The sequence below is a fragment of the Perca fluviatilis genome, chromosome 11 (assembly GCF_010015445.1).
Source record: "Perca fluviatilis chromosome 11, GENO_Pfluv_1.0, whole genome shotgun sequence".
In the NCBI taxonomy this organism is placed as follows: Eukaryota; Metazoa; Chordata; class Actinopteri; order Perciformes; family Percidae; genus Perca; species Perca fluviatilis.
The window spans coordinates 14,116,115-14,686,439 of NC_053122.1; the positions used below are offsets into that span (position 1 = coordinate 14,116,115).

Sequence of the window (570,325 nt, forward strand, 5' to 3'; positions counted from 1 at the left end):
TCAAAAGTTTGTTGAGTGTAAATGCACCATTCCCACAAAGCTACATACAAAATGTCAACTTTGCAATCCCACCTAACAGGTTAAAAAGATTGTGCAGCATGGAAAACACTAAGTCTAACCACAGCATCAAGGGGTGTGACTGTTTATTAGCTGTTGATATTAAATCACAAGAACAGGAAATAAAGCAGATGGACAATGACAGGTGCCAGTTTTCATTTTGGGAGGGAAAAGACAATGGGTTTATATCCATCTGCTGGGCTCGCATTTTTTAATTAGAAGCGCTAACACAATGTGGTTACATTGCATCTGTACACTATTTGGATACAGAATTGTGTACAGATATCCTCGGCCAGTTATCTGGGATCTGAACATCTTGATTATTGTCTGTAAATTTGGCAAACTTCATGTGCCATTTTCATCTTTTCTTGCTCCTGCATTCATGCCACATTCTTATTGTTTAATGACACTAGAGCCGATATTATAACACTATAGACCATATTTCCATATTATTAAATTCAATTATCCAATTGTTTTTCTTGTGTCAATGGGCCATAGACATTGTAGATGTCATGTGTTAACCTATAAACTATGTCATGCACTTAGGTGGTAAACTAGCAGGTTTGTCACCCAGCTCACGGTGATATAAGTCTGAATATTCTACTGCACAAGTGAAGAAATAGTCAAGTGGCGCTGTCTTTGCCCAATCAGCAACTCTGAGCACACAGCAGCTTCTTTGGGGTACCATGGAAACAAACGCCACCCCGCTCATGTCCGGTTTGTCAAAGAGGCCCTTTATTCCAGCGAGTGCACTGAGTATTTAGAAACCCCATCACACACAAGTACTTATTGTACCGCACTCTTTCCACCCACATATCACTGTGATCAAATTGTCACGGGGCCCCGATGACAAAGACGATGTGACAGTATGTGATTTATTGTGTCAGAAAAGAAAGTAAAAGAGGGTAATTGAGGGGTAAGTGGAGGAAACAAAGTTTGCAAGGTGTCAGCCTAACTTTGTCTGCCATCACAAGACTATGATGAATTTATTCATGGGTGGGTGGGTGACGCTGCCAAGTCAAGGACAAATACCATATAATTACCCCATAAATTTAGGAAGTGATTCATTCTAAATTTCAGCTATTTAATTAAAATATGCAAATAGACAGCCATCGTCGTGAGATGCGACACACTCAGAAGAGTTACAAAGTTTGATGGGAGTTTAGTCACTTCCGAACATTAGCTGCCTAAAAAAAGAGCCACGGACCCCAACCACCCACCGCACACACACACACACACACACACACACACACACACACACACACACACACACACACACACACACACACACACACACACATCTGTCTTCATTGCACATTTGCACCATTGCGCATCACTGATTTACTGAGCACATTTGGGTCCAACAGTGGTGACTCAAACAAGCTGACTCCTTCAAAGCAGAAGAAGAGTTGGAGAGCCATTACAGATATAATTGGATTTCATTTCAACCATGCGAGTGGAAAAAAAGACTTGTCACCACCCCGGAGAAAATGGAGCCAAAAAAATACAATTATTGTATTTACTGCACTGCATAGAGGGGGCGCGTTTGTGGACATATTTACAGATGTGATTCACATGGTGCGCCTCTGCGTGTGGTTTTCAGTGTGGGTGTGTGTTGCACATCTCAATGCATAAATTCCCCAGAAACACACACTCACACTCAGAAAAAGAGAGAAATGGGTTTCCCTGATGCTCTTTAAAGCAACGCATCAGAGAGAGACCCATTGAAGACAGTAAATGCAGGACAGTAGAGGACCGACAGCTTCAGCCATGCCTCTCCACTTTCGGGAAATGAGCCTCGTGTTTGTCACTGCTGCACAGCAAAATGTCCATCTTGACAAGACCTTCAGTGTATGGAGTCCCGAAACTGACAAAAAAAGGCTATCAGACATTCAATTAAAGATGAAGATAATGTTTTAATAATAGAAGCATGGTGTCTCGGTAGTGCTAGCTAGCTAAAGTTTTTAGCATAAGCGTGAAGGCTAAAATGCTTTAGTTACTTTTAGTGGCTGACGTTCAAAAAGCCCTAAAAGGGCTGGCTCCTGAAAAACCTCCAGGACCTGATCTTATAGAGCCCTACTTCTTAAAAATAGCTGCTGATTGTGTAGCACAGCCTCTAACGTACCTTTTTAATCTTACTTTAGAGAGCAATACTATTCCCAAAATATGGAAATCTGCATTTGTTTGTCCCTTATTGAAAGGGGATGACCCGTCAAATTTAAATAATTACCGGCCAATTTCTAATTTGTCTGTTTTGGCCAAAACGCTTGAATCCCTGGTGAGTGATCAGATGAAAAACTTCTTGCATGTTCAGGACATTTTATCCCCAGTTCAGTCAGGTTTTAGAAAAAAACATAGTACCATCACAGCTGCAATGAAGGTGATAAATGACATCTCTGTTGCTCGTGACAAGAAGCAGCACTGTGCATCACTTTTTATTGATTTATCAAAAGCTTTTGACACGGTTGATCATGATGTTTTAAAGATTAGGCTTCTTAATTCGGGGTTTTCAGAGAATACTGTCTCTTGGTTCTCAAACTATCTTAGTGACAGAACCCAGTGCATTAAGTATGATGGTGTTCAGTCTGGTATTTTACCAATCCTTAAAGGGGTACCACAAGGCTCTGTGTTAGGCCCTTTTCTATTTACTATTTATATAAATAACCTTAATCGGCATGTGTCTGATGCAAACTTTCATTTTTATGCAGATGACAGTTATTTACTGCTGTGCACCCTCTCTTAAACAAGCCATTGCACATTTACAGAATGCCTTCACTGTGGTCCAAAACACGTTGCTACAGCTGAAACTTGTGCTCAATGCAGAAAAAAACAAATGTATGCTCTTCACGGACCCTCGGAATAGACCACTGAATGTTCCCTCAGTGATTACTCTTGACGGACGTGAAATACAGACTGTTACAACTTATAAGTATCTTGGTATTGTAATTGATGATTGCCTATCATTTAAGCCTCATGTTCACTGTCTAGTGAGAAAGTTGAGGCTAAAATTGGGTTTTTACTTTCGAAATAAGCTGTGCTTTTCTTTTAATGTTAAAAAACGGTTAGTGGCATCCACTTTTTTATCTGTGCTGGACTATGATCATATATTATATATGCATTCATCTGTTCAATGCCTTCATATGATTGACGCAGCCTATCATGCATCGCTGAGATTAATTACTTATTGTAAAGCTCGCACCCACCACTGTGAGCTGTACTCTCGTGTAGGGTGGTCTGCTCTGGCCACACGGAGGCTTTGTCATTGGTACACATTTATATATAAGGCTATTCTTGGTGTGCTTCCATCCTATTTATGTTCACTTCTTATGAAAAAAAGTGCTGGTCATTATTCTCTCCGTTCTCAGGCTGTTGTCTTGCTTTCTGTCCCACATGTCAGTACTGTGCTGGGTAAAAAGGCCTTTGTTTATTCTGCTCCCTTTACATGGAATTTGCTGCAGAACAACTTAAAACTTAGTAAATTGATTCCTGTTTTTAAGTTAAGAATGAGGTGTTTTGAGTTGAACTCCCTCACATGTCAATGTTTTTAATTGAGATTTCATTGTAAGTGCATAATTGGCTTTCAAACTGTTTCTATTAATTTATTTGTCTTTATTTTCATGTTTTTTTTGTCTTTGTACGTTTGTAATGATGTGATGTAATTCTGCTGCCTATCTTGGCCAGGTCTCCCTTGCAAAAGAGATTTTTAATCTCAATGGGCTTCTCCTGGTTAAATAAAGGATAAATAAAAAAAAATAATAAAAAAGAGTTTATACAGGGATACTGCATTCACACCATAATGGTGGAATAGTAAGAACATTATTTTCACTTGGGAACGTTCAACGCATTATTCCAAGATGGTAACCCACTGCTTGCCCTATCGATTGCTCCATTGATGTTACACACACATAAGCACACAAATCCAGGACCAATCACTGACCAGAACATTCATGGTCACACCCATCTCATTACCATACACAAGCATGAGGAAAACTGGAAATGTTGCACATGGAAAATAGGAGTTAAATAATTAAATGTGCACAAAGACCAAAAAAAGGAAAGAGCTAAACAGTAAAGTAAATGCATGCACTTGCATCCTTCATACTTCTTTTTGACATTAATGCAGTAGTCTGACATATTTTAAGACATTAACATGTTTGAAACAGGTATACAAGCTTTGTAAACAAGTCAAAATTCTCATTTTTTGACACATGCGTTAATTTGTTTTTAATTTGTTTGTTTTTTAGAAAAACCAGATGTTAGGACTCAATCCTAGATAAATGACAAGCTGAGATGGGTGTATTTTGCAGCACCCAGATGCCACACTGGTCTTTTAGGAACGCATCAGAAAAGTGAAGCTCCGTACGGGGAGTCGAGGCGAGGAAAGAGGGAGCCTGGGAGCATTTGATTTTCCATCAAGCGCATCCAAATGCCTTCAGACCTCCTGTTCACAGCCCTGACAGGCGCACCTACATACACATCTTCGCATCATCACACCCCTGTGCACATGCAGACAGATGGGTGCAGCTGCTGCACACCTCTCTGTGTCTAACTGACATATATATTTAACCACCCACACGTACTTTACATGGCACACACGCGAGATGCAAATTGAGGCACACTGACACACAGGCAGGCATTCCACTCGCTGCTCCACGTCTGCCCCGAGATATTCAGCAGAGATTTGGGTGTTTAAGGCCCAGATTGGATGCTTTGATCATCATGCAGGAGTCAGCTCACCAAAATGTTGACTATGGGTTATTTAGAAGCTGGAGGCTGCTTTGGACCAACATGCCACTACAGAGCCCGCTTCTCTGGAATCTAGAGTCTGGGTTTCCCTCTCCTCCCACCGTATCCTTATCTCCATCCTAAATGTGTCAACCTTTTGTTTATACAGTTTTTATCTGGCAGAAAATGAAGCTCGACAATACACAGAAATGATAATAAGGCTCCTCTTCTGATATTTTGAGGCTCTGACCCAGTTTTGATTTGTTCCACGGGGGGCGTTACTGCGATACATCGCTTCAGAACACAACTCTAAATCCTAATAAACAGTGAATCTGCTCTATAATTACACCAGAAACTTTCACAGCGCAAACAAGTGATGTTGATGGTGGATTGCTTAATTTCATTCAAACTGGCCAGCCAAGTATGATATTTGCAACCTGCCTGGAGAAGGAAACCATTGCAGGTACAGTATATGAGGAATCAGCCAGATTGAGAGAATATTCTGCTAACTGCCAACCCTCCACATGTGCTATAGCGTGACGTGCATCTGTCGCCATAACCCGCCTGATGAAGAATGAGACAGCTGCGTAATGGTAAAGAAGAAAAACTCAAATGTCAGTCAGGAATGGGCAGCCTGTTATATCAATCCCAGTCAGGGGCCTCCTGAAGACCCCGACATCCTTGGGGAGGAGTGTCATAAAAAATAACGCAGTAAAGAGAACTGTGTAGCAATGCAGCATGAAAAATGCCCTCCATCTGCAGTGACTCAGCCAGTGAATCCAAGGTAAAGATGAATATGTTTGCCCTCTCTTTCTCCCCACATCTCTGTGCTATCTCTCCTGTCGGTCTCCACACACGCTTCAGTTCATAGAGTCTCTCTCTCACACACACACACACACACACACACACACACACACACACACACACACACACACACACACACACACACACACACACACACACACACACACACACACTTTCTTTAGCATATTATCAAGGCCTGCTCACATTCATCGGGTCCAGTGTACATACGATTTCAGTCATTGTCCTCAAATAGACATATGGATTCATACATGCTTGCTCAAACAATCACCACTGTTTTTCCTTTTCTAATTCAAACAGTAGATGCAGGCGTTTTCTTCTTCTACCCCCTCCAGTTGGCTAATCTGTTAATTCTACATTCCCTGGGTGAGACAGACAATAAGGACGATGGGCTCCAACGTTAAAACCCCCGGCTATCGGATCTACATGGTGAGACTGTCTATTGTTACGGGGCTTTCTAATGTAAATAGGCAGTGTAAACAACAATCACTACATGCTACTGTCCTAGATAGACACCACTGTGCAATGCAACACCATTAAGCACAAAGACATGTTTATGCATGACTGAGTACACTCGCATTCATGCTTTGCAGCAGACCGTAGTGAGGCCGAGGACAGCTCATGCATAAACAAGCATGAACTCTCGTTTAGATGAAGTTCATAATGTGGAAAGTTCCCTGTATGTCCATTCAGTGTCCGTTTGTGGTAGGATATAGGACAACATTTCCACAATAAAAGCCTCCACTTCTTGAGGGGATGTAAATGTTCATTGAAGGTGCGTGAGAATAAATCCTGGAATTGATGAAACCAGATCTCATGAGAGGTGAATGGATGCATATCATCACTTCTTCTTCTTTCCCAAAGCATTTTGTGCACATTTATTCCCAGGATGTATTGACTTTGCATGACTGCACCCCTCGCTGTGATAAGTTTGCTGACTTTTGATTTTCAAACCGATGCATCTGTAATTCAAGGTGCAACTCGGTTTGCTGGCACACGTTGCGTTGAAAATCTATTCATGAAAGTGGGGATTTTCTCTTTTTTAGAGCTTTTTTTGAAGATGACATACATTCACATGAGGTTTCCCGGTTTGAATCTTATCCGGTTTCTGATCATATTTACATGGAACATAGAGCAGCCTGGTTGTTTATACACGATTCCAGCATCAAGAGGGTTTCTGATCCTCTGTATCCGTTCAGTTGCGTTCATTTCTGTAGCGACTGAGGATGAACCTAGGTGCAACAACAAACCAGCATGGAGGCCATCGAAATGTTCCTGTTGTGCCTTGCGGCGGCGTTTAAAGAGTAGGCTGGAGTATTTAACAGAGAAACACAGAAGACAAAGGCTCCAGCGTAATATGATCCTAATTAATATGATGGAAGAAGATAGAAGAGCAGAGCGCAACGAAATGACGGGTAAGTTTAACTAGCATTAACAATTAGCTGGTTGAATGCGTGATGTTTGTCTTATGAGTTAGCATACGTAGGCGAATTGCAACAGACAGTGAAGAATACGTTGCTAGGTCACTAACTTCTAATTTCCCCTGGTTGCGGTACGGCTGCGGAACGGCTCCGTGCTCCGCCATCCGTCAATACCCACCAGATCCGGATTTGTTGCGGAACGGCTGCGGCCATGACTGACAGCTGAAGTCACGAGGACCCACGAGATCTCGCGAATTCACGTAGAATAGAACCACAAAACCAACAAAAGTTTGTTTCCATCCAGAGGAGTAGAGGGGAAACAACTCTGTGCTGCGTTTTCAAGGTGTAGTGCAGGGAAATATGATCCGCCGTGAGCACGGTGTATTTTATTTTGAAAATTAACCGGATGCTTTATTTTGTTTCTGTGCTCGACTTCCTGTCCCACACTATCAGAATTGTGCTGAATTGCTGCGCAGCTCTCCGGCGTCCGGCAAAAATAGAAGCTCTGCGTATCTGCTCCGGAGGGCTGCGGATCGCTGGAGCTGGGACGGAGTTGGAACGCAGCCGTTCCGCAGTCAGTGGAAATACACACATTGACTTTAATGGAAACCTAATGACTCCACCGCCTTTGCCGGTGCCCGTTGCCGGTGCCCGTTGCCGGTGCCCGTTGCGCAACTAGTGGAAATTGGGGGTTAGCGTTCCTATGCGGAAAAGGGAAAATGAGCTGAAAGAGTTACAGGAACTGCTGTCAGAGGAACTTAATAATCCCCAAATTGGTCCAGAAAAAAAGGGTTCTAGGCACATTATGTTGTAGGAACTAAAAATCCCTCCGGTTGGAAAGGGACTTTTAAAGTCTGGAATTTCTGACAGTAACTACTAGATGAAAAGAACTACAGAACACAAAATGGTCGCAAAGCCACGTCCGTTGGTAGTTACATCTGAAAAAAATCCTTTATTAACAGTAATACAGTCAAGAAACTATAGAAGTTTGTATCTGGGTTCATTTGTTATAGAACTGCTCAAAATGTTTAGCACAGCAAAAGTAGCTCATTCAGGCGAATTTACTGGTGTGACTGGTACTACAAGGTTAGCAGTGGATCTTGAAATAATGCTGGAACACTCCCAACTCTTCCTATTCTGCAGACATTGCGTAAAAGCAGCAAAAGTAGGAGATAGGATTAGACAGATAGTAGTAGTAGGAGAAGCAAAGGTGTTACTAATAACACTGACAATCTATGGCTCTGTTCTTTCCCAGTAATAATAACTGTGGTTTAAACAGGAGTGCAGGTTAAAACCAGGTTTTTTGGTAAGATCTCGGTTTAATTTAACTGTTGCATTTAAATGACTATATTTCCTAACTACACATTGGCTTACTTGGATAATGTATAGACATTGTACACACACATGCAGTAAATGTAAATAATCCTGTACTAGAATAAATTAAATAATGAAATTTTCCTTCCACTGACATACTGACACCCTTCCTGACATTAAAATAAACCCAGTCGTGCACTTCTCGCGAACATAAAAACACATGCAGGCGAGTCACAGAGAGAGAGAGAGAGAGAGAGAGAGAGAGAGAGAGAGAGAGAGAGAGAGAGAGCATGGCAGCTTCTTCTTTGGCCTCACTCAGCCGTGGCCTGCTCCAATGCAGATGTGCTCTCTACCTCGTTAACCTCGACCAATGGGAGCTACCCGCACGCAGCTGTGCAGCCGACGTGCCGCTCTGCCTCACCAGACTGCGGTGCTGGCACGAGGAACTCACACTGGCAGCGAGTCAACACATATTCACATGCTTGGACACATGTACGGACACACACGTACACACACATGCACACACACACACACACACACACACACAGTCCTCAGACATGACTGTGTTTTTAAACAGGATCCACCTCTGCTGAGACTCCGAGCATCCCGCTGCACAGTGTGCTGACATGTATTACACACAGTCACCTTGTTCAAGGCCAGACATAAATAGTTAATTTATTGACAGGGGCGGGATTCCCGACTACATTCTTTTACACTTTGCGAGGGGCTTGTAGAAATTGATATCTATTCCTATAATGTTCACAGCGGCTCTGCATCCTGCAGGGCTGCAGCTACTGCTACCACCCGCTTTACAGTAACCATAGCAACTCAAGGTCAAGGGTTGAGTTCTGTTCAGTGGAGAAATCAAATCTGCTCTTTGCCTAGACAGCAGCTCTGAAGATTGATGTCCAGCAGGAGAGGAATCTGTGGAGCCAGTTGCTTTGGGGGGGTTCAGGCTGCTCTGACCCGGGCTAATATCTGCTGCCCATGCTCACGAAAGACTTTCCTGTCTGCTGAATCAAGATGTTTTTATCTGCCTGCGTGAATGTCCTGAAACATCAGAGGGTTCGGAAATGTTGGATTTATTCCAGGGTACTCTGGGTCAATCAGTCTGTTGATTTGCCTCTTTTTGCCTTTCTCTTCTTTTACATCAGATGGGGGGGGACCACAGGTGGTCGCTTACTTTACCGCAGCCATGGCAACTGCCCGCGGAAATGCCGGGAGTCTTTGGCGGAGAAGAAGAAAAAAATCCCTTCACTTACCTTTAGAGGGGCAGCTCTGTGGATGAGCGTTTGTGTGTTGCTCCTTCGCTAAGTGTGTTTTAGGCTCTGATGGACCTCTGACTCAGAACAAAATGGACACTGCAACCCCATCAGCCCAGGTGGGCCACGTTCATTCCCCTCAAGGCCAGTCCACAGATGGGCTGAGCCAAGAGGGGGTGAGTTGCGTGGGTGGAGGGAACCGGGCACAGTCCTGGCAGAGAAGCTGAGCCATCTGCCTGTCAGGACTGCTCCATTTCAGACCCCTGCTCTGGCTCTCCGGTGTTCCCACCACAGATGGACAGCCTTCAGAAAGGTGTTAGTCATGCCTGGGCTGCATCACAGTGACACTAGGAGGGCTGTACTGTCTGGCTATCATTAAAGCAAAGGCTGAGCCAAGAAAGGAGGATGGAGGGAGCACGCAGGAGTAAATCTGTTGTGTATTTGAACAGGTTGAAAGGGGTTAAGACGCAGAGCGGGGACCTGTCGGTAACTGATATTTGCACACAACATCATTTAAACGCTGTGTGGATACCAGATATTAAATGTAACAGCCCAAAACCCCTCATTCTACAACCAGCACACCCACACAGCACCAGCACCTCTTTCTTCCTTTTGTCCTCGTTCTCTTGCTCCTACACCCCTGCGTTCGTGTGTCATTTTCCTTTTCACTTCCGTCTCTTGCGTGTTCCCGTGTAAGCATACACAAATGCAATGTCTGTACACACAGACACGCATTTCATTTTCTCACCTACTGTAGGTGTCCTGTCTGCCTGTGTTTGGCTGTCCCTGCAGCCCTCTATCCATTCACCTCTTTTTATCTGCACCTTTCCTTCATCACATCATTGCTTTTTGACCTTTTATGATCCTCTCCTCTCCTCTGCTCTCCTCTCATCTTCTCTCCTCTCCTCTCCTCTCGGTGCTAGTCCCGTCACTAATCCTTTGGGATGCAGTGCAGCATCTCTGACGGGGGTTTTCTGGAAGTGGATTTGTAAGAGAAACACCAGTAAGCCTCTCTCTCCCCCTGTCTTAATGGCAGATTAGAGCCTTGTTCCAGCATTAAGTCGACAAACACACAGAGCCGTGGTGGAGCCTCGCAGGCAGGTACAGGAGTAAGGTGGAGCAGCTCGGGGAGAGACTCGACATCTGTCAGAAAAGTGGGAGCGAGAAACAGAGGTAAAAAGAGGGGGAGGGCAATCATCGTAAACTAAACATAAGCTGCTTAATGTACCACCTGCCAATTCAATTTTTCACAGGAGAAAAAAACAGGTATGGTGAAACACACATGAACCCCCACGTTTACCTTTTCACAGGGATGTTCGGAGAGGTTGACCTTTTTCGGGACATTGCGTTTGACTGCTGCTCATATCGGCGGTGTGTTTTTGTCCCCCGTGCAGCAAATATAGACCATGTTTGCAGTTAATATCACATGACACAGACAGTATTCTGAATAATAAGTGAAAAGGTTTTTAGAAACATGTCGTACCATAAAATCACAAAAGCCACTAAAACTATTTCTGCTATCCTGTTTCATGACATAATGGGACTTTTTTACAGTTTAAACTTTAAGATGTAAATGCATATATTGATTTATATAAAATAAAATCTCTATATTTCATATTTGTGAAATATACAAAATCTCCACTGAATTCAAATTATTATGTACTTATTTTTTGGAGCTACTGTATATGTATATATATATGTACATTTTATGAGGCTCAAGGATAAACTAATAGCAGCATATGGAGGAGGATATTTTACTTAATGGGAAAGCTGTGCCAGCTTTTAGAGTTGGAGACTTTGGACATAGCCAGACTAGCTGTTTCTCTCTGTGCTAAGCTAAGCTAACCGGCTGCAGCTTCATGTGCAGACTGCAGGGGCGATTCTAGGATCTGACCTTTGGGGGGGCTCAGCCCCTAATGAAAAGTTGATAGTAGTTAAGCTAGGGGGCCCCCGTAAGATTTTTTTTTTTTTTAAACCCTTAAATCATGACTTCTGGTGAGTTTTGGGGAAAGAAATAGACAGATTGAGACATGCAATTATGACAAACTATCAACAGATTCAAGGCATCTGCTGTGAAAAAAAGACTGAAACTACAAAGCATGATTATTGCAGCACACATACCCAGGGGCGTCGGACTGGGGGGGGAAAGGGGACTGAGTACCCAGGGCCCTCATGTGAGGAGGGCCATAAAAGATGCTAGAATTAATAACTGTGGATGCAGGGAGGGGCCCATAGAAAATGCCTTTCTACAGGGCCCAGAATTTTGAGCTACACCCCTGCACATACCTTGAACTGGTAAAATAAGATTATTCATGTTTTTTTCTGCTATTCATTTTTAACTTTTTCATTTACATCATTGATAGAAACTGATATGGTTATACAGCTAAATGATGAATAATCTAATCTAATAATGCCTCTGAACCAGATGGGGAAAATCCAACATCTCTTTTTCTTAAGAGCCTAGTCCTCCATGAAATGCATATGTAAATATAATGTGAATGGAATATTTTAAGTGTTTTTGCCCGTATAATATATGTCCACTTTCTCACCTGGTTCTTCCAGGTCCCTCTCTTTGTCCACTCTCTCTCCATCCTTCTCTCTCTCTCTCCATCCTCCTCTCATCCTCTATCTCCCTCCCTCCGTCATATCACTGACAATCACATACAAAACATTTTGTAATCAACTAGAAAATAATATTTCAATAAAAGAGAAAACAAAAACACAGTAGTCCTACTATATATATATATTTAAATATATATATATATGTCTTATAGGTTTCCTAGCCATTTTCTCACCTTGTTCATCGTGCTCTCTCTGCCCTTCTCCCTCTTTATTCTCCTCACTCCTCTGTGCTGTCAACCAGAAGGCAAATGTAATCGACTAATCAACAGAGAATGTATCGTGTAGGCTACCAGGTTATAAATTCACCTATTTATAGCATATGTGAATATGGGGTTGCTGAACCTGGCTGCTTTCTTTAAAAGAAGAAACGTATCCATCTATGGGGAAACAGACTGTGGGTCAGGGTTTGTTGTTCTAGTGTTTCAGTTCTGATATGAATGAGTCTGATGATCCGTCGGGTCAAATTATTTATTTTTCATTTGCATTGACAGTTAAAAATAAGAAAGTGTCTGGTAGGGAGGTAACTGCAGCGGTGGCGCTATATGCTATATTTAGCGGTGCTCAAGCCGTTACGGCAGGCTGTTAATAGCACCCTTTAAAAACTCGTAGTAGGCTAGCTACTCATAAGCTACATTTGCCTACAGTTAGCAATTTTGTCTAACGCTGCACAACAAAATTGGACTCCGTGGTGAATAAGCTAGGCTAATTCAGATATAATTGCCATCATTGTGATCAGGGCTCACAGATTGGTTCCACAAATACTACACCTGTAGCCTACTTAACGTGTTCATTCGATTAGATTTAATTTTCACTCCATTAGCCGTACCTTTTCAGTGGTTGAAAGTAGCCATACTCTGACGACCGAATTCCCCAAAGTTATCTGCGCAGACTGAACAGGACGCCTCAGCTGACTGAGGCGCCCTCGTTCAGGGAATCGCAGATAGGCTGTTGACTTTAGGCTACAACTGAGCTGAGCCTGTCGTCATTCATCCTAGCCTATTTCATCGCTAAAATTAGGTTTGCAAAAGTAATAAGGTTTGAGCACTAAACGATTTCACAAAATCACAATAAGGACTTTATTTTTCAGGGGTGCTGAGATGAGCCTAGCGCCGCCTATGGCAGACAGGGGAGTTGCTTCGACCTTCTCATCTAAGTCTCTGCAAAAAAGCGATTAAGTGTATCTCACAAAATGCCAAACTATCCCATAAATCTTTACTCTTTATTGTGTTGCTGATTGGTTAGAACACACATACCTAACGTTTTCTTTTAACATTCAGTGGCAGAACATTTTCCTGATAAAAAAAACGGTGTGATTCATAGAAAGTAATGATGTCTTTTTTAAAGAAGCAGCAAAAGGAGCAGCAGCAGTTTGTTTCGAATAAGTAAAACAGAAAAGTTAAGCTGAGCAGCGCCACCATGAGGAGACTTGTTTTTTGAAATGTCGACAACTATTGGATGGATTGCTATAGAAACAGGTACAGATGGGGCCCAGAGAATGAATGATTGTGCCTTTGCTCTCAGAACCTCTCTATGACCTACTACTGAAGTGATTCTTTAATCATGTTACGGAGATGTCATATCTTCCTTTACCTGATTTATTTTCATTGTGTTGTGATTCTTTATCACAAAACATATTAGTTATTTCGTCTACCTTACTGCTTTATTATGATAATCAACAGCTATCACTAATTCAATTACATTTTATTTATAGTATCAAATCATAACAAGAGTTATCTCAAGACACTTTACAGATAGAGTAGGTCTAGATCACACTCTATAATTTACAAAGACCCGACAATTCCAGTAAGAGCAAGCATTTAGTGCGACAGTGGCGAGGAAAAACTCCCTTTTAGGAAGAAACCTCAGACAGACCCAGGCTCTTGGTAGGCGGTGTCTGACGGTGCCGGTTGGGGGTGTGATGAACTGTGGCAATAATAGTCACAATAAAGATAATGGAACAGTGACTAGAACGGGTAGTCGTAGTAGTTTGTGGCGTAGCAGGGCACTGCAGGGCGTTACAGGATGTAGCATGGCACAGCAGAACATAGCAGGACGTAGCAGGAGCCTGCCTCCCTCTATTTTTATTATATTATTGATTATATGGCAAATTAATCTGACGACTATGAAGAGAGCAGGTGGCCGGGTTAGACGGGCGCTGCAACTCCTCACTCCCTAACTATAAGCTTTATCGAAGAGGAGAGTTTTAGGTTTACTCTTAAATATATATGCTATACTGTATATGCTTATTAAAACATGCTTGATATATTTATATTAAGCAGACATTACTGTGTTTTAGACGATTGCTCCATTGGCTGAAAATAAGGATGTTCATGATGGTTTTGTTTGGGAGCATGTGGACAGATCGTACCTGTAACCATCAATATCACCACACCCACAGCCACGCCCCTAAAATAAAAACATAAATAAAAACAATAATTAAAAAAATCTGAAATCAAGTGGATCATTACTTACAATAAGTATATAATAAAACCACTACTCTGGACCACACACTGAGAACCAGCTGTCGACACACTGATGGCCTAGATGCCTTCATCTGCTGATCATGCAGATGATCAGACAGCTGGATGCTGCTGCCTTGTCGCTCCTCCTGCCGCTGTACGACACAGTCAGAGGGACTAACCTAACCTCGTGTGCCAGGTAAGGTGGGCTGACAGCAAAACAGGACAGAGGGCTCGTTACTGGGTCAGCGCTGTGAACCGGCACTGCGGCTCACACATCTGACCTACATTACGCTTCACACAGCCTGGAAGAGCTGCGCTCCAGTATACAGCAGTCTCTAGACAAGAGTTTGGAAGACATCCGATAAGCTACAGTACTGCTTGACTGAGAGTGGACCTGATGTGTATGTTTTCTTTACTTGCTTATACATTATTCTCCTTGGTTAAGGGATACAGGTTTTCACTAGTTTGTTGTTACATTCCTTGTTTTATCTGTGATATTCATTTAAGTCAAGAATGTGATGTAAGCTTCCTGGATTTTTCATGTTTGCAGCTTTCCTGTTCAAAATTGACCGGCTCTATATGCCTACTTTTGAATAATTAACACATTGATAAGAATCTAATAAAAAAAAAAAAAAAACATCCAACCAAATGAATTCCTACTAAGTAAGCATTTATTTGAATCTTGTTTTTTCTAGGTATCATTAACTACCTAGTTTTGGGAAAAACAAGCACAGTTAAACACATCATATGACAAAATGTGTTTAAAGTCAGAACTGACCGATGCTTTAAATGATTTAACACTTCTTTAAGTATTTTTTTCAGATTCAGCATCCATCAGTTGCTTCCCTCACAACTTCTTTTTTTAACAGCCAACTCTTATCCTCATCAGGGCTGTGATCCAAAATGAAATCAATATGGCTTTGCCACAAAACGATATGGGAGCAGCCTTATTTATTCAGGAAAGATCAGTGTAGTCTCAAGTCATGTTGTGGTTGGACACAATATTCTGTCTGAACCCACAGCAGACGGATTTCTTTTGGTTGTAGTTCCCATAGGGGAGATTGGGATATGGGAGCGTGAATTATCAGTGTGATCTGTGCGAATGCCAGAAATGTGTAGCTTTTAATCATAAATTATACAAATAAAAATGTAATGGCTGAAATATTCCTGAAAGGGGGGATGTTGCAGGTGTTGTGGGTGTGTCTCAATTATAATTTACAGCTTCATACATTAAAGTTCCCACATCATGATTTTTGTTATGAACCCTCAAAGATGAAACACTTTGAGGAGTTTTTAGTTTTGTATATCAAGACACCTCAGACTGTGTTACGTGATAGCACTTTAAACAACAGCATGGGTGACTCGTAAAGTAAGCATGTAGATAAACACATGCATGTGTTTGTGTGTCTCCACCAGTGACCGACTCTTATCCCACGTGTGTAACTGTTATTTTTTTTTTTTTTATGTGTGGATCCCTCCTTTGTGGATAGCCTATTAGTGGGACAAAAGCACATGTTTTCCTTTTCATTTGAAAGAGATCAGTGGATTTGCACAAAGCCAACCCAATTTAGACATCTCTAACAAAGCTCGACTTTCTTTCTTCCTGTCCCCTCTGCCTCACTCTCTGTCGCACATACATTCGCGCATTTGCATGCTCTTTGAGGAAGTAGAAGCGGTTCTCATTTAAAAGCCCAAGCTGCGAGAAAAGGGGATTGTGGAGGCTGGCAACTAAAGGGACAGCATTATGGGGAAACTGTGAGAGAGAGAGAGAGAGAGAGAGAGAGAGAGAGAGAGAGAGAGAAAGAGAGAGAGAGGTGTATGGGTGAGAAAGGTCCCCCAAAGAAGTTTAAGTCTGCCCTGTTTTAAAACGCTTTGATCTTGCTCTGAAGCCGCTCACCCAAGAGTTAACACTGTTGCTTTATTAAGGACCTACTCTCCTCTGCTCTGAGCTCTGTCAACACTTTTTTTTTTTTTTTTTTGGAGCTCAAATTTGCAATTCAAATGGGGGCTATTTGGATATGCTCGCCCAGCTTCCTCCCCTCGGCTTTCCAGGCAGTTTGACAATATTTTTGTTAAGCCCCATTTCCCCCTAACGCAACTGTAGCAACGGGGGAGAGAGAGAGTAGATAGAGGGTAGGGGAGGGCAGGGGGGACGGAGGGAGAGAGAGAGGGAGCATATGCAGCGAGTGCTAGTGTGGGTGTGGAAGGTCAAATAGGAGACAGAGTGGCCCTCGCCATTTGGCGTGTTCTCTAAGCTAATACGAGGGATAATGACGGTTATTGGAATAATACGGTTCCGTTTAAAGCGGAAAGGTTTAAATTCATTCAGGGATTATAAAACAGTGCCACCCCGCCATTTTTATTCTTTTTTTTTTTTTACATTCGCTGGCTGACCTGAAGGACACAATGTACTGTTAAACCCAGGCGCGTAGCCAGCAATGGGCCTGGCCGGCACTGGCACACCAATATTACTCACTGGCCCATCCAGCCAAGTCTGATCAAAATACGTTTTGTATGTAAGGAAAGATATAAACTTGACATATTGTTGACTTGTTGGGTGTGTTTATTTAGTCTCCTGTTTAAAACAGAACTGTTGACACAAGTTGTAGGAAATCTGCCGAAACGTGCCAGAGTATTAGTTTTTCTTTGATTCTTGTCACTGCCAAACAGCCGATCACTGTCTGAGATTGGGAGCTGTGAGGGCCACTTCCCAGTATATCTTTCTTATTTCAAACAATGCTCAGTTAGATGTCTTCATTCTTTGATTTTCTTTTACTGCGTTTATCTTTTTACTGCGCACTTGCTGACTGTGAGCTGACCATGGTACTGAAGCAACAATGGCTGTAATGAATGCATGGTTGAATACTATTTTTCGTTGTTTATTTTTATTGTTGCTAACCGCTTGCCAATAAAGATTTGTGTGTGTGTGTGTGTGTGTGTGTGTGTGTGTGTGTGGGGGTTGCACAACAATGGCTATAAACATTACGATTAAAAGGTACTATCAAGCGGAGATAAAACTCAAATGCTCACACCCAAGGTTGTACTCATTTAAAGGCGTTCACACACATAACACACACACACACACACACACACACACACACACACACACACACACACACACACACACACACACACGCAGGTGACAGAAGCAAACAAACAATTTCTCACTCTCCCAACCTCCTTCTTGAGGACATCAGAGTGAAATTAAATGTTATTTTTCTCTACCTCTCTGTGTGATATGTGGGGAAATATGACAACAACAGCTAATGAAGCGAATGATATATCTCTCTCATGCGTGTGAGGCCTCTATCCTCAGCTCGGCCACAGAAGCCAAAAATGTGGCTCGGTTGGCACAGCCTATCCAATTTTACTTCATCAGATTGTATGTTTGTGCAGTATTATCTAAAACAAATAGAGGCGGGCGAGGGAAAGTGACAGTTAATTGCTAATTCAATATGTCTCCGTCCTGTCAATCAGGTCTGACTGATTAGCGGCGCTTGTTCATCTAAATGTGTTGTATCACCTCCTTGCCAAAATATAATGCGATCCTTTCATGCGTGGTGGGCCTGGGCTGTGGTGCAGTGCTAAGTCAGCGCTCTAGTTAATAAGTCCTTTTCATTAAACAAGCGTTCATTAAACATTCATTCATTCACTCATCCTAATTTGCATTTTCTCATCATAAAAGCATTCATGAAACATTCATTTGTTCACTTGTTCTCATTTGCACGGTTTCAAATGCATTCTTGAAGGAATGAAAAGTGCAGAAATAGGCAGAGAGCGAGAGAAGGACAGAAGTGAGGATAAGAAAAGAGGGCGATGAGGAGGCAGAGGAGTTTATTACTCCATTTGAACAATCTGCCCTGTAAATGACACTAGAAATTAGATTACGTTTCCTCTCATCGTTATGTAGAGGGCCTCGCCATGCAACAAAAATTGCCTGTTGCACAATGCAGGGCCACGATATGAAAACAAATCATTTCTGAAATCAAAGCACGCAGAGATGGAAAATATGTTCTTGGTCGTGGTTGAATAACGCGCCTACAAAAGCAAACGACATGCCATTTTGAAGATGATGGGACTGGATAACAGTTACGCCACTCTATGCAGCTGCCCATCTCACCATATCGCAAATAATAAATATTGCAAGAATATGCAATGAGGTCACACATATGACATTACACTGCATCTTTTGATTTCCTTTTCATTTGATCCATATTGTATGACAGAACCCTTCCCTACATGCTTTTTTCCCTATCTCATGAACAGGCTACACATCAAAGACATATTCAACAAATCCTCTGTGAAATAGAGCAGCTTTGCTCTACACAACATTGCTCTGGGTGCAACTCCCAGTCGGTGTTGTAATGTAACAAAGAACAAATACTTTGTTACTGTACTTAAGTAGAATTTTCATGTATCTGTACTTGACTTCATTATTTATGTTTATGGAAACTTTTACTCCACTACATTTACTAAATAAAATGCACACTTTTACTCCACTACATTTCCCCTAAGCATCTTCGTTACTTGTTACTTGCATGAAATGTTTTCGCACGTTGGAGTGAAAGATTCTTTTTCACACAAAAATTTAAATTGTTTGAATTTGACGTTCAAGAAGGATGTGGAAACCTTGAATATTATGCTTTACGAAGAGGATGCCACAATAAAGTTCAGAATTCTATTAATTAAAGGCCCCATGACATGGTGCTCTTTGGATGCTTTTATATAGACCTTAGTGGTCCCCTAAAACTGGATCTGAAGCCTCTTTCCCGAAATTCAGCCTTGGTGCAGAATTACAGCCACTAGAGCCAGTCCCACAATGAACTTTCCTTAGGATGTGCCATTTCTGTGTCTGAAGCTATTGAGGTGGAGAGAGGGTGGGGGGGCAAGGTGGAGGGGGGTGTGGCCTTGACCAACTGCCACTTTGCTCATTTGAAAGACACGATAGGCTCGTTGGAGATGAACTGCGCCTCGCCTCTAAAGTGGACGAGAGCAGGCGGCAGCAGCCAGGGGCGGTGACAAAAATCCGCTCTCAAGTCGGACAGTTTTCCAGCTGATTCCAGCAGCCTTCAGGGTGAACAGGAAGTCACACAAACACTGTGGTCCGATTCCGATATATTTAAAATGTTATCAGACCGATATATCAGTTTGTACACAGTCTCCAGCTGTTTTTATTATGACAGAGTAGCTGTCAAAATGCTCTACATGCAATCTGTTGCTGATTTTAATTAACAACACACAGTACATGACCCATAATCTGAACAGATTTAGTCTCTCTGACTTCTAAACATAACTATCAGCCTCACAACAGGTGTTCTGTACAGAATAAACTTTTAAATCAGACAAATAGCAGTTAAAATCCCTCCAATTCAAAATCAATAAAAAGTTTTTATAAAACGTCATCACGGTGATTGATTCTGTGCAGACCTGGCTCATCTCGAATGAGCCTGATGTCTCTCTTTCTCATGGGTGGGCCAAATTCTCTGGGTGGGTGAAGCAGAGAAAGGGGAGGTAATCTTGCTCCTTATGACCTCATAAGGAGCAAGATTCCAGATCGGCCCATCTGAGCTTTCATTTTCTCAAAGGCAGAGCAGGATACCCAGGGCTCGGTTTACACCTATCCCCATTTCTAGCCACTGGGGGACTATAGGCAGGCTGGGGGATCGCATATTAATGTTAAAAAAACTCATAAAAGTGAAACTTTAATGCCATGGGACCTTTAAGTACATTTAACATCAGAAAATTACTTTTGATACTCAAGTACAGTAAATATCAGATACTGTAAGACTTTTACTCAAATAAAATTCTAAAAGGTGACTTTAACTTCTACCAACGTCATTTTCTGCTAAGACACTTGTACTTTAACTCAAGTATTGCTTTCAAGTACTTTATACAAGGCTGCTCCCATCACATTACTGTATGGTTTGTGTATGTTTGTGAATGTCAATGTGATACATTGAATACCGATGCTGCAGCGGCGAGAGATCATCCTTACATGTCTCTAACCCTGGGAGCATTCTCCATCCTCTATCCTCTCTTCATTACCTTCTCCTTTCCTTTTAACTTGTGCCGTCAGGGGAGACATCAATCTGACTGACAGGTTGTGTGATCCTCCTTCCAGGCTTGGTGGGAGAAGGAAGGCTGTCAACATAAATATCAGTCCTGGATTCGTGGCGGACATGGAGCAGCCATGGCCACCATGAATCTTCATCCATGATCACAGGCAGAAAAACATGAGCCCATCAGCATGGCTGAAAACCGCACCATCACCTGCAAACACCACCCTCTTCCCCCCTCTGCAAACAACATGATCAATACTGTCAGTTAAGTGCTTGTTGTTGATTGTTTGCCCATTTTTATTTCCACACATGCACACAGCCTGCCATGTCATCCAGTGGCTTTTCTTCCTAGTTTGACTAAATCAAGCTCAAACACTTTTCTATGTACTGTATCTGCACGCATTTTAAATAGAAGTCTTCAGGCAACTCTTTACCCATCTCTGGTCCAAACATGAGATAATGGAAAGTAATAATAGAAAATTAAAATAAGTACCCTGCACGTAAGTACCTTATGTCATCTTATTTTGACTGGTAGCTGAAATCAAAATGTCTGTATGAAGGTAATCTCTCTTATTTCTACATTAACAACAATTAGTGTTAAGTTACGAACAAAACAAATATAAGTGTAACTGAGCACAGGGAAGCACTGGAAAAGCACTTTGTTTGCATCATAACAAGAAGGATTTTAAAGGTCCTGTATTATGTTCATTTTCAGGTCCATACTTTTATTTGGGATTTTCTACTAAAACATGTTTACGTGCTTTAATGTTAAAAAAAACACATCCTTTTTCTCATGCTGTCTGTCTGAATATATCTGTATTCCCCGTCTAAAATGCTCCGTTTTAGCGCATGTCTCTTTGTTGGTCAGCGTTTCCGGGGACTTCCACATCTGCGCTCTCTGAGTCTCTGCACCGCCGTTGCAGCCGGAGAATGACTGTAACGGCACTGTAGCAGAACTTTCTGCCTATATACAGTATAGTTGTGACATCAAAACTGCATGAATAAAATTGCATGTCTCATATAGCTTTCTCACTTATAGTTTGGTCGACATAAAGTCCTGAAAAAGTCAGCATAAAAAGTTCCTTAGCCATCATAGAAAAAAAGCGCCAAAAAAGGTCAGAAATAAAGCAACAAAAACAACAACAACAAAGGTTGCGCCTACGTAGCTCACCTGGTAGAGCGTGCGCCCCATGTACAGAGGCTCGGTCCTTGCCACAGTGGGCGTGGATTCAATTCCGACCTGCGACCCTATGCTGCATGTCATTTCCCCTCTAAACTTGTTAAATCTAAGTTGTCCTGTCAAATAAAGGCCTAAAAATGCCCCCCCAAAAAGAAACTAGGTGGGCTGAAATTTATTGTGAACCCAAATTGATATGCAGGCCGGATCAAAATCTGCGAGGGGCCAGATTTGGCCCGCAGGCCTCGAGTTTGACACGTGTGGGTTAGGGGGTCAATCTGTGTTTTGAACAATGAGAGTAGTCTCCCTTAGCTTAGTTACTGGATGGTTTTTTTTAAGATTAGTAACAGCTTCTCTCAAAAATAGAAAATCAACATTAAACTTTTCAAAGTATGGATGGCTGGTACAAACTACATGTTGTAATTTAAGTTCAGTTTCAAAAAACAACAACATAATTGTCAGTATTTTCCTTAAGTTTTCATTTACATCACATTTCCATGCCATTGCTTTGACACCCTTAATTTATTTAGGTAGTAATTTTTCAATTATACACCCAGATGCACACACTGACATTAACATTGCAGCTCAGCAGGGTGTGAGAAAACCCTGAGGCCCAATGTGTTAAAGAAACTTTGGCACAAACATTGCACCTATGACCAAAGTCACAAAGTTAGTTTAATTAAAAAATTGATCTTGAAGCTCCAATTCGCAGACCACACTGCTTTTAAAAAACAACACTCAGAACCCAAAATAAATTAATTTCTGAGCATTAGTTCACCCAAAGCCTTTACTAATTTTTTAAAAGTGATAAACTCTAAAAAAAATTTTGAGAATTAATGGCACTGAGGCCACTGCTTTGTACCAATAAAAAACTGTGTAAACAGTAATCTTTTTTTTTTTTACCCAATTCATCTGCAAAATGAACCGCACCAACAGAGGTACAGGATTTTTTTTACAGGATTCATTGTCACAGCAATCCTACAGGCAACTCAAGGCTAACACTACTTCTCTCGCTCACCTTGTTCTGCCAGGGCCAGTTACAGCAGATGCAGCTTATTGCACTCAGTCTTCCTCTCTGGGATGTTATTAAAGATCACAGGAGATAATCGCCGTGGTATCATGCCGGATGCCAGGATCTGGAGGCACAATATCATATACAGAACAGTTCACTTGGGGAATACTTGGCCGCTTTGACCGGTGGGATCCGTCCATATGTCCGACAGCTGTTAAAAGATAACAATGCGCCGCCAGACGTGGTGGCATAGGGCTTAAAGGTAGGCTATGAGGCTATAAGTCTGCGATCCAGATGCATACAAAAGGGTCAACCCACCACCAAAATTCTAAACACAAGATTGGAACCTGCTGCTAAGACTCACAAATAGATTAACAGGCCCTTAAACACAGAGACTTACACTGAACATACATACATAAGAAACTTTATTATATGTGTGAATTTAGCTCAAATTCGTAGTAGAAAAGTCGTATCACCACATAGCCGGCACACATGCCAGTCTGTGTGCATGCATACAGTACACATCCACAGGGATTTGCAAGTTTATGTTCCCTGCATTTAAATTACCTTCCATGACTGCAAAACACCAGCTGAAAACATGGCATTCTCGTCAGCAGAAAACTCAGAGTCTCTGCCTATCTATCTATCTATCTATCTATCTATCTATCTATCTATCTATCTATCTATCTATCTATCTATCTATCTATCTATCTATCAGTCTGTCTGTGCAAGGCAGCTTATCAGCGGCCTATCATTGTCTGAGCCACAGCCATGGACACCTGCTCGGCAGAGTCACACACCGGGAGGAGAGGAAGCCACCTGAATACAAATCAGACTGTCGAGCACACGGAGGGGCAGGGATGATAGGGAGAGGGAGAGAGAGGGAGAGAGAGGGAGAGAGAGGGAGAGAGAGACCGAGGCTTTGGTTAGGGAACTATAACATTTAATTAGCAAGGATGCTCATAATGCTATCTACTCTAACGCCTCCCCTCCCCTGCAAACAGCTTCCTCGCTGACTGCAGGTGCTGAAGGAAATCATCAGGACCATAGAGTCACACAACAAGCTCGCTATTCAATGAACAGACTTCTTCTTTTTTACTGTATTGATTTTTCATCTCGTAGCTTTCACATTATTAATGAATATGTGTCAAGAAAACAACAGCTGTACACAGCAGCTTTTTTTGTTGTTGTTGGTGAATTCACATCCAAACAGTTGGCTGTTTTGCTCGCCTGGGTTGCATAACGACCACAGCTGACTCATAAACACTGCAACATCTAATTAATATTTTGTTTAGTACCCGAAGCAAGGTCATTATCGCAACACTTCAGTTGTGATCACGGCTGCTCAGCACTGACGCTGTACAGGCAGAGGGTGAGATATAAATATTATGTTCTTCTTGGTGAAGGCTGTTTGATTTTAAACTACATCCTCTGGTAGAATATTAACAGTCTGTAGCAAATGAAGAAACCCGTTTATAACCTCTGATGTCTTTTTCATTGTTAGAGGAAGGAGCAGGCTACACCATTATCATGTAGAACAAATCTATGACTGACAGACTCTGAAATTAAGTTTTTGGTTCAGCTGAGAATGGCAGGGCAATATAAAATATTTACCATCCAGAGTTAGTTTTGAAATAAATTTGCATTAATAAACCATTGAACTTGTTTTCTGTGTAGTTGCACAGCAGTCTATTATTATAATAGAGTAGTCCATTATTTTAGATTTAATCAGATTTAGAGCTGTTTTTAATCTTTCTCCCTCTTTCTCACTTGTACTGTAAATAAAATCAATAAAGCTGCGTCAAATAATAATGATATTAGTCCTTTTTAGCCATTGCATTTTTGAGATCTCCAATGGCAATTCAGTAACCTGCATTTGGTGTTTCATGAGTGTCAAATTTCCTACTATACTAACAATACAGTAATATGACATGATGGTCAAACACAATGTGAAGCAACGTTGTGTGACACAACATGTCATATTTGTATTTAATCAGTATTACATTTTTCATCGGCATGAAAATAGACCTAACAAGGTCAGGGCTCCGGCAGAGATTAATTAATTTAACCAAATACAAGGATCACGGCACACATAGCGCAACCTGATGTTTTCCAGTTCTTTATACATATTATATTACATTAATATTACAATATTAGCTGGTACAGGCACCCCACGACCATGAACCTTAATCTCAACCAATTTTCCAGAACAAACACAATGTCACCTCCCGCAAATGCAAATCCTCCTATCATCATCATCTGAAAAATTCATTAAACGCCCCCCCCCCCCCATCCCCCCACCCCTACCTGTCTTCACTAATGGCATTTTGCATGCATAATGTATAAGAGTGATTAAATATTATAGATTTTGTAATGCGGATCCAACAGTGTTACAAAACACAGAGGGTTGCTGTAAGTACTCTCTGGCATGCATTTCAATTTCAAAGTGGATACACCTTGCATGGAGTCACCTGATCAAACATGTCAAATTGAACCATGCATCAGTGACAGTGAAGCCGTGGCGGCCTCATGGGGCGATGCGGGCTTCCCTCCCCATCACTTTGTTCCCGGCATTGATTCGATGTGAACTTGGACCATCTGTCCTGTGTTAATTGCACTATGCTACTATGTAGCCTCATTGGTGGGCTGCACTATAGAGGGACCCAAAATAAAAGTCTGTGTTTTCTCTCACAGCAGGCAGTTCCCTGTGGGGTTTTTTGACAATGGGTGAATGTGAGTGGTTCAGTTACTCCCAAACACAGTTGGTTACCCGTCAAGTACAGTAGAAACATGACATTTTGATCCAAATTTGAAAAAATAATACACCTGTCATTCACATTTCTAATCTGTTTTATGGCAGATATGCAGTTGTAATCAAGGTGCGTAATCAATCAATAAAGGTCTGAGCTTCTTCTCAGTCTCAGCTTTGCCTTAAAAAGCTTTTGTTGACTGTCTACAAATCCCTCACATTTTATATGCAGTTTTCGAGCTGCGGTAGAGCAGAGTTCGGACTTTCTGAATAATAATAAGTGGCTAAAGGGGAGATTTAGTCAGAGTGCATTCATCTCGCTGGCTCGGCTGTGGGTGACATCGCTTTCCCCTCTCCTGCTCTTGGTCTTTTTTCCTCCACTGCGAATGAGCACTCATTGAAACCAGCAGGGCTGCCCCCTCTGACTTTATTATTACATGGTCGAGATGAGGGGAACACAGGCCAACAGTGAGGAGGAGAAGATATTTTGATGTGGAATGATCAGGAACAATCCCAGAGCAGCTGAGAGGAAGGAGGTCGGCCAGAAACACAGAGAGAGAGAGAGAGAGAGAGAGAGAGAGAGAGAGAGAGAGAGAGAGAGAGAGAGAGAGAGAGAGAGATGGGTGGAAGGGTTAAAGGACGGAAGAAAGAGAGAGAGCAGAAAACAAAAAGAGACAGAAGGCAGTAGAGTGCAAGAGAGGGCAAAGCTAGGAAATAAGACAAAAAAGGAGAACGAAAGAGATGTAAGAGTGCAAAAGAGAGAGCAAAAATGTGGATATAAGACAAGAGAGAGTGAGAATGAAAGAGAGATGTAAGACGAAGGAAACGCTGTGATCTTCTGTCTCTCTACAGTGAGAAAAGGAACAAGGCCGTCCTGAGCAGGGGAATTGGAAAACAGAGAACAGCCATTTCCCGGTCTTGACAGGTGTCATGTAGAGTTCCACAGTGCATGATGTTGGCTTTCTGACACATATATAGACATTCAGTTAAAGTGAAATGCCGATTCTTCACTGCACTGTACTGAGAGGGGGTTCCTAACAGCATTCAAAATTTGTAGTGTTTTTTTCCCTGTATAAACGTTTAGATGTCAGTTAAAGTGATAATGTAGGTTATCCATTAACTCAAATCACAACTAATCACTCCTTTTTGAAGTCAGATATAATGTAAAAAGTGATAAAAAAATGTATTGTTAACAGTGACTTCACTGGTTTAGCATTGCACTCCTATGACATGGTCAGACTCCGGTTGGACAGTTTGAATTTGCTGCATCGATTTTGATACTTTTTTCAGAGATAGTCTTGATTCCATTTGTCTCCCTTGTGAAAAACACATTACCCACAACGCAACTCGACCCTTGACAGTTCGGTCGGAGATTCGGATGCGTTATACTCGCAGCGGCTAATGCCGCCTCGAGCCGCTAGCCTCAAGCAGAGACGAGGATTAGGATTCAGAGGTTTGGTACGCTCACTTCTTTCTAACTCCACACCCCCAGATTTATTTCATTTCATTTCTATTTCGTTTTCATTTCACACAGACATCAGCAGCTGAACATGCCGAAAAAAGGACAAACAAGAACTGTTTAAGTCCTCCGTGTTGCCTACCGTAAAGTCAGAATTAGCAAAACGGGTGCGACGCAGCGTTAGCTGCCTGCTGGAAGCCGGGGAATCTGCCTTTACGCTGTTGGCCCACATATTTTTTGCTAGCTGGATAAGAAGCGCCATCATGAAACAAAAAGTATACAAAATAAATGCCTCCCTTTTGGTTTCTGATTATTATTATTTTTAAAGGAGAGTGGACATGTAAATTTAAATGGACATGTGATTCTCAGAGGAAGTACATGAATGCTGTACAGTGTTGGACCTCATAAGGTCAGTCACAAGAATTCTGCCAATTCACTATGACCCATCTCTTTAATGTTAAAAAGCACTAGGGGAAAACGGGTCTAATAAAGTCGTGCAGATCTTCCTGTGCATGTCTGACAACACAGCATGCAACACCATCTCTGTTTCCACAGCAGGAGCAGCAGAGGATGCCTGGCACCTCTCCTGAGAAACAATTAGCCATGAACTTCAGAGGAGAACAATGATTAGCATGTGAGCGTACGGATGGGGGTCGACTTGAGTTGTCATACAGTTACATTATTGATCCCCTACATAACCGAGCACCGAATTACGTAACATTTGTGCTCTCAGGATACCCAACCCCCACTGTTGCCCCACATCGCCACACACACACACACACACACACACACACACACACAGACACACACACACACACACACACCCCCCTGCTCTTTTTCATTTGATATTTCTTTCCTTCGCTGCAGTAACCTCATTTGGACCACTGGGCTAATTAAAGGGTCCACGAACCAGAGTAAGAGCCCGCCATATGCTCTCGCCAACAGTAACTCCAGAGTGTCACAACCTGGAGCATCAGACATACTGTAGCTGTTAGAGCAGAACGGAAATACATTATAGCCTTCTGCTCGCCTCAACCAAATCATATATCCCCTTGAATCCCCATTAACTAATATTAATTTAATATGAGTCATATTGTGCTTTTATGGTGTGTAACGACAACTGTGCTACTGTGCATTACACCATATATGCAAACAAGATGTATTAGCATATTTCATGGAATCCCACTTTTCAAAACAAAAGACAAAAATTAAGGTTAATATATAACAAATGAATAACTAACAGACAAAGAAAAAAATAAAAGGGAGAATAAGAACAACAACAAAACATGATTCTTGCTCTGGCAGCCTGAGCTCCTCAAACGCGGGAGCCTTTGGGGCCCTGATGGCATAAGCACCGGTCACCTTTAATCTTTAGTTTCCATTCAGGAAAAGCAAAAAGGGCTTCAGCTGAGACTTGCAGAAAGCTCCCAGGCTCATACCAGAAAAAAAAGTAGGGACCAGGTGCAAAGTTTCAAGCTAAAAAACTACAGGACAATAAAATGTGGGAGATATGGTCCTATTGCATACAACTTCAATTTAAAAAAAAATTAAGGTGGAAAAACTGAACATGCTTCTTGTATGCTTAAAATTAAGATTTTGTAGGCATGTTTAAACGGCTTATGCATTAAAATTACTTTCTTTATCACATTGGCTAATACACATGATGTGAAAAAACAGTTACTATATGGATCTACATTAACCCAAGTGACTCCGTAATAATTAGCATACAGATAGGGAGAGCAGCCCAGTTTTTACTGCCCATCGTTAAAGCCAGTAAATGACAGTAATGCCTTTAAAGTGGCTATAATAATTATTTTATATTAACGATGGATCAAATGACTACTTGTAGCCTATGTCACTTCTGGGTTGTTTCACACATCACCCGACTGCAGTTCCCCTCAGCTCTGTGGAGAGTTTAAGTGTATTTTAGCTCAGTTTTGCTTTTGCCACTTTGCTGTTTTGGTTCAGTCTCACCACTCTCATAGCAGGCAGCTGTTTAACAAATAAGCATTTCATACAAAAACACACTTCTCTACCTGCCCAGCACCAACCAGCAGACAAAGTTAGCAACTAGGTGGTTAACATAGTGAAGCATTTAGCAGCTTAAAGGAGAATTCCGGCGTTACGTTAATCTTGATCGCTATAAATATGCGTGTACTTTCGTTTGAAAAAACCCCGACCCAAATTGGTGAAGGCAACACGGAGTAGCTGCAGCTAACGCTGCAGTTCACGTGCAGACCATGCATTGCCCCTCCCCTACTAGCAGAGGCCTGGCAGGCTTCCAGCACCATGGCAGTCTTAAATTACAAATCAAGCACTTTATTTCAATGGCTACTTTTCTGGTTTATTGTTTGCTTAAATTATTTAAATGTGTTGACAAAGGACATTTTGTGATGACCTGATTATATCTGTCTTATATATGTCAGCAAGCAATGCATCATCAAGGCTGTGTTGTAGATGTTGATGAAAGCCTTTTACCCTTGCACAGTTAACCATATGCAGTGCACCCATCCATATGATGCACATTGCACACATAATTTGGGTGATATGAATGTAAGAGGATGGCAGAAGTGACACTGATCTGTGTTTTTGTTTATTATTTTTAAAGAAATGGCAGAGCAGGGGCCTGTTTCACAAAAGCAGAATATATAAATCCATGATAACTGATAAAGTGAGGCTTGACCTAGTCTAATCTGTATAGCCTGGCTTGGTGCGTTTCACGAAGGCCGAGCCAGGCTGAGGAGGAGCGACTAGGTCGAGCCAGGCTGAAGTAATTCAGATAGATGTGCGTCCACGGCTTTCCTCAAAAGACCGCGAGGTCGATCACAGATTTACTGATGCCAAAATGGAGAATACGCATTGTACGTACTTTATACAGAGTGAGCAGCAGCTTCTTGTGGAAGTATGATGACGTGAAACACATAATTTGTATAAAAAGAAAAGAAACACGGCCGCTGTAATGAAACAGCGAGAGAAAGCGTAGCAGACGATCACGGACCTAATGAATGCGTAAGCAGCCTAAATATATACATTAACTGACCACGGCTCTGAATTGAAACAGTCATAATCATTCCATTCAAGGATTAGGCTACTAATCATTTGCACAAATTAACAGTTGGACTCTTTGCCTTAAAAGTAAGCAGAAGATAATGTTACTCAGGAAATTTACCATGAAGATCAATTTTCTACAACGCTAGAATATGATGCGTTCACTCTGTTCCTCCCTCTCTCTCAAGGGCTAAAATATAAATTTCCTAAGTCATATTTACTTCCACTGCTGGCTTTTAATGCAAAGTGTACAACTGTTCGTTTTTGAAAATGACAAGCAGTTAAGAGCAGTAGTTCATAAATGTATATTTTTAGATATATCATTCAGTCTGTCCGCTATTATCTGCCACACTTTTTCTCGCGCTTTTTTAAATTTTTTTATAGTTTCCTTTGAGTTTCCTTCTCTACATATTATATGCCTTGCTCCCTCATATATATGGACATAGAAAATAAAGACACTGAAGAAATTGGACTCTAAAATCTAGAAACTATAAAGATAATAAAGTGATAAATTCCATGCACGCTGTAAACATGAATGGAACAGAGTATATTCATCTGTTATTCCCCCCAGCAAAATATAAGGTCAAAAACCTTTGGGGTGTCCTGTCCCTGTTGTCATGAATGTACAGTAGCTTCTTAAAATTGTACAATCCTCCCAAATGATAGTCCCAGTTAACTGGACAACACAAATTGTGTGCTAAGAATACCAAATACAATGCACATGGAATCGGAACAAACATGATCCTTATTGTTAGAGAATAAAAAAAAAAAATTAATCAACTAAAATAATTCAAGGTGCATTGGTCAACTATAGAAATGTACAGCATTGTATGTATTGCTCTTAGTAACAGACTTCATTTAAAACACATACGCATTTTTATTAATTTCATACAGCAATATAACAGTAACAATGACTGTCACATGAATAATTATACAAAACAATAATGGTCACAACTTTAAATAATTAAATGAACAGCAATACGCACCTGTTACCTGTACTGTATTTTAATCCAGGCTAATAACAACAGGGTAAAACCTCTGCTGGGTGATCAGAAAAGACTCCAGGATTAAATAAATCCTGGCTGTTAGCCTGGTCAGGAGCAGGCTAGCTGCACAGAATAAATCTCCATGGTGTTTTATGTGACTCTGCTTTCGTAAAACCGAGCGTGGCTAAAACTACCACACAAATCGACACTGCCTTACTCACCAACACCATATCGATCACACACAAAATGGATGAGTACAAATACACACGGAACTGCTGCATGATATTTTGGCTGAACACACTTATCACAGATGGCAGCTAGCAGCTAGCAGCTAACAGCTAACAGGGCGAGCTAGCTACCAGCAGAATCGAGACAGGGTAGGTGAATTAAAACAATGTCTGAGTTGAAAACGCATCGTGATGTCACGTAAGAGCCCTGTTCATGTTGCACAGACATTTTAATTGCATTTCGTATCTGTTAAGAGGCACAAAGGCACTCTAAAACCTGCCCCAACAACTGCTGTTTTAGCTCAGTGGAAGCTTGTACACGTACCTGCAGCTACCCCGTGTTTTTTTTCCAAACGAAAGTACATGCATATTTATAGCGATCAAGATTAACGTAAAAATTGGCCGGAATTCTCCTTTAAGAGCGAGTTATTTCCCTCGGAAGTTGGTGGAGAGCAAACCATTTTCAAAAGTAGAGTGCATAGCTGATTTACATTCGCCATGTGGTCAGAAACACGACTCCAAATGAATGCTCATGTTGCAAGATGTATAAATGAGCAACTGTTTGCTAACGTGTTCGACATACAGTATTAGCTTAAAGGCAGGGTTGGTAAGGTTGAGAAGCTAGCAAGATTGGAAAGTAGCATCTTCCTCTGGGCTTTGTCTAACCCCCCCCCACACACACAGACTTCAAAGCGAGGCGCGAAGGACTGGGATTCAACTCATCATAACTCCTTCATTTTACATACAACTACACAATTTACATAGTTTCCCTTTTTATTTATTCCCAGGAGGAATTTCCCTTTTTATTTATTTCCAGGATAAATGGACTGTATAAAGTACCCTTTGTTTTTATATTTTTTTCAAGCCGTTCGGTTTGATTGGTCGTAGTTTTTACAGGATTACAGCAGCTACGGATGATATATCTTTTTTACTCTTTTTTCAGAGTTATTTATAGCTGTTGGTTGGGAAAGACCATTTAAAAAAATATATTAGAAAGTGTGTATTGGAAAATGTTACCAACTCTACCTTTAAAAGGTGATAATAAGTCAGTGTTTTGTTTGGAGCTCGCTTCCACCATAAAAAGCAGTTAATGCATGTTTAAGTGCGAAAGTACGAGGTGGTCTTTGCCTTCAGTTTATAAATCTGACAGATTGCTCAGAGGACAAAAGTAATTGCTATTCTGTATTCTGGCCAATTCAGATATCACAGAAATAGATCGTAATCACCTCAGAGCCGAAACATGCTCTCTTACAGTTTGTCAGTCAGTCAGTCAGACCTGTATATGGTGGTATTATATGAATATATTGCATTATAGTGACTCTTTAAATCAAAAATATGTGATATATTGCAGCAAGTTATTAAAAAAAATTAAAAGAAAAAAAGATAAAATTGGACACAATGTTTCAAATATCTCATTACTATTTAATAGTAGTTGGGTGTAAAAAAACTGGAGGCATTCAGGAACACAAAAAAAGCAGTTAAGATCAAACAGCAAGCTAGATTTTTTACAATAGTTCTGACTTCTAAAGGAAACTTTGCTGGGATGACTTTGACTTACAACAAAGCAAGTCTTGCTCCATTTTTGCAACATGAATTATACAGTAATTAAATAACACTCAATTGTTAATCTTACATAACCTCCAGACCTCCTCACAACCTATTTAACACCCTGTCAGCACGGAGCACCACCCCGTCTGCTCGGCTGGGCAGTCATTGTACAATAGAGACTCAGGAGAAAATAAAAAGTCTAAAAGATGAAGGGCAAATAAAGAGACGTGGAGGCTTTTCTCTCATATGTACAGCTCATGTAATGAGGGTCATAGTGCCCGGGGCTACACAATTGTACAGACAGGAAAAATAATTTAATTCATGAAGGAGGGAGGGAGGAGTAGTAGCTTTCCATATCAAAAGAGGGTTGGCAGCATTTTGTTTGAGAGGCACATTTTCAAATTCTACAAACTCAATATTCTCTTTTTGATTAAAATTCCAGGCGTCTGCCCTGCCTCTTAGTCTGATTGGTGCATCAAGAAGGTTTCCAGACAAAAGGTACTGGATTCAACTCCTTGAGGCCATTGCTGTCTTTGAGTGTTAAGTGCAGTGGGAATCTGTGGGGTGCACTGTGCAAAAAAAAAAAAATCTTCAGACAGCAAAATCCCAAATGCATTGTGGGGTTTGTGTTCCTTGTGAGACAGCGGTGTCAGACAGAAGGCTTGTGTTTTAAGTTGGATCCTTTCTGTGTCACTGTGCCAGCCTCATAGGCTGTAATGGCCTTATACTGTAGCGTGGCAGCGCTCACTCCTCCACAGGATTTCCACTCACCAGAGCAAACGTCTATCAGATCTGACAATTAGAAGCTAATTGTCCCCCTTGGGTTGGTCTGTTCATTATCTGAGCCAGTGCACAGAATTCAGTGAAGCAGGAGCAGAAATAGAGGCCACAGCAAGCTGACACATTCAAGAATGGTCAGTGGCTCCGTAAACCACAAACAGGCATCAACATAGACAGCCTGTGGTTGCACTGAGCCTGCATGCAGTGCCTGGTATCCCTCTGTAAACAGGAAAACACTTGGTGAAATTACTGACTACAATTTGGACTTTTTTCCCTGAGCACATAGCCTGCTAGACACAAGCTTGCTTCTCTAAACTTGAGGCCACCACTGCCCCCTTTAGACCCCCCCTGCCACCATATTGGCAGGTGAACATTTAATACCATTCACCCTTCCCCACTGAACACACAACAGTCCCTGCCCCCTTTGAGCTCTAACAAATAACTCCTCTTCACGGCCAATGTGTGTCTTTATTTCCACACACAATTGAGTCATGATGGGATTACCCATTGTGTGTACAGCTGCAGTCACAGGATTAGGGATGACTATGGATGACTACAGATGATGGCAGAGAAAACCCTGTTCTAACCAACTGCACAAAACCAGGCACTGCCTCCACAAATGCCAGCTTAGAAAGCCGCCACAAGACCTGCAATCATACCTAAAGCAGACCTGCAAACTCTAGAGTAGTGAAAAAGATGACATATAAAACTCAGTTAGTGTGGTCTGGTGGCATTTAGGGATTTAGAAGAAGAAGAACACACTTTATTAATCCCCAAGGGTAAATTACATTATTACACTATTTTGTTAAGTTATTATACACAGTCCCCGAAATAAAAAACACTCCAGTCCTGCCTACCTGGAGCAGATGACCAATCATAGAAGGCCGGCTAAGTGTTATGTGACACCAAAGAATTTCTAATATAGGAAGAAGTTCCACTCCCTCATTACTTCCGGCTTCTGAACTGGTTGCAGTTCCACCAGAGTTCCATATAGGGGGCGCTCACAGGCCAGTGCAGAATGAATGGGACTCTATGGAGCTATACCCCTAAAAATCCACTTTTCTCAGGATATAATTTTTTGTCTAGTAATTTGAATGTTGCATTCAAAAGGGGAGGCTAAGAAAATACACACTGCTGGGTGTTATATTTTTTAAAGTCGCTTTTTTGTTCTAAAAAGCCTTTTAAAATGTCAATGACGTCATACACATATACGGCCAGAGACACTGCTTTACGGCAATCTCGGAGTCGCTTCCTTTTTTCTCTCGAGGCATCAACAACACAGCTGATAGGTTAGGCTCTCCCTGTTAATACACGGGCTAGAAAGAGGTTTGCTAATGTTTTAAAGACCACGCCGAAATATTCACTCTGACATTCAGGCTCTACTTCGGATGCCGTTAAGCTGGATCTCCGATCGTAATCACTCCTTCACTGACCAATCAGCATTCATTAGCAGAATGCTAGCGTGTTATGGGCAACAACGCCTCACCCTGTAAGAAATCAAAAGGCCATAGGTACACGTTCATTCAACTTTTGACCTATAATCCATGTTGAACTTGCAAAAACTACAATCAAATCTGAGGTTTCTCAACGACAATCAGGCGAAAGAGACTAGCTCCATAGAGTCCCATTCATTTTGCACTGGACCGCAATCACCCCCAGTGGAACTCTGGTGGAACTGCAACCAAATACGGTACAATGGGGCTAAATAGGGAGTGGAACGGCTTTCCGTAGACCAGCTTTGGTGACACCTAGCAGAGAGTAGAAAAAACTGTTGAAACTGGAGCATTCAGAACAGTTGGAAATCTGAACATTTTAGCTCAGGGGGATTTCTCTAAAATATGTTTACCTCATTATTTTACACGTTTAACATTAAAATCTGACATTATAACACTGAAGATATGACAGAAAATACGGAAAAGCATAATATGTTCAGTTTACGTACATACTTGCGTAATGTAGCCTGTGTTGAGAAACGTTAGCTAATGCTAGCTAGTTTCACTAACATTACATATCAGGAAGGTGGTTTTAACCAGTCAAGCAGCGGCTACTGTGCCAGGTATCAACAGATTGTAAAAGTACAAATGGGAACGTTTATCTGATTCTGTGAAAGATATGTGCTCTAAAGATAGAGAAAAAAGGCTGAGAAGAGACATAAACATTTCTCAATGTGGCTATAATATGTTCAAGATATTCCTAAATATCTGAACAGCATCTGCCTCTGAGTTTTGTATTATATTGCATAATTTCCTCATCAAAACCTGTCACCCTTCTCCCTTCTGTTGTTCATACCTTTGTGACAACAATCACATATTTGTGACGGCATGTCTCTGTATGCCAGCACGGGAGGCGAGCAATGGCTGTCAGAAGTGACTTGTGATGACTGGGTTTGCAAGACACTATTATTACGACTCTCACACCTCAGGCAAGTACGTGTGTGAGTGTGGAGTGTGGTGTGTGGTGTGTGGTGTGTGTGTGTGTGTGTGTGTGTGTGTGTGTGTGTGTGTGTGGAGTGATAACAGGATACACCTCATGTTCATGTGCACCTTGTAAGACAGAGCTGCACATCTCTGCTGGCAGATGGGCCTCATATCAGTGAAGCAGTGCAGCTGGCGTCATGGGAACAATGACTAGCAATGCTGTTATTACACCTCACTACAAACTGGTAATTTAGTGTAATTCTAGTCTGTGTCACAACAGCGACGATGTGCATTTCAAAGCGCGCTGTCATTTATTTTTTTTTAGAGGCTGCGAGCTAGTGGATACACAGCTGATGAGACACTATGTTTTTGGGCGATGTGCTCATAAAACACCCCGACCCCTGCGAGCTTGAGTCACGCTAAGAGGCAGAGATGTCAGACGTGGTTGGAGATCAGCGGGGACAGTGTCCAGCCGTCCCATGCCAGCACAAAACTGTCATTGGTGTGTGTGTGTGTGTGTGTGTGTGTGTGTGTGTGTCTCTACATCCTCTCTGGAGACTTGAGGGGCGCCAAGGGAGACACAATGATTCACACTGTAGATGCGAAGGGGAGTGTGGGAGAGAGAGAAGGATTGAGAGTCACTCATCATCACACATGTGCCCACATCATCCCCCTCCCTCATTACAGCCCACACCACCCACAGAAACTAAGAGCACGTTCACACCGAGCTTATGCACACGCTCACGCACACATATGAAAGAAGTAGCCTCTACATCAGTGTGTCAGAGGAGCTTATCCATAATGGGAAAAGCAGGCTGTAGCAGTGAATCAAGCACTTATTCAGAGCAGCCATCCTGTATAATACAGTGCTCACAATTAGAGTAGACTATCAGAGAAAGTGGTTAAAAGCTTGTGCAAATTATCATGTTTCAGTGTCGACATAGTGAGTCCTGCTTTCTCGCACTGATCACAGCGTGCAATATTCTACAATCTGGATTTCACAACTTGAATAGAAAATGCCTATTTTTCTGTCGGGTCTGTCAATTCTTTGCCCATGCATGAGGTGTTATGAGCAGACTAGTGTGGTATTGATGCCTAAACAGTAATAATAAGCCTGTGTCGCAGAGGTAAAATAGTCGCAGTTTTTCCAAAAATCTAACCTGCCTGCAGTATAGCAGCAGTGTGATGCAGTTTATCCTCCACACAGATAGAAAAGCTTTGGCGTGCAATTACAAATTAGTCGAGAAATTAATTTCAACCCAGTGAACTGACACAGAAACGCACTGAACTGCTAATCTGGGAGCAGGAGGGCTAAAAATCCTCTGGAATTTAAAGTTTAATGGATTAATGATGTCAAGGCTCTCAAGTGGATAGGACTGTAGCACAAAGTAACTCTGGAGGAATTAAATTGCTTATGGTGTATGTCAGAAAGCAAGCCTAAGGAGTCCGCTAGTACAGTAGCTGCTCCAATGTGGAGCAACCCACTTCTGTGCAGTTTTAGCTACCCATGATGCATCAGAGCTATTGTCGTTAGTCTTTTATTTCACTTGCCTGGCTTTTCCTTCCCCACAGGGTCCGTGAATGGCCTCACCGACTCATACTAGTCAGTGAAAAAGGTTTTTCTCAATGTTTGACATGGCCTCTTGTTTTTTGTTTTTTAAAGCCAACCCAGGGACACAGTATCATGCAAGGGCACATACGACATCACTGATCACCCAGTCAGCGTGCAGTGATTAGTCATAGCCAAAGAGTCAAAATCCAAAATAAGTCATAGGCCTATTTCTGATTGGCCCACACACCAAAAGATTAACACAGCGTTTTAATGAACTTGGACCCGAAGGCAAAAGACTGAATTAATCATTTTGGCAGGAGGAAGTTTATTAGACAGCCCATTGTATTCTTCTTCAAGCACAGTTCACATGTAAACTTAAGCATAAATGTCTCCTTGTGCAAACGGCTATAGAAGACCCAATTCTTGTTGAAAAAACAGCAGAGTACTTGGTCCAACAGACTGAAGGTCTCTGTGGGAGCAGGTACATGCACACATGGGAACGCTGTTTGGGCACGCCATTTGGGAACGCCCTTCTCTTTTTAGCAGAGATGGAATTCACCCCAATAAATGGGGCAGCCAAATGCTCTGCAGTAATCTTCAGCACGGGCTCCAGACTCAGACATGTGACTGATTGTTTACATCTTGCGCACACGTGCACAAGCACATGCCCCAGTCACACCCCTCTTCCTCTACAGCAGTAGAAGCATATGTTACCCTTGAGAGCTCCCCCTGCAGGGCACCCTTGTCAGTTACTACCTACTCTCCCTTGTCACCTTCTATAAACACCCACCTCATGAGCTGCTCTGATCATCACTGAGCTTGTCTAATGTTAGAGCATAATCACTTAAGAACAAACCCTACACAAGTCAGGGAACTGGTCCTCAGTCCAACAGGGCAATACATTTTTATACCCCCACCTCCATTATTATTCCCACAAGAATGACAAACATCACGGGCACCCAGATAGCTCAGTTGGTAGAGCGGGTGTCCATATATAGAGGTTTACTCCTCAACGCAGTGGGCCCGGGTTCAATTCTGACCTGTGGCCCCTTTGCTGCATGTCATTCCCCCCTCTCTCTCCCCTTTCATGTCTTCAGCTGTCCTGTCAAATAAATGCCCAAAAAATATCTTTAAAAAAAAGAAGAAAATAAATAAAAGATTTACAAACATCATCAACTATGGTAATCTCTGATGCCTTGACTGTTCAAATTATCGAATAGGATCAGCACAGGCTGTGGATACAATTAATTGTGTAACTGTGGATCCCTATTAAATTCACATTATTGAATGTGCACTTTCGAGCAAAACCTTTTTTTCCGTAAATTGCCAGTTGATAAGTACACTAGTTTTGAGGTGCAAGCATTTAAGGTTGATTTGGCCTGCCCACTGATTTGTGCACTGGTGTATAGACCCCCAAAGTACAATAATGACTTCATCAGTGAATTTTCGGAGTTTCTATCCTTGATTGTGCCCAACTCGGATAAGATTTTATTCCTTGATGATTTTAATATCCATGTCTGTTGTCCATCAAAGCCTTTAGTTAGCTAGTTTCCACAACTTGTGCACTCATTCAATCTGACTCAGTCTGTAACTGGTCCCACACACAAACATGGTCATACACTGGATCTTGTTTTATCATTAGGTTTTCCTGTTTTAAATATTGAGCTGGATGTTGCTAGTCTATCCGACCATAAACCTGTGATTTTTAATGCATCACTTTCTAATCCATTACCTAAACCTTGCTTGCCAGATCGCTACATCCGAACAATTAACCCGTCCACTGTTAGGCAATTTTCTGATGCTTTCATACCTTGTCCTTTTGTTAGCTCTACAGAGATAACCTCCGCCTCTCTGTCTACAGATGAGCTAGTTACTCGGTTACTACCACTGATATTGTTGCCCCTTTTAAACTGAAGTGACCCAAAGTCAAAGCCCAACCTTGGCTTAACAGTGAGACTCGTGCCTTTAGTCAAAAGTGTAGAAAAGCAGAGAGGAAAAGGATAAAAAAGGTAAACTGCAAGATGCTACATTTGAAATCACAGAACAATTTTTGAGCTTTTTAATCAACAAGGTTGACACTATCAGATCTTGTATTTCACCTACTGATCATGACCCTTCTAAATCAATCCTATGCCCTAGTTCTCTGAATTGTTTTGTGCCTGTGGCCCTGTCAGCATTGATGGATATTGTATCACACATGAAACGTACCTATTCATCTTCAGATATTGTCTTTTGAAAGAGGTATTTGATACTATTGGTCCCAGCCTATTGTCTGTAATAAATAGCTCTCTTATGAATGGCACAGTCCCATCTAGCTTTAAACATGCTGTGGTTCAGCCTCTAATTAAAAAACCCAACCTTGACCCTACTGATTGTAACAGCTTTAGGCCTATTTCTCCAAGTCTTTTTATTCTTTGGTGTATGATTTAGTTTAAAGGACATTTTTATAGAAGTGTGTTGTTTGTATGATGTTCATTGTGTCAATATTTTTATTGTCTTCTGTTGTTTTTATAACATAATATAACTAACAGCACTTTGTTCAGCCTAGGTTAGTTTTAAATGTGCTCTATAAATAAATTGACTTGACATGCAGACTGATCTCATGAATTGGCGTATGTATGACACGCCAATTTGTATTCCGTTTTTGCGTGTTATGAAGACGCATAATCGCATTTTTGCGTGTATATCAACGCAAATCGGCCGCCATTGGCCTATATTGCGAGTCCATTTCCGCCGTAGCGAGTGGTATAAAGGAACGGGGGTAAAACACAGGACTTTCACCTGGGAGAGCCGGGTTCGCACCTCGCGTGTGGCGATTTTTCGGCCGTTTTTTCCCATTTTTTGTTTTTAATTTTTTGTTTTTAATAAGCCTTACCCAATGTTTCTTTCCTAAACCCAACCATTTGTTGTTGTTGTAAGTGTGTTTTAGTCGTTATTTTCCGTGTTTTTGTCACTGTTCTTTTCCTAAACTCAACCATTTTTTTTTTTCTTGCCAGGCGTGTGACGTTGTTCTCGCGATAGTACGTCGCGTTCTCGCGATAACGCGCAACGTGGCGAGGCCACGTGGTGGGTCTGTTTACATCAGCTGTTTCCAGCGTGTATCATACACATGGATAGCTGAAAATGGCGTAAAATAACACGCCATTTGGCTTTATGAAAGTGGCGTATATATTTACGCAAAGTCATGATGCCATGTTGCGACATGAAACCTCAGTGTGTCTCACACACACACACACACAAAATGCAACTCCTGAGACCACAAAGTTTTATCAAATAGCATGGATTTAGACAAATTTGAAAAGAAATGGTGTGTAATATAGCGTATGCTTGTATTTATTTGATTTCATGTACCATCTTAAGTCCTTGTAACCGTAATGTAGTGTTTTCATGTAAATTTAGGCATACAGCGCACCAGATATGCCAGGCTCAGGATGTCCTCGGGATGTACATGAATGTGGAGTGAGACATGAGGACTGACTTAAGGGTGTTAAGGAAGGCTTTCAACGGTCTTCTAAACATTTTGCACGAGGAGAAGGATCATGGCTAGGGTCCATATTTTTGTTTTTTGGCTGGCCCGTGGGGTGTCTTACTGGGTGACGGCACAGGCTTCTAATGTGCCAAAGTCAACCATTTTTATAGTTGTGTACAGAAAGCCAAGAAGAGTCTTGAGTGAAGAGTCACAGATGCAAGTCTAAGGTCATCTTCCCTATGTCCAAACACCTTGGAAGAAGTTGGCCAAGGATTTGGACAGCTGGCACAACATGAGGCCTTCAATAAGGCTGTGGGGGTCATTGATGGCTGTAACATACAAATTAAACCACCCAAACATAACCAGTTAGATATTTTATCTAAAAACAGTTCCATTCTGTTCAACTTCAAGGCATCTATACATCCATCCATCCATCCATCCATCCATCCATCCATCCATCCAGGTACGGTGGTGGGCCACCTTATTGTAGGCGCTGGAGGTTAGGCCCAAGTTCTGCCTCACACATGGAGATGTTATGAGAGAACCAGAGCTCCAGCTTGAAGAACCTGGTCCCCCTGTTCCACTTGACCTAAATGAAATCCAGGAGTGGAGTGGGGCCCACAAATCAAGCATCATTAAGGGATAAGGATTGTGCCAGCAAATTAATTTTTGTTGTACATTTCAATTCATGTTGGGCTGATTGAAATCCCCTTTAGTTTACATTAATACCAGCCATGCCATCAAACTGGGGGGGAAAGGGGGACTGAGTATACAGGGCTCTCATGTGAGGAGGGCCCACAAAGCTACTACAAAGTAGAAAGAACAGCCACGGATGCAGGGAGGGCCCATAAAGAATGCTTATGTACAAGGTCCGGACTTTTGTGCTACGGCGCTGATACCACCTACCACAACCTTGTTTTACCCTTAAAACATTTCTGTTCAACTCATTTAATTTGTGTTCATAAAGCTAGAAATAACTACATTACTGCCTTCTGTAATTCTTGTTTGTTACCGATCTTTACAGTAAGTGTTTTGATACTCTGTTGAATGAAATTTCAACACGCATTTCTGTCTTGTACCCACAAATCTCCCTTACAGCAAACTCTTTCAATATTCCTGCTGGGAATCTTAATCCAAAGAACACTGCACTGAGACTGATGAAAAGTAACTCATGTTTGATGTCATACAGCTTCTAAAGGAGGAAACTTTGATTAAATAAAAACAAATCTATGCAATTCATAGCCGTACCAAACAAATCAAATGAATCGAATCCAACAAATCCCTAGGGTTGATAACGTACATTAAAATATTTAAAGATGCCCTGCCACACAAAACCATTTTTACTTGTATTTTTTGAAATATGTCCATATGTGTTTGTGTTATGTCATGAATGTGAAAATGAACTGCTACCTCCTCTGTCAGCTCTAGCCACTGAAAAGATATACGCGGAGAAATCAGGCTAATTACAAAAGCTGGTCAGTCTGACGTGTTGTTGCCTCAGCTTATTACTATTCATGAACTTGCCCAGTTGTGCTGGGTAAAGGATGCTGATAGCCAGGCTGTCATTGGCTAGGTGTTAGCCAATCAGAGTCAAGCAGCTTAGCTCGTTTAATATTAATGAGAACTGGCACGAATCGAGTCTTCCTGTAGGGTTTCTATACCACGCTAGAATGGCTTGAAACAAGGCAACCAAGGCATTTTTACCACCAAAAATGTTACACTGTCCATGGTAGAACTTCAGACATTACCACAAAGTAATGAAATATGTGTGGCAGGACACCTTTAAACTAAAAATGTGAAAAGGCTACTTTTGCTTCTCCACCAACTTCCCAAAGATACCAATGAGGGTGTCCAGCTGCTCCTCCATTTTCTTTTCTCGCATCCTTGCTATTATCCAGCTCCCTCTTTTTCTGCCGTTCTGTGTACTCCTTTAGGTACACTACAACATACATTTTTCTTCTTTTCGAACCCCCAGATAGGTGGATAGGTTTGGGGTAGTACATGGCCCTGGAGCGGAGCCACTGGGCACCTCATCAGACTCCTCTGCAATATCCAAAGAGGAATCAACTGCTGTGGCAATCATATTCAATATAGGCTTGATGTCTTAACATTTGCATTGCCTCAGAGAAAGGCCAGTTCCCAGCTGTCACCTCCGCACCCTCTGTCCCTGATCTGGTTGGTGGCAAAATCAGATCCTGTGTAAAGGGTGTAAGAAAAATGGCTAAATTAACACATTACATCTTTTGATAAAACCTTACTGATTTATAGGACTGGAGCCAGATAATTCACAAAGATTCATCATCAGTGTAAAGTAAAACAACGTACAGAAACCTTGAGCAGAAGCATTTCTGTGGCCAGTAAAGCGAGGCTGGTACTCCATCCGTAGTTGTAGCGTTTGCTGTTCGCTCCCTATTTGTACACAAAATGACATCTTTAAAAGCCAAACCCATTTTTTTCAGGTGTTCGTTTAACCACATTGTTGACTGTATTCCTATGTATTTTATGCTTTTGTGTTTTGCTATGATTTACTGTTATTTATTGTGATTTTTATGATTTATTTATAACGCCTGTGAAGCACTTTGTGACTCTGTAACACATCTGATAAGTGCTATATAAATAACCTTTACTTACTTAATTATGTTGTATCATCATCATGCCATCATAGGACAAATAACTACACACAGTTCTGGCTATGAATCACCAGCGATCAAAGTGTTAATACTTAAATGTAAACTTATTTTTTCTTCGTAGTTGATTGTTCCGCTACCTGGCTTTCCCTGGTAACCCTGTATTTAATGTCACAACGCTATGAATTGTGGGTAATTTCTGTAGAAATGCTATCTTATGGAAAGTGTGCATAAAGGGCTCAAAATGTCTGCGAGAGTTATTCAGTTATAAGAACCTCAGTTTTTATTTCACATGAACTAAATGAGCTTGTTCCCTTGTAAACAATGTAAAAACGGTCTCATTCAGTCACACAAACAATAACGTCCCCACTCCCTGACAACATTCATTTTTCTTAGATGTTTAAACACAGTGAAATGGAAATGTTAACTCAATATGATTGGACAGTAAAAACTCATTAAGAGCAACTCCATTCTGCTAGTTATATGTCAGCTAGAGCATCCGCTTTACTGATTTAGTTGGAAGAAAATAACCTGCCCTGTATTTATAAAATGACCAAAAAGGACAGACATATCAGCCAAACAACCTTGCTCGGGGCAACACACATACAGTCGACCTGGTCCTTCTAATTCCTGTTGCGTGCTTCTCTCACCTGGCTAGTGTCTCCCCAGGGTAGGTGACAGAGGTCATGCAGCCCCGGGGACAAACTATGACAACCAACACCAACATCATCATCATCATAATCATCACATCTTCCATCTGTAGGACCCCCATTGTGTGTAACCATGGTGACAAACCGAGCACGAGGGGGGGCCACTAGCCCTCGAGGTTGGTCCAGTGTCAGGGTCGGTGCAGTGGCCTGCAAACTGCCGCTCTACACCGCTATGTAAGAATAACTACTTGAGGATTTTATAAGACAGCGTCCCTCTTGTCTAGCACCTGAATATGTTCTAGGAATGTGTAGAATGAATCATCAGTCTAACCCCTACCCCCACCGGGCGTGTCTGCGCTGCGTTACGGAGGCGCCGCGACCCCCGCGAGCAATCGCTGCCATTAAAGTCAATGCTTGATATTCCACCAGCCGCGCATACCAGCTGCTATACGACTCTATAATGCACAAAAATAACTTTCCTTCAATTATATTTTTGTATTTGAACTTATTGGTATGGCTATATTTGAGTAAATGTGTGGTGTTATGTCTGTCTTGAAACTGCTGTGACAATGTAATTTTTTGCAAAGGATTAATAAAAAGGATCTATCTATGGCGCGTCCCAGAAGAGCGCATGAAGCGGCTCTCCTCTACGCGCCAGGTCTATTTTCACGCGAGCCGTTTGGACAGCCGGGCAGGAAGTGAAACAGCGCAACATGGCATCATGACTTTGCGTAAACATACAAGCCACTTTCCTAAAGCCAAATGGCATGTTATCTGTACGCATTTTGAGCTATCAACGTGTATGTCTACGCTGTATACAGCAGATGTAAACATACACACAACGTGGCATTGAACATTGGGAAAGGCTTTAGTAACACAAAAAAACATGACGGTGACCAACGTCACACGCTTAGAAAAACAATAAACGGTTGGGTTTAGGCAAGAAACATTGGGGAAGGCTTAAAAAAAAACAAAAAAAAAGGTTGAAAAACGCCACACGCGGGACGCGATCCCGGCTCTCCGGGGTGGAAGTCCTTTGTTTTACCCATCCGCGGACTTACGTCCTTTCATACTACTCGTTATGGTGAAAATTCACACATAATGTAGGTCAATGGCGGCCGAAAGGCGTTGATAAACACGCTAAAAAGCGATTATGCGTCTTGATAACATGCCAAAATGACATACGAATTGGCGTGTCATACATACGCCACTTTATGAGATCAGTCTGAACAGTGAGACTTTCCAGTCAATTCACAAAAGACCCCCCCAATATCGTTTATGTCTCCTCTGCAACACCACAGACAACGAGAGATTCATCTTGAAGGTTGAAAAACATAAGACATCTTTTTTTCCCCTTTTCTTTTTTTGGGACAACACCAGAAAAAGAGAAGGCATGGAGTTCCATTACAGGAGTAGTTTGAGTGGAATGTAGATACTAGCTAATAAACACGCGATTGTTCTGTAAAGTGCTTGTAGAGACAATAAAATCTGGGAGTCAGGTAGCAAGACGCTCCGCTTCTGAGGCTCCCCCGGTGTGGTATGGCGCGTGGCAGAGAACCAAACAAAACCGCGGCGGCAGCCTGAATGCAGCACAGGAGCGCCCCAAGGAGAATCGGAGTAAGATTGAGATTGAATGAAATTTATGACACACACAGGCTTTCGTGTAGTAAGCTGCACATTTTCACTGTATAGTTTTTATATTGGAGTCATGAGTTGAACACAGTGAATACAGAAAGCCCACTTAGATCTACAAGAGGTGAAAAGAATATCAGAAACCGCACACAGTTTCTCTTTGCTCGTTTTCCTGCCGTGACACATAGGCTTTTCCCCCAGACACATTACCTAATATTGCAGTGTTTGTTCCAAGCCCAATAAAGCACAATTACAAAAAGGCAGCTACACGAGAGACTCATATTAATTTAAATACTAATTGGCACATTACAGAGACACTTGAGTCATCATTTGTATTCCTGGTGAATTAGGTTTGCCTAGCAACTATGATAATAGAGTTGATTCAGTTTCAACAGAGAACAATGATTTGAGCTTCAATAAAATGGCATTTACTGCAGGGCTCTTTTATATTGTTTTGTAAGGTGTTTCCATTATTTTGAAAATACTTTATTGATCCAGTGACTAAAGATGAGTTCTTTGATATCTGTGTATCTCTACACTCACTTTAAAAATGTTCCTGATCAACTTTGAATCAGCTGCTAGATGGCAAAAAAAAAAAAATTATAATATTAGTATCTGTATTAAAGTAGTGCTGTTTGTGCACACTTTGCCAGCTTTAATTTAAAAATGCATCTTTTCTCTCCTTTCTGGCCCACTCTGACCACACTAAGCTGCCATTTTTAATACTTAGCTTTTTGAAAGCAGACTGTAGTCGTAGCTGTTGCTAATGTAAGAAAGACCGCTAAGATCACACAAAATGTGAAGAAGACTTTGGAATTACCAGAAGTCACATTTCTCCTCTAACCTCCTCTAGCCTCTGCTCGCAAAGTAGCACATCCCGGACCAGCCTTACTGGGATCGGTAACTGTAATGTAATTGCGGAATTTCAATGTAATCCCTTACACTATTTGTTACTGAAAAAAATAACCACATTTCTACTACCCAACATTGTCCAGCAAAAACCACAGAGACAGAAATGTGAAGCTGCATTAAACACACACTGGTTTCGCACTGAAACGTATGTGCATAAGGTGTTATGATTGTTTTGTTTTTTTATTTAGCTGGCCTAATGTGGACATGGGTCTGAATTGTTGCTAGGAAATACATCTTTATTTCATGATAAATGCCATTAGCTACCATTTTTGTGTCCTCTCATGTTAAGTAGAGCAGTATCTTATTTTTACCTAGGAGTCAAGGATTAATTCATGAATGACATAAGATATCAACATTAGTTTTCAATTCCATGTATTAGTGATTAACATTGACACTGGATGGGTGTTAAATGTTGCAGTCGAGATGTGGTGATTGAGATCATATGTGTGTAATCCAATATGTACAATTCTACTCTCTTTTTTTTAATGTAACAAATTAGTTTAAAGTGCCTTCATAAAAAGATCCCAAATGACACTAACAAACAACCAACAATGTGAGATATGGTTTGAAAAGTCTGGAAGTCAGAGGCACACACCGTGTAAGGTCACCTTTGGCATCTGGGTTGTGACTCATTCATCAGCAGGGGAAAGGTTAGGCTACACGCTTCTGTGAAAGTGCACGTCATGCATGATCATTCTTTACTCTAGGCTGAATGGTGTGCATTCTATCCTGTATTTAGTCAACATGTCACATCTCATCTCTGTGTGTGAGTGTGTCTCAGCTGTGTCTCACCCATGTGGGCTTCGCATGAGAACACAGTGTGACCCAGTGAATGTGGACTCAATATTGTATGTCCGTGTCTGCACTTATGCCATATGAACACAGCATATATCAGAGTGTGTATATTAGACTATCTCCATTATTCCCCCTCGCACACCTCAGGCTTGGGTTTCAGATGAGCCATGAACATGGGGAACACCTCATGTTTCTGAGTGTCACATCAGAAAGCAGCACATTTCAAATGACAGAGAGGCACAGACGAAATAAGTCCATGAAACATTAAGCAGAAGCTTCCCTGGAGGAGACTGTTATTCATATACATAGATCTTCAACCAAAGGCTTATCCAATGTGGCATGTCTGCTGCAGCTTTTTGAATGTCTACTTCAGCCCTACACACCACCTTAATCATAAGTGCATGGGAATGGGACTTCTGCGACAGTGGGCTTACTGAGGGTAAGGCATGGCCGAATTGATTCCAAGTGGCTGCCAACATCTTATCGGCCTCTTGCTAAGCACCGTGCTAAACTGCCCTGTCGGAATGCCATTGTAGCTCAACCATGAAGAAGATTTAACTGCACCCAAATCACAGCCACACGTGTGTTTATTCTGATGTCCAACACTGGAAGGAAGTGAAGGGGGTATTGGGTAGTAGGAAATATAATTAGCGGGGCAATTTAAAGAAAAAGAAGGAAATGAGCAATAACACTCATGAAGACAGAGGGGAGGGATGGGAAAATCTATGACAGAAGTTAGTAAATCCGCATTTAATGCCGCGGTCTCAAATGGTATCCGCAGAACATCAAAGAACCTCCTCTACTCCCCTCTCACAGAAAATCTAAGAAAGCAAAGCACTCAGAGGATTATTCTTGCATCGCATACGCTCACACTGACGGGATCTTCCACTCCTCACTAACAGACCCCCCTCCCACACTGAGAGAGAGAAGTGTGTGGTGAGAAAAAAGGAGGAGAGCTAAAGGAGGATAAGAGCATTGGGAATAATAATTATATATATATATATATAAAAATTAAAAGGTAGGAGTCAATCCATAAAGGATATGTGGAGAAAAAGTGAAGTAATGAGGAAACCAGATAGTTGTAAAAGGAAAGTGAGGGTTAGAGTGTTTGCCCTTTAAAAAGGACAGATGAGCAATCAGGCCCAATGAGAACTGGCCTTTAAAAAGCTTTACCTACACACATGAACACACACACACACACACACACACACACACACACACACACACACACACACACACACACACACACACACACACACACACACACACACACACACACACACACACACACACACACACACACACACACACACACACATAAGTGGGTGAACCTTGTACTCTTGATGGTGACCAGTTCAGTCTTACATCTGAAGTACATTAATTCATTTTATAAGCACATAACAACACACTGTGAATGTCAGATTGTTTAGATTAAGCTAGACAGAAAAGGTAGGTAAACGTTTGGCAGATGTAATGTTTATACCTGCTAAACGTCAGCATGATGCCCAGAGGATCAAACCATGGACATACAGTACAGGCTTTATTTTCATGACTATTTACATTGTAGATTCTCACTGAAGGCATCAAAACTATGAATGAACACATATGGAATTATGTACTTAAAAAAAAGTTTGAAATAACTGAAAACATGTCTTATATTTTAGATTCCTCAAAGTAGCCACCCTTTGCTTTTTTGATAGCGCTGCAAACCCTTGGTGTTCTCTCAGTGAGCTTCATGAGGTAGTCACCTGAATGGTTTTCACTTCACAGGCGTGCCTTGTCAGGGTTAATTAGTGGAATTCTTTTCCCTTATTAATGGGGTTGGGACCATCAGTTGTGTTGTGCAGAAGTCAGGTTGATACACAGGCGACAGCCCTATTGGACAACTGTTAGAATTCATATTATGGCAAGAACCAATCAGCTAAGTAAAGAGAAACGAGTGGACATCATTACTTTAACAAATGAAGGTCTGTCAGTCCGGAAAATTGCGAAAACTTTGAATGTGTCCCCAAGTGCAGTCGCAAAAACCATCAAGCGCTACAACGAAACTGGCTCACATGAGGACCGCCCCAGGAAAGGAAGACCAAGAGTCACCTCTGCTGCTGAGGATAAGTTCATCTGAGTCACCAGCCTCAGAAATTGCAAGTTAACAGCAGCTCAGGTTAGAGACCAGATGAATGCCACACAGAGTTCTAGCAGCAGACACATCTCTAGAACAACGGTTAAGAGGCGACTGCGCGAATCAGGCCTTCATGGTCAAATAGCTGCTAGGAAACCACTGCTTAGGAGAGGCAACAAGCAGAAGAGATTTGTTTGGGCCATGAAACACAAGGAATGGACATTAGACCAGTGGAAATCTGTGCTTTGGTCTGATGAGTCCAAATTTTATCTTTGGTTCCAACCGCCATGTCTTTGTGCGATGCAGAAAAGGTGAACGGATGGATTCTACATTCCTGGTTCCCACCGTGAAGCATGGAGGAGGAGGTGTGATGGTGTGGGGGTGCTTTGCTGGTGACACTGTTGGGGATTTATTCAAAATTGAAGGCATACTGAACCAGCATGGCTACCACAGCATCCTGCAGCGACATGCCATCCCATCCGGTTTGCATTTAGTTGGACCATCATTTATTTTTCAACAGGACTATGACCCCAAACACACCTCCAGGCTGTGTAAGGGCTATTTGACCAAGAAGGAGAGTGATGGAGTGCTGCGCCAGATGACCTGGCCTCCACAGTCACCGGACCTGAACCCTGAACCCCGAGAGGGTTTGGGGTGAGCTGGACCGCAGAGTGAAGGCAAAAGGGCCAACAAGTGCTAAGCATCTCTGGGAACTCCTTCAAGACGGTTGGAAAACCATTTCAGGTGACTACCTCTTGAAGCTCATCAAGACAATGCCAAGAGTGTGCAAATCAGTAATCAGAGCAAAGGGTGGCTACTTTGAAGAAACTAGAATATAAGACATGTTTTCAGTTATTTCACACTTTTTTGTTAAGTACATAATTCCACATGTGTTCATTCATAGATTTGATGACTTCAGTGAGAATCTACAATTTAAATAGTCATGAAAATAAAGAAACGCATTGAATGAGAAGGTGTGTCCAAACGTTTGGTCTGTACTGTATGTACAGAATGTCATGGCAATACATGTAATAGTTGTTGAGATATTTCAGTCCGGACCAAAGTCGTAGAGTGAAAGAGAGACTGACATTGCCATTCCTAGAGCCGCGTTGATAGCATGGCTAAAAAAAAATCAAATAAAAAAAAAAAAAATCATATCAGCACTTTAAGGGATGCTCCAACAATTTACTATTGCACAATAAAGTAGGGGAACTCACAAGAGACAGATTCGGAAAAAAAAGAAGGTCAAAATCAAAACAACAGAGGCAGAGATATCCTGTTTTATAATCCTTGCAATGGGTCAAGATTAAAAAACACTCCATTTCCCAGAGTGAAACCCACAGTGTTACTTCATTTGACCCTTCCTGCCTGGTAAATGCCCATCTATTTCCATGCCCCTATGCTCCCAGTTTGTTAACTAACTCCATGATAAGTCAATAGAAAGACGTGAGTGCTGTAGGTGCGAATAGACGTACATTTGCCCAGGGAGGTGAAAACTCAGTTTCAAACAGTAGAAATTGACTTCAAAAAAATAATTGCACTTATCCTGGGGCTTTATGAATCTAGTGTTAAATCATAAACGTACAGAGACTAGGAAATAGCAAGAGCGATGAAAATAACAGTATGAACTGGAGTTCCTGGTGAGTTGGGAGATCAGTCATATTGGGGCTAACAAACACAGACTGCCGAAACGGTCCAGCAGTCGAACTCGAAGCAAACAACACACCGCAAAATGTTGCTTCGCTTTCTGTTTGAACACACATTCGGCAAATAAAAAGCTCCCTTCAGAGAAACAGAAGACATTAAAATAACTGTTTAAGGGTTTCGTCGTATTTGTCATTAAATTAAAATGACCTTTGTGTGTAAAATTCGTGGAATGCCCCTTATACAAGTATTTAGAGTGTTAGAAAACCATTTCTGCCAAGAGTAGGGACTTCATTTTATGAGAGTGAGCTAGCTAACAGAAAGTATAGAGCAGACACCTGTATACCAAAATAAAAACATAGATACAAATACAACAGCACACTGAGAATATTCAGTCCATAACAGACCTCGGATAAAGTGCCCGGGAAAAGAGGATTGCAGCTCTGCATTTACAGATTATCTTTGGAATGAGGAAGGGCAAAGAGAAACCTAGGAATTCTGTTAACAAAATGAAGGGGGAAAAAAGAGCATCAGGCACGCTTATCTCTGAAAGGCCCCTGCAACCCAACCGGGTCAGATGAATAAAGAGGTTTTAACCTATTTTCCTCACATCCACCACTGCTCTGACTGTGCCTGACCGCAGCGAGCAAGAGACAGTGTGTATAAAAGTAATGGAATTAATCCAGTTTTTTCGACTTGAAATACACAGCTGGAGCCATATGATAAATGCTTTTAGTTGAGGCTGCACATGAAAAGAAGCGGTCTTCAAACACATGTTCAGCCAGTGTTCTGTTTTCCACGAAACACTTCAAATGCAGTGAGCACATTTTGTCTGAATATTCCTTGTTTCAGAGTCTAACAAGTACATTTTAACAAAAGAACACAAATATGATAAAAAGGACAGCCGTTTCAGTGGCTCCATGGTGGCAAAGACAAAAACCAAATGAATATGCATGGCGGAGAGCAGTATTAGCCCTTAAACTAATTTACTTCCACCCTGAGTGTAATGACTCATCACATGGAACATGATGGTAATGGTTGGATCAAAAGTCATACAATGCATGTTTATCCAAAGATAACACTGCCTCCTGCTGGACAAAGCAACAAAACACTTACATAAGAGAGGTTACAGTAGTTCAGTTTTACCTGCAGACCAGGGTGAAATGATTGTACACATTCTATATTTTTACCAAAACTGCTGTGTCATGAATACATAAAGTCATAATGATGCAAACAGGCTCAATATAAATGTGTGTATGAATATCTGTTGTTTGTGTGTGTGTGTGTGTTTTGCCCCAGCTCCATTTCAATAGTGTGTACAGCTTTAAGTGTACAACACTATAACCTTTTATTTGCGAAATGATCCATTTGCTAAAAAGAAAAAAAACACACACACACACACACACACACACACACACACACACACACACACACACACACACACACACACATACACACACCTCAGTCTTTACTGTTAATCAACTGTGCTCATGTTAATCAACTGCTCATATTCCTGTAAATTAAACCTACTACATGTGGTACTCAACTACACAAAAAACAGTACTACAAGCACACAATTAAAGGCAAATACGATCTGGCTAACGCTAGTCAGCAACAAACATACACTATTAGTGTTACCTTTCAATAACACGGTAATCTCAACAAGGGAATTCTCTGGGAGGAGAACAATATTTCTCCTCCACCGCTCAGGGCTCAGGGTCAGTTACAGAACAACTCTCCTGAGGCTGGGGGGGCTAGTTCACCTGCTCAGGGTACCTCTGAGGTGGATGCTCGCTCTAAGGTCTGAGCTCAAATCCGTCCCACACCTTATTTTTAATTTCCCCTTGTTAGCATTTGATAGAATTAAGCTTCATTCTTCTGTAGATAAAAAGGTGAATATATCCAAATCCATTTGTAAAGTTATTGTACAATTCCAAGACTCTCCCTCTCACTATATAACCAACAGTGTTTCAGATTACTGAACAATGCAGCCACTTGAGGCGAGAACTCAAAGCCAATGCATGTCATATTCACAGTCTATGGTCATATTCTGGACATAAAAGCAGAATGTACTTACTTTCTTTTCCTTTTTAAACCTTTGCAACGTTGTCCTGTTGCCTCAATTTTTTCTGCTACGTAGAGAAATTACGACAATGACTTAAAATTAAAAAAAAAAACACGTTAAACTTCTAAACAACCCATTTAGCCCTAAGTTACACCGGTTCTCACGTTTTTAAAGACCAGAATTTGAGCCAATAACATGCAAAGTAGTTCACTATAACTTTAATGATGGATGGAGGCACAGAGTTTATGTCCTTTGTGGCCGTACAGCATGGGCTATTTTTTATCAAAACCGTCCAGGCCAACCTTATTTTTTACAGAAACATACATTTATCAAACATGTAGCTAGGCTACAGTTAGCCTATAGTTACTGTGTAACCCGCAGGCGTGTTTTAGGTGGGAAAATGATGTTGCAACAACTAACGTTACTTCGAACAAATGCAAAATCTGAAAATTAAACACATTTTACATAATGCAAATTTCCCACATAGATAAGTTTAATACAGACCGACTGGCACATACATACCTGTTCTTCTCAATTTGCGGTTATACAGCTCTGTTTGTATGCGCTGTCAAGTTGGGTAACGTTTGCTATGTTTTAGCCCCATTTTCCGCGTTGTCCTGCGATCTTGAAAGCCTGTTGTTGACCGGGTACCATCTTCTCCGAATAACACACGCTTCTCTAACGTTAAACTAGCATTTTTTTCTGGAGAACCACTCCACCCTAAATCTGATTATTGTTTTTACCAGCGGTTTGGTTTATAACAACCTTAGCTACGTGTTTTATCTCAATTTTCCTTCAAAATTAAGACTTTTGAAGTTGTTTTGTAGAATATAATCCACATTGTTTAGGGTGACCCCATCTTCTTTACAAGAAATGCTAGCTAACTTCTGACTAGCCGATCAGATGACGACAACAGGTTAATAGCCAATCATATTGCAGAGGGGCAACACACAATCAGCTCCACGTGGCATTAGTGTGTGCCGTATGCTTTCATTGCCATGCATCTGTAGTTTTCCCACACTCTGGGCACTCGACATTGCCAGCATGTAGCTCTCTCCCCACATAGCAGCCGCTCAAGTCATGTAAGCCATTTAAAAACAATTCTATCCAGCCACTGACCTTGGAATGTAGAATGATTAATAACAGAATTATCCTAGGTTGATTTATGTCATGTTAATCAAGAACTATATTAATTTCTAAATGACTCAGTCAGTAACACTAAAACCACTTGTTTCTGCTGCCATGGCCTCTAGTAACCTGCACCAGTGTTTTGCTCTGCAGGTAAATATGTCATGACTATTTTACTTTGGGAAAACGCAAAATTCCACTAATACTAAAACTTCCTGTTTTTTTGCCCTAACAACTAGCTACATGCCTGGACTTGAGTGCTGTTGAGGATAGATTAATCTCTTTTCTTTGGAATCACATAAACAATGTACTTCTTTGAAATCCTTTCATGTTGTGTGTAAAAGACCAGCTTACTTTTTCTACTCTTTCAGGTTCACTGGATCAATAACTACAATAGAATATATCATGGTACAGATTCTTTTGTATGTTTCGTGGCTCTATTTTTCCACTTCCAATATAAGAATACAAATACTTAAATAGGTCTTCTGTGCTTAACACCACACATACATTTTCACTAACAGTTTGTGTTTTTATTTTGAAGATGAACGGACTACAGTTAAAGCTAGTAGTAGCCAAGGAGGACACGGAGGATTAAAAAAAAAAAAACATGAAGAAGAGGTAGCTATCTTCACTTGAGTTTCTGTGTGGGAAAGTCACCGGACACAATCTTCTGAACATAGCCATACTGAGAAATACAGAGAAAGTTGTGAGGAGCTGATAGTCTTAATTAGCTTTGTAGCAACTCATTTGGCAATGGCTTGAATCTAATGGACGCTCATTAATATCAAAAAGGTACGCACTAAAGCTTTAAAAAAAAAAAATCCTGTGCTTGTCCTTGAAAATTTTAGTCAATGTCTAAATCTTGGTTCTCTTATTTGATAGCTCCTCGCTTGAACCGGACGTCGTTCTGGCCCTACTTACCTACCGTCTCAAAGCTCTTATTCCTGCCCTGAGGAGCGAGAATCAAGGAGTGATCTCTGAGGAGCTATGAGCGAAGATACACGAGAGCAGCCGTGCAGCTGAAAGCTGGTGCTATCTCCACCCATACAGCTCACAAATCCAATGACGCTTCAGAGGAAAGGATATCTCATCCCTCTAAAAAAAAAAAAAAAACACATTTCCCTGTTTCCTCTCTCCTCGCGTCTCTCCCATGCGTCCTCAGTGGGACGGACTAAGACGCGAGGAAGGGAAGCAAGTGAAGGAACCGTGGGTGCAATTTAAGAATGAAAGAATTTGAATGGAATTTCTTCACAATAGAGATGTTGTTTACAGGGTCAGTGTGCAGCATGTAGACAATAAAACTTAATTTAATCATTTTGTTAGTGCGTAGGGTCAATAGTCACAGTCAATATTTCCAAAAAGAGAAAAGCTTTAATGGAAAGCTGGGAAGACGTTTCTTTGAATTGAAGTATTACAAATATAAACATCTGACGAGAACATAAAACAGAAAACAAAAGTGAGAGTGAAGGGATTGTCTCACATCGAAGCTTAAAGGTCCAATGTGTAGGAATTTCTCCCATCTAGCGTTGAGATCGTATATTGCAATCAACTCTCTCGCACCACGCAGTTCAAATTACATATTACAGCTACAGTAGCCTTCACGCTTCAAAAAAAACGGTCTTTTCCTTTTTTCAATATCCTTTTTCTTTTTCTGGGCAAAGAAGAAGACTCCTGTTCCTGAAACTTGGATTTTGAATACATGCATGAGGCGGAGTGGCAATCGGGAGAGTCAGGAAATTTCCCAGTGGGCCGGTAGTGTTTCGAGGCCGCTCCGGCCGGTCTGATCGCCCGCTCCGGCCGCCACTGCCCGCTGGTCAAACTAACCTGTACGGTGGGCCGCAGCAGCCTCTTATTTCCGAACATTCATCTTTCCCCCGCCCCCCGAGGGCCGGTGGTCTATGAAATTTCCCGGTAGATTTTTTTGTCCCACTCTGTTGCAGAATGTATTAAGATAACATGTGGTTCTCCATGTTTCCTTCTTCAAAGTTGCCCATTAGCAGCACCTGTGAGTTTATCAAGTGAGAGCGAAAATGAGGAGCAATATGTCCCTTACCGGCTAACGTATTTCAAGATGGCGCATGAATATGGAGCGTGTACCCGAGTTCATGCGAAATGCAAACGTAAAATTTCAAGCCAAAAGGAATGCTTGGAATTGATGGTGGTGGTAAATATTCATTAATATTTTTATATTATTTAAATATTAATATTTTTATATTATTTAAATATTCATTAATATTTACCACCATTTGTCAACAGTCAACACAGAGTTTGATAATAAACAACTAAACACGTTACACACTGGACCTTTAAAACTGCCTGTGGCTACAGAAATTAACATCCATCCTCTTTTGGAAAGAGTTAGGCAGTCAGTGAGAAGGAGTAGAGTCCTATCAAACAGGACCTGAGAGGGCAGCATTCACCCCAAATGTCCCAGAGCTTTTTTCAGTTTTCCTGTTCATGATGCCCTGTATGGTAGAGATGGGCAATGGTTCGCTCCTGTCCCTCCGCGGGGCCTGTAGCAAGTCCACCACCGCGCAACTGGGCTTTGGACGCCTGCGTCTTAATGCCCGTTTCTCCGCCCGGGTCTTGGGTGGAGGGAGCCCGTCACAGATTCGGGTGCAACCTGTGGTGATGCCACAGAAGGAGGGGTCATCTGAATGCGAAGATCCCTCCGAGCTGCCTTCTGAAGGCGAGTCTCTAAACATAGGTTGAAGTAACCTTTTTGTAAGGGGTGAAGGGTTTGTGGTGACAGGTACACCGTTGCATACAACAGCTCCATTACACAGTTCTGGAGCAGCATGAAAAGAGGGTTTGAGAGTCTCCACTTTCTCCATGGGTTTCATCTTACGGCGTCTCCTCTGTGTGGGACAAGGTTAGGGAGAAAGAATTGTTATCAACTGTCAGATACAACCAGTATTTCAAACTGCACTGCAATAAATTCATCTTTACACACCTTTCGGTTAGCTGGACAAAGACTCTGTGTCTCCTCTGAGTGCAGCATTTCTAGACCTGTGAGCCAAAGATTAATGTTAATTTCTACCAAGATAGGAAACTGTTCAATTCTGAAATGAAGACATTTGAGAAAACCCTTGAAACAGATTATTATTACCACGATAGCACTTATGTAGTAGAACCGTACCTTCAGTAGCGGCGAGTGAGTGTATGAGTGGATAGGATGCACTCCTCTTCAAGCCCGTCTCATCACAGGAAGAGAACTGCCTATTAAGGTAACAGTAATGGTTGAGGAAAAAAAGACAGCATAAAGCACCAAGTCACGGCTATGTCATCACTTAAGATTCCAGCTGCGATGCTCTTGATGATTAATCGTATCAATAAATTGGCTTAATGAGTAAAAGCTGTTGAAGGCACAGTAACCGCTGCCTATTAGCCGTTATAGCCCATTTGGAGATGCCACTTAGTGCTTATTCACAATTACCCTCTTCACTAGAACTTTGTCCTTGCCACCATGTATGTAAAGATACATCTGAGCTTTACTGGATCTTGATATGAAGATAGTATTTGTACATGGTGTAAATTTTCAGCTGAAAGTAAAACTGTACGATTGTCTTGCTACCTTTCAGGACAGCAATAGGTGTAACTCTTAGATGTGGGTGGCTCTGGTTCTGTGGTTGGAGGAATAGTGGGGATGCGGCAGTGGTTGGCACACAGCAGCAGGCCGAGACACAGACACAACGCCAGAGACAGCAGCAGGTAGTTCTGCCTCTCGGACACCTAGGAGACAGACAATTGATATTATAAATAACAACACAGCGGCAATGTCTGATGTGACAAAAGGAGAGACAGAAAAATATACTGAAGAAAATGTCTAACAATTCCATACGTACACATTCGGGAATGTATTTCAGAAGTTTGGATCAGTAAAATGCCAATGCATTTGGTAGCCTTTAAAGATGTTTCTCAAATTATGTGTCAGGACCCATTTGTCATCCTGATGGCTTGGGTCCAGGAAAAGATTACATTGACTCAGTTTGCTATCAGGGTGAAAAAAAACCCTGGTTACACATAAAGGCTTTGTGCCTGGAGCATTGTATCTACCTCATTCTGCAGCTGGCTGACTCTGACAGACAGGTTAAGAACCAGCTGAGTCACATCCTCCAGCTGGCCCTGCAGCTGCTGAATAGACTCAGTCTGACGCTGGTCCTATGGGAGGAAAAGGACAACAAATGACGCAACTACACGCACATTCACATCATTGAAATGGTATGTGAAGCGTTACATATAGTCATTTGACCAACTGGCAACTGCTAATATAAAAATATTGGGTAACACTTTACTTGATGGTATCTACATAAGAGTGACATTACACTGTCATGACACAGTCATCACACATGAACCCTAACCCTAACCATAACTTGTCATGACAAAAACCGAATGAATGACAACGTTTATGACTTGTTTATGACACGTTCGTGACAGTGTCATGTCACTCTTACGTAGATACCTTCAAGTAAAGTGTAACCAAATATTGATTAGTGCATTAAACCTAAAGCAGAAAGCTATTGGAAAGATACACTTGAAACTGAAGCAGCAGCTCAAATCTGTGGCAATGTTCTACTCACCCCACCAAGATTATTAATTGCATTTTAAAATCAATATAACAATGATTTTCGGACAACTCAACATCAGACAAAAAGCATATATCTCTACATGGCAACTGGCTGCGCAAACGTGTGTGCCCTCTCATTGCTCACCTGCTCCTCTGCTATTCGAGAGGTGTTCTGGAGTTTAATGATGGTTTTGTTGAAAGCCTTCTGCATCTCCTCCATCTGCTTTCGATACCTTGAATCAAAACATGGAAGTCCTAACATCAGCCTCTACTCGGTTTATACACAAAGGCTGGCAACCATACAGTACGTTTTTGTTCCTGTAGCACTGGTGCGTGTCCCTGTTTCTCACCTCTGGCTTAGCTGCTCCAGGTAGCGTCCACTGAGTGACATGTTCATCTCCAGGGCCTTGATGCGGTTGTTGAGTCTCATGAACACAGACTCCTTCTGGCTGGAGCCATGCACTGGGTTCCCGTTCTGCTCCGTGCCATTGGGGGTCTCTGCATAGATGTCTAAGACAGACGGCGAGGTAGGCGAGGAAGGCCTGCCATCTGACGAAGTAATGACGTCTTCCGCGAAATCCTCCGTTTTAGTTTCTGTGATGACCGAGTGACCACCAGAGGGTTCAAGTTCTGTAATGGTGTCTGGAGCAGGGTGGGATACTTCACTGTCAGGTACAACTGGTGGGTCCGGGTGATGTTCTGTACGAGGGGAAGTGGTGGGATGGAGAACTTGGGATTCCTCTACCTTATCTGGGGTTTGAACAGGGGCATTTATCTCTGGTTTAGGAACCTTAAGGTCAGACTTCTCTTCGGTTAGGGCCACTGAGGCATCATCCACTGTGGCACTGACACTGGGTTTTTCATGGACCGAGTTACTCAGAGAGGCTGAAGGCTCAATGTGCTTCTCTTCAATCAGCCCATTCTGGCTCTTTTCTGGCTTTAGCTCTCTCACCGGTTCCTCAGGAGACAGCTGTGGTGTCTCCACAATTGGGGAAGGTTTGGCAGAGGATGAGTCTGTGGCACTGAGCGTGGGGAGGTTCGGGGTTTGCCTGGGCTCCAGCAGAGGAGGTTCGGACATAGACTCTTCATGAGATTCTACCGTGTTTCCTTGTGGCGTTTCTGATGGGCTCTCTGGCTCCTGTTCAGAAGCTTGTTCTGGTTTATGGGGCTGATGTGTCTCCCTGTGGTACTGCGGAGATTCAGGGCAAGCGGAGGGGGACAGGGGTAGTTGCCAAGTGGGTGTTTGGATGGGAAGAATCACTTGCTTTCTGTTCATGGTTTGGCATGTCCTGTTTTTGGACAGCAGGGCTGAACACTGCTGATGGAGATACTCCTGGAGGGAAGCTGCGCAAGAGCAAGAGGAAGAAAAAGAAGGAAGTAGTGAACAGTAGTTTTGGATTTCTTTTGGTCGCTCATGCTGATCCCTTTTCTCATTTTCTTCCTCTAACTCCTCGTCCTTATCCAAAAGGATGATTGTAGAGCTGATATGTTCTTCCTCATCTTTCTCTAAAGGAATGTTAATTTCTTCCTCCACTGGGGGGAGCTCTTGTTTGCTTGTGTCAGTGGTAGGGGTCTCTGGTACAGAGGTCTCTGAGGACGGGGCTACAGTTGCAGGGATATCGGGATCTGGTAAAATCTCTTTCACTTCAGAGTCTGGACTAGAGAGGGAGAAGGACAATATAGTACATATTAGATACAGTAAAGGAATGGCATAATACAACACATTAAAAGCAATTTTAAGACTAAAGATATCTCATAAAGCATTCATTTCCCCTCCATTCCAACAGTATACATAATGTTTCAATCGGTCAATAATATTTAATTACGTTTTTTGGTTTAACTCTGACAAACAATGCCAGAGTTAAGGTTAGTTGAAGGTGTAAACGCACCTTCAGTGATGAAAGATGTAATAAGACACTAATGACATGTACTCACACTGAAGTAAGGTCTGTAGTGGCAGTTTGAGAGGTGGTTTCAAGTTGGGGGGATGGCTCAGTCATGTTCGCTTCCTGTGATGAAAGGTTGCCTACAAAACGTAAATACGAAAAATAGCATTGAGAGTAAACACGCACATATCTATAATTTTAAAAAAGTCATCGGCAACATATTGTCAACAACTGAATGAATAATACTAGTGACTGGATCTTCAAAAAAGTAAAGGCTGTGAGACAAAACTGGATGTGAGAGCTGCTATGCAGAAATGTCAAGCTGATTGTGTTGGTCATACCTTGCAACTCTGAGCCTCCGCCAAGAACATTGACAGCAATATTATTTACCATGTTAAAAATGACATCTGAAGAGAAAATGGAAACACCAGAGCAACAAGTCAATACAGTAATCTAGGTTTGGGATCATTGTAGACATCGTTTGGCAATAGAAATACATGTTTGGTATACTTACCCTTTGCTGATCCAATCAGATTATTGGATAACTTGACTTCACCAGGTGCATATCCATTTGGATAATCTGTAGGGAGCAGTGCACTTAATAACACACATCCATCTCATGACAAAACCTTAAAAGACAATGATAAGTGACTGTAAAACCACTTTGATTTTGGCACAGTGACCATAAACATAATGCCTGAACACACACATGAATGGGGTCATTTCAATGTGACAAGTTTATTATATTATCCTCAAACACGATACAAACTGTACCAAATGGGTTAGTGTGTCTTTCGTGCTGACAAATGTCCAAATGTATTAAATGCATGATGTTCTCAATTTTTACCCAAGTCATCATCCTGATCATCTGGCCTTTCTGGGGGATCAGCTATCTCCTCGTACTCTTCCACCATGCTCGTGCCAAACACCCTGGCAAAAAAGGACATCAAAATTCATTCTATAACCAAGCTCATGTAACAGTGAAATCTATAACCAAGCTCATGTAACAGTGAAATCTAATATATCTAGCCACTATACAGTAGAATAGGAGTCTTTTTCTGCAACATGAGAAAGTTCCGATTTCTGCCATCTCTTTTGTGCGCAAGCTTCAGCCAGATTTATCTTTGCATGCTACAGAAGTGGAAAAAACAGCTGCTAACATATGCATTAGCTCTCCTTGTTCCCACCAGAGGCTTGATAGTGTCCTTGGAACTGCCCATGACCACATGCCAAATATTACACAATATCCCCTGACACCATTTAGAGCTCATGCATGATGCAACAAGCTATCATTTGGAAAAAACACTTTAAGCCAACTGGTTTATTTAGTGTTGATTGAAATAGAAAAATTAATGATCAACTAAAAACACATACAACACAAAACAATACAAAGTACAACGATAAGAACACAACACATCCATAGCAAAATCTATATGTTCCTTAGTAAAGTTTCACAAGTTTTACAATATTAAAATCTTGTTAAGAGTAGGTTAGAAAGACTTTGCCTGGATAATACATACCTTATGAGACTGAGGGGACAGAAATGTTCAGAGCCAAAGTGAGAGACCAGCTCTACCTAAATAATAATGCAAAAATTATTCAGATATTATAATGGAAATGGGTGCGGTATTGCACCCTGCACAAATAAACACTATCATTTACAAAGCGGTGATTTTGTTTTGTTGTAAAATCAATACAATTGCATAAAATGAAACTTTGAGGGACTGACTGCCAATGTGAGTACATCCGAGGAACATCTCAGTAGAGGGTAAGTTAGATGATTTGACATACTATGCTTTATTATTTGAATGGCAACTGGTGGGTATCATTTTATCATGGGTTATCAAATGTTCATGATGTGGGATATGTTTGTGTTCAATGAGTATTTATTGAAGTTACAATGGGTCATTAGCTAGCATAGCAAGTTAGAGCTGAATCTGTAATCACACCACTTAGATGAAAGAAAGACACAAAATACACCCCCCTCCATGGTTACTATTCAGCTCACACAATCACAGACCTCTACAAGAAAAGCAGGCTAACCTTTATGTACTTGGTGAACATCTGAAGCAAGAGAGACAGAAAAAAAGAGAAAAGAATTAAAGAGACATGCATTCAAAGCAGGACCTGAGAGTATGGGTTGGTTTTTATTTGAGTCCCTTCAGAGGCAAAATGCAAATGTCCAACTCTAGAATGTAAAACACTGTCCAAACTGGCCTAGTTACATTTTACATTTCATAAATGTGCTGGTGCTCTTATACAGAATAATGTATCATATGATCACACGGAAACTGTTATATAAAGAGGTCAAAACCTCCTATAATACCCTTATCATTCTACAGTGAAGGGGCAAAAACTTAATTCAGAGAGAAAGTATATAGAAACAGCAGTTAAAATGCGCACCTGCAATAAGAGATAACAGCAATTCCTCTGCAATACTTAAGCACAGAATAGAGACAGATGCAATGGTCGTGTGACTAGAAAAGCTCACCTTCACATATTTAGCATAAAGATGCTCATCTAATGGGAAGCTCTGGACTGTGCGTTCATCCCGGGCGTGAAAGGTTCCCAGCTTTAGCCACTTGTTTGTTGGATATCTACAGGAGTAGATTTGCCCAACATAGTCAGTTTAGTGATATGTATGTTTGGGAGTTTTTAAAAAATTTAAAGAATGTCAACAGTGGTAATATACGGTACTGGTTGATATAGTATGTATGGTAGCTGCTGTCAAGGAAAAACTCATGAGTAGCACAACTCATTTCATGTCAAAGCTTTCCCTTTAGTCTCGTCATACCACAATGTGGCGTTTCTGGAAATTCCACCACAGCTGCAATGCATACCTATCACTGATGGAGACAAGAAAGTCTTTGGGAGTAGAAGAGAATAGCTCAAAGTTAGCGATGTCCAGCTGCTTCACCTGGATGGGCTCACAGAGCTCAATGATGAACCTGGGCGAGAATGAGAAAAGGAAGCCTTAAAAATTGGCTTCAGGTGGAGATGAAAATAAAATGTTCTTAGGTTGCATCTGTGAATAGAAAGCAGAAGACTACTTGCACACTACATACCAGATTTTATTACTACAGGGGTTTAGCATGTACAAGTCCATGTTCTCCTTCAATATGGCTGAAGTGCTCTGTATGGAACAAATTCACAAATCAATATGCGCTTTTATTTGTCATTTTATCAACATCCAACAGAGTAAGCAGATTCTTCAGTAGCATGTAGTATCGCATTACCTTTGCCTCTGGGTTAGCGCCAAGGATCTTGGCTCCACACTCCACTGAGGCGTAGTTATTGAAGTTCTTCTGGACCTTCTTCACCGTATGAGGAGCCACATTGTTAGAAGTATGAGTAGACTGAGCTATTGGGAGGCCAAACATAATATAGAATTATGGGGGAGTTTTAGAAGTCAGTCCTTAAGTTTCACACATACACCAGAATAGGTTATGTTCTGAATCAGCAATCTTAAATTGTAACCTCACTCTTTTCATTCTCGACCTCCATCATCTTCCGCGTCCACTCATCAAACGTGGGGATGTCCTCGGGGTCTTTGCTGCTCACGCTGGGATCTGTGCCTGTGGTAACGGGGGAGCTCGGGTCCTGTCAACGATAATGAGAAAAGGAGAGCTAGGGAACCTCCTTTGGTAGAGAGAGGAAAATAGTTCACATGCTATCCGAGTTCCTTACTTGCTCTTTCAGCCCGTGTGATGTGTTGGCCTCCAGATGCTGTGTGCTGTGACCAGTCTGAGAACTCATTGGTGGGTCAGTGTGGGTTTTAGTACCTGCAGTGTGAACATTGGAAGTGTTCTCCAGAACCATTGGAGGACTGCGGGAACAAACAAAAAAAGCATTGTTAGGCCTGTCACGATAGTCAATAAATCAATTAATCGCACAATTAAAAAAAAAATGAGCTCGATAATTTTTCTGGCCGCGATCATTTCCATTTGCATGCTTGTTTGTTTTGCTCGTCTCTCTCTACCAAAGAGACTGGAGAACCACTCTTGGTTCCTTAGCGTAACGAGGAGTGAACCCTCTTGTCAGTCGCGTGGTCTTTGTGTGGGCGGGACTCCAGGCGGGGAGAGAGAGAGAGAGAGAGAGAGAGAGAGAGAGAGAGAGAGAGAGAGAGAGAGAGAGAGAGAGAAAGAGACAGAAAACGCTAGTTGAGAGATGGAGCAGGGTTTCCCGCAGCACTTTGCAGTTAAGGCGCCGTCAAAAAATAAATACAAGTATATGAGCGATATCTGCCGTGTTACTCGGCATTAGGCCTGTCACGATAACAAATTTTGCTGGGCTATAAATTGTCCCAGAAATTATTGCGATAAACGATAATATTGTCGTTGAGAGACCAATTTGCATCTAATGATTATGGCATAATAATGCAGGTACACCTTTTCAAAGATCAGTACACTTTTATTTCTAAAGAATATTTAACACTGGAACTGGAAGACATTTTAAATATCCACAATATGTCTTTGATCTCCTTTAGTATGTCGTCTTTCACGCTGATGTACAGTTGTGGAATTGCAGTTTGTGACACGTATGTTCTCCCAGGCGATTCATAGCCTACAGGCTGTCAAACGTTGGCTGCATTCCTCGAGTGTTTGTGCGATAGACTACAGACTCTGTACTACATTTTACAATTATTTAACACTAAATATTAAATTTAAATAATATATAATTTATAAATGTAATCTATATGGCTATCTGCCACACGGCGAGTAAATGTTTGTACCAAAATAGTTCTGTTTTTCAGTCTTCATTTTGGCGAAGGTGCGCCTTCTGCTCGTCTGCAGGTCAGAGCTTCGTGGGGGCGGGCCCACACACACACACACACACACACACACACACACACACACACACACACACACACACACACACAACACAACACACACAACAACACAACACACATACACACACACACACACACACACAACAACAACACACACACACACACACACACACATACACACACATATACACACTATTATACATTGACACTTAGCATATGACATTTGTTCATAAACAGCACTATACTATAAACGCGTATGTTCGAAGCTCTGTATTCAGGTTGTCAGCTGTGTGGTTTGAAATGAAAGGGAGAAAACAGGACCGGGAATAACACGGTTGATATCGCTCATATACTTTATAGGTTTTTGACGGCCTTAACTGCAAAGTGCTGCGGGAAACCCTGCTCCAACTCTCAACTAGCGTTTTCTGTCTCGGTCTCTCTCTCCGCCTGGAGTCCCGCCCCCACAAAGACCATGAAACTGACAAGAGGCTTCACTCCTCGTTACGCTAAGGAACCAAGAGTGGTTCTCCAGTCTCTTTGGTAGAGAGAGACGAGAAAAACAAACAAGCATGCAAATTGAAATTATCGGGGCCGGAAAAATTATCGAGCTCATTTTTTTTATCGTGCAATTAATTGATTTATTGACTATCGTGACAGGCCTACTCGGCATCCCGTTTTCTCCCTTTCGTTCCAGACCACACAGCTGACAACCTGCAGGTGGAGTTGGTGGAGACAGGCTCGGACATACACGCCGCTGTGGACTTGTCAGTCTCACAAGCGGTTTCAGGAAGTGGCTGCATGTGTCCGACAATGCACAGAACATTAACGGTACAAGTCTACAGCTGTCCGCGGACACGGAGTGTGGAAAGTATGTCAGAGTTGCACCAGTGTGTGTGTGTGTGTGTGTGTGTGTGTGTGTGTGTGTGTGTGTGTGTGTGTGTGTGTGTGTGTCGGCCTGCCCCCACGAAGCTCCGACCTGCAGACGAGCAGAAGGCGCACCTTCGCCAAAATGAAGACTGAAAAACAGAACTATTTTGGTACAAACATTTACTCGCCGTGTGGCAGATAGCCATATAGATAGATAACATTTATAAATTATATATTATTTAAATTTAATATTTAGTGTTAAATAATTGTAAAATGTAGTACAGAGTCTGTAGTCTATCGCACAAACACTCGAGGAATGCAGCCAACGTTTGACAGCCAGTAGGCTATGAATCGCCTGGGAGAACATACGTGTCACAAACGGCAGTTCCACAACTGTACATCAGCGTGAAAGACGACATACTAAAGGAGATCAAAGACATATTGTGGATATTTAAAATGTCTTCCAGTTCCAGTGTTAAATATTCTTTAGAAATAAAAGTGTACTGATCTTTGAAAAGGTGTACCTGCATTATTATGCCATAATCATTAGATGCAAATGGTCTCTCAACGACAATATTATCGTTTATCTCAATAATTTCTGGGACAATTTATCGTCCAGCAAAATTTGTTATCGTGACAGGCCTAAGCATTGTTGGTTTGTTTAGGAGTGTCAGAGACCAGTTTGTCTTTTAAGTAGAACTATAACCAAATTCTACGGTGGTCAGGCTCACAACTAAGAGTGAAAGCCAACTTGACAACAATGCAAGAGAAATTATATTTCTATATTTTTAGCTCACCGAGTACAGCCATACCCACCTATCATTGTCATATTGCTTGTTCTCTTCTTCTTCTTCTTCACAGTCAGCTGGAGGCAGGTCAGAATCAATGACCTCAGGTGCAGCTACGTCAGCTGCATCATCTGAAAAACTGAGATGAAACATTAATCCACGTTACACCTTTTCAGCATTTTAATTTGCAGGGAAACGTCACAGAAAAAAAATTATATTTTAAAAGGAAGTTCTTCTCATACAGTGCTGTAACCCAAAGCAACATACCATTTTTAAAACAACACAATGAGATACAGCAAAGCATTTTTGTGGCATTTTTCCAGGTAACTGACAGATTAAATGAACTGAACAGCTCTAAATAAGGCTGGAGGTAATAATGTCTTGCCTATCTTTGATGTTGTCTTGAAGGTAAAGGATGTTGGCGTTGTCTTCAAGCTCAGCAGCAACATCAGAGACAGGGTCAGAGGAAGGCAGCAGGGAGGCTGAGTCCTGGTCTTGAGTGATGGAGGTTTCAGGATTTGGATTTTCTGGGCTTTGCTCAGTTTCTGGCTCAGGTTGTGAAATTCCTTTGTCTGCCTCCATCTCTTCCTCTACAATAGGCTCCTCCACCTCAAAGGCCTGATGGATAAACAAAGAGATACTTGAGCTGTGGAGGGAAATGTTAAAACGGTTGGCCCATTAGCCAGAGTTGGATTTATCAACCAAACACTTAAAGCTTCAAATGTTCCAGGAACGATCAATAAAAAGGACTGGATGGTATGATGCATACGATTGCTCATCCAGGTCTAAAACTGTTGTGGTGCTCTGGAGGAAACCAAATTATAAAGCCTTTGGAAGTTTGAGCTTAAACACGTCTTTGAAATCATCACTCACTTGCATTAGGCAAACGTCACAGCACAGAAATTATCTGTACTAATACTAGGGATGCACCGAATATTCGGCCACCGAAAATTTTCGGCCAAAAATGGCCCAAAAGGCCCTTTTCGGTTTTCGGCCGAAATACTTTTATCACCGAAACAATACGGCCGAAAATGTTGTGATGACGCAAACAGAAACCGCGACCTGCACGTGTGTCAGTATCTGATCCACCTGCAAAGCGTCTCCTAAGCAAAGAGGTTGAGACGGACCACGGAGTGAAAACAATGAAAAGTACGCCTTAGAGTCTGTAGCACACGTTTCAGTGAGATTTGTTCGGATCCTCTGCACTTCATCGCGACTGTACTTGAACGCGTTAAACAGACCATTACATGGATGCAGAAATAAAGCAGGGCGCGGGAATTGATCCAGGGCCGCAATGGATGCGGAGAACCGTGCGGAGACGGGAGCGGAGCCGCACCGAGCGCAGCCGCAGGGAGGAGATCAGAGCGCAGAAAAAAAGACCTGTCTCTCTGCACCAGATGAGGGGCATGCACCCTCGTTGTCTGATATGTTCAGTGAAATCCTGCAAGAAAGTGCCTCAAATTATAATAACAATAGGTAAGCTATTCTGTTCTTAGGCTACTGTATACTGTATGTGACAGATCAGATTGTAGCCATATTTCTGCTAGATATTTTTTTAATTAAACTTTAATATTAATTTATACAATTGCAATGCCTTGATTTTAGTAAAGTTAGTACACAGTCATAGCCATAAATGCAATGGTACTAATAATTGGCATAATTTCTTTCGGTGTTTTGGTTTTCGGTCTTGGTTTCCTCTTTTTCGGTTTTCGGTTTCAGCCAAGAATTTTCATTTCGGTGCATCCCTAACTAATACGTTCATTTTTGCGATAATCACATCCAGGTTTTAATGTACCTAAATGCTGTACCTCTAAATACAGTTTTTTGTCCACATCCTGTGTTGTCTGCTCCTCTTCTTGCTGATCATCACCTATCAACTTCTCATTTTCAGATGGGGAATGGGCAGGTAAGACCCAGCTTTCCTCAACCTACACACACAGACACACACACACAGACACACACACAAACACACACACACACACAGTTTGTTCACAAACAAATAACAACAAAACTAAAAAAAAAAAATTTTTTTTTAAAAAAAAAAAAAAAAAAAAAACCAACTATCCGCTTTTTTTTTTTTTTTTTTTTTAATATTAAAAATATGGTCACATGAGCTATTTCATACAGCAGACTGTGAAACCTCTGGGCAATGTGTTGTAGTATGGTAGTATACAGCTGATGCTACCTGGTGATGATGAATCTTTTCCTCTGACTCTTCCTCCGAACCGACGTCCTGTGAGGACACAGGCCTCTGGGCCTCTTGGTACGACTCTGTGCAACCGACATAGCAACTAGGGTACCTACGAGACGAAAAGTGAAAGACAATCAGTGTCATAATACCATACAAGCCAATTTTTCTGAATATGGGTCACTTGTAAATGCATTAGGGAAAAATGTCCTGGTATCTGGGAAAAAAGAATAAGTACTGTATAGGGATATTCATAAACTCTTTTATTAGGCATACTTAACATTCGTATTTGTCTGCAGTGAGTCATACTGACACAGTGTAAGCTGCAGCCCAATGTCCCAGTGTGACGCACTGATAAAGTCCCAGCGGCCTGTACCCCAACAAAGACAATTTCTCTTATCTGTTGGCCCACAGGGGATGTTGTCAAAGTAAAGAGACACACCTCTAACAAGTTGCATATTGCTCAGCCAGACTGTAAGGCCGTAAAAACGCAGTATTTTATAAATGTTATTGATATTTCAATATGTTCCGTTTTTGTATGTTGTCTACTGTCTGAAATCTGTATCGGCCACGTGTTCAGTGAAAAAAGACAAATGAAAGTGAAAAAAAAAGAATGAATAACATTCTCTTTGTGAACGTTTGTTTTCTAGTTGCATTATATAGATATATTAAAACCCTATTTGTTGGTTTTCAACACCACAGTTCTGTTGGGTGACACTGTGTCAGAAACAGTGATCAGGTTCACAGTGACTGTGCTCACTCCTGGCAGGAAAACAACACTAATAAGCAGTAGCAAGGCTTTAAATAGTTGCAACAATAATGGAATGTTCCTGTGGGGGGGTCCTCCTCGTACAGTCTCAAAGGCCAAACTCCAACAGTGACTGCAAACCTGTCAACAATCCAGGTCATTATCTGGATTTTATTCTTGATTCCAGGTCAGGTACTTTCCCTCACTGGGCATGACTGGCACATCTCCTTTGTTGTTCTGACTCGAGGGGCTAGACTAGCAACAGACATTTTACTAAACAACAGAGCATTTGTTTTCTAATTGAAAGCTCCCAAAGGAGCAGTGTGGTGTTAAGGCATGGCTTGCTCATTAATTAACTAACAGGTTACAGACAAAGAGTTAAAGCAGTAGACTTAAGGCAGCTACACACCGGGCCGATAATCGGCCGTTGGACAGTCTGGCGAGGTTGGTGACTCGAGTCTGTTCGGTGTGTTCCGTGCAGTCGTCCGTCTGAGGGGCTGTGGGCCTTCATTTTGACCGACCTGACATGTTCAGTCGGAGACAGGGCAGTAGGGACTCACCCGGAAATGGCGAGCGGAATGAGCGTGACTAGAGTCTCTCAAAATCTGACGAAAATCTTTTAAACTGGCCTTTGTTGATCTGAAATGAAGACAGATTCAGCAACTGCATGGCCTATTTCTCGCTTAAAATGTTCTCAGAAACATGTTCCAGTGAACTATTTTAGTACAATATGAGATCGTATTCTGAACAAGCAGCCATGACAGTCTGGCTTTGAATTTCCGGAGAAAACAAACCGACGTCGGGGAGACCGATCAGTCTGACTAGCTTTTCTGCCGAAGGTTGGCCGTCTGGTTGGTGTGTAACTGCCTTTAACAAAGAAAATGGTAGGAAATGCAAGAGGTTTTTAGGTGTACCCTTTATGATGAAATGGTTATTACCCTTGTGGCAAGCCTAACATGCTGTAGCCTACATACTGTACAGTAATGACTTTTTCAATATACAAGAGTAATTGGTCAAATTACATTCAAGAATAGGATGTAAGTGTTTAGAGATAGCAGACCTTGTGCAATACTTAAAAAATTGCTTTCACAGAGCAGATTGGATATGAAGTGAAAATAGATAAACATGTCTCCCACAAGTGCAAAGAGCATGTGTATGTGTCATCTCCATAGAGTGTATAAGGTCCACTCTCATCAAGATTGTCTTTGAGGCACACCTCTGACTGACATGTGACCTGTGACTCTCTCAACTTCTGTCACATCAACGTCACTTGACATGATGCATCATTGATTACTCCAATTTGTTACCTGTATAATAATCTGATAAGATTAGTAGTCTATATAACGAAATGGTGTCACACGTATGATAATTAGGATTTCATGCCCTAAAGGAATTAGAGGTAGAACAAATAATTGATATTCTCACATACAGTGATTTATGATGCAGCGGTCTCTTAAACACATTGATATTGAGGCACCAGCATATTGCATACCACTTGGTGCTATGGTAGTATTACTACTGTGGGCAAAATAAGCCCACAATAACCCAATATTGCCATAAAAACAACCCTACAATGGTCTAATACATAATATAATATAATATAATATAATATAATATAAATATATATAATATTATATTATATTTGTGTCTTAAGTGTCCCAGTTTGACATTTCAGTTAGGCAGCATGCACAATACCAGGGCCCTGGGGTTGTTAAACCTGAAAGTAATACAGCTGTTAATCGTGTTTGTGAGTACACCTGTGCTTTTCCTGCTGTGGCCGGCGGCTCACCGGCCGAAAGTTACAAGGGTGGGTTTTCCGCTCACAGGCGCTAGGGGGGAACGAGACGACCACCATTCAACACGAAAAAAGTCATATAACCATTCCAATGACTCCAAAGCTGTTCAGTTAAGGTAAATTAAGCTAAAAGAAAACTGCATAGTTCCCCTTTAACATCTATAAACTGACAATATTCTGCAGCCTAAACATGTTAGCATGTAACTGAATTGTACTTTGCCAAGAGTACATATACCAGACATTAAAAATACTATCACCCACATCTTCACTTTAAAAAGACAGACAAAGCGTTGCTTGTGAAAGTAGGGCAGGTCAATATCACGGACATAGATCTTAATACCATATTACATCATCATACCCCTCCCTCCATTCTCTCTCTCTATCTAACTTACAGTACAGTAGTCAGCGTGTGTTATGTTTTGTTACAATCCTTGTTTGTTACATCATGGCTACAGCACATAATCATCCTACATAATCTCCCTCTCTGCTGCTGATTTCACTGTATGTTACATTGTTTTTTTGAGCAGCTCAAGACCCATCTGTTTAGACTTGCTTTTGTTTGCTTTTTACTGTCTTTTGTTTTTAGCTTGATGTCTGCATTTCACGTTTTTTGTTCTGCTTTTCTGTTGTGACACCTGCTCTTGAAAGGTGCTATATAAATAAACTGATTATTATTATTATTATTATTATTATGATGGCTACTACAGTGTTCTGTCAGACTTACATAGACCTAACAACCTCCAGCTTTCAAGAGCACTGGCGTGACTGACGTGAAAGGCCAATAATCCTATCAAGAGCTGGTGAACCAAATCTGTGTAACGACAGACAGTGGGATGGTCGTGGGAATCAACAGCCATTGATTTGATGCATTACTCGGCAGATTCATTTGTGTGTAGCACAACAACATGATTGTTTTAGTCAAAAGTAACGTACTTAATAAACTTTATGCTTGCCAGTTTGTGCTTAAAGGAGATTCATACATGACACAAACTTGTGGTGGCGGATTAAATTTATGTGGGTTAACTGCTAAATCATTCGGTAGCACATATGTCATGAGGTGGAGGTTAACTGTTAACGTTATATATGTTAAACTTAGCTAACAGGCTATTACATTGGGTCAGCAACTCAAGCTAATAACTCTTAACAAGTCAGAAGTTAGCCAGGTGCCACATCACAGCATTATGTTAACGCTATAGCTAGCTAATGTAATGCGTTAATAGATTTAAACCTTGGGTAACGCTTGTCAGATAGTTTGTTACTTTTCACAGCTAATTACATGTTAATAATAACGTGAACGTTACTCAGTTCAAATGGACAAATCAACTTACCAACAGCATAACGTTACAGCTACACATAGCCACACTGACACAACTCGCCATAACAGTGGTGTCATCTTCATCCCTCTCCTGCCGGGACAGACATGCTCGCCGTACTCAGAAAAAGCGTTGCAGTATCCTTTTAGCAAGCGGTCTTAACAGTCTCTTGAGCTAGCTAGGACATACATTCACCCGCGGTTTCCTGTTAACTTAGCTGACGCTCGCTGCCTGTTTCACTGGTGATGTGTGATGCTAGCTCGCTGTCACCCACACACAACCTGCTACCGATTGTCAGTACGTGTCAGCGGCCAACTGTCCAATGAAAAGGCAGAGAGGCTGTTGCGCAGTTCAAACTGAGTGTGTGTTGGGAGCACTCGTTTCGGCGGCCCTGGTTGCCCGAGTGGGTGGTGCTTATCTTAGTGAGGTATTTAAGCCGGGGAAAAGAGGTTACTCCTGCTTTCAAATGTTATCATAATTGTGATAATTATGACTCATGATGACAAAATGGTCCCACAATATGATAAATATGACTGATGATACACGTGTCACCGATATGTGGTGTTTACTGGGTGGATGACACAGACGATCGAAAGCCGTATCAACAGCAACAGCTGATGGGAAAAATATGCTTACAAACATTTTGATTTGTTTTAAAACCCGCGTTTGAATCAGTTTGAATCATAGACTGAATAAAGGTTTGAATACGAAAACATACTGTATTGTACATCCATGACCAGTTACAGAGGAGGTTGATGGGTATATATAATATATAATATATAATAATGTTGTAAAGCGACCCGCATTGTGCACATCAAAGCGTTTTTTCTTTTTTTTGCCAAAAGTAAATTGCAATATTAGCGACCTGTGGTAATTTGTCCGTGGGGGTTCACTTTCCACTTTTTCAGAACAAACATTCTGCAAGAGTACATTAAGTACTTCGGAAGGCTTAATATTTACAGTCTATGAGACAGATGCATGTTTATGTTGAGGTCACCAGAGGGAGCCATCTACGCAACATTCAAAAAGGAGATTAAACGACCTTTGTGTTAGGCGTCACAAGAGTCACTACTATGAAAGGGGCACCTCCTACATGCACTTCAGCTACTGTAACCACAGCATGTCAAAATAGGACATTTAGGACATTAATATGCTACCTCTTAAATTATTCACTGTAGTTCAGCTGTTCCCCCCATTCTCACATGCACTGCTTCAAATATATTTTGATTTATAAAGCAGAGAAAAAGATGTTTACTTAGTTAGTACCTGCAGTCATGTGTTTGATCCCCAATACATGAAATACTGTTAATCCCAGATGGTATATGAAACATTTTTGCTGGTTTAGTGTGACTTTATTTACTAATTTATTACAAAGTTTTTGAGGTTGTATATACAGTACATGTATGCATCCATGTGAAGCAATGTCATCTGTATACAATTGAATATTAAGACATTTTCCTATATTTGGTAAGAAGAAAGCATACAAAAATAATGATGTGACTGGTTTTCTGTTGTTGTGTAGTGGCTTTGCTCTACTCCACCATCATCATTTAATTCAATTTTATCATAAGGCAAGCAGTCTGGTTCAACATGATTGGACCATTTTAGATGTGTAGCACTGTTCCACAAATCCAGATATTTGGGATGAGGGAGCGTAGAGGTACCAGCGGCCAACTGCCTTTTTGTATTGATGTATGGAATACTATAGTTATAGGCAATAGTTTGAAGTTCCAAAATGTTAAAAACATATTTATTAATGCCATACTAAAATAAAATCCAACCAAATGAAATTACCATGATTTATAGACTTAGTTCATAGTCATGAGATTCAATATTAAGTTTTTGATCTTGAAGAAGTAATTTGGTATTGAACGTGGTAATAATACTACTTACATTTATTTTCTGACCTATAAAGCATTCTAGTTTTGCTGTAATATTCATACAATAGGCCATCACAGAATTTACTGTAAAATTACTATATTTATTTGTCTTGTGGGCGTAGACAATTTATCCACCAAGAATACATTGTTTCGGTAAATATCAATAAGTAAGCAAGCAAGCTATAGCATATTATTCATAAACAACATATTATTTTGTAAATAGGCACCTATATAATGTTCCTAAAACCCAGTGTGCTTCAACAATAAAGACTCTGTTGACAAAGTGAGACATTATGAGGAAGAAGTTTATTGAGGAGAGATACAGAGACACAGAAAATAACAACTGATGCAATTCCCCAGTTGAACATTGCGCCCTTTTGCTAAACAATGCCATCTCACTACAACTGGAACTATTTTGTTGTTGGTCTTCAGCAGATTTTTCTTTTTTTTTCAACCTTCCAATTTTCTTTTTACATTTAGCTTTGGCAATAAAGAATTGTAATTCATGCCAGTAAGGCAGTCTAAATTAGAGAGAAGAGAGCATTTAGTGAATAGAGACACAGATAACGATTAAAGCGCTAGGATCCGTGATGAGGTCTTAATAGTCCACAGGTACAGTATCTCCTTATCATTACCTATATACATCAGAACACAGTTTAGGCCCACATACACAATAACAAACTGACAGAGAAGCACTTGAACATTGACAATACCACCTTAAGCTCTGATGGAGACGCTGACTGGCTGGCTTCGATGGTTGTGAGAGAAGAGGAAATAAGAGAGGCTTGAAGAGTTGAGAAAGAGTGCTAGTTTGTGATGGGCATGGAGTTGCATGTTTCAAACCTGAGAAAAAGGCTAAATGGAAACATGTAAATGTATGTTCTTTGTTCGTTCAAGAAAAGAAAAAAAAGAAAGTTTATTTTTTTCTTCCTTTTCACAGGTCAGCATCTGAATCTGAGCTTAAGGCTGCAAGGGTCACAACTTGACCATCGATACAGCACAGGTAGATAGACACCTATGACGAGGTTAAATGCATTATAGAGGCTGTTTCCATATGGAGAATACTGAAGGTGCTCCTCAGCCTTGCTATGTGTGTATGGCTGCTACTACAACACAGGGATAACTCACGAAAGTCCAACATTAAATCTACCCCCGAGGGTTTTTATGATTCATCATTAACAGCTTTGACCATGAAAACAAATACAACTGAAACAGCAACAAACGTGCAGATGGACAGCACATGCACACATGTCCTCCTCACACACTTGTATACACGTACACAGAATTACTCGCGCACAAACACGTACACACACACATACACACACACACACACACACACACACACAAGTGCGCACACACACACACACACAAGCACGCACACACACACGCGCACACACACACACACACACACACACACACACACACACAAACTAAGATACAACTTCTGTTCCTAAGAGAACATTCAGCTGATAATTAACACTTAAGGGGGCATTATACAATAAATTAACACAATACTAAATCAAACCCAGCCTACATATAGGCAAATTAGTCCCTCCCCTGTGTATACATACACACAAAACACACACTCTACATCCACACACTCCCATGCAATAAAAGCAGCTTATGTGCCATGCTGCATTTTGGAATGAGTAGGGCAGTATGACTGCTAAGCATATTCTCATGTAGAAGCAGCAAGTGGCTGACTTGGTGAGGGGTTTGTGAGGGGGAGGTTCCAGGGACTGATACTGGGTAGTGGATCTGCTAAGCAAACTCGGACCACAGGCGAGCAACAACCGCACATACACATACACCACAAGACAAGTACCATACTGTACATAGATATATGGGCATCGTCACCTGGCAGGAAATTGAGGGTTGAGGGGTCAAAGACTTCAGTGTCTGCACTAAGGAGAGACCAGGATGGCAGAGCCATGGCTAATAGAGGAGGGATGGAGTGGATGAGGGAGGGAGATAAGTGGATGAGAAGCCCATTTAGATGTTTATGGTGGAGCTTGTCTTGTAGGAGATGGCGGGGGCCGCCGGCTTCGGTAGAGAATGATGTAATAATAATGTGTAATGAAAAGTGTCAGAGAAAAGGACAGATAAGATATTCCAAAAAAGAATGAGAAAGGGACAAAGAGAATAGAATGGTAAATAAAACAAAAGAGACAAGAAAAGAGACGAGATTAGTATTCAGTCTTCACATAAATTAAACAGATGCTATGTTTTAAAACTTCAATGTCTCACACACAGAGTCAAAATTCGATTTAAAGGTAGTTAAAAACAAAAATAAGTTAAATAAGAAGATCAATACTACTTTAAAATTGCAGCAATGTCTTACTCATCCCTACCCTCATAAAGACATCTGAAGAGCATTTTTTGCATCTTCCCGACATAACAAGTTCATGTGAAGGTTGCATTTACCTGGGGATGCTAGGAGGGGCCCTGTTAGGGCGACTGGGAGCCTGAGGGCTGTCAGCAATGTTATTGAAGGGCCCCAGAGGTCCTGGGCGATTTGGTGGTGGCGGGGCCCCTCTGGGAGCCGGGCGCTGGCCTGAAGACATCCTCCTTGGGGCAGTGGGGCTGGATGGAGGAGACCTGGAGAAGGAAAAGGAGTTATAGTACTGAACGTGAATGTTTAGGAAAGAAAGAGAACAGCTAAAAGAAGTTTTATTTAAAAATGTTACAGGATGAATGTATAGGATTAGTTTAATTCTTGTAACTTTACCTGCGACTACCAGGTCCTCCCACCCAAGAGTTGTCAACAGGCGGAGGCATGGGGACAGTGATGGTGGAGGTGGAGATATCACCGATGATGGCCAGGGCCTCTGTCAGGGCCTGGTGGGTCCGCAGCACCTCATCTCTCCTCTGGGCCTGCTCCTGGGACTCGTCCATCAGGGCATTCTGGTCACCTGCAGAGTACAGCTGGGCCAACAGCTCTGCATTGATGAAGTCCTTCACCTAGTGGCAGGAAGAGGTGGTGCAGGATGAAGACTCACAATTATGAAAATGGAGATTAAAAAGTACAGGCCTTCTGATGGTTATCATTTAACACTATTAGTATCATTAATAGCATTAGTATATTTACTTTATTACAGTAACAGCAAAGGAAAGCTGTCTTTACGACACATATAAATGTTATCTTTTCTTACATTGTTGATCATGAGATGCATTATGGTCTTGGGCATGAGGTCCCGGATGCACTTGTTGACAATAGCCATGTAGGAGTCCACCAGGTTACGGATGGTTTCCACTTTACGCTCCAGCTGAGGGTCCATGGAGAAGTTCTCTGTGGCGGTGGTGGTCTCACTCTCAACCTAAAGAGGGAGGAAGAAGAAGAGAGACAAATGAAAAAGAGGTGAATGAGAAAAGAGGGGCCTACATTTACAAACTATATTGGGTGCTTTGAATGAATCTGACACACACACTCACACACAGGATGCTTAAATTTTTTTCAGACATAATGGCATGTGCACTCTGAAATGTAAATGTTAGAAAACTAAGACGAAATGTTTGCCATTTGGAAAATGTGTAATTTCCAGCATGGCTCTGCAAATGTGTTAACATTTGGAAGGTTTCAAATATAAAAAAAAAAAAGTAAAATAAGAGGTAGGAAATGAAATAATAATATTGTAAAAGAGGACAGGTAAATACAGTTAATATGAATATGTTAGGATCAGACATAAACAGGGGAACCAATGCTAAGAAAAGAACGTTACGAATGTAACCACGGTGCTATGAATCCTGGACAACTGCCAGAGGCAGTAAAAGATCAATTAAATGGAGAATGAATGAGTTTGCTAACCGCCATGACTTTCTCGGGATAGACCCCGGCACGTAGAAGAGAAGATTTCCAGCTGTCCACATCATCCTGAGAGTCGCAGGCCAACTCCAGGGTGCGATTGTCCTTGTACACATTCCTAAACACCATGCCACGGGAGGATATGCAGTCAACACCAAGTGGAGGAGTGCATTTAATTAAATAAAAATTACAATTTGATGTAACTAATTTATTAAGGATTCATTATTTAGGAACATGGAGACAGTGCTCCCCATTGTTACAAAAAGTGTTCCACAAAAAGATATAAACTCTGACATCTGGAAGTATTGACAGTATTAGGTTATGTGCCTCCTTCCATGTGGGATATTTTGTTGTTTAACCCTTTCTTGGGTTTCCAGCCAAGAGGGATGAAGAAACTGAAATACCATAAAATGTTTTCCAGGACGTTCTGCACCAATTACTAAAAGTTCAGGCCTGATACTAAACATTTTATACAGTTTCACCGCGTTATGATATAGGTTTCAGTCCTGTCAGAGCTTTTCTATTATCCTCAACCTACTATTACAACATCAAGGCTTTCAAATGACTCTTTATAATAATCCCCTGTAATAATTCACTGTAAAATGGCAAAAATTGTGATTCTTGAACACACTGCATTTAAATGACAACCTAAACTGAGCTGAAGATCTTTTAGAAATAGGTGAAGCTTGTCCAGCCTGCAATCATGCATACAGTACATGCAGGCATACATACTGTACTAAACACATAATCCAAAACATATTTCAGCAGCCGCACCAGCACACAGGCCTTGGACTGCATGTGATTGCTTTCAAGAGTTTTATTTACAGCCACATGAAAAGAAAAAAATGAAAATGTTACGATCTCACAGCTGACCTTGACTCTGTATTGAAAATACAGAATATGTGCTTGCTGGACATGAAACTCTTCTCCACATCGCGGACTTTCAGGTTGTCCAGAGGGAGCATGTACTTCTTCTCCTTCTCCTGTGAATGAGGAAAACAGAAGGTATGTATCATGAGCGCATTTTATGACTAATGCAATTTGCTACGTTTGTTATTTTCAGAAATTCTTGTGCAAGGAAATTGGTGCAAATTGTGCAAGAATATGTCCATAAGAGAAAGGTGAAATCAGGTTTTTAATGAGGGAGTGTGTGTGGGGGGTAAACAAAGAGAAAGGGGTGACAGGAGGGAGGAGGAATGGGGGAGAAATGAGAGTGGAAGGTAGGGAGTGGGTGGAGAAGGGGGAAGCAGAAAGAAGGGAGAAGGAGAGCACATGTGGAAGTCATTAGAGTGTGGGTCAAGACACAGTCGTTCTTCACGGTGCGTTTTGCCGCGGAGAGCTGGTAGCTAAAGGCTGAGTAAACTGAGTAAGACGGGAAAACGCAGGTATATGTAAGCACTGGAGGTCCAGGGGTCAAACACAATGTTCATCCTCTGAGGTAGAAGCTCGGGGATGGCTATGACACATTCATAGAGGTCCTGTGATGGATGCTCAGGTTGGAGAAACTCTGCTCTTCCTTTTTACACTCCATCCTAGCCTCCATCTTTCTTAACTCTCTCTGTCTTTTTTCTTTTATTCCCTCCCCCTCTATATTTTCTCAATATTTTTTCTTTCCATTCCAGAGGGGCCCACTTCCTGCCTGATTTTTTTTTTTTTTTTTTTTTTTTTGGAGGGAGCAAGAGAGGGAGAGATTAAATGACAGCCTGGCGTTAAAACTCAACATCTGGTAGTGCTTAGCAGCACACAGAACCAGGGAAGGAGGGAGAAGTTAAAGAGACGGCGGGCGAAAGGAGGAGGAGAGTCCAAGAAGAAGAAGAAGAAACACAAAAGTGGATTTGCAAAAGATTTGCAGAAGAAAGCCCACATCTGTTCTGATGGTCCGGGAAGAGGTGGTAGACGGTCACAGGTAAGAATTAAAGAGGATGAGTGGAGAAGAAGAAAGAGAAGACAAGTAAACTCTGCAGACTCTGCTGCGTTGTATTCCCCAAGGGGTCACTGCAGCCCTTATATGGTCACACAGGTCCCCTCCCTCTTCCTCTCTCTTCCTCTCTCTTTCTCACTCACTCACTCCTCCCCCCCCCCCCCCCCCCGTCTCTCTCTTTCCCTCTTTTTTGTAATATCCCCTCCCTGAACGTGCAGCCAGTCTGTCCCAGTCGTCTGAGCGAATATGCCACGTCAAGGCTGGATACTCCTCATGGCCGGCGTGACCGAAACGGACCGCGAGGGGACCCAGAGCTCAAACGTCTACCAAAACAAATAAACACGCCAAGAGACGTGCACCAAAAGGCTGGGGAAGGCGGCAAACGCGGATGAGGCGAATTGCAGTTTTGAGGGGTTTTCGATAGACGGGATCCTTGCTGCCAAAATGGAGAGGGGCGAAGGGAGGGCACAGATGACAGAGCCGTCCGCAAGCATCTGGAATGGCAGAAAACAGCACACAAGGCCTGGCTCTTAACTCCGGCTCCGTCCACCCAGTGTTCAGACTACCTGTTCATTATCATACTGGTGTACAGTAGTCTGCACATTGGTTAGACTGGGCATGGACCCTCTTCTGTCAGTCTATCTTTCTGTGTCGCTCTCTCTGTCTCTCTGTCTCTCTGTTGGCATTTCAAGTCTCCAAGATGTGGGTTTTTTGCATCTGTTCCTTCCTTCTCCCCCTTTGCTATTTTTTTTTAATCTATTTTATAATCTGTATGTGATCTATATTAATCTGTATTTTGTCCTAAATGCATTCTAACACTCACCACTTCCTTTTCACTTCTTTTTTGGAATAAACATACATTATCAATATAACACTAACTGCAGATTTGACAACATGCTGTGAAAACCAAGGTGTAAAAGAATCTTAATTGTGAGCCAGGATGATAAAAAAAAAAAGATTTAAAGCCAAAACTCACAAAATGGTCGAGCTCACAAAATTTTATAGCATGAATGAGTAAGTGTGCAGGCTGCTGGCCTGGTGCTCTGATGAAGATGTGGTCCACTGGAAGGGGGAGGAGCGAAAGCGGCTGCAAAGCATCTAACACAGGCCAAAGGAACGAGGGCCAATCAATCAAGTTGAGTTTGAATATACAGTCAGACACCTCCAGTGAAGTTATTTCCATGGGTGGCCAAAATTGAGTTTTAAGGCTTTAAGGCTGCAAACTATAGTGCTGTGGTGTCAAATAACTGCAAATGTCTGGTAGGATAAGTGCTCTGCAGATGGTGCAAGAAACACATCAGCAACAGCCACAGTGCACAAAAATATATGTACACACAGGATGTGTTACATTTGACTCAGTTAAATGAGTGTTAGTCGGTTAGTTGTTTTGTGGTATGATAAGTCAAAGAGTGGAATGTGGAATGTTACCCATTATATAGGGCCAAAACAGGGACTCAGTGTCATAGAGTCATAGCTGCTTATGAAGTTGAAGGCCCGAAACAGAGGGATATTGATATTTAATAGACGGGTTCCTCTCTGCTAAAACATTGGAGGCTGATGTTTGGATCAAAAGCTTGTGATTTTCCTGCTAAGAATGTGAGCAGTTCCAAAGTAACTGCCAACCAAACCAAGAGAGGGAGGAGGGTGTGTGTTTGTGTTTGTGTGTGTGTGTGTGTGTGTGTGTGTGTGTGTGTGTGTGCGCGCGCGCGAGTGTGCACGTGCATGCGACTATAGAAAGTTCACAGGGTGTAAAACATAAATGAAATATACAAGGCGAAGCCAGTGGAGTCTATAATTTCCTACATTTCCACACTAACGTATCAAATGACAATCTGTAGCCCCAGTGCTGTGTGGCCCATGTGATGTCTGAGGGCTGAGTGTGCGTTCATATATTTTGGGTGTCTGTGAGTGAACATTTGGTTGGGATTGGGACTGTTCCAAATTTGCAGCGAAGGAGTGAATGCCTGAACTCCCAGTGGAAAGAGGTGGGGAAGGAAGAAAGAGCGAAAAGAAGGGAAACTCAGAGACAAAGGGAAAAATGAATGGAAAGGAGAATTGAATGACAAGAACCATGGCCAAACTCTTCACATACGTAAGAGTGACTCTTCAAAAGCTAAATGCTCCCAAACTGTATATTAAGTTGACCTACATATAAGTGGAACCACATATAAAAAAAGAGAGAGCACTATTGTCTCTATCAATTTGTCTTTTTGCACGAATACAGATTCCACTCTGTGTACCTCTCATGGAACTGCACCCCAGCAAGAGACTAAACAAGGTCCGATAAATAAACAACCATGCAGCAACAATACCAACAACTGGCTGAAGGAGTTGCAGTGTGTCTGCCTATCTACACTTGCTGTGCAGAATATCCTCCAACCTGTACAGCAGGCACAGACAGGCAGGTAGACATCAGCCCGCCGAACAAGCCAGCAGCACGGATGAAATGCTGCATCCCGTCGATGCAGAGTGGTGCAAATGTCGTTGTTTTGTCTTTATGATGTACAGTATTATCAATGATAATAAAAATTTGAATAACAAAATTCTGCTTTTAAAAATCAAGTCATAACGAGTCATTTATTTACCATGTATAAAGTTAACTGCTGGTTTAATTCTGCAGAACATCCGACTGTCATCCATCAGTCTTAGTTGATTTTTGATTTAGTTAAATACATAAAGATCAATTCCACAAAGAATATCTTTGCCATTTTCACGACTATTTTCACACAAGTAATTTCCTTCCGAAAACATTGAAACATTGAACTGGCACATATTTATATCGGACCCACCCTTAAAGCTGCAGTGGGTAAAATGCTAAATGCTAAATGCAGGCAATGCATGTGCAGAACAGCCAATAGGAACGCTTTCTCTCTCTCTCTCTTTGAAATGACCTGGGGTCTCATTTATAAAACTGTGCGTAGGATCCTTACTATAAGTGTACGTACACCCAAAAGCCCAAAATGGTGTACGGCGAAAAAAAGTCAGGTTTATAAAACCGTGTGTACGCACACCTGTAAGCAATGTTCCCTTTATAAAGAAAAAGCAAAAAACTTCTGAGACATTCAGGAATTGCTGCAAATTGAATTATAATTTCGGCCTGTTCTTGCACAGTGTATGGAACCCTGATCTATAGACAGGGTTCCATACACTGTGTTCCATACACTATATATACATATATTAATAATACGTCCAAAACGGCAGGCATTACGGCACTCGGGGACAGCTTCGATAAATCAGACGTATATGATAAGATTTAACAGAACTATATATTATATCCAAACATGCCTTAGTGATAAAGTTGAAGATTATATATAATATATTTAAAAAAAAAAAATTATCTGTCTGACATTTCCCTCTGGATACAGCCGGTTTCCCGCAGAATTGGCGAGGACCTGTATGTAGACCGGGATGGCACGGTTCCGGCGCATTGCCCTCTCTACTGGACCCAATTCAGTACATAGATCCAAGAGCTCAGCTTTAGAAAATCTAAATCGGCCTATTAGCCAGTCATCGTCATGGTCCCTGAAGTCTCTTTTTCTACTGATTCTTCCATTAGCGTAGTCCTCCTGCAGGGCCAGCAGTGCCATCATGCAGCATTACGCACGGGGGGATCACCGCAGTATTTATATGTTTACAACAATTTGTGATTGTTAACACCTTGCCAACACAGCATCAACTAGTGGTATCCCCCACCCCGAGATACAATTTGAAGATGAAATAAAGTGTTTTAGGCAAATACACTTTTCTTCATGCAGGTTTTGTCACAAACAGTATTAAAGTTCGGACAGATAATGAGGACATTAAAGGTTACGATTGCGCGAGATCTTAACGGCTGTATTTTCAGACTTTGACATTTGATGATATATGCACAGTTTTAAAGACAGATATTTAGTTATTTACACTGTGTTCTGCAGTTATCTAATGTTAGGGTATTTGATGCTATCCGGTATTCCATGCAGTTGGGCCATCCCCTCATCCTGTGCTCCGTAGTGGACAATGTGACGGCGAGACAGCGCCGATTAAATATTAAGAACACATTTTTATTTAAGATTTGAGTTGGAGGTGTTTATGGAACAGTTATCACTCAGTACAAGTGCAAATAACACAGCTGGATTTCATCTTCATGGTAACGTGGATGATATGAAGAATGTGCGTGAGGCATCAATACTAGAAAATATAAAGCATAATCTTAAAAATAATTTACTTTCTGCAGTCTGACTTCAGTTCACATGGATCAGAGTTTGCGTGGAGGACTGCACATTCTACCGTCAAGTTTGTTTTTTATAAATCACAACCTTTGCGTGGGAAGTGGCGTACGCCCATTTTCAGCCCCGTTTTGTGCGTACACTACGTTTATAAATGAGAGCCCTGGGTTTGACCAAAGTCTCCCGTCACGGCTAGATTGTCTGAAGCCAGAATACAGAGCCAAGAGGAGACTACTTGAATTACAATATGCTGAAAGATTATTATGGAATCTTTGCCCCATGACACCAATAATAAAGTGCCTAGCACAGCTTTCATTGATCCTCATCCTGATCTAAAGGCCCTAAATATGATTTTTTTTTTAAACATGAAAAAGGGACAAGCACACAAACCCTCAAAGTCCTAAGAGAAATATTTATGTCTCTTGAGCTGCTAAATACCAGAAACAATGAGCTGAAAGACACTAAAACGCTTCGTAAAGCTGAAGTGAAAGTAAAGGGTGACCATTCTTAATAATAATATTTGTTATTACAAGCAACCCCTTTCACATTAAGAGCGATTTGATTCAATGGTATTGTAAAAAATATTGCAACTTTAAACTGACCTCGTCATCCTTGAACCAGGAGAGGCTCTCGGCAGTCAGCACAAACCAGTACTCTTTGGCTCCCCCCTTCATGATACTGATGTTGTTGATGGTCAGCCAGCCTTTGCGAATGACCTGATGGGAGAGTAAGGTCAGAAAGTCAGTCTTTTTTTTACTAAGTGAAACGCACAAATAACAAGAAGACAAGAGGATGACAGGAGCTCTTCATCCGTAATTATTTTGATTTAAAAAAAACAAACATACATCTACAACGTAAGACAGTAGGTCAAGAGTTGCAAAGAAAAACTCACCGCACACTGTCTTACTTGCAAAAAATATAGTTTTAATAAAAGGCAACATTTCGGTACTGGCTTGAAGATGGTCCAGTACTGAAACGTTGCCTATGATTAAAACTTTATAGTTTTTGCAAGTAAGACAGAGGCGGGAGTTTTTCTTGGCAGCGATTTAAAATAAACATATCATGGCTAAAGCTAGCCCAAATTAATCTGTGCAGGTAATCAATGCATGAAGTGCGATGAAATGTGTGTGAAGATACGGTTAGGGCTGTCATTGTGTCTTTGTGACTCACTCAGAGCCTAGCATGTGACTGTGTGTGTCAGTGCAGTCTCATTCAAGGAACTGTGTGCTTCACAAGCAGAGGCCAGTGTTAGCTTGGTAAGTGACCATTGTGTTAAGTGCTTCAAGCACACAATAAAGCATGTGTGTGTGTGTCAACTGTGTTAGGGGTAATAACACTACAAGCCCCACATAAACAGGCCTTGGGGCACAGTGCCAAGTGATTATTAGGTTAGATTACTGTCAGTCTTGCACCGCCTAAGACTCACTAAGGAGGTTACCCAAATCATTACAAAGCCTTTCTGTCATAAGCAAAAATTATAGGGCTGTTTTGTGGCTGGATCCATAACAGGATACTAAAAGAAATCTCTTACATTTTCAGTCTTAGAGATGATATTTAAATTGCCAAACCAAGGATAATTTAATGTCTATTTGTCTAGTTGGCAACCCCCTGTAGTCTGCGGACGCTGGTGGGTGGAGGGGGTGTTAGACAGTAAACGGTTAGAGAGAAAACTCTTACAATCAGGCCTGATGCGGGAGGAGAGGAGGCCTGCAACAGGAAGGAATGTGGGGGATTTAGAAACCTCGTGGCACTAAAAAAAGGCAACTTTTCTAGTGCAACTTGTCTTAAAGAAAATGCCTCTGCCCAACAGTAGCTTACTCAGCTAATTTGCCATTCTTGAACACGTCAAGAGTGAAAAACGGGAAAAATGATTATGCAGCAGCGCTGGAGAGCACCACACAATGGGCAGAAGTGTTACTGCAGGCACAAATGACATTGCAAACCATAACCCACAATGAGCGATACTCACCAACAGACACCCATAAGAGTGCAGCTGAGATTCTCACTAAGGGATGGGGATGAAATGCAAAGTGGCACCTTGATGACACAGGAAGGGTTCAAACAAAGGGAAATGTCTCAACAACAACACCGGTGATGATGGTGGCATAAAGTAATAGAACCCAGTGTGATTCTTTTACTGAAATAAAAATCATAAAACCAAAGAAGCAAACAAACTGGTGTAATGCACCATGCATGACTAAAATATAAAATAATAATAGCTAAGAAAACATAAGGCTAGAAGGTATGTAACATAAAATGTGTACAATGCAAAAGAGTGACTAAAAAGAAAGGGCATCTTGGATCAGATCCCTTTCATTTCAGCATCATTCTCTTTTTATCTTCCCTGCAGTAGCCATGCTGCTGCTGCTGTGTGGGTGTGCAGTACTCCCTTGACCTTGTGCTCCACTGTTTATGTGTGACATACAAGACATGACAAATGTTCACCTGATTTCCTGCTGAACTCTGGCTCTTATTAGTCTGACTGCTCCTCTGCTGCGCACTGCGGTGGAGAAACAACAAAGCAGAGATGGCGGGAGAGACAGGATGACAGGGAGGGAAAGGTGAATGAAGAGGAGAGAGAAGGAGAAAAAACACATGACAGGGGTAAAAGGAGATCTTCTAAACATTTGTTTTCATGAATATTTAATCATGGTGAAGCCAAGCTAATAGATGCAGTCTTTACTTAGCAAAGCCAATGAAGTCTTCGTGGTTAGTGTTGATGTAAGAGAGCTGGATGTCTATCAACAGCAGAACCTGTAACAACACAAAACATTTACCATGAAGTGAGTCATTCTCAAAGAAATACACTAGGTTGTAGGGCTGGGTACCGAACTTTGATACTTTTTAGGCACCGACCAAATTGTCTCCTTAATATCAAGTATCGAAAAAATGCCTCATCATTCAATACCAAATTTCAATACCTAAGGAGCAAATCTCATCAGCGTCAGTGAGCCAATAAGCATGCAGCATGCTTCTAACAAGATCTAATCATGCTGGTGATTGGCTGTCTACACGTCGTAGAGGTATGCAGGAAAAACTCGCTTGTTACGCACAGCGACAGTGCTCACGTAGTAGGAGCTGAAAAATATATAAAAAGATTTTTGCCATGTTTTAATTTATTTTTGTCAAAATGGATTTTATAAAATTGGTATTGAAAAAAGTATCGTTCATGAACCGGTATCGAAGTCACGGTATTGGTATTGGTACCGGTATTGATATTTTTAACAGTACCCACCTGTGAAATTTTTAAGACTCTAATTAGTTTTCTTGCTGAGAGTTAGCAGAGATGATTGATACCACTCTCAAGTTTACACGGTAAATATGTAGCAGTAGCCAGCAGCCGGTTAGCTTGTTAGCATAATGACATGGGAGCAGGGGAGAACAGCTAGCTTGTTTCAGTCCTGCACATAAAACCACAATGTGTTGTTTTTGTAATGTAATGTTAATTAGTAAGCTTTAGAGATGTCGCTATGTGGAGTTTGTTACCTTCAAACAGAGCCAGGTTAGCTGTTTCTCTCTATTTCCAGTCTTTGTGCTAAGCTAAGCTAATCATATGAGGCCCTTCATATTTACCATACAGACATGAGAGTGGCATTGATCTTCTTCAAATAAGCTAATTTCCCAAAACTATTTCTTTAAATGTATTATATGTCATTCAGTATGTGTATTAATATGTCATCTATTTGGTTAATTGGTACCTTGTTTGTAATTCCACAACATTACAATGACAGATATAGGTTTAAAAAACTGGCTACTGACATAATGTGTGCATACATGTCACAGACCTTCCTTCATACACAAATGTTTATGGCCATAATTGCAAGCTAATGAGTGTTACCTGGTCTTTGGCCCGACTCTCTCTGTCTCGGATATGACTAGTCACAATTCTCTCAGTTTCCTCGCGCAGCATGGGGAAGCATTCCAGCTGAAAACACATCACACGGCTTATCACTCACTTAACATAATGAGGAATGTGGAATAATTAATAATAAAAACCAAACTCAGAAACAAACTGAAATTTCATCATTTTTCAGTGGAAGTTTGTTTCCTTTATCAATGCTTTATCAAACAGCCTTCCTTCCTTTTTTCCTCCCTGATTCCCCTCAAACTTCCAAACCCTGATGAACCACATGAGTTACCTTGTTGGAGCACTGGCGCACGGTGTTAATCAGTTCCTGGATGACCATGTCCACACACTTGACGCAGGGCCCCTTCAGCTTTATGACCTGCTTCTTCACAATGGCCTCAAACGCCATGTCTGGGGTGAAAAGTCCCGTCCTGAAACCCACCAAGAGGAAGGGAACGAAGGGTACAATTGTGATGAAAATTGGTTTCCCTTTTCGGTGACATTACTTTAAGGTACTCTAAGCGATGTCACACGTTTTTTAGGCTACAATTTTTTTTGTCACATACAGCAAACATCTCCTCACTATCCGCGAGCTGCCGGTCCCCTAAACACACTGTAAAAAAATGCGCTCTCTGTAGACAGCCTAGGGTCCACACACGCCAACAAAAACAAAGTCGTCCAACCTGGACCATGCAAACATACACAAACCATGTTCCAGTGTTCAGCCAATAACTGACAATAAGGATTTTTTTTATGGGGGGGGGATTTAGTGCGCTGAAGCACAGAAGGGAGGGAACGGATGAGGAGGAGGGAGGAGTGAGCTAGTCTTCGTTTTGTTTGAAAATACTTTGAACGTCAACAAGAAGTAACGTCACCCAACATCGCTTAGAGCACCTTTAAGCAAAATTGATTTTGATAGTAGACAGTAGATCAATATTTGATCTGTATTTTGGTTCTATATACAGTCTTTGTTTGCAGTAATAAAGGGGTCAGTGCAAAATCATTTATTGATGTCATGGTAGACATTGGACCTGCTATTGTTTGTGGATGGAATTCATGCTAATGTGGGTTTTCTTTAAATGTAAGATTTCTCGCATGGGTAGCAATTCTTTTGGTTGTGGTAGCTAACCGCTGCTGAACCAATATAGAAACACAGAGAGAGGCTGGGCTGAACATAAGAAAAGAAAGAAAGAAAGACAACATGCTCCTCCCTTGTTTATAAATTCCCATCCAAACCATGTATTTTAACCACATTCTGTATTTTGTTTTCTGTGCATCTTGTTATGATGTTTGCCACATCAACATTATTATACTTGACTGTCTTCAGGCTGTAAATAAATGTATTTATATCTTTATAATACTAACGGGCAGAAAGACAAGTGTAATAGGATCACTGGTTGGTACATCTCAAATATTTGGAGGAATTGTGTGCCTTTTGGGTAAAGCATGATGTGGCTGTAGTGCTAAAGCGGGGGGTGGGGGGCGGGGATGACATTTTTTTTCAGTTTGCCAGACAAATTCTTACCTGATACCGTGGATGTTCTTGATGGCATAACTGATCTCGCGACGCATCTCCTTCTCATCACACTCCATCTGAGGGGAACAGAGAGGGAGAGTGTAGACACTGAATACAGGGAACAACAGTAAAACTGTAAAATATGAGAGACAGCATGCCAAGAGAAAGCATGACAGAGATGAGAAAGAGAGATAAAAGCTGTATTTGTACTGAGTTTGAACATGTAATATAGTGAAGCTGTTTAGGGATCATTCAATAGAAAATCACAAGAGAGAGAATATAAGAGTGCGTTATACAGTGTGCATGAAGAGTTGGGAGGAAACAGGACAAAGAACAAAGAAAAAAAGGAGAAAATAGACTGCAAATAGTGTCATTTAGTTTTAAATTCAGCCTTAAAGCAAGACTAGAGAACTTTTCCCGCTTCGGTCCACCTACAGGTTGGAAGCGGAATTGTCCATTACATTACATTGTCCAGTTCATTCGAACTACAGTTCCGCTACCCGATCTGGCAAACTTGCATAATGTAATGTAATGGACGCTTCCAACCTGTAGGGGGACCGAAGCGGGAAATGTTCTCTAGTGTTGCTTTAAAGACTTAGAATGAGAAGAAAAAAGTCTACTGGGGGTGTCATTATTTCAACTGTTCCTTTGTTTCAGGATTTTTTTTCAAGAGATGAGCGTCACTATCTTTGGGTAAAACAGAATAAAGCAGATGAGTCAGCTATCATTGAGGACATAGAACTCTATTTTTCAGAGAATTCTTTTTTTAGCTACCTGTAGGGCATTTAAATTCTACAGTTAAAAAAATGACATGTAGTGGGATTCCAGTAGAGATTCAATAAATGTATCTTTGACTACTTTAAGCCAACAGATCAACAAAAAAAAGCCATTTGTATTTGAAACAGGTTTGATAATTGCACCCGAGCCAGATTATTTATTTGTTTTCTGCAGTGCCATCTTCTTCTATGTACAACATTGTCACCTTAACCAGCTCAAATGGGAAACGCTCGTGGAAGATGCGGTTGATTTTGGCTCCACCAGACAGCTCAACTGTGTCAACCTGATCCCCTGAACCCTCAATCCTTTTCTCAAAGTCCACAGAGAACTGCTGCACCATCCTGAAAACAACAACAAATATGATAAATAAAAGACTAGCAATGACTTCTGACTAAAAATTAGAGCTGATAAGCAACGGGTGCCATGGGAGAAAGTAATTATCTCTTCCGAGGTCAGATATTTTGCAGGATACTTAGTTTTTATGAACTAAATTTAATGTAAATGCTCTTGTTGTGAAAAGAAATGGGGCACTGACTGCAACAGCTGCTTGGTTTTGCGGGACGGGTCATCAGGTCGGTATCCCCGGTATTCCTCGGCCTCCTTGTCCAGAGCCAACAGCTGGGACTGCAGCTTGCTGCGGAAAGCTGGCAGGGTGTCCCGGATGTGGTTGGTCAATTGCTGTGGAGACACAAAGCCAGCAAAATTACACAAACTATAATCACATAGGAGCATCAATAAATAGATTATGTTCCTGGTATTTTGGATGTACAGTGATTTACCAATCAATAATGTATATTTCACTGTAATCATACAATAGATAATGTAACATTCTTACAATAACAAAGCAGATAGCATGTGGAATGCCTGCCTGAGTGAAATCATGAATTATTAGAAGCTGAACTAGAAACAGTGAGCGCATTTTCCACCTACTGACAGTCTTGTATCACCCACACTGATGTGCTGTACAATGGAAGCGTGGGAAAAACAACGTCGCCCTCTTATTGATTATATAAAGTGCACTGTGGGCACCGGGAGTAAATCTATGATCACCTCGTTGAGTACTCTTTGCAGTCGTGGGGTGCCCATTTTTTCAGCCATGTGCCTGTATGATGCGTGGGACAAGAAGAACTTCCTCTCCGCATCCAGAGCTGCCTTGATATCTTTCCTCCCATCGATGTCCTTCTGACTGCGATTCACCACTCCAATATAACCTGGGAATGAATAAATGGCACAAGTTGAGAGAAATAAAGAATGATAATCCCAGGAGGCAAAGGCAGAGACAGCACGAGCGAGATAATCAGAAAAAAAACAAGCTCTGGAAGTGAAAGAAGGTGGAACAAGGACAGTGTTATTGGACGCTGAGATTACAGTAAGAACACAGGGAGAGACGGTGAAAGTGAAAGGTTACCAGAGAAAGAGCCAAAGTGAATCTGGCTGGCATAGCTCACTATACTGTATAAAAGACAGACAGACAGACAGACAGACAGACAGACAGACAGACAGACACACACACACTCACACACACACACACACACACACACACACACACACACATACACACACATACACACACACACACCTCTTCGCAGCGGCAGCAACTTGTTCTCCAGTATGTCTCGAGCATCTGTGCCCTCGTCCATCAAATCCAGTTTGGTGATTACTCCAATAGTCCTCAGACCTAGAAAAGGGGTCAAAAAGAGGAAGGAAGGATGTAATAGAAATCTAGAAATGCTTTTTTGGAAGGTTAAAGGCACCATTTTTTATAATCGATTAATCATGTGGTTGCCACACTTGCTGGTACAAGTTTCTTAAATGTGAGCTGTTTTGACAAAATTATCACTTTGAAGATGTCACCCTTGCCCATTTCCTAATGCAGCTTTGCATCATTTCCTTCCTTTATTCATTCTTTTGCCCCTATTTCTTTCTTCTTCTTTACTCATATTTAATCCTGCCACGATATCCTTTCGAGGCATCTTTGGCTGCTAGCATCCCATCTCCCTATTCTTCCACCTCACTCTCCTTGTCCGATATTATTCATCCCTCCCACAAGGTTACTTTTTTTCATCCTCCTCTCCTGTCTGAAGGACAAACTCTTTGGGCAATACATTACATTGAGTCCTTTCTTATCCTTCCTCTGTGTTTCTTTAAATTTCTTCATGATTTTCTTTTCCTCGCTCCTTCCTTCTCCTCATTTATCTTTTAATGCCCTCCTTATTCTCCGTGTTCCCCTTCTCTCCGCCCCTCGTTTCTAATAATATTGTGACACTTGATCGATCCCTGAAGGGAAATTCTGTTTCCACATTCAGAGAGCTCAAAGGACAAGGTCAGACACTGAGCACCGTCACTGCAGCTGACAGAGATTCAACGACTTTTAGGTCAGTCTCGCAAACCACAAAGCCACCTTTTACGTGCTTAGTTTACTTCCATTCCGCTTTCTACATCTCTTCTTCACTCCTAATATCCTAGCCATGCCATCAAGCCCTCGCCTTACCCTGTGGATCGACATCCTTCGCCAGTTTAAGAGCGTCAGAGTTGGCCAGGTCAGTGTTGGCCGGAGTGACGGCCAAGATCAAGCAGCTCTCTTTGGTGATGAACTGCAGGATCATGTCCCTGATCTGCTGCTCGATGTCCACGGGCTGGTCTCCAACCGGCACCTTGGTGATCCCCGGCAGGTCGATGAGAGTCAGGTTCAGCACTGCACAGACAGAGGAATGCACTTTAAGAATAACTGGTAATACCTGTGTGACATTTCTGTGGCATATTGTTAGTCAAACTCTTCATTATTTCCCTTAAGTTTTTGTTAGCTGGGACGGTCATTTATTGGCACAATGTTTTGTAGTTTGAGGTATTTCAAATCTTCCCAGTTTAAATAGCATTTCAGTCTAGTGTGAGGTCAGATATGTCGACCATATTCCATATTATACTCTTCAATCTAAACAGGTTATATGTTAGCAAGCATGTTCTGTCAGTTGGTTCCATTAACTTGGCGACGGCACAGTTAGCTACACCTGACAGTTAGTTGGTGTAAATATGTAGTAACAACTAACCTCTACGTTTTTCTGATGAAACTTGTTTTAATTTAGTGATGCGTGAATCTCCATTTGGTAGTCACAACTACATCATATCTGGGCTACATTTGTACTTACTAACAGCTGGTGCAACTGCCTCTAGGAGCAAAACTGCTGGAAATTCTGTAAGAATCACTAGGGAGCTCCCTTTTAATTGTGCACTGTATACTGTATGTATACCATATACTGTATATAATCTGGTTTGTGAGTGTTTCGTCAATAGAAACAACTTCCTCCCAACTTCAAACCTGAACTTTGTTTGAATAAAAAGAGATGAGAATGTGCATGCTATCAGTTTTCAACCAGAAAATGTACAAAAAAATAAAAAATAATAATCATCTAAAATTTACTTCATTTAAATGCTCTGGTTATTAAGGACAGCATCACCATGCCAACAATTCAAGGACATCACATATGGCATCAATATAGCATCTTTATAGCATAAATATAGCATCTGTATAGAATCAGTAAAGCATCTGTACAGCATCAATATACCATGAGTACAGAATCACTAATAGCATCAGAATAGCTCTGAATATGAATATGCTATATTCAGTCATATTACCACAGAGCCATTAAAGGACCTGTTACACTGTCTCTTTTATCTCCTCAACAACATAGAAATGAATTCATATACTGTATAATTATTTTGCTCGAAAAACCACATTCTTTGTTTCTAGCCAGTTTTTTAAATCATGTTATGCCAGCTAATAATTGAAAGAGCGAGAGTATGATGACTCACATCTTGTCACCGTCTACCTTGATGCAAAAGTGTTATTGTGTGCTGTTACTTGACAGTGAAAGGAAGGAGGCTGAGTTATGGCTTCGCACCGTGAGGGGAGTAAACCCGCAGGTTGATGGGGACGGGAGATATGCCTTTGTTGGCCCCCGTGACGCGGTCCGTCTCTCCCTCGATCTCCTGGCGAACCTCATCGAAGTCTGTGAACTTCTTCCCTTTGCAATGGAGGAATTCAGCCCATTCTGAGGATGAAAAATGAAGAATATATAACAAGGATGGGCGCCCAGATAGCTCAGTTGGTAGAGCAGGCGCTCATAAATAGAGGTTTCAACAGCGGTTTCAACAGCGGGCTCGGCGCAGGGGGGCCGGGTTCGACTCCGACCTGCGGCCCTTTGCTGCATGTCATTCCCCCTCTCTCTCCCCTTTCATGTCTTCATCTGGCCTGTCAAAAATAAAGGCTGAAAATGCCCAAAAAATTATCAAAAAAAAAAGAAAAAAGAATATTTATAATGAGGATTAGTGGTGGCTGTGCTGCATGTGTTTGAGAGAAAAATAATGCCAGTGTAAGAAGGAAAAAAGCCAAGAGAAAAAAACCAGTACCATTTAAAAAGGGGAGAGGGAGAGGCTGCATGTGTGTGTGTGTGGGTGTGTAAATGTGTGTGCGCCCACCTGCAGTGGCACTGATAAGCTGCAGAACCAGGGGCCTACGGGTGACAATACCAGATCCACGAGGCAGAAAGTCCCTAAGAAAAGAGATCAAAACTCATCATCAAACCACAGCCAATGTAAACATGTATCAAAGAGTGTAGAAATGGATAATGGTGGCATAATAATATTTTCATCTCCAGGCTTTTTCCCTTGAAACTCTTGAAGGGCACATTTATTATAATTATACCCTATATAATGGCATGCAAGCTACTGTAGATCCTTCAATGTCACTAATCTGGTACACCAATTCAATATAGTCTGAGCGGAAAAGGTGCCCTTTTAAAACTAAGCAATTCCTGTTGCTTTTCCGCTCCTGCTGCACCTAAAAGTGCTCCAACAGTACAGAAAAATCTGGCCTGATAAACAACAGGTCAAAATGAAGAGCTGCATCGCTGACAAGGAGCTTTCTCATTTAAAAACAATGACTACACCATTTCCTAAGGTGTTCCACACTAACTTGTTTTGTGCGTGTGTGAATGTGTGTCCACTACTGTGTGTGTGTGTGCATGCACGCATGAGCATGATACACACACCTGACAGCCATCACAGCCCCCTGCTATGCTAAAGCTCTGTTCCAAGAAAACCTTATTAACACATATCGACCCTCAGAGCTCCCTCGATGAGTTAAAGAAAGACGAGCCCACTACTCGTCCATTCAGCGCTGTGCAGAGCCATTTCTGGACAGATGGACCATTACTCAGCATCACGACTGTCAGTGAGAGCTGGAACAGAACGAAATCAATGCATCCATCTGGGACAGCACACATGCATGCTAAAACTGCACACAGGAACTGTGTGGACACACTAAAACCAGCTTGTGAAAGACAGACTGAAAAAATAGTGGCTGAAATTAAAGCAGCAGAGGCCGAGATGACTTTAAGTACCTACTATGTGTCAAGCTTGCAAAACACTGGAGCCTACATTTCCCATAGTGCAACTCAATAGCATCTTTCATTAGACCTTCCCTGCTCTCATCTTTCAACATCAATACCCACAGTTTGTAATGCATGTTTTCTGTGAAATATTTGGAGTCTAAAGCCTGACTCAAATAACCCTGATGACATCATCATAAATAACCCTGATGACATCATCAGCTCCCACCAGAGCCACAGAAGGCGTTAGACATTATACATCTGGTTTAACAGGCTGAGTAGCACTCTCCATGGCAAATAAACTGACCTTTATATGTGCGGTGCACAGCGAAAGAAATGCTACAGTAAATCAATTTAGAGAGTTAATTTGTTAGGAAATTTTTAGATCAACTAGCCCTCATTATCGCTTTAAAATGCAGGGCTATAAAACAGAATGGTACCATATTATTGAGCAGACAAAAGCACATAATACAGCAGTTGTGGGACATGGATATACCTCTGTTTCTGATCTTTTTTCTTTCTTTTTTTTTTATTAAATGAACACTGGAATTGGTGTTGCCAACATAATCCCACTCCTGGTTGGGAAATAATTTTGATCCTTATCTTGAAAAATAAAAAAAAGATATCAATTCAAATGAGTCTGCTCATAACGTTTTTGTTGTGAATGACCAAAACCCAGGGCGTGATGATGAATATGCAAGTGTGTTTTCAGGTTTTCTGCAGTGGGAGCTGACATGTACAGTTGGAAGGTGTTTTAAAATGGTTACATGCAGTGATCTGCAATCTGAATATTATACAGCGCAGAACATGACGCCAATTTTACGGGGTCAACGGCATATTAATGCCTCACAAAGGATGCTTGGGAACTGTAAAGAGATGGATATTTCTAGCACTGTGAGTGAGCCTGACTGCAGTTGGTTCTGATTGGGCTGAAATCTCCAAGGTGCTGCTGTAACCCAAATAGCCTACCTCTTTCCTCCTCTGTCAGTAGCCCAAGACAAGACAGTGGTGTGTGTTTAAAAATATGTATACTGCACATAATATAATTGAAGGTCCCTGCTTCACAAGGTGCAACAGCAGTGACTTTAAGCTTGGGAGAGATGGTTTGAAAGCTGCACAGAGAGATAGGCCCCATAGGCCTCTTATGTCATCCTCAAGGTTAACCAGAGAAGGGATTATCCTATTTCTGGTGGTCAATTTTACCTGCCTACAAAGTTCTCCAGCACTGAGCTCTTTCCTGCACTCTGGCCGCCGACCACTGCGATCTGCGGCAGGTCCAGGTTGCAAGCCTGACCGATGGAGCTGAAGGCATCCTGCAGCTTGTTGACCAGCGGGATCAGCTCCTCCATGCCACGGTTTCCCATGGTGCCTTTAGACGGGTGGACTCGGAATCAGCGAATGGAAATGGAGAGAGAGGAAGGGGGTTGGGGTGTGACGCTGCTATATTAGTCCAGGATACCGCGGTGCTTGTTGATGTAGTGAAGTCATCTAGCCGCGCATTGCCCCGAGCCAAGCGAGGGTCGGACCGACTGTGGAAGCAGAGGACGGGGGAAAAAAAAGAGAGGGACAGGGACAGGGACAGAGACAGAGAGAGGTGCAGAAAAGAGAGATATGAACAGACAGGGACAGACAATTGCGCAGTTGCTTACCACCATAACCTCTCTCTCTCTTTTTTGTACACAACCAAACACACACACACACACACACACACACACACACACACACACACACACACACACACACACACACACACACATACATACAGCCAGCAGCACGAAGCCTATACTTTCAAGGGCATTTGGTGAGTGGAGGTCTATAGGCTCCATATAGTCTCGTTGAACAAACCCGGGGGCTCGAGGTTCCACTAATCATACAAGAATAACACTTATTAAGGGCAAAACAAAGCATCGTTCGATGAAAGCAGATACACGTTGATATACGTTAAAAAAAGTGTCCACTGAAGACAAATCACAGCAATAATCACATATTGTTGTGAGCCTACCCCGCCTCAGGAATCCCTCAGTGATTTCAGTGTCCGATGGAGCCGGTCGCTGTCCAGTGCTGAAACGACGCACAGACCAGGCAGCAAAGACGAGTGACAAGACCCCGGACGATTATACAAGCACCACCTGCTATGGCGGTGCATCAGCTTGATCTCTAATTCTTGTGCATTAATTGTGTTCGCCTGTAGGCTTCGTTCCAGTCGGCTGCATGTTAGAGCGGTCTCATCCCAAACACCAATTCGCCTTTGACAGATTAATCATTTTTTCCCCCCTCTCCTCCGTTCCGCGGTGTAATTGCGAAGCTGCGCCTCGCTCTTGCAGCATATCGACGTGACGGAGGACCAATGAAAACCGCAAGATTTGAGACGAGTCAGAGAAACGCGGCGCCCCATTGGCTGGACAGGTACAGTTTAGGCTTACCTGAGCCCGCCCCCTGTTTACATCCGTGCCATTTCTGCCGTTGTGAGTCATGCGGCACGGCTGCGCATCGCTGAAACCGAAGAGGTGGATGCGCTCCTTCAGATCCCTGCAGTAGGAGCAGAAACCAGCTGTCGTAAATCCCATACACTACCATTTCATACATGACACAGGCCATGGCAGTCATTTTATGTCGCCTTGCTTTGCGCATGTTAAAAACATTGTGGTGATGAGCTGCATGCTTTATGACTTACACATTATCGGCCCACTTTTGGAAACATAAGCCTTAGGTTTGCTTTAAGTGGAGAAAAAAAAAAGTGTAATGCCAGATTGTTACTGCAGGCCGAGGCTGGTGGAGGCGGCCATGCGGAAAGGACGCTGCCATTCTGCCTTAACCTCTTGGAGTACAACCTCGGTGTCGGATAACAAGCGTCTCTCCTCCACTAGGACGTGAACATCGCCTATCATTAGATGATCTATGAGGAGAGATCTAATTAGCTCCTCTGCGAAGAGGTTGAAAAGCGGTCTGATGTGCATCGAGGACATAACAGGCAACGCTCTGTTCGCCCCCCTCCCCTCCGTCTGCTTGTGACCGTCAAATCTGATCGATTTAGTCTGTATTTGCCCTTTTCATTATGGTCAGGCCTCTTGAGATGGGTCTAGTCGGCACATAATGTTGTAGTGAGCTGGAGTAACACTAGGTGGCAGTAACGACCTTACCACTGCAGATCTGTATTTGGTAAGGGTTAGAGTGGGCCCCGTTGATACCTGCCATTACATAAGGGAAAAAATAATTTTAGACCGGAATCCTTAAAAAATTATTGGGTAATAGGTAGCCTATAAAGTCATGTCAGACGGAAAACATACTTTTAAGTTCAATAAACTTGCAAAAAACTGCAGTAGGCCTATCATGTAAATTCTGCTTTGAAGTGTCTGGTGGTCTTTATGTGGAGTTTAAAAAAAAAAAACAGGAGTGGAAGTAACCAAATCTGTTGTTAGGATATTATGAAGAGTTATACTGACGTAAAAAAACTGTCTGTCTGACCACTCAACTCCTGTGACTTTACCTGAGAGAGAGAGAGGACGTGAGAGCAGAGGTATCTGGTAACAACATAAATCCCACACCTCTCTCCCTCTCTCTGAACCATCTATTGCATCTGCTGCCAACGATCCTGTTTCCTGAGGTATCTGGTTTAACAGGATAGTTGGTCCCCAGGTCAGTATTTAAGGCTTAAACATATAGGTGGGCCTGTTTTTTAGACCGGGACCTGGCAGTCACTTCAACAGTGACCTGTCCAACAACTGTAGGGACACCGTTGAGATTGAGATCCTGGATGATTCAGAGCTGGACAGGGTCCCCAGGTCATTCCAGCAATTTTACTTATTTACTGTGTCAGAACTGTTTTCAGAGGGCTAACTATTCTAGGGACGCCCCTGCCAGTTGAAGTATCTGAATTCCAAGAAGTCAGTTATATTTAATAAAGAAGATGAATCATTCTCAGAGGATCACTCTCGTAACAGTTTATAGTTTGGTAGCACAGAAGTACAGCTAATGTATCACAGAATGGTTAATATTATACACAATATGATATATGTAGAAGACAATGCACTACATGTAATGCATTATATGCTACTGCTACATATGGTAAAGGCCTGTACTGCATTTCTATACAGTGTAGTATAAAGTGATACAGTTTATAGTCTATAGTATAGTATTATATTATAGCTCATATATCATACTAGATGTCATGTAACAGGTGTAAAACACCACAACAAAGCAGTGGTGGAAAGTAGCATACAAGTAAAAATACTCCATTACAAGTCCTGTATTCAAAATCTTCCTTACTGTAAAAATACAGAGGTGTTATCAGAGAAATATACAATGATCAAGATGATGATCAAGAGTAAAAAATACTCATTATGCTTTCAATGTTACATTTTATATTTGATTATCTTGACTGTATTTTAATGTCAAAGGTGGTTGTCTTGTCGATTTAGAACTAATTTGAACTACTTCAGACTGTGGGGTAGTTAAATCTATGTGAACCAATGCATCATATCTTATCATCATTTAATATGTAAAATTGGGGGAAATGGGGTTGAGTAGATATATAAAGTAGCATAAAATAGAAATACTTAAAAAAAGTGTAAGTAACTCATGAATGTACTTAAGTACAGTATTGGAGTATTTGAGTATGTGCTTAGGTACTTTCCACAACTATGGACACCACTAAACTACTGTACTGGACTGTACCAGAATAACACATGTATAACAGTCTGTGTTTCATATCTCATTCAGTTGGTTTTTATTGGCATGTAAAATTAGATTGCAGTTTTTTGAACTATTTTTGATGCCTATGTGGACCCAAATGCACAAAGCATTTAGTATGTATTAGTTGTCTCATGTTGCTTTAAAAACATGACATGTCTTTAACCTATGATTGTTTGTAATTGTGAATAAATTATTTCAGAGTTAAAGTCCTTTTTATCAGGTTTACATGACTTTGTGTACTGTACAGTACAGTGGATCCAACAGTATTACAGATGTACAGTACAGTATACTGTAGGTTTCATCAGCAGGATGGATTAAGGTTAAAAATGAACATCGTGCCTGTGGGTGTGTGCATGTGTGTTTTGAGACAGATGGTGGAATGCTAATGGTAAAAAAATATTGGCATCAGGTCAAAGGGAAGCCAGATAGAGTAGTTGTCAACATGTTGGTCTCCCTGCGCCACTCCATCATTGCCCTGAATAATCCATTTCCCATGCTTCATTGCAGCCCTGTGTTTGGACAGGATGGTCCAGTTTGCTGCTCACCGTGTCCGAGCCCACTAAATGACCTTACTGTGTCCGGTATGAGCAGTACCAGAACATGAGCTGCTGTTGCAAATATGGTCAGAGCCCATCAAGAAGTCACAGACAGTCCCACAGACACAGCTGTTGAATTTTCATAAAGCCTTAGATTTGAATCTTCTTACAGGGAAGGAATTCACTTGACCTTGCTCTTTCTTACTTTCTCAAATGAGATTATAGGGCCGCTGAGACAAGCTAAGGAGAAATATATGAGTTCCTGTCATTAAAAGATGAAAACAGACCAGTAGTTGTGCAAGATTGCGAAGTCTTCATGGCTCAACTGTTTGTGAGGGAGATACTTTAATGATCGGAATCACTTTTTTCTTCATCGTCCTCTTTTTAGCTAGTTTGGTGACATAGTTGCTAAATCTTAGCCTGACTTGCATCACAGTGGAAAGGCCCTGTTGTTAAACTGTCATCAGTAGGGGAAAAACAGTTGGCCCCATTATGTAACGCACACCTTTAAACAGCCCTGTCACATTCTGCACAACACACACACACACACACACACACACACACACAGATGGAACGACAGTGTGTGTAGTTAGAAAAAGAGGAATTTACTGAAACTATTGAATGTGTGTATTAGAACCAAAGGAATCCTGTAAACCCATACTTATAAAAAAACCAACATGTCTGGAGGGTGATGGTATGACAAATATTACTGGAATTATCATGAGCAGGAGTTCCATGATTTTTACACTGTGTATTTAGATGACGCAATGTCACAAAAGACAGACACAAACATTAGCTGTGGACAATTTACAAGGCAATACTTAGAGCACTGGTTCCCAACCTTTTTTGCTTGGCCCCCCCACTCATGTCTAAGAAAAACTGAGCCCCCCCCCCCCGACCGAAACCAAAGTTGAGGTAACTCTCGAGATAGAGCCTTACTTTCTTTTTGATACCAGTATATCAGCACTGTTTCAATGCAAGAATAAAAAAAAAAAAACAACAAAAATATATAGTTTTCACACAGACTTTTGTATACATTATATATTTTAGTGTATTATCATAATTTGTTTAACGTGCAAATATTTTTTTTTTTACCTCAACCTCAAACCAGATAAAGACTTGTGCCCCCCCTGTGATCTTTGCCGCCCCCCCTGGGGGTGCCCGGACCCCAGGTTGGGAACCACTGACTTAGAGGATAAAGATATATAATATTAGCTTTCTCAGCTGAACATCAATTATGTTTGTCATATTTGAATCTTAAAACATCTGACTGTACACGCTTTGCCTATTTAACATTTACCTTTGGCATCTGATGACGTATTTCCTGCTAACTTGTATTTGTAGTACTTGTTACGATGTTTTTAGCCATGCTCGCGGCGTGGCTCTAGGGATGGAAACGTTGCTTGGTGAAGACTGAAATATTTTACGTAACATCTATTGGACAGATTGCAATTATATTTTGTACAGACATTCATAGTCCAGTGTCCAGTACTTTGATTTACGAAATTTGCAAAACTAATGACATTCCCATCAGCCTCAACTGTCTTTTTGTTTTTGTGCTATTTACTAAATTTTAGCATGATAACACACGTTTTTAGCATGTTGACCTTAGCTTTCATCTCTTGGCACCTCTGTACTTATGTACAGCCGGACAGAGCTGCTAGCATGGCTGTAGTCTCTGAGTCTTGTTATACTTCAGATCAGTGCAAAGTATCTTCTTTCTTGAATATCTCTGAGTGGTACGGCTTTATTTGTCTGCCCAGCTATGGTTGCTAATATCACTTCTATCACCATCTATCATCATTTGAAAAATATGAAATGAGCACTTGAATTTGGAAAGCTGCTACATCCTGGAAAACAGTGCATCCAGTGGTGATTTAATGCGGCCCCAGTAGCCAATGAAATTGTCACAAACGATATCACCTTTCTGCCTGTTCAATCAAATTCCATGAAATCTTTAAGAACCACATCACTTACCGCGAGGAAGAGGACTCCTTGGAAAGACCTACAGCAGACACCAAATGTTAAATAAGTTGTATCACTAGGCCTGTAACAATTATTACATAATTCTCTAATCAATTTTTTTTTCTTTTCACATAATTGCTAACATCAGCTAAGATCCTAAGGGGTATGACTATTGATAGATTTATGTTCATTTATGAAAAGAATATGTTTTATGATAATAAAGAGGCTGGACTTACTTCATAGCCTGTGTCCTTGTGTTATTATATTATCTGGGTCACATAACAGTTATATAACCAAAACATACTGTATATTCTGGGATTCATTCAAAACTTGAATTTGTTTGCAAAAGTAATACATTATAAATGTTTTTTTTAATTTGTCTGAAAGAGACAATTATATTGTTAATCGCAATTAATTGAACAGCAAAATTTGGAATTGTTACAGCTCTATGCATCACTACTGTGTTGTCAGTTGCATCTGATCTGCCTGTATGTGCAACTGTCTACGTTTTCACAAGGACACTCTGGTGCCATGTCTGTATCAGTAATGAGAACCTCTGGCGTGACACCTGTATTGAGCTGCCGAAGAGGGTTTTGTGTGTGTGGGGCGTGTGATCCACTGTGATTATACCCTCACAGTCACAGCAGACAGCACGCCATATTTAATGCTTTTCTCAGAAACACTTCACGCTGACCCCCTGCGGGCCCACTCAGTGAACACGACGGAACTATAAACACTCATTTTCCTTCTACGCCACCAATTGCTTACTAAGAATCAAACACAATGACATGACTTGAGCTTCGGCCGTTCAAAACACATACAAAGACTCTGTTTTCCATTGTGTCTCATAAAGTTCACTTCAGGATCAAGCTCTGAGGTTCTACTCTGAGCACTGAGGCGCATTGTTAAAATGTCACCTATACATTGAGGTAGGAGGTTGTGTTCAAGGGCTTGTCCTGTGATGTATTGAACCTTTCTTGCAAGAAATAAACTCTTAAAATACTTTGTTGACTGAAGCCTTATTTCAGATCTCACCTAGGTATTAGAATTTCTACCACAAACTCTAAATGACATTGCAAATCAGCAAGCCAGACTGGCACCCATGTAGACGCATGTTCTGCACACCTCACACCTGAAAATGCACGTCTGGCGGGCCAGTGATTGTTCTGTGAGGGTGTTACTTAAAGTTGTTATTCATCGGCCAATGGAAACTTATGTTGTCAATGTCTCAACGACTCAGAGTGAGAGAACTGGCATGTCAGCTTAACAGCTACCGAGCCCACTTTCCTGCTCTATAAAATCCATTCTGCCTGACTTCTTCTAATTCACTGATCAGATTGTAGAGGCTGCTGTGTAAACAACTCTGGTGGTGAGCATTTTATTTTCCACACGTCACATGATTCAGCAATTTCTCTCATCTGTTTTGTTTTCCTTCGGTGATGCCAATGTCCCCCTCCTCCCTGTTTCCTGTTGCATAATAAATGCAATTCATATTCAAACTAATGCTGCAGTAAAATGTCCCTTCAGAATTAAACAGTGGAAATCGAAAACTGCCAAGAATTTTGGGATTGTCCTCTGAAATGGGTTTTAAAATAATTGCAAAAATAACTATGATGTCAACTATATTTCTCTCATTTCGCCATCTGATTATAATGCTTGTTTGTTATTGATCATTTTTATTAACTAACAGCAGAAAATGCATTGTAACAGTGGTTCCCAACCTGGGGGTCAGGGCCTCCAAAGGGGCCCGAAGATAAATCTGAAGGGTTACAATTAGTGATGTTACGTTCTGTGCCAAAGCGTGTGTCGAGAAATCACGGAATTCTTTCCGTGAAGCGCGTATCGAGGCTTGTATCCATTTAGACAAATGACGTCATTGATGACATCCGCTGCCTGTCCATACCACGTGAATGGTTTAGGAAGTGCTTCGAATCTACGCGGTTATATTATAAATCCATGATCTACACGAGCACATTCACTGCCCTCTGCTCGGTTAAACCACTGCCACTTTCCAGTTTCCTACTAAAATTGCCCCTCCTGCTATTATTATATTATGACCAAAAGGATTGATTTACACACGTTTAATAGCCGCTTTCCTCTAAAGGAAATCTGTTTATTATACAGTTATGTTAATTATAGTACACCACCAGAAAAGACACACTATATTGATAGTAATGGATTAAGTGGAAATAAATTTTTTCTGCATCGTTATTTCTAATTCTTTACTGGCGCAAAATATAGTCAAAAAAACTTCTCTGATACAATGTATCACAGATCACATAGATCATCTGTAATATATCTGCCTGTTTTACACTCTTTGACCAACAGGTCGTATTGTGAGCAAATGAAGCCTCAAGAAATGAACCCTTTTGCTTCAGTGCTTAATGTGGCCTCATCTCGCCATCACTAGTTACAATCAAGGCTTGAGAGATGAGAAAGAAAAGGAATGCGTCTGTTACAAAGATAGAGAACCCCTGTGGAAGAGGTTGTGTGCATGTTTTGATCCCCCTTTTTCTCTTTATACAGGTTGTCTGAGTCGTTATGTTACATAAGGAAAAAACACACCTCACTGGTTCCACAGGCAGTACAAGGGACTGGTTAACTAGGCAGCAGGGAGATCTTGTGAAACCAAACATAGACGTGTGCTGCAAGCTGCTTTTCAGAGTTAACTTGTTCATTGGTGGTGGTACATTTTATTACAGCATGTTGATTAAGAAAAAAGACAGATGAAAGGAACAGTGGAGACCAGTTGATAAATGTACCCCCTCAGAGACCACAATAATGTTTTTTTGCACACTTACAATGGATACGCTTGTGTGGGACTCCAGTGGTGATGTTTTTGCTTTTTGCCCTCTCTGTTCAACACAGAACCAGACTAAAAGTCCCAGATGTATGACATGGAGACAGCTGGAACACAGGTGGGCCACATGCCTCCTGTAAATAGATAAAAGAAAGTCTGAGGGTGTGGGGGTTTTTCTATTATAAAAAGGGTTAGTTTTCACTACAATGTGTCCAGTCTAATAAAAAGCCATGGCTTTTATGCTAGCGGCTCTAGGGTTGGTAATGTCGGTCGGACAATCAGTCCACCACTTTGGTCCAGAATGAAATATCTCAACAACTACTGGATGAGTTGCTATGACATTTTATTCAGACATTCATGGTCGCTAGAAGATGAAGCCTACTGACTCTGTGTTGATACCATGACCTTTCCTGTGGCAACATTTCTGTTTTTTAGTGAAATGTCTCGAGAACCATCTGATCAATTGCCATGAAATGTGGTATAGATATCCATGGAGCTCAGAAAAGGAATCCTAATGACTTTGATGAGCACCTGACTTTTCTTGTAGCGCCACCAGCCGTTTTTATTTATCCTGAGAAATATTGCAACATCTACTTGATGGATTGGCACAAAACTTTGTCAAGACATTCATGATTCGTTTGTCTAATACTTTGGTTTATGACTAAATACCTAAAAAACTAATCACCTCAGCCTCAGCTGCACTTTGTGTTTAGTGCTAATTAGTTGCTTGCTTGCTTATTATTGTTGCTAACATGCTAAGCTAAGAGAGTAAACATGGTAAACATTGTGCCTGCTTAACATCAGCATGTTAGCATTGTCATTGTGAGCATGTTGCCATGCCATTGTTACCATTCACCTCAAAGCACCACTATGTCTGGTGCTAGCCACTGGCATGGCTGTGTCCGAAATCACTCTCTCATTCACTTATTTACTACTCCCTATAAATGTAATTCATTTTTGCATCTTTAAAATTTGTCGTATTGCATTATGGGATTGTTTGCAGCAAGTAGTGTACATGCTATGGACACAACTTTTTCTCATTCTATTATGGAACTTTTGAAGGCACTCTATAGTGGATACATTTACACTCTCAGACTTTGGACACTCAAATAAAATGGCCAACAGTAAACATAGTGCACAATGTAGTAAGTATCCCCATGTGGGGATGTCAACGTGGGGTTTAAGTGGGTTTGGTAAGAAGTAAGGAAGAGTAACAACGCCGCGTCTCCATTCGTAGCCAGACTGCTAGCCTATCCTCCTGTTCCAGACATCCAGACCAGCTGTGGAGAGGAGAAATGAGTACCAGTGTCCTCTGAAGGAGTTGCCTTGCTCTTGAGCCTGGTAGGAGAATGGTGGCTTCGGATTCCCAGACTTCTACACACTCGCCCTCGAGCCCAAATTTCACCTCTTACCCAGGTCATAAACTGAATTCACGGTAAATGTGGCAACATGGTGGTTTAATAGCAAAACTATCAGTTAAGGAGGAAGTAAACAGCTCTGCAGCTGACAGCCAGTAGACACATAAAGAGATGCTGTCAAGTCAAAACAACCTGCAGAGACACAATGAAATAATTATCTACAGGAAAAAACATCAGAATGTGTACTTTTCCACTGATACTGAGTGATTTTCACATTGTTTGTTGCTTTCAGCGCACCTCACCCGCTACCACCAAAAAGAAGACACACATGGGCCGTTACACACACAGACACACACACACACTCCACACCCCCCTGGCTGTTTCCCTCCTTGCCCTCATCTCCTCCCACTCTCTGACAGTTATTGGTATAAATATCCTACTCTCAGCATTGCTGAGATTCAGACACTGAACTGCTACTCAGGTGAGAAGAGACCAGCCAAAGAAAGAAAGAAAGAAAGAAAGAAAGAAAGAAAGAAAAAATATATAAATTAAGTGGAGACAGTGTCCTCTGAAAAGAGGAGGATAAACAGTTGCATCCCTGCAAAATTTCCCTAAACCACAAGATCATTTACTCAGTCTGACCCTCCAGAATGTGGCTCCAGGTGTCTCTCCTCTGTCTGTCCTGGTTAAGTCTGCCCAGCCAAAGCCAGGCCCAAGACCGAGCCGTCCTCCGCCGATCCAATGACCACGGCGGGCGCTGCCATTACACCTTCACCGTGGCCAGTCCAGAGGATTCCAGCTGCTCCGGAAGCAGCATCAAACCAGAGATGGATGGAGTCTTGTCCCGACTCACCCTGCTCGAGGCTTTAGTCAGCCGTCTGATAGCAGGAGTGGATGGCCCTGCCGGGACTGGGGTAAGGGCTAACGGTGAAGAGGGTTTCCCGGAAGATTACTCCCAGGTAACAAGGGAAAGAAACCAGCTGCAGCAGGACAAGGAGCGTCTGAACGGGCAGGTCCTGGAGCTGCAGAGGAGGCTGGCCGAGCTGAGCCAGGAGGCAGAGAGCCTCAGGCAGAAACCCTGCCAGCAGACACACACCTCAGGGGGGACTCAGCGTGAAAACAGACCTGCCAGTGGTATGTACATCAGCAAGTAAAGGGAAAACACACACAAATCAGAATGTGAATGTGTTTTGGCATTCAACAAGTTCCTGATCGGAAAACAAAGATATTTGGCTGCTCTTCTGTGTTGATGCATTTTAGTTTTTCTAATAAATGTCTTTGTGGTTGACTTATAGGCTATGAAAAGTCTCCCAGGGCAACAGGTCAGGTTGCAGTTAGCTATCCCAGGTTGAGTAAAGGGATTGGAATTTATAACACAGACTCTTATTTTTATGGCTTTGTCACTCATGCATTTCTGTTTTTTTGTGCGTGTGATCATTTTCAGGAGAGCAACAGCAGGGTTATAGGGGGAAGCTACTGTGCTCTGAGGCCAATAAATGAGACACTTAGACTTTGATGTTGTCCCTGGTCTATGGTTTAACTGTAGATTACTACTCATAGATTGTCATTTTGTTGCCATGTTCTACTTAAAATTCCTTCCGAGCCAGCACACACATATTTCTCCTTCACTCTGTCTCTCCCAGACCCTGCATATGATTTGGGGAAAGGTGCATACCAGGAGATGAAGGCTGAGGTTACGGAGGTTGCAGCATCCCACCTCATTCCTGAAGGAAATCACAACTTCACAGGTAAATTTGGAGTTTTACTGATGCCAATGTAGCTGCTCAAAATGGCCTAGTGGTGGAGTGTTGGTGCAAATGAATGTCATTGGAATCATTGTGAATAAATACCATGATGTTTTTTTTCAACAGGCTGTGAAGAGCTGCAGTCAGTGGGAGATCCTGTGTTGCACAGGAAGGCTGACAGCATTACAGGGAAGTATGGAGTGTGGCTGCAGGATCCTGAGCCTCAGGGCCTTCTTTACACAAACAAGACTGTGTGGCGTATCGACACAGTTGATAAAGATGTCCGTCAGCTCTTTGCATATGAAGACATGGATCAATTATCCCAAGGCTTCCCTATGAAGGTCCTGGTCCTGCCAGAGCCTATGGAGAGCACAGGGGCGACCATGTTCCGTGGCTCCCTTTACTACCAGCGCAAACGCAGTCGCACCCTGATCCGTTATGACCTGACGTCTGAGAGCCTGGCATCACGCGTGGAGCTGCCTCACGCTGGCTTCCATGGCCAGCACCCTTACTCTTGGGGCGGCTACACTGACATCGACCTGGCAGCGGACGAACAGGGCCTGTGGGCTATCTACAGCACAAGCAAGGCAAAGGGTGCAATTGTGATTTCCCAGCTGGACCCCGAGAGCCTGGTTGTGAAGAGGAGCTGGGAGACCAACATCAGGAAGAACACAGTGGCCAATGCTTTCATGATGTGTGGACGCCTTTACACAGTAGCCAGCTACACTGCACCCAACACCACCATCAACTACGTGTTTGACACGGCCACCGGCATGGGGCGGGCTGTTGCTGTGCCCTTCAAGAACAAGTACCGTTACAACAGCATGGTGGACTACAACCACGCTCAGAGGAAGCTGTACGCTTGGGACAACTTCCACATGGTCACCTATGACGTAAGACTGGGCAGGGCGAGCCAAGGCAGCATCTAAAGAAGACACAAACAGAGAGAAACGGCTGTTTACAGGACTGCGCTGACGCAAGAGCAAGTGAATGAGATAAAACATATAATCATTTGCATTGTACTGAAGTTATTGCAAGTCTATATGTTTTCACATTATAAAAACCTTTTTTTTTTTAAATACTATTTTATAACTATTGTAAATAAGATCTATTATGGCAACAGAAATATATTCATAAAGCAGATTAATGTAGTTATGATAGAGCCCTTTATGATCACAGTGGTCATTACAAACAGTAATCATGGTTTAAAGTTGTGAAATATTTTTGTTATCTGCTTAAAAATGTGGACGTTGTTTAAGTTCTCAATAAACATAAATTGTCGTAGGCCTAATTTGGTTTCCAATTCAATTAAAAAAATATTCACTCTTATTCAATGTGTGTGTACACTCCGCTGATAAGAGTGAAAAAGTGATATAATGGTGACTACTACATGTATTTAGTGTTTAGTATCTTCTCCACGTACAGTGAGATGCCTGTTGTATGCTGTAATATGTATAAAATGTATACAATTTTGCTTTGGGTTTTTATGTAAAACAGGTTCCATAGAAATTAGGTTATTTATAACAAATCACGGTCTCAATTGGCTACATGGGGGCACCAAATTGTATCTAACAACATTATTGCTAAATACAGGAAGGATACTGAACTAAAAGTATGTGAGCAAAACAAGTTTTCACAGATGTGAAGAGTGCCACTGACCTTTCGGTTTGCACCACAGACTGTAGCCTATGTACAACCTCACCGAAACTTAAGACATTTGTGTGGAGGCACCAAGCTTACCTTACCTACCTACATATTCAGATTCATCCACATGTGGGGACATTAAACTAGGGTGACCAGACGTCCCCGGATGGAGCTGTCCCCGGAAATGTCCCCGGTTTTCACTGTGACTGACAGACCCGAAATTGGAATGAAATAGTCGTGCACCCTACACGCACAGGCTCAAGACAGCCGGAGCAAGCCTCAGAGATGTTCTAGAATGGCCATTTTACGATGCTAAAATTACAGTTTATGGAGTCTGGTGGGTTTAGCGAACGCAATTTAGCGGATTTGTTATGTTTTAAAGAAGGATCTTACTTAACAGAAAGGTCGAGCTCCTTAGAAATCCTTTCCATAATGTTGTCAGACACTTAGAATATTAGTCTGAGTAAAATAAAGCAAAAGCTGTCAGATAAATGTAGTGCAGTAAACATTACAACATTTCCCTCTGAGGTGTAGTGGAATACTTATGAAGTAGCAGCAGGGGCGATTCTAAGATCAGACCTTTAGAGGGGCTCAGCCCCTAATGAGAATGTGACAAGGATATAGTGCATGCAGAAGTGTTAAATGTGCACCATGAAATTACCAACTTTTTCACAACCGCATTCCTGCTCTTCCTCTGACAGGTAGAGACTCAGCCAAAGGGCCAAAATTATAATGTATTCTCATGTGAACTATTTATGTCAGCACAGTTTAGCTAGTGTATCCCATCATAATGGTTATTATATTGCCAGATTCCAGACAATCCCACTTACTTATGTATATATATTTCTATTGGTATGCTTCCTAGTGACAATGCAAAAATAGGAAGAAAAAACTTTTCCACCTCTGTGTGCGTGGTTATAATTCTGACGTGCAAAATAGTTCAGGCTACAGCACAAATATTTCCATCCATAGATAAGAATAATCAAGTCTAACCTCTGAATTTCTTTTCAAAGTGCACCAGATTGATGCATTTAAAGGTTAAAATAGACAACATTTTCTTACAGGGGAGCATGCCCATGCCTGGGGGGGGGCTTGTGCCCCAGTGTAGCTCTATGTTTAGTGACGCCCCTGGGCAGTGTCCCCGTTTTAAGTTTTACAAAAATAAAAACATTACCTGTTCTGGAGGTATTTACGCTTCTGAGCTGAAAATGTCCCCGGATTTTGTCACCTTACATTAAACATGTGCTCCTCATTGCTCCATAAGGTCATGAAATCCAGTACACATGGAGCAGCCTAGCTAAAATTTGCTTAAAAAGTGCAAGTTTTCACACGTCGTTCTTTACTCCGATGTTCTCTGTCACACAAATGGCGCACCTGTGGTGCTGTAGAAAAAGGCTTGAGTGTGCTCATCAATGAGCCATTTAACCACCATGACAAAGACCTACCTACTGTATGCAGAGTTGATCGAAAGTAGTGTACTGTTAAATTAACTGTTATAGAGACTGTTATGTGGTTATGTTAGTTTGTGTATCACCTTATTGCCTGTTTTGGTGGTTAGCTAGACTATATGCTAAATGTTGTTGTTAAATGTTAGTTAGAAATTAAGCTGTATTGACATTGCTGGGTCTCGTAACGCTAGTTAGTTAGCTAATAAAAATATTTTTTCTTTCTTTAAAGAAAACTTTAGCCAGTATTGTTGGTGGGAGATTTGTCTTCAGCATGTGTGAAAACTCACTCACTATTAACCTACTGAAGGTTAGTTGCTAAGTTAAGGTTAGGTGCTATTTCACATTACTCTTGGAGTTTGGATTTGGGCTTGTATTTCTTGTTTACTGCAAACACATGCACATGCACATACACACTTCAGCTGCATTTTGGCTGACCGATGGATAAGATTTTGGGTCTGTGTGCCTCTGTACCTGTAAACACGCGTCCAGTGTTTGTGTTCTGACCCCACATCCTATAGCCTATTGGTGAAAAACTCCTGAACCAGCCACATACACTCTCATGTACAAACTCCCATGTTGCCATTTGCAACTACAGTAGGCTATATGCTTGTTATGCACTGCCATCTGTGGACAAAAGTTTGAATCTGCCAGAGTTCATTCTACTTTTGTCATGCACTGGCAAAATGACTTGTCTGCTCTCTAGTTTCTCCGTTTAAAGGCAAAACCACATAAAGTAAAATGAATGTACCATGTATTTGTAAACTTTACTTTGGAAATGACAATAGTAGGCCTATATGTTAAAGGTGGTTGGTAGCATAGTTTAACAGCACTGTAAGAGGAGATGGGATGTATTATAATGACAGTCAGGAGACTCAGCAGCAGCAGCTGATGGAAAATTGGATGAGTGTAAGTTAACTTCCCCCCCACCACACAAATACAGTAAACCCACTGGGTTTGTTTTAGCTAAAACCACAGACCCATTCATTGTGCCACCACATGTATGCTGAGATGAAATTCTCACTTTACCAGGAACCATAGTTTAAGCATTCATACTCAACCACAAACTTACTCACTGTGTCAGCAGGACACAAAACTACATCTGTAAAACGGTACACAGTTTATTTTAATTGGCTTTTTATTAAAAAAGTCCTCATTAAATTCAGCTTTGGTTTTAGCATTCTAAGATCAAGTCCATGCGTCATCAACAAGACTGTGCAAACAAGCTGTATGTGCATCTCCATGGGATATGCTACAACCTAAAAGAGCAGTAGTGGTAGTGTGCACATCCCCACTGGTGAGGTGCAGAGCAAAAAAGGGTCTGGATACAACTTAAAAGAATGAGGTGCCCGCTGATATTCTACAACCGGCCACTTAATTATTTTTGATGAATTTAAACAAAACACAAATATACATAAAATAGATATAGATAAACAAAATATAAGCATACAAAGTAGTTTTTATATAATCCAATAAATAATAAAGAAAACACAATTACACACTCATGCTGCACATTTCCCCCACATAGGCTGACACACACAGTTCCACCAAACTTAATGTTTCCAATCTGCCAGCCAGAGTCCATCATAAGCCCTGTTGAATCTCTCTGTCAGTCGCATGAGCAGTAGGTCCTGCAGGCAGTCCCAGGTCACCCACAGCCTTTCCACTAGACTATATTGGCAGTAACCCATAGCCAAGCCAAAGCCCACATCCGTTACATAGTGTCTGGCAAGCAACAGCCGGGACAGGCTCACCAGAGCGGCCCAACCCACTACTAGGACCCACATGGAGGCTGTGTCCACAAGCTGGGCGAGCAGGAACCGGGCACACATGGCCGCCCGTGTGGCGTGGCCTGAGGGGAAGGAGTAGCGTTCCACAAAGAAGGTGGAGAGGATGTCAGAGCGGTTCTGAGCAGGCATGCGACGTCTGACCAGAGTCTTCACAACTCTGACCAACAGCAGGTCCAACATCAGAGCTGTGAGAAGGAGAAATACAACATTGGTTTGCTTTAAGGCTGAACTCACCTATTAAAAAAAGTAAAAGCTTTTTCTTGTTAAACATTTCCCCTCACAGCAATTGCTTTTTATAGTAATCCATTCTAGGCTATCACTCTGCAACTCAGTTTCTTCTCTGCCTTACTCCACCTTCTTAATTGAGCAGTTATCTAACCCTCTGATTTACTTATCTAGAACTCTATGTATCACGCTATACCTTTTAAAAATGGTTCATAACAACTATGTTTTTTAATGGTTAATAAATCACTTATGCTTTCAGATAAAAACAAAGTTTTTGTGGGAAAATCCCCTTGGCTGGTGTCTATCCTTTCTGTAATAATGCAATTAGAACTGTTGATACTCTATTAATAAATGCTCATGAGGTTGTCACTTTCGAATAATAATAATAAATTTAATTTATATAGCGCTTTTCATAGACTCAAAGTCGCTTAATAAGCCTTCAAATCTGCAGTTATACATTTTAATAAAAACAAATCCATTTTACTCAAAGAGTAAAAACACAAAGCAAGTGTTTGCCCAAGAAAAAGAGTTCCACAACCTGGCAACCCCAAAGTTGTTAAAGTTGTTCCTACTAAAGGCTTATAACCTCTAATAACATTAGTTACAAAGTGATACCAAACTAAGCTTTAAGTTATTGAAGAACTCTTTATATTGTATGTGACTTTAGACAAGATTATGTAAATAGTAACAATACCACACTAATTGAATTGTTTATGCTCTCTCCTATGAAATTATATTAAATGAAACCTTTGACCTCAATAATTTCTCAGTCACAGTATTTCCAAAACACAGTGGCATCCTATGTGCCAAAAATATCACTGGTATTTCACCACAGCACAATACAGTATAACTGACTTGATCTCAAAGCTGTCAGTCAACATATATAATCTACACATGCAAATAAAGCATCAGCCATGACTCAGATGCTATCAGCTGCAGCTCAAAAGAGGAAACTTTCCATGGCTGCGCTGATGCGGGTTCTATAGCTCTACGAATGCATTATTGGACACTTGGGTGGACTGATATGTTGTGCTATTTCAATAGCCATTAACTTTATTCAGCTCAACTAAACCACTTATGACTACCAAAGGCTTCACTTTGGAGATGGCATAAATGTGCGTAATAACGCACCGACTTTACCCGCAGCTAATGGTGCGTAAACAGACACCTAAATGATAGCAGGTTGATACATTAACCCATAAGACTATATACTGCGTTCAGGAAAGTAGGTTTCGCAAATAAAGACGTGTTTCTTTGAAGACTAAAAATATCCAAACTGGCGTGCCAGTTTAGTTACAGCCCAAATGTGCATATTAAATATACAAAGTTGGTCTGTTGGTCATGGCAGTTTTAAGAAGCAGCTACTTGACTGAATAAGGCATACAATCCATTCCTAATTGGATTGCAGAAATCTAAACCAAAGCCTACTGGAGTCGTTCTTGATGAGCCAAAATCCAAACTATCAACACACATTCGCTCACCCAGGGCCAGATTCAGCATGATCTCCTGCTCCGCCACACTCTCTCCGCGGAGCAGAGTATACACAGTGCCGATGAGCCACGGGATTACATGTCCAGAGAACTCCACCAGCCGCACCAAGGGCCGTATGCTGCCACATGGAGACTCCTCACAGGCGCACACTCCGAGCCGCTTGGACAGCCACAGATCTATCGCCAGCAAAAACCGGAGCGTTATAGTGAATATCGGCTGGCTCAGACGGACGGAGAAGTCTCCAGGTTGCGCTCCAGAAGAAAAGTAAGAACAGCTGGAGCCCCGGCGGCGGACATGGCACTCAGATGATGCCCGGCTTCCACGCACAACCCCACGGCAACTATTCCGTCTGGACGATGGTGAGGACATTTTCGTGTGCGTGTGCAGAGCAATCTATCCGCCCTTCTTTATCGACCACCTGTGTCCAGTAAAGACTTTAATCCTGCTGCGCTGCGACGCAAAACATCCTGCAAACTTGAGAGTCTGAATACATACAGGGGTTACGATCTCACCAGTTCAGAACTGGGTTGCTCTGGTCACGCGGCTTCATGGTCCTTCCAATAAACATGTAATCAAACTAGCATGGAGTTTAAAAGGAACTTCTTTTTTTAAGTGTAACTTCAAAAACAAATGCACTGCTCTATGAATGTTGATTTTAGGATTAAATTGCTTAATATACATTAGCATATTATCGTGGAGAAGTGTTTCAGTGCTGCACGTATAAATAATAAATAATAATAAACTATGTAAATCCTCGGTATGAAACCGGGCCATGCGCGTGCGTAAATTTGTCATTTGGAAACACTGAGACAGCTGCGCCAATCAAAACGCGACCTCAAGGCACCGCATTGTATAGATCATGATGTGCTCTATCATATGCTGCCCTGTGCAGTTCACATTGTATGCTTGTGTAAATAAAGTAGCTGGTTCAGAGGGAAGTTTACGCCTCCTCTTTATCTTACGCATGTGCAGACCCGTTGCTAGACCAGTTCTTAAGGGGCACATGAAATACATGGGGGGGCACAATTATTATTGGCGTACAGTGTGTATATGTATAATAATCATATACTCTTGTTATACTATTCGCACGTAATCATCACGTTAAACATAACCAACAGCAATATGACCAGGTAGCCTATATAGCCTACAACACATTACATAGAAGAAATGTTATGAATATCCATAAAACACGTGACTATACAACATATTAGATGTAACACCAGAAGCATCTCTCAAACATTGCATTTTAAAGCAGTCAATAGAAGAATATGCATTGCTATGCATGTGCCATGAGACACACACGCACGCACACGCGCACACACACACACACACACACACACACACACACACACACACACACACACACACACACACACACACACACACACACACACACACACACTTCGAACCTACCGGTACTTTGAGTGGAGGCAGCCTGTCCTCTCTCCAGTCCCTCCTGTCAGTTGAAGCTGCATGCTTATTTAAGCCCTTGTCTGTAAATCTTAAACCCCTTAATGAAGAAGGTCGCGTCCGATGATACAGATGTGAATTTCCTGCAGGCATAACAAAATGCGGAGTCCTTTTCCACCGAGTAGCCTACGCAAGCCAGTCCCTGTTCAAATACCAGCTACAGCTACGTTTTTTCTTAACCAAACATTTTGACTGGATATTTCCTCAACACAACCTGTTTGGGTTTATCCGTCACACCCCCTGATTCAACAGTTAGTTGTGGCCCAAATGCTGCCCCAGTCGCAGTTGCACTTGACCTGCAGGTCCTGCCAGGCCCAGGGTCGGGCTCCACGGAGCTACTAGCATCAGGCTCAGACTGTCGTCCAGGGGCTCCTTCTCCAACGACAACATCAGGAGGCGTCGGTGCCGTATCCAATTTGGCAGAGGAGAATGTTGGTGGGCTTTTCAACCACTTACGGATATCCATGACGAACTGAAGCGAGTAAGCCGGCGAAAACTCATCCAGCTTTCAAAAATGTGCGGTAACTGTTGAGCAGCTACACTGACGTAGGCTACGTCACGTCGTAGCCTAACTTTCTTTTTAGTAAGGCCGTGATAGGCTGTTGCAGTGTAGATTCCCATCAATCAAACAAAAATCACACCATTGTTTATTTATATTTATAATGTTTTAATGATAAAGAATGCAACATTAATGCAACACAAAATTAGCAACTATGATAATATAAAATTAAAGTAATTTTTTTAAGAGATCTGTGCCTCAAGTGGGGGGGCACAAGCATTTTTGGGGGCGGGCCCGGCCCCCTATGGCCCGCCCATAGCGACGGGTATGCGCATGTGTCATCAGAGCTGCTGCGGGACAGACGGAACACCTTCACGGTCACACTGAACATGCCGGGACTGCTGCTCGGAGATGAATTTCCTGATTTTGAGGCGGAGACCACCAACGGCAAAATTAAATTCCACGAATTTCTCGGTGATTCGTAAGTAGGCTTCCTGAATGGTTATTTTTGTTAATTGATTCGCAGGCTTATCGAGAATTCAGTTCACAAGAGGGAGAGAGAGCGATAGAGAGATCAGTTCCTGATTTCTGACTTCTGCTTTACACCTTTGCTTACGATTTATACATATAGTATCTAACCCTGTAAATATATAATGGTGGTGTTGTTGCCTATAAGTGCTAATACCATTAAAAATACTAATCTATAATGCGGTGGACAAAAAGACAAATTAATCTAACAAGTTACCGGTAAACTGTTTGTGACCAGGTCATGGGGTACTTGATCAGAGAGTGAGATGATCCAAATCAAAAGCATCAGTAAGCTGACCAGGTCAGAAGTCAATCATGGTGCACAATCACATTGCTGACATCATGAGAAAAGTCCCTTCTCTCGTCGTTTTTGAAACGACGAGATTTGAGCGATACAGAGAACACATCCTGTCGGTTTGCTGGCAGATGCATCATTCAGCTTAGCCTATTGTGCAACCTAACCATAAGCAACAAAAGTCACCACAATATTAGACATTTATGTCAGATGAAAGCAAACTGAGTCAGATTGAAACCTTGTTGTGAAAGCCCAGATTGCAGAAGCACTGACCCTGACATACATCTGACAATAACTCACCCATCTCGGTTTCCATTCCAGATGGGGAATCCTGTTCTCCCACCCCAGAGACTACACCCCGGTGTGCACCACAGAGCTGGGTCGAATTGCAAGACTGAGCAGTGAGTTCAGTAAACGCAACATTAAAATAATCGCCCTGTCCATCGACACCCTGGAGGATCACCACGGCTGGACCAAGGTGTGAGCACTACCACATACAGAAGGGTGTGTTCAAGACATAGTGAGCATCAAGGTTTTGACTTCCGAGGTGGTAAAACATATGTTGTGAGCTCTGTCTTTAGTGTGAGCAATCCAGTGAGAAAAGGTTTTTGCAGGTCAAAAGAAGTATTCCAATTCTTTTTTTTTTTTAGGAATTAGGCAGGTTACACATAACCCTTGTTTTAACAGTGGATTTGATGACTACTAGTACTTCATTTTAATGTAGCAGGTCCTAACTACACCCTGAAATACAGTCATGTTAATGCTGTTGAAACTACGCTTATATATAAAAAAATTTTTACTTTTCAATCAAAGTTAACCCAGTGTTAACATGGATAGCTTGACGTGTTGTGAACCGTTGTGAAATTTCCAATGCTTACTAGGAAAGCACCCAGAAGGTTCTGAATGAGAAATATCAAACTCTTCCAGTGTTTTTTATAGACATACTGCATAAAACCTTACAATTTTGCAGGACTAACTGGGTTTGGTTCTACTGGATTATTTCACAATTTCAGTGGAAAACTGTAATTATGAAAGCAATATGAATATATTTATTCCAGACTGTATTAGTTGCAGTTATGGGTTGTTAGTAAAATTAAAATTAGCATACTGCATAGATTACCTATTTTACCTGTGTGTGCTGCACTACATGAGTTTCCTTTAAATAGTTTTTTTTTATCATAACCTATAGATGTTTATAAGAGACAACAGAGCTCCATCAATGTAACACCAATTTGGTTTAAATAACTTACTGAGGGCTTGTGTCTCTGTACTAACTAGGACATCCTGGCATACAACTGTGAGGAGTCTGCCTGCTGCTCGCTCCCCTTTTCCATTATAGCGGACAGAAAACGCGAGCTGGCAGTGGCCCTGGGCATGTTGGACCCAGATGAGAAGGACAAAGATGGCCTGCCGCTTACTGCCCGCTGTGTAAGAGTCTTCACAATCACAATTTCCATATTTTAGAGGCAGCATTCCAACTTAATATCTTATCTACTCTCATGCCTATAGAATACTTATTAACCTTACCAGGCTCTATCTCTCTGTCTCTGGGTTTGTGTGTAGGTGTTTATTATTGGCCCCGACAAAAGGCTGAAACTGTCACTTCTCTACCCGGCCACCACCGGACGCAACTTTGATGAGATCTTGCGAGTGGTGGACTCACTCCAGCTCACAGCAGGGAAACGAGTGGCAACACCTGCCGACTGGAGGGTATGTCACACCTTTGAAAGTGACCTCAGTTTGTATCAATCATTTCGGCAGCTGACTACGGCGATAATAGATACAGGAATTGACTTGCAACTGCCATGCAGAATAACCTAGTTTCTTTTCTGTGCTGGTCTTCCTCCAGCCTGGAGACTGTGTGATGGTCCCTCCCAACATGTCTGAGGAGGAGGCTGCCTCTTTGTTCCCAGCTGGCGTCTACACCAAAGACCTGCCCTCTGGCAAGAAGTACCTGCGCTACACACCCCAGCAATAAGCACGGGCAGAGACAGCACTGATATTCAACACTCACTTATGTCACACTTAATAAAGCAGCTGGCAATCATGGACCTTCAGGACCTTGAGTTACTGCTAGTTTTTGTCCCTACCAGGTAGATAAACAAGTCAGCGGGCATCCCACTTGTGCCTTAATGGATGGAATAAAAATGAATGCCTTAAGGAATATGTAGGACTTTTCTAAATTAGAGATTTTACAGTATTTACAACCCCCAATAATAAAAGCTACTATGTTCAGCCCACTTTTCTAAAGGGGATGGTTTTTGGAAACATATGTGGTTGAGATGGGAACACATTTTTAATTTAAATATATAGCAAACAGTTTATTATATACAGTATGGCAGAGAAGTTTCTGTTTTGTAACAGTGCTATACTATCAGGGTTAAAATATTTTGGATCATGTATGTATTGTCTACCTATGCACATCTTTTTGGATGCAAGAGGATGCAAACAATGTTATTTCCATGCCATTTTATCTGACAGGTGTACTCCATTAAACACAGTTAGTTACACGTTTAAACTGTTTAGTACATGTAGAATTGTCTACTTTCACATAACTGATTAGTTGAACTATTTTAACTTTGCATTGGGTTTGCCAGGCCAAACTATACATTTGATTCCACTAAAAGTCTTATTGATTTACTCCATCTATACTCCGATGGTTGAGTGTCTGATGTAAAAAAATGTCACCTGTGTGGGACAATGAAAGGATTAAGGTTAATTTTTTTTCAGCCTAAAGAATGATTTAGCAAACAATAAAAATCGCTCTTTCGTGACTTCTGGACACTACCTTTCAGAAGCACCTGCATGAGTTTGTTAGCTTTGGCCAGCAGCACTCTCCATGTCCCTTCTCTATCATAAGGTAGATCTGTTTGAAGGCGGCTGTTAACTCAGCTGTCTGGGATTTGGCGTTCCCTCTCACCGTGTCCACAGCATCAGTGATGAGCTTATCAACTTTGATCTTGGGAACTGCCGGCAACAGAAATAGAAGAATAAGATAAAATGCAGTGAAGACAGAACAAAGGACAAGCGGTTTAAAAATGTATGAGTTGGAGCACAATAAATTATATATCATTAGGTTGGAGTGAAAGTGAAAGGCATGAGCACAGTTCTGTCATTTTAATTATTAAGAATAGGTGAAGGTGACAGTACATGATGGTATTTGACTTTGGATGGAGCGGAGGAGCCACTCAATCTGTTGATGTCACCGCATGCACTCCTGCATCCTCCTTTTAATTTTGGGCGGAACAGCAGCAGTGGATCTAAAAGGCAGACAGCCATGGAAAGCTCCAACAGCTTGTCTAATAGAGGTCTCCTCTACTGTCATCTGCCAGGTGGTTTGAATTCCTGCATGTGTGAAGTCTTAACTCTGGCACCACTCACCAACTCGGAATCAACTAAACCTGCTGACAGATATTAACCTCAGAAAGCTGTTGTCCTCCAAGTTATTATTTAATTGAGACGAAAAGTAAAAGCAGCAAGGCTAAGACTTCTGTTCTCATTTTCAGTGTGTGGATTTGTCATCACGATTACGTCAGAGAGAGTCAGTTCCAGCTCGGCCGCCTCCCACCAGCAGTGTCATCCCTGGTTCATGAGGGCCTGGTACTCCCTCTGGTGGGCGAACAGTTGCAGAAACACTTTGTACTTTCTCTCATAGAAGCTGAGAAAAGTAAGACGTGCAGAAAATTAATAACACAAATGTGTTGCATAGAACTGTAGGTTTCACATTTCATTGTAATAATAAAACATGCAGACTTCTTACATAGTGAAGTTCCCTCACAACCTAACCTTGACTGTGCTAGTCCAACATTATACATTTTGGTTACTTGTAACTCAATCAATCTTTATTTGTATAGGCCACTTTGCACATTCAAATGCAATGCAATTTGCTTCACATTAGAAATAAAATCATAAGCATAAAATATATAGTTTTTAAATTGCATATGTAGAGGACATTACATGAATAGACAGAATAAAAGGAAAGGTAGAAACTATTTTTTTAAAGTGGTTCCTATGAAAAGGTGAGTTGTTGAAGAAGCCAACATTTGTTTGGATAAAAAAATGTTGATGTATTCTTATTGAATTGAGCATCACATATATTTCATACATTTATGTTACTATCCCACAGACCATTACAACAACCATAACTTTAACCAAATACTAAAAAGAAATCTCTCTGACTCACCTCTGGAGCTCATAGTCAGGCTGAACAACTTTTCCCACTTTAGCCATTCCCTTCATTGCCTCCTAAAACATAAATAGCAAAGACAAATATCACTCAATAAATCATGTTATGCACATTCCGTTTCAGGCCAGCCATGACCCAGTTATATTAACACCAGCCAACTGGAGTGGTTTTGTTGTAGTTGAGTTTATGACAAATGCAGTGCAGGGCCTCTCTACTGTCTGAACCTACTAAATCCAGCCAGTTGACTGTGTGCAGCCAAGAGGATCAGACACAACAACTGCCTGCAGAAGTTACGGCTGAAAATGGGTCGACAGGTGCTGCCTAGTCCAAACAATAACGTCTTATTTTTAGTATATCTGGCTTAAAGGCTTGCCGTTCTCTTGTGCTCCAAGCTCTGGTACTGAGACCCCAAGGGATGATAGCTTGACCTCACAAAAGATTTAATAATCACTTTACATCTTAAACACACTACGCGCAAATCTTCTCTGTGACTGAAGCAAAAGGAGCCATGCACTTTATAGTTTGTGTTTTGGTTCCACCCAGCAGATGGAGGCATTGAGCCAGTGCTCATGAGATCTGTGCTGTGTGCCTAGTGGCTTGGCATTTCACATTTTTGAGGTCCATTTTATTAGACTACAAAACAAGAAGATTGGATCGCAAACTGCTAAATATATTACAAAACAAATGCTTTTTTTTTTTTTTTTTTTAAAAAGGGACACGCCACCGATTTGGCACATGAAGTTTACTCTTCGTGAGGAGTACTACAGACTGTGGAAACAATTGTATGTCTGCGGTTTCTCTGAAAGAAAATAAAAAATAAAAAATAAAAACTTTTTGGGGTTTGGCTTGAGACATTTTAACAATAATAAGTTTGCATTACAAACAGGAGGTGTGTGGCAAAGAATTTCTAATAAGGGAAGAAGTTTCACTCTCTCGTTACTTCCGGCTTGTGAACTGGTTGCAGTTCCACCAGAGTTCCGTATAGGGGGCGCTCACCATATGGCGCACACAGGCCAGTGCAGAATGAATGGAACTCTATGGAGCTATACCCCTCAAAATCCACTTTTCTCAGGATATAATTTTTTGTCTAGTAATTTGAATGTTGCATTCGAAAGGGGAGGCTAAGAAAATACACACTGCTGGGTGTTACATTTTTTTAAAAGTGGCTTTTTTGTTCTAAAAAGCCTTTTAAAATGTCAATGACGTCATACACATATACGGCCAGAGATACTGCTTTACGGCAAGCTCTGAGTCGCTTCCTTTTTTCTCTCGAGGCATCGACAACACAGCTGACAGGTTAGGCTCTCCCTGTCAATACACGTGCTAGAAAGAGGTTTGCTAATGTTTTAAAGACCACGCCGAAATATTTACTCTGACATTCTGGTTCTGCTTCGGATGCCGTCAAGCGGGATCTCCGATCGTAATCAGTCCTTCACTGACCAATCAGCATTCATTAGCAGAATACTAGCGTGTTATGGGAAACGACGACTCAACCTGTAAGAAATCGAAAGGACATAAGTACTCGTTCATCCAACTTTTGACCTATAATCCATGTTGAACTTGCAAAAACTACAATTAAATCTGAGATTGTTCAATGGCAATCAGGCAAAAGAGACAAATTTAGCCATCTAGCTCCATAGAGTCCCATTCATTTTGCACTGGACCGCAATCACCCCCAGTGGAACTCTGGTGGAACTGCAACCAAATTCAGTACAATGGAGCTTAATAGGGAGTGGAAAGGCTTTCCGTAGACCGGCTTTGTGTGTGGTTTGCAAGAAGTGGGCATTTAGGAGGTAGGGGCGATTTAATTAAAGGTGCTATCCAGTTGGGAGATGAAGGATCTAGTGTTGTGAACATATACAAACATTGTATTCTTTTGGGAACCAAGCTGTCTCTCTCACACACACACACACACACACACACACACACACACACACACACACACACACACACACACACACACACACACACACACACACACACACACACACACACACACACACACACACACACACACACACACACACACACACACATACATTTAGGAGTACAAAACCACATACAGTACCTCCTCTCTTATGCCTCAGCACGAGGATACTGGTTTATACTATTTTTATCACTTGCATGAAGTAGCAAACGCAAATTCCCACTGTGACTATTCATGATGTGAAGTGTATTACCACTGGAACACTACTACATGTACACCACATTTCCAGGTCCAAGTTCCAAGACTAATTACATATTTTTGACAATCTGTGTGATTTTGTGTGGTGTTTTTGTAAACAAGATTCAGGCACAGATGAAAAGGGAAGGGGCGTGGGGCTGCATGTATCTTGTAATCTAGTAAAAACAAAAAAAAATGTACTTTTTCCAGGCATTTTTCATCTACTTACATGACTCACCAGCAGTGGTGTGAATATTGGTACATTCATTAAGAACCTGTCTTTAAAAGCACACAAGGCTACTCCAAATTGAACCCAACAAATGAAGTCTTAAAAGCCTTCTCTGCCTAAGCCCCTATCCATTGTATGCCCTTAGTTATGATACTGTATGTGTCTGTGTGCCACTCCACCTGTATAGTGCTGTAGTCCTGTGATGCACATGCACCCAGGATTGCTGCACCTAATAACACCGCCTCCGTCTGGTCAGGCAACACCACAGACAATCCTGAAAAGGACAATATTGAAAAAGATTGGATTTGACTAAAGCCCCCATGGGCAATATAACAAAAGATTTCCTCACAATGTGTACAGTTCAGTAAAAATTGTAGAGAACCTAAAAGTCTTTTTGTGTTACCATTATTTTATATTTTTGGGTACAATGTCTATTTAGCTAAATTGTCATTCACAATATCAAAGCTTTTCTCCGTCCCTTAGTTAGTTAGTATTTTATACCTGTAGCGTTGGCGTGTATCTGGACAAACAGGGCGTTTTTGCTCAACCCGCCACACAGGAAGAGGGTTCTGATGTCATGCCCTGCGTCTTTCATGGCCTCCAGAATATGAAGAGTACCAAGCTGAAACCAGATACAAAGATAAAAGGGGAATCAGGTTACAAGTAAACAAATACAACCTTCCTTCGCACTTTAAGGTACTAGGTTGTCAGACTGAGGCTCAGAGTCTGAAAACAGAAGACTCACAGCAAGGGCTTGTATAGTGGCCAAATAAAGCAGGGCCAAGTCATCCAAGGTTTGGGAGAGGGGCAGTCCGATCACCTGAAACACAGTAATGTGTTATTCGAAAATGTCTCAGTGCTCAATAATAGGAGTCACCAGATGGGTGCATTCACAAAGGGTTACGGGAAAGCAGAGCTGTCATTGAGGGTCTGGTATCTCAAATCTCCAGTGATTCAGTCGAAACAATATTCAACAGTTCTGTTTCCTGGCTTCCTGTTCCCTGGAACTATAGATATGGTCTGGAAACAATAATTAGCTTACTGAACATAGAAATCATTTCAGTGGCTCAACTGTGACGCAATTTCATTTTAAGTACCAAGTTTTATTCTTTGAACTGACAAAATCACAATACTAAAAATTCTGATATGTTGGTATGCAATGAGGATTATCCCTGAGCCTGACTGTGGTGCTTTGTGAAATAACTGCTGTTTGTTTTTTTAGTTTTTTTTTTAAAAAGAGTAGTTCAACATTTTGGGAAATATAGTCATTTAGTTTCAATTAGATGAGAACGATATCAGAGTGGTATAAATGTTCTCATCTAACTCTCGAAAAGAAAGCAAATTTCCCAAAATGTTAAATGATTTCATAATACATTCAACAAGCAGCTTCTTGGGAGAACATACGGCTAACACCACATTATTTCTATCCTTAAAGTGACTATATGTAACTTTTTAATGTTTCTGAAGCTCTGTGATTTATTCATACAATGGTCTTAAATTACCTGTAACAGCAAACTAGACTAACAGTGAAAAGAATGCTATTTTTATAAAGTTTTTAGTAAGGCCTTTGCCCGGGTCCGATTTTTCCCGCAAAGTCACAGAATGATTTGGAAGATGGTGCTACAGTAAGACATTCTGATGGGTCGCAGATTTCTTTGTAACACTGGAAAAGCCTGTGTGCGAATCCCACTATGGCCACGCCAAGACCCGCCCTTCAATAGCATTCACACACTACTGTTGGCCAGGCGTCCATGCTTCCATGTAGAGGTCCTATCCCCTGACCAATCCCCTAACACTAACCTTAACCACTCGAGGTGAAATGCCTAACCACAACCAATCGAGCTGCTTCGTAGGGCGGGTCTTGGTGTGGCCATAGTGGGATTCGTAATTTTGCAGCCTGTGTTAGCGTATCCAGCCAGGTAAAAGGTAGCAGGAGATTTCTTTATATGGGCCTAATTGTATTTTAATGTTATTTTATCTGTTGTAGTTATGGCTGATACATCACAGGAAAGAAGGAAAATAAACAAAGAACTACTAAAATCTAAAAGGGAAAGTGAAAGACAAGAGTCAACTTCGGTCAGGCTTTTAACAGATGGAGACAATTACGGGATTGTAAATTAATCAAAACCCACCCTGAATAGGCCCTCAGGTATGTAATATGTCTATTTCATTCATAAAATACATTTACATTGCGCGATGTGGTTGTACGTCAGTAACCAACATTAAATTACGTTAGCGTGGACGTTTTATTCATTTTGTCCGTGTTGGCATACTATTTTACTTGTGTAAAGCTTGCGTGTGTTATTATTATGTTGGTTGCTACAACAAACTCTTAATGCTTTGGCTCGAGACACAGTGACAGTGATACCCAGTTTAGCTCACAAGACATCCAAAGTAGGCAACACTTGAAATGCTTATTCTCTTATTGTAAATTAATGATTTTCGGTCTGAGCAAAACATTCGTCGTGACTATATGACCTCTGGGTAATGCTAACTCATTCATCTACAGTGGGCAATACAGCACCGTAAAGAAAAGACCTTTACAACAGCAGGTGTGGTAAAAACACTACCGCTTTTGTCCAAAGTGGCCGCTAGAATCAAAACAAACTGAAAGTTACATATAGTCACTTTAACTAATTATAATTCTTCATTTACTAAAACAATAAGATTGGACCACTGAAGCATACTTTGTACTAAGTATGTCTCTGTAGCTTAGTGCAGTAAATAAACTTAAAAGCCCGTGCTTTGATCAATAACATATTGTGTAATAAGTCACATGAAGATGTGACTCATGTTTCCTCACCATGCCTTTCAAGGTGGGGTCAGCCAGGGGCGATCTATTCCCATGGAAGTCCGGCCACACATGAAGACTGGAGGCCAGCAGGTCAACAGTAGTACGGGAGTTAGCCATTGAACTCAGGTGGCTGTTCAGATAGCTGTAGATGTTCACGCCAGTGAAGGGAACTCTGGGGGGAAATAACAGTAAGCAAAATAAAGAGCCCAGTCTGATGAAATAACATTAAAAGATGTTGTATGGACAATCATTCATTTAGAAAATGCTTCAGGCTTTTTCCACTGAAGACATTTTAAAATGACATAGGAGAACAAGCACAGGTGTTACTAATAACATCTCTTTAAGTGTTCCAGTAAGCCAAGTCGGTGGGCGAGCATGGTCAACGTACCAGGGCATTTTCATTTAATTCTAAGTAAATGTTAAGAAAATCAAACAATTAAAAAAATAAATCACTTCATTTGCAACGTCCACATTATAGTCAAGTTGTAATACATACTTAACCTTACTAAACTTCTTATCTTCCCAAAAAGCTTACTAAACATTACTTAACGTCAGCTGAACAGAGATGACAGCTGCGGGAGGCGCAGCACTAAATGCATCAGCTGACCTCTGCCGAGCCTCTTCCTGGAGCTGTGTGTAGGCGGCGTGGCCCTTCACCATGTGCTCGATCTGAGGGAGGAGAGAGCAACATACAGTAGTTTAACGGAAAGGATTACAGATGACACGATATGTTTCAAAAACATTTACAAATTCCCAAGTAGAGTCACTGGAGCTTACAGTGATGTTATAGAACAGACAGACTGCTTTTAAACGTTGTTGTTTATGCGGCCAGATGAGTGGCTCACGTCCAGGCGTCTTTTGCATACATTTACACATTGATTGTATACATTTTGTCTCTACTTGCATCAGAGCTGTACAAAGTACAATTAATTGTCTCAGAATAATAATAATAATAATAATAATAATAATAATAATAATCACAGTTATTATTATTATTATTAACAATATAATTGTCTCTTTCAGTCAAATTTTAAATATATATTTATTTATTATTTTTTTCAACCTAATTAAAGTTTTGAATGAATTCCAAGATACATCATATACATTTTGGTTGTATCACTGTTATGTGAGCCAGATATATATTTAAAAACTAAATTACACAGCCTATGAAGTAAACAACGCCCCACTCAAATCTTTTCTAACTGTATCCACCCTTTTCATTTTTGTTGCTATGAACGTGTATAGGGTCGAGTGCCAACAACTAACAACTGAAATAATTAAAAGATATAGTCCGAGCAATAATCACTTAGCCTATAGAATTACAATTTGGCATATCTAAAGAAAATGAACAATTACCAGTCATGTGCCTTAACGACCTTAGCTAATATCAGAACCCGCGATTATGTAAAAATATTGACAATTATGTACTAATTGTTACAGGCCTGACTTGCGTACAGTTTTCTGTTGCTGCACAGCAAAAAGCGGCTCAGTGAAATCCTGCATATAGCTTGACGGAGGACTGACCAGCCTTCCTGTAGCACTCTGTCCTCCCTCGTTGAGCCACATGCCCGGCACCATGGCAGACAGGCAGGGCCCCCACACTCCTGGCACAAACAGGGGCTGCTCGCTGATCTGATGCATATGAATGAAAAATGTCATGTCTCAGTTAGCACTGTATACTTACAATCTACAAAGAGATACGTATGGCTGTAGTAAAAAGCTAAAAGGAAATACTGTAATGGAAACCCATTTTAGATTAACAAAAGAAGAAGTGCAACTTGCACAAACATAGGTTTATTTACATCTTTATAAATACTATTTAAGTAGTTGCACATTGTTTTTCCCAATTTGTAAATACGTTTGTACATTCTTTCATTTGTATTTTTTTTTTTATCTTTACTTTTTGAATATTTGTTCTTGTACTATATCCTATTTATTATTCTTGTATATTCTGGATGTGTCTGATATTTTGCTGCTGTAGAACTGTAATTTCCCAATTTGGGATCAACAAAAGTCCGTCTAATCTAACCTAATGTGCCGACAATTTGCTTAACTACTCACAGTTACGTACTGCTATTAACTGTGCAGACAGGATCATTTAAGTCTCCATACAATAACAAACAAAAAAACAAACATATGATGCATGTAAAAATGACTTGTGAAACGGAAACATTCAGGGTGGTCCTGCTATCAGCATGAATGGGAAAGGATATTTATTATAACATTACTTTTGATAGATCGCCCAGTATTAGCTAGGTTTTAAATCACCTCCAAGTTCAGAAAAAGTGTGCAAGTGTCATCATGGAGATCACACCATATCTATACTATACTATATTCAAGAGCATTTTTCAAAAAGTCACACAGCAGGTGAAATGTAGCTGTAAACCGCTCACCGCCATGTGACAGGTTGACGTTCCACAGATCATCGCCATGCGGGAGGTGATTGGCTGGTCCTCACAGGGTAAGTGAAAGCCTTTTACATCTGCACCCATCACGCCTGGAAAGAGCAAAATTACACATTTTAAATCAGTTTTTAGGAACATCAGAATTTTTATTGCTTGGGGGTAAAACACACATTATATATCTTTTTTTAATTCACAAAACTCCTGTCAGAGCATCGGTCAGGGACATATCCCAATGATTAGTAAATGAAAAGCTTTAAATCCTTTTGAAGTGTTTTTTTCTAACTTTCACATGGAATTCAGCAGTGACACTAACTGCTGGAATAATGTTTGTCAAGCTGGTTTGAGTTTAAGGTGGAAGGTTCTTCTACGCGCGGGGGCAAGGGGGTGTACATCAATGTGACATGCATGACAACTAAAAGTGCAGAGTGTTTTAGCCTCTGACTGATACGACAATGTGTGATAGGCAGAGGTCAGAGGGCAGAGTTCAGGAGCAGTTTATCTCTCAGAACAAAACCAGATGGTTAGGATTTCTGAACCAGAGGAATCGTCGACTGCTGCTCACAGATACAACAGCTAACCATTTAATTAAAATGTTTGTAAGTTACCGCAACGACCCTGCTTCAAATCTAATCAGGGATCTTTATTACATGTCATCCCCATCTTCTATCACCTCCACTGTCGGCTATCTAACAAGGAAAAAATGCAAAACAAATTAAACAAATTTTTTTTTTTATCTTGACAACTATTGGCTCAGAGTGTCGGCAACATTCTGTAGGATGATATTCAGGTTCCCCTGATCCCTGGCCTTTCATCTAACACCACAGACCACAATTTGTGCACAAGAAATCTAAAAATGTAGTCGACAGATTGCTTTAAAATTTACCGTCATTCACCCCAGAGAATGAGCCCTTTGCTTCTGGGACATTTTATCGTCTTGCCTCAGGTGCCGGACTCAGGTTTTCAGCTTACACCAGATCCTGAAACTATTCCAAGAACGTGCTGTGGATACTTACATTCCCCTGAGATTGAAATCTAGTGTTGATGAGCCCCTGACATTCTCTGTCACCACAATTATGTTAAACCTGATACTTGTGCATAATAAATATCAAAATGTAACCAGTAATGTTGTTTGTTAAGTTTATTTATGCTCCCTAGTGGACGGACATTTTCATTTTTGACACTCCAAGAGGTTCGTCTTATACCCACCCAAAAATGTGCCCTGTACATCTTCCTGATGACGTTACAGATGATGTTACAGTTATGAGAGTTTATATTTTAAAAACTATTAACTCTCAAAGCTATGTGGAACATGCAAAGCTACCTACAGCTTAGAAAAAAATAGATGTATTTGGAGAGGAGACTGGTTCAATAAACAGGTTTAGAATGTAATACCAAGGCCTCCAGCATGAGCATCAATGACAGAAGCACCAACTGCAGTTCCCGGCTCCAAACCCAAATCTGCTGCTGCCTCCTGGGTGAGTCCGTCTCCCAACGGGATCCCTGGAGAACACGTCGTGCTGCCTGGTGTTCGAAAACATCGGAACATAAACGCTCTGTGAGATTTCTCAGCAATATTTTCAGGTGTTCTTAAAATCTTACATGCAATTAATAAGAAGCGCGTTTGTTCATGTCTTTTACCTATTTTGGAAAAGTTGTTTTCGAGGATATCCTCCATTCCAATGCTAGTCCAAAAACCAGCATCCCATCCTTCTGGAGGGCAATACGTCCATTTACACAACAGAGTACATAAAGACCTGTGAAACAACACCAAACAGTACTGTAAAATGTCTCATCATCAAACATGGGGTCACATTAACTGCTGTAGCGGCCTCCGTTTTGAAGCTAGAGAGCAGGGGGCTCCATAACGCTCTAAATTTAGGGTAATTATGATGAGGGGAAAAACTGGCATGGCCATTTTCAAATGGGTCCCTTGACCTCTCACCTCAGGATAGCTGAATGAAAATTGGATCTATAGTTACCCACAAGTCTCCCCTTTACAGACATCCAGGCTAATCCCACGCAGGTTGGGACAAAAACATAGACAGTTAAAGAAATGGACCAACAGTTCCCGCCGCTCTGGACGGAGACCAGTGAGGTATATTAAAAGCACTTTTCCGGTGAGGGCTGAGCGTTACTGCACAGCCTCCAACTGAGCTTGAAGACGTAGATGTGACGTGAGCAACCTGTCTGAAAGTTGTAAGTCTTCTGGTAGCTGTGCCAAGAGAAATCTCAATCATTCCCAAACTTGCAGAGATGGAGAGCGTAGGTATATGTAAGGAGATAATATGGGCACAGGCTAATTATTGCTATGTAAAAATGCTAGTTAACATTAGTAATTAAACTTAAACAGCTAATGTAAGTCGAAACTGCCTGCAAACTTCTCCTGTACTATACGGTAATTCCTTTACTATGCAACAATAAGTTGCATGATTATGACACAATCGTTAGCCTATTTTTACAAAACCTCTGCTACGGAGCCATAACGTGAGGTACAAGGTAATGGAGCCTTTTATACATTGTCGTGTTTCTTTAGAAATAAACAATGGACAAATAGAGTCTTTAAACGCTTCAGATGTAAAGTTATTCGCTGTCAAAGTGACGTCAAAATGAATGGCAGTCAATGGGATGCTAAGGGGAGGTGAGAGCTAGGTAGCATCAAAATGGCGCCATAGGAGCTACGCCTTGCGAACAGAGGCTTACCCCCTTGGCAAAAACTAGGGCTGCACAATTAATCGCAATTTTCTCGAAATCGCAATATGAACTAATGAAATATCCAAATCAGAAAAAAAACTCTTTGTTTGGGACAGATCCTCGCAAAAAATGAATAAATAAAATCAACCTTAAAAATCACACATATCTTTTTATATATATAAAATTTTAATGAAAATGAGAATAATGATATAAAATTCCCTCCAATATCGTGAATCATATCGCAATCGCAATATCAGTCAAAATAATCCCAATTAGATATTTTCCTAATATCGAGCAGCCCTAGCAAAAACCATACTGTTTTTTTAAATTAATTTTTAGGTGAGAAAAGGGAGAGAGAGGGGAAAAACATGCAGGAAATAGTCACAGGTCGGATTCGAACCCTGGACCTCTGCATCGAGGCCTAAACCTCTCAGTATGCGCGCCTACTCTACCCACTGAGCCAACCTGGCCACCAAACGTCAAACGTTTTTGATACCAAATCACAGCATGATTTTCCGGTGGTGTTCCTCAGGGTCTTGGTGTCTTAATGTGGTTTGTTTTTTTTAACCATTTTTTTGTTAAATACATTTTTTTGAGAGGTAAAAAATTAACAAATCATTGTAAACAATAACAATGATTTATGACTGGAACTAAACTTGACACACAGTGCTGAGCTGCATCTCAAATTAATTTTCAGGTTCCAGACAGCTTTCAGATGATGTAAACTACTTACATGTGCATACTCTGTTAATCTTTTATTTAACCCTGAACATCTGCCACACCCACCCACGCCCCAACCCCCTCTACAAAATGTGGGCGGACTGCTAAGAGATTTACAGAATCTGATGAAGGCCACAGTATCAAAAACAGTTTGTCCATGATAAAAAGACACATTTCTTGGAATTTTGCCTGCTTTAGAGGACAACCCTCATTCTTTGTTTTAAACAGACATTTGATAAAAGGATAGGCCTAATGTTTCATCAGCTTATCTTCCCCTTATTTTAATATACTACAGTATTAAAATAAGGGGAAGATAAGCTGATGAAACATTATCCTTAACAACAATTTGTAGATCACTGTAAATGGTGAGCCCACTTCAATCTCACTCTGAAATTCGTGTATTAAACACTTTTACACATGTAAACAGATGGTAAACAGATGGTTTAAACGATCAAACAGTCACAACGTCCATCATCGAACAAAGCTCACCGTGTCAAAGAGCCTGTTGCCTTCCAAGACAGGAAGTCTGGAAGGTCGAAAAAGTGTCCAGCTTTGTTCCAGCAGCTTTCTCTCAGATTCTGATTAAAAGACAAGAGAAATGTGTGCTAGTGAACCCCATGATCAGTGAGCAGTAACAGCACATGCACGTACTAACAGACCATAAAACCACCTTCAGGAAGCGTTCATTTATCAGATGCTTTCCCCCTGAAAAAAGGTGGATAAGGCTGAAAAACTAAAACAACACCACACACATGCTGACAAACCAATACAGGCAGCAACAATAAAACATATAGAGATCAGTGGTCCTGTGGTGACCTCGCTCACCTCTCACCTCTTTGAGCCAGAGCAGCTTAGGGGGTTGCATCTCTGGTGACATGACCCCTCCCACCCTGCTCAGGACTTTGTGGCCTGTGTTGGTTATACGAGCAGCCTGCTCTTCAGCGCGATGGTCCATCCACATCACCACGTTCCTTTGTGTGTCACCTGGGAAAGAAGAGAAAAGAGGAATGGGGTAGGATGCAAAATGTAAATAAAATATACCAAATAGCCAATACTGCATGGACTGAACACCCCCAGATGGAATTCTAAGATTGAATTGTTCTATTAGGAGATGATAAACAAAACTCTGACTGGGATATATACTGTATGTAATATCTACATAACATATAATCAGTCATTTAACCTCAATATCTGGGCCCTGACCCCTGCATCCATTTTGACTAATTGGAAAAAAAAAAAGAAACATGAATCCCAACCAACTCCAGGGGTTCTGTTCTGTAGCTTAACCTGACCTTTAACCTTGCTGTGGAGCAAGGGTTTTTCCTTCTGGGATCAATACAGTATCCTATTACATTAGACTAAAAAAACACTTGCAAAACTCAACTGAAAGGTTTCATTCCAAAACGCTCCAAAAATTCATTCTAGTAACATTTTACAATCAGCATTTTAAAAACATTATTAAGTCCACTCTTTATAAACACAGTGTGTACTTACTTAGGTGTAAATGGTGTTTTCCAGAAGCAAAAAAATGTGAGTGATGCGTGAGGTACAAGGATCAGGCTATAAAAAGGGAGAAAAATGTTTCACTTACCATCCTGACAGACTGGCACAGGCTGGAAGCCTTGGTCCAAAACCACTAGAGAGCAGGTGGCATCAAAGCCGATCCCTCGTACTTGACTCCTCTCCACACTTTGGGTAACTTGCTGGAACAGATACAAATATGGTCTGAGACATTAGGTCAATGCTTTTAAAGATTAATAATATCTGTGGAGTGACTTTAATATGTATGTATGAATACATTAGCAGGCACGGCATCATAGTTTAACATACATTGTGTGTTACAGTGACATAATTACAGTAATTGAGCCCTGATTTATTTTCACAAATGATCAACGTGCTTGAATGGATAAACAGTCGTAATACTACTAAAAGTAATAGATAAAAGCTATTAAAAGTAATGGATAAACAGTTGCAATATTAGCTCAAAGTAATCGCTAAATTAGCAAGAATGCAAAGTTCACCAAAACCGACCTAAACAGTGACAATTCAAATTGTATGAAAAGAATAATCTGACAATATCCATTTTTATGTTGTATTACATCACATCCACTTTAAAATCATTTAAAATGAACACATTTGGAACATGACGAGTGGGGTCTACAGTAGTTTACAGCAGGGATATTCAACAGGGGGCCCAGGACCCCTAGGCGGTCCTCAGAGTCAATGCAGGGGGTCCTCCAAATTATTGTTAATCTTTTAATTTCTTTTCAAAAATGTTAAAGTCTTAAAAGGAACACGCCGACTTATTGGGAATTTAGCTTATTCACCGTAACCCCCAGAGTAAGACAAGTCGATACATACCCTTTTCATCTCCGTGCGTGCTGTAACGCTGTCTGACGGCTCCAGCATTAGCTTAGCCCAGCACAGATCCTGCAGGTAACTGGTTCCAACTAGCCTACTGCTCCGATTTGTGACAAAAGTGACAAAATAACGCCAACATGTTCCTATTTCCATGTTGTGATTTGTAGAGTCACAGCGTGTACAAAAAACAACGTAACATGAGACATAGCCGTCTTCTAACAGTAAACAAACCGGGGATGAGAAGGGTATGTATCGACTTGTCTTACTCTGGGGGTTACGGTGAATAAGCTAAATTCCCAATAAGTCGGCTTGTTCCTTTAACATGAATCCAACATATTATTAGCAAATATAAATCCCCACTGGAGGATAGGCTAACTGGCCTAAAGGACAGGCGGTCACTAAGGTAGCCATCCATAGATAGAGTTAATCCTGAGGATTTACTGTGCCGCATGTATATTTTCAAATGAAAAACATGATTTATAAAAGCATGCCAACAATTATAAGGCTTTTTTAAAAGCTTAGTATTCTATGCAAAAAAGGTATATAAAAGGCTTTAGGCAGCCCTACATGTAATTGTTGGCCCCGGTTAAATATGCACCTTTATTTTATACAATATAGTAGGGGGTCCCTGCTCAGTCTCTCTTTCAGTTAAGGGGTCCTTGGCTTAACAATCGTTGAAGACACCTGGTCTACAGTATGGGTGAGTTTATCTGATAGGATTGGGGGGGGGGCACCCTACCTTGACAACTGTGCAGCATTTCTCCCAGATCTCAGTGGAGGACTGGACATAGTAGTCAGACTGGGGCTCCCAGATGCTGATGGGCTCCTCTGCAGTGCTCTTTATCAGACCAGCTCTGGTCACCAGTGCAGCCCTCACACTGGCAGTGCCCACGTCCACCCCAACATAATAGACCTCCGCCATGAGGAGACGAGCTGAATATGTAGAGCACACAGGGGTTAATTATTGACCAGGTTACACTGCCAATGTCAACATTTAATGGACTGCTTCGAAACAGATGGAAGTAAAACAGATATCAATGCATGTATATAGTATATTTGCTTTTAACTAATGATTTATTGTGTATGTTTTGGAACATCATCGTCCTCAACTGAATATGATAACGTTTTGCAGCAACAGAGATTTTCTACCAACGATTTGCACAGAATAAACTTTTTAAATACACACAACATACGTTATTAAACATAGAGGACATTTGTACGCGAGCTAGAACAACATCTCCGAACTTACCGGCAGATCAAAATCTCATTTCAGCGTAGGAAACATCACTTCTGAGTTTCTGATAAGCGTACTTTGTGCTGGAGATGGTGGCTGCGACGGAACGCGAAACCGGCCAAAAAGGGCAAAGTCGATTTTTTTTTCCCTCTGCTGAGCCGTGTAAAGTCCATCTAGACCCATGATCTAGACTAGGGGTCTCCGAACTTTCTTCATCTCAGGGCTACTTTAAAAAACTAAAGTTGACGAGAGCTACTTGCATCACATCGCTTAGCTTACATCTATTTACATATACGATTGAATGAAGACTGTTTGTACACGTGTATGAAATTGCAACAGGCCTACCCAAAGTCCAAAGCAAGTCAAGCACCATGAATGGGTTATTTTAATGTATCTCTCTGCCTTTCCATCATTTTCGTCTTATGTAGATGTTTTTAGATGACAGCTTTTTTTTTTGCAGGATTTTATCAAATGTGGGACACTAACATGTCATCTAATTATTATTTTATTATTCAGTCAACAGACCTTGTTTACAGCAGACATCTTGACTTGTTATAGCAGGAGAAGCACAGGTGTAACTAATAACCTTAACGATGACTCTGCTCCTATTAAGGGTTACAGTAAGGCATGCCATTGAGTCAGCAGGCACAATGCAAGGACTCCGGAACTAGCTAAACTAAATGTTATGCAGCCATTGGGAAAGTTATTAAGTAGGCTACACCTGTGCTTTTCCTGCTATGACATGTCAAAATGTCTTTCGTCAAAAACAAAAAGTCTATGAAAATACTTAATTACATAAATTACTAACCACTCACATGTGATCAAAAGGAAATAATTTAGGCTACTGTATATACTGTAATAGCCTAATCTGTTACAGTAGCAAGTGTTCGGGCTGTAGTTGCAAAAAGACATTAAAACACTGGCTCTGACTAAGAATTGTCAAACCTCCCAGTCTGCATCCCGCATGGTCACTTTCCTCTATTGTATTATTTTCTTAGAGGAGATCAACAGCTGTCTAAAGGAAGTGGTACTGGCTGTGATCCGTGTGTTTGGACCAGGAATGGTCAGCAGAGATAGAGTACTGAGAAAAACCAAGCAGCGGGACAGGAAGAAACAGATGGTCTTCAACAAACACTGCATGGACAGTGTTTGAAATCTCATCCATCTCCCTTACTGCTCGGTGTGTGTCAGAGTGTGTGTGTGTCCCTCTGGTCCACGCCTGAAGGTAATCAAAACTTTGCTCTGTTGATACATCAACACATGTATATAGTCTTTCTCTGTGTTTTGCTCTTATGAAGGGGGGGGGGGTGTCCCCATGGACCCTGGACTGTCCCACCTCTGTACAACAAAACAAGGCCTGTTGGGAGGCAGGCAGGACCGGCTCCTGATTAGAAAACTGCGTGCAGTGGAAACAGCTGGCCCGGGCAGGGAGGAGGAAAGCGCAGTTATCTAAAAGCGAGCCTGTCAGGCCAGCAGAGAGGAAAAGCTGACAGAGAAACAGGAAGCACAACCGGGGCACAGCGGTAGTTTGATATAGAAAATAGTCCTCAGTGGGGCTTAACACAGGTGTTCAGAGAGAGACACACAGAGCAAAGTGGCTCATTAAGTTACTGTTGCATTAAAAGCTGCTCTGTCACGTTAAAAGAAAAGAAGAAGCTGAGGCCTTGTTTGCCTTCATTACCACTGTGGTATTAGACACAAAAGTTTCTGAAGCATTCCAGCGCTGGATTTCTACTTCAGGGTGTCAAATACTTCCAAATGGGCGTTGCACTGCCGTGTTGAGAAGACAACATGTCATCTCAAGAGTGTTGACCTCAGGCAGCTCTGGTTCTCTCAGGCTGTCTGGGGCTGTTAACTTATTTATAGTTGGTTTGAGGAGAACACGTTGAATAATACAATGGGGGAGGCCAGACAGACTGAACTGCAGCTGTACAGAGCCTTCAGTCATTAACTTCACATTTAATTATGAGAGTCAATCACAGAATATAACTAAGACATTTACGGCACAGTATCATGCGACTTAAAGATGTGCTCTTGAGCACAAATGTCCTTTTGGTTTTCGGCCTAAAATCAATATGATACATTCATCTTGATTACAATAAATGCAGCGACCAATGACCTCTTTTGCAATCATCCATGCATTATATTTAGCCTACTTCCATTTGATGGCTCCAGTCTGATGTTTGTCCTTATTACAGGTTACGATTCTGGACACTTGAACTATACTGTGAGTTGATTACGTTTTTTTATACACACACAAAAAAAGTCACTATGTTACATAACAGTTTGGTACAAATGACAAGACATAGACATATACAACTATTGTTTTTTTAAGCTATTTTTGCCACTTTGATTAAATTCATATTGTCTGTAGTTATTCAGATTCATCTTATTGTTTCACCCTATAAGTCAATATTAATTGTACTTCTTATCAAGTATACCACAACCCAATACAATGCAGTTTATAGTAACAATTTTACTTATATAATTTTGCTTGTCTGTTGGTTTTTATCTATATTTCTGTATACTGTTAGTATACTGAGAGCTACAAAAAGTCATCTTTGTATGCTTCATTCTTGACTATTAAAATTGATTGTGTTTCTGAGAACACGTTCTCCTCCTCTCTCGCAAGAAATAAGAAACGCACCATAAACGTGCACTGTTGTAAAAATTAATTTTTGTTGTTACAATAAAAGAGCTCTGGATGCAAGTGTGACCTCAATTTCTTTCTTCACTCGTTAACCCTTAACTACTCACCTTCTGAATTTATGCCAATGTATGTCACTGCATTTTGATAATGAAGTAATCATTTGAATATGCTCTTATCTAGTGGCCTGTGATTCTTAGAAAAAAGAAAAAAAAGAATTTTTTTTAAAGAATATTGATTTGCTTTTATGTGTTAATTAAGGTGAAACCACAGACCATATGGAGCAGCCCTCACTTCAGGATGGGTAACTAATAATTGAGCGGGTAACTAAATATTCAAAAACACTACGTAATCCCAGAGTACATTGCTCCACCGTTTGCATGACCTAATCCCATAAACCATCGCGGGGGGGCGGGGATATGGCTAGTTGTCAGAGCAACCTGCATGTCATTAGATATACCCCACCCACTAAACCATCTCCAGCCAATCATAGGCCGTAGAAATGACATCATTGTTATTTTCAGTAGAGCTGCAGCTTAGAGGTGGATAAAGTTCGTCTCCACGTTGGAAGTGATAGAAAGTATTATCGCTATTCAGGCACTGTTTCTGCTTTTTTTTGGGAAGGAGGATCAATCAAAGAGGACACTTCAGGTGTGAAAACACGGAGGCTCGGCCGAGGGGGAACGACGGTTTTTGGTGATCATCGCGCGGTTCACAAGAGAGAGAAAAGTTTTCTCAGGACACGAAGTTGTCAAGTGAGTTGAACTTCAACAATAGGCGGACTCTATCACAAAACAGTCGAGAGATAGGGAGTCACGGGACACATGTAAACAGTCCTTCTTTGACTTAAAAAAAAAGAGGAGAATAGACCTCCCTAAAAGGTGATTAAAAAAAATCCCTTTATGTCCAGAAAAATGGAAGCGACGTTCTACGACGAAGCCGTGAATGCCTCCAGCTCTCAGCATGACGGGCCGACGGTGTATGGGTTCAACCCCAAAACCCTCAAACAGACCATGACGCTAAACCTGAACGACCCGAAAAACTTCAAGCCCCAGCTGAGCGCCAAGGCCCTGGACATCCTGACGTCCCCTGATGTCGGCTTGCTGAAGCTGGCCTCGCCTGAACTGGAACGATTAATCATCCAGTCCTGCACCGGGCTAACGACTCCCACCCCGACCCAGTTTGTCTGTTCCAAGAACATCACGGACGAGCAGGAGGGTTTTGCGGAAGGGTTTGTGAGGGCACTGGCTGAACTCCACTACCACCAGCAGACACCCGCAGTCCACCCTGACGCAGAGACCGGCGCGACCAACAGCATGGCACCCGGCTCCGCTGCGTCCGAGAGCGGCGGGATTCCCTACAGCTGCACGGTGCGCACCGACCCGCCGGAGTACACAAACTTGGGGGCTTTCGGCCGGGCTGTGGGCTCTGCGTCTGCACCTGCCAACGACAGGCACCCGCCTTACCCAGCCGCCCCGCAGCCGAGCCACGACCACATGGACCACCACCTGGCGGCAGCGCAGCAATCGCGGCGACACGCGCTCAAAGAGGAGCCGCAGACGGTGCCCGAGATGTCCGGAGACACCCCGCCGCTCTCCCCTATCAACATGGAGAACCAGGAGCGCATCAAAGCGGAGAGGAAGCGCATGCGGAACAGAGTGGCCGCGTCCAAATGCCGGAAAAGGAAGCTGGAGAGGATCTCCAGGCTGGAGGACAGGGTCAAAAACCTGAAGAACCAAAACACAGAGTTGGTTTCCTCTGCCAACGTCCTCCGGGACGAGCTGGCTCTGCTCAAGCAAAAGGTCATGGACCACGTTAACAGTGGCTGCCAGCTCATTTTGACGCAGCAGCTCCAAGCTTACTAGACTGCCAAGGGAAAAGAACCAAGGGACATTTCTTGGGGACCAAATGCAGCTTACAGTGGCCCGTTCAGCTTTGCGGGGCTGTGACTTTTTTTTTCCACTATGAGTTTATGCAGACAAAGAGCAAGAATGGAGAATGGCCAGATACGTGTAATTGGTCAGTGCGATGCATTATTACAGAGCAGAGGCCACCAAACCTATTGCACAGACGGACAAAGCTCAGAGGAAGCATTTGTTCTAAATACCCCTCTGATGTGACTTGTTAGATGTTTCGGGCAATTTTGTCTTTGTTTTATAATTAATTTTTTTTCCACTAAAAAAGTACAAAATGGAATTTGTATTCAGTCAAGCCAAGGTAATATGGCAATTGTCATACTTTAAACTAATTTTAAATTGATCAAGTTCAGCCTTGCGTCCTGACAGACCCCCAGAGCCCCTGTGGGATCGAATTGCAATTGGACAGAATGCTTGCCCTGCAAATCTCCCACTATGTCAAGTAGCAATTTATGCATATAGACTTATGTCAAGCACTGAGTATCCCACCAGCGACTATTCAGTATGTACAGAGTAACACTAACAAAAAAAATGTCTCGCACCTTTACGCAAGGTGTGTGTGTAGCGTTTACTGACAAAACAGCCTTACTTTCTTAACCCTTATGTTCATACAACTTTGTGATAAAGGTGTTACTGTTAAACCTGAAATAACACTTTATAATATTTGTACGCTGTCTTTAGAGCACTTCGGAACTGTAAATATGACTAAATAAAATGTTGGAACACGTGTGATGTGTGAGTACTTAAGTGTCTACTGAATGATTAATTAATGAATACAGTCGATGCTTTTATGACAAGTGTTTGATATTGAAGGAACTGGGGCGGACGGGATATTGAGTCACCACAGTGCTTGTAATTGTTGGTGAATCTACACGGCCTCTCATTGGACAGCGTAATGTCGGAAGTGAGCAGCAAGCAGCCAAATATGGCAAGGGGTCCTCAATGCGCAATGGGACGGGTGTATGCGTGCGTCACAGCCCTCCAACTACAGCTGGTGACTCGAGGAAACCTATAAAGCACAAGGAGATTTGTTTACACACTTTGGAAGGGCGTTGAGGTTACAACTTGTACAGAAAAATGCATTTTTATTTATTTTCTGAACTACTTTCTGTAATAGAAATTACAAAACAAAATTTGTGTAGAAAAAAAATAAAATAAAAAAAAAAAGGTCCAAATGTACACACTTTTCAACCTGAACTAGATGCTGCACACAAACATGAACAACGCATATTCAAGTGCACTGAGACATAAAAAAAAAATAAAAATATTAGCTAAATCTGTACACACATTGTGGACCACCAACACTGATGGATGCTCGTCGGCCTTTAAACCAGACACCAGTAAATGTTTTAGGAAAACTTTGGAGACAATGTCAAGGTATGTTCATGAGGGGCGTGATGACATACATAGGTGGCAGCTGCCAGACACATTGTTAAGGACCCTACACAGCCACAGTAAACCCACACAGGTGTGTTGCACCTGCTAAGGCGGGACAATTTCCATCTTCCTCATTTTTAGTTGTGCGCGAGTTAGATGACCTCACCTCACGTAATTCTTATCACAGCGATGCCTTCAACTTCAACCTGAGATGAGGTATAATCAGCCAGACTAAGTAAAAACACCTGTGTGTAATGTACAGGGCTGTTTCATAGATTTTATTTTTTTTAATCTTTGCTAGCTGGTCATGTTCACAATGCTGCATAATAACCTTATTTTCCTGTCCAGTGCTCATAGCTGCTGGTATATTCCAAAATTAAAGTATCACCCACTATATAACAGAAGTTCCAAATGATGGTTGGTCGATTGCCACAATGGCCTGTGGAACAGACAAAAATAATTTGCCAGCTATTGGCTGGAGTTGACTACCCACTCTGTGTCCACTGTCCAACGGTTTTGTTTCATCTCACTCCACTTATGCATTATCTCTTTGTGCAACGGGGGATGGGATTTTACAGGTATTATAAAAAAATAAATAAAAAAAAAGAAAAATAGGTCTTCAGACACACTGTTCCCCCATCCATTTCCCCGTGGGGAAATCATTTGTTTGGTTCCTGATGATAGCCGCGGTTCACGTACAGTCCTGCATCAGTGGTTCTCAGCTGACGAGCATGCGCTCTTTCGCAGCGAGGCGCTGCCGGTGTACGTGGTCCTGCTCTAGTTCTTCGTGGCTGGGGTGCCAGAGCCGTGACAGGATGCGCTCCATGTTCAGGGCATACATAGTGTGGGAGGGCATCACACCGTGGTGAACCTAAATCAGACAAATGTTTCAGGAAGACATTTCAGAAAACAAACTTCTGACGGTGGCATGAGGGCAGGCCAGAATTACTCATCTGAGCAGATTCAGTGATTAACAGCAATCATAGAGGCCCGAGCACAGTTCACCAATATGACTAATAAAAACATTAAAAAATATCTGGCAACCACAAAGCACATACTTACTGTATACAGTACAGGCCAAAAGTTTGGACACACCTTCACATTCAATGCGTTTTCTTTATTTTCATGACTATTTACATTGTAGATTCTCACTGAAGGTATCAAAACTATGAATGAACACATATGGAATTATGTACTTAACTAAAAAGTGTGAAATAACTGAAAACATGTCTTATATTTTAGATTCTTCAAAGTAGCCACCCTTTGCTTTTTTGATAACTCTGCAACCCCTTGGTGTTCTCTCAGTGAGCTTCATGAGGTAGTCACCTGAAATGGTTTTCACTTCACAGGTCTTTGTCAGGGTTAATTAGTGGAATTTTTTCCCTTATTAATAAAAAAGCAAAGGGTGGCTACTTTGAAGAATCTAAAAGACATGTTTTCAGTTATTTCACACTTTTTAGTTAAGTACATAATTCCATATGTGTTCATTCATAGTTTTGATGCCCTCCGTGAGAATCTACAATGTAAATAGTCATAAAAAAATAAAAGGAAACGCATTGAATGAGAAAGTGTGTCCAAACTTTTGGCCTGTACTGTATATTGTTGAAATATTTACTCCTAATAATGAATACACTTTTAGGCTAAATTGATGCACTCAGTGTTGTTTATTTTAAGTGTAAATACAATAACTTTTTGTGTGACCAGTGATTTAGTTCTGGGTCATTACTTATAAACCTCTTTTTTAAAAGCCTACATCTAAGTTACAAGTAGGGTTGCACGATACTGACAAAATGTGATATTGCGATATCAATTATGAATATTACGATACAGATATTAATTTCGTTATTTTTAAACATACAGTGGCTTGCCTAAGTTTACACACCCATGCTAAAGTTGACTAAAAAGAGGAATAAAAAAAAAAAAAAAATCGTTTGGAAATTGATCTTAATGCCTTAATTAAAAAAATTTGGAAAAATCCAACCTTTAAGGACACCAATTTTCTTTGTGACTGAATAATGTATCGTAAATAAATAAATGTTCTTCCTTAAAATACATGGGGCATAAGTATACACATTCCTATGTTAAATTCCCATAGAGGCAGGCAGATTTTTATTTTTAAAAAGGCCAGTTATTTCATGGATCCAGGATACTATGCATCCTGATAAAGTTCCCTTGGCCTTTGGAATAAAAATAGCCCCACATCATCACATTATTCATTATAGCGTTTCAAGCGGGCTCTAAATCAAACACAACTAAGCCACACAGCCAAAGGACAGGGCGCAGCGCTCCACAATATAAACAAATTATTGCAAATATTGCAACCCCTTTCGATATAATATTGCGCAACGTGATATTGCGATAACGATATTGAGTCGATATATCATGCACCCCTAGTTACAAGTTACACCGATGTCCAGTCAAGACAAGTAAGTGAAAGAACATAGCAATATATTGAAAAAACTGATTTTCTTATTCAAGTGTTATACTTTTGTATCGTCTTTCAGTTTGTTAGAAAGTGTCTCAAGGTGGAAATCTTATTTTGCGTTCAGGACTTGATTGCGCCTTTGAAAGCTCTGGACTTGATGCGCTACAGACTGCTGACAGAAGAATATGTCCTTCAGCCATTTGAAGTCCAAAAATCCAGTGTTTTCACACAAACATTAGCAAAACACTCCAGCTTCTTTGAAAGAATTGTGTGGTGGTAAGGTTTGCTAATTTATGTTGTCGACGCTCGCCGCCACTATTCTCTCCCTCCGCTGCCTAGTAAAGTGCCAGGCAGTCACATGGTAGGCCCACATGAAAGGGGAGAGAGGGGGAAGACACGCAGGAAAACCGTCACAGGTTGGATTCGAACCCTAGACCTTCTGCATCAAGGATTAAACCTCTGTATATGTGCGCCTGCTCTACCCACTGAGCTAAAGGGCCACGATATCTGATCATTTTAATCAATTCCCAGGAGTTTCCATGACTGGACTCTAAAGTTCCTGAAACTAGGCACTGAATCTGGAACCAGGGACATACATGTCTCTTACCTGTAAAGCCTCCAGGAGATCAAACATGCTGATTGGAGGGAGGGGTGCGGGGAGACTGTCGGCAGAACAAGCCAATAGGTGAACAGCTCGTTGCTCGGCCTCATCAGGTGACACCTGAGGTGGTGGGCCTGTAGGGAGAGAAGCACTTGGAGGGGGACTGAAAGGAAGAAAAAAGCAAAAATCTAAATGTGAGCAATATTACTACTAGCCTTTAATTACAGAAGCTACAGTTTATTTAAGAGTATTTATGTCTACATTAACTTCTAACGCTTATTTAAAACCTACACATGTTTATCAGCTAGTAACACAGTTGTCCCTACCATTCAGTAACACTGTGGTAAGCAGCCAGGCTGTTTTTCAGATATGGCTGCAGTGTGACATCACTGCCAAAGGCATAGAGGAAGCGACCATCTCGTAACCTATACGCCTTCCTCCGGGTGATGACAGCAGTCAGGACATCTTTCAAGTGGTGCTGAAATACATAAGAGCAGCAAGTCAAGCTTTACTCAATCTCCTGGGTAAACACAGCTGTCAGTCATACTCAATAAGCGGTAGGGCTGGGCAATATGGAGTAAATCAGATATCACGATATTCTTGACCAAATACCTCGATATCGAGGCGATATTCTAGGGTTGAAAATTGGTGCTTTAACAAAATATCTTCACACTTAGATTTTAGATAAATAATCATCAGTAATGTGGACATAATGTCTAAGTGGGGAAAAGGCAAATAATAGAACAGCTAGAACAGGCTGGACCATCTGTATGGAACTATATGTTGAGTAAGTAATCCAGCATTATTAAAAGAACTGTGGACTCACTGCCCATTTCCACACAATTACTCTGATATGCCATACAGATTGCAGAGTCCTTTGAGGCAATTTTTATACAAAAAAAAAAAAATGTACTTGACTTAACACTGCTGGCGGACAGTTGCTACAAACTAGGGATGTCCCGATCCGATCAGATTTTTTAAATATTGAATATCTGCCGATACAAAGTCCCAATCCGATACTTGTATTTGCTCAGATAAGCTGCACACCGTTTTTTTTGTTTACAAAAAAAAAAAAAACTAGGTAAACAAAGAAATATTTCTTATGCCTAATACATTTAACTTAGTGCAGCAAATGAGTCTTTTCTCTCAACACCAAAACAGTTCTCCTTAGGCCTTAGCCTCTTGCGCTTAATAGTGAATCTTTGATAAAACTAAACGTAGTGATGCCTTTTGTTCTTAATAGTCAATCTTTGATTTTCTTCTTGTGTTCTGATGCCGAAAATTGGAGTAATCCGGTCTTTAAAAAACAGATGACTAAGAAAGACAGACTTTTTTACGTGTTGCCAAGGGTTGGCAAGCTACGAGACACTCTCTGGATGGACACTGGTGAGTGGCAGCGAGCCATCTTGGTTTGAAAGTGCCGGCATCCAGGCGATCAGGGTGTGTGTGTGATTAAAGGCAGCGATCACTACAAGCTGATGTAAATGAGCGGAGAAAGGTAATCGGGGGAGATGCCGATCCCCAATCAGTTAAAAAATGGCTCAGATCAGAGAATTTCCTTTCTCAGATCCCATACTTGCGATCGGGATCAGGACATCCCTATTACAAACCTCAACAGCATAAATCATGCTGCCGACGGCATCTTCTGTGATGTTATCCAGTCCCAGCTCAAATGCCGTCACCATCATGCGGGCCTCCAGCTGGCCCCGCGTGGGCAACAACAGAGTGTGGGCACTGAGACGCAGCTCCTCCTCCTCACCTCCCACCTCCCGAGGGCTGAAAGGCTGGGCGGCACTCAGAGGGTTCTGTGGCTGGAAACGATGCTGAAGGCGCAAACAACACATACAAATATACACATTGTACAGACAGTTGTTCCAGTGGTGGTTCATTAGATGCCACTAACCTTAAATAAACATTCCCACCCAGTCATTACTTGAGCAATTATCTTATCGAAAATTTGGCAGGGCTGCGGTTAACTTACCAAGCCTCTGCAGGGATGAATATGAGAATAAGTACTTACATCAAATTTCTGTCTAGAGGAACATTTCTTCTTCCCTTTTGGTTTGCCAGGCTTTGAAGCAGAGCCACTTTGCCACTGTAATGGCCCTGCGCCATCTAGAGGACAGTTGAAGAACACAAGACACATTAAAAGAAACATATTTCCTTTAGTTAAATGTTACAACTTTTTAGTAGCTATAACCTCTATCTGGCTTTAGAAAAATGTCACACTTAACAACGTTGCCATTATTTCAAAGTGTCTGAAAACTACAATCAATGTAACATAAACATAGCTAATAAATTTACAACGGATTACGGTACTGCAAGTTTCAATAGCACATAACACAAACACAAGTTCACCAGCACTTTCAGGGAAAATAAATGAAACAATCTTACCTGGTGTGGAGACAATGATCTGGCAGCGTGTGAGAATGGCCAGGAGAAAATCATTGTGAACATGGACTGTCGAGGAAGGAGGAAAACACAAAATTTGTTTTTTTTAGTTTTTTTTTTAGATAGCATCGATTTTTCAACATAAACATTGTTTAAAAGTACTTTTCTTGCTTACTAACCATTCTCCTGTGCCAACAGACGACGTGCCTCAATGTCAAACTCCTCCTTGCTGATCTTTTGTTTGAACCATAGCTTCAGGTTTGCCCAGTAACTGCGTGGAAAGGCGACGAACAGAAAACATCAAGACAAACCTTAGGCTACTCCAAGAGTTAAGGTGCATTCACAACATTGTTTTCATTTCATAAACAAACCTATGTTAGAAATGATGAAGCTTCTCATCTCATTGTCTTCATGTTCAGACTTAATTTTGAATTTATTGAAAGGACAGCCCCTTGAGATCATGTAGCATCTCATTTTCTTGGGGGGGGGGGGCAATAAACACAAGACACTTAAGAGCATCAACAAATACCTATAATGAAAATAAATGCAAAACTTTCGCTCTTTTCTTTTCACTTAACGCTGCATTCACTGAAAGCTGTATTCATCAATCTAAAAATACACTACACTACAAAACGTTAAAAAACAACGTTAGATGAAATTAAGCACGTGTAGATAATACCATGATACTTCACGTTCGCTAGTTGTATCATTACCTTCTGAGAGCACATCATAAATACTGTAGAACTGCAGACACATTAGCTCATCGTGACAATAACCACCGCTCGTAGGACTGTTGCTGAGGAGAAATGCTGCAAACATTAGCAAGCAGCTAATTTAAACATGGCTAGCTAATGGCAAGATTACTTTGCATTTCAGCGGCAAAGTAGCAAAATGGCAGAAAGCCGACACCACAAACAGAAAAAACACACAAAGGACGTTTTACTTACTGCTTGACATTATCGCCAATTGCATCAGTTAAATTCTTCTTCGCAATCTCAAGCTCGCTAGCATGAGCGGCCATGGCGTTCAAAGGCCTACAAGTACGTCATCATCCGGCGACGCCAAGTGATGTTACCCGTCTATGATGTTACCCTTTTTTTGAAGTTGAACCATACTGTCTATGAGTTGAACGGGACGAAAAATATGACCTGTTACCATAGACGGTGAGAGATGGCAAAAGTACTCACTTCCCGTACTTAAGTAGAAGTACAGATACTTGTGTTAAAAAATACTCTGGTAAAAGTAGAAGTACTGATTTAACTTCTTTACTTAAGTAAAAGTAACAAAGTACAGGCTTTGAAATGTACTTAAAGTATAAAAGTAAAAGTAGCCTTGCGAATGACAACCACTTTTTATAAAACCCCCCCCCCCCTTAAACTTCAGTAAGCTCCCTGCCCCCCCTTTTCGGACATAAAAAAGGCTCTTTATACGCCATTGTCTACATTTTAAATGGATGTCTGCCAAACATCACATATATGATTATTGTGACAGAGACTGGGGCTCCAGCTTAATACGATTCTGACTGAGTAGCAAGATATGAATTCAATTGTGATTCTGTGAGAATTCACAGATCCAGTTTCTCTTTTTTAATCTTCCCCTTAACATTTAAAGGAATCTACATGTATGTGTGAGTGCTCAAATATAGAAAGAAAATAAAGGATACAATATGAATTACTAAACATAGATTAATTATGACGGTCCCCATACTTGTAGAGTTACACAGCACATTGGCCAGGAGTCGTACTTGCCTCCTAGCCTATCTCAAACATCTCTCTCAGATAAGGCCAAGGATGATTGGGAATGTCTTGCTGCTTGTCTGCCTAATCTCTGGGATCTCTGTTTTCTTCATTTTCAATCATGAAAATTATTTGAAACTTGTTAGTGAGGACTAGATTAGGACCGTATTTAAAGCTGATGCTGGTTTCAAACTTCGCCACCCCCCCAGGTGTGTCTGTAAAACACGGACAGAGACAACTTCTCTCTGTTGATGCTTTACAAGCAACGTGAAACCTAGCTAACAGGTGAAGAACACAAACAACTAAATCACTAGCTAACCTACTTTAACTGTGCAGGGACTATAGACCAATACAACAACAGGCTTACATGAACTGACAACATAAGTTATACTACTTACAGTTCTCAAGGACGCACACACACCATCTCAACTGATATCCTCCGGACAGCAGTCTCTCTTTCTTTTCTCTCACTATTTTCTGTGTGGCGCACGCGCCCGCTCGCGGTGTGAGGCGCGTGTCCGCGCTATTCTCCGACATTACATTGTAAAAAACTAAAGTAACGAGCCAATTTTAAAAATGTAAGGAGTAGAAAGTACCGATATTCGTGTTAAAATGTAAGGAGTAAAAGTAAAAAGTCGCCACAAAAAAAAATAGTAAAGTAAAGTAGAAATATCCGAAAAATCTACTTAAGTACAGTAACGAAGTATTTGTACTTCGTTACTTCCCATCTCTGTAGACGGTATATAAGAAGCCTATTACTTGCCGTAACTACTCTCTACCTAATACCTTAAATATTACGTATTCAATAAAAATGTGTACATAAAAAAGAATGACACATAAATAATAGATGTAGGTAGCTGCAAATCAAACAGATGGCTTCTTTCTGAAAATGATCATTTTTATCAAATCTTTACACAATTTAACAAATACTAGCAGACACATATTTATTTCTTAACAGACGTGCATTTTAATTTCAGCTGGACTATCTAGAGTCCTAATTTTAAATGAAACTATTGTCCCTCGATCTTCCATTTGTTTGGTTCAGAGCATATTTGTTTGTGAGAATAAAATGCTTATAAAGGGGCAGGCATGTGTAGCTACAAGTGCTTTTCATCAATGCCAAACCACTCCTCCGAAGACTGTTGTATATCTGTCCTGCCATCTTCTTCTTCTTGTTTCCGGCAGGCAGACGCATCTATGGCGTATTGCTGCCCCGCTATTCTCTAATCGCTATTCACAACTTAATTAGAAGTAATTATCTATATATTTTTATATAATCCAATATGTTGCAGGTACTCCATCAGTTTCTTCAATTTGTTCCAACTGTCCAAATTCAATAAAGTGGGTAAAGTAAAAACAGTTTAGTTGCACCCAATTCCCTGAACAGTTTCTTCCTCTGACGAGAGTAGGCTTGCACTGTAGCCTACTAATACATGCTTCACTGTTTCCTTGTCTCCACATTCACACTTTCCATCAGGATGTTTACTAATCAGAGCCAGCCCACTCCTCAGCCCACAATGCCCAAACCTCAATCTGGATAAAACTACTGCATCTCTTCTCTTACATATAGGCCTAATCACACCTTTCTTTCTCTACCATTCTTTGTACTGAATAATAAATGCTCCCCTTCCTTTCACAATCCCATGAATTTTGCCACATTTCTTTTACTGACCTATTTATTATTTCTGTGTAATCTGGTCTGTCCTGTCATTCGCCACAGTGAAGACTAATGGGGTAGATGCATTGAGGGTAGATGCCATGGGTAGCTGCTAGATCGGATCCGCTATACGTGTCAACGTCAAAGGATGTGCATCGTGGTCAGCCTTATTCTGTCTCTGATTGGCTTACCCTTTGCCCGTCTAGCAGATCCGATTTAGGATATACCAGACTAGGTAGTAAAACTACTCCACCACTAGATGGCACCATAGTATGTTTAAATTATGCAAAACCTAGTCCAGTTAAGGGGAGAGCTGAGTAAAAACAGGAATGAGACCAGTGCATTTGGAATTGGACATGCTTAAAGGGATACTTCACCGATTTAGCATTAAGCTTTGTATCAGTAGAAACACGGTAGTATTTTCGAATGACCGTGCTTCCCTCCCTCATGTCCCCCTGAGACGAGAGATCTCTGTATTGTGGGTTTGGAAAAAATCTTCCGATGACGGAAAACGAAGATTTTTGTGTCATCGGAAGATTTTTTGCCCAGAAGCAATGGACAAATGTTTTCAACCCGCCCACAGAGGGTTGGACTGTCGTCTTTACCCGAAGCTTGCCGAAGCAAAACGAGCGTCAGCCATCTTGAAGCTTCGCTAAACAAGCTTTGTCTTTTCAGCAGAAAACTTTTACAACAATTATGTGCATTCAAACTACCACACATGTTTACCACCAGGATACATTGGTACAGATCGGAGAATATGCAGGACACTTTATTACAGACAGAATACTCAACACACTACGCGCAAGCTTCGCCTGCTACGAAGACTAGCACCTCAGCCAGCGGTGTCGCCCGATGCCGCTAGCAGGGGAAAAGGACCTCGACAGCGGGGACTAGTGGAGGTGTGCTGTGTTAACACGGACTGGTGCAGAAATGGGCGGCTTGTAACCAACTAACTGCTACCTGCTGGTGGAGTTTGTGACTGTTAAATGCCGACCATTCTAGGCTACATTCCATGCAAATTTACGGCTGTGTTTATACTCTGTGTTTACAGCCCACCAAGCGCTAATGCTAGTATGCGTTAGCTGAATTTTACGGAGCCTATAATGTGTGTGCACTAAATGTAGCCTGTTTCGTATGTCGTTTTTATATATTTTAAATGTGTAACACCACTTGAGCCACGGTGAAACGTTGTTTCGTGTATATGGTTGTAATTACAATAAAACACACTTGAGTTGAGTTGACTGTCTCACTGTCTGTCTGTCTGTAAACGGTAGGCGTGGCTTGGGAGTGGACTCTAAAGAAGCGAAGCAAGTGCATTCTGGATTTGGTGTCTTTCATCCACATGAGCCAAAAACACATTTTCTGGCTTTTCTCGGCCTAGAAGCCACCAATTTCTAAAGAAATTTCACTACATTTCTACTACATAAGTGACCCAATTTAAAGATATATTCATCTTTCCAACGGTGAAATATCCCTTTAATCAAAGTGTCAACAGAGATCACTAGCAAGGTCAAGATGCATTTTACCCCCCTAAAAAGTAGTGCAGTAACAAGTTCCATTCCGAGGCAGAAAGGTCTTATCTGCCTTTTGCAAGAAGCTCAGCATGAGTTGTTGCTCATTATTTTTGAGATTAAGCATGTTTAGTTCCAAAACATGAACTGATATGACTCACTGGAGCCTGAGAAGATGTGTATAAAGTATGGGTGTAGAGTAATGTGCCTGTCTGATCAATGTCAAGAATGTCATTCTTCAGTCAAGAAAAAAAGATTATCTTATGGACATTAAGCAGTGTTGCAACTTCTTGCATTAGTGTAAGAATGCATCTTAATATGTCCTCCTTCCCAGCTCTGTGAATATATTATTAATATGATCTTTCAGCTTTTTACTGCTCAGTAAAGTCAATATAAAGTGGATTTTTTTTATTGGTCCACTAACTCCAGAAATACTAGTTTTAATGATCTTAGTAACCTCTTTCCAACAAAAAGTGTGCTACCAGAATCTGAGTAGTTTTAATAAAATTGGAAAAAGCTGTCATTTAAAAAAAATGAGGTATCAATCCAATTTTAACCACAGAAATTCCTGCCCTATTTAAAAGCCCCTCACATCTGCAGCTACTTTAGAATGCAGCAGCTAAAATGCAAACTACTGTTGAATGAATAGTTCAGACAGCGTATTTCCTGTTCTATCATCTGAACTTAATAGCCGAGTTACCAGATAAATTCAGAACTGGTGGAAAAAATTTAGTAATCACATTGAAGGCACATCCAGGGTTCACCATAGCGTGACTTTAATTTAATTTGACTATCCTTTGGTGTTGGCTCAATTTAGCTTGAGACATCAAAGTCCTGAATATCTTCCTTCAATTTATGTAAACATTTGCTATCTTCCTCTTTTTGTATAATTTTAAGTGCTAATTTGCGCTGTTGACTTTTTATTTCTTTATTTCAGCATTGATAAAATTGATGCTGCAAACTATTTTCTTTGTTAGTTACAGTATATGTAGACATTATTGTTAGCAGCTAAAGGAAAAGATCAGAAAAGGTGTTTTTATTATTCTCTACTGGACTGGATGTAAAACATTCATTTTCATTTTCAGTTGTTCATTCTGTTGTGTTTTGTGGCTCTTTGGCTCATGCCTCTCTTGAGCCGGTTTAGGATGGGAGGCCCTTTTGTTTTTCATTGATTTAGCTATGGTGTAAAAACAGTTGAGTAGGTAGGGCGATCGCCCCTTTGGCTCTGTCTCCCCAGGCGGTCGTGAAGCCTAAAACAGACCTCCATGACTCACGCCATTTATCACAAGAAGTGAAATTGTATAGCCAGAAACCAATACAGCTAACAGTCATACTGTTAGTGGGTCCTCCAGTTCAGTGACTAATGCTGACTCCAGTGATCTGAGGTAATGCGTCTTTACAAAGGAAATCCATTTGAAAAGGGGTTTCAAGGTTTGAGTCCAGAATGAACAAGCTGTTCACACACATGAACAATGAAAACCATCTGAATATGTGGTCACTTAACAGACAACCTATCGGTTAGTAGGCAGCTGACACTCAAAGGAGCACACTTCTCATTGCTCAAATGTCCCTCTGTTTGTTATCTCTGGGTTGTGATCAGTGCTTGGATTGACTTTTCTCTGTCAAAAAAAAATGCATTCAAATAAATCTCTTTTTCAAAATCTCAGCACTCGCTTGTGTGCTTCACAGCTAAATGAAATATCACTCTATGCTGTATGTTTCAGACAAATAAGGAAGAGTGGAAACTGCAGCTCAGTGAGCCTTCCCAGATCCCTCCAAATGATCATCCATCTTAAACAAATGTCTGTTAAGCTTTAAATCAAAAGGGCACTTAGGAACGGACTTAGCTATGGAGTTGTTTAACTATCCCAGTTAGGGCAAAAATTAGTCATGGTGCTTATTTTCAAAGAAAACAGCTCCACTTCCTGTCTGTTGATTTTCTGGTTGACACTAACTGAGCTTTTGAGGGCTAATGAGTCACTCTCATGGACGTTCCCCCCTCAGCAGATGTCTTTCAGCAAACAGCAGTAGAGCCAGCTTCTTCCACAAATCTTCCGAGCCTGGTGCCGTCTTGGTGGTGAAATTCGTAGACAGTGAAGCTTCACTCAGTGACAAAGAGGGCTTTCACCTCTGAAACCTGCAGTGGCTCTCAGAGGACCACACTGCAGTAGCGCTTGGCCATCCCCAGTCAGTTGGCCAGGTATTCGAGTGTGGTCCCCTCACCAGAGCCAAGGATGTCACCTTCTCTGTACCAACGACTGACTGTGCAGGAGTTTGGTTTTTGTGGGCTAATCATGCATTTCCATACCCCCATGAGGCTGTTTAAAATGTAAGGGTTCAGTGTGTGGTGGCTGGTGGGCAGAGTTATTGGAAGACTTCAGTTACAGCTCCTGTGGTGATGGAGCATCCCACACTGGTAGCCTCTGGGGTGGTTATAGGCTCGATGTCTGAGAGGCACACTTGTGACAGGAAGGCATGTCACAAAACAGTGTTGGATAACTGTTCAAAAACTCACTTGCCTGCACTCGACCTTTTCAGCAGTGGTGTACACCCTAAAGGGTTTGTATGGGTTGATGGGGCCCAGCTATCAGCTTTCATACTTGATTGAATTTGTGCTTAAAGGAATAGTTTGACATTTTGTGAAATGTGTTTATTTGCTCTCTTTCCCAGAGGGAGATGAAAAGATCAGTGTCACTCTAATGTCTGTACGCTAAATGTGAAGCCCGCAGGCAGTTAGCTTACGTTAGCATAAAAACTGAAAACGGGGTGAAACGGCTAGCCTGGCTCTGTCCAAAGTAAAAGAAAATCCACCAACCACCACCTCTAAAGCTCACTAATTAACACGCTATGCTTGTCTTTTTTTAATTTTTTTCCTGTACAAATAAATCAAGCAAATAGGGAGTTTTAGGTGCAGGTAACTTTGGACAGAGCCAGGATAGCTGGGTCTGCTTCCAGTCTTTATCCTAACGTAGGCTAGCTGCCTGTTGGCTGTACCTTCATATCCATATTTACCATGCAGATATGAGAGCAGACATCCAATTTTACTCAAAGAAAATTAGTAGATTTCCTAAAACGTGAAACAATTCCTCCAAGCCGAGTGTATGCGCATGAGCAGAGATTACTCTTTCAGTTTTTTTGCCAAGCTATGCAAACTCTATTAATGAAAGCATTACCTTCACGAAATAAAAGTTAGATGCTTTAATGTGAGAGACAGTACAAAATGATGCATTGTGCGGGCGCCTGGGTAGCCCATCTGGTAGAGCATGCGCTCATATACTGCTTAGTCCTCGGCGCAGCAGTCACTGGTTTGATTCCGACTGCAGCCCTTTGCTGCATGTGGTTCCCCCCCTCTCTCCCCTTCCATGTCTAAAGCTGTCCTATCAAATAAAGGCCTAAAAATGCCACAAAAAAATATTTTAAAAAATAAATAAATTGTATGCATTGTGCTTTGTTTGACAGTGGAACAAAAAGAATAGACAGTGAAAAAGAGTAATGTAGTTTAGGTTGGGAGCCAGACTTGATTAGATGTCATCCACAGAAATTGTGTCACCATTTGAAATGAAATGTCTCTGCGATGTATTCATCTATCTCCTCATGACTTTTTCACGCCAACACAAGGCACACAGCCACACAACATTTAATATAAGTCTTATTACTGTTAAATGCAATTATGCCTAATCCGTAAAGACTTAAAGTATCTGTTTGAATCTGCTGGAAAAAGATTTAATCTGTGAGACTCACACTGACAAGATACATTTGGAATGTGCATTTAATCTTAACAATGACTAAAAACTAACGAGTCAAGCACTAATAAGGACTTGGACAGTATAAATCAGCATGGCACATGAAAGGAGGTCATTTGAATCCGAAAGAACAAGAACATCCCTTGAAATCTAAATGTTCTCTGTTTATTGGCTATTAGTTGTGTAATATTGTTCTGCCAAGTATTGTGACTCATTGGTTTCAGCTTTTTTTGCCGTTTCATTTTAACATTATGATGTTGTTTTTATTGGACGCTGTTATTTTTTTACATGTTCATAAACATGTTTCCATGTCCAACTGGGTTTGACTGGTCTCCCTGCTTTGTGTTTTGTTGCTTTATAAAAGTCTGTTAAAGAGATGGGTGTGAGGGCCATTGTGGTCAAAAAGAAAAAAACAGCTCAATATGAGGGTCTATTTTCGGCTCAGAGACCAAAGGCTATTGGATGCACCACTGTTGTTCAAAGACCAACCAATAAAAAAAAAACTGCTTTGGCTCCCCTCTACTCTGGTATGGTTTCCCCAAAAGGATGGTGCTTTCCTTCCATACCGGTGATTACAGAGTGCAGGCACCCGTGACTTTGTCAATGAAAGATATTTTACGAAAACATACAGTTCAAGCACTTTTGTGTGGAAAGAATGTAAATTTCTCTGTATTTAAAAGGAAAAAGGGGGGGGGGTAACTTGGAAATTTGGACCGATTCCATCCCAGTTCATCCCACTCCCCTCCCTCCTCTCTTTTTCTTTCTTCATCCTGTCTGGCTTTCAGCAATGTGTTTCTCGTTGTCTGTCCCATAGCCTATAACTCTCAACACGCTTGGTTGGCATATTTTTCCGTGCTTGAAAACCACTAAAAACACAACGTAATTCAAACTTTTTTTTCCCCCAACAATGCTTGTTTTTCTCAGAGTCATACTGAAATTTAATCAACAGCCAAATGAGAAAAACATATTACAGCAATTGCCATATGTGCAAGCACACTTTGAGAATGATTGTCATTTATACAGTGGAGGAAATTAGTTTTTTTTTCTTCTTTTGCTGTAGGATCATTTACTGTTCCCTCTGGACACCTGGCCCTTTTCACTGTTATGATAAGTTAATTGTATACATAAATTATCATTTCTGGTCATCTGCACTTGGACAAAGTAGTTTAACATACATTATAAAGGTCATTTTAAGTGTAGGGGAAAAAACAAATTAAACCAATACTGTTTGTGTAACGAAAGTACATAAAACACGTACAGTAGTTAAACCACCTTCCTTTCTCTAACTCCTTGAGGTGTTAGTTTTTTCAGATCTTAAAGTGGATACAGACTCTAAATAAATTTATATAGGTATAAACAAAATGTATTTTCCAGCTCCCAACAACTATAGCACAAGTTAAATAACATGTATGAGTGTTTCCATCACATGTTTATCTTGGCGAGGTAGGAAGAGCTACATTTAGATCCTGTGATGCAAAAGCTTATGAATTAAATACCAATGAAGTTCTGTCAGGATGTGGCGCCTCGTCTCCACGGGGTGACCTACTAATGACGGAAACACTACGGTCTCTTAATCAGATAGACAGCTTGCATTATTTAGCTGAAAAACTCTTAATTTCCCTTTACCATAATATGTATTGGGTGGTTAAAGGAGCTGTATGGCATTAAATAGTCATGTCCCCTAAATCCCTCTATGTGTGCATCTATTATCATATAAAGATGAACAATTTTCACGCAGAGTCCATGTCTGTCACAGGAGGCAGTTCAAGTCACTACTGATAGTTGGTAAACTCCATTGGTGTAGTTCTTTTATCAAGGATCAACCAGTTGCTGATGACATACAGTCACATTTCAAGTTTGCCCTGGCCTCCATAGCTGCCCCTGGACCAGCCTGGCTTACAGTATCTCCTCAGTCTATGGGCCTGATCAGCATACGTACAGACTTCATAGAATAGAAGCCTCCGCCATAGTCGGCCCAGAACATCCCATCTTGGAATTTGCTGCGGTAGACGCCTCCGGTGTACCAGACACCGTTAAGATTGGCTTGGCCGCAAGCGTTGTACCACCAGCCTCCTTTATGGAAATGGGCACAGTTACCTGTTGTGGGGAAACAGGAAGGGTGATTATTAACTCTCTAATGAAGTGTGTTTTCCACAGAGAAAATTATTCAAATACATTTGGTTTTGTCTTCCGAAAACATCTACATGTTATGCATTGCTTTTTGTTTTGCCTTTCAAGTTAGCCCCATTGGAAGCAAACACAATTTCATTTCAAGGTGTTAGGACTTTTTTTTTTATTGGACTACCTTGATGGTGTCTGATTTTTGACCAATAAATAGAACTTTACTGTATGTCAGTTTTGCTTAATGGGATGTGAAAACTTTAAAGCTTAATATCCACTCAGATCACAGGTAAAACCTCAACATCACACCAATAAAAGAGAGGCTTGAAGTTTCAATAAAACTAAAACATCATGATGCAGTTCAAAGGAGACTGCATGCTACAAGAGCACAAAGGGACCCCATGTTCATCTACCTGAGAATGCATCCTTGTCTCGATCCAGAGTGGTGAATTGTTTTCCGTTGTGGCTGCTCAGAGAGTCCCCGGCGTTGCCCTGGTAGGTGCCCAGACGCAGGCGGTAACCCTCGCTCTCAGGCTCTAGATGGAAGCTGCTGTACTGAGCGTAGACCTTCTTGTCCATCCAGTCCTCCAGCTCCACGAGCAGCTTGTAGTCCCCCTGCCTCCCTAGGTTGTAGATGCCTTCCAGACCGAGCCAGTATTCCCCATCTATGTTACCAAAGCCGCTCTGAGTCAAAGGAAGATTAAAAGGAAGGTTACAGGAAGATTACAGAAAATAATGAGCACTGTTTTTTTTATGTGGTAGCCTGAGGAGTTTAGAAACATGAGAACTGTTTGGGAACATAAAACCCCTTTGTGGATGAGGCTTTGGGATTGTAACAGAACAAATGAGAATTTTCTTTTTGATGACATTCTGGTCGTGCTTTGGTAGTTAACTACAAAACTTCAAAAGAAAAAAGCTGTGGCAAAAGAATGCCAGCTTGTCTTTGACATTTCTAAGTAAGACATGTTGTAGGGTTTATGCAGGAAAATAAGCATCCATCCTCAGAATGCTGGTCCGCCCCACAGAGCTCTTGGATCATGGCTAATGGCGAAACTGGCCATGGCGCTTGTTTTGAATAACCACGAGCAATCTACGTCTGGCCATGTGTCTCCAGAACACTTCACTTAGTAGAGGAGGTTGAGGTTTGTGATTGTGGATTAGCTGGGTGAGCCAGCAGATGATAAATGATGTAGTCTTTCAGTCCAGGGGCCTCCTCTCTGGTGCTGTGTGTGTGTGTGTGTGTGTGTACATGTGGTGGCTTTGTGTGAGAGCACAGAGGCAAATCAATGTTAAAGACAGCAATTTAGCTTCCAGTTACACATGCACGAGCCTGGCCGGGCTGAATGGAACAGTGGATCGCAGAGGCTGCCAGCTGCGATGTCATTCTCACAGAGCTCTGATGAGAGGGTCTATACGGTGTGGTGTAGTAAGCCAACCAGCCATCCATCCAGGAAGGCACCATAGTAGTAGCGGTTTTGGAAAGAAATGCCTGCAGATTGAGCTGCGGAACATACCTTCCTAGCGGGCCATCTAATGTTTCATAATGGGAATCTCAAACCAAATGACCTCGGACGAATAGTGCTGCTGACGAGGCGTTATATTTTACAGTAAGTGAAAACACAAGGATTTTGGCCCAGGAAATAGTCCCAAAGACCCCAGATGGTGCCTCTAGATGGGTCATATAACGGCACCCCTGTTGTCTCTGGATGACAGAAATATTCAGGTAGGCTCAGGAGAGGAGAGAGAAAAATAAGACCGACAGGGCAGAGGAAGTGTCATATGTCATCACCTTGTAGTTATCCCAGTTCCTGAAGAAGTTAACGGATCCGTCTCGCCTGCTCTGGATAACAGTCCAGCCCCCGTTGTCTATATCCTGTTCACACCAGGCCTGAACAGGCCTCTCTGCTTCATCTGGTCTGATCAGGTACATGCCGCTGGTGCTATGGCCAGCTTCCTGCGCTGCGAGACAGTCTCTGAACGAGCCTGAAGGAAAGTGCATCAAGGCAGGCAGACAGGTGGTAAGAAAAACAAGTGTGTGACAAAGTGTGTAACAGCTAAATAGTTGTAAAACCTTAACTTGAGGTATTTTTCGGATAATTTAGGATAAACCCAACACCCCTTGTTAAGATAATATAACTTCCGCCAACTGTCCTGTCCAGTGGTTCCTTTAGTCTCTTTTTAAACACTTATTCTTCTTAATTACTTTTTAAAAAACCAAACCAGGCTTTTTAAGGAGTTTTAAGTGGCCTTCCACATGGGTGGTCCCCTCGTGGTGTCCATTACGTACCCTACGTTTTAACCCTAACCTAACCCTAGGGCATCTGATCTCTGCTAACTAGCTTTTAGCAGGACTACTTTATCTGGTGTTACCCTTTTCTCCATTATGATTAGCCTACATTTAGCTTCTGCCTTATCTTTGTAGTACAACAATCTCAATTACTAAGATGTTGGAGCATCAAAATAGATTTTTCAATTACAGAAAATAGATTGGGAAAAAAGTTGGTAAATTAGCTTTAGCTAAGTTTAGCTGTGACTGCTCTCCGGCTAGTCTAGCTAGGGTGCATAAACAATTTATATGGTTAAACATATATTTACATTTTGGCTTTGTCAGGCAGATTTAGTCACTTTTGGTAACACTGAGACAACAACATGAGTACCATGAGTTTACATGATGAGCAGGCATTAAAGTCAATGTCTGACAGAGGGCTAAATAAGTACGAAAAACCAGTAAAAAAGAACAAAATCACATAAGCACACAGAGTTATACGAAACACATTGATCTAGGTCCGAAAAGATGTTTACTAAGTCCTCCCAGAACAGCAGAGGGTACTAGAGGGTATTAAGTCACTTTAATGAGAAATTACTTTACTATCTTACTACCTTTATTTAAGGTCAAAAAAACAAAATATATATCTTGTTAACCCACTAACATCTGGCTTTTTTCAAGGTAATTCAACATTCTCATTACACAATTTTTAATTAATAGCACTTGTAGCAGTGAACAGTTTATTTAAAGAGCGAGTAACCCTCTCCCAGCTAATAAAATAATAATAATAATGTAAAAGGTATAGTCCATTCACTTCATGAAGTATAACAGAAGGGCCTCTACTTTGTGGTTTGCAGGAGCCTATCATGCCAGCCTGGGTTTTGTATACGTCTCACATGCAATGGAACAGTCTTGTGAGGGATCATTATCATACACAGCTTCACTGAAATCCAACACACTTTATTATTCTTGGACGAGGGCAATCTAAATGTGTCAGGAACTTCTGTTGATGAGCAAAATCGCACTGGTTAGGTCTTTCTTTGCTTTGCTTTCGGTCCCCTGCCTCAATCGAGACATTACAACATTTTTATTTCCATCCTGGTTTGTGTTCTTTCTGTTGAGCGGGGAGCAGAGATCCAGCTGAATTTGCAAATCTTTAACCTTTCAAAATGAGGCCACTGGCCCACCTGCAGCTGTATTCAAACTCAGTGATTATTATTTTGTTATGGTTGGCAGGCAAAGTCATGACTGCTCTACATTTTACCATGATTTAATTGTTTTGGATTTCCTGAATCAATTAATAAATTATTGGATGGATAGATGGATGGATGAATGGATCCCTCACTCACTCACTCACTCACTCACTCACTCACTCACTCACTCACTCACTCACCTTCAGCACTGAAGTTTCTATTTGGAGGTTTCTGAACTTCCAGCGTGCCACCTGTGGGAGACGGCCCAGAGCGCGAGCCCCTTTCTCGGGCAAAGCCTCGGGTGTTGTCCCTCTGGATCTCATTGGTGAATCGTGGCACATTAACAGGAATGTTCTCAGGCACCACCTGCACAAGTGGAGGTCCCAAGGGTGACTGGTCATGCCTGCGGCTGTACACCTGCATACAACGCTCCTCCAGTGCTCCAATTAGCACGGACTGGTTGTTCACTATTGCAGACAGGGCTGCGTATTTGGCCTCTAGTTCCCTGTACCGGGATGCCAGGCGCAGTGACTCTGTGGTGGCGTTGAGGATGCTTGTCTCCAGCTGCGCCAGCTCCAGTGAGTTGTCCCTCTTCCTGATGATCTCGTGCAGCAGCTGCATGTACAGCTGGGTTACTCTGGAGTTCATGTTCCTGCTCTCTTTCCTCAACAGCTTCATCTCATTCACCAAGTTGCCATCCACATCCACCACCAGCTTCAAAGTTTCCATCTCCCTACGCTGCTTCGACAGGAGGTCGCGCACCGCAGCCACATCCAGGCGTGTCACTCGGTCCTTGTCAGTTGAATAACCGCGGGCAGCACAGATGGGTCCTGTGATCTTCTGCTCAGGGACCAGGAAGGTGTAGGAGCACTTCTTGCTTTCTCCATTGGCCTCTGGAGCCCTTCGTATCCGGGAGAGGATGGGGTTCCTTTTGAAGGCTTGGCTGTTGCCCCAGAAAGACAGACCAAACAGAATAAATATGCTCCATGTTTTAGGTCCCATGGTTCCGCCTCTCTTTATCACCAAACAAGCTAAAGATCTATGAAAAGGAAAGAGAAGTATAAGACCAAAACCAACAATGTATTAGTCCATTTCTCAATACTTTCCAACTTCCCCTGTCTTTGGCACTCAGCCCAAACTCCATTGGTTTCTACTGAAGAGGTGAATCATTCAAACACAAATTATAGTTGCATTTTTTGCAATGCTAGCAGGATGACAATGTCGGTCAGTGGGCAAGTCGGTCCACCACTTTGGAGTGAAATATGTCAACACTTGGATATATTGCCATTACATTTGGTACACACATTCATGTCCCCCTCAGAGTGAACTGTGATCCCCTGACCTTTTATCTAGCGCCATCATCAGGGCACAATCTGTCCAATACTAATGCTATTCATCTGTAGTTTGTGTTTAGTGTTAATAAGCAAGTGTTGAAAATATGCAAAAACTATGATGGTCAACATGGTAAACATTTTTCTTACAACATGTTAACATTGCTATTGTGAGCATGTTAGCATGCTGATGTTAGCATTTAGCTAAAAACAACACTGTGCCAAAGTGTAGCCTCACAGAGCCACTGGTATGGCTGTAATCGCTTAGTCTCTTTTAAAAAAAGTTGTTTTCTAAAACAGCACTGTAGCAAATGTTACTCAAAGAGAAGCACATTGTGCATTTGTTGAGGACTACTTTCAGCCAGAGATTAGTATGCATTCGGTGGATTAGGAGTATTGACGTCCCTAGAATAAACTGCAGTGCAATGTTCATCATAACAAATGAAAATGTCAAGCAGTTCAACAGTGTGGCTTGTTGGGTTTTTAATATAGTTTTTGGACAACAGTGGAGGTATGGCACAGAGGATTATGCTATGTCAAGCTCTGGCTACATGAATGATGAATTCATGTAGAATATTCCCTGACGTATTCTTTAATTTAGTAGCATTTACAACAAAGTTTCCTCTTTCTGTCTCATTTTGTACTTTTGTACAATTTCCTACCAGATGTTTTCTTTTCTCCTCTAATCCAATATAATCCCATTAAACCACTGTGCATCTCTTGGCATGAAACACGAAACAGTTTCCAGTCAAGACTCAACATGAGAGTCTTGCTTAATTATGAAGTAAGTTAGCATTAAAATATAGTGAAGTGAAAACTAGCAGACTGAGGCAAAGACACGGCTGGTTTCACATATTGACTACTGCAGACAGTCTTGCCCCTGGCAAGATGTGCCTTCTGGCACATTTGTGGTAGAGTAAGAGCAGTGTCACCCACCCACCACAAATCTGTTATCATTACTCAGATTTTTCAATGCATTCCCTCATGGGCTCTCTTTCATTACGGCCCTACCACATCTGTATCAGGTGTCTGGGTGTGGGCAAGTGCTGGGATCTGTTTTTCATATTTCTGTATATCTTCTGGCTCAGACCTTCCATGAACCTCCCCTATAGCCTTTAAGTTTACCTGCACTGTAGAGAATTGTCATGTGTCTGAAAAAAGATTTGACTGAAAATGAAAATATTTTTGGTAGAAAATTTTGTTATTTTGGCCACGGATGACATGAATTTATCACTTTTAAGATGTGTCATCTGCTGCCAGGATTCATGATTCATGAGTTATATCAATAATGAGCAAAATCCTACAAGTCAGCAGGTGGTTATCATGGGCCTCACTGACTCATTTTAACTTCTGCCATTTCTGCCTGGCTGGTACAAACAGATACATTTGAATTTGGTAAGGAATAAAATAAATTGATGTGTTTAAGGAGCAGCAGGGGGAGCAGGAATCCCTGATTTATGAGTAATGTTTTCTGGAGTCTATTTTTGGAAGGAAAGCTTGTGCTTTTATATTATTGGTTTTGACAGCACAACGAATGGAGCAGGGGAGGGTGATGTTCAAAAATGCATGCTAAGTGAAAGAGCCCTCCTTTCATATTCAATAGCGAGGCTTGGCTCTGGAAGTGGAGCTAATGGTGAGCCAACTTCAGGCTGATTTAGGGCCATAGCCAACCAGAAGGCAGTCTGGTTGGATATGGCCAAGGAGGTTAAGAAACCTTCATCTAACACCTCTGACAGGCACACAATATGACCCACTTCATATCATCAAAACAAATGTGCTGTGGGTTTGACAGAAAAAAAGCAGAATTAAACAAGTCAAAGACAGAGACAGCAGGGGCTTTGAATCATTTCTGTGGTCTCCTCTGGATGTTTATTTGCACTGAAGAGTCCTGACCACAGCTAATGGGACAGATCCCAGAGCATTACCTAAACTCAAACTGCTGCTGTGGCAACATAGTACTCTTTTATCATTGCCTAAGGAAAAAACATGCCTCAAGGGATATAACATCAAGTTTTTGTGTAAAGCACAATGACTTATTGACAGAAAGAAAGCGCCTGAGCCAACATTCATTTAAAAAAGCTTAAAAGTTCAGCAGCTTTCACATATGGAACAAGCTGCAGTTTGTTTTGTCATAGATTATAAACCATCTGAGGGCAAAGGAAAAGGCACTTTAAGGAAAAGGCCATGTGTCAGAGCTCAGAAACACCTTGGCACTGTCAGTCAGTTATTATTACCCGTTGAGTACTTTTTCCTGTCTTTCCGTAATCAAAGGTCATCCCCTTCAATAGCTCGTTCTCAGCAATTGGCCCGTCTGCACGTCTCCAACCCCACAATATGAATCTCACAGGCTCCGGCCTGACAGGAGTGACAGTGTTTACACAGAGGCTCCTCAGCCAGGGCTGGGAATCTCATCTGCAGTTATTACCACCAGGTTCACACCCTGCTGGTCTTCGTCAAGTCAGCCGCAGCAGCCGTGTTTTTGTGTTGACTTATTAAAAATTGTATTTTCTCCTACTTCTCGCTCAGAGCTAGACCTGACCAAATGTAGCCACCTCATCTATATTAATGCAGTCCTTGCAACCAGACAGGTCAAACTTTGCGGTGGATGGTTTTTCCCAGCCAAGAGGAACATAAGGATACTGCCAATCGGCCCACTGACTCAAAGTGGTACCACTGAGTTTTGACTGTCTACTGGTAAGATCCCCAATTAAAAGATTAAAACCCTCAAAAAGCCCTGGGAATACCACATTTGCGTCCCCTAATTTTTTTTCCAACTTTATTTCAAGATACAGCATACAAATATTGCACATCAGAAAGTCCACCTTTTTTCAGTCTAACTTAATTGTGGGTTTTGCTCAGGGCCAGCTGATTTAAAGGACTGTGCCAATTAGCCCACAAGTTATTCTGATGGTGCCACTGATAAGGACTGTCTGCACAGGAGCATGAGCTCTGTACTACATGGTGACTATGATCATGGGCTTTATGGGCTATTGTTAATTTCAGCATTTTAGAGTCACTCCACAGTTCTTCATGAAGAGTCATGGATGTCTAGAGGAACCCACTTTCATCTAAACTTTCATTGCTCTATATTACCTTTAATCTTATCAGTAAATTGAAATGTTTTACGCATATAGATGACTTGGAAGATCCAAATAAAACAATACAAATGTTAATTTCATGAATCGTACCTGTGTCAGTGAGTTCAGTCAGTGGTCCAGGAGGTGCAGGTAAAACCCAGCTTGGTGTCTCAGTTGTGTTTCCTATGCAGGTTCATGCTCTCCATTCTCCTCCTCTCACCCTCAGTCTCCCTCTGTCTTTTCTGTCATTGAGAATGAAGTTCCTGCATACGGCTATGGCACAAGCAAACACCGTCCACTAGGAGAACAGTAGAGGGTGGTCCATGCACAGAAAGAGGGAGGCTGATGGTGTGATTTTTTTTTCTGTAGTTTGAGCAGAGGGGAGGCTTGGCCCTGCCTTCTTCCTCTAATTTCGCATACAGTTTGGAAAGAAAAGACTCCTCCTAATAAGGTTGGCTAGGAGTCAGCAAGAGTGGTGAAGACACTCACACTCAAAATCAGTCTAGCTGTTATCATGTAATATGTTCTTGTTTACAATGGTATATTATCTCCCACACATGCTATTTGTCTGTCAGGCTTGTCGAAGATGATGACATGCACATAAACTCTATTTTTCACACACACACACACACACACACACACACACACACACACACACACACACACACACACACACACACACACACACACACACACACACACACACACACACACACACACACACACACACACACACACACACACAGTCAGCTTCATTCACACAACTACAATTTCCCCACTGGGGATTAATAAAAAGTATATATTCATTTATCATAGTCTACTTCATCGCAAAGCTGTTTCCCATCAGCTCTATAATGACAGCGTGATTCTGGCAATCCAGTAGCTTGAGCATATTAAATAGAGAGGTCTGTTTTGGATGTGAGCGTGAGCGTTTCTGCTGCTTTTGCTCCATATATGGGGTGTCTCATGTGGCAATCCAAGAGCTATTGGCAGCTGTGTTTATTTGATTATGAGGACAATATGCAGAGCTTTGCAGACAATAAAGAACGCCCCTCAGCTAAATGTTTTGGATTGAGGAGGAAGCACAGGCTTTGATGCATGGGGATTCTCTGCGTGGGGAGACATACTTCAGCATGTGGGAGGACAGATTTGTTCATGAGCAATAGAGGCAGGGCATTCATAATGTAGAGTTTATGTGTGTGGATGCTTGCTTGTGACCCGTGCATGTTTGAGAACATATGTTTGCATATGCGTGAGAGCGTTTGTCTCCGTGGTGGTCGGTTGTATATAATAGAGGTTGTCCAATTTAAATAAATTATATGTAGAAGAACATGTGTTTGGGAGGAAGCTGTTACTGAAAGAAGCTAATAAATACAGTTTGGGCTAATTCGTCCCATACCTGAAAACCGTTTGTCTGTATCTGCATCACATTTACACTAACTAGCCCCACCCTAGTGTAGTATAGATCAGTGTTATCCAACCTGGGGGATTGCACCCACCTAAGGGGTCCCACGATAAATCTGAGGGGGAGGGAATGAAAGGGATAAGAAAGAAAAATCTCTCTTTGGTGGAACTGCTCATAATTCATGCACACTATAGGGCAATGGTTTCAGCCAAGTACTCCCTGATTAGCGCAAACATTTTTGGTAGAAAAACAATGGCCAAATAAAGAGGCATAATACAGCGCTGTGCCATCAGTGTCTGATTTACAACAACAAAATTATAACTAAAATGCTACATATCAAACGTTAAGAATCCATCACTAAATTAATTTATTATTATTGTATAATTATTTTAGGAATTTTGTATCTCATGTATCACTGCAGTACTCTAAACTACTCTTACCCCCATTTGAGAAACACTGTAGTAGGTGATAAAGGACACATTTGCTAAAGTGCTGATTGTGTCTTTTCTTAATTTTAATATTTTACTTAATTTAAATAGGACTGTGCTCTATTTGTGCCCAAATAACATTAAAAGGATATTTCAGCACTTTCTTTCTCCACTTCATGTATGTGTACACGGATGAGGTGCCCCCTTTTCATTTTTGCCCCTGCCCTTAGAAAGTCTGTTCTCTCTCTCTCTCTCTCTCTCTCTCTCTCTCTCTCTCTCTCTCTCTCTCTCTCTGAGCCCCTCCTTGTGGCTAAACAAGTTTATTACCACCTCCACCTCCAATCCAATTGTACTTAAAGTATCAAAAGTAAAAGTACTCATTTGTAGAATAATGGTCCCTGGTAGTGTCATATTCTAAAAGATCTCAACTTTGTGACAATGCATTTTCCAGCTAATCCAAGAAGGGTTTCAATATTTATTCAATTTAAGAAGCAGGAGAATTTCATCAACCCATAAAGGAACACTTAATCCTTCAGTTTATTAGAAAAAATATGACCAATAATCACCAAATTTGGAGACTAGGCTACATTGTTTTCACTGGACAGTTGGGGGTCCTAAAAATTGTGAGTAACAACTAAAGCTGCCAGACAAATTTAGTGAAGTAAAAACTACAATATTTGCCTCTGAGAGTGGAGTTGAAGTATAAAGTCACGTAAAATGGAAAATTCTCAGTAGCCTAGCTCAAATTTGTATTTAGGTACAGTACATGTACTTAGCTACATTCCACCACTGCCTTATGGATATGCAATGACCTACAGATCGTAGATAGATAGTAGAAAGTTAAAAGTCGAGTAAATAGGGATTAAAAGAGTATTAGCACAATCACTCAGTGACCGTGACGTCATGCGTATTAACCAATAGGAGGCGGTCAGCTTGTGACAGTTCAGTTGGCACTCGTCGGTCAGCAGCAACTGTATAGAAAAAAGATTTCGTAACTTTTCTTTGATTTAAAAGAAAGAAATGGACTAAAATAATGTAACGTATGTATAAATAACGTATTTAATTGAAAATATTGCTAAGCGGTGTTGCCGTTATTAAGCCTATTTTATTTTCCTGTCGACTGTTTACTTTTCATTATGGTGAGTTTGACCCATATACCCCGTCCCCTTCTGTAAAATGTTGCCAATGTTTTACTGTCGTGAACTTTGCGTCAATGACCAACGCTTAGCTACTACACCGCGCTGTAGGACCCATTGCTTTTGTCCACGTTGCCTCTCAGAGACCGGTTGGATTAGGTGATTTAAACGGGCTTTACTTGTGTGCAGTGTTGCGGATAAAATTAGACTCCTGTAGCGTTAGAGATCCTGTGTCACTGTGGATCTGTTGAGCCCTGTGGTTGAGCCCCCTGAAGAAGAAGACTGAGAGACAACTGTCATAGCCTAAACCGTAGCCTACCAGTCAAACGTTTGGACACACTTTCTCATTCAAGTGAAAGGAAAAGTGTGTCCAAACCTGACTGGTAGTTACAGTAGGCTACAGTATGTCCTTCACAGATGTATTTAATGTGAACAAACAAAAAACAAAAACATATTCATGGATAGATATTTTACACCCTATTTTTAAATGGTCGTTTCACCTAAATAGTTTTGTCAAATACTTTAGGCCTATATTGTTATGTCTTTTCAGTAATTTGTCTGAACTGACCCTTTAAGATAATTGCACATGTGCTTATACGACCTACATTTTGACATGTAATTATCCATTATTATGACTCTTCTGATTACCTGCTGATTTGTTGCAGGATGCCCAGGGACCCCAGGCCCTGTGCGACCTCTGCTTGGCTCAGGTGTGCCACAGCCTGGACGCTCTGTGCAGCAAGCGAGCAGACGGCTCCATTTGCCTCAGCTGGGCCCCGCTATTCCCACAGGAGATGGCAGACCAGTTACTGCGTAAGATGGCAACTAAAGGTAGGTCAGGAGGACAATGGGCAGACGCAGCGGCCGCGGGCGTTCTCTGACCTGTGGCCCTTTGTTGCATGTCATTCCCCCTTTCTTTCCCCTTTCATGTCATTCCCCCCTCTCTCCCCTTTCATGTCTTCATCTGTCATCTATAAATAAAGTCCTAAAAATGCCCAAACAAATAATCTTTAAAAAAGTGCCTGAATAGCATTATCCTTAACCTACCCTATCACCATACAATTTATTAGTTCACAGTGTACCATGCCAGGCTGAACAGTTTATTCCATGAACATCAATGTGGTTAAAACTGATGCTACTTTCTCCTACAACGTCCCTCTGTTTCCTTCTCCCTACAAGGGATACTGAATTGCACAACTGTCGGGATTTTCCGAAATTGCAAAGAGCTCCGCCTGCGCCGAGCCTTTATCCGCTGCTGTTCGGTGTCTGCAGAAGCTTTCCGGCTGGCCCTTTGCCCTCACCGGCTCCAGGAACTAGATGCCTCCTGGGTCTCTGGCGGCCTGACTGGGGCTAACATCGTCATAGGCCTGGCCTCCAACCCGGAGTGCAGATCCAGCCTGCAGAGGTTGTCCCTCACTGGGCTACATGTGGACTCAGAGTCTCTGGCGGAGGATGGAGGGACCCGTGTTGGCTTCAGCTCCCTGCAGGGCTTGAGGACGCTCAACCTTGCCAACACAGACCTGACTGATGCTGTCCTTGAGGACATCTGCACTCTCCCTCAGCTGGAGAGCCTGGACATCTCCTGCAGTGCCGTCTCAAAGCTTACCGCACTCCTTGATTGCAAAAACACTCTGAGATCTTTGATCATCCACCGGCTACGTCAGCTGGATATGTCATCTGCTAGGTTGCTCTTTGTCCTCAGCCAACTTCACGCTCTCAGGCATCTAGACTTTTCAGAGGACCATTTTGCTGTGGATGACAGTGATGGGAAAGATGGGGATGAGACATTGCGGCAGCTTCTGGAGGGGAGTCCTCAGGTCCTCCCTTCCCTTGTTTCTCTAGATATATCTGGGCGGAAGAGAATCACTGAAGCAGCAGTCAGAGCCTTTGTGGAGGCCAGAAGTGGACTGGTCTTCTTGGGCCTGCTAGCCACTGAGGCTAGCTCCTGTGACGTCCTGTCTTCACGGAAAAACCTCAAAGTAAGGCTCTAGTCCTATCATTGGGCACAGAGTTAACATCAAGCTATGAGATGTCAGGACGTTAAAGAATGTTATAGGCAGACACATGAGCTTGACTCTCACATAAGTTTCTCATTTGTCTTTGACTTGAGGCGCATGTACTGAAAATGCCCGCTGCATTTCCTGTCTCTCTGACAATGCTGATCTGCTGTGTATGTTCAGGTAACTGGAGAGGCTAATGAGGACCAGGTGTGCGAGGCCCTGAGAAGGTACAGAGACCGTGAGTGTTTCGTACGAGAGGCCCTCATCCATCTCTACAATCTGACCACTGACATTGACAAACCACGACCAGATATACTAAAGGTACTAGCATTGTGTTTAGATGATATCTTTAAAACATACTTTCATTTATCACAACACAGGTCTTAATTTGGTCATTTCGGGCCATTATTTCTGTTGGTTGTGGATTACTTTGTACTCACAAATGTAAAAACGAGTAGAGGTTGGAAACAAGATAACATAAAATGTCACTAATAAGCCCTCTTTGCATAGGAAAACCAGGAAGTCAGTCTGGAAACTGTGATTTATGTTCTTCCAAGTAAGGATTGTTTAAAACTTTTATGATCGTATGACTGCTCATGTTCCTAGAAACTTCTTTTAGCAAATACCACATTCACAGACCTTAACAATCACCTTCCTGACTACAATATTTTTAATACATGGAATGATGGATAAAAACGACAATAATAAGACCCAGGTTGTAAGAAACTAGTATTATACTGCATTGCATTGCATTGTATAGTAAATTGATTATGATTTATTTTGATGTTTTACTCTAGTGTTGCAAAATATCTCCACTCATTCTGTGCAGGATGAGACTGCTGCAGTTAGTTAGTTAATCCTTTATTTAAACAGGAAGTCTCACTGAGATCAATATTTCCTGTTCAAGAGAATAAACATACAGTATAAGCTCAAAAAAACACAGACATTCTCAACAGCATGCCATTTTTACACAGTAAAGGAAACAATTTCAAGTATCATTTAAAATGCTAAAGTACAATGTTTTAAAATTCAAAAGAACGAATAAGATAATTAGAAAGTTTTTGTAACTCATTCCCTTTAAGGACGGAGCCTAGCATGTCAAACTAGTTTTTTTTTTTCTTTAGCTCAGTGTGAACAAACTGTACAGCTATATTTAAAAAGTCCTCTGACCTGACATTATAATTACTGTATTTAGTTGGGATCGGAAAGAAGACTTATAGAGGCAGTTTCTATTTAGAGCCTTACAGATAAATAGCGCAATGCAACCTGACAGATGTAGGAGTGTTACAGACTAATAATATCTGTGAGATGCCCTGTCCCATCACTGTCCTCTACTGATGGAAGTTTGAGCGATCCAGGTTTTTCCGTCTTATTCTGAAGCACATGTGATTTTGAATAAACCTCTGGTTTCCTGCAGCTGGTTTTGAGTGCGATGCAGAACCACACCACCTCCCTGCATGTCCACCTGGTGGCCACAGCGTGTGTGTTCAACCTGACCACTCAGGACCTGGCGGAGGCCATGCCACTCAGCCTGCTCAGCTCCACTGTCACCCAGCTGCTGTACACCATGAAGACCTTCCCCAACCACCAACAGGTCTGGAGACACAGATTACAGATCCATAATGATACTGTGTAGTTACACAACAGCAACATGTCGCACAGAATGGCTCTGTTGCTACCACAGTCATTCAAAGATTTTAGAGTCTGACCTAATATTTGGTTGTGGTTCCCATTCTGCCACCTTTAGACAGTATTTGCATTTGTTACTCCATAATACATCATACACACATATGCCCATATGTTTTCTTATACCCATGTGGTTCTTCAATTCTTAAACTGTTTCCATCTCTCCAGGTGCAAAAGAACTGTCTGCTGGCGCTCTGCAGTGACTACATCCTTCAGGATGTCCCTTTTAACAAGTTAGTTCACTTCTCCCAGTTATAATATCAATGACGCATGAGTCCACGGTTACGCAGTAGCCAAGATAATCAGTGCACTCCTAGAGTGGCACTGTAGTGTTTTTCCAACAAATTGTGATCCAGCTAAAATATATTTTGTCTTGAAATGTGAAAGTGCCAAAAGAAATAGTTCCTCCAGATGCAAAAAGTGCAGACCTGAACTCAGATTTTCCCAAGGCTTCTCTGAACATCACTTGTGTATTTTTGTAATACTGTGTTCCTTATATCCATAATGTGATCATGGTTCAGGTATTTAGCAGCCATGCTGGTGATTAACTGGCTGTGCAGCCATGAGGATCCTACCCTTCAGAGGATGGCTGTGGCTGTCATCTCCATTCTGGTGGCCAAGGTCAAGACACTGCTCACTGACTGTGTGTTAGTCTGCTGCAGGGAAATAGAATGGCACCTGTTAGTCCTACCTGTTAAGATCCCTGTGCTTCAGTCGCCTCCTGTACCTCTGTCATGCTAGTTTCAACAGACCTCTTTATGCTTTCATTTAGTGCAGTTCAATAGGGGCCAATTTCCTTGTGCGTTAAGTGTACAACTAGTTTCTAGAAACACTCATCTTTTTGTTTTATTTGCAGTTGTCTACAGAGGAGACCGCACAGCTCGGCAAGGACGTCTTTATTATGAAGGTACATTCACACTTTCACGGCATATAGTTTCAAACTTACACAACGTCCTCGGCTTAGCAATAGATATGCACGAGTGTATTTCTAGTTCTCTCTCTCTCTCTCTCTCTCTCACTCACTCACTCACTCACTCTCTCTCTCTCTCTCTCTCTCTCCCCCACTCTCTGTCTTTCTCACCCGCTATATTTCCATTACCTACCCTGTATATATACTCATTTACTCACTGTCACCACATTGCTCCATGAACTCGTCCTTCACGGTTTACCGTTACTCCATTATTCAATTACACCTCTCTATTTCTCTCTTTGTGTATGTAATCAAGCTTCTCTCTACGCTTCAGTTATTCAATGCTTATTGTACGTCTGGTGCCACTTATTAATATGTAAATCATTGTATCCAACAGTTGAAATTCAATACCGCCAAAGGATGTTTCACTACAAATTTATTTACAAAAGTTGATATTCATTTTTCATTTTTGGCTCTTACTTGTTTCCTCGCCCCTCTCTCTCACTCCCCTCTGTCTCATGTTTTTTTCCACTCATTTGCTCCGTCTCGCTGCAGCTGCTGGCTATTGTGCAGCAGAAAGCCATGGTGGGAGTGGTGGACTCCACTCTGAAGTTTGCCCTGAGTGCTCTGTGGAACCTGACGGATGAGATGCCCACCGCTGCTCGCAATTTCATTGAGTGCCAGGGCCTGGAGCTGTACGAGGAGGTTCTTGAGGTAGTAGAGCCCCAGGAATACACTGACATTAATACAGAAATGCACCCACACGCACAAACATCGTCTCATGCTGTCCATTGGTTTGTGTTGCAGTCCTACTACACAGAACCGTCCATTCAGCAGAAAGTTCTTGGCCTCCTGGTGGGTTCTGTGTGTGTGTGTGTATATATGTGGCGTTATTAGTTCAGAATGGGATTTTGATTATGTGCCATGTGTGCAACAGTAAAATATTACTGGGGATGAGACATTGCCAATAGGAATCAAATGAAATCCACCTGTATGCAATCTGACATAATATTATTATTATTATTATTTCTGGCATCACCGCTATCTTTTGTATCTCTGTGTAGAACAACATAGCAGAGGTAGAGGTGTTACAGGCGGACCTGATGCGGGAAGACCTGCTGGAGCACATCCTCAGCCTGCTGCAGGACTCCCAGGTGGAGGTGGGGGTCCGGTACTTTGCAGGGGGGACTCTGGCACAGCTGGCTTCCAGACCAGAGGCCTGGACCCTGGGCGACGAGCTCCGCAGCACCATACTGAAGCAGCTGGTGTGTGTGAGAGGCAAACGTTTTGGATGCTGTTCTGCATTTAGCAGAGCATTTAGCTCATTTATTTAGAGTAAAATTCACCTTTTGCTCTTTTGGGCTTTTCTTTTCAGCATGCATCCATAATGACATGGACCCAACTCGAGAGAGAAATGGTCTCTTACAGGTGAGCAAACTGGACAACACGGACAGAAAAAGCTGTTTAGGAGCAGAGTCATTTTTAATGAATTCACTCATTCTGTCTGTTCAATTCAACATCAAATGTAATGTAATGTATGGATCGTTTGAAACACTGTGTACATTAAACCCAATTGTAATTCCCTTTATAGGTTCATTTATTTGGATATCTGCTGAGGTGTCACACAGAATTCTACGAGATCTGCAATAGGAAGCCCAGACAATCACAAGAATGCAATTTTTAAAATCTAGTGACACCTCGTTTACATTCCCTTGGTAGCATTGGTGCCAAAGAAAATCGACTGTCTGGTTTATTTAAGCACAAAATAAACCAAAGAAAAATGCTCAGAATTACTTATAATCCCAGTGTCTCCTTGTGTCTACATTTCAGGTCGTTCAGTCCATTTTGCCCTCTGCTTCAGACTTTGCAGCCCTCAGGAGTGCAGCTGTGGGCAGTGTGGGCCATACATCTGGTCTGCAGTCAAAACAGTAAGAGACACAAACAGACTACTGTGAGGATACTGGGTTGTCATACAGGACTGTGTGTATAACTATTTTATTAATCGATAAATCGTTCTAAGTCATTTTTCATGCAAAAGATGCAGAAAAGGCTTTTTTTTTTTTTTTTTTAGATTCTCAAATATAAAAAATTCCTGCCTGCTTTTCTCTGTCTTATATTAAACTGAATATATTTTGATTTTGGACCGTTGGTCGACAAAACAAGACATTTGAATCACCTTGGACTGAGATAAATATTTTTCACTATTTTCTGACATTTTATAGACCAAACCACTGGTTCTCAAACTGTAGTACAAGGAGCTGCCTCTAGTGGTACGCAGATGGAATCTCAGATATATATATAAAAATAAAATAAAATTAATTAATTATAAATAATACTACAGAAATACTACATTTAAATACAAACTACAACATTTCCGATAATACTTAAAATATGATCAGTTAAAAGTAATGTAAAGTGTTTGTTTAAGTGTAATATCTTTGTTTCAATATCAGCTTGCTACATAGTTACGGAAATGAACGGAGAGCGCATACATCCATAATTAGTTATGAGCTGTGATGGCAGGATAGTAAGCAGAGGTACAATGAATGGTTCAAAAACACTGCAATCGTGGCTTCAAACTATTAGGAAGAGAGGTGTGGATGAGGAGGAGAATATTTCGCCGCAGCCCTGTTGAAACTATAGTGGACGAGCACATGTGCTAGTCGCTACTTAAGCAGCGGCAGTGAAGTCTCCACAGCACCTGCTAGTAGCAAATGATGCAAAACAGTAAGGAGATAAGACCAGAGTTACCTTAAATTTTGATTCAGTTGGAGCAGGAAGGAGGAAGATCAGCTTGGCTGTGCCTGTCAACAATAAAAAAAAATAAAAAAAGATTGGGCCATAATTGTGGTACTTAGATAGCACTAATATTTTCTGAAGTGGTGTAAAAAGTTTGAGAAACACTGGACTAAACAATTAATCAAGAAAACAAGCTGCAGATTAATCGATAATGAAAAGAATCGTCAGTTACAGCCCTATACATTTTTAAGTAAAATAAAGGTGATTGCTATCTTCTATCATTTTACATTTGCCACAAATATTGGACCCAAAATAGTGTTAAATAGATTCATGTAGACTTCCCTGGAGAATTATTAGTCAAGTGGTGGTGATGGGCTGGATCACTGTAAGCTTCCATTCATCTCACATGTTCTCATCTTCTCTCTATCCTCTAGCTTCACATTACAGCAGCATGATGGAGAAGGAGGGCGTGACTGAACTTCTGAAGGCTTTGGCTGCACATCCCGACACACACGCCGACATTAAAGGACTGTCAGACAGCATCTTGCGCATGGTAGAGCAACACCATAGTCACTCAGGGTCCTTCTGCAACCAGATGGGGCCTCAAAACTCTTGACAGAAGTGCAAGAAAATGATTTTATTTAATTCATTGTTGAGCTGTGCCTAAAATGTGCTAGACATGAGGTTGCAGATACAGTATTAAAGTGCAGGCAGTTCACATCAGTCATTTTAAAATTAAATTTAAACGGAATAAATTATTTGTTGTATATTTAATATAGAGAAAAACTGTTTACAGACAGTGGTGAAAGCACTTTTCTGAGGTCAAATTTCTGTTAAGTTTGAAAATGTTTGACCTTAGTGAAGTGTTCCAAATAGAGACTAGAGACTGAAGAGACTGAAGCTTGTGTTGGAAATCATGCATAGAACCAACACCTGTCACTAGAGGGTGCTTTGGTACTGTAACTTCAGGGCTGTTTTTTCTCTTAAGTTTATGCAAAATATTCAGTCATCAGATGTTTGGATTCAAGATTATAATAAGTAGTTTAGAACTATCTCCCTCTCCTGTTTCTCTCTCTCTCTCTCTCTCTCTCTCTCTCTCTCTCTCTCTCTCTTTTTTTTTTTTCTTTTTTTTTTTTAAGGACGTCTTTATTATGAAGGTACATTCACACTTTCACGGCATATAGTTTCAAACTTACACAACGGCCTCGGCTTAGCAATAGATATGCACGAGTGTATTTCTAGTTCTCTCTCTCACTCACTCACTCACTCACTCTCTCTCTCTCTCTCTCTCTCTCTCTTTTTTCTCTATGTGTATGTATATATATATATATCTATATATATATAGATATATATATATATATATATATATATATATATATATATATATATATATATATATATATATATTTCGCTCTTTCTCTCTCTCCTGGTATCCTAGATGCTGAATTCATTATATTTTATGTAACAGCTGGAAGACAGAAGTGCTCGCAGGCATCTACAGACTCTATTCTAAGTTGGCCTATTAATAAATCCTTTTGAAAAGTGGATTAACAACCTCTCATGAATACTTGAGTTGTACCACCATGTTCAACTTTTAACTGTCAAGTCGCCTTTATTCATATTTTTAAATCCCCTTTATTCATATTTTTAAATCCCCCAGAGGAATTCGAAGGGATCTACTATGCAGAATATGGCTTTTGCGTGTTTGTGATTCAACCAGGTTAGTCATCTCTTTGCCAGTGGTAGTCTATATCTCAAAAAAGAGCTGCAGTAACTGATCCAGGGTCAGCATTTAACTACTGCGTCAACCCCTAAACATCAATGTCACAGTGGCAGTCCTGTGGGGTCAAAGGTCGAGTGCCCTACAGTGAACATGGTGTGATGTTACCGTGAGAAGTTCAAGGCAAGACAAGTGTGGGGAAAATGCTGCTTTCCTGGGGCTGTATAGCGTTCATGGTGACTTTGCACTACGTGTAAAACTTAGCAACGTCAACGTGAGGAGGTGAGGTGAACAGAAGAGCTAAAGCTTAATAGTGGTGTGCATTGCCTTACTTAGGTTTTACGTTTTTGGCTCAAAAAGCCTAACAATATTCAGGTAATTCACGAGGCAGTAAGGCAGAAGGCTAAATAATTGTAAGAGTGTTGTTAAACATTTTGGGAAAAGCGCATATACACTTTTGTTTGCCAAGACTTAGAATAGAATTGATGTCACTCTCAGGTCTGTAAATTACGCTAAATATGAAGTTATTGCCAGCAGCTGGTTAGCGTAGCTTTGCATAAAGACTGGAAACAGGAGGAAACAGCTAGACTGGCTGTTAAGCGGTAACAAAACCAGCACCTCTAAAACTCACTAATTAACATGTTTTAAATCCAAAGTGTTAAAGCCACAATTTGGGAGGTTATGTGCCGGACTAAGTCCAAAACATTGTCACACTAACCCCTTGTAAAATGGTGAATAGTTGGTTTTACAACTTTTGTTTTCATGGTTTTTAATATTTTGGGTTGACAGATTTTGTTATCCTCCTCCAACAAAGCCAAACTAGCGGTTTCCCCATGTTTCCAGTCTTCATGCTATAAGCCAGAGATATTCAACAGGACCAAATTATTATTTGATACATTTTTTAAACTTAAACGGTCTTACACATTAACATGACTCCAACATATTACCACCAATGATACATTGGCCTATTTGTGAATTTCTTTTATACAACAGGCTTACTGGCCTAAAAGTAAGGTAGCATCCACAGATACAGTTACGCTTAAGGATTCACTGTGTCACATGTGTGTTGCACATTAAAACATAATGTATAAATATATGAATATCTCAACAATTATTAATTATTAATACCATAGTATTGTATGCACCATAAAAAGCTATGTGTAAAGGCTTTAGGCCACCCTAGACATTATTGTAGGCCCAGTTTCATATGCAACTCAATTTTAAACAATAGTAGTAGGGGGTCCCTGCTCCGTCTTTCTTTCAGCTAAGGGGTCCTTGGCCTAAAAAACTTTAAGAGACCCCTGCTAGAAGCTAATCTGCTGGCCGTAGCATATTTACCATACAGACATGAGAGTTGTATCAATCTCCTTATCTAACTCTAGGCAAGAAAGCAAATAAAATAATTTCAAACTATTCCATTAAAAGAACAGAAGGATCTGCACTGGCTATAGGTAAATTGACAGGTGCCAAAATAGGATTTATGGCCAAAAATATCTCTAGAGAGAAATAAAGCCTGGGAGGGATAAAGAGAGACGTGCTGGAGATAAAAGTAACAAAAGAGTGCGTCAAAGGAAATTCAAGACCCTTACATGCTCCACGAGACTATGTGCAAAAATACCAGAGACCAATTTGCAGATTCCCTGTCTCAGTTTGAAATATCATTGTGCTGCATTTGAGTTGGAGCTTAGCGTGAGTAAGCATCTCGTTATCTCACTTTTGCAGCCAGCTCTAATGGATTAACTTAATCGTGGACCAGTCTGGGCACCCAGAATACACTAATGTACAATGCAACACATCTCCAGCTGTGAATGTGTGCATGTGCCAATGCACGTGTGGGGCAGAGTTTGCAGGGTATTTGTGCAGCTATGTCTGTGAGCTAAAAAGGCCCCAGTGTAGACAATAAGGCAGCCATACTGAAACTTGGATGCTTATTAGACACCCGCTAACCCTCTAAATACCCAGAGAGCAAAAGAAGGGATAAGGACATTCAAAAAGCAGGACGAGAGGTTGAACAACAAGACAAAGGAACAACAAAAAAACACTTCTCCAGGCAGAACTGTGATGCACAAAAGGACACACCCTCTCCTCTCCAATGACCTTTTATTGCTGGGGAAGGATACAGAGTTGGCAGGCCCTTGAGCCTGTGTGCAGATATGTAACAGCAGTAGGACCATCCTTCTCTCTGCCAAGTGAAGGCAGGGGCTTACTGTTCACCATCAATCAATAGCCACTTTCACAGAGGAGGGCTAAGCAGAGCTTGTCAATATCAAGTCCTACAGAAAAAAAATACAGATGTAACATAGGATCGAACATAATCATTTGAAATAAATCCAGCTGACAAATAATTTCTGATGTGATAATGATGGAGAAAGTGATGGAAATGAAACTGGACAAAACTCTGGAAAAGTCACTCTTGGCCTGTAATGAAAACAGGGCATTTTGCTTATTCCTGTCCCTCTTTCTGCGCTTTAGTGGGGTCAAAATGTGAAGGTTCAAATAATTAAAACAAAAGAAAGTACAAAGCAGGAACACTCATTATACACTGTATGTTTACAATCGTAAGCATAGGAAATATATTTAACTTAATATAAGTTGCAGCAGTTCCAGCTCCGCACAGCAGTATGGGAGGTTGGATTTGGCTGACAGTAATTTGGCTGTCATCCATATGTGGCAGTGATTAATGATGACATTTTCTTGAAATAACTGAAACACACACGCACCCATTTTCCAAGCACCAGTCTCTGGAAATACATCCCACATTTCTAACTTTGGTGTAAGTAATACCACTGATCTGTGATTTTCTTCCTACTTTGTGTGTGTTTGTGTGTGAGTGAGCGTGTTTGTTTGTGAGCGAGCATGTTTTTGTGTGAGTGAGCGTGTTTGTAAGTAGATGTGTCAGAGGGCTATTATGGTCAGTTAGAGCCACTCTTACGTTATGTCACATCTCCCATCTGCAATGTTTAAACAGTGGCCGCTTTACCTTCAGCTCAGTAGATGCGCACAATGGTGCAAACAACCACAACCACAGGCAGGAAACACGTCTGCAGGAGCTTTTGCATCTAATAGCGTGGTGGATTTCCTTGTCTATTCACTGAACTGGCTCGCCGTCACAGCTGTGCTATTGATGTGACCATAACCAGAGTGCATTTCTGTCTTGAAGCACATCCCGACCACTACCTCAGACTGGCTGGTGAATGATGGCATACAAACAGTTCTCAAGCACAACAATATACCCATTAGTGCCACTGTATGTAATCTTAAAGCAATAGCTTAATATTTTGGGAAATACGCTTATTTTCTTTCGTGCCAAGAGTTAGATGATGAGAAGATTGTTACTCCTTTATATGTCTGAACGCTGACACTACAGCCAGTAGCCTGTTAGCTTAGTTTAGCTTAGCATAAGGACGGAAGCAGGAAGAAACAGCTAACAGTCGCCCACCTGTAATTCTTTGCATTGTGGGATTCTTAGCACAAACTAGTGCCTACTACATGCCATGACTCCATTTTTGCATAAATTATACATTCAGAATTCAGACACTCAAATTGTAATTTTTACACTTATTTTTGAATGGATTAAACAAACAAGATAACAACGTGTTAAATAGTGAGCTTGGTTGGTTGTTGTTTTTTTACCTCTGGGTAGAGCTAGTTGTTTCCCCCTGTTTCCAGTCTTTATGCTAAGCTAAGCTAATCAGCTGTTGGCTGTGGCTTCATGATAATGCAAAAACAATAGAACAAGCATGTACACTAGTTTGGGCTTACAATCCAACAATGCAATGTTTTTTTTATATGCAAAAGAATTGCAGTTGGTCAACTGTTAGTTTTTTCATCTTGCTTCCAGGCTTCAAGCTAAGCTAAGCTAAGCTAACAGGTTACTGGCTGTAGCTTCAGTATACAGACATGAAAGTGGTCAAGTGGCCTCTCATCCTAGTCTGAGAGCAAGAAAGCCAACAAGCGTATTTCCCAAAACAAAGAGATTTTTGAAGTTTTAGATTTTGTAGTTTTGATGATCTGGGAAGGTGCTGTTCTGGTTGGTGTCAGTAATGTACCGTTGGTGAGAGCAGAGCACTCTTTCGAAGCTTTTACACAGTACATTGTACTCAGAGGTGATTTGTGTTGGAGTCGATTATGGAGGCAGAACTGATGCTTTTGTCTCCGTCTGTCTGAGCACATGCATACATGTGCCTAAATATGGTCTGGGTTTGCAGTGTGGAGGTGTAAAATACTGACATTCAGGTCATCCGTTTAGTACATTATATTATTGAAACTCAGCATATTCAGCTGCTTTACAGTACCTCCAAATGCCCATATGGAGCCAAAACTGTCAATAATGAGAGTTTTCAGAGCCAGGTGTTACACAAGAACAGCAACTACAGTATGTACATGTTTGGTACTTGTCATTCCATCTGTCTCACTGTGCTGACATGTATCAGGGCAACCAGCTATCCTATTTCCAGGCCCCACCCTCGCCCTCGCCTCTGGCATCACATGGCCTAATCAGCGTGCTGAGCAGAATGTAATACACCCTCACAGTTGAAACTAACCCATATTTGCATGTATTGCATGTAGATATAGATAAGAGTTTACTACACAGACGTCAATACACATGCAATGCATTTTGTATATACTGAAGGAACCCATGCAAATATTACACCCAAAGCCATGAGAGCAGCCAGGAACCAAATATTCAGCATCTCATCATACTGCTTAAGTAGGCAACTTACAGGTACAGTACAGTACATGGATTACTATCTTGGATTGACACTTTTGGCATCCAGTTACGTATGCCATGCCAGTAAATGTTTAGGTTGGTACATGCATAGTTATGTATACTGCCATGAGTCAAGATCCCTCCCTTATATGATGAGGGAGGGCAAGCAAACACGCAGACATACACACACGATTCATTCCTGACTGTCTTATATCAGTGGTGTAAAAGAAAAAATACCCCACATTTTCACCAACTGCAACAGGAAAAACCTTACAAACAAAACGTTTGACCCTTCATTGCAGGGACAGCACAGGTGTAATACCTTTAATGATGCATGAGACCAGGGCCCTGAAAGTTGAGCACCTAAATGGAATGCAGCCATCATTTACATTATACATCTTTGCTTTTCATACAATAAGACGAATGGTTTGAAAATGGGTCTAAAATGGTCAAAGCAGATAATAACTTTGCATTCGACACGGACACAACCATCCATAACCAGCATGTTAAAACTGTGTAGTATACTGTTATTATACTGCTGTTAGTTCTTAAGTTGGACAAATCTCAACAATATGCACACGCCAGTAAATGTGTGAAGAAAGGTTTCTCAGTGGTATTGCAGATCATTACAGAAAGACAACAGATTGTGTGGAGTCAGAGTGCAGTTGAACCGCTCTATCTTCACCACATTTTTATTTTATTGATTGTGTGTTTACGTGCGATGTGTTGCCATTTTTGTTCTCTCGACTGCCCAAGACAAAGTTTTCCTAAAGGAGACAATAAAGGCATATCTTATCTTATCTTATTTTATCATAAGTTAAAGACGCATAATGCCAAAATAATAGGTGTTTTTAACAAAGACATTTTGACTTGTCATTGTAGAAAAAGCACAGATGTTAATAATATTAGCTATGGCTCCATTAAATTTGGTAATATATTGAGCCAGCACGCCAAATAGCTAGACCCAGAAATTATAACCGGTAAATGGAATTCAGACATCATTCATTTTATTGGCTACACCTGTGCTTTTCTCACTGTGACATCAAAATGCCTTTTGCGATAAAAGGTTTATTTTACGTTGCTGGCACAGCTGCAAGATATCAATATTAATAACACTTTCATATTAAAAACTTGTATAAAGTAAAATCTGCACAACATAAAATGAGGGGGGAAACAGCTGGTCCAAGAGGAAGCCCTCCCTCTCAGATCCCCCAAAAGTTCAATTTTGTTCCTAAATCAAAGATAATAACAATTCAGAGACACAACTGATTGTACAAATACAGTGCACACACACACACACACACACACACACACACACACACACACACACACACACACACACACACACACACACACACACACACACAGAGGACAGCACAATGGAGCAGCTATTGGTTTCCCCTAGTCCAACAGGTTTTACTTCCTGCTCCTTATGTTCATAACAGTCAATGTCAGGGGAAATGAAGTGGTACAGCCACATGATAAGCAGTCATTCTGGGCTAAATTTGTGATCTGGGACATTGCAAACTGGAGGCAAAACCTCAAACAAACCAGGTGTTGGTACTGTATTTAGCACTGTGGGCTTAAATGATTCTGGTCCCAGTTTTTACTGACAGCATTAGCTGTCTTATTGCTCTAAAACTGTACATTTTTTAAACACCAGGTTTGGAGTAAAGTCCTTGTAATTTCACTCAATGAAAGTGTAAATAAAAAGTGTAAGAAAAAAATTAGGAGCGTGTTTCTTTTTTTCTTTTTAGAATGAGTCTTAAATGATTACACTTGGGATCTTCTGTATTTAAATCCTGTGTCCTTCTTTAATTAATTGAATTAGCTTGTACACACCTCATAAGGCTTTTTGGTGCATCAACAGTGCATGCAGACACATATAGGACACTGCACTCAAACTAGTTACCCAACAAAGAGAGGATGAAGTAGAAATCAGTTATCACATTCTCCTGTTTACTTGCCATCCAGCAGGGCCCACTGCCAAACAGAGCTCAGCAGTTGGCACATGCTGGCACTCAACTTCACTAACAGATCTTCAACAAAAATGCCTGGACTGCAGATTGTTTCTGGGCTTATAGATGAGAACTATCAGTACAAAACCACACTCCACTGGAGCAAAGACGGAAACCCTCACCCCTATTTTCCACCAGGCGCGTCTGCGCTGCGTAGATACTAGCTTAATAAACTGTTCTGTAAAATACTTGTAGAGACAATAAAATCTGCGAGTCGGGCAGCAAATGCTCCACTTCTGAGACCCTCCTGGTGTGGTATGGCCATAGACTGAAAAAAAGAATGATCATATTAACAGTCTATGAGTATGGGGCATGGCGGAGGACGGAAGAAAACCGGAACGCAGCACAGACATGCCCAATGGAGAATCGGAGTCCACATCTGCAAAAGCTCAATCAAATGTGCAGCTACATGGTACACACTAGTGTGTACATGCGTGTGCACACATTTATTCATCTATGCTGACATAAATGCATTGAGTAAATGCATTTCATCCTCTCCTTTCATAACTGTGAGTAGAATGACCACACCACTTTAAATTCCATGTAGAGGCTGTGAAGCTGAGTCACAATTCTCCTGCTATGCTTGTTACCATTATGGAGGTCCACTGGTATTTTTTTTTTGTGCTACCAAAGCTATTCAAGTAGGGTCTAGAAATAGGCGGTCATATTATTTAGAAGCAGATGTATCTATCCAATTTGTAACATTATATGTACAAACTGATTGTATAATATGACATGCATGTTTCTCAATAGCCCAAATTATGATGTTCTGAGCTGGGTTTTGATGAGTATTTCTGCTCCTTTGTTGGTCATAGCTGGACCCAAATGGTGTTAAAAGAGTAGTTGGACATGTTGGGAAATACTCTTATTCGCTGTCTTGCAAAATATTAGATGAGAAAATAGATACCACTTTCATATCTGTCATTTAAATATGAACCTACAGCCTGCGAACAGTTAGCTTAGCTTAGCACAAAGACTGGAAACAGGGTGTAACAGCTAGCCTAGCACTGTCCAAAGGTAACAAAATGTGCCTACCAGCACCTCTGAAGCTCACTAATAAACATATTGTGTTTGTTTAATACATACATACACTGAAGTGCAAAAATGATAATTCACTGTTTTATGGGGGGTTATGTGCCTGACTATTTCTTGGCTGGGAGCAGTTGCCAGGTGACTTCCGTAAGTCGGGGCTCCTGGCCTAGGAAACAAACAAAATATAACATGTTAATTAACTTTTTGTGAAACAGAGCCAAAACAGTCTGTCCTTTTAATATTCCTATTTTGTCCATTTTATTATTAAAAATTTAAAAAAAAATTTTTTTTTTTAACAGTGAATAATCACAGTTCCCAAACTGTAAAACTATTTTTGAAGTTGGTAAATGTGACCATTGATACTAGTACACAAGCCAAAATGAGCTGATAATCAGGTAAAACAATCTGTTACGGTCAGACCAGCTAGCTGCTTCCAAGATAACCAGCTTGGCTGATTTAGGCTCCTTTGTCATCCCGCATGACCTCATCTTAATCAAATAATACAAATCAATAAACCATATAGCACAGTCATACATTTGCATACATGGTGAGTAATACCCAAGGGCTGGGGACCTCCACAATGGCAGCAAGAGTGTGTGTAACATCACCTGAAAGCCCACTACAAATGAGAAGAGTGACATTGTGCATCTGTGTTGAATCCTCTCTTTTCTCTTTCAGAGCTAGGCCTGTTAAACAGACTCAGTTTGACTGGAGTGTAATTAGACTTCACAGGCAGTCCTGGAAGTTGACAGGAGGCACTGTGGGAATCCGTGATGGGCAGAGTGGGATTAAACAGTATTTTAAACAGTGTGTGACGTTTTCAAATTCCCGTTGCCATGGTCACTCCTTGCCCGCGAGGTACGACCTGTCTCACTGGATTCTTCCTCGTCGTCTGCATCGAGCTGTTCATCTTTCTTCTTGATGTAACGCTCATAGAGCACCATAATGACGCCCATCAGCCAGGCCGACACGGTGCCAGCAGCAAAGATGACAAAGCCGATGACGACAAAGAAAAGGTAGTCCCAGGAGCCCAGAGTCTGGTGACATAACGTCCGTAGCTGGATACCCACCTCTCCCAGACGACGGCCCTGCATGTCAGCAGGTGAGCCACACACCGTCTGACCCTCATCTGTCACACAGACACACGTCAGGAAGGAATGATTCAGGATTAGTCATAGCTCAAATGATTACATCAACGTGTTTGGTTTGGAAATATAATGTAAAAATTGTTACACTGAAGTGCACTGGAGGCAAAGAATTTTTTCTCTTTCTTTACATAAAAAATCCAGGCTGGTGGTGTTATAACAAACAATGCCACTCAACATCATTCAGAATATTCAGTCAGCTTTTCCTGGACTGCATAAGCAGAGTTAGCATTTTCAGGCTCTTAATACACATAATTATCCAAGAAAATCTTTGTCTATAAATAATTGCTATTGTTTAGTACAGGATAACCACATGCATACAGAATCAACTGTAAAGCCCCTGGAAAGTTAGTTTAAAATCGTATTTTTTTCATTACTAAATAAGCAACAATCAAAATTAAAGTAGAAGAAAAAAAACACCCTTAATTGTTATTATTTATTAAGTTAATACTCAAAAGCTAATCTGCTTCATCAGGTCTTTGACTGATGGTAAAATAACCTGATTGGTGCTGACATCACCTTTTTCCAACAGAGCCCCGCCCCCCTCAAACCAGTGAGAAAACCAAGAACAAAAACACAAACACAGAAATCTTTCATGTGAAATAACTAAAACTATAATATAGGACAAAACTTTATGTAGGACCCCATCACTCAGGGTAAAAAGCTGATTGAGAAAATATATTTTCAGTGCCTTTAAAGCTCCATTGTGTACTTTTTTGAGTGGATTCTTAGCAAAAAAAACTTTGTTGTTTCACAAATATGTGCACATTCAGGTGTAATTACTTCTACCAACTAATCAAAATATTCTCGTATGTGTAGAATCTGCCATTCATAATCATTCAGAATACATACGAGTGAGTCGCTCGAAGGATAGCAGCCACGTTGCGCCTCCATTTTTAAAATACATTAGCCAAAGAGGGACATACCTCTCTCTGCCTTTCGCGCTTTTACACTCAGTGGCAGCGTGATGAAGGCCAGGGAGCGGTAGTACATGTAACGGAGTCGCCAAGGAAGTTAAAAAGAGAATTAAAATGACAACCGACAGGCAAAGCAAGAAGACCAAAGTTAATATTGAAGAGGCTTTTCCAAGATGGAAAGAGCTCATAAGGAGCAAGGATTTTAAAAGGGACACCGAAGTTGCCTGCTTTCTTCTCATAAGCTAATTTTGCCTATTTGTGTAAATTCAAAGTTTTATAGTTGCTTGGCTAACTATAGCATGGTTGTGCGTAATGCTAGAACGACGTCTAGGATACTTTTCCTCGCGTCAGTGATGAAAAAGGATTGTCTACCTTGTACCATAAACGTAATCATATGTGTTCTGATTTCCCTGGCAGACAACTCACGTAATGGAGTTGTAACACAGACTAGCTACAACTAGAACAGCTGCGTGTAAACGATATACTAAGCGCTAATTTCGGTTTCATTGGCATGATTGTTCATACTGCTCAGAGAAATATATTAAAAACACAAACCTCCGTTGCTTCTCTCCTACGCTGTAAACATTGCCTTACACTATTAATCTCGTACACTGATACTTTACTAACATTAGCTTGCATATGTGTGGGAACTTGATAGCTGATGTTAGCAATGAAATGGTACCAAAATAACGTAAAACTATTATTACACTGGAAGGAACACTCACGGACGAAGTCGTACTTCTTGGAATAATCCGGCCACCATAGGAGTTAAAATGCGCTCGGAATATGAGGGGCTATAAAAGTAATATTTAGTTGGTTGTCATATACAATTTCACTGCTAGATGGGAGAAATTCTTACACAATGTAGCTTTAAAGTTTGTTTAACTGCTGATCAAGTAACTTTACTTGCATACAGCATACATATAGACAGCTTTGAAATATAATTATCACAAATCTTTATCATCATTTAAAGGATCCTTTGATGTTTGAGCCATAACAAAATGCAATGACTTAGCAATGAAAATTCACATATGGTATTTAACAGAGCAGCCTGTTAAATAATTCATATATTGCGTTATATGGTTTGGCATTAACATTTGTAAATGGCAGCAAACTGAGCTGAAGATGCCCATGAAATTATCTGGCACACACAGCCGCACTAGCATAACAACGTCGCCTTCTTTATCAGAAAACTACAAGGGTTTAGCAGCTTCACGTTTACTAGAGTCTTGAGTTGGTGCAGCATCGAATGAAAAAAAAAAATCATGGATGAATTATTCAAACTCCTTTCTCCCCCACAGGATTAGATAAGGTTTCCCATCATCAGGCACCGGGTATGACTAGGACTAAGACCTAGCTGAAATCCACAAATCCTTATATAGAAAAAAAAGAGTTCCTTCTCATTCAGAAAACTAGAGTAGATGAATACAATTTTACAAAAGCCCATCAGTCAAATACGCCACATGATGGATGTTGCTGTGCAGCAGCTGAGAGGACTTTTTTTCTGAAAATAATCCTGAAGCTTGGCTAAGTCTTTTATTACCGTGAGCAGAAACACAACACAACATCTCCATACGACCACTGTTTCTAATTGGCTTCTGTTTTTCAAAGCTTTTGTGCAAGGGGAAGTCCCACTGGGAGAGATCAAAAGACTTGGAAGTTTCTGCATAGGGAACAGTTTTCTGTTACCCTATTTCTTCACTAACAGTACTGACATATGCATCCTTATTTTGGTGGCATATTTTGTCTATGAAATAAATGTGGTTTGTGCGCACAAATGTAGACCTAATGAATAGCCTACAGGAACATTTGTAATATCTGCTTTGACTCTCTGCACACTGCAAGATATTTTTGGAAAAGGTGAACCATGATGGAATAACTGTATAATTATTTTAAAACCATACACAAATAATTCATTATTATTGTAATGGTGATATAGAAATGGTGTTGTTGTTTTTCTTACCTTCTGAGAGTCTGATGTTATTTGGTATAGAATTATATTATGTTTCACAGATTTTTTGTTTCATACAATGACTGCAGAGGCACACATATTCTCATCCTTTAGATCGGGGCTCCCAAACTTTCGATGATGAACTCAAGAAGCCCTCCAATGACTTCCTGTCATGTTCCAAATGTGCCCATTTCAATCTTAGTTCAATGTGGATGTTAAGTCAATTCAGTTTTTTCATACAACTGAATTGTCAATGTTTAGGTTTGGTCAAGTTTGCATTCCTACGACAACCACGAAGTGGCACTTGTTACCTATCACTTTAAGCTAACTGTTTATCCTGTTTCACCTGTTTATCCTGTCTTAGCTAATCATTTTAACTGTTTAGGCCTATCTATTACTTTTAGATAACTGTGTCAACCAAACCATTTATCAAACACTTTTAACCAACTATTTTAACTTGTTTATACATTCATTATAGATAATTATATAAACTGTTTGTACATTACTTTTGGCAAATCATTTCAAATGTGGATCTTCTTTTAGCTGACTATCAAATAACTATTTCCCAATTCTCTGCCAGCTTGCTAAATAGTTTTTATGCACTCTCAGTAGCAACACGTGGTGTTAAGGTGTTTTTAGTGACTCAGGCTGGTGGGAGGTGTGATTTCATAGGGTTCATGCTGTAGCTTTCAATCAAATCACTTGATACGTTAACTTCATGGGATGACAGAAATGTACTTTTCACCTAATATTTTATTAATTCGAAGCATAAATCTCCATTCTTATCCTCAGACAAGCTCTTCTGTGGCTCACAGATCTGAAAGCTGAAGAAGCAGTCAGCCTCTCTAAGCTCTATCTACCACAGAGAATTCAAAGAATACTCTGATCCTCTCAAAGGCTGCTGCTGTGCCCTGTTCACACAATATGCTGTTAGACTATAACAAACACACAAACCATGCATGCACACATGCACACTCCGTCTCAACATATATACATGCACAACCCCCTCCACGAGGCTTAACTTTCCCATCTTCTATCCCTGTCCTTGCAGAGTCTGCTTGTGTGTGTGTGTGTGTGTGTGTGTGTGTGTGTGTGTGTGTGTGTGTGTGTGTGTGTGTGTGTGTGTGTGTGTGTGTGTGTGTGTGTGTGTGTGTGGCTGTCGGCTAGGAAGGAACCCCTTCTGGCTTCACCCCCCTTTCCCACTTTCCACCCAAAGTGACTAGCATCAAAGAAGAGGGCTTTCCCTCCCTCCCTCCCCCATCCACACGCTGCTCTATTTCTAGACACTCTCCTTATATAACAGCTGAAAGCGTGATAATCTAGCCAGGAAGGCGAGACAGAGGAGAATCTATTGGTTCCTTCCTGTGGCTTTCTCTCTCGCTCACTCGCTTGCTATTGATGTGTTTCCCTAAACCGAGGAGACAAGCGAGCAGTGTTGCATGAACCAGGTGAGACCCAGACGAGACTCTTAACAGGCCTTCGGAGACAGAGCTCGCAGCTGAAACACGGTCGTCTCCAAAATGTTATCCTTCTCTTTCCCCACTAAAGCATTAAAAGTGTGCTTCAGCTGTGTTTGTGTGTCTATATGCGTGAAGCAGTAATTGTTTATCAGTGTGTATGACTTTCCACATGCTTTAGGAGACTAAGCTTAGGAGAGGATAAGGTATTGCCTGTGCTGTCTGCTTGAAAGAGATGAACAGACCGTGTGTATACATAACAGAGACTAGAGAGAATGTGTGAGTATCTATGTGTTTGCCTTCTCCCTTGCTGGCAGCTGTCACTGGAAGAGGCTCCTCTCCAAATTAAGCAAGACGAAATGGAATGAGCAGCAGGAAAATAGGACAGCTCTTGCAGGACTTGTTTTGGACTCGGCCTAAGCAGCACAGGGACCATGGTGAACTATAGTATGTGTGTGTGTGTGTGTGTGTTGTGTGTGGGAGAGAGAAGCAGGGGATGCCTTTTCAGTAAGCGTGGCGAATGTATTATAGCTATGGTGTCAGAATTATGACTGGCTTCTTGCTCAGTAAGACACATTATAAATAGCAGCTGGCCTTTTGCATAGTGACACATCCACACCAAAGCATTAGCATAATAACTCAAGTAAGAAAGATTGTTGAACATCAGACACATCTATCAGCTTGACAGTAATAAAACAAAGGTGGGGATCGATATTTGATGGTGCAGCTATGATCCATTAATCACATCTACAGCACAATATGGATGGCTGGATAAAATAGGGATTGATTTGTCATTTCAAGATAAAAGATTCTCTTGTTTTCCTCCCCAACCTCAAAAACAGACAGCTGAATTAATGAACACAGTTGTCAGAAGAGAAATCTAATGGCTCCCTGCCTCCGATCTTCTTACACCCTCTTTGCTATTTGATAGTCTGAATGCTGTCACGCTCGACCGCTGTCACCTGTGTCTCATCCAACTGAAAGCTGAGAAAGGGGTGAACATGGCAGACTTCTCCAAACTGCACGGTGGTTACATATGTGTATGTACGGTACATATGCAACAACGTATTTTGTATGACACACTTGTATCTGCCACAGTGTAATAGTATTGTGGGTGATGATGGCATGGTGTTATCGGTTGCATGTGCTAAAAGGTGCAGACGTGCATTTAAGTAACGTAATGTGAGAGAAATCCAGCAGTGAGGGCTCTGCGTGTGCTTGAAAAGATTGTTAGCGTGTAAGTCATAACTTCCTTGAAGGCGTCTGATGGAGACTTTTACTGCCATTTTGTAATAAAATCACTTTTACTATTCTTTTTTTTTACAGCAAGTTATTTTTTTAACTCATCCTTTTTCCTCATTTATATGTTTAATTGGTACCACATTTAAATAAGCAATACATATTTTTTTTGTTTGTTAATAATCACACTGGATGATTTTATGACATGCGGGAGGAGGATAAACAGCACAGCTGTAGCTACCAACCACTGCCTGCCCTGTGTTTTACTGCTAATTCAATTGAAACTGTGGGAGCACTAAAGCACAATATCAAGTGATATTTTAAGGTTGGTCGTGCTTTATTTTGTAATTTTAAGGCCTTGTCAAAATCTAGTTTTAAGACCTTTATTATTCCGGTTTTGCTCATATTTGTTTCATATTCTGAAATTGAAGGTTTAAAACATTAGTAAATGATTTATCAACCATTAACATTGATAAATAACATAACCATTAATTACAAATTATAAACCCTTTATCAAGGGTGCATTATCAGAAAGTGGTAACAATTGTATCTGCTATATCTGCTTTCTCTTACATAATAAGACGTTCCCAATAAAATTCAACGCCGCGTTTCTTGTATGGAAGATGCTAGATAAAAGAAGTTTTTATCTTTTCATGGGATGCAGGCCGATTACTGAGGGCAGCCACCAGCAAAAGGTCAATAGTTTACACGGGCATTAGCTCTATTTTATAATAACTGGAGCAGCAGTCCAAATGATTGGCTCTCTGGGGCCTATCCACTTAGGAAAAAGCAACAGTAAAATGTCATGTTTTGCCACGTTATACTGTATGACATTATAAAATAGAATTTTGATACAACCTTGGAACTTGAAGCCCTCCAGGTGGACCCACAGACATAGGTCCTCGTTGTCGCACTCGCAGCTCCACGGGTTCCCGCTGAGCCCCACCGAGCGCAGGGCGGGCAGCGCGATCAGGGAGGTGATGTTGACCACCGTCAGGTTGTTCCGACTCACATCCAGCACCTGGAGGTTCGCGTTTTCCGCAAAGGCGTCCTGGTGAATCTCCGAGAGCCCCGGGTTGTCCGTCATCCTCAGCATCACCAGGCTCGCCAAGGGGCCGAACGTCCTGTCCTCGATCCGGACCAAGGTGTTGAAGGAGAGGTCCAGGTAGGCCAGCTTCCGTAGATTCCCAAACGTGGACTCGGATATCTCCGTAAGGGAATTGTTGCTGCAGTCCAGGTACACCAGATCGGAGAGGTAGTTGAGCGCGAGCGGCGGGAGCTCCACTATGCGGTTGTTGGAGATGATGAGCTGCCGCGTGGCCAGCGGCAAGTTGACCGGGAAGGTGGTCAGGTGCTGCCCAGCGCATTGAACCACCAGCTGGTCATCACACACACACCTGTCCGGGCAGCCCGTAGACAGCACCGGGGATGTGATCACCCCCGCGGTGAGGAGGAGCAGGACTATGAGCCGCAAGGGTTGCGCGCTTGGCTGCGGGGCAAGACGCATGACACCGCCGAGGGCTTCATCCACCCCGTCTGGAGAGAGTCAGACGCGGTCACATTCTTCATTGATACATCCTCCGCACCAAGTTGTTTGTCTCGGAAATGATTCCCACAGAGGTCAAAGCGAACGCGTGCCCGTGGCAACCTCTTGCGCGTAATGTCTCAGTTCATCCTGTCCTTGGATCTGGATCCAGTGCGCATTCACTGTCTGGAACTTGACAACCAGATGCCTTCATGCTGTTTCAAAGTTGATTGATGTATCGGGTTTCTTCCATCAGAAAACAGCTATTCACACATTGTAAACGCTCACAACGTCCTCTATGCTGCGTTGCTTGAAATGATCACGGTCAGTTGTTCCACTACATGTTTGTCATCGCTCTCCGAAACCGAATCCAATGAAATGAGGGGGGCGCACTGAACTGCGCGCCGTTGGGGGTGCGTTGTCTAGTGATCTCACGCTTTGGAGTGAGCTAGAGCGAGTGGGGAAGCTCTGGGCAGCAGAGCTAATAGAAGTAAAAAAAAAAAATAGAGTCCAGAAAATTGTATTCCATGCATTTTTGGAACCCACTGTAATAAAGGTGACCCACAATGCTTCAGCTGCAGGCACAGTGATCACCATAAAAAAAACATGTATGTGTATGTAAACATACATGTATGTCATAGATACATTGTGGGCATATGTGATAGATTTTTTTTTTAGCTGGCCTCAGGTGTGTGTGTGTATGTGTGTGTGTGTGTGTATGTGTGTGTGTGTGTGTTGGTTTTTTTTTTTTTGTGTGTGTGTGTGTGTTTGGAGGTGGAACAAAAAGCAGGCACCTTCTACCTGGGACCCATATTGTGGTCGGATCACTTGGGTTTTTTAGGCTTCGTGAACAAGAGAGTGAGGCAGTGATAACAATGTGTTGAGAGAAGGGATCCCTATCAGCCTTTAAACCACTCGGACCTATATGTAAAAGGACGCTTTCACAGTAATTTCTGACATATCATCCATAGGCAGCCAACCAACCAGCAGATGATGGGACAAGATGAGATGGGACAGGGTGGGCTCAGGCAGCAGTTGTTTTTCTCCTCTCTCCAATCTCAGTATGAGTCCTGGCTGAGTCTATTCTTGGTTCTATGTGTAGGTGTTGAAGTGCTGAATCAGACTCAGCATGATGGAGGAGGAGGAGGAGGAGGAGGAGGAGCAGGACAGATGTGCTGCAGACAATCCGTGAAAGAATCTACCCCAAGTCGACAGTCAACAACCTGCTGCACAATGAGCACGCTCACTCTTATTCTCTCTCGCACACATCCACAAAATGAAGTTGAACATTTTCCCTGTATGAATTCCCTGGTGTCAAAAATAGAGCAGGAGGCCTATAGGCATGATAACCTAATGCCTTTTCACACTTTCCATCCTGTGGACTGAACTAATCTGCACAACTGTTTCTGTCAAGGATATTCAGTGACTTTACGAGGACATCTAGTGACGAATACTTGGTAATGTTTTACACAGTGAGCAGCTGCCATGCAGCGATCATCTTACACTCTTTCTTTTTTTAAAGCGTGGTTTGCAGCTTGACTGGTAATTACACAAGACCCATGCTTAAGGACTATCCAAATGTATCAACTTTATTATTTTTAATGGCACATAAAGCACCAATGTATTCTTTATCCTCTAAATAAGCAGTGGTTCATTCATAACTCATGTTCAGAGAAACATTGTTCAAACCCAAAAAGCTTTTATTTTAAATTCTGGAGATCCCAAAGTTGCCAAAGATACCAAATATAAATTTTTGGCAAATGTGTATGAAATGGTGCACAAGACATCTAGAATATTTCCACTCGATGAAATGGTGCTGTCGTAACAACATGAAGTATTAGACTTAAATATTTTGCTAAAAATCATATAGCGTCATTGAGGAGATTGCAACCATATGATAATCTCAGACTTGGTAGAAGAAGATGATTCTGATGGTTTTGTGTGGCACATCAACTTGTTGCCTAAACATATGCTGTCATCACACAAAACAAATCTCTTCAATATACAGGCTACATGTTTTCTCTTCAGTAAACCATAAACTCTGGCATATCTTCATTTGCACTCTCATAACTTCCTCTCTTTGCCTAACCATGGCCTAGTCATTTGATTCACCTTAAAAAAAATTTTCCACTGTCATGCTACATTAGCAAAATGTAAAGGAAAAACTGGACATACTGTTTGTCTTTAGTAATCCCTTAGCGTAGTCAGTCGTGTTTTACTAGTTGCACCGACTTGTCCTCCATATTTACAGTATCTCTATGGTTAATCTGTGTTCATAAAACCTGTTTTTGTTATAACCATTACCATGTGGGTGGATCTACTGTACTTCCAACAAGTGTTGGCATGTTATAGGTCAGACAAAGACAATAAAAGACATCATCACTAGAGCACCAAATTGCTGTTTGAGTGACATGGCAAAATATAATATAATATGCAGTAGTAAATGGATTGCATTTATATAGCACTTTTCTAGTCTTAACGACTCCTTAAAGCGCTTTTACATACAGGCAGTGGTGTAGTCTACAGTACGTGATACGTAGGTATAAGCAGTACACCCATTAAGCTCCAGGATTTCCATATACCCACTTAAAAATGCCCAATGACACATAACAACATAATTTGCATTGTAATTTTGATATATTTTAAATTGTCATCTGTGTGTTTTTCTTCTTCACATAGGCTAAATGAAGGTATTTCCACCGCAAATCGGTGCATAAAAGTGTGTCAGAATGCAGGAAATGAAGTTGTTGATGCTCAAAACTTCCCTTGGGGAGGACACCCAGACCCCCCACTATGAAATGCCTCCTCCCCCAAAAAAAGGGCCCAGTCTGGCCCATATATACAGTATAGGCCCATAGTACAGTATACCCACTACAATACATTACAGAGTCCGCCATACAAAGTGACACCTGCTCATCAGATAAACATTCACACACATTCACACATGGATGGCACAGCATCAGGATCGGTGTCTTGCCCAAGGACACTTCGACATGGAACTGCAGGACCAGGGACTGCCCTGCAACCACTGACCTCCTGATTGGTAGACGACTGCACTACCACCTGAGTCACAGCCTGGGTCTGCTAAATAAGACACGCCACTAACAGTGTCTTGCATACCTCAACTTGACCTGATATGTGATACAGGAAACTCTGGCCTGTCAGATCCCCGGTCACCTTAATGGAGGGCAGATTTTCCGGCTGCCTTCCATTAAAGGTTTACAGGATTAGAGCCCTGGTATTGTGAACTCGCTCACTGGCGCGGCATACTGCACTACAAAAGGAAGGAGCCATGTTATTACTTGCACCTGTGCTTTTCAGGTTATGCCAAGTCAAAATATCTGTCATAAAAAGACAGTGAAAGTTGACACTGTCAGATAAATGGATGACTTGTTGAATATCTCAATCAGTCGCATACAGAGCACACCCTGTTTTCCTGGTAATTGGACTCTTAGACCCATTACTTTATATCTGCGATATCTGATAATAATTAACCATATTGAATAATCTATTCTGTGAATATATTCAAGCAATGATACATTCAAGATTCAAGATACTTTATTGTCATTTTATGAACACAACAAAATTTAGGTGGTGGCAATCAGTGCAGCAGCAGTAAATAAATAATAAAAACAAGATAAAAAGACACATAAAAAGGCACTGCACAAAATACTAATATGAGCATTTGCAGAGTTTTTTTTTCTTTTGTAGGTTTTTGTTTCGTTAAAGGTCCCATGACATGGTGCTCTTTGGATGCTTTTATATAGACCTTAGTCGTCCCCTAAAACTGTATCTGAAGTCTCTTTCCCAAAATTCAGCCATGGTGCAGAATTACAGCCACTAGAGCCAGTCCCACAATGAGCTTTCCTTAGTATGTGCCATTTTTGTGTCTGTAGCTATTGAGGAGGAGAAGGGGGGGGTCCTTATTATGAGGTCCTTATTATGACAAGATTCCAGATCGGCCCATCTGAGCTTTCATTTTCTCAAAGGCAGAGCAGGATACCCAGGGCTCGGTTTACACCTATCACCATTTCTAGCCACTGGGGGACCATAGGCAGGCTGGGGGAACTCATATTAATGTTAAAAAACCTCATAAAGCAAAATGTTCACGCCATGGGACCTTTAAAGTGATATTGTGCTTTCATGACAGTAGTCCTTAGTTCTTAGCAGCTTGGTTGTATTTGTGTGCTTGTGCATGGAGAGGGAGGGTGGTGGAGGCTACAGCTCTGGGGAAGAAGCTGTTTGTCTGTTAGTCTGGGTTTTGATGGTTCTGTATCTTTTTCCAGATGGTAATGGGACAAACAGAGTGACCTGGGTGTGTTGTGTCCATGCTGATGCTATTGGCTCTCTTCTGTAGGCAGCCAGCACAGCATCTAGGTCCGGGAGCACTGCTCCTACAAACCTCTGTGCCGTTTTCACCTTTTTGTTTTTTGCTGTGCAGCTGGCATACCACACTGTGGCACACTGACAGAGGATGCTTTCTATTGTGCTACGATAAAAGTTGATCAGCAGCTGAGAGGGGAGACCAGCTTGTTTGAGTTTCCTGAGAAAGAAAATCCTGTGTTGGGCTTTCTTTACCTCAGGTTATGGAAGAATCCAAAAAGGAAGAGGTGACCACCCGTAAATGTTATCACATCCTCTCCAAAGCCAACCTTTCTTGCAACTTGTCTTAAAAGATACATTATGTGTATATTTTTTCCATCGTAAAAAAATGTCTGGTGGTTATGTTCCTACGCAACCGGTAGGAATTGGAAAGGATTGGAACGCAAATTTCGGTTCCTCATTTCGGTTCCACTTAATGTGTTGACTGAAATATTTTACCTCTGTCACTCCGAAGCGGACCTAAAAATATCACACTCTCTCTTTCTTATTACATAATTAAGTAGGCCTACTTTTAAATGTTAATATATTGTTAAATTTAAATAATTTTCAATAAAAAAGAAGAAAAAAAAGAGCCTTTCTTTGATGTCATTTTTCAGTTTTTCAAGAATCGGTTTAGGAATTGGAATCATTTAAAAAGTACCGGTTCAGCATCGGAATCCTAAAAATCCAAACGATACCCACCCTAGTGTTCAGTTCCTTCACGCTTTCCTCGGTGCCCCTCTGAGGTAGAGATGAAGATGGTCTAAAAATTAAGCAGTGTTGTAACCCCCTTGTCACAGGTGTTGGAAGTCTGTGAGTTGACAGTTATCACCCCCTAAATTCATCTGAATGAATGTGTAAAACCTGATGAGGTAAAACTATTTGCAATAATAGTGAAGAATAGAGATAAATCCATATAATACATTCAAATTTGTAGCAGCAATTTTTGATTTTAGTAGTAGAAAATAGTAGTATTATATTACTACTACTTGTTTTGATACTTAAAATGTACTTTTAGTACCAGCAAAAGTACTCATAATGCAGACAAATGCCCCTGTAAGTTGTATACAATTATATAGGCTATTAAATAATTGTATTATTATTATTATTGCATTTATGTGAGAGAGTTGCATAGCTGCAGAAGGTGTACCTAATTTAAACAATTTTATATATTGGGTGTTTAATCATGTTCTTTTGATAATGTTGTGTGTGTAAAATCTTTGTATATGTATGTATATATATATATATATATATATATATATATATATATATATATATATATATATATATATATATATATATATATAGTAACTAGCAACTAAAGCTCTAGTGGATTTTAAAAGTAACAGGATCATTTGAGTATGAAAACAGACACATTTGGTAGATGTGGAGTCATTATTTATATGAATATAGTCCTGATGTCCACTATAATTGACATTCATAAAATGGCAAATTTTTCAAAAGATACATAATGTAGTTGCTATCAGAACTCAATATATGATTCCTAACACCTTAATGAACAAGAAAATATGATTATCATAGTAACAAAACCACAGGCAAACAATATTTGACTCATCTCTTATCTTTCCATAAAATGTGCTTGTTCCTATGCCGTCCATTTTGGATTGAAAGATAGAGGCGGTTCCTGGCCTCCCAGCCAATTAAATAAAATATCACTGAAAAGCCCAGGATGTCCTCTGTACAGTACAGCAGGAATTAAGAGACTTGCACAAAAGATTCCAAGGAGAGGAATGAAACTCAAATGTCCACTACAGTGGACATAAGTCAATGGGCTGGGTCTCAGGAGGATATAATATAAAGCTAAAATCAAGCAATCTGATTGGTTCATAGCCATGATATAACAACCGCTATGATTCGAATTTTTTGCACAGTTAAGTATCCCTCCTCATCTGAGAAAAAAAAACGTTAGACTAACTAGCTGATAACTGGTGCCACGGAGGTAAGCCGTTCATCTGTACACACAACAACAGCAATTTTACCTCGTAGAAAACGGGAATTGCTCTTTTACTGCTGTCTCGATCTGTCGGTTTGTTTGTGTTATTGTGTGCCTTTCTTTAGCTCTAAGCAAAATAAATACTGTAGTTAGTCTGTGCTAGCTCAGCTGCTAGTGAAGGCTAACGTTAACCGGCAACCGCCCGGTACAGTGAGCCCAGAAGGGCTATTTTATTGTGAACATCAATTGATACAAATTTATTTAAATTGGAATGTGACAAACGAATAACTTTCATATTTCCATCTTTACTTGATCTTTTATATAAAAGCAACAATGTTCACTTCAGTCTGTGATATGTTGTGATTAACGCTAGCTAGCTAGCTAGCTAGCTAGCTACCTAGCTATATCACTACACATTTTTTTATTTATATTTATATTTATATTTTTTTTGCTGCTTTTAAATAACTTATGTATCCCTGCACGGTGTCCTTGAGTGCCGAGAAAGGCGCCTTTAAATAAAATGTATTATTATTTATTATTATATCACAGCTAAGGTCTTTTCAGACGGTAAGCGACACTCGTAGGGAAATCACCTATTGTTGCTGGTTACCAAGGTAACGCGCGTACGTATAGCATTTATAACTTTACCTGCGTCTATGCGTCTAGGGCGCATGTCAGCGAAGTGGAACAGATTTTTGGAGGACGTGTTTCTGTAATATAAAAGGTATAAAAGGTATCTAGCAAGTAATTTACCAAAAGACAGACATTCTGTAGTACAGTAGTACAGGCGGCTACCACGCCCTCACTGTGTGTGTGTTACGTAAGCCTCTACGCACACGGATATATTTGAGCAGGAAACTTCAGTGGGGTCGGTTAGTCAGTCACTGTGTTTTCATCTGAGCGTTACAGCTGTCAACCTCGTACACTACATCTTTAAGGTAAACGCATATATTTTGTTAGTGATTTTTTTTTGCTTTCTTAAACTTGTTAATCTAACATTAATGGCGTCGCTGGTGTGGTATCCTCGTTTGACCTTTCCTTTGTAAGGCGTCCTTGCTCTCCGCTTGGTTTTACAGCCTGATTTCTCTTGTTTTGACAGATTTATAAAGCATTTGTTTGATAAAAAGGGCAAGGAAGCACTTTGTGCCCGAAATATAACTCATCTATTTTCTTAACTAGAACAAAAATGAAAAAAGTTAAATAAAAATGTAAGAGGTATTACTATCAACATTTTTCAAAAGCTGAAACGATAATACAATATAGGCCTATATGCACTTTTTTATTTGAAATTAGGAATCTCATCCGGCTTATGTTTCCTCTTTCAAGTTTGCCAGGATGGTTGTGCTTTCCAAAGAATATGGATATGTGGTGTTGACTGGCGTTGCCAGTATGGTGATGATCGGACATCTGGCCATTAAAGTTGGCAAAGCCCGCAAGAAGTACAATGTACAGGTGAGCAAAATAGCAGGATATAGTCCACACTTTCCCATTCATATTGTTTGAGAGCGGCACCCACCCATTCAAACAGCACCACAATAAGTTTAGCTTCGTGCTTGGGCAGTGTCTTTTTGTGGCTCGTGTAAAGCACTTTTAATTGCTTATAAAAATAAACTTGTCTTGCCTTGCAGTATCCCCAGATGTACAGTGACGACCCAGAAACTGGAAACATTTTCAACTGCATCCAGCGTGCACACCAAAACACGTGCGTATGAGCAGAAATATGAGCAGTGCAACTTTTGCACCCACTAGACTGATATTGCACCATACTTTCCTGATTCATGGTAACAATGGGAAAAGAGGTGAAAGTTAACATGCTGTGATCACCTCTCACCAGCCTGGAGTTCTACCCCGCCTTTCTTTTCAGCCTGGCAGTTGGTGGTGCGCATGCTCCTGTAAGTTTATTATACGCCAACACATACTGTATGCATATACAATCTTTAGCAATTAAAACACATCATTTTTTAACTGATAGGATATGTAGGGAATCTGGAAGAATGTATACTCTTCTTATAGAATCCTGTCATAATAAATGAGTGTGTTACATTTGCTTGTGTGTGTGTGTGTGTGTGTGTGTGTGTGTGTGTGTGTGTGTGTGTGTGTGTGGTTACCACAGCGTCTTGCCAGTGGACTTGGAGCTGTATGGATTGTAAGCAGAGAGGTGTATGCACACGGGTACTCCACAGGAGGTAAGAAAATGTTGGGCAGTCAATGTTTGTTTTTTTCTGCTTTTATAACATAAAGCAGGGTGGGAAGGTGATATTATTATTAATACCACTAATCTCATTTAGATCCTAAAAAACGAAGGTGGGGCGCGTTTGGGAATGTGGCTTTTCTCGGGTTGATGCTGTCCACCGCCTGCTGCGGCTGCACCCTGCTTGGTTGGAAGGGACCACAGAACCCCTTCTCTGGTGGAAACTGTTGCTAGTAAGGACGAAGTCTTCAGGATGGACTCACTCAGTCATTCACCTTATAATAAAAGCCACTCTTCATAACCCATATACATTACAACATGTGTAACCTCTGACCAATATAACTGTTCTCCAGAAAGAGAAATTCCTTATTTATGACAATGGATGGGATATTTTTTAGATGTTTCTCATACTAAAAAAAAGGGTTTCGACTAGTCATACTGACAATATTAAATATACATTGGTTATAAATTATCTTGTGCTTTTTTTGTTGAGAGTTGAATGGGTATTGAATAAATGTGAGGTTTTGTTAACATTGGTGTGTGTCTTAAACACACACCAATGGAGGGGCTTTCTTTTTTTAAGCTGAGTAATTGATCAAAGTCCACATTAATTGATTTGGTTGGTGGATTTATATCTCTGCAGAGGTGTTGGGCTCAAATCCAACTGCTAAATAAAATGCCACACTGGTTACAATGACACAGCATAATGCTTTAGAACTCACCCACATGCTATAGCTGTAAGCTCTTGTACAGTATGCAACAGTATTGTGGTTTCTGTTTTATTATCAAACAGGAAATCCTAATATCAATACATTCTTACAGTCTACATTTCAATGGCATACATTTACATTTACATACATTTATAGTGTAGTTGTTTTTAATGTTAAGCAGGTTGTGATTTTGTATCTGAAAGGTGCTATATAAATAAACCTTACTTACATCACTGGTGGCACTTAACAGCAAAGTAACTCAGAACACACTACGTACAAACTGTGATACAACAGCTAAGTTCCAGCACATTTGCAGGATACTCCAGTTAATACAAGTAACAACAATCTCAACTTGGAAACTCTGTTTTGCCTCTTCTCAGTCTCCACGTAAAGCATTTGAACAACCACCTTGTGCAGAAACAAATACAATCTTTATAAATATGTATTTTACAACACATTTAACAATAATAGTGTGTTTCACCTTTACAATTTGCTCATATTAAAGTGTTTAGTGTAGTGAGGTCTCTTCTCTGTGTGCTTTGGTGGAATAAACATTTGTCATTGAAAACAGCATAACCTTATTCTAGTTTTATATACCAGCATCAGACCATAATGATAAAAGTTCAATAACATGTGTAACTGCACATTAACAGGCTGCATTAATATTTTCTGTATATAATTTGGGGTAACTTGGTAAATTTGAATAAGTGAATGTTATTTTGTGTGTAAGATATGGCTTTTCAATTGTAAAGTCACTTCTGATTTTTGTGTAGATTTTCTGCAAGACCTCAGTTTTAAGACAACACGTGCAACCTGGCAATTTAGTTTGAAAGTGCACTTCACTTATATTTGGTCACCAGGATCATAATTTATATTCCTTAATCATTTTAGGCATGTTGGCAACACTCCCATTTATCTCTCACTCTCTTTATTTCTCACTGGATAACCTGAGGTTGTTAATTACATTACACATTACATCGGAGGACTTCATGCAACCTTGAGCCACATTACCTCAGATGTCCCCTAGGGGGCAATGCGGCCATTCACGCCACATTAAAGTGCTGTGCATACATAGGGAGTCAGTCAGAGGTGCAGCTCAATATAATACGTCCATGGTGCAGAACTTGTAATATAGACTTGAATGTAAACTCGTAATAAAAAGGCAGAGCGCTTGCACACACAACAGGGTGTTCAACGCACCCCTGTTTAAGTTTTTTTTTTTTAAACGTGTTGCTACGTTTTGTGTGGGCTGAACGTGGCCCTGCTAAACGTTTGTTTCAAACTTTACACCCCCAGTTTGTAACATATGCTTTCTGTTAAAAATCTGAACTCTAAAGCCTAAACTGAGATAACCCTGATGACATCATCAGGGGTTATTTTCCTCGACTTAAAGGAGAAGTGTGTCGAATTTAGGGGGGACATGTAATATAATATTCATTATTATGTTTTCATTAGTGTATAATCACCTGAAACTAAGAATCATTGTGTTTTTGTGCAGCTCAATATAATACATCCATGGTGCAGAGGCACTAGTTACTCAAAGAGTTTCCACTGGACTGAAAATCTCCGGGAATGTGGAAAAAAGTAGTTCTGAAACCTCCTAATTAAGAGACTTTATGGATCCGTCTCATGGAACCGCAGATACATATTTATGATCACTGACCCAAAACTCGTCTGCAGAGATGCAGGTGCATCCAGGCAAAGGCTTTTCTTCAGATCCACACTGGTCTTCCTTTGGTGTCTGCTTGGCTTCTGTTCTCTAAGTAGTGGAAGGGGGTGACAGGATGCTTCCGTTAGTAGGTGTATCTGGAGAGTGGCGTGTCCTCCATCAAATCATCCTGGAGAAGATGATTAAAACCAGATTTAGACAAGTTGTTAAGAAAGAGTTTGCAAATATGAAAATGCTTTTACAGGATTACATGGGGTTCTGCATAAGGAGTTATAGAGCTGGAAAGAAAATGGTGCCACAGAGGCTGCGATATCCTGACTTTTAATTTATAGTATGGGTCAACCTCCAAAACCACTAGATCCTACATTTACCATACAACACCTGGATAGTGTAGTTCCTTGGACCCTCCTTGCCTGGGGCACATTTAATCTCAAAATGGTGTGCAACGATTTGCTACGGTTTCTGTGTTGAACGACATGTTTCCTTGGAACAGTGTGCAACGGCTTTGAGATATGTTTTCTCTCGTTTGGTGGGTGTGTCTCATTTTTCGGTGATACCCATTCAGCAGAGACTTGAATGTAAACTCGTGATAAAAAGGCAGAGGTGTTCAACGCACCCCTTTTTCAGTTTAAAAAAAACGTGTTGCTACGTTTTGTGCGGGCTGAACGTGGCCCTGCTAAACGTTAGTTTCAAACTTTACACCCCCACTCCGTAACATATGCTTTCTGTTAAAAATCTGAACTCTAAAGCCTAAACTGAGATATCCCTGATGACATCATCAGGGGTTATTTTCCTCAACTGAAAGGAGAAGTGTGTCAAATTTAGGGGGGAAATGTAACATAATATTGATTATTATGTTTTCATTAGTGTATAATCACCTGAAACTAAGAATCGTTGTGTTTTTGTTCATTTAGAATCAGCCCTTCGTAAGGAGCTGATTCTTCCACGGAGCCCGCCATATTGCTCCGCCATGTTTCTACAGTTACTGTAGAAAGTTGTAGCCCAGAATGTAAAAAACTCGCTGTCCAGAGGGCCTTTCAGGTTTTTACATTATCTAAAGGCCACCGTAGGTTCTACTACACGTTTGGAAAGGGAGGGCTGAGGGAAAGGGTATTTAGTTGGTTGCAATCTGCAACCTTACCACTAGATGCCACTAAATCCTACACACTGCTTCTTTAAGACAGCTCCATTCCCACTACAAGACTTCCAAAGTCACACTACATAAAATGCTGTCTTGTTTTCACACTACTTGACTGACCAGCGACAGGGGCTCACACACTACGAGAACTTTCACTAGAAGGAATCCCAGTGTGTAGGTTCCAAACAACATTTTGTCTCAAAAACATGCGAAAAGTGACACGAGACATGACGTAACATGCACTTCAAGTTGTTGGAGGCTGATTTGCAGCGATAAAACAAAGAAGTAAAAGAAAAGAAGGGCACACCTGTTCACAAAATAACCTGTTTCCACAGGTCTTAACTGTTTTAGACTTTTTTTTTCTTGGTGCAACAGCAACTTTGGTCTGTGTTGTCTGCAACACATACAGTAAAGTTTCAAGCAAGTTACAAGCAAGTTACAGGCAAGTTACAGGTGACCCCTCCTCCTTATTTCCCCTCAGCCTGTATCTTGTGCTCTTACTGGTAGTAGCTCCCTGACAGAGTCCCTGACAGCTCCAGATAATGAGCATGTTAGATATCTGAAATGTGTCTGTGAGGGACTGGCAAGCCTACACATCGCCCTTGAGTGCCGACACCCGAGCACCGAGCCAATGCCGATTTGCCTCTGATCTGGGGCTTTTGTCGGGGAGCTCAAAACTATTGGCGAGTCGATAATCAGGTCTAAAGTCCTATAGTGGGAGCTTGCCATTAGAGCCACACCAGAGATTATACAACTGTTTTCACAGGCTGAGTAGTGCTCCTAAGGACAAGTAAACTGGACAAAAAAAATCACTGGACAGCCCCTTTAGTCACAACCTTACTGCATTGTAATTGACGTATGTATCTTACCATGGGTAGATCCTGCAGCCGATGGAACTCTGGGTGATTTGTTCGCTGGCGGAACTTGAGGAAGAGGATGACGAAGACGATAGCAGTGGTGACGATGAACACTGACAGCAGACCAGCCAGCAGGGGGTCTAAAGGGGAGCTTAAGCGGTAGCGGGGCCCCTTGAGTTCTAAATGACACAACAATGGATAATCATAATAAAACACTGAACACGTTTTTAGAAGGAAACAATAAAGTACAATACAATACACTCATCACCATACCGTCATCTCCAATATTAAGCTCAGATGGGACCTCCCGGTGCGTTGGCCCAGCAGGATCCCGGCGTGGAGCTGAGGTCAAAGGGCGTCCTGTGGTTGTCGGCTGTGCGGTGGCTGTGGTTAGTGATTCAGACTGTGGCTGGATGGTGGAGGCGTGGGCTGTGGTGCTTGTATCCTGCACTGTGTGGGCTGACTGAGATGAAAAGGTTGTGAGGGGATCCGTGGTCAGAATGGCTCTGCCATCTGTGGTTGCGATGTGCTGCGGAGGTGTGGTGCTCTGTACAGTCGGCGCAGAAGAAAGGCTATCTGTGGCAGCTGAAAGTGGGGCTGTGAAGGCAATGCTGCATCAATTCAAAACAGTACAGAGAATTCTTCAAAGGAAACAAACTATACACACTGCAGCCAGAGGTAACTCTACATCAACCTGCTCATGATAATGGATCCCTCCCACTGACATTAAAGCTGCTATATGTAATTTTTTTGTTGTCATGTCCCCCCTATCTTACTTGACAATGCCAAGAAAGCCTGTTAAGCACAATGTTACCTGTTTTACACACTGTTTGTATGTTCATGCATCAAATAACAGCATTCTAATGGTGGTGGTGGATGTCACACTTGCCCACTACTGCATCTTTCCAGTTTTGAAATGGCTGATTCAGATAAACAACAGGTATCCACATAAATGTGGTGAGGGCAACAATGTGCCAAACTCTCAGCTTTAAGTCTATCTGTCCTTCCTAAGTTTGTTAATGCTAGTCTATATCCACGACGTTCCACTTCCGTTGGAATTTTAAACTCTGGTCAATTTATCAGGGCTCTATGGTTTACTGCTCCTCAGATCTCTGCAGGGTAAATTGAGACAGCTCCCAGACCCTCCTCCGCAGCACTGTGGGGGGGAGTGCCCAAAAAAAAAATTATTTTTTTCGAAGAACTTAGCAAAGTACGCCATTGCACCGTCCTTTGTAGTAAGTATGATATTCACAACGCCACAGTGACGTGTTTAAAACCTGATTCCGTAACGTTAAGGTCGGAAACAAATCTCCTGTGGGTGGTATTTCCTGCCACCGCTAAGCGCGGCACTTTATGAATGGCTCCTATATTACAGGGGAACTAAGACATACATTAAAGCATTGTGGTGTTGATTGATATAACATTAGAAAATCCAAAACGAGATAAAGTTCATCGACAGAAAATATATTGGTAACAATTTTGATAAACGATAAATTGTTTGAGATGTTTTTCAAGCAAAACTGGCAATAGTTTGCTGGTTCTAGCTTGTCGAATGTGAATATTTCCGGGTTTTTTTACTCTTTTATGACAGTAAACTGACAAAACAAGACATCTGAAAACACGTGTATGGGTTTGGGGAACTTTACATTGAACAGACCAATTGATTAACCATATAACTGAGAAAATAATGAGTGGATTAATCAATAATAAAAAAAAAAGGTTAGTTGCAGTCACAGTGAATACAGTTAAAGGTTTTTACAAAGCCAGTATTTGTTACAGAACTGTTCTGTTGCATTATAATGTACAGGAGTTTCTATTTTATATTTTTCAGTCACTGCTTTATTATTTTGATAATGTTATTATTTTCTCTGTGAAACTGCTGAATATAAGATAAACACACCAAGCTTACTGTATTTCCCCTCTTTCAACATGAGTATATTCTTACTCCACCTTAAGGACATGTGGCTGTTTACATTTCATTTGACAGCTCATGCTGACAGCTGGGGAGGGGGCTAGGAAAGGGGTGTGTTCAAGGAATTTTGTACGCTTTATAATTACAGTCAGACTACTGTTTACATGTAGGATAGAGTGAAAGGGCAGACAGTCATTAGTTCTCCTGTGGGCAAAAGATAATGGTAAAAAATTGTTTATAAGCTGAGAGTCAGAGACCATAATAGTATTATCATTGTGCATATTCTGCATTAAGTCACAAAGCCATGAAAGTAATTAGTGATGTAATAATCTCGCATTGCCAGACCTTCCTCCCCAGCGCTGCGGAGGAGGGTCTGGCTAGTGTTAGGTTGTAAAAAGTTAAAACCATAGGCTATGTTTTGAAAACATTTTTGAATGGGGCCCGCAGCTAAATCTAATCAAGTAACTACTCTAATCAGTATTTGTCTGGCTCACACCTTCTCTAGCTTCTAGAGAATAAGAAGAGGTCATATCAGTCATTTAGCATACAGGAGAAAGCTCCTTGTCTCCACACATGGAGATCTATTGTATCTGTTTTGGGGGAGCCACCCCCTGTTGGGCCAGACTTGTTTAGAACAAAGAAAATGTGTGTCTCTGTAAACTTGAATATAATCAGCACTACCAAGATAAATGACCTTTGTCTGTGACCTGTAGTAAACTTGAAATTCAGAGGTGTGTCCTTAACCTGAGAGAGAGGAATAAATGTGGGATCAGGAGAAAGATTCGGGGCTTCAATCTGTGACCCCGACAGGGGAAGCACGTTGAAGTCCGCCGTTACAGCGTATTGTTTTGTCATGTCGCATGGCTGCTAAATGTGACCCCACAGGGGAAGCGTGTTTTGCAGTCTGCTGCTGGCAGTGTTTTATGTTTCATGTTTTATTTTTGATTTTGTTTTGACTGTCGTTTTCACCGTGTTGTTTTATTAAACCTTTTGCTAAATCTTTCAATTCGACCCCAGCCTCTCTCCTTCCTCAGAAATCGAACGATCACGTCTTTTAGAGATTATCATTACACTAGTCCACACAGCATTCCGGGATGGGAGAAAAACGTGCTCTGGTTTATTGGCATTTCTTTAAACCAATCAAAATCATCTTGGGCGGGGCTAAGCGCCGGAGAGAGCTATGGCGCTGCTGCAAAATAGTCTCGGGAAGGAACTTGTTTTGGTCGAACGTGTACGATCAAAGGTTGTTTTAGTCGTGCAACAGAAAACTCTGATTGGACAGATAGTCTAGCTAGCTGTCTGGATTTACCCTGCAGAGATCTGTGGAGCAGTTAACCATAGTCCTCAGAAATCCACCGGATTGATTGGTGATTAAAATTACAACACAAAGAAGCAATCCCGGAAGTAGAACGTCGTGGATATAGACGATGTAATGTTTAACTTTTGAAGTGAGAAACTCCCAACAGCGGCTTTTGCCAAGTGACAACTTACACATTACTCTACAGGGAAGTGGTGACAACAGCTAAAAAGGGGGCAAGGGTGTGATCTGGATGGTGATATGTCATAATCTTTGTTGTTTATGGGCTGTTCAAAGAGGCAACACGGCATCATTGGAGAGGGTTATATTTATCTGATCTATAAAAGGGAAGCTCTAAGATGAGGTTGCGACACACATTCTCAATCTCAATGCAGTCATGTGGGGGTCAGGAGGAATATGTTCCTGGAATGCTGCTGGCAGTGGAGCTGATTCTGTTGTTTGCAAACAAGCAGCTTTTAATGTGTGGGATGATTTATTTTAAGAATCTGGACAAAGTAGACAGACTGGACTGGAAAATTATAGATGCACAATTATAGAATTATGGACAAAACGATGACCAGAATTCCTATGTTTCCAAGTTAAAAGCCTATAGAAAGAAGCACAAACACAGTGCAGGTTACCTGAAGGTGAAGTCATGACGACAGGTTCATTTGTGTGTTCAAATGTAGCCACTGCAGAGCTTGCGGTCAACAAGTGTGTTGTATAGACTGCATTTGTTGTCGCAGTCGCTGAAAGGACCGTCCCTTCTGTCTTGGTAATGGTGGTGGTTTGGGTTGAGGTTTCATCCCCGCCTGCGGGATTATGTGTCTGCTGCGAGACCTCATTCCCAGGATCCTCTGTCAAGTCAGGAGATGCTGAGCTTCCAGCATGATTCGGGAGGGCAGCCAGGGTGAGGACAGGAGGAAAAGCACTGCTCTGACCTTTGAAATAAAAGATAAATCATACTAAAGTGATGAAAATGTATTAATCTATAACATTTTTTTTGTCTTTTAGTCCGACCAACAGTCCAAAACCAAAAGATACTATAATAGAAGACTAAAATAACTGAAATGATTCACATGTGAGGAGTTGGAACCAGAGAACCTGAAAAAAGTACTCAAAATGATTAATTGCCTACTATTGCGTATGCTATCATAAAAGTCCAGAGAAATCAGCAAACTCTCATATTGTAGAAGCTGGAACCACAGATTTGGGATTTTTTTTTTTGCTTGCAAATGACTCATCCGATTAATCTATTTTCAAAATAGTTGATGATTAATTTTCTGTCTTTGACTAATCAATTAATTGGCTAACACATTTCAGTCTTCCTTGTGTTAGCAATTTTAATTCTTAATCATGTGTTTCACTGTTATATATTTCGGTGCTGTCCTGCATTACATTTTGTTAATTAAAACATGAGATACAACGAGAAGTCAGAAATTAAGTAGGCCTATATTAAAACTTCAAATAAATAAATAAATAGGAGACTGGTGGACACAAATCATAGTAAAAAAAAAAAAAAAGAGTTACCAAGAAACGCCCACCTTCTTGAACAAAGGAAATCAAAATGATCTGCTGACGTGCTAAGCGGACTATAAGAAGTTAATAAAAATAACTGGACATAATGATAAAATGCAACCAACAGCCTGCTGCTCTGCGTGAACTTTCTATCAGTAGGCTGTCGAGAGCATCATGTGAGGAATCGACGGCTCCAACTCGCGTCAGCAGGATGTGAAATCCGTCCACATAGAACACAAACACACACACACACACACACACACACACACACACACACACACACACACACACACACACACACACACACACACACACACACCAAGGATGACACCTTACCTCTTGTCTGCAAAGAGCCGGTAAGCACCACCAACACACAAAACGCCAAATTTATTTCAGATGTCATCTCCTTCGCGGCTTTCCCCTGCAGATCACAATAAAAACGGAGCAGAGCGGGCTCTCCTCAGCGGCTCTGCTTCTTTAGCTCTGAGGTTGTTTCCGTTACGTGATTTGACAGGGCACATCATCAGCGCTAAAAATATCCTGAGGGAGTCGGGCAGAAGAGAGGCAGGGGTGGGGCTGCACGGCAGGCTGCATATGCGGGCGGCGGTGGGAGCAGAAAAGGCTGCACGTGCTTTATCGTAAAGAGCAAAACGCGTCACCGATTTCACTGAATATGTATGTTTTAGGCTACTCTAGCCTACAGCCGTTTCTTTTTCCTGCCAGTGTCACTCACCTCCGCATCTATTCCTCCGACAGTTTGCAGTCGCTGTTGCTCCGCTGCTCCAATCAGATGTCAGTGCGTCAGAGACGCAGTTGTCTGCGCCAGGAGCGCCTGTTGTAGCGCATGTTATAGCTGTAGCAACTGTTACTGTATTCATGTTTACTGTAGGTATAGGCTTGGCGGCAATGGTAGTTTCTAGACATTAACGGTGATAGGTGAATATGTGTCACTGTTGGCTGGTGGTAATGTGAGAACAACTTTTCAGCCCCCACAGAGGTCAGTGTGTCGTCATGCCTGAGCGCACTGCCCACATGTGTACTGTATGGACAGCTGAATGACCCGCTGCGTCCTCTGTCAGCGTGCTTTGACACACTTTAGAGGACAGTGTCTCGTTTTAATAACTCTTTTTTTTTTTTTTTCGATCAGGCTTTAATTTCTGAGGGATTTTCAACGACAACGGGGAGACACCTTTACGTTGTGCCAGATGGAGCCTCCAGCCAATCCGGGAGTCAGCCCGGCGGAGTTGGAGTTAACGATGGAGAATGTGGAGTCGGTAAGTTACTCGTCAATAATCAACCACTTCACTGGATGATTGTTTATTGAACTATGTCCACAGATGGAGCTTCGGTAACACCATTCAGAACACGAAAGCTAATTTGAATACATATGTTTGTCAAAAAGAGGAGCTGCAGCATCATCTCATAGATGGATATCTTATTTGATAGAATAACTCAAGTAATAGGTTAAAACAAAGTTGGTCAAATAGAAAATGGGGGTTGTTTAATTGTCGTTGGACAGATTGGACAAACTGGACATTTTGTAACATGATACCAGCTATAAGCATATGCTGTCCTAATAATAACTTACACCATGTGCCTTGGATTAGTTGCTATAACAACAGCTATTTATTTGACTCTATTCAAGCAATTAGACATTCAGCATGCATTATTATTCATGCTTGTTGTCTGTGCAACTCAACAATTCAATTAACAACCTGTTACACAATATGCATTTATTGTCATTACTATACCTCCTCAGTCAGGAAATATAAGGGGTACTGATTGTTATTGTGATTTATTACCAAATATGCCGCATCATCAGTACTATCCTTATCAGTTATGACCAAATTACATTTTGTTCAAGTGTTCCCTTTTGTATTGGTTCTTCTCTCCTCCTCTAGGCTCTCTACCAGCTGTACTTTGACCCAGACATGGAGCATAAGAATGTGGCCCAGAAATGGCTGACCCAAGCCCAGGCCTCTGCACAGGCATGGCAGTTCTGCTGGGCCCTGCTTGGCCCTGACAAGGTCTGTTGTGCTTCTGGTCAGACATCTTTACAACTGCACCGTCAACATTTGCAACTATTGCAGTATGCAAGAACATGAGGCATAATGCAGTTAAGAAAGACTGGTTGGATGTCAGAGCTGATTAGAGCTGCAAAACATAAATATTGTGTATATGTCGACAGCATCTGTTACAGTATCTCCATAATGTGAGTCTGTCGCTTTGCAGCTCCCTGAAGTTCAGTTTTTTGGCGCCAGCACCCTCCACACCAAGATCTCCCGTCACTGGAGCGACCTCCCCACAGACCGGCATGAGAGCCTAAAGATGCAGCTCCTCTCCCACATCCTACACTTCTCCTCTGGGCCCAAACTGGTGCTGACCAGGCTGTGTGTAGCCCTGGCTTCTATGGCTCTTAACTTGATTCCACAGGCTTGGTCCCAGCCGGTGGCAGACATGGTGAGGGCCTTCCAACCGCAGAAGCCTGACTCTGAAGGCGGCTCTGGTGCAGAGGCCACCCAGGACCCTCATGCACACTGCCTCGCACTGCTGGAGCTTCTCACTGTACTTCCAGAGGAGTTCCAGAGCAGCCGACTGGCTCACGCTCGTCGTTGCCTGCTGAGGGAGGCCCTGGCTGGGGAGTGGGCGGTGGTGTGTCCCATGCTGCGTCAGCTGCTCCAAAGCCAGGACTCCTCGATCCAGGTGAAAGAGAAGGTGCTCCGCTGCCTGTCCAGCTGGGTGGGGCTGGATGTGCCGTTAGGGGAGAGTCATGAACTGGTCCAGGACTGTTTCACTGCACTGTCCAACACAGAGCTGTTCGACACGGCTGTGGAGACGATAGTCAATGCAATCTCACAACCGGACAGCCAGAGGTGATAAGCACACTGCATCATACATTCATTCAGGTCACAGTCTATTTCCAGGTGTGTGAACCAGAACATGTGTGTGCAGGTACATTGAGGCTCTGGTAAACTTGATGCCTCAGGTGCTGGGTCTCCATGACCAGCTGAAGACAGCAGCTCAGGATGGGGACATGGAAACCTCACACGGTATCTGTCGCATTGCTGTTGCTATGGGGGAAACACACTCCAGGTACACACACACACACACACACACACACACACACACACACACACACCGCCATCCTATAACCGGGCCTTAGTGAATGGCTTTCATTTCTTAATTTGGAACAATGTGTTTGTGTATGACAGGGTTTTGTTGGAACAGGTGGAGCACTGGCAAGAATATCTGGCTTTGGTTAACATGATTCTTTTTTGTACCGGCATCCCTGGGCACTACCCAGTCAGTGAGACCACCAGCTCCCTGACACTCACCTTCTGGTACACTTTGCAGGTAAAAATCATAAATTAATGAGATAAATATATATATTTTTTTACATTAAATGTTTTTTTTTCTTCTTTTCTGTTAAATATGCTACTCATGTAACTGCATTAATGCATTAAATCACCAAGCTTTCTTTCTATTTTTGTCCTGCATGTTCAGGATGACATCTTGTCATTTGAGGAGGAGAAGCAGGCAGTTTACCTGCAGGTCTACAGGCCGGTTTACTTCCAACTGGTGGACGTGCTACTACATAAATCCCACTATCCCTCCCAGGAGGAGTATGCATCCTGGTCTTCTGATGACAAGGAGCAGTTCAGAATTTACAGGTAAGACACAAAACTAAAGGTGGTGTTTAAGGAGCTCTAAAACTGGATTTGACCTCGTTCCTCACAAGAAAGAAAGTCTTTGGATTTGAGTGGACAAAACGTACGTCTGTACCACATTTCATGGCAATTCAGCCAATAGTTGTCGAGACATTTCTGCCAGCGGGGCTTAAGATGGTAGCTATATATATCTCCAAATATGTTTCCACGTCTCTTTTGCATTTCAGAGTGGACATTTCCGACACTCTGATGTATGTGTATGAAATGCTGGGGGCAGAGCTGCTCAGCAACCTCTATGAAAGGCTGGGCAGACAGCTGATGGACCCCCAACAGTCAGCAGTATGGCAGGTAATGTCATCATTAATCACAGATTTTCATTCCATGTACATCTACTATCTCTATAAACTTTTACCTGCACAGTATTTTACAAAGCAGATTTTTTTTTTCTCCAGATTCTCTTTCTTACTGTGTGTAACTCTGTATTCCTACCACCTCCTGATTGTGTTTTCTCTTCCCCTCTCTTGACCCAACATACTTTTTTCTCCTCTTCAGGACACAGAGGCCCTGTTATTTGGCTTCCAGTCCATAGCTGAGACTATAGATGTGAACTACTCTGACGTTATCCCTGGTCTTATTGGCCTCATCCCCAGAATCAACATCAGCAACGTTATGCTGGCTGACACCGTCATGTACACAATAGGTACATAACAGACACCTGTTTCCTATTGTGTCCCTATTAATATAGTCTCATGACTTTGTTTTATTTAATGTTTTACAATAAAGCAGAATTTTACAAAATACAACCAGGATTATTTATGGCCATAGATGTAAATGTTGCCTTCTGGTCTGCACTCAAACCCATTTACACTCACTATCCATGACATGTACCCCCTTACTGCATTACTCCTGTTGGCCAGGATCCCTGGCTGAGTGGCTGGCTGATCACCCCGTGATGTTGGCTGGCATATTACCAATGGTGCTTCAGGGCCTTGTGAAGGCAGAACTGTCTGTGTCCAGTGTATCCACTCTAAAGAGGATCTGCAGGGAGTGTAGACATGACCTCGGCCCCTACACTCAGGACATCCTGACCGTGTCACAGGTCTGACACGCCTTTTTTTTTAAACATCGGTGTGATTACTGTCTTTGTATTAAACGTCACATATTGTAAAAAAAATCTTTTTGCATTATAAAGCAGGTCGGGTACTCTATACTGTGAAAGAATTAACATGCTCAATCCACAGAGAAATGCACACAGCCCTTATTCAGAAACTGGGCTTTTAAACAAGCCGTCAGGACTTCCGTATGGTTGTGATGTACTATGTTATATATATATATATATATATATATATATATATATATATATATATATATTATATATAATATATAAGGTAGAAGAACATGACCCTACAGTGCCGTTACAGTCATTCCCCAGTTGCAATAACGGTGCAGACACACTGACCAATCAGAACAGACCAGGCTTTTTCGGTAGGAAGGGGTTAAAGAGACAGGCGCTAAAACGGAGCGCTTCAGACAGAGTACATTCAGTACATTCAGACAGATAGCATGATAACAATAGTTGTATTTTTTGAACATTAAAGCATGTGAACATGTTCTAGTAGAGACCCAAAATAAGTATGAACCTGAAAATGTTCCCTTTAACACTTGTGTTCCTCTGCAGGATGTACTGGTAAAAGAAATCCATAAGGTGAGTAAACAGCCTTCAGCATTCACCAGTTCTTCTCTGTTCTGTGAACACAAGTGCACCAAGCGCCTCTCTGAGGACATCATGTATAATGTGTGCTGTGTGTGTTTCTGTGTGTCTGTGTGCAGAGCAGCCAGTGCATGTGGTTGATGCAGGCTCTGGGTTTCCTCCTGTCCGCCCTGCCGGTAGAGGAGGTTCTGGGCAGACTTCACTCTCTTATCACCCCTCACGTCCAGCAGCTGGATACACTGGCCCAGCAGGAGGTACATCCAAAGAAAATCCACAAATTAAAACACAAACCAATAAATAAATATATTGTACTGGAGGTGGTTGTGCCCAAGTACAAATTGAATAAAGCAAGTATACTATATTATACTTTAAGTAATGAGTTCATTAGAAGCACTTTATTATGTGTTGTTGCTAAATTTAAATAAAAACATATTATTTTACTGCAAGTTAGGTATTTAAAAAAAAAAAGCCCAACGGTTTACATTAAAGTATGGTTACAAAAGCTTAAAGTAGAGCCCGACAGATATATCGGCAGGCCGATATTAGGCATTTTCCAAACTATCAGTATCGGCATTTATAATGGCTGATAAATGAATATTTAAAAAATAAAATATTAAAGGACGAAACACCCTTCGACCATTTTATGAGTGTTGACGTTGCATAGTTAGTCCATCAGAGGGCGCTCTACAACGTCCCTGTTGGCAACACTCGTGTTTAACCCTTTAAGTTTTATATCTTAAGTTTGTCTTTTTATACATTTTATTTATCAGAACTTAAATATATTTTGATTTTCCTCTGTTCTGTTGTGACAATAAAACAAACAAGTTTATTTTTAAACTGCATTATCATATTATTTTAGTGAGGACTCATAAATAACTACAAATAACTAATTTTAGGGAAATCTGTTTATGTTTTGTTATGCGTTTCTGGATTTAAAAAAATCTGCCAATATATCGGAATATCAGATTTTTAATCACCAAATATTTGTTTTGATATTGGCCTTAAAAATCCTTAGTCGGGCTCTAGCTTAAAGGTACAATTTCATTTTCATACACTATTTATAAGCATATTTGATTGATTGCTTTAAGAAATTTATGTTTGTTGAAGTATCTTTTGAAAGTAATGTCACAGTAGTTGTAGTCCCAGCCTGCATATCAGTTTAGGTTCACAATAAAGTTGGGCCTCATACAATGTAGTATACTGTATGTAGATTCGATATATACTTAAAATAAATATTGATAATTAATAACACTCTACTAGTAAGCAGTAATGATCAAAATAAGTACATGGAAATATTCCTTCAATTATAAATATAGTCAAACAGTTCACTTCAACATAATGCAGTGCACAGTTATCAGAGTGCAGATAAAATACATTTTAATGAGCTAAGTGACACTTATCCAGGGTGACAGTCAGTAAGGAGGTCTGAAATGTCTGTTGACAGAGCCTCAGATACTACTGGCTACTTTTGATTGCAGCATTTGACACAACTTTTACACTAACAACTTATAAATTGCAACCTGCTCGCACAACTGCTGTCACCTTTGACAATATCTTCACTTCAATTGGGACTGTTATCACAAGGCTACATATGAAACCCATCCTTGTTGTCTCCCTTTACAGCCTGATCCTACTAACAAACAGTCTATTATCCACATCCTGGGGATGCTGTCCAGTCTCTTTACCACTCTGGACATCAACAGACAAGCAGACAGCTCAGAGGGAGCATCCAGCCCAAGAGTCACTCCCTCACAGATCACGCAGAATCCAGTGAGTTTAGCCATAGAAATATATATATAATGTTTATATATATATAAATATATATCATACCAGCTACTATGTTTGAATATTATCAAATTACCGTAACTGTTTCCTTAAACACCAGTCAAACAGTGGTTTATTCATCAACCTTCAGAATGGTCCTTCTTCTGGGCACCCAGATAGCTCAGTCGGTAGAGCAGGTGCCCATATGTAGCGGTTTACTCCTCAACGTGGTGGACCGGAGTTCAATTCCGACCTGTGGCCTTTTGCTGCATGTCATTCCCCCTCTCTCTCCCCTTTCATGTCTTCAGCTGTCCTGTCAAATAAAGGCCTAAAATGCCCAAAAACATATCTTTAAAAAAGAATGGGCCTTCTGCATCTAAATTTCTGAACATGCAAAATTGCTATATTGAACCAAATATACTTATTTTAAATACTATATCTCATATATATATTCAAATTTTATTTGTAGGTTGTTGTTGTGCTACAGCAAGTGTTCACGTTGATCCAAACCGTCCTCAGCAAGTGGCTTGATGACTCAGAGGTAGTAGAGGTAAGAGTATTTTTTTACTGCTTGCATAAATATGTGTGATTGATGTTGATGTAACACCGTCACATTTTTTAAAAGGCTCTCCTTTGTAACAGAAGAAGCCTGATTGAGTGTGAGTGTGTGTGTGTGTGTGTGTGTGTGTGTGTGTGTGTGTGTGTGTGTGTGTGTTGTGTGTGTGTGTGTGTGTGTGTGTCTTGTGTGTCTGTGCCTGTATGATTTATCTATGTGTGCGCTTACTGACTCACAGCTCTCTCCCTTTCCCTCTCCAGGCAGTGTGTGGGGTATTTGAGAAATCAGTTCGAACCCTCCTACATGATTTCGGGCCCATGGTGGCTCAGCTGAGTGAGATGCTGGGGCAGATCTATAGTGCCTTCCCACAAGCCTCAGCTCTGGACCTGGCACGGCAGGTACGCCCCCACAGATCAAAATGTGGATAAAAGCATTATCCCTCCAAACTGCAATTCAGACTCTTTAACATGTTCTTCTTCTCTTTTTTTTTTAAGATGGTTCACATATTTGCCGGAGAGGAACACCACATCTCTAACATCAAAAACCTTATTGAGGTGTTGACTTCTGCCACACTCACTATATTTCAGCAAGGTAATAAACACCTGCACTTAATTCCTATTTACTTTTTAGACATGTTTTTCTGGTCTCAACTTATATTTATTTTACAGGTCCACGGGATCATCCTGATATTGCAGAGTCATTTATGCACCTTCATGCTCAGGTGGGTTGAATATTCTTGTCCATTGTTATGTACATTTGCAGCACACAGAAAACTTAATCACTTTGTGTTCATTTAGATTCTTAAAAGGAAGCCTGATATGTTCCTGTCTGACCGGCTGGATGTTAAAGGGCTGTTTTACAGCGGTGAGTATCACTGCATACTTGTACTGTATACAGGTCATTCTCACGAATTTGACTCAATATCTAATATAGGATCTTCTTTTGCACGTTAAGAACAGCAAATAATAAAAAAAAAAAAATGCGATCAAAACTGATTCAAATTAATTGTAGAGGATAATTTGACCCCTGTTGTAATTTGACTTAGCTTTTTTTTTTCTTTACAAATTACTGTTTAAAAAATATTTGTATCCTGTTTTCTCCAGGGATCCTATCACTGAAGTTCCCAGAGACACCCACAGTTAAAGCAGCCACTCTATTCTTTGTAAGTTGGGGCAGAAATGTGCAAGTTTTAATTGTAAGCTAGTTTTTTTTTTTTTTATCTCATTTCAACTCATGGGCTCATAAATTCTTGTGATTTTTGCCCTGTCCCTTGCAGACAGAGCTGTTGCCTCGTTGCAAAGACATGCCCTCGCTTGGTGAAGTGTTGCACAGAGATGGAAAGCTTCTGACAGAGACCATACTCCAGGTGAACCAGTCATCAGACACAACTAGATATGAAATATTTATCAGTAGTGCCCTGTGCAAAGTCATTATTAGTTAGTTCTGAGACCATGGTCCATGGTGATAATTCACTATAAATAACAATAAATTGAATTATGCGTATTGCTTTTGAGAGCGCCCAATCACTCTTTTGAAACTTAATTATTTAACCAGTGGATGCACTTTATCCCTGATGTTTAAAACCGTAACCACCAAACTGTCTTCTAATGGAAGCGTATGCTTTCATTTCTGTGTCAGGCGGTTGGGGGCGAGTCACCTCGCAGTCTGACGGATCACTTCTCGGAGGTGTTGTTGAGTCTAAACAGACACTGTCCAGCTCTGCTGTCCCAGTGGCTGAAAGAAACGCTTCAGACCCCAGGGTTCCCCTCTGCCCAGGTCTCCACAGAGCAGAAACACACCTTCAGTCAGCAGCTTCTGAGGTGATCATTATCTACCTGTTACACCTTAACTGGTTATGTTTCAAAAGGTGTTATGTACTCAAAACTCTTCATTCATTAAAAAAAACTAAATTTCATGCAGGTGTCTAAAAAGAAAATACTGTAAGAAAACTCATTCAAGAGAGAAAAATGACAAACAAACTTTATCAAGTCATAAGTTCATTGGGTCGCCTCACAGCAAAAGGGATTCTGGGTTGGAAGCCAGCGGCCGGCTTGGGCCTTTCTGCGTGGAGTTTGCATGTTCTCCTTAGCATGGGTTTACCCCGTGAGCTCCGGCTTCTTCCCACAGTCCAAGGACATGCAGGTTTGGTTAATTAGGTAAATTGGCCACTTTAAATTGGCCTGTACGTCTGTACATCCTCGCACAATGAATGAGTCAACACAACAGAAACACATTTCTCTTCATTACAGTAGGAACATGATGGGGGATATTGAGAGCAGAAGTCTCTCAGTCTGCAGTTGCATTAAATAATTTTGCAAACCACATTTTCTGTGCAATAGTAGAGTGAAAACAGAACTGCATGAAAAAAAAATAACACAAATCATAAACTTGGATGACATATTTGTGCCACAAAAATACAGTGCAATAAAGTGACATTTTTCGACAAAAATTCATACATCTTTTTTTCCCTTTCTTCCAGGGAGCAAACCAACAAACGTTGTGTTAAAGAAATCGTGAAGGAGTTTTCTCTGCTCTGTCGGGGCCTGCAGGGGTCTGGATACTCAGATTACTGAGCTGGTAGCGCTCTGAGTTTAAAAGAAAGTTCAAGAGAAAGTTCAAGAGAAAGTAACAAAAGAAAACCCAGAATCTGAATTTGTTTCAATGACAAACAGTGCCAAATAAGACTGTTCAAGTGGCATCAGACAATAAAAAACCATACTGTAATACTTGGACTGAACCAAAGCAAAAACACAGATTAAGTGGACTGTTATTAGGATGACTGGACCTCTGTGCAACATTCTTGATAAAATACCTTTGTAACTTCCCAAGCAGGATAAAAAGAAAAAAGTGTCCCATTGCCTTTTACTGATCTCCAGATATGGATCGACAAGACGCCAATAAACAGTTCATTCTTTGCAGCTGCATGAGAAACTGTGTGTGTGTTCACCTATTTATTGTTTCTCTACTCTTGTATACTGCTTTTGTAGATCATATTCATACATTACAAAATATAGAAATCCCCCCCCGAACACACACACACACACACACACACACACACACACACACACACACACACACACACACACACACACACACACACACACACACACACACACACACACACACACACACACACACACACACACACACACACACACACACACACACACAATCAGGCTTCTTCTTCTGTTACAAAGGAGAGCCTTTTAAAAAATGTGACGTTGTTACATTATATAGCTTATAACTCTACATGTATACTTCTGCTAATATATAATAAAAACAACTTCCTCACTTCCACAACAGAAAAAGAGAACAAGACCGTCTTTTTTTAAGCAGACAACGTGTCCTGGCAATAGACTGCTTGTTTTTTGTGTTTATCAGTGACGTCACTGTGAGAGATGGCAGTTGTTGGAAGTTGGGGCCGCGCCCTCTGTAGAAAACGTGGATTTGAGGAGGGCTGTAGTGGTGACTGGTGCACTGAGATGAGAGGACTCTATGGGCTAGTCTGTGAGTGCTGTTGGTGACTCTGTGCATTTTAACCACAGCTCAGTAGGCTCCTCCTGAAACCAGTCCTGACCCGGGCTGCTCGCTATCGTATTCTTGTGAAGAGATTCAGCACGGACTTTGATTCCTGGGAATAATAAGGAAATTCTGTCAGGTCCATAAAGTCAAGAACACACATGACAATAAAAATGATTTAGGACATTTTTATTGAATAATTGCATTTCAGCTAATAAATTCTGAATTAAATTTTGGCGGTATGGCTCTGTTCAGGGAGTCCTCTGACCTTTCATGAGCACCATGAAATAGCAGAGAGTCAGAGGACAGCAGCAGCATTAGGGAACCCTCACACAGTTTAGGACTGTGAGAGCTGAACTATTCCCCCACATGAACAGAGCAGCAACGATGACATAGAAGCAAATGCCACGTCACACACGACCAGGAGGAGCTGGGGAGGTGGCGGGCGGCAGAGAAGCGAGCAGCAAGCAGGTAGGAGCAAACTGAATCTGCTTTAAATAGGGCGCCCTGTTTGAGTGTAGCCATTGAGCAGCGAGGGGTGTTTGCCAGCTGATGCGCTAATCCAGATCAGCTGATGCAGCTCAGCTGGAGCAGATCAGCTGATGAGACCGTGTTGATGGCCAATAGCGTTAGCAGCGTCTTGACTACCTGGCCTGCCAGAACTGACGCTGACGCTCAATTTAAACATGTCGACAAAAATTAAACGCGCCATATCCTTCGTTCCAAAGATTTCCAAGATATCCAAGTTCTTGGTTGGTCAAATTCAACTTAAACCAAGACCTTATCCAGGCATTGACATGTTTTTTATGATTTTTGTCAAATCAACTTTCAAAGATGTTGAATCATCTACACAAAGAGCCCTCAGCGTTTACAGAGAGCTGAGAGTAAGTGCTTTCAAGAAGTCATTCAGTAACAAAGACATCAGACCTGTGTATATAATGGCTATGTGGCAGGTACCTTGGTGCAGCGTGTCTTACTGAAGACGTTCCAGAAACGTAGCGTCTCGTCCCCAGCTCCTGTAACGATGGCCTCTCCATCTGGTGACACAGCCTCAAATGGGGAGACAAACAGAGAACAACTGGTGAGAGGGTGAACATTTTGGTATGTGTATATCGGGAGAGTTCCCACCTTATGCTAATTTTCAGGTTCATACTTGTAATTATTATTTTTTTTTTTTTTTACTAGAACAGGTTTTCATACTTTAATGTTCAAAAAACATTATTTTTCTCATACTGTCTGTAATACTGTGTATTACATACATATTACCCCAAAAATCACCCATGTAATAAGGCATAGTAATCCAGTTTTAGTCATTTAATAATTATTTATCAACTCAGAAGGATAGCGCTGTTTGTTGTGTGTGCAGTACTGAAACGGATTGGAGGAGATCTATAGGCAGCAGACAGTCACTTCGTTCGGTTTCTTCCCTGGTTGCTTTTTTAATTTTTTAAGATACATTTATTGTGTTTTTTATATTTAGAACATACAGAACATGCAAATACAATTGAACAAGAACAAAAACCCTCCCACCCCCCACCCTCTGTGGTCTCGAGGAAAACAAAGAAAAACAGAAATCCCACCTTGCCTAGTCACTCTCCTCTAAGTTGCTTTTTTTAAGTGATAAGTATAACTATTTAGGTTCTACTACGTTCTTATGTGAGGGCTCTGATTAAAGGGACTTTTCAACCTCCGGCTAAAATGCAGCCTGTACTTTAATGCATCAGTAGTAATAAATCAATAATGTAAATTAAATATAACAAAGGGGCGTCCACTCTGCATAATAAGTGCTTTTACTTTTGATACTTTGAAGTACATTTTTCTGATACTAGTTGTGTACTGATTTTAAATGCCGGACTTTAACTTGTAACAGAGTATTTGTACATGGTGTTATTGCATCTGAATACTTCTTCCACCACTGGATAAATGTATGAAAACATCAGACATGTGTATGCTTCCTGTGCATTTCAGAAACTAAAGGCAGGAATGAGTTGGCAGTCCAGTTCCACTGACCCTTACATTGAACCTGCATGGCCACTGATTTAAACCTACAGTCTTACCAGGTACAGCACTCTGTAGGAGTGTCCTGTCAACTTAGCCACTTGTGTTAGTGACGGATACTTCCACACCAGGATCTGGTTCTGAGAGTAGCCGTGAGTGCTCACCTGTAAACAAAGAGAGAACAATTAACTAAAAATCCAAAACATGTACACGTCTACTTAGTTTGGAGTTCTGTAGTGCTGAGCTGTACTGTATTATATAGAAACAACTGTCAGTATAATTAAATCCAATACAAAACTGACCCTAAGTACAGTACAGTTTCACTCTACAGTTGAATCACTTGAAACACTTACTGATACTGTACCAACAAGTGAACAGTAAGCTTCACATACAGTAGATTGCTAATGCAGAAATATTGCATGGAAGTGAGTACACGCTTTACTGATCGCTTTTTGCTCGCAGGTTTCTCTATAGAGCTCCCCCTACAGCTTCGGAATAGATATTTGGCAGCTCCTATGTTTACTTGTGTCTGACTCCTTGCTCGGTCAGTCTGCCGTTTCCTCTTTCTCTGTTCCTCCGACAATGCTTTCCTAGCTTTCTGCTTCTTTTTAGCAGGCTCAGCCATGACGATAGTGTCAGCAGGTTCCTGAATGGGTGTATGTGTGCAGTGCCGTGAAGCAATTCGTCACATCGCGAGACCTGATATCACGCGATCCTTCGTGACGCTTTGGCCGGCGGCTCGCCGGCCGAAAGTTGCAAGGGTGGGTTTTCTGCTCACAGGCGCTAGGGGGGAGCGAGACAACCACCATTCAACACGAAAAAAAGTCATAAAACCATTCCAATGACTCCGAAGCTGTTCAGTTAAGGTAAATTTAGCTAAAAAAAAAAAAAAAAACTGCATCGTTCCCCTTTAACGAAATATTGGAAACTAAGTGTAAATTAACTGGTCAAAATGTCCCTCTACTTTAGAGAAAAATGCAATAAAAATGTTAATTAATGGCTACATACCGTTCTAACATCTCTACACTGAAAGCATATTATTTGTTTTCTGATAATATAACACATTTCACACTATCTAGCCTTAAACTGTAGTAATACCAACAGTCTACATGGGGGCAGGCTGTTCTTATTTTTATCCAATGTGATTACATTTTTTGTTAATTTATTACATTAATGGATTAAGAAGGATACTATTTATTTATTTTTACCAAATATTAAATTACATTTAATTGGTAATTATATTGTCATTATCCTTAAGCTGGACAATTTCTGCATACAAAGATAACATCTTCGGGGTGGCATATACATTTGAGTGTGTGTGTGTGTGTGTGTGTGTGTGTGTGTGTGTGTGTGTGTGTGTGTGTGTGTGTGTGTGTGTGTGTGTGTGTGTGTGTCCTCACCAGTTCGTTGGCGTGTTTGGACCATGCCAGGTTGCAGACCTGGGAGCCGGTGTCTGTGCTCTGCAGCGCCTGACCCGTCAGTGTGTTCCAGAAGCGCAGGCAGCGATCGGCGGTGCCGCCCCCTGACGCCAGCAGCCCGTGTTGGTGGGGGGACCAGGCGATGGCCTTCACTGCCGCCAGGTGGTCACTGTACTGCTGCACAGGGAGAAGGCTGGAGCTGTTCCACACCAACAACTGGCCAGGAGACAACAAGGAATGGGTTCTTCAAACTAGAACATGTTCACTTTAACAGCCACAGATTATTTAGGCTTTTGCATTTTATTTCATGCAAAAATCACTGACAAAAAAAATTAATGAATTGAGTTTTAAACTCTCTCACTTTATTGTCGTTGCCTCCGGACGCGAGGTGCTGGTGGTCAGGAGACCATTTGAGACCACACACTTCTTGTCTGTGACCTTGCAGCCTCCTTTCAGCCGAAGGGGGGGTTCTGATGTCCCGCTGTAGGATCACTCGGTCCCGACTCCCCGACGACAGCTGCTCTCCGTTCCATGCCAGGGCGCCTTGAGCACAAAGTGGGGGAGGGAAGGTCTCATATTTCACTGTGGCTATCAAAAATCTATCTGCCGTTTCTTATAGGATAATAACAGGTTTGGTGGTACAATATACAGTATATGTTGGAATTTGGGGCTATTAAGTAACAACAAAGCCCAGATGAAATTCTGTTAAAATTCTTTTCAAAACCTATGTTGGGAGATTTTCCTTTATTTCCTTTTAGTTTCCTAAAAGCAGACGCAAACTGATTTTAACCAGCAGTCTGTGATTCCACCTTACTCCAGCTACAACTGACCTACACGTGCCGAGTGACCCTCCAGGCTGGTCAGCTTCCTCCCTCCTGCTGCGTCCCAGATCTGAACGTAACCCTTGTGGGTTCCCACGGCAACAAGACTCCCCTGAAAGGACCAGAGTCAAAAACAAATCACGCTGTTATTTTCCCATTATTTCTCTCCTTACAAACAGTTCATGTTCTCTTATACTACTGTCGTAAATAAGCAGTTCAGTTCAGTTCTGGCAGCTCACCCTCTCATTCCAACAAACTGATGTAACAGAGTCTCCATCCACTGAAAGGTCACATAATCTTGTCACCTGTTAGAACGCAAAGTACATCAATTAACCATTTCCACTTTTCTCTTAGGCAGATCAGTCACAGACTTTCTTCCTTCCCTTCTAGGCATCAACTGAGAAGAAATTCTGCAATAAAACTCAAAGTGTAAATGACTGCCTTTAGTCCTCCTCTGACCTGGCTGGTGCAGGCACTCCACAGGTAGACGCAGGCACCCAGACCGACACTGAGCAAGTTGCCTGCTGACCAGTCCACCAGGTTGAGGTAGAAGTCATCCTGTAGCTCCGGCGCATCCAGCACTTTGAAGGGGATCTTGGAGATCTTACGGGCTGGTTTACGAGGAGAGCGGAGCAGCTTGTGACTACAGAAACATCGAGACAAAAATAGGGAAAGTGTAGTTATCTATAACGGCATATTAACAGGGCCCGGGACCCCCACTGACACAGTATCTTAAACCCACCCCAGACACTACACGTTACATTAACAAACATCCTGGACTGTCCATTGCACATACTAAATATCCTGAACTTTTGCACATCCCTCAACATTTTTGTTATATATACATATACACACACACACATACACATATATACACACACACACATATATACATACACATATATACATACATACATATATACATACACATATACATACACACACACATATACACATACATATACACATATACACATATATATATATACATACACATATATATATATATATAATATATATTAATATATATATATATATATACTATATATATATATATATACACATAAATATACACATACATATATATATACATATATATATATAATACATATATATATACATATACATATATACATTACATATATACAAACATATATATATACACACACATATATATATATATACACATATATATATATATATATAATAGACACATAGACATACACACATAGAATATAACATATAAACAAAATACACATAAGATACACACAAAAGATAAGACAAGACAAAAGAGAAATAAAATATAAATATAAAGAAAAAAAAAAGATACACAACAACTCTCCCAAAAAGTGAGTACACCCTCACACATTTTTGTAAATATTTCATTATATCTTTTAATGGGACAACACTGAAGAAATTAAACTTTGCTACAATGTAAAGTATTAAGTGCACAGCTTGTGTAACAGTGTAAATGTGCTGTCCCCCTCAAAATAACTCAACATACAGCCATTAATGTCTAAACTGCTGGCAACAAAGTGAGTACACCCCTATGTTAAATTCCCATAGAGGCAGGCAGATTTTTTATTTTAAAGGCCAGTTATTTCATGGATCCAGGATACTATGCATCCTGATAAAGTTCCCTTGGCCTTTGGAATTAAAATAGCCCCACATCATCACATACCCTTCACCATACATAGAGATTGGCATGGTTTTATGTCTGTTAGCCTAATAGCTGGTTTGATTTGCATTGAGGGATGATGTTATGGAAAGTACCCCATGCCAATCTCTAGGTATGATGAAGGGTATGTGATGATGTGGGGCTATTTTAATTCCAAAGGCCAAGGGAACTGTATCAGGATGCATAGTATCCTGGATTCATGAAATAACTGGCCTTTAAAAATAAAAATCTGCCTGCCTCTATGGGAATTTAACATAGGGGTGTACTCACTTTTGTTGCCAGCGGTTTAGACATTGATGTTCAGGGGATTGTCTTCAGGATATATATAGTTGATTTACCTTTTTAATATGTTAATGTTTAGGTATGCACCATCCACCAAGGCAAATTCCTTGTATGTGTTACTTACTTGGCAATAAATCCATTTCTGATTCTGAGCATAGTTTAAGCAGTGTTTCTGTTCAGTGTGCAGTATGTGAGATATGTCATACCTCTTGTTGCTAAGTGGAGAAAGGGAGTAGGGTGAGACTTCATTATCGCTATCGAAAGGCACTCTCTTAGTGTGGACAGTGTACTGCGGAGAAAGCAGAATTATAGTCAAGGATTATTTTGCAGTTAAGTCACTCTAGCAAATGACTTATTATCATTACTACTTGCTTTACAACTTCATCAATACGTCAGTGTTAGTGTTTTTAAGGAGCTTTTTGGAAACAAATTAGTCTGGAATTGGATAGCCATTTTTTTTCACGACTCATACCCTAAAAAGGCTGTGAGAGTCTTGGGAGAGGACTGCATGCCGCCGGTCATCTGTGTGAGGGTCTGGCACAGTCTCTATCCCTGCCCCCAGTAACTCATTCCTCAACAGGGCAGCATACGCCACAGCATCTGGAGGGGTGGCAGTGAAAAAGGTGATGGAAACACAGATGGTCTAGAGATACACTATAGCTCAGGAAAAGAAAAGAAAAAACGACAACTGGGGGAATTCAGAGGTGTACACATGTCTGACCTTTGCTCGAGTCTGAACTGGCATCCTTTGCTTTATGGTTCTGATTTGGGGAGCGGCAGTTCTCCTGCAGAGAGAAAAGGAAGGGTTTACAAGTTTTTTTATATATATATATATATATACACACCTTTGACTATCAAACTGTGTTTTTGTAGGGCAGTGTAAAAAGTCAAGTGATTATGTAACTGAGGAGATGAAGAACTGCTCACATTGGCGTAGTGGAAGTTGATGCTCCAGTTGCTTCCAGCTCGGGTGGGAATGAAGCGGTCCCCTGACTTAACACTGACAGGACTGCAGGTAACACTTACACACTGGGATGGAAAAAGAGGGACAGTGAATTTGCAGCAGGGATTTTACTACCGGGCACAATATTATTCGGGGCATTTACTTACACAGACACACACACACACACACACACACACACACACACACACACACACACACACACACACACAAAGTGCGTGGCACTATCTTTGTACACTAACAAAGCTGTCGGGACCCCACAAGTATACTGAACTCCCGGTTTTTGGATCCCACAAATATAGTTAAACACGAGCACGCGCACACACACACACACACACACACACACACACACACACACACACACACACACGATTTACTCACAGTCTCTGTATCTCACCTTTGACAGGCGGGCCTCTGTCGGCAGGTTCTGGTGGTTGATTTGCCTCAGCAGCCGTCTCTCGTACTCTTGGTCCATCTCCTCAGGGCTGACGAGCAGCAAGGCCCCTCTGCTGCCCTCCCCGCCCCCCCTTTAAACCTCCGCTCCCTCCCGTTGAGGAAATCCACCCTGGAGCCCCATCTCTGTGGGAAAACAGCTCGTCTTAACACAGAAATACAAAGATACAAGCAGCTCTTTTGGCTGTGTGTTATGAACACATACCAGGTGGCCTGTTTAGCACGATGTCTGTACATGTCAGCGCACGTCAGGTACGCGGTACTAACGTTACATGGTTTAAAAAACCAAGTGTGCATTTGCCGTTTCTTGCTCGCATAAACACAGACAGATATCGAAGTAAAATCGGATCCATATAGTGCGCTAATGACAGCTGCGTCGTTGTCATGGCATCGTGCGCACACAACAACCCATTTAAACAGCAAATGTTACATCAGCAGCTCAGGACCCCGCTGCTCGACAGCGAGGCGTTCTTACCCGACTGGCTCAGGTGACCAAATCAGCTGTCATCTCCGGTTGAAAATGTCAGTGCTGCAGCGGGGGGGAGGCTCAGGGGAGGCTATGGTCGCTTTCTTCCAAACAGCGGTACATCCAAATGCCAACGCGACTCACTGGTGTTGTTTATGTTCGCGACAAAAATGGCGACCGAATCAGCTGTAGCAGAAATTCGTTGGTTGACTTCTGCTGTCTGTGCAGTGTGTGCAGTCAACGCAGTGCGCAGCTCAACAGCGCCGCCCGCTGGCGATAGGGCCTACATGCTCGCTGCATTCCAAGTCACACTGTGATTAACCCCTGTGGCCACAAGGTGTCGCTACTGCACTGGTAAATATTGCGCCCTTTATTAAAAGGGCTCTAGGTAAATAATTTACCTGGTGCATTCAAGAAGAAGTATTCTTATTAGGCAATGGCAATTGCATATTTTAAGTGGGAGCCGTGTAACCGAAAACCTGTAAAAGAAATTTCTATGAATTAAATTAGGCCATTTATGTATTGGATTCGGTTGGTCCCACATTATTTAACATCTTTTTTTATTCTTTATACTTCATAACCTTTGATTTTGTCAGAATATATATTTCAAACAATAGCAATATATACTTATTCACGCATAGCCCATATAACATATAAAACACCAAATATTTCCGTATTTGGTGCAATAACAATTTTCAATTTCTATGTATTTTAAGGCACTTTTAAAACCAACCTCTCACTTAATTTGCATACCATCTGTGCTGTCATCAATAGCTTTATGTCAGGAGAGAGAGGGAGAGCACTGGTAGCACATGCTTGACTGAGGGCCCCTGCCTGAGTGGGACTTCAAAGTAAATAAATAAAGAACTTACATTTGCCCTCACTGATACTTGATTTTCCATCCCCTGCTAACAGCACCAGAGAGCACATTTTGCAAACAAAACCGGCAGATAAAGGTTTACTCTTTGAACTCTTTCATGTGTGGTTTTTGTTCTGAACCATTAAAACACTGAAAAAGAGATGGAGAGAGGGAGAGAGAGAAGAAAAGGAAAACTGGCCTGCTGCTGCCTGGGGTTTAATGAGACTGACATGGTAGAGTGGAGACAAGGCATGGCATATCTGGTGGCACTCTGATCTTGCACGTAGGCCACTCTGCCACGCTGCCCTTCGACATAGGCCTACAGCGAGACGCTCAGCCTACGTCTACGCTGTTTACATTGTGCTCAATGGTGTCTCTGTTTTCAAAACAGACAAAGCGCATATATACAGTATGTTATCAGCAGTGGAAAGTATTAGCCTTTGTTGCCTTGTGAACCCTTACAAAAAACGCTGTGTTGATCGGGGCCCTTGCTCCATTTCAGATGTTTATGAGTTGTCAGCAGTTCAACCAAAGAGTTATTCCCTTCTTAACGTCTCACTTATCTTCATTTAAATAACTGTTTGCATCCCATGAATACAAATTTGTGTAGCAGAATTAATTTTTTATACCCATTTAATCATCCCCCGGTTTATCATGTGGCTGTGTGGAGTAGTGTAGTTAAAACTAGCTTCAACTCAACCAGCTAGGCCTACTATAGATAATTCAACTTGTACAATAATGCATCAGTAACAATCTGACAATGTAATACACTATAAAATATCCTTCTGCAGAATGAGTGTGTTTACTGTTGATACTTTAAGTAGATTGACAATTTTGTACTTTTTCTTGCGTAGGGTTTTTTAGATTGTTGTATTGGTTCTTTAACTTAAGTAACACATTATACAGTATGAGTCTACCACTGTATAGGCACGTTTACACCACTCAACATGCACACATTCCACACACGCGCGGACATGCAGAGACACAAACACCACAATTATTTGCTATCTGACCATCATCACATTTTACTTTTAGACAGCCCAGTCACAACAGCCTCTCTTATCTGCATCCTCCATCAGTTCCACACATAGAGGCCCACGTTAGAGAAGCCTGATGCCGACGTGGAGGGCAGCGTCTGGGGGTGTAGAGCAGCTGTCTGCCCCGGTCAGGGTGGAGGGCGAAAAGCTGAGGCCTTATCGCTCTTGTAATACAGTGCAGTTCAGTGAGCACAGAGGAAGCTGGGCCTGTGCTTGCAGACTGTGACGCTCTCAGATCCTTACTGGAATTCAAAAACAAAACAACGATGTGACTAATCTCATCTCTCGTACGATGACAAGAAAAACAATAGTTTCAGTATGATAAAAAAAAAAAAAAAAAAACATGGGACAACTTTACTTTGTACTGTAGGTGTTGAACACAGAGAATTTTTCCAGGTAAACCTGTATAGCTTTATCGTTCATATACTCTATTTATACTATGGAAAGGGTTGTGGTGGTGAATAATAAACTGAAGTCTGGAAAATACAGCAACAACAGGGTATTACCGTCAAACAACACTCTTATCTCTAATTCATCAGCAGTGACACACATTGTTAACCATAATTTGATGTTTGTTTGAGAAATAAAGAGACAATATGCAACAATGAAGCTTCCCCTGTTAGATTCAGATCTAAGCCGTGGGCGTTGTGCTGCACCGAGAATGTTTTGTTTATCTCACCCCAATAGATGTGGTATATTTGATATTTTCATTTGGGGTAGGCCTCCTCTCTCTCTATTTTTCTCTCTCTCAGTTTCTTTCTCTCCACCACAGACTGTTTCACTGCAGTGCATGTTATCGAACATCTCCTCCCACGCACTAGCTCACTTTGACACACCAGAGAGCTACAGAGCTGCATTCTCTCCCCTTTCTCTCTCTGTCCGCGTGTCAAATAAGGTCGATTATCGATGTGGGCAAAATCAAGAGACGGACATGCAGGTTAAACGTGATTTGGTTTACAGTAGATTTTTATCTTGATCTGAGCTCCATGAAACCAAATTTCACAGAGGGAAAGCCTTCATTCTGTGCGGTTGCAATACTGGTGGGGATTACAGTGGCGATTTTAGACCCTTTTTGGGAGGGCTCAAGCCCCCCTAAATTTCATCTCAGCCCCCCTAAAAATTATAATAAAAAAAAAAAGTGCTTCAAGTTAGAGTTTGCGAACTTGTCCGTTAGTGACACAGGACAAACAATTACAGGTTCAAAGGGCTTGAAACAGGTTTAATGTCCTGTGTCGCTGTCGCCCATGCTATGCACCTGTAACCCCGTCAAGGAAAGGGTCAAATGAAATGTAGTTTTGGCCAATCGGAGGTTATGGTGCCAGACTCCCGCCGTTGGCTGAGTCTTGCTCTATCTAATCTATGAGAGGGAGAGCAGGGACACACCGATAAACATGCAGGAGTGCGGTTGTGAAGTTTAACGTTGGTAATCCCCAGAGAAAGAGAAGAAGTTGGTAATTTCATGGCGCAGATTAGAACCCAAATTGAAATGTAAGCAATCAAAATTGCATTGAGAACATTGTGTCAAAATTGGTCATTTGCTGTGACTTATAAAGTGTCCGGTTTAGTTCCATCATAGTGTTAATAGTGTCAAAAAAAACGTTAGCTGACGTTGTTTAGTAGCTAGCTCAGAGATTATCGGCTAATGAAATTATTGATTTAGCACGGGGGGGGGGTTAACACTTTTGCAAGGCACTGTATCCGTGTCACATTCTCATCAGGGGCTGAGCCCCCCTAAAGGTCTGATCCTATAATCGCCCCGGGTGAGGAAGTCAACATCCGCACTGCATATGAAATGAGCATGTTCACCTGGTGTTTGGATGGGTTCAGGTTGTGTGTCTGTACATGCATAGTCAATATTCACTATTCCATCTTTCTTCTTTTCCCCTCAGGTGTAACAGGCTCCCTCCATCCTCACGTGTCACATCTGTTCATCTTTTATGTCACACAATTTTCAGTGTGTGTGGGTGTGTGTGTTTGTGTGTGTGTGCATTGTGTGTGTGTCTGTGTGTGTGTGTGCAAGCATGCGTGTGCTTCAGTGTGTCATGTTTCAGTATGCATGTATAATCCCAGGGGTGTTTTATTTATTTATTAATGTTTGGACAAACAAGGATGACAGCGTGCTCTTGTGTGCCGCTGCGTCCCCACAGGGATGTTCCCTTCCATGTCTGAACAATTCCCAGGCTCGCTGCACCCTGGGTAAAAGAGCCCAGAGGAATCAGTACAAATGTCAGGCTGGTGCCATGTCCTTAAATGCATCATGATAAATGTGATTTGACACGGGCAAGTGCTTTACACACAGGCTAATGTCCGAGAATCCACTTATTTTTTTAAATCACATCCAATGAATGCATTTTAAGAATAATTCAAAAATGCATTCATCACACAGAATTACTATAATATTTGTATCCCTAATACAGTATTATTCAGTTGTTTTTTTCCCCGTGAAAAGGCAAATTTGATAAATATTATCTTATATGTTGGTAGTAAACACTGCATGCCTGGTCCCCTTTTTCCTTCATGGAAAGGTCAGAAAACCATGTCTTACATTTTGGGTGTGTTTTGACATTTCACATGCATTTGCTCATTCTGAGGATCATAGAACTGCTGCCATACACATTCCATGTATTTGCAGATATTTAAGGCAGTTGCATGCAAAGGCAGATCCACACTGGGAAGCAAACAATGGCATATCTATGATGACTGCCGCCATGTTTGATAACTAGATGATTTGTGACATTTTCTGGGAAGGACGCATCCTGTTATTGTCCTAATCCTGCAGTTTAGAGTCCATGAAACACAAGACACACACACACACAAACTGAAAAGCCTCAGAGGATGCTGACTGCATAATCTGATCTTTTCCAGATTCATCATTTTCTTTAGAGCGGGGCAGAACTTACCCATCTGTCTCAGCCACTCTGAGCTGATCTCTGCCACACACACAGACACACACACAGACACACACACACACACACACACACACAAGATCCTGGAATTAGCCTGTATTTCTCCAAATGACTGCCCAATTGACTTCAGTCCTTACTGTCAACTCAACTAAAAACAAACAGCGGCTGGCCAGGAGAAACTCCAGGAAAGACATTTGTTTTTATAAAGTGAATACGGAGAGAGCAGGTTTGTTTTGCTGGAAGTGGTTCTCTTCCTCTCTTGCCGTGGGCCCTTTCAGAGCCTGGCTGGTAGAGTGGAGAAATGAGGTTGACTGGCTGTCAGCTGGATCCACTGGCAGAAGGAGCCTCCGGCCCAGGCTGAACCCAGGCGGTTCACAGACACTGCTGCCAGGGCCGGGGCAGTCTGCCCTCAGCCAACTGACGTCAGTCACCAACAAGACTTGTGTTAGAGACAAACCTCACTGCCCATTGCCATGGCAGTATGGACCACCACCATGGAAAACACTTGTCCTCGTCTGCGCCCGTGTTTACCATCAACAGTTGCCTCATTTTTGCTGAATCTAAAGAAAGAGGAGGACGATGCAGGTTTCTGGTCGTCATCCAGACATCCACAAACTCCAAAGTGAACTAAATCTAACGTCTCCAAAATGTCTCTGATTTATTAATTATAAATCCCACATGGAGCACATGTAGTACATTTTAGGGCAGTACACTTTTCGCATTGTGTCAGGAACAAAGGATGAGTACTGCCAAGTTTTCTCTCCTATAGTACCTGGTAGTTTGATGACTACTACTACTTCGGTGACATGGTGAATGCAATAAAATCCCACATAACGAGTAGTGAAGATGAGATTACATGATTAAATGTCTTCCTCCTCTCAGAAACTGAAATCTTTAAAAGTCATCTCTGGCTTTGTTCCAATTTTACCCAGCATGCCCTCCTGCTAATCACGTATTCCAGATGCTAATCTGCTCGGGTCAGGTGCTCGCGGCCATAGGAGAGTGAATGCCCTGAGGGCCCGGCACATAGCGTGGCTATCTCTCCCCTTCCTGTTTACATAGCTGGCTCAGCGTCCAGCAGTTACTGAACTCAAATCGGAGGGAAGACATGTCACTGGTGTCAGTGCAGGCGAGTGACTCAATCACGTTGTTTGCCTTCTCCTGTCATTTCTGGTTTTCCCCTCAGAGTTGCAAAACTGGAACCATGAACAGAGTTGCAAAACTGGAACCATGAAATCAACAAAACCACATCAGGTTTCACGTAATTGCTCTGACAATGGATCTAATTTGTGTTGTCCTTAATACAGCCGAGGGATGGCTGTCGTTTAGTCTTGATAAACAGGTAAAGAATTCCAACATGTCATCCCTCCTCCAGGTTGATGTAAAGTTCTGAGACGAGGATAAATAAATATACATATATAGTTATAACAAATAAGTATTTATGTAAATGACATTCTTATGATTTGTTTGCGAATGTGATCCAATAACACACAGACCAGAAAATTCTGTAATACATGCCCATTTTAATAATCCAATAGAAAACATCTGTTGAGCACAACATACAACATTTTACCATAAATTGTGAGGAAGACACTGAAAAAATATAGTTGAAACAAATGTTTATATATTTCAGCAAATATTCCTGTAGCTGTACAATGACCCGTCACTGTACACAATATACTGCAGTAAATATCCAGCCTTCATAATCCGCCAGGAACAAAAGACAAAAAACAAAAGCCAGACTTCTTCTGCACCTCACGTGTGGTGTTGGTTTAGAAACGGTTCTGAAATTTCAAAAGCAAACACTTCAAATTGTCAAAAGTGATCTGCGAAACTTCATGTTACGATCTTAATAGCAAAACAGCTTGCTAAATACAATAAAACAGAACCACCAGACAAGTTCAGTCAAACTGTGGTAGTGCATATAAATAATATCAAATATACAAGGAATATTAACAATCAATATCAATAGTATCATATACAAGGAGAACGATAATAAATACACTGTTCCAAACAGCTGAAGGATTGGCACGACACAGCTGGGTGCAACAAGATTGTGCAACTGTGACACACACGCACGCACGCACACACACACACACACACACACACACACAAACACACGGGAGATATCGTGTCATGACGCGATATTAACCCCCCCCCCCTTTATACTGAAGGTTTCACCTTACATTGTGGTACCTTTAAGGTAGTGTTGGACAGATTAGCTGCGCAACTGTCAACATATTCAAAGTGCTGGAATAAAAACTACAAGATACAATTATTCTATTACTAACAGGTGTTTTTTAAATGTGCACACAGTCTTACAGTCATTCAAAGTTCAAAAGATGATGAAACGGGGGAATTACAAGGTGGAAACAGATTTTCCATACGGGGATAGCTCAGCACAATACAAGGTGAGGAGATTTCTTTCGTTTGTCTTTTACACATTTTTGGTGAAATTTCACTTCATTATTGGCTTTCATTTGCCTGATATCTTCATGCAGGTGCTACACGGCGATGTCAAGGTTCAATTTGACAAGTATCATTATTAGTTACATGGGATCACACTCTTCAGAGGTGGCAGTGGAATCAACAAAGTGCTTTCTTTACAGGATCTTTGGAGTTTTTTTGTTTTTGGACTCAAAAATACAAAACATTTTTTCCACTTTCAAGGGATTTGATCCATGACTTATTTAATTGCTTGTGAAATTAATTATTGGAGAGAAAAAACTGTTGACTAAATCAAATTATTTTGGGTTTACATGTTTACAATAATGTAAATTACGGATGCTTTCCACTCTTTGTCCTATGCCACAAAGTGCAAATTGTGCTGGGAAGTTGTCTGATTTTAGAAATACATCCACTGAACGCTTTTGTGAGAACAAGCTCATAATATTGCCAGAACATTAGGAAGACTGTGAGACAAATGTATCCTTTCTGTAGAAAATCTGACACATTTTACAGCTACATGAATGTTTTCAATAAATTATAAAAACACTTAGAAAAAGACACGGTTGTTTAAAAAAAGGCACACAACTTTCTTTCTTTTTTTAAACAAGTGTTAGGAAAAAACTACTTGGGTACAAATAACTTGTAGCTTGAAGCTGACCAGTAGTTTTTGGTTGGACACTTTAACCAGGTGGCATCTAATCCCAACACAATACAAAGAATCAAACATAAACATAAAAAACCTCCTGAAGTGCAAGTTTAGAATTTTTACTAGTCCCAGTACATGGATACATATCATCCACTTCACCTTCTTTGTCTGTGAGATTCAACCCTGCCTCTGCAGTCTGACGGTAGTCCCTTCTTTAAAGAACAGACCTCTTCCAGCTCCCTTCTAGGGGGCTGAAAAACAAACTGCCACAGGGTTTCCAAACCTTGTTTGCAGGGGTGCCCCACATGCAGTCAGGCCCTCTCTGCCAGGCAGCTCCAAAGAGCCAGATTGCAGGATTGCTCTACTGCAATTAAATGAATTCAGCCAAAACAGCAAAACTTGCTGCACTCTAAGAACCCCATCAGTTCAGCTATGTTTCTGCTGGGGAGACGTCACGTGTCGCCATTTCTACCCCGTCCTGTTCAGAGGCGTGGTCTTCGAGTATCACACCGTCAGCCGTCTCCATCATCGTGCTCTCCTCGTCTCCACACTGTCCATCCTGGTCATCCAGCGTCAGCTCAAATTGAAATTTACTCCCCACAGGTCCGCCCTCCTCCTCCCCATGTGGGCCGCCTTCCCCGTCGCTGGTGTAGAAGGGAGGGGAGGGACTCTCGGGGATCATGCTCTGGTACCAGTTCCTGTTGTCCTCAAGTGTGTCCAGGATGTCCTGGGCGTCGGGGTGGACCAGGTCGGCCCACGTCTCCCACAGAGGGTGGACAATGTAATCGATGAAGCCAACCTAGAAAAGACAACAAGGCATGATGTCAGTAAAAATAAAAATAAATAACTACAATATTAACTTTCTATATTTGGAGCTAGATGTGCGTGCTCTCTACCTGTGTTCTCTCCACTGAAGCTGTGTGTTTGTCGCACATCGGACTGATTTCCATCCCCCTCTCCCTCTCTCTGTCTCCCTGGTGGAAGAACTCATCCATGATCCTGTCTGTCCACTGTCGGTACAAATCCAGAGGCTTGGTCGGGTTGCTCAGGTCCGCACAGTGAACCATGTTACGCAAAACCTGCAGAGAGAAAAAAAATATATAAAATCAACATTTTGCATCTCTTTCGTGTGTACTAATCTATTCTGCATCATGTGTGTAAGAGCTTTACCTGCATCCTGTCCGTGTAGTTGTCCAACAGCAGGACTCCAGAGCTGGTCACTTTCTTGGTTTCCACCATCGTCTTCAGATTAGCCAGCAGGCTCATGTGTTTAGACATGTCAGTTGCCAATACCTAGATGAGAGAAAGACACAGAGGATGATGTAAGAAATAATTTAAGAGGGAAGCAATAAAGCAATCAAGACATTCACACTCACACACACACACACACACACACACACACACACGCACACTGAAAGCTGTAACTGCCATCAGACAGATATAATGTGGTTTCCTCACCATGTCGATGACCATCCTCCGGAGCGTCTGCCTCTGCTTCTTGGTGAGGTTTTGGAAGATGTCGCAGTTGTCCTCCTGCAGCAACTTGAAGCCCACGGCCAGGTGGTGGTTCTCCAGCACTGACTCATCGTTGTACATCAGAGCCAGCTCGGAATCTAAAGGCAGAGGAGGGAGGGAGAAATGACAGGAAGAGAGAAATTAAATGGAGCTCTAGCTTTTTAAACTCAGGTCAGGTAACTATGGCTGCCATGCAATGTCCCTTAAAACCCCACATTGTTGCCTTTGGGGACAGATCCCATTAAACCATGCAAATAATATCTGCCTATTTTATAAATGTAAACTAAACAACACTTTTTTGATGGACCACAAGTGCCAGTAAAGAGCACTTACTGGTGTTGATGAGGAACTGGTTGGACACTCCTGGGTGGTCCACGTCGTGAATGGCTGCAGCGAAAATGGCTGCCAAGATCTCCAGATCTGTGAAGACAGCCTGTGTTTGAGGAAAGGAAGAAGAATACAAGGAGATTAACTTCACCGTCAGTAAACTGGCCAAACAAGGTAAGGTATTAAACAATTGTTTGAGGCCGATCCTTCTATCTGTCATCCTCTCCGGCATGCAGATTCACTAGCATGCCAGTGTATTTGTGACGTTAGGTGTGGGCGATATTGCCACACTTTAATGGTGTCAATCCGATAATTACCCGGAACTTAACTTATTAAAATAGTGACATTACATCACTATCCGAGTAAGTCACTTACATCAAGTGCGGGAGTGGACAGGAGGATATGTGTGGACTGGGCTACGTCAGCGGCGTGCAGGCTGTTGTGGTAGGCCACGTCGGAGTGATAGTGGCCCTCCAAGGTCAGCATGAACGTCACAAAGGTGTCCGTTGGAATCTTGAATGTCCTCATCAGGTCTCGCTCCTGCATGCGACACAGAGGGAGAAAATCAGAAAAAAAAACAAGACGTTGGTTGTATTTTTAAGCATCTCCTACTGTCGACGCATTCGCCAGCAGGCTAGTGATCTGACCTTAAAATCGATTCTTAAACCGTATTCGTCAAATTATAAATCATATAGTACTAAAGGGGCTGAAAATGAAAACATTTGGCTCTCCTGCCAGCTAGAAATCAATTTCAAGTGCTAATGTCCCTCTAGCGGATGGCCCTGTAGATACTGACAGTTGAACGTAACAGACTGTAAACATACTGTACACACTGAGGTGGGCTGTGCCTCATGACTTCTATAGCCATGTGTGTGTGTGTGTGTGTGTGTGTGTGTGTGTGTGTGTGTGTGGGTGTGTGTGGGTGTGTGTGTATGAACGCTTTCACACTTTTTTTTTATGAGCTCCTTCTGACTTGATGATGAGGTGGAAGATGAGGAGAATGAAGAGGCAAAGCACTGACCTGAAAGATGGTGTACATGATGCATGTCAGCGGGCGGTTGTGGGAGTGCTCGGCCACTTTGAAGATATTCAGGCCCCATTTGTTGATGTCCTCCAGGTCCTGTTAGAGAAGACGACTGTAAGTGTCTCAGCCAGTCACACAACTTACATGTTATATATTTCGTTGCTGTATTATCTGTCCATCGCTTACCTTCGACAGCAGTTCCTCCTGGTCCGTCTTGACCCCAAAACGATTGCTGGTGCTTCCAGAGATGCTGGGCGTGTGGCTGACCTTCCTCACCCCACTGATCTGCGTCATCATCCCACCCTGCTGCTGCTGCTGCTGCTGTTGCTGCTGCTGCTGCTGCTGGCCCTGTCTCCTCTTCCTTTCCCTCGACTTAGGAACTGGACATGGAAGCTCCAACTCATTCTGCTTGTCTGGAGAAAAATAGAAGACACAAAAAGAAATTGTTTAATTTACTCCAGAGACAGAAGCAGACAATGCTAGGGTATGTAGTATAAGCATCATGGCTTGTACTGAGTAAACAAACTTAACACTGAGAAATAGTTGACCTCTCACACCTACGTGACAACACATTAAAGCTGCACTGACAGTTGTTTAATTAGCAAGCAATCCTTCGGTTACAATTTACTTTGCAAAAAATGAATTTCTCTTGACAGTGAAAAACAAAACAAAAATAAGAATTTCAAGAAGGGTCAAGAAGTGTTGATGAGATGTTGTGATATCTGATAATGCTCCACTGGCCTGTGCATTCTGAGAAACTGAGCCCTGTTGCAATAACAATCCACAGATTCGTGGAAAGCTGGCTCATAGTAGGCCAAAATGTTGTCATGTTGTGTTTTGGTTAGTATGCGGGTTTGTTTGGTGTATGTGATTCAGTCCGTCTGCGGGCTGAAAGTGATTCTCAAATGCTCTATGCGGCTGTTTGTACTGTATGTGGGTGATCGCAAGACTCCCTCAGCCTGAATATGTGCACCACATACAACGCAGTGAGAGAAACATATCTCAGTGGCACCCTCCACAAAGCACAGAAAGAAAATGATCTCACTACACCTGACAGGTGTTAGCTGCAATACAGACGGCAACAAAACCACTAAGCTTCAAAAGATAAGCTTGAGTTTCTTTCTGCGCTGTTTGTCTCTTCTCTCAGCTCTATCATTTCAGAAATCTCTTTCACTGCACCACTTCCTTTGTTAGGAGAAGTACCGTCTTTTCACCATGCATGCATCCAGCCTGTCTTCTTCCCATGAAGGCTTTGCTTCTCGGAGAGCGAGAAGATGGAGGAATGTTTACTAGCAAGAGCAGTGCGTTAGTCTGCACACAGCCCTGATAAGCTGGCTTGTCTGGGTGCATGCTGATGGTGAGTTGGATGGGAAGGTGGAAAACCTGAGGGGCAGACTGGCTGGCTGTGAGTCACGAAGAGCTGCCGGGCTTTTAAGAGACAAGGAAACACTGCTGTCATCCTGATGAATAATGCAGTGTCTATCTGAACCTGATGGCACCGCATGCACACAAACATTCTCCCTCTTCGCGCTCATAGCCCCTGATCTCTCCAGAGGGCAGTATTCCCCAAATATAGCCCCCCCCCCCACACACACATCTCTCTGCAGTCAGAGAAAGGGGACTCTCTGCATCTCCGATCCAGACCAGATCAGACTAGTTTAAGAGCAGTGAAGCTGCACTCCACTACTTTGCAAATGCTTTTGGTAACCTCACAACCTCTGCCACGTAAAGGCTGTTGGCTCATTGAAGTCTTACATTGCACTCGTGCAATTCATATTTGTGTGTGGATATGTGCTGCAGTGCTCACCTAGGAAGGTGTTGGAGATGTACTCTGACACTTGGTTGCCTGAGCGACTCATCTCAGACAGGTGGCTTAACTCCCGGTTCAGCATCCTCTTGAACTGGAGGCATAGAGATAAAAAAAATAAAAATAACACATGAGGTTGAATGAACTATACAAGAAAATACACATTGGTTTATTAATTTTGCTGCTATTTCCGAGCAGAGGAATAAAGCATTTTCTGTTATTTTCCACTGGAATATGTCCCATGAGAACATGGCCTCTGTTTTTTTATGCGCCATATAAGGTCTGTTTGTTTTCTTGGTCCTGGTTTGAGTTAGCCACTAAGACACTTGACTGTCGAGCATTTCAATAAACAAAATACAGTGCATAATGAACAAAATACAATGCCATAATGTTTATGCTGAGTTTTTCCAGAGAAACTAAATATGCCCGTTTTTTTCAATGCACGCCACCACTGAGCAGGATGACAGAATCTTAATCAAACACATCCAAGTGTGCAACTGAAACACAACAAAATCAAAGTGGGAAATCTGAGACGTTTCACTAGCTACAGTGAAAAGACATGAATATACAGTATGTGCATGTACACACACACACACACACACACACACACACACACACACACACACACACACACACACACACACACACACACACACACACACACACACACACACACACACACACACACACAGTCCCATCTATGCCATCTTCTCTGGGACACACCTTGATGTATCCCCAGGACACAGAGAACAGGTAGTTGGCCTCAGGCATGGTGCTGAGCTGTGCTGAGCCCCTGGCGCTCCCCAGCAGAAGCCCTGTATGCTCCTCTCTGAGTGGATCCCCAAGGCTGAGCTTAGCTCTACAACCTGAAGCTCAAAGCGGAACTAAATCCCTGCCTTCCACCGGTCGACTATGATATAAAACGCCCCAGCTGAACTCTCCAAAGAGGGGCTGTGGCGGACCACTACACCCCCGGCCAAATGCGCCTCCTCATAGCGTCGCCCACTGTTTTCCAGGATCGCAAGCCGCTGGCAAGAGTGATGAAATACCCAGGGATGCAATCAATATTTCCTTTCCTTTTCTTCGGTTCTTGCCGCCTCTGTCCGTCTCTCTAAACCTTTCTCATCCTGCTACCATCCAAATGTTATTCAGTGACATGCAAGGGGGAAATCCAGCCTTCCCAAGCCCAGATTGAGCAAGGCAGGGAGGCAGGCTGTAAGAGAAAGGGAAAGGAGGGACAGAGAAAGGCAGAGAGGAGGATGAGGAGGGTGGTGCGCTCTAGCTGTAGAGTCCCCTGTGGCAGACAGGCTAATGGAGTGTCTCTCTCTCTCTCTCTCTCTCTGCCTCCCACCCTTGCTAAACACTGAGCCATGCACAGCATTGCAGAAAATTGGAGTTTGGAGAATCCCCCCTCATCTTTCCCTGTCTCTCCCTCTCTCTCTCTCTCTCCCTCACTCCTGCGCTCTCTGCAAACCCCCTCCCACTGTCTCTTTCCTCCACCTCGGTTTCCCTCTCTCCTCGATTGGCTCCCCCTGCTCAGTAATGCAGAACAGATCCAACGCATACTGCGCAATGTGAGGCTTCAAAGCATCAGAGCGATTATCACATGGGTGAGGAGACGCCGGGTATTAATTTACCAGACTGGGGTTGAGTCTTTTCATTGCAGGAGTAGAACCATAAGCTGCTGTACACACTCCAGTCCCTAATCATTGCAGTACATCTTAAAGGCCTGTTCTTGTTCTCAATTTTAGACAATTGTCTACAATATTGTCCAAAATCAATGCGTTTCCTGTCTCACTGCTGCAGTTTTCTGTATTAAAAGACTCAAAAACGGAGATGATGGGAGACAGATGAGAGTTTTCAGTCTGCCGCCCACCAGTGTACCACCAATTGCACGACAACCTGAACGCCATAGCAACAGAGTCACGTGGCACCCTCCATCGTTCTAACGGTGGTCCCCACTCGAAACAGATTGCATCACACACACACACACACACACACACACACACACACACACACACACACACACACACACACACACACACACACACACACACACACACACACACACACACACAAGCTGTAGCAGAGATGCACTGGATTGACACAACTAGGCTAGACTATGTTTTTAAGGAAGGCAGATTCTGATGCAAAACAGCTTTTCTTGTCAAGAAAGAGAAGCACTAATGCAAAAGCACATCCTAATCGTTATAATATAAACAATGGGATAATGGAGCAATCAATTATTTTTCCTGAAAATGTGATTGTAATTTCCTGATTTTATAATGTCTTCAAAAGACCCAGCCATGATTATGCTTTTTGCCAGTTTTTTATTTTTTACAATGTGGTCTTTTCTCTTCTGGTCTTAACAGCTGTCTAATAACAGTCAAGCAGACAGCTAACATCTAATTGACTATGAAACTTGAATACCACTTTCAAAGGATTGGCTGCGCTCAAAACCCAGACTGCCAGAGGCAGTCCATAAAAATCAAAGAGAGCTCGTAAGGACAAAAATTTGAGCTTGGAATCAGAAGGTTTTATTCTATTCAAAGAGAACTCGTAATTTATTCTTTAAAAAAAGAAGCAGAGCAGTGTGGATTTGTGTGACCTTTAGGAAATGAATCAGGCACAGAGCCCGATTTTAGTCAACCGGGGTCATAAAGTTCAGCTCAGACGCACAGCATACTCTCACAGCATGGTGGCATGACTATGAGTGTGTTCAGGACAATAGATTACTCAATGCATGGCGTTAACTCATACATCCTTTTACGTTAGCAAAGAATACTCGCACTCAGAACAAGTCCTGTTCTTAGGCAACTTAGAGAAGTTTCATAAACTAAAAAAAAAAAGCATGTGGTTAGTTCTCAGCAGATGATGAGCTGATGCCTCATAAAGTTTGAATATTCAAAATAGATGCCTGGAGTCATTGTCAAAATAACAATGTAAATGATATGTTTGAGCTCATTTAAATTAAGCGTCAAAATGTTTTTTTAAACCAAATATGGCACCACACTACTGGTTTTTCTTAGTGGCCTGAATCCTAAAACAAATGAGCCATAACAAGACACGAACATCTCAATGTAATAAGCAAAAACAAAAGCTAACTAAATTCAATATTTAATCTTGTTTTCTAAAGAAATCACCTTAAATCAAACATTATTATGGCAGACTACAGTCCCACAGCACAATGCAAGCTGCTCGAAAACTAACTCACCTTTTTCCAACTCATATGCATCCCAAAGTTTTGCTTTTCCTTTTCAGAACAACATAGTCCCATTGTCACTTTACAAAAACCAAACACAACCTAAAAGAAATCTTGTAAAAGCTTCACAAGCAATAATTTTGTTCAGTGTGTCTCAGACTCTGCTTCCTCTCTCTCTATTCTCTTTTCTGAAGTGGAGTCAGGCAGGAAACATATAGCAATAAAGCTGACTTGACTGACTGGCCCACACAGTCTAACAAGAGGTAGATGGCTCCTCCCTCCCGACACAGGCCCGAGCATGTGTCCCCACCTACTTCCCCTTAACTTGATGGAGAAATTCACTGAGGTCATTTACTGGTAGACTATCTGCTTCCTAACATGGCCTCAGGCACCAAACAATTAACATACCTGAGCTCATTACTGAAAAGTCCCAGATAACAAGTTTATCACAAAATCACAAATGACATGTATGTATTCCTTTGAGACAGCTCTTTAAAAGTTGGCTCACTTCTTATGGCACACTCTGACCTTTACTGAAACAGAACAGAGATTGAAATTGGACTGCACAGGAACAGCTTGACCTCGTATTGCAATACCTCAACTGTGCAATCTGACAAAGCCCAGGGTGATCCAATGCTGCCTCTGTCCCGTGTGGCTGTTTACAGTGTCAACACTCTTATCTAACAAGTTTTCACAGTTAAGTAACATTAGAAAAGAAACATTTCCTAGAAAGGTGTTGATGAGAACTAGATAATAATAGGTTACAGTTCACCTTCCTCATCTTGGCTTATTTTCCATGATAACAGCAGATTACATAAGTTTTTAATTACAATTAGGCACCATAATCACTACTGCAGCTTGTTTGATCTGCTCACCACCCTTTCAGTCAAACGGAATCACAACACTATAATTTAATGTACATTACCCCTGCTGCAGCTACAGACCCACCACTACATCTGTTTCAATAATTTTGTCATTTTTTCCCCTCTGAAGAAAGCGGTGCTTCAAAGTTGAAGTGACCACACGTGAGTTAAAGTTTCCTACTCGCTCGTGCTCTGCTCGGGGGCTCGCTCGCACGCTAACCCGCAAAGCGCTAAACTCCTCTAACTGGATTCAGATGGCAGTGTTTGTCCAAGGCCATCGCAAGCATCAGCATGGAAGTGTGGCGAGGCTAATGATAGTGAGGGGCATGGGAGCAGCTCCCCGCTCTGAGGTCACAGCGACCAGGCTGGCGGTCAGCAGGGTGTGTGGTCCCCGTAGCCCCGGATACACCTGTGCCCTTGGACACTGAAAGTGGAGACACCCTGGGTTTCATCGTGGGATCAATTACATCCCCTCTGCTTCTGAAAAGAAACGGGCTCTTTGTCAAACATCACGTCATATAAATGCTGGGAAGGAGCAAAAGCCTGCAGATGCTGCATTAATGGTGCAATAATGAAACTGTGTTTGACACCAATTTTGGAATTCAAACGTAAGTGGACCAATAAATGATTTCTTTCCATCCCTGTACAATTGCACAACAATCTAGTACACTGACGCATCATAACTCTAACATCATAAAGTGTTGACCTCTGTTCTTTCGAAAAAACACCATTGGTCAACAGTGCTTGGTGTTGGTGCTGGGTCATACTGGGAGGACTCTGACTCAGGGCGGACAATGTGTCCGGCCTGCCTGCCCGAGCGGCTGTGCGCCTGCAGGGCCTTGTGCTCATTGTCTTGACAATCCCAGTGACGTGGTTGTCTGTAAAGACTCAACCTGGCTGCATGGTGCAGCCATTGTCGTCTGGTAACCAGGGAGCAACAGAAGAGAGGGGGCTGCGGGGGGCACAGGATATAAAGAGACAGAAAACTGGTGTCACGGTCACAGTCACCCGTTACGGTCTGACAACACCCCTCCCCATCCCAATCCTCCCTCAGACCACAGTGTAGAATACAGACGGAAATGGACAACACCACCCTGGGTGTTTATAATTGGACGCCGCCATACAGTCTCCACTGTTTGCGTGGGGGTTGAGTAATACTGGGCACTGTAGTAATTTGGTTGAGCTCTGCACAAATGAAATATGCACAAAAAAACGTTCATCAAAGCAAAGGGAAGTAATTAGTTCTAAATAGCTGCTTTGTGTTGTCTTGAAACACCACAGTGTGTTTATTTAGATTCATTTAAACCAAACCAGAAAGCTGCTGTTTTTTTGTTTTTTTTTAAGGTTTAAAATAACATGTTGGATTTATCTAATCTGTCAGTCCAATTGATGAAAATGGATGCTTTATCTTTTTAGCCACGCTAGCAGGGTTCTCCACGGGTGGCAACATTTATTTGTCTAGTGTTTGGTTAAGACATTCATGGTGCCCAGAGGGCGTTCCAATGACTTGTCCTTGACTTTTCATCCAGCATCATCATTAGATCATATCATAACATTTCTGTTTTTTTTGTGTGAAAACACTTCACAAGTATTGGATGGGTTGCCACGAAATGTGGTACATACATTCATGTCTCCATTAGGATGAATGTAATGACTTTGGTTATCCCATAACTTTCCGTATAGCATCATCATGTAAGATTTTGAATTTGTCCAAAACCTTGGTAAATAATTAAATATCTGCAAAACTAATTCCAAACTTTTCCTTCAGGCTCAGCTGTACTTATTTGCTAATTAGTCTTAAGTGTCATTGACTACGTTTACATGCAGCCAATTACCCGTTCAAAACCGGAATATTAGCAATAACCCGGTCGCGCACGGCCATGTAAACACCGGCAAAAACCCGAATATGCTCATATTCCGGTTTTTAAAAACCCGAATATGCTACCTGGGTTACCCCTTTTCTAACCCGACATTTTGGTCATGTAAACGCGTATCGGCATATCTCCATCAAAAGGAACATTGATTTGTGTTCTGCGCATGTTCTATTCGCAAGGAATCTTGGTCTTTTGAGTAGAGGAACTTCTTGTATGCGCCAGAAAACATAGTTATAATAATAATTATATACTATAATAATATAGTTATATATATATATATGTCAATGCAGAAAAACTGCGCGCGCAGTATACCGGAGTAAACAAAAGTAGAGGTAAACATGGCGAGATTTGCTGTGCTGTGCTGCACCACACTTTTGGAGCGAGGAGGAAACCAATTTCTTTATTAGTGTGGTGAAAACACAAAGTCTTTTGTTGACGGCAGAAAGTCCGAGATAGTGAGATTTATAAGAAGGTGACCGAAAAGTTATTGCGTCTTAAGGTTGTCCGTAGGCTACGTCCAGACGTTAACCGTGCGTCGCCGTTTACGTCGGGATATTGCCATTTGATTACAAATGCCATGTATACAGGAGTAACTCTCTCTGCTCACGCATGTAAACGGGTTATTCCGAATGTTTCAGAAACCCGAATAGTGACCTTAACCCGACCATAACCCTAAAATTGACAGCTTGTAAATGTAGTCATTTATGGTTCTGCGGAGGCTCCACGCAGAGCTTTCGTCGTAGCTTACGTAAGTGGCCTGAAGTTTATACTTGTGCGTTGGTGTGTGCTTCGAGCCAGCATGTGTGTGTGTGGGGAGTGTGTGGTAGAGCGAAAGAGAAGTGAGAGTTGGTGAGTGTTTCATGGAGCGGAAGATATGATGACTAGTTGCCTATAAGTATTGTAATGGTGCAAAAAGTCAAACTTCAGAGGCATGTTATCAATAGCTTTTATTGGAATGTAAATGTACATCAAAGCTCAGCTGCAGGAATCTGTGAGGGCAATGCATGTAAGATAACAAAACTGAAAATTGCCGGTGCTTGGTTGGGACATTTGCGTATAAACCAATAGGGTGTCGGAATGGTATATGTTTATACTTCTCATCCAACCACAATCAAATTCACTCTATCCGGATGGCGCGATTTATCTGGATAGGGCTTTTTTTTGTGTTTGTTTTTTTTAAACAATGACAAGCCGGAATGAAAAACAAGCAAACTGAAATAGGAGTAACGAGGGTATTTTAAGGATTAGAAAGTACAGATAATTGCGTGAAAATGTAAAGAGTAGAGGTAAAAAGTCTGCTGTAAAATAATTACTCCATTAAAGTATAGATACCCAAAATGTCTACTTAAGTAAGGTAACAAAATTCAAATACTTCATTAATTGACACCTCTGGAAATGAGTAGGGGGAAATGCAACGCTGCCAAGACATGACGTGCATCGCGGCGACGTGTTAAATTTTTCGAGAGGTGCACGTTAGGTTACGACGTAGGTCAGTGTCTCCACGTGCCTACGTACGAAGCCATGGCGTAGATTTTACGTAGAAGTATAAATCACGCTTTAGCTCAAACTGCTAAATATGAGCATTAGCATGTTAACATCGTCATTGTGAGCATAGCGTGCTGACGTTAGCATTCAGCTCAAAGCACCGCTCTACTTATTTTATTATTTTTCTTTTTAGAGAAAACCTATCAGATAAACTCAATATTGGCTAACTTCAAGTAAGTATGTATGCATGCTCAAGTACTATACCTTCCTCTAACAAATCCTACTTTTCTCTGTTAATCTCAAACTATAGTCTGAACAAACGGATGTCTTTCAGTTAGGTGTGACATTTTATGATGACATTGAAGTATTCCAATGTCCCACTGAGCCCAACATTACAACAGAGCCAACATCCACAACACACTAAAGTAAATGACAAATGCATCTGTGTGCAGTTTAAATCATACTGCGTGCACATCTGAAGCTCAGCCTGGTTGTACAACAGGTAGTTTGAATATCGGAATTAAACTAAAGCAGAACAGCACCTTCCATGGAACACAGGCAATTTTGCTATTAAAAGACAACAGGAAGTCATAAATTAAGTATGCAAAACACTTTTACATGAGATCCATAAAATTATGCCAGCTCATACACAACCACAGAATGGCTGTTACTTTGCAAGTGCGTCAATGCGGCAAAAAGCAATTTACATTTTTCATACACTATGAATTGACAACCACACTGCAACAAAGACCAATTGTACGGCTGTGTACAAGTCATTCAGGTCATCATCATAACAAGTTCAGTCTCAATTTCATGTCTTCTGACAGGGTATTACAAAATACATATTGTGATAATAATAATTATCGTCTTTGCACTAAATCTTGTTATTTTTGGTTTGGGAGACATGACACTGTATAGTGGCGGTGTGCTGTGTGCCTGGGAGGTCTGGTGATCACTGTCTCAGTGGATAGAGCAGGCAATGGCACAGTTAAACATATATTTATAAGCGTTTAAGCTGCACTGTGAGACGTGATCATAAATATCGGCCTTTAAGAGCATATTAGTGTTTATATGACCATTTTTACAACTTGCAATGTGGAGATTAAAAAGGTTGAGTTGATAAAATTGTCTGATACCTTGTAACTTCGGAGAGGCGCTATTTACAGTACCTGAAATCCCTCTATACATGATACATGATTCCCTTCAGGTAATTGTCTAAAGTATGACAGTGTAATGTTTAGTTTTGAAGAGAAATGTATCTTGCATAACAAGCAGCTCAAATGAAAACCCCATCCATCATTGACAGACTTTTTTAAAGTCACATCATTGCATTTGTGGATGCAAAAACTTCCTAGCAACAACCAATTGCACTGTTTGCACACATATAATAATATGTGGGCTAAATTGTCCTACCTTGGTGGAGGCCATGTCACTGACAGAGCGGTAGGTCTGAATGGTCTCCAACTGGTCCAGACACCAGTCCAGCTCCTCCATGGTCTCCATAGCCAGCTTCTGGTAGGACTCATCTGCCAAGAGACACATGGACACGAAATCAGGCCCAAGAGGATCCATGTCCATAGTGGAGCCCCCTGACACCATGCATGGAGGTCCAAGGGTCCCAGTGTGGCTTGATCTTACGGAGGACTGGCCTGCAGGACATCCGGGAGACGCAGAGGAAGAGGGGGAGGTGTGTACACACAGCTCCTTCATCTCGTTTTACGCTCCACCACCTCAGAAAGTTCAGGGTAGTCGTACTCACAGACAAACTGAGGGCTAGAGTTACTGTTTGCAGACTCTCTCTGTAGTCTCTTTTTCTCCGTACCTTCTTTCCCTCACTCTAGTGCTCTTCAAACCCCCTCCCACTCCTGTCTGGTTCCCCCCGCCCCTCTTAGGCGCTCTGTTGTTCGCTTATCCCCCCTCTCAGTATCATTCTGCTGAATGAGTGGCGTGCAAACTTGGCAGTCTGCTGCCTCCTGCTGTCTGTGACCCCCCTCATTTAAACACATACAAAATATGTGTACATACAGGTACAGTACACAAACCCATTGCCTGAAGAGTGGTTTTTGGTGAAAAAAGACAAATCTGGCTTTGCTTTTTTATACTCCCTTCATTATGTTTTTGACCCAAACAAATGCATCTCTATATCTAATATACTAAAGCTACGGAGAGAAGAAGAAGGGGACAAAGGGGAGTAAGAGAGAAAAACCTACATCAACTTATTGGATGCACTTTGTCACTGCTGCAAAGAGAATCGCTCAAATGATGACTTCCTTTCTGAAACATGCAGACCACTTCAAGGGTGTACTCTGCTGAACTTTAGCAGCACACCCCACACCACCATGCTTCACAACTGGCTCTCTCCTCTCTGTACCTCTCTGAGAGAGAAAAAAAAAATTGTATCAAACACCAAACTCTGTGTTTGCACAAGCAACACGAGAGGCAAACTTTGACTCCCTGAATTGGGGGGAGGCCAGGTCGGGGTCTTGCTGTGTGCCAAAGAAACCAAAGCACTTCCTCTTTGGCCCTGAACTCACACAAAACATGGAGCGGATTTACTGAATGGCGGAGTGACTGCTGAGGACAATTATAGCTGTCATTCGATGAAATAGTCGTTAGCGGCTATGACTCACATGTGGTAGGCGCACAAGCTTCAGAAGGAAAAAAGGAGTTTATGAGAAATGCACATAACATATGAGGAAACACATTAAGAGGAATCATTCTCTGATATATCAAGGGGAATGTTGATTCAACAAATTCCCAGAGGGAGTGAACGCTGAGCGCATCTGGATCTCCCCACCTTCCTTTTTCTATGGAAAAGACTGATCTCTACTTCATAGGGCTTCACACATGGAAGAAATTTACCCCATATGCTTAGCACAACAGGACAGCCAGCGTGCTGCTCCCCATTTACGTCAATATAGTGGATCAAAGCACTTCAAAGCACAGTGATGGCGTACAGACTCTGAATTACCGGTGTTTAACAAAGAACTTCACTGAAATCTCAGACGATTTATGTGCAGTTGAGGAAACCTCCCACTATCGAAAGATATCAAAACAACATGATGACAGTGACTCTTCTGAATCACAAAGGAGAGTTGCGTTTCAACCGCTTGAAGTTTGACTGTGTTTTTTAGAAATCATGCCATTGGCTCCTCAGATTACAGGAGCACAGCTGCTTGCACTAGCCTCATTCCTCAGGTTGGACCAATTTTCCTTTACTTGAGCTCCAGGTTGGAGAATTCAAAGAACCCTTGGCTACAATATACCGCTGGACGCCAAACTTCGCGGTTCAAACTATTCACAGGAACAACTGGCATCCAAGCCATGTAAAAGTCGGTGACACAGAGCAGAATGTACAGCATCAAAGCAGCTCATGCACAAGGCGGTGAGCTGTTGAGACTGGGTATACACCAACGTGCGGCCGTCTTGAGCCATATGGGCAGGAGACGTTGCCAAGAAGGTGCGACCACATCCTGCCCCCGTTCCCTCCAATGAGGGCATATAGAGACATTTTAACAGGGAAGTCGAGAATCATCAAAGGCTTGGCTCATCCACACCGCCTGTATGACCGGGATTCAGGTCATTTTGAAGCTGGCGGCTAATTCATAAACCCAGTCCAGAATCTGATGGCAGTAAAAACCCTCTGATGTTGACTGCTGAACAAAAGTTTTACTAGTTTTGTCTGGCTTCACGGCACGATCACTGAAGCAGAACTTCACATATTCATCTGTTGTTGTTTCCTAAAAACGATTACAGCTGGATGCTTCTCTAACATGACATGTTATAATTAAGTTTGAGTTGAAGTTGTAATTAAAACTAAGTTATGCACACACATATGCATAGGAGTAGATGGGACTGCTGACTGCATCATCACCTCTGGTTGATCATAAATACAGAGCTAAAATGGGCTGACAGACGATTTGACAATGTCACCAGTCAAAGGTGGCGTGACGCAGTTCCAGTCTGAAAACCTGCTCCCAGACAGAGTGCGAGCTACTTTTCCGCCTGTTTTTTTCAGTGGAAGTATTATTTTTTTCTTCGGTGAGACCTAATGCTTTGGCCATATGCTGGAAGCTGCCGAGAGGACAACAGACCTCAGTGTGCAGACAGACCCCGTCTGCCTCCCCCCTCTCACCCTTTTCCCTCCAACTCTCTCCCCTATAGGGCCACAAACCGGCCTCTGTGAGAGCCATCAACTGCACCAACGACCAGGGCTGTGCTCAAACATCCCCCCACCTCCATTCCCGCCCGAGACACCTTCCGCTCAAATCCACCTCACACTGCCCCTCTCTGTGCTCTCAACCTACCCCCCAAAACTGGTTTCCCTTGCTGTCTGGCTGAAGCTTGGTGTGCAGAACTGGACTGCCTCATCTATTATACCACCTACTGATAAGTAATAGCCAGAGGTGGAAGAAGTATTCAGATCCTTTACTAAAGTAAAAGTAGTAATCAAAAAGTAATTCATTACAATTAAAAGTCCTGCATTCAAACATTTAAAAGTATTATCAGGAAAAAACATATTTTTAATTTCTGTCCAAAATTCAACTGTCCAGAAGGTAGTTAGTAGTGGTATATATATTTTATATAATTTTTTTTTTATTAATGCAATAACGTGTAAGGAGCATTTTAATGTTGCAGCTGGAGGAGATAATTCCCCCTACTTTATATGCTGCTGGGTAGTTCAATCTATAATAATATCTATAACAACGCAAGCAGCTAGTAACCATAGCTGTCAAATACATGTACTCTGGGAAAAAATAGAACTATATTTTCCTCTGAAAAGAAGTAGATTAGAACTACAAAGTAACAGAAAACTAAAACACTCAAAAAGTTCTTCAGTACTTGAATAAATGCACATAGGAACTCTTGCTGTTGCCACCGGTGGAAAGTAACTGAGTAAGCAGCTTTACAGGTTTAAAGTAAAGTTGAGGTTTTCATGAAGTATTTGTTTTCATGGTGAGGTTGACTTTAACACAGTGACTAATATGGCTTAAGTCTTGTGTATTCATACTACTTTCACAGGAAATAATGGGGCCGGTAAAAAACAGAGGGTCAATAAAAGAAAAACCCTTGAGTCATCACCATCATTTAAAGTGTAAACAGCTCTGAGCTATCTGCAAGTACGCAAACACATTCCTCATCTTAACCTTGCCACATTGTGAAGGAGAAGAGAAACTTTGACACCGATATGTGCATATACTGAATCACCTTTGTATCATGCCCAATGTACGTCAACGACGAGAGGAAATGGACAAAAAGAAAGAGAAAGAAAACATGGGGAAGTTGCTTAATTCTATCATATATTTGTCCAATCAGATAGCAAAACAAAAGAGTTATCAAATGCATACAAGTGAACACTCAACTCAGTACACACCTGATGGGAAAATACACTAAAAGTGTAAATATCTTAAATTTGCCCAGTAACTTTCCTCGAGCAAATTTCACTGTTTGTGAGTAACTTTGTAACTTTGCTCTTGGGTCATGTAATTTGCATCATGCCTCAAATTCATAAAATGAATGCTTCCTCATTTCAACATGTTCTTCCAAATACTGTTATGTATAATAAAATGTATGTTTTATGTATTAGATTGAGATATTTATTTTTATTATATCATGTATGTGTGCATTTGTGTCTGTATATTCTGATTACTTTTGTACCTGTTGTCAGCACAATAAAAATAAAAAGGTTGTATGCAAAGTGTTTTTTTTAGATACCTCACTAAAATAAGTGACAACTGTATGACACATTTGATACTGTATACTGTAATATAACTGTAGGAGAGGGATGTGATGTTTGAAGGAAGTAATCTTTGGGGAACCTATAGTCTGGTGGACATTTACAGTATGTCCAGCCCCGAAACCACACCATCACCCTTTGTCTTCTCACACAAACAGCCTTCACTCCTGATTATGTCTCTTTATAGTTAACAATTGTGGCATAATCTCCACACCTGTCAAAACAAAAGGCTTCAACAATTATACCAACAAACACACAGCTCATCAGAGGCCTGTTTGACAGCTCCTTCACAATGCACCATGGAGCTGTGTTGGCATGGGCCAGCTTGAGGGATGGGCCGCAGCAAGGTTTATGACTGTGCTGACGTCAATGACATAATTCAAATACTTAACCAGGCTGCATGCTTCCAGCCCTTCGGATCCTGTCCTCTGGCTGCGAGCCTGGAAAACCTGACATGGATTACAGCTGCGGAGCAGAGTAACCACTGCAGACAGGAGTGGAGCGGACTGACAAATGACTGGTCAAATGTGTTCTGGCTGTCAGTTTGTGGTCAGCTGTCTGTCTGTGTGTCCACCCACCCGTCTGTTTAATCATTATTTTAAATGTGACAGAGTACTCTTCATCATCAGTAATGATATATAAAAACCTCATGCACAAACAATATAGGCTTAAATAAGAAATCAAGAAATCATCACACTATGAGGATTGATCACTTTGATCAGAATGATACCACAGTGTTACCAAATAGCATACTGAAACATGTAATTTCAAATTTTGGACACAGTTTTCTGCTTTGCTTTGTCCTTACATAAGGCTTCTACAGTATATTTCATGGTGCATGTGTATGCATTCACACACACACCGACTTGAACATGCACAACTATACATGAACAATCCTGCCCTGAAGTTATTACTCCCTATTTTGTATTAAGCGCAAATTACTGGTGTTTAACATGTGCTATTCTTCCTCTTTATTCTGTCAAAATAACCCGTACCAGATTAGTCTTTTTCATTACTTCTCTTTCAGGACATGTTGACAAAAAGAGACAAAAGATAAATGAGTAATGCTTATTGCCCCACGCCCTAGGCAGTTTACGCACATAGTCACGTGTTTAGTTTCTAAGTCTGTAGGAATTATTGCATTGAAAATAATTCACCAAAGAACATATACAGTACATCCTATGAGCTTGACGGGTATCTACATTACAAGTTCCAACAATAACTCCTACAATAGGTCTAGAAATTATTTAAAGGAATAGTTCACAGTTACTTACAGTACACTTATTCGCTTTCTTGATGTTAAATTAGAAGATTGATACCACTCCCACAAATGTCTGTTAAAACTACCTGCACCTTTAAAGAATCTCACTTCTGGATTTTTGACAAAGTGTAAATGCAACAATTTGTTGTTTTGTTTTTACACTTCGGTTTTTGTACTGATTAAACTAATTAGTATACCTTGCTGCTAAGTGAGCCTAGTTGTTTCCCTTGTTTCCAGTCTTTATGCTAAGCTAAGCTAGGCTAACTGGCTGCTTGCTGTAACCTTATAGATAACTGACAGATATGAGAGTGGTATTGATCTTTCCATTTAAGTTTTAAGAAGAAAGTGAAAAGTGAATTTTCCCAAAAGTTGAACTATTCCTTTAAATAAATGTCTTCCATTGACGAGTTCAGTAAAAGAGGTACAGTATATGAAAAAGGTCAACTGTATATGGTGAAACTGTGTGACATTCATAGTTCAATTTACACAAAACTCCATTAGTTTGTTTTCCTATCATTAGTGTTGTGAGAGGGATATCAATTAGTAGTATGTAGGTCCAATATTAGGCTTCAATCAGAAATGCAATCAAGCATTGTGGAACGCCTACTTGCACTTTTATTTTCTTCATATGGTGAGCCAAATCTAAGGTTAACTAAAGCGTCATACTTCGGCCACCGGGTCCGACTTTGAACAGCGGAGCCTTAAACATTGATTTCTTAAAGGCATTGTGTAAACATTAATTTCTCAAGGCCAGTCAAAGGGAACATTAGCTCCAAGAACATGAAGCGGTTTCACATCCCCTTCTTGTTAAAATGACTAACCATACAGTATGTGACAATATTCATCCAATGCTATTAATAACCATCACAGATTAATCACCAGTCATTAGCGGTGAAAGACGTCATGATTAAGCATTTTCCTCAAAAGTGCTATTTATCAGGCATAATATATAGAGCAAAGCCTTTAATCTGAATCAGTCAGGGAAGAGGGAGCCCTTTGTTGGCCGTGGGGCTCATGGGACTGCATGTGATGGGGCCAAGATGCTTTGTGAAGCGTAAACTGCAAACTCACATGAGGAAAACTACAATCCCCTCACATTGCTGGAGTAAGATGGTTAACCGCGTAGACAGCCTGCAGTGACGCATTTGCAGCTGATTTTTTAATATACCCCCACACTTTTCTGCTTTTTAACCCAGTGACTGAGGCCACATTCTGGCTCTTTTTGTTCATTTCATCCAATCTGACCTTTTTTTCTGCTTCTCTTATATTGCATCTGATTAAATGCCTCAGAAACTGTCGTCTCTTTCTGACCTTTGCTGTGTTTTCTTTCTTTCCCATCTCACTGCAACAATCTCCCTAGAGCCCACTCTATCTCTGTGTCTGACCTCACCATCTTCCTACAGCAATTCACACTTCTCTTAATTTCTAATGTGTTTCCCTCTATTTCACTGTGTCCATCTGAGGACACATTTGAGGTACTTAAAGTTTCATAGAGCTCCTAATCAGCCAACTTTGCTAAGCTCATGCCCAGAAAGACGCATGTACTCTATCCTTTCTTACAACTATGGATATTGCCTCACTAAACACAGACGCAAAACAGGAAAAATCTGTTCTCCTTTTCCGGTCAAAGAGTTGACGAAAACGACACAGAAAGCAGCACAAGGGAGGATATGAGGGCATCTTTCCTTGTGATATTGTTAATTGTTGTAGTCTTCTCCTGAACAATTACTATTATTTACTGCTGTGGCATATTGTATGTTCTTTGTATGCTCAGGAAAAGCGGATGACGGTGATATTCTATAGTGGGACTAGAGCAGGTTGGATGCTGTATTAGAAACACAGGTGTACTGCGTGTCATACTGAGGTTTCAAACTAATTAAAACAAGAGTTAATCATACTTGTTTTTCTCATTCCAACTTCCTCACGCATCATAATGGAAGCCAACAAACGGGATGGTTTAACTCGTCAGAGATTACTCTGAGTAGGTCAAGGTTAGTAAGAAGTGTGGAGAAAAAAGGACAATAAGAGACTCGTAGTTGTCTTGTATTTTTTCCTGCTGCGGGACGCTCCAAGCTGCCCATCTGTGCTGATAGGAAGTGGAGAGCACCCGTGTGCAGGCCGTGCTGACGTCAATCAGGCTTGAAGAACCAGTGCAGCAGGAACCAATATCCCCAACTCCCTTTCTTTCACCCGTACTTTTCTTCCTTCACTTCTACCTGATCTCAATCTCAACCATTAAATCTCTTTACATGCTTCTCACCTTCTTTCTTTTCTTCTGTCCAATAACAACAACGTCAGTGCATTGGAATTTTTGCATTGTTATCAAGTCATAGTTTCCTGTATCAATAACTCAAAAGATTACAGTTTTTATTTGCATGTGTAAACGATAACAACGTTTCTGCTGGCAGTGTAATTCTGTGTTGACATGGAAATGTTCATTGTTGTTTTTTTTACACTTTGATTTTATCATGTTAGTTGTTGTTGTTGTTTTAGGTTTCCAATTTTAGTCTTGCCTTCTATCTATTACTGTCTTATTATATTACATTATGTATTATTACCTATAATGCACCTTTTATTTCTTTAATCATGTGTACCTGTATTGAGACAGATCCTATCCCATCTGCCCCGATTGGAAAGCCCTTTGGGTCAACTCCTGTTGTTTTTAAATGTGCTATATAAACAAGCAATGATAGCTCCACCCAAAGCCCATTATAAAGCATCTGCATGTTGAAGACTGAATATTAATTGGGAATGTGTGCTGTGTTAGCACAGTCTATTTTATTGCCTGCACAGGAATGAGACTGTAGTAACTTGCTGTACTGTATGCCACCTGCTATTCATTCAAGTTATAAAAGTTGTTTACAACTGTGCACATTCTAGTTACATGCAAGTCAAATTTTATTTTTTATTATTTTGTATCTTTCAAATCCTGTAACAGCCAAACTTAACTTTTGACTTCTTCAAAACTGTTCTACAAAACTACCACAACAAAAAATGCATTGCTAATTGCAGGCTGATGGGACTTACCTGACAGACAGACTTTGGTGAGAGAAGGCTGATTCGCAGCAGGAGACCTCCTGCAACCAGTGAAAAACAAGTCAGTAACTTTTAAAATCAGATTTGTAATAAATAGTTGCCTATTTATTATTTCACAGTGTGATTTGATTTACGCAGGAGTTATTGTTGCCACAACAGAAAAACAAAACAGATGCTCCCTCATTTCAGGTCAGATTTTCTACCATGTGACGTTGTCACGTTTAATTTAGTTTTGTCTCACAGTGACCCCTCTCTCTGAAGGTTGTATTGACTCTGTGTCCACCGCAACCCTGATGCAACTGCAGCAGCCACTGACCTGGTTCAGTGATCAGCGAGAGCTTTTATGCACTCAAATGAGATGAGGTTTGCCCCTTTCCCACCAAAAATTGATTGTCACTGTATGCTGCTGCTGCAAACCAGCTTTCACATTAAAAGCACATCTCTCTCTCTTTATGTCTGAATCTATACTTTGTTTAATGTGAGTGCTCCCTTCATGAGACAATAGCACTAAACGTTTGTTATGCATTGGCGCCCCCAAGTGGGGCATGTTGGCATCATGAATTGTAGCCTCTAAACGTGTTCCTGAAAGCAAAAATCCACATGCAAAACAAAATGTTGTGGATTTTTGCCAAGGATTTCTATCAACTTACAAATGACAAAAAAAACACCCAGTACACAAACCTACATTGCATATTAAGACATTCTACAGCTTGCAATCACACCGACTAAAACACAAGCAGATACTATAATACAATTATGAGATGACTTACCTATTGGATGCACATTGTACATTTGTCAAGGTGGTGAAATTGTTCCTGACAGTCCGAAGGCTTGCAAGAACCTTGAAAAGCAAAACAAGCAAAATAGGATGATGAGAAGAAGAAGCCACACGTGGCCAACGTTGGGTTGAAGTATGAGAAATATCAGCATGAAAATATAAAGAAATATCTGAAGATATTGGCTGCAGACTGAGATGACTAATTGTTGAGTAATTTAGAATTGTTAATAAAGAGTGGATTCGGTACAGTCTTTGCAGCTGCCTCTCAATGTTGAATGGTGCCTGTCAGTCCCAATCCCACCCAAATCAGCACTATGAAATAATTAACATTTAGGAATTACTGATACTGCATTAGGTTGAATTCAGCACGTTCATGAACCTGGATTGTTTTCTTACATATGTTTTAATATATAGGTAAGGTAGGAAACTATAGCTTCTGCATTCATTAGGCTGCAATCCGAATGAGTGAACCTTATGTGCCGCAGCATGAAGCATGAACTATCTTCCAAGTTTCAATCATCACATCATCAGAACAAGCAGAACCCTTGCCATGCCTACTAAAGGCCACAAGGGGGCAGAGAGTTGAATCATGCCTGATGCAACTGATGCAAGTGAATGAGTTACTTTCTGGATCCATGAGGTGCTTAATATCTTAAAAGCCCTAGCAAAAACACCATTAAGCTGGCTTTGATGTTCTTTGGAGCAGATCTATTTATAATGAGTTCTTACCTGAGCAAATGGAGTCACAATCATGTCCTCTCCATGCCTGAAATGGGATGGGATTTGAAAACTATTGAATACACATACAAAGTTGAACATAGTGAATTTGATACAACAGTCTCTGTCAATAATCATTTCAACTCACAGTTCTCCAACAATGGAAGAGTTTCGAGACAAGGACTTTGGCGATAGTTCGTAGTCGCTGTCAGAGCGGTACAGGAAGGACTCCCGGCGCTGGCCATGGCTCGCCAGGTTGGGATGTAGGACCAGACCAGAACCCGGAGATGCCAGCAGGTCTGAAGGACTGCAGCACAATGATGGACCATTTCCCCCTTCAAAGCTAAGAGATAAACAGTAATCAGTTAAATTTGAGAGGAGCTGAAAAAAAAACATATTCCTTTTGTATTTAGAAAGCATGTACTGTATATTATTCAGTGAAATCAGGGAATGGTTCTTGTTTTTTACCCTAGACTGTAGTTTTTTTTTTTTAATCATTACCTTTATGGAGTCTATATCTGATCAATCTAATCATTTACATTGACTATCAAATCACCGTCATCATATGAACATAGTACTTTCAATAAGCCGTAAGTACTGGCTTGCGCAATATGTTCACAAAACCCATCCAGGAAAGAGATGGTTGCATAAACTCTAAAATGATTACTCACCCATCCATCCATGGCCTAAAAACCTATTGTGCTCATTAAATTAGTATGCTTTGCTGGTCAGTGAGAGAAGGGGTTGTTTTATTGTAAACTGTCTAACTGGAAAACTGTCCATTTCACCTCCTCCCATTCATCCCCACTCAGGAGCAGCAAACAAGCAAAGAGAGAGATTAGCTCCTTATCGTGTGATGTCGAGCATTATGTGTTTTTTATTTTATTTAGCCTTGTTTTGTTTTATAGTGACAGATACACTCAACCATATCCAGTAGAATTACTTTAAACTGTAGTGTCTTTATCTACCTGCTCAGGGAGTGCAAATGGTAAGTACAGTAGTTTAATCTAGAACAAGTATCTTCTTTCATTGTTTGAGATGAATGTTTTTGTACATAGTCCTTGATAAATCTAGAATGAAAAGAAAAACATGGAAAGTCTAATGCAACCTATAATCAAATAGTTTAAAGCCTAAGTTCATGTTTAATGCTTGTCCCTGACCTTGAAAAAATACATATACGGTCCAATAGAAAAAGAAATAGAAAACACAACAAAAAAGTGGAAGAAGTCCAAACAATGAATTCATCAAGAAAAGAAGAAATGCTCAGAGCAAAAGCAAATCAACAAGCAGCCGACTACCATTTGATTTGTGTCAAAAAATGCAAACATCTACAGTCCACCTACCCAGCATGTTTGCTGATGCCACAGCGAAACCAGCACAGACGGATATAAATCGGTTTGTCCCCATTGAGTGGGTGCAGGAGTAAAGGACAAGCTATTGTGTAACCAGATGATCAGGTCAGATGGACCGGAGTTTAGAGTGAAAGGTCAAAGTATCAATGCCTCGCAGGACCAACAGATGCCACAAATCATAAATCACTCTTGCTAAGTCCTGAGTTTAGCTTGGATATAAGACACATTACTGTAACATTTCATTTCTTAGTCCAGTTGCAGTAGAAAAGTTAACATTTTATAGCTTTCACAAACACACTCAGTACTCAACCAGCCCCTATAAAATCTATCTTGTAATGGACTGTCTGTCCAGGTCACTTCATCATTTCACCCACATTGCCCCGCCCCACCCGCCTGTCATTCCTGCGACATGTGGGATTAACCAGGCACATATCCTACTGAGATGCTCTCAGTCCCACACCTCTGCCAGTAAAGCTCAGATTAATGTAAAATCTGCAAACTCTGATTACGCACAGGGAGAGCAATAAACCTCATCTGTGTTGCACTTTGCGTCATCCAAATCCCAACTTCACACAACATTAACAGCATGCTTTACCAGCAGCAATCTAGTCTCTTAATCTGACACAAGCAGGAATCCACAGTATGTCAACAACGCAACATTTCTGTAGATCCTGATCATAGAAACTGTAAAGATCACAGCATTAGTCTGATACAATAAATCAAAATAAAACTCAGTTTTTCTTCTTTTTTTTGGAAACAATTTGTTTTGGCAATGTACTGTAAATTCTGAATTCCAATCAATCTACCAATGATGCATTCATTCTACAACATCTATAGTAGACACATGACAGTCTAGAATAACAGTGTTGCTCAATAACATATTTTCAAAAGAGAAAAAGACAGAAATATTTTGAAAGACTAAAGAATCACCTGGGAGCCGAGAGGTGTACTGTACTGACCACTTCCTCGCTGAAGTCAAAGTGCCCAACCCTGCACCTAGGGGACCTCCGCAGCATTCTTCTCTCCCTTCCACCTACTCCCTTCTCATTAGGCAACAAAAAAAAACGATACTGTGGCTGCTCACTCAAACACACACACACACACACACACACACACACACACACACACACACACACACCGACAGACAGACCCCTTTTCTGTGCAGTAACAGGCCACGTGCTGGAATAACGTAGGCTTGGCAGACGCTAACAGGCAGATCTGGGCTGGAACTCTCGCAGTTGCTCTGTTTATCTGACCGCCTGTCTTTTTCCCCTCTATATTATACCACTGCAGATTAGTCAGTGCGGTCATCATCCCACCCACCCTTCCCTTGTCTACCTATGATGTCCTATAAAAACATATGCTAGAGAGTTCATATAAAAAAGGGAGGTATTAAAGTGGAAAATCCAGATTTTTATTTGTCAAGTTAGAAAGTGTCACTTATGCCCAAATGGTGTAATGTAGATATTTACCAGGGGGGGAAATATCTGTTTGCACAGAACAACGGAGAGCCCCTTTCTACCTTGGTTATGGTTTTCAGCTCACATCACATCTACTTAAAATCCCACTCACCACAATAACAGACCATTTCAGGCAACACACTGACCTTTTCACATTTGCAAGTCTCTTTATGTACTTGAGGTACTTTGAAAATGATTAAGCCAATTCACCAAGGTTTATTTTCCTCTATTAGGAATTAAAACAGCATTATCAGGAACACAGAGAGAGGAGAGGAGGGCTGAGATGGTCAGAGGAGAGACTGTTAGTAGAGTAGAGATGTGTGGGACAAGGTTCCCAAGATGTTGCTGAGCGATATTACAGTCCAACATGATCGGCAAAAACATGTGAAGCACTTATTGTCCTGTTTAAGAGTGGAACAGCCAGACTCTAAGCGTTTGAGATTTCAGTCACAATATCTTAAATTAGGACAGACAGGATTTGACTTCTTTGGCAGAATGCTCTGGCAGAAGACAGTGTATCCGAGTATAAGAAATAAGTGTTAATTCAACACAATGTCAGTGTTTATATATTGTACGTCCAAATAAGTAGAGTTTATTTAGCAGTAGAGACTCAATAGGCTGAAAGCAACCCTCCCCTGACAGTGTGACATTTGGAAGACTGAGAAGAACCAGAGCCTCGCATTAGCATCTGACTGGAAACAGAAAAAAAGAAACAGGCTGGCTTTCTTCACTTAGACCACTGCTATATAAATATATATTTTCAAAAACCCCAAACTGCACACACTGTATCCAGAGAACAAACAAAGTTGCAAAGGTTAAGGAAGACATCTCTCTTCAGCACAGCACATAGCAGATGAAAAACACTTGGCACTATGTACACTACAGCTACACACTACAGCTTGTACGTTTTAATGTTTCAACAATACACACATTTAATATAAGGGATAATGTAGAGCGAGCAGATCATTATTGCGAATTAGAATCTTGTTGATGCAGGACGGGGTCTTTAATCAGCCTGAAGGGGTTCAATTTGCAAAAATGACTGGCTTGCTCTACATTATCGCGCTTATTACACGGCTTATTACACGGCTTATTACACGGCTTATTACACGGCTACTCATACTGAGGTAACCCACTGATGACGCCAGCGTTCCGGTCGGGTCGGTCAATTTTACCGCTGATGAGCACGGCTCTCCAGTGGAAGCCAGGTCGCCCCAGTGTGAGCTAAACACGGAGCTAACTAATGCTGTATGCTGTATGCGGTATGACCTCTGTATGAGCAGAAATAATTATTTTAAAACAATTTTATTCATATAAAAAATTGTCCGCCAGAATCTATGATCAAAACTCCATCCATGGCAATGGTCTGTTATACAGAAATAGCACCACAGAATGCTGTGATTGGCCAATCAGAATCAAGTTTTCAACCAAGCCGTATAATAAGATGAAAAAATGTCATCATCTTTCACACATTTCAACACATAAAGAAGAGTAGAACTGTAGCAGCACAAGATTCTGGATGAGATTTTGTCTTTATTTGTCAAAACTGCCAAACTATTGTAATTCTACTGCTACTGCTACTACTACTCTTTAGGCCTACGACATATATTATCCTGAACTCTAACTCACCCTGGAGCAGGGCCATTTTTTTGGCAACTTGAAATAAACTACTGCTAAATAAGGGTCTGTGTGAGTTACTGCAATAAATAGATAACCATGCATCTGCTGCAGCTCTTTAAGAACACAATAAATAAACAGAGTTGACACATCGCCGTCGCTACCATTCACACATCACACACCAAGCAAATTCTTACCAGGTATTTGCTACAGTGAAGCGCCTGTATCGACGGAGATGCTTGTTTACCACCTGCTTGCGAAAGCATCTCGGTGAGCTGTGTGGCGACAGTTTCTGGCCAGGATTAACAGCAACAGCACTGCAGTCTGCCTGGTCTGACCTGAGCTCCCTGTTCTCTCCCCTGGCTTCCATTAGCACAGCTGCTTTACAACCAAGTCTGAGGCAAGAAGAGTGCCGGCACTTTCCTGGTGTTTAAAAGCTACAGTACGGCCTTCAAGAAACTTTTCTCACTGGTTTGAATGTGATGAAGAATAAGGAGTTGTTGTTTTGTAATAAGGAGCCAAAAAAACATATTGATGAAAAGATAATCCTGAGATCAAATTATTCACGATACTGCACTATATTCACTCAAATACTCAGAAGAATGTGACTCTTGAGTTTATAAATATTTGGATTTGTAGATATGCCCCCCCCCCCTGCAATATTTATAATGCAAATCCAAATCCAAAACAACATCATCAACAGGCTGATTGGCTAATCAACAACAGCTGGAAAATAACACTAAAAGTCGTGGAGAGTCCACAGTGATGTGCAATAACAGAGCAAAACTTTTCCAGCTCCTGACCTTTAATCCAGATAAATGCAACCCATGCTTTTCAGAATCAGTAGAGCAGAGTATGACGGTTATAGAGATAAAAGCAACTTACAATACATCTCTGAAGAGAGCCCATAATCATCTGTAGTTTAGTGGGGTGACTCACAGGAGGTTCAAAGAAAAGGGAGTATGTGGCAAATTGCCATTCAATAATTAAAGTAGTAGCCATAATAAAAACTCTTTTTTTATACATATAACAGCAACCCACTGTATTCTGCCTCTGAGGTAGACAATAACAGTGTATTTAATTTAATTACTGCCAAATTATTTTGTACTATCTGATGCCTTAGAATTTGCGTTTCTCTCCAGGGCACAGGATTACAGTTATCACTGTAAGAAACAACTAAAAGTAAGAAGAAAACAAGGTGTTGAAAACCCTGTGGTGAACCAAAATAAAAAAATATATATATATAAATGCCACGGCCAACTTTACTTAATTTGCTAATCTAATGTCGAAAGCAGATGGGAGAAAACACCAGCCTCCCACTGTTACCAACACACAACAAAATACAAACTAAAAACTAGTTCTCAAAAAACTAAGAACAAAAAGCGGAGAATGTGATTATAATTCTCCACACACACAACACATAATATGAGTAATATACTGTATAACATGGTGGCATTTCTTCTATATAAAAACTGCGTCGTAAACATGGTATCCCAGTGATGATCCTTACCTGTCAGGGTCAGCCTCTGTGATGTCGATGCGGGGCAGAGAGGAGATGGGCAGACTTGTGGGTCTGGTCCGGGTCACTGGATCTTCTTCAGGTGTTAGCGGCCTGCCCCTGTCCCTCTCCTTTTCCGCCTGTCGCCATGACAACGGAGGCAGCTGCAGGTTGCCAGAAAACCGCCTGTGGACTTTGCACACCTCTACCCCGAGTGTGCTGCCTGTGGAAAATTGGCCCACAGGAGGATCCTTATTCTCCTGAGAATGAAAAAAAAAATAAAAGACAAAAATGACAATTTCATGGGTTAGATTTCCATGAAATTGGCTCATAATATTCCCTCTGGGTAGGCTTTGTGGTGAATAAACATGAAGAAAATATGGGTGAAATGTTTTTGTGCTAATGACAGTGGCACAAAAACAACAAGATTAAACATAAACAAGTATTCTCATATAATGATTTAATATATACCCTATAGAGCAAAATCCAAAAATTAAAGCAATGAAAAGGAAATTAATGAAAGGAAAATCAAGAATGAAGTAATTTTTAATATAAAGGATTTGGGGCTAAAACAGGAGAGATTTACGAGACTAATTCAGCACACATAAACCAAAATTTTCTGCGGCAACTCAAAGTACAAATGTTTTAACAAACTAAACTATCCTGCACATATCCCTGAAGTGCCCACTGTATATTGGCTGCATTTATGTTTTATGCTTTTAACAACACAGAGACAAATTAACCGTTTGATCAAAGCCTTGACACCAGACCCTTGACACCTGAGCTGCCAATTGACATTTTGATGAAGCAGTCCTGAATATAGATTGTGTGTTTTATGTGTCTGGTTGAGTGTGAAGGTTCTGGTAAGGAGCCCTGGGTGCTTTCACTGTAATGACGGGTTGTAAACAAGCCAGGGCACTGAGGAAACAGAGGCAGGCTGCCAGAGCTCATTCTGCATACATCACCCTCCACTTTATGTTCACTGTGCGAAAGTGTAAATCAATCTTGGCGACAGGTTTTAAATAAACAAGGGAGGGGAGGGGAGGCGGTGCTGGAATGATAATGTCGAGGAATTCCTTGAACATGACTTTGGCAAACAAGAAAACATTGTTCCATTTTTGTATGTGGCGCAGGAGACGATGAAGATGAGTGTGAAAGAAAAAGGTCAGATTAGTTATTCTCTTGATTGACAGTATTAACCTAAATGCAGTTACTTGTTGCACGTAGATACTATAGCCCGACCGAGACTGGATTTTTGAGACCATTACTAATATGCTTATTTACGAGTTTAAAAAAATAAAATAAAATATATTGGCCGATAGTTATTTTTTAAACATTAAAAACTTTCTTCATACTCATTTTTTGTGGAATATTTTACAGTTGAAAAATTAACGTATCAGTGCTCTCTACTGGACAAACTATGTAATGATGCTCTGTACTGCAATTCCTTATTACTGTTACTTACAATACACCCGTACTTATATATCTGCAATCTGATATATTGGTCCTGGCCGATTAATTGGTCTAGCTCTAGTAGGTACCAAGGTTAATAATTATTTTCATTCTAGATTACTTTTTTGAGTAGTTTTTCAAATTGCTATTTCCTTAAGCCCAAGGTGATGTCTTCAAATGTCTTGTTTTGTCCGATCAGCAGTCCAAAACCTAAAAGGTATTCAATTTACTATCATAGAAGACTGAAAAAAGCAGATTGTTTTGATTCTGTTTTCTTTTTTTTTAATAATTAAACAACCAATTGTTTCAGCTCTAGTAATCAAACAGCTGCTAAAAATAAAAAATAAGGAATAGAAGCATTTACCTAAGCTTGGTAACAAGTCAAAAGGACCACTGTGAAAGCACATGAACATCTGTCTTGTTGAGGCGATGCATCCAAAAGCTGTGACTGTAAATTACATCTCCCAAGGGGGCTGACAGCACTGATTCTGCTCCCAAAATGTCCTCTTTATTGCATCAAGAAAAGTATGTTCCAAGTCCAAATTGGCTCTTCAAAGAGGACAGAGTGATCCTCTCTGAGATTTGGAAATGACTGAGTCCTGTGAGAGATGAAGGTCAAAAGGAAAAATGCTAAAATTCTAATTAATGAGAGAAGTAAGGGAGATGGAGTGATGTCACATGATGAGAGCCAACAGTGACCTAAGAAATACAAACAACAAATGGAAAGAGGAAGTCATCCCACCTTCTCTTTCCAGTGAAAGTGACGGACAGTAATAGCAAGGACACTCCAATTGGGAAGCAAAAAAGAAAACATGAATGAGACAGTAAACTGGTGAATAGGGAAAGTTTTTGAATAAGAGAGGGAAAGACAGATCGAATGCTTGAGACAGTTGGAAAACACAGACAGGCGTGTGTCTGCCTTTCTTTCTGATTGTCCATTAATAAAGCTCTGCTGGCTCCCCTGCTCCTTCTAGGAAATGCAATTTGTCTGATTTATTGTGCCTGTCTTTTTAAGATAGATTCTTCCTGTCCCGGGGAAAAAGGGTGAAAATTAAATCTGGCAAAACATGACTCTGTTCCGACGACTGTGATCTGGAGCCATTTCCACTTACACAATCACTCTTGTCAAACAAACGTTATAATCAGACATCTAAATCGTTTCTTGTCAATATGTCACAGTGCCATTGCTGGTTTACTGCCAAATCATGTATCAATTGTGTATTGACCGCACCTCTCAAATTTGGGCATGTAATTTCAGTTCTTTATTGATCCCACATCTGAGGTCGAAATGGCACTTGGAAGTGGAAATACTGCTAATTCACTTTGAGTGTATAGAAGCCGGGAGTAGGATAAGGATGTTGAGAATTTTAGAATTCAAAACAACAGTAAATTTAGAAAGCTGGATGTATCATATGTGCCTGAACATGGTAATAAAAGAACAGGAACTGAGATGAAAGGTAAAACAATGAGTCTGAAACAGAGGGAGTGTATCTCCCGTGTCAAACAGAGGTGGAGTGGGTGTTTTCTCGATGAAGATGAAAGGCCTTTCTTGGCCGCAGAGTCCAAACAACTCCAGTGTTCTCTGGTATGCTTCCAAAAAGCCTTTTTGAACAAGGTGGTATAAATGAGACAGCTTTAAGAGTGAAGTTCTAACAGCATGACCTGATTTTTTTTATCTAGGAGCCAAAGAGACAAAAAGAGAGACTACTTTAATTATTAAGTATGGAATCGGAATGGAAGGCGGCAGATAGACACTCGAGGGTGTTGAGGTGTAGAAGGGCAGATATCTTTACAGAATCACATTTCACTTTTCTGTGAAATGAAGAAAAATGACTTTGACTTGAAAATGAGCTTCTACTGTATAACCACGATGAAATACATACATATAATTTAACTGCTAATTCAATGATATTTGCATCTTGAACTATGTCACATTAGCATTGTCTTTTTATATGATTTTTGATACGTTTTTGATTGTCTGCTTGTGTGTAACATCTTAATGTCACACACTGAATGCATGTTGATGAACTGTGTAAACACCAAGGGCAATGATAGATATATGTCCAGTACTTAATTGTTTTCAGTAACTATGCTGCCATTGGCAATGTGGCTTTAGCTTTCATTTCAGTATTGTTGTTATTATTATCATCTCATCATGCGTTCGGTCGTGTGTGTGTGTCTCACTGTCCACAGCTAATCTTGAATACTGCTCAAGTATCTCTCGTGGTTGCGGTGGTCATTTAAAATATTTAAGAATGCCAGCTGCTGAAATGCCTTCGTCAGTTAACTCACCACTGGCGACACACTAGGCAACTTTTTGGTCAACATGACAGGGCGGTGTTGCCAACAGGAATTAATGCTGAATGCCTCTGTACATTTTGCACTCAATGACAGTATAAAACAGAGCAATTGTTTTGGGTGTGTGTGTGTGTGTGTGTGTGTGTGTGTGTGTGTGTGTGTGTGTGTGTGTGTGTGTGTGTGTGTGTGTGTGTGTGTGTGTGTGTGTGTGTGTGTGTGTGGGGGGGGGTGTGTGTGTGTGAATTACTGCAACCATGAGAGGTCCTTGAGCTTACAAAAATGTGCACAAAAAATATTAGGCTGATGGCATCGACCCACAACCCGCGGGTCGGCAAGGAGTTCAGGCGGGTGGGTCAAAAAGTGAAACAGCAGCATTCCGAGTAAGTTATTAATAACTTACAGAAACATTTTGTGCAATAGTCCACCCTCTCTTCCCCTCACTCTGTCTCTCTCTCTCTCTCACACACACACACACACACACACACACACACACACACACACACACACACACACACACACACACACACACACACACACACACACACAAGAGCGCCACAGGACAGATACACACATGCACACACAAGAATGCATGACTCCCTCCACGCTTACGCATGGCGGATGGCAGGGATAATAACAAACAAGCCTTTTTCAGTAACGGTAATGTAGTTACTTAATTTAAAAAAAGAATTCTTTAGAGTACTAGTTACTGCCAACAGTAACATAGTTACTGAGACACATTAGTCCCAACCCTGTTTGTCAATAAACCAAATAAACAACAACAACAAAAAACATTGACATATAAATTGGTACTGTTTTTCCCTGGTGCTATTACAGTGCCTCTCATATATCTTTAGGTTTGGGAAATACTCTACAGGAGCTATTGATGAGCATTACAGCTATTAAAAGTAGTATTACTATCTATTTCAGTACACTGAAATACAGAAATATTAAAAACTATAAAGAAGCCGAGTCGGGTATGGCTGCAGCCTGGAGGCCTCCCGTTTCATACCTCCCGCCTGGTCCGTCCCCGAGCTTCTACTTTTCAAAATATAAGCTTGCGTCTGTTTTGGATGTTTTGAACTAAACAGTACGCAATAATGCTAATGAATATGATTGTTTTTTCAGCAGATGTCTTAGTTCCAACACGATTGGGCTGGCAAAGCAGTTTTGTGTTTATATGTGTATTTTGATTTATTCAGTTTGGGAAATCCCACTGATTCTACAAAGCTCAAATTGGCTGGCTGACTAAACAGGGAGGGACTATAAATCCTGTTTGTTTTTTTGTATTTTAAGAGCGAATTGCTCCACAATATGAATACAGATTGATTATCACTTATTTTGTTGGTACCGTATAATCGCAATATTACACTCAAGGGTACACTTCAGTCATGCTTACAGACCTCGAAATTAAACCCTCTCATGTAATATGGCTTGAACAAATGTCAACGTTAAACGCTGATGCCTCTGGAATTTTTACTTTGTTTTTATGATTTCAGAAAGAAGCAGGTTAACCAATATTTTATTATAATCCTAATTTTTCTTCTTGCCAAATTTCATATCCATAAATGCAGATTTAGAGATATAGAAGAAAAATAAGATTTATAATAAAATATTGGTTAACCTCCTCTTATCTAAATTTTAGATAATATCAGATCTGCGGTGGCCAGCAGGGGCAAACGCCCTGCAACTTCAGAAAACACATGCAAATAGACAAAACACAAGCAAATTAAGAAAACAACGTCATTCATTTGACAACACATTCGCAGCATTCAGAAAACGCGCTGCAAATACACACAACACAACCAAATACACAAACGCGATGCAAATAAAAAACGATGCAAAAAGAAAAGCACACAAACCCCGAAAACAAATGCAACAAAAAAAAACGCTGAATCCAGATTACACAACGGAAGTTCTCCAGACCTCTAGAGGGAGCAGCTAAGTGGAACAGCTGGATTTTTTACCCAATGGGGAGAGAGCACTCTGCCTTTTTATTAGAGTCGGGTATGGATGCATAGTAAAAAGAGAACTCCCGTCTCATGCCCTCCTGTCCATAGACTGTATATTAAATTCATATTATTATTATTATTATTATTATTATTATTATTATTATTAATAACATAATATAATATATTAGTAATATACAGTCTATGCTCCCGTCTAATGCTCTCCCGGCTGGTGCCGTGCCCAAGCTTCGACTTTTCAAAATAAAAGCTTGTGTCTGGTCCGCTCTTCTTCCTTTGGTGTTTTGGATGTTTTTGAACTAAACGGTACAAGCAAGCAAAGCAGTTTTGTGTTTATGTGCGGGCTGGATTTATTCAGTTTGATAAATCCCACGGTAAATTGGCTGGTTTGCTAAACAGGGAGGGACTGTAAATAGTCAGTTTTTTGTATTTCAAGAGCGAATTGCTCCACAATATGAATACAGATTGATCACTTATTTTGTTGCATAATCACAATATTACACTTGAGGAGGCCTACACTTCAGTGATGCGCCTTCGGACCTGGAAATTAAACCCTCTCATGCAATATGGCTTAAACAAAGGTCAATGTTAAACGCTGATGCAGTTTTAAATGTTTTATTACCACGAGTTTACAGACACGTCTCTGCTGATGAGTATAACCTGTGACCTGAGCCGAGACACACCCATCAAACGACAGAAAACATATCTCAAACATAGACTTAATATTTACAGTCTATGATCTCACGGTTGCACACCGTCTCTCTCTCTCTCTCTCTCTCTCTCTCTCTCTCTCTCTCTCTCTCTCTCTCTCTCTCTCTCTCTTTCTCTCCCTCCCCCCCCCCCCCCCCCTCTCTCTCTCTCTCTATCTCTCTCTCTTTCTCTCCCTCCCCCCCCCCCCCCCCCTCCCTGTGGAGTCAAAAATCCAGCTGTTCCACTTAGCTGCTCCCTCTAAAGGTCTGGAGAACTTCTGTTGTGTAAACCTGGATGCAGCGTTTTTTTTGTTTTCGGGGTTTGTGCTTGTGTTTTTTATTCGCAGCGCGTTAGTGTATTTGGTTGTGTTGTGTGTATTTGCAGCGCGTTTGTGTATTTGGTTGTGTTGTGTGTATTTGCAGCGTGTTTGTGTATTTGATTGTGTTGTGTGTATTTGCAGCACTTTGTGTATTTGGTTGTGTTGTGTGTATTTGCAGCGCGTTTGCTGAATGCTGCACATGTGTTGTCAAATTAATGAAGTTGTTTTCTTAATTTGCTTGTGTTTTGTCTATTTGCATGTGTTTTCTGAAGTTGCAGGGCGTTTGCCCCTGCTGGCCACCGTACAGATCCCCTTCTAATGGGAGGCATGACAACCTTTTTTATTGTAGCCTGCCTTCTGTTTTCTCATATTGTATAATTGTAAATGTGTATTATTTTTAGTATTACATGTGGGTGGCTTCGTTGTTGAGCTAAATCTTTTTCACCTGGCATACGTTTTGATGTTATATTTGTCCTTTTTTGTACTGTTATGAATTTGCAAATAAAGCATTAATAAAAAAAAAATTGTAAAGTCATCGTAGCATGAGACGTAGATCTCCAGGCTGCAGCCATACACTCTTGAAGAAGCCTGCACATACATACCCAGTAGATTGAATAAGCATTTAGGTGCTGGCCTTTTGAAAAATGTGTCTGTCATTACCTAAATTACTGCTGGTATGAAAGTAAATATTACCATTAATAATTCCTGACATTAACGGACATTATACTGGAATAAATTGTGTATTTTCTCTATTAGGAGTGAACAAATTAACACCATTAGATGTGTTTTCCTATATTTTTATTATCATAAATATTCAGTAACTAGCCAGTCCTGAATTCTAGGGGGGGGTTGGAGGGTGATGGAGGCCAGTCACAGCAGGAAAACTTTCATCATCCAGGATGCAGCTTGGCCTCGGAGCTCCTGTTGGACAATGTCAACGTAAATGATCTGGCCTGCCTGCCCAGTCATAAACACCAGTGGCGTAGAGGATAAACAGATGGGCCTCTCTGTCGGATTTCTGTCCTTCCTCCTCATGTTTCCACTCAGTCCATGCCCTAAATGTCTCCTGGTGTGAGCTGTCTTTTAACACCTTTCCTCCTCCTCCTCCCCCTCTGCCTCTGTGTCAACGCTGCATCACTCCTCAACTCTCTGTCTCTATCATCTTCCTAACTCTCTCTCTCTATCTCTCTCTCTCTCACGCACAGACACACACAACACACTGGCCTTCACCCCCAAGTCTCTGTTCCAACAAACGCACACACACACACACACACACACACACACACACACACACACACACACACACACAACACACTGGCCTTCACCCCCAAGTCTCTGTTCCAACACACATACACACACACACACACACACACACACACACACACACACACACACACACACACACACACACACACACACACACACACACACACACACACACACACACACACCAATCTCGCTCTCTGCAGCATGTCCTGCTGGATAGCGGTCTGTTGTGTACAGTACAGTCATCTGTTTATGAGTCACCGACCACCGCACACAAACATACTGCACCTTGCTGCCTTAGTGTATTCTCACTAGAGCTCAGTGTATCTTTGTTCGGGAAGAAACATTACACAATTTATAGCAACTGTGCAAACTGCAGAATTAGGCTGTAAACTTTAGTGGCGAGATGCGGAATTTCAGATAAAAAGAAATCACGAGTGGATGTGTAATGAATGCATGGATGGATTCACAGTTGCACAGATGGATGGTTGGGATGAGCAATACTTACGTCGCCTGGTGTAAGCCCTTGTGCACTCCTGCTTTTCTTCATCCTGCTGGGATGTTTAGCCAGACTCTCTCTCTCTCTCTCTCTCTCTCGCGTCTCTGATCCTCTCTCCAAAAACGCAGCTCTTTTCTGCTTCTCCTGCTCTGGGCAGCCTCACCAGTACGCCTGCACATAGGAGGCAGACAGAAGGGGAGAGCAATGATAAAGTAGCCAGTTCCAAAAGTTATACTGCCTGCCTCCCTCACAGTGGACATCAAGTCTGCAATTATTGTCAGAGTTGCTTTGACTTGGTAATGCAATTCTGTGTCCAGAACGTTGACAAGTCTCTACACTGCGTTGCGTTACGGACTGCAATACACAACTTTGACTAAAAAGCAGACATTATATGAACTGTAATGGATTACCTATCTCAGCAGTTACAAGTTTGTACAATAAGACATTCATTCTGTAGTAAAATGAATGGAAATATACATTGAAGGCAGAAAAAACACAGTAAAAGGTATAAAACAGAACTGTATGATTGGGCTGTAGCAATGAAAAAGTGAGGATGTTAGCATGCTGGCGTCAGTATTTAGTTTAAAGCACCACTGTGCACACTGTAAGTAGAGTCTAACAGAGACTTCGTATGGCTGTAAACTCTGTCTTGTGTCTACAAAACTTTTTTTTCCATTTAAAAAAATAAGCCAAACTTGGTAAATGTTAAATAAAAAAGCAGCTGTACAAAAATGTTGCCTAAAGAAATAAATTAGTAGGTTAATAAATCTTACAAATATGACTAGACATTTTATGTCAGCTTTCAGTACTTAATACTCTGTGATTCACGCACAGTTTGGTTGGTACAAAAATAATTGAGGTTCAGCTTTGTGGCTACATGTAATGTTAAAGCTATTGTGCGTAGTTTCTGTCTCCTCCATGAGGAATTCTAAGTAATGACAACAAAACTGTCGGCACATCCACATGAAACAAGCCTTCCGTGATCGCACCGCCCCTACCCCTCCTCCACGCAGTTGCTTGTAGCCAGATTTAAAAAAACGTAATGGACTCGTCAGAAGAGATAATTATCTTCACTCGAGTTTCTGCACGGGAAAGACGCCGAACGACAATCTTCTGAACATAGCCATACTGAGAAATACAGAGAGAGTTGTGTGGAGCTGATAGTCTTAATTAGCTTTGTAGCAACTCATTTGGCAATGGCTTAAATCTAACGGACGTTTGCTAATATCAAAAAGTTACGCACTAAAGCTTTAAATATCAAGTTAAGTCAAGTCAGTTAAGTCAGCTTTATTGTCAGATGTTGGTGCTGGAGGTGTTGCTGCCGACCCGAACTGCCTGTGGTTTCCCTGTCAGGAAGTCCAACAGCCAGTTGCACAGGGAGGTGTTGAGCCCCAGCTGGTCCAGTTTATGGATGAGCTGCTGGGGGATGATTGTGTTGAATGCTGAGCTGAAGTTGATGAACAGCATTCTGACGTAGGAGCCTTTAGTCTCCAGGTGGTAGGTAGACCGATATGCAAACTGGAAAGGGTCCAGGGCGGTGGGGAGGACAGACTTGATGTGCTGCATGACTAGCCGCTCAAAGCACTTCATGAGGATTGGAGTGAGTGTGACCGGGCGGTAGTCATTGTAGCAGGAGGAAGACGACTTCTTCGAGGACCGGGATGATGGTGGTGGCTTTGAGGCACGTGGGGACAACAGCCTGTCTCAGCGAGGTGTTGAAGATATCGGTGAAGACATCTGTGAGCTCCTTTGCAGGACACGACCAGGAATGTTGTCAGGACCCTGGGCTTTCCGTGGGTTCGTCCTTCTGAGGGATCGCCTCACGCTATCTGGGGATAGCGTCAACAACTGGTCGCTGGGAGGCGGTGGGGTCTTCTGTGCCGGGGTGCTGTTGTCTGCCTCAAAGCGAGCGAAGAAGTCGTTCAGCTGGTTCAGCAGAGAGGTGGAGCTGTCGCAGGCTGCGGAGTGGGCTTATAGTTTGTGATCCCTCGCCACAGGTTCCTGGTGTCTCTGCTGTCGTTGAAACGGTCGGCGATCCTCCTGGAGTACTGTTTCTTGGCTTTTCTGATGCCTCGTGACAGGTTGGCCCTGGCTGTCCTCAGACCCACTACGTTGCCAGCTTTGAAGGCAGCGTTCCGAGCCCTCAGGAGCCTGTGGACTTCCCCTGTCAGCCATGGCTTCTGGTTGGCCCGAATGGAGATGGTTCTGGTGACCCTGACATTGTCCATGCACTTCCTCATGTAGGAAGTGACGGTGTCCGTGTACTCCTGGAGGTCCGTGATGTTGTTGTAGGTGGCTGCCTGTCTGAACATGCTCCAGTCGGTGGTGGAGAAGCAGTCCTGCAGTGCCTCTGTAGACCCATCAGGCCACACGCGTATCTGCTTTGTAGCTGGTTTGATGACTTTAACCAGCGGCCTGTATGCTGGCATTAGCATAACAGTGGTGTGGTCTGAAAATATATGCAATTTGTAGTAAATGTGCTAAAAAAAAACGTACCAAAACAATGTAACTTTAAGCCTGGTATGTATTAATGCATAAAATACATTCTGTGATAATGGTTCTGTGAAAAAAGGTTGTTATGTGATAGAGTGCATGGTGTGCGTGCCTGAAGGTCTGTTAGTCCAGTCCCGTCTTTCAGCCTGTTTGGAATGCAGTGACTGTACACTCATCAATAATAGAAAGACACCAGCTGGTAGAACACCACCAAAAGGCAGACATGAGTGACTAATCTTTGTGACAGAAATGAATCGATATTTTCCATGTCACTATTGATCACCCTCCTCCCCCGTGTTCCACCTCACATCACCACTTATTTAACAGTCACTCTGCTCTTGTGTTAAAGTCAGTGTCGGACTGATGGTGAGGGAGGCTGTTGTTGGTGCTTTCCAGAAGCTGCCAAGTCAAGTTGCATGAAAAGAGAATTTCTCAGCTGCATAAACAACCCGATCTTGTTTGTAGCTTTACAAACAACCTCTTTATGGTGGATTCCTGTTGCCCTTGGTTTTTTTATTTGAAAAAAAGTGATATGAGAGGTAAAATGACAGCAGATACCAAAGGGATTAGTGTTTTGAGCATCTGTGAGATTCAGCTGCTGGTTCAAATCTCAGCATGAGAGAAAAGTTCTCAATAATGTATGAGTAAGTCCATTGTAGGTTTCACATTCAGATTCTTCATACTTCATGGTACAGAGGTTTTTAGTAGATGGTAAGGCCGTGGTGGTTATTGTGACCATAAACAGAAAAAAACAACTATCTATAGAAAAAGTTAACGTAGAATCAGTAATCTATTTAAAGACTTAATTATGTATCATTCATTCAACCTTTATTTATATCTCAGATAGATCATTGATGGTAGGCCCACATTTACAATGATGCTGAGTTTACAGTAATATAAACAGAAACAAAGAAATCAGTTAGACAATTGTGCACAGGGATAAAACAAGGATAGAAACAGATGAAAACAATAAAATCAGCTAAACCAATTACACACTGCCACACAGTGGCCCGTGATCATGGCCCTGAACTGTCCAAAGGTGAGAGTAGTGATCCTCAAGGCAAGGTGTATAGGTCATTCAATGAGTTGGGAGCACTGAGTGAAAAGGCTGACTTTCAAAATGCAGAATATGTTAGTGGGATCATAAGTGTAAGTCAGTCATGACAGCATGTTAGATAAGATCCTAAGTTCCAGTCCAGCATCATTGTGATATAAAGGAGTTAGCGTACTAATGGGGGCTTTAAAGATAAACAATACCAGTGTTTATTACACCTCTCTGCCAGGGAAGTCCAACCAACGTTTTTATGTAATACACATATGAATTGTAATGCTAGTATTGTTTTTCAAGAACTTGAACTAACCAGTGTCTTGACCACAAATGTTTCAGATGTGTTTTTCACTTGCATGTTTCACGGAACAAATACGCTTTCGTTTTAATATTTACAGCTGTCTGCACATGCTCTGTCAGGCTAGCATTGCAGTCCCGTCTTACGGGCGTAAACGTGACCTGAAGCGTTTATTTACACTTCAAGTCAAGTCATTTTACAATACACTCGTTAATGCGAGGTTGATGCCCAATAAAAAGGCCTGAATAAATATATTTATTTACATTTTGCAACCTAGGCGGAGCAGAGGTGCTGTGTCTTTTTAACAGCTGTATACTACTAACCCTGTATGGATGTGATATGATTGCTATCATTGTTGTATGGCCTGGCTCAGGTTAAATCCTTTGTAACACATGATCAAATACATACAGAGAATGAATGCCATATAACTTTCATGTATTATCTACTTTAACAGTCAGTCATAAAGAAAGAACATAAATAAATTAATTCCAACAATTGTGCAGCCACAATTAATTCAAATAAAAGACATTTAAAATTAAAAGTTTTGATATGAGTATCAGTCCAAGTAGTTCCCAAAGTAATGTATGTGCCCTACTCAGAGGTGTATAGTCCAGGTGCCAGAAAGTAGAAATCCTGTCCAGCAGCTGTCCCAACCATCACTAAACCAGCTCCTCTACCAGGTAGATGAGCTCGTTAGTGAAAACACCTGTTCTAGATGTAGAGGCAGATCCAAAAACATGGCAGGATTTTTACTTTCTGGCACCTGGACTATACACCTCTGGCCCTACTACTGCCATACTCTAAACTATTCATATTTCTAACATGTACTGTAATTGCAGGAAATTATCTTAACAACCCCCATAATAATAATTTTTATTCAAGAGAGTCTGAGGCTGCACTTTTGGTGCTTTTACCGTAGCTAAATGCTAATATCAGCAAGCTAACATGCTCACAATTACAATGTTAACATGTGTGGTATGTTTAGCAGGTATGTTTACCATCTTCACCATTGTAGTTTAGCATGTTGCTAATTAGCATTACTCAATAGTTTATTATTAATAGCATTGCCATCCATAAAACCACCTCGCTAGTGAGGCAAAACATTTTTAGATTAAATGGAATAAAACCACTTATCTGGTCAAATATGTGCTTCAACTACGATCATTAACATACAGTATTATTATCAGTACAGACTCCAGAAAAACATTTGTCCTGTGTCCTTCCATAAAGGTCAAGCTGTTAAAAATAACACTAGAAGAATGGACCCCAGGTCTGAGAGCTACTTTACTAAACAAGCAGAGAAGACAGACAGTAAAAGGTTATGTCAAATTATGTCATGTCAATCCAAAAATGATAGGTGTGATTCTACACTGGTTTTAAAGCTTTAAAGCTATTAGCGCAAATCATCAGGGGAAAGGTACAGAAAAGTCAGTGTGTCTTAGGCCATCTGAGACACTAAAGAGCACTTTCACAATGTACACCATACCACTGTGTAGCTACAGTGCCTTGCGAAAGTATTCGGCCCCCTTGAACTTTTTGACCTTTTGCCACATTTCAGGCCTCAAACATAAAGATATAAAACTGTAATTTTTTGTGAAGAATCAACAACAAGTGGGACACAATCATGAAGTGGAACGAAATTTATCGGATATTTCAAACCTTTTAAACAAATAAAAAACTGAAATATTGGGCGTGCAAAATTATTCAGCCCCCTTAAGTTAATACTTTGTAGCTTGTGCCACCTTTTGCTGCGATTACAGCTGTAAGTCGCTTGGGGTATGCCTCTATCAGTTTTGCACATCGAGAGACTGACATTTTTGCCCATTCCTCCTTGCAAAACAGCTCGAGCTCAGTGGGGTTGGATGGAGAGCGTTTGTGAACAGCAGTTTTCAGTTCTTTCCACAGATTCTCGATTGGATTCAGGTCTGGACTTTGACTTGGCCATTCTAACACCTGGATATGTTTATTTGTGAACCATTCCATTGTAGATTTTGCTTTATGTTTTGGATCATTGTCTTGTTGGAAGACAAATCTCCGTCCCAGTCTCAGGTCTTTTGCAGACTCCATCAGGTTTTCTTCCAGAATGGTCCTGTATTTGGCTCCATCCATCTTCCCATCAATTTTAACCATCTTCCCTGTCCCTGCTGAAGAAAAGCAGGCCCAAACCATGATGCTGCCACCACCATGTTTGACAGTGGGGATGGTGTGTTCAGGGTGATGAGCTGTGTTGCTTTTACGCCAAACATAACGTTTTGCATTGTTGCCAAAAAGTTCGATTTTGGTTTCATCTGACCATAGCACCTTCTTCCACATGTTTGGTGTGTCTCCCAGGTGGCTTTTGGCAAACTTTAAACAACACTTTTTATGGATATCTTTAAGAAATGGCTTTCTTCTTGCCACTCTTCCATAAAGGCCAGATTTGTGCAGTATACGACTGATTGTTGTCCTATGGACAGAGTCTCCCACCTCAGCTGTAGATCTCTGCAGTTCATCCAGAGTGATCATGGGCCTCTTGGCTGCATCTCTGATCAGTCTTCTCATTGTATGAGCTGAAAGTTTAGAGGGACGGCCGGGTTTTCGTAGATTTGTAGTGGTCTGATACTCCTTCCATTTCAATATTATCGCTTGCACAGTGCTCCTTGGGATGTTTAAAGCTTGGGAAATCTTTTTGTATCCAAATCCGGCTTTAAACTTCTCCACAACAGTATCTCGGACCTGCCTGGTGTGTTCCTTGTTCTTCATGATGCTCTCTGCGCTTTACACGGACCTCTGAGACTATCACAGAGCAGGTGCATTTATACGGAGACTTGATTACACACAGCTGGATTCTATTTATCATCATTAGTCATTTAGGTCAACATTGGATCATTCAGAGATCCTCACTGAACTTCTGAGAGAGTTTGCTGCACTGAAAGTAAAAGGGGCTGAATAATTTTGCCGCCCACTTTTTCAGTTTTTTATTTGTTAAAAAAGTTTGAAATAGCCAATGAATTTCGTTCCACTTCATAATTGGGACCCACTTGTTGTTGATTCTTCACAAAAAATTACAGTTTTATATCTTTATGTTTGAGGCCTGAAATGTGGCAAAAGGTCGAAACGTTCAAGGGGGCCGAATACTTTCGCAAGGCACTGTATATTTCGTAATGAGCAATTAGGGGAGTGGTCAGCCTTTAATGAATTAAACGATTAATGGATTATGATTTTCTTTCAATTGACAAATCAATTAATAACCGAATCATTTCAGTGCCACTATTTTGTGAATCTCTACATTTGTAGCACACTGCCTGGCTATACATAGTACTGATACTTATAGGCTTACTAATTCTACTACAACTGTCAATGGTTTGCTTCATTTTAGATAATCTTCTCTGTTAACATAGTACATTTCAAACACAACGTCTGGAATATATATTTTTTAGGGAAGACTGACAGCAGATGGTTGATCACTTTGAAAAGACACATCAGTGATCACTTTTGAAACACATTATCTACAAGAAACCTGCAGCTGCATACACGATCTTCCCAGTAGTGCCATCAGCACTTCAGTGAAAAGGTCAGGGCTCTGTGAATATATCCACTGTCATAATGAGCCTGAGACTCTGAAGAGCATTAAACCCTAAAACCGACGAGACCACTTAAATCAAAAAAGATCATTGACAAAATACACTGGACTAGAAAATGCACTGCTTCACCTAGAGAAGCTAACTTCAAGTAAACTCTTATCCCTGTAACCCAAGCAATATGTCCTCCCTAAGGTGGCTGCTTGTACCTCTACAAATAATTGATTGTTGATGTGAAGCGGGCAACAGAATGCAAAGCCATGAGGCAGCACTCGAGATGCAGATTGTAAGGATTTGACTTGGATTTTAAAGAGAACACAAGGGAACATTGTGCTGGGAGTACACCATCAACTCAACAACAAGGACAAAGCAAAGGCCATGGATGTACTTTTCTTTAAAGCTATTATTTCTTCCATTAAACATGACTGCTTAAAGTATGAGTTAAGTATGTTGTCTCTGGGCACACTGGAAAGAAAAGGCTCTGCAGCTTTACCTTGCCGCAACTGTGTTCTGCAAGGTCAAATTACTGTTTTTGTCAATGGAGTCTGGTGGCTTTGACAAGAGCATAGAAGGGTGTAAACTTTTGGCGTTTTTCCATTAAGTTACATTATCTGCTCGACTCACCTCGACTCTACTCGCCTTTGTTTGTTTTCCATTAAAAAAAAAAGTCCCTGGTACCTGCTAACAGGTATTTTCTTTTAGCATCACCTCCATCGAGGTTCCAAGCGAGCTGAAGCGATACCAAAAGGCCAGGGCTCCAGACTAACTTTTTTCACAAGGAGCACAGTGGCCCCCTACTGAAAATTTTAGGGGCGCAACCAGAAAATTTAGGGGCACACACCGTAAATCAACATGCTAACCAAATATTCACATTTCTACTAATTTCCACTGTATTACCAATAAATACTTTGATAATAGATGCAGAAATTACAAGTGCTGTTTCAAATTCAGTGTCACGTTTGATAATGCAACATAGAAGGCACCATTGCTGTCATGACAGTAAACAAAATATTTAAAAAATATACCAACCCTAGTCTACAATTACAATGAATTCACCTTAAAATTAAACATGCATTGTTTAGGCTACTACCCTTAGGGTTGGGTACCTTTCACATCTGAACCAATATTGGTACAGATACCTGAAATTATGTTTCAGTACCCAACGGTACATTTTTTCGGTACTTTCCCTCTGTAATTACAAAACAATTATTTCAGTTGTAAAAATAATTCCAAACTTATTTATCATATGTACTTAGAACATTATGTTATTTTATTAGAATATGTTACACTCTAAAGAAATTAAACAAAAATAAAAATAAAACCCCTCCCTCTCTCCTCCCAAACCCGTCCCTACAACCTATTAAATTGAATAATTATTTATTTATTACTCACTGTAACTTTTTTAGCCTTATTTTCATCATGACCGTTTTTAATTGCGCTTTAATGTTTCATGTAAAGCACTTTGAATTGCCTTGTTGCTGAAAGGAGCTGTAGAAATAAAGTTGCCTTGCCTTACACCCTCAGCCTGTCAGTCAGTCACCAGGGCACAGCTGCACACTGTAGTGCCTGCTGCTTGTCTCAGAGGAAGTGTAACGTCAACAGCACCGTGACTGTTTTTAATATAATATAGCAGAAAACGCTGTCTGCGTGAAGTTTTTAAAAACTGTAACCATACTTGAAACCACTTTATCGGCATCACTCACTGTGACTTCAACAAAACAGCCGACGTAGTTTGCGCCGATCGCAACTCTGCGTGTGTGCGAGTGTGTGTGTGTTTGTGTCGGAGCACCGCTCTCTGTCTATTTTCAGAGAGGACAGATAAGCTTGCGCTTACGCGCTCAGGTACCTACGTTTCGACATTTAACGTGTAAAAAAAGGGGGCAAATGTACTGGTCGCACATGTGCGACTGGATGTAAAATTCAGTCGCACACTCTCAAATTTTGGTCGCAAAATGCGACCATTTGGTCGCAGTCTGGAGCCCTGAAAGGTGACGTGAAAACCTGCAGACTAGTGATTGGTCAGAGAGAATCATCATTAATCACTATGTCATCATTGCTAACGACAGACAGTGTTTGTTTTTTTTTGCTGTCTCCAGCTTCTTTTGAAACAAAATTTGTCTTCTGGCTGTGGCAACAGCCACATGCCAAGAGTAAAAAAAAAAAACACACCTTCGACGTTCTGTGTGTGTGTCGCGTTAGGTCACGGCAGTTTCCTGCTGCGTCGCTATGACAACCAGCCGCGCTCACCTGAAGCATGAGGCGGTACTAAATCTGCAATGAAAGATTGCACCGCGGCCGAGTCGAGCTGAGCCGAGTAGAGTAGAGCTGGTACTAGCAGTGGGTAAGTAATTAATCAGGGCTGTGTGACGGCAACTTAAAGTGGTGAAAATATTCTAAATATAGTGTACACTTAAACCGGTATTAATTTTTGTAGGTGGCAAAAATACGTTTTGCTTCTGCCCCCGTCCACAGCAGTAGGCTACATTAGCTTCGAGACTCCTGCCTGCTTCTCAAAAACTGGGGCGTGCCAACTTACTGTAGGTAATACACTGACTATGTATAATTACCTCACGCAACCCAGTTAAATAAATCTGAACTATCCCTTCAAAATAGCTAAGTGGTTAGTGTGTTAAGTAGTTTTGTGTGTAGGGTGGTTTCCTACTAGTGCTATGATTTACTAGTGCTAAGACGTGTACATTAAGTGACTACTACGAATGGGCTGCAAGTGAGAATTTGAGTGTAAATGGGCTTGTGGATGTGACAGACAAGTGACCTGTTCAGATCCCTTTTGCCCTGTGTATGCTGGAAGACATCAGCCCCTCATTGGCCCTGAACAAGAATATGTTTTTATAGAGAATGGATGGACAAGTGGATAGTTTGCACTTCTGTCACATATTTTACATCAGGGGTCAGCAGGGCTGCATGTCACCAGTGAGAAATCTTGCCCATCTGACCAGTCAATCTATGTCACACAGCGTCTGTGCACAATAGACAGATGTGGAGGCGACTTGGTCACTGTCATACATTTAAAATTACTGGGACACCCACACAAAGGTAGCTTTTGTTGCGCCAAAACAAAGGAGGCTCAAGAAATCATGTGTGGAACTCTGTTAATATTACATTCTCTTACTCTGTAGTCCAACAATGAGAGGTTTCAAAGCCATCTGTGTGCCACAACCATGATGAATTAACTTTATAGTAGTCACTCATTAAAATCAGATAAGTCAGAGTTACAGTTGACTGAGGGAACATTAAGGACAAAAATTAAAGAACGTACTATGCACTTATGAAGCAAATTTACTTTACTTACCCAACTTTTGATCAATTCAGTGGAAAACAAACCTGTATTCCATTAAGTCTCCAAATACTCACTTGTCAAATTGCGAGTGCTAAATGGAGAAGTAAGCAGCACTGGTCACAAGACACGAAAGCTTCTGACACAACTGTGGCAGGTCCTCTTTGTCTTTTGGGCCTGCCCACATTCATTCAATCAAAACAACACCACACCCGTTTTATTCACACCTTGAAAACTGCGATTTCAACACTGATGTCCACTGATAGCACTACTGATGGGATGACATCACTCATCTATACCAATTTAAAAATTGTCACTGTTCAGTGTCCACAAATCTATTTTGAAACATTGTCTCTTCTCCAAAGTCAAATCATCTTAAAAAAAAAGCCTTGGGTTTAGTTTGCTGATGTTGCCTTTAGAAAGCATTTCAAAATCGTATTGTTTGTCATTACTAATCTTTCATAAATTAAGCTGAAGGTTAAAAAAATTACTGTTGACAACCTCTCGAAGCAAATAGAAGAAAAAGTAGAATAAGGTAGGCCTGCTCTCTTTTGGCCCCCAGGTCACAGATTGAGTTGCCTGACACACAAAGTCTTCAAACTCACAATCTTCTTGTGATTACACAGTCACAAGGTACTTACAGTATAACAGCACACACAGGTGGCATGAAAAACAGTGCATGTTGTATTGCTGTCATTAGTCCCATTTACCATGATACTGTGGCGTGTGCCACCTTTTGTTTCATTTGTTTTGTAATATGCTCTATGAAAAAGTTATGGTAGATGTAGTAGCTGCAGACAACAGAAGGCAAATGGTAGATGAATGGCCAGAAGGCTACATGCTAATTTATTATTGCTCATAATGCAAATCACACCTGCAACCACACTGCACTCCTCCTGGACTATTTTGTGACTACAGCTGGAAATATATTACAATTTAATTCCAGCTATGCAGATTACCAACTGAATTTGATATAAGGACATATACTGTATGTGGTGACCCAGGGATGAACAGACTTTACATTGACACTGCATGTTTCATATTTCTGGAATATCTACATGTACAATTAATGATATACAAACAAACATTACATCAAAGCTGAGCTGCTGGGCTGTTACTATACTATACGAGCAAGGGACATTCACAGACTCCTACCTACAACAAAAACACTCCTGTATTCACTGGGTGTTTTTTGTCAGTTTGTATTTACTTTCAGACACTTTGTGCTTAAAGTGTGTAAGTCCTATCTGGGATGACAACCCTCTTAGACACATCATCTTAATTTGATTCATACAGCACAGAATATGAAACCAATCAATATTTAGGCTGCAACAAGTTCTTCTCTAATCTTATCCCTCCTTCCCACACTGTTTGTGTGGGCATGTACTACACACAAAGCAGTTGATGCACTCTATGCAGACGTCAGACTTGCAATAATAACCATAGAATAATATATACATTCTAGCTTATTGGAATTATTACAGTACATCTACGGCACAGAGAGGGATGAATAAAGTTATAGATTACAAACATGGGAAATATGAGTTCACCAAAGCTCCTTTCCATTCAAGTAGAGCTAAAACTTTTAGTCGACTGATTGATTAGTTGATCAACAGGAAATTAATCTGCTACTATTTTAACTTCTCAGTTAAAATAAAGTGTTACCGTAAAGCAAAACCGTCAATGTTCATTTAACTCTCAGAATGTAAACATCATTTCTTCTACCGTGCAATCTGAGTTGACAAACATCATTCAACAGTTTAACATGTTTTTAAACACTCACCCCAAAGCCACATTAGCTCTATGACTGAAAAAAAAATGCAAAACACATGTCGACTTGGATTTCTTGTCAAAAACTAATTAAAAAATCGAAACACCATGGAAACTCTGCTGTTTGTATTTGCATTCAGTGCAGAAAAGCAGATTCCAGCAGAGAGACGGGTGAAGGCTGAGAGGAGTTTGTTGAGGAGGGAGAGAAACAACACACCAATTTGTGCCAGCTGAAAGATGACGTCAGTGTTGAGGCCACATGATGGCAACCCACTGCCCTACTGTACAGACAGAAAGAGAGGCCAGACTGTGAACCTATTGCCACTGGGCCACATGTCACAAGACCATTTTAGGTTGGTTCTGCTGTCACACCATGTGTTTGTTAGAAAAAGAAAGAAATGAGAAATAATTGGTGGGTCAGGACACATGGCAACTTTGACTCTGGATGAGTCACTCTTTGATTGGAGCTGCTGAGAAAGCCTAATAATTATGGGAGTGCCATTCTGTCAAATTCAAACACCCACACACACATATACTAATTGCCCCATACTATTCAAGTCACCCAATTTAACGCCCATTGAGGTATTGTATGAGTACGGTCTGTGTCAGCACTTACACAAGACAAAACTTTCTATTGCCGGCGTGATTTATAACAAATGACTTGAAGACTAAGGAGGTAACTGAAGGCGTGGCAGAGTCTTCAGCTTTTGGGGCACAGAGGGGGCCTTTTGGTGAGTGTCACCAGTTGGCATCCTCAATGTCTACATGGCTCAACATGAATCCTTCAGATGACAGCTGAGACAGAAATGAATCAGTGTGCAGCTTTGGACTGTGCCCCTGAGGTTATTGTGAGCAAACTGATGTGATTCACCGCCTCCTTCACACACAGGGTGGCTACCGTACGGTACATGCTCACTGTAATAAATTTCATGTTCGTTTAACTTGGAAATGCAAGTTCCCCTGCTGCCTTGAAAATCGAAGTTCACTCAACTTGAAGACTGCCTTTGTTTCAGCTCAGAAATTAAAGTTAATGAGGTTGATGTAACTACAGTGTTCTAGTTTTGTTAAAGTTGTTCTTTTAGTTGATTTAACTTTGTATTACTTGGTTTAACTTCATACTTTAAGTTCAAACAAATCATTTATTTTCTTTAATAATGCAAGAAACCTTCCTTGCCTAGTATAACAGACATACCTTATTTTAACTCACACTTTCAAGTTAAAACAACATAACCACATTTATAGCAGATACTGTGGGTGTAATAGCGGCCTCTCTGCTGATCTTGTGTCACTTGACATAAAATGGCCGCTAGTGAAGTGACACGCCGCAGATTAATGACTGAAGAAAGCCTATTACTGCTCAACGTCTAACACTGTAATACTCCACCTCTTCTTACCAAACGTAACAGTCACTTAACTCATGGTTACAAATGTAAACCAGCACAACAATGACAATTACCAGGCAACAAAACACTACATTCTAAACACACGTTTAATAAACAGAATTCATAAAGTTACATTTGTATTTCAAACAAACTGCAAACTTTTCAACAAATTTTAACAAAACTCTATTTACCGCCTTGCATCATGGGAATTGGCCAGCCAATGAACCAGTTGCAGTCCTGACTGCAATTGGTTGATAACTTAATTTACATACTTAAGTTCAATCAACACATACATTTTTTAAATAGTCAACCCAATGAATAAATGCAAGTTTAACTTTCAAAAACTCATAAAGTTGAGTTCAAAATCGACAACTTGTATAAGCTCGTTCAGTTAAAAATAAGAAATAAGTCAACATAACTAAATGGGTCTGTAATATTTTACAGTGCTGCTGTGGAGCGACTGGTTGGGCCTTTTAAAGGTGCAGTAGGTAAGACTTATAAAACTACCTTTCTGTCATATTTGCTGAAACTGACCCTATGTTCGAGTAGAACTACATGAAGCAGGTAATAAAAAAAAAATAATAATCTGGCTCCTCTGGCACCACCTCCAGCCTGTAGTGCGATTTGCAAAAATCCACAACTCCCTGTTCAGATGCACCAATCAGGGCAAGGGGGGGGTGGGGGTGTCTAACTGCGTATTAATCACTGCTCAAGCACACGTATTCATTCTCCCTTTTGGGGGGAGGGGCTTAGGAGACCGTTTTGGGCTTTACCTGAAAGGGGGGAGGGACTGAGAAGTTGTCGATGTTCAAATTTTTTGGCTAAGTCCTGCATCTTCACAATCCTACCTACAGCACCTTTAACCCTGATAGACCCCACACACATCATACACCTACCACTTCCTGTTAACCACTTGTATCTATATCAATATCTATATTAGGGCTGCAAGGGCATGCTCACAATCACGTTTATCGTATAAGCAATCTGAAAGTGGTCAAGTGCTAGAAAGGATTAGGCCTATCTTTAATACTGACCAATGTACTGTACTTTAGACTTACTGTGATGTTTTCAGCAAATAGCTCTGATACATAGAAAACTAATCTCTTCTTGCTTTGTCAGCAACAAGGCTCTGACCACAATATTCCCACCCAAGCACTATGAAAGTGTACTCACAGCTGAAGCTCTTCTCCGGGAGCAAGTGGTGAGAAGATGGTCGGGAAATTCACGTCAGCAGATTGTCAGCCTGAAAGACAAAGAATGTATGGATGACAAATTTCAACAGATCACATATCACAGCAAAAACACTGCCGATATTAAGGCCAGCAGAAACTGTGTGATTGATCAGCAACAAGCACCCCTGAAAATAGCACAACCTAAGGTGCAACATGTTTGCCTCTGACAAGAGGGCCATAAATCGATACTAGAGTAGCCTACTTCCTTCTTTATTGGTGCACAGGTATGAATGAAATTCAGAGAAGAATGAAACTAAAAGCGTCTGTCTCCACAGTTAATCATCTGTTGAGTGTTTGATGGTTACTTATTTTCCTTTAGATTGAACCGCTGTCAGAAAATAAAGTTTTATTTCTCTCATTCACAGCTCCTTGTGGGGAAGCCAACAACAAAGCCTAACTTTATTTGTAATTTTTTAAACAAAGATAAATGTTCTCCCCTCGTCCTAAAATTGTCATAAATCGACAGGAGAGTACTTGCTTGTTTTATGAATAAAGCTGTAGGCGAGTTGAAGCAGCCGGGCTGTGTGTGTGTTTGACCAATAAGTGACAGTCATCCCTGCAAACCCCACCCCGAAGGTTCCTGTACTTTCAGAAAGTACTTCCCTCTCCTAGGTTCCTAGCCTGGTCCTACCAGACTCTCGTACATTTCATTTGTACAGAGAGTCTGGCCACTCTCCATTAGGGCTGGGCGATATGGAGAAAATCAGATATCACAATATTCTTGTCCTAATATCTCGATGTCAATATTGTGCCGATATTATAAGGTTGACAATTGGTGCTTATAAAAAATATCTTCACAATGAGATTTAAGATAAATAATCTTCAGTAATGTGGATATAATGACTAAGTGGGTAAAGGTAAAAATAATAGAAGAGCTAGAACAGTCTGGTAACACAGAAAATGACATCACTTTACTTTAATGCAGCCCTTAAAACCAGGAAAAGACAACACTTAAGCCATTTACGATATTAAGATCTCCAAAATCTAAGACGATATCTAGTCTCATATCACGATATTGATATAATATCGATATATTGCCCAGCCCTACTCTCCATTGACAAGTGTTAACTTCCTTGAAGGCAGGTACTCTGTTGAAGTTTAAAACTATTGGATCTGCCCAGAGCCACTCTGGATCTGCCAAAACCAATCGCTAACGTTTGGTCGTGACGTATGTCATGCGCATGTGCAACAAGAGGGTAGACCGACAACAACTATCGGCTTATATTTAGCATTAGCATAGCTAGCGTTAGCCTTAGCCAACTCCTTCACCACTAACTGACTAACTGCGAGCTGGAAAATCTAACTTTTCCCGAATCTCGTGGGGAGGAGGGCCACAACATCATGGCCACCAACACAACTCAGCAAATATTGATCTTGCTCTGGCTTTAACTTCTGGATATTCGGCAGCGTTGCCACAACGGACCGAATGGCTTCGCTCGCATCTTTCTAGCGCATGTCCTCAACGTCATCGTTCTCAGCCACTCCCTCTGTTCGCTGATTGGACCGCCAGTACTGAAGGAAAATTAAAATTGAGCGGAAGTACGTAGGAGTGCGGAGCCAGGCTACTAGGTTCCTAGTTCCAGAGAAAATTTCCTGCGGTCAAAAAGCGGCCTAAATACATGACCGTTAATCCAATCACAGTTCACACACACACACACACACACACACACTGCTTTCTGTATTCACAACCAGCTGTTTGTTTGTTTTTAATCACAGTTCCCACTATGACAAACACTCACCCAGTCTGCAAACCTAAATGCCTAGCGCAGACACGGCATGTATTCATCAGCTGGAAACGGAACATCAGTGTTCAGCAACAGAAAAGGCAGTACGGTAACCACAACTCCAGTAAAGCCACCAAGCAGCCAGTCAAGTGAGTCATCAGTCTGGTAGCCAGAGCCCTTTTGACACAAAGCTGGATGTATGTGCCCTGTTGTTTCAGCACTGACTGAGAATAAAAGGACAGTGGCCAGTTGAGTTTAAACCACCACATGCCCAGGGCACTATACAGAAATGCTATGAACTGAGCTTACAGTAAATGAAAGTGTACCTCTGAAATTCTTTCCTAAAATGTAATTAAAGAAAAGTGAAATGCCACTACTGTCACTGTGGCATAATAGAAGAGCTTGTGTGATGCCAACCTTTTCACAGCACAAAAATGATTTATAAAAGAGAAATCATACTCTAGGGTTGAATTACTGTTATGTTTTTTTTTTTATTCTTATGTTTTGGAATTGAAATAAAACATTTAAATAAATGCTGTTAGCGTAATAAAACTCCATTCTTAAGACTGTAAAGACCTTCAGGCCCAGTACAGTTGGAATATTACACACACAAGCTCATACATACATGAAACATATTAAGAAGATAAACTAAAAGAAATAAGGTTTGAATGTTGAACACGTATGCCAATGATGAATGAAAAAAATTGTTTGTTCAATAACACAGTTTTACAGAATACGTTAAGAATTTATAATATGTTCTGCTCCCAGCTGTTTCAACAATACCTTGCAATACATTATTAATAGTAAATTTACAGATGAAACCTTAATGATCAGCTACACATCCCAATCCCAGCTATTTCATCCTGAATAACACTTACACATATGCACATGTTTTGTGTACATTTTATCTATGTAAAAGCAAGCAATGACTACTTTTGTGTCACTGGAACAGTGTTGCAGCAATGGAACACTGTGTGCCACCTCAGGTAATGTACGGTGGTATATGCTAAATGACCGATTACCTCTGCCAAGGAAGATATGTTTTCAGTTTGGTTTGTCTGTTTGTTTGTTGGTTGGCTGGTTGGTTTGTCTGTCTACGAGTCCAGTTTTCATGACACTTGGTGTAGAGGGTGTAGCATGGGCCAAGGAAGAAAAACATTACATTTTGAAGCTGTTTCGAATCACAGGGCGGATGCACAATTTTTTTTAACTTTACATTGCGGGATTGGGTTTTTGTACTGCATTCATGTGGTGTCGTTCCCAACTGGAAAAATTCCCACTGCATTGTGTGAGATAGGGCATGCCTTGGCAGAGGTCAGCGCTCTCCAAGTGCCCTTTTAGTTGTGTATGTGTAGCTAACAAACGGTGGTAGCTTTAATCTAAGTTTGAAAGGTTCAGCACAAACAATCACTAACACGGAGATGATGAATACAAAACTGTTACAATTATCCCCAGTCTCGCCTGTTACACAGACTATAAAAAGGTCACTATTGAGTCCCTACATTGATATAAGTAAGACACATTAAATCCAAACAGAAATATGATGTGGATTTTTCTCTCTAGGGTGAAATCTAGGGCCTAACTAGTGCCATTTATTTTCTGGATGTCTTGGTTGACCTCATTTAACTCAGACTTCCTTGCTAAATTTGCAGTGTTTGACTGTGTAATGGCATTCTCATTATTTTTTTTTATTTATTTGTTTATTCATACATTTGTTGTTTACACTAAAAATGTAGATGTGCCAGAGTTAGCAAAAAAGCTAATTTTCATCTGTAGTCCCTTCAGTAAATGTTTTTTTTCATTTACACTAATATTCACTATTCTTCCACCATCCACACCTTTATTGTCCCAAACTCAAATAGATTCCAAACTAATTTGCTTCTCTATAACATCTTTTCCTCTGTAGTAAGAGAAAACACGAAGTGGGAATCACTTTACCTTGTTTGATTATCATCATCATCATCATCATCATCATCATCATCATACTTCATGGAAAGTGTCCCGAAACGTGTGTAGGCTGTATCCATTGCAGCCTATTATTCGTTCAGAAATGTGCCTCAAACTAGACACACACTGACAAAACTGAACACGTCGGTTTACAAAAGGAAGAGAGATGCCCACAATGGGCTACCAAGTCCTGAGAGAGATGAGGAGCACAGCCTACATACAGAAAAGAAGCCTACGTGATATGACTGAATCAAACCTTTCAGTGCACATTTTTGACTCATGTTTCTTCGAAAATAGCTTCTGTACAGCTCAAATGACGGAAACCTGCCACCTGCGCATCGTGAAACATATATATATATATATATATATATATATTTTTTTTTTTTTTTTTTTTGCAAAAATCTGAATCAAAGAATTCCTTTATAATTTAGTTTAATTAACTTAAGATGGATAATGTGCAAATAGGGTTAGGTTAACCCAATGCACGATGAGGTCGATTAAACCTGTAGAAAGATGAATAAATATGCATATTTTTTTCGCTAGGAATTGAGGAACATTTAAACTGTCTTTCTCACAGGACGGTTAAATGCAGTCTGTAGTCTTACCGGTGGTGTATCCGCTGTCCCACGCGCCGATGCGGTTGTGGTACCCCCGTGGTCTCCTGTTTCGCTGCCGCGCTTCTGAAGCACGCGCCCCTTTTTATCAGGTTCCATTTGTGCCATTCGCGCTCGTTCCCCTTCCCGACCCCGAGAGCGCATCGATTGGCTGTGACACAGACGACGCAAATCCTTCTGTTTACCAATGGATGTCAGTGCGCCCCGCCCTCCCTTTCTTCCCACTACTGCCTGCCCTGCGTCCATTTGATTCCCGGCCAGATGAGAGCACCGTATGGATGTGTCTGCTTCACATAGCCCGTCCCCAGGCTATGTGTCTTTTATTGACTCCTTGATGTGTTTTTGTTGATTGCCCCTTTAGCAGTTAGCCCGCTGCTGTAATGAAATGTATCCACGTCGTCTGTCTGCTTTTGAGTACTTGAGGCAAAGTTAAATTTAAGTTGGTGTAGGCAGCTCATGTAGCTCTTCAGGAAGAAAACTGATACAGTAGGCTACTCCAGAAGGAAGTTCTAAAAAAAAAATGTTTTTATTAAAACTAAGATAGCAAAATGATCAGAAGTTTTAATTTAGTATTATTGTAAATGCCATGCCAATGCTTCTGTGTTTTACATTCCCATAGTTGTACCGTGCTACTCTGTGGAACGTTCAAGGCAGTCTTTGAGAATGATCTTGATGCTTTTACTGTTGCCAGGCAACAGCTGTCCTGGAACAGAGATGAATGGGTGTCCCTGGGCTCTTTCTTCATCTCCATACCATCATCTTTTTTCTTCTCAATGTCTCTCACTTGCATAGAGTGACGGACCTCAACTTATTGGCCCAGGAGTGTAACCTTGGCTTAGAAACCCTCTGTGAGCAAAAGTATCACCCCTTTCTTCCTTTAATCTTTGACATGTCAACTCATTTCTTAAACATTACATGTCATTTAGCTGACACTTTTATCCAAAGCAACTTACAATTGCTATATATGTCAGAGGTCACATGCCTCTGGAGCAACTAAGGGTTAAGTGTCTTGCTCCGGGACACATTGGTTGATGTATCACAGTGGGAATCGATCCCAGGTCTCCCACACCAAAGGCATGTGTCATATCCACTGCGCCACAACCAAGCATTTTCATGCAGTGTATAATACATTATGTATTATACATATGCACCTTTGTAGATCTTCTTCACAAGCGCTTCTCACACAGCAGCATTGATACAGCCGCTAACCTCTCTGTGGGATCCATGTTATTTCCTGTTAGTCCATACATGCTGCGTCTTCCCCTTGTGAAAGGCAATCGCTGGAGGCGGGAAGCACAGATGTTTTTCATAGAAATAATATATTAATTTGCAGAGTGGAGTGTTTTTGGAGGAAATGCGCTCGGCTTAACACGCAAATTGTAGAGGCAGCTTCGGTGCATTCCTGACGTGAACAGAAAATAAAATGAAACCACTCAATGATTTTGATCACATCCTATTTAACTCTGAATAGATAATGTTGGCTTTTATTTTTTTTTAAATCAGTCTTTCATTATGCAGCTTTCTCAGAACTGGCAGTGTTGGCATAATAATGTTTGTGTTTGGAAGCAGCGAAACAGAAGGCAGGGAGGCAGACAGATGTTTTTCAGTGAAGATTATAGGCTGTTAGGCAAAATACAGTGATGTGTTTCACACTGCTTGTTGAGTATTTCTCTCTCTCTCTCTCTGAATGCATCATCCCATCACCGTTGCCCAGAGACGAGCTTTACTTAAGTCAAATCTCCATCCACTTCACAGACCACTGTACCATTCACTTCTGTCATCCCATTACCAGCAGTAAACAGCAAGACAGGTTTGTTTCACTATACAGAGAGTTTTATTTTTTTATTTTAGTTTTATATTTAATCAATGTTAGAAAACAAAATGCAGTCAGGAGCTTATAAAATAACCTTTGAGCTTTTTAGTGTGGGTATGGGAGTCACAATAGAAAAGAACAAGCTTTCCTTGTTGAACATGTCAGTTGTGAGACATAAAGTATTTTTCCCTTCAAAAGTAGTTAAGAAATTAGGGAATCCAAAATTATATTAGGACACTAACTAGAATTTTCTCTATGAAGTAGGCTTATCATACAAACGTCAGACACTCATTCATAGTCAGTTACTGACAATGATTAAATATAGCATGGTGTAATATTGATTTACAATTACAAATTCCAATGGCCCCTGATGATGAAACACAAAAACAGGACTCAAAAACCAAATCACAGTGATTTTTCTATTAATCAAAATACACACTGTGGATGACAGGCACTTATGAATGAGTTTGCCATTCAACATGGCAAAATAGCATACGTAAATTAATATCATGCTCTTGTCAGTAGTAGGATTTCCGTTTTCGTCTGCAGGAATATAAAATGGATATGGGTGATTTATCTGGCCTGTTCACACAATAACTGAACATAGACACTTAGATGTATGATTTTCACTAAACAGCGCTTTCTTCCAATCATATTACTGCATAGCACAGATCAATACAGTTCAGCGGTGAAAAATATGCCTCAATGTTGCACTCTAAAATGATCTTTGGTGAGAATGTACTGTAAACAATTGCACCAGAACAACAAAAAAAAGGCTTTAAAGTCTTGTAGCAAAATGAAAACAAAAAACACATCATCTCCATACAAATATATCTTTACCTGATGAGGAATCCTTCAACTAGTTGTCAGATAGCATGGATTAAGACAAGATGCCCCGCCGTCACACTTTAAACAGCAAACAGTGCTCATAATAAGCAAGCCATAATTCAGTATAGCTACTTCCCCCTTGAACAATGAGGACAGATAATGCAGTGAGCATTGCAGTGTACATTACAATAGAGTCACTCTTCAGGATTCCTTTATATTGATTATATGAAGCATAATGAAATTGCAGGCAGCAGCAATAAGCGGGGTGATTTGGGGTTTGAAATAAAAGCGAGGCAAGCAAAAATACATGGGTTTAGCTGGATAGGCATCAGTGTCTTTCTAGTCCCAGACATAAGGCACATTAATAGGGCACATAGTGTTGTCTCCAACCCAGATACTCTTAAATATAAAAATCGACCTGAAAACCCAGTCATTTTGACATTTTGCAGCGTACACTGTACATGAGCATCACCCCTCAGTGCAGGACACGTGCGCCTCAGTCTGCTCTCTATCCATTCAACTCTCCACCTACCCACCCATCCATCCATCCATCCGTCCATCTGACCTTCTGTCTATCCACTGTCTGACGGCACTCTACCACTGCTCCCAGCTGAAGTCGTCCCCACCTCCAAACACGACAAAGAAGCCAAGGATAGTGAGAAAGATGACAGCGTTTCCTGTCATCACCAGACCGCAAGCACCCCACTGGATCTGTAGAAGAAAAATATTCATACTGAATCAGATTAAAAGGAAATTCATAGTCTTCTATTGGTTTTCATAACGCTCAACAGTGGATATCTCTCAAGATACAGTGCAAGAGAAATATACTAACATTTGAAATGGCTGCTTTTACCGTTTGGAAATCAACTTGTGTTTCAAAATGGATAGAGAGAACTCACTGTGCTAGTGCGGGCTAGCACGATGGGAAGCCCAAAAGATGATACCACAATGCCAGTTGTTAAGAAGTAGGCCAGCTCTCTGCATGCATTGCTGGACGAGTCAGTGTCATCACTGAGGCGTCTGGATATGAAGGTTGGGATGGGGCTTAATATATAGAAAATCAGGACAAACAGCGGCCAGTATACCCTACAGAAACAGACACGGAACAGTTAAAAGAACAATCCACGTTTTATGATATACAATGGCATGGTTTTCAGCTTGTCAGATAAAAATTAACAAGTGCAGATTTAACAAAAATACAATATCCCCAAACAAACTACTCAAAAATATTTAACCACACACACAGAAGAATGACACACTTTTAAAGGGAATTCCACAGATTTAACAAATGAAGCTCAGTTTACCTGTTGTAATAAGTATTACTTTGCTCATATAAAAACTTGTATGTCTTTGGGACAGCGAGATTATACCAAGTTGAGGCCCTGTTTACACAAATACGCTCGCGGGTGAAAACGACAAACTATTGGGGGGTGGGGCACATCAGTCAAACTATTTTATCAGATGTGCCTTTCGTTTAGACGGCGACAGTGTTTTTGGGGCTTAAAAACACAAAAAAGTGAAACCACCCTCCAGAGTGGAAATCTTAAAAATGCTCCACCGTCACGTTCCCGTCTAAAGGGTAAAAACGCACTGTGCGAGTGTGTGTGTGTGTGTGTGTGTATTGTTTGGAGCAATAACTCCACCTCCTCGTCTGTCCAGACAAAATTGTCACCTTTGTTTGTTCGCTTTGCGCTACTAGGTAGAGAAGTAGAAGGAAGGTTCTACGCAGGCGCGCGGACTTGGTGGTGTTGTGTGGTGTTCATACTACATCACATTTCACACACTTTTGCGTCACCATATGCACGCACATTTCCCCCCCAAAACGCTAGTCTGAACGCGGAATAAAAAGTGAGAACGCAACGCCACTCTTGTGTTTTCTCTTCAGATCGTTTCCATCTAAACCCAGCCTGAGTTGCAGTATGGGAATTTTAGGAATGAGCATTTCTGGAGCTTGACCCAAACAGGTGACTGCATTTCTAAACCTCTGTGGCATTCATTTATACTATTCTTTTTAAATCTGCCTCTTAAAAGTCCCTCAACTTTATTGATGTGCAATACTCAATTGCTGGAGCACACCTTTAAGGGTATTTTGAGTGTTGTGTTGTTTATGTTAACTGCTTCTTCACTGGAAAAAAACATGTCTAAACTATCCCTTTAAGCCTCAATATTGCATGTTAAGTCGAGTATACGTCATGCAATAACATAAACAGGCTACTTATTAGTTAACAAAGAACCTACCCGTACTGTTCCAGTGCACAGCCCAGAAGAAGAAATGTTAGTCCAATGGCACCACTGAAGGACAACCCAACCAGTGCTGAAAGAAGAGAAACCGTACATTACATTTAATTACACTGACAGCGATACTTGTGTCCGTCCGTAGCTACAATAACAAAAAAGAAAACAGAAATAGGCTGAGCTGCAACGTTAACACTTGCTGTGGAATTTGTTTGTAGTCAACATTTAAGATAAATTTACTGTGAAAAATAGCGATTACTTGGAACTTACAACGGTTTGATGACTTAGTAACGGAACTAACGTTATAGCTATTATTATAGCGTTAAGCTTGTAACAAATCGTAATATCCTTTGGCCAGTGTTGTGATGATAGCTTTCGAAATGATTCAGCAAAGGTTTTCAAAAATGTGGAAAATTAGGCTAACAAAGTTTTTGAAGCATTGACGCCTGCGTAACTAAATGAACGTAACACTAAGCTGTCGAATGACTAATACACGCATAAAATACAATACCTTTAATGCCAGCCATTGCGATGAAGGTGTGAAACTTTTGCTCTGTGCTTTGTGTATTGTTTATTTCAGGTTTATTTGCTCTCCTTCTTGGTAAACGAACTTCCTGCTTCCTCCATGGGGGTTTTCCTTCTTTGTCATCATCAGGTGTCTTAAAGCGACAGTAGCTTAGCAGTCTGCCTGACATTTAAGCACCATTGCCAACAGTGTACTGAACGTGCAGCCATGCACACCCACATCCTACGGTGTTCCTCCTCTGGCCGGGACATGCACACCTGAACACAATCAGGTGCTCCCATCGTTAGCCGCTTGTTGTGGGCACATCTTAATATAATACATCCATGGGGCACATCAGTCAAACTTGCTTGTAAATCAAGTTCGCTCTCATGGTTGTTGCAATCCCTCGTGAATAGGAGCACGCGCGTTGTTATTATGGGAGCACGAGACCACGCAGCGCTGTTTCTGGGGGCTTGATTAACATCCACATGATATCTGTGGTGTAATGTTGCCTGTTACTATAGGTACATTTGTGAGGTAAGCTACTGTACTACAGTACTTTAGTATTCCATTGTGTGCTTAGGAATATAGCCTACTTTTTACTCCACTACTTGCGCTGTGTAGTTATTAGTTACTTTGTTGATTAACGTTTTACATACTAAACATAATTATTTTTATAAAATATGTTACAAATTAAACTACCCAACAGTGTGTTCAGCAGTTCTAATAGGCTCCTGCTCGACCAGCAACAACATGTTGTTTAGTGCTTACACATATGCATCAGTTATAATCATCTAATAATATAATCTAATACATTCTAATCATAAAATACATATCAACACTCACAGCAGTCATTTACTTCATAATGAATACTTTTACTTTTGACACTCTTAAGTGCATTTTGCTGATAATACTTGTGTACTTTGAAAGCAAGACTTTTACTTGTAATGGAGTATTTTCACACTGTTGTATTCCTATTTTTACTTAAAGATATAATATGTAATATTTCTGCATTAAATGTCTAAAAACGACTATACCTATGGTATGTATTATATTTTTCTGTTGTGTACTTACATTATCCCAATATGTTTCCAACAATGTTATATATATGTTATATACATATAATCAATGACATGGAGCCTATCAATGACGTCATATAACCTTTGACCCCTCTAGTTGCTCTAACTTCCGGCAATACACGGGAAACACCCCAAAACACTACATGTTATGTTGGAGAGTAATTGTAAATCATACAATGTCATAGAATTATACTCAGTAACAGCAATATATAATCTTTTCTGCCATACAGCATAATTTTTTCATTAATTACATGTCACATTGCAACACAGTACAGTAGAGACCTAATTTATTGATGTGATATTTAAATATAGATCCACTACAATGATTTGATATGATATGAATGATATGAATAGATTACTACAATGTGCTACGTTGCTTATGCTAATGCTTGGTTGCTAAACCGCACGGTAACGTTATAAGGTTTATTTTTAGTAAAATTGTTTTGACCACGTCAACAGCGTTGGGCTAACCCACGAACCCGGTCCGTCTGCCTCACACCCCCGCCGCTAAAAGACTCCACTGGGATAATGGTGGACAACATTATTTAGTGCAACTAGAAACCACAATAAGATGAACTCAAAGGAACCAGAGCTAAACTCAGTGTGTCTCCCTCTTGTTGGGCTTCAGCGTCAATGTAATATGCAGATGAAACCAGGAGAAAGGTACAGTACTTCAAAGAGCATGTGTGATCACAGAGGTGGGCCAGATGTTAGCAGACTGATTCTGCTGCTGTCCAGATGGATATTATGTAGCCGCCAGAGCTGGATAAGTCTCTTATACATGTTTCCTGCAGAAAAGAAGGTTTAGTAGTGGTACAAATATCTAACCAACTCCACATGGGATTAAAGGGAATCATGTTTACATCTAAGATCACAATATTCTGATGTTGCTTTGTTGTAATTTCAGAACAGTTACTCCTGATATGGAAAGTTTGTGTCTACACTCGAGCGAGCAGGTATATCGTTGTTGCTCATCCTTCAGCACCAGACACTCGACTGCAATTTCAGATTTTTATTCGCTGATGAGTTTTAATTATCCTGAATGAAGGAGTACAGTAAACACCCAGTTTTTTACTTTGGGAATGAGTACTGGGTGCATGAGGAAATGTTAAAACGGTTACTTTCTTATTATTTTCCTAATCAACCTGAAGCTAACTTCAACCATGAAGCAGACATCCCGAGTGTGCACAGCCAGAACAATGTGACAATACGCAGTGTTATGACAGAATTTCAGAGCTTTGATCACTAGGACTGCTGAACCCTGCTGCTTTTTGCCAGTGACTAAATGGTTTAAATTATATTTTGAACAATTACAGATAACAAAAGTGAAATTGACATAGTTTGAAAACATTGACAAGACCAGAACACATAGTCTGTTTGCTGCTATGCAAAAGACGCACATGCCACACATGACCCAAAAAATAAAAAGCAGTTTAATGTGGAACAGATAAAATCACTGAATATATTTTAGCCTAAAATGCAAACTATTGCATGTTGTGCAGCTACAATTGGAATTGAAGCTCAGTTTGTACAAAAATCTGGAAAGAAAAACAAAAGGGAGATTACTTGATTGCAATGATGGAGCAACATATGTCAGGAATCATGTGATGACTGATGGGCCACTTCGACCCGTCCTGTGATGGAGCTGGGAAATCTTCAGAGCGATGGTTGCCAGGGGTGCCAGCATCACCTGTTCCAGACAAGGATGATATGGTCAGAGACTGAAACATCTGGCTTCCAGATGCCACTGGTGCATTTCCTTATTAATATTTAACTATAAGCAGGCATACTATTTAAAACTATTGCAACTTAGATATATTTTATTCTTGAATGTTCAAATTCAGATATTCAGATATATTTTCCTTAATATTTATGGTTGATACATTAAAGGAGACATACCATGCTCATTTTCAGGTTCATACTAGAACATGTTTACGTGCTTTAATGTTAAAAAAACACATTCTTTTTCTCATACTGTCTATTTGAATATACCGTTATATTCACCCTGGAGATACTAGCAGGTGGTATATTCTAATGAGCCTGCATGTGACATGGGAAGGGGATCCAAATCTGAATAGTTTTCTGATCTAGGCAGCCCACAAAAAATGACTTGTCTTATTTCACAGTTTGTGGGTTGGTAGGCATTCCTGATACTTATGTGCACAAGCACTTTAAAAGTGAGTTTTTTTATTATACTGTATGTCCCGCTTAAGTATTATAATGAAAACATTAGGGCCTTATATGTGAGTTTATGCCCGTCCTGTTGCTCTCAACCACACAGCACTATCAACACGTCATATAGTGCAAAAATATATTTTCATGCAAATTACAAGACTTTCTGTTTTTCAGTATTGTGGACTATTTTGCAAAATTAGTCCTGAAATCTTCGGAATATATATTTTACCTGCGTGTCTTCAAAGATTTGCTCCTTCTCATAGCTGTCTATGTAGATTCGAACTGTCGCCCCATCACTACCTGTCCCACTGAGTCTGTAGATGATTCGAGAACCATCAGAGAAGATTATCCGCAGACCCTGCAGTGAAAACAGCCCAGTACAGACTTTGTGAAGCTTTTAGAATTAGCAAGCACAACTGAGTAGCTCCGATGCCTATTGTGACCACCGGCTACATCCAGTATCACACATGAAAACTTTAGCATTATAGGAATACAGCTCAGTGTGTACCTGGTTCCTGGAAATGGTGCTGTCTACCGGATCTGTGTACTCAAAGTTGTCTGCTTTTTCCACTTGGTAGATCTTGTCCCCCACAGCAAATCTCTGCTTCACAAAGGACTTTCCGGCGATCAGAATCTCCAAATCCTCCATCATCTCACAGGCTGCATCTATGTCTACGTTCTCATAGTCATATCTGGACAAAAAATCAGCTATTAATAACATAAGTGCTTTATTGTTGTACATTTTTATGTAAGGATATTATTTTATAATTTAGGTGGTGTAAACAGTCCAAAATTTGCTAATGAAGGGTTTTTACGATTATTCGTAACCACTGTAAGTCAGCAAGTACAATGGACAACTAAATGGTTGTGTATTTTTTATTTTATTTTATTTTATTCAATAGACAGATATGAGCCTGAAGCTGATGTGGTAACAGTGAGTACTGATGTCAACATAGGTAGATTAAGCATTTAGGGAAGCACTGGATGGTAATTCCTTGGCATCATCATTTTACATTTTACTGTAATTCAGTCAGTGCATGGCTAGAAAGAATACGTAATGGGATATATGTACCACTAGATGTCAGTCATGTCTTATATGTAGCTTCCTAACATGTATCTTAATCATCAGCCCACCTTTTATCTATTTCAGATAAATAATGTACCTCATTCCTACTTAGAAATTATTCAAGCAATGATTCTCACTTGTTCTTTTTTAACTTTTGCTGTTGCTTTTGGTAGCTTTTGATGGATGATGGAGTACACCTCTGAATACAGACAGAAAACAAAACGGAGGTGGGTCACATTTCACCTGGTGAAGTAGTTTCTTCCATATTTTAGCCAGTGGTCCTTTAGAATATCCTCCACACTCTGCCTTCTAGTGGCCAGGATGGACAGCCATGCCAGCACGGCCCAAAGCCCATCCTTCTCACGAATATGGTCTCCACCTGAAAGAGGAATGAAATTACGAGAATTCACACATTATTTCAATTAAAATGGAGCATCTATGGATCTAATAACATGCTGGAGAGATTAAGTACCTGTACCAAAGCTTTCCTCTCCACACAAAGACAGTCTGCCTGCATCCATCAGGTTCCCAAAGAACTTCCACCCAGTGGGAGTTTCATATAACTCTATTTTTGTTGCCTTGGCTACTCTGCAGGAAATACAAGAGAATGAAATAGTATTCTCAGAAAGAACAGTTAACCACTGACACAACAACATTTGACTGTTAAATGCAATGATTTTATGACTTATTCAAATCTATTTGCACTAAAATTACTGTACGTTTGACACGCCTTCAACTAGGGAAATCCCTTTGTCACTGGTTTTGGCAGTGATGTGAAAGCCAGGCTGTATTTTTTACCTGTCTAAGGCTGCGCTTGTGGGCATGCTGCGGGCGAAGCCTCTCACCCCTGTATGCTGGAAGTATGGGATGCAGAAGATGTTGTCAGCAATCACAGCCACAGAGTCAGGTGGGGCGACGAAGAAGCCGTGTTTACCAAGGATCATGTTACGGTCCTAGAAAGCCGACAGACAGACAAACAGACAGACGTTAGAAGTTAGAAGTTTTATTTTATTTTAGAAGATCTAAAGAAATAGATAAGCAATAGAACACACACCCCATCACCATCGAATGCTGCACCAAAATCATACTGTCCTTCTTTCATACTGTCAACCAGATCTGCAGCATAGGTGAGGTTAGGATCTGGGTGTTGGCCCCCAAAGTCCTCCAATGGGACACAGTTGACGGCAGAATTGGTAGGGCAGCCCAGCTCCTCACAGAGGATTCTCCTCACATACGGTCCTACCACTGGGAGGCACACAGAGGTGACAGAGACAGTGATGAGGGAAGACTGGTATAAAGACAATGATGAAATACTGAAGTCAAATATAGTGTTGTATGAAGTAGAAAGAGGCAACAATGAAAAAAAAACTCAGTTTGTGTTGCTCCAGTTAAAGCAACAATTAAACATATTGGGAAATACACTTATTCGCTCTCTTGTCAAGAGTTATATGAGAAGAAGGATACCCCTTATTTGAACGGTATATATGAAGCTACTACTAGCAGCCGGTTAGTTTAGCTTAGCATGAAGATAGGAAACAGCTAGCCAAGCTTTGTCCGAAGGTAACAAAACCTCCACAAATGAGGTATAAGGTGCTAATTAGTAATGCATCTATGTTTTGAGAGTGATTGAAATGGAAAAAAAGTCGGCGCTATAGGGATAGGGGTGTGGTATCTTGTCAAAATGTACACCCTGTAAATAACAACAGGTGACTCATGTCTTTCTGTTAGAGTGTGGGAGAGGGATGTGGGCACCAATTAGTTTCAGTTTCAGTGTTTAGGTTACTAAATAGCTTTAGTAACCTGACCATTATGAATCAACCTAAAGTCAACAGTTCCTATAACCCCATGCCAACTCTCTAAAGTTATATCGAAGCCTAGAAAAACAATTTCTTAATTTTTATATACAAATCATTAAAACAGTATACAAACATATTTATATGTTAAAATACATACATAAAAACATTATGCAATTGTTGTGTATATGTTGTAGTGACTGAGAGGACAAACTGTACTGTACTGTACTGATTGATGGCTGGTGTACTTGACATGTGAGAATATTTGACCTTAAGCAAACATTTAGTTTTTCTTTTTACTTTTTTTTTACTGAGAACCCATGACTCAGTGATAAGTCGCTGGACTCCATGTATCTAAATACTCTGCCCTGTGGCCAGTGGTGGAAAGAAACTAAATACATTAACTCAAGTACTGCATTTAAGTACACTTTTGAAGTACTTTACTTGAGTATTCCCATTTTATGCTACTTTACACTTTTATTACATTACATTTCAGAGGTCAATGTTACACTTTATACCCCACTACATTTATATATACAATAGTAAAAGGATTTTTATAACATTAGTAATAACAATCCAATAATATAATAACATTTAAAGTGTTTTTTCTACATTATGAGTACTTTTACTCGTACTTGTAACTGTATTATTCAAACCAATATATTTACAAATATTTTAGAGCTAAATGTGTATGTTTTGACATGATAATCTTTCTGTCATTTGCTTTCAGAGTAACAGAGAATCTATTGATGAGATTACATGCTCTTGGTAAATATCCTCTCACCTCCATGCATGGCATCTAGTCTTATCTTGATGTGGTTTTCACCAGATAGAATCTCCTTCAGAGCAGCAAAGTCAAAGATGTTCCTCAACAAGTTAGCATAGGATTCCACAGAGTCTACAATTTCCACTGGATACACCCACAAACAAGAAACAAACACGTATTTTTTAATCTTTGAATTTATCAAAATCTTCTCTTAATTTGAGGTGATAGATGACAGACTAAAGCTGCACTTCACCTGTGAAGGGTTTGAACTTGTTCTCCAGATCAAACATCTGTTTGCCCAGGGTTGTCAGATCCACTTGCATTCCGGGGCAGATGGCAAACTCCTCAATGGTCCTGCTGAGCTGAAAGATCTTGTTTGTGACAGCCTCCTTGGCTGGGCCTGGATGCAGCAAAAAATCTCTAATATTACATTTGACATTTGGTGTATTATAGAACCACAGCTACCGCCACTGATACCGGTTATAATATTGAGGTTGTTTAGAACAGTGGTTCCCAACCTGGGGTCCGGGCACCCCTTAGGGGGGCGGCAAAGATCACAGGGAGTGCGCAAGTCTTTATCTGGTTTGAGGTTGAGGTAAAAAAAAAAAATTGCATATGTTAAACAAATTATGATAATACACTAGAATATATAATGTATACAAAAGTCTGTATGAAAACTATATATTTTTGTTCTCGCTTAAAATTGTAGGCAGGCTACTTAGTAGGCCAAACCTCCGGGACCTCTTAACCTGTGACCCTTGCTGTCATCAGGTCAGCTGGTAGCTGCTAGCATGCTGCTCAGCTTTTCTTAGACATAAGTAGGGGGGCGCCAAGGAAAAAAGGTTGGGAACCACTGGTTTAGAATATTTATTGGTATTTATTTTGTCCATGCAGAAAAAGTCTCAAACTTTATCTCAGTACTGTGTCTGTGCCACATATCTAAACGAGGCCTCATACAGCCTCTCGTAACACTATTTTTCACTTGGCCGATGCACCTGCATGCTTTCTCCTCTCAGGTTACCATACCTCCATTTGCAGTATTGAACTTAATGCCAAAGTCTCCATCAGGTCCACCAGGGTTGTGGCTGGCAGTGAGGATGATGCCACCGATGGCTTTGTATTTCCTGATTACACAGGAGATGGCTGGTGTGGACATTATCCCGTGGTGTCCAATGATCATACGACCCACCTGAGAAAATGTCACACAGGTGCGTGTGTGTGTGTGTGAGTTGGCTGGCATGAGTGTGTATCCTAATTTATCTGAGTGGGTGAAGGGAGGGATTAACACTGAATATCAGGTTTGGTGTGTGCATGCTTCCTTCTCAAAGTAATTGGGACTAGACTTTCAGTTAATGGATGACAGTTATCATGGCACATCAAGAGCAAGTTATATTATTTGCAAGTGTATTTTTATCCATCTAACCATCCTATGAAGAAAGCATCAGAATCTCAAAGGTTATGTAATTTAAACTCTGGGGCCATGGAGAGCTCATTACTGGTGCTGGCAAGAGAGTAGAAAACAAAACAGGTTCTTTTTAGAGACACCAGAGAAGCTGTGAGCTGCAGAAGCTGCAGGAGCTCCAGTTACAGCAAGGATATCCTTTCATTTCTCATAGTTGTACATTGTACTACTGTTGTACTGCATTATACTGTCTTCTCTCACTGTCTTGCATTGATTATGACTTACAAATACTGGCCATTTATATCAAGTTTTAAATTGAGAATAGCATCAAAAGCCGCTGCAAATTACAATTGTAACAAATCGCTATTATGAAAAAGATATTACTGCAAAGTCAACATAGCACTTACTTTTTACAATATGGAAAAAATTCGATTAATTATTATTTTCCTCTAAATACCACCATGTGTCAAAGGCTGCAAATGGAATACTAATAAGACATAAGGCTGGTACACTACCAGTCAAAAGTTTGGGGTCACTTAGAAATTTCCATTGCACTCCATTACAGACAGAATACCAGCTGAGATCAGTTGCATTGTTTTTGGGGCAGCAGTTTTCAGTTTACATTATGTGTTTACATAATTGCAAAAGAGTTCTCCAATGTTTTCTCAGTTAGCCTTTTAAAATTATATCAGATTAGTAAACAGAATGTGCCTTTGGAATATTGGATGAATGGTTGCTGATATTGTCTAATGTAGTAAACTTTTGACCGGTAGTGTACATCGAAGGAACAATAACAGGTGACACATATGTTCTCACACAAACACACACTTCCCAACTTGCACAAAAACAAACCCACATACGCACGCACGCACGCACGCGCACACACACAGTGACACTGACCCCGTTGGCAGCTGCCATCTGCACAATGACCTCAATAGCTGTTCGGTTGAAAAAGCGACCGTCTCCCCCCACCACCACTGTTGATCCCTGGCGGTCACGTAGGTCAATAGAGGAGAAGATACTCTGGATAAAGTTGTGCAGATAGTTCCTCCTAGACTGGAATACATAGACCTTTTTCTTCAGGCCGCTGGTGCCGGGTCTCTGGTCGGGGTAGGGAGCTGTGGGGACAGTCAACACCTGCAGAGGACTGTTGTCCATTATTACAAAATGAGAATCCAATCTAATGCAACAGTGTAGAGAGCCCAGTAGAGAACCTGTTGTATAAAGGGAAACCCCCTGTCAGTTGACATGGGGAACCGTACACAGGGGCAGAATGGAAGGGTATAATCTAGACTCCGCCTGCTATTTCACTGGAAGCACAGGGTTACAGTGGCTTCTGAAGCCCAAAATAACCTTTCAAACTAATGTGTGTGCAGAGGTAGGGGGAGTAACTAAAAACGCTGCTTCACACATGTGCAAGGAGATCACTGTCAAGGCTGCAGGCCCAGTCACAAAGAAGTGTGTGTGTGTGTGTGTGTGTGTGTGTGTGTGTGTGTGTGTGTGTGTGTGTGTGTGTGTGTGTGTGTGTGTGTGTGTGTGTGTGTGTGTGTGTGTGTCTGGGTGGAAGTACTGAAGTGATATGGGAGCTATTTGTTCATCTGTTAACGGCTGCAGCTTTGCTAGGAGTAAGGATGAAATCTCTTAGCAGAGAGGTACTTAACACTATTTTAGGAGGGGATATTTACTCTTCCTTAAAGCTGAGTGTGTGAATAGCGAGTGATGTGGTTTTAAGACAGTGTCTGTTTACAAAACAAATACAATTTGTCAAATCTAATTATACATGCAGCGCAATCAAATCAGAGTGAGAGGGAGATATATGCATGAGACAGACCAACACTGCCCTCTTAAGTTTATTTAGGGATTCAACAAGACAGTACAAAAGAGTGTGGCATCACAACCTACCAGTGCAATAGTACATAGTAATAGCATGAACATGCATTAGTCATTCATTTACTAGACTTAGGCATAAAAAGTTGGTGTTTTTAGTTCAAGGATTGCATTACTCTACAAATACTACGAATCTCTGTTGACATAGCAAGACCATGCTGTGCCTGACCAATGTCAGGACCGCAATCATTCTACAGTCTTTAATAACAAACAGGACATTATGAGTTCAGTTAGGTTTGATCAGGGTTTTCATTATGTTTTCAGGTACGGATATCCACACTTTTATTTATTTAAATTAATAAAACATAGCAAATATATCAAAAATAGAGTATGTAAAGTATAGATGAGTGTTATCTATAGCAGTGGTTTCCAACTCTTGTTGCCTTATGAAGATGAAGCAATAGCCTATTTACTAAGGATGCCTTGTTACTCATTACAGATGTCAGTTCGCTTTGTCACTTCCCTCGGCATCAGATACCGACGCACAAGGCACTCAAATGCACTAACATGCATTCACAGATGGACCAGCTATCAAAACAAACAACAGAGAAGTTTAGATTACAACCATAGACTGTAAACATTCACTTCATCGAAGGTAATAGGAGCATTTTGGTCTATGTCTTGTTCAGCATTCAGTTGCACCTTGCAAAGCAAGGCTAGCTAACTAGTGCTAGCGCTAACTGGTAAATTTAGGGAAAGTCTGCCGATTTTCTGTACTGCCATACATGCAGATAAATGGCGCCAGTACCCGAAGGTTTGTGTTCACCCAACAGGACAAGTCTGCTGGATGACTCGCTTTAGCTAGTTGAAAATTGACAACTTTCCCTATTTAGCATTTGGCTTAGCGCAGTGCCATTGTAACCATAAACAACACTGGCTTGCCTGCGTGAGTCATCCTCTCCAGCTCCACCCTCTTGTCCAAAAATCGTCACCTCCGGTTTCAAAAAACCAAGATGGCGAAGGCCAAACTGCCAAAACAGCAGTCTACAATCCAATTGGTGACATCACTGATGTAACGTCCATTATCATTACAGTCTATGATTACAACACACATAGAGGGAGTGTGACTTCATTCTCTGCTCAGGATGCCATTTCCCCACCATATCTCTATAGTATAGCAAATAGTTGTTTACTGCTACATTATTGTTCAGAATATCAAGTACAGCCCCTTTAAGTGAATTGAAACCATTAGTTGACAAATCATCAACTATTGTGAGCTCTTAGCAATTAGAATGGATTAATTATTTAAGTGCATTTTTTAACCTAAAATTAAAAATAGATGTATCTTGTGACTCAAGGGGTCCCACCCCATGTTGGGAACCAGTGCTGTATACTGAGAGTCACTGTGACCCAATAAAAAAAACTGCTCACATATGGCTGTATGTTTTAATTTCTTCTCCATAACCTTTGACCTCTGAGATACAGTGAGTGATATAGTAAGATATATTGCATGCTAACTGCATTTCAGTGTATTTCAGATTTCACAATACAATTGTTCTATTCAATTAGAGATTACCCTGGCTTTAGGCAGCAATATATCATTTTGGCTTTCTCAGTTTAGCACACAACAGCACTCAGAATTTTAAAGCTTATTTAGTGTCCTCTGTGACTTCATGTACTGGAACTTGACACCTCTGTTCCTAAGGCCAGCTACACACTGGATGTGTGGCGTGAGCGTGTCAGCTGCGTGGCGTGTCCGTTTTTATTTCGGCTCCCATGTTAACAGGTTAGAGTTGCAGACTGCCTGCGTGACACGCGTGCATGCTAAAAATAGGGTCGGCGCCTATTTTTCACACGATACGCAAGCGTGTTGGAAGCGTTTCCAGGCAAAATAGAATAGAAAAAGATGTTTATATGTCATTTTGACACAAATTAATTTCATAAATTACATTTTGATGTTGGAAAGTTTCTAGGTTTTAACATAAATGCAAATTTAAATGTAATTTAAAATAATAATAATAAATAATTATCGATTTTCAAATGTTGCACCTGTCAATACAGAACGAAATATTCTGTAGCCTATTTTGCCATCAATACTGCTGATGTTGTCTTGGCTGTAATCAAATCAGTATATATTTATGTTTAAAATGAAGTATACTAATGCTTGAGTGCAGTTTATCAATGGGAAACATACATGTGTCCAGACGAGGCTAGCAGCAGAAGCACCGCGTCAGACACGTTTCTGGTGTGTAAAGACATAGAAAACGCAACTGACACACAACAGAAACACCACACATCCAGTGTGTAGAAGGCGTAAGCCTTCTTAAACTATGGCTGGGCCAAAGGAAGCATTTCCAAGTCTGTCCTGAAGAGGCCACTGTTAAATGCAAATTTTACTGGAGAATTCTGGTGCTGGATCTCAGAAAGACACCTGTCTCAGATGAGGCTGAAGTGGAGGAGGTGGTGCTGGGGGAAGCCATAGGGTGTACAGAGATCTGAGTGAGCTTGAGGGAGTAAGAAGCCTTTTGGCCCGGCCTCCATTGAATCCCTCTCCTTCTCTCTGAGCGCCCCTTAGGTCTCATGTGGAAATATCTCCCATTCAGATTGGTCTCTCCACAGGCGTTGAACCACCATCCACCTAGAAGATGACAGAAATTACATGTTGTGCAAATGAAATTGGATGACAAGTATTCATTAATCCCCCTCTTTGCAACACATGAATATAAACATGTCTACTACATGTGTACCTGCTGTACCTGTGTAGTTGTGGGCACAGTTGGAGTCCTGGTGGTTGTCATTGTCCCTGTCCTTGGTGGAGAACATCATGCCTGTGTGGTTGCTCATGGGGTCCGCCAAATCTCCTGATAGATGCGTGAGATGAATGGTGTAGTTGCTCTCAAGACCACTAAGGTAAAATCTGTATTCTATGAAGTGCCTGCCCTGTTTCCAGTCTTCTAGCTGGATGTGAAGGACAGAGTTTCCCTGAGCGGCTAGAGCATGGATCTTCCTGAGACCCAGCCAAAACTCCCCTGTTAGAAAGACATCATTAAGTGGTCAGAGCTGACATGATTTAATAAGCATCTTTGATAAATAAGTGATGCACAACAACTTACATACAGAGATGCAGGCATACGTTTGCTTACAGAGGTTATACAATTGCAAATGTTATAATCGTAATATATACGCCAAGTAATTTAAAATTTGGCAGTAGAGAATCAATTTTCCAATGTCAAATGGGTAACTGCGCTTAAGAGTCTCGAGAAGGGAATAGCATCTCTCACCTTGAAAATCTCCAAACCCATTTTCATACTTGTCCCAGATTTGATCAAAATTCACTGAACCATCCCTCCTTCGCTGAATGACTGTTGCTCCATGATCTAAAATGGATTAAATAGAAAAAAAACTGATGACTTAATTTAAAGTTATAATCCTTAAAATTGAATCCCTTAGTTTAATACTGATATAGTAACCATTTTTTTCAACATTTGCTATTTAATAAATTTAAATACTGTAATTATTTCTATTTGTATAAGTTTTCATTGTTAGTGGCGGAATCCGCCATTCCTGCACTGGGTTCAAATTGCCTTTAAATGTTTTAGAAATTCATGGGAAAATATTACACCTTTAAGTAAGATAAAAGATAGACTTAACAAAGACTAAACATCGATTAAAATGTCATCTTTAATAAATAAATAAAAACTAGTGATGTGGTAAAGTTAAATGTTTGTGGGACAGTACAGTACTTATGCTCATGTCACAAAAGGCCATGAAGGGCTCTGTTCCGGTGGGTCTGATGGCATAGACGCCGCTGACCCCTTCCCCTCTGTTGAACAGGTCACTGCAGTCTGATGGCAGATCTATTTCAAAAATGACCACAAAAATAATGTCACTCTTTAAAAATCCCTGCATAAAGATTAGCTGTAAAGTAGTAATCTGGAGCAGAGAGAAGTGGAAGTGCACTTTAGACCATACAGTCAACAATCCATATCAGCTGCATTAGCAGAAATAATGTGTGCAGGAGACAATAATTGATTGCTAAGTAAGATCTGAAACTGTGAATGTACCAGGCAGGTAAGAGTTAATACATAACCTTTGGGCTTGCTGATATAGTGTATGACAAATTAAAGCTACCTATACTGAATATCAGTCTCAACATTTTTATTATATATCTTACTCATCATGTCGGTGGTGCTGGTAGAGCTTGAGGTCAGATAAGGGGTGAGGGTTGGTGCTTCGCTGTTCAGGATTTCAGGCATCCTCTCAATGGTCTCCTGGGTCAATGTGTTGACTGTAAACTGGGGAAAGTAGTTCTGGTAAAACTTTGGTTTACAGACATAATCTTCAATCTGACCATGTAGAAATACCGAGGATTAAATAGCAATCCACACATCAAAATCTTTAGGTTGTTATTCTGCAAAAGTAGAACTTTTCCAAAGTTTTTGAGATATTTTATAGCAACAATATAAATTTTGAATTTTGAAAATGCTAATGTATTATTATATCACTGAGGCCCTGGCTGAGATTATGAAAACATGGACAGCTCCTTCTTATGCAACAGTTATATTATTAAGTATATATTTGTTTTCTGTATTTATTGTTTATTTCATATTAATGTTTAATATCTTCCACATAAGTGTACTTATTGTGGCAATAAACCTTTTTCTGATTCTTATTCTGATGCGGTAGAGTGATATGGTTGACATCACGTGCGTCTCCGTCCATTACCTTTTCCTCCAGAGTCTTGATCATAATCCTTTGGTGGTTGAGCTGGTCACTCTGCTCCCTCATAGCGTTCAGCAGCTCCGTAATGCTCCGCTCCTGGCTGTGGATCAGCTCCTGATAAGGGAAGAAAGTTGAAATCATGGGAACTGTTAAAGAATGGCGTTATTTAAGTGTTAATATCGTGCATAATACTCAGCGTCTGTATTATAGCAGTCATACGTTGGGTGAACAAATGCAAAACAAAGCATAGTTTTCTTTCTTATTTTAAGATTATTTTTGGGCATTTTTAGGCCTTTATTAGACAGGACAGCTGAAAGGGGGGAGGGGGTTGACATGCAGCAAAGGGCCGCAGGTCAGATTCAAACCCTGGCCCACTGCGTTGAGGAGTAAACCTCTATATTTGGGCGCCCACTCTACCAACTGAGCTATCCGGGCGTCCAAAACAAAGCATAGTTAAGGATGAAAATACATGCTACTTATTAATAATAGTGTCATTAAACAAATATATATATATATCCTGACACTTTGTTCAAAGCTCTTCTCCATATATATTTCCAATCATTAGTAGTAGTAGATATTTTTGTTGGCTTCAAAAAAGTTTTTCTTACTTCTTCTTCTGCAAAATAAAAAAAATAGGCTGCACAAAGAAAAGTTGCCATCCCACCCAGAAGGGGTTCATGGGTCAAGGTTTTAGTGTTGTATCTTAATGATCTTTGATAGGTTGTTTTCACCTCAGCAACAAGAAACCATGCTTAATAAAAACAGGTGACTCACCTTGAGACTATTGATCTCTCCCACTTGTTCGCTCGTCACCAGGCCATGTGTCAGGCTGCGCAGCTTCTCCTCCATCCCATCCACCTTGTTCTGTAACCGACTCTTCTCCTGCAGGATGCTGTCCACTTTGGAGCTAATCTCAACAGACAGGCCCTTGATCTCTTCACTGTTAGCCTTCAGTACCACGGTGGTCTTCTTCAGCTCCTCTTCTTCCTCTTTAATTTGACTGGCGAACACTGAGAGCTGGTAAAACGAATGGTCAAAGATGTTAAGCTTCTGGAGGATGTCATTTATCTGTCCCTTTGTCTTCTGCACAAACTCCCGCAGGCTCTGACCCAGCTGAAGGAGGCCGTTCGCCAAAAGACGCACATCGTCCAGAGCAGCAAAGTGGGAGCGGGTTCCAACCGGGGCCTCAGGCTGGGGGACAGGCTGCTCCTTGTTGCCACAGAGGGCAGGCACACAGGCAGCAGCCAGGGCCAGCAATAATGGAATTAGTGTAATTCTCATTTTGTTGTCGAGCTGCTTCTCCAGCTGTGTGTCGGTGATGTTAGGTGAACAACTGGCAGCCCTCTCCTTCAGCTGTGACCGGACAAACAGGGAGGATCCTGGGCTTTATACACACTGTCTGGAATCAGGTCAATGATTAACCTGTTCATCTGAACAACATGGATGTAGTTTCCTCTTGCTGAGTGGATTATCAGTAATTCAAGTCAACTTTATTGTTCTGCAATATGTGCCACACATACAAAGCAATTGAAAATATGTTTCTTTCCGACCTAATAATTCGTTTTGATATCATCAGTTTAATATTTAGTCATCATTAATCAAAAAGGAAATTTAATGATTTGACAATCTACTTGAATGTTGCTAAATGTATCATGCATTACAGTGGAGTTTTTTTGTCCTACATATTTTCAACCCATTTCTAAATTTTGCTCCATTTAAACTGAATGTTACTTGCACACACCGGGTTGACTTCACTTCATTTTTCTGCTCGCCACTGCAGCAATGATAAGCCACAGTTAAATAATAATAATGATGTTTGTTATTCATAATAAATGACTCTAAACTAAAGAGGTATTCCTCTCAGCCAGAACAGTGTGATATAGTGTTTTCAACTGACCTCTAGTAACCTGTGCTGCAGGCCAGGGCTAGTCCCTGTTAATGTTGTGTGGCTGGTTTATTTTTTAACAGGAAGAGGACCTGGTTTACATAGGATCGATTGAGAAATATGACTTACATGTTCATGAGTTTTCAACGTTTAGTTTCATTTATTTTGATACAGTAGTGAGTAGGTGCTGTGTAAGTACTGTATAGATGCATGTAATATATCACTAGGGAACAAAAACATGTTGCTCAAAATTAAATCAAGCAACATGAATTGTTTGAACCGTAAATCTCCCTTGCAAAAAGTAGGAGTATGAAGTAAGATACAATCACCCATCCACATGGAGTGATGACCCACGTTCTCTTCTGTTAAATGTTAACTACCCAAATGAGAGCAGGGTTGCATGAGTGTGTGCACACAGTAAACACAGTCCACAGCCCTGACTTCAGCATGCGGCCTGCTCTCTGGAAGGTAAAATGTATAGATGCACAGTGGCCCACACTTATGAAACCTGTGACACAGCAGCCGCACTTCAAAGAGTAAGGGACACACACATTGGGAGTTACGGTAAAGGGGGCGTGTAATCCAAATGGATTACACAAAAAATGTACAGTATATTTCCTCACCGGTTTATTTTGTCCTAAAATGATATTGCCTATTAATATATCAATTACTATTACTAATTATAATATAATCAATTACGCACACACTGTGACACTGTACGCAAGTCAAAATCCCATGGGTGCAAAACGGCATGGTAATCTGATGCAGCTACACAGAAGCTTCAAAGCTTTCTTCATCTACCTCAAGGGCAAAATAAAAGCACCCAAGGGGGTTGTTTTTTCACCAACAGCCATCAGACTGTACAATACTCGCCACCTGCTGAAGCGAGTCTTCTGCAATATCTATTCAAACGGTCCTGGGTTGTTTTGTATACTTAGGACTGATCTGAAAGTCATTTGCTTCTAACATGGAAACATTTCTCTATGCAATTTTCCTCCTCCTTCCATTATAACGATATAATGACAGTGACATTTAGAAGAGATGACAATGCACATGCATTTGTCTCTCTCTAAACATTGGACTAAATAGGATTTAGTTTAGTGACATTTTCTTCTGCTGGTTATTCTCAGCCTAAATAGACAAATGCAGCACCATGACCGGGTTTAGCTCTTACAGTTACTGCTTTCTATTCATCTACGATACAAACAGACTGTTAACTTGTTCATTCAAACTGCCTAAGACAAATAATGTTTGTGCAGCTGGCATTTTTTAGGTCAATCCACATTTCCTTGGCTTGTTTTCAGTGAACTGGGATAACTGTCCTAACCTGTTTTGATTCCAGAAAGAGATATAGGCCTATACTAGTGTTAAATATGTAAGCCAACAATGAATATCATGAAATACTAAAATAATCCATTATACATCCTACTGTAGATGTTTAATTATAAAATATCAACCTTTTAAAATCCACTTGTGTTTTGAGCAATGACCTATAAAAACATACATTTGAACCCACAATGACATCTACCATCACCTTCATGAGTTACATTTATTTTCTGTCATGGAAAAAGTGAGTAAGTTTGTTAGTTAGTAGATGATTTTTAGAAAGTGATAGTGACTGACTTGTATACAGACATGACTCCCATGAACATTGCCTTATTGACAGAGAAAATAAACCACATTATTTCTTCAATTAGTTTTTTGTTTACACATTCAGTAGATTTCTGCTACTAGTGAGCTGAACACTGATTTTATTAAATGCCTTGTATGATACAGATCTGCTGGAGCACTATACCATTCTTAAACATATTCTACTTACTGCAGCCTCAGCCTTAACATAAATGTTAACAGTAATACCGATAGACCTATAACCTACAACTGACTCAAATGAATTCCAGCTGCTTTACTTACTGTAAGACTTTATGCATCTTTAATTTCAAATAACCTCTGTTGTTAAGGGTCTGTAGCCTTCTGGTCAAAAGTACATTATTGAGTCATGGGTCTCTGTTGTGCTGTAGCCAATGCAGCTACAGCACAACCTGTAACTCCCCTGACTACGCCACAGTTACGTAACGTACATCAAATGGGGGAAGATGTTGGCTGTGACAGACCTTTAGGTGGACTGAATTATACCTTAAACATTTCCACCTGTTTTGTGTTTCGTTATTTCAGCTGTCCTTCAAATGCCCAACTCCTCAAAGTAATCATTGAGCCAAAAAATAAGCATATGGATATTAGAATTACTGACACAATTTGAAAATGAATCTCCTTTAAAGCCTCTAAAAAGAGCACATTCCTCCTGGCAGTATTTAACTTACCTTCAGCTACTTTCCACCAGGAGGCAGTAGGGGGTGAGCCCAAAGCATCTATTTGTGTAAGTTAATATTTAATGACTCATTTTTCAACTAATATTTTAAGTATTTTATTTAAAGGGCCCTACTCTGCATTCCCCTTCAAATATGATGCAACTCTAAATCTTTCTTTGAAACTGGCTTTGAGCAGACCAAGATTTTTTGCCTTAACTGTAGGCCAAGTTTTCTGCAGTTTGTGGTCAGTCCGTCAGCAATCCTTTGGTCCAATAAAGATCGTTTTTTCTCTCTCCCTCCCTCGAGTCAAACCACAATCCCTCTTGGAGTCAGCTGTCTGCTTGGGTAATGGAAAAGGGGTAGTTCTTGCTAATTCTTGCTAATTCCTTTTCCATCAGTGCTGGGGCACAAGGCAGTTGCTGCAGCTGCTCCTCGAGTGGCTCGCCCACCTCATCATGTCATATACCCTTTATTACCATTGCCCAGTTTATTTTAATTTCAAGATGGGCTCAAGTTGGATGCTGCCAGTTTGAGACTGTGTTAAACAGTTTTCACTGCACATAGGCTATACGTGATGGTAAACACATTTCTCTTTGACTGAAGAGACAAACTGAGCCAGCTGCAACACAAACATAGACACACAAAAATAGATAGAGAGAGAGAGATATAGAGAAAAGAAATAGATGAACTGTAAACATAAGATTTAAGAAAATAAATGGAATGAGAAGTAAAGAAAGAGTCTAGAGCAATGCTAGCAGCTCTGTGGTAACATGCTAACAACTGGTCAATGCTTTCATACTGATGCTTAGCAGGTGATTACGATGTTCACCATCTTAGTTTAGTGTGTTAGCATGGCAATATTTGCTAATTAACACTAAACACTAAATACAGCTGAGGCTGTTTTGCAGGTATTTGGTCATAAGCCAAAGTGTTGGGCAAAATTTGACCTGATGAAGACACTAGATGAAAAGTTAAGGGATCTCAAAAGTTATTACAATTCATCCTGAGGGAAAATACATTTTTGTACAAAATGTCATGGCAATCCATCCAATACTATAATAAATGAAATAAATAAATGAAAAATGAAAAATTTGAGCTGCTGGTGGTGCTTGAGTAAAAGTTGGGAGAACACTAGGGTCTGGAGGCTTTATCCTCTGGGGACCATGAATGCCTGTACAAAACTTCACAGCAATCCGTCTTATAGTTGTTGAGATATTTCAGTCTGGACCAAAGTGGTGGACATACCAACAGTCCAACAGACATTTCTATCCCTAGAACTGTGCTGCTTGCATGGCTACAAAAGCAATTTCCTCTTTTTCACAAAGACTTTGGTGATAGAGGACAGACAACCAGACCAGACAGTTGTGACGTATTGTCCACTGCCCTTATAAAGAGCAGAGGAAAGGCTTATCTGGCATGATGGTGGTGCCCCAAAGGAAGAGGCTGGGTGCGGGTTGAAAGACGATCCATGAAGAATGAGAGGTATGCACCAAGAGAGAATTAACCCCCATGGATGGCACCAAGCCCTATGCCCCCCCAACCCTGTTTACTTGATTATAGAGGACAGAGACCACATAACACTGGGTAGGGTTGCACATTCTGAACGAGGGAGGTCTACCAGGCACTGCGTGGTCACTGATGTTATTTGAGCGGATTCTGGACGGTACAGTAAGGTGACTCTGGTACTTTCTGGTATGTCAGATGCTCCATATCTTGACTTGTTGTCACCAGGGTCCCAGAAGAGCTGCTGTCTTTCCCGGCCGGCTACACCTCTAAACACCTATTGGCTGCAGTCTGAAGGAGTAGGCGTGGTTCTGTATGCCTATTAGCCTCCCACTTGTCAGTCTCGTCAGACAGGAGGTACCCTAGGAAGGCTTGCTCACATGCCCCTCCCTGCTCCGTGCTCTCTTTCACACACAAGCAAACCCAGCTTCTGTTATGGCAAGGGCTGCACATTGGCATTTACCAAACAGCCGCGGCATGCCACTCTCCCTGACAGCACGTCCCTGCCTTCTCAGGAGAAAGACAGACGGACAGACAGGCTGAACTGAGCTGAGAGCAGACTGTAGTGGACTGTCTGACAAACACGCCCTCACATCAGCAAGACAAAGTGGAGAAAACTGCTGAACACATGTCACCAGGTAAGCTCTGGTTTAATATTCATCTCTGTTGGATTGGATAGTTAATCAAAGCCGAGATGCAAAATGTTGACCTTGAAAGTCTTTTGATTCGGGACAGGCTGATCTACATTCAGGGTCAGAAAAGCTTTTGACTCTAAAGTGATTTAACAAATTGTGTGGAGTGGACCTCTGGGCCTGTGCTGAATACTAATCAGACTTTCTGGAGAATTACTTTGCTTTTTAAAGATTAAATGTTGAATTATATTTACATTTTATTTACACTTACTGTATAGAAATGCACATGAACCAACACAAACACACATGACCATGTGAGCACACACACACACACACACACACACACACACACACACACACACACACGGCAGCACACTTTCTATTATAACCTTGCCATGTTAACATACCATAGTTTTCTTCCTTGCATGAAGCCCCTGGCAGCTGTTTCATACTATGAACTTTGGCTCCACATACCACACAATGAGGCTTAGATGCCACAATGCAACTCTGACCCTGTTGCTGTTGGACAACCACCAGGACTCCAGTGGGTCCAAAATCCCAAGACTAAAACATACAAACTGAAAAAAGATCATAGAACTTAAGGGATTTCAAGGAAGTCTTTATGAGACAGTGAGTGAAAATATGAGTTTGACAGAAAAAAGAAGAGACAGATCGAGCAGGAGGGGAAAGGGAGCTCAAGTCCAAGAAGTTGGCTTTGGTTTCTAAATCAACTCCGAACAGAAGACAAGGTTTAGAGTTATGTGACGGAAAAAACCACAGTCTGTACAGCCAAAAAGTGGAGGAGAGGAATGATTTTTCCGGGAACAGAACATGTAGTTATACATACTGTACAGACAGAATGACAGAGATATAGGCAAAGTTAATGGGGATAGCTCTGAAACGTAGTTTCTCACTCAGTTCAGGACAACGGTAATTGTCTAAAATTTTAGAAGTAAGGCCACCCACACTTTATAAAAAAAAACTTTGTGAAAACATTGTTCTGTCCAAACATAGAGTACAAGTGAAAGGCTGAGACAATGTGATAGTATCCACATTGGCAGTTATGCATGTTCACCCCAAGTGAAGCCATGGAAACAAAAACATGATAAAGAATGAATGTATGTAATTCCATAAGTTGTAATAAAAGACTGTATGACTCTGAGGCTGCACTTTCAGAAGGCACAGCTAGAGCTTTGATCTTTGAGCTAGATACTAACATCAGCATGCTAACAATGGCAATGCTAGCAAGTTTATGTTCACCGTTAGCAGGCTAAAGTTGGCCTATTAGCACTAAACACAAAATACAGCTGAGGTTGATGGGAATGCCATTCGTTTTGCAAGTATTTGACCATAAACCAAAGTGTTGGACATTGTACAATTTTGACTTAATAGTACTAGGTGTTGAATGAAGTTATTACAATTCATCCTGAGAGGAACATGGATATGTATTAAATTTCATGGCAATCCATCCAATATTTTTGGGGACATTTTACTCAAATCAGCAAATGTCAACATCATAGTGGAGATGAAAATTTCATGGAAATGAAAAGTCAGCGGATCATCAAAGTCTTTAGGATTTATCTTTTGGGGACCATGAACGCCTGTACAAAATTTCACCCCAATCCATTAAACAGTTGTTGAGATATTTCAGTCTGGAACAAAGTGGCAGAACAACCAACCAACACTGCCATCCCTAGAGTAATGCCGCTAGTATGGCTAAAAATGATCTTTGCTGGCACCATCAGTGACTAAACCAAATGTTACTTGCTACTGACTGAAATCTAAGAGGATCCATTCATCCTTATCTGAGGTTTTCAAGTTTCTATTATGACTTCATTGGGAGGTCGCCCCTCTTGCTGTGTCATGAGTTCATATTTAATTTGTGGCTTTGGTAAAGAATGCTGTGGATAGAGATGTTGTGATTATGAGGTTTGTGCTGATACAGAAAGTCTATAAGGTCTGTGTGAGAAGGGACACTTTTACCCAGAGGAGGAGAGAAGCTGTTGTGGGAACAGAAAGATAAAAAGAACCCTAAAAAAGTAAAAGGGTTGCTTAAAAAACGGGGACATTTTCTAAACGGAAAAAAACACAAGAGCTTTAAGTGGATTAAAAGGAAACCTTGATTTTGAAAAAAACTCACTCTGATGCTTGATTTTGGATTGAGTTCAATGTGTGCAGAGGCAGCATTGGCTGGGGCCTGTTTGGGGTAAGGCAAACTTTTCACGTTTCATTTCTTGGGTTTCCTGTGAGGTGGGCCGACTGCTCCGAGCATACACAATTAAAACCTGTGCCACGGAAATGTGGAGAGAGTTAGGCAATGACTTTTGGGAATTACCTAACCCTAACTCTGCTATATTGTTTCCTCTGTGGTAACCTGGTCAGAAACTTGTGGGCTACAGCAGTTTGAATTTGACTTTGTTTATCTGACAGCATGCAATAAATACATTACATTTCTGTTTCCGAATGTTATACAGCTTTCTATTCAGACTACCGATACCACTCTCATATCTGTACGGTAAATATGAAGCCACAACTAGGAGATGGCTAGCTCAGCTTAGCACAAACACTGGAAGCAGTGGGAAACAGCTAGCCTGGCTCTGTCCAAAGGTACAAAAATCAGCCTACCAGCACCTGGTATCAGATTTGTTAATCTGTGCAAAACAAGTTTAGTTGTGATTTTACAGGGGGATATGTCTGGAGCCAGACCCAGGCTAGCTGTTTCCCCTTTTTTCAATATTTGTGCAAAGCTAAGCTAAGCTAAGATAAGCTAAGCTAACTGTCTCCCAACTGTAGCTTCATATTTAGCGTAGATAAGAGAGTGGTATCAAACTCATCTAACCCCAGCACGAAAATGAATATGTGTATTTCCCCAAAATGTGCAATCAATCATTTTGTAGAAGTAATTTTTTTTAAATTTAATCTTGAATCATCTTTTACTTCAAAGCACAAATGTAAAAGAATTTCCTGAAGGTGTTTCCATTCTGTTGAACTGCATCCATTCTCAACTTGATGACAGCAGTGAGACTGATTAAGATGTCAGCAGTAACAGGTGCTCTAAGTGCTGACTGAAAGAGTCTATGCTGGATACAGCCTCTGCTTGTAGTCAACATTAGGCTCTTTTGTTCACCTTAATGCCTCACTAGCTCTACGCCAAATTACTTATTTTGTTGTCCTTACAGTTTTTTTGTCTACCTGGAGGACATAGAATAGTCTTCTATTACGCTGTAAAATGAAGACACATGTCTGGGTTTCTTCTCTTGACATGTACTTTAAAGTTACATTCAAGTGTATAGGCTAAACTTAGACTTGTCAGATCGAGTGCTAAAAGGTCCCACTCAACATTATAAAAGCCCACTGGCACAACAACATACATACTGTATCAGTTTCAATACATAACACATGTATAAGGTTTCTGTAAGGGCAACAGAACTGAGAATACAGTGAGAAGAAATTATATTATGATCAATCCTTTTACTAGGTCAAGGGTGTCCCATATTTGGTAAATACAGAGAATATATTGCAACTGGGGCTGCATATCGGACTTTTTACTAACTTAATTTTACTTCTACTTTACTTTTTTGGTACCAAATAATGTGTCCCGAGCATCATGTTATGAAAACTGTCGAAATCTGGCCTCAAATGTTACTCAGATTCATTCTCTTCTTCACATTATCCTTTTATAGTAGTTTTAGTAGTCAAAGTTAGACATTTGAGAACTTTTGCTGAATTGTTTTTATTCCTAAATGTAAGGTATTGAAAAAGAATCTTCTTAGATCAGTACTCAGGGATGATAGCGACAATATTATCAGAAAATGTCAAGCAATACAGAGCCCTTTGGTAGCACGTCATTCTAGCTTAATGCTCACATACTTTCTTGGAACTACCAAAATATTTTTGTAATATTTGCGCATCTTATTTGTTAAACTCCACCCATTTGGAAACTAGAAAGGACCACATACTGTAACAGACATGGTATGCGTAGTGTGCATGTGAGGCCTGCATGTATGCATGTACATTTGCAACATGTCAAGAATATTATACCTCAGTGTGTTCATCTTAGCTGGTGAAAATGTGCGCATCCGTATCTGTTTATTGCAGATTTGTTGCTGTTTATCGCTTGTCATCAGAGAGTCTGTGAATGACGGTCACAATTCCCAGCAGGGACATTTGGTGGTGTTTGTCTGTTTACTACATAGCTGACATTGTTTAGGGCTGTGGCTCAGTGGCTGCGGTGCCTCAAGAGGACAGCAAGCTACCACAGAGGCTGGTGGTCAGGAAGGAGGAGGGAAGAGGTGAGGATGGAAAGGATAGACACTGAGAGAAGGAGGTAGGGGAAGAAATGACTACATAGATCATAGACTATTCTCTATGATATAGAGAGAAGAAGGGAAAATCATCAGAATCAGAGGGCAGCAGAGCCATACTGTAAAGAGAGGTATGGGAAAATCCAGTCAGAGACAGTTCAGTAAAAGTAGACCAAGGATCTGGCAGAAGAATGTAGACCTAGTAGTAGGCACAGAGAGACCAGGAAGAGAGGGAAGTAGTGAGTCAGAACAATGGTTGTCTGTATTTATGTCTGTAGGAGTATATTTTGCTCCGCTGGCCATAGCTGCTGGGCCTAACAGCCCCAGGCTATTTTCAGCTCTCGTCCTGGATGGCAGGGCTGTAATCAAGTGAACATCAGGCCTGCCACTGTTGAATAATAGCAGGCTGATGCATGGAAGAAATGAAGCAATAAGAGTGTGAGAAAAAACAGAAGTCTTTTGGAAAAGAAGAGAATGGAAGGGAGGAAGAGAGAAAAAGCACTTGAGCGTAATTGAATGTTTGTGTTTTGAGCTTTGTGCTACTTGTGGGAGAATGAACAAGAGGCAGATTGTGAATGGAGTACAAAAAAGGGTTATTGCTTCTCATAGTGATCTTGCATCTGGCCATTAAATTAAGATGGAGTCTCCCACCAAACATTCCACAGCCAAACCTCAAATGAATGTTAGTGCCAAAATCCATCTGTTTATCCCTTTAGATATCATGAATACGTTCATTATTCTATTAGATAACCACACAGTAAATACTTCTGCCACTTGTAAAAATGTCCAAACGTGTTTTTCATGTAATGCAGGCTCAATTACATCTCTTATATGATTTTATTTTATTTGTTTTGTCAGACACCAAAGATCCAACCAGATAATATGGCAACAAATTGTTTGAACGACTGATGACAAAAAAGTGATGGAAGGACAAAACGGTAAAAAGAAAGTCTAAAACTTGACAGAATTCTACAACATTTGAAATGGATATTAAATCACTGTTTTAATGTTAATGTATCTTCCCTCATAAAACAACAGAGAATGGAATCAAAGGGAAGCCCCCGTACTCCGTGGAAACCCCTTATGGCTTTCGACTTGACCTGGACTTCCTAAAATACGTAGATGACATAGAGAAAGGCAACACAATCAAAAGAGTACCCATCCAGCGCCGAAGCAAAGGCCCCAGAGCCAGCACTCTTCCCAGGCACCTCAACCCTTCTGGGTCTGGCTACCGCTCGAGCCCCTGGGGATCTACTGGAGCTCTTGGCCCTAGGTCCCGACTGTCAGACGGTCATCACCATGGCTACACTTCCTGGGCAAATGATGATCACAGGTCGCAACTTTCTCCCACAGGGCTCAGATCCCTGGCAGACATGGAGGCCAGAATCAAGGAGTTTGATGAGCAACCTCTCGGTGAGCACATCAGACCTCATCTCCTGCGTGCCTCCAGTATGCCACTCACAGTATTACTGAGACAAGGATCAGAGTCCACAGACGACCCCGGCAGCCTTCGGAGTTCGAGGGATCACCTTGAAGAAAGAATCACATCCTGTGAAGACGTCTTCTACTTACCGGACAGCCCTCGACCCCAGGATTGCTCAGGCCTGTTGAGGCGCCTGACAGAGGCCCTCGAACGTGTGGGGGAGCTGGAGATGGAGATGAGGGTGATTCCAGAGCTCAGGGCGCATATCTGCATCCTCCAGGAGGAAAGAGAAAGGCTCCGTCTGGGCCTGAATCCACATATGCCACCTCCCTCAATGAATGGAACCACAGACCCTTACACCTCATCCCACTACGGCACAGTGGACAGCAAAAGGCCTCGGCATGAAAGTCACATCATGTTTCCTAGAAATCACAGCGTCAGTCAAGAAGACTCTAATCCCACACACGAGTGGAGGACTAGTACAGATCTGGATGAGCTGCTGACGGTGACGTCGCTGCAGGCTAAGGTAGCTGTGCTGGAGCAGAAGCTCCATGAGACTGGCCTGGAGCTTCAGAGGACCTTAGGGCTGCTGAGGGAGCAGCAGGAGGAGAGCAGAAGGAAAGATGAGAAGATGGAGCACCTTATCAGGAATCCTGCGGTGTGGGTCCGTGCAGAGAGGGTGGTGGTAGACCAGGATGGAGATGAGACAGCGGTGAGGTCCATTGAACCAAATAATAAAGTGTCCAGAAGTCCAGATGCAAGACCTGTTACCACAAATGGACAAAGAAGTCAAGAGCCGCTAGTGTCTGTGGAAGCTGGAGACGCTTCAGATGAAACAGAAGTAGTGGTCCACCACATAAAGAAGATCAAGAGGCTTCTGGATCAGCAGTGGGAGTGTTTGTGTGCAGACCACGAGTCAGGAGAGGAGGGTAAACCTCTAAAGCACCCAGACCCTAAAGTCAACTCCCTGCAGCAGGAGATGATGGGACTCGTAGACATCCTTACCTCCTACTATACCCAGCATGGACACAGTGATGGAGAGAGGATTCAGCATGGAGGTACATTGTACATTAATGATTAAAACATAGCTAGATTATAAAGATACTAACGGTGGTTGCCCTCTGTCTGCATCTATTCCACAAGCGTCCTCTTAGCCCTCTTACAGACTTTTTTGAGAGGCACAGCGCTCACATTATATGAAGGGAGATGGAATCTTAATGTTGTGATTTGGACTTATATATGGAAAAGAAGAAGTCAATCTATCTGCTACAAGGCAGAACTACCCCTTTAGTTTAGTCATTTTTGTCTTAATAACTACTTGAAGGTGAACTTTTCTTTGTATTTATTTATGTGACATCTAACTTAAAACATTAGTTTTAGTTGGGAATGATCGTTGACTAATTTTATTTTACTGGAGCACATGAGAAGTTAGTTCCCACTAAGGCTGGTTTTTGGTGTTTTGAACTGCTTTTAGTTTTAAAGCTTCCCCCTTTTAAAAGTGTCAGAAATCTCAGCATGCAAAGCTCAAATAGCAGCTGTGAACCTCAGAGATGAGTCTGAAATCAATACACTTCATTCTAAAAACAAGTTCTTCAAATTATCAGTGGGCATGGACAGAAACTTAACTTAAATTGCAAAAATGGAAAACATTATGTATATGAAAATACGTTATTACAGACGTATTTTTTATCTAAATTTCAGTGTTGTGAGATGAGCCGGTGGAGCTCTGTGTAGTGGAAAGCCTGTGTATAACAGAGCTGGAATTGTTGTCGATGCTAACAGCTGTAGCAACACAGGAAATAGGAGCAAGTTTATGTGTGGACTTTGGCTGTTGAAAAACCACAAGCTCATTTTAATTTCAATAAAGAAACTCTATATGTCTTCAAAGTGTTGCTAAATGTGTAAAACGTCAAATCCACACATTTGTATCACAGCACAGAAGTCTTGTCAAAATAAAAGGTTTTTTTTTTGCTCCAATTTGAAAGTCAATACTGAAAATCTAATTATGTTACCATTTATGCTACATCATGATGTACCACTGTCAAATTCAGGCCCACAATTTACCTGTTCATTTACTCTCTTCTTTATCAATGTGTGTGTTTTGTGAAGAAATGGTTGTGTCCAAAAGTACCATGACAAGCCATAAACCATGACAAATTTGTATTTCATAAGGAGCATGTAATGTTCAGCTGTGTTGTAATATTTCATCATTATCCTCTGTGTTTGTCTTCCATGCAGCCTCTAAATCCATCATGAGGACTGACAGAAGTGCCTGGATGTCAAAAAGCCTACATTCTGTGGGTGTTAATGAAGGGTTAGTAAAAAACTCTTTCTGACTTCAGCAACCTTTAGAGTTCTGATTATTGCTTAAAACCATCATTTGGGTTGACAGACATACTAACTTGGGGTTATTTAAGCTACTAGCTGTGTGGTGCTTACTAAGTCAAACATTAAATTTAGGATTGAAAGATGAATGCCACTCTCTCGAAAATTGTCAGTTAAAGGAGAAAAGTGAACATGTGCCATTTCCCAAGGCCTCCAAAATGAGTTTATTTATTATTTTTAAGTTATTATAGTCAGAAAATATGGGAAATGTGACCGTAGCGGTTTCCAGGATGGTTTCTTGGGCCTCAGAGTGGGGGGAGGGAATGGTTGATTGTGTTTAATGTGGATTCCTGATGCTATAAATGCTAAAAGTAGTAATGTTTTTGAGACATTTGAACAATATGTGAATTTTTGACAATTCTAATTTTCTGCTCTGCTTTCAATTATTTATTTTTTATAAGTGCGGATCAGAGCGGGCAAAAGGAGAGCAGCATCAGCCCTACAGAGATGGCTGCTGTCCAGGTGGATGCAGACCCAGAGAAGAGACGGATGGAGGGAGTGAGGCAAATGAGCCCAGACGGACAGATGATATCGGGAGGAGCAGGATCAGGGCGGCCAGATGAAGGCGTAGCGTGTGTGGAAGCTGAGAAAACAGCCATGACGAGACCACAGCCCCCAGGAGAACAGATGGAGGGGAACTCTGGCTCAGAAACCACAACCGGGGGCAGGTGAGAGGACCGGAACAAACACCTTATCAGTGTTTGTCTGGAAAATGTACAGTGTTGGTGATGTTTATTCTTTAGGGAATAGCTCCTGTGTTTAATCTCAAGGGACAATGTTCCTAATTCTATGAGACAAAATGTCTTTCTATTCTCTCTTCCCTTATGCATACATACACACATGCTCTTTCTTCTAGAGAGACAGTGAATGCAGATTTTTTGGCTGCTTGTCAGTTCCTCAAAGATCACATGGACAACATGGATAACCCCAATGATGACATGGTGAGCAGTCTTGATTCTTTCACAGAAACCTTCCTCAATCTAACCTAAATAAACTAATTAATTTAATTTACAGTAATGGAATTCGTATATCTTAAGGTTAATGAGAAAAATCTCTCAACTAACTAAACTTTATTTGATCTTAAAGCTGCTCTGAATATTATCAACAATGTGTACATGGTCTATGTGTAATATAAAAGGTGTTTCTATATAGCGACAAACCCACAGATAATTATTACCTAACTCCCGCTCCCCTCAGCTCTACGGAGAATGTTAGCGTCTTTGAGCTCATTGTTTTGGTTTTATGGCCCTCCACTTTACGGAAATGTCAGAGCACGTCACTTGACGATTCTGAACGAATCACGTCAGAAATTGGCATCAGCCAATGAGATTGCGCATTTAGAGTTAAATCCCCCATTTTACTTTCACGGTTGGTTGCTGATGAAAAGGAAAATACCATATTTGTATCCAACAACATTGTACAGGAGAGAGAGAGCTTTCTAATGGTATATGTCATGACAGGGTGCAGACAGCGATCGCGGAGCAGCATGATGATTTAGAACGCCAACTTTTGTTGAATTTAGGAGAAATCTACAGACGCAAACAGACAAAGTGTAGTAAAATATGTGTATTTTGGACATTTTTTCACCACAAGTCTGAAAGAAGACATGTTATGAAGACAAATAGCCCAAAATCTCAAAATTGACCAGTGAAAAAAATAAAAAACTATGTTTTTGCCTGCCGTGTCTCGCCTTAATTCACTTTTACAGATCTCAACAACCTTTCAGTAAAAAATCTCTAATAAACCATTCATACCTAACCTGCCCAACACCAAGCAGCAGACAGACAAAGTTAGTGACTTGCTGGGGAACACAGTGGAGCATTTAGCAGCTAAAGAGCCAGATATTTGTTGGTGGAGACCAAAACAGAGCTTTAAGGAGAGTGAATATTGGAGTTACTGTATGTATGACCGTCGGACAAAAGTATACACTGTCTTGTCCAAATCCTTCCTATGTTCCCCTATTTTTTCCAGAGGAAGGCCCTGGTCATGTTGTTCCAGCACTGGTTCAGTGCGGCAGCAGAGGAGGCTTCAGTGGCTAGCAGGGTGGCTGTGTACCTGAGAGAAGTAAAGAAGGCCACACCTTCACTGCTGGCCTTCTTGATCAACCTAGCTGATGACAACGGCAACACGGTGCTACATTACAGCCTGTCCCACTGCAACTACAGCATCGTCAGCCTGATACTGGACACAGGTAACAGTGTGTTGCACGAGTTTGTATACAGGAATAGTTGGCTTGTCAATACAGAAAAAAAATGACTCTTTTCTTTGTTTACCAGGTGTGAGTGATGTGAGCCTTCAGAACAAAGCCGGCTACACAGCAGTGATGCTGGCCTCACTGACGGTGCCCGATAGTCCAGGTGGCATGGAGGTGGTCCGCAAGCTAATGGAGCTGAGCAACATTAACATTCGCTCCAGCCAGGTAGTACAAAGTAGTACAGATATAGTAGTTTTTTAACAAATCTCTAAATTTAAATTTTCTGTCTCTGTTTGTCCCTCTCCACAGACGGGCCAAACAGCTCTGCACTTGGCGGTGAGACATGGGCGGGTTGTGATGGTTCGCCTGCTGCTAAGCTGTGGAGCGGACGCTAACCTCCAGGACAGCCAGGGAACCACAGCCCTGATGTTCGCATCTGAGAGGGGCCACACACACATAGCAAGGCTGCTGCTGGAGAGGGGCCAGTGTGACCTCACCCTGACTGACAAGGTGATACTGCAGAAAACCCATATTTTACTTCCAATATAATCCTCTAACCCTTTGACCGGAGAAACCAGAATAAGTTTTGTCTTCATTTTAACGGCCACTAGTGTGAGATACAGGTGTTCTTGTCAGTAGTATGACTTGTACCTGGTCATTATACCAAAAGAGTCACAGTTAACTGGACTGAATTCTCAAAAAAGAAATTGTTCTGCAGGCAGTAGTACACCCATTAAATAATATTTCAGTCTATATGAGTCCAACTCCATTTCTCTAGTGAAATCCTGTTGTTTGTTGACCTAACGGCATATCTACTTTTCTATTCACATAACTGAACACAAAAAGGAGCTTAGATGTATGAAACCTTGAATGTTTTGACTCACACTGTGTGGACGTGGGTGGACTGACAGTTTGGATTCAGAAGAATAGAGCTTTCCCAGGATTAATCAAAGCTACAGTAAGACAAATCTCCCTGGGCTGAGATGAGCTAATCCGCTAACAGTACCTTATCTGCCAGTCTGGAGCGAGTGGAGGCAGGGAGGAGAGCAGAGGAGAGGATGCAAATGTATCTTCTACTTTTTACACAGTCTGCATTTAAAGTAGAGTTTACCAGAGAGAGAGAGAAAGAGAGAGAGAGAGAGAGAGAGAGAAACCATCAACCACAGGCGTCCTATCCTATCTCGACTCTAAACCATGTTTCACCTTGACACAACACAAAATTAATTACACTAATTAAAGTCTGATGAAATTAAATCTCAACCTATTTATTTTAAGGACATCAAATGCAACCGTGCACATAGTTTTGTTATTTAATTTGTCTTCTGGGAGCCATAATTCTGCACCTTGATGCAACTATTCACATGAAAACAAGAACAGCATGCTAGCATATCTGTGAGGCTGTTCTTAGACACAGTGGTGCTTTGTGCTAAATGCTAACGTCGTCATGAAAATGACAATGCTAACATGCTCATGTTTAGCAGGTATGTTTACCATATGCTATATATCCACGACGTTCCACCTTCTGGCTCTGGTGCCCCTGGAAATTCCGCCGGATTTCACTCTTTTCTGCCGGATGTCCGTTACCTTCCGCTTTCTTTTTGTTATAATTTTAAACTCCGGTCGATTTATGAGGACTATGGTTAACTGCTCCTCAGATCTCTGCAGGGTAAATCCAGACAGCTAGCTAGACTACCTGTCCAATCTGAGTTTTCTGTTGCACGACTAAAACAACCTCTGAACGTACACGTTTCACCAAATCAAGTTCCTTCCCGAGGCTATTTTGCAGCGGCACCGCTGCTCCTTCCGCCGCCCAAGAAGATTGTCATCGGTTTAAAGACATGCCAATATACCAGATCCCGTTTTTCTCCCATCCCGGAATGCTGTGTGGACTAGCCATACCCTAGGAAGGTCAAGCAATGCGAGACTAACCATATGCATGCCTTTGTCCACTCAGTCTAACTTAATATTTAATTTGAGTTGTTTCTTTCCTGTTTTTCTCTCTTTTTGTCCCCCAGCGTGGTCAGACTGCACTCTCCATCGCTATGCAAGGTTCCCACATTGATACAGCCGCCCTCCTGCAGGCCCATGCTAAAGCTCGAGCTTTGTAATACTGGGAAGCTGAACAAGAATCCGCAGACGTATGATCCTCTCTCATTTGCTATTTTCTGTCTGATGCACTTTGAAACCCAGTTTAATGCCGACGCTGGGTGCTAAGGTCGAGCTGTTGCTGTCATATTGTTTCTGAATTATGGACATCTCCACGAGCATTAGCTTGACTTCTGGATGCTATGACATCATTATGAAAATACTCGACATCTTCAATGAGTGAGGTAAAGCTTAGATGTGTCATGGTTGCTGATGCAGTACACAATAAATAAGCTGTTTTCTATTCTCTTTACTGTTGATGTAAAGACATCATACTGTATGTTTGATCTTTGCACATCCAAGTAGAAGCTTAGCCTTGCAAACTATGCAATTAAAAAAATATTTATTATGATAGGTTGATGTATTGGTCACATAAATATGTTGACAATTATCAAAAGTTCTGTGTTCTAATGTTTTCAGAAAAGTACAGATTGCTATTTGCATTCTAGCGAAGCACTTTTTAAATAAAATGTGTGTAAAATATACAGAGAAAAGTTAAATACATGCTGCATGCCAAGCACATGAAAGAAAGAATTTTTTTTGGTGCTAATAAACCAACCTGTTGATTTCCCTTACTACTAGATGCTATACTGATGTATAAACTGCCTGTTTGTAATAAAATGACAGAAAACTGAAGATATTGTGTGGTTTCAAAAAGCCAAACATGCCCTTAAGTATGGTGGCTGAGCTCACAGGCTGCATAATGAACTCATTCATCAGCCTTTGTTGCTGTAGTGACATACCTGACCAGCAGGTGGCACAGCGTCTCCATTTCACTACAGCCAGCCAAATCAAACACAAAAAGACACATACAGAAAGCAACAATATACATAAACCTGGAATTCTAAAATGAGCATATCCAAGGGCTTAGATCTAATCCCTTTCAAGTGTGACAGACAATTATAAACATGACACCCAAAGAATTGTACTAATTCCACCGTGAGAGGACACAATGAGATTCACCTGCAATCCGACTGTATGGCAGCTGGTACGGCCCAGTCAGGCGTGAAAGCAGATGTGTTTGAGTGGCCTCTGTTCTTCTAACCCCCTGGGAAACAGTAAGGGACAGAGGTTTAGTTTTGCTGCAAGGACTTGAGATTATATTGGTGAGATAAAACAAAGATTGAGTGTGAAGCACCCATTTGCTGGATTTCTGTCTGACAGAGCAAAGCCAGCTCATTTCCCCTGGGGATTTTTTTTTGGCCTGGCTGACTGGCTGTCCTGGTACTGTAATGACCCTGAGCAAATATATATCCTCAGAAAGAGAAAGAGATGGATGGATGGAAATGGAATCAGCTGCTTTTCTATCTAGGCTATGTGCCTATTCCACAGATCATCCCCCACCCAAACAGGCCTTCACACCACGGCAAATAAATGTGTTTATCTTTGCCTTTCTGCAACAATGAACATCTATGAAACATTTTTGCCTGCTGCAGGAACCACAGGACTAATAAAAAAACATATTACACAATATACTGATTGGGAGTGGTACAAGGAAGAGTTTGAAGGCAATTGCCCTACTTCAGTTTAATAATGATAATGGGCTGGATTTATCTACGACTGTTTTTCTGTCTGCTGATGAATCACTTTGCAAGTGGATGATTGTAAAAAGGAGCTAAGTCAGAATGGACTATAAACATACAGTGAGAGCAGCTTCTTATCTTCTTTAACATGAAAAGCCGAACTTTAACTGGCCTTACTTGGCCAGTTGACGAGTCGCCTAGCAGCTAATGGTAGCAAACTTAAAGGGGAACTACGCCCATTTTTCAAAATCATCTTATTTCCTATGGTCAAAGACGGTCCAAAAATATCAGTAAACATGAATAACTCTCTCCCAAATCCAAAAACTAGTGATAAAACAATGTCATCAAGTATAAGTCTGGAACTGACAATGAATTGGGAAAGATGTGATTATATGGGTACAACACTATAATAGAATAATGCTAATTTGGGTATACAAAAGTCTCTCCCATTCATCTATGGAGAAACTCCAGACTTTATACTTGGTAACATCACAACTTTGAGCCTTACTTCTCTGCTTTCTGGCTTTGAGAGAGAGTAGCTCATGTTCACAAATGTTCTAGGCCATGGAAATAACATATTGGAATTCTAAATTTAGGTGGAGTTTCCTTTTAAGACAGAATTTGCTTTAAAAAAGAAAGAAAAAAAGACTGACTTATTCAGTCAGTTTGCTGGCTCTACTTGTGCTACATGTTAGCAAGTCACTCAAACAAGACATAAACACACAGTACCTTATCAGGAGACATTTCCTGTTGCCTAAAGGTGATGATGTCTGAAAAGCTGAATTCATGAGGTTTTTTTCCACCTGGTGACTGAATTCCATTCAAGCTTAAAATCACACACATTTGACACAAAACAACTAAGGTTGATGTGTTGGAAAACAATTATCTTTTTACAGCAAACACTTCGCATTATTAACATTCATTTAAAGTGACTGAATGAATGTAAGTCCAATATTAACACACACTCATTTGTAGCTTTGTTGACCAAATCCTACTGAAATTATCGGTCTTTTTAGCTTCTAAATTCTCATCTATGTTCATTGGCTAGTTGCTAACTTTGTCTGTCTGCCATTTGGTGCTGCTCAGGGTGGTTTATCAGAGCTTCTTTGCTAAAAACAGCTGAAAACAGGGTGTGGTGTGAGGACCCATAAACCAAAACAATGAACCGGCTTTAAAGCTCCCTAGAACTGAGAAGAAGTGCAGAGTTGGGAAATAAATCTGAGTTAGTTACTACTGTACTAACACCTTTTCACATTACACACAGTTGTTTGACCCATTCTTTTAAATAAAAAAGTGCTACCTTAAAACAACTAATTTAAGTGAAATATGAAAGGAAACTTAATAGGTTAATATGTTATTGCAGATCTTCTATGACACAAAAGTATTCTCTTTGAGAAGCAAGTCTGTGACATTTGATATTTTGTAGAAGAAAAGACGGCACACATTAAGGAAATTTTCAGTCAGATTTTATATATCAATATATAGAGATATTCAAAAGTAATCCATTACAGAAAATCAAAAAGTGGAACCAGTTTGGTCTTCATACAGTTTATCTTTGCATGTACAGTAGATGCCTTATCCCTGTCCTTTTCATGAAAAAACTTACAGAACAAAAAAGTAAACAAAAAGGCACAAATAAACAAAAATCAATCATCTCATTAACACCAAGGTTGGGAAGCGTTTTTTCGGGAGGGGACATCATGTTTTACGTGGTCTACCAAAGAAAAAAGGGTCACACACAGAAAGGATGCTAAATGGTGCACAGCAAGAAACAACACAAACCACTTTGGTGGATAATTCTGATTTCTTACAATCAGGGAATGCAGTGCTCTCCTTGTATACAAATAAATTAATATACCTGTTAACACTTTATCTAAAATCTTATGTACATCTTCTCTTTTACATAATTGTATAATACATTATCAAAAACCTTATGAAAACATATTTACAAATCAATGAATCAAAAAGCACCCTCAAAGCTTCTCCAGTGTCACACACTGTTGCGCGCACACACGCACACACACACACACACACACACACACACACACACACACACACACACACACACACACACCTGTGTATCTAAACACCTTCACACACTGTTTTCTTCCATGCAATACACAATACAGAAGGCATTCTAAGAGGGTTGTGCAACAAAGAGCATACAAACAGTTCAAATATGGCTGTGGGATGAACATTAGCACTCACATGCATAATGATGAACATGCACACACACACACACACACACACACACACACACACACACACACACACACACACACACACACACACACACACACACACACACACACACACACACACACACACACACACACACACACAAAGACAGTTAATGATGTGACTAAACCAGCATGAAACATGTTCACTGATAGGACAAGTTGGTCTTAACCTCATTACATCAGAGTCAGATTTTTGTTTTCTGTTACATCACATGACGGGTCTTTTTCATCATGCAGCCACCAGCTGGGCCCTCCCACATGGCACTATCCAAAACTGTCTGCTCAGATATCGGCCATCTCAGGAGGAGGGGAATCCAGCTTGCTTTTGTGAATGTGTGCATGCATTCGTTGTGTGTGTGTGTGTGTGTGTGTGTGTGTGTGTGTGTGTGTGTTTGTGTGTGTGTTTTTTGCCTGGAACAATGAATGGCTGCATTGTCAGCTGGTGAGCAATTATGCATGCTGTTTGTGTTTTCGGAGGGCAAGTGCACATTGTCTCCGTCCTCTGGAGAGCAGCGTGAATTTGCTATCACTGCACCCCGTGTGTATTTATGTGCGCATTTGTCACAGTCAAAAGCAGGTGATCAAATAAAATTCTTAACACTTGTCAACCACAAAACACTGCAGCCTGACTAAAAGCTAGAGTCTATTGCTTTTCTCAAACCATTTAACATCTAAACAAGTCACAATAAGACACAACTCCTGCGCAAAATTCACTTCCACCTAACCTCACATCCTCTGTTCATAGGTCTAAATACTTATATGTCTCAATTTTCTCCTTTCCACTCCGCAAATCTGCTCTCCCACAACTCTGGGATGTTGGAGGTTAAATAAAAACTGCACGACGAAATGTTAGACAACTCACTCTTAAAATGTTTGCCTCTGAACCAGAGAGAAAGCACATCATGTGGGTGGTAACCTTTCTTTAAAATCAATCAGAATGGAACCTTTTTTTTTTTAAAGAAAACCCATCCAGGAAAACTATAAAAGACAGCTCCAGTAATGACATTTATGAGATTTGTGATTGATTCTAACATGAATCTGTACAGATTGTCCCATCAACGCAGTTGCTGTCCCAGTTTCAGAGCTCCTCCTTCCTAAACAGTGTTCCCAGAGCTCTACAGCCCACCAGGAATAACCACAAAGCCCAAATTAATACATATTAAACAGAACCTCTCACCAGCCCCGTCACAAAATATGGGACACACAGCACACACACCTCACTCAAGTTATCAATGCAAAAGACTCAAAAACAGGAACCAGTCTGACTCCATATTCTAGTTTAGGTCAATGTTGGGAACACATAACACTAATAATTCTGTAAATAATTCTTACTGGAGAAAAAAGTAGATCCAGCTCCAGCACAGAAAAGGTAGAAAGGATTTTTCAAAGAATCATGTTAGTCTTATTAATTCTGCTGTTTTTGAAATGGAAATTGGCATAGGACATGTCTGTAAATGGCTGCATGTAATACTTTATGATATGTTGTTCGTACCTTCAGCAAACTCAGTCCAAGTCACCCGTGACCTCACTGTGTGTGCGTGTGCCTGAGCGGCCATCTTCCCCCCAACCCCCCCCCCGGGGGCCCCCCCCGAAGAAAAGGGGGCTCCGCGCGCCCCCAAAGGCGCGCGCGCGCGGGGGCGATATTGCTGCTCTTTTCCCCCCGAGTGGCAGGGCTATGAACTGCGGGCATGTGCCACCTCCTGCTCCTACAACTCCCATGTTGACACCCTGTGGGTACGGGTGGTGGTGCGCATGGTGTCCCATGCCGTCAGTCCGTCCGATGTGGATCTCATCCTCCTCGCCCTCGCCAGTGGTCTTGCGGTAGACGGGGTTGTCGAAGTTCATGCTCTTGGTGGAGTCGCGCCGCCAGTTGCGCCACACCAGGTAGACTCCGGCGCACACCAGGCCGAACACCACTGTGGCAACGATAGGAACTGCATGCGTTTAACACACAGCGGCAGGGACACGGGAAGGGGGGGGAGCGTTAACCAGGCATAACGAGTCCATGGCATGAAATGAGAGGCAGAGAGGAGCAGAACAGGCATGCGGGGCACAGAGAGGGCAGGGGGCAGCGATAGAGAGGTTGTGTGTGTGGGTGGCTCGAATAAACATCGGGTCAAAGCCGGTTCATACACCAACCAACAGATTTTTTAACAGACTCTAACTCAGCTGTGTGAAGCACCATCAGTGGCCTGGCTTTGGAGTAAATTAGTTTTAAACTATCCTTGGGGAGTACAAATTGTAACCATCAAATTACATCACAATCTCTTGGCAACGCATCCTCAGCGAATGTGTCCTTGAATAAGCAATGTGATTTAATGATGCTTTATTAGATCACACCAATAAAGCACCCATATAGCTTTCATGGTCTTTTTTCTCTCCTGTACTGTCTGTTCACCTTACGAAGTATATCATGAGAACAGTTCATCTGAACTAATTGACTGACTTATTTTGTTTAATTTGGGTGCTGCATTGGTTTTACTTGTTTATACCTCGAAGATGCACAGAAGAGTCTCCACATACCCTGTATGTATGTTTTATTTTTTACAGCCTTTATATATGTTTTACAATAAGTGGTGTCAAAGTAGGAGCTTTACACAAATATTTTAATCAAATATTCATCTTTAAAAGGGTATTTCCATTATCCAGAGTAACAGACATCTTTTTTGGAAAAAGTTGCTGTTGCTGTTGAACTTTTTAATGCTATTTTAAAATGCTCTGCAGCACCACAAACAAAATTGAGCTATGAAGCCAAACAGTTATGTTAGAACAAATAACAGTCTGATCTTACATTTGTCCTTAAAATACTTGGACTAACTAGCTCCAAGCTGCAATAAACAACAATTAATAATCAACATCAATACTGTTACTCGTCAACATGCATCATCAACTGGTAAGAATGCGGACCCTGTTCCTGGGACATCACGATATCATGTATGTAGCCATCAAGTATTATCTAGTTAAAGTTAGCCACAGACAGTATCTTCAACCAACTCATTGAGCTAATGTTAGCTTAATTAGCTACCTAGCTACAGCTGATAAAATCCGGTTGCTACAGTTGTCATTTCAGCTGCCAAAATCGACAGTCACCGGCTAGAAATAAGAAGCTGCCTTTGTCTGAAATCAAGGACCTATTGTTTTAAAAATTACCTAGAATGTTGAGTGGTAAATGTGCCACCATTATCACTGTAAACTGCATGTGTGCCATGTGAGAACAGAAATCTGGACAGGTGTAGCAAGTAACTAAGGGGGTGCTGGTTGGTTCCATGCACCTCCATTGCATTGGTTTTAAAAACATGGGCAAATAAAACCAAAACTAGCTGGATGGCTAGATACCATTATTAGTGGTAAGCGAGAACATATTTTTACAATTGAGTTGCACCAACCTTTATGTGCTTTCTTGCTGCACTATATTATGCTTACCACACAGAGACATAAGGTCTGGCTGTAGCAGAGCCCAACACAACAACACAGTGTGAAGTGGATAATGCAGTGTGGCAGAAATGTCAGACACAAAGAAAATGACTCCTGATAAACCTCAGAGAGGAAGACCTGTGGGCCAGACTTCTCTCATCCTGCCACAGCAGGGTAAGTGTGAATGGACTACAAACAGAGTGGCCATAGGCAGCAGGTAGACAGTTGCTTTACGCAGCCCTGGAGGCCTTTAATGTGGACAGACACACACAGACAAGAAGGCTTCCGGTTACTTACCGATGGGAATGACCACTCCCAAAACAGCCACTGTCAGGTTCTCGCCCAGAAGGAAATGCTCGTTTCCAGCTGAAGAGAGAGATGGAACAAGAAAGAGAAGTATGAGCAAGAGTCAGAAAAGACAGCAGAGCGAGAGAGGACAAGAGCGAGGAAGCGTACGGGATGAAAAGAATGTGTGAGGAATAGAGTGAGAGATAAGCAGGAGAGGCAGGACGGGAAAGCCAGTGGAAGAGAAGGGAGATAAAACTAGGGGTGCACGATTCAGAAAATGTCACGATTCAATATCGATTTTTAGGCTCAAGATTTTCGATTCAAAAACAATTCTCGATTCAAGAAACGATTCACAGTATGTAAATGTAGTTACTTTTCCCATGTGATTGCAGTAGACATACAATAAAAAATAAATAAATATCAATCGATTTTTGGAATTCTATGAATCGATAGAGCTAGAATCGCGATTCGAATGTGAATACATTTTTTTGCACACCCCTAGAAAAAACAGAGAGGCGGGGAGCAACTGATCGTGCGTGCACGGCTGTCAGTGTTTTACAAAGAGAGACAGATGCAGTGCAAAAGAGTTTGGAATAAAAATGAAAGAGGGAGAGGAAAATGATGAGTTACTTGGCATTTGCTGGAGTGTGATCTTGACACTACCCCTGACCTTCTACACTTCATCCATCCAGGCCTCCATCAGGCTCCAGTGTCACCTCACACTCATTAACATACCATACACTAACACACTTATTTATGTGCAGTTACGCAAGAGCATGCATGCCCTCACAGGCATACAAACACCATGCAGCTGACACAGAGCCCAATGTATGGAGGGAAAGACGACATTTTCAAGGCGACAAGGTACCATCCATCAGTCCTATTAAAGTCAGTCGAGCGTGCTTGTTGGGGCTAGTAGATACCTCACTTTAATGTCATTATTACATTGAGGCTGAGGTTGTTAGCTACATTATGAATGTGAATAGGATTGTAGAATGTGGTGCTTGGCAAGAGATGAGGACGCTCAGGTGAAAGTGCCCCTTCATTAGAGAATTGGACCCCATCTCTTGATAACTCCTAAATAGGACATGCTTCCTTTTGCGAATCATACAGAGGACCCCAGCAGGCACATGACTGTGCTGGATTTCTAGAAGTGAATGAAAGAATGTGATGAGGAATGAATGCTTACATATCTGCTTACCAGTATACGTCACTAAATGAGACCTAATTACAGTACTAGTGCAGTGCCTGTTCAAAACATGCCTGTTTGGAATGGGCCAATTGCTTGGCCTCCTGTATTGCAGCTAGCTTTCTCCAGAATCATTGTACTCCGGAAGAACTTACAGGGGGACCCCAAAGCACTTAATATGCAACTAACTGTATACTACTGCCTACTGTGTACTTGTAATTCAGAAGACAACATTGTACTCCTACATTTACCTGACAGAAAACATTGCAGATTCTGATTCTACTCACAAAATATCACATATAAAAATATGATGCAATATTTTTTCTTAAACTATCCAAGAACTAATAATGCCTGTCTTTTTACTTCAATTAAACATTTGAGGCAGAACTTGTACTCTGTGGTCACAGGCAGTTTTACCATACAAAATCACCATAAACCTGGGTGTTTTATTTTGAAATTTGTTAAATTTGTTTTATTTTGTAAAGTATCCGGCGGCACGGTGGCCTTCCTGACCTACCTGGCTTGACGCTGCTGTACTGCGCATGTGTGGGTGCTGTACTCGGATGTGTGAGGACACACTGAGATTTCCCGATTTATAGACAGATTACTAGCAGCATTTTCAGTATCTTCACACACAGGCAGAATTCACTGAACATTATTTTGAATTCACAGCCCACTTACAGTGTTGAGAGACGCTGCTGTCCCCCGCAGCTGTGGTGGAGATGACCATAGCGGTGGCGGTGTAGTGGGAGCCCAGTGCCTTTGACTCTTGTGACGACAAAGGCTTAAGAGTGGAGACGGGTGTGAGGGGCTCGGGGGCACCAGAGGGAGCTGTGGTCAAGTGGGGGGTGGCGTCCGCCTGCGATACTCCCCCTGAGGGCGGAGGGAATTCTTCCGCAACAGTCGCTCTGTTGCCAGGTGTAAATCCAGTAGGAGGGGAAGAGGTCGGTGTCATGTCATTTCTTGGCGCTGCTGCAAAGAAAGGAAGAGCACCATAGAAACCTTTAGCTCGAGAGTTATTGTTGTAAGATCCATAACAAACATATCATTCACCGCTCATAAGACCCAGTACCTGTATATCATAATGCAACGAGATACAACAGATGTATTATGTGCTCCAAGGATGTGGTGTTAGAGTGCATTACATTGCATAGTGGTCCGTGCTATTGTATCCACCGCCTGTATGTGTTGCTTAGCAACTATCTTTTCTACTTACAGGTTCAAAATCTATGTTGCTTGAAGGGAGCATATTTAATCATTTATAATTATTTAATACTAATGAAAAACGAATGATTTAATAATTATTTAATACCTACTACATCATATCAAATATGAAATCATCTATTGCATGTGTATTAGCTCTGTCATAAAATACATTAAACCTATAATATGAAATAACAGGTAAATTCATTTTTGAAAATTATTATTAGTTACTTATGCTGAGCTGGTAACAATACAAAATAGAATACATGCAAGACATATTAGCTACATTAAATACAAAACACACAAAATAAAAAAATCTAGAAAAATCTGATTTTCTACACAGTAACAAATCCTTTTAGGTGCTATTGATTACTTAATACTCTCAATTAACACTCCTAAACAAGCTCACCTGGCACACAGCCCCTCATATCAGGACCCAGGTCCTGCCCGTCGGGGCAGGCGCAGGTGTATTTGGGTGAGTGTTCGGTAATCTGTGGAGCCTTTAGACACAAGTACTCACAGCCTCCATTGGCCACACTGCCCAGATTACAGCTGTCTGGGCCTGGAGACCGTGACAGCGAGAAAGAGAGAGACATGGAGAATTACACAGTTATGGTTATATAAATAAGATTATCACTTATTCAACACGGGGAGATAGCAGAGAGTCAGAGAGAGACAGAACAAGTTGCCACACTTTATTGTTCCCCACTGTGAACACGACAACAAAGCCCATTACAATGCGTAAACACAACCTATAAGAATTCAAAGAGTAAAATCTGGCATTATACAGTAACTTGCTGTAAACATTATCCAGATCCTGGGCTACTGGGCCGGGTACAACTCCACTGTGTTCATCCTAAAGTCTTGCTTGGATACAAAAAAAAAGACAGGTATGTACGGTATGACGATGGAATTGGAAAGCCGGTGATGAAACACAGTGTAAGATTAAAATATGAATGGGCATGTACTTGAAGTAAGGAATAAAAAGAGACAGACAGGCAGAGATAGATATGGAAACTGACACACAAGAAAGGAAATACACAGGCATCCCATTCATCATTAAGAGCTCTGTTCAGTTCAACTAAAATCTGGATTGTGAGAAAACCGGGCCGGTGGGCAGGGTTTTGACAGATGTGTGAATGTACTGCTGCTCCTAATGCTTTGATCCCTCCACCACAGTCACAAGCCTCACCATCATTTATTCATATGCCTGGGTCGACATGGATCCACGGAGGGAGCACGGTCACAGAAACACACAGTGAGGGGAGGGAAGTGAACAGACGTGCAGACATACATGCAAAGTCCCTCACTTGTACTGTGCACACACACATACACACACACCTTGTGGCTGGCGGAGCTGGTGGAAAACCACGATATCATGGGGGTCGTTGAGGTTTTCAGCCAGCGTGTGGATGTCTTGTCCGGTCAGCCTGTTGGCCATGAAGACCGCCGCCTTGTCTCTGTCTGTCCAGTAGATACGATCCTGAAACACAGAAAATCATTGTCTTAATAATATGGGTAATACACAGAACAAGTTAGTCAGGGTTGCAATTCCAACAGCTCGGTTGGTAACCTTTGAAGGACAACTACAACTTACATCTAATTCAACAATCTAAAGAAGATGGTCACTTCATGAATTTTGGGAAACTCGGAAGTGCAAGCATCATTGACTTGTTGTGATTTTATTGCTGATGATTTTGGTATTAAAGTAATTCTGTTGGATTTGTTGGCAGCATGCTATCGCCCAGTCACCTGGACTAGTGGATCTATTTATGATGCTATTTTTAGCCATGCTAGCGGCATGCTTTGACTTTCCTGTGAACATTTGTGGGTTTAGGTGAGATGTCTCAAAAAATATTGGATAGATTGCCGTAACAGAAACAAACTGTAATACCTTCAATGATCCCTTAATTTTTCTCTAGCACCATTATGTGGTCTATTATTTGCCTTGACGTTTGGTTTATATTCGGCTTGTGCTTGTGACCAAATACTTGCGAAACTAATGGCATTCCAACAGCCTCAGCTGTACTTTGCTAACACGCTAACCTAAAATGGTGAACATAATAAACATTATACCTACTAAGCAGCAGTATGATAGCATTGTCATTGTGAGCATGTTAGCATGCTGATGTGATCCAAAGCACCACTGTGAACAGCCTCATATGAGATGCATGCTGTGGGAGAGCACACAGCACTAACAGCTGTAAATAGCTCAGAGTACTCACAAGTCTAATTTATTTGAGGAAAAATAACAGAGAGAAAATTAGGGCAAGTGGAATTTGATAAATATTTGTTGCCACACAGAAAAATTCATTATCTTGTGCAGATGAAAGTTTGTTCATTTGGCTTTTAATAAAATGAGGCAATGAATCCATCAAGGAAATGCAAATGCAGAGGTTTAAGGGTAAATAAGACATGTTTTAATTCAATTCAAGTGCAACAGTATGCAGTAAGCGGCAATAAATGGAAGTGTGACTTCTTATTGTGGAAGAAAATTCAATCTATCATGTGGCTTTTTTTATTGGTCTTAAATGATTAAAACACATCCTCTTTAGATCAAAATATCGTAGCTCAAAGGACAATTTTAACCATGCTTGTTTATTAAGTGATTTGATTGCTTTGTTTCCCCCGTTCCTTCCCTCAACAGTTTAAAAAAAGACATTTTCTGCAGTTGCCTTAGAAACTAAAGGCTAATCTCCAGCGAGACAATAGGCCTTGCCACACGAGTGTCTGTGTGTGTGTGTGTGTGTGTGTGTGTGTGTGTGTGTGTGTGTGTGTGTGTGTGTGTGTTTGTGTGTTTGTGTTGAGTCAGTCAGTCGTTGAGTCAGAAAGAGATGGTAATGTGATGTACACTACAACAAGCTCCACTCAATAACACAGGGCCGGTGAATGTTCAACATCCTGAACAAGAAGGTCACCTTGTTGCCACAGCAGGGCAGAGAGCAGAGAAGCCCCGGATCGATTATGTATTACACCAGAGGGAATTTATCATTGTTTCTGTGAGTACAGTGCTGCCTGCAGGCTGGACTAACAGCAGAGTACAGTAAGAAAAATCCACAAGGTGATGCTTTGGACAGCTTACCTCTGTTAGTATTTTCATTTTTAAAGGTTAAAACTGTGCAAGAAACAAGAGAGTGGTGGAATGTACTGCACCTGTAATCCATTTTACTCACGTACTGAATTTAAGGGCCTTTTCACACCTGAAAGTCCAAACCAAGGTTCATGTTTTTGTTACATTGTATACATTTGATCCGGTTAGTTTTGGTTATGCAGGTGCACTAAAGATCTATACATGACATAATTAAGTCCTGTTGTCATCACATACGCGAGCCATGTCTCCCGATACGGGCTTCCCCTTCCTCTCCTATTATCCTCTCTCTGGTGTCGGAATTTTTGTGAGTTTTTTCCAACTGACTCCTGCTCTCCCCATGCTACCACAGCTATTTTAGTTTTGTTGCGTTGTTAAGAAGCAAGACACAGGAAATTGACTTGGGTTTTGAGGAGCTGCAGCATTTATTCAGAGACAAAGTGGAACCTACAAGTACATTTACTACCACTTAACAAGTAAACTAATTTATTCTCTGACTGCCGACAGCTGTCTTCTCTAAGCGCATTCACGTCACTCATTTGCTCAGCCACACATTACATACACACTAAGCAGTGAGCTATTCCTTAAAGGAGCTATGCTTCTCTTATAACACAATGATAGCCTGCCAGAACTTCCTGTATTTGGCCACAAAGTCCAAACCATCCAAAAAATGCTTTCACACTAGAAACAAACCGGACCGTGGTTCAGTTTGATCGAGGCTACTTCTTTTCGTGGGACCACATTTCAGCTGTTTGGTCCGGGGGAGGTTTCACACCTGTAATTTTGGAATGGATCAAACTGAAAAGTCCAAAGGTCTGGACCAAACGAGGTAGGTGTGAAAGAGCCTTCAAACATTTTAGGTACTTGTACTTTAGTTGACTAGTTGGTACTTTATACCTATCTTACATTTCAGAGGGAAATATTGTATTTTTTACTTCACTACATGGATTTGACAGTTACTGGTTACTTTGGATCTGAATTTTCCTCCACCTCCGCTTTTTAGATCAGGTCTGCAGAGTTGAGGCTTCTTTACTTTCTACTGTGAAAATAAGGACATTTGAATCCAGTGTTGGTGTTTTGACCCCTTCGCAACAACAAATGTAATTGGAACCCAAGTGGATATGTTTTAACAAATCCATGCTTGTAAATCTGGTCTGCTGCTGAATGAAATCTGTATCTGTGTTCTGACTGAGACCAGTTCCCCTTGAGAGGAGTCCCACAGGGGAATAGGCCATTTGGGTGATCTGAAACTGGCTGGGACTTTGCTGCAGTGGCAACAACAGGGACAAGCCAGACATGTGTGTGTAAGCAAAAGCATTCTCGCACACAGGCATAAACACACACAATATAGAAGCCACGAGGCAGCAGATTTGCTGATGACCAAAAGCATGAGTGTGTGGGTTGCTTTAGGCTGCTCTATACTCCCTATAGCTGCCTTCTGTTTACTATGCTCAGCCAGTCAATCCCACAAGTGAAAACACACAAGGACACACACACACACAAACGCGCACAACCCCCCACACACACACACACACACCATACAGTAAATTTAATTTAACAGTCATTACATTCAGACTCCCAGTCACACTGCAGGCCCCTGTGATGCTAATTAGAGAGATGTAGATATGATGAGATGTGGGAGGCTGGGTGATACCATGGACAACAGCCCAAAATCATAAAAAATCAGTTGCACACAAACCTCAAAAACAGCCAGTGCATAGGGGTGTCCCAGTCTCTCTGCGGACGACATGTGTGTTCTGCGGTGAGCTCCGTTCAGGTCCACACTGGCTATAAGGTGCAACTTTGAATCCACCCAGTACAGACGCCTGTTGGCTACATCTGAGAAACACACACACACACACACACACACACACACACACACACACACACACACACACACACACACACACACACACACACACACACACACACACACACACACACACACACACACACACACACACACACACACACACACACAGGTGGATCAGACTTTCAAGTTGAGTAGAAATTGATTGTCTTTGCGGTAAGCACTCTTGCACTCTGACCGACAAATCCTTTTAGGTGATATTGATTACGTTTTAAAATGTCAGATTCTCACGATTACTCCGCAAGTTTCACTGTGCCAATATCTAACTTCTCAAACACTTCACATGTCATTTTAAAAGCAACTGTGATTACTTTATTAATTTATTTCTTGCCATTATCATTAAACATTACCCTTATAATTTGAATAACTTTTTTCCTTACTTTGAGTTGAAAAAACAACTGTTCTCCTCTTACCTAGCGTGATGCCATTGGGCCATTCAATGTTGTCAGCCACCAGCACCTGTCGGTCCACTCCATTCATCCCGGCCTTCTCTATCTTGGCTCGTGTGCCCCAGTCTGACCAGTACATAAAGCTGGATTGAACAAAGGAAGCATACCTATTATGGTAAAATGGAGTGTTCATGTACTGTAGTGCTGCTGCAGTCAGCAGGACATGTAAAGGTAACAATCTTATCATAAAAAATGCGATGGAATATGCGTGATATTTATGCAATTTTATGCGATGAAATTGCGGGAACTTGCTAATACTGCGGTTTGACGAAAAAAGAGAAAAAAAAGTGATTCCCCCAACACCTTGCTTTTCCATAATGTTCATGTCGCGTAATTACGTCACTTCATAACGTTCCCATGGCAACATGTTTCAACTTTCTGCTAAGTAATATGTGACTGTTTTGCAACAAAAAATGTTGCACGTAAATTGGCAATTTATGCGGCGAAAGTGCGACATATTTGAAAAAAATGCGGCCCCCGCATAAATATGCGGACTTTGGCTGATTATGCATTGAACTACGCGATCGCATAATCGCGTTTTTCTGGAGTCTTATACTGCACAAGCATAATACTGTTTATAATGATATGGCTTCCCTTTTTCAAACTAAAAAGGCACTGAGACACTTTCCAATCAACTAGTTTGTCTGGAACAAGAAAAAAAAAAAAGACGAAGAAAAAGAAACTGCTTCCAGACACCAGGGGGTTGATTTACTAATTTTATGCCACATTTTTAGGTACTAACAAGTCAGTCAGCAAAAATTGCCTATGCAATATACAACGATTTGTAGAACAATCCTATATAAAACTGCAAACAATAAGGAAAAGCAGCTGAAAAAAGGCTTATTTTCTAATACTGAACACTATTAGCAGAGGCAACACTGACTCCGAATCGATGTAGCACCTGTGAAATTTGTGGAACTGTGGATTTGAAGGGGGAATAGAAATTGAAATGTATGTTAATAATAACAACTAGGTACAGTATATTACAAAAACATGTTAGTGACAAACAAACTGCAGCAAATCAACAGATCTGAGTAGTGTGCACTCTGTGGGAGCTGTCCGTTCAGCACCATGAAATCACAACACAAGTCAAAAGACCAGCAATGCAGTAACAGTATTATCTTTCGTACAAATTGTGTGTTGAGTGAAGCGTTACATGACATTACATGTCATTTAACTGACGCTTTTATACAAAGCGACTTACAATTGCTATATATGTCAGAGGTCGCACGCCTCTGGAGCAACTAGGGGTTAAGTGTCTTGCTCAGGGACACATTGGTTGATGTATCGCAGTGGGTAGATACATAGATACATGTACCAAAGGCATGTGTCATATCCACTGCGCCACCACCACCACCTCTGCTTTCAGATGTATTCAAGACAACTCATTATGAAATAATTAGATCAGTGTATTCAATTCAAGTTTAGTACTTTGTACATCATCAGTGCTTTACAACAATGGCTGTGATTTGTGGTAGCCGTAAACAAACCCACCCCCCATGTGTTCAAACCACCAAATGTAAAAATATGTTATTGTATAAGTTCTGTATAGTTTTAATGGTTATTGGGCAATATCAGTCAACAATCACAGCAGCAAACTCATTTCTATGTAAATGTTTATTGCTGACATCAAGTGAATTTTCCTGCAAAGACAAAATTGTCATTCGGTGTCAGAGTAAGAAATCTGTGTGTGCTGGATTCCTGTTGAGCAGTTATGATTGGGTCTGTAATGTGCAGGAGATGCCACTGTGTCAATGCCTCGATTAAGGCTCTGTGCCGGTTTATTTTAGTTTTTATTTTTGTGTCTGTTTTCATCTGGGTTTGCATCACCAGAACACAAAAGCTGCAGAAGCACACGCTGGCACACATTCCTATACCTTCCTAGATTAAGAGCGTTCATCTGGGACAGAAATTCTGAAAAACTATTGAGTCAGAATGCTAAATGGGTCACAGGCTTGTTATTCTGGATTCCCACATACAGCAAGATGGTTTCTCTTATGTTTATCATGAGATGTGGTCTCAGAGGAGGATTATGTTTATTAATTTCCTGGGTCCCGGGCTGAAATCACTTAACAAATCTTTATCTGGGGTCATGGAACATCATCTTCAATAAAAAATAGATCAGTATAGTGTGTGTCAGCATATTCAAAGAGATATACAGCAGGGGAGGGGAACCCATATAAACTCAGTCTGACACTATTTTTTGCTGACATACTGTAAATTGTTATGTAAATTCATAGCATACAGTTGAGTAATTAGCATTCATTAAAAAATGTATAGGTCAGTGGATGCTAGCACTATAATGACCAATAGAGATAACTGTTTAACGACTGTAATTATTGATCCTGTCATTTGTATCTTCAATACTGGGTATTACATAATGTGGCCAATGCTTGGTTTCAAGGCATTTCATGTTCCTGAACAAGGATCACACATCCCATCCTCCAGTCCTTACCCGTGGTGGGGATCCAGCGCTATGGCCCGGGGTTCACTCAGGTCCGTGTTAATGAGGACGCGTCTCTTGGTGGCGTCCACTGAGGCCACGGAGACGGATTTGTCGCCGGAGTCGGTCCAGTACAGGTTGTGTTGGAGCCAGTCCAGAGCCAGACCCACAGGGGTATGCAGGAGAGATTCCAGCAGCGGCACCTGCTGAGAGGGGTCACTGGCCTCATGGATGAAGGCACTGCAGAGGAAGGGGGAGGGTGGTAAAGGGAGAGAAGGAGCAGGGAGTATTTCAAGGGGAGGACAATATGTAAGTCATTCTCTACAGCAAGCTAGCCATTAGTGCAAAATCAATGTGTAGTGGAGGGATGTTGACTGCCTGGTGGGGCGCAATTTTTTGTGATAATTAGTCCATTTATACTAGTCATTCGTTAAGCATTTTACAAACTTTTACCAAAAAGTAGTTGACTGTAACTATAAGTGAATGAATGAAGGAATGATGATACCATTAAATGGCTTTTATGTTTGTCTAAAGTAAGCAAAAAAGTCTTTTTGGCACATGAATTGGATAAAATGGTGAGCTGACATAAAGTGGATATATGAGCACATACAGGACAGTGGCAGGACAAGTGAATAGCCAATTGATTGTTTATCATCACGACTGACTCTCCGATCTCCACTCTGGTGTAAAGCAACTGCAGAGTGGAGAATGGGACCGGTATACAAGCTGTTGCCTTGGGCCATGCGCTAAGCAAGTTCATCCGGGGGTTAGCATCCTTCTTAGGTGGACCACTTATTAGAATAGACGAGGCCTAACTCCGGGGCTGCCCTGCTCGCTAATGATTTGGCCCCGGCAGAGGTGTGAGGTGAGGGTCAGGCAGCTGTGCTCCCGAACAAGAATTTCAATCTTACTTTCCCCAGAGATCTTTACTCTTTAACATCCATTTTATGAAGAGAACGCTGCTCCAATTAGAATACACTCTGGGGACAAAATGTAGTTGGGGTAACAATAGAAAGCCATCAACTCAGTTGATTCAATTTCAAAAACGTCAAAAGACTGAACAAGGAGATGCTCAGTAAATCAAATAGAGGAACATGTGAGGGTGCAACAATATAATATTTGTCATATAAAGTATCTGTAATGTCACATTTAGATTGTTTAGTTTAAAATCAGAAGTATAACATTCTTGGTAACTTTAAAAATAGTATAAAAAAGTACACGTTAAAGATTATGAACACTTACGGTTAGTCAAAATGTTTGACGCATGCTGCAATGTAAGACATGACATAACTGGCCTCAAGGAAACGTTTCGGTGAGAAACAGTAAATGTAAACATAACTTTGCTTACAAATAAACTTCAAATCTAAATCTAAATTCAAAATTGTAAAATCATCTTTTTTTTTCAAATTCAAGATCACCTGTAGATTTTCCGGTGAAAGCGATCGCACCAGAAGACACGGTTGTTGGCCACGTCCAGATCCAGAGCCACAGCGTTCTTCTGGGTGGACACCACCTGGCTGTAGTCCCTCTTCACCAGGTCGATGCGGCGGATCTCATGCCGGTTGGTGAACAGCAAGTAAGGGCTCTTCCCTGCACACAAATCAAAGGATACTTAATGCCCTATTTTTGTAAAAATGGGACGATAGGCAAATGCCTGTGTGAACTTGCAGCCTTAGTATAGATGAGTTAGCCAGCTACATTTTACAATCACAGTCACAGGGCAAAGCAATTTAGAAAAGGGTTTGTAACAGGATGAATACATTAGTAAGAGGAATATTTTATTGGTAAGTGGAGTTATAATGGCCAATCAAATCAGCTTTGATAATTTGGTAAAGGGCCAGAAGAGGGGTCCAAGCCATTATCTCCTATTAGAAAACTTCTCTTGTCCAAGAGCTCTATGCACAGCACCCCTTATAGGATTCAAATTTAGCAAGCTAGTATAGTGTAATACATTTTTTTTAACCTTTAGCCGAATTAACCACTAAAGACATTCTGAGCAAACATGGTCTGGATTTAGATTGGATTAGAAATAAGAAGTAATGGCTGTACCTGCATGTGTGTCAATAATATAACCCAAAACACACAGCATTATTTTGCTGAAAATGAAGGACATACAAAAAGAAGATCCCTATAAGCCTGAGAGATTGTTTTTTTCAGCACAGCATGGAAATGTTTGTGTGCTGGATAAGACGGTTGACCATGATGGGAAATGCTGTGTGTCAGGAGATGATGTAGACATTGCTCTACAGTAATAACACTGTGGTGAAGCCTTAGTGTCAAAAAGCATTGCAGCTTAAAGTGCTGCTGCATATTTGTAGCCCCAAAGTCGATACTCTTAATGTCATTTTTTTAAACAGATAAATGACACAACAAAGCTTGTGTAATACAGCTCAATATCCTCCTCTATCAAGAGTGCGGGGATAATAATCCTTCATTAAAAAATGCTGAATGGTTGTATTGATCAGTGTGTCTGCATGCATCATTAAGTTGTACACGCTTTATTATCTTCTCCTGCAAATATAGATCAGTAATACCTTAGCAATCGGCAGCACCTCTTTAAACAGCAAACTGTCAACTTTCACACAGGTGGTAGAACTAAATAGACACACACACACACACACACACACACACACCTCATGTGATCACTTGCGATTAGATTTTACATTTCCCACTCCCCTTTGATTTATCAGTAGGGAAACTGTGACCGCTACTAGCTACAACAAGACGTCTGCAGCCATGCTAGTGGCTCAATGAGGCTGTACTTAGACACAGCAGTGCTCTGAGCTAAATGCAAACATCAGCATGCTGACATGCTCAAAACGACAATGCTAAAATGCTGCTGCTAAGTGCTGCTGCATCTTAGTTTACTGTATTAGCATTCTAACATTTGCTAATTATCACTGAATACAAACCACATCTGAGTTACGCAAGTATTTACTCATAAACTTAGAGTATTGGACAAATTGAAGTTTTGCCCAGTTTATGGCACTAGATTAGAAGGGCTCACCAAACACCAGTGAGTACAATTTATCCTAAAGGGGGACATGAGCTATACAATAGTTTAACCTCCTGGTGGCACTAGAGGAGGAAGTTAGGGCATTAACAAAAGGCTTTATGATTAATCCTCAAAAGAAAGCATGGATGCCTGTACAAAAGGTCATTGAAATCCATCCCTTTGTCACTAAAAACTAAAACTGTCAACCTCATGGTGGCGCTACAGGAAAAGTCAGGGGATCATTAAAGGCGAGTAGCTTCATCCTCTGGAGACCATACATGCCTGTGTACATTATTTACAGACGTTGAAGAGATATTTCAGTCTGCACCAAAGCGGTAGACTGACCGACAACATTGCCATAGAGAGATACACAATAGATAGTTTATGCGTCTTCAGATCAGGTATAGACTGTGTTTGGTAGCTTTGTCATTCTACAGTATTAGCACACATAGGTATTAGCACTGAGCATTTACACCACAGTATGCCCTTGTTTCATTTTGTATGCACTCGCACCTATTTTTAGAGCTGTCCACTTGTGATTAGGTCACTCAGGATGCATTTTAATTAGCCCCAAACCTGAACAGGGGGCGTAGAGGCATTTATATTATCATGCATTCATGTTTATTTCCTTATAATTCTGGCAGGAAAAAGCCAAGTGGGTAATAGCTGCCCGCAGGGAAGGTTTTATCACTTTTAGCTGGCAACCACAGCCCACCTTTGTCTTGTAACATCTATATTAGGCCTATCTATTTCTGACTTTGCATAGTAATAGGATGACAGCTGCAGCCAGTTATCTCCAGAGGCAGATATGCTATTCTCTCATTAATGGCTCCCTCGCCTCAGTTTCCCTTTTGACAGTCTGTGTCATAGCCTCATTGTAGTATCGTACCCCTGCACGTCCCCTCTTCCTTCCTTTTCCTTCCTCTCCCAGCACAAAGTCTGAATGATGACAGTGCTGGTCAGATTAAGTGTCCCCCAAAACTGGCCATTAGAATGACAACATTTCCAACCCCTCTAAATGGGAAAAGGGTCCCCTGCTGGTTTAATGGGCTGTCACGGCAGCAGTAGGTTTCATTGCCGCAAAACCAAGCGGTGGAACTGCTGCATTCACTGTGATTCTGCTTCCGCTGCTTTTGACACACAGCCAGACACAGTTCTCTCCTGGCCATGATGAACTGATACCAAACACACTGGGCAGTGATGCACAGAGAAATACACAAGTGCAGACAGAGGCAGGGGGGCAGATAAAATCCAAACACATATCCAGTGTGTACAAATACAAACGCACACATGGGAGTGCTGAGCTTTGATATCAGCTCAGCTTAATTGAGGGAAATGAAATCACAGCATTTGACAGCCACAGGGACTAAATCACCACAATTCATTTAACTCACTGTTTCCTGCCAATTAAATAATGAACATTTTTGGGGAAATGAAGTGTAAACATATAAACTGGCCTCTCTGTGTACGCCTCTTGCTAATAGCTTTTGGCCATGGTTAGAGGTCAAAGAAATTGAATTGGCCTCTTAGCAGTTTACTTTGTTCTCCACTAGTCCGACAACTGTCAACACACCTAACCAGTTTCCATTTGATGTAATTAGCCTCCACAGTGACTCAGCCAGGTACCCCTGAAGAGTTGCTATACCTAATTATAAGTGTTCAGCATGGTTGCACACATCAGTTCGTCACTCATGAAACTGTCTAATGTTACTTGACACTGGAGGACAGATTTGGCCTGGGAAAAACTGAGTGGTTGCCTAAGTGATGCTTGCTTTTAAAAAAAACATAATTTAGCAATTATGTCATATACACAAGCAAGTGCAGAGCAATGATATGAACCTAACAGAAGAAAGATGCAATTATGACATGAGGAGGGTTTTGACACTGTGGCACAAAAGCTGAGAGTGAAGTGTTGCACTAATGAGGCAGCGCAATATCTGAGAGAAAGTCTTGTTATTAACAGTACAACACAGCTTTGTGAACTAGGAGGACTAGGAGGCAGCAACTATGTAAGTTATAAACTGCATAAATAATAAAAGGAACAAAATAATATATTCACCCTATTTTGCAGGAACAAGAAGTATAATCACAACACATTCAGAATATTAGGCATCCTTTCGGATCCATGTCTAGATTTTGACTAATCGCTTCTTCTCATTTTCAGCCTCAAAATAGGAAATCCCACAGTCCCAGACACCTTGCATTGTTGATAATTGAGCATTGCGACTCACCTTCTGCCTTGCAGGTCTTAGTAACAGGGTCCATCTCATAGCCTTCATAGCATTCACATTTAAAATCTCCCTTGTAGTTGATGCAGATCTGGCTACAAGCATCAGGGTTCTCACACTCATCAATGTCTGCAGGGAGAAGAGGGATATGAGGTTATCAATCGATTGAAAAACAGAGAGAGATAGACCCAGTCAGACAGTGACTAATTTACCCTTGTGTGCTGCACTATATAAGAATGGAAACTTAATTCCCAAAATATTAATATAGCAATACATTTTTGAGAATAAACAGATGGAATGGGTGAGTTATAATGCACATTATATATAACTGAAAGTGCTGGAGAAACACACAGACATGTTGTCATTCAGGTAATGGGAGAAAAGAAGTCGACAGGGAGAAAGGGCGTGTCCCTGTTGACTTCCAGCAGATCTTAGGCTTTTTCCTTGGGTGTGATGTGGAAACAGTGTTAAAAGGATGGGGAAGGGTGTAAAGGACAGAGTATATATGTGTGTATTAGAGAGATAGTATGACTGTGCTAGTTTCCCTGTCAGAGTGACAGGCTGGGCACATTATACAAAGACAGACAGAGAGCTGAGAGCTGCCCAAAGCAATACAACACACGTACACGCTGACAATCAAAGTAGCTTGGTCAGCAGACGACCTGCCACTCATGTTTTTATATATCTGCCTGTCTATCTAAAGTTTCTTTATTTACCACCACAAGTCTTTTTATCCAGTAGCTGGTAGCCAGCGGGGCACTGGCACTCAAAGCCGATTGGTCGGTCCATGCAGACATGGGAGCAGCCGCCGTTGTTGATCATACACTCATTCAGCCCTGGGAGACAAAGAAAACAAGCTAGTGGTCAAATGCAGCCAATCACAGAAGAGGTAGAGACATTATGTTCACCCAAATGGTCATTTAAAAAGGTCAAAATCAGATTTAGCCTCATTGACTGTAAAATATTTTTGAAAAGGGGGTAAGTGCAGTGGAATGGCTTATGATATTTGATAAAGGTGTATAAATATGGCTGGCACAGAGGTGTGGAAAATGGATATATTCATAATCTTCATTTTAACTGGTCTCTTGTACTCAGCTCTTTTCCATCCCTTTTGAATCCTTATCAGATGTTCTCAAAAGTGAAAAGGGGAATCAAAGAGTCACAACATCACACGGTAAGCTCTTCTGCAGGGATATGAAATATGTGTGCAGAGAGGATTAATGCTGTGAACTGGGATTCTGAGATGTCCCATAAGGATCTAGCACAGGCGTGAGAGAGGACATCGAAATTAAACAGCGTGCCTGTTTAATTTTGAGGCAGAGTGATCTAAAAGCATCAACAGAATGAAAGAAGCTAAAAAACAAGATGTAAAAACACAACCACTCTCATTTTAAACTAGGTCAAAGCAGCTGGCACAAGGTTGGCACACAAAAAAGAAAGCAGAGGTAGTTAGATTTGATTGTGCTGCACACAATGGCTTTATGAATTACTTGATAGCAAGGATGGCTCAAAAGTCACTGAATGAAATTTTAAGGTCCGATTTGTTTATTTCCTCCTCCAGTTTATTCAATACAGCTAAGAATCAAGTATTAACTGCGTATGCAAGATGTTACATATAGTAATATTTTTCTATAATTTCACTGTGGCAATTACTTTTTGACAAGAGAGCCATTGAATCATGTGTGAAGCTCAGCACATGTTTGGTGTTTGGTTTAAAAAGAAAAAACAACCTATTGTTTGAATGACGCACAAAACGGAAGCCAACTGAGAAAGATCGCCAGAAAAAGAATATATCTCCAACATTTCATTTAACAGCATGCAGGCTTTGCTTTTCACACAAACAATTAAGCATGGCTGCACAATAAACTACTGACAATTGGAAAGGGGTGATAAAGAGACAAATGGATTAAACTGCAAGAGAAACCTCACTCCTCAATACGAGAGGGCTTAATTCTGTCAACAGCATCCTGCCCAATCTAGTGTAACACATTTGTCAATGGCCAGGGAGCTTCATATCACCTGTCTCTGAAAGCAGGGATAGTATACTGTATACAGTATGTGTGTTAGTTAGTAAAACTGTAAGCTTTATTAACCTTTAAATATTATGACTTGAGTTTTAACACCACATAAACACTTCCTTTGTTATCTTTCTTAAAATGCCGCTAATATATTTTTATAGGAGTAAATATATTCTTATGTTTTACATTTTTGAAAGCTACATTGTGTAAGAATTTCTCCCATCTAGCGGTGAAATTGAATATGACAACCAACTGAATATTACTTTCTAGCCCTTCCTCCTACGGTGGGCGAACCCGAAATTAGCTCTTAGTATCTCCATCGTTTACACGCAGCTGTTCTAGCCACTCCAATATTAACTTTGGCCTTGTTGCTTTGCCTGTCGCGTTGTCGTTTTAATTCTCTTTTTCACTTCCCTGGCGAGAAATCTCCCCCTGGCATTCGTCATGGTGCCAATAGGTGTAAGAGGCAAGGCAGCTTTATTTATATAGCACATTTCAGCAACAGGGCAATTCAAAGTGCTTTACATAAAACATGAAAGAGCAGTTAGAAAACAATTAAAAACAATTTAAAAGACAAGAATACATTTTACAGTGCAGTATAAGAATTTAAAGAACTGAGAGATAAATACGCGAATAAAGAGCAGTTAAAACAGTAAAACATATAAAAGCAGATAAAATAGGTTAATTAAAGAAAGGACCAATATGTCAGACATTTCAAGCAGTTCGGTCAATATTTCTGGTTCATCTCACCAACAATGGGTCCTGATGCTTCACATGGAGGTTTCATTCCTCATAGTTACAGAAGCTTTAGTATACTCTTTTTCTTTTTGAAAGAAAGAGGGCGAAATGCGGAGGTATGTCCCTCTTTGGCTAATGTATTTTAAAGATGGAGGCGCTGGAGGCTGCCGTCATTCGAGCGACTCGCTCGTATGTATTCTGAATGATTCTGAATGGCAGATTCTACGCTTACGAGAATACTTGGTGGAAGTAATTACACATGAATGAGCACATATTTGTGAAATAAAGGGATTTTTGCTAAGAATCAACTCAAAAAATTACACAATGGAGCTTTAAGGGAATATTTTGTCTCCATTTAGACATGAAGCTAAACAACTTTGTTTTATTTTACAAATTATGTGTATGCAGTTCCGCTAGCTTTAATTCCTCTTTACGTTCTGGAATTTTTCCGCACTTTAGTGTCGATATTTTCTTTTATGTATATGTGACGTTAAAGGAATAGCGAATAGTTCATCATTTTGGGAAATACACTTATTTGCTTTCTTGCAGAGAGTAAGGCTGGTTGCCTGGCAACCTCATGGCAATGATAAAACTCCAGGAAGTTACCGCGCCAGGCCAAAAAATATTTAACCATCTAATCCCCTGCAACACTGCAACATTTCGTTTTTACACTTGCATTTTAGATATAACAAAGATACAATGTGTTACTTAGTGAGCTTTAGAGATACTGGTAGGTGGATGTTGTTACCTTTGGTAAGAAGCCAGGCTAGCTGTTTCCCCATTTTCAGTATTTGTGCTAAACTAAGCTAACCGGCTGCTGGGTCCAGCTTTATATGCTGTTTATGTTGTTAAACACTGCACAGGCACAAAGAGCATTTGTGCAAAAGACCCTGTGCATGCTTTGTTTTTCTACAGTCTCAGGGAAGTTATTCTGATGCCATTTCCTGTGCCTTGCAATAAAATGTTTCAAGATCTGTCCTGATAAGTGCGGCCCTCATTTAATATACAAGAGCTAGACCCACTACAAGCAATACACTGACTGCAGGGATCCAAGACGACCTGTTCAGCTTATCCGTGGAGCATTGAGGAAAGAATTTTTTTTTGGACAGCTACACCACATTATTCTTTATTTATTCTAACAAAAGTAAAGAAAGATAAAGTTGACTCTCTAGAGATTGACTGAGGGTTACTTTTGTGGGGAAATTTTCATCTCTGCTTTGTGTAAGTGCCAGCAGACTTTGAGCACTGCAACTGCCAGCATTAAATTCCCATCTCTAATTCAGCTGGATGGGTGACAGAAGCCTGCCACTCACAGAAGCTTCAGCTAACTCCCTTCATGTCAGCTCAGAATTAACTGCAGACAGAAGAAAGACCAAGATGTGGCTGTATTTGAGGACTCACTCATTCCTGTTTCTTTGAGTGGGGCTGGGTGGCTAACAAAGACGCCGGAGTAGACGCCGTGTGACAACATCAACACCTTTTTCTAGACCACTTCCAAGGACAGCCATGATTTAGAGGTCACTCTCCCATGGGCAAACAAACATGGCGTCTCTCCTTCTCTACTCCACCTCCATCTCTCTCTCTCTCTCTCTCTCTCTCACCATGGTAACCCATTATGTACTAGCTATTTAGCCCTTCCTCTCAGTCAAAGCTGGAAGTGATGGTGCAGTGTTAAGAAATGAATGGTATGCCCAGTAATGAGTCAGTACTGTGGTAATATGCCATTATTTCTAATGAGATGGGATTTATTTCCCCCTGATGTAAGGCTGATGCGGCAAATGCAATCACACCGAATAACTAGGTATAAGTGTGTTTCAGTGCAGCGGGGAGTATTATCGTCTCCGTGTGTTTCGTTTTTTTGTGTCTGTTTTTTGGTTTGGGGAACATCTTGCGTGTTAACGGTTGAGCGAGCAGAGCGATAAGCTAGTTGTGTGTGGACAAGCTTTTAATGAGCTGAGAACGAGACCTGAGTTGAAGGAGAGAGGGAGGGAGGTATGAGGAGAGAGAGGGAGGAAGACGAGGAAGACGAGGGACAAAGGGAGGAGAATTACCCTCTGGAATACCCATTTTGGTCTTGTAATTTCCATCCCTGGCAGAGGTCAGTCTACTCTGCCTTCTGTCACTTTTCCTTCTCAACTTTATGTTCCTTGGAGATGTTATGTCCATTTCTATGAGAGTATGTGTCTGCTTCTTCCTCTCTCATATCAGAAACTTTCTTACTAAGTGTGGTGGAATTTCCACGTTGTGGAACGCCACGTTGTGGTATGGTGAGACAAAGGGAAAGCTTTGACAACATCAGGTCATTCATAGGTCACAGGTCAGGGGACGAGAATATTCGGCCAGTCTCTAAAAACCAAACCTGTTCATGTATAACTATGTTGGTCTCTCTACAGATTCAGGGAATCTAGTCAGCTGTATGATAAGGGAATGTTTTGTCTCAGGACCGTCTCCGTTTGGAGGTAGGAGGGCCAGCCACACTTTTGTGTACTTCCCAGAGAAGAGAGAGAGAGAGAGAGAGAGAGAGAGAGAGAGAGAGAGAGAGAGAGAGAGAGAGAGAGAGAGAGAGAGGCTGAATTAGGCTTCAGCATCTTTGTTTATGGCGCCTGCAATAGCTTAGTTTACCTTAAAGGTTCAGCTAAACGTAACGCCTCCAGCACAAGTTTAAATACACCTTCAGGAAGACAGGAACTTCAGAGAGTTGGGACGGAACTGCACGATAACACATAATCGTGATTAAACTGTACTGCCTGCCTAATTGCCTCCTCAAATGAGGAAGTCATCAAAATCAACTGAACATTCTTCATGTACGTGAAATGATTTGTGCTGCTCCTGAGTTTTTCCTTAACACTAAGCTCTTCAGCACAAAGTCACAAACACAAGTTTTTGTTTCTTTAACTAAGGCATCACTTTCATTTACTCATGGTAAAATAGGTTAAGAGATGAAGGTATATGGAGACAGGTAGAGAGATGGAGAAGAAAGAGGTTATCGCAGAGCAGAAGAAGCCTTTTTTCTACCATTTGACGGTAATTAGTACACACAGCCTCTTGTTCTGATCAACGGAGGCTAATGCTAATTTGAGTGCGCCTCCGAAGCCTTTGAAATGGAAGGTAATAGGAGGGAGGTAGCCGCATTTTGTTATGGCAAACACGATTACGCTGCTACATTAACTGCTTGAATCCATTTACAATAGTCTGCATATACTCATTGCACGGGGCTGAGCCTAAAGCTCTGCCAATCTCCTTCATTTCATGCCAAGGCATCAAGGGGTAAGAGAGCGTTTCTTAACAGCTGACACAAGGTTACAACCTACCTGTGTGCACAATAAGTACTCTTACCGCATTCCTTCTTGGGCTCATCTGATCGGTCCTTGCAGTCCTTGACAGAGTCACACACCTTGGAGCTATCAATGCACTCTCCATTCTTACACAGAAACTTCAGCGGTCCCTCACATTTGGTGGCTGCGACAGAAAAGCAGAAGATAGATCAGCATCTACACTATAAACTTCACGGACATTTATTTGCATAAGCTATTGCAAATTGATTCAGAACTTCATGCATCAAAAAGTGTATGAATCATATTGAATATCTCCAGGGGTTCATGAAATTACTGAAGGCTCGCATGAAACAAGTGGCAGCAAAAAATACTCCTCACTCATATTTTCATATCAGCCTACATAAAAAGTGTACTTTAATTTTGTCCAGTTTCACAGTGCTCTGGCTTTATATCCTGTAACATTTTTTGCAGTATGCTGGTAAATTATGCATCATAGTCAGAAGAGGGAGAAGTAATTAAATCAGCTTAAAATAGCACTGGGCTGGATCTATAGGCCTTCTTTTGACATATTTCCGGACAACGCGGGTCAACAAAGCCGTTGGAACGAATTTCAGTGCAACACCATCAAGGGTAGAATGGCTTAGATAGGATACAGACAGGCTCCTTTCATTTGGTAGTATGCATTCACATTTTGAAAGTAAAAAAAAAAAAAAAATTGTTCTTTTGTTTAAATTTGCACCTCCTCTCATCTGCCAATCAAAACAATGTCTGCGACCAGCTGATCACGCCAAGGCTGGTGACCATGTCATCGGACCAGAATGCCTTTCAGAGCAGGAAATTCAACAATATATATTTTTTTTAACCAGCGGTGAAAATGCTCAAAATGACCAAAATGCTCAATGATAAACCTGAGTAAACATCTACTAGCAAGTAAATCTAACCGCACTCAGTCACATAAAACTGCCTGCTTTAAACTGATGTTTGTTTATTTTTAACATTCGTTAGAAAATGAATTAAATGTAAAAACTTACATTACTTTGATGTGATTTGATTTCAAGTGATTAAAATATTTTTTAACAGGGTAACTAGTAAACTGCAACCTTTTACATTAGTGAATTAGGGAAGTAGTAGGGAAGTAACCTTCCCAACATTGCATACATCCAACTCCTCAGCAAGGTAGCCAACTCCTCTCACCATGCGGTGCTGTGCACAGCATGAAATCAGATCGTTGTACAATTATATTTTGACTGACCTCTTTATTGAAACATAAGTTTAGCTGCTCTGTAAACAGATACACCGTTTTTTCTTCTGTTTCATTTCTGAAAAAGTAGCTAATCAAGGAGTGTTTGCTATAGTATTACAATAAACTGCACAAAACCACCAATAACCACGGCTATCGCCACATCTATCAGAACTGAAATCTTAAGGATTGCAACTTTAGATTATTTACTATGAATCAATTTTCATGACTTTTAGACTTAAACTCAAGCTGAAAGACATTCAAAAGTAGTGGGTGCGAACATAGAGCAGACAGGCAAATAAAAGAGGGTCGTAGCATGTACTGTGATATCGGCTATGTTACTTTTGCCTTAAATTCTCTTTATTTCTACCACAAATACAGCTGAGAGGCTTTGGTCAACCATATTACACAGATCACACAGGTCCTGTAGCCTGTTTTAAAGCATTTCACAAAGGCAGAAGTGTGCAAAAGGCAGAGACCCACTGAACCAAATATATACTGTATATACTAGAGACAGAACAACAAAGAAGAAGACAGATTCAAACAGACACAGGCAAAAAAAATCAGAAGACAGGTAAACAGACAGAGAGGAGGACAGATTCTGGCAGCAGGACATGCAGACAGCAATGACAGGTGTACCCACCATTGACACAGCCAGATTCATCGCTGCGGTCAGGACAGTCATGGACCTTGTTACACTGCTTGGTGCCGTGGATGCAGGAACCATCACCGCACTGGAACTCATCGGGACGGCACGTCAACAGGGCTGTAAGAGGCACACACACACACACACACACACACACACACAAACAAACACACTTGAAATTGGACTTGTAAATCCCCTTTAAATCCCATTAAGAGGTACACAACATCCTGGGGTTGAAACCAACCCAAGACCTTTTCTTGCATATTACTTTAATCAGTTTTTCACAATTATCTCTACTTTAACCAGTCTAACAAAGGCAAGACATGCCCAACAACCTATTTTTTTTTTTAATCCTTTTGTAGAATAATGCATAAAATCAAGAAAGCAGTGCAATAACTGTACTCCACTTCTATCCATTCACAGCCTGTGTTACTGTAGGTGCAGCCTAGGACAGAGACAGTCAACCTGAGGGCGTGTGATGAATGATTTTCAATATAGTAACGCAAAGATGGAGGCTGCATGAAGCCACACCACATTTCATTAATATCCCAAGCACAGACAAGCTTTTCATCAACGAGGCCCGGTGTGCTCATATAACTCCTTTCTAAACCACACTAAAAAGCAATATACAGTATATGACTGAGGGTGATATGATTTAGTGTTATTACAAGATGAGCAGAACAGAGGGAATGAAATGGAGACAGGGCCACTGTAACCTGGACACGTGTGCACGTGCACATGCACATACAAACACATGACACTAGGAGCATACTCTTTATACAGTGTACAGTGTTTCCCTGTATCTGGGAGATCAATCTATTGATCTGATTGAACTTACAGACACAAGCACACGCCTTATATTAAATGTCTGAAATATTTTGATGAATCCCAATAGTATCTGTCTTCAGCCGAAGAGTTTGCAGAACATTCTATTTATATGGCAAATGAATCCTCACATAGACATTAAGCATGTGAATATAGCAAATGAATTGGAGGTAAATGGTAGTAATCTCTGGACAAATACGAGGTTGGTCCTCTACCCGCCTCCAGGCTGCTCTCTAAATGCAGCTATCCAGTTGACTAACAAAACATCAATCTCTTGTAAGTGCTGCTTATATGACACCACAGAGTGGGAGAGGTGGGTTTGATGTGTGCACCGCACATCTTGATAATGAATAGTGGGACTATCTAGGCTTCACACTCTGGCTTAGTGAGACAAGAGCTTCAGGGCTCCCCCATCCATGACCAGCTAATAGGAAAACCTGCTTTATCACGAGGCCCCATCTTCACACACATTCTTTAGCAGACACATTTAGAAAAAAAGGGGAAAAAAAACAAACTATTCCAACTACCAGCGGGTAGTGTGGAAATGTGCTATATATTGTTTGTGAGATTTTTTTCCACTCTCCAGTCTCAAAGCAAACAGATATCTTAACCAAATGTCCACATCAGGATAATGCAAAAGAACAGTTCAGTGCAATTATTTCTGAATGTGTTGGTATTTCTTTGGTCTGAAGCTAGGCCTATCTTTGAACAAGAAAAATATAATAAATGTAAAATGACTTGATGCTACGGTTTAAAATATTCATAGCGGTAATACAGTATATGCAGAATAAAAGAAAGACAAACAACTTAAACACTAACTCAACATAATTTGACTGAAATTTGAACAAAACTGCCCATTGTAAACAACAACAGAGAGTTGCGTGTGTACCCATGGTGCTACGAGCAGCCTCGAGCTGGAAAGATGTGCTGGGTTATCGAATGCACTATACTATATAAAAAGTACTTTCTCTTTGAAGTTAGTATACAAGATTTTGTATATTTGTAAAATAACAGGAAAAGATGCAATTTGTGGGCCAACTGAATTCAATCAAACTGCTGCTTTGGAAACCTCTGCCAATTAAAGTTCACAAAGAGAAAGCAACATTGTTTCTTCTTAAGATTTTATACATATTTTGTTTGTTTTTTTAATCTTTTTTACAGCTGTTTTATCACCAATGTTTTGTTTAGCTTCTCCATTTTCAATGCATTGCATTGTGGGACTATAGTGTAAAATAAAACAGTACACTCAAGAACAAGCATTTTAAGTATGCATACTGACCTTTTTGAGTATACATTTTCAGTGGGGCTGAAATTAGAATTAGCATGTAGTACGGAATTAGAACACAGCTAGAACTTCTTCATGGTTACCATTCACTACTGTCCTGGAAACTTTACCTCAACCCAGTTACATATTCCATTTGTACAGACACTCTTTCAGACAGAGAGACTTGCCTTTCAAATAAAGTATGAATAGAGGGATAGTTCTGATACAATAGAGAACATATAAGCTCAAGAGCAAGAGTACAGTATGAGGGGAGGAAGGCAAGGAGATGTAAAGAAAAGACAGAAAGAGAAACTCACGGCAGTCAGACTCATCAGACTTGTCCTTGCAGTCTGGATCTCCATCACATTTCCAGGTTAACCGCACACACTCCCCGTTTGCGCAGCGAAACTCGCCAGCAGTGCAGTTTGTTCGGCGGTTAGGCAGATACGAGACCCCGTCGCCGCCGCAGCGCTCCGGCCCCTCGTCCGAACTGTCGGAGCAGTCGGGGTCTCCGTCGCAGCTCCATATGAGCGGCACACACTCCGAGGTGTTACAGCGGAGATGGTTGGGCCCGCAGGTCAGAGGGGAGGTACACTTGAGCTCATCGCTGCCGTCTCCGCAGTCGTCGTCACCGTCGCACACGTGGACGATGGCCAAGCACTTGCGGTTGGCACACATGAACTCACCGCTGGGGCAGGCTTTGGCATCTAAGGAACGAGCAGAAAAGGAACAAAACTCAGAAAGGAGTTTGAAGATGAATGAGGGCCTATCTGTCTCAGTGTACTGACATTGAATCAGGGAAGGTGAAACATTTATTTGGGGTTTAAAGTTTTGGTGCTATTTTATCTCCGTCAATTGCTGAAAAGCGGAATTTATTTCATATTCAAAAAGACCAGCCTTAAAACCAGGGTTTCAGGTTTTGCTCGCATTGCATGAAATAAAAGTTCACACCTTAACATTGGCTACAGCTGTAGGTAGATGAGAGAAACCAAAGGTGAGGAATATATTGACTCAATTTAGCTCCAAATATAGGTACACGGTGAGCGTAATAGAGTTTCTCAGGTAGGCTGAAAGTCAAAATGGCTATCATAACTGGGGAAGAGACAGAAAGAGTGCTGGACAGGAGCAGAGGGATAATGGTGGTTATCACAAGAAGATGGTAAGAGACTTTCTCTCCTGCGGAGTGAAAGATAGAGCTCTCTCTGCCATCAGCTGGTCCTTCTCTCTCGTGACCGATCTCTATCATGGCACTTCCTCCTCTCTCAAAAGATCTCTCTCTTTCTAGTGTGTTTGTTTTATCTTGTCTTCTACCTGTCTCATCTTTCGCTCGTCTATGACCAACAAAACACTGCAGGGTTTCCCGCAGCACTTTGCAGCTAAGACGGCCCCCTAAGCAAGACACGCCTGCCGCCTTAACTATGTCGTAAAAAAAAATAAAATGTATACGCCGTGTTACTCTGTCCTGTTTTCTCCCTTTAATTCCAAACCACAGTTTACAATGTGCAGGTGGAGGCAGTGGAGACAGGCTCGGACATAAACGCCACGGGCTGCTGTGGACTTGTCAGTCTCGCAAGCGGTTTCAGCAAAGTGGCTGCATGTGTCCGACAATGCACAGAACATTAACCGGTACAAGCCTACAGATATAATTTATTAATTATATATTATTATTTAAATTTAATATTTAGTGTTTAATAAATAATTGTTAAATGTAGTACAGAGTCTGTAGTCTATCGCACAAACAAGCTCAATTGTTTTATAAAAAATACGAGAAACCTAATTTTGACTAAATACATTGGGCCTCATTCACCAATATCTTCCTAAGTTTTCTCTTACATATGTTCTTAAGAAGGTTCCTAAGAAAAGTCTACGTCGGATTCATGACGTGTTCTTAAACAGCAGATTTGTTCGCATCTGTGTTCTTAGGATTGATGAATCCCACGTCTTCGTAACTGAAAGCGCGTGCCAGTTGTTCCTAATTAGCATAAGAAAACGCCCCGCAAATTCCCATATAAGGACATGACACTTCCTGTGCACCTCCTGGGAGACAGGTTTTCGGAGATTGTCGGAGCCGCGGTGGAGGAAGTACTGAATCTCAGTACTTAAATAAAAGTACAAATAACCAGAGACATATTTACTTTAGTAAAAGTAGAAGGTGTCCACTAGCCTACCACAAACAAGGCCTGGCTTTTAAAAAGAAGTTCCTATCCTAACCAGCATATAACGGAAATGTGTTGTTAGAATCGGAATGCAGTTGGTTTTATTATTCATGGATGTATTTTATTTTCTTTAACCATGCAAGTAAGCAAATAAATTGTGTGAAGCAGCGCAAATGGCGAGATGTGAAGAGGTCCAGCCAAATAAATAAGATATGGACGCGTCTTACGCAGCCTGTCGGAGGAGTAAACGACGCTGTGGTGAGAAATAGATATAGCAACTTTGATTTAAAAACGGGAATAATAAAAACAAACGTTTTCATTTTCACTTTTACCGGAGGCTGTATTACCGAGGGTCAGCGGCGCTGTGCCCGGGCTCTGGAGCACCGGAGCCGGCTTGGATCGGCGGTGCCCCATGTATAGCCTACAGTATCTACGGCAACCAAACTTTACTGGTGAGCCAAACGTGTGACGGTCAGGAAGACGTTTTGGCAGGGGGGAAACTGATCAGAAAATGTAACGGAACATTGTAGAAATGTAGTGGAGTATAGATAATTGCTGCAAAATGTAACAAAGTAAAAGTCAAAAGTAGGCTATGCACTATTGAGTCTACTTAAGTAAAGTACAGATACGTGAAAAATGTACTTAAGTACAGTTAGGACGAATTCTACATTCTACCACTGCATTTTGGCCCTATAAATAGCGCTTAATCACCAAATAACGCAGGATTTAATCAGTTTAATTGCTGATGTAAATTGCAGTGTTAGTGTTTTTTTTGCATAATATGATTTTTTTTTCAACAGATGATCAGAAATACATTACAGTACAATACTATCATTGTAAACGACTGTAGAATTAAATAAAATGCAGTAAGCAATCATTTGGAGCAAATTGTCATCACTCAAATGTGCGTAAGAGTGCTTTTCAGTGTTCGTAGATTTTGTTCTTAGCTAAGAACAAACCCAAGTTAAGAAAACATTAGTGAATGCCAGAATCTTCGTAAAAAGTGCGTAAGAAGGGTTTAAGAAAACATTTCTTCATAAGAACGGTTGGTGAATGAGGCCCATTGTTACTGCATTTCGGCTTTGTAATGCAGGATTGACTTTGTTCCTTACTGCCTGAAGATGTTTCTCTACAGGAAGGACAAGTTTGTACTATAAAGTTACCTCTGCCCTTCACAAAGCTAACCTCAATGATTCTGTGAATCTTTTTCTTCTCGCTCTCTCTCTCTCTCTCTCTCTCTCTCTCTCTCTCTCTCTCTCTCTCTCTCTCTCTCTCTCTCTCCCCTCTCCCTCTCTCTCTCTCTCTCTCTCTCTCTCTCCCCCTAACTTTTCTAACTTTTTTTTTTAACTTTCTCTGTCTCTACTCAAGTCAGGCCAAAAGCACTCAGGATGTGAAGAAAGTCGAGGTTCCCACTGTAAGCCCATAGCAGCACAGAGGCCAGCACAGGGAGAAGAAGAATTTGATATTTACACAAACCACAGGGAGTTCAGCTTCAACACTCCTGCCGCTGGCTGCTAAGGCTGGTTACAGGAAAGGATTGCTGTTTCAAAACGTTCTACACAGAATCAGCACATTTTAAAGCGGGAGCATGTTGTCAGTGACCTGCAGTAGAAAGCCCACATCTCTCAAAGATTGAGTAGGTCCTACAGTCAAAATGTTACGTGCATACAAAGTTAAACATGTAATTCTGATTAGTGATATTTAGCTCAAAACAGGGATCAGCATTTAAATTGCTACAGATAAACCAAATTGAAATGTTCTGAGCAGAAATGAGAGACATCAACATTTAATCATCAGTTAAAAATAATGATAAGCTATGATAGACACTATCAACTAAAGAAAAGTAACGCACAGCAAGGGGTGTAGTGAAGCACTGATCAATGAAAGTAGACTTGAAAGAAGTAAAGCGTGCTAAACCTTTTTCCTACTCTTAATATAAAACACTATGTATAAGCAAACGGAATAATAAATAAAAGATAAATTAAATTACATGGTAGAGTGGAAAATCATATGCATTTCCACATGCAGAGTCTAAATGGGTGAATGAACATCAGATGCAAGATAGTGTCCTAATTACTATCCTATGTAATTATACCATATGGTAAAGTCTCTATCTATTTTCTCAGTGTTTAATTAAATCACTGGTAGCAAATGGTACGAAAAAACAAGTGTCAACATACAGTTCAGTGAAAGGGTTTATATTCATTAATATTAAACAAGCTCCATCTGATGTGTTTTATAACTAGTGTCCGTGGTATGCCTCTGCCCTCACTCCATACTAATGTGGCACTAAATAATTAAGGAGATTCAACAGACATGTACATTGTTACACAGGGGGCATACCATTAGTAATGTACATGAGTGGCCTTGTTACATTTGAGAGAGACTTTGTTTCCCAGTGGGGGCACGGAATAGTCTTGAAAGTGAATTTAAAGACTATGGAGCAACTTTGAGCCCATATACTGCCTGTGTGTATTGTTGTACAAGTCAGTGGCTTTTAAATGAGAAATAAATCACAGAGGGACCAAGTTTTTTTTTCTTCTTCATCTATTTACATAATTTGTTATGGCTGCTTGAATAAAAGCCGGAAAATACTATAGATACTAAACACCAAATGGATGTTTATATAATATGTATGCATACATTGCATGTACAGTATTACTCTAGTACACAATACACACATAGTAATAAGACATACTGTATTCTGTATTTGTGGCCCTTAATTTTATTTCTCAGGTTATTTTTACTGTTTATTACCAAAAAGAGTTCACTTTTATTTTAAATGATCTCCTGACGGGGAGGCTACTTTACCTCAATTCTTTATGTAATCAAGGCAAACACAACTTTGTTTGCTAGCTATAATGAATAATAAATACAGGAAATACAGAATAATGTCAACTAATAAAAACTCCATAAAAATGCTAAATTCACTGAGAGCTTTACACTGGTCACCATATATTGCCCCTTGCTTAATAACTTGGGTGGGAGAACCTTTTCTATGACTACCACGGTGGTAGTCAGAAGCTGGCAGCGTAACACACTTTATTTTTTCTGGTGGCTTTGATGATGGGAGATTGTTGCCAGCAGCAACCAGTGGCTCAGATGAAAAGGCAAGAGATGACTGGTCGTTCCACTCACATTAGCATTACAGCTGGTGTGTGTGTGTGTGTGTGTGTGTGTGTGTGTGTGTGTGTGTGTGTGTGTGTGTGTGTGTGTGTGTGTGTGTGTGTGTGTGTGTGTGTGTGTGTAGTCAGGATGCACAAAGGAAAGACAGGATATTATATAATATGTAATATAGGTTTTGTGTAGGAGGAGAGGAGGAGGAAGACGTGAGATGAAAAGAAAGACATCCAGGTTGTGTGTAAGCATGCCAAAACAGAGTCATGTATCTTTTATCTGCACACGCATAAATACCTCTGAGTATATCAGTCACTGTCTGTGCAGCTTAACGTCCTCTCAGCTCTCTCATAGATATTCGCAGACAGATATTCATAGATATTCACACATATTCACTTTAGATTTAACTAAAGAGACAGTTCAGACCTATCCACTCTGCTCAGAGAGCCGAGGTCCACTACAGCCACAGCCACTGCAGCAAGGCCACTGGAACACGCAACATCCACCAAAGAAAAGCCTAGAAAGGTAGAAACGCACACACTCGCACACTGCCTGCCAGATCAGACTGGTCACCGTGCCACATCAGGGAAATAGCTCAGTGGCTGACCTTTGCGATGCCACACAAACATTTACAGAGGAAACAGCTGTAATAGAGAAGCGACAACTCTCTCGTCTACAGTAACAGGGCCAATGGGGGACACGTGGAATGGGTGCTGGGACGAGACAAAACGCCCACCGTTGTGGATTTCGATTAGCATAATGAACTTAGGGAGATTTTTGCTGTCGGTGGAAGCACTTTCGTCCTGTAAAACGCTCCTGTGTGAAAGCTTCATCGGTGGGTATGCACAGTATCTGCCAGTTCCGTTTTACTACAGCGAGGGGGAGACATCTGTGAGTAGTGCAGGAAGTAATTGTTTGCCTCATACTATCCAAGCATCGTTGAATATGAATAACGACAACATGCAAAAATACAAACCACACAGAGATATTATATGCACACGCCAGGCAGGCAACTCAACCTGACACTGAGTGTAAATGCAAACACACATGAAAAAACACAAACCTAGAGCGGCTCCTGTGCTGTGCTGTAGATCCCAGCAGACAGGTGAGCTCAGGAGAGAAGCCTGGAGAGTGAGTGCACAATAATCTCTACCGCTGAGGGTCGAGGACAGTTCAACTTTCTTGCGGAGCCTATTTAGAACTGCTGCTTAATGTAATGTTGATCGAGGAAAGCTTACTCTGGTGAGGGTTAGATTGTACTTAATACATAATTCAACATGTGGATGACTCAATTAGCAGGATGCTCCTGCAAGTCTCCAAGTCTGCGGGGGGCTATGGACTCTGTAAATTTCTACTAATAGCAGAGCGCGCTGGGGCCAACTGTTCCAGCTCAGTCAGTTTTGGGAGTGCAGCCTCTCTACTCATTTTTGGGTAAACACAAGTGAAAGTGTAAAGTGTGTTTTGCTCACCATGAGCAGGATTAAGCTTGAGCATGCTGACCAAAGCATGAGTATGAAAGATGCCAAAAAGCAGGCTCATATTGAGGGTGCCTTCACAACTCAGCGATAGGGTGCTCTTCCAATCCAATCAGATTTTTTTGCCTATTTGGTTAGTTAGAGGACTAACTAAAGACATGTGTGGAAATGGACTTGTAACACTTGAGTTCATAAGCTAAACAAATGTATGCATTTCTGCTGATCATGAAAAGTGTAAATGAATCCATCCAAGATCAAATAAAAAAATATTTAAATATTTAAATTAAAGATGTGTCGTACTCCATGAGTTGGTTGTGAGACAACTTCACAACCAACTATTATCTTTTTTGACCACCAGAGACACAACAATGCAGTGAATTGGAGCATGACTTGAGGTGACAGTCACTTCAATCCTCCAAGGTGAGTCCACCCAGTGCTGTAGGAGGCCCAAGTCGACAAAAACTGTCCAATAAATGATTTATGTGTGAGTGCTTGTGAATGCATGTCTATAATTCTTGGCTTGTCCATAATAAGTCAGTCAAAGACCCATTCAGACCAGGTAAAGCAATCTGGAAACTTTTCCAGTATTTCCCACACATAGACTCACAGGGTTGTGCGGCAGTGGGTGTGTCACTTAAATGGCCCACTTGAGTGACATCCTGTTGTGTTCTTTTACTCTCCAATGTAGCACAATTAGACTTTATATTTCACAATTATTGTTTCCTGTCAGATCTTTAAAAGATCTCAACACTTCCGACCGCACTTGAAGGCAGCTTCATTTCACGGAGAAAGAGAGAATGAAAAAAGATGGAGGGACTGTGCTTTGTTGTTGCAGGAAACATTCAGTTGTTGCACAAACTCTTGCTTGTGTTTAATTTTTTATCCTCAATAGTGTTTTAAAACTTCCTTGTGTTAGCGATAGAGGCAGTGATGTTTCCTGTTTACTGTACGGGACTCTCACGTCGCCTCAAAACGGACCAAGTCTCATCGCTGACTACATGACTGGCCACCGCAGGAGACGTCAGGTTGCGTTTCTCCAAAAGTTAAATCAGTCTCAGCTTTTTTGCTGCTGTGGGTTTTTGGCTCCCCCCTGCGGCCCCCACCGCCGCAGACCAATCACGCTATATCTATTTAAAAATGAATGGAAAGACCCGCATTTTTTCTGGACCATCTGAGGACTCCAGGAGTGAGTGTGAACGCAGCCTGAAGAGGAAACAAGTTAGCTGAATTTGCTGATGTAACCCTAGTTGTGAATAGTGAGAAAATAATTAAAAAAATAATGGAGGTCTGACTAATGGTGTCTGAAGTCTTTCCAAAGCATGCCAGGCCTAAACCTGTGCACACCTGGCCAGTAGTTATAGAAAGAAGGCATTCCTGTGTGCTTTTTGGTTTCATAAAATACCAAAAATTTGCGCAGAGCCCAGACCTCCTGAAAGGGGCTATTCACCACTTACAGACTATAGGAACAGCATGTCTGAATAAGCATGTAACCACAATTACATGAAAGCCTTTGCAGATGACAGAGACACTGTTTTATGTCAAACAATGTTAATTCTGCTGTGGAAGGGACAGACATTTTTGTTTCTTGTTTAGACTTGGGGAGTCCCTTTTACGTTTGATGCTCAATGGTGCTGACACTTTCCATTTATGCTTCAACATATTAAAATAACTGCACCAAAAGGTGAATTGCAGCCTCACTCACTGAGGTCTGCAGCTGAGCCTTTTGCTGGCTGGCAGGAGCATACATACACTGCTCATAAAATAATGTAGCTTTATTCTGGATTTTATTCGATTGCTGCATCTGCTGCATTTTACACATCTTCATTCATTCATCTTGTCCTTCTAAACCCAAACATACAGCTGAGTAAATGCTGCTTTGAAGTGAATTCTCCAGCTGCCCCTGTGCCAATAGCGAACCCGCAACGAACAGACACACTGAGACATACTCAAACCAATTGTTAATTTCCACCACTCCTCTCTCGCCTCACTTCATGACTGTAAATGTGAAAGATCTAAAGCCTTCTGTCTGCGGTACTTAAGAGTAATACAGCTAGCAGTGCTTTTGACACATAAGGCAATTATCAATAGTGCCCAGTTCTAATTCTGTGAACTATAACTTCTTTTAAGTTTGCATTTACATAGGGTTTGTTTCACTCACAACACTTTTAACCATACACTCACCACTGAGAATGCTGATTTGACAAGTCTGCAAAACATGGATTATGCTAAATGATTTGAATGTTCACTGTGAATGTTTTTCTATTGTTTATTCCAATAATAGCTAGGCAATACAGTATGGGTAAAGTCTGGTTAGGTTTAGGCATTAAAACACTTAGTTAAAACTAGAAGGGCACTCGGAGAGACCAGACCTCTGCCAAGGCATTCCCTATCTCATAATGTTATTAATTCAGCAGGAATTTTCCTGCTCAGGAACAGATTTTTCCAATTTTCCGACACGCCCTATTTCGCAATGTTTCGGTTATTCAGATCTGCTCCAATATTTAATGGGTTCTTCCTTGGCCAATGCTACACCCTTCTACCAGGCTTAATGAAAAATCGGCCAGTAGTTTTTCCGTAATCCTGCTGACAGACAATCAAACCAACAAACACACAGAAAAACTGAAAACATAACCTCAATAAGGGAAACTCTTTGTTATTGTTAAATATTCAAAGCAAGCTTTGCTACTTCTAATCAGAGACAAGGTTAAGAAGTGGGCGAATGCTTGGTACTTTCGAACTGATCAGCAGTGATGTAACGGTAAAAAGCTTCTTGCACAACATCTTTCAAGCTAACATTGGCCCTAATCAGTCTTCACATAAACTGGCCTGAGCAACACTTAATAGGCCTAATTTGTGATGTGTAATTAGCACTGTGCTGCGCTGGTGTCGGAGTCAACTTCTCTCTCCTGGTCACGCTGAGCAGCGTTTACCTCTGGAGGGATTTTGGCCTTTGCCTGTGTAGGTGGCAGCCTGCTGCCTGCCCTCATGTCACTACTGAGAAGCTTAAACCTTCTACATCACTACAGACATTAGAATAAAAAAAGGATTAGCACAGGCTAGACTGGGTCTTAATGGACAGAGCAGTGAAAAGCCATCTAACCCAAGAAGGCATTAGATCTAACGTCAATGGAATCACTACCACTTGCTCGGGCGTGAGTGTGTGGGGCCACTTTGACACGGGGAGTCATTGACAGGCCACTTGCAGGCTGATCTGCCAAAAAATATCTCTTTTGCACCACAAATTAAATCCCTTGTATCAGGTATCCTTTAAAGTGCTCATATTGTGCTTTTTGGCTTTTCCCCTTTCCTTTATTCTGTTATATATTTTTTTGTGCACATTATAAGTTTTCAAAGTGAAAAAGCCCAAAGTCCACCCCACAGAGAACACTGTTCACAAACTGCTCCAAACAGCTCTATTGTAGTCCAGCCTTTACTTCCGTGACAAACGTGCGTCACTTTGTAACACACGTTATAATGCTCGTCTAGCTGCTAGATTGGCACTCCCTCATGCTCTGCAACTGACAAGCTAGCAGTACTTACTGCGCATGTGCGACTCCCAACAAAGATGGAACAGAAGTGAGATGCCTCACTCTGTAGCTAAAACAGAGAGCTCAACACACAGGGTGAAAAGAGGAGCTGCATCAATGTGCAGTACAACATAAATATGTTGGTGTTTTCTGAAAATTAGACCACATAAACCTGGGGTGGTGGTGATGGCGCAGTGGATATGACATATGCCTTTGGTATGTAAGATCTGGGTTTGATTCCCACTGCGATACATCAACCAACGTGTCCCTGAAGACAAGACACTTCACCCCTAGTTGCTCCAGAGGCGTGCAACCTCTGATATATAGCAAAAGTCGCTTTGGATAAAAGTGTCACCTAATGTAATGTATTCTGGTACAACCTCTAAATACAATTATGAGCACTTTAAAAAGGAGGAGAGGGTAAATATCTATTCAAGAGGAAAATATCCAACATTAAGCCAAATTGATTTGGCTTCCTCTCTAAAAACCCAAACTTGTATGTATTCCTAACAAATAAACATGAATTGCTTAAATGCCAGCCAGTCATAATCTCAACACCCACACACAAACAACTGACAGGAAGCAGATGCCTAAAAAGAAGAAAAAACATCATTTATATAGGATAATAAGGATATGGCTTTTTTTTCTCCCTCTGTGAATTTCCCGCCACGTGCCATTTTGTGCAATCTTCAAAGTCTGAACACCACACCCCCTACAGCTCTGTTGCCTCAATCAATTTTTCTTGACATGAAGAAGCAAGGGAAAGAGAGAAAAGAAGAAGCCGATTTTTCACGCCGCCTCAGAAGTAGGGCAAGAATAGTCCCTGCGGGGGGTTGGGGGTGGGGGCAGCGCACAGTTGACTTGTCTGATAGGCTGAGAAGGAGGTGATGTCATTTGGATGATGGTTCTGAGGGCCCATGCCATGGAAAGGCTAAAGACTCAAGGTTCAAAATGTGATGACAGAAATCTAAATATCAAAAGAAAGGTGCAAATATCTGATACTCCAAACCAAAAATCTTTCCACATCAAAGAGGACTTTGTTGTCGAGTGCAGCTGGCTTGAAACTCAAACCTCACTTCAAATCCTTCTAATTATATAAAGTGTTCCCTACTGTGCTTTAATGTCTAAAGCCACTGGGTGATACGTGAGATCAGGAAGGATGAAATCCCATACAATACAAAAAAAGGGATCTGGGATCTGACGTCTACTATGTAAGTCTACTGACTGTAAATCTTGTCAAGTCATTTACTTCTGCAGATCTGTTGTTGCCCCTATTTGAATTAAAGTACCCTCTTGAAATGCAGTTTGTGGCGGAGAATGTAAGTAAAACCAGCAGAAACAAAGGTTGATATGTTTCTTTGAGGTTATTTCCATTATAGAGGAGAACTGACAGCCGACTTTAACAAACTCACCCGACGCACAGTCCTCCTCGTCAGCCCCGTTCTCGCAATCCTTCTCCCCATCACATCTCCATGACAACGAGACACACTTATTGGTGGATCCCCCACAGTCAAATTTCTCTGGAGGGCACGTCTGTTTGCCTGTGGGCAGAGATGAAAGAGATGTGGATATTACTGCAACGGTTTTATGGTCCCATTAAAGGCAGCAGAAAACAACTACAAGACACCGCTGGACTCGATTTCTACCGGCCCCGTGATGCAGTTAAAACTCATCCAAAAGTCCACCACACTGGCCAACTGACTTTACTATCTGGACTGCTTCTAAAGAGACATGCCGAAAGATCGTGAAATACAGCAAATGCACAATTAGCTGTAAAGCAAGAGACCACGGCACCCCCCTGCTCCTTTTCCTGCCAATCTGCTCTAGTTGGCACAGCGTAGGTTTGATCCAGATTACAGTGCGTTTAATATGAAGCATGTTGTTAATTATACATCTTTGCTTACAGTGCAGCCTTAAGCCTCCCAGTAGGAAATCAAGGGGTCAGCCTAAATGGCAAATCATTTGACATTTTGGAGGATTTTATTTTCACATTTTAAGAACAATGGGCCTCATTCACCTTATCATCTGAAGTTTTTTTTCTTAAATTTGTTCTTGAGAAAGATCATAAGAAAAGTCTACGTCCAATTCATGACGTATTCTTAAACCGCAGATTTGTTCGCACCTGTGTTCTTGTGATCAATCCCATTGTCCTTGTAAATTCAATGTGAATGCCAGTTGGTCATATTTACCATAGGTAAATGCAATAACAAATACTTTTTTAGCAAACATGTCAGCACTTAAATGTGCGCAAGTGTGCTCTTGAGTGTGCACGGATTCTGTTCTTACCTAAAAACAAATCCCACATACTGTAGAAGACATTTTTTAAGAACACATTTCTTCTTTAGAACGGTTAGCTTTTGAAAATTTTCAATGGTCATGTTTCCTTTTCGACATGAACTCACTGAAACAGCACTGCAGCTGACAAGCAATGCAATAAGAGGATCATTAGTAGCGTGATGACTGAGAACAAGCTCCATAATTAATATAATATATGAGGTTAGAAGAATCTCTGATACTGTCACAAGCAATGTTGGGTGTAAACTGCATTGTGGGTAATTGGACCTGACAGGGACGTGGTCTGCCAAACCATCTTTCTCTCACACCGCACTTAGGCTCAAATTAAATTCCTTTTTTATAATCTAAATTCAATATGCAGTAAATTTTAATTATTAAATAAGCTACTGTATATCTTTCATGACAATTCTAGAGTTTAAATTGCAGGGTGCATCTCATCTTGCATTTGTGATGCTCCTTTTTTACTGGGTATAAATGGTTTCAACATTAATTTGAATGTTTTTTCATGTCAGTTATATGGTAAAGAACCTTTTCTTCCAAGTCAGAATATACCAGTCAACAATACAACAATACAGTGTTAATTTGCTTTGTAAAGGATTAGTGTATTTGCTGCCCTCGGCCACCAGATATTGGGAGCTAATACTAAAAACAATATCTGAGAGTTTAAAAATCAGATATTGGCTGATATTCATTTAGTCTTTTGAAAATATTTCTACTAGTTTCCGACCAAGTAATACAATAACAATGTTCTCATGATGGCAGGTCATGTTCTTCAACACAAATCAACAATACACTTTAGGATACGATAAACAGACTTCTTCTTATAAGGATTCCTTAAAGTTGGTTATTAAAGACAGGAAAGGGGACCTAACACTCACTTTTTGTCACCTAAACTTAACCGTAATGTCCGCCCAAAATGCCCAACAGCTCGCAGTGCCGTGTACCCGGCTCAAAGCCTCCTATTCTCGGGTAACTCAGCTACCAACTGCAACTGATACGACGGAGCTCTGTAGCCGGCGTCACTGCTTTTCGAGTTCTTCCGCTCCTCCAGTAGCCATGACCGTCCCTATCAACTGATTTTAACATACGCTATTCACGTGAACAGAAAATTGTGTTGCCTGTATCTTTTCACGGCAACCCTCTATAGAGATTTACTACTTTAAGTAACAGCGAATCCCAAGTGTTGATCCGTACAGACCATGGATCAGCTACGTTCCGTTACAACATAAATTACCTCAAACATATCTTAGGCATTTCTTTTTTTCAGATTGTTTTGTTGGCATTTTGCTGTAGTGACAGTATAGATATACAGACATGAAACAGGCCCAATCCCAATGTCCAAACTCTGTCCCAGTGTCAAATCGTTAAGTGCATGACCGCTCTTTCACAGACTTTTTGAGCCCTTTATGCACACTTTGTTGGTCCGCATTTCTGCAGACTTTGACTGAAGGAATAACCCACAGTTCAAAGCGTTCTGACATTGAACACAGGTTTACCAGGGAAAGCATGGAAGTGTAAAAAAAACCTGATATGCCAGGTATGTTCAGCCTGGCATTTAGGGTACACTGTAATGCATACATTTACACAGAAACACTACATTAACAAGGGCTTAAGATGGAACATTAATCAACCATTTCTTTAAATTTTTGCTTGGTGATGCAGTTTTGACCGAAACGAGTAAAGTGATTTGACAATTGCCTCTCGTCCACTCTGTAAGGGAAGAGCCTCGCAGCTCGGTACCGACTCCTTAATTACTTTGGCCGTAAAGAAAGTAAAAAAGTAAAATGAGAAGTCCCAAACCCACAATTGTACATGTTTTGGTAATGTCAAGGTAACATATGTTGCAAAGTGCTGTCCCAGTGCTATTTATACCATTTCAAGCCCTTACAGCCTATCGTAATCAAGCGTTTATTTAACCAGGATATGGTATGCATCTTAACCGCTAGGCCACCAGGATGCATTACATCACATTCATTTGGCAGAAACTATTTTGTCCAAAGTGACATACACGAGCTAGAGATCATAAAAAATGTAAGCGCATCCCTCCCAAATAAACAGCTGAAAGCATTTTGGCTACATTGCTTTGTTTGTTTTGCTTTGTGTGTTTTAAAGAAATGGAATGGAATTTATAGCGTGTCAAGGTGGAGCCTGAAAAGGTGGGGGGGTGTTTTAAGCCTGCAGCGAAAGATGAGACGTTACTATGCTGTCCTGACTTCACTTGTTAGTTCATTCCACCACTGTGGGGCCAGAATAGAAAAGAGCCTTGACCGAGATGAGCAACCACAGTGTCCTAGGAGTGTCAAGGAGGTCAATCGTCCAGAAGCAGAGGGGCGCAATGGTAGGGCAGTGTAGGGTTTGACCATGATAGGAAGGAGCTTTTTCTTTCACTGCTCTGTTGGCCAGCATCAGACTCTTGCCCTGGATGATAGCTGCAACAGGGAGCTAGTGTAGTGAATGGAGAAGAGGAGTGGCGTTCACTTCTGTACTGCATTTTCTTGTTACTTATTGGCCAACATATACGTCGATACAGACAAATCTGCAATAAGCTAGTCTCGCAAGGTAACCACCATTAGATTTTGATTTGAGTATGAAGGTTATGTCTGTCCCTGCAGGATGGGGGTGTGATGGTACAGGGTTGGGGAGAGAAGGAGAAGGCCACACACACACACACTCAAGCGTGCACACGCACACACACACAAAGGCCACTGCAGTGCTGCTTCTAAAGGGAACACTCAGGCTAAGAGAATGGTATTACTCTGTTTGCTGAGTAGTGACATCCACATACATATACATATATATATATATATATATATATATATATATATATATATATATATATATATATATATATATATATATATATATATATATATATATATATATATATACATACATACACACACACACCTCTATGTTAAATTCCCATAGAGGCAGGCAGATTCTTATTTTTAAAGGCCAGTTATTTCATGAATCCAGGATACTATGCATCCTGATAAAGTTCCCTTGGCCTTTGGAATTAAAATAGCCCCACATCATCACATAGCCTTCACCATACCTAGAGATTGGCATGGGGTACTTTCCATAACATCATCTCTCAATGCAAATCAAACTAGCTATTTGGCTAACTGACATAAAACCATGCCAATCTCTAGGTATGATGAAGGGTATGTGATGATGTGGGGCTATTTTAATTCCAAAGACCAAGGGAACTTTATCAGGATGCATAGTATCCTGGATCCATGAAATAACTGGCCTTTAAAAATAAAAATCTGCCTGCCTCTATGGGAATTTAACATAGGGGTGTACTCATTTTTGTTGCCAGCGGTTTAGACATTAATGGCGACAGCACATTTACACTGTTATACAAGCTGTAAACATTGTAGCAAAGTGTCATTTCTTCAGTGTAGTCCCATTAAAAGATATAAGGAAATATTTACTAAAATGTGAGGGGTGTAGTCACTTTTGTGAGATACTGTATATAGTGTTAAACAATGTCCTGCTGTTACACTGGTATAGTAAGTAAAACAGCAGGATAGTGAGAAATAAGTGGAGGGCTTTTCCACCTGCCAGCTCTGGCAAGGCTGTCATTTCCCTCATGGCTTATATATGACAATGAGTTATAAAATGGGTATTTTAGTTATTCTGTGAGTGTCTTTGATGTTTTTTGCATCAGTTTTCATGCATGCAACAGAGACAATTATGCCCTATGATTTGTTTTTTTCAGTTACTTCTTTCCAGACATAGCTGTCCAGTGTGTCCAGTGAGCAAACAAGCTTAATGAAGACTGAAGAAACTAAAGACGGGAAAGAATGATTAGCTAAAATGAATGATTACAGCTGAGTAATGTCTGAAAAGACAGAGCGGCTGGTCAGGGAGGCAGGAAACATTTATCAGAAATACCTGTGGAATCTTTAAAAGAGCAAATAAAATGCTGTATAAATGAATTCAAAACTAATGTAAGTCAAAAGAGGGCCTGACAGAAAACAAGAATAAGAGTATAAAAATGAAAATATAAGAAAGGGTGACGGAGAAAGCAGAGCAGAGAAAGGAGAAATAAACAAGACAGCTTCAGAGACACGTCAAGAGCAAAATACTGTGTTGAAAGGGAAAAGGATGAAGAGACAAACTGCAGCATGACCTTTTCAGGTTCTTATCCTAAAGCCAAATCAAAGCTTTCCATACCAAGTGGAAAGAGATGAAAGAGGAGAGTCAGGCAGAGCGCAAACTTGAGCAGAATCTGAATCCACCGAGCAGAGGGCGAGCTGTCCGGTCCTTTTAACTGATGACTCTTTAATGAACCGTGAGCTCCGTTCCTCCCAAATCCAAACAAAGAAACCAAACTTCACTTCGACAAAGCGGCGGTACCTCACTGCTCCTCATGACAGCTATTGATTAGTGACACCTCAGATTTTTATAAAGACATAGCTAATGGGTTTTTTTGCTTGAGAAAGAGGCAACATAATAAAAGCCAATTACTCATAGACAAACTGACTGCCTGGCTGTTGTTTACCACCAGAGTGAAAAATGAGAATTCATCTCAACTGTAGCGTTTTGGCAGGAGATCTGTTGAGAATTCATTACCTTTTACAAGACCCAAGGCTGCGTTCTTCTCAACAGTGCAATGGTTTTATAGCTTTAGTTTTCATTTGATCGTCATGATTGACCTAGTTATTGCTGACAGCCTTTTACCCTAAACTTGTCTTTAAAATACTTTGATAAAAGAAAGCCTAATAAGTGCTGTGGAGCTGAAACTGATCTAATATAATGCACTGCAGCTTCATAGCAAATGTGACACTACACTACAGCCTGACATGGTGTTCCTGAAGTAATCATTTGAAGCCTATTCATGTAAACAATGTATATTTTGTTGCTTCCAATTAATAACAGATATTGTACAGTGGTGATTCATCTTACAGCGAGTTCACGACAACTTACAGTATGTGGATTGCGACCGGCTGACTTGTCTATATAGCTCGTTGCAGTTTGTAACCTTAAAATCATCACAAACAGCCTGATGTCTCACAAACCTACTTCTGAGTAACCCTCACCCTCTATTCCAACTGTCTGAGATAAAAGGTTTTGAAGTCTTTGTGGCTATGTGTGCATGCATCTGGGTCTATGTATTTTGTATGCGAAATGTTCAGGTTCTGATGGAAGAGAAAACTCTGCATCTCTGCCTCAGAGCGGAAAAGGCAAAAAGCGCTCCAATAACACGAGTCATACTCAGATTTGCCGCTTCATTAAACCGGGTTAGTGTGGCCATGTCCTCCTCTCTGAATAATAGATCTGGTACAGCAGAGAACATTTGTTGCTTGCAAACTACACGATGGGAAATAAATTATAAGTTATTTTCAGCAAAGTGCATTAGCAAGTAATGTACTGTGGCATGCACCTGCGCTTAAAATCAAGTGCTGTACCTGAGCTCCCTGAGTGCAACTTCAAATCCCAGCAGACACTGGGCGATGGGTACACCCTGGACTGCTGCCATATTATAACAGGGCGAACACATATACTGTACACAACCACAACTAGTCACACTCAAACGGATGAGCAGTTTAGAATAGCCAAGTTAGTGGATTTAAAACCAGAACTTTATTGCTGTTAATCAACAGCATTAAGCACTGAGCAATGCTTCTTTTATAATTAATAGTTATTATTTATGATTTATTTTTTATGATGTTACTGTTCAAACTTTACGGTCATCTGGTCTGCAATCAACATCAGTCGGTAAATTCATTGTTTAAGTAAGCTTTCAAGCAAAACAATTCATAACATTACCTTGTTACGGCTTCTCAAATGTGAGGATTTTTTTTTTGTCTTTTGTGATTGTAATCTGGGTTATCAACAAATTATTTTTTCAAATCACTGTGGGCTTTAGGACATTTTGATAGACATGTTTCTATATTTTAAGACACAGAAAACAATTGACAGATAACAACAGTACTGTAATCATTAGATGCATCTAATAGTTATTGTTGTGTAATTGTTGTGTAAAATATCCCACTTCATTACATATCTTTATCACTACTAAACCTGACAAATATGGTGGGATCATTGCCAAAAATGTTAAATTTTTGCTTTAAATCTACTACATTTAATTTACTTGCAAACAGTCCACCTACACCAACACAGTAACATATCTCCGCGTGAAAGGAAATCTAAACATGATTTTATGAAACATACACACAGAACTGTAGCTTCCAGAATGTGCAATGCAAACATATTTACCAAGAAAATCGTCCCCATTATAAATTCAATAAAAAAAAGCAAAACAAACTCCCCAAGAAAAAGATTAACGGGGGTTTGAAGCTCAAAATCTACAAAGAGGTTTATAGGAGGAAGTTTTCTTCAAAACCCCTTTCAGAGAAATATCTATAATCCACTACAAATTATATAACACTTAAAAGACCAAATTGAAAACACAAAATGGTGGCTTTAAAAAGAAAAGTTCCACCTTTTTTTGGAATAGGACATATAATAAAAAAAAAAAGTATGCCAGTTCAGGGTTATGTCCTCACATAATAAAAGCATCCTTGAGAAAGATGAAACTATGAAGTTCCCTCATGCCTGTCAACTCCTAGAAATGAATTCACAAGCAGAGGAGGACAAACTGACACGCAGAACTGAGCTGAACTCTGCAATTTAGTCAGAAAGTGTCAAGTAGGGCCCCCCCACCCCTAAATCCTTAAAAAGGAACTTGGGCAACTAAGAGCACAGAAAAATGCCACTGCTTTGGCCAGGGAGCAGAGAAGCTTCTGCACAGCTGGCTGCAGTGGCCCACTTCCTCCATGATTACACATGAATCTAATACAAAAACTATGAGCTCTGGCACTGCACATGTTTCTCCAAAGAGTCATTCATTTTTCAGCGCTCGTGAGTAACTCACTTAGTGTGGCCGAAATTTGAATTCTTAACAACGCAGTGTAACGCTACTCCAGCGTGTAATTGGGAATCCACTCAGTGAGCCAGAATGATTGTGGCACAGATGTCTGCAGCAACCAAGTCCGAAATGCCCTAGCTATGTGTGTGCGTGTGCAAATGTGAGTGTGTACTGTATGTTTGTGCACATGTGGAACTGAAATAGACAGAAAGTACAGGAGAGTTGGGGGGCAAATTGAATGAAAGAAAAAGATGAGGGTTGTCTGCATGTGAGAGCACAGCCTGGCTTATCAGGCTTCAGTATAACTGGAGCATGATACATTAAGGTACGCTGTGCTATATGTAATTAACCCGTGTAAAACGGTTGTGCAGTCACCGGTCTCTGCTATTTACATAATGGCAAATTTCATATCTCTATCACATTAAAGATTGGATGCAGTGTGTGTGAAATTCCACCTTTCCCTCTGCTGTTAAAAACAGCAAAACAATCCTCGCTTTAGCTAAGTTTAATTGATAAGCGTGGCGCTTGGTAGCTTTTGACTTTAATGTGAAGTGTTGCATGGGATTGGGGTGTTAAGTGAAATGCTAATGGAATTTCAGACTGGATATGGTAAATGGTCATGTCAGAGGTTGTTTTTTTGTATTTCCAGTCTAATCAGAAAAATGCAGCACGTCAAGAGGTTTTCCCTGACAGATGTACAGTTCTCATTATAGCTTTGTAATCTTAACAAGTGGCTGGCACAGGCAAGTGATTTACCAGTGAGAGGAGACGGATAATAAGTGAGCCATCCACGACGAGTAGGATGGTTGCGGTTGTTTAAAAGATGCTGCATGCATTTTCGCACAATGTCCATCTTTGAGCCTTTTTGCCTTCTCTTTTCTCTTCAATGTGATTTATGGCACAGTTGGGTCCACTCAAACTAAAAGGCAGCTGTGATTAAGCGGATCTCATTAGCAATCCCTCTGTTCAGACAACAGCCTTGATCTGACACTTGTCGTCTGGAACACATAATCAGGAGGGCTGCACAGTGGTGAGGACTACCCGTACTATAGTTGGCCTTTATGGAGGAAAGAGGAGGAGGACATAAATGTTTCCATTTTGCCTACAGCACATATAAAATATATAACATTACCCTACACCTATAAAGATACTTGGTTAAAACAAAACCACGATATTTCTGGCAAATTGTGTCAAAATCGAAACTCTATACCGATTATTGTTTGCAAAAAGAAATTTAAAAAAAATACATTAGGCATTTCATGCAAATGAATTTCTTCCCGGCCCAGATATCTATCTCTTGAGTCTGCAGAGATGATCCTTTCTTCATTTATCTTTAATTGGATTTCCAATATGAACTTATCTTTTAGGGGCCCCGTTGTGTCTCCCTCCTCGCACTTAACTTTCTGGGGGAGACATGAGAGAGCTTTGCTCGGCTGCTACGTTATTCATCGTTGAACCAACCCACACATCCACAGCCAATAAAATGGACCAAAACAAGAATGAATAGCCTCTGAAAGATTTGTTTGGCTTTTTCTTGATTCATTTCCCGCTCATCTTGACGTATTTTTAATTCCCACCCACAATAACATAAAAAAAAAAAGAGTTTAAAAAAATCAAAGCATGATAATGATGGGTTGGGTAGCACCAAAATATCAGTTTTAAACACGGGTTACACAATATCATCAAAATCATTCACAAACCTCCGTAATCCTGTTCAAACACAACACATCAGCATTTGAGTCACTCTTGGAAAGTTCTCCTCAAGTCCTACTGCTGTAAGTTATAAACAGTTACCATTTACATGCATCTTTGGGAGATGACTTGTGTGAATATGTATGGGCAGATAAGTACTGCATCAAACAGCAGCAAAGGGTGGGGGGAGACAGTCAAAACGCACGACTGTTAAAGTGCTCATATTATGCTATGCTAGGCAAGCATTATAACGTGTGTTACAAAGTGACGCACGTTTGTCACGGAAGTAAAGGCTGGACTACAATAGAGCTGTTTGGAGCAGTTTGTGAACAGTGTTTTCTGTTGGAGATGGTAAGTCCCTTGGGGGTGGACTTTGGGGAAGTTTTCACTTTGTAAACCTGTAATGTGCACATAAAGATATTTAACACAATAATGGAAAGGGGAAAAGCCAAAAAGCACAAGATGAGCACTTTAAAGCTCTTCAAAACTTAGCTTCAAATCTTAAGTATTTTTCCGTAACATTAAAATTCTCTGACCTTGTACAGACGATGAGATATCATTTCTTTTGAAAGATAAACTCAGTAGAGTCAAAATCAAAACATTTGTTGCTGCCGCCTTTCGCTGAAAGCAAAGTTGTGGTTCTTTTATTTAATCGGTCAGTTAACGTTAGTACTGCCTTTGTGTACTTTTGGCCCCCTACACTGTAGCCTCTATTTGTGTGGCAGAGCTTGTCACGCAAATAGAGGCAGTGTGCCATATATTGTTTTATTGTAAATGTGTTACAGTGAGCATACCATTTGTCCAATGAAAGCCTGGCCAGGTTAAAACATTCAGTTAAGAAATTTCTGGAGCTATATTCCAGTGAGTGGATACTCTGCTTTTCCCCAATACATCATTATTTATCAACGCAGTGCTTTCAGCTTCATCTGATATCTGTAACCCCAAGAGAGAAGCAAGCAGCCAAGGGAGAAAACGAAATTAGCATTTGAGATAGGAAGAAAACAATTAATAACTGATTCAAGCCTCCCACACACAAGCCCCTGCTTGGTTGCAGAGACGTCAACTCACCTAACTCCCATCAGGGCCTGTGTGTGGGTGCGCTAGACTGGCACAGGCTATAAGTGAGCCAGCCAAAGATCCTCAGCTCTAACAGCTTGGCAGAGAGGCAATCCAGGCCTTTCTATGCACTCTTCATCAGACAGCAGAGTATCGAAGTGTGTGGGCGAGTGAAGGCATGCGAGGCGACTGAACGGCCGCCGGAGCCGAGATAACGAGGTAAATCAGCAACCTGAATACAGGTTCTAGGAGAGTCAAATTAAATCTTGTCTAAAAGGCATGAGATGAAGGCGGGGCAACTTATCCAGACGCAAAATGCCACCTGCCAGCCACAGCTTCTTCTTTTTTTCTTAGTGTAAAAAATCTGATCAACTTTATATCCCACTGTGCGACTTAGATGCTCCAGATGATTTCTATCAATAAAGTTAATAAAGAGATTTCGTAACGCAGTGACATCACTAAAAAAAGTCCAATTGGCAAGGAGCACAAGCAGTTTGATAAAATGTATATCCAAACTGCCCGTGGTAAACATCCACCACAGTGTATGGAAGAACCCTCTCAGGTTGGGACCCACTGGTGTTAGTCTCGCATTGCCAGACCTTCCTCGACAGCGATGCAAAGGAGGGTCTGGCGAGTCCACACAGCAATCCGGGATGGGAGAAAAACATGCTCTCGTTTTTGGCATTTCTATGAACCAATCACAATCGTCTTGGGCAGCGCTAAGCCCCAAGCGGAGCCACAGTGCCGCTGCAAAATAGTCTCGGGAAGGAACTTGTTTTGGTGGAACGTGTACGTTCCAAGGTTGTTTTAGTCGTGCAACAGAAAACTCAGATTGGACAGATAGTCTAGCTAGCTGTCTGGATTTACCCTGCAGAGATCAGAGGCGAAGTGAACCATAGTCCTCATAAATCGACTGGAGTTTAAAATTACAACACAAAGAAAGCGGAAGGTAACTGATAGAGCTGCAAAGATTAATCGATTAATCGGTTAGTTGTCAACTTTAACTAACTTTAGTTAGTTGTCGATTACAAACTATTTTGGTAATCGATTAGTCTGTTTGAGTAATTTTTTGAGACAAAAGTAAAAATTCTTTGATTCCAGCTTCTTAAATGTGAATAATTTCGAGTTTCTTCTCTCCTCTGTGACAGTAAACTGAATATCTTTGAGTTGTGGACAAAACAAGACATTTGAGGACGTAATCTTGTAACCTGACTCCGCCAGATGGATTGCTTCGCATTTGCTCGGCATATCCATCAGGGAACTTTCCGTTGGAGAACTTTTGGGAAGGGGCGAAAATACTGGTTAGCTGATTGGATAAACCATCTGTCTATCACCACCTATGTTTCTTGCCGAAACCAGTCGGGAGAAGAGCAAAAACATCTTTTCCTCCGAGAAAAGCCTCCAGTGCCGTTTTTTGCTCTTCTTCAATGAAGGAATACTTTCTAATTCGGATAAAACTTGCACAATAGCTACGCTCATCTCATCCGTGGAAGATGCCATGTTGTTTAGACTGAACAGTCGCTTCTCGTTGCGTCACACCTAAACCCGCCTCAAAACCAACGCTGATTGGTCGGTCGTTTGGCGAACGGCTCCAAATTTTCTCTATCTCAAGATGCCAGACTGATCTGCGAGTAGAAAACTGGAGCTCGCGAGACGGTCTCACGAGGCTAGTAATCTCGGGCTTTTTGGGAAAAACTGATCCACATTTTTCACCATTTTCTGACATTTTATAGACCAAACAACTAATCGAATAATCGAGAAAATAATCAACAGATTAAATCGACAATGAAAATAATCGTTAGTTGCAGCCCTAGACTTGTTATAATCTGGTCTGGTCTGACCACTTGTGGTTCTAGCCCTGACAGATGTTGTAGCGGTTACTTTGGAGAGTATAATATTCATAACAAAACCATGGTCACGCCTATGAAAATGAGACTTGAAATACACTGGAAGTATCCTTTTAAGATGTCCTTGATGTGAGCAGCTGACTGGTTTCACTTACTGCAGGTCTCCTCTGCCTCATCAGAGCCATCGGGACACTCTGGCTCCCCGTCGCATCGCCAACGTCCCGGGACACACTGGCCATTTAAGCAGGCAAACTCTGCAGGGGCACATGTCTTCCTGGCTGCTCACAGAGAGAGAGAAAAAACACAGACAGAGAAAAACTGAGAATTAAAAAGATTGAAGACAATACGACAGGATGAGAGCATGGTCAGTCTGCAGTAGGGCTTAATCTCTGTCATGAAACTGGTCACATTATCTGAATCCTGGTAATCATCCCATTCATCAGAGGAGATCAGGCTCATCATCTCTCACAGTATTCCTATGCTGCCGTCTCCAGTGCTCTCTCTCACCATATCCCTCGCTAATTATCTCTACTTTCCCTGTTTTCTTGCCTCTTCCCCCTCCCCTTCCTTCATCTGGTGTGTTCTCCAAAAATCTAATCTCTCCTTCAGGTTTTCCATCACAGAGCAGTGAAATGGATGCTGATTGCTGAACACCGTAGGCTCTGGGAGGTTAAACGTTTTACCTCCCAAACCTGTTTACCACAGAAAGCAGCACGCCAGCAAGGTCACGGGCTGATAAACGTGTCAAGCGTGCTGAGAATTGGAAATCAAAAACATGTCACTAAAAGGCCCATTTAAGGAGTTAAGGAAAACCGAGTGATCAAAACTTTCACGTAACAGCCCAGAGCTTCTCAGGGTTGCTACCCAAATCTTGCTAACCCACTGTGTTCAGAGAGTAACGTGTACGTTTCGCACAAAGAAAAACACACTCCCCACCTGAAGCAACTAGGCTGCATGCTCGGCCAGTGACTCAGAAGCAGACAGAGGTCAGAGCCATTCGATTTCCTCCGCCTTTTACTCCAAGAGGACCTGCAGTACGGTCTAATAAATCACCGGCTAAAAGGCCCTCAGCTGAGCTCTCTGGTGTTGTTATACGGCTCCAAATGCTCCTAAACTGGCTCTATCTTAGCTCTGAAGCTGCAAATTAGATACAGGGTTTGAGATGTGCAGGGAGCTTAAGGTTACTCAAGGGGCTGTAGGAGAGCAGGCAGGGATTTTTTAAGATTCTATCTTTTCTCTGCTCTTCTCCAACTCCTGTTCTTTCTCAACCTTGGTATCAAAGAGTAAAAAGATGTAAGTTCAAATAGCATTAGTTTGAATTTGGTATAGGAGTTATACTTTAACTAGTCAAAATGGGTTGCACACGTTAGGTAAAGGTAGAACATGTAAGTAATTTCTTATCAACTGCTGTCATGGTGGAATAGTTAGGAAAATGGCAAGGACTAATGATAGAAGAGCAAGATGCTGCAACGTTTAGGACACTCACATCCACTGCCAGTATGTTTCATCAGTACTACTTATCGGTGGTTAAACCCCTCCCTCCACACCTTCCCAATGTCAGAACTGCTTTTGAGCTGCATTCACTTGAGATGGGAGTTTCTGCTGTCCCCACTTGGTTTCTTGTAGTAGAAGCTTTTAAATCTTAAGGTTGTGGCTTCGGACAAATCTTTTTAGCAAAATGGAGGATTTCCTTTTGTTAATGCAAACTAGTTACAATGTAGCAGTGTGTACTGACCTTACACTCAAACTTAAGATGATGCTGTTAAATTTGTGTCTCTACAAAATCAATTTTGTAAAAATCTCATTTTTGATTGACCAACAATATATATATATATATATATATATATATATATGTGTATTTTTACCAACATTATGACAGCTGGACAGTAAGGACTTGACTGCTTAGAGACATTTCAGTCAAGTCAATCAAACTGTAAACCTGTAAATGTAGTCAGGACAAAAGTGGGATTTTGAAAAATGAAGGGAACTTGTCCAGCTATAGACCCATTTTCTGTGTCACCTTTTCTGTCTAGTTTTCTCTGGCTGTCTTTTAACGCCCACTGAAATTTAGTTCTCACATTTACAGCATTAAGTGTTATCTATGATGTGAGTGTACGTTTTTACTGCAGTCCAGCAGCTACGGTAAAGGATAGCCTGCCACCGAGAAGCACTCAGATTAGAAACTGCTTGTCTCTCATTCTAAATCTTGTTTAATTGCCCCATTCTCAATTATCTCCTGTGTCAGAGTGCCAAAGTCAAACCGATAATGGCTCATCTTGGCTTGTTGACGCTATGACAAGAAATTATGAAATGAGGAGGAGAAAGTCGCTCTAACAGGACATAGGCTGTAACCACAATCAGCGACCCTTGTTTCATTTCACTTAATTTCAAATAACATTCTGTCTCGCCTTTTCTGCAAAACATAATGAACTTGCCCCATTAAACTACTGAGACAAACATTCCCCCTCCTACCTTTGTTCCATCAGGTCTTTCCCTTCTCTAAATCCTAAAGGCTCTGACACACCAACCCGATAATCGGCCGTTAGTCAGACTCAATAACCAATCTGATTGGTGGAGTGCTAACCCAGAAATGACGACCTTAAAATGTTTTCAGGAACACGTTTCGGAGAACTATTTTCGTAAAATATGAGATTGTATTCCGAACCAGCCGCCATGATGGTCTGGCTTTGAAATTCCGAGAAGAGTGACGCGTCCGTCCAATCAGCTGCCGGTTTAAATTTTTTGGGCGACAATACATAGGCCTGTCAATATGCAATAAATCAATTAATCGTATGATAAATAAAAATGAGCTCGATAATTTTTCCGGCCGCGATAATTTCCATTTGCATGCTTGTTTGTTTTCCTCGTCTCCCTCTCTCTCTACCAAAGAGACTGGATGACCACTCTGGTGTATCGGTTCCTTAGCATAACGAGGAGTGAACCCTTGTGTCAGTCACTTGTCAGCCGCATGGTCTCTGTGTGGGAGGCGGGACTCCTGGCGTAGCCAGTGTTGCCAAATTAGCAACTTTGTAGACCCCCCTTAGCGACTTTTTTTTCAAAAAAGCACCTAGCGACAAATCTGGCGACTTTGTGTAGAAAAGACAGCGACTTTCTGTAGAAAATACGCCAGTATTGTCCAGCGAGCAGGCAAGATATTTCTCTCTTGTGGCTGCCAAAACAGTCACCTCTCTCTTCTGTTCTGTGACTGAGGAGCAGCCCCTCCCACTCTCAGCTCTCTCCTCATGTGCAGCAGCACTGATCAGGCAGGTAGAAGGGGAGGGGGACAGGGTGCGGGGCCAGTGTAGGTACGAGAGACAGTGGGACGCGACGGGAGAAAGACGCCGCGTGAGTATAGCCAGAGAAAACACTAGTTGAGAGTTGGAGGAATAAAAAAAAAAAAAAAAGATGGAATTGTCACACACGACAGCTGTAGTGTGGGAGCACTTCAGATTCAAATTGAAAGACCATGGTGAACCACTTGTCGCAGTTGTTGTAAATCAATAGCAACAACGTGGCAACACAACAAAAATATGTATATATATAAATAAAAATAAAATTGTTTTTGGTTGTTTGGTTTTTATTCAAGTGAATCTTTTGTTAACAGAGACTGAGTTTTTGGTTATTTTGTTCATTTATTGCAGATATTTAAAATGTCTTCCAGTTCCAATGTTAAATATTCTTTTTGATAGTTTTTTTTCTTAGATCACATTAAGCGCATAGGTTTTCTGGAGTGCAGCTTAAGTGCCACTTGTGTCCTCATTAGAGAGCAGGAATGTGGGCCTTTGGTAATGATGAAAACAAGATGATTATGGGGCAAACGAGGATTGTGACATCCTTTTAACCAACACCTCCCTCAAGTGTATAAACGTATTAGTGGTGTGTTCACTTTTCTTGAAACAACAAATTTAGGTGTTTCCTGTAACACAGACAAGCATGTATTCACACAAGGCGTGCATATGTTATCACTCAGTAGGTGTGGCGCTGTAAGAGAGAGAGAGAGACACATACATGAGCGACTGTGAAGCATAATAGCAGGTTTAAAGATAACAGAATAATTAGATTCATACGATACAAATCCTGGAAGATACAACACATTAAAATTCGTATTCAATGAATTAATTAATCTGACTCCCATGAGATGAACAAAAAGAGAGATGAGGGCAGAATTGAGATTTTAAGGCAATGCAGTATGTGCTGGTTAAGACAGTGTTCAAGACTTTACTTGATCGCATGACAAAGACCTTGAAAATCTCCCGCTCATCTGTACGTGGCCTCTGCAGGTCAGATTTGCCCACGTTGTGCAGTTTCTCTCCACGAGAAACTGAGCTTCTTACCCAATCCAACTGAGCTCTGAGGTCTACAGGGGCCATGGTTCACTTGGCAATAATTACCTAGGCCAGCTCATACCATGCGCTTGGATTGACTTTCTGTTTTAATTAGGAGAGGTTTTAAAATGTTAGGCTCATGGGGGGGTGGGGGGGGGGAGTGACAGGAGAATGAGAAGAGCCTTTAGATAGAAAGCAGAGAAATAGCAGAAGTGAGTAATAGCAGCAGAGATGGAGAGTGACATACACAGTAATAATGCTTTATGGAATCCTAATGGAAAGTGTGATACTGAATAAAAATGTGCAATATTACTATAAATGGCAGGGATAGCACCTACTCAACGTTAATCTCTATGACATGCACTGCACATGTAAACTCTCGCTCTCTCGCTCTCTCTCTCTCTCTCTCTCTCTCTCTCTCTCTCTCTCTCTCTCTCTCTCTCACACACACACACACACACACACACACGGTGTCTCCCTGGATGACAATACGTCGTAGATTTTTACATAGAGACACAGCTCCGGTGCATTTGAGAAAAATCTAAGAAAAAACAAAAACAACAGTGATTCAGTGTTGTGTGAGAAACCTATCGGGAGCATTGCTAATGTGATGTGACACAGACAGAATGAAGGCCCTGCACAGGGGAGTTCACCCAGCCATGTTATGTCTCCTGGAGGAGGCACAGTGGGAAGAAGCTCCACGCTCCGACAACCCCACCTGGAGCTTTCTCCTCTGGGGCCGATGTTGTCAACATTTCACGACTTCTAATCCTTTTTATCTTTCTTAAAACACAATTCATGTGAATGTGCATGGTAGACCTATTTAAAAGTAGCCTATGGGTTTGCACTAAAGTTGGGTTGATGTTGAGGTTTATATTATTTGATTAGATCATTATTATCAGATAGGGAAGACATCAGCTTTGCTCCCCACTGATGTAATTCTGATTCCCTAACCAGCTTTTAACATTTTTAACCAAGCTAGCAGTGTGGCTCTAGGGGTGACAATGTCAGTCTGTAGGTTGGTTGGTTGGTCAGTCCACCTCTTTGCTCCAGAAGTATTTTTCCCAATTTTGTATTGAAAAAGAATCTTTTAAACCTCAAAATTACTTAACACAGGAATGTGAGATCCTCCCAGTTAATCAATTAATTAACTAGTAGCTATATAGGTTTCTGTTCTAGCCACTAGTTTGAATTACTTCAGCTTTGTTTCTGAGAAATCAAATCATGGCATGGTGGATGGCTTAAACACTACAAAACCCAGAAGCCTCGGCCACAAATTCAAAACGCTTGATCATTGACTGATGAAAACTGAATATGTATGTGTGAGTATAAGGCTCCTGAATGTACATTTGAATGCGTCCTGTCAAGAACTGAGCTCACTCAATCATTTTAGTGATGTTCAATAGCAGAGCAGTAGACTGCCTTCAGTCATCTGACACACACACACACACACACACTCTAACCCCTTGAAGAAACGTTTTTTTTTTTTTTTTACCATGAAGGATATTAATGACAGCTCTTTCCATTTGGAGGCCACAAGAAGCTTAATAGGTAATGCAGTGATAAGCACATTCTCCTGGGCATTAGAAGACAAATGGCCTCATTAGCTCAGAGTGAAGTAGGGGAGTGTTGTCGAAGCAGGAAACATAATGTATCCGGTTGGCTTAAACCGGCATGCAAATGACTAAACCTTCCTAAATTAAAGGGATATCATGGTAGCATACAAAATACAGCATGGCATCAACAAGACTTGGGACAAGCTGCTCTTGAAATTGCTTTAGCGAATGATTATAGGATCTAATTAGGCCAGTGTCTATCTAATTTATATTTTAAAATATCTCTGTTATCGTATACCTACAGTAGAAGCTCCACATAGGTGAATTAAAGGTGTCCTTTAGAGTTTTCACCCCCTTGTCTGGAAGTCACTAATACCTCTTTCACACAAATAACCAGGGTCAGGCGAGGGTTATCTGACCTGTGTTCAACCCTTCTTTTGTTAACACAAACTAAACCAGTCAACAAGGGTTAATCCCTGAAAATTTTTTGCTGCCATCTCAATGTTTGTTTATGAGCTAAGGCGAACTGTGACAATTGCGTACAATTATTGCGGGGTATAAGTTGTGTCTGCTGTCAGTCAGGCCTATGTGGAGAGCTCTGGAACCAACAGAAAGACAAGAAGCCAAATGGGACTGAGCTCTAACTCAGTACTGGTTGATAAAGTATTGATCTCTTGGTCTCTTGCCTTTTTTTCCCTTTTGGACAAATTGAGCAAATCAGATGTTAAAGATAAAAATTAGGTAGGTATGACATCAGGGCTGGGCTGCAGACTTAATTACATGTAATTTTCGTGATCGAAGGTGATTTAGGACTATATACATCAAATTGACTTAACTTGAGTCTCATTGGCCGGAAGGTGTGCATTATAACATATATTGTATTTTTAGATAGTTTAACAGTACACGTGTGTGAATGAATTCTTCGTCTACTGTTGTGAGTGCAACCCTGCTTGGAACAGCACCGTAAAGCCTTGATAAACCACCTCATATCTTTATCTCACACAACCTCATCATCATAAGCCCTATTCGCACGGGATAAGTATTACCTGGGGACCTCTTGTAGTTTATAAATTACCCCCACACGTCTGTATTTCGTCTGGCGCATTCACACGGGATAACTGAAGTCTGTATTTTACTCAAATTTACAGACATTATCCCCCGGATATGATGTCAAAACTTTTCATTTATAATTGACAACGCAGCCAGTTAGACCCCAAATCACAGAGATGCCGATTCGCACGGGACTAATATTATCACAGGACCTCCGTTTTCGGCGAAATATGGTAGGTCATTTGCGGGGGAATTATTACTTTACAAATTACAGACATGACCGATTCGCACGGGATTAAGATCACAGACAACCTCCGCGATTATTACAAATGACTGGAGGTCACCAGGTAATACTTATCCCGTGCGAATAGGGCTATAGTCATTACTTTTGTTGTGTACTTTACTTTGTTTAATAAAAATAGCATTAAATCAGCAACACTGAAATAAGCCCCAAAAAAGTACTGAGGCCTAATAACAATCACAATTAAGATGAACTTTACGGCCATATTTACGTGACCCACAAATAGGCCTGTCACGATAACAAATTTTGCTGGACGATAAATTGTCCCAGAAATTATTGCGATAAATGATAATATTGTCGTTCTGAGACCATTTTCATCTAATATAATGATAATGGCATAATAATGCAGGTACACCTTTTCAAAGATCAATAAACTTTTATTTCTAAAGAATATTTAACACTGGAACTGAAAGACATTTTAAATATCCGCAATAAACGAACAAAACAACCAAAAACAATAAATAAAATGGACTCTCAGTCTCGGTTAACAAAAAATGCACTGGAATGAAAACTAAACACAACCAAAAACATCGAATAAAATGGAAATTTTTCCGGCCGCGATAATTTCCATTTAAAAATTATCGAGCTCATTTTTATTTATCATGCGATTAATTGATTTATTGCATATTGCGACAGGCCTACCCACAAAGCCTGCTATCAGGTGTGCATCACAACACATTCAGGATGACAGAGGTAAGGGAGGCTACTTGCTGCTGTTCACTGCCCAGCATTTATTCTGACCTTGTGTACTAACCAAAGACACATACTGTTCTAATTATAGCTCCCAGCCTGCTAAAAGACATATTTCACATTGGCACAAACACCTCTTGACTAGGAGGAGACTGGGCAGCATAAGCTAGCAGAGCTCCTTAGTTCCTTCAAGGCCGCCTGAGAGGGATTTATACTGAAGACTGTTTGGTTCAGCTTGGCTAAACCCCAAGAGATTTACCTCGATGTCTGAAGTATGAGCAATATCAGACAGTGGTACAGGTGGCTGTACACCGACATCTGTGAAAAAGGCACACATCACACAGCTGAGCCACATCGACATTCAGAACAAGTCTCAATTTATCAAACTGTTTTCAAGCTTCAATGAAATTCTTTTATTCATGCTCATGTGACGGTCCACTTCCTTTCGCTCTGCATGCTCATATGGAGCATGCATGGGGGTGAACACGACCCCCCCCACACACACACACACACACACACACACACACACACACACACAAGCTGTGAAATAAAACTGACAAATACTGTTGAGATAACATATTGGTGTATACAAAAAAAGCTTGCCACTGACTATTGCCACTGACTATCAGCAAATACACACATGTCCCTGCCCTTCACTGCATGGTGCCTGCTCCATGTGTCTGACCTTCTGCTACTCTACTTTTTTCCTGTGTTTTCTGGTTTAGAGAAGCAAAAATATGGTTGATAAACAGCCATATGCTAACATTTTCATCCTACAGCCTAGCATCTTTACTTTTTACATTACACAAACTACAGGGCAAACCAAAGCTGCAGAGGACACTACACCGTCAAACAAGCTGAGCACTGTTTAAATTAAGTTTGGTCAACGGGTGATAAGGTTATGAACGGCTGGTAAAACTTCAGGATTCTGGACAAGTAGCAAAAATGTTATCTGCTATCAAGTTACAGCAGACAGGAGCTTCTACCAGTGAAGATACAATAAGTTTATAGTGACAGTGTTACAGAATACTGTGGCACTGTGTTATATGCAGCATGTTATATAGTTGTAATCCTTAAGCGTCTCATGAAATGAAACCTCATTTTTAATGTCATCTATGGTCATGTTTTACACATCAATAATCATTCAATGTATTTACATTCAGTAGTTACTGCTCTATATAGTACATCATTTTCACAGTTAGTGGTGGAGTCCGCCTTCACAGGAAACAATGCATTTAATCCAGAGTCCCTGATTGTTATTTTATTTTATTGATATCAGCTTAACCGTTTACTGTTCACTCTCCTAACCCCATAACTGTATTAAGTTACTGAAATGTGAAAGATCATGCCCTTAAAGTGCTTGGACATGACTGAAGTTAGACCTATTATAACTCTGGCTTGTTATTAAATGATAAAATACATTGACCAGACATGGCCATTTATTAACTGTATTAAATACAGAGGAGGAAGCAATAAAACCCTGTTTTTAGCTCAATGACATGTTTGGTTGATGTAGAAACACTCTGAACATCTTGTAGAGCCGCTGTGACTCATGTCATGCTGCTGAATGAGATGAGTGCAGTCAGATAATGAATTGACCTACATTAGCTAACAATGCTTGCATATGTTTAGTGCTTATCATGTGTTTACTATACAACCACCATAGAGAAATGCCAGGTGACATGCATCAACCTGCTTCTGTAAAATCTGTAGAATGGTATCCATATTAACAAGAAGGCATCAAGTTCATCAGCAAAGAACATAGCTGTGAACATAGAAATAGTGCCCATATGACCGATTTATAGCATATCTATGAATATATGAGATCAGAATGTCAGAATAGAGACAAGAACAGAGAGAGGAAGATGATTTAGATAACCACATAGGATCAAAGTTGATCTGTGGTTCGTACGGCTCAACACTCACGAGTTGGAATTCATTGGAACCGCGGATTAACTGCAAAGTTTAATCATAATAATAGTGTGAAATACATTTTTGCTGTCGCTGTTAAAGTAGGCTGATAAATCTTTATGGAGGGTTGCCGTGAAAAAATACAGGCAACACAATTTTCACGTGTGTTCACGTTCACGTGAACGGAGCATGTTAAAATCAGTTGATAATGATGGTCATGGCTACTGGAGGAGCGGAAGAACTTGAAAAGCTGTGACGCCGGCTACAGAACTCCGTCGTATCAGCGGCAGTTGGTAGTTGAGTTACCCGAGAATAGGAGGCTTTGAGCTGGGTACAGGGCACAGGTGCCGCTCGTTGCAGCGGACATTACGGTTAAGTTTAGGCGACAAAAAGTGACCGTTATGCGGCGACAACGACAGTTAAGTTTAGGCACCAATCCAAGACTTCAACACACATTTCCTGGGTGAAAAACCTTTATTTTCCCCGGGAAAGCAAACTCCCTGGCTTGAAATCACTGTGTTTTAGGACAGTTCTTTAAGAATTAAATGGAAACCATTTTAAAACAAAATATTCTCCTGCCTTTTGTGTGCTGATCCGAAAATGTATCCGATCCGTGACTCAAAACCGTGATCCGATCCAAACAGTGAGTTTCGTTATCCGATGCACCCCTATACAGCACATTTCAGAGTGTACTGTACCTCTTTTACAGCTTACATGTGGTATTTCTAAATCAGCATCAGTGATGCAACCCAGCTGTAATGTAGTAATTCTTTGTAATTATCACTTCTGCTGGAAAGTCTAACCTAGATACAGCCAGGAATTTTACATCTCATTATAGAGTTAAAACAATTGTTGTACAAGTGGTTATACTGTTTTATTTGGCAGTACAGCTTCTGCGCTCTGGGGTATTCGCTGCATGATATTCAGCGGTCTGCTAATGATTCAGCAGGGAGCACAATCAAACCCCAGGGGTGTCAGAACAGACACTTACACACACACACTGAGATTTGAAAGGCATAGCTTCAAGAGAAACGTCACCAGAAACAGATGACAGGAACCTCACAGATGTGACGCGGCTGATGATGAAGAGAGTTAACAGCACAACCAATCTGCAGCAGGTAAAGAACTGCAGGGATACACCTTATTATCTCAAACCCATACCAAAGGCCTTGTTTTATGTGTTGACAGCGATTAGTGTTTCAGCTTAGAATCGGCTGATGCACCAATGACTGAATGTCCTGTATGAACTAGGGCAATGTTTCTGTACTTATTCTGCAAGAACATTTTAAAAATATGAACAGCTGCAATGAAGAGCCAAGCAATTACTGAGCATTTCATTGAAAAGACAAAAAGCATTTTGGCAGAGGAATCTAATTATGGCGAGCAGTGGCGGAAGCAGGCAAGGTTTTAACAGCGGGTGTTTGCAGGAACCAGTCCCGGCTGCTGTCTCTAAACCCATGGCAAAGGTCAGATAATGTGCACTTCTCCACAGCTAAAGCTAGTGCCTGCACCCCCAAAATCCTTCTCTTATCAGAAAAGGAGCAGCAAAACAGGAAACTTCCTAATAACTAATCCTGCTGCTATACAGATGGACGGGCCTCTTGTGGTAAGATAAAATGTTGAAAGCTTTATTTTGATAAAGGCCTGATTCTCTGCCAAGTTCATATACAAAATCCCAAAAGGAAACAAATGCATCATTGAAACTAACAAATAAACAAAAAAAACTAATAAACTTTGCAGATGATAATACATTGTCAAATATATACAATAAAGTCTATATCTAAAGCTGGGAACATTCCAACTGAAATGCCATCCAAATAAAAGAAGACCAGCTGGTCGGTGCAGTCTGTCACCTGCCCCACAGTCTTTGGTAATAAAGTGGTGTAGAAAACAAGGAGACACATAGTTCGAGGACGGATTTCTCAGCCAAACAGCTGACACCTTCACTGTTGCTTTTCCATCCAGAGCTTCTCCTGCACGCTCCAGTGGAAATCCAAATCTACACAGCAGCCAGATGCTCCTTCTGCTTGGCCTGAAACACCCCAGTCTGCTGTTCAAACCAAAATTCCTGTGAACGCAACTTTCACACTCTGCAGAGGATGCACCCTTCAGCTTTGGGTTCTGCTGTGCGTTATTGAGACCTGAGGTCTTGTATATCTCGTCACAGCAGTCCACCCAGACATCTTCCCGAGAGATGTATTGATTAGACTCCAGATTTGTAACCTTTAATTATTCATGGAAGCTTGACAACACACACATCTCAGCAATGCCTTGCTTCACGTTTTCACTGTAGTCTTTTATACTGTATATCAGCTACTAAGCAATTCCAATGGTGCAGCTGGGGGTTCAGAGGCTTGCTTAAGGCAAATACTCAAAATAAATTTAGGAAGCAAAAGGGAGTTAGAAGTTAAACCTTCCAAAAAGTAAACTCAAATCTCCAAACTCTCAAGATCAAATCGCCTGTACGTTTCATTAGTTTTGAAGTTACAGAAGAAATCTGGAGTAAAGGCTTTCACTACAAAGATACAACTTGCTTTAAAATCTGACACGCCAGTTCACAGATTAGAAGCAGACAAGTTTCAAAGCCTCATAGAGGATCTTGGGGCAGGATTTCAGCGCTGTGAGTTTACAGTACAACACTGTTACTGATTAACTAAGTGCACAAATGCACTCATATGAACATACACTTTAAAAGATTGACTACCAGACATCTCGAGTTCAACACATGTAGGGTTACAAAATACCATCTGTGTGCCTGGGCTCCAGCACATACTCAAATTGTACTTCTGCATGGGCACACACATTAATCTTTCAAATCACTCTTATCCAACCTTACAGAATTTGTAAAAAGACACAAAACAGCCTTTAACCCTCTTTTACAGCAATTTGAGAACAAGTATGACTCAGAAATGAGTCTGCGGTGCTGAGCAATCAGATTAATAGAAATTAATGAGGGTGATTTCCCCCCTTCACTTCAATGTAGCTGCACACAGGAGACACTCTTCTTAACAATTATTATCCATCTGTCAAAAGTAATTATGACTGCAGGACCAAATGCAATCACTCACCATGTAGACCTGACTGACACAATCCATATAGTCTGCAACAATGAGCCGGTGGGTCTATAATTATAAGATAAATTTGTGATGGGAAAATGTTACCCCATTTAAACTTAACCACTTTGTGTGTCTTCCATTACCAATTCTACCAATTATGTTCCATTGGTTGCTTTACCAACTGACCGACCAGCATTGTGGACCCGCATATTCTAGAAAACAAGGTGTGGATAAAAGCCAAGATAGACAATAACTATTGTGGCAGACCGACACATTATCAACCGCACATTCATTTCATTATCCCACCCCCCCCCTCCTCTCCCCCCCTTTTTTTTTTTTTTTTTTTTTTTTTTTTTTTTTTTTTTTTTTTTTTTTTTTTTTTTTTTTTTAAAAAAAAAAAAAAAAAAAAAAAAAAAAAAAAAAAAAAAAAAAAAAAAAATGTGCACACAGCGTCTGTCTCCATAAAGGAGAGAAGACGGCTGGCGAAATTCACAAGTTGACGAAAGGTAGGTATCTATCTCGTGAACACCTTTACACAATCACACATTAAAAAGTGCTATAAAAATATTTTATATTCTGAATACAATGTTGTCAGTGTGTTATTAATGTTGGAGTCCCGACCCGACTCTTAGCAAACAAGAGATTGCATCTGCTTTAGAAAGTTAACTACTCGCAAGTTTGCGGTAAAATGCAGTTGGGTTGTCGAGGTCAAAACACTATATGTAGTAGCTGTGAATCAAATAAACTTTTTTACTCTTACACTGAATGTTTGCTGCTTCAATCCAGATGAGTACTGAAAAGTATTTTCCGTGACTGAAAAAGGCACGTGTTGAGGATAAGAACCAGCCTGAACCAGAGAACAGTCCGACCAGTGTAATTAGTTATGTTATTAATTATTTTCAGGCTTCAACCAGTGAAAGTCAGGGTCAGGAAGAGAGAGAGATAGATTTATTAGGCATTGAAGTAGGAGAGGAGGACAGCATCCAACAGCGTGTTGTTACGAAAACAACACACGTTGTGTTCATTTCTGGATAGTTTTTGGCAAGCTAGCTAAACAGTTTTTGGATGTAACTACATTGCTAAACTCTTCTGGTGTTATGTATCATATATTACCAGACACCTTCAGAATTGGTGTAGGGTCAACCCTGTTTTGCATGTAGCCAGATTTTATGTCTTACGTCTGTTTCCCCTTTCGAAAAGTGTTACCCTGTGCTTTTACCATAGCGCTGTCATCTCGGCGGGGAGTGAAGCAGAGGGGCCGTAGGCTCTGTGCTGTTGCTGGCTGATTCGGGCAAACGCTGTTTTGTTGTATGTATCATAGCAACGGTTTGTATATCCGGTTTCCCTTTTTCACACAGGCGCAGAGCGTAAGTTGTAGTTAGCCGCCGGCTGCAGTCTTTGGGGTGTGTTCAAGGGCAACTTTTTGGCCAAGACAAAGGCGAAGTAAGGTGACGCCAAAGTCAAGCTTTGTCGCCAATAGTTCTTTGCCATCTGCTTAGTGTGTCAGGGCCTTTAGGTTATGTTAAGAATAGGTGTCGAGGAGATTATCTGGTTGGGGTCAGGGCTAAGGTTAGGTTCAAGTTAAGGTAAGTGGAAATCGATTCTAGAATACTGGAAAGACTAACATTGTAATCTTGTATATACATATGTGACTAATGGTAAAATAAATCGCATCTGGATTTTATATAAACATGAGACACAAGTGTAAATGGGGAATATGATCCATAACAAAAGTTATGGATCTGGGTCTCTGAGATTTCTCTGCATTCAGACTGCTGATCATGAACGTATAAAACAATCTATGAAAGTGTTTGTTTAAAAGGGTTGATGTCTTTTCTCATTACTTTCAAGCAGACTTCCATTACGCATCTTAAGTTTACAATAGGTCTGGATTTAAGAAGAACATGCTAAAAGTTCCTTGCCACTCTAAGTCACAGGCAGCCAAACGCAATAGAAGAGCCTACAGAACAGTCACTCCTGTATATGGAAATGTGTGCCACAGTGGATTATAGTGTCTGTCTTATAACCAAGGGACTGTAATGGGAATTGGGAGATTAGCCTTTTACCCTGCAAAGAGAATGAGCCACATCTCTCGCTTCTCTCCTTCCTTCTCTGTCTTTCTTGCAGAGACCTGACTCCAATAACACGAAACACAATGCAGAAAGACCCAGACAGGCCTGAAGACTAGGGCATTCAAATTGCTGTGACAAGGCACTGGGAGCAGGATTTTACATTTCCCACTGCAGACGCAAATTAACATAACTGTAATACTGCCTGAGGTCAAATTTCTTGTTCGAGAAAATCTGCCCTTCGCAAGAAGGAATCGTAATTAAGACACAGACAGATTTTAGTCCCAACTGCTGCTTGCTTTTGAACACAACCCAACAGTTGTATGCAAACACAATTCCCAAGCACATTTACCCACTTCTGCGAGTAGACCTTCTGTTTCTCCATGTTTCAAGCTTCATGCTTTGTCTGTTTTTAGTTTTTCCTTCTTGTCTCCCACAAACATAAATGGAACACTGGTGTCAGACAGGAGGAGCATGATCACAGACAGCTATTGATGGACTCTGCGAGGGCTGATATCCTCTTGTGTGGGCCCACCAAAGGCCCACTGTCCAATCAAAGAGTCCAGCAGCCACCCACCATAGAAACAGATTACTCAGACCGTGACTAAAGGCTTCCCTCTTACCACCAAAGCTGCTGAATGTTAGCAAAGTAGCACAATGCAGCTACTGTACAGGGTGGGCCCATCAGAGAAGCTGTTGCTAGTAATGCCTTAGATGAATACTTCATCAATGGATTTTGAAGGTACCTTGAAGCCCTGAGGGTTAGAAGGGTATGTGACGTTGTAAATACTCCATGTTAATTATTAATTGTTAATGTCAAAAACACAGATCTCTTCCTTTTTGCAATGCAAGACTTTCCACATATGCATGTGCTGAATACAGTATCAGTATGAACAAATACACTGTATCTCCAAGTAAGTATGACACAGCAACTGCGCTCTTTACTGGGGTTTCTCTCATGCATGTAAAGCTCAAATGGCTCCATTAAAAGCATGGTACATTTGTTACACATCGGATATAGCATTTCGGTTTGCCTCACTTAAACTAATAGGAGAGAAGTGAAGTGCTTCATAAACTGTTTTCATAAAATCTTACTTGAGCTAAATTGTCTAATGTTTTTACATGTATTTTACAGTAGCATTTGTCATCAAGCAATGATCAAGCAATCCTCTTCATAGGCATTGACTCTAAAAGTTATAGAAAAGTGAGATTTGGCATTATAACATTACCATTGGATTAAGATTTTGAAGACTAATTTAAAAGTCATTTTACACCACTTCAATCTGTTGGCACAGTTTCGGCATTTACAAAGGCATTTTTACAAGCCCCTGGCATAAAATGAATGCAAGCTTGCACATAAATGACGAGATCGTGACATTTTTTACAATGCGCAGTGTGAAATAAGTTGTAGCTTTCAGTTGCAATAGCAGCATCCTGTTGCATGAGGCAATTTAATGAAGGTTTTTCTGGGGCATTTTCGCTGCTATTTCTACCCTGTAATAATACATGTGGTGTCGAGATTTTAAGTAGGCCGTGGTACTGTACTGTACAATATGCAGAATGGAGGTTTCTGCTGTAACCGATCTTTGAGGGTCAATACAAGTGAAAAGCTACAGTAGATTAAGTGATTTTCAGTCTTGATATTGGAGGAAGTGAAACAGGTGGATACAATAAAAGCAACATCTGCATATATTGCAATAATCATGCAACAAATAAAAATGTTAAGCTCCTAATTATATTTTTATATTATATTTTTTTTGAGTTCACAAAAGGTAGTGTGTATGCAGTTTATAAATGTCATCCTGATTTGCTCCCATTTTGACTGATGAATACAGAAAATGTACTTCAAAACAGCATTGTAAGTAGAGCAGGAACGCTGCATGTGTGCCTGGTGTTCCCAGCTGTCGGATAGGACAAGCAGATGTTCTAAGTTGGAGCCTCCTATAAAGATGCTCTGCTTGTCTTCATTTAAACCAAACGGGCACCATTGGTTTCACTTTTGTACTTTGGCTAAAGTAGGAGTTTCATCTTTTTTTGCTGTCTGGTTAACTTCGTTTGCTGGGGTGGCTTTTCTACCTACATCTCTGTAGATAGTCTTTCTGTTCACTCCATACATGATAACCTCCAGATTGTGCGGCATAAGACAAAAAACACATCCTCAACTTTGACCTTCCTGAAGGAGAGACTACAGGTGATTTTTAATGGGCTGTCTGTCTCTTTTGCTACCCTTTATCTGATCTACATCACAACAATAACCCTGCAAAACAACCACTCTAAAATCAATGACACTGCAGCACTCTTCATCACTGCTCCCACCACCCCACCCGTACCACAACAACACCCTCCTTGGCCCGCCTCTCTACTGCCTTCTCTTCCTCTCCCTTTATTTTTCTCCACCCTCCATCGCTCTTGTTCTTTTTCTTCTCTATCTGGTGATCTGTGTCACAGAAGATTACATCACTTTCCGTGCACGATAGGTGCACACAAACCAATACAACATCCTATACTTTGTTGTGTATTTGTGTCTATGTACATCAAGCTATTCCATAAGTATTTTTTAGTGTGAAGCCTGTGTGTGTGCCTGTGTGCATACATATTTGTGCGTGCATGTGACTGGCCGATGGCTATGCATTTAAAACATATCTATCTCTAGGCAGAGCTTAGTTGCTGCGCTTTGATCACAATATGCCTCCCTAAAGCACATGAGGTCAGGCACAACTCAGAGAAACCATCTGCCAGCTAACATTTCCCACTGCTCTGCTTTCTATCAGCGTAATATTTTCTACCACTTTCAGGCAAACTTCTGCCAAAGTACTGAGATGCAACACGCACACAGTCAGGGTGAATCTCTTGAATAGGCATTCAATTCTTATATAGCCTATGATTTAAATATAAGCTTTCTAAATTAAAGGCATGACTGACCTTTCCTGATGTTCCTTGAAGGGACAGGGACATCTATTTAAAGCTCCACTTACACTGTGATTAAGGTTAAATGATGGGGAAAGAAATTTCATTTCAAATTTCAAAAAAGGCGTCAACAAAAACAAGTTTTAAGCGACAGCATTTGGAAAGATACTGCAATTTTGGTATTGCACAATCATATTTTTCAATGCGTTTATATGCACAGCAGTAGCCGGGTTATGCCAGTTCTCTCCTCTGACAACTTTGTTTGGTTTATTATCTGTAACCAGTGTCGCCCAGTGCCGGGTGGAATTAGCAAGCTAACGTTAGCTAACTAACGTTAACATTAGCCTGGGGCCACAGCGGGTGCTTCTCGGTCCCTCCACTTTTTTGCAGAGACACAGCGTTGACAGCCCTGGAGATGGATAATCAGTTTAGCCATCTACCGGTGTCCGCTGCTGCCCCGGCGGGGAGTAAAACAGATGGACCGTAGGCTCTTTGCTGCCAATGGCCTGCTGCTGATTCGGCCAACGCTGTTTTGTTGTATGATAGCAACAATTTGTATTATTTCCAGGTCATAAAATACTCAAGTGGAGTGGGGAGGGGCAGCTGGAGCGTTATCATACGCTTAACCCGATCATACTCCAGTTAAGGTGTATACATGCAAGGATACTCTGGTTACTAAAGGAGTTCTCTAGGTCTGTTAACCTGGTTATGAGAACTCTGATTTAACCAGGGTAAGGTGTTTGCATGGCATTTGAAAAATCTGAGTATTGCCTTATATAATCGTTTTTTTAAACTGCATATAAACACACTGTATACGAGGAAACTGAGCAGGTTTTCAAATGATGGCAGATTGATAATGAAAATAGCCAATAGTTGTAGCACTACAGAGTAAGTTTGCATTTAAGATTGCTTATATATAATTATTAAATCTTTCAACCCTAACTGTAACTGCATCTTCAGTAAGTGACCATTGTTTAGTCTCTTTGTCTGGCCCTTTAGAAGAAATGCAGCCACAGTTCTAAATGGGTCTGAGGGGTGGGTAGATGGTGGAGACATGTAGACCGGTGGAATGATTTCAAGGCAGTGATGGCCTGCATGTGAAGTTTTAACATTGTGACGGTGGCAATGTAATGAGTCACTGTCTAGCTGTGCAAGAGGAAGGTGATTGTTGCTACTTCCATGAGTGGAAGTGACAGTCATAATTCCAGCCACACTGAATCATCCAAAAAATAAAGAGACTGAGGGCTTTGGTTGCTGTGTCACAGCCATTTGCTCATCATTCCAATTCCCTACCACGCACGCTTCTGTTACCCTGGCTTGACTTCAGAGTGGCATAATGTCCTCTGTAGGTCTGTGATGAGTGTGTGTACTCATCCACAAACAGATAAATCAAAATAAAGTGAGATTCACAGCCACACTCAACCAATCCAAACATCCCCGGAGCCTTCAGCAAAAATTCACAAGCAGGCCTGTTGACTCACATGAAATGACATTTTTCACAAAAATGAATCACAAGTTGCAAAGGGCCACCACAGTTCTTGCAATGTGGGCCAACATCCTCCCTTGTGGGTCTGTTTTTTTTCTGAAAGGCGCTGTGTGCCTGGATGCCTGTGGCCCCAAGGCCTTGGTTTACAGAGAAAGCAGCTTCTCTCAAACATCCAGCATGTGTGTTATCAACTTTCATGCTGGGTTTATTTCACTGCCACCCCTATTACAAAAACTATATCCATGTGTAGACACGTCACTTTATGTGTGACATTTTTATGTAAACCAAATGGCGGGATTTCAAAACTAGCTCAGCTCTCAACTCATAAAAAAGATATACATCTCACCAGATGCATGCAGAGACTGTCTTTATTTATTTTTTTATAATTTTACAACAACGGTCAAGTGTTGTGAATATTTGAAAGAATGATCTGCTTGACGTCCGCAACCGCTTTTTTTACTCGACATTTACTAGTGTCATAAGCTCCATTGTGCTGTTGAGGGAACATATTTTGCAGCGTTAATTGAGAATCAAGAAAGCTCTAAATATGCACGAAAGGAACATAAAATACGAGTGATCCATTAGTCGTGAGGCATGTGGCACAAAATCTTGCATTTGAAACCTGTCGGGTTCACCGCAGCTTTTAGACACGATTCAAATAAAGGCACAATGACGTGTTGACTTAAAATCATCAAGTTTAAGACCAGAATCCAGTGTTGAACCACAACGGAAGATTATTCTGTTTTAAAACCAGTGTTGCACAGATTTCCAGTTTATGCTGTTGTTTTAATACCGTGGCAATATTTTAATGATTCAACTGAACTAAAACAGCATTTTTAATGAGGCAACTCACACTGTTAAAAGTAAGAAATATAGGATTTGTTTTACTTCTGAGATTTCTGGGAGTTGTAATGTTTAAAATGATGCAAATGAGTGCTTTCTTTTACGTGTTAAGCACTAAAAACCAAGTGGAATGGGGGATAAATGCATGGTGAGTGGGGGCAAGGGGTTGCGGCTGAGTGATGTTTTATATCCCCACATTAATCCCTCTCTCTCTCCCTTTCTTTCTATGAGCATCTTTGCACTAATCTGAGATAATAGCTCAATTGCAGACTTCTTAATGATCACTTTGGGCATGCTGGCTTTGAGACACGCAGACACAGGCCAGTAGGCCAGTAGGGCCAGCGACCAAGCAAGCAAACACAAACACAGTTACACACACATGTGGACAGGGATTAGACATAGGCTGTATTAGAGCAATGGCCTCTGAGAGCGTTAGACACCTGATGCCAACAAATGCACTAAACACTAAGTGCACCCAGGGAGAAAATGTCTAGTCACTGTCTAACGGTCAGCTTGGCCGCTGATTTAAAACCTAATTAATACTTAATTAACTACTGAACAAGTATACCATTACTTACTGCATTTACTGCTTAATGGTAAGGTCAAATATCTCTGCATTTCATTACTTAGTTACTTATGGATGCTGTACATCTTCTTTTTCTTTTTTAACCTTTATTCATCCAGGTAAGTCAATTGAGACTTCTCATTTGCAACGCCTCACTGTCACATTCAAACAGTTACACATTCAACGCCTCACTGTCAAACACATCTCTTCACGCAACACAGACTGTGGAAGCTAAGACTGGGGGGGGGGGAGGGGTGGACACATGCACACAGACCAAAACATGTTTTCAACACTGCTAAGTCAAAACATAACAAGATGATGGGTCTCTCTCTCTCTTTTCCCCGAAACCTCTATGACACAGAGCCGAACATTCCGGGTAACTGTATTATTAATCTGTATTTACAAGTGGATCCCAGTAGTTGGCCAAACTGCTTCCTCGTTTACAATCAGTGGACATAACTTCACATATATTGCTGTCAACTAGCCTGGCTTTGTGTCCACACAGCGAGGAGAATTTATAAACAACATAAAAACAGAGCCATGAGTACTGTGCTCCAGTCACCCATCAGGAACACTATGATTTTTGTTGTTGAAAGAAAAGAGAAGAGAAGAGAAGAGAAGAGAAGAGAAGAGAAGAGAAGACTGATACAGATGGTATCTATAGCTAGACATAGGTAGCTATATTATTGATGGTAATTGGGGCCAAATTGGTTCCAAATAGGTACGCATAAACAGATAAACAGAGATGCAGGTAACACAACTGTAAGTGAGCATTAAGAGTTCTGGAGGAGATTTCTGGCAGCAAAATCTTGTCTCTTTTTGACAAAGGAGAAGGCGGTTGAAAACATCAAATGCAACACAAAAAGCAAATCCCATAATGTGAGACCCACTTACTTTCAGTTACCATTGAATAAATTCTTTCTCAATGTTCTGTCATTTGTATCCCAGCAACACCTGAATCCTCTTAAAGAAAATGGTAGGATTTCAAAGTTAAAGCCAGTGAGCAACTGTGACTATCGTCGAGAGATGGAAAAAGCACTCAGAAGAGCTATATGGTGCCTTTCAGTTGGCATGGCATAACCTCCTCCCTGGAACACACAAGAAGCCAAACTAACCTTACATAATGTGATCAATTTACAGACAAGAAAGAAAGTAGAGAACAACCACATAACAGACCATGTTCTTGAGACAACATTAGAGCTGGGCAATATATCAATATTATATCAATATGGTGATATGAGACTAGATATCGTCTTAGATTTTGAATATCGTGATATCGTAATATGACATAAGTATTGTCTTTTCCTGGTTTTATGTCATTTTCCGAACTTACCAGACTGTTGTAACTGTTCTATTATTTGCCTTTACCCACGTAGTCATTATATCCACATTACTGATGATTATTTATCAAAAATCTCATTGTGTAAATATTTTGTGAAAGCACCAAGAGTCAACACCACAATATTGTTGCGGTATCGATATCGAGGTATTTGGTCAAAAATATCGTGATATTTCATTTTCTCCATATCACCCAGCCCTAGACAACATCATAAATAAAAGATACCTGCACACCGGATTCACATTCATGGTTTTACTCTGTCTTCAACTGGTGTCAGATGTAAGCTGAGCAAAAAGCAGCTGAGGTTTAAATACTGTTGAATAAAGAATTAAGCAAGGATGGAGGGATACTTTTTCCTTTTCCTAAAACTTGCTACTGTGTGTTGGCAGGACTTCAGTTACAAGTGCAGCAGATGAGGCCGCATCCACTGAAAGGCTTAGGAATAAAGAAATTAACAATGACTACAGGAGGTGTGGGGAAGCGTCAGCAGTTTCAAAAGTGAGTTGGCCTCTTAAGGAATTTATTGGGATGTATTGGGTAAAAAACTCAATGGGAGGAGGCACACAATTTGTTGCTGACTCTGCATCTCAGAGGAAAACAAAAGAATACTTTGAGCTCTACAGTATGTGGTGATGTAAAAAAAAATAAAAAAATAAAATAACCCTCCCTGCAGGTATCGCTGTTAAATTCATGAACAAATGGATCGTTATCAAATGCAAGGATGAGAAGAAAGTCAGGCAGATGCGCTGGACTTTGCAGGTAACGCAGATAGATGGAAACTGAGTGATATGCTGCTATAATCAGGGGGAGGATTAAATGGAAGCTCCATGTCAGAGTTGGCACAAATCTGACTTTGAGAATTCAAGGCAGAATTCTTTTGTCGCCTTCACTGCTGTCAACTGCAGACGAGGCAAGAGGCAGGGTGGCTTGGCATCTCATCCTCCTCAGAAATGTTATGCAACCAGTAAACAAAATATACAGTTTCTATTATGGTTTATGTAGATTCAACTTTTCAATTCTTTGTCAGAAAAGTCCAGAGTTCATTGGTATGCATTCATTTGTGTTTATGCTCACGTGCGTCTGGTCCATACTTGTGTCTGTGCATACCTATGAGTGCAATTATGCATATATGAATGTATGGGTGCATGCAGGGACTGGTCAGGGGGGAATAGAGTTTGGATGATGGGGGATGGGACGGAGTCTGGGGGAGGATGGGTGGGGGATGGGTGAACAGAAACAGGGTGGAGGATGAAGGGGGATCATGATGCATAAAGGGTATGAGCAATAACAGTGTTTTAATATATTTACACCCGTTCTGTGAGGTTCAACTACAAGCAGCAGTCAGGTTGGAAATAAGGTGACACTGGCATGGTAAATAAGGAGATGCGGCAAAGGTTGCTTCCTGTCAGCATATTTCATAACCATGGTCTGCTGGACACATTCAGTTACTGGATTCTTGGGCTTGGCATTGTGTTGTAAAATAATACATTGTGAATAAAAGTACAATAAAAAGTGAGCCCATCCGTTCAACCATTCAGAAACTTAATTTAAAAAATGCAACCACTTCACAGTCAACAAGAAACTAACTGTGTAATTCCTGCACAGGATTTGCTGTGTGTACAAGCTGAATTCTTACCACACTCTCCCCCCTGTGCAGCATATGTTGTGCAGGTTTACACTTCAGTGCACTACACTGTCCCTCTGTCTTTTAGCCTCCTCATATGCAGAAATAGAAAAAAAAGAGTTTACAGAAGCAACCCCAAGAATGACTTAAATATTTGCCAGAGCTGCACAGTGTGCCAGAGAACCTCTTCTCTAAATCAAACAGGGTGAAAGTTGAACAAATACTATCCTTGGCCAATCAGTGGTCCAACATTACCAGACTGCCAGTGCAGAGACAAATCTGACTCTGCGCAGGCCTACCAGCCTCATCTGCCTGCCTACGCAGGAAAGGAAAAGGACACAGCGTGAAGGCCACTCTCTAATATAATGGCAAGTAATACTGGACTGTCATAATCATCAAATGGTTGGTTGACAGTAGTCTCAGCTTAAAAGGCTTTCAGGAGGAGTGTTTTCAGTCAATCCCTAAATGTTTAAGAAGCCCTGCCTCATGGAAAACACACAGGGGGTAATAAAACCTCGCTGACAATTTCCTATTTCATTCATAAAAGAAATACTGAGGAAATAAAACCTGACAGAGTAATGGTTTCTCCAAACATCAGGGGTTTGTGTGTGTGTGTGTGTGTGTGTGTGTGTGTGTGTGTGTGTGTGTGTGTGTGTGTGTGTGTGTGTGTGTGTGTGTGTGTGTGTGTGTGTGTGTGTGTGTGTGTGTGTGTGTGTGAGGCAGTGACACATGAATGTTTTAGGAGCAAAGATGCTTCAAATGACCGACTTTGTTTGGCATGCCTGAGGACTCGTCCTGCTGGCCTCAGAAACAGAGTAACAATGGCAACACCTCCAGACTAACGTGCAAAGGAACTATGAGGTTTGTATACAACAGGTCTGTGTGTGGGGGAGTTTGTGGGAGAAAGACACAGAAACAAACAAAGACAGAGAGAGGTATGAGGAGAAATAAAGGAGTATGTACAGTATACATGCATGTGTGGAGAGGTGCAGGAATTCCTCCCGAGTTACAATTAGCCCAGACACAAAAGAACATTGCAGCATGGCAAACATGCAGGGCTTGGATTTAGCTTTGGCACAACTTCACTGGTTTCAGCGCAAGCATTCCTCCAAAATATAGGCCACTGGCTCACAGTCAGACAGGAAACTGAAATTCTATTATTTCTGCTCAGAACAACACATCCAAGCTACCTGTCAGAGCTTTGTGCACTAGACCGATGCACCACGCAATCTCTCAGCTGGACAGCTTCTTATTTGAAGATGATTGGAAAATGGTTCCACCCAATCAACCCTCATTTTAAAAAACATGCTTGTTGAGCATATACTATATAAAGCTTTATATAATAGACATATACATATATATATATATATACATATATATATATACATATATATATATATATATATATATATATATATATATATATATATATATATATATATATATATATATATATAGCAGGGATAAAATCACCTGCCTGAGGCACACACACACACCTAATCCCTCAAAACATGATTTTACTTGTGCATCTTTGTAAAGCTTTTATGTCTCCCTAAAAATAAGGCATTGTCCTGCTGCATAAGGCACAAACAGAAAAAAATAAATGCTAATAGGATAGCAAATCCATAAAAAGAATACGAAATGGGCAGATGCCTAGGGGAGATATGCGTGTATTCCTGGTTCATAATTGTTAACATTGTGAGAAAATACAGCTCATTAAGATAGAGGAGCTTTAATACACATTCCAGTCATGAACAGACTATAAGTCAAGCTCTAATGGATAGCTGATGGGAGCAGATCCAGGTATTGTCTCTTGATGAGATTAATGATATTCATCTAATTAGTTTTTTAACTTTTGGAATATTTTTTATGGATATAAAAATACCTAATGGACCATCTATAAGATCATAAGAATACAATAGGATGCTTTTATGTTTTAGCACAGTTAATTGTTCTGGGTGTGTGGCATGGGGAAGGGAGGAGTTGCAGTGACCTACAATTATGTTTTTATTCTTTTGTTCTATATTTTTAATTTAATAGGCTATTCCTATTTATTGTGATATTTGCATAACACCCCAATCATCACAGGTCTTTTCCCACAGCTAACAGACCTTGTTTGCCTAAATGTGTCCACCGATTTTAACACTTACGACAGTTTTCTTCATCACTGTTGTCTGAGCAGTCGTCATCGTCGTCGCACCTCCAGATTGTCGGTATACACCTTTTGTTGTTGCACTGAAACTGTCCATCCTCACACTCATCCGTTGCTGGAAGAAGAAAGAAAAAAAAAGAAAAACAGCGTCAGGGGAGAACAGCGTCCAGATGGATCAGCATCAAACGGATAATGTGGAGTAGTAACCGCTCGTAGTTCAACTGTCATTTGCAAATGAATGCCTAATTGATATTCAGCATTCATTCAGGCCAATTGGCTGAGGCGCTGGGAGCGTCATGGTCTGTGTTTTCTTTCAGTTATTGATCTACTTTACCATGATAATTAAATGCTGTTAAATGGGAGAAGAAGGAAACGGGAGACGAGGCCCCGTAATTCTCCACAACATGAGGACAAAGATTCAGTCTAGGCTACTACAGAGCTACTATACCTCTGATGCAGTATGGACGCTCACAGCCGGGAAACACATGACAGATCCTGGACACCACACAGCCATCCATTCAGAGACCAAGCAATCGCACATTAACATTGAACAAGTCATATTCGTGTGTATTAATGATCGAGAAAAGTATTGTTGTTGTCTTTTCTCTCTTTAGTATCAAACGAACGAGCGCGCTGAGTATAGGCTACCCCCGGCAGCGCTTCTCACCTCCACAGCCCCATCACTCTCTCACACACACACACACACACACACACACACACACACACACACACACACACACACACACACACACACACACACACACACACTCACACTCACACTCACACCACGGTTAGATTTGATTTCGTTAATGTCTCAGACGCAGGGGAAAAACACTACTGACCTTCCGAGAAATAAATCCTCAGGACTAACGAATGAAAAAGTAGCAATGTCCTTATATCCGTCCACATTTCTAAAGTAGGTGATGGAGCTCATTCACATCCACAAAACAAAGCCCGAAAGCCGCTCTTGTTGTAACGCTGCGACGCTGCTGCCTGCCTCTCCGCTGTGGAACACCCCCTCCCTCCGCCTCACTGGCTGCCCGGGGCGTGACGACAGCGCGTGGGGCGGGGACAAGAGTAGAACAAAAAAAAAAAATGAATATATTGTAGTATTTATATTTAAAGTATTTTGAGGTTGAAAAGTCATCCTTGACATTGGAAACAGTAGTTGACAAAACAATTGGTCAATGTATAGCTTTTCCGAAGCTTTCGAGCAGTAATGGGCCTTGATTTAATATTTTTCGTCAACTACTGTTTAAAGCTCAAAAATAGAATAGACAGATTTTTTTTCTCCAACTTTTTTCTAAAAAAAAAAATAGAAAAACTAACAGAACTCCAACTAAATTACACAGGCCACAAATACATATAGTACTGTAGGTGCTGTTGTGGCCAATATGGGACAAAACATGGGCTGATTTGACCCATGTATTAAGTTAATTGTGATAACTTGCCTCTATGTTCATAATTCAGCCTTAAATTGGAACACATTTTTAATATTACGCTGTAGTCTAGTGATTGCAAACCAATATCATAGTAAGACAACAAAATACAGAGAGGTAACCAAAAATCCAACGCTGACACAGCACTGTGGAGACTTGCACCAAATTGCTTCACAAAGACACATGTATATGCCAGCCACTTGGTTATGGCGTTCCAGATATGTCAAGTAGCTGGCATAGTGTAAAGGAACATCTGTCCCGGGCATGGGCTGGAGGTCCCAAGGTCAAAGTGGGAGGCCTTTCAAATGTCACTGAGAATGACAAAACTAAGATCCTGTGGGAGTTCCTGGTCCAAACTGATTAAATGGTGATGGCTAACCAAGCGAACATCGTGGTGGTCGACAAACAGCAGAAGAAGGCAGTTGTGGTAGCAATCCCAAGCGACAGCTACATCAAGAAGAAGGAACATGAGAAGCTTGAAAAATACCAAGGGCTTAGAGAGTAGCTAGAGAAGGTATGGTAAAGGCAACAGTGGTTCCAGTGGTAATCGGTAGAGATCGGTATCGCCTAAAACTGCCTAAAACGCTGGTATCGGTATCGGGAGTTTATGCACCGATCCAATACCACGCAATAAAGCCCTGAAGAAAATCTACATTAAAGTAGTTTATTTATGTTCTTTTTCCTTTATAACTGACTGTCAAACTGGATAATAAAAGAAAGTTCTGTGGCATTCATTGTTTGTGTTTGTTCATGTTTTACAAAGAGTTTAACCTGAGCCAGACCAACAACAAAGATAGAAATCATATCACATCCATACAGGGATAGTAGTATACAGTTGTTAAAACATAATAAAATATATGACACACTGGTATCGGATCGGTACTCGGTATCGGCCGATACGCAAGTTCAGGCATCAGAATCGGTATCGGTAAGCAAAAAATGGTATCGGGCCAGCTCTAGTAATCGGTGCACTCTGGGCTGTGACCCCCAAATTGGGACAGTGGCTCCAACAAATTCCAGGAACAACGTCCTCTGAGTGCAGTCCTAGGAACAGCTAAGATACTGCGCAGAACCCTCAGGCTCCCAGGCCTCTGGTAGAGGACCCGAGCTTGAAGGAAGAGGACCACTCTGGATGGGGCAAGTGGGGAGTTGTTTTATATATATATATAAACACACACATGTGGGATCAGGGAATTTAGATAAAAACCGAAAAAACTACTATAGCATAATAGAATAGATGTATGTAATTTGCCCAACCAGTGCAACAGTCAGTGTACCCCACAGTCTTAAGTAACGTCTAATAGGCCTTTTTACAGCCATGCATTTTGACTTGTCACAGTAAGAAAATCAAAGTGTTTCTAATACATTAATGATGGCTCCGCCAGCATGCACAATACCAGCACCATAAAACAGAAGCAGCTAAATGGAATTCAGCCTCCATTACAATTTTTTGGTGATTGCTGGGCTACACACTAAAAGTGAATGCTTAGACAAAAGCATCAAAACCCATGCCTTACGTTTTCTGCTATGCACTTTATTTGCAATTCTGCAACACACTTCTTGCAAACACTACACACTGTTTCTTACATTAGAAACTTTGTTTAAGAATGAAAACTATTGCAATTATCTTTAACACAAATTCATGAAAACATTATTTTGCTAGCCACCCTCTAACGTTAATCCCTATCCTAGCAACATTAGCACTGCAGTAAACACCTGTTTGGTGTAATTCAAACCTGTATTCTTAATGTTGTGTTTATAATATGGAGGTAATAATGCTTTTTGTTTTATAAACAAACATTTGTTTTAACAATCCAAGCATAATTTTCACCTTGTGTGGAAAATGTAGGTGAAAAACAAAACACTAGTCTAACATTAAAGTGCCCATATTATGAAAAAATCACTTTTTCTGGGATTTGGGGTGTTCTTTTGTGTCTCTGGTGCTTCCACACACATACAAACTTTGAAAAAAATCCATCCTTGCTGTTTTGAGTGAGATACGGTTTCTGAATGTGTCCTGCTTTCAGTCTCATAGTGAGCTGTTCAAAATCGGCTCGGACTGTGACGTCACAGTCCGAAATGAGCTGGCTAACCACAACCGTTAGCTCGTTAGCATGCTAACCGTTAGCGTTAGCATGCTAACGCTAATGCTAACGCTAATGCTAACGCTAGCATGCTACGTCGTTCTCAATAGCAAAGCACTGCTACAACACACACAAGTTCACCATAATCTACAAAAGAACTACTTATATGTGTGCCCTCATTTAGAAGTCTCCCAGCTAATCCTGCCTTGTAACTGACCAAAGTTGGAGAAACAGGCTCTTTTACTGTCTCTAGAGTTAGATAGCTGACATGATCTACATCTGAACTACTGAGCATGTGCGAGTGCAATCAAAGATAGTACAGAAGAAGAAGATGAAAAGAGGTCTCACTCTGTAGCTAAAACAGAAACCAGGTGAAAAGAGGATCTGCAGCAGTGAGAGAGAGCTGTGCAGTACTACAACAACAATATGGTGTTTTTTGAAAATTAAACCATGTAAACCTATTCTGGTAAAATACAGTTATGAACCTGAAAATGAGCATAATATGGGCGCTTTAAAGTTACCCCACTAGCTAGAACTGCTTTTCAAAATAACAAAACATTTTAGGTATCTTTTAGTCAGTGTTCTTGAGGCTCTACTACTGTTAACACATCTGTCATGTAATCCATGAAGACATGAATATAATATATTTCTATTGGTCTGTCTTCATTTTTATACCTGTTAACAGTGCAGTATTGTGGTGGCAGGACTGCAAACGTGTGATAGTCATGGAGAAAACTAGCCAACGTTACTTTAGCTAACAACTGTGTAACACTGGTTTCTAGTAAGCTATGGGAAGTTAATCAATCTGTTGTCATTATTCGGTAAGTATGTTACATCAACTTAAAGGTAAGACTGTCAGAGGCCTTTAGCCCTTTTTGAACATCAAAGAAAGAACCAACAAGTTGTGTGGGCTGTTTTCTGGCTAGAGAAATGGCTAACAGCATGACAAACAACATCTCCTGGGTTGAGCGAAATAAGTAAGGAATTCAACATCAGAGAAATGCATTTTGACACAGCATTTATCCAGACAAGTGCACTAGCTAGTAATACAAATCAAGTGTGTGTGTGTGTGTGTGTGTGTGTGTGTGTGTGTGTGTGTGTGTGTGTGTGTGTGTGTGTGTGTGTGTGTGTGTGTGTGTGTGTGTGTGTGTGTGTGTGTGTGTGTGTGTGTGTGTGTGTGAAAGTGAAAGTGAAAGTGAAAGTGAGAAAAAGAAAGTGGGGTCCAATGGTTGTCCATGTCACACCCACTGAGCCAGTAAAATCAATTTTGGAGCATGACAGACAGAAGGTAACAGTGGTACGTTGGTGGGGACTAGCAGGAGCAAATAAGAAGGATCATGAGGTCAAGCAATTTGGTGTCCCTGTGGTGTGTTTTGTGTTTACTGTGGGTGGAGTAATTTAGAAAAGTAGCTAGCTAGAAGTCTACTCAGGTACATCGCTGTGCGTGGATCCACACACATAGCAGTAAACAAGAGATAGAAAGAAAGTATGGCTGATGGAGAGCAGAGGGAAGTAAAACACACAGGACAATATGGCTTTATTGAGGCAGAAACCAGCGCGCTGGGCTCCACCTGTTTCAGCATCTACACATGTCTCTTGCACAGTACCGTATCCTGTTCAACAACCCCATTATTAATATACCCCAAGTGCAATAATGTGATGTGATTCTCATTTATATGCAAATTATGCAAAGGTGAGCCGCAGGCTGTACGGTTTCTCAGAGGCAGCAGCAATAGGAAAAGGCCCCCTGTTCCTCTTTCATTAACCAAACTGCAGCGTTATTGCTCTTACTAAACACAATGATGTAATACTCATTGGCAGATAAAAGTGCATCAGTAGTACATTTATTTACAAGGTCTAGAGGCTCCCAGCCAGAGCAAACAAGGCTGCCTTTCAAATCTAGGCCAAGGCCATTGCTGACAGCATAATCAGTCATTTTGATGGAGATAAGCTGAAGGATAACTTAATCCTCCTCCCAACCTCAACATATAGTTAAATACACAAGCAGACAATGGCGCACATATTTGTCCATTGCATCACATTCACCGCCAATAAAGTCATGGCACTGTGGAGAAAATCAAGATAGTTGGGGCCTGTTGTCATGGTTGCACAGCAACCACCTGGCAAGAATGAAGCAGTAGGAGCAGACTGAAAGAAAAAAAAATTCACAGCGGTTGTTGAACAGGTGTTCAAATCTGTTACAGGAATTATAGTCTGAAAATCAGTATGTTAGAAATATCAGCCAATGTGATTTTGGCTCAAATGTGTTCCTGCCTGTAACAAATTCAGATTCTGAGCTGTGACCAGGGTGTTTAGCCATACAGGAAAATATTCCAACACAAACTCTCTTTTGTCTCTTCAAGGAAAATATACCCAATACGGCAAGTTGTTAGGCAAATGACTTGGGAGTCACAAAGTAATGAGTTTTTAGTTTAAATTTCTATCTCCTTAGGGTGTATGATTCTCATCATGCAATATAGACTTATTATGAAACATGGTTGGATCCAGCTGCCCATAGTCATGGCTCACGTACTGTAGGTTTTGTACTTTGAAAGATAATTATTACACCTAGCCTAAGTGTTATCATTCATGCCCATCGGTCTTGCTCAAGTAAAAATAAAGTGATGGATAACTGATGTAGCATAAGAAATGTTTTCAGTTTAGTTGCAACTCTGATTCTCACCCATCAGAGATAATGCAGAGTAAGTAAGTAAGTCAATTTGCTCTGAGGAGTGAGTCATGAAAATGCTTTTAACACACTGAGGATTAAGCAGGAGGCTGGGTGAGAGAGACTGTCAATCAACTGAAATATGCAAATACTAGAAAATACTTGAGAGCAGATTTTGCATGCCTAACACAGGTCATGGTCACAAGCCACTGTGGAAATAGTAATGATGCTAGATGAAAAGTCAAGGAATCACCAAAGTTATTCATCCAGAGGGGAACATGATTGGTACAAATTTGAATGTCAATCTGTCCAATAGTTGTTGAGATCTCATTTACAAGCCCACAAGTCCACCTGCTGGTGGCACGAGAGAAAACATCAAGGGATCACTAAATTCATCCTCTGGGTACCACGAATGTCTGTACAATCGTCATGGCACCCAATATTTTTGGGTATGCAGCAGAGGGGGAGGTCCCGGGTGGCACCCGCCCCCCACCCCTCCCCCCCCTGGTGCCCCCCCAATCCATTAAGAAAGAGTGCTGTCAATATGACAAATTTGATTTCCATTGGATCAGAGTACTGTCACTTTGCTGCCTGTTCTGCCAGTCGCTGCCTTTCCATTTGGTGAATAGATATATATATATTTTAAACACACATTGCATGGCAACTGTGTGCGGCCAGTTTATAAATTGTAAGAAATAAATTGTGTATTGCACTTTTTTCTGTTCTGTTTCCTATTATCTGAAAACTGTGTACAGCAAGGTTTTCTTTGTTAAAGTTTGAGGCAAGTTTATTGTAAGTGTATTGCACGGTTCTGTGAAAAAACATCTTCCCAGCCCTTGTCACATGACTATCAAAATTTTTGCCATCAGAGCCCATAGAAAATGTGTATTGTATTTGGATACACAATTTGTTGAAAATAAAAACATTAATTAATGAAATTAATGAGTGTGATGTGTTGTATTTAGCAAAATTACATTGTGTTGTTCTATCCTATCCAATATTTCCTATATTCCTGAGCAGATTTTCTATGCTGTGCCACCCCACTTAAGAAATCCTGGAATCGCCCCTGGTATGCAGTAATAGTGCTTGTGAAGAGCAGAGGTGTGTGTAACATGCAATGCAATAACTTCCCCACAAATTGATACACCGCAGATGTATACCGTAAAACATTTTTTGTTATCTTACAGGGCACAGCACATGCACCATCAAAACCCCTTATCACTCAAGCTTTTTGACAGACTGTTTACAGATGAGTGCTGCTGCTGATATGAAGTCACTTTATGTCACATCTCTCTGCATGAGTGACACCCGGTTAAACTACGTCTATATAATTTTGGGGGAAAGCTGTAAGGAGAACTAAAGAGTTAGGATTGGTAAGGTTTATCTGTGTTTATAGTGTGTCACCTGTTATCAGGGGCCTCAAAAATTGGCAGTAGATCCTTTTCATTTGTCACAGCAACCAGTCTGGGTGATGTGCCACATTTTCTCAACATTATGGATTCAAGAGAGGCTTCCAGTATCCTCAAATACAAGTCACAGCAATCATGGAGATCAGCAGTTCCTCTTGCATGTGAACACCATTTCAGTAAATAGTATGACTTCTACTCTGGCCACATTTCTTATTTAATTAACCTTCAGGGAACATTTGCTATGTGTGCATACTAGCTTTTTCCCAGCTTTTCTCTACTCTGCATACACACAGCTGCAGAAGCTGGCATCGGCAGGCTTTATGGTTTAGTTACAGTGTAGCTATTCCACTGAACACACTGAGCACTGAAGCAAACAGGTTTTTGTACCTGGCTCAAGAACACCTCAACAGCTGCTTTTGAGAGATGAGAGAGACACTTTTGCTTAGTTTCCCCACACTTTTCCGCAGCTGGTTGAGGGAAACTTGAACGGTGACGCTCCGGTCACAAGCCCAGTTCGTCTAACCCAGTGGTCTAAAACCGTGAGATTAGTTCATCCTCTCTGGTTGATGTTCCCCCTGTCAGTGAAATCACCTGCTGGTGTCTCAGGCCAGAATGAGAAACTGTTCTCACAAATCTCTTTATGGCTCATTCATCGTTTTGTCAGAAAGCAAAGGGCCTACTGCTGCAGGTTTGTGGAGGCCGCTGTTTCTGCTCAACACTCCTACAGCGCTCTACTTTAATCTTAACCTTAACCCACCAGCACTTTTTAAGCCTCTAAGCAGAATTTCATCCTTCCTCCACACCCCCAGTTTTAAAGTAAACGTATAAAAACCTGAGGGATGTTCTTGTGGATGCTCTTCTTAAATAGATTTTACACTTCACATAATGGTGCACCGACAACTACAGTACCTGCAGTTAAACGTGGAAAAGACAACCCACAGTGACAAAACTGAACCCCACCTCCATCCACAGCAAGACAGTAGAACAGGTCAACAGCTTCAAATATTTTGGACTCATCATAGACAACAAACTCAGTTTTGATCAACACATCACTGACATCCATAAACGATCCCAGAAAAGGCTCCATGTCATATGCAAACTCAGAGCACTGTCTGTTGCCCTCTGCAATAGCAGCCCTGAACAATCTGCCTGGTTGACACTGCTGTGTAGTGGGATGATAAATGTATTCATGGAGATTTTGTGTAATGTATATCTTTGTTACTATTTGTACTGGCGGTGAAAACAAATATCATATAAAAAAGAAATAAACCGAATTGTGAGGATTGCCACAGGACACTATGCAGCCACTTAATTGCTAATGCTCTGGGTTGGCAACCTTCTGAACATGCAGGACACTGAAGGTGGCGAGTCTTATGACACCTACACAGCAGTGAAATGTAGAGTTACTCAAGTACTGTACTTGGGTGCAATTTTACAGTACTTGTAGTTTACTTGGGTATTTCCATCTGCTAAAATATGCTTCTACTCCACTACATTTCAGAGGGAAATATAATACTCCTCTACATGAATTTGACAGAGATAGTTACCACTTACTTGGCATATTTAAGAATTTTCATACAAAACATGATCAGCTCATAAAATAGGATGCATCGTCATAGATTAAACTACACAGTACAGTAATTAAATTAGATCCACCTCAACAAGCTTCAGCAGCAAAATTAAAATTATGTTTCCTTTTAGATGTTAATACGTTTGTATATTTGTTTAAGACTTTTGCTTGCAATGGAGTATCATTACATTTCCATAAATAAAAGATCTGAGTAATTCTTCAACCACTGCATGCACTGTACAACCGTATACAGTATTATTGTACAGGCGTCGTGTCGGCTGTGGTCTAAACTTATGTGCTGCTGCCCTCTACAGTTTGATCTTTGGCAACAACAGCAACGCCTCACATTTTGCATAGGAATACAGATGTTGTATATAACTGTACTGTTGAGGTAATATTATGGTAAATGGGACAGTTGCAATTATTAACCTACCAAAACATAACAATGCATATTAATAGTGTTGATATTGTATTAAATTCTGTAGATGTGGCTCTCTATTCAGTATATTTAAAATGAACCAGTGACTATGAGGTGAAAGTCCTGTCTTTCATCTTTAAGGAGGTATGAGGCTGCACTGTAGGATTCAGAGCCCTTTTTTGGATAAATAGTCCAAACATTTGGACAGAGTACAATTAGCAATAGCAAATGCAAAAACGTGTTACTGTCTAAACACATATGGACTGCACTCTATAGCCTATATCATGCCAGAATTGTAACCTCATTTGGTAAAGTAATCCATAAAAAGCAGAATGATAAATCTTATGCTCAGGAGTTTAGAACATGTAATATGTTATTTATTCACACATCTGTTCATTTGTCAATCAATTTTCTACATCAGATGCATTTTTGGAGTCTCTCCCAAAATGCAACAGGCATCCACAGGGCCAACAAACAGCTTAACATATACATTTCTCAGCTGTTCAGAAAGATGCCAAATACATGATAACCTGTCAATTATTTAATTAAATAGTGTTGTATTTTGCTTAATTGCTGGGCTAATTGCTTCAATTATTATGAGGGCAGCATTTATCACAACTTTACAGCATGGTGAAAGCAAGACTAAATGCCCTGCTAGAGTTGCCTAGCAACTGTGTTAACTGATGGTGCAGCAAAGGTTACAACATGGGTTAGTAGCAAAAACTAATAATTAGACTAATTATTACAATAAACTAATGTGTCCAGCCTCGTGTCTTGATTTGAGTGGTTGCACAGTATCAATGGCGACAAAGCAACATGGTTATTTGTTACCACTTATAGGTTGAATCATATTAACTGGGGACATACCAGTAACTACTTTAGATTTTCCCGTAAAAGGAACCAGTACTCACCAAAAAAGGTGACCAGATATGTTGATCTGCAACTGCCAATCCAACCCCACTCAATATTAATTTAGGTCGTTGTATTAAATCATGTCTTTGAGGGTGTTTGGATCAGGCTTTTACACGGCTTCATCTAATTCATACAAAGTTGTGGCACAAAAGCACAAACACATTCAAATGAAATTGTCTGGATGAAATAGTAGACTGTAGAAAAACAGGTAACAGCTATCATTCTCCAATCATAAAATGTAGTGTATACTGTATAACACTAATAAGAATAAGACAAAGGCAGCAATTACATCACCATCCCTGATAATGTCAAGGACCAACTGCAGGTAGATGACACAGCATCAGCACTTTGTACTAACCAAGGATATAACATATATTGTAAGTGAGTACAATAATGTCAATCAATCAATCAATCAATCAATCAATCAATCAATCAATCAATCAGTCAACCAACCAATCTACCCTTCCATTTCCTCATTTATTTATATATTTTATCATTTTGTCTTCCCTGTTCACCTCATAATAACAAAGCAAAAATATGGATAACTTTATTTGTTAAAGATCATATTTTGACATTTGGCTTTAGTTGATATGCAAAGGCTCAAAGATTCAAAAGCTGAATTGTACACTTACAAATATTGTCCACTAGGGGGAGAAAGTGCATTTTGAGCTCCTCGCATAGTGATCGCATCATCATTCATAACACTGTGATGTTATGGCACTGAGTTTGCTATTATTTGTTCAGTAGTAAGTTCACTCTCTTGATGGTTTGCAGTTTGGGTTTCATTCAGTTTAGTACAAAACTAGGTATATGCAAGCACTGGTTATAAAGTTACAGGAAGGCTTTTGAGGTCTTTCAGTAAGCTTTTACTGTAACTGGAAAATAACACTACTGTAATATCACAGCTGAGTTGACATTCTCTTTCAGTCACAAGTGAGGGGAGCTCCACTGCTGAAAGCTACAGATTTGTTTAGTAACTACGATGATTCATTTCACTCAGTTCAGCATTAGAATTAGGTGTTCATGATGTGTTCATACATGTGCTGAACACCTCTATGCCTCCAAACAATACTTAAAATCATGGTAGCTGTGGGCATTTGGCTCGGTTGGTGGAGCAGGCGCACATGTACAGTGGTTGATTCCTCAATGCAGAGGGTCCAGGGTTCGGGTCTGACCTGTGACGGTTTTCTCTCCCCTTTCATGTCTGAGCTGTCCTGTCATTAAAGGCGGAAATGCCCATAAAAAAATCTTTAAAAAAAATAAAAAATAAATCATGGTGGTTGCATGTTTCATTTAAATCTTCTCAAAAACATTTTTGTCTGAAGAGCCAAAAGAGTAAATAAAAGAGAATGCATTCAAAATGTGAATGTTATCAGATAAATATGTGCAGTAAACATGCACATACCTTATCTGTCAATCAGAGCTTTCTTACTACAAAGAGTTTGACTTATCAGTACAGGAAAAGCACATGTCTAACCTAAAACATTAACAATGGCTCCATTATATTTAGTTGTACAAGCAAGCCAGGATTCAAGGCAAAAATGGAGCCATTATTACTGTAATTATGTTAGTGGCACCTGTATTTTTTGTACAATCTTGTTTTCTTTCCAAGAGTTAGAATAAAGACTTGTATGTCTGTCTGTTAAATAGGAAGCTACAGCCATGGGATGATTAGCTTAGCTTAGCACAAAGACTGGAAATAGGACAGCTAGACTGGCTCTGTCCAATTGTAAAACATCTCAGCTATTTCTTGGCTGGGCTCAGCGACTTTCTGGAGTTTATGGTGTTTGCCAGTAAATATTCTGTTACATAACCACCCTTAAAACCACAACTTGCAATATTTAATAGACATATGAGAGTGGTATCAATCTCCTCATCTAAATCTCCTCCAAAAAGTGTTTCCCAATAAGTCAAGGCAAAATGTTTTGCAGAAATATTGTCTGCTGTGGCAGGTATTACTGGAAGACACAGATCAGCAGGCCCATGTCAGTGGGTGTCTCATTGAGGAGAGGCAGCATTCACTGTGGCCTATCTAGAGGCTCAGAATAGGGTGTGAATGACGCTATCCTTAGGATCACAGAAACTCCATTATTACAACACACTGACATCACTCAGCCCTCCACAACAGCAACGCAACACCCCTCCACGGCTCACACACACCACCGTCCGCCTCCTGGAGCACAGTCATTGTGTTCAGCGATCAGCCTATTGTCTGTGTGGGGGAATGGTGGACAATGTCGCCAATCTCTGTCCGAACCATGATCCAAGACTGCTATTGTGACCCGGCTTTTTACCCACTTAACCAGGCCAAATGGTGTTCCCGTGTGATGAGAGGAGGATGGGGGTGGGGGTGGGGGGGTCCTCTGTTCTGCCTGGCACTGGCAATCTGTAAGGCTAGTACAGTCACTGTGGTAATCAGGCTACATACACAACACTCACCCAGGATGTCAACTACATCATCACTTGTCTACTTACAGTGAGTATTACACAGTGGAAGTCCCTGCCTCTCTGTGGCTGGGGTCCATGCCTCCAGCATGAAGTCAGGTTCATTCTACCATCTAGACTGAGAAGAGTTTCATCCCTGAGAGCAGCTTGAGCAAATTAAATCTACTACTTCACCATTGGAAAATTTCCCTTGAAGCCGGATAGTGTCTAGGTGAAACACCCATGTTTTCTACAGAATGAAGCAACAGGACCAAACAACCATAGGATCTTTTAAACTAACTTCTGCAATGCTTTGACTAAGGTTGTGTGATGAGACGCAGATGGATGGACAGCAACACATGACGCTCATCTAACACCAAGTGAGTAACTGTTTTCACAGAAGCTGAGATGAAGCACAGGATGTTTTGGCTGATAATACAACTACAGTTATATAGTTGTGATGAATAGAAAAGTAACAGTTAAAAATCATCTTTTTCTGCACATTCTTACAAGGTGTCAGTCTGGTTTTGGCCTGGCTGAGCTGTGACCATTGCCATGCCTGACATGCAGACCTTTTACCAGCCCTGCCACACCATCCGTCACCCCCCAGGTCTCTACCTGGACCCCTCCCTGATGCAGCGACGTGTCCTGGAAGATCAAGTGGAACTGTGGTGGTTCAGAGAGCCACGCCGCTCCCTGTTGTGCTACTGTGCCTCTGTGACCCTCATACTGGGGCTGGGCCTCGGTGGCGTGGGCCTTCTCTCCACCACCACCAGCCTGTCCGGGGAGTGGCGCCTCGGGGTGGGCACCATGCTCTGCCTCTTAGCCCTGGCTGTTCTGCTCAAGCAGCTCCTCAGCTCCGCCATCCAGGATATGAACTGTGTGCGAAGCTGGCGTCGGATCGACCAGCTGAAGAGCGGCGGGAGGGCTGACCCGGCACTGATGTTAGCTGTGGGACTGGCAGTGATGCTCTGTGGGACGGTGCTTCTCTGTGTGGCCACCATCGGTAGCCAAGCTCATGACAGCAAGGAGATGTTGGTGTCTGGCCTTGTGCTGATGGCTGCTGGAGCGGGCATGGCTCTAGCTGTAGTGGGCTACAGTGTGCTCATCTACCTTAAAAGAAGAAGGGAGCAGAGGAGGAGGATGATGATGAGAATGAGCAGAGTAAGGAGGCTTGGGAGTCGAACTGTCAGGGTGTTCAATGTCTCGGGAGGACAGATGAGCCAGGCCAGGAGTGGGACATTGTCCAGCAGGACCAGCCTGATCTGAATGGACTAAATCACAAACGGATCAAAGACTCTTTGAAAGCAAAGATTAGAATAATTTATCTAGCACATGTGCATTTTGTTTCCATTAGCATAACTACAACGACTGTTGAACATCATCAAAATACCTGTAGTTTGTAAAAGAACAACAGACTGCTTCACCGCATGCTTTTACCAGAGGCTCAGTAATGTGATGACTGAATACAGCACTTTGATACATCTGAGTAATTATGGTTGAAAATAAAGACTCGGTAAGTGTTCACATCAAATCAAAACATCATTGTGTTATATCCTCTATATCTTCTCTGTATTCATTATGTTTCTGTTTTCTACCACCTACTCAAATAACAATGTTGGCAAAGTGAATAAAAGAATGAAGAAATATGAAACAACTTGGAATTATAAAGAATTTATTCATAAAGTGCATTTCCAATAAAATTATTTCAGACTATACATACAAACACATTGAAATACCGTTTACTATCTTACATTAGCAGGGTACGAACAGCAACTTCCAACAACTTACAGATGGATATACACACACAATGTATTCATTTTAAAAAGTATAACAGATTCCATCTGTAATTGGAATATTCAGCATTAAAGGAAAAATCTGAGACTATCTGGCAGGCAACATTTTGACTCACCAGATCTTCTTTGAGAAAATAGCTAAGACAAAGGGACATGTATATAAAGACAAGTGGCATCTAATGAAGACCCAGTCCAGTTAAAACGTTGCCTGTCTCTTTGTCTTATTAATTGTGCCATCTAGAGTTTTGCCTATTCTGGTCTGACAATTATTTAAATTAAACAATATAATATAATATGTACAGATTATTTGACTTTTTGAGGGCAACTTAGTCTTCACAGTTCATAGACACATGCAAGGTGTAAGTGGTTGCAAGTAGACAATGATTCATTAAGGGGTCACAAGCCAGAAAGGTGAGCAATCACTGCTTTTCTCTCAAAATCTTCTTTAAAGGGTCATTATTTTTATCTTAGTTGGAAACAGCTGTTTATGATGAAGTCTCCCTTTATTTAATTCACCCTATAGTGAACTGAATATCATCATCGCTGTCTTCTATCCCTTCCTCCCCCTCTTCCTCTCTCTCTCTCTCTGCCCTGTCTTTCTCACTGGCCTGGATATAGTTATCCTCAATAAAGCCATCATCATCATCGTCATCCAGCCCTCTTGGAGTCCCTCCAACCACTCCCATTCTACCCACCACACTGTTAGGGAAGGAGGGCTCGTCCTGGCCATACTGGCTGACTCCATCGGCCTCATGGAGCAGAGAGTGTCTGTAGCTGGCCAGGAAGCGATGGAAGAGACGAAACTTGACAGACATCACGATGAGGAGTGAAACGGCGAGGACTGTGCCCAGACCTGCAGCCAGATAGGAATACTCCAACGACTTTGGGCTCTCGTCAGGATCGACTGCCCCTGTGAACACAGCCGGAAAACATTTGTATTGCATAGACATGTAGCTATAAAGACAGAGAGGTCAACACCAGTGCATTCAAAATTCAAATTAAAAGTTTCCTGTAACTGAAGTGTTATAGAGTTCAAAGTTCTTCAAACACACCTGGTTGTAAATAGTTGGATGATGGTAAAGGTTGTTGCTTACTTAGAGTTTCAGTATTGTTACTGTTGGTGTGATCTTCTACTTCCATCAGAAGATGTCTTCGAGCGTCTTTTTGTCCCCCAACATCAGATATGGAAGCCTGAAGTGCTTCTCTGATAAAAGCTCCACAAAGAAAAACCACCACAAAGGTGCTGCAGCTCCACCGGACCATGTCTATGTCCTGAGGGAAAACCTGAAGAAATAATCATTTAGTGATTACATCTACTGAGGAGCATGAGAGGGTGTTGGAAATTAGAGGCACAACAATTCTAAACATTTAGGACATTTTGGGGTATAATATTTTCCTTTGGCGTTACTATCCCTTAGATTAGCAAGAAATAAATGCTATGTAGGGAAATACAAGGAGGGAAATTTGCACTAAAAAAAACATTACTATGGATGAAACATATAGCTGATCTTTTTACACATAATGAGAAGGTGATTTCGTCCCCTTCTCTTACATTGCATTCAGAAGGGATCTTTTCACATCGGTATGGAGAGGAGAAAAAATCACAGCAACCAATAACTCTCAATGTACCTATGGGATTAACAGTGTTGTTTAAAGACAGACTTTGAAAAATGTGAATCCCTCTTTTAATATATGGCTGATGATGAGACATCCTGACACCTGTAGTGAGGATGACATACTTCATGTTTTATATTTCATGGCCAATAAACTCTTGTTACAATGTCTTGAGACAATAAACTTAAAACTGACACTGGAATATTAAAGGGTTAACATGATCAAAATTCTCAAAGCATGTTCAGATCTGATTGGACAAATTGGAGATCTATTACGTTGTCAAATTATAATTTGTATTTCCTGTTTTAACATTTGATTCCAAAAGCTAATGAGTCTGTTATCCTTGAGCTAACAGGTGTTTTTAACCAGCCAATAAACACCTCTCTTGTGGCTTTGGAAAGGACCTTTTCACAAACAATTTGACCTGAACAAAAACATAAGACTTTGTGATTAAATAATCCTCTTTTCACTCAGAAACTGTCACATAGAGAGTTGTCTTGCCAGCTCTTGGGCAATGTTCATGATTATAGTCCTGAACTGCTGACTAATTAACTTTAAACAAGTGGATGACATATGACATGACGTTCTGGAACACTTAATCCACATAGAAGAAATATAGTATATCCATACTTTATATTTTGGTTGACGATATTTAATTTGAGGCAGCAGTACACAGGTAATATAGGATACAGAGGCACACATAGAACTGTCAATTTATACAGTTTACAACAACACGCACACACACACACACACACAAAGTCTAAAATGGCATACCTGTACAAAAATGACAGAGCAGGTGTATGTCTCCCTGACTTTTAGCTGCTGTGTTTGTCTTCCTCTTCTGCTCCTTCTGAGGAAATAATGTGACTTGCTGGGCAAAGGTTGCTGGACATATCGTAATACCACCCTACCTGCACCATGCTCTTAAGACAGAGATGTTAATGAGTAACTTTATTAGGTTTGTCATCCATTTCTCCTCCCTTTTCACTCACCATTCCAGTTAGAAGTGAATGCAAATATATTTTTATTTTCATTCAGTATCTTTATTGTGAGTAATAGCGTAATAATGTTATTTCCACAATCTACTCTTTCAAAATTAGAAGCAGTTGAAAAATGTAGTGACAAGGAAAGAGAAAGCCTTTGGCTAAATTGTTGCATCTGTGCCCTGAGGCCAGATAGTGTCACTGTAATCACATAAGATGTGTGAAACAAAAGCACTCCACAGAGTCTACATGCTGAAAAATGTCCATGGAGGGCATCTACGTCAATTTACAATTTGTTAAGAGGTTTTACATAAGATCATTGAAATGAAAAAACGCTGGCTTTACATTGCGTCAGAGGATTTTTCTCTCGTAGAAAGATTTTTTCTCTCTTGAACCACCTCCCACTAAATCATAAGTCTTTCATCAGTGGTGCTGAGAGAAGTTCTGGTTGAATATCGCTGTCATGATTCCAGGTGTAATTGGTCTGATTTATTAGTAATGCACATTCAACCATCATCTCTTTGCCCGTGGGAGAAAGTCTTCATCAAACCTTAATGTGACACTTACAATCTCAACACCTCATTATACACGCTGCATTTTTCTTTACCGAGAATAGAGCAGTGATTCACAAGGGATGTCTGTAATCACAGTGGAGTGGTGAAAAATACCAGCTTTTTTTTTTATGCTTTTAATCACCTTGGCAACATAGCTAAAATGCTCTATTTCTTTTTCTGTCCACGGCTGATGAAGAGAACCTAATTCATGTATTTGTTTCAGACTTGATTATTGTAACGTTTTGTTGTCAGGCCTGCAGCACTCTCGCAAAAAGATCCCGGAACTGCTCTTCATAAAAGTTGGACTACCCTCCCCTCTGCAAAAAGAAAACCAACATAACCCTCCCACCTTTTCTGACCTCCGCTCCGCTTCTAATAATTTGTGCATGGTCCCTCAGTTTTCTATTTACCAGATGTATGAATGGCAGTGAAGCCTTCAAAATCAGCATTTCTTAAAGGGGCGATAGAATGATTATATAAGGTATTTCACACTGTTCCTTAAGGTATCCTAATAGGATATCTAACATTCGTTGGGCTGAAAATGGCCCGAGTGCTTTTTTATTGGTCCCTGTGAATTGGCCTTAGAATGAACGACATTTTTTCTGCCTTATACGGTATGCTCATGAATATTTAGATGAGCCGCGTGCTGATTGGTTTTGCACACACACACACACACACACACACACAGTCACACATAGACATTGCTGCACACGCACACGCACAGGCACACACACACACACACACACACACACAGGCACACAGACAGCGTTGCGCACGCACGCACACACACCCACACTCACCCACACACACACACACACACACACACACACACAAAAGTTAACGTACTGATTGGTTGCACACACACACAGGCACACAGGCACACATAGACAGCGCTGCACACGCACAGGCACACACACACAGGCACACAGACAGCGTTGCGCACGCACACACGCACACACACCCACACACACACAAAAAAAAGTTAACGTACTGATTGGTTGCACACACACACACACACACACACACACACGTGAACCGCTGCCGGCAGGCAGCTCCTGCGCACCGCCCATTGCGAGTCCACTGCGCTGCTGCATTGAATCCACATGTCCCACTCCATTGTCCGATGTCTACTCCTTCTAAACACTTTTTTTCTTGGCCAGTATTCCATATCTCCTGAGAGAGCTCCAGCCAGCGCGCAGCGGGGTCTGAAGGCGTACAGTCCGGGAAGCAAGCCAGCGATCCGGTCGGGTACTGGCCTCTCCCACATCATACTGTGGAGCTTCTGAAGTTCGAAACAGTCGTACTAAATTTGCAATTAGCCATACATTTTCGTAAAACGGCCCATATTTGAGCTCTACATAGTTGATTTCTTGCATAAAAAAGTCTCAGAAGTGAATTTAATAATGAAATATCAGATGAACAATGTATAACATTTCTGAGATCTGCGCGACCTAGATTCACAAGACAAACTGATCCCAGATCAGTGGGCTATGTAAATGTTGGGGCGTGACAAAGGTAGAGACTAGAGCCAAATAAGGAGTTGACGTCAACTCGGCGGCTCGTTGAGATTTGCCCGTTTTCAGAGGCACTTTCAAATTGTGACATTTGCAGAGGAAAGAGGTGTCAATGGGATTTTGAGGTTCTTTGTATGTCCTATTTACCCTCCAAACTGTCGTTATTCAACTATGACATGGTAAAATCGGTTTTGCATTCTATCACCCCTTTAAACTGTGTACATTGCATTAATAAACCTAAGTTTGCCAGCCTGTGACATTTAATATATTCCTGTGAAGTTCAAGTGAAATTGATTTCCGGTAGTCCATTCACTATAAGTTACATATTTTCCAGTAAACTGAGTGAAATTTTAAATTTAAGTCATTCAATCAAGTATCAATCGTATTTCTTGAAAGCACAGACTGCTTAAAAAACATAAACGTCTGCCAGTGTTTATCCTATTATATCTTATTATATCTCATTGTAGTCTTGTTTGAAAGATTCTTTTAAAACAGGTGGACATATTTTGAAATAAGGGTGATCACAGCAGTAGTGTCAAGAATGAAATTGCTCATTAAAATGGATAAAAGCACATCTATTTATCGTAGCCCACTCTCTGTAATCTGCCCCCACGCTGCCTACATTCTCATGTGTTACTTTGTCTTCTTTTTCCATTATTCATTTTCAATTCAAAACACTTTACTTGTCCCCAGGGGACGACTGCCATAGTGACAGTGTAGGAGATGTGGATCTTGGCCTGTGTTGTGTATGATGTATTGTATTTATACTGTATGCAAAACAAATTACCCCTTAGGAAAATTAACGTTGTTTTAATCTTTAATCTGTCAGTATGTCAAAAATTTCATCCATGATTTTTACTTGTCACATTCAATCCTGAAGGGGAACAATCAAATCAAATGTGTGTCATTATGGATAGTTTTTGACTATCCAGAACCCAACCAGGTTCAACGGTCTGCTCCCAATCCTGCCATGTTATGACAGACATCTGTAAAGAGCTTAATTCATATTCATGAATGGGCATATTTTGCACTTGGCCATTTCCATTTGACAGTTAGTTCTCATCATCACTTTAATACATTAACATAGCTTATTAATAGGCAAGGCAGGGCAGCTTTTTCTATATAGCACATTTCAGCAACAAGGCAATTCAAAATACTTTACATAAAACATTAAAGAGCAGTTCAAAGCAATTAAAACATTCATTAAAGATAATATAAAACAGCTAAAATACAATAAGACAGGTATCAAATACAAGAATATTGACATCTCCAGTTTGAAGTATAATACTTAATAGAGGTTGTATAATTTACTCTCTATTCCAGGAATAGAATTCTCATTCAATGTGCAGATTTCTGTGCCGTTAGACTGAGAAAGAAGATCCATCCAATTATAAGCCATTAGCTGTTCTTATTATGCTCATTGTGAGACATGGAGCAGAGCAAAACGTGTTCACAATTCATAGTAGCTCAACAGTGACCAACATTGAATAGGTCCATTGACGTTTCAGAAAATACTTATGTAAAAATGTTTAAACCTGGAACCAAGCCAACAAGCTACAGGAAAAATCAGACTATAAAACATTTGATTCAGTGTAAAAAAACAAACACATTTTGAATACGTATAAAGATACAAGACTGTGTACAACAGCACTAACTTCGAGCTGAGTTGATTGGCTGTTAAAAGAGGTGACGTTCATTAAGTTCAAGCTATATCGCAGCAGACGACACCATCAGCTGGCTTGAGTCAAGCTGATACAGGCCAGTTCAGATCGCTGCAACTTTTACCTGCAACGTTCTAAAATGGTTTCGTCTTATTGCGAATCTTTGGCCTGAACTGGGCTTTTGCCTCGGTCTAACAGCTCTCTTAGCCTGGGGCTACGTACGTGCAGTGTGAAAATAGCTTTTGGTGCTTATAAACAGGCATTATGCTATCCATTATTAAGGTAGAAGGCATTGGATTATGAATGTTGTGTCTGTATTAAAATATTTATTTTACACAAGAAAATAAGGCCAATGCTTATTACAATGATCAAAGCAGTTTTGGTGTCACTGTCATCCCTTTCACTAAATCTTCTTACCACATTACATTTTCAGGAATGCCCCTGCTCTGCAGTGAAAGATTAGGACCCAAAAACCAGTACCAAATATGAATAGTGTGACTTTAAGTCTCACTGACCCATCTGATCTTTTCGTCTTTAACTCTTCAACTGACATATTGGCTTTAAAGCAAAGGGAAAGCGAGACAAAGATAGCTTTCATCATCAGAGTTGCTCAGCGTGTAATACCAACACAATCAACACCAGTTTAGCAGGGGAGAAAACCTAAAGATAAACCAATAAAAAAAAAAAAAAAAGAGTATATTATTTTTTTATTTCAGAAACACATGCTGCTTTATTGGCTTCCCTCTTTAAGTCACGACTATCTTATCATTAAGATAAGATAATAAAATAATAATAAAAAATAATAATAAAAGCCTTTATTAGCAGTTTCCATGTTGTTAATATATCAAAATCCTAGCCTGACGTGGTCATACTCAGATTCTACTTCCCGACCTCGAATGTTGTGGGCGGGGCTAAGTTCGGCTGGTATCCAGGCTATCAAAATCCTGCACTTCACACGCAAATAATATGAGCTGTAACGTGTTTGTTGCATTTCCATTACATGACAGCATCACTGCATAATAATCAGGTTTCATCTTTTGATTCAGATTTTATTGATTCTCTTTCAAGAAGGGTGTCAATAAACCATTATGTACATTCAGGAAATGTGTTTGAAAGATGGCCAACAAACATAAGTACATCAAAAGAAACTGAGCCCTCAGTCTTGTTTTCCTCTTACATTCACCGAAAATGTACAGTTGATTACCAAGCACAGCTTTGTGCTGACAATTAAGAATGACAAATTATATTCATCAACATACTGTAATACATGAGTAAAACAGAAACGTCATTCCACCAAACCTTTGACAAACATGCCAGCAGCTTATAGTTTGTAAAATTGTATAACTTGTACACACATTTATGAACATACTGTTAAATGAGGCCTTTTCTACTTAGCTTCTACTCTACTTTTGTTTTTGCAGCACATTTTAACAGAGAAAATAACAGACTGTGGACAGTGTTGACCTTTAAAAATTGATACATAAAACAATTACACAAGCAAAATGCATTCACCAACACAAGGCATGAATATTTTGCATGAATTTATAAATACTTAAGCTACCGTTCTGAGTTACAAAAACAAGGGCACTTGAAAGTTTTAAGAAGGAATTGACTATCCAGTAGATACAGAGAATATGTGCAAGTGGGCCACAAGCATGCAGTTTTGTGATCTCTTATGTAGGCCTTTCTACATAGAGTAACACTGCGAAGCAATCAAAACTCTTCAGACAAAAGCTAAAACGCTGGTGCAACATTTAACGATGTTGCAAGTTGCAGTGTCTAGTCCACATCCTCGACGTTCCACTTCCGGGATTGATCCGTTGCCGACGGAAATTCCGCCGGATTTCACTCATTTAGGCCAGATATCCGTTGCCTTGGGCTTCCTTTGTGTTGGCATTTTAAACTCCGGTCGATTTATGAGGACTATGGTTAACCTTTTCTCAGATCTCTGCAGGGTAAATCCAGACAGCTAGCTAGAGTATCTGTCCAATTTCTGTTGCACGACTAGAACAAACTTTGAACACACATGTTCCACCAAAACAAGTTCCTTCCCGAGGCTATTTTTCAACGGTACTGCGGCTTTTCCCGGTGCCTAGCACCACCCAAGACGATTGTGATTGGTTTAAAGAAATGCCAGTAAACCACAGCACGTTTTTCTCTCATCCCAGAATGCTGTGTGGACCAGAACCTTCTCTGCATAGCTGCGGTGGAGGAAGGTCTGGCAATGCGAGACTATGCAGTGTCATACTGCCATTATGTAAGGATGGATGTAAAACATGTAATCCAAATGTACTGTAAATTTGATAAGACGGATGACAAGTTAGTCAGTTACAGTTATTTATTTCTCACTTAAAAGTAATAAAGGATAGATTCACATTTTTTAAAACAGTACTGAACATGCCCAAGTCAGAATTGAAAGTAGATGAAAGCATCCTTTAAGTTGGTCAGTTTGGAATCATTGAAATAAAGGAGAATGAAAAAAATGTCTTCAGCTCAGTGGCACAGTGGTCAGAAAGCTTTGTGTTTGTCCTGAAAACTCCATCTTTATACTCATATTCAAAGTATATCAGTAGCCTTGGTAGGCAGTAGTAAAGAAATGGGAGCGAGAGCTGAGCCCGGAGGGGAATGTAATTAATTGGGAGACAGTTTGGGACAACATTTCCCACTGTTCCAAGAACCCAAATCACCAGCAGATCCACTTCAACATATGCCATAGGACATATTGGACTCCTCAGAAGAGATACGTCTCCAAAGGCATTCCTACTCCCTATTGCACTTTCTGCCAACCTGAACAGACTGGAACTTTCCTGCACATGGTCTAGGAGTGTGAACAGGTGTATGAGTTTTGGAGTAAAACAACATCAATAATATCTGATGTGATAGAATGTCGACTTCCTACTGACCCGATTGTTTTGTTACTTAATGACGACTCTAAATTACACCTGCTTGGGAGACAGAAGAAAGTTTGGTTAGCTGGCTCAACCGCGACCAAGAAAATGATAGCTCAGCGCTGGCTCCCCCCCCCCCCTCACTCGCTTTGTATAAAACAGTGGTTAGCCTATTTTCTGGACATAGACCTATAGACCTATGGAAAGGTGCAGCAGCACAGGTATCAGTCCTAATGACCTCAGCATCACAATAACTAGAGGAGGGTGACTGGGCAAGGTCTGATTTCTGTTTTTGTTTTTTGTTTATTTGCTTGTTTAGTTTTTTCTTGCTTTTCCTCGAGACCGCGGAGGGTGGGGGGGGGGAGAGGGGGGTTGTTCTTGTTTAAGTGTGTTTGTCTGTTCTGTTTTTGTTGTTTAAATGGAAAATAAATAAAAAATTGATCTTAAAAAAAAAAAAAAACTGATAGGTTGGTAATGTCCATTATGCTGTTTGGGAGCTACGTAGAAACTTTCTGAAAATTAAGGTGCAAGAGATGTTCTTTTTGACACTCAGCAACCCTGTTCTTAACTACACCTGAACCACAACATCACACTGAATCTCCTCAGAATGAGATGGGCAGCTCAGTTGTTTTTCTACAGTTTCAACCAGGACCACTGTTTCAGAGGCTGCCTGTGTATCACACACCATACCTTCACAACAAAAAGGTACATTTGAATTGCTTTTTATTGGTCCATATGACTGTTATAAAAATTATAAATATAAACTTTTTTTCTCATCTGCAATCTCAAAAGTTAAGTGGGAGTTAAGACCAAAAACAGCTAAGCGTTCAAACGCTGCGTTGGTGGGGGCTTTTGGCTTAAAGGCAGAATGAGTAGGATTTGTTGGTTGCGGTTTGTAAACACAACATTCAAAGTTGGCACTTCCTCCCCAGCTCAATAGACCTTTTTCACGGCAGACATGTTGACATGTCATAGTAGGAAAAGCACAGGTGTATTCAAACCCATTGCTGATGGCTGCATTCCACTTAGGAGAGGCCCTGGTATTGTGCATGCTGACTCACTGAAAGAGCTTGTTGGGACACTTGATGGAATTGAGCCATCATTAAGGTTATCAATTTCTGCTGTGCTTTTCCTACTATGACAAGTCAAAATGTCTGCTGTGAAAAAGGTCCATGATGGTTACCATTTTTGTAGCTCCGTATTGGATGTGTGGTAACAATCTGGCACCTGGTCGCTAGGTTTTTATAGAGGCTGACTCCCAGAACCATCCCCAACACAGTAAAGTAAGAAAATCCAGTCAGAGGGCAGGGTCCCTGTAGATACAGACACCGCCACACGCTTCTGGTGGCTCATAAGTAATGATTGAGAGAGATTACTTTTGTATTAGAATACATTGTTTTTTTAGGAAAATCCTACTGATTGTCTCTTTCAGGTGAGCTATGAAATACAATCAAGAAAGTCTAGTTTGAGTAGCAGATGTGTGAATTTACAACTCACAGTGACAATTCTTATCTTTAATCACATAATCATTAGAAACATGGTGTACTTGTTGTGAAGTAATCTACCAGGAATGTGTACTCATGCATGGATTTGATTGGAAAAGTTGAGCCAGGTTCAACTTTTTTGCCATACAACACTGCATGCTTCACATTCCCTGGCTCATTCACTCAGCTCACTATTTATATCCAATCATATTCATGCAGGTCTAGGCAGGTTTAGAGTGGGCCATTTTAACTTGGCACCTATCACTGTTGCTATTCTGATACTGCCACAGCAAGCTCCACTGCCCCAACGTCCTCCTTATGTGCTATCATTTTGGTATTGTCAATTTAAATAAGATTTAGTGTTCTTGTATGTCTTTATTATCACATCTCAGCAGAATCCATGTTGAGACTTAGATTATCTTGAGAGCGCCATTGCTGTAAAGAGCAAAGTGTACAACCATTTGCAATAAATGTTCAATTCATTCCAGCTGGGGACCTTTGTCATACCACTCTCTCTGCTATTTCCGTGTCTGCCTCTTTCACTGGCAGCTGTCAATTACTGTGGAGGCAAAACTGCCAAAATTCATCTTTTAAAAAGAAAAGTCAGTTCCTTGATGTGTCTCTGGCTGAAATTGGTCTTGGTTAAAAAAAAAAAAACAGCTCTGAGTGTTGGTAGGAGACAGTCAAACATTAATGATTACAAGAAGTCTCTTGTCATCTAATGCACTTGAATTAATAACCAGCGCTGTCATTTTTCTGGTCTCCTCACACTGTAGAGCTTCCCCACAAATCCTTCAGTCCCTGAGTAAAATATAGCAGATGTGGTTACAAGTATACAGCACCCTACTTCACCAGGGTGCACCCTGACTTTATAGCCTAGCTGTCCTAGACTCTGCTGTTGTCTTGGCTCACATGAAACTGTGCATCCTGAGTGTAAACTGGATCTTAACAGGCCTATGTCCTCAGTCCCCCCTACCATATGCCTTAATAATTCAACAAGGGTTTGGCTTTCTTGAGGCCACTTAAACACCTTATGTTCCAAGAAGATGGTGGATAATTCGTTCCAATCCATTCTTAATTACTGCTGCAGGGTGCTGAAACACGTATGCGTTATGAGTCATTTAGTGTCTGAAGAAATTGAATCCATGTGTTTGAGAGCTTTCATTGTGTACGCTTACGCAATTTTGATTCAAAGCCCTCAGAGTGTTTTTTTTTTTTGTCCCAGCAGTTCCCTGGTAGCGCATTCTGCCTTCAGACACACTGACTCTCTTGATTTCTGGACTGCTGGCCTCATTTTTTATTTTTTTTTAACAACAAGTATCTCTGCGGCCTACGAAGGATTTTCCACTTTCAGACCGGTGGCGGTAGCTGTGAAACACCTCTGGAACAGGAGCTCGGGGTCTGGCGGCTGGTTATCACAGTCCAGTTTCCTGCTCATGAAGTGTTTCCTGAATCCCTGTGGACCAGAGACGCAGGTCGCTCTCCCATGACTGGGTCCTTCACTGGGATCTCCTGCTAAAAAGCACACAGACAAGAGCTCAATTGCTCATTGTTCAAAATCACAGCATCTACTCTGTGCATGTACCAAACACAAAACAATCTCATTTAAATGTAAAACTTGGTAATTGCAGCAAGTAAGAGCGCATTCAAATAAAACTAAGTAACAGCTGTTATCATAGTACACCTACAGTAAGAGAGCCACATACTAACCTGGCGTTCTGAGGGGTAGGCCGTTGTCAAGACAACTGGGTTTGGTGGCGATGAAAAGGTAGCAGAGGACACACACAGTGATGAGGAAGGCAAGGAGGACCACCGCTGCAATGGATAGACCAACCAGAGCGCCGATACTGAGAGGAGAGGAGAGGAGAGGAGAGGAGAGGGAGAGGGAGGAGAGGAGAGGAGAGGAGAGGAGAGGAGAGGATGAGTAGGATGGAAGAGGGAAGATAAAATATAGAAATAGAAATAACTCAATTAAGGATATGAGGTGATATATTGCATTAAAGTAAAAATGAAGTACTGAGAACTTTAATCATAATGGTAAGATTGTTTTCAAATATATTATAAATAAATAAAAATAGAGAAAGATAATAAGGAGTATATCAAATAAGAATAGAAATAAAAAAAAATAGAAACCATACAAGAGCAGGGATAAACAATGTAAGCGCAAAGCCCTCCAGCAGAGGTGGTAATTAGATTTCTTTTTGGTCAAGCTGAGTCACAAAGTGTCTTTAGTTTTAAAGCAGGTGCTGCTGCCCACATTTCTGTATAACAACGCACACAGTGAGAAGCTCATCTGTTGACCATGAAGGAATATGACTGCATTGCATCTTAAGAATGTTAAGGACTTACAAACGAGTGACAAAATAAGTTTTTGTTTTTCTTAAAGAGGGAGAGAGAGAGAGAGAGAGAGAGAGAGAGATGACTACTAATAAGAAGAGAAAAAATACTTTTGCTAAATGGAAATTTGCCCTCACCTCAGCCACCACATGTATCCGTACTCATACGGGAAAAAACTGTTGGGATCGTCACAGCAATACTTGACATCGTTAAATCCGCAGCAGTAGACAGCAGCAACGGCATTGCCCGGTCTGGGGCATGAGAATCCGTCCACAAACACGCCGTCAGCGCTGTGGTAACTGCTGCATTCAGCGCTCATGATGCAGCAGGCGAATGAATACAGAAAAGAAGAAGAAAAAAACACTTCTTCTCCGTGGATTAAGGTGAAGAAGTTCCCTGCATCCTCAGTGTAAGGTGCTGTGAGACGTTTTGTCATCAGCTGTGTGTGAGTGAACACGCAGAAGGACGGAGGTGGAACATTTTGAATCTGAAGAAAACTATCTCTCTCTCTCTCTCTCTCTCTCTCTCTCTCTCTCTCTCTCTCTCTCTCTCTCTCTCAGACACACACAGCATTACTTAATCCGCATTAGTTTTTTGACAGTTTAAGATTATTAGTCAATAATAGAATTTTAACAGCCGCACATTTTTCTCCCTTTGACATTTTAGCGTTGCCATTCTTGATTTACAGTTACACACTATAACGCAGTGACACAAGGATGTAGAGTGCAGGTCTGCACCATCTCATCACTTATTATTCCCTGGAAGTCTACTCCGTTAAATGCTGTGTCCATTAAATTATGTGTGATTTTCTCAGAAATTAGAACTGAAGTCTTGAGTTTTGATTGTATACTTGCAAATATTGTTAAAGCGAACTAATGTAAATTCAGTGGAAGTAATGTCTCAACGCCTCTTCTATTACAGTAGCCAATGCAATGTTGGTGGACACAAATAATAGACTGTACATTAGGTTTACAGTCTACTGGGATCTAATAGCGCTGTGGTCAGCACAGTAGCCTACACCTCTCACTCTTTTATTTTCTCTCTTTAAGAGGTACATAATCCAGAGCTGTTGACCATACACTGTAATTATAGGAGATGTAGTCTACCATGTATTAGGCCTAATAGTCATTTTATCTGGTGCTTGTGGGAGGAATGCAGCGAAGGCCTGCATGCACTCTTGACCTACTGCTATAGGTCTTTATTGATGAAAACGGAGAACGGTGAAAGCATGACATGACCCGTGGTGTGGTGCAGTTCAGGTACAAGCCAGTATATCAATAGGACATATAAGCACCACTTCTAATCCAGTCAACACTGTGGAGTCCTTCCGCCTTCTAGCTCCATCATCTCCCAGGGCATCAAGTTGAAGCTGAACAGCTCCCTCATTAAAAAGATACAACTTCCTGCGGCTGCTGAATAAATTGAACCTACCAAATACAATGATGTTGATATTATTCACTGCCATCATCGAGTCCATCCTCAATTCCTCCATCACCATCTGGTACGCTGCGTACCTCACAAGTTTCACACTGTTTCACACTGTTTCACACCATTAACGGAGACATGTCGTTTAACCCAAAAAACGTAGCAAATTGGTGCACGGCGGTTTGAGATTGAACGTGCACTTGGTATTTCCATTGGTTCTCGGGAAGTTAGAGCAACCAGAGGGGGGTAAAGGGAAGATATGATGCAACTGACATGCGACCAAATGAAACTCACCGCTACCTTGAATAAAGTTACAGATTTCTCTGGGTTTGAACAATGTTGGAAATATTTGGGATTGTAAAAGTTGTGGCAGTTGCTGGTTGTATTTAGCCGCTAGAGAGCTCCAGGACGCCGGCAGCACTTGTTCAGTTTGGTTAAAACAATTCCGAAGTGAACTCCGCTCTCCGCCTTGTGAGCGTGGACACCACGTTGTGCTATTTCATTTTGAGATTATTTTCCATTGAATATTGAAGTTCATAAATAACTGTTTTGGCACGGATAGTGGCACTTTATCTATGGTAATGAAAGGAGGATTCCTTGCATGTTTTGTTTTGTTATGCATGATCAAAATACTTCCCCCCATCTGTTTATTTTTCACAAATCACACCCTGTATATATATATATATATATATATATATATATATCATAGGAATCATAGTATGCAGCCACTTATCTTCATGAAAGGAGGTCCCTCCCCCAATATATACACCCTCCCCACTCATGCACCTCATTGTATGGCGTGTGGCAGTAGCCTATTGGACAATTTAAAAGTTTGACCCGATAATGAATGATGATGGTGATGCACCATGGCGCTAGAGGAAAAGTCAGTGCTTCACCAAATTAATGAGGATTCTCTGGGGACCATGAATGCCTATACTTTTTTTTGTGTGGAAATCCATCCAATAGTTTTTATATATTTTCTACTTGACCAAGGTGGTGGACTGACCAACTGGCTTACCGACACACCGACCAACCCAAATTGCCCATACATTTTCTTCAAATTATTTAAAACTTGAATTGACTAAATGAGCATTTACACACATGTACCAAATAGTGTTTAAACAAAGAATAAACTAAGGTAAAGCTTCAACGTGAAAGATTGACATAATTCTTCTGGGGCATTGCTGGTATGAGCTATATGATCATCTCTAAGATGGACAGTGAAAAGTAAATGAATTCACACAGAGATTTTTAATGAGACATGATCAGGGGCTCCCATTGCAGCAACACATCACAAGGGAATATTCTCTGATATGAGGAGACTGCAAAAGAGTTTCAGTCATCACCCTAAAGAGAGAGTGGACCACTACAATTCCGAACATTCTTAGTGATGAGCATTGATCTTCAGATCCTCAATGCTTCATCTGATCTCAGAAATATCATCATAGGTGAGATATGTTGTGTGATCCTTGTGTGAAGGCCAACGCTGTAAGTAGTAAGTAAATAATGTAATCCTTTAAAATGAAAAAAAGAATCCCTCTTCATAATCTGAGAAAACAGAAGATTAGTGACTGGTGAGGGGAAAAAAGAGTTGAAGAACTACAAACATTTCAAATATCAAAGCTTTAAAGAACCAAAGGTTGACCTTTGGAGATTCAAAGTGAACTAGTTTTTTCCCATTCTTGCTTGCCTGTATTTCTGTTTACAACTGCATAGTTACCAAAAAGCATGATCTTTACGAAGGGGTTTTAAGCAGGGGCGTAGCACAAAATTCTGGGCCCTGTAGAAAGGCATTTTCTATGGTCCCCTCCCCACATCCACAGCTATTCATTCTAGCATATTTTTGGGCCCTCCTCACATGAGGGCCCTGGGTACTCAGTCCCTTTTTCCCCCCAGTCCGATGCCCCTGGTTCTAAGCAAGAAAAGAAGGATAACCTGAGTCCTATCAGTCATTTTACCTTTGCTAAGATTAAGGAATGGAGCAGTTAGTCAAAGAAAATAACCATTCCTGCTACCCAATACAAGATATTCCATCATTAAACACACATGAAAAATGTACAACAATGCTGGAATAATCTGGATATAGGAACCTCAATTGGAAAAGTGCCAGAGGGACAGAAGGGAACAAAAAAGAACATTTAGGAAGAGGGATCAAATCATTCAAAAATCTTACCTGTAAGTCACATATATCTGCTAGTATTTCTGGACTACATTCATTTAGACTGATCAGGATGGAATCAGCTGCTCCACTACAGCCCAACAGGCGGCAACCCCATTCATCCTTTCTCTCAGTTTACAGTTTTTTCCAACTGCTTACACACAAAATCTTTTCATGTCACACGATTTTTGAAACCTCTCACTCAAAGTGCAAAACTACACAGCAAATCTCCAAAACCATAAGCTATTTCTCAGCCTTTCACTCAGTTTTCAATTGCATAAAACACTTTTTTCAAAACATTACACACAATTCTCTACCTAAGACACAAACGTCTAACAGGAAGTGACTTGCTATCCATTTCTAAACACAACCAATCAAAATGCTACACTTATTTACCAGGGCACACACACACTCCTCACATTTGCAAACACATTATGGCATAACTGAACACTAATCAATCACTGCTTTAGTATAGGCATATACAGAGGTCAAAGGTCAGATTACCTGTTTTGAACAATGGATGCCAACAATAGACAGAGAGCAAGAGGAGGAGGAGGGAGAGACAGGGGACAACAACAAGGATGAGGGGGAGGAGGGAAGAAGAGGAAGGAGGGCCATCTCTGATGAGATCAGGGCCACACTTATTCATTATGTGATCAACCACGGATTGACCAATGAGAGAAGCCCATCTTGAGTAGCTTTACAGTGGCGTCCATACTGCATGCAACTATCTAATGACTATTTCAGCATTACAAATCAATCAGACTTTGTTTTGCCCAAAGTGCATATATTACTCCTCTCAGCAGATTACTTTCTCTCTAGAACATTGTAAATGTAGATATAAGCCTATGAAAGACAAAAGAGCTTTAGATTTAGAACAACAGTGTGTACATGGTATGTCCAAAAATGTACTGTTATGAAAAAAGTGTTTGCCATTTGATGCAAATGCTTCATTTTGAGATGTGTTTATGGTATTTTGAATGCAGTGTTTCATTTTGAAAGAGATGTGAGGCATTTAGCATTTTGTGTGTGCAGTTTTAGGAATTGTGTGTAGAGTTTTGAAAAAAGGAGACATAGTTTTGAAAACGTGTGTAAGCAGTTGGAAAAACTGTATTCATCATGTGATCAACCAGAGATTGACCAATGAGAGAAGCCCATCTTGAGTAGCTTTACAGTGGCGTCCATACTGCATGCAACTATCTAACGACTATTTCAGCATTACATATCAATCAGACTTTGTTTTGCACAAAGTGCATACAATTCTGCCCCGACACACAAGCACGCATAAACACTCACAACACACACGGCTGTGGCTCAGTGGTAGAGCGGTCGCCTGCCAATCGGAAGGTTGCTGGTTGGATCCCTGGCCCTGCAGTCCCATGTCGAAGTGTCCTTGGGCAAGATACTGAACCCTGAGTTGCTGCGCATTGGATAGTAAATGTGTGTGAATGTTTATCTGATGAGCAGGTGGCACCTTGTACGGCAGCCTCAGCCACAGTGTATGAATATGTGTGAATGGTGAATGGTTTCTGTACTATGTAAAAGCGCTTTGAGTAGTCGTTAAGACTAGAAAAGCACTATATAAATACAGTCCATTTACACACACACACACACACATATTCTTAATTCTAAAAATGATACCTTTGGTTTACATATGTTTGTACTTTTGTTTTCTTGTTTCATGCTACTGTATACAACACTGTGCTACTCTTACAAACGTAATGTTTTGCCCAATAAATATTTTGTGTTTTACATTACATTGTTTATTACAGGTGCACTTTTCAACCCCTGTCAGCAGATTACTTTCTCTCTACAACATTGTAAATGTACATATAAGCCTATGAAAGACAAAAGAGCTTTAGATTTAGAAAAACAGTGTGTACATGGTATATCCAAGAATGTACTATTATGAAAAAAGTGTTTGCCATTTGATGCAAATGCTTCATTTTGAGATGTGTTTATGGTATTTTGAATACAGTGTTTCATTTTGAAAGAGATGTGAGGCATTTTGCATTTTGTGTGTGCAGTTTTAGGAATTGTGTGTAGAGTTTTGAAAAAAGGAGACAGATTTGAAAACGTGTGTAAGCAGTTGGAAAAAACTGTAACATGCAAAGTTCCCAAATCTGCAAAAAATTTGCCATGAGATGATGTGTAATGGAATATGTTAAGGCCTGCAGCTAATGACCTGTGGATGTTGAACATCTCTGCCCCGTTTACATGAATGAGGAACACACCAGGCCTGACTGCTCGCTCTAATCCCAGATTATCTCTGCCAGTCCAATCCAGAAACAGGGAAAAATTGGCAGAAGAAAGGAGATTATTTGACAGCGGTGGGGGGTTGTGGCGGTTAGAACACTCACCTACTTGTTCATATACATCACTCACATTCGCACACTCACACCCTCTATATCTCTCTCTCTCACACACACACACACACACACACACACACATACAGAAATGGAAACATTATAGTCACAAATGCAGTTTCAAATTCAGTATGCACATTTCATACTGAGGTCCATCCTCGCGTGCCTTGTTCATTCATGTGTCGCGCTGACACGAGAGGCAAGTGATCCCAGCAGTGACACGACCTCTGCCACTGGCAGTCAGTGCCAGTGGCAGAGGTCGTGTCACTCGGCTCTTCGTCTATGGGCTGAAATATGTGCCACCAGAAACTGAATTTGAATCATTTATATTTGAATTTGAATTGCTAAACTTGAATAATTGCATTGAAAAACTGAATTTTTAAAAAAAAAGTTGAATTTTCAGTGAAGATCAAATTTTATTAGACTTCAGTTACAAACGAATAAATTCAATTTCAAATTATACTATTCAGATTCAGTTTTTCAATGGAATGATTCAAATTAAACAATACAATTTCAAATTATGTGATTCAAATTCAGTTTTTCAATGCAATTATTCAAGTTTAGCAATTCAAATTCAAATATAAATGATTCAAATTCAGTTTCTGGTGGCACATATTTCAGCCCATATTCGTCCCCCTCCTCCCACCTCTACCTTCCACTCCCATCCATCTCTCCTCCCCGTCAGAATCGTCGGTAAACATCCTCCATCACTGCCCTCAGCCACATGACAGATAACGGAAATAAATTTTAAAAAAGTGATTGAAATTCAGAGAGCTGCAGAGTATAATGGCTACATCATTAGAGGTTTACTGGCTCTCACAGCATCAGGGGGTACAGCACCACATCAAAAAGCACAATTAATTTGTCAGTGAATTTTTGGTATAAAGTTTTACACCTGCTCTACATAGAATGTCATCCAATCCCATGATCCGTACATTTCTCTCTCCACCGGAAGCACACAAGCGCAAAAATAAACAAAACTCTTTCTAGAGGCACCTTCACACCATAACAACATAGCAACATGTCACACTTTTGTAGAAAATATGAGGATGGAACATGGATACAGGTTATGCATATATTGTGTGTTGCAACAGTACATTAGGCTGTTGAATAAGTTCTTTATGGTGAATTTGAAATAGCCTTCCATTGAAATGCCATTAGGAGGAATTCAGGCTTCTTTTTTTTTTTTTTACTTTTTTTGTGTTGCTTTCCTTGTTCACATAAAATCCCCTAAAATCCCATAAAAAGTCTGTGACAAAGTGTAAAAGAGTGCACAACATCTCCAAAGCACGTTTCATCATCCTATAATAACTGGAAAGACTTTCCAAGTATTCTCTGACATTGAGAGCTAAAGGACGAGATCCATCCATCAACATCCAACTATCCCTTGTGCCTGTTTGTGCCTTGTAAAACCTCTTTAAAGCATTTTGATTTTGAGCGAGATGTCCCTGTGCATATCAGTAACACTGCTGTGAAAACCGCACTGTGTCAGAGGCTTTCATTTTCACTATGCTGGATGCAAGATTTTGAATAGCTTTCCAATCTACAACTGAAGTGGCCTGTGGCCTTTTTTCAAATGACATTCTCTCCAGTGCAAAAAAAATGGCATTAGCGATTTGCATTTCAGACCGCAGTGGATTCTGTATGCAGAGGCCCGCCAGCATCTGAGTCCACGTCTTTAGCCGCAGACGACAGCGCATCCTGGAACCCAGTCAAGGATTAGCCTACACAGCAGCCTCAGAGCAGATGTGGCATCTGGGATTACAATTAGAGTAATATCACCCATCATGAAAAAGCTTGTTATGTTAACATAACAGGAGAGCCTCTGGTTTTCCCCATGTGTCACACGTGAGACATTGATGTTAATGGAAATGAAATAAGCTGTTTGCATTGTGCAGGACTTTAATGTAATCAGGATGATGGAGGTCTGAGGGTGTATGCACAGGGACTCTTTTGTTGCTTGTAATTGCAAGATACATTTTTTTCTTGTCCTCAAAACCTCATAAGTTGATCTACTTTGGGCCTATTTGTGCTCTCATGACATTTTCTTCATCTGGTCCCTCAATGTCATTTTCCATATTTTTCATTTAGTTTTTTTTTCCAATTATTTTACCTTTTATTTCCCCATCTGCGCCACTGTCCAGAACCCCGGTCTTTGCTTGCTGTTTTGCTTCTATAACAGGCTGTAATGGACATCTTTCTGCATTCTCTTCTCTCTGTTTTGATCGTCATCAATGAGCAAGTCAAGGACATGCACTTGATGGACCTAATGTCTGTTCTTTTGGAACCCTCTCTCCTATAGCTAAACAGCAAACATGTTTAGGAGGACATGTAATGCCAACCGAATTACACTTTATATTACAGGTAACATAGACATTTTAAATTAACCTCTGTTTGACCACATGAGTCCCATATCAAGTCAGTAAATGTTTTGTTTTTTCTTCGAATGTATCATGAAAAATTATACACTGTACATTCCCAGGTGATTTGGTAAGTTAATGGTTTGGTTAATATGTAAATATTTCGTTTTAATTTGCGTTTGGTGTCAGTAATTTTTTATTGAGCACTACATTGAACTGCAAAAGCAGATACATCTCACTTAACAAGTTAAAAGACCTGTTGTCAGCAACAACATTAAAGCTACAAGAACCCCAAAAGTAATTGTGCCCTGTGTGGCATTTATTTACATGGGCTACATACTAATATTTCTCTATTTTATAAATGGCTACGACATCATGATTACATTTCAACTTGAAACATAATTGGGAAAACAAATGTGTACAAAATAAACAAATATATACATATATTTATATGGTGGTCTAAAATCTTGTTTTTCACATGCATTGCTTTGAATTTCTTTTAGTTTAGGGGTAGTCTAAAGAAAAAAGCAAAATGAATTGATTTAAACTGATTTGACCAATTTAGCAAAAGTGCTGTTGATAACCTAAGAGCCAGGAGTGGCCTGGCTAATTTACACACATTCATGTCTACAACCTACTGTACTGTATACTCCTTTATCTCAATAAAAACATATTCATTATAATTTAACCACTTATAGCCATCAGACCTCAATTAGGATGCACTGCACATTCAGTCCTTTGTGTTTCTGAGAGACTGGAGTTATTCTAGTAGCAGAACATGCTGTACATTATTACAAGTGAGGAGAAACTTTCAATAAGACATAACTTGCTGTGGGCTTGTTGCCTAGAGGGTAATTTATTGACGTTTATTGTGTACAAAGCTTACGTACATACTGCACAGAGCCATACTATTTTATTAACAGGACAATTGGACTGTTTTGTGGTTTTATTTACAGAATAATTCTGGCAGTGATTATTCATTCATTTATTTTCATTCATTAAATCCATGTGAGACTGAGCAACTGTTCTCCTAGTAGTTGCAGCCTGCTGCATAGCAGTGACAGTTTCATTTTTATAATAGACTTTGTTGAATTCAGTCACACAATGTAATTTGTGTTCAACTCCCTACTTCCTGGGTTGCTTCGAAGCTGAATCATTAAAGTAGTCATTCAATTATTTATGAATGCTGTACAAAATGAGTCTCCCTGTCTTCTCAGAACACAATGTCTCCTTTTCTGGAAAAGATTTTTTGATTACATTTTTCAAGTACTGTAACTTGCCCAACACAGGTCGTCTTTAGCCAGAATTCTGACTACACAAGACTATGTACAGTACAGGCCAAATGTTTGGACACACCTTCTCAATCAATGCGTTTCCTTTATTTTCATGACTATTTACATTGTAGCTTCTCACTGAAGGCATCAAAACTATGAATGAACACATGTGGAATTATGTACTTAACAAAAAAGTGTGAAATAACTGAAAACATATCTTATATTCTAGTTTCTTCAAAGTAGCCACCCTTTGCTCTGATTACTGCTTTGCACACTCTTGGCATTCTCTTGATGAGCTTCAAGAGGTAGTCACCTGAAATGGTTTTCCAACAGTCTTGAAGGAGTTCCCAGAGATGCTTAGCACTTGTTGGCCCTTTTGCCTTCACTCTGCGGTCCAGCTCACCCCAAACCATCTTGATTGGGTTCAGGTCCGGTGACTGTGGAGAGCAGGTCATCTGGCGCAGCACTCCATCACTCTCCTTCTTGGTCAAATAGCCCTTACACAGCCTGGAGTGTGTTTGGGGTCATGAAAAATCCTGTTGAAAAATAGCACCCCCACACCATCACACCTCCTCCTCCATGCTTCACAGTGGGAACCAGGCCTGTAGAATCCATCAGTTCACCTTTTCTGCGTCGCACAAAGACACGGCGGTTGGAACCAAAGATCTCAAATTTGGACTCATCAGACCAAAGCACAGATTTCCACTGGTCTAATGTCCATTCCTTGTGTTTCTTGGCCCAAACAAATCTCTTCTGCTTGTTGCCTCTCCTTAGCAGTGGTTTCCTAGCAGCTATTTGACCATGAAGGCCTGATTCGCGCAGTCTCCTCTTAACAGTTGTTCTAGAGATGTGTCTGCTGCTAGAACTCTGTGTGGCATTCATCTGGTCTCTAATCTGAGCTGCTGTTAACTTGCGATTTCTGAGGCTGGTGACTCAGATGAACTTATCCTCAGCAGCAGAGGTGACTCTTGGTCTTCCTTTCCAGTTTCGTTGTAGCGCTTAATGGTTTTTGCGACTGCACTTGGGGACACATTCAAAGTTTTCGCAATTTTCCAGACTGACTGACCTTCATTTGTTAAAGTAATGATGTCCACTCGTTTCTCTTTACTTAGCTGATTGGTTCTTGCCATAATATGAATTCTAACAGTTGTCCAATAGGGCTGTCGCCTGTGTATCAACCTGACTTTTGCACAACACAACTGATGGTCCCAACCCCATTAATAAGGGAAAAGAATTCCACAAATTAACCCTGACAAGGCACGCCTGTGAAGTGAAAACCATTCAGGTGACTACCTCATAAAACTCATTGAGAGAACACCAAGGGTTTGCAGCGCTATCAAAAAAGCAAAGGGTGGCTGCTTTGAGGAATCTAAAATATAAGCCATGTTTTCAGTTATTTCAAACTTTTTTAAGTACATAATTCCATTTAATAATGTGTTCATTATTAGTTTTGATGCCTTCAGTGAGACTCTACAATGTAAATAGTCATGAAAATAAAGAAAACGCATTGAATGAGAAGGTGTGTCCAAACTTTTGGCCTGTACTGTATGTGCTATGTGCACATATATAACCAATTTGCTTCTTTAGCTGTCCAATTACATCTTACAGAGTAAGTGCAAAGTGCAAATTGAAGACGCCTTCTATATAGAATATGTGGTAATGAAATTGCTTGTGGATTCAATTATGTAAATATTGGTTGACATACATTCCAGGTAAGTCGATTGAGAACAACTTCTCATTTGCAACGACGACGGAAGCTGCCCAGTACAACCGCAGTCTGATCTGCTGGCCACTGAGCAGCTCCACTGGAGCGGTTGGGGTTAAGGGCCTTGCTCAAGGGCACTTCAGTGGTGGTAATGAGGGAGGGACAAAATGCTGTTCTTTCACTTTCCCCACCCAGATTTTTATCCTGTCGGTCTGAAGCTTGCTTCTCTAACCTTTAGGCCACCACTGCCCTCTAATGAACTGCTAACCACACAGTATGAAATTGATATTGATATATTTATGACCTTCAGAGTGTGTGTGTGTGTGTGTGTGTGTGTGTGTGTGTGTGTGTGTGTGTGTGTGTGTGTGTGTGTGTGTGTGTGTGTGTGTGTGTGTGTGTGTGTGTGTGTGCCTGAGAACATAAATTATGATAAGTAATTCCTGAGGACACATAGGCCTGCTAACTGTGTTTATGTGCTTATTTCTGTGAGTACCTTCAGTTGTGTCACCATCATTATGTTCAATCATGTGTGCGGTACCTCTGTAAAACAGAAAAACAACTCACCACTGTTTTTATTCTACGCTGTTATTTACCTCATGTCATTTGTGCACATTTTTTTCCCGTTTTATTCTTCTTTTTTGTGGTCTGGAACAATCCGCTGTCCAATTGTTCAGAGAGCTCTCTAATCCAGCCTTAGATCTGAGTCGTGCAGCACAGCCTAATAGGATCGTGGTATTAACCCTGATGACAATACCACCAGCTGTCGCAGAGCCCCCTGTTGGCCACCAGGAGGAATGTGTGGGGGGTGAGAGAGACAGAGAGGGAGGTGACTGACAGGGAGAGAGAGAGAGAGAGACAGACAGACACATATAGACACAGATAAAGAGTGTGTGATGCTCTTAGTCTCATGTGGAATAATCAAGGAAGCAGCTCAGAAAAGGAACACAGAAACTCCTGAAGTGCTTTATTTTTGGACGACTACCTCCTTAATTTGACTTTTCACCTCCCTCCGTTAAGCAGATCCCAACCTTTTTTGTTTTCTTTGAACTTTTTCTTTCTAATTTCTTTCTTCTGTCTCAATCCCACCTTCTCCTTCAGTAGTCTGCATCCTTGCCCCACCTGCTGTGTCCACACTTTTCTATTTCTTCCGGAGTGGTGGCGGCTGTTGGCTCTCTGCTGATTCTAGATGGCTGAATAAGTGGTAAAAAGGTGGGGGGGGGCCTGCTCTGGTGGTTTTGCTGCCGGGGGTTTGCGAAGTTGCAGTCAGGACCAGGACAAGCAGGAGGAGGAGGTGGTGGAGGAGGATGGCGGTGGCTCTGGACGAAGTGTGGGGGCGGGTGAAGAATGTCTGCAAACAGAACGGACTACTCATCCTGTCTGTGCTGGCCGTGGTCATTGGCTGCCTGCTGGGCTTCTTCCTCAGAGGCAAGCAGCTCTCTGAGCAGGTCAGTTGGTTAAAATGCCTGGTGGTGTTTGTGACGTTTGGTCCAACTTACACCCACACACACACACACACACACACACACTCACACACACACACACACCTGCCCAACCGCCTGCCTGGCTGCCTTATCTCCCCCCTCTCTTGTGTAACAACCCTTTCTTCTTCTTAAATGCAGTGATGGATTCGGAAGCCAAAACTCCTAATACAAGAAATTACCCAATTCCCTGTTCCCTGCAACTGGAGGCTTCACCTTAACTGCTACATGCTGAACCCCAACCTTAACCGATACATGATTCTAACCTTTACCCTTTTAAAAGGTTGCTCTGCTTAAACCAGGCTTAAGCCCAAAATTAAGCGTGTGGGGACATTTTCTTTTTTGTCCACACACAAATTCAGTTCAAATAATAATGTTTTCCCCTTAAATTTACACACCAGCCTCTCTTAGCCTGTCAAAGCCCATCACATTTGATCAATTATAGTTTACATCACCACAATCTACCATTAAAGTGAAAGACAAGACAACAAGACGTAGATTGCTCTTCGGACAGATGGAAAAGACTTTGCTGATGATGGCTACGTTCAATTTCACTAAGAGACTGGCGCAAGGTTCATTATCTTGCTCACGCTGGAATTGCCACAAATTAGGGTCAAAAATACAGCGTTAGGAAGCCTTTAGGGTTTAGATGAGGGAAGAAGAGAAAAACACTACATGAGAATGGTTAAATTGCTCCCAGAGCGGCATTAAAATTGGCTCATCCAATTGCCAATTTGTCTGCTGCGTCAGGCACATTGTAATGGTAAAAGACATCTCCAAGAGACTTTCGAATAGCTTTTTTCTGCATTTTATAAATGTGAAACAATATCTCAACAGTTGCACAGATTGCCTATAGCCTCTCAGCCCAGCCGGACTCAGTGCATCCATGGAAAGGGATTGCCGGTGGAGAGATTAGTTGTCAATCACTCACAGAGACATGAAGTCAACAACATACAGTACCATTCGTGTTCACTTATATAATTCACACACGACTGAATGGGAAGTGGAATTAAATAGTTGGAATTCAAAAAATGTTAAGAGGCTAAAGATGAACAGAATCTTAAAATACATTTATGCAGGCAACTGGATGATTATTTCTCTAAGCACCCTCATAATGATTGAACTTATTGCAAGAAATACATGAACCATGAAAATGGATTTGAAATTGGATGATTACATTTTACTTTCCTGTTGGAGGTGGTTGGTGGGGAGCCTATAGTGTCTGCTATATTAACCACCTTAGTTTAAAGTGTTAGCATGCTAACATTTGTTAGTTAGCACTGAACACAAAGTACAGCTGAGGCTGACTGTAACGTCATAAGTTTTGCAGGTACTTAGTCATAAATCACACTGGACACATCAAAAGTGTGACCTCATGATGGCGCTGGAAGCAAAATTAGAGGATCACAAAAGTAATTAGCATTCATCCTCCAGGCACCATCAATGTCTGTACATAATTTTTTTATGGCAATCCACCTGATAGCTGTTGAGATAAGTCAGTACTCTGGACCAAAGTGGTGGACTGACTGAGAGTCCAACATTTCCATCCCTAAAGCCACGCTGCTAGTATGAATAAAACACAACAAACACAACAGGGCACAATGTTTGAAGTGCCCTCAACGATTTGAGGGCACTTCAAACATCAGACATCAAATAATTAGCTTTTATGGGGGTTAAACAATTAGCTCTAGTTTGCTTGTCTTTGCCAGTCACTGAGGGTTGTAATATATGACTTACATATATCATGATGGTACAGATTAGGGAGAATGTGGTTTTCCATGGAGGAACAAAGCTAATTTTTGTGTCTCTGTCACAAACACAGTGGGCTGGGACTGTGGTCAACCAGCTAGACAATCTGTTTTGTACTCTCTCAGCAGGAAAACAAAAAGAGTGTATCCTAATTGTTTCCTGATGAGTGCCTCTCAACAACCCTGAACACCTAGACCTCGAGGTTTTTTATATTTCCCAAAAAAATATGTTTGGCTACAGGTCACACATGGAGAGAGAGAGAGAGAGAGAGAGAGAGAGAGAGAGAGAGAGAGAGAGAGAGAACAGCATGATTCAATTATATTAGGAAACACTCTGCTCCATAGAAAAATGGTTTTCGGTTTTTAGTGTAGAGTGAAGAGGGTGTTGGTGAGATTAGATTACTGTGTAGCAGCTGGCAGGGTGGAGGTGAAAACAAAGGTGAGGACAGTCATGCTCACCCTGCATTCACGAATACAAAGTGATAACCTGTGATAAAAAGTGTGTGTGTGTGTGTGTGTGTCGTGGTGTTATGCATGCTTGCATTTACATTATTCATAGCATTAATGAAATGTGTTTTGACCTCTTGTCCCATGCCTTACATGCCCAAACAATCAAGAAGCGATTTTTTGTAAAAAATGGTTGAAGCTTTATAGGCCTCTATTTTGTTTTTGTCGTTCTGTTGACAGAGACCGAATGGACCATATGATTTGGGCTTTGCAAGCAAAAGGCAGAGATTATTAAATTCTTACTCAGTCTCATCAAAAACTTTTTACATAAGTCATTAATACAACGGAATAAATGGCATCTAACTATAAATAAAACTGTGATTACTAATTTAGTTGTGATATTTCGTGAGTGAAATCTGAATCTGCAATGTAACCAGTAACATTTCTCTGTCACGTTAATCTAGTACTAAAATGTTTTCCTCTAAAGTAGATGTACACAGTAAGTCAGTAGTATGCAGTGGTCCTTCTGTAAGTAATTATGGGGTACAATGGTTCTGCAGAAAGCTATGAGCAGCAATACCACAGGCCAAGCAACATTAAAATGAGTAAAATGGCAGACTATCTGATAAAAACAGAACAAAGTTAAGAAAAACAGCATATAAAGTTAAAGAACAAAATGGATGGTGTAGATTTAAGGTTTCATGAAAAGCAATAGAGCTCAACAGTGACCGGCCACTTTTTGAACGGCTCTGGTTCTGGAAGTGAATTTCCAATTCTTTCACTCACATTTCCATAGTAACAGTGGGCTCCACCATTCAAAGACATCGCTGTTAAAGCTATGATTGTGGTTAGTGTAGTACTTCTCCATGACATAAAACAAGGTTGACATCATACGATCTTTTGGCTTCTACAGGAGCATAAACCATTGTTTTGCAATCTCATACAATAGCTTGTGGTAAGTCTACTTTGGATGGTAATGGCTGATAATCAAAATCCTGATTCATAATATGTAAGGGATTTTCACTTCCGGAACTGTTGTGCTCTATGGTATTTAAATTGACATTTTATTAAAAGCCAAGGCAAACAGAAATGTCAAAATGTAAATTAGAGTACATATTCAAAAAAGCAGCTCTGTACCTCATGCACTGACAATATTTAACAGTTCAAGAGTATATGGATTGTTTCTTGAATGAGCAGTGTCCCTGCGACTCTACCAGCTCAAAGTATATTTTTCAGGCTGACAGGTGTTTTTCTCTAGTGAAAAAACTGGCTTGACTCTGCCGCCCTGTTATAGTTCATAATATTATCTCAGCATTTATTGGTCACAAGACAATCAGTATCTCAACCACGTCACCCAGACAAACAGGGATTTAATAAAAGGCTTGATGCGTGACTGTAAAGACAAGCTTGACAAATTAATACGTGTATTTGTATACAAATTGTACATGTACAAGCTCATGGACTATATGTGTGTCTGTGTGTGTGCATGAGTATACCAAGCGTCCATCAGAAACAGCGAGTGTGTTGGCTTCACTGTCAGCAGATGAGGGACTTGGTGACAGCTTGTCCTTCCTGCACAAAGACAACATACACACACACACACACACACACACACATGCACACACACTCTAAATACTATGTTGACAGACTGGCATATAACATAAACCCAAAATGTACCAGCCCCCACTCCACACACCACACACACACACACACACACACACACACACACACTCAGTCAGTCATTTGGCCTAAAAGCTCTGTCATTCCAAAACAGTATCAAAAAGCTTTTATTGCTCCTTCATCTCACTGCACAGATGTGCTGTACTTACATTTATGTGTTTATTCATTTCCAACTCTTCACCTTTGTTTTGTTTTTCTACTAGCTTTTTTTCATCATGACCTACTGCCATCATGATATAACATGTTTTTCTAGAAATGTGTTAATTTTGTAAATATTTGCATCACTCTATAACTTCACACCTACATTACAAGTGTGTTAAGCTGAATACTTACTGCATTTAAAATTCCTACTTTTTATTCAATTTTGACAAAATATCCATTATTACAGTAAGTAGTACTGTAACCTGGTTTATTAGATAGTGAGTGCACCTAGACATTCTGTTCTTGTTTAGAAAACCTTTGTTACATTAACAGATTTGTTTAGCCATTTTTATTATTTTTTATTTGTTTTGACCCATTGTGTCACCTTCAAAGATGTTTTGGTTCCTGGATCCACGGGGTCATTTTGTGTATAGTGGCAGCTCAATAATCCTTTCTGAGGTTAGGAAATGTCAATCCACCTACAAATCTATGCCTCTGTTAAAACACTCTCTTGATCCTGGAGGCCTTGCCTTTCCATAAAAAAGAGGAACTTCATTTGTTTATAATACAAAAAAGCACATTCATTTTAATGCAATTGACCCTCCCAGCAGTGTTTATGTGCAAACTATTCCAGCTTTCCAGGTCAATTTAAGTTATTCAATAAAGGTGGGAAATTGTAATTTATAAGACCTGATAATTGTCGACAGATATTCAGACCTAAATACATAAAATTGCTTTTCCACATCTTAATGGGGGAATTCAGGGATCTGAGGTGCTAGATAATTTCAAGAAAGCATTCACTCTTTGAAAAGTTAAATCTAAAACCTGAAAAAATTCCAAACCTCTTAGGTAGTTGGATTGTCTGGGGGTGTAGATATCGGGGCATAATTAAATAATAATAAATCTTCCACGTATAAAGAAAGTGAGTGTTCTGAAAGACATCTGATAATTCCTTGACTAAAACTGGCAGATTATAGTTTTTTCCAACTGCTTACACACATTTTCAAAACTATGTCTCCTTTTTTCAAACTCTACACAAAATTCCCAAAACTGAACACACAAAATGCAAAATGCCTCACATCTCCTTCAAAATGAAACACTGCATTCAAAATGCCATAAACACATCTCAAAATGAAGCATTTGCATCAAATGGCAAACACTTTTTTCATAATAGTAAATTTTTGATATACCATGTACACACCGTTGTTCTAAATCTAAAGCTCTCTTGTCTATCTTTTCTTACTTTTGAGAAAGTAATCTGCTGAAAGTGGTTGAAAAGTGTACTGTTACAGTAACAATGCAATGTTACAGTAAAACAGAAAATATTTATTGGGCAAAACATCATGTTTGTAAGAGTAGCACAGTGTTGTATACAGTAGCATGAGACAAGAAAACAAAACCACAAACATATGTAAACCAAAGGTATCATTTTTAGAATAAAGAATGTGTGTGTGTGTGTGTGTGTGTGTGTGTGTGTGTGTGTGTGTGTGTGTGTGTGTGTGTGTGTGTGTGTGTGTGTGTGTGTCTGTGTGCACGTGTGTGTGTGTTTGTGCGTGCTTGTGTGTCAGGGGAGGGGGGGGGTGAATTGTATCAATTTGTGCAAAACAAAGTCTGATTGATAAGTAATGCTGAAATAGTCATTAGATAGTTGCATGCAGTATGGACGCCACTGTAAAGCTACTCAAGATGGGCTTCTCTCATTGGTCAATCCGTGGTTGATCACATGATGAATAAGTGTGGCCCTGATCTCATCAGAGATGGCTCTCCTTCCATTTCTTCCCTCCTCCTCCTCCTCGTTGTTGTCCCTTTCTCTCCCTCCTCCTCCTCCTCCCCTTGCTCTCTGTTGGCATCCATTGTTCAAAACAGGTAATCTGACCTTTGACCTCTGTATATGCCTATACTAAAGCTGTGATTGGTTAGTGTTCAGTTATGTCATAATGTGTTTGCAAATGTGAGGAGTGTGTGTGTGCCCTGGTAAATAAGTGTAGCATTTTGATTGGTTGTGTTTAGAAAAGGAAAGCAAGTCACTTCCTGTTAGATGTTTGTGTCTTAGGTAGAGAATTTTGTGTAATGTTTTGAAAAAAGTGTTTTATGCAATTGAAAACTGAAGAATAGCTTATGGTTTTGGAGATCTGCTGTGTAGTTTTGCAGTTTGAGTGAGAGGTTTCAAAAAACGTGTGACATGAAAAGATTTTGTGTGTAAGCAGTTGGAAAAAGCTGTAAGGGAACCTCTTAAAGAATACCTGATCTTTTCAAGCCTTACACATTGCAGTACCACAACAATCGATTTGTTATGTGTGGGAGGGGAGGAGTGAGTCCATTTAAGAAGAATGAGCCTCCTCGTGAGGAGTGTGGTAAATTATTATTATTATTATCACCTGTTTTGCGGTTTTGGACGTGATGAGTGTGGGAGAGATTCCGAAGAGGGCAGAGAGGGGGTCGAGGCGTACTGGTTTGTCTAGGATTGTGCTAATTGTACCAAATACTGCAGACCAGAAAGCTGATAACTTTGGACAGAGCAGATACATGTGCATGTACTCGGCAGGCGATTGATTACACGTGTTGCACTTATCAGTTCTCTCGAGGTATATTCTAACTAATCTTGCGTTTGTAAAGTGGGCTCTGTGTAGAATCTTGCACTGTATAAGGCTGTGTCTTGCACATATCGAAGAGGAGTGTAGACCTTCTAATATCTGTTCCCATTGCTCCTCTGCTAAAGTAACACCGAGATCCTGGCTCCAAGTGGTCCGTAGGGCGTCCAAACAGTTTGACTTTATGTTTGAAATGAGATTATAAGGATTCAAGATTCAAGAGTCAAAATCCTTTATTAATCCCACAATGGGGAAATTCACACTAAACAGTTGATACGAGGCCCCAACCTGGAGGTTGGTTAGGAAAGTTAGGCGATTGAGATTGTAAATAGTGTCAAATATGAAAGTAGCGGAATAGATGGCTATTTGGAAGGTTAAACTTTGCTGATAAATCCGAAAAAGAATAGAAAATGCCATCAGCATTGAGGTCGTTGATAGTTTGCAGGCTTCTTTGACCAGATCTGGAAAGCTGGGTCCGAGCAAGAAGGAATAAATGAATGGTTATAACCTGCAGTTTCTAATGAAATTGAACAGCCTGATTCCGTTTAATCGCTTTAAATGTTTTCTTTATGAAGCCATGTATACTGAATGTACATGTGCACTTTGAGTTGTTTGACATTCTGTAATTGTTTTATGTGTGTACTGTGTATTGCAACTGTATACTGTATATTAATTAAGTATGTTCCGTAATCCAGGGGTCTTGCCACTGCATTAATTTAACTGAGTCTGCAATTTCACTAGGTTATAGAGGTTGATCCATCACTCACCTGTTTAGATGTTATGGATGGAAATTCCAGGTTGTCAAGAAACCTTTCATGTCTGTGTCATCATCAGCAGAGCATTGTGAGAAAAACCCTTTTAAAGGTTGTATTAATGACAGATGAGTGTAACAAAAGAAGGCCTGCCTTCTCGCCGTGCTCATAAAGAAATCTGTGTGATCGTAAAAGTATCTTTTCAGTCCCTTGCATTGAGATTAAATGATAATTCATCTCAAGATCTTGCCTTTCTTCATCTAATTCAGTGGATGGAGACACTGAGAGATTGCTGTCCAATTGTATTGTTTTCCATAAGCTGTTCCTGTTTTTGTTCTTTCAATTGATTTTGCCTAGCAGAGTAAGATACTGTATTATCTCTCCACGGACTTCCGCCTTTAATGTCTCCCAAAGTAGAGAAGGAGACATGAAATGAGACATGAATGAGAGGTTAAGTAACAATGGAGCGTGATCAGATATTGCTTAAGTTGCGTATTCTGTGCTATTGACAGCAGAAATAAAATAGTTATCAATAAAATCTTCAGGGACTCTGTTGATTGTTGTATCAGGACAGCCATGTCGGCGTAAAAGAAATCACGCTCTTTACTGAGTAGGGCCTCAGGGGTGTTGAGTGGGTCAGTGTTGCTGTTCGTCGGTAATCGCGTGTTGTCGGCCGAGGCGGCAGCGTCCATTGTAGCTGGCTTAGCCAAGATGCTCGAAGCTCGAGTGGTTGTTGTTGTTGTTGTTGGCTTTTTGCTCATTACACAACAGCACTCTTTCATACATATATATTGTGAATCGGTCTGCTCACTGCCTCATCAAACCGAAATTCTCACAATAGTAACATAACTTTTAGTATAAATAATGTTTTATATTATATATATCATGATTACCATGATTGAATAACAATTTCAAGGAAGTCTCTGCAAAGTGTCACAGGACTGAAACATGATTAAATCAAACAGCTTCAGAGTCTGTGAAACTCTACACAGCAGCGTCTGTGAACACGGATGAGGGGACAGATTCAGATTCAACACAATGGAGTTTTTAATTTGGACATTTCTAATCAGACTTTCTTACCAAACATATGCAGCTGTGCATATAGTATGGCTGCTTTTGTGAAGAGTAAATGCAATTATATAATCTGAATACACACTGAAGCTCAGTGCTCTTATTTTTAACCACAGTTAAATATCTTATATTATATTATAATATTGTCCTGTGCAAACAAGGCTTTACTCTCATTTTTAAACATTTTGTTTTGGCAATTCTTTGATGTTTTTTTCTCTGTCACTTGCAGGAGGTGAAGTACTTCCAGTTTCCTGGAGAGCTGCTGATGAGGATGTTGAAAATGTTAATTTTGCCCCTTGTCGTATCCAGGTAAGAGCACCACATCTCCACACGGGAGTGTATTCATGTTCCCAGGGTCCTTTGTTCCCCAGCTTAATATCCCTTTAATATGACTCATTAAGGATATAAAGATTTAAAAAGTTTTTTTTGCTGTTAGCAATGTTGTTCCATACAATGTGTGTTTCCCTGGGTTGAAATAATCCATTTATAGCCAATGTTAAAGGTCCTATGACATGCTGCTTTTTGGATGCTTTTATATAGACCTTAGTGGTCCCCTACTACTGTATCTGAAGTTGCTTTCCCCAAATTCAGCCTTGGTGCAGAATTATAGCCACTAAAGCCAGTCCCACAATAAGCTTTCCTTAAAGCCGTTATATACTAGACGCAGCCAAGGTGGCGCGCGACATCGTGACGCGCGACATCGTGACGCGACATCGTGACGCGCGACATCGTGACGCGCGACATCGTGACGTCAAAATGATGTAATATCCGGCCGGAGCGTCCGATTTATGGCGCGCGAGCCGAGGTCGCGCACGGCTCTTTTTTTTTCAGTGGCGCGCGACAAAGCGGAAACAGGAGGCCTGAATGAGTTCACCGACAACCGGATGCCAGGACTCTCAGAGTGACTGCAAGTCTCTCTGGTAAACTTACTGGGTTAAGATGAGTTCTTTTATGGTGAATGAAAGGCTCGATCCGATGAAGTAGGTCATTGAATCAAATTGAAGCATTGACGGCAATGCTGCTGCCAGTTCTGCCGTTGTTTACCTTTTTCTTCTTCTTCTAGTCCGTAGAAATAGCAATGTCGGTAACCTTTGCTCATTAGCACCACCGCTGTTCAGGAGAAGACTGCAACTAGTGTCGCGACCACCAGCGCAGGTATAAATACTCACGGAGATTTCATGACGTCACATATGCACGCGCCAGCTCGGCTGCGGTTACTGTAAAACAAGCTTTAGGATGTGCCATTTCTGTGTCTGTAGCTATTGAGGAGGAGGGGGGGGGCAAGGTGGATGGTGGGGGTGTGGCCTTGACCAACTGCCACTTTGCTTGTTTGCAAGCCATGATGTCTCTCTCTCTCTCTCTCATGGGTGGGCCAAATTCTCTGGGTGGGCAAGGCAGAGAAAGGGGAGGTAACCTTGCTCCTTATGACCTCATAAGTGCTCGGTTTACACCTATCGCCATTTCTAGCCACTGGGGGACCATAGGCAGGCTGGGGGAACTTATATTAATGTTAAAAAACCTCATAAAGTGAAATTTTCATGCCATGGGACCTAGATAGATAGAGTCGGTGGGCGGGGCTTATGGCTGCTGCTACTGGGAACAGCGGTCTTCTGGAAGACTTGGAGTTAAGCTTTTCTTTGAGAAAAGAACAAAGAACGGCACTGAAATCATACTTATAAAAAGGAAGATGTGTTCGGAGTTTTCCTGATCGGATACGGCAAAAGTTTAATCTATCAACTAGCTTTGTTACCTTCTTCGTTGCTCTGCCTGGTTGTAGCACTATCCTAATGTGTGCAGAGGGAATTTGAAAGACAACCGTTTATCCCGCCCCTCGGATTGAGCCCTGTCAATGGTGAGTTCCCAGACCCAACATCTTGATGTGTGTCTGGCTTGTCAGGCTAAGTTTTATTGAATTTAGACTTTGATATTGATGGATTGAACCAAAGCAAACTAAATTGAACTGATCTGCAGAGAGGACATACTGTATCTGCAGTCACTGGGCGAGTATTATTGTCATTGCAGTCACTCTCCTCCACCTACATACGTACATATAAAGTGGGGTTTGCTGCCATCTGAGAAATCAAAGCTGCTAACCCTACATGCCTCACCTTTTCTTTTGAATAGATGAAACATCAATTTACTTTGTAGTGACTTCAGAGAGAATTGATTTGTAGCCATTTGAGAAATCAGGGTAGTAAGACATTTCCTGATATGAATGTGAATTAGTTTCTGTACTCCAGAGTTGTTGTTTATTTGCTTATTTGCAACACACTAGTTGCACAACATTTCCAGTGATTAATGACTAAAACAAGCCACGAAATAGCAGGAGTTTTGCACTGAGGATCTGCCCTGACTAGAAGAAACAAACAAGGCAATTCAAAGTGTTTTACAGAAGACATGGAAACAAAAGGCATTAAGACAAGAACAAAAGAACAGAGAGTTGAAGCAAACACAAAGTATACAAAGCAGCCTGGAGCAAACTGTAGTCACAAAACACATGAATACATTGAATAGCCTATAGGATTTGGTTTCCTGGCTGTGCATTATTATATAGGTAAACACAAGCTAGATGAGATTTGTTTTACTGCACCCATCTACCTTTTTCAACATAATGGATTAAAGGGTCATGTGTCTATGAAAGTAAACCTGTTGCCCTTGTATAGCTTTGGATGCATTCTGAGAAGCGCACAGCCTGCCAGATTCTCCAGTTTGACTATTTTAGGCCATAAGCTCTTAGTTGCCTGCATGAGGTCAGTGATGTCCACCACACAAAAAAACTCCCAAAACAAATCATGCAAACGCACCGGTTACATGCAGGGTGCTTTGTGCAATAAGCTACTTACAATCTATGCAACAGCAAAGACTGGATGAGAAGTTAATCCTCCCTCCGTCACTCTGTGTCTCTCTCTCTCTCTCTCTCTCTCTCAAGCTCTCAGTCTCTCTCTCTCTCTCTTTCTCTTTCTCTCTTTCTCTCTCTCTCTTTTTCTCTTTTTCTCTCTCTCTCTCTCTCTGTCTGTCTGTCTCTCTCACACTTTCTTTCTGTCTCTATCATTCTTCTGTATCTGTCATATGTTTCTCTTTCTGTCTTAATCTATGTTGTTTAAACACAAGGCAAACAGCGCTAATAGCCTACTGTATTTGTGCATTTATTCATGCTCATGATCCACTCCCCCAGTTTTACAGATTCAGCGCAGGTCACTTCAGTGCATGTTTCCTGCCAAACGTGAGGCACCTGAGGACAAGAGTAATTACGACTAATCTGAAATTGTGCATGCAGGCAGGGGACCAAACACAGCCACAGTTAAAACACACCACTTCGGCACACAGGAATGTAAAAGCAATCAGGGCAAACAATAAACATGCTGCTGGATCTCGTGTTGAGTCTGAAACTCACTCAATGTTCTTGGTGCCTGCTTGTGACTCAATGGAGGCAATAATGGATATTGAAGGTGGATGGTCTGGCTTGTTACTTTGCAGCTGTTGTGTTTGTACTAATGTCTGTCCATCCCCTCCCATCCACTCGGAGATGAGTTGCAGCACCGTCAATCCATCCACAGACGCATAAACAGTCTTGGTTGATATCCTACTTATCTCTCTCTCTCTCTCTCTCTCTCTCTCTCTCTCTCTCTCTCTTCTCTCTCTATTTCTCTCTCTTCTGCCATGCCAACTGATGACAGCAAAGTGTATTTAGATTGGGATGTACAGACTGGCCTGTTGACATGATGCATGGTTCAGTAGGGCTTATCTAGGGGTGAATATCCGGCCCAGCCCTATAGCCTGCCTGTCCCCATTTTTTTCTCTCTCTGCGCCATCTGCACACCAGCCAAAGCGGAAACCAGATTATCCCATGAACGCGTCATGCTGAATCAATGGCCACTCCACTATCTGCCTCCGTATTTTCCTGTTTCTTTTATTTTTGGAATTAAAATGACATGACTAGAAACCATGTATATATATATATATATATATATATATATATATATATATATATATATATATATATATATCATGTATCATGTATATGGTATAATGTTAGACAGCGCTAACATTTTGATAAAGCCTTTGGAAGCTCTTATTTACCAATGCATTAACTGAGATCTGAAGGTCAAAGGTGGAGTAGCATTTAATGATATGTAGCAGCCGCACAAACATATGGCTGATCCACACTGACAAAGAAAATGACAATAAATGTATGGTAATTCTTCAACTTTTGCATTTTGGTTAGCTTTCACATTCTTAGAAACAGACTGAAATTCAAATATGTGATTGACATTCTTCAATATGGTGCACAGCGTCTCCTGATGATAAAAGAAAAGACAGCGCTAATGTACTAGGGAATAGAGCATAGGTTTAAAGCTTTACATGTAAATCCTTGTAGTCTTTCTCACTAAATGTCGGTGACTCAGTGGGTTTGGGCCAAAGCCATGTGCTCATCAAGTAACATTGTGATTATAAGTAGTTGTCAGGAGACAGAAGCCATTGCCACTTCTCATAAAAGTTGGGTACATACTGTATCCTTTTCAGCATAATGCAGCCTAATGGTTGTACTGCTAGAGAAAATTATTTCAAGATATCAAGTAGGCTTATCCCTGTACAACGCCATTCAGGAACAATGTCTAATCAGTCACACAGGAATAAACTGCAATAGTCTTTAGAGAGTGTACAACGTTAAAGAGTATACAATTACAAGTAAGGAAAGCGTAAACAAATAATGTATGTCTCCAACTCATCAAACATCTATGCATTTAGATCTCATTTGCTGGACATCATGTTGATGAGTTGAAGTGTATTTTGTGTTGTAAACGACGACCTGGTCACACTAGCATTTAAAACGCCATGGTTTTGCAAAGTTTTTGCGTCAAGTTCAACTTGGATGAACTTTGACCCGTGTTGACCAGTATCAAGGAGTCGTGACAGTGCTGACCTTAGAGGGAGAACCAGAGTCCAGCTATTATAGCTTATTAGTTGTGTTGAGTTTCACTGTCAAAGTATCAACTGCTTCAAAAAAGAAACATGGTTTGCAGACAATTATAAGTAGTCAGTAATATAAATGAAACATACTGAACTTAGTGTCCCATTAGTGACCAAGCTGAGCTCGTGAGTTAGCTCTGAGAGTTTTATTTTTTCCTCTTCAATAATTTTTTATGAACAAAATGATGTAACAAAAATGCTAGGGTGGAGTAAACAGCACAGTACAGAGACAATAGAGAGGCTGAGAGCTCATCAAGCTACAGCAGTTCACCGACTAGCCCAGGGAATATAAACCTAGCATCTGACAGCAATGTCAGCTCAGCAGGTCAGGCAGCGGAGTTAGATGAGCAAGAATAAGTGAATTGTTTTTCTTAATCTCAGCATACAGAAAAAAACTAAAAAACACAGCGATGATACAGCAAGTCACGGATGGTTTCTCTGATCCGTGACTCTGATTGCTATACAACTACAAGACTGTATCAATAATAACGTGCCATAAGCCCTGACTTCCATTTAAACTGGTTGTACTATTTTTACAGATACTGTCTTGTATTGACTTCCTGGCAGTGACAGGTACATCTTCTTGTCGGCAGGATGACGTGTGTCATTGACAACTGTTTATGATAGGAGAAATTAAGTAGACTTAACTGATTATTAACATTATGCACCTGATTTGTCAAAACAGGCCTTTTTGCACAAAAAGGAAATTTACAGACCTGAGTCAGTATATTTAATTCATTATTTATTCCATGTAAATGTCCTGGATTCGTGATATTTATTTTTTGGCCATGAGTAGTCACCATTACTTGTCAGAGCTGTTGTGAGCTTCTTGCTTTCTACACCTACATTACCGTATGTTGTATTATAAAGCTGTTGATAGAAGTTTGACATCTAGAGACTTTGAATAATCCTGGAACATCAAATGGTGAAACTGCCATGAAGTGAAACATCAATGTGGCCTGTAAGGATTTGAGCTGGTGAAACAAAGGCCACAGTGTCACTACCACATGTCATGGATGTCATGGATAACCCCCTCCCCAAGGAGCCTCAGCCTTCTTTTTTTCATCTGTACGAAGGATTACTGTAATGCTCTTGCTCAACGAAGGTGCAGCAGGAAGGACTGTAAGCCCCATATGCTCCAAAAGAACGTGTGCTTGAAATCTCACAATAGAGGCAGCTACACATGGAAGGTGGCTCACTGTAATCCCACCTTGACTCAGATATCAGAGAGAAGGACAGAGAGATCTCAGTGTAGATTCTGTTCAGTGTCAAGAGTCCGGATTTTCAATTTACTATCAATACGAAGCAGAAAAGCAGCAGATCAAGTGCACTAAAGGATTTATGTTAATCTTCCTGTGTTTTCAATAAAAAATTAAAAAAAACATTTCTAATCCAGTAACTCGTATTCATTTGCTTAATATATTTCCCATACATTCTAGGTTAGCTTTGCATAGATCTTCCACCTACACACAGTACTGTATATACCACTGGTTTCCAACCTGGGGGTCAGGACCCACTGAGGGGTACCAAAACAAATCTAAGGGATCCCAAGATAATTAAAGGGTTTAGGAAAGATACAATTTACTGTGACTCCTCTTCCACAGCCCATAGCCTGTGTGAGGGGTCACAAGTAAACAAATGCAAGGCTTGACAGCTCCCTAAAAGTGAAGCCAAAACATATAGATGTTGGTGTCTGGCTGTTAGTCATAAACCCAGTGTTAGTGAATAGGACATGGACCAAACAAAAAAAATCAAAGTACACGACATCATTTTTCACAAAGATGGTTTCTATAATTTTAGGTAGGCTTAGTTCTTTTCACGCTGATGCATGTTCAAGTGTTCATTTTTTAATTTTGTTTTAATCAGTTATTTGATGCTACAAAAACGGAGTGAAACGTCATGATTGACAGCTGTGATTGACTAGCGATTAGTCGAGCAGGTGTATGGGTGGGACTTCGATACCGCGGCTCCACTGTCTGATCACTACTGCACAGACTCTTACTCCAAAATCCAGGATATTTTGGCTTCACTTTTGTCAAGGGGGTAAGCCTCTCTCCACAACGCGTATCTCCTATGGCGCCATTTTGATGCTACCTAGCTCCCACCCGCTGTTAGTATTCCATTGACTGCCATTCATTTTGACATCACTTTGACAGCGAATAACTTTACACCTGAAGCGTTTAAAGACTTTATTTGTCCATTGGTTATTTCTAAAGAAACACGACAATGTATAAAAGGTTCCATTACCTTGTATTTCACGTTATGGCTCAATAGCAGACATTATTGGAAAAATAGGCTAACGATTGTGTCATAACCACGTGACTTACTGTCGCATAGTAGAGGAATTACCATATAGTACAGGATAAGCTTGCAGGCAGTTTCGACTTACATACTTTAATTACTAATGTTAACTAGCATTTTAGTTAGCAAAAATTAGCCTGTGCCTATGTTATCTCCTGACGCTCTCCATCTCTGCAAGATTGGGAATGATTGAGATTTCTCTTGGCACAGCTACCAGAAGACTTACAACTTTCAGACAGGTTGCTCACGTCACCTCTACGTCTTCAAGCTCAGTTGGAGGCTGCGCAGTAATGCTCAGCCCTCACCGGAAAAGTGCTTCTAATTCACTTCACGGGATCTATTGGTCCATTTATTTAACTGTCTATGACTTTTGTCCATCTATCTGTACTTTATATACTGTCTATGGAGACAACATGTCAGTGGGGCGTAAAGTGTGTCACATTCACTGCTTTGAGGATTCCAATTTGGCCCGTCATTTATTGAATAGAATTCGATCACTTACCAATAGAAATATAAAGCAATGAAATCTGGCAATCCTCAAGTCCTCTGTAGGACAGACATTATATACAAAAGACGCCTCTCCTTGCTTCAAACTACGCCACTGCTTGTTTGTTAAAAAACCTCACCTCTTGCCGCAAGTCGGTTTATACGGACGTTTATGTGGAAGTTAGCCCGCTACAACAGTCACAATTCTTTGCAATGACAACAGTATACATAGAAATGGCCACTGCACTGGCCATCCTGCTATGTTGATTTGAATGTAAATTTCTGTTCTACGCTCATTCTATTTCTATGCTTTCAGCTCATTGTTTTGATTTTTTTGGCCCGCAACTTTACTGTTTTGGCTCAATCCCACTACTCTCATAATGACGTTTTGGCCACAGCAGGCAGCTGTTTTTAAAAGAAAAATTTCTAAAAACCCACTGTACACATGCTCAGTACCAAACAGCAGACAAAGTTAGCACCTAGCTGGTGAACATATTGGAGCATATATGTCCCTCAGTAGGTGGTGGAGAACAAAAACAGAACTAAAAGGAGTGATTATTAGTTCACCATATATCAACTAATATGGTAGTGTTGTGTATTGTGTGTGTACTGCTTGTTGGCCAAGTGCAGGTTAAAGGAGTCACAAACCAACATGGTTGGGTACCACTGGTACATTAAAACACACTGTATAGCATTTCACAATTTGTCATTGCATTTACAGTATGCACAAGCCTATCCACATGATATTAGACATAATGAAATCATATCTTGGAATAGCAGGTGTAATGGAATAAAACTGTGTTTCTATAATACATTATAAAGTGCATTATCTTTCCCTGTCTAGTTAGTTTGTAAGTGTGTATGATCATGCATTTTCATCAGTCAGTATAAGTAATTCAAAACAAAACACTCCTAAGAGTATTCATCTTCACCTTCATTTATCCTACATAGGGGAATAAAATACAAAGCTTGTAAATAATCAAATTTACCAAGATTGTGTTGTAGCCAAAGTAATTAATTCAATTGTAAACTGTTTAAATGATCTGCTGATGAATCAGCAATGTATTTAAATAATTTGGCCTGAGACAAAAAATAAAATGTTGTCAGTGTAGTAAAGAAGTTGTCGATTAGGCCTAAATGAAATTTAATTTTAGATCTATTCTCTAGATCTAAACATATATATTTTAACCCTGCATTACTATTTATTTCTATTCATCTGATGTTTTTATCAGGTCACTCTGATGTTTTTTATCAGTTGCATAGTTGCATGCTGCCACCTCACAAGAGAGCAACATCAAAAACTTGAGATAAGACAAGAAAAAAAAATTACACTTGACTGTGTTTGTTATCAGATATAAATGCAGTAGGGCGGAGGAGGAGGTCATGACGTAAATCCCCGGAATAGCAAGTGTAATTTTTTTCTCCCTTTTTGATCTCCTGGCTGCAGTTTCTGATTTCCCAAAGACCTGAAGTAAAAAACAGTCAACTCTGCACAAAACATCTGGAAATAAAATTCTGTTGAAACTGTTTGTCTGCCATTTTCCAGAAGATTGATGTTTTGTTGTGCCATCAATCCACCTCAACTTGACTTTCTACTCTCTGATTTTCCTCCCGGGGGTTTTCTAATCCCTCACCAGCAATGGAATAATATTGGCTAACAATGGCTAATCAAGCATGCTTCCTTTGGTTTCATACCAAAACAATTATTGATCCCATAATAGCCCCATTAATGCACACAAATGCAAACGGAACAAAACTGATCGATGTACAGCTGAGTGAGAACGCATTATGAAGGTAGCAACAGTGGCAACAGAAATTTATCAAGAAGCGCCATTATACTTTAAAGCAACACTATGTAACTTTTAGCGCGAGCTGTAGTTCCAATGAGACAACCGATAGGGGGACCGAAGCGGGAAAAGTTACATAGTGTTGCTTTAAGGTCTGTGTGTAAAAGATCTCGGCAATAATAACATCACTGCTGTGATGTTTCGGGTCAAAATGTTAATTGGTATTGAAGTACAATACCTTCAAGAAAGCAAAGGTTGAGTTCACTTCCTGAAGGAACTGAAAAGATTCCCTCAAGGTAAAGCGATTTCAATCAGGAAAGACTTTTTTGCAGATATGCAAAAGGTTTTAATGTACAATGGCATGTAGTGTACAGTGTATTGGAGATTGAACTCCATCGTTATTAACACATTTAATATATTAATAAATTTAATGTAGGGGTAGGGAACCAAGATGTAACCACCCAATGAAATCCACACACCGGTGGTGGCGGAGAAGGCCGGAAAACCAGACCTAGGAGGCACTGGAGCGACAGCCGGGGAACCACTAGGACGGGAGGTGGAAGGGGAGGAGGAGGGACAACATCTTCCTGAAATGACAGCTGATAGCACAGGGAGAGAAGCAGCTTTTTAAAACAGTGATGTGACGCTGTGATTGGCCTATGGGATCCTTGGCCGTTCCTGCTTGGTTTATCAGAAGGTGAAAGCCTCCAGCGGAGGAGGGACTGATTACTTGTTAGGTCTTCCTGAAAGAATTTGCGCTGAGCTACATAAGTAGGAAGGAGTGGTAAAAACGCATGAATAGAGCTGGTTTTATAATAATATACTGTACCAATTGCGTCCTATTGAATTACAGGGAATACAATGATTGTTTTGAAAAGGTTTAGCTCTACCAAACCTGAGAAGGAAAAGCCTGATAACAAAACGCATAGCAGTGGGAGCGATGCACTTCTTTGTGCGCTTTTGTCCTGCTTAGTCCAGGGTCGGATCGCCATCTCTACAGCAGCAGGAGATTCAGTCATTATACCTGCCAGCATGGGGCTTGGCTTTTCTTTCTATAAGTGGCAGAAGTAGTCGCATCATAGTAGTACCTGTATTATTATCATTATTAATATTATTATTATTATTATTTGACTACATGTAACTTTCAGTTTGTGTTGATTCTAGCTGCCGCTTTGGACAAAAGCGGTAGAGTTTTTACCACATCTGCCGTCGTAAAGATCTTTTCTTTACGGTGCTGTATTACTGAGTTAGCGTTACCGTGAGGTCATGTCGTTGCGATGAATGTTTTGCTAAGACAGCAAATAATTCATTTACAATAAGAGAATACGTTACAGGTTCATCGTTACATTTCAAGTGTTGCATACGGTAACTATGCCTGCTAACGTTATTTTATGAATGAAATAGACATATTACATACCTGAGGGCCAATTCTCTCCATCTGTTAAAAAGCCTGACCGAAGATGACTCGCGTTTTTGCCCGTTGTCTTTCCCTTTTAGCTTTTAGTTCTTCGTTTCTTTCTTTCCTGTGATGGTCCTGCCCCACTATCAGCCATAGCTATAACAAAAAACTTCTAAAATAACATTAAAATACAATTAGGCCTATATAAAGAAATCTCCTGCTAACCGCGATAATTATACTGCCATGAGATGCCGTACTTATATTACTGTTACACAATGTGTTAGCATTTACCATTATCCTTGACATTTCAACAAGTTAGTATTGCTTTAAGTTAAATTCCATTTTTAAGGGTATCTATACAAAATGTTCTTGCTCAGTCCGAAATTTGCTATCTATCTATCCATATAGGCTATTGTACATTTTACCAGCTCCTTTTATTGTAATGGTACCAGCTTCAGCCAGACAGCTGAGCACACTCATGCTGTGATCTCAGCCTCCAGTCCAAACCAAATGTGGCTTTATATCTTGTGCAAGTGTGTCAGCATTGAGGCATTTTTGTAGCTGTAAATATTCTGTGACTGCAGTGCAGTAAAAACATTTTATCCTGTTCTTGATTTGAGAAGCCTCCGCAAGCAGAAAACCACTTTTGCTGCTAAAACCAATTCCATACTTAGTCATTGACGTAATCAAATGTTAGGAAATTCAAATGCTTTCTGATGATTCAGCAGACTCGGTTGTGAATAAATGGATGGTCTGCTGTGACACACAAACACCTTTGCATCCTGTTGACCCCCCTTTTTTTTGCATCTATAAAAACTATGTATACAGCCACAGACTGGCTGAAAAAGTAGACTTCTTAGAGATGTAAACATTGAGCACACTCATCCCCAATGTGACTGAGAGAAAACAGTAGTGAAGGATCTCTGTCGTACATTTCAAAGATGATAAAAGGAGGGATGACAGGATGAAGTGGAGCACCAGCAGTGGCTGCACGGAAAGACTCAGCAGCCCCATCCAAACACTTGCCAAGTCACACCAGATTACACTTGAAACAGGGAGAAAATCTTGTCACCCCAGCTCAGGAGACAGGAGCTCTCTCTCTCTCTCTCTCTCTCTCTCTCTCTCTCTCTCTCTCTCTCTCTCTCTCTCTCTCTCTGTCTCTCTCTTCCTACTTTGGCTCCATACTCCTGCTGCACCTCCATTTTAATATCTTCACACACATATTCCCACTTATGACGTGCTGCATTTCTACTCCGGCTGAGAAGCAAACTGTTAAATTAATGCAGTGAAAATGAATATCTGAACAGAAAGACAACTCAAAGCAAACCATTTAAATGCAAATTACTCTCTTCTGCTTGTAATGTTTAAGATCACAGTACAGGCTTTCTGTGATAGAAAAGAGAGTTCTGAATGGCTTGATTCAAATTTCACAAGTAACAGAAGAGGAGCAAATGACAGATTTAGGGAATAATTTAGTTTGGCTTGATGCTTTCTTCTCTCTGTCATTTTCGTAGTGTCACAGATTGCATTGTCTGAGCCGGCAGAGCCAGTATCTTATATAAAAGCCTTCTGTAGTTTAAAAAAGGCTTAGTGAGTTTTGGTAAGTGGTGCCATCATGTCAAAGCTGTATAATCATACACTCAATCAAAGCCTTGATGAAAAGCTTGCTTGTGCATGCACATAAAGTATGTTATTAGGGTGAAAGTAAAACTCAACATTTTCTCTGATTTCACTATAACTATCATTTTTAGTTTGAGTCCTTTGAATCTCTGTGGCTTGTTATCCTCATAGTGCACTTGTGACACTGTTGTGAAGACAGCAGTAGTTGACAGAAGTAAGAGTTATAAAGTTGCATCTAACCTCGTGACCATATAACTCGGTAATTAACCTGCAGCTTAATTGTGCAATTTAGTGCCACTTATTCCTTTGCTCCATAAAGGCTTTGGGTGTTTAAATAGCAAATCCACCTGCGCCCATCTTTGCGCCCATGGGCGTGCTGGTCTTACAGGGAAGTGTGTTCAGGTGAATTCTTGGCCTATTGCAATCTTGAGGCAGCGGGAAGTGATCGCGCCATTGACCAACAAAAACCTGGTCTGAAGTCAATAGCGCAGCATTTCATTGTTATTTTAACAGCAAATTAGTAAAATGCGCCTAGGCTCGTGCACAACGCGCACACACTATTGTTACATACACACAGGGAAGCGCATAATAGCAATGCCCCAAGGTACAAACGCACCAGGCTTTTAAAGGGAATGGGAGATGACACTCTGATTGGTTTATTGCATGTTACACCGAAAACACACCTATGAATTAATGAACACACTAAGTACAACGCTTTTGAACCATGCGCCCGGTTCACGGACCCTTTTTACTGCCATCAAACTATCAAAAGTGGATTTGGATATGCCCTAAACGCACCTGTGCCATGCGCTTCACGCTGTGTGCTTAGATCGTTAAAATAGGGCCCAAATTTGAGTGCAAATGAATGGATTAAATGAGTTAGCTGGAAAACAGGAACATTAACTTTCTTAAAATATCCACTTGTGAAAATTGAGGCAGAACAAAGTAGTTCTTTAGCAGCGGTTTCACAAAGTCCTTCTCGATTTCTAACATTATCCTCTACCTCCCTGTCTGTCTTTTTGTCTCCCCTTTCTGTCACTGCCTTCGTGTGTCTCCGCTTCCTCTCCATACTTCAGTTTGATGTCAGGTTTGGCTGCATTGGACGCCAAGTGCTCCAGCCGCCTGGGCATCATGACCATCTCCTACTACCTCTGGACCACCTTTGTTGCCGTGGTCGTGGGCATTCTCATGGTATACATCATCCACCCGGGTGGAGCTGCTCAAAAGGAGGACTCTGATGAGAGCAAGAAGCCAATGACCAGCTCTGCTGACGCTCTGCTGGATCTCATCCGGTAAGAGACTGTCACATATCTCCTATTACATTTATCAGCTCAGAGGAAACTAAAATAAAATTTAAAAAATCCCTATGAAGGGGTGCCATGGTTTAAACATGTTTGGGAACCAATGTTATATATGATGGCTTTACTCTTTCGATTCTTTGGAGTCTCCTGTTTATCTTTTATGTGTTGGAGATGTAGAAATAAACACCTAAATGTTCTATGGTAGGTCAGGACCTCCAAGAGACCACAAGATAAATCTGAGGCTATTTTATAAGATGAGAAATACAGTAAGATGGGAAATCACATTAGCATGTGACTTTTCTAAAGTAGATTTTTTAATCAAATACAAGGCAATATGTCTTGGGGCAATGGATTTTCATTAGAATGGAAAAGTTCAAAGACACCCACATTTGGTCAGATTTTTAACAAATTCCCATGAGATCATTTAAAAAAAAAAATAACAAAACAAATCTATAAGAATAGATATATATTAGAGAACCAATCAAAGTGAAATATGGTGAATGTGATTGCTTTTGATTTTGTAAATTTGCAAATTAAGTAACAGGTATTGACTTCAGCACAAATGAAAGCAGACTAAAGGGAGGAATGTATCATAAGCAGTGAGAGTAAATCTAATTTTCTGCTTCTTACAGCAATACAAGAGCAATATGCAAACTTTATGTCAGCATGTTCATTATAGTGCACAACAGATGCTGCTGCGGGCACATCACCATTTAAAGCTGTTTTATAATACAGTACATGTGAAGTTTTTGCTCTGCGTGCTGTTTCACAAGGACTGAAGTTGGGTAAATTATTGAGGTTAAAGCGTAAAGTCTGGAGCATCGTGTGAGTGGGTTATTGTGCTAAACTAATTAAGATGAAGTGTGTGTTTGAGGTGAACCTGGGTCAGCCGTGCAGAGAGCAACATGACGGTGAGACACTGACAGCTGCTGTGTCAGTGTCACAGTCGGTCAGTGGGATTAAGTCTACAGCCTGTAACACAGAGAGCTGCTGAGCTGTTGACCCTACCACTAGAATATTACAATTTATGATGCTATTTTATCGCAATAAACTACCAACAATGTCTTTTAAATTTAAAAATAATTCAAGGTTTTGTCATTTACAGTAAAAGTTAGTTCTCTTTTCATCCTCTGTTGATATATATATATATATATATACATGTATATATACATATACATATACAGTATATATCTCAATCATCAGTAACGAGTTGGCAGAATTGGACAAGCAATTCCAAGGGCCTGCATCCATACAGTGCAGTACTGTCAATACTGTAAATAGTCTCAAAAGTGGTACATGGGACCATAGAAACAGTGTCTGATAAACAGTAATACATTACAGTAAAGAATGATGATGAAATATTACATCCCTAGATAATGTAGTCTAATTGGTTCATGAAACTTTCATGATCTAAACATGGAATACTGTTTGTCTGTTTCCATACAACTATGCATTAAGAGTAATGCAACAGTTACTTATCATTTTGAGCAGTTGTATGGATTGATAGTTAGATGATTGTAATGAAATGAATAGACAATCATCTGAAATGTAATGTGTGAATTGCTTTTTGAAATAGTAGTACATTGATGTTAAGTTGTGTCATATTGAACAGGTGGTCTTTGTTAAATGAACAAATGATCTCAGGTTTATGTGTATTGTATCCAAGCAATTGAAAGAAGTGTTAGAGTTTTGAAAAATGCGCATTTTGATCATTGGTTGTGAGTTTTGTGTCTAGAGTTTTGAAAAATGAAATTTTTGAAGTTCTGAAATTCGTAGCAAAGTGATTGTAAAAAACTGTATTTGAGAAGTGTAATACAAAAATCACATAATACTAATGTATGAGTCACTTTCATCAGAATGAAAAAGAGGAAGTAATATGGGCCAAGCCCATGGAATCCAGCTATGTTCTGATCATGTGTGGCAAAGGTGAAGCTTTCAGGGGTTCTCAATGCGTGTGTGCATGTTTGCATGTGTGCGTGTGTATGTGATAATTATAATGAGCAATGTATCAATATTTGCGTACTTGGATGTATTAGGTGCACTGAGGTCAGAGTGGTTCATTAGACTGATTTGCTCTGTCTCAGACACAGGATAGGCTGTTGCATGTTTACAATAAAGCCATGCAGAATACTCAGTCCACTGAGATGTACCATATTATCCCCTTATTCGCCATATGTCTTTTAAGTCACTCTGTTGAATGCACGAGTTGTAAAACACAATATGCCTTTTAATCTCTCTGTGTCTATGTGCTGTTTGAATTTGAGCTCTGTGTTGATGTGGGATTTACAGCCAGTGTATATGCCATGCTGATTCTGCTGTGATTGACAGACACTCTTATTTGTATAAAGAATGCTTTATACTAGGGGTCTTCAACGAATTTTTAGGCCAAGGACACCGTAGCTGTAAGGCCGGTTACACACTGGATGCTGCCTGTTTGAGACGCCTATTTTTCACGCAAGACGCGAGCGTGTTGGAAGTGTTTCCAGGCAAAATAGAATAGGAAAATATGTTTATATGTCATTTAGACACAAATGCATATTAATAAATGACATCTTGATGTTTGAAAGTCTCGAGGTTTTGACAATGTAGATATAAATGTAATACAAAATTTCAGAGAAAAGATTTTCAAATATTGCACCTGTCATACAGAACGAAATATTCTCTAACATATTTTGCAGGCAATACTGCAGACGTTGTCTTGCTTTAATCAAATCAGTAGGCTATATATAAAGGGTAGGATAGGCTACAATAACAACATGGTGTGTGTTCTGAGTGACGGTCCAACATCAGATAGGTAGGCTCTTTACAGCTACACAAAGTTGTTATAAACAGACAGCCCACTTACCCATTTTTCAGAGTTTGAATCTGTTGGCGCTATGTCCCGAGATCAGCCCTCCCTGTACCTAGCAGCAGGAGCAGCGCTGCGTCAGACACGCTTCTGGTGTGTAGGACACAGAAAAATCCACGTAGACGCCACACAGCTGAGACGCAACAGTAACGCCATGCTCGTGCAACGCATCCAGTGTGTAACCGGCCTAAGAGAGACAGAGCAGGAACCCCCTACTACGTAATGTAAAAAATGGAGTTGCATATTAAACTGATCCTAAAATAACATGTAGGGTGGCCTAAAGCCTTTACACATACCTTTTAATGGTGCATACAATACTAAGCTATTAAAATAATAATTATTGACATATTTATGAATCCTGTTTTAATGTTAAACATACATGAAGCAGAGTGAATGCTTAAGCTTAACTACATCTGTGAATGGCTACCTTACCTGCAGGCCAGTAGCCTGTCATCAATGCTGTGTAAATAAAAAAAATTAAAAATTAAAAGAAATCACAAATAGGCCGATATCTTTGCTAATAATATGTTGGACTCATTTTCAAACATTTCAACTTAAAAAAAAAAATCTAAAACTTTTTTATAAATGATAAAACAATAACTTAACAGTAACTTTGAGGACCCCTTAAGGGTCCCAGACCCCCTGTTGAAGATCTCTGCTTTATACTATAATTGCCACCTTCATCATGTCATTCCATTCCATTTTACACACTGCTATAATTATTATGAGTCATATTTCTTCCTTTTAAAAGGAATTTCTTCCTCGCTGCTGTCACACCAGATGCATGCTCTTGGGGGAACTGTTGGGTCTCTGTAAATTATAGAGTGTGGTCTAGACCTACTCTATCTGTAAAGTGTCCTGACATAACTTCTGTCTATAATTCAATTTAATTTAATTGAACTGAATTGCTACAATGTATCTTATTCAACAGTCTGTGGTTTAAAGGCAGCAGTCTGTAATACAAACAAAAGGTGCTTGCACTCGATTAAAAGTCTAACGATCCCGCTGTTTAGTCAATGCAGATTTTGTCATTCTAAAATCATTTATTTATTTATGTAGTCAAAGAGTTTGAACAAAGTATTATTTGTTATTTGGAATAAATTAAGTGGGCGGTGAAACACAAAAATTTTAAAATTAATACTTGAGTCAACCTAAAATGAATATTTTGCGAGTTGCAGCATCTGGATGTAGGCATGAATGGAAACTTCCCAGTATGCACCAGGACAGACTGATGGACATACATCTTATTTTATGTGTTCATTCATTACTTCTAGTGTTATTGTGTTTAACATTGTGTTTAACATTGTGTTTAACACAATACTAAAGTATGAGAAATGTGTGCACAATTGGTCACATACTAAGGACATATCGTGGCCCAGGTTCAACACAGTATGGGTTATTGTACATGTTGGTGGTAAATTACCTTTCCTAGTGTTCTCAGTCAGGACACATAAGCTTGAATTTGCATCTGATGAGTGAGTCACAGCATGAAAGTGCATTACTTTTTGTAGCTATATGCATGAATGGTTTATCAGAACAGCCTGACCCCTGTGGTCTAGATGTGAAAGAAAGACTTATTACAGTTTCAGCTTTAATAGAATGGTTCACATTTTTGTGTTTTGTGTTTGAAAATATATATTCAATATAACTATATTTAAAGTGTCGCACCATAACCAAAGTTATCTCAGGATACTTTACAGATAGAGTAGAGAGCAGAGACCCAACAATTCCCCCAAGCGCATTCATTTAGTACGGCAGCAAGGAAAAACCTCCTTTTAACAGGCAGAAACCTCAGACAGGTTGGGGGATGGAGAGAGAGCGAGAGAGAGAGAGATGCAAAGCAACTACAACAATATCAAATTATGATAAATATAGAAATAACTACTTTTAGGTTTTTGTATGTTTCATGTATGCTTGTTGTTTAACTGCATTATTATATTAGTCTTAGTTTGCATAGTGTATTGGCAGTTTAAAACCTTGTTTACTTATGATTATGTTATGCTATCATATATTAACCCTATACTGCCTCAGACCTTGTACTTTTCTGCTTCCCATGGAATTCAGCTTTTGACTTCCAGCAGACAGAGGTAGAAATTGAATCTAGATGTAATGTTCAAAAGACAAATCACTGTGTTCAAGGACATCTGCCAAGAGTGAGAATATGTACTGTATAAGTACTTTTATCTGAACTTCATTCAGTATCTCTCAGCCTACCAAGCTCATGTCCATTTTCAAATGCTTGACTGAATATTGCATATATAGTGAATTCATCTTTAAAAGGGCCATACGATTGTAAAACACTTTTCAATTTGTTTTTAATATACATAAGGTTATTTATTATTAGATAAGATCGAACTTTGTTGTACAAAAAGGACAAAAAAGGAAAGCGTGAGAAAAAAATTCAAATAATCCAAGCACCGCCTCTTAAAAAATTCAAATAATCCATGTCCCGCCTCCTGCTGTCGCTGACTGGACGGCTGAGAGAACCAATAAGATGCAATGCTACATATTTCAATGACTAAAAGTCCAACGTGCAGCAGGAAACCCACATGGGCGCCTGTAAAAATGCAAACTCTAACACAGAAAACTAGTGTTATTACTGTATAACAAGCTCTTATCTCAGCCCTGTCTATGAGGGTTGTTGAGCATCCATTTCCCACTCCAAAAATACTTATTTCCCCTTTTACAATCACTTTCCCTGCTTCACCTGCTTCTGGTTTCATCCCTTTTTGCTCCTTTAGCACCCAAATCCTCTCTGCTGCAGTTTCCCTTGGCAGGCAGAGCAATTAATTTGCTTTTGCTCAGCTGAGAATGGCTAGGAGAGTGTGCTTTTTATGGCAGTTATTAAAGTGTATCATCTTCCCACTTTCTGAGCAGCTTATTAGGATTGTTAAGATTTTCATAAGCCAAGATCAGTGCAAACAAACATTTTGACTAGCCATTAGGGACAGTTACTCTTTTCGTGAAGACCATTAATGAGCTGACTCATCCCTCATTGATTTCCAAGTATTGAATTAATGCTAATAACAAAAGGAGGAGATGGAAATCAAAGGAGACCCAGCTCACTGTCAGCCCCCACCTGTCAGTGGATCACAAGCTTCCTGACAGACCTGAGGCAGCGGGTGCGGCTGGGGAAAAATCACATCTAGCATCTGGACCATCAGCACTGGCGCCCCCCAAGGCATGTCTGCTCTCCCCACTGCTCTTCTCCCTCTACACCAACGATTGCATCTCAGGAGACCCGTTAACACATGTGTAAGACACACTTAAACTCCTGAAGTTTGCAGACAATACAACAGTCATCGGCCTCATCTGGAACGGTGACGAGTCTGCACAGCCTTCTGGTGAGGTCACAACAACCTGGAGCTTATCATGCTCAGAATTGTGGAGATGACAGTGAACTTTAGGAGGAGGAGCCCCGCAACACTCTGTGTTTGCTGTGGAATCCTTCAGGTTTTGGGGATCCACAATCTTTCAGGTCCTCAAATGGATGTCAAATATAGACACAATCAGGAAAAAGGCCCAGCAGAGGATATATATATATTTATTTATTTATTCATTTATTTATTATCTGTGCATAGTAGTCAACGTTCATGTTTACCTTGTTCAGCTTTGTTGTCCTTGTTTTTAGCTGTTATGTTTCTGTGTATTTACATTGAGCCGTGTTTGTGTCCACACTTACTTAATAATGCTGATTCTGAACACATTTCATGATGACATCAGTAATGTTTCAATGGTCATTCAACTAGAAATACTTTACATTGAATGGATTTTATCCATTGTAACCTTGCACTGCATGTGCTTCTGTGACTGTGAAGGACTTTTTACTTCATCACATCCACTGAAACACTTCTCATAATTCTCTTCCCCAGCAACATGTTTCCAGCCAACCTGGTTCAAGCCACTTTTCAACAGGTAAGCAAAACATTTCAAGGCAAAGACATAGATAGAAAAAGCTGATCAAAACACAAACTACAGCACCAATAGTTTGGAACTGAGGTAAAAGCAAAGACTGGGAATGGAGGAAAACAGCTTCCCTGACTGTATCCAAAAGCAATAAAATACATCTCCAAAGATCTCATTTTTTTAATCCGTACAAAAACCCCAGGCTGTTTTCTCCTGTCTTTATATGAAGATAAGCTAACTGGCTGCTGTTGGTAGCTTTATATTTAGATATGTGGTATAAATCTTCCCAATTAACTTTCAGCAAGCAAGCCAGTAAGTGTATTTACCGAAATGTCGAACTATATGCTCACTGTTGAGGCAGCAATATTTCTTATTTTCCCTTTCACAGAGCAATTCTTTGTTTTAGATGAACAGTAAACACATATGTTAGCATATTAGAAAGTACATTTTAAAAGTTAGTGTTATAATTTTTCAGAAATCAGAAAATACAATAGAAACCGAGATTATAAAAATAACACACTATGTTCAATGTCATTTCATTACTGTAATGTAAATCTTCTAATTTAAATGTTAACTAACACACACAACGCATGTGTCATTATTTTATGACAATCTGTTGCCTTGAACATCTCTTTTGGTGTCATGTTTACTGTGCTGATGTTGGGGCCGGTGCTCTGTTTTGGTTTCAAGTATCGAACCCAGAGAGTCCCTGAGCTCATCCCCAAACCAACGGTGGCTCAGCTCCTGGATGAGACCACTACGCGCAGGGTCTACATCTACGGCATCCAGGATGACAACGGCACAGATGTCCAGAATTTCTCCCTGGATCTTACGCCACCACCTGATGTCATCATGAAAACATCACCTGGTACCAGCGAAGGCATGAACGTGCTGGGGATTGTAATTTTTTCTGCTACCATGGGTAAGTGGTTGGCATGGATCCTGTATAACTTCCCAAAGTAGCATAAACAACGCATATACATAACTATGTAAAATTGCAATCTTGATTTGCATAATTTAGTTTAGAATGTGTTGTGTGTTCTTTGTGATAACAATGTAATGACAACACTCTCGTCAATTGACACTGTTGAATCTATCTTTGTAGGGTGTATGATTGATGCATTTATTTATAAATGCAACATATGTTGTGGTTTTTTTCTTCAATCCAGGAATAATGTTAGGAAGAATGGGACCCAATGGAAGCGCTTTGGTCAACTTCTGCCAAAGTGTGAATGAGGCAGTTTTGAAGATTGTTGCCATTGTCATCTGGTAAGAGTTGTATCTTGGAAGTTACCAGCACCAAAATAAAGTAACAACATTTGTGAGCAGTTTTGCTGATACTGGTAATAATGATCAAAATGTTTGCTGAAACAGCATTAGAATGTTCCTATTTTTAGCTTGGCTCTATGGACGGCAATATCAGTGTGTTGGTCAGTCAGTTGGCAATGAATTTAGTCAAGGTACTCATGCTACCCAGATGATTTTCCTCTAGTGCCACCTATGAGATTAATATCTTTGCTTTTTAGGGAAATGTCAGTCGCACTTAATTTTCCAGTTCATTAAAAAGACGTAATAAGCCATGCTTTGTATCAAATTAGACCATAACTAGATATGTTGTTTTTCGGTTAGATTGCCATTTCATTCAATACAGATACGCATAGTGCCTCAGGGATGAAACCTCATGACTTTCGTGATTTCTCCTTGACTTTTCATCTTGTATATCTCAACATTTCTGATGGATTGGCAGAAGATTTTTCCTAGACGATGTATCTTCATGACTTTGGTGATCATTTAAATGTATCAACAAATATTGGAAGGATCGTCATGACATTCAGTTCGGACAGTCATGTCCCCCTAAGGATTTATTTTAATAGCTTTGGTGATCCCTTAACTTTTGATTCTGCATCATCAGTTCAAAACTGTTTAATGTGTCCAATCTGATCAAAATGACCAAATACCTTTAAAGCTAATGGCATTCCCATGAGCCTCAGCTGTACATTGTGTTAATTCTATTAGCAAATGTTAGACCGCTAAACTAAGATGGTGAACATGGTAAACATTATACCTGCTATCATTTAGCTCAAAGTACAGCCTCACAGAACCACTAGCATGGCTGTAGGATAAGTCTTGTTGAACAGTAAATGCACCATGACTGTTGAAGCTTGATGGGAAATACTCTCATTTTAAATAAAAGCCAATGCTGTAGCTGTCTTTTTATGAACAAGCCTCTACGCTTCCGTCCCTTACAGGTATTTCCCCTTTGGGATCGTGTTTCTGGTTGCCGGTAAGATCTTGGAGATGGACGACCCTTCAGCCATGGGGAAGAAGCTGGGTTTTTACGCCATTACGGTGGTAATGGGCTTGGTGCTACACGGTCTATTCATCCTCCCGGCCATGTACTTTTTCATCACTAAGAAGAGCCCTATTGTTTACATCAGAGGCATTCTGCAGGCCCTGCTCATCTCCTTGGCCACCTCCTCCAGGTAAAAGTGGCAGTTCTGACTTTTCACAAATTAAACACTTCATTTTTATTCATGTTCATTTATATGGGGACTGTGTGAATCAGTTTTGCTGAATTTCTTGAGGACCAAATATATTGTGGAGAATAAACCCACTTAATCAAGTTCCTTACATTTTGCTTTGTTTATGTTTATTATATTTAAGATAAAAATCATGTAAGGTCACCTGGGGCTCTTATAGTGTCACATGAATAAAAAAATAAATAAAAGCCTTTCAGAAAATGGAAGTATTTGTACATATAAAATGTTTCAGTCATGATGTTTACCAGAACAACTTACAGTGAGTGTAATCATATATATTATAATAATATATATATAAAAATATAATAATAATAATAATAATAATAATAATAATAATAATAATAATACACTTAGCTTTAATGTAAGGTTCACCAAAAATGTCAGAGTATAGACATGCTTTTAAACTATACTGCTAGAGTAGAAGTGGATAATGGAATTATTGAGCAAAATGGATGTCTGTGGGATTTCACCGAACCTGTTAAACTCATACGCTCTCAATGCTACCTTGTATGAGTGTGTGTGTTATGATTGGCTATATATTTGTCATTTCCGACAACACTAACTTTGCAAGGGGCTGGACAGCATTAGTGTCAAGAGTGTTCACTCCTGGTTTACAATAAGTATGTTTCTTCAGTGCTTCAGCCTTGAAGGTTCCTTTAAATAATTATTTATTGTGTCGCAGTTCACAGCTAACTGAGAGGTAGAACTACCCAAATTAAAAGGACATTTTTGCAGCGTTCAGGTCTCCCCTACCCAACCTGGCTCACATTATGAAAAAATATAGACAAAGCTAAGCTAAGATTTGTTATGACAGCATCTCAAAAATGTATTAATATTTGAATGCATACTGGCTCTTGTGCAACAGTTTTATGGATTTAAATCCGGCGGGGCTAGAAGGGAGGCACAGGGTGGTATCCGCCCCCCTGAAATTTGATTGTCCCTTCCCCCCTACCAATCCATTAGGCTAGAGTGCTGTCAATCTGATAATTGTGATTTCCATCGGATCAGAGCACTGTCACTTGGCTGCCTGTTCTGACAATTTTGCCAGCCCTTGTCACATGACCAATTAATGTTTCCATGATGACTTTCCAAAATTCTGATATAATAGAACCCCCGACTGATATTGGTCCCCCCTGTGCCACCCAACTTAAAAAATCCTAGAGTCGCCCCTGCTCACATACAGTATTTTCTTGTATATCAACCCCCCAACACTAGCCTTTCCCCCCATCATTGGTCCTTATGTCAACAGCTTTCAGAATGAAATCAATTCAGTTAATATATAGTGACAAATGTATACCAATCTGAGGCAATTTTAGAGCACTGTGAGTGTTTCATGACTTTGTCGTGGTGGCAAATAGAGAGAAAATTGCTATATGGAATTGGTTGTGTGTTTGACTAGATGTGTTGTTAAACACAACAAAGACATTATTATAGTAAGCAATTTTCTCTGTATGTAGCCTATATATATTTATTATTATAATAATTATTTCCTGCTGCAGCTCTGCCACTCTGCCTATCACCTTCAAGTGCCTCCTTGAGAACAACCACATCGACAGACGCATCATCCGCTTCGTGCTGCCTGTCGGGGCCACCATCAATATGGACGGCACCGCACTCTACGAGGCCGTGGCAGCCATCTTCATCGCCCAAGTGAATAATTATGAGCTTGACTTTGGACAGATCATCACAATCAGGTAAGGCCAGCTAAATGTAGACCAGAACTGGCTCATATATATATATACAGTATGTGTATATATATATATATATATACATACAGTATGTGTATATATATATATATATATATATACACATACAGTATGTGTGTATATATATATATATATATATATATATACACTCACCTTAAAGATTATTAGGAACACCTGTAAGATTTCTTGTTAATGCAATTATCTAATCAACCAATCACTTGGCAGCTGCTTCAATGCATTTAGGGGTGTGGTCCAGGTCTAGACAATCTCCTGAACTCCAAACTGAATGTCAGAATGGGAACGAAAGGTGATCTAAGCAACTTTGAGCGTGGCATGGTTGTTGGTGCCAGAAGGGCTGGTCTGAGTATTTCACAATCTGCTTAGTTGCTGGGATTTTCACGCACAACCTATTCTAGGGTTTACAAAGAAAGATCTGAAAAAGTAAAAACATCCAGTATGCGGTAGTCCTGGGGGGCGAAAATGCCTTGTTGATGCTGGAGGTCAGAGGAGAATGGGCAGACTGATTCCAGCTGATAGAAGATCAACTTTGACTCAAATAACCACTCGTTTCAACCGAGGTATGCAGTAAAGCATTTGTGAAACCACAACATGAACAACCTTGAGGCGGATGGGCTACACCAGCAGAAGACCCCACCGGGTACCACTTATCTCCAATAAAAATAGGAAAAAGGGGCTACAATTTGCACGAGCTCACCAAAATTGGACAGTTGAAGACTGGAAAAATGTTGCCTGGACTGATGAGTCTCGATTTCTGTTGAGACATTCAGATGGTAGAGTCAGAATTTGGCATAAACAGAATGAGAACATGAATCCGTCATGCCTTGTTACCACTGGGCAGGCTGCTGCTGGTGGTGTAATGGTGTGGGGGATGTTTTCTTGGCACACTTTAGACCGCTTAGTACCAATTGGGCATTGTTTAAATGCCACAGCCTACCTAAGCATTGTTTCTGACCATGTCCATCCCTTTATGACCACCATGTACCCATCCTCTGATGGCTACTTCCAGCAGGATAATGCGCCATGTCACAAAGCTCGAATCATTTCAAATTGGTTTCTTGAACATGACAATGAGTTCACTGTACTAAAATGCCCCCCCCCCCCAGTCACCAGATCTCAACCCAATAGAACATCTTTGGGATGTGGTGAAACGGGAGCTTCGTGTCCTGGATGTGCATCCCACAAATTTCCATCAACTACAAGATGCTATCCTATCAATATGGGCCAACATTTCTAAAGAATGCTTCCAGCACCTTGTTGAATCAGTGCCATGAAGAATTAAGGCAGTTCTGAAGGCAAAAGGGGGTCAAACACAGTATTAGTAGGGTGTTCCTAATAATCTTTAAGGTGAGTGTATAAATATATATATATATATATATATATAGACTTTTGGTGGAAAATGTAATGAACTAGTATATAAACTAAATGTCAGCAGGCAGGTAGGAAAAAAGAAATAAAGGTCATTATCACACTCAAATGTGTGAAAGCTAACTGCTTAACCTTTAGTTTATTTAGTTTAGTTTATTTGTTTCACAGAACATAAATACAAATTACATTGAAGAAATACAAAAATACATGTCAGGGTGAGGAAACCTTAAATGGCTCGTATAAAAACCACAACCAAAGGACATACACTAATGTGGACGTACAAAATCAAAAATACATTTTAAGCATTAGTGTGCAAAAAGTTAATAAAAATGTAAATAAATACATGTATAATAATTGCCATGTGTGCAGTAAAAACAACAGAGTTATCTTTTTTTTTCCCAAAATTACAAGTTTAGATAGCTTTGCAAGCAAGTCTATTTTTATACATACAAAGTGACACAGAGGAATCCATTAAATGTAAATTTTCATTCCATAAAATAACTCCACGAAATTTGATAGAGAACTGACCGCGGGATATTTGTTTAGCTAAACCTTTGTCTGCTAAACCTTTGATTACAGTTTTTGCCCATTGCTTAAACACTAAAAATGAATGCTTAGAGCAAAGCCTCAATACCTAAACTTCTTGTAGCATACCTTAAACACAGTGTAACCATAGCATTGTCAACTTTGCACTTTGTTTGCAATTCTGTAACACACTTATTGCAAAACACTACACACGTTTTCTTACATTAGACACTTTGTTCAAAAACGAAATCTCCTGTTATCATTGGGAAAACACACTGTTCAAAATGCAAAACTCATCTGGCAATTGTAGGCTCTTACATACACACCTGAAAACACTTGCACAGAAAACAGAACACCAATCGGTCTGAGCCTTAGCATTATAAATAGGCCTCAGGTAAGACATTTTGAGAACTTTGCAAGCATGGAGGCAATGAGAGTCAGAGTAAGAGGACGTTAAAGAGAAATTGTCTGTGATGTTGACAAGGTCTTGTGGCCATATCCCAACAGAAGGCGAGATCCATAAGCCCCCCCACAGCCCCCTACCACACACACATGCACACATGCACACATGCACACACACACACACACACACACACAAAACAAGTATCCCAATAGCAATTTATCCAGTAACTGTGTTTTTTAACTTTTGTTTTGTTGCTAAATTTGATGATTTGTGATTCTATTTTTCTTTATTTCTGTAAGAATGTTTGTTTTTTGTAAAAACTCTTGTTTGATTACTGCAGAAATTCTACTTCTGAGTTTTACAGAAGACTGAGTCTGAGAAAATGACAATAAAAATAGAAACACAAAGACTGCAGTGTTTTATATAAAGCCCATCAGTGGGTTGCTGTTGATATGAAAGAGTAATTCAAATGGTTTTGTTGCAAGAATTTCATTTTTAGAAAGGAGTGTTACAGTTTTTGCCTATTGCTTACACACTTTTTGCAGAATTTGGCTCATTATGTCAAAACTCTACACACAAGCCAATCAGACATAGCACTTGGAGATTACAGTTTTTCTCGATTGTTTACACACATTTTCTGAAAGCATGCCTCATACTCTCAGAACTCTACACACACGCAATGGGCAAAACCCCTCAATTCTCCTGCAAAATGAAACTTTACATTCAAAACAATGTTATTTCTTCTCAAAATGGTATTTTGTTTTCAAATGACACACACAAACCACCATATAAATAGACATTTATAAGTACCAGTTGAACACTGATGTGCTCAATGTAAAACACTATGATGAATGAAAACACTATTCATCATAATGACTTAGGCCTTTTTTTTTTGTTCAGGGTTACACTTACGACATACAGTACATACATAAGTGTGTTGTAAAATATTGTATATATAATATAATATTGTGATATGTTTTTATACTCAAAACACACAAATACACGGTAACAAATATATTTTATTTTTCCCCACAAAAACAATGTACACAGTGTACTGTATACTGTATACAGTTACAGTAAAAAAAAAAAAAAAAACTATGCTGCATCCTCTCATCTGTTTCGGTCAGGCCACAGCACCTCATCCACATTACAAGCAATGTTTTCCCTGGCCAAGCAGTGGGGGAAATTTCGCCTAGCATGGCGAATCCAGCCATGAAAAGCATCAACTGCTATATCTCCACGTCTTCCATTGCTTGGAGAAGGGATATATGCGTTTGTGGATTTTGGTCATACACTTTCCATCTCCAGGCAGAAAAAAAATTCCAAAACAGAAGAGCTCACCTGTTGCCCTTTTATGCTTAAGCTCTGATTGCTAATTGTAAAACTGTGTGACAGGTGTTTGCCCATTTGATGAGTCAGTGTGCATATTTGAATAGCAGTGTGTTCCTTGTTTTTGTCTATTGCTTACACACTTTTTGCAGAATTTGGCTCATTATGTCTCTACACACAAGCCAATCAGACATAGCACATGGAGATTAACAACTCACATCTATGCCAAAATGACACACTGCAATGAAAACTTAACACTCCTTTGTAAAAATGAAATTCTGCATTATAATTACACTTTCATATCACCAGCAACCCACTGATGTGCTTTATATAAAACACTGCAGTCTTTGTGTTTCTATTTTTATTGTCATTTTCTCAGACTCAGTCTTCTGTAAAACTCAAGAGTAGAATTTCTGCAGTAATCAAACAAGAGTTTTTACAAAAAACAAAGATGTTTACAGAAATAAAGAAATAAGAGATAAATTGCTATTGGGATATTGTTTTGTGTGTGTGTGTGTGTGTGTGCATGTGTGCATGTGTGTGTGGTGGGGGTTGGGGGGCTTATGGATCCCGCCTTCTGTTCGGATCTGGCCACAAGACCTTGTCAACATCACAGGCAATGTCCTCGCGGGCTTGGTTATCGGGGAAAATATCCGCATGCCTCTTCCATTGCTTGCAGAAGAGGTATGCGGTCATATACTTGCATTTAGAAAGGGGCTGTAAGGGGGCAGGTATAAAAGTGTGAAATGGTTATGGTTGTTGAACCAATCTCGGACCAGAGCAGCCCGGTGGAAACTAACATTATCCCAGATGACAACAAACCTGGGCTGCAATGGTCTGTCCTGCACAACTGCATGTAGTGCATCTAGAAATGCAATGATCTGTTCTGTAATGTAGGGACCTATAGTGGCAGAGTGATGTAGTACTCCTTGGATACTAATTGCAGCACACAAGGAGATATTTCCCCCACGCTACCCAGGGACATTTACAACGGCCCTTTTTCTAACTACATTACAGTCCCGACGCCTGGTTTTGGCCAGATTGAAGCCTGCCTCATCCACGTAGATGAACTCATGTGGCAGTTCGACGGCATCAAAATCCAGAACTGTCTGTAACAGAAAATATTGAATAGTGTTACTGAAAACACATACAGTAACTACAATGTCTATATTTTCACACAAGTAGGGGCTGGGTTGGTTCAGTATAGACAAAAACTACAAGCTACAGGCAGGGAAGGTGGCAGCATAAACCCTCATTCCCACATCACAATATATAGAATGTGAAGTAAAGTGACACATACCTGCACATAATCATGGCGCAGATCCTTGACCCTGACACTGTTCCTCTCAAATGGCACCCTGTACAGCTGCTCCATTCTGAAGTTATGTTTCTGTAGGATGCGACTTAGTGTAGAAATGCTGACCCTGTTGATGTTGTTGAATACATTTCTATTTGCAATTATGAATGGTGCAGGAATAGTGCATAGTGAATAGTGTTTTGAGTGCAACATGTGAATTAATCTAATGTCACACATTTAGTTTAATTCTGAATTAATAAAAAATATTATGGGATTAACTTGATACACATATATGTAAATGTCACACAGATTATGCCTCATATGAGCTTCTTAGTCTGATCTGATTTCTGCTAAATCAGTCTGGAAGCCCCGGGGACACAGATAGACATACAGAAAGACAGACAGACAGACAGACAGACAAAAACACCAACAGTCCTATTCCCACCAACGCCACCACCCTTAACCTATATCCACAGGTATACAAGCCCACCCAAGTCTAGGAAAATGGCCTGTCCTGCCTCTGATTTCATGACATGTCCGACTGTAATAACATTAAGCAGACCTCTCCTCATGGCTGTGGTCTGTGCCCATTCCCTCATAATCCCTTTGCAGTAAAACCCATATGACCTGTATTACTCATCTCCCTTGTCACGCCAGAATTATAATAATTTTTCCCTCTCTCTGCGTCCTGTTCCCGTGCCGTTTGGCTGCTGACCATTGAGCTGCTCCATCTGCATGCCAACCCAACCCCAACCCCCCTCCCCCGCTGCAGAGGGACAGTTTGTGCTCAGAGGTCCAGGCCTCGGATAGAACATCTGCTCAATAATTCTCCCTACACAGTGGTGGAAGAAGTATTCAAATGCTATATCTAATTAAAAGTGGCAAACTACAATGTAAAAAATACTCATATTTACTAGTAAAAGTATTGTATTGCAAATGTTAAGAACCAGCACTTTTACTTGCTGGTTAGTAACATTTACACTACAGAGGTATTATGTGAAAAAAGTGAAGGTACACATAGTATGTGTAGGTATTATTATAATTGTTTATATGGTGTTGGGTCATCTCATACCGATCTTATAAGCCAAAGGTCCCCAACCCCTGGTCTGCACACCGGTACTGGCCTCGGAGAATTTCCTAAGGGCCACAAGGAAACCTTTGGCAAAAAAAAAAAAAAAACATGAACAATAATATAACTTCATAGGCAATTTTGGCTGCACTTGCCCCTTTACTACCCCTGAATAGTGATTGTCCAATCATAGCGGAGCAGCTGTAACTGTAGGCACAGTTGTAAGTAGCAAATCTGCTGGAGACAGTTTTTATTTAAGCCAGTAAAATTCACGGTCATTGGCTGGAAATGAGGAGCCTGACTTTGTTCATATCTGTGTGAAATCAGGGACCCATTGGTTATAAAAATGGTAATGTGGCCACCGTTTTCAGTGTAAACTGAAAATGCGCCATGCAAGAATGGAAAGCCTGACAGGCTGGAAAACAGCCTCACTTCTCCTCCTTTTCCAGGTCAGATAGATCACACTTCTTCGACGAGCACTTGTTCCTGTACGTTATAGAAATAAATGCACTTTGTTCTTCTGTCTGTACTCTCAGCATCACTGCCACTGCAGCCAGTATCGGTGCAGCAGGAATCCCACAGGCTGGACTCGTAACCATGGTGATCGTGCTGACCTCTGTGGGTCTGCCCACCGATGACATCACTCTCATAATTGCTGTTGACTGGGCTTTGTAAGTAATGGTTAATCTTTCCATAATGAATAGCTGAATATAAGCCCCGAACTTGGGATGTGGTTGTGAAATTTTAGTGTCTTTCCCAGTGGGTTTTAATAAACAGCTTCTTAGCTGGAGTTTATAACATAACATGCATAACTTGCACTATTTACATTTGCACTGTTGTATTATTATTGTTGCTATATTTTTCACATGCTGCCTTTTTATTTTGTAAAATTGTTTTATTTTGTATATTTGTAGTATATATTATACAGTTTGAATTTCACTGTACAGGGAAATATGTTTCCTCACTGTATGTATGACAATAAAACTTTGAAATTTGAAATTAAAATTGAAATAGAGGCTGCTGTAGATGCCACCACCAAAATATGCTGGCGTGCACAGGTACCATACTTGATGTATTTGGAATATTATAAACCTCAACACCTCAGTGAACCAAATGACCACCAACTCTATAAACTCTTAAGGACTGCAATGATATATGTAGTTTAGATTTTGAATAATATCTTATTTTCTTAACCTTTGTTAACACTGTGGATGACTTCTATCATTTTATTACCCAGGGATCGATTCAGGACCATGGTCAATGTGATGGGTGACGCACTGGCCACAGGCATTATGGCTCATATCTGCAGAAAAGATTTTGTCAAAGAAGGGGAGCAGGTGAGAGCCTACAAGGCCAAAAACAATCAATGTATTCATTTGTTGTCTAGACTTCTGTGTGTCAATAAATTGTCATCTTAGTTTGAAAGACAGAAAAGTGGTTGATGCTACAACCTTGAATGACACACAGGCATGGCAGTAGTATCAGTCTTCTCATTTAACTAAAGTTTTCCCCAAAAATCCCCTTATATGTGTCCTACCTTACCAGCAGTCATTTTAGATCATATTAGAGTTCACTGTAAACAAAACATCTGTTATGGTTAAAAACTGATTTCATTTGATCAAGACAACAGGATTAATATCTATCTATCTATCTATCTAGAGAGACACATTTCATCTTCATAGTTATTACTGTTACATGCCTTTGTGCCATTTCATCACTTCTGCCACTGTGACAGAAGTCTATTATCCATGCATTAACTTTTCCACAAATTATGTCCCTATCCAACCTTGGAAATAAGCTTTTTGTATGAAAGATATATGCAATTATGCAAATTAAAAATGAATGTGATTCCGATTCCTCTTCTCCTTTGTGACCATTGCGTCCGCCAGGTGCCTCTGATCTGTGAAACTAAGCCAATGATAAGCATCCAGCAGATGATGACCTACCAGAACCAGAAGAATGGCTGCTACCAGCCGCCTCCACCAGGCAGCAAGCAGGGCCACCTCTCCCCGGACGTGGCTCGCCTGATGCAGCTGGAGGAGGGCATCCGGCCGCTAGAGAGGAAGAAACACGCTCACTCCTCTCACCACAAGAGGGAGCACAGGGACAAGGACCACTGTTCCGTTGATATGAATGGGCTGGAGACTAACGTATAGAAGCAGCTGCCCTGCTAACAGCTACTGGCACGTCTACAGCTGCAGGAGACGAGGACAAATTAAAGATTGAGGTGACTCACGCTTTTTCCCCTCCGAGAAGGAGAGCAGCCCAGGGTGGATGAATGTAGATGACCCTGGGAAAAAAAACAAGACAATTTTTCTTTTTCTACATAACCTAAATAATGACCTGCATTTCATTGTGTGTGTATGTTTGTGTGTGTGTGTGTGTGTGTGTGTGTGTGTGTGTGTGTATGTGTGTGTGTACATATTCATCAGAGATGTATTATATGTTACAAGCAGTGACTGCTACTCTGCTCTAGCTGAAGGACATTTCAAACCCGAGAGCTGATGCCCATCCCAAAGGAGCGGAAATAGCGAACACAATAGCAGATATAATTAAAGAAACCTATCCCTTTGTGGACTGTGGGGGAGGGGAGGGTGGGGGGGGAACAGAAAACATCTCTTTTTATTCATTGTGATCTGGTTCGGTATGTTTTTAGCATAATATTGGTTGGGGTTTTTGTATATTTCTTTTTTTTGTCATTCTGCTCTGTATAATGAAACTAAAAATGTTGCCTGAGCATTCTTCCAATAAATTCACTGACGCAGTAACGTGCAAAACAAAGACAAAGAAACCTTTACTTTAACACATGCAACAGTTTGGTTCACATTCAGGAAAAACGTGTAAAATACAGTGCCCTCCACAATTATTGGCACCCCTGTTTAAGATGGGGTCATGGACTTCTAAGAATTCTCCTTTTTTTAAAACAACATAGAACCCAAATGCAAAAAAAGAGAAAAATCCAACCTTTAATTTAAGTACATTACTTTGGTGGTAAAAAAAAAAAATCACACATTTAGAAAAAAAAACTTGAAATCATGTGTCCCAAAATTATTGGCACCCCTGATGTTAATACTTTGTACAACTCCCTTTTGCCAACAAAACAGCACTTAATCTCCTTCTATAACATTTCACAAGATTGGAGCACACAGAGAGAGGGATCTTTGACCATTCTTCTTTGCACAATCTTTCTAGATCATCCAGAGTCCTGGGTCCTCTCTCATGCACTCTCCTCTTTAGCTCACCCCACAGGTTTTCGATTGGGTTGAGGTCTGGGGACTGAGATGGCCATGGGAGGACCTTGAGTTTGTGACTGCTGAACCATTTTTGTGTAGATTTTGCCACGTTTAGGATCATTATCCTGCTGAAAGACCCAGTGACGACCCATCTTCAGCTTTCTGGCAGAGGCCATCAGGTTTTTATTTAAAATGTCTTGGTAGTTCAAAGCATTCATAATGCCATGCACCCTAACAAGGTTCCCAGGGCCTTTGGAAGAGAAACAGCCCCAAAGCATCACAGATCCTCCACCATACTTCACGGTGGGCATGAGGTGCTTTTCGGCATACTCATCTTTTGTTTTACGCCAGACCCACTTAGAGTGTTTGTTGCCAAAAAGCTCAATCTTAGTCTCATCTGACCAAAGCACACAATCCCAGTTGAAGTCCCAGTGCCGCTTAGCAAACTCCAGACGTTTACGTTTGTGAGTGTTAGTGAGAAAAGGCTTTTTCCTTGCATGCCTCCCAAACAGCTTGTTGGCATGTAGAGAGCGTCTGATGGTTGTTTTGGAGACTTCGTGACCCCAAGATGCCACTCTTTGATGCAATTCTGTGACAGTGAGCTTAGGACTTTTTTTTACTTCTCTTACCATCCTCCTCACTGTGCGTTGTGGCAAGATAAACTTGGGACCTCTTCCAGCCTTGTTTGTCACTGTTCCAGTTGTTTTAAACTTCTTAATGATTCCTCTGACTGTAGATACGGGCAAGTTAAGGCGAGTGGCTATTTTCTTGTAGCCATTGCCTGACTTATGAAGGTCGACACACATCTGCCTTACTTGAATTGTGTGTTCTCTTGTCTTTGCCATGTTGACAAATGGGTAAGAGAATTAGGACTCTGTGTCACGTCATATTTATACCCCAGGGAAACAGGAAGTCATGAATTACTATTTAAAAGTTCCTAGATACCCTGACCAACTGACTTTAGCAACTACAGAAAAATATATCTTGAAAAAAAATCAATTAAATTTTTCAGCGGAATTGTTAGGGGTGCCAATAACTGTGGGACACATGATTTCAAGTTTTTTTTTTCTAAATGTGTGATTTTGTTTTTTACCACCAAAGTAATGTACTTAAAAAAAAGGTTGGATTTTTCTCTTTTTTTGCATTTGGGTTCTATGTTGCTTAAAAAAAAGGAGAATTTTTAGAAGTCCATGACCCCATCTTAAACAGGGGTGCCAATAAATGTGGAGGGCACTGTAGGCTAAAAATTAAAAGGGATTATTTACAATTCCCCAAATGTTCGCAGCTACACCTTTCCCTACACTTCTCTGCCTTGTTGTCCTGAGTCCAAGTGAGTACTCTGCCTCAAACCTGCAGTACTGTCCGGTTATTGCCAGAATCAAGACAAAAAGATGAGGGTCACAATGAAAACAAAGATGAGTGTTTGCCCTTGTGTTGGAGTCATGTTGTTTTCTTTGCACCCTATTGTATTTCCTCTTTGCCTTAAACGACCAAAGGAGAAGCATGCGGGACCAGTGCACCACTGACGTACATACAACAACACAAGTTGACAATCACGGGTCAAACTCGGAACTCTTTCCATATGTATGTGATATATGCTGTACATGTACATTTATTTCAAAAGTTTAAAAAAAATGTAGAATTTACTATCATGTCAGTATGTTTCAAGATCTGCCATTCTGTATTTGTAAAAAGAAACATTTCAATGTAGTCCAACATTTATAAAAATGTATCAACTGTAAAAAGAAAAACTCAAGAAATGAAAAATCTATAAAAACAAATGTTCAAATAGTATACTATGGGGAGTTATTTGTAATGTTTTTGGAATATGACGTTTAAATTCCAAGAACTGCAGGTGCAATAAAGGAAGGTAGGTAGGTAGGTAGGTAGGTAGGTAGTAGTTAGATAGTAGTAGTAAGATAGATAGATAGATAGTAGTAGTAGATAGATAGATAGATAGATAGATAGTAGTAGATAGATAGATAGATAGATAGATAGATAGATAGAAAACATTTCGAGGACAAAAAACTGCAAAAGTGTAGTATTTAGAAATCTGAGAAACTGCATCTGCTCTCTTAAAAGGGAAAGCAGCTGTTACCTGAGCAAATTTCATGTTCAAACATGAATAAAACCCAATGTAAACTAAAGCCAACTGAGCTGTTAAATGAGTAAAGTGAAGAGATTTAAAAGACTAGCAGAGAGTCCTGGTTCAATCCAAGCCAAGTGCACTTAGGAGCATGGATGGCTTATTTAAATTTGGCTCGGGTAAGATCTCTATATTGATGTGCAATATTGCAAATGGTCCACTCAAAAGATAACCATGTTAATAAATCATGTCAAGGACTCTAGTACACCAAAACATGAACATATATTCTACACACTGCACCCACAAAGCAGGTTACTGTAAAGGCCCTTAGAATGAGCTTGTATAGGTCTTTAGGTGCAAGGTCTAATTTCACTGGTTGCTCTGCCGATTTAAAGTAAAAGCTCTGAGCAGGATAAATTAGATCAGCCTTGGAGCAAGACTGGGTTAGAAATATCAGAGAAACATCAATAACTTGGCAACTTTGGATAAATTGTGTGTAAATGCCAACCCTTGAAAGACGGATTAAGAGGAGTCGTTTTTTTGTTTAGATCGCTTCTTTATTTTTTTGCTCTTCATCTTTAATGCTCTTATAACACCCTACATCACTCTCAAAAACAAACATTAAAAATGTTTCTACTGGACACAAAAATGTGGGCACATTCTGGAGTCCAATATGAACTTAATACATTTAACACATATACACATATATATATATACATATATATATATATACACACATGTATATATATATATATACACACATGTATATATATACACACATATATATATATATATATACACACATATATATATACACACATGTATATATATATATATATATATACACACATATATATATATACACACATATATATATATACACACATATATACACACACACATATATATACACACACAAACACACAAAAAAAAAACACAAAAAAAAAAAACACACACACAAAAACAAAAAAAAAGAAAAAAAAAGAAAAAAAAAAAAAGAGAAAAGAGAGAAAAGAGAAAAAAAAAAAGAAAAAAAAAAAAAAAAAAAAAAAAAAAGAAAGAGAAAAGAAAAAAAAAAAAAAATATATAAAAAAATATAAAAAAATATATATATATAAACAATATATATACATAATAATACACACAATAAATATATAATACAAATACAGAAAATGACACACAACATACAACACACACATACACACATACATACATATATATAAAGCATCTTGAGAGAATAGAATAGATAAATAGTAAGTTGTAATGTTCTACAAAATGTCCCAATATTGAGTAAAAAAACAAAAAGTATGTGATGGAGGAGTGGGATGCGCTGGGTTGCTATGGTTACATAATGGCTTTCCTGTATTAATGTTTCTGAAAAGCTGTCCTGTTGTGGTGTGAAGCTGCCAACTTCAGTGCATTACAGTCTACACTGCACAATTATCCCTTACATTTACAGTAAAAGGCCTTTCTTTGTTTTCTTTATTTTACAGATGTCTCAAAAAAGCTTTGCCACTGGAATTAGTAGTGCTAGAGAAGATGAAAAGGTTTGGAAAGACATGACTTTTGGGAAGGGAATTAAATTGTTGTAAAGGCTGCAGTGATAACTTAACTCATATGACTTATGGACTATATTGGAATTAGTTCCTCCATGGCTGTGTAAAATGATTATGCAAATAGATTTCTGTATGCCAAGGCCAGGAGGCAGAACATCTAATTGTTTGTTTCACTGTATGATTCTAACTTCATGTCCCAAGTCGGTTCAGCGTGCTCTTAGACAGTCCAGCTCTTCACGCTGACTTATACTGATCAGTGTCATATTAACAGTTTCAGAATATATTTTTTCAGAAGCGGTTATCGGCAGGTGGTGAACTTAACCCTAACCCTGTATGCAGAAGTTCAATCCACTAAATTGATGGGTCTCAGTATATTCAGTCCAATATATATTTTTACTTTCCAGGAAAACAGAGCAAAGATAAACTATTCAAGCACATGCTGAGCTTCTAAAGTTGACTAAGGCCAACCAAGCCTTCCTCCGCTAACACCATTCCGCTTTACATCCTCCCACTGCGCTTCTTACAATACATCTCCTAAAGACCCATCAGCCCACTGCTTATGTTTCAGTGAGGCAGGCCAGCTATGCAGCTAGTGCAGAGTCTCAACATGACAATTTGGCCAGCTGGCCACCGGGCAAAGGGACAGGATGAGGGTGGGCTAAAGGGAGTTGGCCAGATAGGAGCAATTAGGAACGCAGGCTGGATCTGACAGAAGGTGCACAGTGGTGGGCGGAGGGGGGAGGCCAACAGGGAAAGGTCGGGATCAACTCAAAAATAAATAGACAAATGGAGGGGAAATGGAGAAAAAGGGAAGTAGGGCACTAAGGCTGAAAAAACACAGCGACAAAAACAACTGAAATCCTTTTGTTTGAAAGCTAACCAGTGACAACTAGTAGAGAACTGTACGGTAGTTACAAGCCTTATTGTGTATGGAGAACACAATTTAAAACAGCACTGATGCTGTTATGTGCTTAAGTATTGCGTTTTTTATTTATTTAATTTGTGTGAAGGACTTAAGCTGTGAAATTTTTGCAATGTGCACACACACAGTGCCAGTTTGGAGCACATGCCTGTTCGGAAGGGGCCGATTGCATCTAGAGATTTGGTTTGTCCCCTTTTTCCGTCTGTGGTCCGGGCTGGGGAGGGATGGAGCCTGGCTCAGCCTGCTGGAGAAGCCGCTCTGTAATAGTGCGCACTGCGGCCGGAGAAATGTGCGCAACCGCCGGCAACAAAACAATGTGCTGAAGACCCCAAGAGCCTGCGTTCATTGTTTGTGTATGATTAATTTCATCATATGCATAGTTTCTGTAAGATTAATTTCATCATTTGCAGAGATGGCAAAAGTACTCACTTCCCGTACTTAAGTAGAAGTACAGATACTTGTGTTAAATAATACTCTGGTAAAAGTAGAAGTACTGATTTAACTTCTTTACTTAAGTAAAAGTAACAAAGTACAGGCTTTGAAATGTACTTAAAGTATAAAAGTAAAAGTAGCCTTGCGAATTTTTTATGCAAAGCTACCTGGACCACACACGTTACTAGAGTGCAAGATGAGAAACTTCAGTGGACATAAAAACCAGGCTCTTTATATGCCATTGTCTACATTTTAAATGGATGTCTGCCAAACATCACATATATGATTATTGTGACAGAGACTGGGACTCCAGCTTAATAAGATTCGGACTGAGTAGCAAGATATGAATTCAATTGTGATTCTGTGAGAATTCACAGTTCCATACTTGATGCCTCCTAGCCTATCTCAAACATCTCTCTCAGATAAGGCCAGGGATGATTGGGAATGTCTTGCTGCTTGTCTGCCTAATCTCTGGGATCTCCGTTTTCTTCATTTTCAATCATGTCGCCGTCCATACTACTAGTGCTAACGTTACCGCCATCAAGCTGCAATTATTTGCCGCAAATGAATGCAGCCGAATCGGTCGAGTCGTCTTGTAGTGGTGCGTTACATGCAACGTAGCCTACAATATATTCCCATCCAATTAGATTGAATTCAGTATTGATCACGTGAAAAATAATAACGGTAACTCCAGTGAAATTATTTGAAATTTGCTAGTGAGGACTAGATTAGGACCGTATTTAAAGCTGATGCTGGTTTCAAACTTCGCCCCCCCCCGGGTGTGTCTGTAAAACACGGACAGAGACAACTTCTCTCTTTTGATGCTTGGGAATGACGTTGAAACCTAGCTAACAGGTGAAGAACACAAACAACTAAATCACTAGCTAACCTACTTTAACTGTGCAGGAACTAGACCAATACAACAACAGGCTTACATGAACTGACAACATAAGTTATACTACTTACAGTTCTCAAGGACGCACACACACCATCTCAACTGATTATCCTCCGGACAGCAGTCTCTCTTTCTTTTTTTCTCACTTTTTTCTGTGTGGCGCACGCGCCCGCTCGCGGTGTGAGGCGCGTGTCCGCGCTATTCTCCGACATTACGACCTCTTGTACAAAACTAAAGTAACGAGCCAATTTTTAAAATGTAAGGAGTAGAAAGTACCGATATTCGTGTTAAAATGTAAGGAGTAAAAGTAAAATAGTAAAGTAAAGTAGAAATATCCGAAAAATCTACTTAAGTACAGTAACGAAGTATTGTACTTCGATACTTCCCATCTCTGATCATTTGCATGTAGAGTAGACAGCAATCACTTTTTGCCATGACACTGGTAGCCGGTCAACCGCAAATAATGAGCCCTCTAGGGATGTAGCAACTCCCTACCCTGTAATGCGCATGCGGGACGCAGACACCTCGATTTATAGTTAGACATTTACAAAAATATAATAACATAGAAAAAATATTGGCTCAAATACCTTCTTCTTCTACTAAGACAAAGTACTATTTTATAAAGAGAAGTATTTAAGATATCACACTGTAACAGATTTATGTCAAATCAAACTTATCACTTAACCGTGAACACAATATGAAGTAGAAAAAGAAGTAAAAAATGAAATACCTACTAAAAGGGGGGAAAAAATGTCAGACATTGTTATTGTCAGTGAAGGATTTTTTTTATTTATTAGATAATTCCTATCATTTACAGACATATATTCTATACAAAATGATCTATCAAAATGGTTGAGGCCAAAAATGGCTTTAAACCATGAGTTGAATTTTATAGACAGAAATTAGAGGCACATTGAATGTTTTAACTACATGATTTATCAAACACGGAGGAGCGCCACATGTTTTTCAAATTTGCACTGATGTTGCATATGAGCAAGCAGCTCCTAAAGACCGGATGTTTCAGAAATTATATCAGAATTAAAAGGTGATGGGTCAAGGAGATTAAACAATATATACCAGGATATTAACAATTATGTATATACTATGCGGTAAGTGTGATCTGATATCAAAGTAGCAGCTGAAATTGACACTGTATGGATCGTCTCTCAAGATCAAACGCATTATCAAAGTATTCAATGAGCTTGTTGATTAGGAGGAATTAAGTTGTCCTTTAAGTGCTGCTCAGAGGACAAAACGTTAGCTAAGAGTCTCACAGCTTGGCCTTGCCTGGTGTAAACTGCAGGTTCTGCAGCTTCATAGCTATGCCCATGTTCCCAGTGATCTTCAGTTTCCCTTTGAAGAACGCCTGCGGACAGGAGTTAAGAGAAAAAAAAAAGATTAAAAATTTGACTTTTAACTTCAAATCAAACTTTTAATAATACATTTGTCAGATACACTGAAAAAGAAAACTAAAGAAAACCTGACAATTGTTTTGACAAACACAAATCTAATGACATACTGGAAAAGATGCTTTTAAGTAAGCCATTATAAAGTACAAAATGATGTTTTGTGTTGAAGGGATAGTTCGGATCTTTTCAAGCGGGGTTGCATGAGGTACTTATCCATCATCAGTGTATTTCCTACAGTAGATGGCGGTCTATATGTCCCCAGTTTGGAGAAGCAGGCAGGAATACAGACAAGCTAAGCAATGTACAGATGTGGACGGCAAAACGTAACTTAAAAACAGTCATTTTACCTCACAGAACACAGGAGTTGTTTGTAGGGATGCACCGATCCAACTTTTTCAGTCCCGATTCAGATACCTGGGCTTTGTGTATCTGTCGATACCCAATACCGATCCGATACCGTTGTTGAACTAATAATAAACTGTATACCTTCCACCTTATACCTTCCTTCCACCATGTGGAAGAGACTAAAGGCACCAGACTTTCCTAACTAAACATTACTTTCCTAACTAAGACAAAATAACGTGCTGCTGACGAATGACTTAGGATGTGCTGCGACGGAGGAAAAAAAAAAAAAAAAAAAAACTGGAAAATGGATCAGCCCGAGAATCTGTTAATTCTTCCGATGCAGCTATTTTGTCAATATCAGGACCGATATCCGATCTTAATATCAGATCGGTGCACCCCTAGTTGCTGGTCTACCACTGTTAGTTTGTTTGTGTTGTGTGATTTTGGGGTTTTAAAAAAAGGGTTAGTTCAGATTCCTCAAAGTCACAAAATAAATTCCCCAGCAGTACATTGCTTAGCTTCTGTGTCTGTACTCCTTCCTGCTTCTCCAAACTGGGGGAGTGCCGACCACCATCTACTGTAGGTAATACACCGACTATGGATGAGTACCTCATACAACCCCACTTCTACGATCCAAACTACCCCTTTAAGTGAAGACTGATAAGCTATCAACTGCCCAACCTCTAGGCTCTGAGTGGAAGAAACAATGAAAAACAGAGCAAGGACTGAGGCTTTTGGGTCTTCTGGACTGAACACTTTATTTCCTTTTGTTGACATTGACCTAGCCAACAACATGCACTTCAAGTTATGCCAATCTCTACTTAAACCATTTAAAGGCTGCAACAGTTTCTTCTGCTCTGTGGTGTGGTCTGTAACATTTAGCAGAGAGTAACTTTACATAACAGAGGAATTTTTTTTAATACACATCCCACATTTTGCAATCCTTTAATCAGTCTTCTCAGATAAAAAGATGGCAAAGCACAAACCAAGTTTTAACTTTTGTGTTTTGTTAGATTCTTTTGCAGTTACTCGCTGGAGCATACAAGCCTACAAGAGAAATTGACTATGGGCAGAGATGTCCAGCAGGTAGTAACACCCATCTGTACAGTCCTATCTAAGTTTTAATCAAATGCAGCTATTCCTTTTTAAGATTACGCAATATCTAATGTTTCCCACATTGATTTGATCGAGACTACATTCAGGTTCAGACACCTGCAGCGTTGAGCCTCTAACAAGCACTTTGACACCTTCCACAACTCAATTAGCGCCACCTTTTTAATTGTGTTAGGACCAGCTGTGTGGCAAACGTTTGAACTTGTTTATTCCTGCCCTCAAACTATGGAGATCAGATAATGTAGAGAGTTGGATAACAAACCACTTAGCAGCTACACACATAGACGTAGAAATGTTTCTGTATCTATGGCTACACAGCCAGAAGGTTACATGCTCCCCCACATGGGCAAATCAATTACATGAGCACACCACTTCCAGACAATCAAAGCCATTGGAGCTTATTTTACTTCTTAACCATCTTTTAAAAAAAAAAAAAAAAAAAAATCAAGGCTAAATTTGATATAAAAAAAAAACCCATTACTGTATATCCTACTTGTTCAAATTCAGTTCCATACAAGCCTTATTGGGGAAACATTTTTAAGCCACTCAAGATGTTTCTCTGTCACTGAAATACTGAATAACATCATCTAAATTTAACCTATTTTTATTATTTCTTTATCTCTGTTCATTTATTTACCATCTTCTCTTCTGTTGTAGGCCATATAAAAGTGAGTTAATGGTAATTTTTTCTCATTTGGCATGAGTATAATCTTTTTTAGTTTAGGCAGTGTTTCATCTATACTCCTACATGCTTTCTCACGGTCTGCGTACGGCTGTATGCAGAGGTTCTCCACGTCTAATTGCCAATTGGATACGGCTGCACTGGCAGAAATAAAACTTGCACTTTGCCAGCAAAATAATCACAGCATGTCAGAAGTTGATCACATTTCTCGGAACTCGTGAGGAGGCCAGCACAATTAACACCTACTGTACCAGTAGTGAGAATTCACAGTTCTGAGTTTCCTGTTGCTTTAAGAATTCCCCTGACTGACTAAATGGAAATGCGTCTATACAGAAACCATTAAACTTAATTAAGTTGGTGAACACAGGTGGTGATCTGGCCTACAGACATGTATTTAACCATTTACATGCAACAGACCGTGAAAAGAAACATGTCTATGGGATGACACTATGAGTTTGGCTACCCAAAAAGTCTGCACCAGAATGGAGAGCAGTTTTTGACTGTTTTGTGGATTGACTGTCGTGTGTAGACACAAATCCAGGGAATTCAGGGTGCCTTCACATAACCGGTTTGATTTGGTTAAAACAAATTGTTGCTTTTTCCTCCATTTAGTTCATCACTTTATTTGGGCTGGTGTAAAAGTTGTCAATCAAACTTTGGTACGGACTGAACAGCTAGACTGAGGTCTATTTCCAACTTCTCTGTGATGCGGTTTGTTTATGGTGTGAAAGCACACTAACCAACCATAAAATGTGGTGATAGTGAAGATGTGATTTTAGTATCAATTGAAAAAGCTTCCATTAAATCCGTTGGGGAACGTGAATTGTTGGAAATCGATCTCCTGATCTGTGTAAGCGTAGCCTATATTTATGTTATTATATTAGTCATATTTATAAGATCACTTTAAAAACAATATGTGCAACACCACGTGAGTGCAGATAGATATGGTTAGTGCATAACTACATACCGTTTGTGGGTTCAACTTTCCTGTCATCAGATCCAGAATATCGCCGTCACTCATGGATAAGGTGCAGTCTGCCTTTTTACCTACAAAAAAAAATATTTAAAGGCTTAGTTATTATGGTGAACTTCATCAATATGTTGAATCCATCAGAATTACAAATTCAGATGCCTTTATGGATTATTTGGACTGAAATCCTTATTCAAGTGGTACGCTGCAACACTTCACTGCCTGGATATCTGGTCATGTATTCATTCATGTGGTAACTTGATTTTCTTTTTTTAATTTCTTTTTTGTTAATTTATAACCATTTTATAACTTAATTTGTTTTTGATTTGTTAATTTTTCTGTATACTTATTTAATTTCATCATTGTGTGGGTGTTGTTTTTTTGAAGAATAATTTGCTCTTACATTTTTACAGTTTGTCTTCCTTAAAACTAAAACAAATAAAGATATATATAAAAAAATATATTAAATAAGAATTAAAACATCACAGACAGGAACAAATGCATATTTGCTGTTCCTTATACACACACACATGAAAAGGCATAATATGCAGTATTTTCCTAAAAAACAATGTATAGACTAATACACAAATAATCTCAATCATCACTTATGACCCTAGAAGTGCATGGTGCGGTCTGTACACCAAGACACACAGGAAGCAAATGTTAGTCACCATTTTTACAATGCTCTAATAGAAAGCACTCCAGAGCCCACTCGCCATTTGGATGAAACTTTCCATTAGTGTCAAAACATGTTGTGTATGGCACATCCAATGCGGTTTCTTTCACTGAAGCCGAAAGCACAATTCAAAAAACGTAATAAAAATGGGCCCTGCTATGTTCTGTGGCTTCCCAGGACAAAATGTCTGAATACCACCATCAGCCTGTAAAAGCAGAATACTTCCTTTCTTCACTCTGAAGAAAACCCTTGGAGTTGAAACACGTAGGTTATCAATGTAATATTTTTTAACTTCAAATTCAGAGTGCCTTGGATGCATTTCAGACTGCCAAGCCACACCATGGACTTTAATTAAAAGTAAGCTTTTCTTTTAAATTAATTTTTATTCCTACTTGACAACCTGCCCATCTTCGAAAAGCACCAGATTATTTACTTTTACCACACCAACCTGAGGTTTCTTGACCCAGTACAGCTTTCCCTATTTTTCTTTAAATATAGTACTGTCATACCATAAAAGGGCAAAAAAATTAAATTAAATTAAAAAAAAGATGTTTTTGACAGAGAATTTCAGGATTTCTCTGAAGATTTCTTTCCATTTCCTGAACAATGACTCAGATGGAGAGGCAATGTTAAATTCAGAAATAACAGCTTACAGCTGGAAAACATCATAGGGTTGGAGGCCTAATGGAAAACAAGTCAGGGGGCTTTTTATGAGAGAGAGTGTGTGTGCATGTAGCATATGAGTGTGTGTGGAGGCCACAATCCGCTTTAAAAAAAAGGCAATAAAACTCTGGAATGTAAATGCCAAGGATGCATGTAATGCAAGAAATGTGATAGGGTTGTGTGTGTGTTGAAATTAATCATTGCATTGATGCATATCGCGATGCGGACCTGGACAATTCTGCATCGATGCAGTGACAGACCATATTAATAATTGCCTACTGATGTTGCTTGTTGATTTTCCAGTCGCTGCTTTTTTTGTTTTTGCCTTTTGTCTGTTGTGTTCAGACTATTATCTATCTATCTATCTATCTATCTATCTATCTATCTATCTATCTATCTATCTATCTCACATATATCACAAGGGGATGTGTGGTAGAGGGACGCTATGTTCCTCTACAGGAGTGGCTGCCCCAGTCCAAGATGGCCACCACCCAAACTACAGCTCCCAACATGCACTGCACGGACAGGTGCAAATGTCTGAGTCCTTTGATTGAAGTAGGTGCTCATGAACAAAGGAAACAAAAAGGGAGCTGTGGCAGAGAGCAGGAGAGGGTTTTGTTTCTTGGAGAGACAGACATTATGTAGGAAACCTAAGTTTCAGGGCAGTGAGAGGAGATTTTGTGGTCTCCCTGTAAGTTTTAGTTAATTTTGCTGTTTTTGACTATATAAAGGACCTGTATTGTTAACTGGCTTGACTGTTCTCTGCCCTACCCCGCCTGCTGCTACAAGAAACCTCTCATGACAACACTATCTATATCTCTATCTATCAGACTGCTTGAATTTGTTGATGAAAACCACTTGTAGCGAAATAATATTTAAAAAAGGTGATGTATCGTGATATCCAAATCAATTCGAATCGACAAGTATCACAAGTAAGAAATGTGATACACAGGTGTGTGTGTGTGTGTGTGTGTGTGTTCTCTCTGTAAGAAAGAAAGCCACATTTAATGTCAATAATAAATGCAGACAAAAAGGTCATATGTTGGTGCATGTACATACTGCTACTGAGATGTTAAGTGTGTGAAAATGGGCAAAGGGAAAGAAATCTTACTAGTATAGAAGTACATGTTTTAACAGAAATGTCAGACTGCCAGAGAATTTTTGTATATACATTAATTCTGTATTAAAAGCAAGATTTCTAAGAATCCCTTAGCTATTTTAGGGACATCATATGGAACGGAATATAACATCCATGAGGCAAAAAGTAGGAGAAAGGTCCAGGATGGAAAAACATTTTTTTTTTAAATAAAAAAAAATAAAAAAACTCACACTGCTGCAAAATACAAAATAAAGTAAATGTTATTTGTCCTCTCCTCCGAAGAGATACACACCTGGATCACTGGTGACAGAACCTTTGCCATTTTTCACATCTACGACCCAGGTCGCCTCTTTCCCATCTGGTCCGTCCTTCACTTTAAAGGCAAACACTCCACCAATCTTCTTGACAAGCTGCTCTCCTTCCTGCAGTGAGTCCAGAAGGGGTTTGAGTTAACATAAAGTAGTTGTAGACAACACCACTTGAATAACATAGGGCAAGAACGACCAGAGAGTCACCAAATCATGTCTGCTCCTGAGAAATGTGACCAACACTTGCAACCACCAATCAAACTGAAGTTTCCTGTAGTCGTTCAGAGCCACAGATTTGAATAATCCACAAGTGGGTAACACAGTTATTATTCAACATCACATTGGCAAGTGCAGAAAGGGAGTGGGAGTTGGACATGCAGGAGGGAGTAGAATTTAAAACAATAATAAGAATATATGTTCCACTCCAACAGCTCTATGGCACGCTTTACAACTGACATAATTATTGTAAAGCAGCTCTGGTCTGCACCAACACCTGAAGCATCAGTCACCATCACGTGCAGGTTATAACTGACAATCTTGACAAATCACACGCTCAAGTGGTTTTGAGGATTTCTATGTAAATTAAAATACAACAGGATTCAACAGTGCCTTTAACTACAGGCATTCAAACATATATATTCTGACACAGTTGGGGGGCCTGGGTGTTATTTGTGACAAAGTGGGCTTACCTTTTAAGAACCGTTTGTACATTTATAAAAAGGAGGCCTCTGGTACCAGCCTGACTAATACACATACAGAACTGGTTCACCTGATCTTTTCTGATACGCCAGGACACGTAATTGAGATATGAAATGACTATTTCAGGATAGAAGATTTTGGTCATTTTTCCCAGCCCTATTACTATGCTGCAGAGCTCCAACCTTCGGTATATTGGTGTGATACAAGACAAGATGGAAAGATTTTAAATGCGGTACAGAAAGATGCCATGTCCAGAATTTGATTGCAAATTGGGATAGGCTCAAGAAAAATTAGAAAAAGCTTGACTCAACCACAAAATTAACCTTGGAAACCTGGCATATGTTGGTGAAGAATTATAATTTGGAGAGGGATGTAGATGTTCTGAAGACTTCACCTTGTAAATGTGTTTTTCTCGCATGCCTCCATGGTGAACAAAGAACTGACTTCAATTCATCAAGAGTTTTCTCTGTTTTTTGATTATTAATAGTTAATGAAACCGATATCTGGAACAGATATGCGTATACAGTGAAAATTAAAAATTAAAATTAAGATTTTGGAATGTTATAAAATCCAACACAAAACTTTGTAATAAATTATGTGTGTAAGTCTTTAATATAGCTTCAGTGATTTTTAAGAACCACACTTTGAGGCTACCAGCACAGGCATTTCTATAAGAAAAATATTAGGCACCATCAGACTTTCAGCTAGGCAGCAGAATGCCATCTGACATCACGTTAATGTCATGCAATGAAGAAATTGATGGAGTTTCGATGGCTCATGGGGGTGCTGAAGTGGGTACATCCTTCCCCCCCCAGCAGTACCCAATATCTGCTTTCAAACCATGTGGCTAACCAGTTATACATTATACAATTTAGGTTTTAAAATCCTCTTTTAGACGACCTGTATGGCAACTGAAAATGTAAAGAAGCCTCCTCTATGTTATTTAATGTGTGAATAGACATAGAACGTTTCCATGCAGGAGCCCTATGTATGAATGCCAAAAACTGCTGTCTTACAGATATGCGAACCAGAATTTGTTAAGGTTCCATGTGTAAAAAAAACAAAAAATAAGAGAGAGTTCAATAAGCCGTTCACTCATCACAAAATGGAACACATCCACAATGTCCCCCTACCTTTTCTTCACACAATATGGGTATGGTAACACAAACATAGATGTTATAAATTGATCTCAGTGTGATGTAACAGCCTTCAGCTCTAGTTGGGAATAAAGAAAATTGACTTTTTAAGTGACTTTTCATACTGTATTTGAGAACAAGAGGTTGCTCTGATTCACCTTACTGCATGAGGGAATGATTCAATAAAAAAAGGTGGATAAACTGGCTGTAGAACATTTGCACAAGCTGCATCCCTCTCTTAATAAAGACCATAAAACACTGAAAAACACTGGAGCAGCATCTGCATGCAAGGCATTTTCCCTACACTTCACAGTACAGTACTTTCCAAGCGGTGTACTAGTGACTTCAAAATGTAAAGATAAGCCATTTCCTGTCACGTAAACATATGGTAGATCTGCAATGCTTTACTGCACCAGCAAAAGAAGAGATAAAGCATTACACCATCTAGAAGAGGGGCTTTTCACTAATTCACTTTAAAGAGAAAAAAAAAGTTTCACAGGATCAGATTGAAACAGTTGTTACAGTACAGCATAGAGCTGGGCGTTTTTTTTTATAAAAAACTCGATTTACGATTAGATTTTTCACCCCCTTCCATTTAAAACAAAAATAACTGCGAACTGTAAATATATTTTAAAAATATATATTTATTGTATTTAATTAAAGTGCATCAACATAAACAAAATTGCAAAGGCAAACCCTTTCTCTAACTGAAAAGTCACTGTGCAGTGTGCAACAAAAGATTGTTAAACATCCAAATTATTTATACTGTATAATGAACCGTAAGACACATGCAAGGCTGCATGGCTCGGCTCGACCACAGGTCAGTAGTTGCAGCGTAAAAGTCAATTCCCTTCAACTTGCTTATTATCTTTTGCCGAGTGTTGTTATACAGCTGAGGAAGAGCATCGTCAGAGAAATACCTGCGGCTGGGTACTGTATATCAAGCATCCAAAACTTTCAGCATGTTGTTAAACCCTCTCTTCTCAACAGAGTAAACTTTGAAAATATGAATCGATTTGACCTACCAACTCGATTTTTAAATAAAATCGATTTTTTTCCCAGCCCTAGTACAGCATCACTCGGTTCATGTAGGTAAGTGCATGCCTAATGCTAAAATATAAAATAATCTGTAAAAAGGTTGGTAAACAACAATAAAGTACATCTTGTGTGTTTAATAACAGTGTAAAAAAAAATAATTTCCCCTCGGGGATTAATAAAGTAGGTTTTCTTCGTCTTCCTTTCGTTTCATGGGGACATTTGCATCAGTTGACTAAAAGGAAGAAAAGGTAACATAAAAAAAAATACAAAATCTATGGATGCATTTAATTAGATGCAAACCCACTCTTCCACAGGATCAAACACAGTGCTAGATTAAAGTGTTAAGGGGACTTTTGTTGTGACAGTGTGCTACTATACAGTACCTCCTGTAGACGTTTTTCTATCTCTTTGAAGACAGGGTAAGCTTTAAACCCATCCAGACCGTTGACTGAGCTGGTGGGAACTGCACCTATGTGGGAACTGTGGGAAGCAGAAAGAACAGCTAGATACAAAGTACACAATATAGGGCAATGTAGCTTCATTCCAGCAGCATTCAGACTCTTTCATGCAACATCATAACGTAGCACTGCTAGCTGTTTCTGCAATATGAGCAATCACTGGACAATATTCTGCACTATGCTTTATGCAATATTATATGTGTGCAAATAAAGTAAATAAATAATACAAAGCATTGTAATGTATCTACAGCACAAGGCCAAATAATGAAGAGAAGTACTGTAGTAGTAAAATATAGAAACCGATCTTATGCCTCTGGCGTGTTAGTCAGCAGTAGCTTACCTGCCTTTTAGAGCCTGCAAACAATGATCACTTATCAAATATATGCTACACAAAGTATCTAAGGGAACTAAAAAAAAATTAAAGCTGCGAGCAGCGATGGACGGGCCCTCGCGCCTCTGCGCGCGTCGGGGTTACCGGCAGACGCCGCTCCTTGCGACCGTGCATTCGCGCGGCACTCAGACACCGCAAATCGTCAACAATGAAAAGGGAACTCCCTGCCGAGTTCAACGATAGCTCACACAAGACTCTACGTCATACGGTTCATTAGCTGTGAAAAGGGGCGTGGCAAAAGCGTAGGGGGCGGGTCAAACCATTACCAATTAAAAAGGAAGTCTGTGCTGAGTTCAATGATACCTCACATAAGACTACCTTAAACGGGTCAAAAGTTATGAAAGGGGGCGTGGCTTAACCATAGGGGGCGGGTCAAACCATCACAAATTAAAATGGAACTCTCTGCTGAGTTCTATTATACCTCACACAAGACTCTACCTTAGATGGGTAAGGTTTTATGAAAGGGGGGGTGGCTTAAGCATAGGGGCTGGGCCAAACCATCACCAATGAATAAGGAAGTCTGTGCTGAGTTCAATGATATCTCACACAAGGGTCTACATGAAACGGGTCATTAGTTATAAAAGGGGGCGTGGCTAAAGCATAGGGGGTGGGTCAAACCATCACCAATTAAAAAGGAAGTCTGTGCTGAGTTCAATGATACCTCACACAAGGGTAAACCTTAAATGGTTCAAATGTTATGAAAGGGGGCGTGGCTTAAGCTTAGGGGGCGGGTCAAACCATCACCAATTAAAAAGGAAGTCTGTGCTGAGTTCAATGATACCTCACACAACGGTCTGCATCAAACGGGTCATTAGTTATAAAAGGGGGCATGGAAAAGCTTAGGGGGCGGGCCAAACCATCACCAATGAAGAATGAAGTCTCTGCTGAGTTCAATGACACCTCACACAAGACTCTACCTTAAATGGTTCAAATGTTAGGAAAGGGGTGGGGCCTGCGTAAGTGGGCGTGGTCATATTATAGGGGGCGGATCAGTATCACAAAATCGGATGATGTTTGTCATATAAGGCAGATTTCCTGATGCCAGCGGGGGGCGCTATGACCAAAAGTCAATTTTGGCCTGTAGGTGTCCTCAGGCCTGGACCCTTGACAATCGTGAGAAATTTTGGGCAGATACGACAACGTACACTCAAGTTACAACAACTTCTTTGTTCATCACTGAACACTCAAAATGGCCGCCACGCCACGCCCACACCGTCTGACAAAAAGTTTTTCTTTAAGGTGTTGGGATGGTACAGACCAAGTTTGAAGTCCATCGGATGAAATCTCTAGGAGGAGTTCGTTAAAGTTATAGCAACTTGACTTTTAGGCCTACTTCCTGTTGCCAGCAGGGGGCGCTATGACTTTAAGTAAATATCGGCCGTTATTTGTCCTCAGGGTTCTTATGAATCGTGAAAAGTTTCGAGGTAATCGGACAACGTACACTCGAGTTACACCCACTTCCTGTTTCGGCGCCGAAACGCACAAAATGGCCGCCCCGCCACGGCCACGCCCTATGACAAAAAGTTTTTCTTTTAACAACTTTTCATCTTTAACATCTTAAGATGGCACAGACCGAGTTTGAAGTTGATCGGATGAAATCTCTAGGAGGAGTTAGTTAAAGTACGACATGTGGAGATGGCCAAAATCGCAATCAAAATGGCGGACTTCCTGTTGGGTTTAGGGTATGGTTCTAATGAAGTTTTTTGTACATCTTGACATGTTACATATGTGTACCAAGTTTCGTGAGTCTACGTTAAACGCACTGCAGGGGCTCAATTTTTTTAACTTTCTAGGGGGCGCTAGCGAGCCATTTTTGTGCGCCTATTTCCGAAACCCTTAAAATACGTACATTTTTACCAGACTTGATGCGACCGCCAAATTTGGTGAGTTTTTGAATATGTTAAGCCCCTCAAAAAGGCGATTCATTTGACGGGAAAAAGAAAGAAACAAACAATAATTCCTTCAGTTTCAATAGGGCCTTCGCCGCTGTCGGTGCTTGGGCCCTAAATAGTTTGTAAGTACTTCCTTACCTGGCCTCCTGAGGGAATCCCAACCTGTAAAGAGTAACAACCACAGCTCCTCCTAAGCCAATGTTGTGTTGCAAGGCCACTTTTGCCCCTGGGACCTGTCTCCTGTCTGCCTGCCCTCGGAGCTGCCAGCACAGCTCTGCACACTGGGCCAGACCTGAGAGAGGAAGAGGGGGGAGAGAAGGAAAAGAGGGGGAGGGTGAGGTGACTTGTAGAGGGGGATGTATTTGGGTGGCATGAGTATCTGGCAATGTAATTTATGGCTGATGTAGCTGTAAAAGGCTGGAGAAAGATACATTAAATAAAGTGACGACAAAAACAAGTGAAGAAGTTCAGGTATTATTATCAATAACTATTTTTTTTAACTTGGTTAATTAGGTTTTAACTTGATTTGGACTCTGAAATGGAGTTCAGAGGAAAACAATACACATGTTGTACAATGCATTGAGCAAGTATTATGATTTGTTTTAAGAAACATTTGTTGCATCGAACAAAAAGCCCCTCAACTTTCCCATTTAATAAAACACAATTCTTTTAACACAATTTAAATCAGCATTAGCTGGTTTTTGGGCCATTTGTGGGCAGCAGAAACAAGGTGTAAACAACACTCACATATTCTCACCTTATAAAGTTAAAAAAGGCAAACAGTTGCTTATTTACAAAGTCGGCAGACACAGACCAACATTCATTTGGAGTGGTGTTACTAGTCCCCTAATAAACATTTTAATCTTCTTTTAGCTCTCTTTTTGGTCTCCACCAAGAGCTGAGGGGAACTATAGAGCCAGGTGATGTGTTCGTCACTACGAGCTACCCCTTTCACATTACATAGTGTATAGTAGGGCTGGGCGATAAAACGATAACGATATGATATGATAGACACGTAATCAATATCAATAGAAAATGCGTTTGATAAAACGTTCGATAACTTGTTTTTCTTCTTCGGAAGAAACCAGAAGTTGCATGAACAAAGGCACTCACTCTCTGGTAACCTGGCAACGTAGGGAGTGACACTAACAGCCAATCATGTAACAGTATCAAGTTTGGTTGCGCCACATCGCTGTCTCGTGTTGGATTCTACAATAACAGAACCGGCGGCGTGTAGCGATAAGTGGAAAGTGAGTGCCGCAGCGAGCGAGGAAATTGTTGATAAAACAGGAAAAGTCAGTATGGCAGTTTTGGGGATTTTATAAGTCTGACTGTCGTCCCCACCAACACTACCGCAAACTTGTTTTACCACCTTAGCCGCGCTCACACTTTGGAGCAAAGCCGTATTCGCCAGCAACGTCCAACATCTGCAGCTGCTACACCGAACAAGTAGCAGGCCGCCATGGAGAGGTACTCTGCATCAGCGCCTTACTAAACGCTACAAAGAAATAACGGAGGCAGACGTGACTGTCCAGAAGCCAGGTTACCAACCTAGCACTAAACCTGCAGAAAATAGTTCTTCTCAGGTTTCAGGTTTCTCTATGTTTATATTTAACACTTTGCACCATTTTATTACACCTTATTAAGCAATTCTTACTTATTCTTTCTTCACTGTGATTTCAGACTTATGTTTACATTTTAATTTTGATTTCCATGGTTGTGTTGACATTTCTGCTTTTATAACTGAGGGGATTATAATCAGAGGAAGGTTAAGTTTAAAATAAAAATGTTTAAATTTAATATATTTTTCTCCTGGTCCTTATTTTAAATAGGTCATAAAAAATATCAATAATTATCGATATCGACCGATATGAAACACTTATATCGTGATACAGTTTTCAGCCATATCGCCCAGCCCTAGTGTATAGTCATTTGATACAGTTGTAACATAAAATATTATGTTCCTACTGTAGATGTATAGCCAGTGACAGAGAACTCATGCTAGTGCCATAACAAAAGAGTTATCTTTGTTGCTCTAATTTCAAAATATCTACAAAGACGCTGAGAAGAGAAAATGTAGTTTTAACTCATACACGGAGTTGCAGTCAATACATTTTTTCTTGGGGATGATCCTTCAAAAAAAATAAATAAATAAAAAAACACCCAACACTTTGGTTATAGAGTATGGCTACAATCTCGTCATACGTCTCGGTCTCCAAATGAAGACACTAAAGCATTATGCATTAAGTGTTGAACACGATATCCTCACTGAGAGGGGTGACAATTTGACTCCTGATCTGGCAATTTCCTAATCTTGGCAGGGACAGCACTTGCTCTAATGTTATAGTTAAGTATTTCATCCAATCTGCTTAATGAGCTTTTCAATTTCTCCATTATCCCTATAAGCTAAATGATTTAAGAGCAAAATCCTATTTGTTGCATTTCTTTCAAATTCTCCAGCACTCTTCTAATCTGAGGACTTGTTTGTCTCAGTGCAATACATATGGTGACATATGCCACCTAGTGGCCACTGTGGAGGTTGTTTGGCAAAGACTGAAGATATACACCAGCGTGCACATAATGAGTTTATAGAGGCTTTCATCAAGAGTCAGAGGCTCGGCCTACCTGTGGCGCCCAGAGGATGTCCTTTAGAGATGAGACCACCACTGGGGTTGACAACAAACCTGCCTCCATATGTGTTGTCCCCTCTGTCAATCATCTCTCCTGCTTTACCTGCAGAGGTTGTGAAACACACAGGAAGATCACAGGAAATCTACAGTATAATATTATGGCACGTTCATTTGATATTATCAGTACATGTATGGTATTATCAACAAACACGCCTTTATTTGTAAAGTAGCACATTTTATATTAAAAAATGTGATTTATAAAAAATAATTTAAAAAAGGATAAATTAAAACAATTATACGTGAAGACATAAAAGAGAAAATAAATTAAAGCAAACTTTTTCAGAATAATTTATTTATTTTTGTGTGTGTGTGTGTGTGTGTGTGTGTGTGTGTGTGTGTATATATATATATATATATATATATATGGAAGATATAAGAAAGGGAATCAAATAAGTTCCTACAAATAAATAAGAAATACTACAAATACTATAAAGTTGGTCTGATGTTTGTCATTATGTAAAATGCTACACTGAAAAGTATGTCTTCTATCTATATCTCTAGACCCCAGGAAGGCACCTTGGAGGGACAATCAACATATTACAATAATATGAGTTGATGAATGTTAACCAAATGGTTAAAAAAAAAATGCCTGACACATTTCTGCAATCAAAGGCATGACTTGTTAAGTGTGAAAATATCAAAATGGACTTATAGTTTCAGTCACTCATACATGAAATCAGAATTTTCCATCTCAGACTACAAAGCTTTTAAAAATTATCTCCAGAGTGGATGTATTTGTCACGCTTGCATTGTAGTGTAATAAGGGAAACTGAGCTGTTCAACACTGATGAAGCCGTCAGTCCTCCCTTTTAATTGGTCTGGTGCTTTTGTGCAGCAGCAACATTTAGAGGCCAACTTTCTGTTGGCTGACACTCCCCATGCGATCACTCATTTGCTAATGTCAATAAAGCTGGCCAAATAAGAGTTTCTTTTTTATATCCCCTGTGTATTTTTGAAACAGGCTTTTAATAGATGTAAATTTTTTTGTAGTTCTGAATCCCTCTTGGGGAAGATACTCTTAGTTCCTGCATGTACAACAGTCCTGTCATGCCTGTACTGTTTAGTATATCTGTGGCATTTCTGTATCACGTCCCTTTTTGCCCATTTCACTTCTGAACACAAGCCAGGGGAGGAGGTAGTGAGTCCTAAGACTACTCACTTGAAGTGTGTAGTGTAGTTGATGAGATGAGATGATATGGTTTGTGTTGATGATGATGTTGTTGATGATGATGTAGATGATGATGCCTATGTTTCTAACGATGACGATTTTGTTATGATGGCAGATTGAAAATGGCATTTGTATTTATTTGGTCATATTGACTGCTATTTTGACGCTATTTATTCTATCTGCCTTGACATTTTCTGAAGATGCTATTGATGCTTTGCTTTGTACACTGAAAATGTGCGCGCGGGCATGGGAGGCAAGGGGGTTCAGAGGTGAGACAGGCTGAAATTAGAGGCTGCTCTACACACTATTGGCTCACACTCAGCTCAGCATCCCTATAGGAAAAACTTAATTTGAATATCAGCAGTTACAGTTCAATTCATTACCCATTCAAATTAAATTCAGGTGGAAGGACAGTGGAAATTGTCTCCATTCCTGCTTTAACAGCCAACTTTTAAAATAGCTTGGGGATAAAGTAGGATTTGAAGAGCTGCAGTCTTACCCTCTGGACACAGCCCCAGAGCCTCATACGTGATGAGCTCATTGGCTGAGAAGCAGTCATGCAGCTCGACCACATCGACATCACAGGGCTTCAGACCTGCAGCTTCATAACACTTTTTGGCAGCCGACTGAGACATGTCATATCCCACCTGAATAGCAAAAAAACAACAATGGGATGCTCATTAAAGCAAACAAATGTATCATAATAAGGTTCTTAATTAATCAGGTCCCAACACTTAAGACTGTTAGGAGGGGTAAAACTACAGCTGATAACTATAAAAACAAGACCTTCAATCCGGGTTATGCATCGACTATATAGCTTCCAATTTCATAATGGGATTGTGGGTGTTGTTGATATTGTTAAGTTTTTTTTTTTTTTACATTTAAGTTTTACTGCATTTTTTAGTTCAGAAACTTCCATAGTATTGCCATCAGAAAACAATTGACCCAATTTAGTAATATTTTTCTGCTGCCAAACCCTATTAAAAATCAGTTTCCATCCAGCTGTAAATAATGGATTCTTACAAATTGGACAAGAAGACATTGCCAGAAATAGGAAGACGTGTATTAAGTTCTTTAGCTATGTTACATGAAAAAAGGGGTTATTAATATTTCTATTACATTTAGGGTGGTATCACAAACAGCCAAAACAAACATTTCTTATTTTCTGCAATGATCTTTTGCTTCAACCAGCCCTAACTACCGCCCTTCATATTGTTGTGTCTTTATATGAAAGTGGATATCCAATTTCATTTATTTAATAATTTAAAAGTTAATTTTCTGAAAGCACTGCTGTGGAAACTTTAGAGGTCAAGGCAGAAATTAGAAAAGATAATCTGGGGTATAAATTCATTTTAATTATTTCTGCTCTCCGACATAATGATAGAGGTACATTCATCCCTCTCTTGAAGTCTTCCTTTATTGTTTTGGGAACTTAGGACCATTTAACCCATACATTTTGTGAATTGGAGATTTGATAACAATACCTAAATATTTCATCCCTTGTGTTTTGTAAGACGGTTATGGCTTCACTCTTAGACCAATTAACCTTGTAACCTTGTAATTGTAATTAATGAATTTGTGGCCAAATTCATTAATGAGCTTCAAAAGGTGAGAAATTCAGTCACCTGAGTTAGATAGTGTTCGCAAAATGTCGTCGTATAACCATAAAGACGGGTGCCGGTTTTGTGCTGATGATTTGTAACAGCACCGGCTAATGGTTCCAGTGCTACTGTAAATATGAGTGGAGATGCAGGACAACCCTGTCAAGTAGGTCTAAGGAATAGGATTAGTAGTGCAATCAAAAACCTTAACTCTCTGTATACACATTCTACCAAAGCCACATTATAAAATAAATTTGGCCGCTCTATCCTGACAGCGATACTGCCACTGCAATCAGTTTCACGTCTGTGGAACAATCCTAAAGAGACTCGCACCAATAACACGAAAGCTGATTGGCTGCAATATAAGTTACATGTTGGTCTCATTTTTAGTCGTAATGCAGCAAATTATATTTTGACTAGCGAAAGAAAGAACTACACCACAGAATAAAAAAAGAAATGAGCATAATGAGGTAGCATTGCATGGACGTAGGAAAATTAAGTAACCCCTAAAAAAGAAAGCTTAAAATGTATTTGAATTGGTTATTAGCGAGCCCCTATCTTTGTGAATAGCAGGATCAAGGACTTATTCTCATTTGTTTCAGCTAGGGCTATCATTTTGCCTGCTATCAACTATCAACACTCTCAAACTATTTTCATCAAAGTCTGTATGGCGCAAATTATGTTTCTTAATGCAATATAGCTTGCAAGTTTGCGCTAGAGAGTAGTACTAACTTCTGTAGTTCAGCAATCAAAGTGTGTTTTCTTACACATCTCTCCCTATTGTTGGCTGTAACGCAGCTACATTTCTCATCCCCTGACAAAGTACTATTAAACTTCAAATATTTTATTTTATGTAGATCCAGAAAAGGGGAGAATGTTATAAACACAGTTTGTTGTCATGAGATAAACTTTGTAAATGACAATTTCTTACCATCTTAATGCAGCTGTTTTCTTCAAACGTGGAGGCAAGGTCAGTCACCATCTCTTGGGCCACAATCTCCACCGCCTGGTTCTCCAGATGGTGTTTCCTGACGAAGGCTTCGCTGGCCAAAACTGCTGCTCCGGCACCATCTGATGTAGGGCTGACGAGAGAAGAAAAGCAGGATAAGCCGACATGACATGGTGGTGTTAGGAACTGAAGGGGCTGTACGGAATGGTTTGAAGCTTCATTCATAAGTTGACATTTGAATTCTCAATCTAACAGCACCATAAATTTAATTTACATAATAATAAGAAAACCTCTATTTTGGCTCTTTACACTATTATAATAAATAACTTAAGTCATTACAAAAAATAGATAATATTGATTACAAAAAAATAACTCATTCAAGGTTTTCAAATTAAAAAAATTTGGTCGAGGTTATTTAAAAAATAAAAAATAAAACCTGAATAAGTAGTAGTTATTTCTATTTGATCAAAGTGCAGCGATATTGATCAAAATTGCTAGGGATGTGCTGAATGTAATTTTTTTACCCATTAGGAGCTTCTATTGAAGTTCTCGAATGAAGCTTTGAATGTAAAAAAATAATAATACTTTTGGCAGAGCCCTAGCAATTATGATCAATAACTCTGCACTTTGATCAAATATGCTATGAATGCTTCTTGCTAGCCTCAGTCCTGAAATAGTTACACTCAAGGCAGAATGATCAATTTACTTTCAAAAGACGACACTAACTGTAAATCAGGGAGGCTCTTACCAACACTGCAGCAGAGTAAGGAAGTCAAACACCTTCCTGGAGTTAATCACCTGCTCCAAACTGTACTCATCCTGGAACTGGGAATACCTGCATCCATGTAGACACACATATTCACACACAAACTTGAATAAAAATGCATTCAAGGATATTTTAAAGCAGTGATCATTTGATTTAAAAGTTAACTCTGTCTTACGGGTTGTTGGTGGAATGCTTGTGGTTTTTCCAGGCAATTTTGGCAAAGTGTTCCGGTTTAGTGCCTGGAGGAGATTAAAACATTGACACAAACATTAACATATAGTAAAAACCATGACCTCAATGCAAGATACAACCATCACTATCACATTTTAGACCTTGTAAGCAGTTTCTGTATCCAACACACATGTAGCATGTACCATATTTCTCCATGTGCTCCCTGCCAGCGTTGCCGAACATCTGTGGTGCTGCTGGAGCTGCCGCCATCCCGTAGCGGTTGATCATCACCTCAAAGTGCTTGTCCATGGGATTGGTCCTGTCCATAAACTACAAACAAGTAGTGTTTTAAATAACATTTTACTTACTTGCTTGGTTTTCCACCTTGTAAAAAAAGAAAGCCAACTTAAGTGAAGAATGATCTGTACTGTTGTATTTGTTGATGTTAGATACCGATATATGTTTTTATGTTTTTACCAAGCAAGAAATTTATTTTTGACAAAATGCTCAGCCTACTTGTGTTTTAAGTTTACTTTTTAAAAAGGTAGACCTCTTCATTTTAATCCCCAGTCTACCCCTTCTGCTCCCCTGTTATAGGAATTCACTCAATAGCAAACAGCAGTTAATGAAAACTTTTTTTAAAAAGCACAGAGGTTCATTATTTCTTACTTTTCTTCGGTGTAGCCACACTAAGTTGTTATGTCCGCTGTGATACATTTTTAAATGTTTATCAATGAGGTGTATTTCTCTGAGGACTACCCCTTCTGCTCCCCTGTTATAGGAATTCACTCAATAGCAAACAGCAGTTAATGAAAACCTTTAAAAATAAAAAAAATAAATAGAAAATAAAAAGAGCACAGAGGTTCATTATTTCTTAATTTTCTGGGGTGCAGCCACACTAAGTTGTTATGTCCGCTGTGATACATTTTTAAATGTTCATCAATGAGGTGTATTTCTCTCGGGACAAATGCAGACCCCAGCTGATATTTCTTCTTTTCCCAACTATGCTGCTGGCAAAAACTACAAGGGGTGGACACAATATCAACAACACCTGTATAGTGTATTGAAAGATATCGCGAAATGTTATTTTTTTCACCTCCTTTACATCCAGTACAACAACCTACAGCATATAGTTTCATACCTTTGAGGATAAAGAGCCCTTCTCCATCTTCTCAAACCCGAGGGCAAGCACACAGTCAGCAAGACCTGCAAAAGGAGATGAGAAGTGGTCAAAGAGTGAATTTTACCGTCTAAGTTAAATAATAGCTCATGGGTTTAATCTGTAGAAGTTGTTTGAGAAGTTTCTATGGACATTGCAATACTTTTCTCTGTTCCGAAAATGTGTTCATTATTAGAATCCATTGAAACCACAGTGAGCACTTTATAGCCTCCTTTTTAAAAGTATAGATTTTAGGTGGTTTATCACTTTTATGGCGTCCAGCTCAACTCACCTCCCAGAACGAGCTGGCGAGCCATGAAGAGTGCAGTGGAGCCTGTGGAGCAGTTGTTGTTGACGTTGATGATGGGGATCCCGGTGAGGCCCAGGCTATGGTAAATGGCCCTCTGCCCACAAGTGGAGTCACCTGAGGGAATAAGGTAGGGGGGAAGATGTTATTCCTTACTAATTTTTTACCTTTATTTAACCATTAACTCATTGAGATTAAAAATCTATTTTTCAAGAGTGTCCAAACACAAAATATAATATGAGAGACATATTGTTTTTCTTTAATGACCAAAAGAATTTGACTTAAAATTACATAAAATCTAGGTTTTTAGAGTACATAGTATATAAGAAGTTACAAGAATGTAGTGGGAGTATACGTACATTGTGATATAAAGTTGGTACTTTTTACTATTTCAGTAGTCTCACATTGCCACATTGTCACATCTCCACAGCACTGTGTCAGCGCTGGAGTATGGTCTGGCTGCACAACTTAGCATTCTGGTATAATTAATTGCATGCCGCCATTTATTAATTTATTTTCACTTTACTCGGCTTTGCGTCGTGCCTAACAGCCTACTATTTTGACCCTTTGCAGCACCTTTACTTATCATCAAGCTGCCATATTTCCTCGTAACACATCCTCCTGCTGCAGGCTGCAGGCATGATGGAGAAATGCAGCAGCAACACAATTCTGAATGGCGCTTTTTAGTTTCCAAAACTCCCAGACGGCTCATAAACAAGTTGAAAGCTATATGTGCATTGTGTAAAGCTGAATTAAAATATCACCGAAGCACGTCAAACTTGAGCTACCACCTACGAGCTAAGCATCGTACAGTTAACGTGACTCAGGCTGATGCTAGTGGGCTCAGGCAAAGCACTATTTTGGAGAGCGCTACTCGCCGACCTGTTGATGAAACCAAATCCAAAAAGATTACTACAGCTCTTGCGAAATGGGTGGCAACTAACTGCAGACCTGTCAGCATCATAGTCTTATACAGTACATTTCCGTAGAGAGGGACAGCAGCCCCAGGCACACACAGCCTGTAGTCCACGGAGAAAGCAGCCCAACTGGAACTGCTGCAAAGTGCTGTCTCGTTAACCGGTGATCACTGGACGTCAGTGAGTAATCCAAATTATTTAGAAGTTACTGCACACTACATTGACTTTGGTAAGGATAGGGATTTTTACTTTTTTAGTAAGGTACTTAATTAGTGCAATAATCACAGATTCACACATTTTTCTTTTGTTTACAGTAAATAAATAATAAACACAAATCTTAAAGTCAAGTTCACAAAGTAACTTCCCTTGCATTCATTACACTGGTAAGAATTGCTTTCCATTGTTAATATGTACTTAAAAACAGTTCTGAAATGCAAAATAATAGAATTTTAATCATGTGATAAAACATGCGATTAACTATAGAAATTCAGCGATTAATCGGATGGATGCCAGGCTTTATACCTGCACTGTATATCCAATGGATAGACTACCATTTCAGTGGATGACATGTAAAGTGTAAAAAATATACAAAACGGTCCCGTTTTATCGGTGACTTAACAACATCTTACCATAGACGTATCCTACACAGGCTTGTTCAATGGCAGAATATGGGACACCTGCATCTGCTAGGGCCTTTTGACCTAAAATAAGATGTATACATAGAGTAGTAAAAAACGTTGTTACATGTTATGCAACAAGAGCCATTTCACAGATATTCACATATGGTATCTTTTGAGTGACTGAACAATGTCCATATTCCGAAAGATAGGCACCTGCTTCCTTGGCCATGTCAGGGTAATCATAGTCGCCTCGGGCTCCAGGCTTGTCAAACTGCAGCAAAATACAGAAAAGTGAGAGACAGACCCTACAACCTACTTATGTTGATGTGACTCAACATACGCATTCACATCTGATTTTACTGTTCTCATGTACAGGATAACTTTTTGTTACTAACCTTAACTATTACATTTGATCAAGCAGTACTTTTAGTTATGACCTTAACTTGCAAATTAAGCTGAAATGATTAGTCGATTGTCTATGAAATAATAGGCTACTTTTTTGATGGTTCAAAATTAGTCTGGGTCAACCAAAGTACATTTCCAGGATAAAGCCTGACATCTGGCATGTCAGGCTTTGCCCCTGTAGATAGGAGCTTAGCGCCGCCCTAGACGATTGTAATTGGTTTCTTCCACCTTTATTTATTCAGGAGGGAGTTTCGCTGGGAGAGCAATGGTCGCTCTTTCAGGAACACCCTGATCACATTCACACATTTACACTTGGAAGCTGTCCAGTACAACCACAGCCTGATCTGGAGCCCATTACATAGAATATGAAGCTGGACAAAACACAGTTTATGGTCATCATTGATTCACTATAGACCATGCACTAGATGGCCATAAAATTACATTTAAATAATTGAATAAACCCCATTCATGTTCCATTGTAGGATGATTTTAAGAGTGATCTCCACCTTAAGTGGTTTCAAAAGATTCAAGATATTAAGACGAGTAAATAAAATGAAGAATTGTGAAAGTATAATGAACAATTACAATATATAAAATAATTATAAGCATTTTAATTTATTTTCACATTTATTTCTGTATATTATATATATATATATAAATTTTTTTTTTTTAAATATACAGATTGCATATATAAATCTTTGGTGGGAGCTTTTCAGTGCAGGAAGTAGATGCAGACTTGTGCATGTGCAGTGTGAATGTGGAAGTATTTGAAGTTTGAAATAATTTATTGTCCCCGTGGGGAAATTAGGTTGCAGCAGAAATCACATCATAAGGCATTTAAACACCATCCAACAAATAACAAAGAGAAAGACAAAAAGAAGACTGTAACATGTAGATATTATTACTCATAAACCAAGGCACTTGTATGGAAGGGGGGGGGGAGAGATTGTATGGATTAAGTATGGTTCCAGACCAGCTGGATAACGATACATAAATAAATGAAGACCTTATTACCGTACGGACCTTTGTTAACTATTAGATATATTAAGCAGTTTGATAGCCTGTGGAACAAAGGAGAACTTGGATCTGTTTTTTGTAAACAGAGGAGCACAGTATCGTCGTCCTGAAGGCAGCAATTCAATTCAAAGTGAATTTTGAGTGGGAAAACAAAGATATAATTATTAGTACATAAAATAAATATATTTAAATATACTGAATAAAATAGAGTAATTTATAAGCAAAATATACATATATGTTTACACATTTTTAATTATACAAAATAAATGAAAAAATAAATGAAAATAGTTATAATTATTCTTTTATATTTTGTTATTTGTCTTTATATTTCCACAATTATTTATTTACTAATGTATTTATTTCACCACATTTTTTAATTAATTCTTGGACACATTTTTTATGGCACTCCTGTGACTCCATATTATTCCACTTGAAGCACCACTATAAACAAACATACTCATGAATCCATAATAAAAACGCACTAAACTTATGGAATTGTGATGGGCATGGTCAACATTCAGAGGCCTGGAGCTTGCCATCTTCACTTGCAACTTGCTTGGGAAACAATGATACTTGACTTGAGACTTGTTCTGACAGAATGAACCATAGATATTTATTATCTATGCTTGAAACTAGCTAAACAGCTCTGGAGCTACAGCTCCCAATGTTAACAGCCTACTGAGGTGATGACCCTGAGCACAGTTTGTAACTCTGTTGTCCATGAACTATGGACTCACATGTAGGCATGAGATACAGAGCCAAGTACGTCGAGAAGTCAACCCAGACCCAATTGCCGCTAAATCAAGAAAACCAACAATTTCTTTAACTGAAAATAAAAAAAAACATACACTGAAACAATGTTACATTGTTTGGTCTAACTTAGCTAGCTAATGTTTACAATGTGTAACGTTAGGGTCAGTTGTGACAGATCTAGGAGTTTTTGTTTGTTTTTTTACACGATAGGAGCACAATTAATGCCCAACTTAACAGGTCACTACACAGTGGCCTGCTAGATAACAAAACAAACGCTTTTTTAAGAAGAACATGCTGAACAATGTTATATGGACTGCCAACTATGGAGTTAGCCAACTATCCTAGCCTAAAGTCTTACATAAGGTTGTTCATGTCGCTGTCAGTCGGTTTGAGACAAATATTAAATAATATTACCTTTGTCATGCCCACGCCGACGACAAACACCCTGCTCTTCCTGGTCAGCGCCATGGTTGTTGTTCTTCAGCAGCAGCAGGTCCATACAGAGCCAGTCAGGTCTGTAGAAAGCAGTAGCACCGACAGGATCCACCTAGCTAGTCTAAATCAACGGAATGATGACATCCGGCGCGTCATTACGCGCTGTCCCTCCCCTCTCGCCATCTGCACGGGGTTTAGCTCCGCCCAGGACGGTTGTGATTGGTTTAACGAAATACAAAGAAGCCACAGCGTTTTTTTTCTTCCTATCCCAGAATAGATAAGTGGTGTAGTCAGACCATACTCCAGGGATGACACGAAGCTTTGGAGATAGAGGTCTGGCAACGCCGGACTACTGACATTCGCAGTTGAGCGACACCGCAGTGGCAAGCCTTAATTCTTTTATTTTTCACATTACATAAATGAGCATGAAGTATGTGATACAGTCCATGCCCCACCATTGTACGTTGATAGCAATGTCTGAACCATAGACTGTATATTAACAGTCTATGGTCTGGACCTTATACGCAGGGCTGGACTGGCCATCTGGCATACCGGGCATTTTCCCGGTGGGCCGACGGACTTTTGGGCCGAACCGCCGATATAAATAGGCCTTTTTTTATTTTTTGGCCGGGCCGGCCCTTAAAGAACTCAATGCGGCCCATTGGTTAATTTTCTTTATTGGCACTGGCCTGACCCAATCAAATCCAGGATCCCCCTTCCCCATTCCGGGCCGCAAATTTACGAATCCCACTATGGCCACGCCTCCCGGCCCTGAGACACGAAGCTGTAATATTATGCTGGAAGTTTAGCATCCACGTTAAAATGGACAAACGACCACCAAAGTGCAAGGGAGGGCAGAGAAATTACAGGAGAAAAAGATTAAGAATCTACAGGCGGATTCCTCAAAAATTTCGGACATGTTTGGGGCTGTAGTAGCTTCTTCAACATCAGCATTAACTGAAGTAAGGAGGAGGAGGAGGAGGAGGAGGAGAGGTGGCTGGCAGAGAAGCAGAAACAACATGATCATGAAGAAGCCGAGTGACCACGACAGGGCCCCGCGGGAGCGAGTGAGGAAAAGATGGAAGAGAGATGATGACGATGTGGTAAGGAGTAGGCAAATCAACAGGGACTCTCGCAAGGGAGGGAGGCTGTGTGTGTGTGTGTGTGTGTGTGTGTGTGTGTGTGTGTGTGTTGTGTGTGTGTGTGTGTGTGTGTGTGTGTGTGTGTGTGTGTGTGTGTTCGTACGTGCGCACGTCATAACGATAACAAGCAGTTTGGCTGTAACATTAAAGTTAGTGGCTGTCAGGTAACCTAACTGTTTAAGCTTACATTGAAAATGCTGACGGTTAGCCTGTTGGCTAGCTGAAAAGTCTGTGGGATCTATAAAATCAGTGTTGATACAAGCATCAGTGTTCCTTGAATAGCTTAAATAGCTTCTCTTGCATTGGTGCTCTTTTCCAGGGCATATACTATACTACTTTCAGCTTTATTGTAGCTTTTGGGAAGGGTTATAGTTATGGTTATAGTATTTAGCAGACACTTATGTCCAAAGTGACAAAATATGAATCTTACAATAGTTAAAATTAACAGTAAACAGTTTTAAAGTTGCGCGCCAATATTAAGCAAAACAGTAATAATATCAATAATGACAATACAATATCAATAATAAAAACTAATAAAAATACCATAAATATACAAATCATAACTCTAAGAATGAATGAATTATTTAAGTGTAAGACCAACAGATAAGTCTTGACACCCCTCTTGAAGGATCCAAAACGATCACATGAACGCTGAACACTAGGCAACTCATATCATAGCATGCACGCATATTTTAAGAGGACTGTCTGCAGGGAATGTGTCTGACCAATCACGGTGGGTGTGGGCCGCCTGGGCCAAAAATGCCAGGGCCAATTTTTTGTCCCAGTCCAGCCCTGCTTATACGGTACCTTGAAATGCAAGGTCACTTTTTTTCTTGGCTCCCACATAGGTCTTTTAAATCAGCTCCTGTTGCTCCTCATGTACCATAGCTGTAATAAGTTGTTCTGGACTTTTTTGATCACAGGTTGGTTTTGCTATAATAGTGTGTTAATACCACAATTCCTACTAACCATTTAAAGTGGGACTCAAATGTGCAAAGAAAGTAAAATATATTTTAAAAAAATAATCAAAATTGTCACCTTTTAATTTTATTGAAGCAGTAAAAACAGCCTTTAACATTTTGATTATCCAAGATGTGTAAGGACAACCTGTGGTAATAATCTAAACCTGTTACTGTTCATCATCAACCAAATCTCGCCACCTCAGCATCTGAAGCATCCTTGATACCAGCGAAGAGGCCTGAGGATGTTTGGCTGTAGTGTTCATTCATCCACCTCTGAGGCTCGATCATCACATGATGACATCAGCACTTGATGAACTGGTGTGTGACCTCATATATTCCCACCGACTCGCTGACTTTCTCATCGTAGTCCGTCCAGTCCTGAGATTTACAAAACAAGGGTTTGTCAAGTTGCACAGATACAGGAGGCTGTCACATCATGTAAACACGGTTGGGATTATTAAAATGACATTTTTGGGAAAACTTAGGAAATCACTGACTGAAGCAGAAATGAACCTGTAACTAAAGAACTACTGGAATTCAACTCAACACAAATTTATGATATACAACAGGGTAGAATCGAAGGTTAAGATAATTAGATAATTATTCTCTAAAAAGTTGAGCAATGACAAAAAACAACATCTAAACAAAAACTGACACTCTGAGGTACAAATTGTTCCCCCTGAACTTACTTTTTCTTGCAGGTTGATTTCAGGAAACTGTGTTCCAGACTCGGCTCCTTGCGCAGCGAAGCCAGCCTGGAGTGGGTTACATTGAAAATTGAAGAGTCACATTATATTATAATATTGTCCAGTTCATGGATTTTGTCACATTAAGTAGACTGTCTGTACGGTGGCCGGGAAGTGCAATGCAACATTACAAAGAATGAAACACTTTTACAAAGCTCAAGACAAATTTACATTTTGGAAAACAAATTTACATTTTAGAAAACAAATTAACATTTTGGAAAACAAAATAACATTTTAGAAAACAAATTTACATTTTGGAAAACAAAATAACATTTTAGAAAACAAATTTACATTTCGGAAAACAAAATTACATTTTAGAAAACAAATTTACATTTTAGAAAACAAATTTACATTTTAGAAAACAAATTTACATTTTGGAAAACAAAATAACATTTTAGAAAACAAATTTACATTTCGGAAAACAAAATTACATTTTAGAAAACAAATTTACATTTTAGAAAACAAATTTACATTTTGGAAAACAAAATAACATTTTAGAAAACAAATTTACATTTTAGAAAACAAATTAACAAGATGCAAAACACTTTTACAAGTCCCGAAACAAATTTACAAATGACAGATTCTTCACGGAAAGGGAATGTACCACATACCGGAAGTGATGAGGTGTTGGGGTGTTGCTGGTGAGCGCATTCAATTTGTGTTGTTGAGTATAATGGCGGGAATGAAGTTTATGGTGACTTTACGTGTGGTCGGTGTTTGGAGTTTTTATATGACGCGGACCTGACAGAAACATTGGAAAAACGGGGAACGTGTCGACAGCGGCGCCGGATCCGAAGCTACAGCAGGGGGCAGCTGAGTCCGTCTGCAGCTGCAGGACCTGGAGCTCACTGCCCATTCCTGGGAGCCAAAAACGACACCCCGCAGCTGGAGACCCAGGCCGTATTGCCGGGCCCGCTGGAGGGAAGGGAAGCCCGGGAGAATCAGATCCAGGACTGAGCCGAGGGGGCTGCGACACAACCTGCTGAAGTTTAAATCACAGGTTTCCTAAAGGGAGTCTGGCGGGACTCGGACTGTGGATGACGAAACATGACTTTAAGTCTCCGTTAAATGAATAACTACATGCAGAAATAAATGAATCATTAGTGGGGGGTGAGCCTGGACATTTCAGTTTGTTTAAACTTCACTTTGAAGCAGAACCTCTTAGTTCAGAAGGGTGAAGTTTCCGTTTGTACTCATATCTGTGAACTGATTATAATAAATATTCTTTGTATTAACACCTTAATTAGTCTCTTTGTCTTTTGTTTAAAAACCTACAACATCGCCAGACGATTTATAGTGATTTTATTTCCGTTAGACCTTTGCCTACATTGACGCTGATGCATTAAGGACGGCCCATAGACAGTATATAAGGGAGTGCCTCCCCTGTTCCAAGATGGCGGCTCTATTGACGCATTCGATCCATAACTGCCGTAGTCAAGGCGACATGTATACAACACCTCATCACTTCCGGTATGTGGTACATTCCCTTTCCGTGAAGAATCTGTCATTTGTAAATTTGTTTCAGGACTGGTAAAAGTGTTTTGCATCTTGTTAATTTGTTTTCTAAAATGTAAATTTGTTTTCTAAAATGTAAATTTGTTTTCCAAAATGTAAATTTGTTTTCTAAAATGTAAATTTGTTTTCCAAAATGTTAATTTGTTTTCTAAAATGTAAATTTGTTTTCCAAAATGTTATTTTGTTTTCCAAAATGTAAATTTGTTTTCTAAAATGTAAATTTGTTTTCTAAAATGTAAATTTGTTTTCCAAAATGTAAATTTGTTTTCCAAAATGTAAATTTGTCTCAAGCTTTGTAAAAGTGTTTCATTCTTTGTAATGTTGCATTGCACTTCCCGGCCACCGTAGTCTGGCTCAGGAACAATGTACTTTTTTTCCCCACAGTGAAAATCTTGACTTAGCGGGGAGCACAGGGGCATCTAATAACATGAATCGATTTCATCTAATTTAGGTGTGCCAATAAGCTGCTCCAGTAAGTCAGTATGCTTATTACTATGGCCAATAAATGAGCACCCCTAAATGGAATGCAGCAATTGCGTTTTGCAACTGTGTTTGGTGGGCCAATTGTCAACAGTAAAAAGGTCAAGTCAAAAAACATGACCCTTTTCACTGTTGACATATGTTTTGACTTACACATTTATTAGGCTATTTTCACAGAAGACATTTGGACAGTTACTGTAGGAAAAGAGCAGGTGTAAATAATAAAATGATGACTAAATTTTTTTTTCCTCTAAAAGTTAAAATGTCTGCTGTAAAACTTGTATCTGTTCAAAGAGTCTCACTTGAGGTTGGAAGTCAATGGGCTCCAGACCTCGACACTCAAACTGCACCATCGTCTTGAATCTTTCACTGTCCTCTGCCTTCAACCCAGCAAATATACAGAACCAGAGAGAGAGAGAGAGAGAGAGAGAGAGAGAGAGAGAGAGAGAGAGAGAGAGAGAGACACATTGTTAATGGCTGGGGGGAAAGCTGCACTCAACAAACTGTCATTGTGTTGGTCTATGTGACAGATTTTCTTCATGTGGATTTCTAAAAATCTTTTTGAGGTACTTTATTTTCAGAACTGAATAGACCCAACCAAAAACTTCCAGAAAAACAGGTTCACAATTTTTCAAGCCTGTCTTAAAGGAATATACTTAGCCCCCTATCACTTCAATGTACATTATCAAGAACTTTCTTAGTTTGGGGATTTTTATGTTCACAAAGTTTTTCTTCAAGAATTCAAGGTAACAGGGTGAGTAATTGATCTACAAATGATCATTTTGAGTGTGAAGTTTAAGATAATTTTTTTTTTTTTGGGGCATTTTAGGCCTTTATTATATAGGACAGCTGAATATGTGAAAGGGGAGAGCGGGGGAATGACATGCAGTAAAGGGCTGCAGGTCGGAGTTCAACCTCAGCCTTGGTACATAATGTCACATCTGGATAGCTCACCTGGTACATCCAAAAAGGTTTCGCTTGCTTGATCATACTGACTAATTAGATCCCCTCCTAAAGCTATTTTTATCCTTTAACTTGAGCATTTTCTCCTTTAAAAACCTAAAACTACCAACATTCTGTTGTTGCTTAGTGCATTTAAATCATAAGTGTCTGCCTAAAAGGGTGGTTCTGCAAATGAAAAGATGAGTGAACTGATAGAACAAATACGTGGACTGTCTGGTTACATGAAAACAGACTGGTGATGTGTCTGTTTCAAAGTAGAAGTACAAGATGTTTGCTTACATTATACGGTTTGATTGTGTCTCCCAGGATATCTGTAAGGAAACCGTTTACATGTTATACTTCCACCAGAGTTTTAACCTCAGTAAAAGACAAAGTGAGTCAAATGGCATGTTAGCTCTTACCAATTGAATTTTCCCTGGAACAAAGTTTACACTTCTGCACCATGCTGGCACTGCTTCTTCCTCCTTTTAGTGGCACACTCTCCTATGGAATCGTTAAAAAAAAAAAATAAATAAATACATAAAAGACTGGATACTGTGTGTGACAATGTGTGCTAAAAACTGTATGAACACCACTTACCACTAAGGTTACATACTGCCATTTATCTGGGATCTCTCCACAGTTTCCACACTTCAGCTACATTGAGGAAACAATAAACAAAACCATTGTTAGTGAGTTAAGAGTGAGTGAGTGAAAAGTGGGAGACTAACTTTTTGTCTAGGGGCAGCTAGTGGTGAATAGTGAACAGTGTGCCAACATAATTAACATTTGCAGTGTAACGTTAAATGTGTTTCCTTATTTAGTTCAGTACGTTTCCTCTGACAACGAGCACGGTAAAATTATGACCATTTCGAACACACAGAGGAAGATGAGATATACTTAGGTGAACTAACGTTAGCATGCTAACTTGACAGCCATCCTACCTTCAGAAACCAGCGGAAGTCGTCGCCCAATGGTCTCACATTGGTGACATTCTCAAGGGTGGCTTTGAACTGGAGCCCAAATTTCTGTCATGCATATGACAAAAGGAGAGATTAAAATTCACGCAAAATTAGCTAAATGTATTCACTGTTTACATCAGAAACACGCTGCGGTAAAACATACCCCCATCTTCTTCTTCTTCTTCTTCTTTTTAATGGCGACTTGCACTATCCCCCCCTACTGTGCAGGCGTCACAAGTTCCACGTTTTCCAATAAGGTGAAGGGATGCATTTAACTTTGTGTCCTAGTTATTCTGCTAAACTGCTTTGCTTTAGTAATAATGTAGCTAAAAATTAATATTGAGACACATGCATCGTGCTTGACATATTAATACATTGGTCACTGTATACCGCATAGTCTATGTCTTCCCATGCTGTTGACAACTAAACGTACTCGGCTATTTTTTTCCAGTGATTTTTAGTATTCAGGAAAATTAGTTCATGTAAATGTTCATACATCCGTCAGAACTTTAAAGAATGACTCCAGCAGCCATCGGCGTGCGCCCTCTAATGGACACAATCAAGCAAAATGAATGACCTACTTATTGGTACGATCGGGACCCAATGCAACATTATTGCAGTGAGAAGCCACCTTTACTCGCATATATGCGACGCTAATGATACATTCATACATGTGAATCTAATCAAAGCATTATCATTAACAAACAAATAATCACAGTCTTCAAACAGAGACACTCAGCTGCATCACTTTATTAACCATTAAGCAATTGTCATAAATCATCCAACAACCCGAGAATATTCCATAGCCTATACAGTACAAATCTCCTGGTACAAATCAGCCATTCAATACACTTTACACAACAAAAACAGCGGAATACAAAATTGATTCAACAATTATTTTTTTTATTGCAACCTTAAATTAAAGAATGGAAATTGGCTTCTAGAGTGGATACTTATTGTACATGTTAACCTGAGGCAACTTTGCAGAGGCATTTCGGTGCGTCTTGGTGATTAATGGCCACACAGCTGGGAAAACTAATATTGCTGTGGCATTGAACACCCTTATCACACCTTTTTCTGGCATTTCAAATGAAAATGGTATTGCGAACCTGAGTATACATACCGTAGCTTAATCTTATTTAGCAGGGCTGATTCTGCTATGTGAATGCTAGCAAAACTATCTCAAATGGGGAATATAAGTAAATCATAGATCCAAATTCAAATAGCCCTCCCACGGATAGTTATTTCATTCTTATTCACAGAGGCGTGCTTGTATGAATTAATTTTGATTGGGAGTCATTACCCCCATCAGTATTGTAATTCATAATTAGAATGTAAAATGCACCCAAAAGTGTAACAATACCAACAACACTAGACTGGGTTAATACAGTAGTCAGCTGAGCCTTACAGCCTTTGGCTTCATTTGGCTGGTGGTCATATTATTTTGTACCTGACCATCAGTACGGCCAAATCATGTAGTGCGTTACTGCAGCAGCGGACATTACACAGAGTCAGTGAGGTGGACAGTTTATAGTACACAGTTCTCTAGTGTAATGCATTACACTAAACAAAGTGAGGGAACTTAACACTGAAAGGATTGGAAACCCTCCCCAAGATTGTCAGTACAAATCCTGGCTTCTTCAACTCATCTTCTAATCCACATCCTTCTCATTTGGAACCCCCCCCCCAACATGTATCAGACTCCCCTACCATTAGGGGTTCAAGTTTTAATCAGACATTACAAAAAAAAAATAAAAATAAAAAAAAGGTTTCCCCTCTTTTATTCATTAGCGGCATGAATTTCCATGGAGCAGCAGGGGATACATAACAAAATTTAATCTGGGAGGAAAATGCATGGGATCAATTTTAACCCATGGTCTCATCACAAGAGCTTCTCTTTCTTGACAAAAAAAAAAAAAAAAAAATAATAATCTAAATCCCAAGTTAAACAATTACACTGAAAAGTAACCAATAACAAGAGTAGTCATAATAATAAAAGGCATTTAAATTATTTTTGCATCTCCTTTTTTCTCTTAAATACAGTGATGCCAACAGGCATTATTTACAGCGTAACAACACCACCCCTCTCCCCCCTGTGAAGAGAGGTGTGACGAGGTCAATGAGGTCGGCTGCTGGACTCCGAGGTCCGCCGCTGACGTGGAGTACTGTGGCCGTTCATGCAGCCGTTGTGGCGCTTGCTTAGCCCGCCGTTCAGAATGTCTTGGATGTGCTGTACTATCAAGTTGATGGCCACTGCAGGAAACAAGGAAGAGAGAGATGGTAAGAAGACTTTTAAAAAAGTATCAACATCAGTCGAACCAGAGATAATCTTTATTCCACACACCGTCACACCTGGTGCCTACTTTACCCACAATGCATCTCGCCTGCTTACAGGTTGGTCGGAGATTTTTGGCGTTTTAGGCGGTAGCGGCTGATGTAGTCTCCAGCCACTAGCTTCAAGCAGAAATAAGGAGCAGGCTACCTCTGTCTGATAAGATCACTTCTTTCTAACTCCCAACACCCAGATTTTATTTCAGTTTCAAAATGTAGTTTTCTGACCTAACTGACACTTATCAGACTTCAAGCAACTCCCTCTAGAGCAGGGGTCTTCAACGTTTTTTAGCCAAGGACCCCTTAACTGAAGAGATAGAGCAGAGACCCCCTACTACATATATTGTATAAAATGAAGTTGCATATTACACTGGGCCTAAATAATAGGGTGGCCTAAAGCCTTTTTGCATAGAATATTAAGCTATTAAAATAGCCTAATAATTGTCAGCATGATTTTATAAATCATGTTTTAATGTTAAAACATACATGTGGCACAGTGGATTAATTCATTAATTAACTGTTGACAGCTATCTTAGTGACTAACATACCAATACGCCAGTAATCATCAATGGGGATTTATATTTGCTAATAATGAAAAAAAAAATGCTGTTTGACACTGAGTTCTCCCCAAGACCTGTGAAATCAGTGAAATTCCCCTTTAACAAAACACCTTTAGCAGACACCATCCCCAGCCTGACCAACACAAATGCAATATCTGCATACTGTAGAATATTTATCCTTACCAAGGTTATCGGCTCCTCGTGGAATAATCACATCTGCATACTTCTTCGTCTAATAAAAATAAGGTCAATGCTCAAGTTACTGGCAAAAAACATTTCTCTCATCATCAGATGTATACTGCACAATAGAGCCTGGGCAATACTCGGGGAGCTAAAAAAAAAAATTAAAAAACATTGACCAATAGCAATAAATGGACAAACATTTTGATAAGCTTCCCTTAAATTTAGTTATTCATTGCTACAATTTCTTGTTTAACGTGTGCTGACATAAAGCCTACATTTAACCAATTGATCCGTATGAAAGCTAAAATTGGTTGATAATGTTGGGCTTCCCAGTGTATCAGTTGGGCTCTACTGCAAAAACTACAGATGCTTGTAGGATACGAGTCACTTACTGGTAAACAGAACTCCTCAAAGGCCGGTTTCACAAAAGTGATGTACTGAGCCAGCACTTGCTCCAGCTCTCTACCACGCTCACTGATGTCTCGGAGAACTGAAAGAGAGAAATTGCACAAAAAGATGGACGATTATGTTATTAGCCATTTAACAAAATGACAAGTTAGGGGGTGCACTGCTCTTCAACAGCGATGAGTCTAATGAGGGTGGTTGTTGTCTGTGACACCACCCTTGTTGGACCCCTCTCTGGTGGCGATGGGTCGGCCTACAGGTGGGAGATTGACCATCTGGTGACGTCAGAGCAACTTGGAGCTAAACACTTGAGGAAGAACGCAGAACTAAGCCCCCCACCCATCACCCTGGGAGACTCCCCAATCAATACTGTGAAGTCCTTCCGCCTCCTGGGCTCCATCATCTCCCAGGACCTCAAGTGGGAGCTGAACATCAGCTGCCTCATCAAAAAGACTGAATGTAAAATGAAAAACAACAGAGGATGAACTTCATGCGGCAGCTGAAGAAATTCAACCTGCCAAAGACAATGATGGTGCACTTCTACACTGCCATCATCGAGTCCATCCTCACCCCCCTCCCATCACCACCTGGTACCCTGCTGCCACTGCTAAGGACACAAATCTTTTGAAACGCTCCCCCTCTGGCAGGAGGCTGCGGTCCAAAACCTCCCACCACAATGACCGTTTCTTCCCGACTGCAGTGGGCCTCATCAACAAGACCCGGGACCCCCACTGACTGACTCTTATCCCCTGAAAGACTTTTTATCCCTGACTATTGCGCATATTATATATGTTGTAAACTTTTGTCCTTCCCCTGATATATATATATTTTTGCTCAACCTGCACAAAACAGTACAGCGTTCTTTTCCTTTCCAAAACATTGTTTCCCCCCCCCTATCTATCTATCTATCTATCTATCTATCTATCTATCTTGACTGTTGCAGTACTGCAGTACTAATATGTTTATTGCATGTTCCATGCATGTGAAAACTTACTTTAGCAATAAATCTCATTCATTCTGATACACCGCTGTGTGTTTTAACCCAACTCTCACTACACACCTCGGCGAGAGAGCCGCGTGTCTGGATCTGTGTCGACAAAAAGCTTCATCTGGAACAGATCTCGGATTTCCTGCGAGTAGAACATGAGGATGCCCTCAAACAAGACCACATCAGCTGGATACACCGTAATAAACTCCTCTTTCCTGGAACACACAGAAGAGATTCATCAGCGAATACAGTCAGACGTGGTGTAATGCGACGTTAAAATGATTACAGTTAAGTTAATCAGGAACCAGTTTAACATAACTTGTATTGGTACATCAAGTGCACAATGATGGGTGCTGGCCTGAGGCCCGTTTCAGAAAGCAGGTTTAGTGAAAACGGTGAGTTTGTTAACCCTGAAATGAGGGGAACTCTGGGTTTTCTGTTTCAGAAAGGGAGTTAAATCAAACCTGAGAAAGAGGGGCAACTCCAGCCCATTTCAGAAAGAGAGGTAACTTAACCTGAGTCAGTTACTATGGTAACTGAATCTGTGAACCTAACCTGGTCAGGAGCAGGTTCTCGTCAATAAAACCTCGAGTTTCTCCGTCTCCTCCCTCTGACACAGCACTATTTAATTTCCTCATTCATTCAGTCTGTATCAGGCACATGTTAGCGCAGTTTTGTCATCTGCATGAATTAAAAAAATCCAAACCAAAAAACGCATTCTCATTTCCAGATAACCACCTATTTGAGCCGCATCATTTTTCTTTACAGTCTATCAGATATGTACATAAACGTATCCGTCCTCCTATCACCAACGTCACCCATCGTGGACATGCTCTTACATCCGAGCAGATTCTTGGTGTCACATCACCGTTTTTTTGCGTGAGCATATTAGTAAAGCTACATGCAGAGCTGTCAGAAAAGCGTGCCTCGCTCTGAAACGGGTTTTTTTAAACGTTGTCGTAGTGTTACCCAGACACAAACCAGTGAGAGCCCTTAAAAAAGGAGTTCCACAGGATTGCAGGTGAATGAAGTAAAACCCTTTCAAATAAATGATTATAAATATAAATTCTGTTAATGACATGGTGCTGAAACCTCAGAATGGGATTAGCAGTACTTTTTCCCCCGCAGGATTGCACGTCAATGAAATAGATTATAGGTTCAATAGCATTCCACCAGTTATGTACTTGTGATTAAATATATAATTAATACACTATATTGGAACTTACACATAAACTCAAGCAGTCATTTTGTCCTACGCCAATTCTCGTTCTGTTGCAGCAGCAGCCGTGTTGCTTTTTTTAACGAAATATATGTTCAAACTCATATTTCCAGTTCCAGAGGTGTAAAGTACGCCGACCGATTTGTTTGTGGTTGTTGCCATGGTGAATCGTAGTATCATGGCTCCATTCATGCTCCCTTTTCGTGGAGGTGGTGCAGGCGTCTACCTCTGAGTCAACCTACTCTGGGTTGATTGAACTAAATCCAATCAGCTGTTCTGGAACCAAAAACTCATCTCAGGGTAAGTCAACTCAGAGTTCACGGTTAGACTCAGAGTTTGTTAAACCTCCTTCCTGAAACGGGCACCAGATGGCATCTGTGAATGTGCAACAGGCGCTCACCTGGAATGATTGACAAAGTCATAAACTGGTATCTGGACTGTCTCCCCCTGGAGGATCTGTCTGAGTGTTTGCATTATCAGCTCACTGTCGAAGGCATCTGAGGACAAGAAAAGGAAAACACTCAGTTCTTCATGACATGTCCTATTACAAAGCCCCAGTTACACCAGCATGGTGTGCGCCCATGGACACGTGGGACCCTGCACTGCACGTTTGGTAACCCAGAAATCCCTCTGTGTAACAGGTGTCGGGTTCAGTCTCTGAGCCTTAGAGCAGCTGCCTGTGAGATGCTGCTTCTGAAAAAGGCCTGCTGACTGTAGGGATTTCAAATCAGCTGAGAAAGGAAGCAGGAGCATGAGGGAGCAAAGTCAGACTCCAAAAATGGAGTCTACGCTTCTGCCAAAAGCACATTGGAAGAAATTATTGACGTGGCAGAAATGCATGCTGCTGAACACAAGCCTGTTTCAAACATTTTATATCGTCATGCCAAATTGCAAGTTATTGTCATGTAAGCCTTAATTTATCTTTATCTGTGTAGTTCTAAAGCAAACCTCACCTGTTACTAATTCCACAAATGATTGCATCCATTTTCAAACAATATAAATTTGGTTATAGTCAAGTATGCGGAGCATTTCAAAACCACACACCCACAGTATCTTTTTTTTTTTTTTCTTCAATACTGTACTTTTCTTGAGGCAACTCTGAAATGCCTCTGAAATCTGTTATAAGAATAGCAAACATGTGCCTGCTGCCAAGCCAGCAGAGGTGGTATACACCATAGAGTGCCTTAGCTGTGGCAACTATTCACTGTGCGTACCTGGGTGATCGAAGTTGAACTGGCCCTTAAGTGCCTTTGCCTTCTGTTCTGGAGTTAGCACCTTGTAGAAGCTGTCCTGGCTGAGGATCGCAACCTGCCGCTGGGTGTGGTCGATCTTGTTCTGGCCTAGCAACTCCATGATCTTCTCACAAACTGACGACTGCAGAAACAGACAGAATGGGGAAGTAACGCCAGTATTTTTCACAACCATAAACCCAAATATCAGTACAAACTAGCTTCAATTCCATCCACACAGTCACATTCACACAGAAATAAAGTGGGTGGTTAATTTCCCCCCCAACTCGTGCGAGGTCAACTAACACAATTATAGGTGAAAAATGCCCAGCAGCCCACCACGTTTGTCCTCACTGACCTTCCATATTAAATGAATCTCATACCCAATGCTGACTGGGCATTCTCCAGCTGCCGGAGGCTCTGTTGCCTTTGTGTCCATGAAATTGTGCTACAATGAATTTGGACGCCCCTACTACAGAGCTGGGAGGTTGTGTCAACACATACAACAATTTCAGAGGACCTGACTTGGAACACACCAAAGGTCCAAACCGCACAATTAATGAGGCAATCTCCCATATAATTTTGAATGCTCAAACTCTAGACTGAGAAACTGATTAGTTGACTGATAAACTTATCCATAAATAAATCAGATGACCCATTACTTGTTATTCATAAAGTGAAAAGCAATTGCTTCGCTTTTACAAATGCCAAAAGCTGGCAATTCAGTCACTGTGAAACACTTGATTTTAAGACAGCTACAAAGTGCTGTATAATATAATGTCAATAAAGAATGTGGATACTGATCGAGGGGTGTTTGTCATTAATATATTTCAATCTATCCTTAAATCAAGCATCAGCAGTGAGGCCAATGATAATACAACAACTGCATTGTCGATACACTGCTGTGCTGGGGGCTTCTTTCAGACCAGGAAAGAAGACAGCAATGCTAAACACAGTATACACAGTATATTTATACAGCTTTCACTACTGTGGATGCTCAGAGCAGCCATGTTGAATCAAGAAGTCAGGGTTGATCAGGTTCTCCAGACATTCCGACTCTTCAGTTCTGTTCTAGACTGGTAAAACTAGTCTAGTCTGACGTCAAAACTGTAGAGACGTCCCTTCCTCCAGTCCCTTGTGAGGGGCTTTCCGGAAGCAAAACACTGGACAGCGTGCTGAGGCGGATATCTGGGACAAAGTTGGGAGGAGGGGCCATCTGGAATAACTTAAGAGGGGCAGTGCCCTCATATCCACTTATGTGATGTACCTACATTGCAAGTGATGCCAGTTGCAGCCATCAAAAGTCTAAATATTCGACGCTAGCTGCTTGGCTGTGGCCACTGATAAATTGGGTCACTGCCAAGCTTATCAGTTCAACTCGTGTCTTCAGATAGCACGAGGTGTGGTCTTTGGCACCACTGGCAGGTCTCACCCGGCTCATAACAAAGAAATCCAATGACGTATTCGAAAATACCCACGTCTGTGGGCTCCTACTTTACAGTCTGTGGTGTGCTTCCGTTAGTTTAGCACTGCGGTAAAACGGTAAACGATCAAATCAATGAGGCTAGAAGTTTAACTAGCGGGTTGTTAAAATAAAAAGGTCCGTTTCTATTAAATTAATCTCGACTAATTGCATACACACCAAATCAGTATGTTTACAAATTCATATTCTATCGTCAAATTTATTTATTTTATTTATCGGTGTTTTGTCTTTACAGAACAATGGACGTGGGCGCAATGGTTTAGCTAGCTAAACGAAAACTTTCAAACTAGCTAGGCATTGTTTAACATTAGCTAGCAAAACCGATAAATTACAGATAACGTTAGATTAATTTAACCAACGTTATTAGGTCAGCTAACATCAGTGTATTCCACGTAGCTAGTCTAACGGTATTTGATCAATATAATGACCGCAATCAGTAAAAGGGATTTATTTAATTCAACAAAATCCAAATCCAGTACAACAGGCGGTGTATGTTACAAGCGTGCCAAGTGAAACCGGCTGATTAAACAGATCAAAACTCGTTGCGTAGCTGAAGCCACGCGGTCAACCAGTCCCGACTATCCCTATCCTCTGCCTTGATTTAGCTTAATCAAACTCAAACCATGACAATTCGCGAAAACCGTTAAATTAGCTCGTTAGGAAGCCAACCTTGCCGCTGGCGGTGCCTCCGGAGACACCGATGAGAAAAGGTTGTCGAATAACGTTGGTATTCTCGCCACGGTCACTTAGGTGGGTTTCACTGTCCCCGGCCATGCTTGCAGTGTACAGCTAAAGCTGCTGTGCTGGAAGATCATTGAGGGGGAGCTCCTCCCACAACAACCCCCCGCCCCGTTCTTTTTTTTCCTTCCATTAATTTATTTTGTATGTATTTTTTTTTATATACACTTAACGTTTATATCCGGTTAAACTATTAATGTTAATTAATAATTTTGTATATTATCTTAATTTTTCTTCTTTTCTTGTGATTGACAGTAAAAACAACCAATCGTCTGTTACGCTTTGATGGCTGCCGGTTGCCAGACCCCAGCCAGCAGCGTACTTGTCCCGCCTCCTCCTGGTTGCTCAACGGCTAAATCATGTAACGTTAACCGAACATTTGCTACACAAACAGTTATTTTAGATTCATAACGTTAACCTTAAAATACGCAGTAAGTGGGAAGAAGCCTGTAAGTAAGTTTGCTAAGTCTTAAAGACAGTAGTGAAACATAAATGACAAAGCGAGGAAAAGGTAGCTTATTGCGTGTACGTTAAGTTGAGTGAAACTCCTGTTGGCGTTCAATGTTGTCGGGTTTGCTTTAATGAAGGGACAGTGTACGTTGCATGGATGGCGTTAACCCACACAATGTATGTTTTACAGTTATCGTCTAAACTTCGAGCAACAAAACCATTTTGAGTATGCTCCAGAGGCTCGCTGCGACCCTGCGGCGGCCCGCTGCTGCTCCCTTCGCGGCAGCGGTACGATGCATCTCCTCGGGCTCGGTAGACATCACAGTCCCGCTGAACTTCTGGGCTGGGAAGAGATGGACGAGCAAAGAGAAATGCAACAAGGAAAATGTTTATGAACCTGCAACAGGTAAGCCACGCAATTCTTTGATATTAAAAAAGTTGTCTGTCTTTTGACACTCTTTCCTAACTGGACTTTGGTCATGCTGTGTAAATGTCTCTCTGGTGGTCTCTGGCTTGGAAAAACAATATCAGGTATTTTGTTATGTTATCTTGACTTTCTGAATACGTTTTAGTTGTCTTATACATTAATACATTTTCCATATTGACATTTACTTATCCAAGAAAAGTCAAATGTGCAAAAATGAATATGGATAAACATTACATGTTTATCTATATTGTTTTTTTTTTTTTTTTTTTTTTCCCTTTTTTTTTTTTTTAATTTTTTTTTTTTTTTTTCCTTTTTTTTTTTAAAAAAAACACAACCCCTCCCCCCTCCCCCCCCCCCACATATGACCATAGCCTAGCAATTATTGCTCCTTTTGTACGCTGTCGATTTTTTCAGTCCTATTGTTTTTAGGCTTGAAACAGGGTTCTCTTTGCCTCTAGCCTGTGTGAAGCCCACTCTTCAGGAACTTGTTATGTTATCATCACTAAGGCCATCATTGGAAAGTTTGAGTGTAAATGCCATGCTACATTCAGTGTGCTACAGCCTTTAGTCTCCAAGCCTAGACTTAATTTCCTTTTTTATTTAACGATGACTCACTTTGAACCAGTACAAACTAAATGAACAAACAAAAGTGACATTTTTAACCTGTGTACTTAACTGTTCTCCCCATCATATGTATCACTTTGCAGGGCGAGTCTTGTGCCATCTGGAGCCGTGTGGTGCTGTGGAGGTAGATGAGGCTGTGGAGGCTGCCAAGTCGGCCTTTGGCCATTGGAGCAAAATGTCTGGGATGGAGAGGGCAAGGATCATGATAGAAGCTGCCCATATCATAGAGGTGTTTTGTTTGTTTTTAATTCACTTGTATGCTACTACTGAGAATATGTAAATCGGCACAAAGACCACATAAAATTGTTGCATTTGATGGAGGTTCTCTTATTTCATGCATAACTAAGATCTATAGAGTTGGAATCACTGTATACATTAAATGTAAAACAAACAACAACAAAAATACTCTTGAGATATTGTGTAACACTTACCCTGACTTTCATGTACAGAGCAGGAGAGAGGAGATTGCTGAAATGGAGGTGGTCAACAATGGGAAGTCCATCACAGAGGCCCGTCTGGATGTGGATTCTGCCAGACTGTGTATAGAGTACTACGCAGGGCTAGCCAGCACTCTGGCAGGTTGGTACAATACAACTCTTGCTCATTAGTTACATGTTTTCCCACCACCCAAGGGTCTGGAGGCAGGAGGCAAATACAATAACTGATACAGGCATGACAGACAGCAATTTCACTCAATATCTAACTACGTAATCCATGTTTTTTATTTTTATTTATCACAAGGTTTTGTGGTAAAACCACCCATATGATGGTGCATTAGCTCATTATCAGATAGTGGTGATGAATATTATTGTTTTGATTAGTGTTGTGATCATATGTGTTGACAGAAGAAAGGCCTTATGCAATACATTATCCAGATTTAAACTGTCAGCACTTTTTAAACCCAAATCTTAAAATTGTCACCTTTTTTGAATCTGTTTTACGAAATACTTCTGCCTTCCATTTGTCAAGGCCAGCATATCCAGTTGCCAGGGGGATCCTTTGCCTACACCCGCAGGGAGCCTCTGGGAGTCTGTGTCGGCATCGGTGCTTGGAATTATCCTTTCCAGATAGCTGCCTGGAAGTCAGCTCCAGCCCTGGCCTGTGGTATGGGATGCTACTGAAGTTGTCAAGACATTCTTACCTTTACTACACCTAAATTATTTTACTCTGTCAGCAGCTTTGTTTGTTTATTTGTTATTTAGCAGAATATCTTAAAAACTACCTTTTTAAAAAATAAATATATAAAAAAGATTCAGTGACATCTGTTAAGAAGTTAGAAAAATGTAGAGGTTTTGGGTTTGTATAACACCAGAATGTAAGAATTTATAAATCACTATATATTGGCTCATAACTTCTTAATAGTAAGGCTTTAAAGGAAAAGGCTGTTTAGGCTTTGCCCGTTTCAGCCTTAAAGGTGCCCTGCCATACAAAACCGTTTTTACTTGCATTTTCTGAAATATGTTAGGTCCATATGTGTTTGTTTTATGTTGTGAATGTGAAAATGAACTGCTACCTCCTCTGTTAGCTCTAGCCGCTGAAAAGAAATAAGCGGCGAAATCAGGCCAATTACAAAAGCTGGTCAGTCTGACATCATACTGCCTGAGCTCATTACTATTCATTAGCTCGCCCAGTTGGGCTGGGTAAAGGATTCTGACAGCCAGGCTCTCATTGGCTAGCTGTTAGCCAATCAGATTCAAACAGCTTAGCTTGTTGAATATTAATGAGAACTGGCAGAAATCGGGCTGAGTCTTCCTGTAGGCTTTCTATACCACGCTAGAATGGCTTGAAATAAGGTAACCACAAAAAATTTTACAGAGTCCATGGTAGAACTTCAGACATTACCACAAAGTAAAGAAATACGTGTGGCAGGGCACCTTTAACAGACTGTCCACCCAAACATCGCCGACAAATTGTATCAAATTTAGTTCATGTCATATTGGATGAACCCAAAAACAAATGTTGTTTTTCTTCATATGCTTTACCATTTATCTACAATTGATTGTCAATTGTTTTCTCACTCACTCACTTAAACATACCCTCAGCAATCCTGAAAAAAATGAATTCCACTTCACCTATAGATGGCACTACAGCAACATGATAAGCTTAAATGGTCACTTCCCATCGCTCATGAGTCTGTTTCTTTGCACAAATCTTACATTTTTTTATGCAATAAGCCCTAACATTCACAGTTTAGATATTGTCCCAAAATCACAGCTGCTGTCTGTGTCCTATATTGTGCTGACTTGACATAGATAAACTCTCTGAGTGCTTTCTAGTTGATTAGATGAGTCAAACAATGAATCTCACTTACTCTTTTGTCTGTCATCTAAAATAGGCAACTCCATGGTGTTCAAGCCATCACCAGTGACGCCAGTGACTGCGGTCATGCTGGCAGAGATCTATGCCGAGGCTGGAGCTCCAGAGGGACTGCTCAACGTGGTGCAGGGCGGCCAGGAGACTGGCAGCTTACTCTGCCACCATCCTGACGTCGCTAAGGTGTCCTTCACCGGGAGTGTTCCCACAGGCAAGAAGGTCAGTGTAATGTACATGGTAGAACAAAAAATTCTACACATATTGTCATTCTTGGTGTTATTACTATGAAACATTAAATAAAAAAACACCATAGTCAATCGTAAAACACCTTGGTACATACCTCTCATAATTGGGAATTGTAGGTGTCAAGATGTAGGATTTGTAGATTTTGTGTTAAAGATGTTGAGGTCTGTCTTTTCCATCCTAATCCTTGACGTGACCAGAAAAATCAATGGCCATTCTGCCATGTGACTTTGACTGACAGATTATGGAGATGGCATCCAAGGGGGTGAAGCCTGTGACTCTGGAACTTGGGGGGAAATCTCCTCTTCTCATCTTTCAGGACAGCGATCTGGAGAACGCTGTAAGGGGAGCTCTCATGGCTAACTTCCTGTCTCAAGGCCAGGTAAATAGTGTGGATATTATATGTGGTATTTTCATATGCTGACACACCTTGTGTCCAATGTACACATGGAGGCATATTTGATTTGATTAAATGTATCACAGGTGTGCAGCAACGGTACAAGGGTTTTTGTTCAGAAGAACATTCTGCCTGAGTTTGTGGAGGAGGTGGTGAAGAGGACACGGGCGATCGAGATCGGAGACCCACTATTGGAGAGCACCCGAATGGGAGCACTGGTCAACCAGCCACACCTGGAAAAAGTCCTATCCTTTGTTGATCAGGCAAAGAAAGAGGTAAGATTATGGGGCTATTGTTATTGTGGAATTTGCAAATGTGTGTGGAGAGTTGTGCAACTGTATCTCAACTCTTGTGTGTAATCAGATTTGTGAATGTGCACAGGAATCTGCAAATGTTTTAAAAAAAAAAATGTGTGTAGCAAGTTGAATTAAAGGTCCCATGGCATGAACATTTCACTTTTGAGTTTTTTTAACATTAATATGCGTTCCCCCAGCCTGCCTATGGTCCCCCAGTGGCTAGAAATGGCGATAGGTGTAAACTGAGCCCTGGGTATCCTGCTCTGCCTTTGAGAAAATGAAAGCTCAGATGGACCGATCTGGAATCTTGCTCCTTATGAGGTCATAAGGGGAAAGGTTACCTCCACTTTCTCTGCTTTGCCCGCCCAGAGAATTTGGCCCGCCCATGAGAGAGAGAGAGAGAGAGAGAGAGAGACATCATGGCTTGCAAACAAGCAAAGTGGCAGTTGGTCAAGGCCACACACCCCCCCCCCTCCACCTTGCCCCCCCTCTCCTCCTCAATAGCTACAGACACAGAAATGGCACATCCTAAGGAAAGCTCATTGTGGGACTGGCTCTAGTGGCTGTAATTCTGCACAAAGGCTGAATTTTGGGAAAGAGACTTCAGATACAGTATTAGGGGACGACTAAGGTCTATATAAAAACATCCAAAGAGCACCATGTCATGGGACCTTTAAGACCTTAATGTAAATTGTGCTGTTTCTAGGGAGCTACAGTATTGTGCGGAGGTGAACCTTTTGTCCCATCAGATCACAAACTCCGAGGTGGATACTACATGACTCCATGTGTATTGGGTAAGACTTACATGTATTCTTCTAGCTAACACCATCAATTATCTGAATACAGTTTGGATAGTGTTTTGTCCTTTATTTTTTTCCTCGTACAGGTGACTGCACAGATGAGATGACCTGTGTGAAGGAGGAGATCTTCGGTCCCGTCATGTCCGTGTTGTCTTTTGAAACCGAAGAAGAGGTGCTGCAGAGAGCCAACGACACCACCATGGGTCTGGCTGCAGGAGTTTTCACCAGGTGAGTTTGTGGTGAGACATCGAGGGCAACCTCATGGGTTAGTAAATGAGATTTTCAAGCCATGATTGTCTTTTAACCTTTCAGAGTTCACAATCTAAGTTGAAAGCAGCAAAATAACCAGTAGTAAAATATGAAAATGGATAGATCAGTAAAGGAATGTGTAATTATTTTTATTTATGGACACACAATGTAATGAAAAGATCTTTTTTACCTTTTTGTTTCTGTAGGGATGTGATGCGAGCCCATCGTGTAGTGGAACACCTCAAAGCTGGTTCCTGCTTCATCAACAACTACAACATCACTCCTGTGGAGGTGCCCTTTGGAGGGTTCAAAATGTCAGGTACAGACGGCTTGTTTGAATGCACACTAGGAGCAAATTGTTATTTTTTCTAATGATATAATTTCTGTGTGTGTGTGTGTGTGTGTGTGTGTGTGTGTGTGTGTGTGTGTGTGTGTGTGTGTGTGTGTGTGTGTGTGTGTGTGTGTGTGTGTGTGTGTGTGTGTGTGTGTGTGTGTGCGTACGCATGCAGTACTGTGCAAAAGTTTTAGGCAGGTATGAAAAAATGCTGTAAACTAAGAATGCTTTCAAAAATGGAAGTGTTAATAGTTTATTTGCATCAATTAACAAAATGTGTGTGTGTGTGTGTGTGTGTGTGTGTGTGTGTGTGTGTGTGTATATATATCATTTATTTATTTATTTTCAAAGTCTAATACAGCACCATCACAAAACGAGAACAGTAGCTAATCTAATCATTGTAGAGAGCACTTCCTTATTTAAAAACCTATACACCCTCGTATGTCACATTAGTGGAAGTGGAAGTAAAGTTGTAATCTCTCCATCCACCAGGCATAGGGCGGGAGAACGGTCAGGTGACAGTTGAACACTACTCCCAGCTGAAGACTGTGTTTGTGGAGATGGGAGAGGTTGACTGCCTGTTCTAGGACACACACATCAAGAGGAAGGTGGAGCCGTGACAGTGACCCAGAGACTCAAAACCGATGGTCTAACACTTCAGGGAAAGACCGTCTAACGTTAGTACTCAAAGTGATGAAAAACAAGCCTGGAGCAAGGGACCCTGTCCTGAAAATGAGCCATGACATTGTTTTAACATTTTCTGAATGTGTGCCAAATGTATTAAATTAAAGATTATTCTTCAGTATTTACTGAACCTTGATTGATTTCAGCTTCTAAAGTATATATATGAGTCACATACTGTGATATTTGATTTGCACTGTTTTCTTGCTTAATATATTCTTTCATCCATGTGCAGAATAAAATATTTAGATAGAAAAACATTTTTTACATGTCCAGCTTTATTTCTTGAGCAATACACATCAATATATTTGTATACATACAAAATAATAAAAAAAATGAAGCATCTTGAACATTGTTTTAATGTATGGTGTAAAGATTGTACACTTTAATATACCTTTCTTGTACAATGTTTAAATGAGAAATGTGAACGTAATATCCGGCCTTGTGGGTTGAGACAATTATGTAAGGAACCTGTCGAACACATTTTTATATCTAAAAAAATAACGTTAAACAAGTGTTTAACACTGCATTGAAATTAATAAATAGTTCACCTTTGTGTTTACATTGCTAGCAAAGCTTTTGTTTTGTGTAATGTTGTGGCTAAAATCTTCTTTTCTTCCTCGACAGATTTTTGGCAGCTGCCTTTCTCTAAGATAGACAAAAAAGATAATCACTTGTCCAGTCTGCATTGTGTCATATGCCTTTTTTGTAACCGGCAGACTCTTAAAATAAGCATGCCTCTAGTACAACTCTACCTTTGCCAGGGGTCTCTTTGGTTTCTTGAACTGTGCAGACTCTGTTTAAAGGAAAGCCAACAGCGTAAACCTTTTGATTGATTTTACAGTTTTGTTACAGAAGCAGAACAGACTTACCATCTTCGGAAGGTAGATCCTCTTCGCCGTACGATTTCTTTCGAGGGTCCTGTAATCAGGTGTTTACAATTATAATAACCTTACAGCAAACTGCACCAACTAAAGAAAAATCCTTGTTACAGGAGAACTGACATTATTTAATAGGAGTGAGCTATCTATCTCAGGGGTGTCAAACTCATTTTTATTAAGGGCCACAACGGAAAGAGAGAATCACACCAAGTGCCAGACATGTAGAGTTTATTGAAAGTAGCTTTTTTCCTAATTTTTGTTTTTTTTGTTCCGACTTTTTTTTGGCTTTCTCAGACATTTGTCACCTTTTTGTAAATTTGCTTTTTCCGACATTTTTGTACGCTTTTTGTCTAATTTTTGTTGACATGAAGCCCTAAAAAAGTCATCAAAAGAGTTCCTTTTTTTTTAACGTGTTTCACAGCCTGAATACGAAAACTCAAGAGTCGGCAAATCTGCCATATTCGGCTTTAAATGTCAGGTAATTGCAGTTTAAAAAAACGTTTCTTGTGTTTTTGGTTTGGCGCACAACTAGGAGGGCCAAAATTTATTGTGAACCCAAATTGATATACGGGCCGGATCAAAATCTGCAACGGGCCGGATTTGGCCAGCGAGCCTTGAGTTTGACACGTGCTGTATCTGGACCCACCTTAATCGCTTCCCTCTCTGGACAATTTCTCTGAGAAACCTGTTTGGCTCCCGTCAGTTGGTTCCCTTTTTGAAGCTTCTCCAGCCAGCCTTGTTCTGCTGACACGCGCACTCTCAAGGTGTGGAATGCTGTCTGCACCTCTCCCACCTTGAAGTGCACAGCCATGCCTTCGAACCAGAGGTTGTCACATTCGCCCTCCTTAAAGCCTGGTGGTTGGTAGTCAGCAGGGGTGACTTTGAAAGGAGAGCAGAAGGAGATGTTTACCTATGCAACCCAAGAAATGACCCTAGATTCTTCGGCAGAGACATTAATGAGTCTTACCATCATCATAATAGTAGAGCTTCATGGTGAGGTACACATTGTTGGGGAGGGCATCCAGGTTCTGCATGAGCAGGAAGAGCTTCCTGATGAGCAGCACCGAGGCTCTCTTGGTGTCCTCCAATGTCACCTGCATCTCCACATCATTGTTCCTGTGGTTTCATGGAGGTTATATCATCATCAATTCAATCACACGTGGAAGCCTTATCCAACACATTGATGCAAACAGAATGCCCATCCAAACCTGAGTATGTCCATCTCTGGCCCCTTCTCAGTGTATTTGAATTTGAACTGGTATGACTCAATAATGCACTGCAAACAGGAGAAGAAATGTTTCTAATCAGACTTAACACTGGAATTATGATTTGACAAAATATGCTAACAGTTTGTTTCTCTTCATAATCTTAACACATAATTTCAGTATTTTATGAGAGAACTTACATTAGGTTCATCTGGATTGGTGTACACCTAGATTGCAATAATATGTACAGTTATTCTTCTGTTTTTTTTCTCTAAGCAATGTGTTAACTAATAAATGTTGCTGTACCAACTTAATTTACATACCCCAATGAATACAATCTGGAGCTGTTAAGACAACAATGAACAATAATAAAAAAATAGTGGTAGTATTGATCAAAATGGCAGACCATGTGAAACATTTAAAATTCAAAGTTTTCATGGATGCATTAACTTACATACTGCTTCTCTAATGCATCAAAGCAGCCCATCATCCTGGAGCATACACAATTAAACAGGGGGAAAACATCAATTAGGATGGGAAATTACCTGCTGCCACTGATTATTACTGCCAACTTACCAACTCTAGTGATGAGCTAGCTGCTGTTGTCAGCAGAGCTAAGTACTACTGTATATTCTGGGAATTTTATGTTTACCATTTCACAACTTTGCTGGCACCAGGGGTGTTGCAGTCTTCACGCAAAACTTTGATGCACAAATCTGGTGAGATGGCAAAACGACAGCATATATTACTCTTTGAAAAAGACCAACGATTACCATTACCCTGTACATTTCTTTGGCTTTTTCAATAGGTTCTCTACTACTTTACGGGTTTGCTAAAGGTCTAAAATATTGTTTTCTTGTTTATCATGGGTTTCCATCACAACTGGAATTACGATGTAGATAACACTGCCTTTTGTAATAAAACGTGTGAAACAAGTTATAATATAGGATTAGGTCTATTCCTATAAAGTGCATGCATGATTTTTCCTGATTTTCCAGAACCTTTAGGCTATTTACAGTCATTTGTGTTCACCTTCCAGATATCTGGATCTGTAGGCATCCTCTGGAAAAATCCCTCTGAGGTAGGTGATGGAAGAGACTGCCACAGCCATCATCCTCTTGACGAAGACAAGGGACTCTTGCTTTGTTTTCAAGTCATTCAGGAATAATCCTGTCCACTTTTAAACAAAGACGGTGAATAAAATGAGAAAACATTTGGGTCAAATTTTGCTTGTAACTTGAAGGCCACACGATGGCGCAATTGTCTTCGTTAAGTGTCATCCAGAGCAGACTTAAAATTCATGTTAAACTTGGATTTATAAATCAATAAACTGATTAAATCAAATGGTAATGTTAATTATCGTTTGCTAGTATGTGGTGTGGTAAAACCTCGGCAGTCTCCTCCTTGCTCTTCCTGATGCACATCTTCCCGGCTGCCATTTTCTCTTTTTTCTGTTGGGAGGTACGATGAATTAAACAAGCTAACAAGATGAATATACACGAATATTCAATCTCTGATAATACTGCAGACGTTCCCTCATAGAATTTTTTATTTGATTTTGATTTAATTTTAATATTTTGCTCCATGTAACGTTAGTCGCCTATACCAAGACTAGCTAGCTAGCTAGTTAAGCAAGAAGTTAAGCTAAAGTTACTCAAACACTAAAATTACTCAAAGACCTTATCATATTGTGTCTTTCCCGCCAAAAGTACGTCTACGATGAGTCATATGCAGTGTACATAAATTACGGTAATGATATTTAGCTAATGTGCCTTAATATAAAATAAGTATGTGGATTGAATGCATAATACATATTATTACCTTATCGTTAGAAAATAACGTATTTTTCGGCACTTTAGCTAATCCATAAAAGTGTGGTATTTCATTTTCAGTCATCCCCGCTGTCAGAGGGGGGGGAGGAAGGGGGGGGTCAAAGGGTACAGATCACAGATCCCTTAAATGGGATAAAGTACAACAATTGACTTACTGAGTTATATCACTGAAAGTAAAAGTTATATGTATATACATGACAAATAAATGTAGTTATTATTAAAAACACATTTCAAAATGTCATCTGATACCAGAACCCCCGCAGTTATTTTGAAAATGGTGCGGTCGAAACTCGTCAGATGTGCACACATGTGCCACTAATGTAAAGATGTGAAAGCGAACTGTGGCAGCCTGCCTGACGACCTAAGTAAAAAAAGAAAAGACAGGGTACAGAGAGAAAGAAGCAAAGAGACAATGGCCAAATGTCTGGCCAAAAAATAGTGTGAAGCACCAGGTATTCATGATAGGGGGTGGTAGTGGTGGTGCTGCTGAGTGGGTGTGGATTTTCCATAGACTTGGGCCCCCTGTCCATAATTCCTAATGGCTGACTAGGGTCAAAGTGCAGGTTCAAGTCAAATACAGTACATTGCGAGAAAGTTAACTTACTGTCTGGCACGCCCAACCAGAGTTCAGTTACCAGCTCTATTTGCTTATAGCAGCAAAAACACAGGTGTAATTAATAATAATGATGGCCCCAATGTTTGATTTAGGTGTGCCAGTAGTTTGATGATCATTACTTTTCATCCTATGACAAGTAAAACAATTCTGTGAAGTTTAAAGATAAAAAAATAAAGGCCCCTTGTGGCCGGGTTGGTCAGTGGTAGAGCAGGCGCACATGTACTGAGAGGTTTATGGCTCAACGCAGAGGACGACGACAATTTCCTGCATGTCTTCCCCCTCTCTCTCACCTAGTTGTCCTGTCAAAAATTAGAGGCGGAAAAGCCCAAAAAATAATCTTAAAAAAAATAAAAATAAAAGGCCCAACTAACATAAGTATTTTCAGTTATTTTGGCTAACAAGACTAGCTGCTTCTCAGTTAAATGCTAACAAAAATTAAGTGTGGTAACCTGTTAGGGAGAGCACATTTATTTTAAACTTACTCTATGTCTATACATGGACATAATTCAGCTGCATAAGACTTCATCTTATTTTAGATACTTTATATTTTAGATTTGTTTGACTACGTGCTTTAATTGTTAACTGAGGTAATAGACGTGATAGATTTAAGAGAATCATAGTACCCCAATCTAATGCTGTGTCGTTTTCAAAGTACTTAATACATTGTACATGAACACACAAAAAAAGCAGTCCGACTACACTGCCTATCTATTCTGGCATAGGGGAAAAAATGCTTTGGCTTGTATTTCTTTAAACCAATCACAACCATCCTCGGCGGCGCCAAGTCGGGATAGCGGAGATAGCGAAAGGGGAGGGACAGACACGCCCTAATGTACATCTGTTGAGTCAGACTAAGCTGTACCTGACTTGATACCACTGTAAAAAAAAATAAAGGAAAAAATGTCCAACATAATTCAGAGAGGTGCTTGTGGCTTCTTTTCAATAAAAATGTTTTTATAGTCCTTTGCATCTAACAATAGTAAGGTATATGACATGAAAGAACAAACAGACATTTATCTCAGTCCGACAGTGAAAATAGCATACATTACCACAACATAATTACACAATGATATACTTTGGTCATAAGTGCACTATTCACTCTACAGACAAAATATCATGTTGACTACAAAAACTGTCTCCTAACCACTCCTCCACAGGCACAGTGGCTGACAAATATTGTTCTCTGGAAATGTAATCTCTAAATGAAATCTACAGCAGGCTGCAGACTCTGGGTTTGGGTTTATTACTGCTTGGAGAAGAAGTCTTTGCTCTTCTGGACGTCAGGCTTGATGGTGTCACTTCCTGGTTTCCAGCCGGCTGGGCAGACTGAAAAGATAAGCCTGTAATGAGTCTTGTGCCAATATGACACATACAGTATACAACCTCTATAGCCTTGGGTTTAAAGCAATGAAATGTATTTAACGTTTGGCTGCATAATGTAAAGTTTCTTTAGGTTAGACCATGCTTAATTTATTGCCTTCCTTTAAGTTTAAAATCATGTCTAAACCCGTTATAAAGTTCATGTGAACCTAAGCACTAATAAGAATATCCACCATTGAATGGGAATAAGCCTTTATGGACTTTGCCCTGTCTGACATATATGTCACAAATTCTTTTCCCAACAGCCAACTTAAAATTAAAATAATGTAATGTCGTTAGAAGTATAACTGTTAAATTATCAATATAACCATATTTGGGTCATGGTGAGAAAGGTGAGAGTAACTATATCACTCTATAGCACATTTCAAGCAATCTTGAAGTTTTTTTAGTAACAGAAAAGTTTAATAAACTCAATTTATGTGCTACAGGACACAGTAAAATTCATCGCGTACATTATGGTGCCAAACGTGCAGTATGTTACAGCAGTAAGTAGGCTGCTTACCTTCTCCGTGCTTGTCAGTGAACTGAAAGGCTTGGACCAAACGCATAGTCTCGTCAACAGAGCGTCCAACTGGGAGGTCGTTGATGGTGATCTGTCTCAGGATGCCCTTGTCGTCAATGATGAACAGACCCCTGAAAGAGAGAGAAAGAGGAGTTCATGAGTCTCTGAAGACTCCAGACCCAGAAAGGAGCATTAAGTGAAGGCAGAAAAGTCTATGTTCTCTTACTCGATGCCTGAAACATCTTTAGGGTTGTGCATTTAAAAGGGACAGTTCACCCCAAAATCAAAAATACATATTTTTCTAATTATCAATCTGGATTGTTTTGGTGTGAGTTGCGCAGTGTTAAAGATATCGGCCATTGAGAGGTCTGCCTTCTCTTAAATATAAATGAACTAGATGGCACTCGGCTTGTGATGATATTTCCAACACTGGGCAACATCAAAACAATCTAGATTGATAATTAGCACTACAGGTAAGAGGAAAAAGGTGTACTTTTGATTTTGCGGTCAACTGTACCTTTAATGATATGTGAAGAAAAGTGTGCCATCACCCTCAGGTTGCAACAGCAACTAACACTGGCTTTATGGTTTCTAAATCTTTATCGCAACACACTGAAACGCCACATTGTTAAACCCACCTGTAGGCGATGCCCTCATCCTCCTTTAGGACACCATAATCTGTGGAGATGGTGCGCCGTGTGTCAGATACTAGGGGAATCTTCATGGCACCCAGACCGCCCTGCTTTCGTGGTGTGTTGGTCCTTTGAAAACATAAACCCAAAATTAAAAAGTGAGGAGTTTGCAAGAGTGAATCCACACACAATCACTGTGTAAAATACAAAGCTTGCAAATACCATGCGAAATGGGAGAAGTGTGAGTCAACAGAGGCGGCGATGATCTCGCAGCCGATCTTCCTGAAGTCTTCGGCTGCATCGCTGAAAGCGATGATCTCAGTTGGACACACAAAGGTGAAGTCCAGTGGATAGAAGAAAAAGATAACATATTTCCCTGCACCAAATGGAAAGACAACAAATAAAGTTATTGCGTTTCAAATGTGACAATGAACCTATGGTCTTTAGTAGAGTAAATTAATGTCTATTCTATATATTGTGGAATCACGAAGCAGTGAATCACACTCCAGGAGAGAGCATCATCAAAGCATGTCCTCCACACAACATAGGATGAGACACAGGTGGAGGCATACCTCTGTAGTCGGACAGCTTCAGGTCGTTGAACTGTCCGTCTGGCATCACCGCCTTAGCCGTGAAGTCCGGGGCCAGCTTTCCAATTTGAGCCTTGCCTGCAGCCATCTTCAGTCTAACTGGATAACAGAAGAAGAAAACTGTTTATGTGTTAACCAATCACATCGCAAAACAGCTGTTCATTGTTGCTTTTGTGTGTAGAATCATAAATAAAGCATAACCCTTCCTCCAAAATAAATAATGATATAAAAAAATATATATATACACACACACACACATATATATATATATATATACATATATATATATATATATACACACATACATACATATATACACACATATATATATATATATATATATATATATATATATATATATAAATATAAAATAAAGGAAACCCATTTGTACAATTGTTCTGTCTCATATGAAAGCACTATGTATTTTAGGGCTGCAACTAATAATTAGATTTTTTGAATTTTCAGTTTGAACTGATCTGCTGATTATTATCATGATTAAATCGAGTATTTGTTTTGTATATAATTTGTCTGACAACAGGGAAAAATGTACATTTCACATTTCCAGAGCCCACAGTGACATACTGAAGTTATGAAATTTTATTTTACCAACAGTCCAAAACCCAAACATATTAAGTTGCCATCATATAAGATGAAGAGAAGAAGCAAATCCTCACATTAGAGACAATTTTCTAAAAAAAAATTATTTATCAATCGATTATCAAATAGTTGATAATTTTTTGTCGATCATCAATTAATCGTCCAATTATTTTAGCTTAAAGTGCATTTACCATTGAACATGTGCTACACCCAAATACATTTGTTCTGTTAACAAAAGTCGAAAATGAATGGGCAACTATTTTGATAATAGGTTGACTTGAGGCAATTGTTCAAGCAACAATATTACTTGGAAATTATTATGGGCATTTTCACTATTTTCTGACACAAGAAAACAATTAGCAAAAATGTATAGGCCTAATTAAAGGTGAAGCAAATAAAATGTTATTATAAAGCATGTCTTCAGAGTGAAGCCATTCTTAGAACTATAAAATATTACATGGAATCACATGGAAGTAGCAAAATGTATAATACTGTGTCTAATACAATGTAGTATAGGCTACTGTATATTTATTATGTAAGCATGAAGAGATAAAGACAATGATATCTGATACAGGCTAGTAAATGTTTAATTCATTCTGTACGCAGACCTCAGCTCAGACTGCTGTTATTTCAGCACCCAGCACTCGAACTGGGAGCTTAAACTGGCAACAACCAAAAAACCAAAACCAATGAACCATTTCCACTTTTCCGTTTAATTTCAGAATTGTTTCCGCATATGGATACCTACAATTTTTTTACTTTTTTTTCTTGATACATATCCCTGGTACAGTTTCAGGAATTTGCCCACCTGTGTTCAATGGTCGAGTAGCCTAATAACTAGAAAGCCCGAGGGCATTTTGGTATTTCACTAATTTAGCTAACGTTAACGTCAACTTAAGCACAAAAAATCTCAACATTTTCACTTGGTATTTGAGTTGAAAGTAGCCTAGTTTCTGTCAGTGGAAACTTTAACAAGAACAAACTAGCAACAAATGAACCGTTTTCTTATCATATCTAGCCTACTTATGAAAACCTTTTTTTTTTTCAAAATGAGCAAGATCATCTTTTGGTGAAAACCCACTTGTTGAACTGTGAATTCAGCCAAAGCTACGCAACTAAACTCGTAGAGTAGGATAAATAAACCGAACAAATGAACACTTTGAAAAACAAAATTAAGCTGTAAAACAGCACGAGAAAAGCATAATTATAATTGTTCTATAACACATACGCCTACCTCAGCTTTGATCAGTCCACACCGACAGAAACAGGAGAAGAGAGTGCACGAGCTGACAGTCTCGATTGAGGAATTTATACCACGGCGTACTTCTCGCGATAAGTTCAGAACGTGACTACAGCCCACTTCAGTCCAGTTCCCCAATCTCAACCTTCCACTACACCAGCATGACTTTGCAGTTTTCCTTATGACTTCTGAGAAAACATGTTGCTATTTCTTGTGAAGCCACAAGAGGCCTCTGTGATATATTATTCACATTTAATTTTACAATACTATAATAATTATTAATATAATTAATGTATAGGACAGTCTTCCCTTTCTAGATTAGTTCTACAGCCAGTTGTGATGAAAAACACTGAATCTATTAATCTAAAACAAAAAAGGGCAAGTTTTTGATTTGATTTTTTTGATTTATTGGTTTATTTAAAAGGGGACAGAGCAATTTCATAAAACACATGAACAAGCCAGAATAATCCAAAATGCTATTTTTCATCTATTCCCCTGGCCAAGATGTAAAAGAAGCATTAAAATACAAACATGAATAAACATTTACAAGTCTATGACAAATTGATAACTACAATATAAATGACACAATACTTAAGGTACACTGTACCTGTTACAATATTAAAACACACAAAAAACAAGTTAAAAAAGCTACGGTATATAAAATATATAATACAGCGCGATAGGCTCAGCTTTTAATGTTGGCAGACGTAATTGTTAATGAGCCAAATCTTCAATTTTTTTGTAGTGGTGAGCTGTTTAACCTCCTCAGGTATTGAATTTTAATGTCTTGCATGTTCCCCATCCAAGCTACACAGCCACAGGGGTTACAGAGTCATGAGGTTTCATCATGACTCTGCATTACATTGTCATCATGAGCAGAAAGACATTTCAACAACACCTTCACATTGCTGCTGCAACCTTGGCTCTCATCTGAAGCATCTTAGTGCCTTATCAATGATTTACTGATTTACTTTTTTGCTCAGGAAATAAACCATCTCTCCATCCAACCCCCTTTTTCATTTTGTCTTTTGTTCTTGGTTTAATGACCATATTAAACAGACTTCTCCAATTTTTCAACTTCTGCCCATGGGCTGAGATCCTCAGACATGGCTTTGAAGACAATAATAAGGTAACATTCAACATTAAAGTTAATTTTTTTTTGCATTGTGATAGTAAATTTTCACCATAGTACATTTCAGAGGAATCTAAAGGAACTCATTTTAATGAATCAGCAGTTACCCAAAACAGATACGAACAATAGCACCATTGTTATTGAAACATATAGAACAAATTCAATGCACTTCATATATTCCTTATAGACAGAGACCATTGCACATTCTTCATTCTATTAAGCTATATGTAAGACTGTTGCACATGCTGGCCATTTCCTCCATGTTTCCAGGATTGTCACTTACTACCAAGCTCTTTTGGATTTACTGCATGGGCGGTGCACTATTGCAACATCTTGTACTTAACCTGTGGGCTACAGAAGGCATTTTTCATTCTCATTTCCTCCTCACCTCTGCTATATTTACTTTATGACAACGTTGAGGAACAGCAACTCCTGTAAATGTTCACACTATAAATATATATATATATATATATATATATATATATATATATATATATATATATATATATATATATATATATATATATATATATCTGTCTGTTTATCTTTCACAGTTTTTGTGCTGGTTTTACAATTATGACATAACTTCTGTTAATATAGTAAATAATGATTGGGAGGTGGTATCTTTTGATTGGTTATGTTATACGCTATAAGCCTGTCCTCTTTAATGATTGGCTGAACAGTCCCAATGTCACACTGAGACTCCACAGGACAGGGTGAGACCCTTTCTATTATTTCATCATCTGTACTGATTCCTTAGTGGCATGATGAATCAGGACATAGATTTATAGTTCATTAAAATATGTGCATTTTTCATCTATTATTCCCAAATTTTCACTTAAGGTTAAATGTATACTTCAGATTGTTGGACAAAAGTGTAAAGCTCTGACAGCTAACTGGAAAGATCTGTACATATGTCCCACGTCTAATTTACACCCAAAACTAATATGCCTACTGAACAATAAGCCTTGTGTGTGACAATTACTCCCCTCCTAGAAGTGAAAACACAATGAAAGGGAAGTGAAGCTGGTTTCACAGTTAATGCCACATGCTGTAGGTCACAGTGTATCACAAATTGCATTGTAGTTTTGTCATTGAGTTTTATGTCAAACTAGCTAGATAGTAGTGAACCTATTGAGAAATTCCTAACTACAAAATTACAATTTTATCACAAATCAAATATCCAAAAAGAGATGCTTGCACATGCACTGTACATAGGCCTACTGAATGTTTTCAAACCATCATTTGTAGATAAGTGAAACTTGCATTGTATTAGTTCACCTGAGTCTATATAACGTGGACAGAAAGAGGCTTTTATCTGCTCAAACAGCCCCTCCACCGTGCCTTCTTTCTCCGCTGTCACCAAGCGACGTCTTTGCATGCCGTTGCCATGAGCACCGCATCAAGGGCCAGATAAGAGGGGGCACACAATAACCTCTTAGAAGCACCGCGGTGGGCTAGTGATCAAACGTTGTCCTGTGTTTGTCTCCCGTTTCACAATATGCCCATAATTAATGCATCTGCTCAACTGCTCGTTTCAAAGCAACTGGCTGTTTGAAGGGCACTTGTGTGCCCATCATGTTTGGTCATGTTTAGCCGTGCAAATAATCAAAACAGTTCTTTTATACCGATGAAAAACTGTTGCAAAGTATTGGTAGTTTTGAATCAAATCAAATAATGGTAAATAAACACAGTTCTGTGTTCTCTTTGAGTAATTCCCCAAGTGCATTGATGTGAGGGTATACAAATATGTTTAAAGTCTTCACATAGGCCTATTGTTAAATTATGGATTGATGGTATATAGTGCATCACTGCTCGGTGGGATTTTCATTAAAAAGGTGTATATCAGCTCTCACGCACCCAACAATTGGAAGAAAATGTTAATTTTAACGA

At 40.6% G+C, this 570,325-nt stretch overlaps 31 protein-coding genes and 2 long non-coding RNA genes across 60 annotated transcripts; 10 read left to right on the forward strand and 23 right to left on the reverse strand.

The window, feature by feature from the left end:
• Positions 1-8,588: 8,588 nt before the first annotated feature.
• On the reverse strand, positions 8,589-55,360 carry LOC120568036. 2 transcript variants are annotated; one of them, XR_005640652.1, is made up of 4 exons: positions 54,135-55,360; positions 22,940-23,057; positions 12,397-12,453; positions 12,205-12,251 (listed from the first exon to the last, which is right to left on the reverse strand). It is a non-coding gene; the product is annotated as an uncharacterized LOC120568036 (long non-coding RNA). The 2 variants fall into 2 exon arrangements; XR_005640651.1 differs by lacking the exons at positions 12,205-12,251; positions 12,397-12,453 and adding an exon at positions 8,589-10,744.
• A 671-nt stretch (positions 55,361-56,031) lies between these two features.
• LOC120567994 (SUN domain-containing ossification factor-like) lies at positions 56,032-73,995 on the reverse strand. 4 transcript variants are annotated; one of them, XM_039815155.1, is made up of 24 exons: positions 73,697-73,995; positions 69,823-69,937; positions 69,446-69,565; positions 68,023-68,255; positions 67,666-67,776; positions 64,881-65,019; positions 64,676-64,793; positions 64,430-64,554; positions 64,259-64,326; positions 64,034-64,141; positions 63,685-63,790; positions 63,237-63,257; positions 62,714-62,769; positions 62,041-62,123; positions 61,708-61,773; positions 61,535-61,600; positions 61,243-61,333; positions 59,658-60,965; positions 59,453-59,540; positions 58,797-58,901; positions 58,315-58,472; positions 57,880-57,971; positions 57,694-57,749; positions 56,032-57,598 (listed from the first exon to the last, which is right to left on the reverse strand). In XM_039815155.1, the coding sequence occupies exons 1-24, from the start codon at positions 73,765-73,767 to the stop codon at positions 57,131-57,133; spliced, it is 3,972 nt and encodes a 1,323-aa protein (XP_039671089.1). In that variant the 5' UTR covers positions 73,768-73,995; the 3' UTR covers positions 56,032-57,130. The 4 variants fall into 4 exon arrangements, with proteins under 4 accessions (XP_039671089.1, XP_039671090.1, XP_039671091.1 ...); XM_039815156.1 differs by having other exon boundaries at positions 57,880-57,959; positions 73,697-73,994; XM_039815157.1 differs by lacking the exon at positions 63,237-63,257.
• A 1,853-nt stretch (positions 73,996-75,848) lies between these two features.
• Positions 75,849-99,340, reverse strand: dnm3b (dynamin 3b). Its single transcript, XM_039815160.1, has 21 exons — positions 99,019-99,340; positions 98,220-98,545; positions 96,106-96,179; positions 95,529-95,678; positions 94,121-94,324; positions 93,209-93,307; positions 92,680-92,840; positions 92,165-92,307; positions 91,835-91,970; positions 90,862-90,929; positions 89,629-89,767; positions 89,328-89,414; positions 88,173-88,243; positions 87,935-87,989; positions 86,092-86,205; positions 80,237-80,346; positions 79,367-79,481; positions 78,714-78,878; positions 78,290-78,522; positions 77,986-78,159; positions 75,849-77,604 (listed from the first exon to the last, which is right to left on the reverse strand). The coding sequence occupies exons 2-21, from the start codon at positions 98,378-98,380 to the stop codon at positions 77,562-77,564; spliced, it is 2,502 nt and encodes an 833-aa protein (XP_039671094.1). The 5' UTR covers positions 98,381-98,545; positions 99,019-99,340; the 3' UTR covers positions 75,849-77,561.
• A 9,546-nt stretch (positions 99,341-108,886) lies between these two features.
• LOC120567821 (myocilin-like) lies at positions 108,887-111,552 on the forward strand. The gene is made up of 3 exons (XM_039814879.1): positions 108,887-109,501; positions 110,011-110,115; positions 110,239-111,552. The coding sequence occupies exons 1-3, from the start codon at positions 109,018-109,020 to the stop codon at positions 111,039-111,041; spliced, it is 1,392 nt and encodes a 463-aa protein (XP_039670813.1). The 5' UTR covers positions 108,887-109,017; the 3' UTR covers positions 111,042-111,552.
• Positions 111,553-114,321: 2,769 nt separating this feature from the next.
• LOC120567997 (phospholipid phosphatase 6-like) lies at positions 114,322-117,586 on the reverse strand. Its single transcript, XM_039815163.1, has 2 exons — positions 116,698-117,586; positions 114,322-115,176 (listed from the first exon to the last, which is right to left on the reverse strand). Exons 1-2 carry the CDS (start codon positions 117,074-117,076, stop codon positions 114,755-114,757), a joined length of 801 nt encoding a protein of 266 aa, XP_039671097.1. The 5' UTR covers positions 117,077-117,586; the 3' UTR covers positions 114,322-114,754.
• A 1,426-nt stretch (positions 117,587-119,012) lies between these two features.
• Positions 119,013-122,009, forward strand: LOC120567998 (peroxiredoxin-6-like). The gene is made up of 5 exons (XM_039815164.1): positions 119,013-119,157; positions 119,821-119,977; positions 120,778-120,927; positions 121,063-121,209; positions 121,349-122,009. The coding sequence occupies exons 1-5, from the start codon at positions 119,066-119,068 to the stop codon at positions 121,475-121,477; spliced, it is 675 nt and encodes a 224-aa protein (XP_039671098.1). The 5' UTR covers positions 119,013-119,065; the 3' UTR covers positions 121,478-122,009.
• Positions 122,010-122,601: 592 nt separating this feature from the next.
• fggy (FGGY carbohydrate kinase domain containing) lies at positions 122,602-138,423 on the reverse strand. Of its 2 annotated transcripts, XM_039815161.1 has the most exons (16): positions 138,299-138,423; positions 137,789-137,982; positions 136,280-136,391; positions 135,521-135,672; positions 135,178-135,266; positions 132,916-133,031; positions 132,670-132,798; positions 131,266-131,369; positions 130,397-130,504; positions 129,480-129,541; positions 128,882-129,044; positions 126,824-126,898; positions 126,580-126,700; positions 126,258-126,352; positions 123,683-123,744; positions 122,602-123,157 (listed from the first exon to the last, which is right to left on the reverse strand). In XM_039815161.1, exons 2-16 carry the CDS (start codon positions 137,969-137,971, stop codon positions 123,076-123,078), a joined length of 1,653 nt encoding a protein of 550 aa, XP_039671095.1. In that variant the 5' UTR covers positions 137,972-137,982; positions 138,299-138,423; the 3' UTR covers positions 122,602-123,075. The 2 variants fall into 2 exon arrangements, with proteins under 2 accessions (XP_039671095.1, XP_039671096.1); XM_039815162.1 differs by lacking the exons at positions 132,670-132,798; positions 132,916-133,031; positions 135,178-135,266; ... (2 more) ...; positions 137,789-137,982; positions 138,299-138,423 and adding an exon at positions 132,161-132,260.
• Positions 138,424-141,444: 3,021 nt separating this feature from the next.
• Positions 141,445-143,574, forward strand: LOC120568001 (transcription factor AP-1-like). Its single transcript, XM_039815167.1, has one exon. The coding sequence runs from the start codon at positions 141,833-141,835 to the stop codon at positions 142,793-142,795; it is 963 nt and encodes a 320-aa protein (XP_039671101.1). The 5' UTR covers positions 141,445-141,832; the 3' UTR covers positions 142,796-143,574.
• A 97-nt stretch (positions 143,575-143,671) lies between these two features.
• Positions 143,672-150,785, reverse strand: tada1 (transcriptional adaptor 1). Of its 2 annotated transcripts, XM_039815166.1 has the most exons (9): positions 150,588-150,785; positions 149,820-149,911; positions 149,644-149,709; positions 149,270-149,364; positions 148,860-149,072; positions 147,576-147,727; positions 147,256-147,412; positions 144,923-145,094; positions 143,672-143,855 (listed from the first exon to the last, which is right to left on the reverse strand). In XM_039815166.1, the coding sequence occupies exons 1-8, from the start codon at positions 150,659-150,661 to the stop codon at positions 144,942-144,944; spliced, it is 1,002 nt and encodes a 333-aa protein (XP_039671100.1). In that variant the 5' UTR covers positions 150,662-150,785; the 3' UTR covers positions 143,672-143,855; positions 144,923-144,941. The 2 variants fall into 2 exon arrangements, with proteins under 2 accessions (XP_039671100.1, XP_039671099.1); XM_039815165.1 differs by lacking the exon at positions 143,672-143,855 and having other exon boundaries at positions 143,915-145,094; positions 150,588-150,784.
• Positions 150,786-157,727: 6,942 nt separating this feature from the next.
• On the reverse strand, positions 157,728-168,605 carry angptl1b (angiopoietin-like 1b). Its single transcript, XM_039815625.1, has 5 exons — positions 168,387-168,605; positions 164,068-164,906; positions 162,198-162,391; positions 160,822-161,092; positions 157,728-160,384 (listed from the first exon to the last, which is right to left on the reverse strand). The coding sequence occupies exons 2-5, from the start codon at positions 164,867-164,869 to the stop codon at positions 160,197-160,199; spliced, it is 1,455 nt and encodes a 484-aa protein (XP_039671559.1). The 5' UTR covers positions 164,870-164,906; positions 168,387-168,605; the 3' UTR covers positions 157,728-160,196.
• A 2,436-nt stretch (positions 168,606-171,041) lies between these two features.
• LOC120568245 (protein zyg-11 homolog) lies at positions 171,042-179,686 on the forward strand. Of its 4 annotated transcripts, none has more exons than XM_039815626.1 (14): positions 171,042-171,247; positions 171,910-172,075; positions 172,424-173,223; positions 173,425-173,565; positions 174,662-174,838; positions 175,099-175,163; positions 175,452-175,551; positions 175,787-175,837; positions 176,396-176,554; positions 176,648-176,695; positions 176,905-177,105; positions 177,216-177,268; positions 177,671-177,768; positions 179,014-179,686. In XM_039815626.1, the coding sequence occupies exons 1-14, from the start codon at positions 171,245-171,247 to the stop codon at positions 179,193-179,195; spliced, it is 2,244 nt and encodes a 747-aa protein (XP_039671560.1). In that variant the 5' UTR covers positions 171,042-171,244; the 3' UTR covers positions 179,196-179,686. The 4 variants fall into 4 exon arrangements, with proteins under 4 accessions (XP_039671560.1, XP_039671561.1, XP_039671563.1 ...); XM_039815627.1 differs by having other exon boundaries at positions 171,042-171,148; positions 171,919-172,075; XM_039815628.1 differs by lacking the exon at positions 171,042-171,247 and adding an exon at positions 171,336-171,403.
• Positions 179,687-188,363: 8,677 nt separating this feature from the next.
• LOC120568246 (leucine-rich repeat-containing protein 52-like) lies at positions 188,364-196,696 on the reverse strand. The gene is made up of 2 exons (XM_039815630.1): positions 195,628-196,696; positions 188,364-189,189 (listed from the first exon to the last, which is right to left on the reverse strand). The coding sequence occupies exons 1-2, from the start codon at positions 196,274-196,276 to the stop codon at positions 188,861-188,863; spliced, it is 978 nt and encodes a 325-aa protein (XP_039671564.1). The 5' UTR covers positions 196,277-196,696; the 3' UTR covers positions 188,364-188,860.
• A 5,864-nt stretch (positions 196,697-202,560) lies between these two features.
• Positions 202,561-205,273, forward strand: mgst3a (microsomal glutathione S-transferase 3a). 2 transcript variants are annotated; one of them, XM_039815463.1, is made up of 6 exons: positions 202,561-202,616; positions 203,937-204,062; positions 204,239-204,312; positions 204,445-204,502; positions 204,724-204,796; positions 204,899-205,273. In XM_039815463.1, the coding sequence occupies exons 2-6, from the start codon at positions 203,946-203,948 to the stop codon at positions 205,033-205,035; spliced, it is 459 nt and encodes a 152-aa protein (XP_039671397.1). In that variant the 5' UTR covers positions 202,561-202,616; positions 203,937-203,945; the 3' UTR covers positions 205,036-205,273. The 2 variants fall into 2 exon arrangements, with proteins under 2 accessions (XP_039671397.1, XP_039671396.1); XM_039815462.1 differs by lacking the exon at positions 202,561-202,616 and adding an exon at positions 203,385-203,548.
• Positions 205,274-205,564: 291 nt separating this feature from the next.
• On the reverse strand, positions 205,565-214,477 carry LOC120568148 (cell wall protein DAN4-like). Its single transcript, XM_039815461.1, has 5 exons — positions 214,239-214,477; positions 213,026-213,325; positions 209,449-209,772; positions 209,188-209,354; positions 205,565-207,349 (listed from the first exon to the last, which is right to left on the reverse strand). The coding sequence occupies exons 1-5, from the start codon at positions 214,303-214,305 to the stop codon at positions 207,305-207,307; spliced, it is 903 nt and encodes a 300-aa protein (XP_039671395.1). The 5' UTR covers positions 214,306-214,477; the 3' UTR covers positions 205,565-207,304.
• Positions 214,477-224,532, forward strand: LOC120568146 (importin-13-like). 5 transcript variants are annotated; one of them, XM_039815457.1, is made up of 22 exons: positions 214,477-214,577; positions 215,050-215,176; positions 215,804-215,929; positions 216,135-216,775; positions 216,855-216,995; positions 217,115-217,256; positions 217,407-217,573; positions 217,798-217,918; positions 218,123-218,270; positions 218,488-218,669; positions 219,249-219,275; positions 219,401-219,535; positions 220,905-221,051; positions 221,515-221,595; positions 221,862-221,999; positions 222,096-222,192; positions 222,270-222,322; positions 222,399-222,465; positions 222,705-222,763; positions 222,878-222,967; positions 223,240-223,421; positions 224,081-224,174. In XM_039815457.1, exons 2-22 carry the CDS (start codon positions 215,108-215,110, stop codon positions 224,172-224,174), a joined length of 2,907 nt encoding a protein of 968 aa, XP_039671391.1. In that variant the 5' UTR covers positions 214,477-214,577; positions 215,050-215,107. The 5 variants fall into 5 exon arrangements, with proteins under 5 accessions (XP_039671391.1, XP_039671389.1, XP_039671388.1 ...); XM_039815455.1 differs by having other exon boundaries at positions 214,524-214,694; XM_039815454.1 differs by lacking the exon at positions 214,477-214,577 and adding an exon at positions 214,692-214,899.
• Positions 223,555-233,445, reverse strand: fzr1b (fizzy/cell division cycle 20 related 1b). The gene is made up of 14 exons (XM_039815460.1): positions 233,207-233,445; positions 232,676-232,857; positions 232,245-232,346; positions 232,039-232,102; positions 231,790-231,917; positions 231,524-231,606; positions 229,817-230,000; positions 229,597-229,662; positions 229,367-229,469; positions 228,898-229,079; positions 228,519-228,752; positions 227,178-227,282; positions 226,078-226,170; positions 223,555-225,232 (listed from the first exon to the last, which is right to left on the reverse strand). The coding sequence occupies exons 2-14, from the start codon at positions 232,751-232,753 to the stop codon at positions 225,191-225,193; spliced, it is 1,464 nt and encodes a 487-aa protein (XP_039671394.1). The 5' UTR covers positions 232,754-232,857; positions 233,207-233,445; the 3' UTR covers positions 223,555-225,190.
• Positions 233,446-239,502: 6,057 nt separating this feature from the next.
• On the reverse strand, positions 239,503-298,586 carry LOC120568103 (cAMP-specific 3',5'-cyclic phosphodiesterase 4B-like). 8 transcript variants are annotated; one of them, XM_039815341.1, is made up of 18 exons: positions 298,489-298,586; positions 294,154-294,223; positions 279,144-279,305; positions 270,659-270,906; positions 264,868-265,062; positions 264,732-264,792; positions 263,995-264,065; positions 263,216-263,265; positions 254,604-254,716; positions 245,767-245,860; positions 244,146-244,372; positions 243,957-244,055; positions 243,311-243,475; positions 242,942-243,041; positions 242,552-242,706; positions 242,264-242,386; positions 241,990-242,172; positions 239,503-241,892 (listed from the first exon to the last, which is right to left on the reverse strand). In XM_039815341.1, exons 3-18 carry the CDS (start codon positions 279,183-279,185, stop codon positions 241,524-241,526), a joined length of 2,295 nt encoding a protein of 764 aa, XP_039671275.1. In that variant the 5' UTR covers positions 279,186-279,305; positions 294,154-294,223; positions 298,489-298,586; the 3' UTR covers positions 239,503-241,523. The 8 variants fall into 8 exon arrangements, with proteins under 8 accessions (XP_039671275.1, XP_039671276.1, XP_039671283.1 ...); XM_039815342.1 differs by lacking the exons at positions 294,154-294,223; positions 298,489-298,586 and adding an exon at positions 289,844-289,955; XM_039815349.1 differs by lacking the exons at positions 270,659-270,906; positions 279,144-279,305; positions 294,154-294,223; positions 298,489-298,586 and adding exons at positions 267,002-267,154; positions 267,192-267,385 and having other exon boundaries at positions 264,732-264,768.
• A 2,129-nt stretch (positions 298,587-300,715) lies between these two features.
• On the reverse strand, positions 300,716-304,083 carry LOC120568976 (leptin receptor gene-related protein). Its single transcript, XM_039816753.1, has 4 exons — positions 303,885-304,083; positions 303,377-303,452; positions 302,038-302,224; positions 300,716-301,849 (listed from the first exon to the last, which is right to left on the reverse strand). The coding sequence occupies exons 1-4, from the start codon at positions 304,066-304,068 to the stop codon at positions 301,733-301,735; spliced, it is 564 nt and encodes a 187-aa protein (XP_039672687.1). The 5' UTR covers positions 304,069-304,083; the 3' UTR covers positions 300,716-301,732.
• Positions 304,084-306,367: 2,284 nt separating this feature from the next.
• LOC120567626 (phosphoglucomutase-1-like) lies at positions 306,368-313,444 on the reverse strand. Of its 3 annotated transcripts, none has more exons than XM_039814540.1 (11): positions 313,060-313,444; positions 311,784-311,946; positions 311,011-311,157; positions 310,776-310,901; positions 309,253-309,443; positions 308,997-309,151; positions 308,671-308,786; positions 308,442-308,577; positions 307,641-307,824; positions 307,362-307,490; positions 306,368-306,647 (listed from the first exon to the last, which is right to left on the reverse strand). In XM_039814540.1, exons 1-11 carry the CDS (start codon positions 313,315-313,317, stop codon positions 306,558-306,560), a joined length of 1,695 nt encoding a protein of 564 aa, XP_039670474.1. In that variant the 5' UTR covers positions 313,318-313,444; the 3' UTR covers positions 306,368-306,557. The 3 variants fall into 3 exon arrangements, with proteins under 3 accessions (XP_039670474.1, XP_039670475.1, XP_039670476.1); XM_039814541.1 differs by having other exon boundaries at positions 311,784-312,258; positions 313,060-313,159; XM_039814542.1 differs by lacking the exon at positions 311,784-311,946 and having other exon boundaries at positions 313,060-313,141.
• A 530-nt stretch (positions 313,445-313,974) lies between these two features.
• Positions 313,975-320,092, reverse strand: LOC120568914 (angiopoietin-related protein 3-like). 2 transcript variants are annotated; one of them, XM_039816666.1, is made up of 7 exons: positions 319,483-320,092; positions 318,712-318,822; positions 318,161-318,281; positions 317,730-317,843; positions 317,268-317,363; positions 316,734-317,015; positions 313,975-316,624 (listed from the first exon to the last, which is right to left on the reverse strand). In XM_039816666.1, exons 1-7 carry the CDS (start codon positions 319,987-319,989, stop codon positions 316,380-316,382), a joined length of 1,476 nt encoding a protein of 491 aa, XP_039672600.1. In that variant the 5' UTR covers positions 319,990-320,092; the 3' UTR covers positions 313,975-316,379. The 2 variants fall into 2 exon arrangements, with proteins under 2 accessions (XP_039672600.1, XP_039672599.1); XM_039816665.1 differs by having other exon boundaries at positions 316,743-317,015; positions 319,483-320,074.
• Positions 320,093-324,754: 4,662 nt separating this feature from the next.
• On the forward strand, positions 324,755-338,121 carry LOC120568347 (KN motif and ankyrin repeat domain-containing protein 4-like). Its single transcript, XM_039815774.1, has 10 exons — positions 324,755-325,040; positions 330,197-330,276; positions 330,377-331,819; positions 333,000-333,075; positions 333,548-333,814; positions 334,003-334,087; positions 335,118-335,337; positions 335,423-335,565; positions 335,650-335,850; positions 337,356-338,121. The coding sequence occupies exons 2-10, from the start codon at positions 330,261-330,263 to the stop codon at positions 337,446-337,448; spliced, it is 2,544 nt and encodes an 847-aa protein (XP_039671708.1). The 5' UTR covers positions 324,755-325,040; positions 330,197-330,260; the 3' UTR covers positions 337,449-338,121.
• A 7,236-nt stretch (positions 338,122-345,357) lies between these two features.
• Positions 345,358-421,351, reverse strand: LOC120568348 (low-density lipoprotein receptor-related protein 8-like). Its single transcript, XM_039815775.1, has 17 exons — positions 421,183-421,351; positions 420,339-420,455; positions 394,622-394,744; positions 382,109-382,237; positions 370,739-371,128; positions 368,330-368,452; positions 366,508-366,630; positions 361,132-361,251; positions 360,419-360,544; positions 356,611-356,782; positions 355,205-355,432; positions 352,714-352,832; positions 352,130-352,269; positions 348,684-348,825; positions 347,752-347,904; positions 346,821-347,111; positions 345,358-345,494 (listed from the first exon to the last, which is right to left on the reverse strand). Exons 1-17 carry the CDS (start codon positions 421,247-421,249, stop codon positions 345,406-345,408), a joined length of 2,652 nt encoding a protein of 883 aa, XP_039671709.1. The 5' UTR covers positions 421,250-421,351; the 3' UTR covers positions 345,358-345,405.
• An 11,901-nt stretch (positions 421,352-433,252) lies between these two features.
• Positions 433,253-434,917, forward strand: tmem125b (transmembrane protein 125b). The gene is made up of 2 exons (XM_039814713.1): positions 433,253-433,644; positions 433,778-434,917. The coding sequence occupies exon 2, from the start codon at positions 433,820-433,822 to the stop codon at positions 434,531-434,533; it is 714 nt and encodes a 237-aa protein (XP_039670647.1). The 5' UTR covers positions 433,253-433,644; positions 433,778-433,819; the 3' UTR covers positions 434,534-434,917.
• A 5-nt stretch (positions 434,918-434,922) lies between these two features.
• On the reverse strand, positions 434,923-437,555 carry LOC120567737 (type III endosome membrane protein TEMP-like). Its single transcript, XM_039814714.1, has 3 exons — positions 437,449-437,555; positions 436,155-436,344; positions 434,923-435,970 (listed from the first exon to the last, which is right to left on the reverse strand). The coding sequence occupies exons 2-3, from the start codon at positions 436,321-436,323 to the stop codon at positions 435,573-435,575; spliced, it is 567 nt and encodes a 188-aa protein (XP_039670648.1). The 5' UTR covers positions 436,324-436,344; positions 437,449-437,555; the 3' UTR covers positions 434,923-435,572.
• Positions 437,556-445,392: 7,837 nt separating this feature from the next.
• LOC120567803 (protein shisa-like-2B) lies at positions 445,393-448,591 on the reverse strand. 2 transcript variants are annotated; one of them, XM_039814846.1, is made up of 3 exons: positions 448,233-448,591; positions 447,469-447,605; positions 445,393-447,270 (listed from the first exon to the last, which is right to left on the reverse strand). In XM_039814846.1, exons 1-3 carry the CDS (start codon positions 448,529-448,531, stop codon positions 447,089-447,091), a joined length of 618 nt encoding a protein of 205 aa, XP_039670780.1. In that variant the 5' UTR covers positions 448,532-448,591; the 3' UTR covers positions 445,393-447,088. The 2 variants fall into 2 exon arrangements, with proteins under 2 accessions (XP_039670780.1, XP_039670779.1); XM_039814845.1 differs by having other exon boundaries at positions 445,393-447,273.
• An 11,648-nt stretch (positions 448,592-460,239) lies between these two features.
• On the forward strand, positions 460,240-502,762 carry slc1a7a (solute carrier family 1 member 7a). Its single transcript, XM_039816352.1, has 11 exons — positions 460,240-460,828; positions 469,521-469,600; positions 482,932-483,147; positions 489,877-489,919; positions 490,601-490,832; positions 491,080-491,179; positions 492,160-492,393; positions 493,950-494,144; positions 500,702-500,836; positions 501,403-501,502; positions 502,055-502,762. The coding sequence occupies exons 1-11, from the start codon at positions 460,688-460,690 to the stop codon at positions 502,319-502,321; spliced, it is 1,743 nt and encodes a 580-aa protein (XP_039672286.1). The 5' UTR covers positions 460,240-460,687; the 3' UTR covers positions 502,322-502,762.
• Positions 498,318-502,110, reverse strand: LOC120568687. Its single transcript, XR_005640749.1, has 4 exons — positions 501,360-502,110; positions 500,169-500,252; positions 499,100-499,223; positions 498,318-498,908 (listed from the first exon to the last, which is right to left on the reverse strand). It is a non-coding gene; the product is annotated as an uncharacterized LOC120568687 (long non-coding RNA).
• A 7,290-nt stretch (positions 502,763-510,052) lies between the features above and the next one.
• On the reverse strand, positions 510,053-535,262 carry scp2a (sterol carrier protein 2a). The gene is made up of 16 exons (XM_039816099.1): positions 535,106-535,262; positions 532,730-532,787; positions 532,526-532,597; positions 530,965-531,096; positions 530,655-530,719; positions 529,717-529,843; positions 529,518-529,581; positions 529,325-529,411; positions 528,559-528,709; positions 526,526-526,673; positions 524,794-524,901; positions 522,307-522,460; positions 519,811-519,907; positions 516,539-516,668; positions 513,806-513,885; positions 510,053-510,655 (listed from the first exon to the last, which is right to left on the reverse strand). Exons 1-16 carry the CDS (start codon positions 535,157-535,159, stop codon positions 510,560-510,562), a joined length of 1,623 nt encoding a protein of 540 aa, XP_039672033.1. The 5' UTR covers positions 535,160-535,262; the 3' UTR covers positions 510,053-510,559.
• A 2,031-nt stretch (positions 535,263-537,293) lies between these two features.
• Positions 537,294-542,158, reverse strand: czib (CXXC motif containing zinc binding protein). The gene is made up of 8 exons (XM_039815681.1): positions 542,039-542,158; positions 541,858-541,941; positions 541,514-541,570; positions 541,336-541,417; positions 541,214-541,245; positions 540,274-540,351; positions 537,920-537,985; positions 537,294-537,608 (listed from the first exon to the last, which is right to left on the reverse strand). Exons 1-8 carry the CDS (start codon positions 542,042-542,044, stop codon positions 537,531-537,533), a joined length of 483 nt encoding a protein of 160 aa, XP_039671615.1. The 5' UTR covers positions 542,045-542,158; the 3' UTR covers positions 537,294-537,530.
• A 599-nt stretch (positions 542,159-542,757) lies between these two features.
• On the reverse strand, positions 542,758-551,091 carry uck2b (uridine-cytidine kinase 2b). The gene is made up of 7 exons (XM_039815680.1): positions 550,943-551,091; positions 548,776-548,935; positions 547,962-548,058; positions 546,415-546,557; positions 545,342-545,439; positions 544,950-544,998; positions 542,758-544,128 (listed from the first exon to the last, which is right to left on the reverse strand). Exons 1-7 carry the CDS (start codon positions 551,045-551,047, stop codon positions 543,992-543,994), a joined length of 789 nt encoding a protein of 262 aa, XP_039671614.1. The 5' UTR covers positions 551,048-551,091; the 3' UTR covers positions 542,758-543,991.
• Positions 551,092-551,266: 175 nt separating this feature from the next.
• Positions 551,267-558,175, forward strand: aldh9a1b (aldehyde dehydrogenase 9 family, member A1b). Of its 3 annotated transcripts, none has more exons than XM_039815678.1 (12): positions 551,267-551,372; positions 551,652-551,867; positions 552,596-552,741; positions 552,962-553,091; positions 553,482-553,616; positions 554,848-555,044; positions 555,310-555,450; positions 555,552-555,740; positions 556,468-556,555; positions 556,648-556,789; positions 557,017-557,129; positions 557,637-558,175. In XM_039815678.1, exons 2-12 carry the CDS (start codon positions 551,690-551,692, stop codon positions 557,729-557,731), a joined length of 1,554 nt encoding a protein of 517 aa, XP_039671612.1. In that variant the 5' UTR covers positions 551,267-551,372; positions 551,652-551,689; the 3' UTR covers positions 557,732-558,175. The 3 variants fall into 3 exon arrangements, with proteins under 3 accessions (XP_039671612.1, XP_039671610.1, XP_039671611.1); XM_039815676.1 differs by having other exon boundaries at positions 551,325-551,464; XM_039815677.1 differs by having other exon boundaries at positions 551,325-551,460.
• A 127-nt stretch (positions 558,176-558,302) lies between these two features.
• Positions 558,303-561,830, reverse strand: zte38 (zebrafish testis-expressed 38). Its single transcript, XM_039815679.1, has 13 exons — positions 561,733-561,830; positions 561,300-561,362; positions 560,944-561,088; positions 560,564-560,627; positions 560,366-560,402; positions 560,235-560,255; positions 560,112-560,138; positions 559,915-559,982; positions 559,674-559,822; positions 559,353-559,585; positions 558,698-558,746; positions 558,581-558,621; positions 558,303-558,473 (listed from the first exon to the last, which is right to left on the reverse strand). Exons 1-13 carry the CDS (start codon positions 561,805-561,807, stop codon positions 558,426-558,428), a joined length of 1,020 nt encoding a protein of 339 aa, XP_039671613.1. The 5' UTR covers positions 561,808-561,830; the 3' UTR covers positions 558,303-558,425.
• A 1,462-nt stretch (positions 561,831-563,292) lies between these two features.
• prdx1 (peroxiredoxin 1) lies at positions 563,293-567,445 on the reverse strand. The gene is made up of 6 exons (XM_039817011.1): positions 567,295-567,445; positions 565,446-565,562; positions 565,096-565,249; positions 564,880-565,002; positions 564,242-564,372; positions 563,293-563,685 (listed from the first exon to the last, which is right to left on the reverse strand). Exons 2-6 carry the CDS (start codon positions 565,549-565,551, stop codon positions 563,603-563,605), a joined length of 597 nt encoding a protein of 198 aa, XP_039672945.1. The 5' UTR covers positions 565,552-565,562; positions 567,295-567,445; the 3' UTR covers positions 563,293-563,602.
• Positions 567,446-570,325: the final 2,880 nt, after the last annotated feature.

What these genes read in the sequence shown, in the direction of transcription:
- LOC120567994 (XM_039815155.1), bottom strand. Translation starts at nt 73,767, where the DNA reads ATGAAGATGACACCACTGTTATGGCGAGTTGTGTCAGTGTGGCTATGT. An exon ending in CACACGGGCTGAAAGAGCAA is followed by an intron (nt 64,794 to 64,880) that starts GTAAGGAACTCG and finishes TATCGTTGACAG; the next exon opens with GACCCGAGCTCCCCCGTTAC. An exon ending in TTTGTCCAGCTAACCGAAAG is followed by an intron (nt 57,599 to 57,693) that starts GTGTGTAAAGAT and finishes TGTCCCACACAG; the next exon opens with AGGAGACGCCGTAAGATGAA.
- dnm3b (XM_039815160.1), bottom strand. Translation starts at nt 98,380, where the DNA reads ATGGGAAACCGTGGCATGGAGGAGCTGATCCCGCTGGTCAACAAGCTG. An exon ending in AGAGTCGGGCCAAAGACCAG is followed by an intron (nt 88,244 to 89,327) that starts GTAACACTCATT and finishes GTGTTGTTACAG; the next exon opens with GTTCTGCTGTTGATAGACAT. An exon ending in AGAGTTCAGCAGGAAATCAG is followed by an intron (nt 86,206 to 87,934) that starts GTGAACATTTGT and finishes CTCTCCCATCAG; the next exon opens with GTCATTCGCAAAGGCTGGCT.
- LOC120567821 (XM_039814879.1), top strand. Translation starts at nt 109,018, where the DNA reads ATGTGGCTCCAGGTGTCTCTCCTCTGTCTGTCCTGGTTAAGTCTGCCC. An exon ending in TGAAAACAGACCTGCCAGTG is followed by an intron (nt 109,502 to 110,010) that starts GTATGTACATCA and finishes TGTCTCTCCCAG; the next exon opens with ACCCTGCATATGATTTGGGG. An exon ending in AGGAAATCACAACTTCACAG is followed by an intron (nt 110,116 to 110,238) that starts GTAAATTTGGAG and finishes TTTTTTCAACAG; the next exon opens with GCTGTGAAGAGCTGCAGTCA.
- LOC120567997 (XM_039815163.1), bottom strand. Translation starts at nt 117,076, where the DNA reads ATGTCCTCACCATCGTCCAGACGGAATAGTTGCCGTGGGGTTGTGCGT. An exon ending in CATGCTGAATCTGGCCCTGG is followed by an intron (nt 115,177 to 116,697) that starts GTGAGCGAATGT and finishes TCCTTCTCACAG; the next exon opens with CTCTGATGTTGGACCTGCTG.
- LOC120567998 (XM_039815164.1), top strand. Translation starts at nt 119,066, where the DNA reads ATGCCGGGACTGCTGCTCGGAGATGAATTTCCTGATTTTGAGGCGGAG. An exon ending in CACGAATTTCTCGGTGATTC is followed by an intron (nt 119,158 to 119,820) that starts GTAAGTAGGCTT and finishes TTTCCATTCCAG; the next exon opens with ATGGGGAATCCTGTTCTCCC. An exon ending in CAACACCTGCCGACTGGAGG is followed by an intron (nt 121,210 to 121,348) that starts GTATGTCACACC and finishes GTCTTCCTCCAG; the next exon opens with CCTGGAGACTGTGTGATGGT.
- fggy (XM_039815161.1), bottom strand. Translation starts at nt 137,971, where the DNA reads ATGGCGGAGGTCTATTATGTTGGGGTGGACGTGGGCACTGCCAGTGTG. An exon ending in TGTGCCAGTCTGTCAGGATG is followed by an intron (nt 135,673 to 136,279) that starts GTAAGTGAAACA and finishes CTTCTTTCCCAG; the next exon opens with GTGACACACAAAGGAACGTG. An exon ending in AAACAACTTTTCCAAAATAG is followed by an intron (nt 132,799 to 132,915) that starts GTAAAAGACATG and finishes TTCGAACACCAG; the next exon opens with GCAGCACGACGTGTTCTCCA.
- LOC120568001 (XM_039815167.1), top strand. Translation starts at nt 141,833, where the DNA reads ATGTCCAGAAAAATGGAAGCGACGTTCTACGACGAAGCCGTGAATGCC.
- tada1 (XM_039815166.1), bottom strand. Translation starts at nt 150,661, where the DNA reads ATGGCCGCTCATGCTAGCGAGCTTGAGATTGCGAAGAAGAATTTAACT. An exon ending in ATTGGCGATAATGTCAAGCA is followed by an intron (nt 149,912 to 150,587) that starts GTAAGTAAAACG and finishes CTTTCCACGCAG; the next exon opens with TTACTGGGCAAACCTGAAGC. An exon ending in CCTCTAGACAGAAATTTGAT is followed by an intron (nt 149,073 to 149,269) that starts GTAAGTACTTAT and finishes TTGCGCCTTCAG; the next exon opens with CATCGTTTCCAGCCACAGAA.
- angptl1b (XM_039815625.1), bottom strand. Translation starts at nt 164,869, where the DNA reads ATGGGACCTAAAACATGGAGCATATTTATTCTGTTTGGTCTGTCTTTC. An exon ending in TAGAAACTTCAGTGCTGAAG is followed by an intron (nt 162,392 to 164,067) that starts GTGAGTGAGTGA and finishes ACTTTCCTTCAG; the next exon opens with GCTCGTTCAGAGACTGTCTC. An exon ending in AGACAAGGATGCATTCTCAG is followed by an intron (nt 160,385 to 160,821) that starts GTAGATGAACAT and finishes TCCCCACAACAG; the next exon opens with GTAACTGTGCCCATTTCCAT.
- LOC120568245 (XM_039815626.1), top strand. An exon ending in CTTCACGGAAAAACCTCAAA is followed by an intron (nt 173,224 to 173,424) that starts GTAAGGCTCTAG and finishes GTGTATGTTCAG; the next exon opens with GTAACTGGAGAGGCTAATGA. An exon ending in AGAAAGTTCTTGGCCTCCTG is followed by an intron (nt 176,696 to 176,904) that starts GTGGGTTCTGTG and finishes ATCTCTGTGTAG; the next exon opens with AACAACATAGCAGAGGTAGA.
- LOC120568246 (XM_039815630.1), bottom strand. Translation starts at nt 196,276, where the DNA reads ATGCGTCTTGCCCCGCAGCCAAGCGCGCAACCCTTGCGGCTCATAGTC. An exon ending in GGAGGGCTTCAAGTTCCAAG is followed by an intron (nt 189,190 to 195,627) that starts GTTGTATCAAAA and finishes TCTGTGTGACAG; the next exon opens with ATGAGGGTCAGACGGTGTGT.
- mgst3a (XM_039815463.1), top strand. Translation starts at nt 203,946, where the DNA reads ATGGTTGTGCTTTCCAAAGAATATGGATATGTGGTGTTGACTGGCGTT. An exon ending in GCAAGAAGTACAATGTACAG is followed by an intron (nt 204,063 to 204,238) that starts GTGAGCAAAATA and finishes CTTGCCTTGCAG; the next exon opens with TATCCCCAGATGTACAGTGA. An exon ending in TTGGTGGTGCGCATGCTCCT is followed by an intron (nt 204,503 to 204,723) that starts GTAAGTTTATTA and finishes TGGTTACCACAG; the next exon opens with CGTCTTGCCAGTGGACTTGG.
- LOC120568148 (XM_039815461.1), bottom strand. Translation starts at nt 214,305, where the DNA reads ATGACATCTGAAATAAATTTGGCGTTTTGTGTGTTGGTGGTGCTTACC. An exon ending in CGTCATGACTTCACCTTCAG is followed by an intron (nt 209,773 to 213,025) that starts GTAACCTGCACT and finishes TTGCCTTCACAG; the next exon opens with CCCCACTTTCAGCTGCCACA. An exon ending in GGCTGCAGGATCTACCCATG is followed by an intron (nt 207,350 to 209,187) that starts GTAAGATACATA and finishes CATCTTCTCCAG; the next exon opens with GATGATTTGATGGAGGACAC.
- LOC120568146 (XM_039815457.1), top strand. Translation starts at nt 215,108, where the DNA reads ATGGAGCCTCCAGCCAATCCGGGAGTCAGCCCGGCGGAGTTGGAGTTA. An exon ending in CCTTCTGGTACACTTTGCAG is followed by an intron (nt 217,257 to 217,406) that starts GTAAAAATCATA and finishes CTGCATGTTCAG; the next exon opens with GATGACATCTTGTCATTTGA. An exon ending in ACATCCTGACCGTGTCACAG is followed by an intron (nt 218,670 to 219,248) that starts GTCTGACACGCC and finishes GTTCCTCTGCAG; the next exon opens with GATGTACTGGTAAAAGAAAT.
- fzr1b (XM_039815460.1), bottom strand. Translation starts at nt 232,753, where the DNA reads ATGGACCAAGAGTACGAGAGACGGCTGCTGAGGCAAATCAACCACCAG. An exon ending in CAGTTTGTTGGAATGAGAGG is followed by an intron (nt 229,470 to 229,596) that starts GTGAGCTGCCAG and finishes TGGTCCTTTCAG; the next exon opens with GGGAGTCTTGTTGCCGTGGG. An exon ending in CCTACAGAGTGCTGTACCTG is followed by an intron (nt 226,171 to 227,177) that starts GTAAGACTGTAG and finishes TCCCCATTTGAG; the next exon opens with GCTGTGTCACCAGATGGAGA.
- LOC120568103 (XM_039815349.1), bottom strand. Translation starts at nt 267,385, where the DNA reads ATGATGACCGCACTGACTAATCTGCAGTGGTATAATATAGAGGGGAAA. An exon ending in CATCTCCAACACCTTCCTAG is followed by an intron (nt 244,373 to 245,766) that starts GTGAGCACTGCA and finishes ATTTTTCTCCAG; the next exon opens with ACAAGCAGAATGAGTTGGAG. An exon ending in TGTCCACTCCCGCACTTGAT is followed by an intron (nt 243,042 to 243,310) that starts GTAAGTGACTTA and finishes CCTCAAACACAG; the next exon opens with GCTGTCTTCACAGATCTGGA.
- LOC120568976 (XM_039816753.1), bottom strand. Translation starts at nt 304,068, where the DNA reads ATGTCAGGCAGACTGCTAAGCTACTGTCGCTTTAAGACACCTGATGAT. An exon ending in TGTGCACTGGAACAGTACGG is followed by an intron (nt 302,225 to 303,376) that starts GTAGGTTCTTTG and finishes CTGTTTCTGTAG; the next exon opens with GGTATACTGGCCGCTGTTTG. An exon ending in TGCTAGCCCGCACTAGCACA is followed by an intron (nt 301,850 to 302,037) that starts GTGAGTTCTCTC and finishes TTTCTTCTACAG; the next exon opens with ATCCAGTGGGGTGCTTGCGG.
- LOC120567626 (XM_039814540.1), bottom strand. Translation starts at nt 313,317, where the DNA reads ATGGACAACAGTCCTCTGCAGGTGTTGACTGTCCCCACAGCTCCCTAC. An exon ending in AGATGGCAGCTGCCAACGGG is followed by an intron (nt 311,947 to 313,059) that starts GTCAGTGTCACT and finishes ACATTTTCTCAG; the next exon opens with GTGGGTCGTATGATCATTGG. An exon ending in CAGCATTCGATGGTGATGGG is followed by an intron (nt 309,152 to 309,252) that starts GTGTGTGTTCTA and finishes TCGGCTTTCTAG; the next exon opens with GACCGTAACATGATCCTTGG.
- LOC120568914 (XM_039816666.1), bottom strand. Translation starts at nt 319,989, where the DNA reads ATGAGAATTACACTAATTCCATTATTGCTGGCCCTGGCTGCTGCCTGT. An exon ending in CAGCACCACCGACATGATGA is followed by an intron (nt 317,844 to 318,160) that starts GTAAGATATATA and finishes TTTTTGAAATAG; the next exon opens with ATCTGCCATCAGACTGCAGT. An exon ending in TGGGTTTGGAGATTTTCAAG is followed by an intron (nt 317,016 to 317,267) that starts GTGAGAGATGCT and finishes TCTTTCTAACAG; the next exon opens with GGGAGTTTTGGCTGGGTCTC.
- LOC120568347 (XM_039815774.1), top strand. An exon ending in TCTGTGGGTGTTAATGAAGG is followed by an intron (nt 333,076 to 333,547) that starts GTTAGTAAAAAA and finishes ATTTTTTATAAG; the next exon opens with TGCGGATCAGAGCGGGCAAA. An exon ending in TTAACATTCGCTCCAGCCAG is followed by an intron (nt 335,566 to 335,649) that starts GTAGTACAAAGT and finishes CCCTCTCCACAG; the next exon opens with ACGGGCCAAACAGCTCTGCA.
- LOC120568348 (XM_039815775.1), bottom strand. Translation starts at nt 421,249, where the DNA reads ATGTGGACGGATATAAGGACATTGCTACTTTTTCATTCGTTAGTCCTG. An exon ending in GGATAAAAAGACTTGTGGTG is followed by an intron (nt 360,545 to 361,131) that starts GTAAATAAAGAA and finishes TTCTCCCTGCAG; the next exon opens with ACATTGATGAGTGTGAGAAC. An exon ending in TATGAGGGGCTGTGTGCCAG is followed by an intron (nt 347,112 to 347,751) that starts GTGAGCTTGTTT and finishes CTTTCTTTGCAG; the next exon opens with CAGCGCCAAGAAATGACATG.
- tmem125b (XM_039814713.1), top strand. Translation starts at nt 433,820, where the DNA reads ATGCCTGACATGCAGACCTTTTACCAGCCCTGCCACACCATCCGTCAC.
- LOC120567737 (XM_039814714.1), bottom strand. Translation starts at nt 436,323, where the DNA reads ATGGTCCGGTGGAGCTGCAGCACCTTTGTGGTGGTTTTTCTTTGTGGA. An exon ending in TAACAATACTGAAACTCTAA is followed by an intron (nt 435,971 to 436,154) that starts GTAAGCAACAAC and finishes CTGTGTTCACAG; the next exon opens with GGGCAGTCGATCCTGACGAG.
- LOC120567803 (XM_039814845.1), bottom strand. Translation starts at nt 448,531, where the DNA reads ATGACAAAACGTCTCACAGCACCTTACACTGAGGATGCAGGGAACTTC. An exon ending in GGATACATGTGGTGGCTGAG is followed by an intron (nt 447,606 to 448,232) that starts GTGAGGGCAAAT and finishes CTCTCCTCTCAG; the next exon opens with TATCGGCGCTCTGGTTGGTC. An exon ending in CCTACCCCTCAGAACGCCAG is followed by an intron (nt 447,274 to 447,468) that starts GTTAGTATGTGG and finishes TGTGCTTTTTAG; the next exon opens with CAGGAGATCCCAGTGAAGGA.
- slc1a7a (XM_039816352.1), top strand. Translation starts at nt 460,688, where the DNA reads ATGGCGGTGGCTCTGGACGAAGTGTGGGGGCGGGTGAAGAATGTCTGC. An exon ending in ATTGCTGTTGACTGGGCTTT is followed by an intron (nt 500,837 to 501,402) that starts GTAAGTAATGGT and finishes TTTATTACCCAG; the next exon opens with GGATCGATTCAGGACCATGG. An exon ending in TTGTCAAAGAAGGGGAGCAG is followed by an intron (nt 501,503 to 502,054) that starts GTGAGAGCCTAC and finishes TGCGTCCGCCAG; the next exon opens with GTGCCTCTGATCTGTGAAAC.
- scp2a (XM_039816099.1), bottom strand. Translation starts at nt 535,159, where the DNA reads ATGGCGCTGACCAGGAAGAGCAGGGTGTTTGTCGTCGGCGTGGGCATG. An exon ending in TCGGCGTGGGCATGACAAAG is followed by an intron (nt 532,788 to 535,105) that starts GTAATATTATTT and finishes ATTTTGCTGCAG; the next exon opens with TTTGACAAGCCTGGAGCCCG. An exon ending in GGATTCCCTCAGGAGGCCAG is followed by an intron (nt 519,908 to 522,306) that starts GTAAGGAAGTAC and finishes TGCTTCCCACAG; the next exon opens with TTCCCACATAGGTGCAGTTC.
- czib (XM_039815681.1), bottom strand. An exon ending in ACTTCCGCTGGTTTCTGAAG is followed by an intron (nt 541,571 to 541,857) that starts GTAGGATGGCTG and finishes TCCTCAATGTAG; the next exon opens with CTGAAGTGTGGAAACTGTGG. An exon ending in GGCAGTATGTAACCTTAGTG is followed by an intron (nt 541,418 to 541,513) that starts GTAAGTGGTGTT and finishes ACGATTCCATAG; the next exon opens with GAGAGTGTGCCACTAAAAGG.
- uck2b (XM_039815680.1), bottom strand. Translation starts at nt 551,047, where the DNA reads ATGGCCGGGGACAGTGAAACCCACCTAAGTGACCGTGGCGAGAATACC. An exon ending in GTTCAACTTCGATCACCCAG is followed by an intron (nt 548,059 to 548,775) that starts GTACGCACAGTG and finishes TCTTGTCCTCAG; the next exon opens with ATGCCTTCGACAGTGAGCTG. An exon ending in CACGCGGCTCTCTCGCCGAG is followed by an intron (nt 545,440 to 546,414) that starts GTGTGTAGTGAG and finishes TCTCTCTTTCAG; the next exon opens with TTCTCCGAGACATCAGTGAG.
- aldh9a1b (XM_039815678.1), top strand. Translation starts at nt 551,690, where the DNA reads ATGCTCCAGAGGCTCGCTGCGACCCTGCGGCGGCCCGCTGCTGCTCCC. An exon ending in ACTTCCTGTCTCAAGGCCAG is followed by an intron (nt 555,451 to 555,551) that starts GTAAATAGTGTG and finishes AATGTATCACAG; the next exon opens with GTGTGCAGCAACGGTACAAG. An exon ending in GCTGCAGGAGTTTTCACCAG is followed by an intron (nt 556,790 to 557,016) that starts GTGAGTTTGTGG and finishes TTGTTTCTGTAG; the next exon opens with GGATGTGATGCGAGCCCATC.
- zte38 (XM_039815679.1), bottom strand. Translation starts at nt 561,807, where the DNA reads ATGACTGAAAATGAAATACCACACTTTTATGGATTAGCTAAAGTGCCG. An exon ending in TCCAGATTGTATTCATTGGG is followed by an intron (nt 560,139 to 560,234) that starts GTATGTAAATTA and finishes ATTGCAATCTAG; the next exon opens with GTGTACACCAATCCAGATGA. An exon ending in CCAGAGATGGACATACTCAG is followed by an intron (nt 559,823 to 559,914) that starts GTTTGGATGGGC and finishes ATGAAACCACAG; the next exon opens with GAACAATGATGTGGAGATGC.
- prdx1 (XM_039817011.1), bottom strand. Translation starts at nt 565,551, where the DNA reads ATGGCTGCAGGCAAGGCTCAAATTGGAAAGCTGGCCCCGGACTTCACG. An exon ending in CACTTCTCCCATTTCGCATG is followed by an intron (nt 565,003 to 565,095) that starts GTATTTGCAAGC and finishes ATGTTTTCAAAG; the next exon opens with GACCAACACACCACGAAAGC. An exon ending in CACTGACAAGCACGGAGAAG is followed by an intron (nt 563,686 to 564,241) that starts GTAAGCAGCCTA and finishes TTATCTTTTCAG; the next exon opens with TCTGCCCAGCCGGCTGGAAA.